The sequence below is a fragment of the Strigops habroptila genome, chromosome 4, assembly GCF_004027225.2.
Source record: "Strigops habroptila isolate Jane chromosome 4, bStrHab1.2.pri, whole genome shotgun sequence".
Taxonomy (NCBI): domain Eukaryota; kingdom Metazoa; phylum Chordata; class Aves; order Psittaciformes; family Psittacidae; genus Strigops; species Strigops habroptila.
The window spans coordinates 49,033,682-49,519,407 of NC_046358.1; the positions used below are offsets into that span (position 1 = coordinate 49,033,682).

General features: G+C 41.8%; 2 protein-coding genes across 8 annotated transcripts; one reads left to right on the forward strand and one right to left on the reverse strand.

The window, feature by feature from the left end:
• Positions 1 to 14,562: 14,562 nt before the first annotated feature.
• POLR2L (RNA polymerase II subunit L) lies at positions 14,563 to 19,271 on the reverse strand. Of its 2 annotated transcripts, none has more exons than XM_030482724.1 (3): positions 19,168 to 19,271; positions 18,578 to 18,685; positions 14,563 to 15,061 (listed from the first exon to the last, which is right to left on the reverse strand). In XM_030482724.1, exons 2-3 carry the CDS (start codon positions 18,670 to 18,672, stop codon positions 14,953 to 14,955), a joined length of 204 nt encoding a protein of 67 aa, XP_030338584.1. In that variant the 5' UTR covers positions 18,673 to 18,685; positions 19,168 to 19,271; the 3' UTR covers positions 14,563 to 14,952. The 2 variants fall into 2 exon arrangements, with proteins under 2 accessions (XP_030338584.1, XP_030338586.1); XM_030482726.2 differs by lacking the exon at positions 19,168 to 19,271 and adding an exon at positions 19,002 to 19,159.
• An 82-nt stretch (positions 19,272 to 19,353) lies between these two features.
• Positions 19,354 to 475,445, forward strand: TSPAN4 (tetraspanin 4). 6 transcript variants are annotated; one of them, XM_030482719.1, is made up of 10 exons: positions 19,354 to 19,581; positions 91,219 to 91,310; positions 190,706 to 190,787; positions 275,761 to 275,840; positions 404,344 to 404,535; positions 420,600 to 420,674; positions 457,380 to 457,481; positions 465,809 to 465,940; positions 467,702 to 467,785; positions 470,665 to 475,445. In XM_030482719.1, exons 4-10 carry the CDS (start codon positions 275,778 to 275,780, stop codon positions 470,731 to 470,733), a joined length of 717 nt encoding a protein of 238 aa, XP_030338579.1. In that variant the 5' UTR covers positions 19,354 to 19,581; positions 91,219 to 91,310; positions 190,706 to 190,787; positions 275,761 to 275,777; the 3' UTR covers positions 470,734 to 475,445. The 6 variants fall into 6 exon arrangements, with proteins under 6 accessions (XP_030338579.1, XP_030338580.1, XP_030338581.1 ...); XM_030482720.1 differs by lacking the exon at positions 91,219 to 91,310; XM_030482721.1 differs by lacking the exons at positions 19,354 to 19,581; positions 91,219 to 91,310 and adding an exon at positions 96,201 to 96,265.
• Positions 475,446 to 485,726: the final 10,281 nt, after the last annotated feature.

Here is a 485,726-nt window from a genome sequence, read left to right on the forward strand (position 1 = left end):
TTGCAGCGGCAGCGCAGAAAGCGGCATGGATGGCTCTGTGTTAACAGTGTGTCCCAAACAGCTGTTGTGTCACCTCAGCTGTTTTGCCACATCAGAAAGAGAAATGCCCACAGGTCCTCTCCTTATGCCTCATCCCATTCCCCTCTGTGTCATTAGGGGTGCAGGGTGCTCCAGTCACCCTTTCCCACCCGTAAAAGGAAATTAGTTCTCCTTATGCAAGACTGTCATGGGGTGGTGTCTGTGAAGTCTGTAGCACAGTGTCTTCCAGCATGAAGCAGTTGCTTAAAAGCTATTTCTCTTGTTTTAATTTGCTGCTTCTGCAGTGTCTGTGATTAGGGTGCAATTACTGTCTTACAGCATCCCCATGGGCCATGCAGCCTCAGGCCTCTGGGTGCTGCCGCCTGTCTCAAGGCAGGAGTGCAGATTTTTTCCTCTGTGGACCTGGAGATGTGGGCTGTGCTAATTGCCCTTCGCAGCAATTAGCTCAGCTGGTGGTGTGCTCTCTTGGGGTGCTTGGGTGGTCAGTGCAATTTGACTAGGAATAAAAGAGAAAACTGATGTAGCAGTAAATAGTTTCTGCAAGGGTGCAGCTTTGGGGTGGTCACCCTGTTCCTGCAGTTTCAAACAAGACACAAGTATTTCATGCTCCCCTGCATGACGACTTCTAACCCAAACCAGTTCACAACCATACCCTTTCTGCTCCTCCTGCCGTTTAATTGGGAGGAATTTTCCCCTCAGGGAGGCCTGAGTGCCTCTTTCTTTCACCATTTATAAAATCTCCTTTACAGTGGTCGTTGTAATGTCCTGGTTTTCCTGCTGGGCTGGGACTGAGCAGGGCTGCAGCAGTGGAGAGAGAAAGACAAGGAGCAGACAGTGATACTCTCCTCCCTGACAAGATATGATTAATACACTGTTCTCAGAAAATGGCAAAGGAGAACGCTCTCTCCTTTCCTGCCATGAAACCTCTGCAGGTTTCCGTGTGTATATGTGTGTGTACCGCTGGGAGAAGATGCCAGGTGCTATATGCTGCTTGTTGCCACTTTGGGCTGCTGGCTGCATGAGCTGCTACTGCCAGAGGTGCGTGTCTGCCTGCTGCTGCTCTGTGCTAAAGCCCGGTCAGGAGGAGAGGTGGTGGTTGTGCCAGGGGCACTGCCTGGCCAGCCAAGGAGGCAACAGTGAGCAAATTCATGTGGTGCCTCTAGAAATGACAAATTCCTTGGGGGCAGAGGGCATGATGCTCTCAAATGAGCTATAATCACATGAACAGCAGAGATGCTCGTGCCCACCAAATTCATGCAGTGACTCATTCCATCACAGCAGATCATCAGGGACACGGGTTTTGAAGTCCTCTTACTCCCTGCACAGGAAGCTGTTCCTCCTGCTTTCTTCGCTGCTATTAGCAAAAGGATGCTGCACACTCTGAGGCCATCAGGATCAGCAGCTTTCTCTCTTCTGATTACTGCTCCTGCCTGCAGAAAAGGAGCTGCTGAGCATCAGGCATTTCCAGGCTTCGTTTTTTTAAGCAGTAAACTGACAAGGGGAAAGCAGTTTCTGCCTACACAGAGTGTAGAGAAAGCCCAGTGTCCCAGCAGGGCCTGATCCTGCCAATGGCTGCCGTGTCCCCCTGTTGGGACAGCAAAACCCAACCCTCCCCCTTGCAGTCTCAGAGGTGGCTCTGATGGCCGTAGCACATGTCTCCAGCAGCTGGAGGGGAGTGTGAGGGTTACACTGAGCCCCTTGCACTCCTCTGTGGTTAGAGGCTAGCCCAAACCAGGCACTGACCCTGGGGTGCAGGGAGTGTGGAGGGACTCTTCATGACTTTGACCATATGTGTGTGCATTTAACGGTGCCTGTGTATCTCCTCCTGCCATACTGGAGGGTTTCCACTGCCTGCAGGAACTTTTACAGTTGTATTTCTTACTTCGTATTTCTTACTTTGCTGAGAAATGCTGGAACCCCTTTACCCCAGAAACCTGCCACCATAGAAATGTGCTCTGTCCTTCCAGAGTCATGGTCTCTTCTCCCTTCCTAGGCGAGGACCATCCTCTCCCCTCGTAGGGAGCCAGGGGTGCTCCCTACCTGCCAGCAGTCACAGCCTCAGTGTCCCCTCTTCTAAAGGGCTTCTCAGCCCTGGATTAACAAGGAACCAAGGCGAATTGTTGTACCACACAGCAAATGGCTTTCTCTTTAACGTAGCAGTGCCCCCTTAACATTCAGCTGTATGTGTCCTACCTGCCACTGGCTGTAAATAAATAGGCATTTGTCTAATGGCACCTCACTCATGGCAGGAGGCACATGCCTGCATCAGTGCACAGCCCTCGTCCTCTGGGGGACGCAGGGCAGTACCAAAAGGCTTAAGCCTCTTGCTTTGTTTTACAGGAGAAACTGAGGCAACTGTTTCATCCACACTTATATGGCAAGTACGTGATGGGTGCTGGGGGACTCCCGGTGTGGGGTGTCTGTGGGGTGAGCTGCCTACGCTGCTCAGTACTGTGCTCATAGAACATATTTTAAGTGTAGTCAAAGCCTTCTGTTTCCTGGGACAGCTGCCTGTTTAATCACCTTTTAACCCTCCCAGGCAGTCTTTATTGACAAGTTGTTTTCCCAGGTTGTTTTACACGCTTTGATTTCTTGCTGCCCTTTTCGGATGCAGCGTTAAGCAATATGGCCTGAGATGTGAGGCACCAGGCTCTGGTTTTGGGATTAGGACTGCAACTGCTATCAATTTCTAGAGGATGCCAGCTCATTCCCCTCAACCAAAATAACAGCTAATATCACTACAAAATGATATCTGAAAGCATGTCCCTCCACACGCAGCTCTTGCAGCTCCTCTTGCATGTTATTCCTCTCTTACATGTTGAGCATTGTCAGGTACCATTTTATATTTATCTAAATTAAATCTTGTCCTGTTTAAATGTGCCCAGCTCTCTGAGATATCCCAGGCTAATTCACATTTTGTCCTTCCTTGCATTTTCCATCCCTTCTCCATCGATCCACAAACGTGATGAGTGTTATAATTTATTTCCTTTTCCTTCTTCCTCCCTCTCCCGCTGCTCTCTTCCAGGACTTTAATGAAAGGTTTTAATAGCAGCCAGTTGAAGGCTGACCTGCTCTTTCCTTTGCTGAGTGCCTTGTGCTCTGCGGATGGGCTCATGAATGATTCAGTTCTTTGGGCTCTAGCTAGCAGCCTGTGGCAGAATTACTCAAAGGAAACATTTCTGAGGTTTGTCCACACTTCCAAGTGGAACAGTCCTGAGCCCCAAAACAGGGAGTGGAGCCCTAAATCATAGAGCAACTGCAAAGGCAGCTGCATATGTATTAAATGTTTTTCAACCAAAAAACCCCTGAACCCCAAATGTAAAACGCATTTTGTAGTTCACTTACCATAGTGAATGGCGCTGGATGGGGCTATTAAAATCACAGTCCCAGCAAATGTGGGCTCTTGGTGTCTTTTTCACCAAAAAACCAACACTACCTTCAACTGGAAGTGAACTGAATTTAAACAAACATGGGTGAGAAGCAGCAGCATTTCCCAGGCAGAGCGGTGAGTCCCTGGGAATGCGGTTAAGGTGCTGACTGGGAATACAGGAGCCTGGTGTCGCGTCCCCAGTTTGCCAGGACGTTTGAGGACAGCTCTTGCATCGGGGTTTTCGGCAGAGCTCAGTGACCTGTTAAGTGAGGTGATGGGATACTCAGATGTTCCTGGTGCTGGTGCTGGGTGTGAGCAGATGAGCACGCAGCACTGCAGAAGTCCGTCCTGCACCTGCCTGAGTGAGAGCGGAGCTCCCCTGCATGCTGCGCGAGGCTGCTAAGCACGGCCGACGATAAATTAATTCCTATCAGTGTTTCTTTTTTTCCCTCCAATCATACTTCCTTTTCCTTGTTGCCTTAGATTGAAAACTTCCTTTCAGTGTCTGAACAAGCTGTGCCAAGCTCCACATGGTCCTGATTGCATCACTTAAATTCTGCCCGTAATCTAAATAACAATAAAAATACTGCTCCAAAGGAGTTATGATCTTACAAAATTGTTGAACGCTAGTGCACTCCTCTCCTGAAACCGACAATAGGAAACACAAATTGGTGCCCAACTGCAGCCTCTGATTTAGCATCAGCAATTTTTTTCTAGCCTGGAGCTTTGAGTGAACTCGATTCTGCTCTTGCAGGCAGAGGTTTCTGGAACGTGAATGCAAATAACTTCTGCTCTCCATGCACACTGCTGGAGAGATGCTCTTGTTTCACTGCTTTACGATTCAGAGTCCTTCCTGGACACCCTGTCATCTCCCTGGGGGAAAATGTGCTGCCAGCCTGTGGGTTAAGTAGAAGCAGGGACTAGGCTAGAGTGGAGAGGGGGTTTGGACAGAGGGAGGCAATTCCTGAATCACCTGCTTAGAGCCAGCTCAGGGGAACAGGTTCACTTTCCTGGCCCAGTTTTTAATGCCACTTTTACCCAGGAAAGGGTCCTGGAGGGAGGAGGCAGGAGCCACAGCCCCTTCAGGCACTTCCACCTACCCCATGCATGGACCTTGCAGGCAGGGCCAGCCCCACTGATACCATCTCCTGGGCAGAAAAAAACAGGCTATAATTATGGCAATTACGCCTTTATACATAAATTTTGCCTTTATTTACATAAATGAGCTAATGGATTTTTTTTCAGACTACATCTTCTCTCCTGGATAACCCATAAGCCAAGCTCTGAGCTCCCTGTCAGGGCTTGTAGGAAGCAAATGTTCACCCCTTGTCTCCTCCAGCTAATTAAATCATGTCCCCAGTCCCACTGGAGGTGGCAGGAGATGCCCCAGTTTGCTCTTAATGAAACCACGTAGTGCATGAGGGGGGTTATTTGAAGGCCAGAAGCAGCTCCCAGGTGGCTCTTTGCAGGGTTGGGTCTTCCCTTTGCACCTCTAGCCCAGGAGAGGGGCTCTGGCACCAGCCAAAACAGAACGGGCTGTGGTCGAGCTCAGTGACACTGTCCTCAGCACAGTGGCTGAGCTGTGGGCAGAGGTGTGCTTTGACCCAAGAGCAGTCAAAGAGTGTGAGGACCGGGCTGTGTGCTGAAAGAAAGGCTGCAGGGTGGGAGAAACGAAGCTGTTTGTAGCCCATCCTGCACTGCAGCAGTGCTAGCAGAAAGCCAGTGACATGTCCCTCACAGGCCACCACCATCAGCTGGCTTATTTGGCCGAAGGCAGGAGCAGCCTCCTCCCTGGTGCCCTGCTCTGGTGAGATGCTTGTCTGGCCCAGCCTGGCACATCCCAACCATTGCAGCATCCCTGTTCCTACCCAGGTGAAAAGCAGCAGCTGCCACAGCCCCTTTTGGGGTGGATTTAGGTTTTGGGAGCTGCAACACTGCAGGACGCCTGGCTGCTGTAGGAACGAAGCCTTGAGATATGTGGTGAAGGGATTAACAAAGTGTGGTAGTTGCAACATCCTGATGGGGGTAATTAGGCTATCAAGGCCCTTAATGCTCTCACCTCAGCTGGGTGGAAGAGGGAGAGATGTGATTCACCATTCTGTTCTGCTATTGCACAAGACTTAGGGTCCTTGAGCAGCCTGACTGAAGGTAATTGAAACTCTTGTTATCCCTCATTTATATATACAAAATACACCACAGTGAGAAAGTGGCTGCCCCCCCCATCATCTGTTACAGCAGCAACAGGTAATTTGACTACAGTCTCACCTCCACTTCTCTCAAAAGGATAAATTTGGCATTTGAACCCCTCCATGGCAGAGGATGAGAATATGACTCCACTTTGCAGACAAGTTGATGGGCTTGCTCCTCTCTCCTCCTCAAAGCAGGGATTCTCCTTTGTTAAAGTTTCTGTCTCTGACTATGTTGGATGATACCTGGGTGGAACTAAGCTTAATGAATTACCAATTGTTTTTTCCATATGAGATCAATTAATCATCAGCTAGGTTTGGATTTTAGTGCTACTGCAGTAAGTGAATTTATCAATGGCAGCGTTGTATAGCAACGGCAATACACATTCTGAATCTGTGTTTCTGTTGCTTCAATGAACCACACTATTTGTGCGCCTGTAATGGTGAAGGTTCTTACCGAATGTATCTGGGTATATAGTGTCAGGTTGGTTGTAATCAGAAATTAAGCCCAGCCGCACCCAGCCCCTCTGATCTCTGAGGGCTGGCTGGAACACAAAGGGTTTATTTTCTGCCAAATTTCTATGCTCTTAACAGAGCTGGCAGGCTTAATTTGGGCTGCGGTTTGCTGCATTGCTGAAGCTAAGGCTGAGGAATCACCTCCAAGGTCAACCCTAGACCTGGTGCTCCCAACTCTGAGCAATTTGTGGTGGCCCTGAGCTTGTGGGGATGCTGGCTACTTCCCGCTGGTGAGCTGGTGGTGATTTCTCTTTCTTGCAAGCCTGCTTGCACCAGTTGCAGTGGCAGCTTGTTGGTGGCCGTCTGGGAGGCTCCTGCCTGAGGCTGGGGGGTGAATGGCAGAGCCAGCATCAGGCACATGGCATCTGGTCCAGCACCCTGTTGGTGTGCTGTCCCTGTTTGTCACCAAGGAGCACTGTGTCCTCTCAGGCAGCTCGCTAAAGCATCTTGTTGCTTTCTAGGCATCCAGCCCCGTTCATCTGGTGGGAGTAAATCCAGCCTGTATCACATCTGCGTAAAAGTTTCCTGGGGACTTGGGGCTCAGCTGCTCCCTGGAGTAACATCTCACATTGCCTCTGTAATTCAGGCACCAACATGACTTTAATACAACTTTTTAAAGTATGCATTTGTATCTAGTAAGCCCTTGAGTACTGCAGAGTCCCTTTTATATTGAAATTCGGTCTTCTCAATAACATTTTATTATGAGGCTTGCTATTTTTGGAATTGCTGTTACTCTGTTATGAGCAAGGCACCTAACATCCTTCAATATGAAATCATTAGAGGCACAGCAGAGTTCATTACAGGGGCATTTCTCTGGATTAAGAACAAATCAATACCACATACTAATATCACAGCCTGGTACCTGGCTTCGGTTGCAAATAGCACATCCAAAGGCAGGTACTCTTCTTTTGGCCTCTTGTGCTCTTCTTCCAATATCTTATTTACTGTTTTCCCCCAAGCTGTTGTGATGGATTTATGAGCAGACAAAATCCAAAGGTTGTTTTTTCCTTGAGCTACCTGAATATTGTAGCTTTTAAAATAAAGAAGAAAGAAATAACCAGCTTAAGTTTGTGATATTGCAGTAACCTCACATGCGATATGACTTCCCTGCTTCTGCCGGAGGACCCCCCTGGAAGCAGACATGCAGAAGGGAGCAAAAGCCTGAAGCTCTCTCTAGTTATATTTAGCTGATCACATTCAGAGTTTAGAGTAAGTTTCAGAAGTTCATTTGGTTCAGTAGCAGCTCGGGTAGCTGACATGAAAGCTACTGAGGCCAGTAGCGTTTGTTTCTCTTTATTTATTAGAAGTAATTATTCATCAGTGGAATTTAATTATTACTTTTTTGCCTTTTTAAAATGTTGCTTAATGGAGGGAAGCAGCCATTTGTCTAGGCTGCGTTTAATGCTGAGTGGATCCAAAGGGGGTTTTCTTCATGCTGTTTTGACAATTATAATTTAAAAAAACAATCAAGTTGGTGACGTGTGGAGCTGTAGGCCTTCTCTGTAATGATGTGAAGCACTCAAGCCCTTATTAACTTTATGCTTTCATTTACTAGCGTGCTCCTGGAGGAAGACCTCCCAGTCAAACTGCTATTGCTTCTTTAAAAACCTAAAGTTAGTAATTGCTTCGGCTGCACATCTCATTATGAGGAAAGGCCTACAGCTGGGAGCAGCACTTATTTTTGGTTTTACATTTTTGGGGGGGAATATAGCAAAATTTCTTGCTATACCTCCAGCCCAACCTTTAGCTATTCCATTGCTGCGTATAAATTTATAAACTCAATTATAAAAGTTCTACATTTCTACTTTCTTTAGAAATGGAAGGCTTGAGGGCTTGGCTGTATCACAAACCATTACTGTATTGATGAAAAGCTGGGCAGAGCCTGTCTGCTGGTGAGTAGTGGCCGATCAGTGTTGGTAGGAGCACATCAGTGAAGCCTTTAATGGTGAGTAGTCGACACTGCTCTGATTGCCATTTATCCCTTGTTCCATTAAGTGGACATTCTCCCTTCCCTCTCCTAGCATTGTCTGGAAAGGAGCACACTTTCACACATGCTACCATAGGGAAGACTTGGTTAAAAAGAAAAAAGGAGGGGAGACGGAACACTTTAAGGCAGCTTTGAATAGCTGGAGGTAATTGGGCTTTAGCTCTGTTCTCATACCTTACGGATTGCCAGGAACAGTGATGCTGCCAATCTCCAAATTGCTGCACAAGCTCAGGGCAGCAGCTTTCCATCAGCAGTTCCTGCACTGGGCTCTGCTCCCTGACTGGGAGAAGCTGTGTGGAAATGGACCTGAGGGTCCTGGTGGACAAGCAGCTCAATATGAGTGAACAGTGTGCAGCTGCAGCCAAGAAAGCTAACAGGATGCTGGCTTTTCATTTTCCTACTCAGTGCTTGTATGGCCACACCTGGAGTAGTATGTACAGTTTTGGTCCCCATTATACAAAAAAGATGTGGACAGGCTGGAGAGCGTCCAGGGAAGGGCAACAAAGATGATCCAAGGATTGGGAAGCTATGTGAGAAAAGGCTGAGAGAACTGGGTTTGTTCAGCCTTGAGAAAAGAATCTCCTCCTCATAAGGGGAGACCTTATGACCATGTTCCAGTATGTAAAGGATGGCTGCAAAAAAGAGACTCTCTTCAGAAGGAGTTGCATGGAAAAGATGAGGGGTAATGAGTACCAGTTACTCCCTGGGGAGATTCCGGTTGGACACTAGAGAAACTTTTTCCGAATGAGAAGAACCAGCCATTGGAATAGTCTCCCCAGGGAAGTGGTGGATTTCCCAGCATTGGACAGATGATTCGGCTGGAGAGGGTGCTGGGTCATCTTGTCTAGACTGTGCTTTTGCCAAGAAAGGTTGGACCAGATGATCCTTGAGGTCTCTTCCAACCTGGTTTTCTATGATCCACAGTGAAAAAGTACTTTAAAAAACTCTAAAGATATTCCATTAAGATTTGGGGGCAGTATATGATAGAGGTCCTTGGTAAGAGAGAGGCAAGAAAACACCAGGGGTTGGGTGAGATTAGGGTTTTCCTTGTTGGCCTGATGGTTTCTGAAGAGCGGGATGAGTGCCATCTCAGAAGTACAGGCAGGGAAACGGAGGCACCACACTGGTGGCTTGCCCAAGGCTTGTGTAACGAGCCTATTTGCTCTGTCAAGGCCTGTCCCTAAATATACACCTTAAGGTGAAACATTTTTCTGTCTTTGAAAGACATACGCAATAACCTTACGTGGACATGAGCAAAAGGAGTCTGTTGCTCATGTGGCTAGCCTGGAGAAAGCAAAGAGAGGGTGGAATGGGATGGACCCAAAGTACACCAGCGCTGGAAGAAAGATTCCCAACTGAGCTTCATGCCCTTGGATCAGGTCTCTGGAGAGATGTTGGTAAGGACAGTGACATTTCATAGAATCATAGAATAGTTAGGGTTAGAAAGGAAGCTTTAGATACCACTGTGGTGAACCACTAGAAAATGTGCAAAGCAGCAGCCTAACAAAAGGTTAGCAGCTGAAGGTGGGTGCGGAGCACAGCTGTCCTACTCCTGGCACTGATTTATTTCTTACTTTTTTTAAAGCAATTCGTCCCTTAGAGTGCTGCAAGTAGACCTGCTTTTAAAAGAAGGAGGTCTCAATCGCAAAGAACGGGTATTCAGTATTCATTTTTCCTAGCTCCAAATCCAGCCTATGGGGTGTGGGTTAATTCAACATCATCAGCTCCTACAGAAAGTCTTGACTACAGCCTTTGCTGCTTGCTGTGAAGTTTGCTGTTAACTGTCAGTTTCTTGCACTCCCCAAAGCATACAGGCTTTTAGCTTTTTGTCTGCTGTTCCATGCCTGTCTTTGATCACAATTTGTTCAGCTTCTGAAAGCAGGAAATAATGAACCACTTTTATTACCACTCTTCCTTTGTACTTGGGAGGGAAAAGTGAAGGACTTTCCTGCATGAATTTTCTAGCTTGGCTGTTACAAGACACGATGTTTGCTATGGGAGCAGATGCATCAGGAAGGAAATTGTGGGAAAACCTGTGTGATGCTTGGGAGCTCCATGTCTTCACCCCACCTACGTGTTACCTACAAGCACAAGACAAGATGTAGGTCACCAAAATGGGTGACTGACAAAGTCTGAAAGACATGCTTTTGTGGAGAAGGAGAAATAAGATTGGGGGTACGAAACCTAATGCTCTCTATGAATCTTGGCTCTACATCACTTACATATTTCTGAAAGGGAGTGTCGAGGAGAAAGAGATGGGGGCTTAAATGAGACCAAGTCCCCTGTAAATACTGTATTGCTTCCAAGCACTAGCCCAAAGCGAAGTCGGTTGCCTTGCAGCTCCCCCAGGTAGCTGGAGTTACTGAAGCCAAAGATAACTTCTTGCCTTTTTTTATGGCCTGACGTGCATGAGGTGCGCGCAGCTGAGGTCTGCAGCAAGATCTCAAAAGTATCTCAGGCTTGGGCACCTCAAACGGCTTTTCTTAGTAGAACTTAACAATATGAAGTAATCCTGGACACTCGAGTGCTGTAAGGCACCGCACGCTACCAGGCCATTTAAAGTCACGTTGAAGATAATGAAAAGACTCCCACAGACTTCAGTGGGAAACACATCAAACCGTGCAGCTCAGCAAAGCCTAAGTCTCTGCCACGAGCTTCCTGTCCTTGGTTTTCAAACATCTCTATTGTGCTGTCCCTATTGAACAATTAAAAATGCTTTCCTTTCTGGAGGAATCAAGTAAAAATTGGATCTGAAAACAAAGCCACAGTGTAAATCATGGCACTGAAAGTGCTGAAGGGGAAATCAAAGTTGTGTTCATCATCTGGGCAGTCAGGGCCAGGCAGAAACAACATTATTTTGGAGATATCTCAACTGAGAAGTTCCAGGGGTAAGAAAATCTCACTGGCTAATTAAGGGTAAATGGATGTACATGAATCTGCTCAGAGAGGGGACTAAGTAGAACTGCTATTTTCTTACTAGGATCAGTACTGAAGTTAGAAGCTATTTTGGGATGCTTTTAGAGGCAAATGGGCTATTTAGTTTTGCTGGTGTTGAGTTTTTTTTGGCAGGGAGGGCAAAATTGTTTTTTCCTTTAGAGCTATTTGCAGGTAAAGAGGTAGCTCGTGTTCTGGATCCTCATAGTTTATTACCAAAGAAATGTGGATTTGTAGTCAGAGGGCTAGTTAGGCATTTCAATGGAAACGTACAGCTACGGGGTTTGTGCACTGGTTGTAATCAGGGTTTTCAGAGTTCTATTTTACTTCATATAGACAAGAAACATACACAAGAAGTCAGACTTCAGTATCCAATTGCAGGCTGTATTCAGGTAGAGGGTACAGGAAGAACAAAAACCCAGCACACATCTCTCAATAAATCATCCTGGGGTGCGATGCTCACAAGGGGTGATTTTTTGGAGCAAAACTTTTGAAATACAAGGCTTGAGGCTCATTACAGATAGGCATGAAAGCATGTCACTTCCTTCCTGCAGGTGGACTCAGAATTTTGAGCAAGAGGTTTGTTTCTTTGGTTAAAACTGTCAAGAAATGTAAAGCTTTCCAAGCACACACATACCTTGGTGCTCCAGGTAGAAGCAGGACTCTGGACGCCACAGGCAGATTCCTCTGTGCTTTCATGACCTCAACTCCTATCACATGCTTCTCAGGCACTACTTCATTATTTTTATATGATAGTGATGTGTGAAAGTCCTGCCTGATGCTGTCCTGGCCTGGGAGGCTGCAGCCTGGGCGCTGGGGGTTTTGCTGTTACACTTCTGATGGTGCTTGCTTGCTTTTCCAATAGCAGGTTTGTGTGAGCCCTGCAACAGGCTTTCAAAACAGACTTGAAAAATTCATGAAATGCTTTATATATAAGGTGAATGAATGACTGCAGGGACTGGTGGGATCTTGTTGGGTTTTTTTTCAGCAAGCTTCCAAATGACAGATTTCCACGTGTAATTAAGAGCTGTATATTCAGTCCTATTTCTCTTTCTTTGCCACTTCTGCCTCTTTGTTGATTCTGCTAAGGGTTCCTTTTTATTAAGATTCAGTGAAAACCAAGGCTTTTTCTCCATGTGCGTGTGTATACACGTCTTTCACATTGGCTTTAAACAACATGGTGGTTGTGAGCATATTCAATGGCTCTTCTCTAAAGAGATCTGGCAGGTTAGAAAGCAGATCCAATGCACTTATGTTATTAACAGCTGCAGAAGCAAGCACAGGAGAAATGACAGCGGAAAGGGAGTTACTTTCTTAGTTACCAGTGAGCAGGGGTGAAAGCTGGGATTTATAGAAATGCACTGAAAAATTCCCTGTCTCTTTACAGAACAGGATTTAAGCTCTGCTGCTGCCCCTAACCCTCCCAAGGACAAAGCTCTAGAGACAACCTTTCACATGAACACGATAAACCATTTGCTTCTCCACATTACAGAAATGGCTTTTTTTTGGTCAATGCTGCATTTGCAAACTCCCAAGGAAGGGCTGCGATGCAGAGAAGTTGTCATGTGCTGCAGGAGCTAATGTTGCTGCCTGCTGTGACTTAGTCTTGCTGCTCAGGTTTTTTTCCTGCTCCTTGTGTAACGTCTGTCTGACAGAGCGATACCAGACTGTCACTGTCTCCTACTGCACCATGTTTTCTGTCTGAGAAACAGTAATGAGAGCAACTAAGGCAGTTTTTATTTTTCCTTTAACTTTCTGAACGAGGCCTGCTGTGTTTTTGCAAATTGCATCTTCATGATAAGTGTTTAAGAGCCATAGCTTTTCATATTGCACAACTTAGGATCAGCTTTGAAAAGAAACACTTTATTTTAAAGCAGAAAACTAGATTAGATAATTGCTTTTGCAGCTAGAAACACAGTCCTGTCAGTTCGTCTAATCCAGTTCTTTGGCACTCATGCAGGACAGCTTTCCACACGGCATAACGCACGGCTGCCTCTGCCAGACATACCAGCCTGGGCTGCTGCGCTTTCTCAGTACAGCTCATGAATGAGTGCTGGGCCTGGCATTCTCATCTTTCTGTGAGCAACCTGGCACGCATCTCCATGTAATGCTCCACTGGAACATGGAAAAGTGTCCTACAGGAGTTCAGTTTGGAAAGGTCATCCTATATTTTATAGTGTCCCTTTTATAAAATAGCCTGAAAGAGAAGTGGTGTTTAAGTGCATTTAACTAGCTAACACAGCAGGCATGCAGAACATAAGCTGTCCAATCAACTATGAAACAAATGCTAGAATTAATTGCTTAATTCTCTTTGCATTAGGATAAAGCATACGGTTTTAAAATGTCTTCAGTGAAAAACTGCTGAATTTGGGAAACCTACTATTGCCTTGCACTAAATTGAAAAGCAAGGTCAAGTGTAAAGATTGGTGGGGTGATAGCCAAAGGCAAGCTGACCTGCAACTTATTTTGTGAGACAATCTAGTTTTAAGGTTTGTGTGTACATGTTTGACAGTAAGCACATTAAATAATTAGTATCTCTGGAAACCCAGGTTTTGTTCAACTTTGTGGTTATTCAACTATGGAAAAAAATCCAGAGATACTTCTTACCCAGCAGCCAATAGGTGACTGCCAAAAGTTTCACTGTATCAAGGAATAACAGGCTGCAAGCTGAGGGATCATCATCTGTTCTAGCCTGTTTTCTACAGGGCTGCTGCAACGATGATTTGTCCTACATGTGCATGTGGACTAACGCTGCCTTTGAACAGAATCCTGAGTGTTCACAGATGTAGGAATTGGCCTCCTTAATTTTCAGGTAGGGTGGGTGTGTCTGCCTGTGTGTTTTCTGGATGTCAGAGAACAGCGTGAAACATGCTCCGCTTTCAAGCCGACAGCACGATAGGAAGGTGAGACTTTTTGGCAGGGTCAGTGCCTGTCTCCCCATGGAGGTAACCTGCACAAGCCCGGCATGTATGGCTGACCTCTCTGTGTTTGGTTCTACCAGGACAGCCTCCATTTGGCCAGGCAGTAATACACCACCTGCCCAGCACAACGTGAAGCCAGTGAAATGACAAGCAAGTGGAAAGCTTGCATGTGTACCAGCTACAGGGAGGTACAGGTGCTTGGCAAGATCAAGACTTTGATCCTGTTCACACCAGCATGCGTAAATTCGCACATCAAGTGCTTTCCATAGGAACACTCATACATGTTTTACCTAACTGAAGGGCACTGCACCATCTGATGCCCTGTTTTTTATAATACAGCAGCTGCAGTGTTTCGTAAGAATTGGGATAGAGACCACAAGTTGATTTGAACTGCAGTGGGAAGTACGCTCTGATAGCTCCAGCAGCTTTCAGGAGTAATGCCTCATTCTTACCAAACTTACCCACTTCCTTGTTGCTGGAACAGTTGAGCTTCAGTCCCATGTTTCTAATCCCCCTGCCTGCCTAGTGCAAAGGACCAAACTTACTTAATAGTACTCCTAACCTCAAAGTAACCAGCACAAACAAATGGCAGGATCCAAGCACACACTCTATCCAGAAACTGTAGGAAGCCTACAGGGAAAGACCTCCTTTATTTCAACATTTTAATGAAATATAGTAATTTCTCTATATGAACACACACTTATTTTTGCTGGCAGCTGCATCTAAAAGTTCACAAAACAACTCCAAACACAGATTTAAAAAAAGAAGCATCCAAACTTTTAACTTGATCTCCAAATCTTGGTTAAGTGGACTTCATCTTTCCTTTGTTTCCTTGAAAGACGTTATTGTCTCAGGGCAGTATTTTCTGCAGAGGCTAAACATTTCCCAGTGGCTGCATGACAGGTGGCTTTCATCCATTACTACCTGAAGTCCAGTTTCAAGTTTAGCATTAGAGATCCGCTCCATGTAGTTTGCAGTGTGGTACTTTGTTCATCTATCTCATTTCTCCAGGGGCGCATAATTCAAAAGCTTCTCAATCAGATCCACATGGGCCAGGAGCATTCTGCGGCAGCAGTATCTCTTCAAACCAAGGGCATCCAGGGCATCTCTATTAATGAACAGCAACAAAAACAACATAATGGATGAAGTGTGTCAGAACCACTTGTACATGTTCCTAAGCAACATACTGATTACTTTGAGCTTAGTCATAAAGAGAAACTTGTTTGCAGTTCAAACTAAGAAATAGAAATTTAGCATGTGCTCTTATTGTTCTTTCCAATTTACTGCTGCTGACAGGGTGTTTGCCTGTTCTCTGGCCTGCAAGAGCACATGATTTCTGTTGAAGGGAGCATCTAGCTGACACAGCTACCAAACTTTCAGAGGCGAGCCTGCAGAACTACCATAGGAACATAACCAGAACAGACCTAAGTTTTATGGATTTTGTCTTCTGAGCCATCCCACTCGTGAGGGCATATTTGGTCATGAAATAGCAAGTCTAAGTAAGATGCAAGTATTTTGATTTTGGAAATAAAATTTTAGTTTTCAGAGCTGGAAAGAAACTTGATATATAGTACATTTGTAACCTCCATTATTTAGTTACAGTAACTTAGTCTTCCTGTTACAAACACCAGTCTGTACAGAAGAGAGGAGCTGATCTGGTTAAAAATCTGATTGATGAAGAGGTGTGAAGGTAATAACAGGACACAGTTCTGAAACATGGGAAGTCATTTCCACTCCTTAACTATGGTCAGTCTAGGATTTTACCTGTACTGGTTACAGCTCCTGCTAGTTGTATGGTAGAACACAGCACGAAGGCACTAGACAGTCTCCTGACACAGGAGTAAGGAATAGCATCTCTAAGCAATGTTGTAACACTTTTCTGTAAACTGAGGATGATACTTGACTACCTCACAAGATAAGTTTGTAATCTAAGCCACGTTAAAAGAGTGAGAGAGATAGAAACTAAAATAACTCAAAATGCAAACTAGCCCACATATGGATGGGATGTTAACTCTGTGGAAGGCCAAAATCCTTTCCAGTTCCCCATATAAGAAGGCATTCTGTCATACAACCTGTTCCCCACAAATATACGAATAAGGACGTGCGGACTGCTCAATACAGTCCTAATTCCTTCTGAGTGACTGCTCAAGACTCTTATGGTTGGGTAGAGGAAGTATGAGTCATCCTAGCCTGAACCACTATATGTGTCTTCAATGGCTATTGCTATCAGACCTCTTAAACATAAGTGACACTTTCCATGCTCTTTAGCTCCAACCTATTAACCATAAAGCCAGCCTGATACTCCTTCAGAATCTGACATTCATGAAACACGACTCAAGTCTTTAGATCTATATGCTAGAGTGCAACAACCCAGCGTTTGCTTAAAACCAGTGTAATCTCCTGAAACCTGTAATTCTGCTATAGGAAGAAGCTGACAGATACTTTTCTAAGTACAAATGACTGAAAAGAAGGCTCAGCATAAGCTGGACCATGGTAAAAGGTTGTTTGGCTTCAAGCAGCTTCTCTGATGAAGTCAGTTAGTCCTTGTACCTCTCAACAGTTCTTCAAGGGCTTAAATAGCAGGGCTATTCGTTTTACGACTAGCACTTGCAAAAGTTATTTAAGAAGTATATGAAGAGTCTATTTTTAGAAAAGACTTTTTATAAATAATATCTAAACCTTCCAAAACACTTGAGAACAAAAGCATCTGATGTCTGTTGAGATGTGAGTTTTTAAGAGGTATCTGGAAAATTCTGAACTTTCAAATGCAGTTATCAGAGATGCAAAATACTACCATTAATCACAGCTTTAGAATTCCTACTGTATATACATTTCGGCTAAAACAACTTCAGTTGTGTTACCCTCTTTCTTCTAGCTTCCAAAGGCTTGTGAAAAAGAGCAATTTTAAGGGACAAGTGGAAAGGTGTGGGTCTTTTTTTTAACCACAAATTACTTAGACAAGGTTATTTTTTCCATTTTGTCTGTCCATTTCTCAGCCACCACTAACAGGGATGCTGACACTGCACTGCAAGTTTTTAACTGTTCAATATCTGTAAACTCTGCTTCTGATCTTACAATCCCATAAATGCATTAGTTTGAACAGGCATCCCAGAATCGCACCCGTGACTATAGCAGTAGTTCTCAGGTGAGCAGGTATCAGTAACAATTTACATCTTCCTGTCCCACACAAAAGCAGAGGAATAATGAAGACAGGAAAAATATTAAAATGTAATACTTGGAAAATAAGTCAGAAGTGCTACCAAAATAGTTCTGATAAATTTCAGTATTAGTGAGAAATTATTAGCTACCCACACTATTTTAATGCTTTTAACTCCATAAATGAAAGGAAAAAAAATTTTTAGTAGGGCTTTCCAAATACTTTTAGTTTAGCCACTGCAATCTTCTACTCAGCTAGGTTTGACAGGTTCTGGGATGCAAATGCACTCTAAAAAGCCACTCACAAAAGTAATGAAATTTAGGAAAAGTACTGAATGACTTTTCACTGGACGGTTTTTAATGAAAGTGGTGGGGGAACAGGACATCTTTCTGCTGCAAACTCCACATCAAGCAGTAAGAAGCATGGAGAATAATCACAACTTCCTACAAGTTTAGAGTAGGCTCAGAAAACTAAGCTTTGTTCTGTGCTCCACTGTTTAACATTTGACAAAACAAGACATCCCAAACCACAAGAATGTTTTCAGATTTAGAGAAAAGGCAGTGAAATCTGTGTTGTTAGTTTATACTCTTCTGAAAGTTCATAGATATCAGTCTATTTAAAAACCTATTAGTAACCCTAACCATTTGAGCGCAAAGCAAATACTCCTTTCTGCTTAACAGTTTCAACATCACTTCGGGAGGTTTCTCAAATTTCTAACACTTTCTTGCAAACACCTGTGTTTTCTTTTCCTTCATACTTAAACTCAATGACAGTGTAAAGATTTCTCAAGAGTTACCTTCTGAAATCCTTCTAGAGTAGATCCACCATAGCTAGACCCTCCTTGAACTATTAAGACTTAAAGACATGGTAGACTCTGCCACTAGCAGGACCTGTGGCCAGCACAGATTAAAATTCTGGCTATGCAAAGCATGCCCAGACTACTGAAAACAGTCAGGTGTCTGGAGCAGCTGAACTTCTCCTTCCCCCTCAGCAAACCACTGCTTTCAAATAAGGTCTGCAATTCTGCGCAGCAAGTACAAAATGCTTTAAAGAAAACCTACAATGGGTATAAATTTTTAACAATGTTAGTTACTTCTTACACTTTTAACTTCTTTCTCTCACCTTTAAAAAAACCTCAAAACATACTGGTGTCATAGTTGGCTATACTGCTTGTTTCTTTCCTTCCTGTTCCATACAGAGTTAAGTATTTGAGACCGGTTTGGGTGTAAAGGTTATGACTTGGCAACTTCCATCTTACTGCACAGAAAGATTCAGTAGGGAAACAAGTGCTTTCCCAGCAATGATCATGTCTAACCACTAGTTAAACAGTTAGCTTCAGAACTTATCTGTAGTTTTTAGCCTCTTTACAGCTACTTCTTAATGCCATGACCCTGCACTCATGTATCTTACGCGCTGTGCAATCTCATCTAAAATCTGACACAAAGAACATAGAGAAATAATACCCACCCTTCTGTATATTCTGCTTGCAGAAGGCCAAGATAGGCTTCCCACTTGTTTCCAACTATTTTGCCGCATGTGAAACATCTCACTGGGATGATCATTCTTGCACTGTAGCTGCAACGGGAAAAAATACAGTATCACCCCCCTGCAAAATGACTAACAGCTAATACTCAGCTATAAGAAGGCAAACACAGAGTTTGCCCAAGCCTCCAGCAGCAGCTCAACGCGCTACATGCCAGCGAGCGGAGAGCCCGCGGGACGGAAGTGCCGAAATACAGCGGCGCAACACCATCAAGTCGCGCCTCACCACCGCGGTCGTGCCCGCACGGCTCCTGCGGCAGGCGGAGCCGGACAGGGCGGCGGGGGCCAGCGACCACGCACCCTGCGGCCGGGAGACAACCGGACAGGCCCCCGCCCGCCCGCGCGTCACCTTGCCCCGCGGCGGCGGAAAGAGGCCCGGGGAGGGGCGCAAGAGGCGGCTGTAGGGCCAAGGGAGCCCGAAGTCCCGCTTCGCCGCGATCACCACCCCGTGGCGGCGAGGCAGCTCCCGCTGCCGGGGCGCTAACGGCACCGCAGCCCTACGAGGCGGCTCCTACCGTCACCGCAACGGCTCCTCCGCGCCCCCGTGACGCCTGCCCCGGCAGTACCAGTGCGGCGAGGCGGGGGAAGGCGCGGCGCCGCAGGGCGGGCCGACACAGCGGGCGGGCGGGAGGCGGTCCGGCGCACCCCTGTTTCTGAGGAGGGCGGGCAGGTGGTAGCGGCCGGGAGTACGGCGTCCCGGGCAGCTCAAGAGAGTGCGCGCGCGGGGCGGGCTTGTTTTCGCGTTTCGCGTGCGGAGCGGCAGCTGGGGCGCCGGGAGCGGCGGCACCGGCGGCGAGAGCGACCGAGTGAGGGAGCGCGGCGCCCGCACCGGCTCCTCCTTCCCTTCCCCGTCCCCACTCGGGTGCACACTTGTTGCATTGCGAAAGGGCTTTTGAAGCGGCGAGGCTTCTCATCCCATCCTGGCTGAGGTACCGGAGCCGTCCGGGGCGGGAAGCGCAACTGGTGGCTGTAGCCCGGCACCCGCCAGCGCTGTCTGGCGTAGGGGGAGAGCATGAGGAGAACCCTGGCGGGCAGGGCTGTGGGACGGGGCACCCCGCGGGGGTCCGCTCCCTCACGGGCAGGGGCGGCGGTGCCTGCCATGGCTCCGCGGCTGGAGAGCCTGTCCCCCCGCGGGCAGAGCCCGCCGAGGAGCGGCCGGCCGGGGAGGGGCGTGAGGGGATCCGGCCGGGACGCCCCGATGGTCGGCTCGCGGCTGCCGTGTCGCCGCGTCGCGCCTGTGGGAGTGCAGTGCCCCTTTGGGGCTGTTTCTCCTCAGGCGAGAGGAGGCAGGAGCGGCTGTGTGCGACCTGCTCCGCTCTCCCGCCGCCCGTCCCAAGGGATGTTGGGCGTTCCGCCGTTCTGCGCAGCCCGGACAGTGTTTATTCTTTGAAGGCAAACTCGCCCTCGAGTTGTGGGCGCTGTCGGGGCTGCGGGCTTGCCGGGAGTTCTTAAACTCTGGGGTCAGATTGGGCTTGACGCTGTCCCGTTTAACTTTGAGTGTTGCTCCGTCTCGCTGTGCCCTGTGCACGGCTAAAATGAAAACGAAGCTGTTCAGCAGAGGTAACGCTGCCCTCGGGGCTGCTCAGGGCAGTGCCACAGGCGCAGCCTGCGCGAAGAGGAGCGTTTTCCCCCCACCTGAGGGACAAGGAAGTTCCCCTTGCTCGGGAGGCAACGGCTGGTTGCAGGCAAAGCAACCGGTTTTACTTGGTACCCCAAGCAGGGGAGGTTTGGTAGCAGAGGATAATGCATCTTGAAACTGTTTACTTGTATTTCATTAATCTAAGGATTGGGGAAGCATTAGGCGTAGGCAGGCTGTGTGTGCTTAGCACACATAGGGAAGCATGCTGCGGTGGCTACAAACTTCAGGGACAGACACTGCTGTTCTGGAGACTCTGGGATGAAGCATCAGTCTGAACGCCATCAGTCCTTATTGCTCTCTCGTTACAGCGTTAGCGTTATGTTAATTGTCCTTGGGCAGAGCAGAAATTCTCCAAAAGTGTTTTATTTTCCTGCTAAAGTGTCTGTGAGTTGATACAGTGCACAGCGCAGAGCCATTACTGCCAGGCATAGAAATAATTGTGTCTTAATGCACAGCTTATGTTAATACGTCTTTCGTGACTATTTTTTGAATGACTGGATTATTGACCCTCTGCACAGAAATGCCAGACCTAACTTGAGCTGTAAAAGAGCAAATAGTTTGATTTTAACAAATAAGGGTTCGAGGTTGTTTGAAAGCATTTTTACATTTTTGATTGCTACTGAAAAGACAGTAATTTTTGCAGTCCCATGAACAATTATACGCAGTTGTGAATGGAGAGAATTGGCTTGGCATGGAGGGTAGATGAAACCTCGTGCGATCTCTAGATTATTATCATTATTGTTATTGTAGGCCAGAGGGAGCCAAACTGTCTTTTCTCTTTCTCCTTTGATTTATTTATATATTTATTTGGGGGGGGGGGGGGGATGGATTTTGGAGATTCTTGTTCGATGCATTTTCAGCGCCAGGGCTCCAAAGTAATTTTCTTACTGAACTCTGCAGTGAAAGACATTTGTGTTTGGAGATGGGAATTTGCAACTGGGAGTGAGAAAGAGGGGCTGTCACAGGGGCTTCACAACAGAGCCACATCATGAGATGTACAATAGTATCTTATCGGATGCCTTGTAGAAATGTGCTTGCTTATTTCTTGAAAACAGCTGTATTTTAACTTTCAGACCTAGCTCTCCTATCTGTCTTCGCTTAGCATCTTTTTCAAAGAAAAATTCACTCAGCTTGTTCTCACAGTAATACTTTAACTTTGTTACTTCTTTTCTGGATAACCTGCTTTGGCTGGGTGACGGGCTTAATGAACTAATAGGTCTTTTATGGCTGTAGTTTCTTTGATCCGAGAAAATGTAAGGATTTTTATGATGTATGACCTGGAGAGACTGTTACATACTGAGAATATTCTCTGCTCAACTTCATGTACCCTCTGCTTAATCTGACCTTTTGCCAAACTGTAGAAGTCTGTTTAAAAGACTTGCGGGGCGAGGATGTGCATGCATGTGACTATTAGGAGCCAAATATGGGCTGTACCTCACAGTGATTAGGGTGACTCTACAGAGTGAGCTCAGGTGAGCTGGGTACTGCCAACACTCAGCTGTTGCAGTTTAGTATTTAGTCAAATACTAAATATACAAAATACAAAAGTATTTAGACTCTTCAACCATCCTTCTGGAGAGGGATGAGGACTGGAAGAGTTGGAGAATTAGGTCTCTTTAAACATTCTTTGAAGAACTGCGGGAATCGGAGTCCTATCTCCTAGAACTACTCCTAGAACTGCATAGGTCTTTCTCACAGGAAGTTTTAGTTCCATTTCTGGTCTCTTGCCACCTTCAACAAACAACCGTCCCTGAACTGCTGATTCTTTGTGCCTTCAGACAGCCTGCTGGTCAGGAAACCCATCAGAGCGCTCCTCAGAGGCTTCCCTAGAACTAACCAGATAGAAATATGTTTGAGAACAGTGGGCTGCTTTTCTGATATGCTTCTGGAGCACCTTCTGTCATGTGAGACTTTGTGGTGGGGCATTACAGATAATATATCCTACTTACTGGTTAACGCAGTACAGGACTTCTTCCTGTGATCTGAGCAACTTTTGAAGGCTGACAGTGTTTTGTACCACCATCACTGTTGGGTTGAGGCTTGGCATTTTTTGGTGGATTTAGATCTACGAAACTCAGCTAGGCATGACAGCTTTGTGGCATTGTTAGTGATGAGTACTGAAATCCTACATTGGTAACGAAGGAGTAGGTCCTGTTCCTACTCTCCCATCTGTAAAATGTAAGGGAAAATATTGCTGCTTGTTTAAAAACCAAGCAAAAAGTCAGTTAAGTGACCTCACTGGCTGAACTACTCTTAAAATACTTTTATAGCTCGAGTGGCCATATGACCTCCTGCAGCTCATGTTGGCAGATTTTGTCTTTTGTGACCTTGTAATTAGGGCTGTAGGAAGGAGTCTCTGCACTCTCTGGGATCTCTGCACTTGTACTGGTAGTGTGAGAAACCAATGGCTGAGAAATGTATTTGTTTATTTACTTACTTTGTGGGTTGCCATAGGTCAAGTTTTGGTGTACATCCTCACGAGTCTGGAGGCTTTTCACCTTTCCCTGCTTTTCACCTTCTGTGGTTGTTCCCCTTCTTCTGACTTTGCTTGTTTCTGCATACATGTAGATTATCAGAACTTAAACCTTGAGGCTTTTAAGATCTGATTTGCCAGTTAGGTAGCAGCTGTGTTCAGAGGTAGTGAAATGTTATTTAAATCCAGGACTGATTAGTAGAGCTTTTCAGTGAAGGATTGGTTTGGTACTATTGATCGTGACTTGCAACCTTCTGTAAACCTGTGGATAGCTCTCTTGGCTCTGTTTAGACTGAAAAGCTCTGTTTTCTGTTACTTCCTGTGGTCATTTAGAGAAAGAATGTTATCGGTTTTCACTCCATCTCTGACTAACACCTCAGAATCCTGTACATGATGGCAAGTTTGTGGCACGATGTTCAATGTGGTACTCCTCAGATCTCAGCAAAGCCAGGGAGGAGAACCCTAAGAGGAGGACCTGCATGAATCTTGAAATAAGTGATTGAATAGGACATTAGTCAGGAACTGAAATGTGATATGGAAACACTAACGAATAAATATGTAGCAGCAGAGAGACAGTGGGAGGGGAAGATAAAAAAAGGCAAGACAAAGCTTGGCTACTGTTTTCTGAGGCACATTCTACACTCCAAGTCTATCAAATCCTGCAGATTTACTGTTGGGCTTTCTCTAGTCCTAGTTAACTGCTCAGAAGTGTGTCATTCATTGCATTCCACAAAACGGGAAGAAAGCTGGCTCCTTCTGGAGCTACCTAGCATGCTAGGTAACACATGTGGCTTTGGAAGGACTTCCCTCCTTTCCCTCAATAGCTTGTAGGCTCAAGGAACAAAGACTAAGCTGGAATCTTGTTTTCCCCTCGATTTTTTTTTTTTTTGAGTGGGTTGCTCTCTGCCCCAGTTATGTGCCCCCCACCCCCAGTTGTTTGTAGCTGGTGGGAGGAAGGTGGAGAAAACCAAGAGGGAGAGGCAGGGATGATGAAAGGAGGAAAGACTTGTCTGCTCTGTAGAGCTGTGCATTGTTTAGTTGTGCTGCAGGTTGTTTAATAGCTGCCCAGGCCCCTGGATTTAGTGAAACGAATACAGAAGCTGCTAAGCAAGTAGAAATGAAGAGAAACCTCTCTAAGCTGGGGATGTGGCTGCAGCTTCGCTGTAATACCAGACAAGCCTGATGCTGCTGATTTCATTAAAAGCAACATTTGGAGCCTCAAAGCAGGTTTTAATACTTGCTATATATTTTTTTAAAATATGCTGACCTTATCTGGTAAGCCTGTAATATTTGTTGCAACGAAGAGCAGCTGCTGCATAAATACATGTATAATATCAGTTGCCAATTCTGAGAGCTGTGCTGAGACTGTGACTTGTTTGAAGTGGGGTTGCTATTAAAAGGCAGGTGGCAGGATGTTTATTTTACACCTTGTTAATTGCTTGTTTTTCCTGCTGTAATTGGCTTCCTAATGGGGGCAGAATGCACTTGGTTTTGCACACAAAGCTTCATTAGTGACAACTGATGGAAAGGATTCAGAGGGTGAGATTTATATGAAATATATATATTGGAGTAACAGATGTCTCTGCTAAATAGAGTGTATGAAGAAGTCCCACAGATGCATCCAAAAATGCAAATGTTTTTCCATAAAACGATTTATAAGGTGTCCTTGTGTCAGATGTAAAGATAACTTCCTATTACTTGAGAAGGGAGAAGAGACTTTATCTTGCTGTTTTTGTGGGGCAGAGATTTGTTCTGCTTCACTAGACAAGAGTTAGGATACTGGGATGGTGCTCTGTACTTGGGACTCTGACAGTGTAAATGTATTCATAAAGATATCTTCAATGATCTCTGTGGCATAGAATAGTAGAATGGTTTGGGTTGGAAGGGACCTTAAAGATCATCTAGTTCCAACCGCCTGCCATGGGCAGGGACACCTTCCACTGGACCAGGTTGCTCAAAGCCCCATCCAGCCTGGACTGCAACAATGCCAGAGATGGGGCATCCACAACTTCTCTGCGTAACTTGTTCCAGTGCCTCACCACCCTCACAGTAAAGAACTTCTTCCTAATGTCTAATCTGCATGTACCCTCTTTCAGTTTAAAGCCATTCCCCCTTGTCCTATCCCTGCATGCCCTTGTAAAAAGCTCCTCTCCAGCTTTCTTGTAGGCCCCCTTTAAGGACTGGAAGGCATCTATAAAGGCTTCTCCAGAGCCTTCGCTTCTCCAAGCTGAACAATCCCAGATCTCTCAGCCTTTCCTCACAGCAGAGGTGCTCCAGCCCTTGGAGCAGCTTTGTGGTCCCTCCTCTGGATTCAGTCCAACACATCCACTTCCTTCTTATGTTGGAGGCCTCAGAGCTGAATGCAGTGCTTCAAGTGGGGTCTCAGAGTGGAGTGAAAGGGGAGAATCCGCTCCCTTGACCTGCTGGTCACACTCCTTTTGAATGCAGCCCAGAACACAGCTGGCTTTCTGGGCTGCAGGTGCACGCTGCCGGCTCATGTTGAGCTTCTTGTCCACCAGTGCCTTCAAATCTTTCTCCTCAGGGCTGCTCTCAGTCTAGCATATCTAGTGATTGCTCCTGCTAATGAACTAGGAGGAGATGCTGAGCAGTGGTGGTGGTTAGTAGCTTTCTAAGATTTATTGAGCCTTCCCTGCTTCTTGTGTATGTTAATGCTATTTCAGGTGTCCTCCCATTTGCACTGGCCCCACGGAGGCAGGGCACTGTTGTGGAGAAGCATAGCTATTCTATTTGTATTTTCAGGGTCATCACAGTTGTACTTAGAAGTGAGAGCTGAGGAGTTCTGGCTAGAGATGGGTGCTCCACAAAGGCAGTTCTTGTTTTAATAATGACTTTTTTTTTTGATGTGGTGTAAGGTTCCTTAGTGTAAGAGACCAGTCTAGGAACTGTCTGTTGATGTTCATCATAATGATCATCAGACGCCACTGCCTCTGATACCATGTGTTGTTAGGTCTAATATGTTATTGTACCTGTAGAGGTCGCTGTAGGTGGCAGGTGAGTGTAGTTTTGTGTGTGCATGTGTACATATATATGCACATGTATATAAAATTAATCCTGAAAAGGTAAGGCAGCCCTTCATGGAAAAAGTTTATCACTCTTAACTCACCCTATCCCCCCACGTTTTTTCTTTTCTAAAGCACTGATATGGGGTTGGAAAAAACCACTCATTTACTCCCTCATTCTCTGCTTCCTCAGATGCCAGTGTTTAACTAGTTTAGGATTGGTTTTATCTGTCATGTTTGTTCTCAGTAAGGTCACTTCAAGGCAAAAGTAAAATGTTTGCCAGTCTTGGACTGACATTTTATAAGAAAAAGCCTTTATTACATGAATGTATCACAGCCTAATTGTCTGTTTCATGTTGGGGGGTGGGGGGAGAGTAATATCCTGAGGCAGCGTTTTAATCAGAAAGATCACAGGAGCTGCTCCTCAGCTCTGCTCTTCCATGCAAGTGTCCTCAGATGACAAAATAATCCCCTTTCTTGGGTTAATGCTTTTCATTTCTACAGAATCTTTCCTTCCATAGTAAAGGATGGATTGTGAAGTTGAGGTGAGGCCAGGACACATCAATTATTAACGCTTGAAGGGAGGAGCCCCAAGGTGGTGTTCTTTCATGGTGAAAGCACTACGTGCATTCCCATTTTGCTCATGGAGGTACTTCTGTTCTTTGGCTGGGAACTTTTTTCTTGGATGTATAAGCAAGTCCTCTCCCATCAAGATTTATCTCTCTTTAAAGAGACTGCAACAAACCACTCCTTGTGTTCTAGTTTGTCCTGGCATCTACAAGTCTCTGAGCTCCAATAAAAAGGAATGGGGGAATTGTCTAACTTTGTTTTGAAGTCTTATCTATGAGGCTCTTGTAAGCGATGATGGATGTATTTGGAACAAAGAATTAAAGAGCAGGCTCTGCTAAAGGCTATACTTTGGTCCTTTAGGGATGCTCATGTCTGTATTTAGACTTGATGCTTTGGCTTTTCCTTCTGTCTTCTGGCCAGTCTTGTGTCTTGCAAGCCTCCATGGGGGTGGGAATAAAAGACTGTTGTTATAAGTAGGAGCAAAGATCCATCTTGCTGAGTACCTTGTTTCTGACAGCAGCTAGTAGTGGCTACTTATGGAAGCAGTTAAGCTTGAAGCAAGTGTGTGGTAGTTGTACAGTGTGATGCTTTCATTTTAGGTTTCATGAAAGTCTGTAACTGTGGGGTTTTTTCCAGAACTGGCCAGGCAGGGAAGAAAATTCAGTTTTTCCTCATTGAAGCTACTTACTCAGCTTGGGCATGTCCGCTGGCTGTGTCCAGGTTGAGCTGCTGTGTGGAACCTGGATGTCCTAAACCAGCTTCAAAGCTGCCCTTGCTATGTGCTGCATCATGATGAAAGACAGCTGTTTCTGGAAAAGTCCCTGTTGGTATGCAGAGCCTGAGACCTCCTAGTGTACAGGGCTTCCAGCATGGATGTGGGGAGGGGCCAGAGTTGATGCACAGGATATCGTGTCATCACTCAGAGTGGGCTGCTGTGCACCTATCGTTGTGCCATCTACAGGGAATGTTCCATTGCTTTGTTTATTGAGCTGCTGTTTTTAAAATTAAAAACAGCCAAATGTTTCATAAAATATTAAGAGGCACTGCTTTAGTGTCTCTCATCAGATTAAGTATGTCACTGTGTGTGTCCTTCGGGTGATGAAGCCAATCAGCTTGGTTGTTCTCTCACCTTAAGGAAGCATTAAGGTGACATGCTTCATCTCACAAGGGATGCTGAAGCTATCATACTGCAGAACTGGTGACCGTAGGGGTCCTGCACTTTAACTGTGGATTCTCAAATGAAATTTTGCAGAAGCAATACAGTTTGCGTTGTACAAGTGAATTCCTTTTTGTTAGAGAAGTGTTTCTTGAAGAAAAAATATTGAGGTAATACAATGGTAGACAGATGCACAGTGACTGCTCTGCAGGAAAGAAAGAAATTACAGCAGGTTTTGTATGAAAGACCAAGAACTGTTATGTTTCGGTGTGTAAAGGGGGAGAAGCCTCCACAGTCCTCAAACATTCTTTATGAATATGGATTTCGAAGCTGTTTTGCTTGCAAGTGAATTTCTTTTTCATTCAAGAGCCCGTTCCAGCATTTTAATCACAACACAGTGGTACTGGAGTAACAGAGGGCTGGGAAACTGGGGGTGTATAGCCCCCAGACTAGAAAGCTGAGGGAGGGTCTCCAGCCTGCTGCAGAGAAGCCCTGAGGCCTGCACACTGGTGAAACACAGTATTTTGGAGCTGGGACCAAGCTGTGGAGAGCTAGCTTTCACTGGATTTTCCATCATCTCTTGCCTCTGCCCAGGAGTTCTAGTACTCTTCAGCATGCGTATAGTACTTGGGAATGCTGCAACATATGGGTTAAGTAGTTAAGTTTTAACAAGATACAAGACCAACTTGACTTCTGAATGTCCTGGTTGTTTTTGACTGTGTTGCCTCTTTAAAATCAGTGAGTAATGGCACATGTGGCTCGTTACTCTTGCATTCCCGCAGTGCACAGCTAAATCACACATGTGTGCATCAGGGAGCAGTTATTCAGGAGTCCCTTCTGAAGGGCAGCAGTTCCTTTGTCTGACCTGATAACGCTGCTGTTGCTTTGCTTGGTGGTGGTGTGAGGGAATAATAAAGTAAAGCCTTCAATCATAAGACCTGATCAGCGAGGGTTGTCTGTAGTGATTGATAAGTCCTCTCAGAACAATAGGCTGCTTGAGCTGTGCCCAGGGACTGATGAGTTTGGTTGGGGTTTTGCATTCATTTTTGGCCGAAGTAAAAAGAACAGTGAGACCAAGGTTGCAGTTTTCTTTGCAGCTTGCCTTCAAATCCCTGCATGATCTACAATGGTACTTAACTGTATATACCTCTGCTCTACCCAAGGCTATTTGGAGAGCACTTTTCCCATCTCCTTTAGGATATGCTGAGTGTTTTGAGGACCCTAAATTATTTTGATTCCTTAAATTGGCTTTCTTCCTAGCAGGCATAAAATAAAGATATCTTTCCACCTTTCATCCTTGCACCCCCCTGGCCTGATGACTGGAATGCTGAGCAAATGGACATGGGTTCTCTTCCCTGGGATGTCCAGCTAACCAGGAGTTTTCCCTGCAGGCCTCTTGTATGACCTTGTCAAGCTGTTTCACTTCTTCTCTTTATTTACGACATTTGCCGTTCTCAGTAGAGAAGCTAAAAAGCCAATTATTAAGACAGTGCTTGTATTCTGTGAAGGAGAGTTTTTTCTTGTTTGTATTGAGATACCTCTGAAGATGAATGTATGCGTGGATTCCGCTTAGCTCTGTAGTAAGCGAGTTGTGCAGTGGTTTATGTGTAACGTGGGTGAATGTTAGCCATGCACAGTGTTACGCAAAGGATGCCACCTGTCTGCATCTGGGCCAGAGGGGCGTTTGGATGTATTTACATTTCTACAGAAGAGACGTGTTTTCCTGCTTCTCTGTTGAGCTACATCCCCAGTATGTAGGGTCAGTTTAAAGCAGAGATGTTCTATCTTCTTAAAATGCATGCTGAACAAATACACTCTCCCTTCTATCCTGAGAACAAAATGGTATGTGGGTGAAAGAATGGCTTTTCCCCCAGCACCTGTGCAGCCACTTTATGGATCGAGGTTTGTGGAGCACAGAAGAGCTATTGCTGCTGTAGGAAAGTGCTAGTTTGATGCCCTCTTTCAGTCATTCCTAGCTTCAGCCACAGTAGTACTAGTGGGCTACAGCTGTGCTGCCACAGCTCTGCCTGCACTCTGTTGCTGTTTAGGCGTTCTACTTTTGTCAGAGTGAATCAGGACATCTGGAGGAAAGGGAAGGGAAGGTGGGATGTCTATGAGTTTTCTGTCACACACACAAGAAAATTTCTTATTTGGAGAATGGATAATAGAATGCCTTCATACCAGAAAGCAAGAACTACCCAGGAGATCCAGCTCCTCTCCTAGAGGTGAGGGCAGAAAGAGCTATGCTCAGAAGAGGTTTCTTCATCCATATGCAGTGATAGGCTTGAGAAGCATTTGTCCTCTGAAAGTTGTCTGCTATGTCTTACTGTTCTATTGTGGGTTTAAGTTTATTCGCTCGCTCTGTCAATAACTGACCGTTTCATTTTGGCAGTGCCCTATTGTTTAAATTATCGTTAGGGCTAGTTTATTGTGGACCTGCTTAGCATTGGTTTTATTGCTTGCCTTCATTCCTGCTCTGCTGTGGGATTGTCATTGCAGTGCCTTTTGGGCATCTTCTTTACTGTCATCTGGCCCAGCTTCTAGGGCTTGAGAAGCTGTTTGGGGATTCCTCTGGGAGCCTAAGGGAGTTATTGGAAGGAAGTCAAATTCTCATAAGTTCCTGAGAAAGCTGTCGTAAGCCTTGTGGCTCCTGGGGTATTGCCAAACCTTTTGTTCATGGGACCCGTGATGAGCCATTGCTAGACAATAACGGTTTCAGGTTCCTTTGTACTGTGTTATGAAAGGAGAACCAGTTCTGGGCCGTTGTTTTGGCAGATGTAAGAACACACAAGATACTCTGTATCAAAGCATTTACAACTTAATTGTTTTCTGCCCCCCCTTTTTTCTTTCCCCCCTTCTTTTTCCTCCCAGGGTTCTTTCTCCATGCACCCCGTTTACCTGTTCCAGTTTCAGTCCTAGCAATGATTCATCCAAAGTCAGACTGCTTTTGCACCCTGTGGCTTTTGACAACTGGAAGCCCCATTTACCATCCGCAGTACTGATGCTGAGGCAGGCGCTGCTATAGATGAGCCAGTTGTCCTTTACTTCTGCCCAAGATATTTGTTACAGTGAGGATAACTGTTTTGATGACCCCTCATGGTATTTCCTCAGTGTATGTGTAACTATATATGTGCATACAGCATGTATGTGTTCACCCTGCCTTTGCCTGTTGCTGGCTTGTTCTGTGGGACAGGCTTTTGTGTAAGTTGCAGCATTGCTCTGCCCCTGCATATTTGCCCCACATCATCAAGGCATTTGGCAGTTTGTTCCTTTTATCTGCCTCTGCAGTGAAAGAGGTGAAAATCAGAACTAGCTTATTTGCCTCAAGTTCACCTTTTGCTGCTGGCTCATGGCTTTGTCCTGCTTCATGGTAGACAGTATTTGCTACAACTGAATTTTGAGTAGCTAGTGGTGAAGTTTTCATTTCCCATTGGGAAGGTGGTACTCCACCCAAACAGCTTTCATCCTCTGGATGTCTGTCTTGGAGCAGTCATCTGTTTTTACTTTAGTCCAATTGCCCTACACTCTAACCACTGAGTAAAAAATGGGTGGATTAAAAAGCTATCCAGAATCATATTGAAATGTCAAGAATGTGCAAAGTCATTCCAAATACTTACATTTAAAATGAAATGTGTTGGTGCATTGAAATTGTTTGATACATCTCTCTGTTTGGGACTGAGCTGGGATGGAATCCAAACCAAACCATGCGAGATCCCTGGAGGGAAAAGTGCAATGCAAATTGGAGGTAGGAAAGTCAGTCTGAGCTTTGGTTTGGCTTTGTTTTTGCAGTCTCTGAGTGTGTGCCAGCTATGGATGAACAGCAGTAGGACAAATATTTAGGTGCTGCTGTACAGCCTATGGAAGCTTTTATTCAGTGGCATGCATTACAGATTGCATTACAGATTTCATACCAGATCTGAAAAATAGTGTTTCTGTAAGAAGCCACACCACTTAATTTCAGCACAATGTTCTGTCAGCCCTGAAACGAGTCTGCATTTCCTTGTAGAGAGCTTGCTTGGATGCAGTGCTTGGTCCCATCTATTTCTCTCTTTTCTTGGCTTGCCTTCTGTAGATATAATAATAGTAATAATAAAAAACCCCAGAAAAATCCTCTCCAAAATGTTGCTATTGCAGCTGATATATTGATGATTTTAGCAGTCATCTAAGTTTTTGGTGTGGTGGTGTTGGTTGTTGTTTGTTTGTGTTATTTAATTTGGAACTCTTCCTTTTGATTTGAAGTAATTGAAGACTTAGCTATAATAGCACTATAATATCTAAGCATTTGGTCAGCTGCATGGATATAAGCAAACAAGGGGTGTGTTTCTGAGCCAGTCTGGAAGAGCTGGGGTGTAAGGGACTGACTGAAAGCTGGACTTACTGGGGAAAAAGAAGCTTTTCTGAAATGTGATATGCCAAGCTGCCTTAGTGTTTAGTAAGTCTGAAGAGTCAGAGTGGACACAACAGAGGGACTGTGAGGGGGAAGAAGTCACAGAGGATGCAAAAAGCCAGCCTGGTATTTAGCACCTGTGAGTGTAAGTGCATGTGTGTGCAGATGAGTGCAGAGTGTGACTTGGTAGTTTCTAGATTTACTGTGGAACAGTTTGTATGACCACTGATGCACAGAGAGTTGCTGCTCACTGGTTTGGCCTTGACTTGTAATAGCTGCCTATAAGCATTAATGTCAACAAGGGTCCCTGGAGTGCGGTGAATCTGGACTGTTTGCCCAGGACTCAGGCTGCAGCTTGTGCTGAGTGGCACGGGCTGGACTGGATGCAGCAAGGAGGAGATGATGTCAACAGGGTGGGAAAATCCTCTTCTGATTTTTATAGGGCAGACCGCTGTTGAAGTACGGAGGAATGGAGAGTTGATAGTCATGAAGGAAGTCAACACAGGGTGTTACTTTGATGTAGCAGTGCATGGATGATGGGGAATGAAAGCTGAAGGTTCTGGCTGTCGATGCTTCAGTTTATCTTCAGAAGTCAAAGGTCTCTCTTGAAAGGTTTCCTTCTAAGACAGAATGTGCAGAATATGCAGACTGTGTTATGACTGTGTGATGTACACACATAAAATTGCCTTTCAGTGTCCTGCTGCTGCAGAGTGAATCTGACTGGTTCTCTTTCTCTGCTTGTGCCAATGAAAATAAATAACTCCATCATAACTTGAGGAAAACAGTGTTCTGTAATCCTGTGTACAAGGCCACTGGCCAATGGTGTTTAAAACAAAGCCGGCCCTTCCTGTGGTGTTGGATGCTGCTTCTAGGCAGGTTGGAAAGCTAGCTGGGAAGGGAGGCAGCAAAGCTGTCACTTCTGCGACTTTCTCACTCATAGCTGCTGAAAAGGGCTCTCCTTTGAACTCTGGACAATGTGTGGGGTTTTTTTTTGCTCCTTTTGTCTCCCCTCCCATCCCCCAATTACTTTGACAGCCCTTTTGCTTCTGTCAGAGAAGGTGCTGTTTTCTTTGTGGCTCACAGAACAGAAGAGGCATTGCACATGACATTTTGTTCCAGACACTCTTTACACCCTTCCCATTTCATTTCAGATCTGTTTTCTCTTTTTAAAAGCTTTGCAGAGCAAAATATGAGGCTCTAATGATGCAGGAGGAGGGAGGGAGAAGGAACCTTCCCTCTTAATTTTTTTGCTGCTTATGTGTGTCACTGATGAAGTAGAATATGGTGCGAGTGTCAGTGTCTCTGTATGCACAGTGATGTGGAGCAAGTGCCTCGAATTTGAGTCATGGGGGAATAGCAGAAAGGGATTGCATGGACAGGGCTGAAGGAGAGCAGCAAATACTGGAAGCTGGAGCTCTGAGGGGCTGCAGCTGACCTAGCCCTGTCCCTTACCTGTTTCTTGTTTTCTCTTATTTTTTTGCCAATTCTGATAGAGCACAAGAGCAGATACAGAGTGTGATTTAGGGGGACTAGCAGGATCCTCTGCTTGTGAGAAGACCTCAAGCCTTTCTAGCTTGCTTCTGCTCTCTCATTTCACACTAGTCATGCAATGTTCTTGGTGATGAGCCTTGCCTGCTCTCTGTTCTCTCAGGTTTATACAGCTGCTCTGTCTGTGGTTTTTCCTGCGACACTCGGGATGTTTCCCTCACTTCCTCTCTGTGTTCAATATGTGAACTAGGCTCAGGGGTATCAGAACATGAAATCTCATACTCTTTGTCATCAGTGTGCCATGATCAGCTTGTATTCTGAGAACACCTACTGGTTAACAGTAATGTTCATGTGTACGTCAAACCTCTGCTAAAAGAGGGCTTATTTTATGGGATGTGAGAAGTGAGGCAGGAAGTAAAGTGCCCATCAAGTCAGTGAAAGGAGCTATGGCTTAAGTCCAGCTTGTGCTGCCCTATTGCATCCACTTGGCTAGCCTGTGTCCTGTTTGATGCCTGCATTGTTTCGCCTAAGCATCTGAGCTGATACTTGGTTGAGCATAAGTAAGTCACTGAAGTGTTTTGGGGTTACTGGTGCTGCTGCATTTCTGAGCTTTCTGTCAGGGAATGAAACTGTTCTGAAGTTCCTTATGGTAGAATGATCACAGTAAGGTCACCTCTGCATGCACTTGACCTATTACTTTTCCCTGGTGTTTGGGCCATGCTATGATATAGTTGCTATTTCCAAAAAGCACTGTTTCTTTAGAAAAATGACAATTCAGTTCTAAAACCACAGAGTTGTCTTTGCTGGAATTTGGCTGAAGGTTGCATTTGCCTTTGCATGTGGTGGTATGGGTTGTAAACAAAGTTTGCCCTGCTGTTTTTCAGCAAGAGCCACAAAGAAGCTTAAAATATGCATTTCTGTGTCTCCCTGGAGATTACTGTGCTTTCACCATTTACTTTCATCTGAATTGGGCATTGCTACTCAGATTTAACAATAGTGCAGACCAAATAAAGGAGCATAATATTAATCCTGTTTAGTTGGTGGTGTGTAATCCAGCTGTTCTTAATACACTCTGTCTTTGATTCATGCCACTTGATGCATCTAAAATAAGACGTAGAGAGATGCTTATGTCTAGATGATGACTTCTGTCTTTGTGGGAAGAGGTGTCCATCTCTCTACATTGACCTTAGAGGAAGCTGACTGTGATCATCAGCTTAACTTGGGTATTTCGTGAGTGCCTAAAGGTAGGGCTCAGGTAGTCGAGCCTAGTGCATTGCATGGGAGACCTATTGCATGTGCTGCCTTTTACAGCTTTGCTGCTACTTGGGTTAGAGGAAATTCTGCTTATACTTTTGTAGAGCTGCTAAAAGCTTGTTCAAGTTGGTTCTATTTTCTCTTTTTAGTAGAGTCTGGTCCTATGCTGCTAGCAATGGGAAGGGTGATGCCTTTTGATTTGCACATGCATCTGGTTAGTAGTTAGTTTTCTTTAAGCCAGGAGGTGTAGCTGCTGCTGGCAACTCAAACCTACTGTAGCAGCTCAACAAGGAGCATTTAGCTGCCATTTGACCTTCAGTGGTCACGACGCTCGCCCACTGTCTCAGACTGCAGCTTTGGTATCTTTCCCTAACTATTTGGCTTTTTCCTTTTTCCCTTAGCTGTGACAAGCTTACTTTTGCATGCACACTCAAGTAGATAATTAATCTGTCTCTCAACAAGCTCTGCTAGCCATAGTATTTTATTCAATTCCATGGAAAGAGTTACCTTTTTCATTATGATGCTGGAAGGGTAAAAGGCAGCTTATTCTCTGCTTTAAAAATGCCATGATAGAATGTAAAGCTTTCATTAAACATGCCTGGATGAATTTATACACTTAAGTATCTGAGCTGTGTCTAATATTTTTTTGAAAGAGAAGGAAAGAACATAGCTTTAATAGCCAGCATTTTGTGTTTGGATGGTAAATCAGTAGTATAGAAAAATGATTAATTCCTTAGTAGTTTTAGGCCAGGAAAAAGAAAAAACAAAGAGAATGTCTGTTGCTGTAGGGTAGTCCTTCCCTTCTTTCTATCTTACAACCTTTTAGGAGTGTTGGCATCTCAGTGGTTCACAGGTGATTGTATCCACTTTGCAGGTTTCTTTGCTGTTACTGGCTTACCTGATGGAAGATTTGCAGTGTAATAGCTGGTGAAACAGCTGATTTCTACCAGGAGCTCTTTCTTGCTGACTTGGCTTTGAGTGAGTACCTGGTTATGCTGAATAGCGTTTTGTCCTCAAATAGGTAAACTTGCCAGCAGCTGGACGCATTGTTTCATCCCTTCTCTTGCGTGTGTGATTGTCACAGACTTCAGTGCTACTGTTCAGCCCATTATTTGTCACAGTCTTCAGTGCACCTTTAGGGTGCTTACATGGACTTAAGCTGGGTTTTGAGCCTACCTGAGATGGTAAGTTTTCGGGGGTGGTCAGGGTATTACTTAGTGTTTTGCTGAGGGATGTCTGGTAGAACAAGCCTTGCACCTGGGATTAAGGGATTTTGTAGATTTCCAGCAGCAATTTTAGTAAGCTGAGCAAGGGGGGGGTCGAGACTGTATAATAGTAGTAATTTTTTTTGTTCCTGAATTGGTTTAGCGGCAGTACTCAGCTACTGCAATGGATAGAAAAGGCACACTGCAAATCAGCTGCTGGCTAGTGACTTGCTATACCATCCAGAGCAGCACGCTTTACAATTTTACAGGAACTAAGAGTTATCTCACTGTGCAAACATAAAATAATTCTGGTCAGCTGCTTGGTGGCTTGTGTACAGGGCTTAGGCTTGTGTAGACTGGAGCTGTCTTCATAAATTAAGCACTTAGCTGTGATGTGTGGAAAAGTGTCGTGCTCATAGCTGGCCCTGCCAAAGATTCATTACAAACTTGGCTGCAAGTTGATATGTAGAGACAGCCATAGTGCTTGGCTCAGATAAATATCTTAGTTCTGGATATGTGGGAGAAGTGATCTGTGGTTGGCCAAACTTCTTGGAGGTAAGATAGAGGTTCAAGTCTGTGGCAGAAGACCAGGAGTTGGGAATCGCACAATGCTATCATTTCCGTACTACAGGGTCAGAAGAGGGTGTCTGACCAAATAAGACGGGGAACTCAAGGTTGAAAACCATGAATCTGGCAATTGTATTGCAGTTTCAAAAAGAGGTTTTTAAATCTGCCCCTGTCTTGCCTTGGAAACTTTGAATACTCAACTACGTGCAGGCACTAATATGAGTTACAAGACCTGACATTGGTTTCTGTTTATTCCTCCTCCATATTCATTCTATAAAGGTTATTTCTCTTCCATGGAGGCAGAAGCTTACATTTGACTGGCACCAACGCATGTGGCTGTCTGCAGCTGTAACTGGGAAGGAAGCGTTACACTGCTGAATTTTCTTGTCACCACTGTGTCTCAACTAAAGGACTGATTTGGCTGCTGGAAGATGCAATTTAAACACTTTTGTTTAGGTAGTTGAAAATATCACATCATGACAAAGAATGTTTATTGCAACAACAAAACATTCCTTGTATCATCTGCCAAACCGATGGTAACTGAGTAGGAGCTGAGCTAAACAGGTCTGCATGGATTTGACATGGATAAATAGCCACTGCTGAGGAGGTGAAAGAAAGGGGAACTGGGAAGGAATCTTCAAGGCATAGAAAATGAAGATGCTGTATCATTTATTCTCCTGTAATCTGGGTCCCGATTCAGCAAAGTACTGACAAATCCCTTTTCAGCTAAGCATTCAGAGGTGCATTTCCAAAGGGTTTCAAGTCTACAAAGACACAGAGAGCAGCACTTCAAAGGGATTTCAAAATCTGTGTTCTAGATGCCATGTACTTATGAGTCTGTGGAGAATTTCTTCCTAGGTCCTTGCTAGTCTCTCTCCTTGAACACCTTGGTTGTGAGACCTATCTTAGCTAAAGCAGAGCAGTGTGTGTCAAAATATTTATCTGAACTGAGGCCTTTATGATATAACAGATAAAAAAAGAATGATGGGAAATGGTGGCCAGAACAGGGTTGTTAGGGCCCAAGTGGCTGTGTAAGCATGCAGATAAATAAGGATGCCCAAGCCTGCTGCTGTCTAGGGGCAGGATTGCCCATGTGTTCAGCAGCTCAGGAGTTTGGACTGGGCTGGTGAAGGCAGACCCATGAGGCTGGTTTACTTTCTGCAGACATTCTGCATGAAATACACTGTAGAGATTTGAAGGTGTTACAGTGATTAACTAAATGGGAACTTGAATGACAAAATGATCCTGTTATGCTGCCTAGGCTTGGCAGAAGGAGAGGTGTTGGGGTGCTGCTGCAGTGCATTTCAGAGTAGTGGGAGTTTGTGACAGAGCGGAGCAGGTGTGAACACTCCAGATCATGACTAAGTGATGTCTTGGCTGATGAAGAGGGCTGTTTTATTCCTTTCCCTTCAATGTTTTCTTCTAAATGTAATTTGCTGCAATTACGTATCTTTCTCTCTTATTTACTGTTACTGATGACTTGGAGTTTTGTGTCAGCCTGATCCTGTTGCAGGTATGAAGAGGAGGGAATTAGCCTTTGCTCTGCTGGATATTTGAGACCATGTGGCATTAAGGCACTGCACAAGGAAAGAGGGCTTCTGTCCTCAGGAACATGTCCTCTGAATGGAGAAAAATGAGCAGGGAGTGTCTGTAGCATACCTGGAACTGGGAACAGAGCCCAAGTCTCCTATGCACTTAGTCCAACCTCCCAGCTACTGATTGGTACGGAAGCCTGCATGGCACTCTTTGGCCTATTGATTTTTCATCTTTGATGTGTATGTATTTTGGCTGCTGCTCTCTGGAATTCAGCTGGAGAATTTCTGAACTTGGGTGTGCAAATAGATGGAATGAAAGTAAGTAAGACCCCAGGTTCCTAGTAGAAGCTGGGATTATCTTCCTGATGCTTGTGTGTTGACAGGAAGTCTGGAGGAGGAAGGTTTACAAACACCTTGCTTTGGTTTCCAAAGTTGCCCAGGCTGCGGATTTGACTGTTTTTGAAAAACTTATTTCAGTATTGAATTCCCATGCAGAGAGGGGCCATTAGTGCAGCTGACATCTGTTTTCCTATGCCATTTAACAGTTAGGGAAAATCAGAAAAGAGTAGGGTGAGGAGAACCTCATAAAGGGTTTTCTTGCCCTTTTGGCTTACAGTCACTTCTTTTGAAAAGTGCCTTTCTTGTTTCTTTATCTATGTAAGTTTTCTGGACACTTCGCAAGGCACTGGGTCAAGGCATTTGAAAGAGCTAGCCCAAGTCATTAAGAGTAGATGCTCCTTCGTTATGCTCACAGTTGGGATTTCCCCCTGCCTTTCACAGGTAGGTATGTATTCACAGAAAGGAGAAAAGCTTGACTTCCAGATAAACAGAACTATACTTATTAGATGAGGCTTTTTAGTCATTCTTATTTTCCTCATCTAAAAATACATCCATAAATCCAACCACGTGCTTTTTTGAGTGTATTGTGTTTGTGTGGCAAGGTTTTGGTAGCTGGGGGGCTACAGGAGTGGCTTCTGTGAGAAGCTGCTGGAAGCTTCCCCTGTGTCTGATACAGCCAGTGCCAGCCGGCTCCAAAATGGACCTTCCACTGGCCAAGGCCGAGCCCATCAGTGATGGTGGTAGTTCCTCTGGGATGACATATTTAAGAAGGGGTGAAAAACCTGCACCTCTGCAGCCAGAGAAGAGAGAATAAGCAACAGAACCAACTCTGCAGACACCAATGTCAGTGAAGGAGGGGAGGAAGTGCTCTGGGTGCTGGAGCAGATTCCCCTGCAGACCATGGTGAAGCAGGCTGTCCCACTGTAGCCCATGGAGGTCCATGGTGGAGCAGACCTCCGCCTGCAGCATGTGGAGGACCCCATGCTGGCGCTGGTGAATGCCCGAAGGAGGCTGTGACGCTGCGGGAAACAAGTGTACACTGTTTGTGTACCACTGTTGGACAGTTAACTTGCATTAGGAGTGCATTTTTTGGAGATAATTCTCCTGATTGTTCCACCTTACTGCACTGAAATTTAAATAATGGATTAGCTTAAGACTGTGTATTTGATTCCTTTTTGGGTAAAACTAAACTGGAAGCTGTGTTCCAGGAGCACACATGATGCTCATAGTCTAGTCCAAAGTACCCCATCCCAAAATGGTAATGATGATGGGGGCCCGTGGGAAGAGCTTATTTGCTTTACAGGTTTGCTCTTATTGGGCAGCATTTAGACAGCTTGGGAATAATTTGGGTAAGGCTAGTGATGCTCAGTCTGAGCTGTGCATGCGAGGGGCTAGATGAGGGGAAAGAAAGTGCCATGAACCAGCAGTGTGCAGAGCAAAAAGGAAAGACATTCTGCTTGCATACTTAAAAACAAGGAAGGATGGGAATATGTATGGCTGGGTATAGCCTTGCCTGCAGTGGTTACAAAATGGAGCTCAGGATCCTGAGTGGAGGAAACGAGACAAAAAGCAGGATTGCAACCCTGGACTCTAAACGAAGTGCCAGGATCTAAGCGGGGTTTTGGATATATATATTGAACACCAAGAGAACATTAGATTAGAAACTAAATTGGCAAACGCTTTAACTTACTGGAATATATTCCTCCATTTTAGTATGTTCATATTTGTGTCATTCATAGTTTTCTTGGGAGCACTGCACTTTTACTACTTTCTTCAGGAAAATCCTGTTAGGGTTTGGGACAAAATGTGTGCTTTATTGGGGTCAGATGCATGTGAAAGGGTACAGACTCTAGCTGTTGCTAGGTTACACTTATGTTCTTACACAGAAAAAGAAATCCTTATATGTTGGGAGTGTCATATGATAGGTCAAAATATTTCTCTTGCTGCATGATGTCAGTCACTTCTATTGTGTAATGAGTAGATCCTATGGTTAACTTTTCATGTGATTGACATTAGTAGAACTCACCTCTGAGTCAGTCTAATATATGCAAATCTTTCTTGATTCACACACTGGAAGTGAATAAAGCATTTTTCTTCTGGGAATTTGCATTTCTTATGAACTACAATAGGAATAACAGCAATTCTGAAGAAAGCAGATCTATTCTTATTGAAATAAATGTAAATTGGATGTCTTGTTCAAAACCTTTGAAATGTGTTATATAGGACATGTGTCATTCTTTGTCCTAGCTTCAATATGAATCAGCACAGGAATCCTATGTTTAAATGTCTCGCCTGTATTACTGCTATTTGTGTCTTTATTCAGGAGTTCTGACTAAGGCGAGGGCCAGCTTGCATCCTTTACCCTGGCAAGAAGGTGCAACAGTGCATAGAAGGCAAAAAGTCTTACACAGTCTTGTCTCTGAATGTTCTTTCATCACATGCTATTGTCCTTGAAAATCTGTTCTGTGTAATCACTGGAAGACTTTTTAGAGGTTAGTCTTTAACATTTGGGATATTGAGAAGCAACTGAGCAGTCCTGCTCCACAAACTGAAATGACCTGCTGTTCTCTCAGTGCAAGTCTTTTACTTGCACTGTATGGGGATAACTTGAATGTCTTCCAAGCATAACTCCTATATCGTCTGTGTGTGTATTCCATGTGATGTCTTGGGAAAAGCCTGTGATTTCTCTGTGCAGTTTTGTAGCTTTTTTTTTTTTTTTAATGTTTTGGTTTCAGCTCTATGATGGTGGTATTGTGCAAGTTATGGCATGTTTAAGCTGAAAGCTGCATTAGGAAATACCTGTAGGTTATGCTACTGATAAAACAGTAGGGTTTGCTTCCTCTGAGACTTCTGGGCTTTTGTTCCATTCATGGGCTTGATGTCTGTCTGGAATCACTGTGGTGCTGGGAGAGCAGTAATGCAGCAGGCACAAAATTATTAAGTAACATGGTTTTGTCTTACAAGGGGCTGTTTTAACTTTACCTTAGGCTGCATCTTTTACTTTCCTGCCACTTCTAAATCGGGTGGTGTTTTCTTGCTCTCAGTAATATCACTTGGCTTTGAAATTCACCTGTGAGCCTGAAGCTCTAAGTGAATCTCTTTGGGAACTATCATGCCTCTTCCCATTCCTGCTTAGTGCATCTAGTAAAATAGAAAATAAAACCCTGTGTAGGAAGCTGTGTGTGTTGGGGCTCTTGAGCATCAAACTTCTGCTTTTGCTTGTTGGACTCAGCTGGGCCTTGAGGTGACATCTGGAAGATACTTAAAGCTTTTCAGCTGAGAAACACAGTAGTGCTGTGTTTGCCAATGAAAGCTTTTAGGGAGGTGATGGACTGTTAGATGCCTTAAATGCTTTGTGGAAAAATAGCAATGCCTCATGTGCTGGAAGAACATGTAATCTAGAAGAGCAAGTCTTTTCTGCCCCTGCATTTTAAAGGAGGACAGTGAACAGGAAATCCCTTAGAAGTTCAACATCATGAAAGAAAAAAGTCCAGTCGTTTCCCAGTCTCTTTTGAGAGTGATTGTTTCAGGTTTTTTAAAAAGCTAGCAACAACACTTTGAGTATGTGATCTCTAAACTATAGATATTCTTGGTAAGTAAGAATTTTAATCTTTAATTCAGTTTTCTCTAATTGCCTCCTTTTGGTATGGATAGAGGGAGAATAAACTGACAGCCGTAGGAATGTGGCTAGAAGTGACATTTCAAGTAAATTTTGCCTATGAGGATGGCTAACAGCTTTATCCTCATGCATTGCTTGAGAGATAATGGGACTGTCACAACGCTAGTATCTACTGCCATTTGTTTTCATTGTTTAATGTGCATGGTCACTGGAGCTCATAATTAGAAAATAAGTTCCTTTTAGGAATATGCCTTGTAAAGCAGAACTCAGAATTAGTATTCATTATGAAAGCCACTGTGTATATGATTCAAACAAATATGAGCACCTAGCCATTGTTTGCTTTTTTCGTTGGCAATCACTGCATTATTCCCCTTGTGGCCCTTAAATGTTGGCCTGATTTTTGACTTCTGTAGATAATTGTCTAATATAATTCTTTAGGTAGGAAAGCTAACCACCAAGTTAATTTTGCTCTCTGAAGTGTTCAGCTTCTAAGGCAGATCTATCTTTAAAGGCTTTTTGCTGTAATGACTAAACCATTGGGGAATATTGCACACACAGAAGTGAAAATGTTCCTTCACTTACCATTGTGATTAACCTCCTGTGTAAAGATGGATTTCAGAATGCAGCCCTTTGGTGGCTTTTGTCTATCCACTTCTGTTTAGCATGTTGCAGAACTGAATTTGTGCTTTGGTTAACGTTTGCATAGGCTAGACCACTTGGTACTCCAATATGTGTGTGTATATCTGTTTGTCAGCTTACTGGTTTTGTGTGTGGATTTTGACTGCGGGAAATTCTCTTGGTATATGCATTCAAATCCACTGTATTTCTTGCAATTACTATGTTGGCTCTTTTAATGAGAACCAATGGTGTCCTGTGGGAAAAGTGTTGGCAGACGAGGACTTTGGATGCTTGTAGCAGGGCTGTTTGTAGCGTGATTCCCCTCATTTCCATTTGATGGCACAGTACCAGACATGTTGTAAGACTTTGATGGTCAATTAATTTGTTCTCTTCTGTTCTTGAATTGGAAACCAATTGAGTACTTGTGAAGGGTGCCAGATTAAACTCTGTTTTTAATTGGAGTGCCAGTGAAAATGCCTTTCTCTCCCATATTTCCTTAGGAAACTACACTTAAAAAAATGAGCTTACATGATCATGCTATGTGTGAGGTTGTCAGGGCGCATGCAAACAGTCACCCCATGCTGATGATGTTTGACTCTGCCAGCCAATTTTAATCAATTTTTTCAGAAGGTGGAGGTCCTACTTTCCCACCCAAGCACCCTTCTTGTGTCCTTTAGATTTGTGAAAGAACTGACTTCAGTGCACTGGTGCTAGCACAAGACACCTGATAGGTGTGACTGTCCTTGTCTGTTTTGGACAAGGGAGACTCAAAGTTTGGCCTCTCCTTCAGACCATGTTCTGTGAATGTGTGATGTGACTTTTCCCCCCTCCTCTTCTTCCCTCTTGAAAATACAGTCCTGGCTGTAAGGAGTAGGTCTGAGGCTGCAGTTACTTGAAGCTCTCAAGCAACATCTTTGTCAGCATTTTAACTTTGTTTTCTTTCTGCTGTGGTAATGATGAGTAATTTTAGACTGTGGTTTTGCACAGAAGAGGGGGAAACATTTTCTCATTCAAAACTCTCACCAGGATCAGACTGTGTGCTTTAATCAGTGGCGTTTATAAGATATTTTGGTAAGTGACAACGATTCTCTTGCACTGCCTTGAGTAAAGTTTTCCCTCTTTCCTTGAGATAAAGAATGTTTTCTGATTTTCATGGATATCAACCACCACATTCCTTTCTTCTAGACTATTGGCTGGCATGGCCACAGAGCAACAGACAACATGTGTACAACACAACAGACCAGTGAAGCCAGTGAAACAGTTCAGGAACTGCAGGATCCACGTTTCCTAATGTAGACAGGTCTGCTCCCTCGCAAGCTTTATGGGACACTCAGGAGTACAGACTCTAAGATAGGAATCTTTTTGGTATTCTTTGCTTTGGTAAAGTGTGGGATTTTGGTTTGGTTTTGGGATAAAAAGAGCCTAATAAACTGCAGGACATGTTATTTTAGAATTGGGACTGGGATACAGTCCCTCTGGAAAAGGAAATACAGCCTTTCTAGGAGATGGTGGGGTATTGTAGGGTGCCCTCTTCCCCTTTGTGTCACAGAGGGGAATGGTTAGGAAGGGAGGGAAGCAGGAAAGATGGTTAGGCTTTCAGAATCTGATGGGTTTACAGATAAAAATCTTGTGCTCTATTAAATATGCAATAGTTTTAATTTGCAGTATGTGACATCCCATTTCTTGTTCTGCCCTCACCCCCTTACTTTCATACGTCAATCTTTTTGCTAGGAAGTCCAGGCTGTTGTTTGTTTGGGTTTTTTTCATTTAGTGTAAAACAGCTCCCTTACCCAGATATGTTATTACTTTATGAAATGCTTGAAAAATGTCTGAAGTTCCTGATTGCCTAAGATTAAATGAACAAGCTGGAATAAAGAGGATAAGTGCTGTCTTCCTGCTTTCTGAAGAGCTGTGATATATTTTGGTACCTTGTTATTCCATCACCAATACGTGAATTCTGCAGCAGTTGTTCAACAAAGCCCGTTGCATTTATTTATTTATTTATTCACTAATTATGTTTCTTCAATTCCTGGATTCTTCTTCCTTTCCCTTGTGGGAATGCAATGTACGATTTGGTAACAGGAAAATATAGAGGAACCTGAGAACTATGAGAAAAGGCAGATATTTGTTAGCTTTGGGGATATCTGTGTTGCTGCTGACTGGTGAACTTGCAGTTTGGCTTTAGAAGATTCTCCATGGGTGAGATGTATTTCCTCAGCCCATCAGGTTGTCCCATGGTACTGGCTGACTATTTCTTTACCAAGGCCTTTTTTCATGGAGTTTTGTTCTGGGGAAGATGTTAATTTTAACAAAACAGGAATGCACAAACAGCCATGTAAAAGTTTCTGGGGACAGGAGTGAAGTGCAGTGAAGGGAGGAAGGGTCTCTGTTTTGGATAGCAGTGGTGGCTTGCAGTGGTACCTGGAACCTGCCACTCTCATGTCTGAGTGGGATCCTCTTGTGAGGATCTGGTAAAAGGCATCTGGGCTCTAGTAGTAGTAGCAACTGTCTAGTGTTAGCTACGGTCCCTTTCCTACAGGATTGACTACAGGAAGCTCCAAGTGAGGCTGTCTTGCTTCTCTTGAGCTGTGAGATTGTTTATTTCCTTGACACCCATAGGCAGAGGTAATGCTTGTTTTTGTTTTTTAAAGAAGGAAAGTGAGAAGCAGAAGGTACTGTGGAGGTATTGCAATATGACTTTGAGAAAGAAGGTGTCAGAGGAGTTTGTAGTATTTCCTCCCCATCCCCCATTCTCTTTTCTGTTTCAGAGGTGATGTTTCCTGGCCTGCCTGCTGGGTAACTGGTATGGGAAGGATCAAGAGTACAATAGAACAGAGTCTGAGGAAGTACTGACAGCCAGTGTTAAACACAGCAAGCAAGCATGAACAACCCTTCTATCTTACCATGCGTTTCTCTTGAGTTCTTGAATGTCGCGTTGCTAATGCCATTTCTTCCTAATTTGTGTGATCTTCTATCAGGCAATACAAGACATGACAAATGAAGCAGTAGGAATTTCCTTGAGCGGTGTTTATTTTAGTGACTAACATGCTCTTGCAAACCCATTAACTTGCTTGCAGATCTAGCTTGCTCTCTAGCTTCATTGGATAAGTCTGTGGTCATATGAAGTTGCATGCTGTTCTGATTTAAATGAACACACATTTAAATGAAGCGAGTAGGACTGTTGCTATCTAACTGAGGAGAGCCTTCTCCTGTCTTACCTGATGGTAGGTCTGCTTTGGGCAATCATGACTTTACTGAGGACAGAGAGCAGCAGCAGACTGGCTGTTTTTTACGCAAGTGGTGTACTGCTAGTTTTCTGGTTATCCCCGAGGCAGACAGGATGTTGGTTATGCGCTCTGACCGCTCATTCTTCAGAGGAAACTGGCCCAGTGTCAATTGTTAATAGCTGCGGTAAAAGTTTAGAGGAAGAAGAATCTGATAGTGATGTATGAGAAGCTGCCCCTAGGAAGATAGAACTGGACTCCCAAGTTGGTGTACGTGCTCTGTGCCTGACTTATCACTATTACAACAGGCATAATAATGAAACTGTAAGAGTATTTCAGCAGAGAAGTTATGGTATAAAGCTTGGTAAAGAAACTGATGAACTCAAATAAAGCATTTTGATCCATTACAACCTTTGCCTTCACTGGAAATATTAACATTCTTAAATTCTTTTTTGGATTGGGGTAATGTCCTCTAAATAACCTGGCTGATAGAACAAAGGAAGAGAACTTTAGGAAAGTATAAGCAATCAGCAGAAATAGTTTTAGTGGTGTTTTGTTGTTTTTTTTCTTTTTCTTTCAAGTTTGCTTCTGAGGTTAAAATAACAGGAACCAGATGTAAAATAGCAGATACGTTTAGGACTTGAATTCACTTTGTGTGAATTACCATGTCATGGTTCAGAGAGAGGGAGACAGAAAGAGCCCTGTAGTCTGCCAAATGGGCAGGAATTTTAGTTTCTCTTCTGTTTCTCACTTCCGAGAAACTGAATCAAAAATACCTGTTGCTTGTGTAAATTTATCTGGCTCATCTGCTTGAAGATGCTTTCCCAAAGGAAGGGTAGTGTTCGTAGTAATCTTTGAGCTGTTGGAGCAAGTCCAGAGGAGGGCCATGAGGATGATCAGGGCGCTGGAGCACCTCCTGCATGAAGTCAGGCTGAGAAAGTTGTTCAGCCTGGAGAAGAGAAGGCTGCGTGGAGACCTCATAGCAGCCTTCCAGTATCTGAAGGGGGCCTACAGGGATGCTGGGGAGGGACTCTTCATCAGGGACTGTAGCGATAGGACAAGGGGGAATGGGTTTAAATTTGAACTGGGGAAGTTCAGGTTAGATCTAAGGAAGAAGTTCTTTACCGTGAGGGTGGTGAGGCACTGGAATGGGTTGCCCAAAGAAGTGGTAAATGCTCCATCCCTGGCAGTGTTCAAGGCCAGGGTGGACAGAGCCTAGGGCAACATGGTCTAGTGTGAGGTGTCCTTGCACCTTGCACCTTGCTCCCCTCCCCATGGCAGGGGAGTTGGAACTAGATGATCTTAAGGTCCTTTCAAATCCAAACCATTCTGTGGTTCATTAGACAGTGCATTGTTTTTATCTACAGGTAATCGAAGTTCTATAAGCGTTAGGCAGAACAACTTTAGAAATTAATAGGCAAACCCCCATTATATTCAACAGAAGCCTTAAATAAAAGCTGTATGAATTTCTAAGCTACTCTTATTTTAATGATACTATAATTAATTTGCTATTTCCTGCCTCTTTTCTAAAAGTTGGAAGCTCAGCCAAAATATGCTTGGAAGATGAACAAAAGGGTTTGATTTGCTAAGAGACATAACCTCTTTTAGGGCAAAGAGTGAATCATCACTTTCTGGTCTTTCTCATGAAAAACACTTCCTTCTCATCGTTATAGGTCTCACTCAAACTACTTTCCTGCCTCTTTCTGTCTTGCTAAAGCCTGAGTTTGCAAATTATGAGACCATCATAAATTACAGTGGGCTGGAAAGGAGCGACACTAATGGAATTGCATCTGTCAGTGGGATGTTGTGAAAGTGCCTCTTCTATGGCTGTTTATCTGAATTTTAAGGGGTTTTCCATGAAAAGGATGATAAATATTCCTTATGCAAAGAGATCTTTTTGTATTAAAAATCTGTGATGCCTGTCATAGTGTGTACCCCACAGCAAGCTGGAGCTCAGAAAGGTACTCATAAGTAAGATGTTTTAAAATTGACTCCCTTTCTTGGGGATCTCTGAGGTCTGATTAGACCAAGTCATGCATGAAATGCAGTTGGAAATGCTAGCAGGTGGACATGAGAAAGACACACTTTATTCTGTGTGTGGCAGTGAGCAGTGCAGTGATGTGGTGGAACAGCAAGTGTTGCCTCATTGCCTGCTGTCTTGTCATTACCACTCCATCTTCTCAAGCTGATGAAGTAGGAGAGATGTATTTCATTCCCTTGCTCCTGAATCAGTGTGTGCTGTGGGAGCATGATGTTGTGTCATCCTGCAGCAGCTTAGGCTGGCCACTTAGGAAAAAATCATTAGTGAGGGAGCTGAAACTGAGATGTGGCATGCCATTGGAAAGGGGAGTTTGATGAGAGATGAGTGCTTTCAGGAGTGTTGGAGTCATCTGTATGGCAAAGAAAAGAGGGGAGAGGACTTTTCCTGGGCTGCAGGACACACGCTGTGGTGTTTCTCTAGAGCTGCTAGATCTCCACTTGACTGAAAAATATGCAGAGCTTTGTTTCTTGGCTTCCTTGGGCTTCCACCAACCCAACTATAAAAATTACAAAGCAGGGTCTTGCTGAGGAACAAAAAGCTGCTAGTGAAATGATGTAAGTACATGTGTAACAGGCTGCATTAGAATATGAGGGAAGAGGGTAGCAAGGGTTAGTTCCTAAAAAGAAATGCATGTTCTAGTCTTGGAGGTGACATGGGAGCTGAATTCCACTCCTAAGGGAAAGAAATGATGTATTTCTGAATCCTGCTAGCTGAAAGGAGGGTACTGTTGTGGAGAGTCTCCCTGCATTGAATCAAGTTTGTGTTCTGTCTCTTCAACTGCAAAGCTATGGACACATCCCTTCCAATCTTTGTGTGTGAGATGGCTCTCTGGGGACCTTAATGTTGCGGTTACCATGGGAGCCAATTCAAAGTGGATTGTCATGCCATTATAACCAGAAGATATGTGCAAATTCTATTGTAACATTTTGCAGAGGTTTAGGATTTTGACTGTTTCTTGCAAAAAAAGCATTTCTATTATTTATATGTGGATATAACTTTTTTTGCGTTAAGTATTTCTGAAATCAAACTGTCTCTGTGGTAGAGATGACAGCTTGGCAAAACAAGTCAGCTTGAAGTGGCTACAGGTACAAGAATTTTAACTCTGGATACAAGTTTCCCCTGGGAATTGTTCTGTTTGGTTGTAGTGTGTTTGAGTTACATTGATCCCATTCATATAATGCACTCACCAAAATCCAAGAAGAATCTTTTTTCCTTTCATATTTATATCTCTATCCTTTCCGTTGCTTTCACTGTGTTGGCTGACACTGTCACCTGCTGCAGTACTCAAGAAAAGTCCTCAGCTGAGACTTAGAGGTGCTCATCCTAGAGAAGAGCACTGTGATAAGAGCAATGTGCTCTTGGACTTGTTTTTTCATCCAGGAGAACGGGATGGTTATTCATGCTGGACCCCTACAGTTTAAAACATCTGCTTGTCACCAGAACCTGTTCAGTGACTTTGGACTTAACAGCTTGGGGGCTGAGCTCTAGACCTTCAGGATCTCTAGGTTCCTGTGCTGACAGCGCTTTTAGCACTTGCAGTATCTCAGTCCACCAGCACAGCAGAGGTGGCAGATGTGCTGCTTTGGAAACTTTCTTTGTGTGAAGTTAAATCAAATCTCTAAATTTTAATTGCTAATTTCTTTTAGAAAGAACTGTTTGTCTCTGACCTACATATGGGACTCAAATGTGACTTTCTAGCTCTCAGAAGACTTTTTATTGTTGAAAATCTGAAATAGTATTAAGACTACAGGGATGCTGTTGTCTCTTTTCTTGTGACTTTTGTTTTTTGTCTTTTCTGCTGGTAGTGTGGACTTGAATTCTTCATGGAGAAGAAAAATACATCAACAAGTGGAAAGTTAGGAACTGTTTTATCGGTTGCTGTTTGTAGGTCAGCTAGGGGATGATAGGAAAGATATTTTTCATGTAGAATGGATTAGTTTTTTCTTATGTCCTATCTGTAGGAATATTGTTTAAATAGGGTTTTTTTGGTTGTTTGTTCGGGGTTTTTTTGTGTGGGTTTTTTTTTTTCTCCTCATTACAGAAAAGATTCTGATCCGTGAATGAGAATTTTTAGTATTAAGGCCTGTAGATTTTAATGACTTGTCAAAAAACAATAACAAAATCCTCAAACAACTCTGGAAAACAATCTTGTTCTATGCAAAAGTTCTGCAATGAATTATTAATTCTTTGTTCCAGTGTTATTGGAATTGTTTAATCTATTTTGCTCATTTCTAAGGACAAAGTGTTTTCTCTCTATGAAGTTCACAAGCTATTAAGGAAACAACTGTATCGTTCTGTAGAGATATGGCATTTTCAAAATAACATCACTATTAAGACAATTTCATTCAGATTTTATAAAATATTCTAGTCAGGCCTGTTTCAGGAACCAGATGTAATGATAACGATATGCACAGCTGAGGAAGTTAAATTGGAGTGAGAAGTAGAATATTGCCAAGGAACTCAAAAAGAGTTGTTCTAGTTCAAGGAGAGTATAAGCATTTGGTGAGGGGACTTGAAGATGAGCCTGCAAAACAGAGGGAAATCAAAGGCTGGTATCCTATATCAGATAATAAACTGGTATTTCTCATATTCAAGGATTCCAAACTATTTCACAAGCAACAAGTGAAGGATTTAGTTGTATAGTCATGGTGTAGTTCAGCACTAGTATGTGTAATAAAATCTTCCATGGATGTTTATGGTGGGACAGTGGTTGATGATTTGGCTTTTGGTTCAGTAGAACATTGTTCTAAAAGGATAAAGCCATTCTTTTCAGAAGAGACTGTTTTAATGGGAGAGGAGGATATTTGCCCTAGTCTGTGAATTGAACTTCTATTGCGCATGATGTGCCTGAACGCACTTTTCATTTGGGATATATACTTTCAGCTTCAAAAAGAATCCGTTTGTACCTGTTTAAAATCTATACTCTCTCAAAACAATTCATACTGTGGTGCATATGATTGTTCCTCAGGGAAGAGGGAGAATAAACTGAACATCAGATATTAGCTTCAGCACTTAGTGCACTGCTGGGAGGCACTTGGATATGACAGTGATATAGGCAGTGTCAGAAGCAATGCTGTGCAGAAGAGAAAGCGTCTGTGCCAGGAAATTATGTTCGATGTTCACTACGATATTTCTCTAGAGCACAGCTATGTTTAAACGTTTAAGCCAAAAGCCTTTTTGTTCCATGCCCCCCCACTACTCTGTAAATACAGCACCTTGTGGTTCCAGCAAAAGCAAGAAGGTAGGGAGTTAGCTCTTTTTAAGATTGAGGCAAGCCATCTCTGCCAGGAAAACTCACCTCAGCATAGCTGGCAAGCTCCTGCCATCCCTATGCTGTTTGCTGAACAAAGAAAGCATGAATCCATGAACTAATAAAATACAATTTCTCAATTGATTTTTATGGACAGGATTTTTCCAAAACTCTCTTTGGGATTTAGGAACCTGCTTGTCACTGGCTTTCTTGGGGCATAAGCATTGATTCTCTGAGGCTATTTGGAGAGCATCTGGATGGTGTTACAGCATCCCTCTGAAGATGCTGGCAATGCAGTATAAGCAATTCATGAAGCCTTACAGTCAAGCGAGGGAAATGGTTTACTTGTCAACTGTGTATCTATGGGGGGGAAAAAAGCTGTCTCCACAATGCCTGCAGAGTAGACCATAGCAAGGGTTAGGGACTTGCAATGGAAATTGCTGCCAACTGAAGAAAGTATGTTGCTACTGCATAGAGTGCTGGTATATACGCCTTATATGCCAGGTTCTTGGTCATTATTTTTATCTAAAATTCCCATGCTTACTCTGAAATCAACTGTAGTTATTTTATTTTTTTTTTTTTTTTAATGGACGGAAAAGACATGAAGAGACTATGGCTTTCCCATCTCTTTTTATTTTGCCATAACAAAGCTGCTCTGTTCAATCTATTGTTTTGATTTTGGAATTAATTTCTAAAAGGATTCCTGATAGAGAATTTTATATTCCTAGCAATGAAAGACTGAGCCGTAAAAGCACTGTTTTAATTTAAGAAACTTGATCTTTAGAAATGCTATGTCTGCATGGGCACTGTATGTTAGTACTTTGGGCACATTCCTGTGCTGATTTCTTGTCAAAGATAGGCTTCTTCCTGTGTCTCGTTCAAAGAGATTTTTTCTTCTTTTTGAGGCCTGAAGCCAGTACTGTCATCATATATGATAATGTCTTCAAACTGACAATTACCTGGAGATATTTTTTCTTGGATAAATTCCTCTGCCTTTATTTTCCTGTCCTATGTGCAGAAACAAGGCAGCATTATAATTCTTATCTACTTTTTGTTTTGTTTGACCCTGTTTTATGGAAACCCTTCTTCAAGGGTCACAGTCATGCATTTGAATTGTGACACCCTACGATCGTCTCTGCAGTGCTGGAAGGGCAACGTTAAAATGACAGAAGCAACGCGACAAAGTGCAGCGTGAACCAGCTCCAGTAGCTTAGTTTTGAAAAGCTTTGTTCAAGGCATCACATAAATATGATAGAAGATAGTTTTATGGTTTAAAAAATGAAGAGAGAATTATGTAGGTAATCTTTGCAACCTAGTAAAAATATCATAGTACACAGAAATTGAAGTGTTACAGCTTCCTGTGATCTAAATTGGCATCTAATCTTAGTAGGTGAAACAACACTTGAGGATGTTGTTTATAGCGATTGCTTTTTTATCACTTAAGAACAAAGTGGTGTTTTGAAAGCCTTCATTATGTGAATCAGGCAAATGAGGCAATTCAGGTAATAAGTAAAAGCTCTGAAGATCAAGGAATCTCCGTGCTTTACTTCATATTTATAATTGGCCCAGACCTTTATTTTCATGTTCTGAATCTCAGTCTGAAAACTACATTGGGGGGAGGAGGGGACTAGTCTGGTTATTAAGAGCAAAATCTCATTCTGTTTAGAGCCTAAATGGTATTTTGCCTATCACCTCTTTACCACCTCCCCCATACCCCAACATCCCCCAACCCAAATCAACAAGTTGCTTTTCCTGCCAAGGAGATGCTGCTTGGCTGCTAAGGGACTGCCTCAGCTGTGGAGTTATTTTTTTATGGTTCAGAGTAAAACCTTCAACTTATGTTAATTCTGTGTAACTAAAGCTGCCTAAGAATTAAGCATCAAATCAGTCATGTAGGGCTTTCTTCTGCGGGTGATGGGGGAAAAGAAGGAGAAAGGGAACTTGAAGACAAGATTCATCCCATCTCAAATAGGGCTTTCCTCAACATGGGCTATATTGGATTTGCTGTTTCTTTCCTTTGGCTGTACAGGGACCCAAGATTTGCTTTTAAGGCTGCATCTGGCAGTTAAATGGTTGTATACAGGTATTTGTGTGTGCAATTTGAATCCCAAGCATAGTCCTTCGAGCAGGAACTGTCTTTGTTACAGAGGGTGTACCTGGAGATCATGCAGCATTTGCAACCAGACACATTTTACTCTGGAGGCTGATGCTGAGTTTGTGGGGTTCTCATGCTGGTAGCTTGCATATATTTAGCTGAGTGTGATGATAGTTGTCTGAAGGAAACTCAGCTTCAGGATCTTCTGCTGGTCAGATGGATTCCATTTGCTAAGACTTCACAATATGCTTGGAAAAAGCTCAGTCTGTTGGCTTGGACAGTTAACTGCTTACTGTAGTAATGAAGGGTAGATTTTGTCAGCATGGTACAACAAAATTTTCATAGAATCTTAAAAGGAAAAAGCTTTTTGAAATAAGAGCTCATGTTATGTAAAATAAAAAAGTTTAGGAGCTGGGGGTCAATTCTTTGGGTTTTGCAGTGTATTTCCCTCACCTGAATTCACTGTGTAATTCCCCTGTTTTCTAAGTTTTACAGAGCTTTCAGGGTCCAGCTGGCATTCCTTCTGGTAGCTTGTTCATTTGGAAGATCAGCTATGGGGGTGAGTGGTTACCTAGATGTTCTACCACTTCTCGCCAATGAGGGTATATTCTCACTTTAAGTCTCATGTCCTGGAGCTGGTTAAAGAAGAGTGCATGAGGGGCCCTGCTGTAAAGGCTCCAGAAAGTTCAGAAGGTTTATTTTAGCCTCTCATATGTGGGGTTTTTCTTCTTCCATAATGGGATGGTTTTCCTTTCTTCTTGTCCAAATTTTTTTTTTCCTCAAATGAATTAAAAAATGCGAAAACTGATAGATAAATAAAAGCAAACGGCAATCTCATGCAGCTTAACGCTGAGCTTCAGACTCAGCATTCGATTAAACCAGCTTGTCTGTCAGACCTCTTACCTGTCTATGAAATGAAGACGAGGCTTCTGAAGGTAATAAGTACAGTTAGGATTTCAAGTTCATATATTGAGTGTCTGTTGGATGGAGAAGGGGAAGGTGTTGCATGTTCCTGCGTAACCAGGGCGTCTAGTGAAAAGTTGCGCACAGTCAGTCTTGCTTTCTTTTCTCCTCTCCCACTTCAGTGTTTTAGCTTGAAAGTTCTGAAAACACTTCACTGACAAATTACAACTTTGAATAGAGAGGAGTCTTCATTTGTTTTGCTTTTTCTGTTAAATTTCAAAGAGCATCGCAGCATTGTAGGCTGCTAAGCTGACAAAAGGAAGATCAGTAGGAGAGTGAGTTTCTCCAGGCAAATTTTCTGACCCAAGACAAAGGCAGCAAAGGACTGTCAGGATACATTTTTGTCACAGGAACAGAAGAAGAAAACTGGACACCTATCCATTGGTCTTCACAAGTGAGTTGCTCTGAAGAGCCATGGCTAATTCCAGCTGGAGCCTGGGATCCTGTGCTAGGCCTGGACTAATAGTGGAGAAGGGATTGCTTTCAGGGACTGTTGTATCATCCTTCCCATGCTAGGTGCAGGCAGTGCAAAGTGTCTTGATGGCAGATAAAGAAACCTGATCTTTGTACTGAAATGACCAGCAAATGTGATCTCTTTTCTAAGAGAAGAATGTCTTTCTCTTCTCCTGAGTTTTTGATGAATGAATTGCATTTCTACAGAGCCTTTCCACCCTGGCCTATGACTGTCCAGGCCAATCACTTGCTCATTCATGTTGCTACAGAGCTAATTCTGCTTCAGCAATGGGTAAGGAGTTCTACTGAACCTGCGCTTGATTACCATCTCTGTTTACCACGTGGGAGCAGTTATTAATGTGCTCTCATTTTTAAGCCTATTATAACTCCTTCACTTTGATTAATCTTATTGTAGAGCTCTTTACTCTTTTAGCCTGCTCAAGATGTAAGTCTGATTGTAGAAGTGCCTCTGCTGTTTCCCTCCCAGCTGAGGGAGGAGGCAAAAGGGCTATTGATTTTTATATAAAAATGAGTTTAGCGAGACTCGGAAGTTGGGTTTGATCCAAGGCTTGCTGGAGTTGGTGGTGATCAGTCATTAGGTTTCAGTGGATTTCAGGCTCTGGTGTCTGACTTACTGCCATGGTGTTCAGCTGTCTGTGTAGCAGGGGTTTTGTGGGTCTTCATCAATTGTTCAAAAGCAGCAAACTGTCATGTTGAGGGAAGGCAAGGGGAGCACGCTGACCAGATATTTATCAACTGATTGTTTTATTCTTGTGATCCGATTATCTTATCTTTCTGCACATTTCAACCTTGAGTTGTGTGGTCATGGTGCATGTGATAGCAGTTCATAATGAAGCACACAATGACAGATAATACAGCAGAGCTTTAGTAACAAGCTTTCAGAGAGAAAAGATCAATGTCCTTGAGATAAGTTGTAATTTAGCATGTATTAATACATATATTTTAAAAAATTAATATTATGATGTGAAGACTAGGGAATCAAATAAAGATAGGAAGGACATAACAGGCATAGACATGAACTAGTGATGTAATTCAGAGGTTCACCTATGTCAGCAACTGGGCCACATCTGACTTGCGGGCCACTCCTGTTCCTTTTTTCTTGCACACATGTTGATGCTTTGCCTACAAGCTGCTGCCTTTTCTTTTAAGAAGGAAAGGTTTCTGTGGCATGGAACAGAGGATGGCGCACTGCACTGCCCCAGGCTATCTTGTGACAGGCATCCCCAAAAGATGGGACCGTCTTCTCAGCCATCATTCTTTCTGCAGATGACTGCTGCAGCTCAAGCTTCATTTCTCCCCCTTCTCCGTTTTTGCTCTACTGGCTTTTGATTGACTGGTACTCTAGGTCAACCAAATGCCATCAATTTCACCTGATAGAAAAGTGTGTGAACAGTGCATCACTTTTACCTCTTCAACCCTCAGGAGCTTGTTCTGAACAGAAGCAGGCTTTTTCTATGCTTTGTTCTTGCAGATGTCATTTTTCAGGCTTCTTTGCTATACAGTGTTAGGTAATGCATTTTCAGCTGGAACAAGTTGGTGTGGCTGTCCATTAAAGTTAAGGATAAATGTATTGTATCACCACAAGGTGCCATTCATAGAAATGGGGAGAGGAGAAATTTATCCATGCATTTGCCTTTGAAGAAATGCAGCTATTTCTAAGGTCTTTGTAAAGACAGATTTAATCTGTACATTTGAAATGTAGTAAAACTTAAAGAAAACAGCAAAATAGGGTATCGCTTCTTGGAGCTTACTCTTTTCTGTCAAGCACATAGAAGGAAGATGTGGGGTTTTTATGTGAGAGAAGGATCATGAAGTATTGTTTATCTGCTGTGTTTACTATTAACAATGGAACGGTACAAATGTAAGGAACAAAGTTCATGTACCCTGTGAATGCTAAATGGGAGTAGGTTCTATATAATAGCTATAGTAAAATTCATCTATTACCTTTGCTTAAAAAGCTGCTGGTCGCCCTCTCAGATACATCATTCAGTTTAGTGATAATAATTTACACTAATAGCTTTAAAACTCAGGACAGAACTAGTGCTTTGTCCTTGACTGTCCTACCTGTTGCTGTAACACCTCTTAAGTTCCCCTGGGCTCTTCTTGTCATTAGGCATCACATGCAGTGACATCAATGGACTGTGTAGTCAGCAGTTTTCTCCAAGACTATCTGCCTTTCTGAAGAGGCTGTTGTTGCTCTGTACCTCAGTTTAGTTCAACCTGAAGCATTGGTTGAACACTGTGTGTTCGGGCAGTCTGGTGGCTTGTGCTCAGAGACTTGTGTTTGGGTGAAACCACAATGCAAAGTGCCTTTTCTGTTGAGAGTAAACTTACTGAGGTGGGGATTTCAAAACGTCACACCTGAGCTTTTCAGTTTTGTCATGCCGGATTTCAATGAGGTGCTCTCTGCCTGATAGCTTTGTCTTACCACTCACTGTTCCCAGTTTACAGGTGCAGTAACTCAGACTGGAGGTCAGCCTGGAGGAGTGAAACAAGTAGTCTACCAAGATCTGCTTGTGAAATAAACTTCATGCACAACTTGTGAAAGTGAGATGAGCAAGTCAGCTCTGAGCTTTTTGCACACTTTTGCTTGTCATTTTACAGTCTCTACACAAAAATGCATGACTCTATGTACCCTACCTCCTCCCCTCTGAAGACAGCAAAAAGATTGTATAAGTAAAGGACAGAGAAAAGGAAGGGTGAGAATGCTGGGTCCATATTTTTTATCTCTGAGTAGAAGACCCTGACTTGGAGAAGTAGAGGGCACCTGTGGGCACATAGATTTTGTACATACACTTGAGGATGTGAGCAATGGGTTTAACATGCTAAAGGGCACAGCAGCCAGCAGAAGTAGAGATAGTTGTGTGATGGTCATGTGTATGAGGGATGACTCTCCACAGAACTGTATGAGTGCTGTCATCAAGACCGTATACATTTTGCTGTGAGTATAAAAGGCAGCAGACCTGGACGTGTACTTGATTTGCTCTGGCTACATTGAGAACTCAAGCTGCAATTGTTCTGTGAGTGAGAAGGGAAGGCGGCTATAAATGCATTTGAGGTTTTGAACTGGGGAAGGGGGAGGGGAGGACAGAGAGGAGGTCTAGGTGATTCCCAGTCTGCTCAAAGGTTCCACGTTCTCTGAGGATGCATGTGGCTGCATGTGACCTGCAGGAAGACTTGCTTTTCCATGCCAGGCTTTGCAGTGCTGAAAACCTTCAAGAAGAGGGGCCTGTGGCTGCTCCTTCTGCCTGAGCTGCCCATATCTGCAGAAAGTTGTTACAAGTACTTGGCAGTGTGACGAGTGCTGCTGAAGATCACTTTGCTTCCAGCCTTGTGACTTTGTACAGTGAAGATATTGGAGAATAGGTTAATCTCACTTTTGAGATTCCCCTTCTTCCCTCATGCATGACTCCTGCTGGCTTTTGCTCCCCTCCAGCCCCCCAATACAAAAACAGTGGCACAGGTCCTTTTGGTAGTGCTCAGTTCTGTTTGTGTCCAGTGATGCTTTCTGTCCTGTGGTAGCCTTGAATTGCGGCGAGTATGGAAAGTAGGATGTGCTGTCCAGGCAAAGTAACTTGCTGCCTGTTTAGCCTGTAGGAAGGAAGGCAAATGGGTTTGCCAACCAGCCTCTGAATGACCGAGTTCCTGGTAGCTTTCTGCAGGCAGAGTACTGCAGATGTGTGAGGCACCCAGTCGCTTGCATGGGGTGTCTTCTGCTCTCTTGCATGAGAGATTAAGCTCAGCTGCCTATACCCATCTCTGTGGTGGTTTAGATGTGCCTCCTTTTGAATGTAGTGGGGCTGCTCTGTGCCTGTTCCTGGTAGCATCGCCCACCAGGCAATGCCTGTGAACATGGTTCTGGAAGTACAAAGTCTTATATTGAAGAGGCTCTCTGCTGATTAAAGTAGATCTTAAGTTTATGGTTGTCCTTTCTTGGAAGGACAAGGCTGTTGTAGGGAGAGGACACAAGGACAAAGTGTATATGAGAGGCGTGAGTTAATTTATATCTTGATCCAGGTAAGTATTGGTAGGGTTGCAAGTATTTACAGTGCCAGTGACCTGACCTGATGTGGTCGTAGAAGCACTGTGCTGCCTGGCAGCTAGTTTTCCTTCCGAGTATGTTCTGGGTGTCTCATTGAGGGAGTCTATCCATAACATCCCTACTTTCACTGCAAACCTCTTACAGTGCCTGCTGTGAGCTTGCACACTGTGTATACTTTACTGTGTATTTGGTCCAGAAGTGCTGTGTGGGTGGTGGAAAAATGTTGTTGCGAGGAGATGCTTTTTGAAACAGCAGAAGTGCATCTCTGTTTTTCTAGGACTTGCACTTTTAGTAACTGTGTAATTAATAATGACCTCCCAGTTTTTATATCTCTGTGGATTTATTTATTAAATCCATTTGTGTTTAGGTGGCAAGATGCCTCTGACCCTTCATGCTTTTGATATCTTTTTACCTAGCCAGGAGAAGTAGAGAGAAACTGGCATCTGGAGACATGGGAGATGGCAGCATAGAAGAGCTGAAACCCTTTCTAATGGACTTGTGCTTTTTCCATGATCAGAATTGGCACGTGGAAGCTGCTTTGCTAGATTGTTTTTTCAGGTAGTGGATCGCTTGCTATTTTGGATATGTTGAGAAAACTTTCACCTGTGGCTTGCGGTACAAGCAAGTGGATTTTTTTAGTATGAGAATGATAGATGGGAGGAGTACATATAATTGCACTGGGTGGGATTTCTTTTGGGGGGTTATTTTCCTATCCTCTGCCTAACATTATTGACCATATGCTTCTTTTTAAGAACAATATTATGCTTTCAAAGACTTATAGTCTAGACATACATTAAAATACAAAATGTTAGAACATTTCTTTCGTTCCTCTCCAGCCATTCACCACATACATCTTTTTCCTTGCCAGTGAAACCTCAGCATTAAACACTGTGGTGTGTATCAAGGCTATTATTATAATCTGCTATTTGAAATCAATGGCATTGAGAAGATGAACTACATAAATGTGGTGGTGTATTTTCTAAATTATCCTTAATTTGAGAACAAGATACATGCTTTGTTAGTTTTCTTCCTTGTTCAGAACAAGATATTAACCAGCTCTGATATTAACCAGATGAAAATATTGATGAAACCATACTGAAGTTGTTGTAGTTATATTAAAAAAAATTTTTCTTAAGTAACATTGCTAAATGTCAGGTGCTGTTTCATAGTTAAGTTTGGTGGAAGTTAAAAGCTTTGAAACCATACTATAGCAGGCAAGATGTCAGGCTATGAGTTTAACAAGGTATTGTCAAAATTAAAGGCAGTGAGTGTATTGAGAGTCAGCCTCCAGTGACTCATCTTTTGAAGTATTTAAACTTATTAGTGCTTAAAGGCTATCTTTCTAGAACTATTCTGTTATTTACCTCTATTTTTTTTCTCTTCAGACAATTAAACCATGTTTGGCTGTATAACATGCTCCATGTTCCCTCTGTTCCCTGTGTGTCCCTCTCTTCTACCCCCCTGTTGTTATTTTGTAGCTTTTCTGCACTTTACAAAGATGTTTACTTTTCCAATAATGGTGGTACTCTTATAACTGCATTTAAAAAGAATCATGAAACCTGCTCAAAAAACCCCCCCACCCATATAAAACACCACAAGAATTTATTTCATTTGTGTAAAGTGATTAAGTGTGCATTTAAAGGGAGAAATAAATGTCTTTTACTGATTTGAAGCTCTGGAAGCTATTGAGTTTTACTGATGTCTTGAGTATGTGATAAAGAAGAAAAGGTTGCTTTTCGTATTAAGGGCAGATGTATTTGAAGAAAAGGCGCTGCATGAAATGGTAGCACTGCTGAAGTTCTTGAGGTTTTTTGGGGGGGACTTCCCCTATAACTGTACATTTAAAGTAATCGCATTATTGTTCGATATTTCTTCCTTGTTAGTATAGTATCTGAGCAGCCACTAGCAAGTTAAATGACATCAATTAACGTGTAGCTTGGTGCAGCTTGTTCCCTTTTTCTTTTGTGTGTTTTTAGTTAACAACAATCAAGCAAATTGCTCTTATGCCAAGTGCCAGTGGTTGGCAATCCCTCTAAAATCAAATTGTCATCTTACAACTCGTTGGGAAGCATTTGCTACTAGCAAAGCAGGGCTCTCAGGGGAGTAATATTAGGATTCCCAATAAGTAGCAGAAATATTGGAGTGTATCTTATAAACATCTTAGGTCATGTAGATAAATAGTAAACATCAGAGATTATATTGTTTTCTCTTCTGTGTCTAAGGCTAATGTGGCTTTATTCCAGATGACATATTGAAGAGATTTTTTTGACCCAAGAAGAAAATGAGGGCTCAGCTGCTTAAGTGGTGTAAACACCCAGAGCTTCAGAGAGGGCAGGAGTGCTTTTGGTTTAGCCAAGCAGATAACTACATATTTTGTGTTAAGTGTTTTTATTGCCCTACTGGCTTAAATGAGTGTGCTTTTTTTTGGTATGTGAGGATCTGGCACTGCAAATAAATTTAAATTCTAATGGGAGTATGACTAGAGCTGCATAAATGACATCTGCCTCCACGTTAGAGTGGTCATCTCTGGCAAAGAGTGCAGCCTGGATTCTTACCTTGCAAGAGAACATCCTGATGGCTGGCCATGCTCTCATGTTCTTCTTTCTCTCCTAGCCACCAAATATATACTTGTTTATGCCAGATAGCACAAGTTCTCTGGGAGCAATTGTGGGGCTTGCTCCAAACTGCCCAGTTGTTAATGTACTCTCCTGAATTGTGGGAGACTGGCTCAAGTCCCTGCTCTATGTTGATATGATGTTGGCCTGCATGTTAACAACTGTCCTGGCTGTCAGAAAAGCATCAGCTTGAACTTTGGGATGCTTGAGAATTGAAAAAAGCACAACAGGGACAGAAAGGGAGGCTTTGCTGCCCAGAGATTTTGATTGTTTGTTTGTTTTTCCTAAGCCAAAAAAGCCTGACAAATTTTACTTAAAAGCGTCAATAATTCTGGGTTAGTCAGGCGTTCTTTTCACCACCTTGTTTTGGAGGAAACATTGTTTGCTTAAAACTTGAGAGATTGTGCTGTCTCTGTACTTTTCTGGAGAGAGCTTCCAAGAAGACAAGCACCAGGGGGATTAGTAGGAATAATGAGGATTCTCATCCTTAGCTTCTGACAAGAATCCTTCAAAATAATTTTATTTCTTCAGGAGAGAAAAGTCTGAAGTTGACTTTTCCAGGCAAGTGAAGAGACTGACAAATGTGCACAGGCATGTGAAAGGTAATGCAAATGTGAACTTATGAACGTATGTATTGTGTTTCATTACTGATATATATGTATCTGAAAATACTAGGGGAGGATTTCTGCTTCTAAATAATCTTGGTTTTTATCATATAAAACTAAACCTTTATAAATGTGTATGAAATGCAGCCCGATCTAATGAAGTAACCCAGCTTCTAGTTAAAGGTGACTGTATTTTCACCTTTTATAAACTGTGGGAAATATACTTTAAGGAATCAGTGCCTGATAATGAAGTTATATAGTTTTGTCAGCCATACTGACATATAGCTGAAGGCTTTGAGCTGGGCAGAGCTCAAAGACGCTATTTCTCTGTGTCCTGTTCTTCTCTCTGCCTGGTTTGACCAACTAGCATAATGAATAATCTTCCACTCGTTGCAAATCACAAGGTATTTATGAAGATTTATATGGGTGCATGTGGTATGTTGGGAGATATGCAGATTATTTCTGATCCTCCCCCTACCCTGCCTCTCATTTGCAAGGAATCTGTCATGTGACAAAAAGCTCTCTGTTAGAGCACACCAGGTTGAAAAGAGCATTGCAGCATTTGGGGAAGGGCAGGTCCTAGGGAACAAATTTTGGAAGTGACTGTTGTCCCTTGTTGAAAACAGGAGCAGACATTGGTGTCTTGGCTACACATAGTTCAATGACTTGCAGTGAATTCCTTCACTTCACTGAGGGATCTAATTAAATATGTAGAGCTACTGAGAGGACAGAAGTATTCACAGCAACATGGGAAATGAGAGGCTTCTCTGGCTGTCGTTTTGGTGTAAATTGGAAGTTTCCCAAAGAAATCGGTAACCCCCCAGTAATCATACAATAGAATCTGGCCTACACTGGATCTGTGTGTGGAGGGTGGTATGACTCCAAGAGATAATGTAGTTCCTCATTGCAGAAACCAAGTTTTTAATTGCTTTAATTGGTCTGGAGAGTAGATAGCCAATTCTACTGGTATGTCTGCTGCTAATGAAATCCAGTAGGGAATCGTTATTTATAAGTAGTCTATTTTTAACAGTGCTGCTGTAACAATTTAAATTATCTGAGCCCTATGTACAGAGCATAGACTCTGATGGGCTTTTTGCCTGTTTATTAGACGGGAACAGCTGTGTATCCGAGAACACAAATTGTTACCGGGGTTTCTCTATGTGGTTAAAGGCTGTGGCTCTTCCCCCTGACTCCTCTGACGTTTGTAATTAAACCGGACCCTGATGTGTGCTATTCATAAGAAAGTCTGAAGAGGGGAACGTTGTTTCCCTGGCTCACCAGCCATCTCAGCCATTGCTTGTCTACAGATTGACCCAGCACTGTGGGATGGAGAAGCTGCCCTGAAGCAGGTGGCTGCTTATTGCTCATTCTTTTATTTGTAGGTTATCTGTCAGGTTTGTCCGGAGCAGGAAACTTTAAAACATTATTTCCTGAAGAATGATGAGTTCTCTGTTTTGCACTGGGCTGGTACCTTTCTTTCATTCTGTTTCTGTGAACAACGTGTTTAAATTGCACGGTTGAAAAGCCACGTTTGTAGATTCTCTGCTTGTCCTGCTGTCAGCACAGGGCACTGTCTCCTTTTGTCGTTTTGCGGATCTCATGATAGCAAATGCATCAGAATTAGTCCTGTGTCGCAAAGCCTGACTAAACACTATAGCTGTCTAGTGTTAATTTGTACCACATGATTTATAGGACATGGGGGAAGTGGTAGTGTTTTCTAACCTTTTCATCTGGGAACTGTGTAACCATTTGTCCTTACTACTAGGACAGCTAATCCCCCTGCCTCTCCTGCATGGTGGACGCAGATGCCACCACAGGGCTTCTTTCCCAGCTTTTCTTTCCTCTCTCCTTCATGTGAGTTCACAGGAATAAGAGCAGCCTCTGCAGAGTGCGTGACAACCCTGGGACCTAAATAGACATGTACAGGGTAGAGTGTCCTAATGCAGTTGGGATGCGTGTGTTACGCATTGTCCTGAATTCAGGAGAGCAATAAGCTCTCACATGCTTCACCCTGTTGTGTTTTGTTGCATGCTCACAGCAAGCACCCAGAAATGTAATAGTTGAAATTACTTTGGCCTTTGACAGGATTTTGGCTGGCTTATTACTACAGGATTTCTTCTGCTGGGTTTGATCAGCACAAAGGTCCTGACTGAAAGGCTGTCATTGCCATCTGAAGGCTTGTATAGGCTAAATTGTGAACAGTTATTGTTACACACAAGATTTGGAATAGTAAAAGCAGAAGCTCGGAAGCATTAAACTACTCCCAATATTTTTCTTTTTTTTTTTTTAATTATTATTAAAATCCCTTAAACAACTAAACCAAACTCATGACAAACTTTTCTAAGAGAATTGAGAAATGACAGAATCATAGAATCCTAGAATGGTTGAGGTTGGAAAGGACCTTAAGATCACCTAGTTCCAACCCCCTGCCGTGAGCAGGGATGCTTCATACTAAACCACGTTTCCCGAGGCTCAGTCCCTGATGAAGAGTGCCTCTCCAGCATCCTTGTAGGCCCCCTTCAGATATTGCAGTTGATTTTCTCATCTTGCTCCAAGATCAGGTCCTCAAAGCTATTTTAAATATGCTGGCTGTTATTTAAGGATTTTATTAAAGTCCTTGCTTTGGAGAATTTGGATAAATATAGTATTTAATTTAATTAACCTTTACTAGTCTTTCTGCATGAAAAGTTGACCTTTATAAAATGCCATTTACATACCCAAAAGCCTGCTGCTTGCATTCTTCTTGTCTGTATATATAAAAAAAAAAATAAAATTATCTGTGTATATGTAAATAAAGGGATGTGAAAGCATGGTTAAACTGGTGTTAAGTATTTAAGGACCCTTTACTTTGAACAGTGGAGTTTGTACACAGACATAAACAGAAAAACCATAGACAGTGGTTTGCTCAGGGTTGTTGTAAATATTATGTGGTTAACCAGATTCCTGACAGACAATGAGTCTAGAGCTCTCTGTGTGTGTGTGTGTTAGAGCCATAGTCTAGAAATCAGGTTATGTGTATGTGAATTAAAGCAGTGCTTAGAGGCATTGGTAGAGGTCATGATGGCTTTGGACTAGCCCTTGTATGGGTATGTAGTAAGAGAGATTCTCTGTCCCAAAAGCCATGTGAACTGACTGGGCTGAGAAATGTTGGGAAGACTGCGGCTCAGAGTGGGGAAAATGACTGCCCAAGTCATGTTGCGTGGCTGCATTTCATCTGAACCCCTGCTAAGCATGCCGTCCCCTAGACTGACCTGTCCTTTTTTGTTCTTAGATTCATCACTCATTCACATGAACAATTTTTCCTGTTTTCTTATGCCAAGCAGTCTAGAAGAGACATCTAAAAAGCTTTCCTCAACTAAGACAAGTGTGAATAAACACAATTTTTGGAGAATATGAAGTCTAGTATGCTTGTTAAATTCCCCAGATTGAATTTGCCTTTAATATGCTCTTGGGGTTGGATTTCAAATGTGTTTAAGTTTCTAAAGATGTGAACAGATGCGTAGTAAAATTTTCAAAGGCTTTTAACTTGCTTAGGTGCTTTTGAAAATCCCTTTAGGTGTCAGTGTGTCTTTAATCTCCTCAATAAATTTGCAAATCCTTAGAGCCTGTTGTTCAGCATTCAGGACTTGAACAAGGTCTGGAGTCTCTGCCTTCTGTCCATATTTCTGTAGGTATATTTATTGCAGCTACGGAACACTGACTGGAATTGTGTAAATGCAAATGGGTGCCAGTTTTACTTCTGACCCTCAGTTGTGCAGGTGTATGATATTCTCAGAATAATTGTTTTAGACACAGAGGGCTTGTAGTATTTTGTAAACCTGTTGCAAAGATGAGATTCTTCTCTCCATTCTTTGAGAAAATACCTTCTTCAAAGAAAGCTGATATAAAAGAGAGATTACTTAAATGTTAAAATATACTTACACTCATTTATAGCGTCATACAGCTTGCACACAATTACAACCTCACTTTCTCCTGCCAATGGAAACATGATTTGAATAGATGTGTTTCGTAGGGGAAGGGATTCACCTTAGTGTTTGTATCTCTCTGTTTCCTGGCTGCTAACTCAATAACAGTGGAGATGGAAGGCAGAGCTAGTGCAAAAAAGTGCACTAATTTATCCTTGAAATCCAGCATGCACACTGAGATTGCTCAGAAATGTTCCTTCATGGTTCAGAGCTGAAATCAGTCCTGTTGTGATGATAGCTCAGTGGTAGAGGGAAAGAGCTCTTAAGTTTCAGGCAGAACAAAAAGTCGGTGCATTTCTTTCCCACAATGTGTTCTGTTTGAATAACTTGCTTGTGGGCTGCTCATTTTAGGACCTGACTCCATTAGCTCCAGCAAGCTTTGGAAGAGGATGCCGGAATAAATATGCAAGAAATACTGCATGCCAAGCAGTGAGTGTGACACGGTTTGGTGTGATAGCTGGGAACTGGTCCATTGCTCTAAGGAAGCTGCATCTCATGTTAGAGGCTGTCTCCAGTGTTTCTTATTGCCAAATTACTTTTTTATCCTTTGGTAAATGAGTTATGAGGATGATGTCACTTAACATCATGGAGGAAATTTTAGCAAACTTAGTACATAGGGTGAAGGATCTCCACTTGCAGCCTGCAGTGTGAATTTTTATTTGTGAGTGGAAATGCTAAGGACCTCGGTGTCAAGTGGAAGCAGTGTGTGATAAATCTCCTTGAGAAAGCTAATCTACCAATTAAGTTTTGTTTTGAAAACCAGTTAGGTTGTTACTTTTTCCCAGTGATCATTTCTTCTTTTTGCATTTTTCAGGGCTCTGTTTGCACAATAAAAAATGACTATTGACCCAATGCAATAAAACCTTACAAATGATGAAATGATTGCTGGAAAATAATTCTCTGAAATTTGTACCATACATTACTTATTTTGTTCCTGACATTTGCTCCATCATGTTTTACGGGTGCTCCTTATAGAAAATGAAATTGCCCTCAGCCAGCCAGCAGTAAAAAATAATGCATTCCTTGTCTAAAGTATGCTTCAGATGATTAAAGGAGGGACCTTTGGAGGCTGAATTTCGTGATGTTGTAGCCTATTTCTGAAGTTCTCTGTCTCTCTCTTGAGATAAAGCAGTGTATTCATTTCCCGACTGCCATTATTGCATAACGGTTCTTATCTCTAGTATCCAAAACTGGGACTTTTTCAGAGTTGGTAACAGTCTATTTTGACAGCTTTGGGAAAAAAAGAAAAGATAAAAGTGCCTGAACCAACAGGAGCTTTCCATTGACCCCTGTTTCTGCTGAGCTTTGCATTACACCACGGAAGGGGCCTGTGGTGGGACCACTGCACTTGTTCCCAAGTTGTTGTGCAAGGCGGGATTAAATCCTGGCACTGAAAGGACTCTGTGCACCTAGACTTGCACTGTATCAGCGAGGTCTTGGGAGCTGTGTTACTCTTAATTGTGAAGGCAAGCAGTTCTACAGTATAGTGAGGAGCAAGGCTGGAATAATGTCTGGGGTTGCAGGGGGGGCTGTAAATGTGAGTCAGTGGAGGAAAAGAGGTTATAGGAATGCTGAGCAAGCTCAGTCAGATCTGCTGATTTTGAGTAGATATTTGTGTCTTAAGGGTGATGTGGTATTCCAATAAATTCTCAGCCGATTTCTGCAGAATGTCAGGTTGCTTGTAGCTATTGCTGTTCCTGAGACGTAGATCAGCAGGTTGCTCTGGTGCATGTGCGGAGATACTACTTTCTCTGGTAGCTCACCATTGCCTAGGAGGAGAGCTGTTCAGATCCTTCTGCCCAATGATTCCCATGTTTCGTGTAGCCTTTCTGGTTGAAAAAGGTCAATTAAAATTTTTTTTCTTTCCCCCTGCCTACCCCCCCCCCCCCCCCCCCCCCCCGCCAGTTGAATCCACTTCCTTCTGTCTTGAACTATTCTGCAGAGATACCTTGATTTCAGATCCTGGTATGCTGGGTTTGTGTGGCAAGGTTTTGGTGGTGGGGGAACGCTGCAGCGGTGGCTTCTATGAGAAGCTGCTAGAAGCTTCCCCTATGTCTGGTAAAAGCTGATGGCAAGCAGCTCCAAGAAGGGCTGCTGCTGGCCAAGGCCGAGCTCATCAGTGACAGTGGTAGCACCTCTGGGATAACATATTTAAGAAGGAGAAACAGTTGCTGTGCAGCAGCAACTGCAGTCAAAGAGAGGAGAGAGCATATGTGAGAGAAACAGCTCTGCTGACACCAAGCTCAGTGAAGGAGGAGTGGAGGAGGTGCTCCAGGTGCTGGAGCAGGGGTTCCACTGCAGGCCGTGGCGCAGACCATGGTGAAGGCAGGCTGTGCCCCTGCAGCCCATGGAGGTCCACGTGGAGCAGATCTCCACCTGCAGCCTGTGGAGGACCCCATGCTGAAGCAAGGGGATGTCCAAAGGAGGCTGTGACTGTGGGAATCCTGTGCTGGAGGAGGCTCCTGGCAGGACCAGTGGAAAGAGGAGCCCAGGCTGGAGCAGGTTTGCTGGCAGGACTTGTGACCTTGTGGGGGACCCACACTGGAGCAGTCTGCTCCTGAAGGACTGCACCCCATGAAGGGACCCGCTCTGGAGCAGTCTGTTCCTGAAGGACTGCACCCCATGAAGGGACCCATGCTGGAGCAATACATGAAGAACTGCAGCCTTGTTGGAAGGACTCATGTTGGAGAAGTTCGTGGAGGACTGTTTCCCATGGGAGGGACCCCACGCTGCAGCAGGGGAAGAGTATGAAGAGTCCTTGCCCTGAGGAGGAAGGAATGGCAGAAACAACGTGTGATGAACAGACTGCAACCCCCATTCCCATCCCCCTGTGCTGCTGACCAGGGGGAGGTAGAGAAAATGGGTGAGGGAGAGTGGGAAGGTGTTTTTAAGATTTGGTTTTATTTCTCGTTATCGTACTCTGATTGGTAATAAATTAAATACATTTTCTCTATGTTGAGTGTTTTGCCCATGATGGTAATTGCTGAGTGATCCCATTTCCTTATCTCGGTCCACAAGCCTTTCGTTATATTTTCTCTCCCCTGTCCAGTTGAGGAGGGGAGTCTCAGAGCAGCTTTGTTGGGCACCTGGCATCCAGCCAGGGTCAACCCAGGAGTGTGCTGCTGGGGTACTGCAGGCTGTCTCTAGTACCTCATCTCTACCACATCAGAACCTTACCGAAGAGACTGGTCTTGCTGATCAGAGCTGCTGTTCTAGTTCATCTGCCTGCCAGTGCAGCATCCCTCCATCCAGGGTCTTTTTCTTGGCTGCCTGCAGCAATAACTCAAGATCTGTCTGCCATCTGGATGACACTTCCCACAATATAACCTAGCGTTGCTTTTCATGTTAGTTTATTGTGTAATGCTGTAAATACATATGGCTGTGTATATCTTTTGCATAACTGCAGCTGTAGCAGTGAGAATGGTGGCTTTTGGGGCTGATGAGACTTTGAGCTCTGCTGCTAACTTTCTCTGTGAACTAATGTGCAGGATGCTTGCTCTCCTTGAATGTTAAATTTATTTTAAAATCTGATTTGAAAACTCTTAAATTGGGGTTCATTTTTAAGTCTCTAAATACATTTTGAAAATGCCCCACCTTATAGCAGTCCTTTTCTGCTACCTATCTTTATGTTGATGAATCTTTTAGACACAGCTGCATAATATGTTCACAATATGCTCCAAAATCCTATGGCCTGCAACACCAGAGATTTGTATATCATAATCCAGCTGCAGATCAGGCCTCCAGCTGTAAAGATGGGAGTGTTTCATCCCAGCTGGAGTGATAGATTTACTGTTGGCAATGCTATCAGTCACATTCATGGCAGAGGCTCTCCAAAGCTGGCAGAGAGCATGGGTCACTGCATGTTTTATTGCAAGACACACATAAAAGCCAAAATGCTTGTACTGCCATTTTATTAAGCTGTCTCTGTAGCTCTCTTGTTTTTCTATTGTGCTAGGTTACATCCCAGCAGACTTGGGGAACATGTGGTGCTCATTAAGTATTTCTCAATAGGTCAACAACAATCCTGAGCCAGTGAAGGTCTGTGCTAACAAACAGAGGTGGCCAAATCACTGGTGTCTGACAAAGCCAAACTCCTTGCAGGATGGGATCCAGCTCACCTGTCATAGTCCTCTGTATTGCCAGTCTTGGAGACTTAGAGATTACACTTCATCCTTATTATTTTGAGATGTTGCATTTGTTTCCTCATCTCTTGGTGTCCAGCTTGGGAATGCTGTCAGATGTTAGCAGCAGCAGGGATATTTCAGGGAAGCAGAGCTCCATTTGTACCTAGTTATGCAACCATGGTATGAGTGCATGATTTGAAAAAGACAACTGTGTCTGATCCTTCAAGGACCCTTGGTTGTCCTTAGTTTTAATGTGAAACATATGGCTGTAGTTTGGAGCTGAGGATAATGATTCAAACCAGAGAGACAGATCCCTGGTGGTGACTGTCACCTGTGTTGGCAAATAGAAAACTTCAACATCCCTTTTAAATCTTGTGTTGTGTGGGGGTTTTTTTATTAGCTTTGTCATTGGTTGCTGTAGCCAAATTGATTACTGGTGATTTAAATACATGCAAACAGAAACTGAAATGACAGCCGTATAGTACTTTAATTTTAGCTTCACTGTAACCTATTTTCCCTGTGCCCCTCTCCTTTCATATTTTGAATGCAGGTTAAGAAGAGGGGTCTGTGAGGAAGATTGAATGTCTCCTGCATATAACATTAACTAAATTTTTAAACAGAGCCATTACTAGGTGGTTGTTTCTGGTCACTGGGAGCTTGACTTACAAAAAATATTTTGACAGTCAAAGATGTAGCTAGGCACTAATTTAAATAAAAGACAGGTCCTATGACATTTAGGCTTCTAGAACAAGTAAATTTCTGACTTTTCCACCTTGTTTGTAGCTGTAGAGCAGGACAGAGAAACAAACTGTCCTGATTTTTCAACTCTCTATTTTTCGTGGGAAGTATTGACATTTGGGGAAAATGCAAATAGGAGCATTCGCTCTTTGGTAGTTACTGAAAGCAGTATTTGACACTGTGCTATATTTATAAAGCTTGAGTTAACCTCAAAAGTCAAAGCTCTATTATGAGTGCAACTTTAAAAAGAACCTTCTAACACTAAAATTTGGGGCAGGCATCATTCTCTGCAGTACTTGAAAGGTCATTTGAATGTCCCAAGTAGAGTGTGGAAGAATTAGGCTGTAACATAAATTCCTTTTAAAAAAAACATCTTAAATTTAAAACCAGGTTTGCATTCTGAAAATAAGAATTAAGATACTTCATGTTGCTTGAAGGAGATAAATTAACTGCTTTTTACTGGTCTTACAGAGGAGAGCTTGTTTGTTTGTGTTTTGGTACAAGCTTGGAGGAGAACGAATAATGAATGCCTCTGTCATGGCTTTACTCCAACAAGATACATGAAATCAACATTAAAAGCCAGTGCATCAGTGCCTGTCACTGCCACACTGTTCTGCTGTTCTATGGCCATGCAGGGAAGATGAATTACGCTGAGTTAGGAAACGAGTTTCTAGGATATTTTTCTGCAGTGAGCAAAGTTAAGTGAGATGACAGCGCTCGACTCATTTTGCTGTATTTGAAGTTTGAGGTACCTAGAGCTTGAAATACTCAACACCCAAATAAGCTTGGGAGAAGCTGATTTGTATTTTTCAGGCTCTATTAAGATGCGGAGGAGAAAATCAAAGCCACATGTAAAAGGTCATCAACAGGGGCAAGTATTTCCATGTAAGCACTTAGAGCACTTCATACACAGTGGCTGTAGCAGGATGTAATCTGGAAAAGTATCTTGTACTGCTCCAGTTCTCTAGGTCTCCTAAAAACTTGTTTGCTTGAATCACAAAATCTTGCCCTTAACGTGCCAGTGGTGTGGTTTGGGGTTTTCTGTAATTCTGAGCTGAGATGTTGGACCTGGTTAAAGAAAGAAGCCTCTATCAGAAGTCTCTCGTTTGCTCCTTTGCATAACTGATGTCAGCTTAGTAAAAATGATTTCTCTTTTTCTTTCTTGCATATGTTAACTGGAGATTCTGAACCCGCCTTTTGGCATTAGCAATCTATGGCAATAAAAAGGAAGATTTAGTGAAGCTTTGGAAAAAGAACAGGCCCTTCCTCTTGTACCAGCACACAAAGCAGCAGAATTCATTTTCAAGCCTTACTATCCAGACTGCAATTGAAAGAAAATTTCATTCACCAGCTGCATAAAATTGTATCAAATGAATTTAATTTGCTCCTTCCAGTTATCAGTGTCTTTGATTTGGTGTGTCAAAATCTAACCTCTTCACCCCTCTTCTCAGAAATGTTCCTGTGTTACGGAAGAGGTGGTAGGCAGAGCTGCAGAAAGACTGATCTTCTGTCTCAGCCAGACACAGCTAACCCAGAGTGCAGCAAGACCCAGATCTACCTGCAAGGTGCTGCGTAGCCTCAGCTGATCTTGTAGTAAGCAGTTTCTCTTGGCATGGAATGGATTTGATGAGTTAAGTTTAACAGTGTGTGACCTTCCCTTAAGAGTAAGTCACTTGTGTGTTTTAACCTAAGACATGAGATGCAGGAATCAGATGGAGGAGCGGACTCCTGCCAGAAGGATTGTTTGGGAACTGGATTGGCCATGGTTGTGCTGTGTTTGCTCTGGAGTTATTAGCGTTTTGGATTTAATTGATGAATTGCCCCTTCTGGGAGCACTTGTGAGCCCAGCAATATGCTCCATCAGCCGTGTACAGCTCATAAACTGTCTGTTAGGCTTCTCATTCTTTTTTTTTCCTGGCTTTTAAGTTCTTACCATCTGAATTGCAAAAGTGCTTAGCAGGTCTGAATTGCCACATGTAGAAGGGCCAGTCCCTTCCTCAAAACAATGTACAGTTTAAGCAGAGAAAAGATGGGGAAAAGGAGACATAACTTCTCCACAGTGTATGAGTACACGGCGAAGAAAGTAACTAAGGAGTTAGCGGTGTGATTTGCAAAGGGCCTGGGTTGGTGGAGTACTTGGCTTTTTGGTACCAGAAGGAGTTAGACAGCAAAGAGATCACGGAGAGTATAATTTCCATGTATGGATACAGATTTCAGTCTTCCTCCTGGCAGCTCATGTGTAGGAACCTGGAAGGCACACAGTGCATCTGTGCACCGCATGCGATAATTGAATTATTAATGCAAGTGAAGACCACGAGAGTTGAACCCAGGTTGCATATCCTATTCAGAGCCTTCTAAGGGCTTCTTTGTTTTCTGGATTAATTGAAGTCACACACGTTTCTCCCATTTCACTTCAGTATTTTATTTTATTTGTCTAATTTTGCATGGTATTTTAAGGTTTAGATGAAACACAATTTTCGTACTATTCCCTTTTTTTACCAGAAAGTCCCATTTTCTTACAGTTCAGTTGTAAGACTTAGTGTAGGAAAAGTCAGTAATATTTCAAGATTTTAATTATCAGTCAGTATGTTTAATATTAAACTGCAAAGGGAAATTTTTAGCTGAATTAATGACCAGTGGCACTATTAATTCTAAAAGAGTCCATCAAGATCATGTTATTATCATAAATGGCAGGAATTAAACATGATTAGGCTATTAATTTACAGTTGCTACTGTGTTTAATAGTTATTGCTGTTGATTGAAAGGGATGCTGCTAGGGCTGGCAGGTGAAAAGCTTGATCTCTAATTTTTGTTAATCTGTTAAAAAATGTTTGACAAATTCCTGAACACAGAGTTTGAGTGCACACATGATTTTTTTTTTTTTTTTTTTTGAGATCTCAAGTAGTGGCAATGACAAAACCAAAACACAGTCTAGCACCAACTTTGAAGTAATGCTTTGACTTACAGTTCAGTTAGTAAGTTTGTCGTTCCCCTGGTTCTGGCTGTGATAGAGTTAACTTTCTTCCTAGTAGCTGGCTTAGTGCCGTGTTTTGGCTTTAGGATGAGAATAATGTTGATAACATTATTATGAGCAGTGCTTGCACTAAGTCAGGGACTTTCAGCTTCTCACGCTGTCCTGCTAGTGAGCAGGCTGGGAGTGCAGAAGAAGCTGGGAAGGGGCACAGCCAAGACAGCTGACCCCAACTGACCAAGAGGATATGCCATACCACAGAACATCATGCTGAACAAAACAACTGGGGGGGGAACTGGTCAGGGTGGGGTGACAGCCCACTGCCTGGGGACAAGCTGAGCATCAGTCAGTGCGTGGTGAGCAACTGCATTGTACATGACTTGTTTTGTGTACTCTTTTATAATTATTCCTTCCTTTTCTGTCCTGTTAAACTGTCTTTATCTAAACCTATGAGTTTTATCATCCCACCCCACACCACCGCACCCTGATTCTCTCCTCCATCCCACTGCAGGGAAGTGAGCAGACAGCTTGTGTGGTGTTTAGCTGCCTGGTGGTTGAACCACAACAGTTCTCTTCACTGAATACTTGTATAATAATCTTATGTTTGCATGATTGGGTTGTGACCTTTATATATTGGGTATTGTGATTATTTTTCTTTTTTTATATAAAGCGTAAGAGTGTTAACCCAGGCATAAAGCCTTGTTTGAAGTTTCATGCATGCTCTAAGACTCATTGTGTGACACTTGAAAACATGCTTGGATTGTAGCTCCAGGGATTACTTTTTGTAATAAACTTAAAATGCTTTTCGATACATATCTAGAGTACTGCAGAAAGGAATTGTCCTGACTTCCTCTTGCCTGTAGCTGTTTCTCACTGTTTTTGTTATGCCAGATTTAGAGTTTTTTCCCCAGAGTTTTCAACTTCGTAGCTGTTCTGAACGCTAGTGTCAGTGTGAGAGAGGAGACAGGTGTGAAGAGCAGGCAGGCAGAGGGGAGTGTGGGCTAGGTTGCCTTTCAGCACCAACCTACACCTTGGTTAAAGTGATCATGTAACACTCTCAGATGCAGGCTCTCCTGGTTGTGTCTCTTTGCTCTTAGCTCCAACAATTGAGCTTGTTGGAGTATGTGGTATGTTGGTTGTTTAGATGATTGAGTTTGTACCAGAAAACTAGTGTGGCAAACCAACATTGGAGGCAGTGTAAGTAATCAGAATGGTTGCCTACTCTGAGGCTGAACTTTGGGCCAATGTGAATATATCAATGTATCTGTATTTTCTGGTCTTCATAATGATGAGAACCCATGCCTCGCAGGTGAGAAATATGAGCATGTACAAATATTATAGCTTTGTGGCTGAAGGTGGTATAAACTAACCCACACATGTTAAAGGTGGACAGGTACGGTGCCTTGCGTGAAGGAGTCATGTTCTTTCCTGATACTGATCTTCTATGTAGTACCTGTAATAAAAAGATATTTTAATAATGTGTGTGTATATGTATGAACACGCACATTAGCAGTTCACATTTCTACACTGTTGTGCCTGCTTGCTTCACTGCTTCACATGGAATAACTGAAGTACTGTGGACCTAGGACTGCTCTGTGTTAGAAGGTGATCTCACTGGAGCATGTTGCACAGAACATACAGAGCAGATGTCCTGTTATCCAGTGAATGTCCTTAATTGCTGGGCATCCAGAACTTCTCCTGAGGTGAACGTTTTGTTCAGTTGAAAACCTTTCTGGTACTTCTGAGCAGGGTTAGCTCTATTTGGAAGAAGGTGCTGACAACTAATGTAACAGGCTTGGAAAATATGCTATGATGCACCTAAAGGGGGAGCAAAGCTGAAGCTGCATGGATATTGTCATAGAATTGGCCTGGCCACCTTGTGAGCTGGTCCAAAGTCTCCTTAGCTTTGATAGGTGTTAGAGGATAGATTTTATCTTAGGTATGTGCTCCTGTAATCTATGGGTATTCAACAGAAAAATGTCACTTGGTGGCTATGCTGTATATAATGTGTGCCTGATGCTGTCTGCAGGGCTTGCAGATATACTTATAATGCAAGGGGAATCGGAGGAGCCACCCACAGAACTGAAGTGTTTTCAGGAGATAAAGGCTATTAAACTGCTTGAAAAGACCAGTTGGGTCTCTAGAGGGTGAAAAGCCAATTTTGACCTTATGGAAACTTTACTTGCTGATCTTACAAAGGAAGTGTTAGCAGAAGAGAGAGATAAATCTATAATGGAGTTACTTTCTGCCTTACAAAATGTGCCCAGTAGCAAGATCCACAAAAGTTGCATGCTCCTTGGAAAGAAAATGAGAACTAGAGGGTAAAGCACACTTTCTTCTCTTCCCCAGTGGCCACTCCCTTTGTGGAATCCAGCTCTTCACATCCACACTGTTTAACATTCCCTTGCCTTCCAATGGGACTATCCCACAATATGTGGTGGTGATTGCATCTGTGAAGGGGGAGTGAAAATACTTTACTGACTAGATTATGACATTTAATATCCCTGTTGAAGTAGTATAAATGTACTACTCTAACTTTCTCTTGTAGAAGTACAAACTATTCCAGTATCAGGCATTCTTATTCTGGGATAATAATTGTGGTGACTATGAACTGGAAAGCTTTTTCAGTGAAATGTTATTTTTCAGTAATTGAACTGTTTCCACCAGTGCAAACTGACTGCCTGATTAAACATTGCTTATTTCTTATCTGAGGGGAAGTACTGCAGTATATTTGATCTTGTTAAACTAGTATCTTTAAACATATTGATGCTCGTCTGAAAGGACTATTTCTGACACCATTGCAACACTTTGTTTCATTCCTGACTCTCCTTATTGAAGAGAATTTTTTCATGCATCTTTACTGGCACAGTGGCTAGATGGATGTGACTAATAGGGTGAGGGAAGTGTTTGCTCAGAAAATATCCTTGTTATTCAATAAACTGGCCAAAACAATGCTCACTTTTGTATTAATTTCCTGACAGATGCAGCTGACCAATGTAAATATTGTTCCATTTAGCAAGTAAGAGATGAGAGGAAGTTGATGAATTTGGTTTTGATGTTCTCTCTGCCTTTGTTCTGGCTTTTAAACTGGAGTTGTTGACATAAAGGTAGAACTGGGGCATGTGAAGTGTCTCCAGCTGGTGACTCAGGGTGTGTGTACTGGTACTCTAACAAAGCCTCTAACCAAGGGAAAGCCTCTGAAGAAGCACATTATGTTGTTTTTAACATGATGCAGTAGATGCTAACTGGGAGGTTATAGAAGTTGTCCTCAAATTTGGTAATTTGCTAACTTCATTCCCAGTTTAAAAGTGTGTCATGTTCTCTGTAGAAGTTTACATGTAAATTATGGCCAGCTAGAGTTGCTGAGAGGCTCCTGGGTGTGGAGATGAAGAACATACTACACTGCCTGGCTGGTTCTGAATACAAAGTGGGGTGGCTTTTGCACACCATGGCAAAGGCTTGACTGGTAAAGCAGATTCCTTAAACTTTACTTTCTTGCAGGTGCAGGAGTAAAGGGATCAGAGATGTAATTAGAATCACTTCCTCTTCTTTGTAGCAAGCTGTCTTGCAGCCATAGCTTTATAGCACAGGATTTATGCCTTTACAGTATCTGTTGCTACCACAATGGCGATTAGGGAGCAGAGGCATGAACATTGCAGTAATCTTGTGAAGCTGTTTTTGTGCTATCAGAGCACAAAATGGGAAGAGCTGTCCTGAGCTGGCAAGACCAACGTCCTGCTGTGTTCCATCAGCGTGGCAGTGGGCTTCAGCCTCCTGGGTTTTTTTTCTTGCTTGCTTGCTTCTTCTACTAAAAAAAATATCAGTCCCGGGGTTTGTCCAGAGAGCTTCCACGAGGGGATAAATGCAGGGCTTTCCCAGCTTGTTTTGCTGTATTCTTTTTTCACTTACCCATCTCCTCTCCACGGTTGGTTGGTTTTTTAATTCTTCTTCCCAGAGCCTGTAGACTGTTAGTTTATTTAATCTTACAGACACAATTGAAGGCATTTCCAAGAGGAATTATTGGGTTTTCAGGAATTATTTTCACTAGTCCTCTTTCTTGTATGTGCCTAAGGTTCCATTTATTGATACACATTCAAGTCCATTAATTCAGAAGGCAAAGAGTCAGGCAAATGAGCCTGGGACTCCACTGGGGTGTTTTTGTAAGGGAATTTCTTACATTACTCCAGAGAACTCTTACCATCAGTATGAACAGGACATACCTCATTTGTTGTAGATAAAGCTGTAATTGGGTGTGACATTGACCTGTGCATTCGAGTCCTGAAGTCCAGGAAAACATCATCACTTCTCAGGTGAGGGAGAATTAGGGGAAAAATGCCTGTCTGCAGCCAAAGTCCTTCTTGACCTCTCATGGTAAGAAGTGGCTGGACACACTGCTCTGAAAACCTGTAAATGAGGTAAATTGTTGTTCTTTTCTCCCAGCCTCATCTGTTTCAATCTCCCCCCACCCCCTCTGCCCCAAGGCAGGGACAGTACATGTTGTGCAAATGTACTGGAGGTGGAAGGGCCTAAGCTGTCCTGTCCTGTTGGCTCCCTTGTGCCAACCATTTTACAGTAAGTACAGCAGCAAGGGCATGGTATATCAGGAAGTCCTAAGATGCAGAGGTGGAGTGATGCTTTGAGAACTGTAAAGAGGTATTTGTGTAGAGGGGCACAAGGGAGTATCTTTCAATATTTAGAATTTGAGATATTTCAGAAGGTTTAGGGAAATCGATTTTTGTTCTGTACTTATGAATTCAGGCTATGCCTTTGTGTGCCTTTTACAAGTGAGAGAAATGCAACATTATAAAGGCAGAAAGGAGAACTGGGTGGTTAATGGAGGAGGGAGGGAGGATGTCAGGCTTGGCTTTGTTGATGATGAAATGAGAGTGGTTCTGAGTTTACTTTCACTGAAAGCAGTACATGTGAATTTGTCTTAGCAAAACCTTTATGATGTGTGTGTTGCTGCTTTGTAAATGCTGGCAAGTAACACTTAGACTGTACAGGCTGCTGATCTATAGATGTGTTCTTCCTAGTAAAGGACATGTCCAATGCTAGCTGTATTTAAAGGCATAGGATAGAATTTTGAAAAGCTATGCACAGCAGCTGTCACAAATTACTGTAATATCCTGCCATTTAGGATAACTAATGAGTGTGTCAATTCCTTGGGTATGTTGAGCCAGATCATCAGTCAGTATAAACTGGTCTTGCTTCATGGATCTGGGTAGAGTTTCATGCATTTCACCCCACCTGAGAACCTGTGTCCTAAGCAAGTGTGGCAGGGCTGTGAAGGGCTGAGGGGAAACCTGAGGACCCTGGTAGCTTTGTTAATGTACTGGACTGGCACAGATGAATCTTCAGGGTGATCTGTGTTTCTTTGCTGGGAAGGAGCTTCCAAGTTGTTTGAGTCTCATCCTCCTCTCTTCCTACACTTTTCCTCCTCACCTCCCTCAGTGGTTGGATTTCCTTCCAGGTGGAGGGGTGCAGAAAGGATGCAGCTATGTGTACATTTGTGTGGTTAAGAAATATCACCAGTTCCTTGTATTAGGAACTGTCATGTAGTTGTAGGTTTCTTAATAATATTTGCAGGGAAGTGGAAGTGAAGTGGAAGAGGTAATGGTTGATACAAGTTACCTACGTTGAGAAATAGAGCTGTTATCCCTGTAGAAAGGAGATAGTGTGGAACTGCTGGCTGCATTTGCATGGACAGGAGATGAAGTTGTGTACCTGGCTTACTGTTTGGAATATTATGGTATTAGCATACCATGGTAAGCAGACACCATGTACAAGAAACTTGTATTTCTCAGTTTAGGTGGTGTTTCTTAAGCCTCTCTCGTGCTCTGTAGAACAGGAGCAAATTTTATCAGCTTATACTTCACAGGCTGCCCATAACAAGGAATTATTTTCTTCTAGCCAGTTCCAGACTTTGCTTGACTTCCTGTGGCTGACTTTTGGCTCTTGTTCCCATCCAGCTGTGAGGTATTATCCCTCTGCCTTATTCTCCCATGGACTACCTAATGTTTAAGCAGACCAGAAGCGAGAGGATGTTATCTTCACAGCAGGAGTTTACTTATATCTTTAAGTGTTTCAAAGTTTTGATACAGCCACAGCATATTTCTTAAGTATAGACTCACTGTAGGTAGCAACAGCAGCAGTTCTCATAGTTAAAAATTAAATATGTGCTTTGGTTGGCCACCTGCTCAGGGCAGGGACCAGCTAACTCATGGACTTCAGATAACCCTGGTGCATCAATGATGCTTGCAGCACTTTATGAGCACGCATTACTGTAAGCGGCCTGCTTGCTTTTGTGTTCTGGATTGGGAGGTGTTTTGTCTTTATTAGAGTAGTGCATGCTAGTTGTAATGGATGGGCATCAGCCAAGCACTGTGTTTGCAAGAGAGTACAGCACTACCTGTACAAAGTGAATAACAACATGCATATGAAATGTAAGCTAGAGAGTGGTTTTAGATTATGCCAGGCTGAAGGTGAGACAGAAGAGCAAAAGCAGATGGCAGAAACTGCTGGGGAAAGGTAAAGATAGGCATTATGGTTGTTATTGACTTGTGTCCCTAGTTTGGTTCTAACAAGAAATATGCTGGTTAGCCATAATGCTGTTAGAATACCAGTGGCCAGTAAACAGCTGTTATCCCTGCAAGTTTAGTCTCCACATTTAGCATTTAATCTACTTGACCAACTCTTGTGTGATAGCAGAAAACCACAAAACAGGAGGACAATCAAAGAAGAATGGTTTAAATCTGGATTTTCCTGGGGATGGATGCTTTTTGTGTTCTATAAATTTTTAAAGCTGAAGATGGACTCTCTGTTTTGTCATAGACTTTTGTGAAGCTTTGCTTTTTTTTCTTTTTTAAACATAACTTTATGTCTATATGTATCTTTTTCTGTTTCCCCCCATTTTTTGAAGTATGAGCAGGTAATTAGTTGTATGCTGTACTGCCCAGTCTGCCTCAAACACCACAAGAAATTTCCTGAGCTAGATGTATCAAATAGGTATTGAGGGATGATTTCTGCTGTCAAAGGGCAGATTTTGGTCTCGAGATGTACCAATTAGTCGGCATGTTCTCCGTATTGTGTGTGAGAACTGAAGGGCAGAGAAGTGAAGGCTCAAGTCCTATTGATACCTGCTTTGCCTGTAGAAGAGGGATCAGGAGAGAAGGTAAAAAACTGCATCTGTTGTCGAGTTGCTTTAACCAATATGGTGTGATGTGACATTACTGTAACTGACTTGGCACTAAACTTTTGAAAACTTCTAAATAATTTAAAGGTGTTAATTCTGAAGCCATGTGGGGTCTCTCAACTGGTTGTAAAATATTAAAAAATATTTGCAGTGGTTCAAGCCAACCTTCATTTCTACACAAGCAAGTGCAGAAAGCTATATTGATTCTTCAGCAGATGTATTTGGTTTTTCTGAGACCTGGTGGTGCTAGGTGATCCCATTAAATATGTTTCTTAGATCTTTTGCTGGAGGAAAGGTGTTTGAAATACCAGCAATGTGTATAGTTGTTTAGTATCTTTGGCATGGATACCTAGTACCTAGGTACTGATTTAGATACTTTCTAAACTTTTCAAATAAGTGTGAGCTGGAAACTGTTATTGATCCTGTCTGAAAGGTGATAATTTGACTCCTGTATAGACCACAAATGCATTTTTGGTGTACTCTGTGCGGTTATCCTATAATGAGCCTCTCACGTCATCACTGGGACTATATGCTTGAGAGAGTTCCCCAAGGCATCCACATTTTTGCAGAACTTCAGAAGATTAGGGCAGCAGGTTGTGAAGTCCTGGGGATGCTCTGTGGCAAGAGTGGGAGTGTGTGTCTAAAAGGGTTTGACTGGAGGCAAACTGAATGTGAGTGCTCACCCCAGACAGAAGGGGACATGGGCCTATGACTCTGGGGAAATCCAGTGGTTAAGACTGTCAGAAAGTTGCTTAGAACAACACTTGTCGAAGTGAAGAACTCTTTGGACAATTTGAATCCTGCTATCCTGGCCCAGATACATCTGAGTTGTGCTTTACTTCACGCACTGACTAGCTCACACTTAGTGCTCACACCATATTGACAAACATCAGTGCTCTTAAATTACTGCACAGCAGCTCTTCAGTTGCCACAAAGTGCCTGCCATGGCTGCAGCGATTCTGGGCCAGCAGCAGAGTGTTACTTTCTAGTAGCTGGCTAAGGTGCTCACAGCCAATGCTACATTGCTCTGCCAGCGTGGGGGCTTGTGGCCAGATGGAAGATCAGAGCAGAGTGATTTGCTACAACCTGACATGGAAAACTTACTCGATTTAAGAGAGCAAAAAAATCTAGTCTTTCCTCAAAATTGAGAATGTGTTGTTTTAACTCTGTGAAGTTACCACAAAGGGCAAAGATAGGATAGGTGTGTCTTCTCCCTGGAAATACTGTGTATTAAATAAAAATCGTGTGAGGTAGTTTATTGCCTCAGAGATTTTCTGTGAGCAAAACAAATGTCTGGGTGTATTCACAGCAACAAAACTAAGATAACAGTAATTTTAAGTCACTAGCTTAAAAGGAAAAGCTGGAAAAGCTTTAAAGGAGGAGGGTGTGTGTGGAGAGATTACTTTTCAGAAATTACAGCGCTAGAAAACTCAGTGCTGTGTCCTGAAATGCTTCGCCTGACTAATTCAGTAGGAGATAAATGGCATGTAAACTGTTGTTGTTATCACCAAAATTTCTTTTGCCTACACTGGCTGCTTTTCTTGTCTACCTTGTTCCTCCACAGGTGCTTCTAAGTGTTGGCTCAGGGCATGCTTATGGGATGGCATTTACCTGGCTGTTGCTCCTTGTGGTGCTGGGTGCTCACTGGGAGCATGGGGGTACTTGGTTCATCTCCCAGCTCGGTAGCAGACTCCTCAGGAAGGTCACTTCTGTCTTCCTGCATGACATCAAGTCTTGTGGATTATTGCGGGGCAGCTTGAAGTGTTGCTATGGTTCAATGTCATGCCATGATATTAGTTGGGCCTCTGAAAGAGTATGGTGTGACCCTGGACCTAGCTAGTAGACCATGAGTTAGCTCAGGCAGTGCTGCATTACCCTTGCCAGAGAGAACTTGGAGAGCAGGGAATATTCTGCTGGTGTTGCCTTCCTCGTAGTGTCTTGGGTCCATATCCATCACAGCATGGAAAGGATAGTGCTCATAAGGGTGGCAAAGGGACGAATGTATGCAATATTGTAATATCTAAGAGATGTGTCATCTCTTTGGGAATTGGAATGACTCCTTTAGAAAATACCTATGATCTCTACTTCAAGGCTTACAGTGAGAGCCAGTTGGCTATGTCCACTGAGAATATATTTTGGCAGCAAGGTACCTGTCATATTTTAAATACACCCTATGTTTCCAAAAGCCCTGGAACAGTTTCATGTAAAGAATCACTGGGCAAGTATTGGAATCAATTCATGTAACCAGTGCTATGTCTGTATTTGTGTGTGTATAATTGTATATGTGAAATTAAATGTATTCCCTGAAAAGAAAACTCTTCAATGGTAAGTTTGAAATAATGACAAATCTGATTAAAATTTAAACTTTTCCTGATCATTTAATAGCACTTAAATGAAAAAGTATTTACCAGTGGAGGTTTGGCTAGGGCTTTAAGGAAGATGAAAGTGCTCTAACCACAGGAAATCAATGGCTTAATTGTCTGGAAAAAGAGTTCACTGCTGTGCCAGGATAACCTGTGAGAGCAATAGCCTATTCTGCAGGTATAGGGAGAATGTTTGTCATTGAAGTTTTACAACAATATCAGTTCCATGACAGGTAACTTGTGAAGTTGTGAGACTGATTGAGAGTTGAGAATTCCCTAGAGCTTGGGCTGGGGAGGGATTGAAGACTAAATGAAGGATGGTGAGTTGTTCTCTTTACTCTGGTAGAACCAGTCACACTTTCTTTCTTTCTTTCAGTACAGACTATACTATTTTAAAAATAATTTTAAATGTAAGTTTGTTAAACCTACTTTCTTCTCTTGGTAAGCCATCAAGTTTGGGGCAATTTAGGTAGTAAATAAATGCTAATTCTGCAGATTTTAGCTGGGTTTCAATTTTCCTTCAAGGACAGCTTGACATAAAGTAGAAGTTAAACAGAAAAAACACAACAAAACAAAAGAAGAAAGAAACAAACAAAAACCACCCCAACTTCAGTAAAAAGGAAAACCATCATTCATTCATCTAAAAATGGCAAAAATTGAAGCTTGAATAAATGTATAATGTATGACATAAGTGCTTAGTTGAATGAATGGTGATGTATCTTTGGCAAATTTGCATGCTGAACTTTAGTGTATCGGTATCTTTTCATAGTTACTAAGCAGGGAGAATCAGTCCTTTTTCAGGCATAACAGCTAAAAATAGAAACCAAGTTTAAAGCTGCTGACCTTAATCAAGGTTTTATATTTCAGACTTCTAATCACTTTGATTTAATTACAACTGTTGAAACCATTAAAATATTTGTGCAGTTTGTAATAGTGTCTGAATTATGAGTGAATGGTCAGCATCGGGCAGCCTCTGCTGCCTGGCACGCACAGAAGGGTGTTGTGGCAACTGCTCTTGTGCCCTCTGGTGAGACGTAGCATGTCCCACATAGAAAGAACCTCTGCTTGTTTCTGTGGTGGCTGAGGTTGGGTGGCTCTGTGCTACAAGTGACTGAGTTGGTGCTGTTCTCTCTAGTTGCATGTCCAGTGCTGGGAATTTGCAGAGCTCCTTAGCCTGACTAGTGCAAGAGTTAACTAATGTTGCAGGAATATGGTCATCTGGGTTAATGCTGATGTAGAAAAGATGAGATCAGTGTAGAGCTCAGGAAAACCTAAAATAGGAGTGGGAAGGGAGTAACTATTGATATATTCTCCAATGGTTTTTGTATATATATATATATATATGTATGTATGTATAAAAACATAGCAGAATACATGAGGATAATTCAAATACTGAAGCTTGTGCAGGTATCAGCTGGAGGTGGCTTATCTGGCAGATTTGCTAGGGTTTGAGTATGCGGTGATGGATATAGTCATGGCAGGAGAGTTGTAGCCTTTTCTATGGGTAAGGAGACATCTTGTATCAAGCAATAGGAATTGAAGGAAGGGGTTTCAAATAAACAGAATGATTGCAAGTTGTCAAGTGGAGTTTTGTTTGAGGAGAGAGCATGTGCACAAGAAATACAATGCAACCTTAATTTAAAAACCCCAAAATATAGGGGTGGGTGGTGGTACAGAGATGAAACTTGCTGGCATTTCTTTTTGGTATTTTTGTCTTAAAAGCAAGAGCAAGCAGTGTACATATCTGCTTTAAGATATATTTTCAACAGCCTCTTGTGTTTAGTAGGACTTCACAGAATAGCTTGCTTGCTTTGTTACAGGCACTGTCTGCTAATGGAAGAGTACAGGCAGCAGTTGAAAGCAGAGGCGAGACTAAAAAGTGCCTCTTACCACTGGTGGAGGTGGCTGTGCCTAATCTGTGTGCATCAGGAATTTCTGTGTGTTCCCTTCAAGATAGGGAAGTTGAGTAGTTCTACACATGTATGTCCTGCATGTCGTTGTGACATCAGGCACAACCTATCCGTGATCTATCAGGGCAGTTCTCTGCTATCTGCTGTCCCAGGTAATATCTGATCCTGAATAGCTATGTGGGCACCAGCAAAAAAAGGTCACTTTGTAATGCCTCATGGGAAGAGTCATGCAGCAAAGCTTTTCATCCTTTTTAGGATTACCATCGAATGCCTTCGATTATGTCTCTGTTGATAATGGTTCTGTTTCTTGGAACTACTGCCCAAATGGGTGCAGCTTAATGTGTTTATCACGTTGTGGGTCTTGCTTCAAAATAGGAGGGGGTGAAGCTATTTTCTGCCTTAATGGGAAAGAAAAAAAATAACTGTTGGCTGGGCTCAGAAGAATGAAAACTCAGGCAATATTAGCACATCATGGTCCTGTCTCCTAACTTCCAAGTTTACTCTTTGCCTTTAAACAATCCAGTAAGTCTCACCTCAGTGTCCATCAAGATCACGGAGCAGATCCTCTCTGAAAACAGGGAGGTGATTTGTGACAGCCAGCATGGCTTCACTAAGGGCAAATTGTGCCTGACAAATCTGTTGGCCGTTTACAGTGGGATTACATCATTGGTGGATAAGGGAGGAGTGACTCATGTCATCTGCCAGGACATGTGCAAAGTGTTTGGTACTGTCCCGCACAACACCTTTGTCTCTAAAATGAAGAGATGAAGATTTGGTGAGTGGACCACTTGGTGGATGATGAATTGGCTGGATGGTCTCATCCAATCCAGAGAGTAGATAGTGGTCGATGGCTCAATGTCTGGATGGAGATCAATTATGAGTAGTGTCCATCAGGAGTCTGTGTTGGGAGCAGTATTACTTAACATCTTTATCAGGGCTATAGACAGTGGAATTGAGTGCACCATCAGCAAGTTTGCAGACGAAGTCAAGCTGAGTGGTGTGGGGGCTTACAAGAGAGAGAGAAGGAAGAACTCTTTATCAGGGAGTGGTAGGATAGGTAACGACTTTAAACTGGCAGAGGGTGGATTTAGATATTAGGAAGAAATTCCGTACTGTGACAGTGGTGAGACACTGGCAGAGGTTGCCCTGAGAAGCTGTGGCTGCCCCATCCATGGAAGTGTTCAAATCCAAGCTGGATGGGGCTTTGAGCAATCTGGTCTAGTGAAAGGTGTTGGAACTAGATGATCTGTAAGGTCTTTTCCAACCCAAACCGTTCTGTGATTCTATGAAGTAGCAGTAAGCTCTGGGCGGTGGTAGGGCACTGAGATGTCCTGCATCTAGAAATCACATTCCTCCATCAATTTGCGGAATAATGTAAGCCCCAAGGAACAGCCATTCTGGGTCACAGCAGAAAGTCACCTTGATCTGTCTCTGACAGCAGTGCCCAGGGAAGAATGCAAGAGTGGGGGAAGCAAGTACAGGTGTTTCAAAACAAGAAAGTCAGAAAGCAGGACTCCTGTCTAGCTCAGGGTGTCCAAGCGGAGCTGTCTGTGAGAGGTCTTTAATCAGGCAGTTTGAATTTGAGCATTAGGACTCAATTGGTCATTTCCCGAGGTGAGTTGCTCCGCAGAGGACCCCTCAGCACCGGAGCGGAGGGAAATCGCAGCGTCCGGGAGTTCCGCTCCTCAAGGACCGGCGCCACGAAGCAGCCCCGGGCCGCCGCCGGGCCTTGCCCAGAGCCGTACTGACCGACAGGGGGCGGTAAAACACCACCCGGGGAGCGCGGGAAGCCGGTCAGGGCGTGAGGCGGCAGCGGGCGGGCGCGGGGCGGGCCCAGAGCCCGGCAGGCACCAGGGGTGAGCTCAGGCAGCGGTCACCGAGGAGGTGCGCAAGGTGGCATCCTCTCGGCAGGAGGGAAAGGAAACACAGTCTTCTCTGCTGGCCAGACCCAGGCGGGGTCCCTCAAAAACATGTGGGCGTCCGGCTGTAATAAGTGCCAGAGCCTGTCGGTGATGTTGGGTGGTGGTTGTGTAACATGTGACCAGGTCGATGCTTTGCTGTGTATGGTGGCAGAGCTACGGGAAGAGGTGGCACAGGTAATTCAGAATTCATAAGGGAATCTGAGGAGGATGTTGGCTGGTGGAGCTGTTCTCTACCATCCCTGAGAGAAGCAAGCCAGCCACCCAAAGAAAAGAACTTAAGGATCCCGTACCCTCTTGCCATCAGGCGGATGGAGGGGACCTAGGAGACAGGGGAGGTTGGAAGCAGGTTACTCCTTAGAGTAGGTGGCATATCAGCCCCCAGCTTATGTCACCTTCCCAAGTACCCCTCTGCAGCAGGTTGGAGGCCCGGGTACTTGAGGATCAGGAAAATGAGGAAGATGATGAAGTGGACAAGGGATCATCTGGGTTAGAAGAGTTGCCATGGAAGAGTCAGAGAGTTGCTTTTTATCGCAACCAGCTCTAATAGGAAAGAGTGGTTGTGATTGATGACTCCATCCTGAGGGGAGCAGAGGGCCCTATATATTGACTCAACTCACAGGGGAGTCTGCTCCCTCCCTGGGGCCAGGGTGAGGGACGTTGCTAGAAAACTCACTTCTCTGGTACAGCTTTTGACTACTATCTTTTATTAGTCCTCCAGGTGGGCAATGAGGAAATCTCTTCAACAAGAAGCCTGAAGGGGCTCAAGAAGGACTTCAGGGCTTTGGGGTGACTGGTTCAGGATTCAGGAAGCCCAAGCAGTTTTCTCATCCCTCCTGCCAGTCACAAACAATGACAATGATATTGTCAGAAAAATCTTGCAGATTAATTTCTGGTTTGGGGACTGGTGTCAACGTCAGTACTTTGGGATTTTTGACCGTGGGTCAGTCTACACGGCACCAGGCCTGCTGGTGGCTGACAGGGTATGCCTGTCCCAAAGGGGGAAAAGGATTCTAGCCCAGGAGCTGGCAAGGCTCATAGAGAGGGCTTTAAAACTAGATTTGAAAAGGGAAGGGCATAAAACCAGGCTCACTAGAAATGAGCCAGGGGGTAGCATGCCACTGTCGAAGGCCAGATCCACAGGGCAACTTAAATGCATTTATGCCAATGCCCACAGCATGGGCAACAAACAGTAAGAGCTGGAAGCCATTGTGCAGCAGGAAAATCATGACATAGTCACCATCACAGAAACATGGTGGAACGATTCACATGATCGGAGTGCTGCAATGGATGGCTACAGGCTCTTCAGAAGGGATAGGTCAAGGAAAAAGAGGTGGTGAGGTTGTGTTGTATGTCAGGGAGTGCATCGACTCTTGAACTCAATGCTGTGAGTGAGAGGGCTGAATGTTTGTGGGTGAAGAACAGGGGGAAGGCCAACCAAACAGATATCCTGGTAGGAGTCTGTTATAGACCACCTACCCAGGATCAAGCTGCGGATGAAGGAGGATGGAGAGGGGAGGTGGCTGGTCTCTTTTCCGAAGTAACAAGTGATACGACAAGAGGCAACAGCCTCAAGCTGTGCATGGGGAGGTTTAGATTGGATATTGGGAAAAATCTCTTCACTGAGAGGGTGGTCAGGCACTGAAACAGGCCTGAAGTCCAGGGAAGTGGTTGAATCACCATCCCTGGAAGTCGTCGAAAAACGTGTAGATGAGGCCCTGGGTGATGTGGTTAGTGGTGGTCTTGGCAGTCTTGGGGTAAAGGTTGGACTTGATCTTAAAGGTCTTTTCCAGTCTAGCTGATTCTATGACTCTAATTTACCTTCTCTTGCTAAGCTGTAGTTTGCCCCGCTATGAACCTGTGAAGTTAGCCTGAAAAAATATCTAAACAGTTGGGACATGTCAGTGACTTGAGACAGTCTCCAGTTCACTGTATGCCAGAGAGCCAGGAAGTATTTGACACAAGCCAGGACAGAAAGATTAAACACATGCCTCTGGTCTCTGGAGCATGATGTCTTGTGTAGCTGGGTTTGAGGGGAGCCTTGTAGCACTAATTGGAGTTACACTGCAGCTGACAGTCCTGTTATTAAAGTCAATGCTTAGAGGCCCTGTTGTGCTCAGCAACACACGAAAAATAAACATCAACATCTTGTAAAAGATGGTCCCTGGTCAAAAGAAGAGGCAAAAAAAAAAAGTAAAAAAATCCACCTGACAACACAAGTGGGACACAAGCAGACAAAATGTTTTGCCTGGGATTATACAGCAGTTCATTTGTGGAGAGGGAAGTGGAGCCTTGGTCTCTGCTGGTGGTGCTGGCACCTTCTTTGCTTAAACTGTAGTTTCCTGGGCTTCCGTATTAGACAAGTCAAGAGAAATCTGTGCAATGACCACAGTACTTAAAAGAGGCGGATTTTTGATGTCTTCTAGCCTTGAAGAGTAGATTTAGATGTAGCCTACTGAGATCACATCCTTTCATCAGTGTAATGCTGCCACTTCTGATGGCAGTGACAACCTTTGTTTCAGGGGACAGGATTGCAGTCTGAATAGCCATATGTAACTTGGGTATCATTGATGTTGTTTAACAGGCCTAATGAAGATGTGGTGGTATTGGGTTACACACCACTGTGCAGGCTCACTGGAGGCAGTGTTGTGTGTATGCTTCTGCATCGGCTCTGCTTTGTCTCTTGAGCTGATTGTCAACTGTTCTGAAAGCATGTTTGACTGCAGTGTAGATATGACTTCAGATACATACTTCCTCCTGCATTCCTGCAGAAATGATGAGATGAAATGCGTTCCTGTGCATCTGTGCTTGTGTTTATGCTACTGTACTCTCTAGGGATGCAAATGAATGGTAAGACTGGGTCAGTCCAGTAGTCTGTCTAGCTTGTTTTCTTTTTTGCAATAGCCAAGAACACCTGCAGAACCAGCCAACACCAATCCACAAAAGTCAAGGGAAAAGAAGGATTCATTTGCATTGTTATTACTAAGGCTTCTAGCTTGTTCTTGCTTTATGATTGAATTTGTTTTTCTAGGAAGAATCTTTGCTGTTATGAGTCACTCTGGCTTAAAAGAAGGATTTCACTTTCAGCTGCCTTTTGCCTTAAAAGGTGATGTTACTTCTGATATCTGTCAAGTTAGGAGGAAAAAAAAATCTAAAAATCATCAAGCAGCTCTCTTCTCAAGAAACACTTGATATCTACCTCCTTAGTTCTTTGCTCTAGAAAAACCAAGGTAAAGCAATGTTTAAGGAATGCATTGCTGATTCTCCTTTGGGGCCTGCTTGATTTATGTGGCAGTAAAATCTCAGACAGCAACACTCCTGCATGTAACAGGGATGTAGGCTGCTTTCTGTTGTGCTAGATTTCTAGAGCATCTGGAAATTAATGTCATTAAGCACCTAAGCAAAGGCTAGGAGTTACACTATGACAAACCATTCACAGTGGTTTGCACATGGAAAAGGGGTTGTTTTTTCAAAAGGGCTTGTCTACAGTACAGACTTTATTGTTGCTTCTGTAGGTAGAACCAAACTGTTGGTTGATTGTGCATTTGAGTATAGTTATAACCTTACTTTTCCCTGTGCGGCATCACTTCGTGCAATTTTACCATTCCTAGCAGAAGGTGCTTTTCATTTGTGTGTATTTGTTGCATAAACTGTTCCCACCAGCTGAGCTTGCTGCTTTGGCATTTGTCAGTCATAGAAACTTGACCGATTAGAAGTATTTATTAATCTTACTCTCCCTTTCCATGACCTTCTCCCTGTATAGGAAACAAGCTTGTGCTCTCTTCTGAATGCTTTCTGTGTATTGTTCCCTGGGAGCAGCAGAGCTTGTTTCTTGGGATGCTGGTGGACCATAAATTACAGGGTACTGTTCTGTAGGCACTCTTTACCTGGGCTTTCCTCTGCATGCTGAGCATGCCTTAGTCTCTTGCCATTGTATGTTCATTCTCACTTCATTAGTTTCTGCGTGGATTCGATGAGAACAAGTCATCTCTTTTAAATGTTGTTTTTCCAATCTGCATTTGTTGACCCGAGTTTCATTTTAGTAACAAATTTCATTGAGGTTGAAAAGTGTGTGGGGAAGTACAGAGAGGAGAGGATTGTGAAGCGGGGAGCTGTAATCTTGCATTGAAAAGTCTGTCCCTGAAGTGACTTCTGATCACCAGCTGCCTGTTTTACTCATGAATCTGTTGGTTTCTGTCTTTCAGTCGTATTGCTGAAGCTGGCTGTTACTGCTGTGGGAGATAAAAAGCTACTTCCAACTGCATCTTGTGTGTCATCTGCAAAACCACCAGTCAGAGTGAGTTTCACCTACACACACGCTGTTTTCCCCAGTGAGGATTTGTTAGCTATTGTCTGTGATACGAATCTTTTTCTCTATTTATATTTTGTCAGTTCACTTACTATTGCAGAAAGATTTGATTTTCCAATCCCAAGCTAAATGCACACGTACCTTTCCCCACCCACCCCAAAAGCTCATACTGGAAGCTCAGAATTGCAAACTCTTTCTTGGCCACCTGTACACCTTGTGGAGGGATGATGACTGAAGACTGTGTGCTTTGATTGTGTGTTCTGGTTATTCATCCAATGGCCAAGATGAGAACTTGTGAGAACAGCTTCAGAAAGAAAAAAATATATAAATAAAAGGAGGAAAGAAAATTATTGCTTGGGTACTGAAGATCAGGCTTCCCTATTGTTCCGAGTGTCAGAAGCAAACACATCGTACATGTGTGGCGTCTAGTCATAGGCAGTGCATGTGAAAGGGGAGGGAGTCTTGGTGCTGGAGTGTTCCTGAGTGTTCCTAGGTATCCTCTTAAAATGAGAGGTGGGAATTCTCTCAGCAGTATAACAGAGCTAGCTAATTCAGTCCTATTTAGATACCAGATGGAAACTCTGGAAAATCCTTATTCCCACAAACTCTTTTATTTTCTACTTAAAAGAAATACAGTGAAGAAAATGCTTCCCTACACCTACCAGCTGTCTGTGAATGTCCACATAACTTGCCTGTGATTCTTCTATCAATAATTCTCTTCTGGCAATAACTCAGTAAAATACACTCAAGTGATTTTGATATTTCTCACCCTTTAAAATGATGGTATAAGAATTTCTTGCAAAGCTATCTCTGGTTTTCAGACAATTATTTACCTGTCTTGTCTTGGGTGGGAGAGCTGAATATGTCAGTCATGTATCTCCTGTGAAGAATCCCTCTGCAATTCTAGAAGGGCAGAAGCAAAGCTATGCATGTGCAAGTGTTTGCTTGGAGGAAAACTTGAAGACTCAATAAACAAGAAATATTGGTAAGTGCTTAAGGGAACATAGGACACCTGTACAATTAAATGGCATTGAATGTTGATGCAGTATAGATTTTGGGTTATGGGGTTGGGCATAAGGGAAGTAATTGTGCTCAGGTAAATGATTCTCCTAAGAACTAATAGCAATAGCAGGAGGAAGCAATGCTTTAAAAGGAAAAGACCCCAAAATGGCTGTTTGAAAGGTTATAGGAAAGAGAATTGTACACAATATGTATTTCTAGCCCTTGTCGATATTGCAGATGCACATATTATATATGACTTGTAAAACAAGAAAGGTTGCTTCTAGTGTGCTGGTGTGTTTTGCCTGGAAGGATAAAGCCAGGTTGCAGCATATATAGAGAATAATACCTGTTAGAAATTGAATGTTGAGTGAAAGTAATCATTTTAATCAAAAGTAGTTTAAAGTGAGGCTGAGTTCAAGGAAAAAACAACTGCTCAGCCGGAAGACTATTTCCAGTGCTACAGACATGGCCTGAGACACATTTTATGTATTAGGAATATTGATCAGGCCATTGTTGTACCTTGCATTACCACTGTTCTTCCTGATCACTGTGATAAAAATTTCTCAACTCTTGGAATTCCACTCCATTCTCTGTGACCAAGCACAAAGCACTTGGTGCTGGTGTGATGGGGAGCTCCACACTGTATGAAGTGGCTAGCTTGGCCCTTCTTTCCTTCTGATTTGGTGTTGTGCAGAAGTGACTGTTTTAATAGCAAAAAAAGCTAAAAAGCTGTGGCAAGCTCAGTCTCTGTACTCTCCTCTGAGAGAGTAAACCTGCAAGTGAGCTTTGCTGCTGAAGACAGCATGATTTTGTCACAGAGGTTGCCTATGAATTCCCCTCCCTCCCCTTTCCCCTGTTAATCACTTAGATTCTTGATCCTGCCTGCAGACACTTTCTCTGATGGATGGATCTTACTGTGGACCATGAATTTTGGTTGGGTGAAGTGCAGGAAGGATAAAGGGTTTCAGTGAGATGTGTCTTGCATCAGCTGACAGAGAACACTGCTCAAATGAGAAGCTTCTTGGTGCATGGACAGATACTTGGCTGAATCTACTAGCTATGACAAAGACATGCTGGTTTATATCAATTAGCATTCCTGACAAATCATCTCAAATGATTGTGGATGTCTTAAGAGAGTCATTGTAAAAGAGGTGTCACTGGGATCAGTGACTGTATGCACAATCTGAGGTGCATTGAGCTGAGTGCTGTAAAGGAGCTCTGGACATTGTGTTTCTGCAAAGAAACAGCCTAGGCTGTATTTTGAAGGTTTTGCCTTTCAAATCAAAGGCAGGATTGCTTCCACACACTTAAGCCTGCTTTCTCTTGAGTCAGTGCCCATTCCCTTGTGATTCTTTTCAGTCCCCTGAGAATGCTGAATCCCTGTTCGACCCACAGAAGCCACCTCTACTTGCATCTGTTAAAATTAGCTGGCAGCAAAGGGTGAGATTGCAGAAAAATGATGTCAAAGGCTTTTCCTGTGCTATAACATTTGGCTCCTGCACCCTCGAGAAGGCAGGAGTCTGCAGTTGTACCTGCTTGGGCAAAGCTTGCTGGGGAGCAGCCCTGGTATGATGCTAGTGCAAAGTAGACGCTGCACTGGCAGTCCTGCTGGTGCAGTTGCTTCTAACCTTGACCCACACCGTCCTTGACTTTTATCTTTGACTTGCTTTTTCTTTTCTTTAGCCACCAGACTTTGAGTCAGCTGCACAAGTGCATGTTGGCTGGTATGTCTATTGAAAGGAGAATGATCTGGCAACTAATTTAGAACTCTGCAAGACCAGTTTCAGCTCCCTGGTCTGCTTGCAGATTCCCTCTGAGAATTCAGTAGCATAACTTAGTCTCTGTGCCAGTGTCCTTTCTGTTAAAGGACACTTTCCACCTCAGAAAGGAACTGAGGGTAAACATGGAGCCAGTGAATGCTCCAGTAAAGTGATTGAAGAAGTAACATGAGTGTTAACCGGGATGTCTTTCTTTAGTATTTCTGTACAGCCCAAATAGTATCCCTGAAGTCTTTTTAGCAGTCAAAATGAGATGACGAGCACTGTGTATGGATGGGAAATACAGCCATGCCAGAGGTAGAGAGGTATAAGCATGAGATCCTAGCATCCTGTTTCCCACTGGTCACCAAGTGTGTCTCATCTCTGAGTGAAAGTGCTTGCTTGGACCTGGGACACCAGAGGTTTCAAACAACTTGGTTACATGTTCTTCAGCTGGGGTTCCGGTAGCAGGTGCTGCTTTGTTCTTCATGTGGCTTTGCCTTGTCTAGTCAAATCTGTTTAACTCGGCTGGCTTGCCTGTTGTGTGTTGGCTTTCAGCATTTACTTTAGGGTCATCGTGCTTTCCAAATGTCGCCAGGCGATGTCCTTTTCAGACCCTGGCTATTTCATGGCCGCACGGCCTACCTCAAAATAGTTGCTGTCCCAGTTGTGTCAATGAATAGGATCTTGATAGGATTGACAGCTATAAAACATTCCTTCTGAACTCTGAGATGAAAGTGAGGCATCTCCTTTCTCCTTCTAGAGGGCTCATCTGCTGTGAGAGGAGGGAGATGATTTTCTGTTTTAAAATGTAACTCATATCAGGTATCATAGCAGTGTGTATAGCACCCCACAGCAGCATGCTGTGATGCCTCATGCTATGGGAAACTGGGAATATGGGAATGAAAGGCAACTCTGCCAAGAGGCGTCTGTCTGCATCGATAGGATTGTACCTATGACTCTTATGGCATTACCTGAATCCCACTGGTGGTACAGTGGAAAAGAAATAGGGTAAAATCAAGTTAGGGTTCAAATATTCAGATTGCAAGGACACTCCCTGGGTTTTGATGTGCGTGTTTGCTATGTTGGTGTAGCATAGGGAACAGAGTAGATTAAAGAAGTTTGGCTCTGCACTGCAAATATATGAGCCAACCTTGCTTTGGCTCCCAGCCCAGGGTGAAAAGGATGGCTGATCACCATGCTCTTTCGGTGTTGACAGCTATTGCTGTCAGGGACAGATGTGACTTGGGTCTAAGACAGGGATAACAGTGTGGGTGCTTTTTAGTGAGAAGGTAGATCTTAGGACATAATCTGTTCCACAGTAAAGGGAAACAACAGAAATGTGTGTTTTCTTGATGCATTTTTCTTAATTTTTTTTTCATATTTGTTCCTAGAATGCAAGGACATGGCTCAAATATGCCAGTACTTAACAGTCTTGTACTCTATCTTTGTTTCATCCAGTCTCATAACCTGTTCCCCGTTATGCCAAAGCCAGTTACCGTCCCTGCAAGAAAACAGGCAGTTCTGGGATACCACTGGCTCTGCTGAAACAAGTCTGCATGCTTGATCCTTATGAAAATGTTTTGAAGAACTGAACAAGAAAGCAGTGTAGGAGTTTAGTGAGCAGATTAATTGCATTCCTCTTTCAGGCTGTTTATTCATAGCCTTAACTTTTTTAAGGCAAAGAGGAGGCTATTTTTAGCTTGCTTTTTTTTCCTTCATATTAAACCAAACAACCTCTCCTCTTGGAGGAGAGGGTGGAGTTGGAAGGAAGGAAGGGTGGGATTGAAACTGCTTCATTAAATAGTTTCAAGATCATCAACACACAATTTTGTTTTCACATTGCAGTTCTGAGCACACAAGGATCTCTTTATGCTTTCCAAAGAGGGGAAGCTTTGTGTACAGAAGGGGAGAGTGAGGGCATCTGAGACAATGAAGTGGTTATGGAAAGCTTATGACTTTTGCTTCCTGAATATTTTTTTGCTAGTTACTTCTGTTAGGGTTAGTCTTACTTCCAAGGAATGGTGTAGCTTGGTGGTATTTTGCTCTTGCATTTTCCAGCTCCCAGCAAATGCCTTGTATTGCAAGATGAAGAGAAAGAATCTGCTATAAGCTGGAAGGTCATTCAGATGTTGCTAAGCTGCTAATGATGGATGTTCTCCCCGAGATCCCTGTGTATGTGTGGTAAGAGATGGAACCTGACCTAAAGAGATCAGACTAAGGATAGGAGGTGAACTGTCAGAAGGGTAACCAAGCTCTCTTGAGTCCTAGTATGTGTGTTTTGATGGTTTTATTGTAGGCTGCTTCTGAAGTATGGAGAGCAAGGGCTCTCTCCAGCAGCTTCTTTACTAGGTTGGTGTGAGTTTGGCTTTAACTTTCATATGATTACTGCAATGTGCTGCAGAAAGGGTTGCTGAATCCAGGGCCTGTGGGTCTAGTCTCTAGAAAGAAGGATACATACTTTGAGACTGGCCACTGCACAGCACAGCTGCTTTTCTATGTATCTGAGTCTCTCAGACCTTAATGTTGGTTCTCCGGCACCTGTTAGTTTTCTCTCCTTCTGTTTATAAGAGCTGAAGGATCTTTACAGTCAAGAAGAGGCCACAAAGATCATCAGAGGGCTGGAGCACCTCTCCTCTGCAGACAGGCTGAGAGAGTTGGGCTTGTTCAGCCTGGAGAAGAGAAGGCTCAGGGGAGACCTTAGACCAGCCTTCCAATACCTAAAGGCGGCCTACAAGAAATCTGGAGAGGGACTTTTTAGAAGGGCATGTATTGTTAGGACAAGGGGGAATGGCTTTAAACTGAAAGAGGGGAGATTTAGATTAGAGATATTAGGAAGAAGTTCTTTACTGTGGGGGTGGTGAGGCACTTGGAACAGATTGCCCCAAGAAGCTGTGGCTGCCCTATCCTTGGCAGTGTTCAAGCCCCGGCTGGATGGGGCTTTGAGCAACCTGGTCTAGTGGAAGGTGTCCCTGCCCATGGCAGGGGTAGATGATCTTTAAAGATCCCTTCCAACCCAAACCATTCTATGATTCTATGAATTGTGAAGTCCACCTCTGGTGGTGGTAGTGTGGAGAGCTGCTCATGCTGTCCTGTCTGACTGCACAGGCTACTCAAGGTTGGATCCTAAATTATATCTTCTTACCTTGTGTTCCTCTTACTGTGTGTTCTTCTGAGATGTTGGAGAACTGATGAAAAATAGAGGTTCCATTTGTAAAGAAAAAACACATTTCTGTTTTAGAAATAAACGACAAAAAAAAAACCCAAGTAAATCCTTGTTTTCCAGTACTAACTGGTTACCAAGTTACTGAACTCTGTGTATGAGCTCAGAGCTGAAAGGACAACCTGACTTTCCAAGCCTCAGTCCTAGGGAAGACTGTCTGCTGCTGAGGGGCAGGAGCACTTCCTGTGCACTCTCAGGTTCTCTCTTTATCTGCTTTCTTCTCCTCTTCGCACTGGAAGGCTGCTCCAGATCATGAGTGCTCCATACTGAGATTTTTCTAGAAGCATTCATGGTTGGTATATCTCATTCTCTGCCAAGATAATTCTACGGTTTAAATGGCTCTTCTCTTTTCTTGCTGCTCCCTTCCTCAAGTGTATTTGCAGGTGGTGATCCTGCCTGTTATCAGGCTGTGGTTTACCAGCTTAAACAACCTAAGCTTTCCTGTGGTAGAGCTCTTATTCTTACCAGCATTTTAGTGTGCATATTCTTGATTCAGTTAATCATCTTTGAATTTTGGTGTGACCAGAACTGCTCACAATAAGAGTATTTGGGAAAGGGCTGCTTTCATTAACACTAGTTTCAGCATCTAACCAGTAACTATGGCTTAAGCTAGATCATGTATTTGAGAAGGATCTTCTGGTCTTGCTTTGAAGACATCAAATGTCTTCAAATGAATGGTGGCTCTGCTCAAGGGGAGTGCTGTCACTGGTTGTTTACTTTGATGTTTAAAGAGGTACCTTAATTTGAATAGGCTGCCTTTAACCACTGTATTTTGAAATGCCTGTCTTTGTTAGTTTACAGAGGCTTTTATTATCAGAAATCTGATTTTTCTTAAAAGTGCTCTTATACTTGAAGACTGTGTAAAGCAATTAGGAGTTTGAATTCCAGAAACTGAGCATTCCTATTCCAAGAAAAGGTCCCTTTTAAGGTATCTTTGAGTATCCAAAAATGGCTCACTATCAACTTCCATCTCCGGATGACACTGGGCACTGCACCAGCAACAGTATATGCAAAGAATGAAAATAAAGTCCATTATTTATGACCCTCTCTCTGAGCTTCCCTGGCTTGTGTGAGGAGAGTGGAACTACTTGGAAATACTTTGTCTCCCCCTGGATTTCTGGCTTCTTTGAAGGTTGTCTTGATCTTTATGAATAATCTTTGGTTTATATGTTTGATTTCATGCCAGCAAACTAAATCCTTCTATAATGCGCATTCTTTCAGGCTTTGTATATCATGAAGATTTGAGGGATTTCTCCCACTGTTCGGTGTAGTGCCATTTTCCTTCTGCTGGCACTGAAGAACAGCAGAATGTGGTTTTGAGCAAGGCTCAGCCTGCCATGCATAAAGTCAGGGTTTGTCACCTGACTGTGCTTCACGCACTCTGTCTGTCTGTAAAAGGACTGCACAAAGGCTCTATCTGCCTTTAAGCTGGGGGCAGTGATGCTGTACTTGGCTCAGCTGAGCTCTTGTACTTTCCTAAACCCTTCTGATGACACACTCTCTCTGACTGCTTAGCCATTGGGCTTACAGTGATGGTAGCACAGGGCTGCTAGTGAAGATCAGCTCATGGTCCCCAAAACCCACCTGAAGTGATGACCTGGCTGAGATTAACAGTCTCACAGTTAGGAGTGCTCACCTTAAGATGCTGGTCAGGCTGGCTGTGGTTTTCTTTTTCATTCTTTGTGTTCTCCCAGTCTCGTTTTTCTGTTCCACACTGTCTCTTGTAATATACTCAGATTCAGTGACATCTAACCTTTTTGGAATAATGGACTGCAGCCAAACATGAAGTTTCTGCAGACGGAGCTCCTCACTTACCATACATTACTGTTCTCCTATTCAGGATGCACTTGATTTTGCTTATTGCAGGGGCTACAAACACTTATTGTGGCCATTTGTATGTGAACCATTGTGTTACTTTTAGCATAAGGTCTATTTTTCTTCTGCTTCACAGTGCCTTACACTAAAGTCTTGATTAAAGGTATAGTAATACAAATACATTTGTCCTAAAATCAATAGAGTGAATGCCCCATACCTCTTAGAAACTCAAATGCCAATGTATATAAGCTGCCTTCTGGATTTTAACTGAAATCCTATGAGAAAATTAGTTGCTCTTTCCTTCCTCTTCTCTTTGAGTTTTAGTCCAGAGCTAGATGATTTTGGCTATATACTTCCAGATGTTTAATTTCCATGATCATAATTTTATTTATAATAATTAAGAAATCTTTTTACAACGGCAGGTTTTTGCCTTTAGAAAATGCCTGTAAGCCCCTCCTGCTAGATTACACTGCCAGTACACGTGTATGATTTATCAGATATGTATGTTAAGAAAGCACGTATCTTTAAGTGCATTCATCTTCACTAAGATGGCAGCCACCCTTGTGCTCTGAGCATCCTTTACATCATTTGAAGTATATCATAAACTCAGCATTTAAAGTAACTTGCCATACATCCATTGTCCATGAATGATTTTTCACATGTGCAGTTATAGTGCCTTCTACCTTCTCTTTTCAAGATTTTTTGGGGGAGAAAGTGCTCTCTGCTTTTGAAAGTATTGTTTTTGTGCTCTGTCACATGTAGTGTTAGTTCACTGCGCAGTTCTCTCCTAGTCACTTGCTATAAACCTTTTAAAGTGCAATTACATCATTTATATACATTTGGAAAAGGAAAGGTGAAGATCTCTATATATGTACCAGTCTATTCTTGTTGTCCTCCATGGAAGCTAGGTAAAAATCAGGTGAGTATTCTGGAAAGAAATTAGCATTTGAAGTGGAGGTTGAGATTGGACACATTCTCATGTGTGCTGGAGGAGATGTTTCTGGAGTCCGCTTGCCTTTCATTGATAGGAATAATCTCTCCGTTTTAACAAATGACTGCTTCTGAGTCTTAAAGCAGCTTCCCCCTAGCTATTTGTTCTTGCCAAAGGAGGTCAGTGTCTGGTTTACTTGGAGTTGAGAGGTTAGCCCAGCCCTCTGTATTTGATCTCGAATGGGGGCAAGCAAACCGCCTCTTCTTCGGCATTTTGTCTGAATAAGGCTGATTTTATTTGTTTGTACCACAGCAGTGTTCATGAGCCCCAACTGGCAGCTCACACTATGCAAGCACTGTACTTCAGGAAAAGAAAATGGTCCCTAATCAGACAGGTTTCAGCCTGTGTGGAATAAATGACCACTGCATTAGTAAATGCTCCTGCCTGAATAGAGACTTTATTCTAGCTGTGCCCAACCCTTTCGGATGGAGGGAAGACACAGTTTATACTACAGGCTGGTGAGAGCTGTACTGTTTGTGTACACAGTACAGTTGGTCTATCTATAGTAGTTGTCTAACATTTCCTGGTTGTGGACAATGCAATAGGATGCTTCTTTTCCTGAGTAGGTCGTGGGGAAAGATGGTAATCAGCAGGGGGCTGCTGGCGTCCTGGTGAAGGTGGCCCACTCCTGACTGTGCTTTTCCCAGAGAACCCTTTGCAGATAAACAGGGAGAGGAGCTGTGGGTTGAAGAACAATTCAGTGGATTGTTCTTCAGCCTGCTCCCGGCCACCTGTGTTATGGGGCAAAACCTGGCAGGAGAGGGTAAGGGAACAACTCTAGGGTTCCCCTTCTGTCGGGCTGGTCAGTTAGGGCTATATGAGCTCTTCTGTCAGGCCATGGATTTGGACACCTGAAGTCTACATCATTAAGTACTATTTTAGGACTCATTTGCCTTGTTCACCAATCAGAAAGTATTTTGTTTTAACAGATATCTGAGGCTTATCATCTTTCTCTCTGCTCTTGGAAGATGCATTTAAACCCAGGATTAGGAGCTGAGGGACAGCTCTGTTGACATTAATCTAACGGAGAATTATTTTGTAAAGGCAAAAATCTGTCTTGTGAATTTTCCTCCAATGACTGTTCATGCTCTTAATCATCACTGAAGTCCTGTTTGTATTAACTTGCAGGCTGAGGAATACAGTGTTGCTCCCACTTGCATTTTGCTTGCACTTAAAAGGCTATCTGCAACTGTAAGGGCTGCATCTTGATTCATTTTAATTGGTGTCTTAGATTGTATAGAAGCTTGAGGCATGTATTTGCATTCTCCAGAGTGAGATTTCCAGTTGTCATCGTGAGAAGTGGATTCATTTTTGCAAACTCTGTGTCTGTACTTGGGTCTCAAGTGAGGTGCTGCAATCATTTTGATGCTTGAAGAAGTAACTCCACCACTAGGTTCAGATGCCTACAAACTAGCTGTCTGCCTCTGAGCTATGTGGACTCTCCTTCCATTCAGGAAAGAGATATAGGTATTTTAGGACACAGTTCATCTGACCCTGGTTTAGACCACTGCTTTAAAAACAGATGAACCCTGCCCTGCAGGTGCCTATTTCTCTCTGTTGACGTTAGCAGCAGTCTGGGTAGCTAGCACAGACACTGATTTTCAACATTTGCTCAAGTGAATCCCATATTAAATATTTCCAGTTTTCAATTTAAATAAGTATTTCAGTAAAGTGTAGCCCCCAACAAGCAAACACCTCCTGGGACCCAGGGAGCTGGTTGTATGCTTTAACTTTTTCTACTTTTAATCTCCAGCTCTTTATCTAGAGAATGAAAATTATTCCATCATGACAGGAACACTGGCCTTTAGAAAGCTTCTTTTATCTACACAAATACTTTCTGTGGTGTTTTTCCACTTTTGATTATCCATCTTAGAGCTGGATTGACTTCAGAAAGGCCTTGTGTGGAACTCTGAGGCACATTTATTTCTTTGACCAGTAAATCAGTATTATAGTTTCCTGGGGACTGGAAAAGAGGGTATTATTATGGAGTTATACTAAGTCCACCTTCCTGAATGCTACATTTCCAAGGAAAAGATATAAATCTCCTTTGTGAAGGTGAAGCAGCTAGGCGAAACAGATTTCAGGGGCCTTATTCTCTTTGTGCTTATGCTTGCTTGCTTCTCTTTTCTACCTTCCCCCATTTCCTCAGGTGCTATGGTATATTACTTAATCTCCTTTGAGGTAAGTCTAGCTTCTTTGTCACTGTATGGAGCACATTGGTATTCAGAAGAGCTTTTTCTTGTGTCAGAGCCAATATTTTATTTCTCTGTCACACTAACCTTCTTTGAACTCTTTGGCTAATATTGTTCTTTTCGTATGTCTTTTATGGACTGTGGTACATTGAGTATTGCTTCCCTCCCCAGTAATTTTGGGGGTTTTACTCATGACTAATACATCCATTTTATGAAACAATAAAGCCTATTTACAAAGGAAAGTGAAGCTGGTTACAGGGGCTTGATGGAAGCAACAGTAGGAAGCACATGCTCTCGAGTCATGTTTGTTGTATAGATGAGGTCTAGCACAGAGCAGAGAGCCACAAATTCTGTGGCTCTCCAGGATCCTTCTGGTTGTGCTCAGATGTTCTTTCTACAATCTGTCGGGGAAGACTTGTGCTGAGGATAGCTGGAAAGGGTTTAGCTGGGCAGGGGGAGGAAGGGGCGGCAACGAACTATGGTCCTGTTTTCCCTACTGGTGCTAGAGGAGTGGAAATCCCAGCAGCTTTGTCACATCTGTGTGTCTTTTTTTCCTCCATCATTCTTTGCCTGCTTGCACTGCAGACTATTTCAGGTAGAAATTTTATTCCTGCAATGACAGTACAAATGATTCTCCCCAACCCCACTTTTTTGGGGGGGGGGCTTCTCTCTGCATTCTACAGTAATTTTAGGAGACATAGTTGGAGTTTCAGTAACTGGCTCTAGTTTTCATGTTACTTTTCTTCCCTTCCCTTCCCTCATCGCCTTAGTTATATAGTTTTGGCACAATCTTATTGTCTGCATGTTTTAGAAGGCTAGGAGTTCATGTAGCATGCAAGGGAGGAAGGATGATTTATCTGCATTTCGAGTGTTTATCAGTGTTTTCACATGTGGAAGCTCTTGTTCCATTTCTGCCAGGATCTTCTTATCCACAGCAGATTTTGACCACAGAACTGACATTTATGGGGTATAATACACTGAGCACCAGGGTAGTTGGTGGGGTGAAGAGGGCATCTGACGTGCTGCTTTGATTCTGGTCTGTATACCTTGAAGTTTTAGGGAGAAAATATGCTGGGTTGCCTAGGTATTATGGTAGGGAGGGATTAAGAAAAGTGGACAGCTCGCTGTGGCTGTCAGAAGAAATGTTCATTTTCATTTGTCTAGGAACATTATTCTGGAGCCCCCTTGCTTTTGTCATAGATTAAATGTGACTTGACATATTTCTGTGATTTTGACATAGATTAAATGTAGTCTCTCTGGATTTCATCTCATGTGCGCAGGGCCTGGGTGAAATGGTGACCTGTGATTCAGGACTGGTGTTGTGTGTGTGTTGTAGCATCTCGTTAGTAGAGTTGTCTTGTTCACGGATGCTCTCTTAAAGGATACATCTAACGTGCCACTTCTGGGCCACTGGGTCACTGATTCAAGAGCTTCACTCAGTGCTGTTGGTTATTTGCAGTGCAGTGCAAAACACACCTTCAAAATAACATCTATTTCACAGCAATCCACATCTTGATAACTCTCAGCCTTCTATTTAATCCAGTCTCAGTTTTGCACCTCCCCGTTGGTGCTCTCCTGGCCATACAAGAATGCTGTCCAACCAAAACTGGGAATGATCACTCTTTGTGATCAGTGGGCTGTTCAGAAAGTTTTGATTCTCTGCGTTGAAAGTGACAGAAATCTAGTGCATAGGTGGCAAATCTGGCCACCTAAGCAAACAAAACCGCTCAAGGCAGCAGATTTTTCAAGATGAAGTAAAGCTCTGACAGGAAGGGAGCAGTAGGAGAGAGTCGTTGGTGCTGAAATCTGACAAGTTAATTTATTTTTGATGTTTTAATTGGATAGGTTGGGAGACAGGGAAAGAAAAGATGGTGGTGGAGACAAGCAGTCCGAAAGAGTCATGGAGTCTTGGGAAAGGGGGAGGGAAAGCAATTGTAAACATGACCAGCAAAATAATCTACTTCACGTGAAGGGTCTATTTAAATGTAAATTACCCAAAGTGATTTTTTTCTTTTTTTTTTTTAGTGGAATTTTTGGCAGCACAATGTAGAAAGACAGAAGTACTTTTCCCCTTGTTCAAATATGTGATGCAGATAGCTGTAGAGAGCTATAAACAGCCCCATCTATCTCCTCACACCCACTTCTTTCCTTTAGGCTCCTTGGAGCTGTTCCCTGCAGCAATGCTTCCAGGTAGTGACAGTTAGGATGTTCACTTCAGTCACCAGAGCCCTGTCAGGGCCAATTAGCATCCTAATGACTGGCATGTACCATCTTGATAGGAGTCTGTGCTCTGTACCAGGGGACTTCCCCTCTTAAGAACCAGTCTTGTCTCAGCTGGCCCATACTGGTCGTATAAACCTGGTTTAAAAAAAAAAGGAAAAGAAAATTTCCATTTCATCTTGTCTTCTGAGACCCAGGGGCTGCAGCACAGAACAAATATACTGTCCTTTCCTTTTGCTGGAAATGATGAATCTTGGCTTGGGGGAGGGGACTTAAATGAAACTGCTGCTCCTACAGTACTGAGGACTTTGGGAGCAAGCTTCAAGTGAAGTTAAGCAATGCAGTACTCATTCTTCAGAGCTGTGTTAGATAAGAGCAATCAAAGCCCCAGCTACATAGTCTTTAAATACTTGGTACCTGTCCAGAATGAGGACTAGAGTGGTACTTTCCTAAAATGACTTCTCCCTGTTGTTTGGAGGTCTGCTGCAAAATCCACTTTGTGGTACACTAGCACTTGCAGTCAGAACGGCGCCTTTGTCATTCAGTCAAACCAGGGCTGAATGCTGTGCAGAGATTCGTTCTGTAGCACTGGTGAGGGCATGCAGGTGAGGAGATTGAGGGGAGGTTTCACAGCTCCTCAGCAAGGTCATAGTGTGGTGGATTGTCCAGGGTGTAAACCTGCCACTCTGGCACCCTTTATCAGCGTGGAGATTCTTGAGGCTTTGTGCTATGCTGTGCCAGACTGGAGCAGGGACATATCCTCTGGTAGTTGCAGAGTTAAATGCTGCAGCATTGAAATCACCCCATTTCTATGCCATGTTTTATTGTTTAGTGACAACAGAGTTTCCTGATTTCCAGCCCTAAAAGACACTATTCCTTCTCGTTAACATGGTGTTGCTGTCTAATCCTGACATGTCCTAGCTCTTCAGTGGCTTTAATGAAATGCTGTGGTGCCAGGGCCAGCTGGTTGGCACATTGTGTTACAGCTGGCACAGCCAAGCTGGGTCATCTAGAGGGAGAGGTCAACAGTTTAATGGTTCTTAGGAGGAGCCAAATCACCTGCAGTGCTAAATCAGGCCAAAGAGTGGGTGAAGGACAGTGTATTACTGTGGCTGGAGTGAAGCTGCAGTAGAGAGGATTTCAGTTTATGGGGCTGTGGACATAGCACCTTTCACAGGTAGCATTACAAACTGTACTATTTAAAATGACATTGCTAAGATTCTGAGGACAAAAAAAGTTTTCTTCCCCATTAGTGATGGAAATCCTAAGTGTGAACTCTGGAGAGCGAGTGAGCAAGAATTACTATTAAGGTCGTAACTATTCTTGAAACACACACAAAAAATATCTCTGCCATCCCCCAGCCCAGCCTGCAAGGCTGAAAGACAGCACATTAACATAGCCACATGGTGCATATGTTATTTTTAACGTTGCCATGAGAATTTTATCTTTTCCTGAAATTTTTGAATGGCGTTTGCATTTACTATCAGAATGCTGTCATAGTGCCATCATGACTATTTAAATTCTAATCTGATTTTTTTGATGTGATCTTCTGTGACATCACAAGAACTTGATAGCTAAGAAGGCTGCAGGTACACAGGCAGGAACACTGGTGTTTGAGTATTTGCATTTACCTCTTGTCTCTTCTGGATGTGTCACCAGCAGACCTAAGCCTGTGTTCTGGAGCCCCTTTTCAGAAGTGCCACTTCAAATGCCATGGTATCTTACAATCTGGTTTGTGTGCACTGAGCCTGTTCTCATTGTGCACAAGGTATAGTAAACCAGCAAGGCTGACATACTGCATGCACACAAAGTACCCAGGACTAGAATAAGCTCTACTAAAATGGCTCAATGATTTGAACTCTGCCTCTTGCGCTCTTATGTGCATGACTTTGTAGATATCTCTAAGGCTAAAGACCTCTGTCCCACTTTCGTGGTCCCTGAGCATCCCCAAATCTGACATTATAGGCCTCACAAGATCACAGTATGCTGCTTTCTCTGGGTCATTATGTGTTAAACCCTACTCAAGGTCACACTTAGTTTTTCTTTACAAACATGAAGGTCAAAAACTTAACATAAAACATAACCTCCAATGAAAGAGTGATTATAGTGATCTATCTTGAGAAGTTGAGGTGCTTAGTCAAGTGAAGATGACATGGGGAGAGCTGGCAGAACTGATGCAACGGATGTTAACACGGCAGTGTTTCCCCACATTAGTCTGCCTATATACCTAATCCTGACCAAGAGCTATTCTACCTCCCCCTTCAGAGTAAGGAAGTGGCTAGGTTCCTGTGGGCCGTTTAACAAGTGGATAGTGCCCTGAAGCTTCCCAAAATGTGTAGGAGAAGAGAGTGTGTAAGATCCCAGGTAAAGGTTCAGGGGCTCCAACACAGATTTTGTCAACTATGCACATATATCACCTGAAAGCCATGGACTGGTTAGTTGGCCATGCTTCAGAGAGGGGCAGAGCCACAGCACGAGCCAGTCCTCCTGTACTGGTGGAGCTTCCCAGCCTTCAGAGCCACCTGGTTTCTTAGAGGAGAGAGTTAAGGGTACAGGGCTGAGGCTTGAAGGTGGTCCCCAACTGCTCAGAGAAACACAAATTTCGTCGGTGTGACTGTAGACATGTCTATTGTGGCCAGATCTGCAAAAATCATTTAGATCTCTAACTCTCACCGATCTCAAGAGGATTGGGTGTCTACATGGCTTTTTATACCAAAGCTCTACCTGCTTCAGTTATCCTTTTGCAAAATCGATAAACTACTATTTCCTCTTTTCACATCCCAGTCTGGCTCTGTAAAGATGCCACGTATTTATCCTGAGGATTTGTTTTTAAAACAGTGGGGACATGCTCTCAGTTGGGTAATGGTTGCCTTATGTCAGAATGCAGAGCTGTCACTCAAAGGTTTCTGCTGAAGCACATAGTCAAAAGACAAAGTCTGCAGCTCTAAGTACTGTGTGGTCAAAGCAATAATCTGAACACACTGTGGTTTCCTGTAGTGTAGGACAATTCCCAGAGATTAGTGTAAATGTAAAAGCCTGTCTAGTGGAAGCAAACCACAGGACTGTGTGATTGCATTAGACATTTCAAATGGCTGTGTAAAGGCTTGGCAAATGCATATTTTTGAAACACATTTATTCTTGGTGCAGCTCAGATCTAGCTCAGTGATGAATTACTTTAAACTTGAAAATGAACTCTTTGTCCTGGTGTCAGGTTGGATTGTAATCTTAAAGGTGACTTGTAACAGAAAACAAATATTTATTTGGCTCGTGACTATTTTCATCATATAATGGGTAAAGAGAGCACAAAGAGCAGATACTTACTGAAAGAGTCAGTGATGGCTGGAGGGCTACTAAAATAATAATTCTTCCCCATCATTTCCAAGTATCAGATCCACGCAGTTCTTTGAGACTTGTAAAATTTGCTTCTAAGTCAAGTTCCTTTTCTTTCATGTCCATTTCAATTAAACGTTCTGGAAAAAGCCTTTATTTGTTTCAGAGTTTCAGTGTCCTTTCCAGGTAATATGCACAAGCCTGCAGTGTCTATTCCCGGGATACTTGTGGAGGAGACTTGCTGTTGGGTTTGCTGGTTACTGAAACTGGCTGCTAAAGAGGTAGGAAGTGGAGAGTTTAGGGTTAAATTTCAAATTTCTCCAAATACATGGAGGGAAGAAACCTGCCATCACCTCACTGCACTCAGCTATTTCAATTGCTGAGACTGATTTTAATCTCAGTTGTTGTCCATATTTTTTGTTCTGTACAACTTGTTTTGTACACAGTGACTGATAAGGTCTTGTCCTAGCATTGTTAATGTAAATTAAACTTAGGAACTACATGGCCTGATATGATGGCTGATTTTTGTCCTGAAGTAAAATATCCACCCAAGCATTTACACTTTCTGAGGTGTAGAGTAGGATGTTTTGCATATTTTCCCCTCCACCCCCATGCTTATTGCCTTTTTTCTTTTTTTCCATTCACTCCATGTATGTATTTGAAATATTTGAGGGGTTTTCATGAATCATTGTGGAGTTAACGGGTGTACCTTGTGGTTATCAGGTTAAATGTTTTGTCATCAATAATCTTTAATATCAATAGTGAATTAATAACCTACGCTCAAGTCTTTTATTGAATTTGTGGTCCGCATAATTCCTGCTGTGGTGTTGGTGCATGGTGTTTAGATAAAATCTTTTGGAGGCTGAAATGCAGTCTCTGACTTTGACCTTGGGCATGTTGTGGGCAGAGGTGTGGTAACAAAGTTCTTGGTCTGCTCAGCTGAGTTGACTGCTACGTAGCTTAAACTCCTGTGGTCACTGGAGGTTAAGAGGACACGTGAAATACTACCATCACATACTTTGACTCGGCTAGCACAGTTTAACCTGCTTGGTTTTGTGTAATTTTCTGATGGACCTGACACCCTGACATACATCTTTTGGGCAGTCACATCTGTATTGTGAGGCAAGCTCTGGGACTACTGTGGAAACTAGCAGTTCTGCAGTGGTTTTGCATGAAATATTAAAAAGAAGTGTGTTTGGTTAGGTACAGAATAAGCAACAAGTTCCAGTGAGTAGAACTGCTTTTCTATTAAAACATATTCATTCTCTGGTTTGAGTATTTTCAACTGCCTGCAGATTTGTTGTGAAACAGTATGATGCACTCATAGCCAGCAAGGAGAGGACTTCTGAGCTTGGTATTGGGATCAGTGTGTAAGATGGAGGTCTCTGCGCCGGGGTTCTGGGATGGGATTGGTAGCAAGACTGCCATGCAGCCTGTAGTGTGCTGATCTCTTGGTGAAGAGCTGCTGAGATATGGTGGTCATGTCGCTAATGAACAACAGGAAAGACTACTTTTTTCTCACTGTTCTTACACTTCTTGAGCTCTCATCCTGAATAAAGATTCTTCAGTTTAGAGTCAGATGGACTAGTTCCTAAGCCTCACTCTGTGCAGCTCTGGGTGGCCTGAGAAATAAACGGGAGCGTAGGGGAATGGTTGCCAGAACATGAGCTTTGAGGACCATGCTCTATTGTTGCAAATTATATGAAAGTAGATTGGTTTCTTTTCTGTGTCTGGGAGGGACAACAAAGAACTTAAATGCTGTCACTGGCTGCCTGGAAGGCAACTGTGCCCTTCCGCTCCATTGTGGCTGGCTGGCTGGCTGCAAGCTCAGACATAACTTAAAATGCAGTCATCCCAGGTTTTCCAAAGTTAAGGCTCCAGGGCATAGTTCTGCAATAGTGATCCACAAAATTTGTAGCTGTGCAGTTCATTCTAGTCTGTGTGGCTCCTGAGACAGTTCATGGTCTGTCAGAGCTGCATGTTTTTTGTCTGTTCCCAGAATATGGTTACAAGTACTGTATTTCTGGCTTCTTATTTTGAACATTTTTTCTGCCATCTCACAGGGCTTCTCTTTCCACCACCCAAGTGCAAGGCACTCATCTTCATTGTCATATCCTACCCCTGCTCTCCATATCTTGTTCAGTGCAACACTGAGACATCACCCCTATCTGCTCTGTCAGTCTTGAGTGCTTATTTGTCACACACTTTCACAAAGCCTTCTTCATGTTTTCTTCCGTGTCGTAACAGGCATCCAAGAAGAGTGCTGGTTAAAGGTCAACAAAGCTGACAACTTTTCTCATTCTCAAACTTTTAGTTCTCTTCTGTGCCAGCAACAAGCTGGGAGATCATGAGACAGCTGCTGCACAGGGACAGAAGCCATCTGTATCCCCCTTTCTTTGCCTGTGGCAATACCCTGTTGCTGCCCAGGAAGGAGGGGGTGTGGAGGGTGTGAGAGCACTGCCTGCCCTGGCTGGTATGGTCCCTGCTGAGCCATGGTGCTCCTGTTCCTCCAGCAGCAGCAAGGATGCCTCTGCTCAGCTCTCCTCAGTGTTCAGTAAGGGCTGCCCTGCTAAGAAGCTTGGAGCTGGCAAGTGATGCTGTCATGACGGTCTCCTTCATGAGCCTTCCTCACAACTGTCTGCATCTCTTCCTGTCCTGGGGACTTAGATGACAAGCCCTTTTGGGGCAGGGACATCATCCCCATAACTGTGTGCCCACTGTGTTTGGTAAGGTGCATAGGAAGATACGCAGGAACTTTGAGATACTGCTGTGGTTTAAATGCTCAACAATTCCTTCAGCACTTCTACTGCTGGTCACTATATGTTTGATTCAGCTCTTTGTCCTCTTCTCTTGCCCCCCCAAATCATAGCGAAATTTAAATTTTGCATAAGAGGGAGTGCATGTTTCCTTATCAATGAGAGAAGTAGTGCCAGCTGTGGTTTCAGTACTGGTAGCAAACACAGCCTCCCTAAAAGAGAATTTTTTTCTCTTCCTCTCCCTTGGCAGACAATTTTATGGACTTATTTTTATCTCATTATGTTTTATATGCTTCAGTTGTTTGTATACTTTATAAAGCCTCTAAAGTAGAATTATTGAATAAACACCCTAATGTTGGGCCCATGTGTTTCTCATGGCTGGCTTCACATGGATTTTTTTGGGTTTTTTAATCTTTGTTTAAAGGACACAGTGTATTATACCCCTTCCCAATGTCTGCACTCCCCCAGAAGAGCCAGAATCTGCTTCTAATGCTTTTTGTTTAGCTGACTGTAGTTCTGTTCTAACCTGGGAATTATTTCCTTTTAGTCTGGCAAAATTATATATTAGCTCTGTTATTGATATATATGCATCAGAACTAAGGGTCTGATTGAGAATCCGCATGGGACTGTGAATCTTTCAATTGATTTTTCGATGGATTTTGACTGTACCTCTAATTGCCTATCGTTCTCAGTTAATCTGTGCTGCTCTGTTTACTTTGCTTGATGAGATAAGGATCATTCTGTTCCTTGGTGAGATGTATTCCCAGGAGTCTTCCTTTTTTTCACCTGTACAATGATCACTTTAGATTTTAGCAACCTGGTGCTAGGAAGTGCTGCATCATTAGTTGGGCCTTGGAGACAAAGCTGTTGTAGTGCAGAACTTTTGTGCCCCTAGGTATTGAGTGTTTCACTTGGGCAGGGTGTAAATAGGTGACTGTGGCTGCCCTCAATCTACATCAAAGCTCTCACAATATTACTTTTGTGAAGGGATGACGTGTCACTCTATCCTTTGCTTATCTTGTCTTTTATGGTCCATCCTTGTGAATTGCTAGCTAGTATTGTGGGTTTTCTCTGTGCTCCTCTATCTTATGTGTCATTGATATTTTTGCAATTTCTTTTTGTTTGTGTTTGTCCTTACTGTCCCCATTATGGCTTGTTTTTTATCTCATGTAGCACTGGACAGGCAGCCAGCCCTCCTCTGTGGAACTGAGTGGGTGTTTTGGGTATGCATTCAACTAGACAAAGATTATCAGCTCAGTCTTCCCTGACAGCCAGAGGAAAATTGCAGGAGCAGGATTTGTATCACAGGGTGGTTTACTGATGTAGTCACAATTGAGGCACTTGTTTAGGTAAGCGTTCACAGGAATAGATTACAGCCTGGGGGGCCAAGCAGCTAGACCAAAAGCAATGATGCAGAACCAAGATCCAGTGACATGTGCTTTGTGGCCTTGTTGCAAGGTTCTTGCTCCTGTTTTGGAACACCAGGCACTCACAGAACTCTCTACTTCTAGTAAACAGTCCAGGTTGCAAAATGTTAGGTATTGAAAACAACGAGCTACGTGCTGACCTGGGCTGTGTGACTCTTGCTGGAGCTCTGCAAACTTTCTGTCCTGATCCCTGAACAAACCAGCCTCTACTTGAACAAACCAGTCATCTTCAGATACCCTAGTGTGCTGCTCATGGGGGAAGGGCAGTGGCAGTGGTCATTGTATCTTCCAAATCTGCCTTTGTGTTTCTCCTGTGCTGGCAAATCTGCCCATCAATGTGTGAGTGACTGCCCCACATGGCAAACCTAGCCTTAGTGGCACCTGATCCTTAGTATCTCCACTGAGACTTTGTTGTGGCAGCATTGCCTTCTGGAAGGGCTGAACACTTGCCTGGGTGCCCATCTTCTGTGGTTGTGTCCAGGGGAACAGCGCTGCATTGTTTGCTGCTTGAAGCCGTAGCCAGCAAATATTTCTGGGCATCTTGGGGAGCAGCAGCTAGAAAGTCTCTATTATTTCTGGAGAAAGTTGAGCTTCTGCCGAATCTGAATCTTATCTGTAGCCCACATTAATTTATTGCATTTATGCATTGAGCAGGCTGCATTCAGTGTGTCGATTGAATGGAGAGATGATTTAAAAACATGAAGTGTTCTGGAGAGAGATTAAACTGTTTTCTTGTTCAGAATTTTGTGTATCTCTGCCTGCCATGAAAATTGAAACTGCAAATATTAATAAATTTGTTAGTCTCACTGTAATGAGACAGCATTGTAATGACACAAGCAGTCAAATGGTGAGTCATACATTCAAAAGGAGGAGATATTTTTTAAGTCATAAGGTTATTTCACACTGTTGGGATTTGTTTTTAATTAGACTCCTATGAGGACAGCCTGAGAGAGCTGGGGTTGTTCAGTCTGGAGAAGAGAAGACTTCAGGGATACCTTAGAGCAGCCTTCCAGTACCTAAAGGGGGCCTACAAGAAACCTGGAGAGGGACTTCTGACAAATGCATGTAGTGGTAAGATAAGAGGGAATGGCATAAAACTGACAGAGATTTAGATTAGACGTTAGGAAGAAATTCTTCACTGTGAGGGTGGTGATGCACTGGCACAGGCTGTCCAGAGAAGCTGTGGCTGCCCCATCCCTGGCAGTGTTCAAGGCCAGGTTGGGCAGGGCTTTGAGCAACCTGGTCTAGTGGAAGGTGTCCCTGCCCATGGCAGGGGGGTTGGAACTAGATGATAATTAAGGTCCCTTCCAACCCAAACCACTCTGATTATGCTTTATGAACATTTAGGGCTAGTATTGTTAGGCTTTCTTCTGTCTTCTGCAATTAGGAAGAGCAGAAATTTTAGTTTGGTAGTGTTTGGTTTTTAAGGCAAGGGCACTTATTACAAGTCTCCTCTTGAGCCTAGTAGTTAAAGTTGACAGATCTACAACTACTTCTGTATCCTTTCAGTTGTGATTTAAAACATCTTAAAGAAACAACTCCCTGTGACAAACAATGAATAATGGTAATTGAGAATTCTTGAAGCAGATGTATAATATAGTTGGCACTTTTTCTCCTATCTTTCACTTTTTCCCTTTTGCCAAATTCAGAAGTTGTTATAATAACATCAGCCACTGCTTTCTCAGTATGCATCTACCAGGAACTAAAGCACTACTGTGCATTGGACAGGAAACCTGAGCAGGGTAAATTCCAAAAACTTCCTCAAAGGCCCTGTTTTATTCTAGCCGTTTGTATGGCAGAATTGTTTTCCCAATATTTTGATAGCTGTGTGTCGTGGTTTGAGCCCAGCGGGTAACTCAGAACCACACAGCCGCTCGCTCACTCCCCCCCCCCCGCTTCTTCCTCCCCCCGCTCCCGGAGGGATGGGGAGGAGAATGGGAAGAATGTAACTCCCACGGGTTGAGATAAGAGCAGTCCCGCAACTAAGGTATAACACAAAACCACTACTGCTACCACCAATGATAATAACGATTAGTGAAATAACAAGGGGAGAGGATACAATTGCTCACCACCCGCCGACCGATACCCAGCCCGACCCGAGCAGTGATCCGGGCCTTCCGGGTAACTCCCCCCGGTTTATATACTGGGCATGACGTGCTGTGGTATGGAATACCCCTTTGGCTAGTTTGGGTCAGGTGTCCTGTCTCTGCTTCCTCCCGGCTTCCCCTCCTCCCTGGCAAAGCATGAGACTGAGAAAGTCCTTGGTTGGAATAAACATTACTTAGCAACTACTAAAAACATCGGTGTTATCAGCGTTGTTCCCAGGCTGAAAGTTAAAAAACACAGCACTGCACCAGCTACTAAGCAGGAGAAAAATGACTGCTATAGCTGAACCCAGGACAGTATCCACCCCTTATTCCATACCATTCACGTCATGCTCAGATCCCACATCTCTCAGCACACCATCACCCCTGTCCCATATATACACATATATATACACCCACACCCACACACAGAGAAAGATATCGTTCCCTAGTCCATGGACCAATCCCTGTAAAATTGCTGAACTCATCCAGTCCATGATGTCAGGCTCCATCTCTTGTAATAGTCTTTCAGGGCAGGAGGGACGGTACGTAGTGTTGGGTTGTTGCCTGCTGATGATACCGCCAAACTCATCTGGTCACTGCTGAGCTCGTCTGGTTTCCTCAAAATTCATTCTTTGTTGAGGTGATGATTGGAGGGAAGTCAGGGTCAATGGCTGGCGACCTGAAGATATCTAGCTGGTGGGCTATAAAAGTGTTATAGAGCAGGCAACAGCGTACAATTGAGTTCATTGGCTGTTTTCCCCCAAAATCAAATCCCCTTGAGGTACACATCGGACTTCCCCATCTTCCCGCATTACCCACCAAGTATATCCAGGTCCCTGAGCAAAAGCAACCCCACGAGTGGGTTTGCCTTTACCTGAAGCAGGAATAACCCAGACTGTCTTCCCCAACAAATTCTTTATGTGCACCACAGGAACTTTATCCCCCTCTACAGTACGTAAAAGTTCTGATTGGGCTGGGCCAGCCCTGTTGGCAGATCCCCTACTGTTGACCAACCAGGCGGCTTTTGGTAAATGTGTATCCCAGTGTTTGAAAGTCCCACCACCCATTGCTCTCAGTGTAGTTTTTAACAGCCCATTGTACCGTTCGATTTTCCCAGAGGCTGGTGCATGGTAGGGGATGTGGTATACCCACTCAATGCCATGCTCTTTGGCCCAAGTGTCTATGAGGTTGTTCCGGAAATGAGTCCCATTGTCTGACTCAATTCTCTCTGGGGTGCCGTGTCGCCACAAGACTTGTTTCTCAAGGCCCAGGATAGTGTTCCGGGCAGTGGCATGGGACACAGCGTATGTTTCCAGCCAGCCGGTGGTTGCTTCCACCATGGTAAGCACATAGCGCTTGCCCTGGCGGGTTGGTGTGAGTGTGATATAGTCAATCTGCCAGGCCTCCCCATATTTGTACTTCAGCCATCGTCCTCCATACCAGAGAGGCTTTAACCGCTTGGCTTGCTTAATTGCAGCACATGTTTCACATTCGTGAATAACCTGGGCAATAGTGTCCATCGTTAAGTCCACCCCTCGATCACGAGCCCATCTATATGTTGCATCTCTGCCTTGATGGCCTGAGGTGTCATGGGCCCACCGGGCTAAAAATAATTCACCCTTATGTTGCCAATCCAAGTCCATCTGAGCCACTTTAATCTTAGCAGCTTTATCCACTTGCTGGTTATTCTGGTGTTCCTCAGTGGCCCGACTCTTGGGTACATGAGCATCTACGTGGCGTACCTTCACCACCAGGTTCTGCACCCGAGCAGCGATATCTTGCCACAATGCAGCAGCCCAGATGGGTTTACTTCTGCGTTGCCAGTTGCTCTGCTTCCATTGCTGCAACCACCCCCACAGGGCATTTGCCACCATCCATGAGTCAGTATAGAGATAAAGTACTGGCCATTTTTCTCGTTCAGCAATGTCCAAGGCCAGCTGGATGGCTTTCACCTCTGCAAATTGACTCGATTCACCCTCTCCCTCAGCAGTTTCTGCAACTTGTCGCAGGGGACTCCACACAGCTGCCTTCCATCTCCGATGCTTTCCCACAATACGGCAGGACCCATCAGTAAACAAGGCATATTGCTTTTCACTCTCTGACAGTTCATTATATGGTGGGGCCTCTTCAGCACGCGTCACCTCCTCTTCTGGTGACATCCCAAAATCTTTGCCCTCTGGCCAGTCCATGATGACTTCTAGAATTCCTGGACGACTGGGATTTCCTATTCGAGCTCGTTGTGTAATTAGTGCGGCCCACTTACTCCATGTAGCATCAGTTGCATGATGTGTAGAGGAGACCCTGCCTTTGAACATCCAGCCCAGCACAGGCAACCGGGGTGCCAGGAGGAGCTGCGCTTCAGTTCCAATCACTTCTGAGGCAGCTCGAACCCCTTCATAGGCTGCCAGTATCTCTTTTTCAGTGGGAGTGTAGCTGGCCTCGGATCCTTTATATCCCCGACTCCAAAAGCCAAGGGGTCGACCTCGAGTCTCCCCTGGAGCTTTCTGCCAGAGGCTCCAGGTAGGACCATTCTCCCCAGCTGCGGTATAGAGCACATTTTTCACATCTGGCCCGGCCCGGACTGGTCCAAGGGCTACTGCATGAACTATTTCTCGTTTAATTTGTTCAAAGGCTTGTTGTTGCTCAGGGCCCCATTTGAAATCATTCTTCTTCCGGGTCACGTGGTAGAGAGGGCTTACAATCAGACTGTAATTTGGGATGTGCATTCTCCAGAACCCCACAACACCTAAGAAAGCTTGTGTTTCTTTCTTGTTAGTTGGTGGAGACATTGCTGTTATCTTGTTGATCACGTCTGTGGGGATCTGGCGGCATCCATCTTGCCATTTTATTCCCAAAAATTGAATCTCCTGTGCAGGTCCCTTGACCTTATTCCGTTTTATGGCAAAACCGGCCTTCAGCAGGATTTGGATTATTTTCCTCCCTTTCTCAAAAACTTCTTCCGCTGTATCACCCCACACGATGATGTCATCAATATATTGCAGGTGTTCTGGAGCTTGCCCCTGTTCCAGTGCAGTCTGGATCAATCCATGGCAGATGGTAGGGCTGTGTTTCCACCCCTGGGGCAGTCGGTTCCAAGTGTACTGGACGCCCCTCCAAGTGAAAGCAAACTGTGGCCTGCATTCTGCTGCCAAAGGGATTGAGAAAAATGCATTGGGAATATCAATTGTGGCATACCACTTGGCTGCCTTTGACTCCAGTTCATACTGAAGTTCTAACATGTCCGGTACGGCAGCACTCAATGGTGGTGTGACTTCGTTCAGGCCACGATAGTCTACTGTTAATCTCCACTCTCCATTAGACTTTTGCACTGGCCATATGGGGCTATTAAAGGGTGAGCGGGTCCTGCTGATCACTCCTTGGCTCTCCAGTCTGCGGATCAGCTTATGGATGGGAATCAAGGAGTCTCGGTTGGTGCGATATTGCCGCCGGTGCACTGTTGTGGTCGCAATTGGCACTTGTTGTTCTTCGACCTTCAGCAACCCCACAACAGAAGGATCCTCTGAGAGACCGGGTAAGGTGGACAGCTGCTTAATTTCCTCTGTCTCCAAGGCAGCGATACCAAAAGCCCATCTATACCCTTTTGGGTCTTTGAAATACCCTCTCCTGAGATAGTCTATGCCAAGGATGCATGGAGCCCCTGGACCAGTTACAATGGGGTGCTTTTGCCACTTCCTCCCAGTCAGGCTGATTTCAGCTTCCAGCATAGTTAACGCTTGGGATCCTCCTGTCACTCCAGAAATAGAAATGGGTTTCACCCCTTGATACCTTGATGGCATCAGAGTACACTGTGCACCGGTATCTACTAGAGCCTTATACTTCTGTGGGACTGATGTGCCAGGCCATCTGATCCACACAGTCCAGTAAACCCGATTATCCCTCTCCTCCACCTGGCTGGAGGCAGGGCCCCTCTAATAGTGATCACAAAATTCTCCACTTCTGTCTTGTAGAAAGGGATTAGTATTCCTTATCACAGGAGCTGGAGTAAAATCAGCTCTTTCGCTCCATCTGGGAAACTGCTCGCCAGAGACTGGAGCAGCAGCTTTCCTGGGAGGATCATCCTTGACCATTGTTCTCCTCTTCAGTTCACGCACCCGTTGCTCCAGAGCTGAAGTAGGTTTTCCATCCCACTTTCTCATGTCTTCTCCATGATCCCGCAGGTAAAACCATAGGGTGGCCCGTGGCGTGTACCTCGTATATTTTCTTTCTCGAGCAGTAGGGCGCCTTCTGTTGATAGCTGAGACATGGGTTGGTACGCGTGGAGAGCTGGATAGATCGGATAAATCGTCTCTCAATTGTTTGAACTCCTGGGACAGTTTTTCCACAGCTGAAATGATGGAAGGGGTGAGATTGTCTTCGAACTCTCGGAGTTGACGAATCAGGAAATCCACTGTTGGTGATACTCCGTCATTCCAGGTCATTGATGCCAATGTGTGGGCATATGATGATGGCGCACTCCGTGTAAGTTTCCGCCACATGGGTCGTGTACATTCGACTTCATCTGGGTCTACGGATGTGTTCCTGGAATCCGGCCTACGATAGATCATCTCTATAATGGCTGATTCCCTCAGGGACTGGATGCCTTTCTCTGTCGTGGTCCAGTTGGCTGAGCGATTCGTAATATCGTCTTTGTAGGGAAACCTTTCCTTCACAGCTGCCAGGAGCCGCCTCCAAAGACTGAGGGCTCGCTTCTCTCTTGCAATCGCTTTGTCAATTCCTCCTTCCTTAGCAAGTGATCCCAGCTGCTTGGCTTCCCTACCTTCTAGTTCATGACCGTCGGCCCCATTGTCCCAGCACCGGAGCAACCAGGTGACAGTGTGCTCCCCTGGAAGACGGGTGAAATCTTTTCGCATATTCCGCAGTTCGGTTGAGGTCCAGGGTCGAGAAGTGACCTCTTCTTCTTCTTCCTCTTCCTCTGACCCACGTAGTAGTAACTCTTGTTCAGGTGCTGTTGCATATAGTAATGGCACTGGGTCTTCATCTTTCTTCGCTTCACGGGTTGCTCTTTGTGCCTTTCGTTTGCTTTTGCTTACAGGGGCAACAGACATTGTCACAAACTGGACATTTGGTTTAGCTGCAGTGTTTGTCACTGTGGTTGGAGTGGCTGCAGTGTCTGCCACTAGGATTGGAGTGGTTGCAATGTCTATTGCTGGGGTTGGTGCAGCTGTTGTGCTTGGGAGTTGAGTAACACCAACAGCTGCATTATCTGTTGCTGTCGGGGTTTGAGTAGCTACTGTGCTTGTCACTGGGGTTGGTGTAGCTGCAGTGCTTGGAGTAGCCATATTGTCTGTTGCTGTCGGGGTTTGAATAGCTACTGTGCATGTCACTGGGGTTGGTGTAGCTGTGGTGCTTGGAGTAGCTATATTGTCTGTTGCTGTCGGGGTTTGAGTAGCTACTGTGCTTGTCACTGGGGTTGGTGTGGCTGTGGTGCTTGGAGTAGCCACATTGTCTGTTGCTGTCGGGGTTTGAGTAGCTGTTGTGCTTGTCACTGGGGTTGGTGTAACTGCTGTATTTGAAGTTGGAGTAGTTGCGTTGTCTGTTGTGGTCAGGGTTTGAGTAGCTGTTGTGCTTGTCACTGGGGTTGATGTAGCTGCTGTACTTGGAGCAGCTGTGTTGACTGTTGTGGTCAGGGTCTGAGTAGCTGCTGTGCTTGTAGTTGGCATAGCTGCGTTGTCTGTTGCTTTGCCATCAGATCCAGAGACATTTTTTTCCCTTTGAAGGTGCTGGATAGTGTTGAGCAGGGCTCTGTAGGCATAGGCCAAGCCCCAGCACGTTGCCAAAATTTGTCCCTCTCTGGTATAACCAGGACGACAGCACACCTCGTTTAAGTGTTTTACTAGTTTTTCCGGATGTTGCACTTGTTCAGTGGTGAAGTTCCAAAGCACTGGAGGGGCCCACTGGCCTAGGTACTTGCCCATACTATCCCACACACCCTGCCACTCATAACTGTCCAGCCTCAGGGAAAATCTCCTGGTGGTCCTCCTATATCGTCGTCTAACCCTAGACCAGATTCGAACCTGATACTGCTGAATTTTTGACATTAAACGAAATAGGATGTTCCTACGACGGGATGGCCGTGGGTAAAACACACTCCGTATGTTTGCCAACATGCTGATCCCCAGCACAATCAGCAGGCAGGTTTCAAGGGTACTCAAAGGCCATCTAAAACCTTCAGAACTCTCAACTGCTGTTGCAAATAGGCTGGTGGGGGAGCGGGGGGTGAAAGAGAATGCTTCCTTCGTAAGTTTACCCCCCGAGGAGAAAAAAAAAGATATGCAATTGCTAAAATATTTCATTATATACCTCCCAATGTATAGCGGTGATGGCCACGCTGGAAGCACAAACCAGACCAGTTTCATGATCAATGAGTCTATTGTATTACAAGTCATTACCATGAAGTACAGTGAAACAAGAACCTTAGCCCAGGCCCCCCAGCCGATAAACGCTAAAACAGCAAATAGTGGCTGTAAGTAAGGTACAACATGCTGAAACTCTGAGATCAAGCGCAACACGTCTGAGAGCCAAATAATCACCATTGTGACGAGTAGTAACAATGAATGCTTATCACAAATATGATTAAACACACTCTGGTCAGATCTGTCGTTATCTCAACCTTTCGAGCCCCACGTTGGGCGCCAAAAAGAACTGTCGTGGTTTGAGCCCAGCCGGTAACTCAGAACCACACAGCCGCTCGCTCACTCCCCCCCCCCTTCTTCCTCCCCCCGCTCCCGGAGGGATGGGGAGGAGAATGGGAAGAATGTAACTCCCACGGGTTGAGATAAGAGCAGTCCCGCAACTAAGGTATAACACAAAACCACTACTGCTACCACCAATGATAATAACGATTAGTGAAATAACAAGGGGAGAGGATACAATTGCTCGCCACCCGCCGACCGATACCCAGCCCGACCCGAGCAGTGATCCGGGCCTTCCGGGTAACTCCCCCCGGTTTATATACTGGGCATGACGTGCTGTGGTATGGAATACCCCTTTGGCTAGTTTGGGTCAGGTGTCCTGTCTCTGCTTCCTCCCGGCTTCCCCTCCTCCCTGGCAAAGCATGAGACTGAGAAAGTCCTTGGTTGGAATAAACATTACTTAGCAACTACTAAAAACATCGGTGTTATCAGCGTTGTTCCCAGGCTGAAAGTTAAAAAACACAGCACTGCACCAGCTACTAAGCAGGAGAAAAATGACTGCTATAGCTGAACCCAGGACACTGTGTTAGAGCTGTAGTATGTACTAAGGTCTGATACTAATAAAGCATAATGGTGTTATAAAAACAATCTGGGTACCCAGATTTAAAAATGTGTGAAATGTTGCAGAGGTTCTCTCAATACTCAGTGACCAGGTGATAAAGTGACAGTTAAAATGCATCATTAGTAAATGCAGAGTATCGCGTGTAAAATGAAAATAACTTCCCTACCAAAAACCTCACAAAGTACTTGAGGATAGTGACGACGAGTCAAAACTCAGCTAGTGCTGCTTTGGGAAAGTTGGTCCTAGTAAGTCTTTGGAAGCATTAGCTGTGTTCAGAGATGATTAAAGAAGCAAATAAAATGAAAGATTTTTTTTTTCAAGTGTGCATGAATTCATCAATTTCTGGACTCATCGGCCTGGAAAAGAGGTAAGTGAGAGGTCATGGAGAAGGCTAATGAAATCATGAAGAAGGGAGAGAAGATAAATTAGCGACTGATTGTTCACCTTTTCATAAATCGGGCATTAGAAACCATCCAATGAAGTAAGTAGTAGTTTTTAAATAAATGAAAATATGTTTTCCGGCATGAACAGAGCTGTGGAACTCATTGCTACACCATGTTGTTGAGGCGAAAAGCATATACAGACTGGAGACATTCATGGAAGAGAGGTTTGTGGGATATTAAACAGAATAGTTGAATCTCAGCATCTAGCTGAGGAGCCATACGCTTCTAATGGCCAGCTGGAATACTCTAAGGAAAGTGATGCACCAGAAGGAAGGTCATGGTACCTGCTCCTACCTTCTGACTCCTTCTGTCTTCACTCCCACCGTGTCATTATTTGGGAGTTGGGTAGTGGACTGGTTACACTTGTGTTTTCCTGTGGGCCTGGCTTCTGTTAGCTGCTTGGTTTGTGTAAGTCTCTGTATCTGAGCAGCTTTACCAGATTGGTAAGAAGCAGCTTTGAGTCATGTGAGCACATTCACATTCCCCATGTCTTCACATATGCGTACACGCTCTTTCTGGAAAGCTTTTCTACGTGATTGGATTTCAGTGAAACAGGATCTTGATGCAGATCACACCGTGCAGTAGTCCAGAGATGCACTTATGAAAATCTCCACTAGTTGTCACTCGATCCCTATTTTAAATCTGACTTCAAGACCAATTCGAGTTCTTTTTAGCTTCTGTGAAAATGATGTCCTGGGCCCCAGATAACAAATATCTGTGACAAATTTTGCCATGGAGTCTTTTTGAAACGTAGTGATAGGAATCAGTTTAAATCCAAGAGATGGCAGCCTCTGCAAGTGTTGTTCTGTGGGTTTTGGCTTTCTGAATGACTATTCTTAACAGCATGTTGTCCAAGGTCCAGACTGTTCTGGGCCTGGTGTATCAGCTGCTGTATGCATACTACGTGATAACTCCCCTCTCTGGAGAGGTGGTGAAATGTTTCCTCCAGGAGGAGAACTTGCAGAGGAATGAAAAAGCTATAGCAGCACCTCAGTCAGCTTGGGTTTGGCTTCGATCAATGTTTTTTTGGATGGAAGTTAGCAGGACTGAAAAGGAGTGTGTTGAAAGGGTCTGGCAGTGATGAGCAGGAAGGGGTTCTGTGGAGGCGTTATGTAGCTTATTCCCAGGATGGTTTCCTTTCTCTGTTTTCTTTCAGTTAAAAGTCCAGGTGCTGGTTCATTGTGAACTATTTTACAGGTGCATGTTTTACCTGCTCTTATTTCTTTGGTACTTGTATTCAAAGCCAGTGTGAGTCTGAGAAAATTAATGAATTTCATAAACTTGGTAAGCATCTTATCTCTTTTTCCCTCTTTAGGTTTGCCTGTCACAGATTCATATTCAGAGCACATGGGTTTTATTGTTTGTGTTAGAGGTAGTGCTGTGTTGAACAAATCATGTTCTGTGCCAGTTGGTGCTTGATGCTGTGAAGTAAGGAAGGCAGAGATGCTGACTGTCTTGAAGAGCTTATAGTCTGCCTAAATCACAGGAAAATGCAAACATTTCACAATTGAGGTGTTTAATTTCTCCTTATTTTAGCAAAATTCTTTTGTCCTTTGTCTTGATGGCTGGCGAGCCTGTCTTGTGATTTGTCTCTTCTACCAGACTTGTGCTTGGTCTGCCCCACTCCACAAAGAGTAAAGCTGGCTAAAAATACCTGCGGATGATGCAGATCATCACTGTAAGGAGAGCTCTATCATCAGTGCAGGCAGAATTGGCACCCTTTGCTCTATGGAAGGAGAAGATGGACAAGGAGTTGAACTCTTGGCAGGCTTATAAAGAAAAAAGCATTATTGTCTCTGCATGCTTTGGCTTCAGTGAACATACATTATTTGAGGTAGTAGTCAATGATGGAGTTAGTGAGCAAGAGCAATTAAGATGTCCTCTACCCTCCTCTTGCATTCTCACTTTGTAAGTACTGTTACACACTACCATGTACACTTCAGGAGCAAGAATGGAATACAGAGCAAAGCAGCCTGTGCTGTGGGGCTAGAAAAGTCTGGCATACACTTGTTGCTACAAATCAATTACTGTTTCCAGTCTCTCAGTGGTTAAGCAGTAGGCAAAGCCGTGTTTAAAAGGAAAAAAGAAAAAGAAAAAAAGAAAAAAACCCAACACACCACCACAAAAAAACCCAAAACCAACAAAGAAACCCAAAACAAAACTTAAAAAACACAACCAATCAAAAAAAAACCACAAAACCCACCCAGAAAACAAAACCAACATGCTCCCATTTTTCAAGATTTAAAGGATTTTAGTTTCATCAAAATTCCCTTTTTAATGTAATGAAACGGAAAGGATTTGTTTTTCAATGACTTGTTGACTGTAACAGTGAAAGTGTTGTGCTGAGTTATTGCTATAAAATTTAATAGAAAGTATTGTTCAGTCCCTTCTCTCTTCTCCTGAAAAGGAGGAAAGAAAATCAGCACAAACAGAATTGCTCTGAAGGTGTTTCTTCAAGGTTAGAGAATGTTTCCTGCTCCAGCTACCCGTTTGCTTTGAAATAATTATGTTTTGGAAATGCCATGAGCTCAGGCCATCAAACTAAGTGTCAAGGGAACAAGGGATTGTTTGAAGCCAATGGGTAGGGTGTTTATACGTTTGTATCCCAGGACTGTTTCATTTGTGTGCTGAGATAAGTGAGATGGAGATTTTTATTTACATAAGAAACGTGTGACTTTTAATCTCTAATATCATTTGATTGCTTTGTTGAAACCTTTATTACACATTTTTGTCTAATATTTTCTTCATTCTTTCATTTTCTAAAAGCAGTTTGAAAACCGTGGAGATAGGGCAATCCCCTTACCCATTTCTTATATTTAATTGTAGGGGGAAATTATCAGCAACATCTTATTGCTCTTGATTGCCTTGTAATTATTTTACACTTTAATTAAGTCTCACTATTCTTTAAGGGTATTGTTTGGGAAGCGTTTTAGTAATCCCGCACAAGCAGCATCTGTGGAAGCTTTCGGTAGCTGTTCCCTTGGCAAGGAGGATCTTCACTAATGTAAGCAAATAGCACATTATGGGGTTTGCTGCTGCACTAGGCCAGCCTTGGGGAAGTTGTGGGGCAAAAGATAGAACCCCAAATTTATACAACACCTAGGAAACAAGTTCCTGAGGCTGGAGCAGCCTTGCCTGGAGGTAATCATTGCACTCATAAAGCTACCGTTTTCCTGGTTTGTGCTGCACAGCTCAGAATCTTTATTAGCCAATTTGATGGCTTCCTTGATCCAAGCCATTTTGTAATAAAATCAGAGGTGCCAGACAGTGACTTCTTGGGTATTTACATCATGTCTCCTGTGATGGCAAAAAGTCAGAGGCAGGGATCAGTGCGTTATAATGCATGAGACAATTTACATCAGCCTGCATGCATGCATATGAGAGGAGGGTGTTGCTGCCATGACCAGAACTTCAGGAGCTAATACTCTGTGTGACACAGGTGTAATTTGACCTGGTGGGGGTCCTTCAGCTCAGTCACTGGTTTTTCATTTTAACAATTGCACAAAATTTGATTCTACCACAACCATAGCTTGAACTCAAGTGAAAACTTCATGTCACTGTAACATGAAGAATGAAGTACCTGCTAAACTGAACAACTACAGATGAGAAGAAGTCTGAAGTGAAGCTGCTTAACAAAACTTAAAGCCTAAGGATCATTTTTAAGAGAGTTTGGAGGAGCAATTAAGTTTTCCAAACAAGGTCAATGCAGAGACAGTATCTAAATAACTTGGTAGCCTGGGAAGATGTAGCGATACTGAGGGAAGTTTTACTAGCTTGTCCAGTGTGCCGAATGTTTGTTTAGTTTGATAGAGCACTGTTGCAGGATTAGTCAAATGAAAGTGCATCTTCATATACTGTAGTTAAACTCTCAGTAGAATGAGCCTCTATATTCTTGATTGACACATTTAAAGCATTTTGCTTTTGCAAAGGTTAACGTTAGCCATAAGACCTACCCATGTAAATAGCTTAGCTCAAGGCATTGCTATGAGCATGATATAATTTGGTTGAGTACCTCATGGTGATCAATCTCCTGTGGGGTCACTCTCCTTTGTCTTGCACAGAGAAGCAGAGGTGATCTGCTGTCTTTGTATACATGTCTGCAAAAAAAAATCAAAACCAAGTAGAGTAGGGTTGAAGTTGTGTATAACACTGTCTCAACCCTAGCTGACATTTTGGGTATTCAGCTGTGGATAAATGAGTCTGCCTATCAGTTCATCAGGGAATCTAGCAAATGAGGAACTGCAGTAATTAAAACCTTGCTGGTGTGAAATCCTACTGAAAATACTTAGCATCTGCCATCCAGCAATTTTTAAACACTTAACAAGCTTTCCACTTTCTTATGAGGAGGTAAACATCAATGTCTCCCATTTTACAGAGACTGGTATTCAGAAGAGTCAAATGACTTCCCATATCATATGCAGTGAACCAAAGCAGAGTTGTATGATTAGGATTTTAACATTAATGTTGGAGGTCTTTCCATATATGCAATCATAGTTATTATAACTAGTAGAGCAAATTCTTACCTGCTATAGGCGAATACGAGTTTTAGGAACTTGTCAGTTGAGACATCAAGTGGCTTTCTCTGGAGGAACTGAAGAGTCTTATGCTGTTGTGAAAAAGAAGAAGCTATGGCTGTAAATGCACTTCTTCCTCGCACAGGTTTTTTTTTCATCAGTGAAAGAGTAGAACCGATTGTTGATTTTAAGGAAAGAGATTTTTCCTTATTAAAGAGTATAACGACACTTTTAAAATACAGGTTAGAGGCTTACTTACATATAAACCATATCAACATGCTGGATAAAATGGCTTATTGCAGAAGCATGATACTTGAAAGCAGTCAGATCAGTAATAAAGTATAGCTTGACCAAGAAGTGGTTGAAAAGAATTGAATAATTGCTGCACATTGTAAAGTATTTCAAGTGGAACATAAGAGTCCTTCACCTTCCTGGAAATGTAATTGCATTTCACCTGGAAACTTGTAGCCGGAACCGGCCTTTAGGCTTAGGTTGGATACTGGCGGAGGCATTAGAAAGAGATTTTTGGGTCGTATATTGATATAGGCTCTGAAAGACTGTAGGCAAGAGAGAAGACAAAAATGGTGAAAGGACTGAAAGAAATTTAAATTTAATGTTAACAGAAGTTCCTGCTACTTCAGTGTATTTTGATATGCTCTTTTGTGACAACCTGCTTACAAAGCTGTACCTGGAAAACTAAGTCATGCTTAGAGAGGTAATCTGGAGTTCTACTGTTATAAGTGTATCTCTAATTCTGGCTAAAACGTATAGCCAAAGTAGCTGACAAACACATGTATGGTTTTCCATATTCTGGCCTCTAGGTTTGCAAAACCATTCTGTGATTCTATGAAAACTCCATTGTAACACCATTACGAGAATCGTAGAATTGCCTTATTTTAAACAGTGAGTTGACTTCACAACGAGGTTCATCATGGAGCCACTGAAATATAGTTTATTTCTAAGATAGTATGTTGTATGTTCCTAATCCTGCAGATAAAATCACTGTTCTCATACTGCAAGTCTTAACTGAATCTGAAACAAAATAAATATAAGCCAATAGGATTCATTTATCTTCCAGCTGAAATATAGCTGGGAAGGGGGACTGTGATAACATTTCGGATGATACAATACAAGCTTGCAGGGTGGGAAGAGGAAGTGATAAGACAATCCTGTGAAACTTGAGGAAAACTGTAAGGACAGTGGATTTAGTGCCATGACAAACAGTTTGTCCGAGATACCTGTATGAAGACCCATTTGTTGCAGTTTATACATTTTTATTTGAAGATGATTAGGTGGCTGAATTCCAAGACTTCTGTTATCCTTAAAGAGTTCAGTGTGGCAGTTGGAAAGTGTGTGGTGATGATTCATCAGGTGTAGTGAGCACGAACACATTTTTGACAGATGAAATTAAGTTGTGTGCCTTAGCAACATTTTTCTTAGCCACAGGTCAATGTACTCTCCATTTATTCAGGCTTTCTCTTAAGCGACAAATGGTGCAAGACAGCTGTTTTAGAAACAGGACTCGTTTCAGTGTCAGAGGTGAGAAAACACTTTTTGTTGCATGTAACAGAAAGGCTAATATCAGAGTCCTTGCAGAGGAAGCTTTAGAAAGCACTGCAGCTTTATACTATGTGGGAGGACTTTTCATCTATGAAAGCAAGGAGTAGAGAGCACTCTTGTTTTTACTACAGACACTGGATATTGCACCTGCCTACCACCCTGCTACCTTCCAGGCAAATGCAGGAATCTGACTGTTCCACATCACCTGTGGGCACAGTGCCAATGTCATATACCTCCTAACCTCTCTGGGACACTGTCTACTGTTTATTCTAACATGCTTGTAGCCTGGCAGCTCCCACCCCTGCCTTCTTTCATGTTGTCCTCCTGTTGCCATACCTGCTTTCTGGTTGCTTGATGAGCCACCACTATTATGCCAGAGTATCTTGGGGTTGAAGTCCCCATGGTAGCTCTGAAAACTTCAGTCCAATTTGAAATGTGGAGCTTTTTTTGTAGCCCTTTGGATACCAGACTGTTCCTCAGCATTTCTCAAGTCCAGTTGCCTTTTTTGCTTTGCACCTTGAACTGGAAAAAAAGCGGTGGATTAGCCCAACTGAGGTGCTGAGGTCTGCTTGAAACACTGGACTGGAAATGTATAGAACGATAGACAGTAGGTTCTGTTGTGAACCATGGTAGCAGTTACTCGACCTATATGGAATCTCTTCTTATGGAGGGGTGGGGCAAGTTCATCCTTTTTCCCTTAGCCCTCTGGTAATAGAGAATAAAACCAGACATTGTTATAGCATGTGATCCCTTTATTAGGAGTTTATTTCTAGACAAGGATAAGAAGATGACTCTTCTTGCTTAGTCTGTATGCATGCTGCCCACTGAGAGCTGTATGAAGCAGATGACTTCATATCTCACAATGGCTTTCAAGCAGTCTTTACTCTTTTGTAACAGTCCTGCTGACCAGTGTGAGAAAATGGCAAGGAGCAGAGAAATGCATGTCCTCTCTGAGCCTCTGTGTCTCAATGTTCAGGGATTAGCAATGGATGGATTGTCTCTAGTAATTATATTCGCAACCATCTAAAGCCACAAAACATGATTTGGTGTTGACTATTTAGGTTATTTAAAATAACTGTGTTTAAAATGCCAAACCTATGGGAACTGAGTTGATTAAGAAAGAAAAATGCCAGATGTTTCAGGTACAGTAGGTGTCAAGAAGGGATTAATTAATGATTTGTATAAATATGTATTTTCTATGACTAAAGCTCATATACTGAGAAAAAGTGATTAGTTTTGTGTGCTAAGGGTTAGCGAGGAGAAGTTGTTGAAAAAGCAATTAATAATTTTTCACAGCACTGTTTATGAATTACATAGTGAATTCCAGCTTTCAAGGTCTTAGGTTAGATGATTCCCACAATGCCTTTTCTGTACACTTTTAAGTATTTCTTTAAGAATATACATATATATATGTCTATATAAAAAAATAAAATAGAGCAGCTTCATAGATGTGGATTGGTAGAACAAAACAGTGCTAAAGGACTCAACACCCAGGTTTGCATATGTTTCAGGGATGTTTTCTTCATACTGGCTCTAGCTGTAACTCTGCTGACTGCCAACATGATGTGCTACCTTGCACTGTCTACTGAGACTACTTGTCAATCTGTGTAGCTATAATCCATGTGTGAATGGGAGCAGTGACTGTGGGGGTGTGGTGTTTGCAGACAGGCAGCTTGTGATAACACTGCCGTCTTTCTCTATGGACATTTATGCAAAGTGTATCTGGACAAAGTGGCAGCTGCTCAGATGCTCGTTCCTAGCTGCAGGCCTAATTAGTCAACAGCTGACATACAAAGTCATCTCTGAGACTGACCAATTGCAATGTAACACAAAACTTTACATTTAGTTGATTAACTTTACTTTTTTTTTTTTAATGTAAATTTTTCTTCTTGAATGTGAATCATTCTCATTTCACAGTTGCCAGCTCTGTTTATTTTGTTAAATGTGGCATTTCCCCTTGGAGCCTTCACAGACTGCTCAACTCAAAGAAACTGCACACTCCGCCTTCTCAGCCTTGGGTGCTACTCTTGAGTATGAAGTGTCTTTGTAGTGTTGCCTATGTGAGTTCGGTTATACCAGTAGTTAAAAAAAAAAAATCGCCTTTAAATTTTGGGTGTCTGAAATTTCTTCTTAATTACCTTTAGAAACCAGCCTACCTTTCTTTCTCCTGATTCTCATGTAAAAACCAGTTGATGCAAAAGCTTGGGGAAATAGCTTTGTGGAGGGTGGAAAGCCAGTTTCCTCTGGCGTTTGGAAATTTGTTAAGGATTCTGTTTCCTACTGGCTTTCAGCAAAACCTGAAAATGTTGAAAGACTCCACAAAGGAATACTCTGTAGCCTCATGTGTGCGTAGGGAGATATTTGACTTACAGTCTGTATTCTTCTGTTTCAAATTTCACACCTGAAATATTTCATTTAGATCTGATATCTGAAGTGCAGATGTCATATGCAGAAAAAAAGTGTGGAATTTAAAATACGGGCAACTAATTTAGAAATGGAAAGTGAGGAAAAGCCTCTTTCTTCAGGAAGGGTTGTGGGGTGGAATGACTTGTATCCTGTAGTTGTATTTTTTCAATACTGTCAACATTGTTTTGATTTTATTAAACACTAAAATTTCAGCAGAAATGCTTTTTCAGATGAATTGTAGATCTTTCAAAATGCTGTGGTTTTCTGTTGTTGCTGTCGCTACCACTGAATTATTGCGATGCACAGAGGCAGAATTTAGATTAGATTTTCATAGTGCTCTGCTGCAATCCTTACAATGAACAGCATCCCAATAATGTTAGTGTATTTCAACATGTAGATAAGCTAATCCTGACCCTGTTGACGTCATTGGCGAAACCACAGTGAACTTTGCCCAGTTGAGGATTTCATTTGAATGATTCAAGGTTTTGTTTTCTCTGCTAAGCTGGAGCCCTTTGTTTTTGAGGTGCTTGATGAAGCAGTTTTGTATGGGTTTGTTTAGGCTTTGTTTTAAATGCCAGTTTCTCACGTGTTACATATCTTTTCTTCTCTTTCCAATTTTGTTGGGCTTTGTTCCTTTACCATGGAGCCCAGATGCAACATGTGTGTGAGTTGGGAGGAGGCAGAAATGATACCTGTTTTAGAAATAAATGAAAATTAACACACACACACCCCCGCCCTCCCCAATCCACCAGTTTCATTCTCTTCCTCATTATCATGGCAGAGTTGTGAGTCTGAAGCTTCTTCAAAGAGGCTCTCCCCTACAGTTGCAGTTTTCGGCCCCACTAGGTTATACTTAAAAAAAATTTAAATAGTAAAATCTCTGAGTATTCTGTATAGTCAAACACTCTGGAGCTTTCCAGGTATCCCTTTCACACGAGGTTAACCATTTCAATGCCTTTAGTCCCTAAATGAAATAAATAAATCTATCATTTGTTATAGTTTGTATTGCTTCTGGACTTCAGTCATTTTAGCCTTGTAGTATCAGCTGAGGCTCTCTGGAAAAGAGGAGGCTCTTTTTTACCCCAAAGTTCATTTTACACATGGATTTTGCCACTGAAGGGGAGCTCTGTTTTATGCTTGAGTTCCTTTTCCAGGGTGTTCATTGTGTTCAAAGAAAGGACAGAATTACACACAGTTTCATTAAGGCCAAAACATGAGTTCTGCATCCAAAACTGCCATAAAACTGGCTTGAAGGTAGTGCAGGATTTGGAGGTCACATCAGGGTATCGGTGTGGCTGTGCCTTTACTGACATGGCACACCCTGCAAAAAGCTGGGTGGGTTTTTGTTGTGTGAGCTTGCCTGCACTCGCTCCTGTGTGGCACAGGAATCTCTCGGGTAACCTGTGGAAATTTCTATGGTGAGTCTCATATGCTGGAGGGGATTCAGGACCTTTGTCATTTTTTACAGCTGTTTCTCTTGTAAGTATTCTGTGCTAGCAACGGAGTTACACTATATCTTACATATATACAAGGCAGTTGTTGTTGCCTGTTATGCAGTCATGTAGAATTATAAATTTTTCCATAGATATTCATGATTCCTAATTTCTAACTCTGCTCTGTGAGGAGCCTGCTTGAAATTAATGACTTAGTTGTGTTTCTTGAGACTTAGTTAGAAAACTTCTGTTAGAAGCATATTGCTACTGATAGGATTGCTGTCCTATTTAGAACATGGGACTCCATTTGGGAGGCTAGGTCTACTGGAGGCTAGTGGAGCTGGTCTGAAAAGGGGAAGAGCTGTTTTGGTAGGAGGCTTGCCAGGCTGGTCAAGAAAGCTTTAAATGAGATGTGTTGGGAGAGGGAGGCATCGATCCATCCCAACACTCCCGGTCAGTTGCCAGCACCTGTAATAAGTGCTTGGAGCAATGTAGAGATGTTCCAGCTGCTCCAGCCATCAAATCGGCTTCATTTGGAGCTCGTCTCAGATGCCTCTATACAAATGCCCGTAGTATGGGGAACAAACAAGAGGAATTAGAGATGTGTGCAAGGCTACGGGAATATGATGTCATTGGTATCACAGAAACATGGTGGGATGGCTCCTATGACTGGAGTGTCGGAATGGAAGGTTACAGGCTCTTTAGAAAAGACAGGCCTGGCAGACAGGGAGGGGGCATTGCTATTTATGTCAGTGATAGGCTGGAGAGTATGGAACTCTGTCTGGGGACAGGCGATGAGTCAACAGAGTGTTTGTGGGTCAGGGTCAAAGGGAGAACAGTGATGGGGGACACTACGGTGGGGATCTGTTACAGGCCGCCTGATCAAGAGGACTCTGTGGATGAAGCGCTCTACAGATGGATGGGAGCAGCCTCACACTGGCAGGCCCTTGTCCTCATGGGGGACTTCAACCATCCTGATATCCGTTGGAGGGACGGTACGGCCCGGCAGAAGCAATCCAGGAGGTTCCTCGATTGTGTGGAAGACAACTTCCTCTTTCAAGCAATAGAGGAGCGGACAAGGAGAGGTGCCATGCTTGACCTTGTGCTCACTAAGAGGGAGGGGCTGGTTGGAAATGTGACGCTCCAGGGCAGCCTTGGCTCTAGTGATCACAAGATGGTTGAGTTTGAGATCCTCAGGACAGTGAGAAGAGCATGCAGCAAGCTCACTGCCCTGGACTTCAAGAAAGCAGACTTTGGCCTCTTCAAGAACCTGCTTAGTAAGGTTCCATGGGGTACAGTCCTAGAGGGCAGAGAGACCCAAGACTGCTGGTTGATACTCAAGGATCACCTTGCTACATGCTCAGGAGTGTTGTGTCCCGACTAGAAGGAATTGCAGCAGGAGGGCCAGGAGACCTCCATGGATGGATAAGGAGCTGCTGAGGAAGCTTAGAGGGGAAAACAGAAGCTTATAGAAGGTAGAAGCGAGGACAGGTGGCCTGGGAAGAATACAGGAATGTTGTCTGGGAAGCTAGGGACCAGGTTAGGAAAGCTAAGGCCCAGTTAGAATTGAGTCTGGCAAGGGATGTGAAATATAACAGGAAAGGCTTCTATAGGTATGTAGCAAATAAAAGACAGACTAGGGACAACGTGGGCCCTCTCCGGAAGCTGTCGGGAGAACTGGCTACCATGGATTTGGAGAAGGCTGAGGTTCTTAATGACTTCTTTGTCTCAGTCTTCACCAGCAAATGCTCTGACCACACCACGAAAGTCTTGGAAAGCAGATGCAGGGACTGTGAGAATGAAGACCTTAGGCCCACTGTAGGAGAGGATCAGGTTCGAGACCATCTTAAGAACCTGAACATGCACAAGTCCATGGGACCTGATGAAATCCATCCACGGGTCCTGAAGGAGCTGGCGAATGAAGTTGCTAAACCACTGTCCATCATATTTGAAAAATCCTGGCAGTCAGGTGAAGTTCCTGATGACTGGAAGAAGGGTAATGTAACCCCCATTTGCAAGAAGAGGAAGGTGGAAGACCCAGGGAACTACAGACCAGTCAGCCTCACCTCTGTACCTGGCAAAATGTTGGAGCAGATTCTCCTGGAAAGCATGCTAAGGCACATGAAAAACAGTGAGGTGGTTGGTGACAGCCAACATGGCTTCACGAAGGGGAAATCCTGCCTGACCAATTTGGTGGCCTTCTATGATGGGGCTACGGAACTGATGGACAGTGGCAGAGCAATTGATGTCATCTGCCTGGACTTGTGCAAAGCGTTCGACACTGTCCCGCATGACATCCTTGTCTCTAAATTGGAAAGACGTCAATTTGATAGATGGACCACTCAGTGGATAAAGAACTGGCTGGATGGCCGCACACCAAGTGTTGTGGTAAACAGCTCGATGTCCAGTTGGAAAACACTAATGAGTGGTTTCTGTCAGGGGTCACTGTTGGGACCGGTCCTGTTCAACATCTTTGTCGGTGACATGGACAGTGGGATTGAGTGCGCCCTCAGCAAGTTTGCTGACGACACCAAGCTGTGTGGTTCGGTTGATACGCTGGAGGGAAGGGATGCCATCCAGAGGGACCTTGACACGCTTGTGAGGTGGGCCAATGCCAACCTCATGAAGTTTAACCAAGCCAAGTGTAGGGTCCTACACTTGGATCGGGGCAATCCCAGGCACAGCTACAGGTTGGGTGGAGAAGAGATTCAGAGCAGCCCTGCAGAGAAGGACTTGGGGGTGTTGGTTGAGGAGAAGCTTAACACGAGCCGGCTTCAGTGTGCGCTGGCAGCCCAGAAACCAACCGTATCCTGGGCTGCATCAAAAGAAGTGTGATGAGCAGGTCAAAGGAGGTGATCCTGCTCCTCTACTCTGCTCTCGTGAGACCTCACTTGGAGTACTGCATACAGTTCTGGTGTCCTCAACATGAAAAGGACATGGAGCTGTTGGAGCAAGTCCAGAGGAGGGCCACGAGGATGATAAGAGGGCTGGAGCACCTCCCGTAGGAAGACAGGCTGAGAAAGTTGGGGCTGTTCAGCCTGGAGAAGAGAAGGCTGCATGGAGACCTCATAGCAGCCTTCCAGTATCTGTAGGGGGCCTGTAAGGATGCTGGGGAGGGACTCTTCCTTAGGGACTGTAGTTGGTAGGACAAGGGGTAATGGCTTCAAACTTAAACAGGGGAAGTTTAGATTAGATCTAAGGAAGAAGTTCTTTACTGTGAGGGTGGTGAGGCACTGGAATGAATTGCCCAAGGATGTTGTGAATGCTCCATCCCTGGCGGTGTTCAAGGCCCAAGAGCCTTGGGCGACATGGTTTAGTGCGAGATGTCCCTGCCTATGGCAGGGGGTTTGGTACTAGATGATCTTAAGGTCCTTTCCAACCCTTACTATTCTATGATTCTAAACAGCGTCCAGCAAGTTAAATGGAATTGCTAGTTTTTACTATCAGAGGCGTAGTTATCTAGGAGCAGTTACAAGATGCCTGATTATAACAGCATCTTGCATATTATCCATGCTTGTTCTCTGCAAATGGCAGTTTCTTCTTGAAAAGCGCCCTAGAATTTCATAGCACTCATACATGGTCTTAATGGGAGTGCAGGTGAGGCTGTCTTAATGCAGTGCTTATAAGTAATCCTAAGATGTTTGGGCAAACACCTGGGCTGTACAAATACACTGTAAACTGTAATAATGCACTTATGTAGCTGCAAGAACTGGGTGATTCTACTGTCACTTTGACTTGAAGGCATTATAATGCTTGCCATGACATGGCTTGGTGGCCTCATTCCTGGTCAGGATCTCATCGCACTGTGCTTCCTATGAACGCACAGTAAGTGATGTCGAAGAATTTAGCATCTAGAATGGGCAACACGGAAAAGAAATACCATCATACTCCTTTCAGAAATAGGACTCTAAAAATGGTAGGCTTGGGTCAAGTCTATGGGAAAGTTCAATTTGGCTCAGCTCTAAGCGTTAGGCAAAGGGCTGAGGCTCAAGGCTACCCATCCTTTGCAGATTGCTCCTGTTCTGAGATAGGCATTTCCCTGATATGTTGTTTCAGTGGTTATTTGCTTTTTCATCTTGTTACGTAGTTTCAAAAAGTACTCAGCCAGATGGGCTGTTTGATTTGCTACAGGTTTCACTGTTTTATGTTTGGTTAAGTCAATATATGTCAATATTTCATTTGTAGAGCAAAGCTAAAACTTTGATATTTAATACTGTGCTGTGAGGATAAATTAAGAGGTTCATTTCTTTTTTGCTGTATCAGGAAGAGAGTTAATATGGTTTAAAGATGAAAATAAATATTTTGGATCCAATCTTTCCTTCCTCCTCTCCAGGTATTACATGTGTACTCTGTATCTGAAGCTTTTGCTCACACCTACCCATTTATGATTTAAGTAACACACATTTTAAAGGTATTGTCCCTTTTGGATTGCACAGGATAACACCTACTTATTCCAACTTTCTTTGACCTTGTTTCGTAAGTGTAAGAAGGGATGTTGCTCTTTGGAGGCAGCTTGTTCATACTACATCTTGATTACTAGGAGAGTGTATTATGCATGATGTTGGGTGACTTGAGCTCAGGAGTCAGGCTGTAGTTCCCAAAGAGAGAAAATATAATCTTGTGGTTAAGATCAAAGGCTGAAGATCTTGCATTCAGTCCCTTTCTTTATGCATCCTTCAGTATCTCAGAGTCATTAACTGCAGGAGCTTAAATTTCTCTGTCTAGCCTAGGTGTTGTAAGAACAAATTAATTGGTGTAGATGAGTCACTGGAATGCTCTGGGACTGTGGGTTATTTAAAAACCTAAATTTATCACTGAGGCCAGGCTTTTCTAAAGGGCACAGCTTGGCTTTTAAGCTCATGCCAGTAGTTGTCTTACCATTGTCATTAAGGATTTGTATCACAGTTTTGCCTAGAAGCCCACATGAACATCAATAATGTATAACACAGAGGCTTATTATTGAGGTGTTCTTGCCCTAAAGAACTTGCAGTCAAGTCAGAGGCAATAAATGGATATGAAGAATACAAGAGAAGACATGGCAATGGAGTACACTATATATGTGCGTGTGTCTGCCCAACCACTCACAGGTTGCTGTTTGTGGTTACTTTTTGGCTTTTGTATTTGATGAGATCTGATACTAGGAGGAGGCCATAAGGATTTTTAACAGGTATTCATATGTACAGGCAATTCCAGGGGAGAGGAGAGGACAAAACTGGTTTCTGAAAAGCTTTGCAGGTGAACAACACAGACTAATTTTGATATAGTGGAACCTGGAGTCAGTGTGTGATAAAAGATGTGTAGTGAGAAGCCAGGAAAGACTATCAGAGTTAAGCAACAGAGAGCAGGTAGGGAGAATCATAAGAGTTATTGTAGCTTTATGTTGGGGAGGGATATCTACAGCAGTTATTTTAAACAAATGTAAGTAGCACAAGATTACATTATCAAGAGAGAAGAGGAAGAGGTTTCAGTAGCAAATTTCCTAGCAAGATCGTTGCCAGATTAGCGTGCAGACACCAGTCTGTCTGTGCACTGCAAGGTGTATTTCTGCCCTAAACTGAATTATTTTAGCTGTCAGCAAATGCTTGATAAATAGTGGTCTGTGTTTGGGAGATTCGCTCTTTAGATTAGTGGTGTATTGCATTCGGTGTTGAGGCTAGACAGAGCCACTCATCTTTACCTCATGGTCCCACGTGGCCCCACTTAACTTAGTCATGAGTGGGCAATTAAATAAGAAGAGGGACCTTGTCAGCTCCAGGCATTAATATAAATCTCGGTGCTTGTAATACATTTGCATGGCTCCCCTGGGCCTATCTGGACTTATAATCATCTCTCTCATTCACTGATCTTCTGGGATATTGACTACTCACTTTTGCTTTATAGTTCTCTGAATCAGAGTTTGGCCTGGGAGGAAACCAGCCGTGAGTTTTTCTGACAGGCACTCAGAAAGCATAGACATTTGCCCATGTTGGTGTGCATAGGCATTTCCTCAAGTAACTCTAAACACTCTGCTGGGGAAACAGAAGCTTGTGCTTTCAGGCACAGATTTTACTGTCAAATCTCTTTTTTTTTTTTTTTTTTTTTTTTCTGGTGCATGTTGCCTTTAAATGGCTTAGAGTTATCAGTTCTCAATGGCTGGTACAAGGTCTTCATGAAGAGATTTGATGATTTTCTTTCTAAATAAAAAAAGCATGTGTCTGCATCATAGGGTCCTGAATGAATGAATGAGTGAGCCGCCAGTATGTTTGTCACAGGGATTTTAGTAAAAGGCGCATCCTAATTTCTTAATCACTTAGAGATGCGTTAGAGATTTAAGTGGTTATGGTGGTCCTAAAATTGGCATGGTCTGCTAGTTAAAGTGGCTGATGTTATGCATAAGCCTTTGCTGATGATCTTGTGGAATGTCCATGAGCTGAATGGAGCTTGGAGTTTGATTTACCCAGGAGAAACAAAGACCAGATGCAGATGTGCTGGAACAGAATATCAAAGAGATGCTGTTTGTGCTCTGTTCTGAACAACCAGAAGTTTTCTTCAAGTTGGTGTATTCAAGTTGGTGAGCAACTGGCTCTAGACCACACCGGATTGTTTACGCAAAATCACACGGAAGCAGGAAGGGTGCATGGCTGGAGTCTGGTATGTGTTTCATGTTTTTTTCTCCTGGAACATTAAAAAAAGTTCTTTTTTGCTCTCAAAGTTAGGCAGAACTCTTCCATTCATTTCTGTTCCAGCAATCCTATGTTACTAGAAATAAATGTCGTGGCATAATTTTATAAGTAGTCTGCACTTGAGTGTTCTTCCGAGAAGATGCACATTTTACTGGCTTTTATCAGGAAGATTGCTCGATGCTGCAGAGCCTTAAAGCAGATGTAAAGTCTCAAGACTTTTTCCCTTCCTCCGTTCCCATAGAAAGCACCAAGGCTGTGTCCACCAGAACAGCTGGTACTGTTGTTAGTTATTTGCATTTCTAGTATAGATGTCTTGTGAAATCCAAAATAAGCTTAAGAGACAACACCAGCAGAATCAAATATTGTCAGAGGCTCTGTAGCTATATAAAGGGCATTCAGACTGTCAGTGTTTTTGACAGCAAGAGACATGGATGCTGTGACAGAGCTTTGTTAAGGTGACTCTTTCTATTATACTGAATGATTGGTGTGCATTTCCTTCTTTCAGCTGATGGATGTTGGTGCAGAGGAAGAAGCTGCCCACTCTGTGTCTTCATGGATCTGTTTTTCATGTGCATTTTGAGAACTAACTTGTAGCAGGCTGCAGCTAGTTGCAGACCAGCTGATCATGACAGTAGAGGACTGGGTGGATGATGGCAGCTGGGTCTGGATGGCTGATACAATTTTCAAATGTAGGTTTCAGCTTTGTGTAACCAGGCACTTTCTTGCAGTGGCTGGTGCAGCCATTCTGTATCACTTAGGGCTAATTTTGCCCTCATGCGCATGTGAACCATTTGCAGTGAAGACTGAGTTGTGTACGTATGACTGCGAAGGCAGGATTTAGTTCAGTCTTATGTTAAAGCTGAGTGGCAGCAGTTGGTGAGAGTCAAATGGCCTCAGTTGCTTTCTATTTTATTAGCTAAACCACTGTGAGCTTTCCATGCTTCTTGTTGTTTTTCTCTCTCCAGCTTCCCCTTCTGCTCATTCCAGGTGGGTGCCTATACAAGTGCCACACAATCTGTTAGAGCTTCGGAGTAACTCAGAGAGAGAAACTGCAGTATTAATTTGTTTTAATGTTTAATTATGAAGGACCCAGCATTAAATGCTGGAAACATTCCCAATTGATGAAAGATTTATGTGTGTGTGTGTGTGTATATGTATATAGCCTGACTGGTTGATATTTGTTTGTTGGGGTTTTTTTTTTGTTTGTTTTTAAATTTCATTTGGACTATGAACACAAAACATCTTCTGTTTCTGTTGCTGCAGACACAATATTATTTATAGCTGAAACTTTTATGGTGATAGTCCCTCAGCAGCATACATTTCAGAGCATTGCTGTGGTGCTAAAACCTTTCAAGTCTCTGTGGTAAGAACCATAGTAATATTTTCCTTTCCTTTACTTAGGTCTGTTATGCTTGAGGTCAGTTACAGCCTTGTCAGTAGGTCAGAAATACTCTGCCTTTCTTGTACTGTCAAATGGAAGGGAGGCTTCCGGCATAGTGCTAATAGTCCTCCATTCGTAAATGGGTACAAATTAATTAAGCCTTTGCTCTTTTTTTGCTCATTTTGTCATTTCCTAAAGGAAGGTTTATTGTCTATATGCTGAATAATCAGGCGCAGAGCTCCTTTTCAAGTACTGTTTTGTTACTGAGCAATTCTGAATCCTGGACATGAACTTTTGCTGGTGTGCAGTGCAGGCCAGATGCCACAGCAGGAGTTCAGAGTGAAGGCCTGTTGACCCTTCTCCTTGCTCCTTGAGAAACATGTCCAGAAACAGCTCCTTGCCCCGTTTCTGGACATGAGGTTGTAGCCAGCAGTCTCTCTCTGGAGAGGGAAGTTTCAATATTCACACTGCAGGTGTGAGTCTGTATGAGACTGATCTTCAAGATTATACTGCTGAATTTGTTTTATCATGCAGTTGCTTGGCCCCAGCTCCTCAGGACCCATCTTTTTTTTCCCTCAGCTAATCTGCAATATGGTCCATGCCTACAGGTCTGGTTTCCTCTCACGAGCAGTCCTGTTAGAGTCCATAGAGTGCCTTGGCATTAAGCAAGCACAGGAATGTGTGGAGAGCAGGGACTTCTTGTGTGCTGAAGCCCAGTGTTAATGTGCCACACCTTCTAATAAGGATGATCTAGAGTGAAGGTGCTGTCATGCCCATGCTGGATAAATGAGATTTTTGTGCCTGACCCATAAGTGAGTTGTCACCTAATTCAACAGAGATGCAAAGAAGTGATGTAAATTATAGCTAAAATGTGCAGGGAATATCTAATGTAATTAATGTGTAATGTAATTTGAAGAGTTAAACATAGTTTGCTGCCTTTGTATTCCTTCTGCAGACTTACAGCAAAAGAGACTTGGTTACCTGCTGTCCTCTGAGTATTGGGCTTTGAATATTCATCCAGCCAATCTTCCTGATTGACTGACAATCCCAGGTGGCTGCATATACACTAACGCCAGTTCCTGGAGCAGGTTTCCTAAAGGCTGATGCCGCCTACCTTTTTCTGCAGCTACATAGCCACTTGTCCTCTGGTGGAGGTGGAGGCCCATCTGAGCGATTTCGCATTGGCAAAAATATAAGACATAAATTCTGTCATTTCTTCATCTTTATGTAACTGAGTGCTCTTTTTGAGATGCTTTGCCTCATGGATGTTTTGCAAACTCACAGGTTGCATGTGAGTTTGTTGACAGCGAAGAAGCAGTAAGACTCAGGAAGCATTCAATCTAGTCAGGAAGTGGATATTCACTGGAGCACAGGATTTATGTGTGTGCCTGTTTTCCCAAGAGTGACCTCTTTTGCCTCTTATTCTAGGTTCTTCTTGTTCCAAGCCTGCCTTTTTGCAGGGTGGCCCTGCAGTCAGGCCCCCTCCCTATAGCCCTGCTTCAGTCCCTGTGGCCTTGATCACCTAGCAACTTTTGAGTACCTTCAACTTACAGTTTCTCTTCTGATCCCATCAAATACAGTATGTTTTTATCAGTTTCCATGCCTTTGCCCAGCCAGTTGCAATTTTCTATGCCCCCCTTTGTTCTTAGGTCTTGGTTTCCTTTCCCCCCAATCTTTGCTGCCCTGTACAAGCTTTTAAAAATGGTTGTCTCTGCATTCATCTGCCTGTCTGTCTCTCTCCATGTCTGGTGCTTGACTCTTTTCTCTGGTTCATGCACTGCTTTCTCTGCCTTAGTAACATCAGGGATTGCTTGGAGTACTGCCTGGGGGTAAAGGTCTGGAGCACCTCTGCTATGAAGACTGGATGGGCTGGGCTTGTTCAGCCTGCAGAAGAGAAAGCTCTGAGGAGACCTTATAGATGCCTTCCGATACCTAAAAGGGGCCTACATGGAAGCTGTAGAGGGGCTTTTTACAAGGGCATGTAGGGATAAGACAAGGGGGAATGGTTTTAAATTGAAAGAGGGTAGATGCAGATTAGACACGAGGAAGAAATTCTTTACTATGAGGGTGGTACAGGTTGCCCAGAGAAGCTGTGGCTGGCCCATCCCTGGCAGTGTTCAGTGCCAGGTTGGACGACGCTTGGAACAGCCTGGTCTAGTGGAAGGTGTCCCTGCCCATGGCAGGGAGTTGGAACTGGATGAGCTTTAAGATCCCTTCCAACCCAAACCATTCTATGATGGATATGAGATATCTTAAAGCCTAATGAATGCTTGCAGAACCTGTGCAGACTGGGTCACGCAATTGCAGGTGTGAAGCTGTAGTATAGCAGCTGGATTCTTCCGAAGTGTGTAAATGAGTCATATTTGGGTGGTTTCTGGCTGCACACTGTTGCTTTTTAAAAAGAAAGAAAAAAAAAAAGCTAAAAAAGAGCTGAAATGCTACATAGAAGATGTGCTGCTGCCTTCTGAGGTAATGCAGCACTCTGGTGTGTGCTTCAGCACGTTGTCTCCTTACCGTTGAAGTTCTTTCTCCCTGCCATTTGAAGACAAAGGGCCTGAGGTACAGTAAATTGGTGCTTAACCTTATCTTTTCCTCCTTTGTTAAATAAGATGATGACATGATAGCAATTCTTTGAACAAGAAGGAAGATAATGTAAGGTTGATTAGTGTGAAATCAGCTGGTATTAGCCTAGTGGACAGAGCTTTGAGAACTGTCCTAAAGAAGGAAAGAAGTCAGAAACCAAGGAGGGGGAAAAAAAAAGTAAAAAAAAAAGGGATTGTCCTTATTTCTTATTTGTGGCCACAGAGAGGAGGATCCTGTGACCTCTCTTTAGCCTATTCAAAGAAAGATGAAAGTTTAGAGATTCCAAGCAGAGATTTGCTATTGGCTAATATATGCCTTGGGGGTGACGGGTCGGATATCCAGGTTGGTTGTGTCCACGGGTGTGTGTAAGTTAAGGATTTTGCTAGCACACTTTGTTTCTGGAGTGAGACATAAATGATTGAGGAGAAATTTGTGATTGAAGGGCAGCTGCAACCAACCTGCATCCTGTCTTTAGTGGCTGTGCTCTGCAGTCAGGAGTGCTATTGCCATGGGAAGTATCCTAGGAGAGCATCATCAAGCCTTGACAGGCGTGTTAGGGATTAGAGTGCCTTCTCAAAGGAAGTCATTGTTATTATAATCAAAAGTACTTTCCGCACTGTTTCCTCGTCTTAGTGAATCAACAGTGACCCTTGGTGGTTAGAAAGACTCAGTGCCTGCGGGTCTGTCACGCATAGCCTTGCCTTACTCAACTTTTGTATCTGTCTCCTGAGATCTTGAATGTGGGCATTGGCTGAAGCATTGGGCATCTTATTTCACAGTTGGTCAAGCTGATGTTTTAAGACAAAAATCTCCTCAAGCCAGTCCGGTTTGCATGGATTCTTTGTCTTTAAAAGGAGGATTTTGGTAGGACACTTAAACTGTACTCTTGGACATTCAGGTCATCACTTCAATGTATAAATTCTGATCCTCCATTCCTCACTCCATACAAAGAGTTTTGGAAAGAGATATTCTTTTAAGACTCATATGAATTCATAGAGACCAGCTTGGTGAAATTTAGCATCAGGCCACAACCTGTCTGTGGTTTTCTGTATAGACATCTGTCTGCTACAACAGACTCCCTTATATCGCTGTGTCTTGCTGTAACTAGAAGGTTACTGTTAAAGACTCACAGTGAGCTGTTATGCTGATGGGTATAAGTGGTGATGGTGATGATGCTATATTTTTACAGTTCAACGATCATTTCTATTTGTTCTTGAACCTGGGCTGTGCTTCAAAACAGAATTTAAGTGAAGGCACCACCTGTTCATTTTTCAGCCAATCTGCTTTTTTAATCTTGTAATAATAAAAATCCCTCTTCAATTTGTTTCCCTGGCTGGCATCTGATTCCTGGCTCATTTTCCAGCCAAGTGGCACCTCCTCCTTCTCCTCCTCCTCTTTACATCTTTGCTTCTGGCTGCTCAGTGTAACACTTAACACATGATGTGGCATCACTAGAAGCTGTAGTAGAGAATCCAACCATAGTAGAGTGAGAGTAGAGATATAGACTCATGAGGGAACTGGATGCATAGGGAGAAGGCATTTCTATGACATTTTCAACTTGTTGAGTTGTTAATTAATGCATATAATACATCTGTATGTTGGTAGAGATTATACTAAATGTATAGATAAAAGGCACAGACAAAGTGAATGTGTATAATGGTGATTTCTGGGGCCCAATTTCAGACACTTCAAAGGAGCTACATAGGGGGCTTGAAGTTCCCTGATGGTGTTACAGGATAAGTATTTGCTGTTGCTGCTATTATTTGAGGGTACAGTTTTTGTATTTTATCTCCCATCTCTACTGGTGTTTACATTGTCAGGGAGCTGGACGGAAAAACTCATAAGACCTTTTCAACTCTCACCCAAGTAGTGCTTTGGGTGTGAAGACATGTGTGTCAACTGTATATTGATATAAAAACCATGGAGAGGTTTGAATAAAAATCCATGTTTTTCCCTATCATTATTTAGCTACTGTTAGATGATTTCAGATGTAATACAACTTAGGCAATCATGGAGCTGGCCTGCAGGTATTTACTCTTGCTAAACTGCATTTAGAGTGGGCTTTGAGGCAGGTGAATGGTTAACTCCTCCACCCCCCATCCCTGGCAGCCATGTGAGTAAGTAGGAAAAGCTTCCAAAGAGGCTTGAAGAATAAGGGCCTTACCACTTCATGATTTGGTGCTGGTTTTCATTATTTCTTTTGCTGTGTTTTTTTGCACTTCAATCTAAACTCTTTCTGCTGGAGCTGGCTACAGCAGTTGGATCATGGAAGAAAATCAGGAGTTTTGGGACTTTACTGTCTGAGATTTGTATTGTAAGCTGATGTTTGCGTTGTTCTATAAAGTGCGTGTGTATTTGCTGTGGCTGCAATGCAGGGGTCTACAGAGACCTGTGAGGGTGTCCTGTATCCTGTTTTGAACAGTGATTTCCAACTGGGTCATTTGGAATTTATAGTTTTGCTGGGTTTATTTTTTACATGAATTATGGTAGGGAGCCACTGAACTTTCAAACCTACTACGTCTTAGAATAGCACTTGACCACAACTAAAATTAAACGGAGAATGGGTATGGGAGGAGTGCTTTCACTGGAAATTAAACAAGATAAAATTTTAAGACCCTACAGTGATGCAAAAATAATTGTCCAGGTGTACTCTTTAGGCTTTTAGTGGTGTGAAGTGCTTTTATAGGACAGTGTGTGTGTTAATTATAGAATGAATCCTTCATATTTATGTAATACCTGTTGTCTAAGGCTGTAAGAACACTTAACAAAAGGTGATCAAGTCTTTAGCTCTAATTCTACAGAGATATATCTTGCCCTAGATCACAGAGCATGTCAACAGGGGTGGCTCTTTCTCTGGGGACACATAGTCCATCCCCACCACACTTTATAACCTTGGGCCTTACCTCCCAGCTGTGCGAAGGACAGATGACATGTGCCAGCTTGGCTCCTGGCACCTCAACACACTGGAACAGCAATCACTGCACCTGTGCGGTAGCTCTCAGTGGCAATCCTTACCAGCTAAAAAGCATTAGAGCTCCCTAATCTCCAGCAGTGCCCTGCACTGTGTGGGCATTAGCGAAAAAAGTTAAGATTTTTGTGGGGGAATAATCTCAACAACTCGTGAACCATAAACCTGGTCAGTTTGGGAGCTCAGGTCAGGTGTGAGCTGGTGACGTGACATTTGTCAAATGGGATGTTTCACTTTCAGCCATTTGTGCACTTGAAATCACCCCGTGAATCTTAGCTTTCAAAGAAATAGGTAAGTGGTAAGACACAATGTAGCCGTGCAGTCCTCTTTCTGGAAGAAGAACTCATCATTTGGCCTCACATGAACAAAGTGATGTGTGGGCTTTTGTAAAATTGATAGGATGCCCTTGTAAGTCTATTGTCCTTAAGGGAGTTCCTGCAGTTTCTTACCATCTTCAAACAGAACGTGACTGGAAGAAATGTCGATTAAACTAAAGGCCCTCCAGGGCAATGCTTTTGTTTATTACAAAATGCTGATGTATGAAACAACAGTGCTATAATCATCTGTAAATGAACCACGAACCAGGAGAACATCCACGAGCATTTTATAATGAGATGTGTTCTCTAAAGTTGCAGTTGGCCAGAATAAGTCAATAGCCCATGGAGTGCACTTTTATTTTAGTCCTAAATGTAAAAAGGCAGTTTTAAGTGTCTCTACTTTTGAGAGCCCAGACTTTAAGATTTCCTGACTCTAGCCATTTTCAATGTCTAAAGTTGTGCGCTAAGTGAGTAGTGATAAATTTCCTGAAAAGGTAGTAGGCCTTTCATCTTATCTGCCGTGACTTATTCAAAGGAGGAAAATAATTGCAGCTCCTTGTTTCAAGGGGCATTGTTCAGTGTACCAATGTTTAATGACTCTTCGGTTAAATACCATTCCCAGCTCATCGCTTTAGAGCCATTTGTTGTTTGTCCAAGGTGCTAAAGAAGGAAAAAAAGAGAAGAACAAGAAAAAGCAGAGGTGGCTCTAAAGTGTATGTTGGTGTTTCAGCACAAATATTGGACAGTAGAAGAATTACTAGGTTTTTTGCTTTAGACATCTGCAAAGAAGTTGTCATAATGAAGACTATAAAAGCAAAGAATCTCCCAAACTCTCTTGTGGATAGCGTTCACTTACCAGCTTTCTGTCTCTGCAGGATGAGTATCTCTTACAAGCCTTCACACTTCTCTGCTTATTGTGATCTTCAGCTGCTCCTTTCCTACATCCTGTTCCTTCACACCACAGATTGCTTCCCATAGCTACCTTGGTCTCTGTTGATTCATCCGTCTCTTTTCCCATCTCACTTTAATATGGTCCTTTCATTTTGCATCTCTTTATTGCAAGCTACCTTTGCTTAGGTCTAGTGAATCCTTTCCTTTTGATTGAAAGTGCATAATAATCTCACAATACCCCACCCCAAATTAATTCCTTCTCCCATGCCTTGTGATTGATTCCTGCTTGGACCAGTAGCACTGCCCCCTGCTAACACCTCTCTGTTCAGGGGGAAGCTCCTTTTACACAATCTTCTTTTCAGCAGGAAAATTTACCATGGCCCCTGAGAGTAGTAAAGCAAGAGAGGATGATTTATAAAGCACATCTGCATGGTACTTTCCTAGGACTTAGTCCTACATAAGCCTTCAAACTTCTGGTGGCCACAGCTGAATTCACTGCCTAAATCTTTTCTACTGAGAGGGCAGGGAAAAGGTCTACTCTGGATGTCTGGGGTGGTCAGTAGTATTGTGTGTGTTGGATTTCAATCAGTTAAGGGAGGCTGTTCCCCTTCATGTTATTTGAACCAGGCCAGATGGACTTGCCTGCACCCATGTTACATCCTGCCATGGTCTCTTTTTTGTGTCATGCAAAGGAAGCTCCTGTTTCTCCTTAGAGCTGTGCCCAAGGCTGTCTCAACTTACCCTATGCTGACAGGGCACCTGGTGCATGAAAGGCAGTCCTACAGTGGCGTTAGGTAACTGCACTGGTTTAATGTCTCCTAAGCTTGGAAAAGGCTTTGTGCTGGACTGACGTGTGTGCTGACAAGGGTGCAGAAGTGCACTTAAGAGTAGAAAACTGAGAGGCTGCAGTAGGTTCTAGTTGTATCCTTGGTATTGCTGCATATCAGGATATTAAAGGTTTTAAATTATGATGAACACTGTTTCATTACAATGTTGGTTTGCTGTGTTTATTGAAACTGTAAGGAGCTCTTTTTATTAGCCTGCCTAGGATCTGCCTTTAACCAGTAGTGGTTCCCCTTTGATTGCTGACGTCTTTTAGTCCTTTTAAGTTTAAAGGTGCATGATGTTTATGGTAGAGGTGGTGGCAAGTTGCTTGTCATCCAAACAAGTAAATTCCCTATATGGCACATATTTGTTACTGCTGGATCATTTCTGGGGGAATGTAAATCAGAGCAAGGTTGCTGGCAACAAATAAATCAATTGATGACAGAGAAATTTATGGTCCATCACAGAAACAGAATGGGAGCTGTGATTTATATATTTATTTGCTTTAATAAATATGAAAAAATAAACTGTGACATTATTCATAGGAGCCCTGATGGTGAGTGCAATCTTTATGTATCTGCCCAGTAGATGAGTTTTCCCTTGTGGACAATTGGCAGCATTTTAAACATACAAGTGGTTTTTAAAAGAGTGTGTATGGGGGATGGTGTTTGTATGACAATATATCATGACAATAAGTATAAGCACATAGGAGTAGAAGACCAATCACCTCTTTCTCTCTCAGACCTTTTCAGGTGATCCTCCTTTTGTTTGTTGCTTGGCCATTGGTGTAAGCCAGTGTGATGTTCCCAGTCCATGGTAGTTCTGTCTTTCCTGTGACACAGATTCTCATCAGTGATACAGCATACCTGGACACTTAACTGTTGACCAGAAAGCAGAGGAGGTGGAAATTCCACCCCCCACCCCCAACTTGCCTTAAGAAAATCAAGTAGCTCCGATTTCTAGTACATCATATGGGAAACATGCCAGCTCATGGGCACAGATTACATCTGGACTGGAGGGACTTGTTTGATAAAGGATTGTGGGAAGGCTTGTCATCCTTTTGGGGTTGGTGTGTGCACTCTGAAGTATTGGCTTTGTGGAACATTCTGGGGCAAAGCATTCCTCTTCGAGGAGAAGGGCAGAACCATTTTCCATGTCCTTGGTTTCTGTACTGGTACATGGGCAACATGACAGTTGCAGAGGAAGGATTTTGGGGTGGGAAAGAGCCGGAGAGTGCTACTTTCTCCTAGAAGCCTGTCAACCCCAAACATATAGTTTGTTGCCTAGGTTTGCATTTTTGCACTGTTGCTGAATTATAAATGGGGACGTATCTGTGATATTGTATCATACCAAGAATGGAAGATATGAATTCACATCTGCAGCTGCATGCTATGATTGGTGTAAGTTCTCATACCCAGTTTTCTTGGTAAAAATATATTTAACCTGATTTTTCCTAAGTCTAAGAGAATTGGGTATTTTTTGGCTCATCTGTGTTTATGTCCACATAACCCGAGATAGAGGGGAAGGTTGGGAAAACTTTAAGGTATGGAAAGTGGAAATTGCAGAAAAATTGTGTGCTGGGAGTCACTCTACAAGTGTTACACAAAATTTAGGGCTTATTTCCTCTATGCTACACTGGGAAAAAACAGCTTAGCTTCACTGATACCAGCTGTAGTAGCAGACAGTAATGATCTAGTCTTTTATTTGGGAGAGGCAGAAGGGAAAATAGAATGACAACCTTTATTGAAAGGAAAAGGGTATGCTTCTGTTCAAAGGGAATGATCTCAAACCATGGGGAACATTTCAGTTGATGTATTGGCATATTTTTGGGTTGCCTTCAATACCTGGTTTTGGGTAATGATCACAGCAAGTTCCCTCTGAGCTGATTCTGCAGTTTCTTGAGAGCTGCCCATCACAGATATTTCTTCTTGGACTATCTTTAGCAGAGACATTAAACAGGGTAACACATGTAGAGACTTCGCAATTCTCTAGGTGCTAGTGCTCTGCTGGTGTGATTAAGCAGCAGGACTGATGTATTACCTCACCTTGTCTCTCACTCAATATGTGTAACCACTGAAATACCTTTATTCAATAGCAAACAAAAGGCAGGGACTGGTACTTGGAGAACAAATCAGGCCATGGGACCAATACCTTTCTGTTGTGACAGGCTCTCAGCACTGTCTACTGCAGCAGCCAGAGCTTTATCATACATGTGAGACCACCGCATCTGGACCCTCCCCATTTATTTTTCCTGTGATGCCTTCTGGTATTCTTTGTCTTTATACCCAGCACCGTTTTCTAGCCTGCTGTCTCCTGGGCTTAGACAGAGAAAACATGCTGTTCCTCTGGCATGAAATGGGATATAGATGGTTTCTGGTGCTGATGCTTAGTTTAATCATCAGCAGTGCAACTGAAGTTAGGGAGAGTGAGTGTTGGTTTAATTCTTGGTTTGCAGCCGTTCTGAAGGCTTAGGGCTTGTATCACAGCTTTAACATGTGGCTTTTTGTTATGAAAATAACAAGGACATACCCACTTTTTCCTTCTGTGTCCAGATGTGTGCTGGTTATATATACTTTTTCATGGAACACTTATTTCCTGGGGAATAATTTCTTATGTTAGTAACTGTTAATGAGGGATCAGTCCAACAAGTGCCCTGTGTGTACTGCATGGAGAAAATATGGATGTGAGCTTGGAGTTTTGAAAGGCCAACTCTGAGGTGACCCAAAATAGCTGGTAACCTCAGCTTTGGGGTGTAGCAGATGGGTGAAGTACCTAACAGGTCTCTTAGGCACTAAAAATCAATACAAATCATATTTATATTTTTTTTTCCCCATTTTTTGTGAAATTCAATCTAATCTTACACCTACTAGAGCACACCTTACACTTGACTTGTTTGAGATGTCCCTGGACCACTCCAGTAAGAACAGCAGTGAGTGAACTTGTGGATGGGCAAGCCAGGGACTATGTGTTCCATACTCTGCTTTATGGAGGGGTGCTCCCCTGCTTGCTATACCAAAGCTTTAAAACAGTGGAGTGGGCTCTTCTACCTTCTGTACTAATTGAAAAGAGGCAGCCTCTGAATTGCATTACCTTTTGCAATAATGTTTGTAAAGTACTTAAACGACGTATTTACAATCACTTTAAATGTAAATCTTCCCCATTCAAATAGTCACAGCTCAAAAGTTCTGCTCAAGGCAAAAACGTGCAATAAAAAACCTAATGTAAGATAAATGGGCCCTCCTGGCTGCTGAGCCATGAGAGTTGGATCTATGTGAATAGTTCACGCAGGCTGCATTTTTCATTGTCTTTAGGCACCTCTTACAGATCTTTCATTATCTTTTTTTTTTCCTTTTTTAATGTTGTTCCTTGTCATGGTTATTATAGCCCAAAAAAGTTAACCAACGTTTATCTAAGGTGCAGAAACTACTGTAGACAAGGATTTGTTGAGTTTCCCGACCTGCTTTGACCAGGGTTATTGTGTACCTACATATGTGGTTTAGTAGCTGGTTTTGCAGTTGACTCCAGTTAGTCTAAGCTAGCTCCTCAGCATAGGAGATACCAGCAATATAAAGATGGGTGTTGCAAGTGTACCATTCTTTATAGTGAGAGTTGGAGATTATTAATGTTAGTAGGCTGACTGCCCGAGTTCATGTAGCTCCTCAAATCCACTGGGATGGGAAGGCAGAGAAAGTTAGTGTTGGGAGGAGCCAGCTAATCAGCGCTTTCCAAGCAGTGGAGAACTCTGTGTGCATTTAATCTCTTTCTCCCCTTTAATCTTGTTTCATGCCAGTGTTATAAGGGAAAGATTTTTGGAATTTAACAGGAGTGGTTCCTTATGGTTCTGTAAAAACTCTAAAGCTTCTAGTTGCTAATAACTAGTGAAAACCATTACCAGTGATTTAAAATCCTAAAATTGTGCTTTCCCCAGACCCCTGTGTGCACGAAATGGTTTGTTACACAACCTGATGCAGTACCCTTAACAGTGATTTTTCATGCACTTCTGTTCTATACATACATGGCCTTTCACACCCTTAGTGCACACGCGGGTGCTTTTGATGAAGCAGGCAGCTGTCTTGGAACTAGTTGAAATAACTGAACAGATGCGTGACTCTGCCACACATCAGCTCAGTGCAAGGCATCCCTCCTGTGCAGCATAAATCAGGAGACTTCAGGAGCAAACATACAGTGCTAGACTTCTCATTTCCTCATTTATCTTTGCCACATTGTACCCCCTTGGGGGGGATAATATTTTGATGAGTGAATAAAGTACCATTAACTTTAACATTATCATCAATCATCATGACAAAGGAGGACAAGTAGTCTTTGTACCTGGTCTTGCTACTTGTTTAGTCATCAAACTCTTTGCTAAATGAGTGTAAAACACTACTTTATTAAGGTTGTGGTTCTGTGATACAGTTTTTTTGACAGAAATACCTGTTTTAGCTACCGCCACCGGTGCCTTGCACCCCTAAGGCATAGCAGCATCTCTATCCATTGCTTTGTGTAGCTGCACATGCTGCCACCCTGCTCAGGGCACCAACCTGGCTCACCTTTTTAGAGAAAAAACCATCAGAAAACATGTGTTAGGAATGGAGGTGGTAGAAGGGTATTTTTCCTAAAGCTGCCTCATTTCCCTGGTCCTGCTCACTACCTGGCTTTGTGAAAAGTTGACCTGGCACTCCCTGAGAGGAGTGAGCTGGGCTGAGGCCAGGCACACTTCTGGGGTGGGAGTAGAGGTGGAATGGTTTTCAGCCAGCATTTCCAAAAAGTACTGGGAAACTAAAGCCTGATTTAGTAACCTCTATAAGTGTCGGTAGTGCTTCAGCACCCAGGTCTTAGAGTGGTCAGGATCCTTTGTTGACAGCTTTTATAATAGTCCTATTTAATTTCCTCCTTGAGACTTCTTGAGGGGATAAAAATCATCACAAGCAGCAGGGCGCGTAGCACAGCAGCAGGGCACAGGAAGGGTACAGGCCAGCACTGTCAATGGTGTGTGAAGTTCAGGGGCTCACTCCAGGCCTGCTGCCCAGGTGAGAATTGAGGCAGCACCAACTAATTCTTATCAAGTGTCATTTTCAACAGCAGCCTGTCATGATGATGTAGTATGAAATATTATTCAAACATCTTTTCTCCTCTTTTTCGGAAAGTCACTGCAGATGTTTCAGGTTACAGCTCTGCTTTTCAAAGGGATTACTGTGCCTCAGAGAGAGATTATTCACTGTCTGTCAGCCTTGGGATTTTTGGTGGTGTTTTATTTTTTGGATTTTTTTGTTTGGTTTTTTGTGGGTTTTTTTCTCTGTTTTGTTCATTTGAACTATCATCTTCTACAAGCATAGCTTTTATTGCCATGAAAGTGAGGCAAATGATGAGTAGATTCTACTGCACTGGTGTTTAATAAGTTACTGCTTAGAGACAATTTTCTTATTTTCTTGCTTGCTCCTTGGGTCAATGTGGTGTACTGACAACCTTTAATCTGGTACAAAACCACAATGCCATGCTTCCCCAGACTTCTTCCTGGACAGTAGTATTTTTTGCTCACTTAGGTTCTCAATATGCACAAACACTTAAGAGCCCACATAGCAGAAAATTTTTCCAAAATAATGCCCTTTTATAATATGTAAGGAGTTCAGGTCAGGATCTGACAACTGATTTCCAGGAGGCCCCAGCGAAAAAGCACTGTTTGCCTCACCATATAATTCACTTACGCTGCTCACAAAGCTCATTCTCATGCTAAAAAAGCAACCAAGGAAAGAAATCCTTCTGTGGTAGGTTTGGAAATTTTATAGACTATTCTAAGAGGACAGATAAGAAGGGATCTGGCCAAAAGAGAAGAGAGTAATTAATGGTATAAAGAAGATAAATAGGATGAATGCAGGCACCTGATCACCTGACGTAAGGGATGGTCAGTGAAAATAAGAAGCTGGAAAACAATGTATAGAAATTCATTGCCTTGCAAAGTAGCTGGCCTCTGAAGCTCGTCACCACTGCCAGATGAGGAGGCCAAATAGCTGAAGCTCAGAAAGTCGCTAAACCATGCTGGATAACACGCATGTCAGGTTATAGTGGGGAATACTATAGTTCACCAAGGCTGTTGGAAGGGATACAGTCTCCTAGTTTACAGAAGCTGAGCTAAAGCCTTGCTGCTGTGGCTTCAGAGGACCCTCCCTGTGAGCAGGTTATGCTCTAAGCAAAGAGCTCTGGGATCTGCTCGTGTTGGCTGCTGGTGGAGGCAGAGTGGGCAAGAGGACTTCCCAGGGTCACCTGTAAGCAAGCAGTGGGTAAGGATGAAAAAGCCTGGGAGCTACCACTTGCTTCACCACTGCCTTAGACACAATCAAGGAAAATGAGTTCTCCCTTAAGTGGAGGTAAGTCAACCAACAAAGTCAAGGAGGAAGAGGCTTGATAGAAAAACCAGTAAGGTGACCTGATCTAGCTGGACCTGCTTTGAGCAAGGGGTAGAGCTAGGTAACTTCCAGGGCTCCCTTCCAACCTAAATAATTTCACACATCTGAGCCTGTGAGTTACCACAATACCTTGGAAATGCTATAGCTGCAACTGCTCGCTTGTGACTAAGTTGGGGCATTGCTTTTTGTTTCTTTTCTCTTTGTTGTTCCTTTGAGGGATACCCAGCTTGCATCTCTCAGATTAGCCAGGTAAGTCAGTCATCACATCTCCCTTGCCTTCCTTTACTGTTGAGTGAGAAGGGTTCTTCTATTAAGAGTGTGAGGTGTTCAATCTCCTGCAGCTCCTTTCTCTGTGCTGATCATAGAGGATGTCTAGAAAGGGAGGCAGCCAGCTGAGAGGCCTAGACCTTCCCTTCCCCTTTCCCCTCCATCAATTTCTCTGCTTTTGATGGATGTTTTTTCTGCATGCTTTCTCTGGAACAGGAACATTTATCAGCTGAGCCATGTCAGACTTGCCATACTCTTGCTTTCTCCATGCTTTTTCTTCCTCTCCCCTTTCTCCTTCTCTTTCCCTTCTAAGCATACTAATCAATTAAGTTAATATCAATTCTTAAATAGCAAGTGTTGAAATTTGTGGATTTGTCTTGTGCTGCTTTATGTGTCTAGACGGTGCATTATAACAGCTGACCAGGTTTTGAAATCTTGACCACTGGGAGTTGATAGAGCAACCTGGCTGAATGCAGTGGCATTAATCTGCTAAGAATGAGCATAGATTGTAATCTGATGGCTTTGAATAGCATTTTCAATCTTGGCTGATTAAGTCTTTAAGAATTTACCTCAAAGAGAGGAAGGATCCATGCCACCTCTTAAAAAAAACCAAAACCATTCAGAGAGAGATTTCCACGCCCAAATGTGGATGTTTCAGGCACCTGAATTTCTATGTTGAAGTTTCTGAATCATCCTGCAGAAGACTCTATAGCCAGTTTCTGTCTGGCCATAAAATCCAGCCTTTGAAGCAAATCATGAAGCACAAGATCCATCATATACTCTCAGCGTATGGCATGACAGCATTTTGCTGTTGCAAATCAGTATAACGAACCCTGCAATACCGTGGCTCCTTCCTGAACAGTACAGCTTAATATACAGCAGAGAAATGTTAGCTTCTCAGTGAAGATCTGGAAGAAAAGCACTGGCCTTTCTGGAGGTGCATGGGCAGTGATCACAAATGTGCCTGAGCCTGGATATTTCTCTTCTCCTTTCTGCACGTGCACCAGGGCAAAGCTTGGCAAGTGTTTGCCTGCATTGAGATTCTGAACCAGACTCAAAGCCATTGCAAATGGATGATCCCAGTCTCTGGCTGAGCTGGCAATGATGAATTGAAGCCCTTGAGATACAAGACTGAGCAGATGCAAGTGACCTTAACTGACACAGAAATGAAGCCTTATCTGCATGAAAGAGGGGTTCAGCTCATCATTGTCTGCTGTTATAAATAATAGAAAAGGGGAAAGACACAGAAACTAGCCCAGGCAAAGTTACCAAAAGAAGGCAGTTAGGAAGAAGCCTGCCATTTTTATTTTTAATTTTTTCTTTAATTAAATCCAACAACCAGAATGCTAACAGACATTAAAGATGTCATGTGAGTCAGGTGGGCTTTTTTAGCTATTCTTCCTTCAAGTACTCTTTCCCAAGGATAGTCTTTGCTCTGTGCCTGTTTGGTTTTTGTGCTTTTTCTGTTTTCTTACCATCCTCTTTCAATGTTTCAACTTCTGTCTTTACCTTCTCTTTGCCCTGATGTGTTTAGGGCCTAGTTCTGCTTATAGATGGAGCAGTGGGTTGTTACCCAGGTTAGTGGGTTGGTCAGTCAGCACTGGGCACTGCAGGCTACCCTTTATTCACGGGCAAGAAAAGAAAAACTTACTTTTCCATCACCATCATTCTGAGGCCTTAACCTCAAAGAAACTAGAGGGATTCTCACAAGTTTCCAGCTACAGAAATCGTCTCTTACTGCATGTGCCTATATTGTGCCTAGCAGAACAGGATGTTGAACTTGAGTAGAGGTGTTTAGTATAATCAATGTAGAAAATCTTTTCAGGCCTGAAGTATGTTTGGGACTTCTACATGTTGGCGGAAGCTGTTCTTGAGTTTGCAGAGGGTGAGGTATGGAGACCAGCAGGAAAGCCTGGTTTGTGGCTCGTTTTCTCTGCACGTATGTGAAGGAACCAGCCTGCAATAGCAGAGCGGGAATGCACGTAATTACACATGTGGTAACTTTAAATTTCTGGGTAGTCTTATTACCTTCTAGAATCTTCCCACGGGCATAAAATTTGGCTCAGACTTAAGGATTTGCAGGAATGTTCTTCTATTTAATGTGTGCAGTGGAAACTGCAGTTTAATTTGTTAGTGTGGCTACCCTTCCTGTGGCCGTTGGAGACTGGTGCTTAATTCCCACAAGCAGTGCTTTCCTGTGTTTCCTTGGATGATTGGCTTGCTGGCAATGGCTCTCTGGGATAGTAGGTCCCTGTGAAATGCATACTCTTTCTATGGTCTCATCAGAAAAAGGCTGTACCTAGGTGCTTGGTTACAAAATTAAGCGAGGAAAAGCAGAGGATAAAAATAAAATGTGAACAGGACTGTGTTCAAAGTGGAAAATGTTAAAGGACAGCAGTGTCAGGCAAGCACCATTTCTTTCAATGATTGATTGCTTTTCAGCACATGGTCATTCAAGAGCATGTCTCCTATAGCACTGTGTGCTTTCCAGCACTGTGAACTCAGATGAGTTAAATATGTGGCAATTCTGTGACAGAGATGCAATCACCTCTGTTCTACAGATGAAACTGAGGAAGTAAAGTTCAGGTGCCTACCCAGAATCAGTAAGTCAATGACAAAGGTAGGAACTAACAAGAGCTCAGACTCCCAAAGTACACAGAAATGAACCACAATGAAGCTATTAAGCTTACGTAGTTGAATAAATGAAACTATATTTTTCGTGAAGCATTGAGCACACACTAGCTCCTGTGAAAACCTGCTGGAGTTATGGTAGCTGTTCTGCAAATCAGACTCCTGATAAGCAAGAGATGTTGTACAGTTGGTTCTGTTAGACCTATTGATCTTTCTTAAAAGGAATGTTGCGTTATGCACAGTATTACATAGGAGAAACGGCCTCAAAAGGGTAGAGTATTGACAAGTTTTCTGAGGCCATTCGGAGCAGAATAGGATCAATACTGAGGAGAAGAAACAGAAGATAAGGAAATGACTGGGGAGAAGGTGAGAAAGGCAAATGAGAAATAGTGGAGAACGGTGGCACAAGAGGTCAAGTTTGGTCTCAGTGCAGAAGATAGTGGGAAAAGTGTGTGCATGATAGCCTGGAAAAAAAGGCCAAACCCCTACCTTTAAGGAGGTGCATGAATTACATAGTAGAATAAAGGAGAGTTTTGGTGAATGGGCTGTGTTGGTGCACAGCCCTGAAGATAGGAAGGCTGCTCCTGGGCACAGGACCTTGTATTGCCTCTTCTCACAGTGATGTACCAACGTTGTGCCCTGCCTGTACACTGTGAGATGGTGCTGTGGCCTTGACTGAGTCCTCCAGGTACTGCTCTAATAAGGTAAGATCCGTCATTTCCCTCAATCAGCAGTCAGTGGATTGAAAAAGGAGAAGAAAGATTAAGAAGGTGGCGAGAACTGTGTAGCTTTGGTTGTGTTCTTATAACCAAAATTTTACCTTGTAAATATTCCAGGAATGGATCCTTGTCAGCTGACATAAGCCAAAAAAATCTTGTTCCCCATTCTTTCCCTTTCCCCCCTCATCACTAATGTGTAGCAGATGTTTAAAGAAGGCAGAATCATAGTGTTTCATGTTATACAAGGCAAATCAGGTATTAACTGGTTTCAGACTGTATTTTGCCATGACCTGGGAAGAGATACATTACTATCCTCTGTGAAGATTGTTGGAAAACTCTGGCTGTTTGGTTTTGGTTTTGTATTTGTTGAAAAAAATGAAGTAAGTGTATGTCTGTGTGTGAGAGAGAGAGACGGGGTGACTGTATGTGTCAGGTGGAGGGGAAACTGAAACCTGTATTGTTTGTTCCTGCTGCTGTATCAGGGTTAAACTCCTGGGCTGTGATGGGAACCCTGAAGAAACCTCCTTTGAGGACTTCCTATTGGAGAATGCACAGCATCATCCTGTCACTGAAAATTTTTCACTTGGATGGAAGTCCCGTGTTTCTGCCGCACTTCCAACAGACTCTCTCACAATAGAACTTTACTACCAGGAAGTCCCTTTGTAGGAGTTACTTAGTAGACAAAACGGCCTCAGGAGAACAATTGCAGTGCTGGTAATGCAAGAACCCCAGTCTAACATTTTTATATTGTCTCAGGTTTTCCCATATGGCCTTGGATATGTCAAATAGCCTCTCTCTGTCTCGAGTTGCCAGGAATGAGATGAGGAAAGTGGTACTACTTGGCATCATGGGGATAGGATGATAAAGGTATCAAAACTGATGAGATATCCAAATATAAAAGCTTTTGTCTGAGCCAGTAAGTGTGTCTGCCCACTCCCACGATTCTTATGTTGTATTCCTTATTTAAGTTGGGCGTGAAGGGTTTTGTAAACCAGTCCCCTGCAACCTGTGGAAAACCCTAGCAAGGGAATAGAAAGCTGCTGTCTGGCTCCCCCGCATTCGGTCCTGATGATGAAAAAAATCCAAGGGGATTTCCTGCATCAGGATTTATTTTCTTGGCTTTTCACCTGTGGCAGACATGCAGTTTACTATTCTGGTTAGTCCTGGCTTTTTGCCTGCATCTCAGAAAACAACTGCCAGCATCGGGGATGGCTTACAAGAGAGCAGAAGGATCTACTGATCATTGGGGTTGAGAATGAGAGGCTTCAAAAGGCAGTGCACAGATCTATGTTTATCTATGGATCAATACTGAGGGTGAATCTGTGAGTATCCCAAATACTTAGGAATGTAATTGTAGGTGATGTTAGTAAGTCCACAGTGAAATACATGTGCAGCACTGCCTGAGTAACCCACAATAAGTGGTGTTCCCCAGGGCTCAGTGTTGGGGCCAGTTCACTTTAATGTCTTTATCAATGATCTGAATCAGGGAATTGAGTGCACCCTCAGTAATTTTGCAGACAACACCAAGTTGGGGGGGAGTGTTGATCTGCTGAAGGGTAGAAAGGTTCTACAGAGAAATCTGGACAGGCTGGATCAGTGGGCTGTGGCCAGTGGTATGAGTTTCAACAAGGCTCAGTACCAGGTCCTGCATTTGGGCCACAACAACCCCATGCAATGCTACAGGCTTGGGGAAGAATGGCTGAAAGCTGCTTGGCAGGAAAGGACTTGGGGGTGCTGTTTGACAGCTGTGTGAATATGACCCGGCAGGGTTACCTGAGTGGCCAAGAAGGCAAACAGCATCCTGGCCGGTATCAGAAATAGCGTAGCCAGCAGGACTATAGCAGTGATAGTTCCTTTGTGCTTGGCTCTGGTGAGGCCACACCTTGAATACTGTGTTTAGTTCTGGGCCCCTCACTACAAGAAAGACATTGAGGTGCTGGAGCATGTCTAAAGAAGAGCAACAAAGCTGGAGAAGGGTCTAGAGCACAAGCCCAGGAGGCTCAGGGGAGGACCTTATTGCTCACTACAACTACCCGAAAGGAGATTGTAGTTAGTGTCTTTTCCCAAGTAAACAAGTTATAGGACAAGAGGAAACGGCTTCAAGTTGCGCCAGAGGAGGTTTAGATTAGGTATTAGGAAAGATTTCTTCACCGAAAGGGTTGTCAAGCACTGGAACAGGCTGCTCAGGGAAGTGATGGAGTTGCCATCCCTGGAGGTATTTAAAAGACGTGTAGATGTGGCATTTAGGGACACGGTTTAGTTGAGGGCTTGGCAGTGTTTGGTTTATGGTTGGACTTGATCTTAAGGGTCTTCTCCAACCTACATGATTCTATGGAAGTATCTCCCCCTGAAAATGCTTGTTGGCCAGTGAGCACTGGGGAAGAGGGTGCATGGCTCTTGTGAATGATAGTTGAGCCTGCCCAGCCATTTGGTTTTACAGGTGAATTGGGGAACATATCCGGACCTCATAATGACATTGACTGTATCCCAGTCCCTCACCGTGACTTAGATGTTTACTCTCTCTGCACTGTTATCAGGAGCTTGGGCAGCCTTTCTGAGGAGAAGATCAGGCAGCTGATGGAGATACTGCAGAAAAGCAGAAGTATCTCACAGCTACAACATCAAGGCATATATAGGAAATTTGGATTCCCTGTGGCTAGAATCTCTGGCTCTGCTGCAGATCTGTCATTGCCACCTTGGGCAGATCTCTTTATCCCCCTGGATGTTTCTTTTCTGTCTTGTTTGTTCATGTCTTACTGCTGGGGAGAAACGCATTGTGCCTTCTGTTTGTACAGCGCCAGGTTGTATGAGCAGCTGGGGTCTCCTAGCACATCCATCACACTAATAAAAATAGGAAGGAGAGCACCCATCAGAAATTTCTCCTTACCTTTTAGTTATTAATACATCCACCCCCCTCTCTCTTTCTTGCTTCAAGGGAAAAAATGTCAGCTATCTTTTATTCTTTCTAAAAGAAATGAGTCTTGACAGGTCTAGAAATGTGTTTCCTGCAGTTACTCCATGCACATGGGGCCTTGCTGGCTCATTTATACACCCACATACCATAGCTCAGACATTTCATTAGCTTGGCATATATGTTTTGTTTGCGGTGATAGGCACATGAAAGTACATCAGGAACAAGGCTGGAAGAGAGAAGGGGGGAGGAAAGGGAACATGTTGCTGCCTGAAAATCGCAGTTTCAATGTTTTATTCCTTGTATAAGGAAGACAATATATATATATTTTTTTTTTATTCTTATTGTTTACTAGCAGTGCTTTATGTGTACAAGATCTGACGTGGACCCAGATGAATGCACTGTGGCCGGGATGGCTGCTCAGGCCACTAAAACAAGGCTGATTTGTGATGATGGCTGGCAGAGGAAGGGAGAAGGGCATGTAGGGGATTTTCCTATTGGTCAGGAGTGAGGGTGTACCCTGGAGAAAGGAGCACGAGGCAAATACTTGGCCAACCCGCTTCTCCTCCCCAGCTTTGTCTCTGATTACTCTTGCTTCTGGGTATCAACTCCAGCAGGAGCTGCTGTGTGTTTGGCTCTGCGGAGGGACTGATGGCTGCATGGTGACAGGCAGGAGGAGAGGTGAGGGCAGTGCTGCTGTCTGATTTACATGCCCACAGCAGGGGTTGTCCTTGGCCAAGTGCATCCAGGATGTTTGTGTGAGAACTGAAATGCAGACAAGGCTGGTTAGATCAACATAAGACTAATTTTAAATCCCAGATACACTGCCAGTCTTGTGCTGCATAGCATCAGCCATTCTGCTCCCTTTCATCTTACCGCAGTTTCATTGTTCCCTTTCAGAGTTGCCTCCCTATTGCTCAGTGGAATTCCTGGGTGACTGGTTTTTGTCCCTAAGCCCATTTGTGTGCTTGCAGCTAGTGTCCTGGAAATGTTTGCCCTTGTCAGATCTGTCCCTCTCATTCAGCCAGCTACAGAGCTTGGCAGATCTAGGCCTCCTGCCAATGCTTTTGTGGTGCTGTGGTCTCTGAAGCAAAAAGCCACTCTTTCCTGTAGGTAGCACAAGCTGACAGATGTTTTGAATTCTGCTTTTGTCCCTGCCTGGCTGTCTTGGAGACAGAAAAGGCACACTGAATCCAGTGCAGATGGAAGAGATATCTGCTGGGATCTGGCAAAGGTCACACAAGAACTGTGGAAGGAAGATATTAGTGCCATGTTTATTCCATCCCTGCCTCCGCGCCCAGCTTGAGATGGTACAAGGAGGAACTACTCTTCATATTTCAGATCCTCAGAATGTAAACTAACTTTGTTCTGTCCTGACTCTTCTTTCTCTTGAAGGCTGTGTCAGCACTTGTGTTCTCCATGCCTGTGTTTAAACAAAAATCTGTGGGTTTCAGGGTTAGCAAGCTGCTCTGAGGAGCTGTGACTGTTCATGCTTCTCATTGCTGGGGGAATGACTGTCCACTTGACTAACACTGGAGCTGGAACTCTCTTGCTTAGTGAGAGCCTCTGGTTTGAGCTGAAAGGCTGTGTTTTGCAGACAATTTTTGCTGGGGAAAAAAACCCAAACCCCAAACATCCACAAACTAAAAGAGTTGCAATGACCTTGTATCTCCTGTGAATACAAGGAGACTTACAGCACAGTCTAAAGAGCAGGTATTACTCCAGAATCATTGCCACAGCTCATGCTGCTAAAACAATTTGGAGGCAATTTGCAACCCAGTCGCTTTGGTTTGCTGAATGCAGGTGAGATATTGGAATTCTTCTCCTGGTGTCATGCGTAAGATCTGCTGTGGAGCGCCACTTTTATGCTGTCGTCTTTGACCAAAAAATGACTGACCACAAAATCGGCTTTATGGTGTGGTGCTATTTGTTTCTGCAGTTTGGTTTTTGTTGTTGTTGTTGTTTGTTTTGCTTTGTTTTTTGTGGTTGGGTTTGTTTTGGTGTTTTTTTGGAAGCTTGCACCATAGTCCAGCAAATGAAATAGGGATGTTCTGTGTGCGGTGGATTATTTAAGGTGCTAATGCCTATTCAAAACTGTTGGTTAATTGAACATCGCAGAGTTATAGGCCTGATCTGCCAAATGGAAACAGGGTAATAGTTTTTATTTATTTCACAGGATTAAATTTTGACCCTTGGTCATATTTATTGACTGCATGTCTTGAGGCTCAGGGGTTTTAACATTTGACAGTAAATTCTTAACATTATGCTGAGAAAAAGAGGGAAGGGTAGGAGTCTTAAAATACTTCTCTCTTGCATCCTCATCATCCTTCTGCAATGACAGCATTTGCTTGTTCACCAAATTGTTGTCATCCTTACACAAAAAGTCTGTTTTCAGCAGATGTCTAGGCAGTGCTAAATTGTAGTAGGTCCATTGCTCTTTGGTAGTGTTTCTTCTTTAAAGTGCTAGACAAAGAGTGCTTAAACCTTCGAATCAAGGAATGGTTTTCAGAAGTGCTTAAGTGATTTAGGAGTGCGGTTCTTTTTGGCTTCTAGTCAGACTTTGTGGTCTTTAATCTTTTTAGGTGCTTAAAAGACATGATTTCTTTCCCTCCCCCAAGGGTTTGCTGAATCTTTCTCTCCTAAGTACTAACATGGCCCCTTTTAACTATAGTTTTGAAGTACTGTCCAGCCTGCAATATGTTATCACAACAGCCTAGTACAGAAGAGATCAGTGTCTCCATCTTACAGGTGGGCTAATACATGAGGGAGTCAGAGTTATTTGCCCCTAGCTAGGCAGGGTGGTTTTTGAAGCATAGATACCCAAGTCTAACACTGCATCCCAGAGCATTAGATTGCTTGGCTTCTTTACAGGGAGATTGTAAGTGTTCTGTGACATGCTTTGCTGAGTCAGGGCCTTGGGCTTTTCCCGATGTGGTCTGTTTTTCCACACATACAGACACTTGCCAGAATTGCTAAAGTTTTGTTATAACCTAAAATGTTGGCGTCAAAACCTCTCAGGATTGCAGTCTGATGAATTAGTCTGTGTGCTGAGAAAAGGAAGATAAGGAACAGGCAGAGGAAGAGGCATTTAAGTACAGTATTCTGCATATATCATTTGTAGTTTTGCTCATGATGATACTTCACTGCTCTGACAGTGGAAGAGCGTACAATGTACAAACTCACTGGTGTTGAGCTTTTTCTCTAGACAGCCCTTCCATTAATGGTGGCTCTGTCACAATAAGATCATGTTGGGTGAGGTTTAGACCAGCTCTGAAGAGCTCACCTATGCAACTTGGGATCTTTGAGCATGGATGGGGATTATATAAGGAATTTAATCAAGCAAAGATGGAGTGAGTTTGAAAAGATTCTTGCTTTGAATTTTCTTGAGATGCTGCTGCTTTGGGATGCAGGGATGGCTTGTAATTGTTTGGAACAGCTGTAGCCTTGCTCTTAAGAGAGCAGTGGGGTTTCTGAGGAGAATTTCATTTTGGGGCTGAGGGAAAGCCTCAGCACTGGCTTAGGTTTTATGCCTGGTGTTTGCTTTCTGTAAAAGACTGCCTTTCTGCAGCTATTACAGCTTGTGCTGTGAACAGTCTTCACAGGGGGAGAAGGACTGGGTGGAGCATAGGAACAGTTTTTCAAACAATTAAAAATGTTTAGAAAAAATAATTCAGAGTTAATTATTTCTTGGCAGTTTTTCACAAAAGAATCAGTGTTCAGCATTTTGCCTTTTGTATGCTTTTTACCTTGGTGTGTTTTGGTTTTGATTTTTTTTGAGGTTTTGGTTGCTGCTACTGCTGCTGTTTCTTTCTCTTTGCGCTGATGGGTCCTTGGTTAGTGAAGATGTTTTGTGTTGGCTTGACAATGGTGTGTGTCCCAGGGACCGTGTGTTTCAGTTATCTGGTCTGGGCCAATTGAACAGCTGTAGTCCTCTGGCAGGATGTGTTTCTGAAATGAAAAATATGGTTCTAATTTATTTTTGCTTATTTTAAATCCTGTTTGGCAGTCACCGTTTTATACTTATTACAGTCTGATTATCGATAGTGGCAAAACTAATTTACTTGAAGTTTAAAAAACCTTCAGTATGGCTTTTTTGGTAAAGGAAAATATTCTTACTGTTTGGAAATCTTTTAGAATGCTTTTTGATTGTCTATTTTATGTTTCTTTATTTGAGATTATCAAATCTACTCCACAGAGTTGTTCAGAGGAGCACTTGTGTGCCAAAGCTGAGCCCCTCAGCCATGTTAATAGTGCCTCTCTTCAAATATATTTAAGAAAGGGCAAAAAACACCACACAGGCAGAGGAGGTGGTGGTGGTGAGACAGTGAGAAACAGCAGAGGGGGCACCAAGGTCAGGGTAGAAGAAGGAGGAGAAGGTGCTCCATGATAGAGCAGGTATTACTTGCAGCCTGTGGAAGACACACATAGCAGCAGATGAATATTGCCAAAGGAACTGCTGGCTGTGGAGAACCCATGCCGGAGCAGAAGAGAAGTATGAGAAAGAAGGAACAGTAGACAGGAGCTGTTACGTACTGACCGTATATTTTTATCAATGGCAGAGACAGTGGGATTGAGTGCACCATCAGCAGCTTTGCAGATGATGCCAAGCTGAGTGGCATGGATGACACACCTGAGGGATAGGGTGCATTCAGGGGGACCTGAACAAGCTCAAGAAGTGGGCTCGTGTGAGCCTAATGAGGTTCAACAAAGCCACGTTCAGGGTCCTGCACCTGGGTTGGGGCAACCCCCAGTATTAGTACAGGCTGAGGGGTGAAGGGATTGAGAGCAGTCCTGAGGAGAAGGACTTACTGGTGGACGAAAAGATGGACATGAGCTGACAATGTGTGCTTGCAGCCCGTAAAGCCAACCATATCCTGGCATGCATCAAAGCAAGTGAGATCAGCAGATCAAGGGAGGTGATTCTGCCCCTCTGCTCTGGTGAGAACCCACCAGGAGTACTGCATCCATCTGTGGAAGCCTTAGTACAGGAAAGACTTGGACCTGTTGGAGCAGGTCCAGATGAGGGCCACAAAAATTATCAGAGAGAGGGAGCACCTCTCCTATGAGGAAAGGCTGAGAGAGTTGGAGTTGTTCAGCCTGGAGAAGAGAATGCTCTGGGGAGACCTTACTGTAGCCTTTCAGTACTTGAAGGGACCTATAACAAAGATGGGGACAGACTTTTTAGTAGGGCCTGTAGTGCTAGGACAAGGGGTAATGGATTTAAACTAGAAAAAGATAGATTCAAACTAGATATAAGGAAGAAGGTTTTTTTATGATGAGGGTGGTGAAACACTGGAAGAGGTTTCCTGGAGAGATGATGGATGCCTCATCCCTGGAAACAGTCAAGCTCAGGTTGGACAAGACTCTGAGCAACCTGATCTAGTTGCAAGGAGGGTTGGACTAGATGACCTTTAAAGGTCCATTCAAACTCAAACCATTCTATGATTCTATGTTCATAGTCCCCATCCCCCTGTGCTGCTTGCAGTGGGGCATAGAGTCTGGAGAAAAGGAGTGAAGTTGAGCCTGGGAGACAGGAGAGAAAAGGTGGTGTCTTAATGAATGTCTTTTTGTTGCTTACTGCCTGAATCTATTTTACTTGGTAAAGTAATCTTTTTCAAGTCACATTTGTTACTGCCTGCAATGGGAATTGAAAAGCAATCTCCTTATCTTTATCTCAACCCACAAACTTTCTCGTTCCTTTTCTTACTCTTTTCTCCATGTCCTGCTGAGTGAGTGAGTGCCTGCTTGGGTGGGTGTTTGGCTCTTAGCCACAGCTAACCCACCACAGCGGGCAAGAGGCTTAATATCAAACTACGCTGGTCTCACACTTGAACACCGTTCTCCACTGCAGCTGCGCTGGCTCATTTAAATGAGCCTCTGTAGCAATATGAGGCTCAGTGCTGCCTCCATGACTTCACCTGGTTGGTTGTCCAGTGTCCTAAGAGGGTTTGCAATGAAAGCCGCCTGCCCCTTCACCCTTGCCCTCCTCACAGCTAGCTCAAAATGTTTCCAACAATGTCTGTATCTACTGAGCTTTTCTTACGGTATTCTACCATGTATGTGCTAACATTGTATTTCTTGCAAAGGTCTTATATTGGATGCAAATGGGATACTTGCAGTCTTTCGCACTTGCAAATAGGTGAGAGGAGCTTGCTGGCTTAGCTGCAATCAGAGGGGGTGCATCTCTCAGCCAAATATTTTGGTAAGATGCCCTTTTTGTTATGAAGAAGGGTAGAAGCTGTCTTTGGCTACTTAGAGATGGAAGTTGGGCTCCATACAACATTGCTAATCTCAAGAGATCAAATCAAACTAAATAATGAGATTCTCTTTAAAAAAAGTTATAATTAAATAAATTCTTAAAAGACCAAGCAAATTTATCTCAAATATAATTTCCTTTTTTTTTTTTTTCTCTTCTGCTGCGTTAGCAGAAGAGGGATGTCAACAATGTTGGCAGTGAGTGCACATAAAAATTTATTCACTTTCATAGAATTCCATGCATGCTGAGACTTCTCCATTATTCTTTCTTTGCCACTAAAGTAAGTGCCGCTCACCTTCCTTATGATCTTGAGTTTTGACTCTCCTGGCTTTGCACTTTTTCTCCTGTATAGCCCTTTGGTATGTGGAATAAAAAACCTGAGAACACTACAGAAGGTGCAGGACAAAAAATGACAGAGCTTGAATGTGATGGATACAGGTCTGAAGATAGAAGAAAAGATCTTAGTCAGTCCCTCATGGAGATGTAGATGCCCAAATCAGATAATTAGGGTGAATTTTACTTCAGGGTTCTACACGGAACTCTGTTTGAATTAGCAGGCCTAAAAACAATAGAGCTGGAGAAGCTACTCACTTCACATCAAGGACTCTTGCAGTGTCCTGCAAGTGCTAAATGCTGTGATCCATGATTTATTTCTGAGAGCTGGCAATGCCGTTACGTGATTATATCAGTCATGGTCTCTGTACTCCCTACCATGCCTTCCAGCTGTGACCCTGCTGTCAGGAGAAAGTAACCATGTACCCGATCCACATCCAAATACAGCGGGGTTTTTTCTTGTGAATTATATTGATTTTGCAAATACGCACTCAATTAGCACAGTCTGCTAATTCTAAAAATATGTTTATTTAGCTGTCCGTGCCCTTTTTGCTGATGCATACGGTATGACATAGTGCTAGGAGTTGAGTGACCTTTGGTTTTGTTTGTAGTCTATAAATCAGGGACATTGTAGGCTGGTTCCTTATTTTCTGTATATTAAGACAGCTATGTTGTCCTCATCATAACATACTGATTTATTCAGCAAGAATTGCTTCTCTTAGTAAAGTAGACTGTCTCTATCATCTCATAAATACAAGCAGGCTTAATAGATTTCCAGGAGGAAGTGTACATTCACCTAGGTACTGGTTAACTTGATCTGAACACCCTCATTCAGCAGTTCCTGGGCATAGCCCTTAATTTTTGACTTCTGCTGGAGTACATTGTCAGAAATTATGATGCTTTTGGTGAGGGTCTGAAGTGACAGACACGGTACCACGTGGTTTATTTATTTGTGGCAGTGATTAATTAGTCTTTGTAATAACTTATGCAGCTTTCCTTCAGTTTGCGTTTTTTCCCAGCTTTAGCCTCAATGTGCCCTTTCTGCTATTATAACAGTTCCTTTCCATTAATGGAAAGCATGTTCCTATATATAGTGATTATATCTGGTAAATTAGGCAGTTTAAAGTTTGCAGTATTAAGGTTCATACGCAGGAGAACGTGTTCCATAGGCTTTCAGTAGGACTAATGGTCATCAGATTTTTTTAATGATTTTTTTTTTCTTTTTAAAGATATTTTAAAATATCTTTGACATTGGAGAATGTGACTTTTGAATTTCCTTCTAGTAGATTTCTTTGCAACTCTTGGGCTGGTTGGCCATGGCTGCAAGACGTAAGAAGACTTGAATGGCTTAAAACCTCTGTGGCAGCCAAACGCTACAGATCTGTTTTAGTGGGTTTTGTGAGACAAAAATTAAAATTAAATGAAACTTCATTTACAAATGATTTTTTTAATATGAAAATAGGTAGTTGATTTGAGAAGGGAATAAAGTAAATCTCTTTGGGCTCACATCCTCATTTTCTATTCTGTAGCTACCTATGTTCTTTAAGGACATGAAAGTCAGGCAGCTTGTAATGTAGCCTTAACATATGTATATGTATGAAAATAAAATATTTTGTCTTGAAACACTTTGTGAGCATTGCCTTTGCTGGGCACCAAGTAAATGGTATTAGTTTCCTTGATGTTCTCTATTAGTGGCCAATGCTGTGTATCTCATAGAGAGTTAATAGTCTGTTGCAGTGGGAGTATCAAGGACTTTTGGTTTAACACCTTTACTTTCCTTTTATAACAAACCCCAAACAAATGGAGATGTGCATGTATTTTGTCAAACTACTCCAAAAGAGTCAGGGATGTAGGTGGCCTTAACATTGTGTACCTGGGGCACAAAACCTGCTATAGTGAGACTGCTGTCAGCCAGCCACTCTGTGCTGTTAAGTCAGTACAGCTGGAGGCACATTTGAAGGGAAACAGAGGGTCCCTCCACACCATGCAGATGGACAGGGGAGCTTACAAGTGAGAAGACTTTCAATTAGACATCAAGCCTTGGCTAGTTCTGGTGTAAGGTGGAACAACTACAGGGCTGACTACAGTGCTGCTGTGGTTCTTACACACTTGACAGCACCATTTCTCATTCTTTAACAAGTCCCTCCTTGCAGGTAGGTGTCTGGTGCTGCAAGCAGTGTTCCTTCATGCAAGGTATACAGCTCTTCCCAGACCCAGTTGTTGTGACTTGCCCCAAACCAGCAACTGCCTGATTCAGGCTCTTGACTTGCTGCTAAATATGGGTGCCACAGGCTTGGATGCCCATGTCTGGTATCATCATGTGTCTGGTTGCCCCTTAGTTGTTAGGGGTTTGATAGATGCTAAACTCTGAGTAATGCGCTTGAAGTGAGCAGACAGTTGCAAGCATCCCAAGCATGTGAAAATCTGCTTGCCAAGTGTCGCAAGTGCTTTTGTAAGCCCTAACCATCTTGCATTTATGTTCTTTCTGTGAAGACAGAAAAAAATCCTAAGATTTGGAGCTGATTAAAAGAGAGAAGGAATATAGTTGTTTAGATAACCAGGTATACTCAGCAAACTCATTTACTGGAGTTAATTTTGCCCATAGCCATGTTTGTGCTATTGGCAAAGTGACAGTCCTATTACAGGAAAGAGTTTTTACTCAGTACTCACCTGGGCACAGGAGCTGTATGAGAGCAGGAAGGAGAGGAGACAGTTTTTGAAAACAGAATTTGCAGTGGTTAGGTGTTCCCGTACTCTTCGGGAGTGGCTGCTGTGCTTTGCAGTGCTGCAGAAGTGGCATGTGATAAAGAACATTGTGGTCATTTTTGTGTTTGTGGTTCTTTATTTTGCTTGGAATTTTAAAATTGTTTAATGCTTTCAAAATATAAAAAGCTGTGCAAGTTGTTCAGTTGCATTGAAATTTAATGTAGTGGTATGTTTTAAAGCAGTTTTGGGAAGGAAACCTAAAGTCACTCAGTGGATGTAGGTATTTTGTTGCCGCCCTTGGTGCTGAATCCCACCATGGCAGGGCTCAGTTCATCGAAGTGGAATTCATCTGATCTGTCTCTAGCTGTCTAAACTTAAAGCATCTAGGCCAGAAAGTGCTTCAGTCCAGCTATTTCGGGTGCCTATTTTAGGGTGGGTAAGTCATGCTCTGATGATGTCAGTCTTCACTGGCTGCAGGGTACATAGGGAACTAGTTTGGATGCTTTGCCCGAGTTCAGCCCTGGGGCAGCCCCAGAGTCCAAGAGAGCTTGCACCCTCATGGTGTCATTTAAGACAGCATTTGTGCACCCCTGGTTGATAAAATTTCCACTCAGAACAGTGCTGGGCACCTCCTCCTCTTCTCCTCAGACAGGCATGTGTTACTGGAATAAGGCCTCCAGCTCTTACCAGATGTCCCCTCTGGCTCCAGCTGTGTCAGCTAGGATGTCAGTACCTGTCACTGCTTCTCAGGGCCGATGATGATCCCACAGGGATCTGACAGTAGGGCAGTCTGTGGGAAGCTGGATTGATCAGTTTAATGTGAACGGTTTGCAGCTTTTCATTTACTCTGTCCTGATGGATTTTTCCCAAAGCGGACCCAGCAGCACTTGCATGAAAGCTTCCACCAGCAGAAAGACGACAATAACTTCAGTAGCACTACAGCATGTAAAAGGAATGTCTTTCTGCAGTCCCAAAGAAGGAGATGAGGAGTGTCAGCCTGGTTTCCATCTGCTGGACTGTGCTGTTCTCTAACTCATGTCTCACCTCAAACCTTCAGTCCTGTTAAAACACTGTTGCTCATCAGCTGTGGATGCATGATAGAGTGTTGACCTCTCTTGTTCTGCCAAGCTGAGTAAGATGAACCATCAGGGCATGAGGGCAGGTGTAATATATACCAAGGGGGACTTCATACAGGAAAGCTCTGAGGAGGACTACCTCTCTCAGACGTAGTGAGCACATACAGATAATATAGTTTGTACCGGGGAGATTTGTGAGAACAAAGTACAAGTTTACTATGGATGTTAGCAGATGATTTCTGTGCTTGCACATATTCCTGCAGAGTCATTTTGATTTCTCAGGCTTTACAGTCGCAGATGTAGTAAAGCTATAAACACTCTCATCTCTCTCCTTCTTAATTCAGAATTTGGACTCTTCCCTGCTCCATTAAATCCCACATTTAACTTTATTTTGAAGAGTTTTAGTCATAGGAACAGTGTTGGGGACAGAAATGGTACATTTAGTTCTGCTGAGTGGATATGGTATTAGATTGACAGTCCCTGTCAGTGTGTAATTGCAGATTAATGGGTTGCAGTATGTCATTATGGCAGCTCAATAGCGCAAGTTTCGGAGCTGAGCACAAGTCCAGGCTTTCATTTCTTGTTAGTGGGCTACTCTGGCCTGCCTTGCACCATTTTCTCCCAGATCTCTTGTGGCAGGGAATAAGGATGTTTACAGCTCAGGTACTTAATGACCCCAGGAATATGATGCAAGACCAGCAGTGTAATTTAAAGGGTATGAGGAGATGGGGAAGAACTGATACGATATGGGAATGACAGAATCCAGCAATATGCTATAAGGAATGAGATATGTATGAAAAGGTTTGTATTGTGAAATGAGCAGCCTTCTGCACAACATCTACCAGTGGATGGGAAAGTATTATGTGTGTCCAAAATGAATAGAGTTGCTGAGCTTTATTAACCAGACCATGAAGTCAAGGGAGGGGGACCATGTTAATGGACTAGAAAACAAGGGCATGAATGGGTTATTAAAGTAACTTTCCCAGTTATTGCCAAGTTGAGCCTCTATCAACTAGTACTTTAATACTTTATGTCTTGCAGCAGACACCTTGTGCTGAGCTGCTTGATTTGAAGGTGTTCTCACTGAGGACCACCTTGAGATATTTACCTGCCTAAAAAGTATCTTACACTGTGAGCAGCTTCCTTATGTCTGCAGATAAAAATAGTGCTGTTTGAGAATTGAATAGATTGTAGTTTGGCCATGACTAAGGAATGAAACAGGTGTTAGAAAGGGCTTCATCACTTTAAGATGTAATAGACCTTCAATTTGTCTTTGCTTGTAAAGTAGCCTGTGCAGACAGTGCGGTGTGGACTGTCATAAGATAGAATGGATTTTTGCCTTCGATGGGGTAGGGAAAAGGTTCCTTTGTGGGAGTGGGCAGAGGAGGTATTTGTCACTCCTGTCTGACTGGGGTCACATGGAGAAAACATTAGCCATACCAGAATGAAAGAAAAGGCTTGGAAACCTCTGTGGCAACCACAGAACTGCTTCCTCCTTGATAGATTTCAAGGTGGCAGTTGTAGTGCTGGTTAAAGGACACTGAGGAGAAGAGAGATCCTGCAGCTGGGGAGTTTCAGATGTATTTGCCAGATCTGCTGAGAATTTTTCCTCATGCTATAAAAAATATGGCTTCCACTACATTTGCCTGTGATGCACCATTTTTTATGTTTCTGATGCTAGCGTATTTTACATGTCCATTTTTTTTCTCTGTCATAGTGGAAGTGGAAACCAGCAGGGCTTACCAAGTTGTTACTCAGAGGATACAGACTCTGTTGTTAAAGCTGCTGACACAGAGGGGCCGGGGATGCTTCTAGGCAGAAGCATCATGTCTCTTAATAATTTGATCTAGTATGACCTTGACTGTGCTTATATATGAGAGAATGTTGAGGACATGTGAAGGGCTCCATTGCTCCTGTGCAAGGAACAGATATACTAGTACCATGCCCAAACCTCCATGTCAGAGTAACAGCCCAGGGAGAGTGTCATCTATTGCTTCCTATTCCCTACAAGTAGGTGAGGATGGAGCAGCAAAGTGTGGGGAGTGGGGTAAGCAGGCTCTTCCTCCTCTCTCTGTTGGCCTGCATGTCTAAGTCGCATCTGGGGAAAGGATAGTGAGCAACCAACCCATCAGGGCTAGATGTAACGCCGTCCATTTGGGAGCAGGGATATGGTCTGTGATTCCCATAGGGCCCATGTGCATTCCTTTGGATGTAGCTGTGCCAGGAAGGAGGCGACTGTCCACAGCCACCTGCCAGAATTTACTGCCTTGCTTGTCTGTGTGTGAGTACTCCCTTATCTGCTCCAGGCACAATCAGGCTGCCTAGGTCAGGTCAACAATTTGTGCTGTTTTGTACTAGCACTGATAATATATTTTTCATAAGTGTAAGCAAGCAATTTTGACAAAAACAGCTTTTCAGGCAAAAAAAAAAAAACAAAACAACTAGGAAAGAAGTCTGTGATGGCCTCAGATTCATAACTCCCTGCTCTTTGCTCAGGGCTTGTTTGGCAGCAACGGGTGAACTAAATATTTGTGCATTTACAGTTTGCAGAAAAATAGTAAATTCTTAGACATAATAAATATACATGGATAACACCGCAGAACCGCCAACCCACTTCAAAAAGGTGGTAAGATCCTAATAATGCCTTTGTTTAAAAGGACCTCAACACTAATTCACCCCTAGAACTGAGGAAAGTATTTATCATTTAGTACCATGCTGCCAGATCTAATAGTATGAAAATAAGGCAGTCATCTGTAATGCAAATGTTGACGTCTGATTAATAGAGAAAATAACATGAGCAATTAATCTGCAAGGGAATAGATCATTATAAATGTAAATTAGATCATCAAAGGATAAGCCACACAGAAATAAAAGTACCCCAAAACATGATTAATTATTGAAGTTCCAGTAAAAAAGTAATCTGTAACAATAGAGTCCTTGGAAGACGTGTCATATGATTCATCAAAATTCTGGACAGGGTTATTTTTACAATCCCAAAATTGATTAGCTTCATTATAAATATAATGGGGGAATTTATTCCACCCAAGATAGCTTGCTGTTTTAGAGACAGAGCACTAAACTGACTCAGTTCTGATTTACGCACACCCGATTTTGCTATAGTATATAGTTTGCTTGGGTAAGTCAGGAGATACCTGCTTGCATTTTTCAGGGAGGAATGTAGGTTTAACATTAATACATATTTGTACCTGCATATGATCTTAGTCACCCCAAGATACAGTGTTGGAGGAAAGACTCTCTTTCTGGTCAGGGCATGGAGTTTTGTCAAAAATTAGTTTCTCTTTTTGCCTCTCAGAAAAATTTTCAGGTGACCTTGGGCAGATGACTTTATCTCTCAATGCTTTGTTCTCTACCTTGCTTTTGAATGCTTCAGCTTAATGGTGTATAACATGAAATTACTTAAAAGGTCTTCATTTCAAGTAGTGCTAGAAACCTACCCTTGTAAAGTCCTGGTCACTTTTTAAAAGCTCAATTAAAGATGTTGTTATTTTCTAACAAAACAGGGCTTACTGCTCATCAAGTGCTGTTAAATGCTCGAGTGACTTCATGCTTTGAAGGTACACAATATTTTAGCACTGTTTGTAACGTTAAAGGCCAGGATCATAATCTGCATATTTCCTGAGGTTCAATTTTACATATTGCTATTATTAGAGACCAGCTTAGGAACTTGTCAGTTTTCCCCCTTTCTATTTAAACTAGACTTGATGTGCTTTACTGCAGTAGTTTAAGTGCATTTTGTATGGCATCATGGTGGTGTGCTGAACACTGCAGAACTGGCCTTGTGCAACACCCTGCAAGGTCAGTAGGAGTCTGAGATCTGTTGCTGGAATGAGTATTTGAACGAGTGTCAGAAGGAGGAATAATATGAGAAACATCTCTGAAACTGGTACTGGCAAGGCAGCCTATGGGCAGACAGGGAACTCCTTGTAGCAAGGATCCGGAAAAAAAGAACAAGAAACTTCTGTATACAGGACAGGTTGACAAGAACATTGAAAATGAGAAAAAATCCAAACAACTGTCGCTTGCTGATCAGTTTATTTGAGGAAACAAGATTTTTTAAGTATTATTTTGTGAATAAATATTATCCAGGAAATGCCATATCTGTCCTTACTTTCATCTTCTTAATAGAAACAAGTCATATAACCCCAGTCTAGGTTAGCCTCTGAGTTAGAAAGTGTCTTGAAACAAATTTTGCATACTGCTCTACTTAGACTTATATGCTGCTTTATCTGCCGCTTCTTTATGTGTATGACACCTAGCAGAGAGTCCCAAGACCTGGTTATGCTAGGAAGTCGCATGGTCACCTCTCTTGGGCTTCACTTTTCTTCTGGTTTAGCACCTTACTTTTTAGCTTTGACAGTTTTTCCTCCTCTGAAGGACAGCAAGATTGAAATCTCTCTAAAAGATGGGTCTCCTTGGAGCCTCTTGGCTGTTAACAAACGCTGAGTGTTGACTGGTTCCATACAGGAATTGGCATTTCAACCGTGGCTTGAAATTGTTCTCCAAAAAGTGTGCCTTCACTATGAGCCACAGTCAGTAGTTTTTATTGCTCCTGAATATTACTTTCAGCCCTGGAAGACTTGCCTTTTGCAAATAGCACTAGAGTGCTGATGCTTGTGGTGCAAATTTCTGTAGCTGAGAAGGCCACCTGATGATAAATGTTTCTGCTTCTTCGTTCAGTCAAATGGCTTTGAGGCGTTTCTTACAGGAATTTAGTTAGAATATTGTATTAGGTACCTTTGTGGTTTTGAGGCTCCAACAGCTAGGTTTAAATGCTTTAGAACAAATACAGAAAACCCAGGAAATGAGGAACAATAGCCTGCCAGGAAAAAACAGTTTTGCATCTTTATACGGTCATTATCTCTTAAAAACCAGCCCTTCGGCCCTGATTCTTGTGTACAGCACTCCTATATAGGAAAAAAACCTTGGCTTTGACTAACCCTTCCTGTTGTGCTCCTGAGCCTTTGGTGGTTCTAGCAAGTCACTTCTATTACTGGAAGCATCTAAGTTTAAATAGCAGCCTTTTTAGCCTCATTCTGAAGAAGGATGAGTGCAGTGCCCTATTTTAAGAACCTGGCAATATAAACAGAAGTTGTTGAATATGTATTTTGCTGGGTTCCCTCAGCACTGTAGAGAGAACCCTGAAGGGAGAAGGGCAGCTGAGAAGAAATGAATGTTGGTAACTGGTATTAAAAACTAGCAGATAGGGAGAGATATGTGAATGCAAGATACATAGGGCTGTTAAGTGAGGGAGCAGACTGTGAACCCAATTTACGCCAGTGGCATGAGGAATGAAACGAGAAAGGTGGCACTCAGTAGGTTCCCTTGGCTCTTCATAAATTTCAAAGTGTCTGCCTTGCCTTTTTTAGTAACCTGTAAAATGCAACCCTGGGGTTTTTAGGAGATGAGCTGGTGAAAGTGATGGGAAATGAGAGAAGAAATTTCCTCATTCTGGCCTTCGTTTCCCAGATCTTCAATGATCTGTTAGTCAATTAACTGGAGGTCAGGTATATCGGTATGGTTTTAAAGTGTTACACTCTGGTAGAGTATATTATTCAACTTATCTTGTCTGCATCTTTAGAACCACACTTGGTGGGGAAAGGGTTTTAATTTTTCAGTGCCCTTTGTGCAGAATGACATTTATGCTTTTTACATTTCTGTATTTTTAGTAGGAGTGTAAGCTGCTGTTTAAAACAAGCACTTGGAGGCCAGTTGATTTCTAGAAATCATTTTAATTAAGGGGAAGAGGAGAAAAGGAAGGAGAGGCAGACTTCTGGTGTTCCTACTGTGGGTTAGTTGGCTAAAGTCTGGAGGGCTAATAACTGGTACTTCTGATATTCCTGATCAGCATCCTCATCCTCTCTCTCATTATCCAATGCTTCCTCAGTCTGGAGACTCCACCAGTGTTGTCATCTCATCAGGCTGCAGACCACTGGGGGCTGAGACTTTTACAGCTTTGTGCTCAGCACATATGCAATGCAAAACAACCCTGTGCTCCCAGAGAGCAAACACAAAGTGCTAAAGAGAAGTTAACAGTGAGGTACGAGCTGTTCCTTTGCAGAGCAAGTAGTATGAATTGGTTTTTAAACTTGGGCAATGCCTTTCCACTTCATCCTCAAGGTGATATGCAGCCCTCTAAAAACTGAAGCCTGGGTTTGTTTGTCATTGATTTCTCAAGTCACCCAGGAGGCCTGTTGCAGCTCTGTATTTTGCAGGTTGTGATCCATCCTTGTAGGAGAGTGGTGGAAGCACCAGCATCACGTATGGATTTGTTCTGCTTTTAGATAGGCAAAGGTTGTGTCTTGTGAGCTGGTTATAAATTCTCTGGAGCTTAGCAGAGGAGTTTGACAAACATCTTGGCCTTTCCATGGGGATTTCTACATGGCCAATAGCTCATTTGAAGTGTATATTTTTGACCAATTCTAAGAGTGTCCATTCTTCTTCCTGACAATCTGAATTCCAGCCAGATAACGTCTCAGCTTTCCACTGTCCTCTCTGTACCTAGTATGAAGTAGCTGGTTTTCAAGATGGTGTTTTTAAACAGTGTAGTCAGTACACAAACCTCTCAGGCACAGTTATCTACACAAGGTAGGAGAAATCTCTTTTTAAAAGCGTTAATGAAATTCATTAACTTCAGTAAACTGTCCTCAGTGTTTGTGTAGGTAAGACCTCATTACCCTCAGGATTGTTCAGTAATATTCTCAGGCCAACATTAACATTCCCATTTCAGTGACCTGCTGGATTGGCTATGTATGAATTACCAATGCTTCTGTTTCTTCTATGCCCACTGGAGACCTTTCATTCCCCAGGTGCTCTCTGTTTCTGCTTGCCCTGAGACAGTGAGCTCTGCCAGCCTTGCTCTAGCCTTTGGTCCTGTATGGGCCTTGATGTACCTCTGTCTTCCTCCCTGCCCCAGAAATTAAGGATTTTTGTAGCCCCTTTTCACGGGAAACGGTGCGACCCTGGCTCTAGCTCTCAGGGACTGTACTCTGGAGGCTCCCCAAACCTCCATGGGTGGAACTCTGGCTTCCTCCCTGGCTGGCAGTGCAGTATCTCCACTCTCTGTCTAGTTATGGATGACAACACCTCAAGTTGAGCTCTCCCTATTTATTAGGGAAACAGTCCAACTCTCAGTGGTGTCTGATGATTGACCCAGGCCATCTGATTGTCCTCGGCTGGTCAGGAGAACCTTGGTGGGGGTTTGTGGTTACAGGTGAGAGAACATGCTCTCATGGGAGCTGCTGAGCTGCTTCTCCAGGAACAGCTGCTTGTCATTAGCCAGATGATTCCGTGGGGAAGGCAGAAAGCTAGGAGTCGATGACCAGAGTCATGGTGCAGCACAAGCTTAAATGAGTTGCTTGGGTGCACACTGATGCTGTGGAGTTTTTGGCGAGTATCTGAAATGTCTTAAATTCAAAGCTTAGGTTGAGCGACACCTAGGCTAGCCTTCTGCCTCCTGTCTTGTGTATGCCAGCTAGTTGTGTATTCGTTAGTGAAAGTGCTGTCTCTGAATGCATGTGCATGTGTGAGGGTAGTCAGCTCTCACTAAAGTGGGAATGTCATCCTGTCTGTATTAGTAGTAGTCATGCTGATGGGAAGGCAGGAGCTATTTTACTGATTTCTAAAACAGTTAAACTAATTTAATGTAAGAGCAGCTGTTTAAAAGCTGTATGTGTCAACCCTCTCAGTTTCACTCCACTGGCATCACAGCTTTCTAAAAACAAAAGCTTTGTGCTGTCTAGGGACTTTTCTGCTGAACTTTTAAGAAGTCTGTGATGAGGTACTGTGCCAGTCAGCAGGTAATTGGCTGGTGTGTAACCTAAAATGTTTCTACAGGAGCATGTGGATGAAGAGCAGTTAGTACTAATTAAATAATTGCTTCTATTAAGCTGAACATAAGTAATGCAAGTTAGATAATAGAGGAAGGTAAGCTGGTGATTTAACCGCTGTGGGTTTGGGGCAGAATTTTCAGTGATTTACTTTGTGGCCAAGAAGAAAGCATTGGGAAATACTGCTACAGAACAACTCAACTGAAAAGAGATCACCTTGCAGTATGCATGGCTGTGTATTAGACTGGTGCTGAAAGCTTTTTATACTTCCACAAGGTTGTATGGCAGATTATAGTTAGAGCTGGGAGGAAGTATGTTTGTTTGGCGGGGGGTTGTGTGTGTGTGCGTGATGTTTTTTTTGGGGGGGGAGGGGATGGGTTTGTCTTTGTGGTTTTTGTTTTGGTTTTTTTTTTAATTATGATGTTCATTTGATTATTTATATATTTGTTGTCTCAAGAAGCTTTTAAGACTTTGAAAACTTGAATGTACTTACAAGGTTGTGTCATTGCCAAAAGTGCCCTAGTAGCCCACGGGCTCTGACCCTCTAAGAGTTTTAACTGCCTGAGGTCAAGGCCAGTTCTGATTCAGGGCAGGTTCAAGGGCCAGGTTCCATGGTGCTTAGCTCCAGGCTTGAGTGTAGATTGCTTTGCAGGGGAAGGGGAGTCAGGAGCCAAGGGCCACAGCAAGGCAGGAAGGGCACTGCCCTCACCACTGATCTGGCAAGTCTACTGCACCTGAATAAGAGGAGCAGGCAAGTCCGGTGATGGTAACCAGGGCTGTCCATGAGTGCAGTGATCAGATGCATAGAGATGAGGCAGGTCCAAGATTAAGCTAGGGTTAAGTCAGGATCAGCAAGGTGAAGGGCCAGGCACAAGCTTGCGTGAACTCAGGCAAGGTCTATAACAAAGGGGTGAGGGCCCTGCTGGAGGTATCCCACAGAGCTTTCTCACACACAGGTGTTTCACAGCACTCTAGTCTCAGCTTGTTTTTATGTTGTTCTGGGGCTGGGCTTGAGCATGGGTAGCCAAACCCTCAGGAGGGGGGAGAGATGTTGCAGAGCCTCTTCTGCACCCAGTTAAAAAAAGCCAAACAAACAACAACTTTCTAAGATCTTCCCACACAGAAAAAGAGAGCTGCAGGCTTTTCACCTAATATTGCCAGCGCTGGGCTGGCCAGGGCATTCTCTAGGACTGGAATAACCACATTCACGACTCTGTTTGTCACACTCGGAGATCTCAGCTTGAACCTGTCATCTGTTCCCAAAACTAATATCTTGCTATTCCTGAGATCAATATCTTGCTTATGAGGTCTTTGGTGGTTCTTGGCTGGGGTTGGGTTTTTTCTTATTCCTTTCTTTTTATACATGAAATTCCAGCCCGGAGCTGGAAAAACTTTAAGAATGCCAGGCAAATGACAAAACTCTCTGTAATTTAGCTCAATGTTTGTGAGTGTTGTGTATCATCATGGGAAAGAATGTGTTCATCTCCGGTGTGGTACTGTAATGCCAGTGAAAAGTGTGCATTCAACCTTAGGTTGAAATTTTCTGTGTTTTAAATGCTTGTATCTAGCAAAGAAAGCCCTGGGGCAGGATGAAATCTTTATCACTAATCTTGCTGACCAGAGGACAAACAAAAGGGTGTCCCTCAGGCACAAGCAGAAAGCATCACAACTCCTTTATTTCACAGTGCCTTGTACCTGAGAGATTCCCTCAAAACTCCTGTTGCTGACAGCAGTGCTGGGTATTGTGAGTCTGATGCTCAGTGAATTCCTGGTAATTCTGTCCTTGCCACTGCTGCTGTTGGGGATGAATCACAATAGTTTACTTGTCAGTGGAAGCTGGAGAGGAGGACAGGTGTGGTCCTACACTAATTCACTCCTTGTTCTCACCTGTGTATCTGTCCCCCTCTCAGAGGACTGGAAACATCTGCTGGAGTGAAGGATTTACCTGCCTTGTCTTGTTATTTTAAATGTCTTCTAAGTATCAGCTAGGATCAAAACCCCTCAAGCGTTCTTTGGATAAATGGCTTGCACTTTGTAAGCAAAAGATTGAATTGTCTTGACATTTTATAATCTTTCTATTTTCACATGTTGAAGCTTAAACGTATTGCAAAAGGCCCCTGTCATTTCTCTGAAGTCCAATGGGTCTCCGTAGACAGGAATAATATCCTCACTGCCTTGCAGACTCTTTTCTTATGGTCCTGCAACCTTCCGGAGCCTGACGTAAGGTTTTTCCTCAGGACCATGCTGGCTTCTGGACAGTTTAGGCATACCTGTTACTAAGTTATATCTGATGAGAAAATATGAAAAGATCAAATATAGCTTTATTCTCTGGAATATCTCAGCTACAAGAGTTGCTTGAGGGTGGAATTGGGTGGCTTCTCAATCAATACTGTCCTATTTTCCATGGTATTGCATCTCTGTTTGAGCTCCTGGAATTTATTATTTGTGTAATGAGTTCCCCAGCCTTAGCTCTGATCTTATTTACTTGTGAAGATTCTGTATACAGCATTGACACGAATCATTTTTATGCCAAGCTTATATGCAGTGCAAGGGGAAACATATTTAGATGGCTGTGTTGGATTTTGGAGCCTGTGAAGCTCATCATTCCTGCCTTTTGTTATCAAATAGGAGACTGCAGTAGTCTGGTACCATGCGGCCCATCAGGAGTAGATGTATTTCTGTCAAGGGAATGAAAGAAAATTCAGTTCCTTTCTCTTTCTGCTCTGGTGCTCTAGGAGATGCAGAGAAGAGGAATGTGATCCCTGAGGATCTCTGCAGAGAGAGAGGAAAGGATATATAGAGAAGGTGAAAATCAGCTACAGGATGCCATACCTTGAGGAATTCCGGATTCAATTGACTTTTGATACCTCAGGCTTTAAACTGTCTTTTGGTAGCAAACATTGTAGATGATGCTCTCTTCAGGCAGCAGACAGCACCACACAGGCATTTCCAAGAACTTGGGGGTGTGGTGTGTTGCCAATGATCAGTCAAGTTCTTATACTAAAATTACTTTTTTGATATTCTCTTTTTCCATATAAATGACAGAATTATCGATTCTTTATTGATGGTAGAAGCATTTTGTCAACCTCCTCCCTCTTCCCCCTTGAAATTAAAAAAATCCAATTAATAATGCTGAAAGAAGATGTTTCACAAAGGACTGGAAAATGTACCCATTTTGAATCCTGGTGGACAGATAGACCCTTCAGTGTACCAGTATGTTTTTTTTTTTTAAATTGACTTTTGACAAGCCTTCTATTGGTAAGGAGTCTCACACATCAGGGGAGATGAGAAGGCAATGGCTATCTGGCTGTGTGAGATTGTGTGAGACGTGCCTGTGTATGTAAGAGACTGGTGGTGGTGGTACATAATCCTTGTTGTTTAAAAAACTCTAAGGTGGGAGCTATCTTCAAAATGCTGCTAGTTAGAGCTTCTCTCCAGCTGCAAGGGCAAGGACTGTGGCATACATTGCTGGTGTTCAGCTATTTCATAATCCAGGTTTGCAGTGTTCCCTACTCGTTTTAGTTAGCTGGCTGAACCTGTCAGCTTCTCAGACTTGCTCTTAATCCTGCATTTCACCCAAGGCTGAACCTTGGGTACCAGGTCAGGGAGGTCTTGAGCTAGAGATGTCTTCCCTCCCAGGAGAGAGAGTGTCCCGTTAGTTGCCTTTAGGGCATAATGGAAATAATTTGTTTGATCTGTTTAGCCTTGGCCATACTGCCACTGCCCTTCAGTTTTCTGGTTTATATTTGTGACGCTTTTTTCTTCCGCCTGGAAACTGAGCTTCCTTCATCAGTTGGAATGGCTGCTGAAGAGCAATGAATTCTGCCTTTGTACCAGGCTTTTAAAGAAATCATTTATGATTCTAAGATGATTGGATATGTTTCAGTGTCAGCACTGGGTAGGCATTTGTAAGAATGCTATTGAGACTTTCATATAAAAAATCAGCTAAGCATGTTCCTAGGATGTTAATTTATAGTATTAAAGAAAGTATTGAGTTCTCTGGTATTAAATAAAACCTTTCAATTAATTTATCAAAACATTTTCAGCACTTTCTTCCTTCCAGGACAGGCAGAATTTAGTAAAAACACCAAGCAAAGGAACAGAAACATTTTTTTGACCTTACATCTTGCATCTCTTTTGCTTTAACTGGGACTAGTTAGGCAGAATACATAATCATAAGCTCACAGGCTTAATTTTTGTTGAAGAGAGCTTCTGTAGCAGGAGTTTGAAAAGTCACCTTGTGACAGTCACCTTGATTGATGTCAGTAAGCGTGAAGTTGCATAGCCTTTGAGCCTGTTATCTGCAATAATGTGAATTAACCTCAGTTAACAATCAACAGCCATAGTAATAGGCTAACAGAGCATTCAGATTTATAAAAAGTGTAGATGATGATAACAGAGAGATACTGAGTGTTTTACCCTTTGAAAGGCAAATGAAAAGTTTACTGACCACCTATTAATATTGTGGTTAATATTGTGATGGAGCCAGTACGGTTTAAAATTTTTCGGCAAAATGGGTGCTGACATTCCTTACTTGTCCAGCTTTCTGGCAGACATGAAAAAATAAGTTCACAAAACAAAAAGATTAAAAATCGTGAAAAGGGAAGAAGCCATTTCATTAATGTTGCCTGTAGACATGTTCCATTAGGTGGGCAGTAGAGCTGCTCCTCTGCTTCAGGCAAAAGTCTGGAGTTTATTTCTGGGCTGCGTGCCTGGTCAGTTGTATCTTTGTATGTTGATCTCTGTGCTAAAATGCAACAGGATTTACAGCAGAGGAGTTAAAGTTGTGGTGATCTTTAAGAGTACAAGTCAAGCAAATTCCGTCTCTAAGAATATAAGTCAAGCTACATCAAGCGATACATAGGACTTTCTTGGACTGGAAACAAGGCTGAAACTTTGGGTAGGTACATTGTAGAAACAATTCCTCAAAGTTTAATTTTACTCAAATTTTTGTTGATTTTGCTTCTTTGGCATTTGAAACTGGAACAAGCATGGGATTCTGTTTGCTCTAATAAGTTGAAAATGAAAATACACATTTGTCCCGCTGAGGCCCTTTTTAGTATATAGAGTTCTCTCAAGATGTCCTCATGTTCATGCCTCACTTCTATAAAAACCTCTGTTGAGAGCTGCTGGGAAATAAGAGCTTGGACATATTCTTCTCATTGTGAATAATCTATTCCTGTGCTATGGATGCATTTTGCATTGAAGACATTGCGGGGAAAGCAGATTTTTTTATCTTGCATGCCACTTTGAGTTCATGCCTGATGCAGTAATACTGTTTTAAGCAGTAGAAGTGTTCAAAAGTGGGTAAAGACCCATCAGTACAATCAGTGTTTCACAGCCTTCATTCTCTTATAGGATTACATCTTACTTGAGAAATCTGCTAATGCTGTACTTGAGTTGTTTAATTTATGAAATAGATTTTTTTTTTTTTTTGCTTCTCCGTACTTCTCCTGAACTGAGTGTGCTTAAATGGGAAGGAATGGCCCTATTTCTTCTGCATGTCTAACCTAATTAATCTATTTAATTTATTCAGTAATTGGAACATACAGATTTATTTTTTTTTTTTACTCACAAAGTAGAAGACAGGAATGCTAAACATCTGTGTTTGTTCTTATGGAGTCTGTCTGGTTGAATAAAACACATCCTCTGGTGCCATCCTCTTCATTTGAAGCAGGTGTTTGAAGTTCACCATTTTGGATGGCTTTGAACTGAAGGCAGGGAAAACCTACTGGGAAAATAAGTGCCAAAAGCCTTGTAACCCTTTTGAAAGAATTAAATCACTCTCTGATCTCAGTGGTTTCAGTCAGGCTATAAGGTCTTTAAGCATCTTGTTTTTGAGGATTAGTCTGAACTCTTAGTTGTCCATTCCTGATGGTTTCTATTGCTCCAGGTTCACCAATTCTGCCTTAATAACTCCAGCAGTCGTTGCAGTGGCATAAAAACTCTTGTTATTCTGCTTATAACACTCTCCAATTTAAAAGCTTTCCCTTCAAAGCCTTTCAGCCAGTCCAGAATTGGGGTGATGGGGGAGAGGACTGTGGACAAAGCTAAGCAGAGCCATAGCACTTGGTTCTCTGGGCTCTTGGAGGAAAGGAAGTGTCACAAGCCACCTTTTCACTAAAACCTACTGGTAGCAAGCTGGCAGAGTGATTTCCAGCTGGTTTGCATTAGAATGAGACCTAACATATGCGCCTGCCCAGTATCCTGTGGCTTTGAAAAGACTTCTTGTGTAGTTTAGAAGCAGCATGCATTTTTAACTGAATCTTATTGTGACACCTTGGAGATCTCGTCTAGGAGTCCTGCTCCTGAAGGACTGGGAGTGCCATGGCTTTTCTCTGGTATCAAATGGTGTTAGGGGCAGCAGCTCTGTCAGATGTGACCAGGCGGACTATCTGCTCAGCCTGGTGGCAGAGCTGAAAGAGGAAGAAGAAACATTAAGAAGTATCAGGGAGTTTGAGAAGGAGATAGACTGGTAGGACCAGGCTCTGGCCTCTCTGAGACAGCCAGCAGAAAAAAAAGTAAGATCCAGGGGCTCCTGAATCCTCCCTCTGCCAGACTGAAGGCGGTGTTTCAAGGGATAGGAGTGAATGGACGCAAGTCCGCTCTAGGAGTGGCAGGTGAAAACCCTCCTTGCCCACCTCACCCTCCCAGGTGTCTCTGTACAACAGTTATGAGGCTCTAGATGTGCATGGCCAGTTAATGGATGAGGAGGATGAAGGTCCATCCACACCAGAGGTCATGACAAGGTAAGGAAGGCATATGCCCAATAGTACAACCACCTCCATGAGGAAGAAAAGAAGAGTTATAGTTGTAGGCAACTCCCTCCTGAGAGGAACAGAGGGTCCAATATGCCGAGCAGCCCCTCCTCACAGGGAAGTCTGCTGCCTCTCTGGGGCCTAGGTTAAGGACTTTGCTAGGAAAATCCCTAGCCTGGTACTGTCCTTGGACTACTACCCACTACTGGTATTCCATGGGGGTAGTAATGAAACTGCAACCAAAAGTCCAAGCGAGCTCAAAAGACACTTGAGGGCCTTGGGGTGGCTGGTAAGGGCATCTGGGGCACAGGTTATCTTCTGTCTTTCCAGTTGTATGCAGTGACATTAGAAGAAGTAGACAGGCTGCTATGTGCAGTCATCTCATTATTTTGTGCAATATGGTCTCACTAATGATACCTTTTGATGTTCTATTGATTTTTTTAAAAAATATTTTTTATTTTTTAGTTTATTAAAACCCTTCAAATTTCTGTATGCATGAGATTTTGGGGAGATCTCGGTTTTCATTTACAAATATAAATAGAAAACTAGTCTTTGTGGTTATAAAGAAAAATATCAAAAGCATAACATTCTGGAAAGCCAGAATATTAGGTAATGAGATTCTAATGCTCAGTGTTTTATGAAAACACAGTGGTAGGAAGCAGATTTTTTATTTTTCTGTAGATTAACTTGGCAGTATTAGTTTCTTTTATTTTCTGTTCTTCAACAAACTTTTTTCCCCCCAAAATAGTGAATTTGTATGTTACATATTCTGAATGTGTGGAATTTATGTATGCATCTTGTTTGAGTCTCAAGTCCATGAAGTGCTCCTATCTGATCCAGTATTTAATGTGATTCAAATTATGCAAAGAAGCTGATAATTCTACCCTGTTCTAATTAAGTGCTTGAACAAGGGTCTAAGTGGAAGCAGGCTGTGTGGGTTGTTTGGAAGTGCCGACGGGAGAAAGGAGCTTAAGTCCCATTGAGAGTGAAGAGATTGATCCCACTAGCTTAAGAATATTCACGCAGGCAGGGCGAGCGGGCAGTGAGTGGGAAGGTGAGCACGCACCGCAGGACCAGAGCCCGGTCTGGGCGCTCTGCTCTGGCTGCCCTGGCGGTGGCCAGCGTAGGCACCCAGACAGAGCCGATGAGAGGGGAGGCTGCGGCGCAGACCTCGGAGTGTAGAAACTGCCTCGACTGGTCTCTTGAGGCGAGGGTGCACAATGGACAGGGCTGCACTCGGTGCGCCCTGGTGGAGGTCCTCCTGCAGCAGGTGGCTGAGCTGCGGGAGGCTGTTGGAGAGCTAAAAGATGGCAGGGAAGCTGAGAGGGAGCTGGACTGCCTGCTCCAGGCCCAAACTGTGCAGGCGCCACAAGCGTCCATCATTGCTCATACAGGAAATAAGGAGAGCAACAACCCAGGAAGCTGGGAACTAGTAACAAGAAAAACCAACCAAAAAAGAAGAGGACAATTAACAGCAAGAGGCTTCCTCCTAAATCTGATGTCCCAACCCAGAACCGCTTCGCGGTTCTGCAGGGGGCTAATGAGGAAACACCCACCACACCTAATGAACATCCTGCTGGTGCACCAGTAAAAAGGATCACTACTGGTGCCTCCAGAAAAAAGCGGCAGGTCATAGTAGTGGGTGACTCTACTTTGAAAGGCACAGAGGCACCCATCTGCCGGCCTGACCCAGTCTCGATGGAGGTGTGCTGTCTGCCAGGGGCTCGAATCAGGGATGTTGCTGAGAGGCTGCCTGCTCTAGTAAGTCCCGCTGACTATTACCCCCTTCTTGTAGTCCATGTGTGTGCTAGAGATATAGATAGCAGTAGCCTGGAGAACATTAAGAAGGACTACAGAGCCCTGGGAGAGGTGGTTAGGGGCTCTGGAGCTCAGATAGTTTTTTTCATCGATTCTCCAGGACAAAGGGGAGGACCTTGAAAAGGCCAGGTGCATTTGACAAATTAATAAATGGTTAGAATGGTGATGCCATAGTCAGGGGTTTGGCTGTTTAGAACATGGGGCACCATTTGGGAGGCCAGGGCTACTGGAGGCTGGTGGAGCTGGTCTGACAAGGGGAAGAGCTGTTTTGGTAGAAGGCTTGCCAGGCTGGTCAAGGCAGTTTGAAACTAAATGTGTTGGGGGAGGGGAGCATTGATCCATCCCAATACTCCTGGTCAGTTGCCAGCACCTGTAATAAGTGCTTGGAGCAATGTAGAGATGTTCTAGCTGTTCCAGCCATTGAGTCAGCTTCATTTGGAGCTCAGCTCAGATGCCTCCATACAAATGCCTGTAGTATGCGGAACAAACAAGAGGAATTAGAGATGTGTGCAAGGCTACGGGAATATGACGTCATTGGTATCACAGAAACATGGTGGGATGGCTCCTATGACTGGAGTGTCGGAATGGAAGGTTACAGGCTCTTTAGAAAAGACAGGCCAGGCAGACAGGGAGGGGGCGTTGCTATCTATGTCAGCGATAGGCTGGAGAGTATGGAACTCTGTCTGGGGATGGGTGATGAGCCAACAGAGTGTTTGTGGGTCAGGGTCAAAGGGAGAACAGTGATGGGGGGACATTATGGTGGGGATCTGTTACAGGCCGCCTGATCAAAAGGACTGTATGGATGAAGTGCTCTACAGATGGATGGGAGCAGCCTCACACTGGCAGGCCCTTGTCCTCATGGGGGACTTCGACCATCCTGATATCTGTTGGAGGGACGGTATGGCCCGGCAGAAGCAATCCAGGAGGTTCCTTGATTGTGTGGAAGACAACTTCCTCTTTCAAGCAACAGAGGAGCGGACAAGGAGAAGTGCCATGCTTGACCTCGTGCTCACCAAGAGGGAGGGGGTGGTTGGAAATGTGACGCTCCAGGGCAGCCTTGGCTCTAGTGATCACGAGATGGTTGAGTTTGAGATCCTCAGGACGGTGAGAAGAGCATGCAGCAAGCTCACTGCCCTGGACTTCAAGAGAGCAGACTTTGGCCTCTTCAGGAACCTGCTTAGTAAGGTTCCATGGGATATAGTCCTAGAGGGCAGAGGGGCCCAAGACTGCTGGTTGATACTCAAGGATCACCTTGCTACATGCTCAGGAGTGTTGTGTCCCGACTAGAAGGAATTGCAGCAGGAGGGCCAGGAGACCTCCATGGATGGATAAGGAGCTGCTGAGGAAACTTAGAGGGGAAAACAGAAGCTTATAGAAGGTAGAAGCGAGGACAGGTGGCCTGGGAAGAATACAGGAATGTTGTCTGGGAAGCTAGGGACCAGTTTAGGAAAGCTAAGGCCCAGTTAGAATTGAGTCTGGCAAGGGATGTGAAAGATAACAGGAAAGGCTTCTATAGGTATGTAGCAAATAAAAGACAGACTAGGGACAATGTGGGCCCTCTCCGGAAGCTGTCGGGAGAACTGGCTACCATGGATTTGGAGAAGGCTGAGGTTCTTAATGACTTCTTTGTCTCAGTCTTCACCAGCAAGTGCTCTGACCACACCACGAAAGTCTTGGAAAGCAGATGCAGGGACTGTGAGAATGAAGACCTTAGGCCCACTGTAGGAGAGGATCAGGTTCGAGACCATCTTAAGAACCTGAACATGCACAAGTCCATGGGACCTGATGAAATCCATCCACGGGTCCTGAAGGAGCTGGCGAATGAAGTTGCTAAACCACTGTCCATCATATTTGAAAAATCCTGGCAGTCAGGTGAAGTTCCTGATGACTGGAAGAAGGGTAATATAACCCCCATTTGCAAGAAGAGGAAGGTGGAAGACCCAGGGAACTACAGACCAGTCAGCCTCACCTCTGTACCTGGCAAAATGTTGGAGCAGATTCTCCTGGAAAGCATGCTAAGGCACATGAAAAACAATGAGGTGGTTGGTGACAGCCAACATGGTTTCACTAAGGGGAAATCCTGCCTGACCAATTTGGTGGCCTTCTATGATGGGGCTACGGAACTGATGGACAGGGGCAGAGCAGTTGACATCATCTGCCTGGACTTGTGCAAAGCGTTCGACACTGTCCCGCATGACATCCTTGTCTCTAAATTGGAAAGACATCAATTTGATAGATGGACCACTCAGTGGATAAAGAACTGGCTGGATGGCCGCACACCAAGTGTTGTGGTAAACAGCTCGATGTCCAGTTGGAAAACACTAATGAGTGGTTTCCCTCAGGGATCGGTGTTGGGACCGGTCCTGTTCAACATCTTTGTCGGTGACATGGACAGTGGGATTGAGTGCGCTCTCAGCAAGTTTGCCAACGACACCAAGCTGTGTGGTTCGGTTGGTACGCTGGAGGGAAGGGATGCCATCCAGAGGGACCTTGACACGCTTGTGAGGTGGGCTGATGCCAACCTCATGAAGTTTAACCAAGCCAAGTGTAAGTTCCTACATCTGTGTCAGGGTAATCCCAGGCACAGCTACAGGTTGGGTGGAGAAGAGATTCAGAGCAGCCCTGCAGAGAAGGACTTGGGGGTGTTGGTTGATCAGAAGCTTAACATGAGCCGGCTTCAGTGTGCGCTGGCAGCCCAGAAACTAACCGTATCCTGGACTGCATTAAAAGAAGTGTGATGAGCAGGTCAAAGGAGGTGATCCTGCCCCTCTACTCTGCTCTTGTGAGTCCTCACTTGGAGTATTGTGTACAGTTCTGGTGTCCTCAACATGAAAAGGACATGGAGCTGTTGGAGCGAGTCCAGAGGAGGGCCATGAGGATGATAAGGCCCTTATCATGGAGCACCTGCTGTATGAAGACAGGCTGAGAGAGTTGGGGCTGTTCAGCCTGGAAAGAGAAGGCTGCATGGAGACCTCATAGCAGCCTTCCAGTATCTGTAGGGGGCCTGTAAGGATGCTGGGGAGGGACTCTTCCTTAGGGACTGTAGTTGGTAGGACAAGGGGTAATGGCTTCAAACTTAAACAGGGGAAGTTTAGATTAGATCTAAGGAAGAAGTTCTTTACCATGAGGGTGGTGAAGCACTGGAATGAATTGCCCAAGGATGTTGTGAATGCTCCATCCCTGGCCGTGTTCAAGGCCAGGTTGGACAGAGCCTTGGGCGACATGGTTTAGTGCGAGGTGTCCCTGCCCATGGCAGGGGGTTTGGAACTAGATGATCTTAAGGTCCTTTCCAGCCCTTACTATTCTATGATTCTATGTCTCCCCTATGCTCTGCTTCTGCTGTCATTGACAGGTATTTTCATTCAGATGACTTAATGAGCCAAGGTATGGGCTTTGTGCACCATCCCTTTACAGTCACGCTAATAAAAACTCTTACAGCTCACTGAGTTTTTCTCTATTATGTTTCAATCCAGTGATTTTAGTCCAGTTAATGAGAGGGTCTCTTTTGTACTTCCTGAAAGACACAGTTAGAGAAAGTTGTTGTCCTTTTTTTATGCAAAGGACACATGACTTCTGACACACGGGTTCTTGTTTTGCAGGTCCACAGTTTGCTGGTTGCAGAGAGGCCTCGTTGTCAACTGGGATCACATCACGTGCACTGAGCTCCCATTCCTGCATCAGGTACGTGAATTGCTGTAATCAATTTATTGGTCTAAAAAAAAGTTCTGATTGTATAATTGCATTTGAACTTAAGGCCTCAGTGAATGCCTTTTTAAAGAGTAGAAAATAAAATCTGCAGAAGCTATTATAATTAACAAAGTGGGTCAGGCTGGTAACAAAGATGTTGCTTACTGATGGTGTGGACTTTATTTCCTTGTTTCCCTCAGAGTGCTATGGCCTGGAAAGACATTGTCTTGAGCCCTTTGGGTGAGGGCACTTGAAGTGGCATTAAATTATTATCCCAGGATCCTCTTTTTTTCCTTAGGATTACTGGCAAACTAAACTAACTTGAGTAATGTTGGTACTCTTTATGCAAATACTGAGACCAACTCTGTTCTTTCCAACCCAGCTCAATTTTTTCCGTCTATGAAGAAGGCTGGTGTATTATGAGTCTTCACTGTTTAAGAAAGAAAATAAATCCTGTCTAACAAAGTCATGTGTGAAATCTGTCCATTTATTCTTTCCTGCTTTTTTTTTTTGTGCACAGTCTATGTATTTTGAATAGGGGAAAAAACCCAGCCCAGTCCTTCTAATCATGTTATAAAAATGGTGGAGGTGTTGAAGAACGTTCTGTGGGTAAGGGAAGGACAGATAAACAGAGTAAAAAAGAGGTGCTGCTGGCACAGTTCCTGCAAGCATGTAGTTGATCACCCAGCAACAAATGACTAAGACACTGAGACATATTTAGGATAATCTCACAGAGTGCAGCCCCTGAACAGGAGAGAAAGGAAGAAGGTGAGACACTGGAGTTTGTTTGGTCCCCCCCTAAAGCCTTTTTCTAAATCTTCTGCAAGAATAAAGCTGCAAGTAGAACACTGTAATAACTTTGAAGCGGGTGGATCTGAAGTGTTGAAGTGTTTAAATGGAGGGTTAGTCTTCCCCCTTTTATTTATCTTAAATACTTCCTAGTTTGATATCCTTTAAGCAGTTGCAACGGACACAGTGACCAGTCTCAACCTGAGCTGGAAGTCAGATTTTGTCAGAAATCTGGCAAGAAAAATAATTTCTGAAACAAAAATCCGTGTGATAGCAAATGGTAAGCGCTCATCATGGACAAGCTATTGGAGACACTCTGAAATGCAACCGCTACTGCGTGGCATGCCTTTAACTGGGAGTTGCAGGTTAATATTTATATCTGTGTAGGTCTGTGGACTTCTGTGGCATATGCAAACTGAGGGTTTGACCAAGGCCTGTGGTATAAAGCAGGGTTGAAGTCTGATGTTAATAGGTATTAATTTTTGACTCTGCTTTTCTCATACTCTTTAAAAGCTGGTGTCTATCAGGGATTTTTATGTTGCTTCTTTGCATGCTTTTTGCATGTATCTGTGAGTTCCACATTAGTTACAAGGGGAAGATCTATGCTAAATACTTAACATTACCCTGGGCCAATTGAATTGAATCAGTCGAAGCTTGGTGATTTTTTTCTAGAAATTCACTCTTTTTGTCACTTTTCTCCCCTTTGTGTTGTCTCTGAAGACTAAAATATCTGTTGTTCTTTCAGGCCCCTCAGAAGGGCTATTCTATCTATGTTGGGTTTACAGTTAAATGGAGCAGGTTAATTTGGTAGAGAGGCCATAACTTAACACCTAATAGAGTCTGTAATTGGGCTAGGGGTTTGTTTTGTTTTCTGAATTACTGTGTCAAAACTTGAGCAACTTTGCTTTTAATTCTCAAACTGAATTATAGGTTTAGGACAAGGAGTTGCAGCAAACACAGGCTTTCAGCAGCTAGACTGATCCAATTTTCTGCATTGCCAGTGACAGTCTTGTTGGTTTTGTGTGATTTTATATTTAATTCAAGCAGAGCTTCCAATAGGCAAAGATCAGAAAAGAGTAGAAGGCTTCTTTGTTTGCTTTGTTACTGTAAATAATCACACAACATCACTGTATAATTTAGAGGATACAGCTCTTAGGGGCATGTTTACTCTCTCATCCTCATCCTTACAGCATTGTGCACAGTACTGCTGTGTAAACTCTGCGGGGGCGGGGGGGGAAAACCCAAACAAAATCTGTTTCTCTGCAGTAAATTTTTATATTGAATCTTTAAGATTGTCTTTACAGACTAAGGACAACCCCTTTTTTCCTGTGGTATAAGGGCTTCTGGTGAAACATGGTGGATGAGTGCTGGGGCATCTGTTTGGGCTGATAGTGAATGTATTTGATTATGGATAGAGTGTTTGTACTTTATACAAAAAAAGCATGAGTTTCCTAAGTAATATTTCACCATTAAAACCAGGCAGTATACTTGTCAACTCAAGTGCAGTGTCACAGGGAAGTGAGTTTTAGCCAAAATGGTCACTTCTGCTATAGAGATGAGGAGATGGAGCAGTGGAAAAATGGCACGCCTTCGTGTTCCTTTCACTTGCAGAAAGGGGGGGAAATATCTGGCTGTGTCTGTGCAGTATTTACACACAGACAAGGAGTCTAGACCAGAAGCTGTCAGGCCGTAGATTTGGGGGGATTTAGAATGACCTTCGTGCCATGAAAAGACTCTTTGCCTACATGCCTAATGGTAGGAGTGGAGTCATTGTAGAAGGAAGTAATGCTTTGGTTTTCCCACAAGTTTTTGTTTTTCTTTAGTTCTTCCTGCTTCTTGCCTCACTACTGACAAGGAGACTGGTTTGCCATGCTAAACACCTTGGGGCTGACAGGATGGAGAAAACCTACAGGCTCCTTTGACAGCTGTAATCAATAAGACATGAAAAATCTCAATTTGAGAAGCCCTTTTCCAACTATAAATGGCAGCAAGAGTCAGGAAGGTGAAACCCTGATTTTAGACTAAACTGTGAAAGCAGAGAACTAGGAATCTGAGCCTAAGGAAAAAGTTTCCAAACCAAGAATTTCTCTCTGCTAGTTGGTGTGCACCTAAGTCAAGGAAAGAACCACACTGTGCCAGTCAGTCCTCAAAAATACCTTCCTCAGACCGCTCGTAAGCTGGAGCTTTGCTTAGCCCATCCCTGTGCTCTCAGGGCAGAAACAGGGCTTGCTGCTGTGGGAGCTTTCATTATCAGATTGCAATCTTCTCTGAAGGTCCCACTCACCTTCTGAGAAATGCTGAATTTCTCAAACTCTCGTGGGAGTCACTGGGAGATGAGGAAACTTCATTAATAACATCTAGGCAGGAAGAGGGATCAGATGAGCTTTTTAACCTAACAGGTCTAGTTCATTTTTTTAAAAAGTAAATAGTTTCTGTGGAAGAAGAAAAGTTGTTTATTTCCAAATAGATTTAATTGCCAGAAAGCCACATTGAAAATGGGAATAACAACTTTTAATTATGATTAGGGGTAGACAGAAATTCCCAGAGCACCTGATTAATCAAAAATAGAGGCTGAGGAATGCAGTGTTTTTCATGCCGTATTACTGTGGCAATGCCAAGTTATTTAGAAAGCATAATAGGAAAAGTTAAGTCTAACTGATACATTCTTGTTTTGTGATGTTGAGTAGGTATTAGTACGGGGGTCTTATTGTCATCTTTGTTTTGCAGAAAGCAATGGAAGCGAATAAGTATGCCTGTATCCCATATTGCTGTTTTACAACTTAGCTGCTTATTTGGTTGGTATGGAGTTTTTATTCCTTTTGTGTTATGGGTGCAGCTAGGGAATTCGGTGGTAATAAAAATACAGAGCTCTTACCGCAAGCTTTGTGCTGATAGATCTCAGTGTTCTGTGAAGTATGATTAATCTCACATTGCAGATATGTAACAGAGAATCAAGTTTGCTCATGGTCACTTGGCTGATAGGACTGGGATGAGGATCCCTGCCCTGGAGTCTCAACACAGAGCTCCCTCTGTCTGCCTGTGCAGAATTCCTCTCTGGTTTGTTAATAGAACTGTCAGTGGTATCATTCCTCCCAAGGATGTGGGAAAGGTTTTAGGTTCCCCAGATATTAATCGGTATCTTTTTGTCAGCACTAGATTCATTTTAAAGAAGAGATACAAAAAGTATCACTTCCTTTTGTATTAGCTATCATATGTCCTCTGGAAGCATCTTTGCCAAATGCATTAAAAAATGCAATTAATGGCTACCCAAGAGATTTATTCTATTATCTTGACTAGCTTATTTCTAAAGTAGTTTGACATTTTATTTGTCTGACTTATCTGTTGTTGTAGGGAGATTTTGTTTTATTACCCTTGAGAAGGCTGAAATGTTAAACAGGAAATATGGGAGTTCCTTTCATTTCACATTCATAGTAAAAAAGTACTTTCAGACTGGAGTGTCAGCTCTGCAGTAAAGGAGAAATTTGAACTTGTGGTTGGGACAAAATGGTGCTCAGGAGACTTAGATTTTATTACAAACAGTATCCCAGACCTCTTAAGCTGCTTATACCTCAGTCCTACAAAGTAGTTTTAAGCCCTGCACACCCTATGTCTCAAATGTGAAATTCAGGTTGAGCGTTGTCTTCCTCTGGCACTGCCAACATCCCAGTGTCCACAGTCACTGTGAATGGGCACTGCAGGGAAGGAGTGCACTGGAATGAAGTCGGGTTGCTGCTCCCAGAACAGACTTAGCTGTAAACAGTAGGACAGATGTAATTTAAAGTAGCCACTGGTGTTGCTGTTGGATGTGTGCTGTTGGTAGTGTGAACTGTAATGGTAACTGTAACATATTAACAAAGATTCCATTTATCTGGAGGAGTGAGAGCCATTTTTATGTGATCATCTGTTAAACTGAACTTGTTTCTTCTTCAGCCAGTCCAGACATGCTTGACATCAGGTGAAATCTTTTAAATTTAATGGCTTTGGGGAGGTTCTGTAATCATATTCTGGTGTCCAGTCCTGTCAGCTATGCTTCATGATTTCCCAATACCGCCTTGATGCATGCACACACACACTGTCTCCATTTGGGATCAGAAGTTAAATATTTGATGTGATTATGACCTTTGGGAGGCACTATAATTAGGAAGGGTTTTTTTGAGGGACCAGGAGAAAGCTCAGAGAGTCGGATCAGAAGCATAGAAAACCAGTTGAGACTGGATTTGCAATTTTCTGTGTGTGAGCACTCTATTTTATTTTGCATTGCCATTCTGAGTCAAAGATGATGAAAAGCATCTGATTAATAGAAGCCTGGATGAATAGAGATGCTGTTATAGTGGTTTTAGAGTCCTGTGGATCTTGGGCTTGGCAGCAGAAAAACTAGTCCCATTATACCTTCATATTAGAGAAAACAGTAAGGTAAATGCAACAAGCAAGTAGAGCAGGCATATTATTATTAAGCATGTTTTGTGTGAGTAAATGAATATGCACAGTTCTAAAAGTGTAAAACTGAGCTCTGCAAAGATAAATTGCTTTATCTTAATCATATACAGCATCCAAGAAAGCCTCTGCTTTTTAAGAAAAAAATAAGAAACTTTAGACCTTCTTGGAGCAAAGATAGTTGCACTCTGGCTGATTTTAATTACATTATCTTAAGTAGGTCATTCACATGCTTAAAACTGACAATTTAGGAAAGCTTAGGAACCTGGCACAAGCAGAGAACCAGGGGACCTCAGTTTCAATCTCATTTTACAGATCAGTCCCAGTATTGCTCCAGCATTTTAGCATGGTCTGCCTACAGTCAGAGAGAGCATTACTGGTATTTGTTTTTCAGTCCAGACTGGTGTTCCCACTTCTTTTCTGGGTCAACTGATTTAATTACGAACATGTTCATTGCAGTCAAGCTGTCTTGTAGCAGCAGTGATAAAAAGATAAAATCAATCTTCTGAAAGCAGTGGTGACAAGATTGACTCAGAGTGGATAAAGAGACTGAAAACAGGAACAACTTGATATGGTCAGAGATGGTACTGAATGTTTGCTTTCTGATTTAGGGTGTGTCTTATGGCTCTAGGAAAATGAGGCAAAAATTACCAGCTCAGTTGGCTCCTAATTCCTTAAACTGGTGGTCCTGTCTTGCAGGTGCTTAGGATGCTGCATGTCCCTTCAGTAATGAAAAACTCAGAGCTTTGGTGTCGTCTCAGGAGCAGCAGCGCTCCAAGCAAATTTATAAACTGCTCTTCCCCTCTTCAGCTACCTAATGGGCAGACCAGAGCTCCTCTGAAAATTTGAGTAAAGGGCTCTTTTGGAAATGTTTGGCTGCAAAGATACAGTGTGGAAAGTACTAAAAGGAGCGCTTGTGTCTGAGCTGGCTTTGCCCCTACTTCACTAGTGTTTGTGCAAGCTGGTCTTGAAACTCCTTGGAGCCCCCCAAGAAATATGGTTATGAAGGTGATGCTAATGGGTGTAATACATCTGGAAAATACTAGCATTTCTGAGCTGATGGGTTTTCAGGCATGGCCTATGTTACCAAAGGCAGTTAAGAGGGATTACAGTACACAAAACATCTATTTCAGAAAAAAATCTCAAGCCTCTGCTTTCTACACATCTTCTGTGGCTTCCATACTTGAGCTTTTGGGAAGTCTCCAGGGTGAATAGTGCAACCTGACCAGTATTATCACTGTTATATTTTTTGTTTCTGCTTAACTACAGTTAATGGATAGGTCACGAAAACTTTTTCATTTAAGCAAAGGTGCCAAGAGACTGCTTTGGACCATCGTGTGTTTGCTAGCTGGAGCTCTGCTGGTGTAACCTGGGGAGGTTGTGATGGTGGAGTGTCTTTCCTAGGGCTCAGGAAACTACAGGGGAAGAAAAAGAGCTCTGCTGTGAGCAGAGGAGTTTGCATAAGGAACACTCTGTGGTGGAAACAAGTCAGGTGGAAATAAGCCATGCAAGTTGGTTAGCAGTTTAACTAGTTCTTCCTCTCTTCACTGTGAAGCCCAGCCTGCACCCCTCTTTAAAAGAAAATGGCAGTTATTGGCGGCTTGAACTTCTCAATGGTGTTCAGGGTAATAGGGATAAAGTTCAAACAAAATGGGCAAAGCTGCGGAGAAGGTGAATTTGATTGGAAAGTCGTCTTTGTGTTATCAGCCAAATTGTAGTATCTGTCTACTCCTGGACTTTTCCTAGGGTAAACTATTTTAGGTTAATTATATAGATATAATTATTAAATGAGCACATTTGTTCTAGAGTAAGACTGTCTGTGTAGAAATTGAACTCTTGAAACCACTTGAAAGTGTTTATTCTGCAGTCGTTACTTTGATTAATTTCTAAGCATACCATGACCTACACTGATTGTAGTTGGCATTGCTTCTGTACCTCACTGCTTACTTAAAGTAGCTCAGAGTGCCCCCAGTAATGAGTCAGGTTTAGAATTGTGCCCTTTCATTTTATTTGAACTAGACAGAAGCAAACAATCTTCCCAACTTTTCATCTAAAAATGTGTACCACAGATTGAAATACTTCACTGTGTATCCATGTGCTGGCTCCACAAAACTCCCACCTTTTGCTTCCATCTCTTTCATAACAGTAGAGTTTAAATGTGGAAACATCTCTTAAGTCAGTCATGGATATTTGGTTCAGAAAATGAGGAGGTCAGTGTGTCACATGAAGCAAGATGTGAGGGGATGAGAAGTGTCTAATGGAAAAAACTAGAAAAAGGCAAGGGAAGAGTACTGAGGGAGAGAAAAACAGAAATAAAGGGAGCGGAAACAGACTAGAAAATGCAGGAAGGGGCTGCAACATCCTCATGCAATTGAAGTGAGTAGTTGTTAATGTACAGGAATTGCTCAGTGACTTTGGATAGGCTGGGCTCCCTGCTCTGCAGAGCTGGAGCTCCACTGGCATGCCTGTCACGTTGTCCTAGGTTGCTTCTGCAGAGAACTTGGCCATCATCATGCCGAGGCTGCCGTCCGTCACAGCCACATGCTCTGGTCTGTGAATTATTTGTGCTCGTCTAAAGGCACTAACTGCTGAAAGTGTGAGCTCTGCTGTTGCTCCAGGATTGATGCTGTAGCTCAGCTGGGGGCCAAATGGCAGTCTCAGCCCTGCAAAAAGCCCCAGAGCAAATCCTACAGCTCTCTCCAAGGTCCCCAAAGGAAGGGGGCAGCCCTCAGCTGCACTGCAGCCAAGGCTGTGCGTGGGCAGAGTAGCAATCTTTAAAAGTGAAAAAGTTAATTTCTGTTTACCTCTGTGGTATCATTCATTGAAGGACCTTACAGTTTTATCGTTGTCTGGGTGAAGCTTCACAGAATTTTGGTGTGAGATAGCTCAGGCATTTCCAGTAGGAACAAGAAAAGATACCAAAGACAAATATCTACAGAATAAACAAGAGCTAGGGATAACCTTCAGCTTGCCTGAACAGATGGCCCCTGCCCCATCCCCTGAGCAGCGTGCACAGTTGTTTCATCATCAAAAAAGTCTTTCCTCCATTCACAGAGCTCATGAATGGCCTTGTGTTCTTCGGGGTGTTGTACCACCACATGTTCTTGACGTTCTACTTGCTTTCAGTTCATTGCCTGCAGTTCTGGTGTAACAACATCTACTTGGCCAAGAACTGACCTGGCTTGGCTGTGTGCAAATGCCCGTGGTCAGTTCTCAGAGGATCCGTTTTGACTCCAGGTGGAAAATGGAGCACTTAGTCTCTCACTGAAGGTCTTGTCTTCAGGTCAGCCCCAGGAGCTTGACATTGCTCCTTTTTCTAGGGTTGACAGAAATCAGTTAATCCTTACGTGCTCCTGATTGCTTCAACGGGTCTCCCTAGTCCAGGACTGTTTGGTTGGGCAGGAGATGGTTAAAATGAACGGCCTGCAAACATGTGAGTTCACCTTCACCTTTTATTTATGCTAAGGGGGAAATATGATACATATATTCGACTATAGCACTGACCAAAATAACTTCAACACTTTGCACCCTGTGAGCAGCTGATGAAGGTGGTGGTCTGGTTAGATGTCACTGTCTCCCTGCTGTCACTGTTTAGACCCAAATGACAGAATCACAAATTGCTGAAATCAAGAAGTAATTAGAGGTCATGAACAACACAGAGTCAGATTCAGAACTGGTGGAAGTTAGCATAGCTTCATTAAAGTTTCATTTATTTGTGTTCGCATTATTTTAGCTGCTTGATTTTACAGCTCTAATTTAGAGCGTAGCAATGCATGTAACTGAATCAGCTTAAGTAAGGTGGCAGTGGACTCTGCTGTGAGGAGAGCAGAGTTGCGCTGGGGGTGGGAGAGTTAGCCCTCTTAAATCAGATGTGCTGTCAGTAAAAATAATCATGTGGAACTACAGCCTTAATAGAGTGATGTAATGTTATACTAGCTCCTGACATGACTGGTAAATTGTAGCTAAACTTCAATTTACTCACCACCCCCTGCTCTTCATGCTGAGTATCATAATCATGAAAGCTCCTCTCATCTGAAAACGGTGTAAGAGTTATCAGTATGAGGGCACTAAAAGTAGGCCAAAGAGCAAGTCATATACTCCGTATCTTCCTTTCACAAGCTAGTTATCTCCTGCCAGTGGAATTAGAAAAGGAAGTTAGCATTCTGGAATTCCTTTCCATGGTGCAAGTGCATATTGCTTTTCTATTAACTTAATTATTTAAGCCTAACTTTTAAGAATGACCTTTAATAATTGAAGCTTAACTTTTCTGAAAGTGCAGAGCTGCTGTTTGTAATGGTTTTGGAAGATGCAAGGTCTGTTTATGGGCTTGGTCTCAACATGTCTTTCTGTTGTTATGTTGTCCAAATTTAATTTGAGGTTAAAACTGTGCAATTGGTTCATATCAACTGAATAATACTTCTAGTGTCTCTGAGCTTGTGTATATTTGGTAAATTTTGCTATTTTTTCCTATTGCTTTGTAGTTTAATAGAAACTTCCTGAAGGACTGAAGGGAGCTTCAGGTAACAATAGTAAAGAAAAAAAAAAATAAAAATCATAGTGTGCTGGTGAAAGATACTTTACGTGAGATGAAGGGTTGTCCTGGCTTAAGGTGTTTCGTCAGCCCTTAGTTAGGATTTCTGGACATTTATGTGGCAAAGATTTTTAGATCTTCTTCGCCATTTTGAATTTCTATAAGTTTCTTTTGACTTCAGCAGATATTAAATCTAATAAGGCCAGGTATGTCACTGTAAAATTGAAGCAGAGACAGGAAATAGGCATTTGTCATATGGATGAATTTCAACAAGCTTGATTTCATATTGCTTTTTGAAAAGCAGCCTCCTGTGATAAATGACAGCAAATGAAATTCTGCTTAACATTTGCTGACCTCTTATTTATTTTATTTTTTGTTATCAATAGTATTCCTGCAGAAGCTGCAACACTCAAACCTAAATACAGAAAATAGACTGCAAGCATGTTATGAAGCTTGCCACGTATATAAAAAGTGTTCTCCAAAGCACTTTGAGTAACACGGTCTTGCTAAGTACAAGTGGTTTTGCCATTATATAGTTCTTTCACAAACGTGAAAGGGTAGAAAAATGGAGATTCGCATGACAGATGTTAGCCATGTCCCTTTATGTACATCTGGGAAGTCCCTGGGCTTTCACACATGTTGGTTGGTCACTGATTCTTTGCCCCCTCCCTTGCCAGACACGTAAATAATAATGTTTATCTCCTGACCACAATGGATCATGTCTATAATTTTAGAAGTATTTATTGTGGTCAAAATTAAGTGGCCTCCCAGCAAAGCTGAAGCAGGGAAATAACTCTTCTTTGGAAAGAGAGAAAAGGATGGCCAGTTTATTTAGCAAAGAGTGTTTAATGTTGGCTGTATTCATACCATGTCTTCATTCTATGACACAGAAGAGGTCGTGGTAGGGAAGACTTTCACAGCTAGAAAGTCTTTCCAGCCATGGGAGAGCTTTCTTGCGCAGTCTGGGTTACAGAGGATATAGCATGTGCAGATTGTCTCATCTCAGGTACTGCGTGTGAACAATGAAATCAGCAAAAGTAACGTGTAATCTATGGAAAGCAGCCTATGGAGCTGTTACTCCCAGCTGAACCACCTCCTTTAAATCTTTTGGGGGGCACATTGTTAGGTGCACGTTAGCAGAAATACATTAATTAGTACAAGGACAAAGAAAAACCTTTGAATGTTCTCATCAAGATCAGTCATTCTGAACAGTGATTATCAGTCATTCTGAACAAGTCCAAGTTCACAAGTCACAATCAATGACAATGGTTACATTAGAAAAATCTGATTAATTAATTCCTGGCTCCGATGGTGTCAGTATCAGAACTTTGGGGTTTTTGGCCACAGATCAGCCTACACGGCACCAGGCCTGCTGGTGGCAGATGAGGTACTCCTGTCCCAAAGGGGGAAAAGGATTCTAGTCCAGGAACTAGCAGGGCTCGTAGAGAGGCCTTTAAACTAGGTTTGAATGGGGAAGGGATAACACCGGGTTTGCTAGAAATAAACCAGGGGGTAGCTTGCTGCTATTGGAGGCCAGATCCACAGGGCAAGTTAAATGCATCTATGCCAATGCTCACAGCATGGGCAACAAACAGGAGGATCTTGAAGCCATTGTGCAGCAGGAAAATCATGACATAGTCACCATCACAGAAACATGGTGGAACAATTTGCATGATTGGAGTGCTGCCGTGGATGGCTACAGGCTCTTCCCAAGGGATAGGCAAGGGAAAAGAGGTAGTGGGGTTGTGTTGTATGTCAGGGAGTGCATCGACTGCCTTGAACTCAGTGACTGTGAGTGAGAGGGCTGAGCCTCGAACTCAGTGCTGTGAGTGAGAGGGCTGAATGTTTGTGGGTGAAGAACAGGGGGAAGGCCAACCAAGCAGACATCCTGGTAGGAGTCTGTTATAGACCACCTACCCAGGATCAAGCTACAGAAGAAGTCTTCTTCAAACAACTGTGAGAAGTTTCATAATCGCTTGCCCTTGTTCTCTTGGGAGACTTTAACCTACCAGATGTCTGCTGGAAGTACAACACATCAGAGAAGAAACAATCCAGGAGGTTCTTGGAGAGTGTGGAAGATAACTTCCTAACGCAGCTGGTGAGTGAGCGAACAAGAGGAGATGCCTGGCTAGATTCGCATACAGAGAAGGACTGTTGGGTGATGTGATGTTTGGAGGCCGTCTTCGGCAAAGTGATCACAAAATGATGGAATTTGCAATCTTCAGAGCAGTCAGGAAGAGGTCAGCAAAACCTCCACCTTAGACTTGCAGAGGGCTGACTTGGCCTGTTTAGGACGCTGGTTGGCAGAATTCCTTGGGAAACATTACTGAAGGACAGAGGCGTCCAGGAAGGCTGGACACTCTTCAAGAATGAAATCCTTACAGTGCAGGAGCAGGCAGTCCCTGTCTGCTAAAAATGAAACCAGTGGGAAAGAGCCCAGCCTGGCTGAACAGGGAAATATTGCTTGAACTCAGGGGAAAAAAGAGATTTTGTCACCTGTGGAAGAAGGGACTGTCATCCCATGAAAAGTACCAGGATGTTGTTAGGTTATGTAGAGAGAAAGTTAGAAAGGCGAAGGCGCAGGTGGAACTAAATCTGGCCACTGCCATAAAAGATAATTCAAAGTACTCTTACAAATATATTAGCAATAATAGGAGGGCCAAGGAGAACCTCCATCCTCTGCTGGAAACTGGGGAAAACCTAGTGACTGAGGATGAAGAAAAGACTGAGGTCTCTTCTCCCAAGTAATAAGTGATAGGACAAGAGGTGACGGCCTCAAGCTGCACCAGGGGAGATTTAGACTGGATATTAGGAAAAATTTCTTCACAGAGAGGATGGTCAGGCATTGAAACAGGCTTCCTCCCAGGGAAGTGGTGGTACCACTGTCACTGCAAGTGTTATAAAAATGTGTAGATAAGGCCCTCAGTGACATGGTTTAGTGGTGGACTTGGCAGTCCTGGGGTAGAGGTTGGACTTGATGATCTTAAAGGTCTTTTCCAACTTAGTTGATTCTATGATTCTCTCTGTCTCCTTGTTCTATGGCAAGTCTGTGATAGAGCTAATTGTAACAAAACCAAGTTTTTAACTAATTCAATATCACATCCAGGAAAAAAAGCTTTACAGCTTTGTTTTTATTCAAGGAAGCATTGGTGCAAAAGCTTGTATAGGATGGCATACTTTCTTCTTAATATATTTGTATTTATGTGTGTGTGCGGATATGTATCTTTATCCTGTAGAAAATCAAACTGTGTCATCTCTTGGAAACCTTGACTTCAGTGGTCCCTCATGCCCCTTATGATTTCTGGATGTATTATTTCTTTTATTTTCCTCTACTCTTTTATGCCTCTAAGGAAGAGGAGCAAAGGTCAACTTTGCCAGCAACCACCTTCCTTTTGAGAACCTCTGTTCTTTGCTGCATGTCAGATGGTGTTATGGGATAGTTTCTAAACCACGTTAATTGAGTTTAAAAAAAGTTGCCAAGCTTTGCAGAAACTGTCAATTTGCATTTCTTCTTTTTGACACAATCTGGTGTCAGAAAGAGTTCAGCTTCCAATATGACAGCATGATGGGAAGGTGTTTTGCCTTCTTTCCAATTTAGAAGAATTGCTTTCCAAGTGGGAAGATCTTCAGCATGTTCTAGTGCTGTGAAGAACACAGCACGTACAAAGATGCTTTGCAGTATCTATCTCCAGGAGACCTGGTGAAGCCTGAATTTGAACATGGCTAAGTAAGTTGAAACCTTCCATATGAAATACCTCTGAAGGTGGGACTATGAAGACCACGTAATCTGCTGTTATATCTAGTTTACAAACACGAAAACTATATTTGGTAATGGTTAATGTCTTGTTGCATTATATTTCCTTGCAAATGCCGGTTTCCTGTCCAGTATCGGCTTCCTCTTGGGAAAACCCTGAGTATGAAGGGAAATACAGTTCCACACAGCGCATTCTGGCTAATGAGTTCTTTCCCTTGGACACAGCTGTGGAGCTGTGCTCTCTATGTATAGTATTAGTTCCTATCTCCTGCTTGGAGTGGGGTTTAGATTCCTCCCAGGGTGCATCTCCTGTTCCTCCCTGTCCACCTACAGTTGTTGCTGTGATGAGGCATTTGGGCATAGTTAGCCTTACTGAAGGAGCAAATAAAGCTTCCTACAGGTTTTGTCAGTCCCTCATGTACCCTCAACAAGCTAACTGCTCACTTGACTTACTGTTACTCAGTCTCTAGACAGTTTTGAAATCTCTGTGGCTTTAGATATGGGTTTCAGTGAAGCTGTATGTGCAGTTTCTTAACCTTGAACTGTTGTTTAAACTTGCACTTCCCTAACAAAGCACAAAAACAGGGACATAACTTTATGAACATGGTTGCAGGCCTGAGTGTCTGTCAAATCAGATTAAATGCTGGCTCAGTTTTGGGAAGAATTGAAGGGCAGATTTTTACTTACATTTTTCCCCTCAAAAAAATCAGTATCTTGAAAGTATAAGACTAGACTTAAGGAAAGGTTATAGTTTTCTAAAAGTTTATGTTTCTGAGAGACTCGTGATGGGGGTAAGGAGGGAAGTTTTGCGGTGGTTGCTTTTATTTTACTTTTCAACTTACATCTTCCACTACATGCTTCAGACTATAATGACAGAATCCGTCAGATGTAATGAAGTACCACCAGGTCCCAGCTCTTGCATTTGCCTCATGTCCCCTTGTGCTCAGTGTTCTGAATGGTACAGAAGCTGCTATGTAAATTCTTGGCTTGGCAACAGAAATGCACTGTTATCTCACTGACTGGTCTTTGCTGTGCTTCATCTAGTTTTCTGATTTCATTTCAGATTTGCTAACACCTGGTCTGCAAGTGGCAATGAGAGCCATAGGTATTTATAGGCATGTAGCCATATATATATATGTTTAAATGCATGTATGTATACATACTAAATGCTTACTAATTCTATTGCATTATGAGTTACCATCATCTGTGGGAGTGGGCTACCAGTGTTTTCTTTCGTTGCATTGATTCTCAAGGTGCCCTAAATGTAAGAATGAAAATACATCGACTCAGAAGACGCACAGTCTAGAGATTGTTCAGAAGTGAACCGGTTGACTTGACAAGTTCAATTTTGAAAGCAATCTTTTTCAGGGCACTGAAAGATAACAAGTGAGAAATCCTGCCCAGGAAACAAGAGAGACTCAATTTACCAGCTGTCAGACACGTGGCATTAACTTTGAACAAAATGAACAGCAGATTCTCTGAGGCTTGAGGCTTCAGTGGAGCCCAAAAGTCAGGTGGATGCATTTGAATGATACAGAGGAGCAGCCTTTGTGTGGCAAAGTTCGTTTTACCTCCTAAAGTAAAATAATGGCATCCGTAAAGGTGACTTTGCTACAGGGAGGACTTACAACCTAGATGTTAAAACAAATATAAGATGTGGAAAGTAATGAATTTGAACTGATCACATTCCTCTTTTCCCTTTGAAAACCTCCTCCTACATTTCATAGCATGTTTCAGTGCAAATGCTGATCTTATTTGAGGGTGTTTCCAATTTGGTTTGAGGAAATAGAAAGTGTTGAGGTACAATATTCTCTCTTGTAGCCTTCCTGTAGTGCTTTGAGTATTAGAATTACAATCCCATAAGTTTGGAAAGGTTTATTAACTTGTTGAGCCAGAACAAGCACAAACAGTGGTCAAAGCTTATGAGCACCATATCAGTTTTGCATTTTTTGTTGCTTGTTTTTGGGGGGTGAGTGTTTTGATTTTCTTGTTTGTTTGCAATTTTTTTGGGTTTGCATGTTGTTTGTTTTTTTTTTTTTTTTTTTTTTTAAAGCCTCAGCAGTCTGGCTGCTGTGTTGGATCTGCATCAAAAGCATTTTGGGTAAGCTGGCACATTTATACCTCCCAGCTTGGAAGCTGGGTCTGTACTGTTGCCATCAGTTAGGGGATTTTGAAGAAACTGCTGGGCAGGTACTTCGCTGAGGTACAGGAGATGATGGCTGCAGGGGATAGCACACTGCAGGTAAGAACAGATGCAGAATAGTCCTTATCTCTTCCTGTCCTCTCTGTCTGGTGGACATGTTGCTCTTGCTTTCACCCCATGGCGCTGCTCCCAGTATGTGCCAGGCCTTGGCGCAAGCTGTGCGTTAAGCAAAAGCCTGAGTAGGAGCTGAGTAAACAGTCACAATCTGCCTCATAAAATCACGCAAGCATGCTAATTCTGCCAATTACATTCTTTGAAGTATTGACTTATGTGATGAAATGAGAGGTTTACCAATAAAAAGCCAGATTGACCTCTACATAGCTGCACTGAGGACAATGATTTTGCACCAGCGTATGCTTCCTGGGGGTCTTGTCCCCAGTGATGTCCCCATATATAAATAAGGAGTAATTATTTGCAATGCAGGTGGTTCCATTTCGAATTCCAATAATGCTTTAAAAATGACATTTTACAAGATCAGAGTTTAATTAAAAGTTCAAACCAAAGTAGACAAATACAAAGGGAGAGAAGGGGGGGAGGGGGGGGAAGCAATGTTCAGTGGAAATTAAGAGTATGTTTTGATTTTGATACATTCCTCTGTTTTCAGCAGGAAAAACCTCCTACTCACTACGGGGGAAGGTGTTTTTCAAGCCCTGTCTTGCAAGATGGAAATTTAAATGGAGCATCATTGTGGGTGCAGGTGACACTGAAAAAGTAAAACAGGACTTAAAATATGGATATAAAAGACTCTTCTTGAAGTAGAGTTATGTAAAAAGTAAGACTCCAATCCCATATGCTGCTACTTTGATCTTCCTTCTGATGTAAGGAAGCAATTTTAGCAAATTTAACGTCAGGATCAGATTGTAATCTATGGGGTTTAATTTGCTTTGCTGCTTAGCATGTTGTGCATCTTGTTGAGCTTAGCATCTCATTCCAGTTTTGATGTAGATATAGGAGCTACAAAGTGGGTTTGTTGTTAATAGGTTAACGGTACAGGATGAGTGAAAGAGGGAAAGAGCTATTAATTAGTGATACATGGGAGTATGCTGGGAAGATTGTGTGATGTGGTTTACAAAGTGGTTGTGTGTTCCTCTGCTGGTTTCCTGTGAGGACTGGTAAATGTTTACAAGGTATGGGATAGTTACTGCAAATCAGCAATAGATTAAAAAAGTTAAAATATTTGATGCTTCTACCCATTTCTCTGAGAATGACTTTGGGTAGAAAGTTTGTGATAAAAGGCTGTACTGGCTCCTGGTGTTGGGGATTCTCACTGGTGGCTTTTACTGTGCCATGTTGAAGAACCTTTCCTGTTGTGTAGGGATTAAAATCTGGGGATGCAGCTGCAGGGAATGACCTATGTTGGTAGATAGAATGGAGGTGAGGGAGGTGGCTAAGTAAGTAGATATTTCTTTTGCAAACACAGTATAACGAGCCAGTCAAAAGAGGTGATTATCCCCATGTATTCAGCGTTGATGCAGCCTCACCTTGAGTACTGTGTGCAGTTCTGGGTCCCACTATTTAAGAAGGATGTGAAGGCCTTTGAATGTTCCCAGAGGAGGGCAGCAAAGCTGGTGGAAGGGCTGGAAGGAATGTCCTGTGAGGAGCGACTTCAGATTTGTCTAGTTTAGAGAAAAGGAGGCTGAGGGGCAACCTCATGGTTTGCTACATCTTCCTTGGAGGGGACAGTGGAGAGGGAGGTTTCCAGTGGTAGGATGCATGGGAATGGTTCAAAGCTGTGTCAGGAGGAGTTTACACTTGACGTTAGGAAGCATTTCTTTCCCAAGAGGGTAGTCAAACACTGGAACAGGCTTCCTAGAGAGGTGGTCAGTGCCCTAAGCCTGTCAGTGTTTAAGAGGCATTTGGACACTGCCCTTAACAACTTTAGCTTTTGGTCAGCCCTGAACTGGCCAGGCAATTAGACTAGATGATCACTGTAGATCACTTCCAACTGAAATAGTCTACTGCATTCTATATTACTTGGATCTTATCTCTCTCCTCTTGTGAACGGTATCAAGATCAGATCTGATGAATTGTCTGAAAGGTGTTTATTTCCCAGTACAAGAGGAAGGGGAATGGCTGGGAAAAGCTTAGACTGGACACAAGAAGATAGATGACAGGAGACACCTGCTTGTTTTTTGAAACACTTAAGATGGTAAAAAATGGGAAAAGAAAACAAAAGCAATGAGGCATGTGCACAGTCACCAAATGAGCAAAGATTTGAGAGAATAGAACCTAGTACTTTACTCCTTGAAACATGCTGTTTGCCTGGAGTCACCGAAATCCCTTACAGCAGCTGGGCAATCTTCTTCAAACCATAAGCACACATGAAGGCTATGCCAGGGGAAATTTTAAATGAGTTGTTCAGACCTGTGTCCTGACTGAGCATAATACTGACATGAGAGCTCAAGCTTTCTTGAAGGAAGGTATCTTTTCATCCATTTTAATCCTGTATGCTCAGCAAATGTTTCTGAGAAAACCCTGTACTCTCCCCTTTCCTCCTCCATCAATGTTTGTTTTAATATCCATTTTCTAGAGAGAGATGCTGTATGCCTTGGCATTGGCTAAAAATCCAGTGACTTTAGTGCAATGACAAAGGTAAAGGAAGATCTGTGGAAAGATCTGCAAGAATTGGACAGAAATGTGAAAACACCTCCATGCCTTGTAAACCTGAGCCTGCTGATGCATGGAAGAGTCTAACAGAGATGGTGTCAGTTGGGAACTGAAGTGTCATTACACCTTAATCACTCTTTGCCGGCTTTGGGGAAAAGAAACAGTTTCTAAACTGGTCATCAGTTTTGTTTAACAATTTGTTTCAAAGAAAAAAAGAAAAAAACCAGAGACAAAGAGAAAACAAGGTTTTTCAGGATTAGTCAGATGTTTATTGGTTTGAGTATTTGCTGTTTTGGGTGTTTGTTGGTTTGGATATTCTGGAAGTAAAAAGAAATCCCAGCCCAGAAAAAGAGGCAAATAAGCACAAATATCTTATTGAGGGAGAAGATGCATGTGGCTCAGGATCAGCTTTTTGCTTATGGACCAAAGAATCTTCTATTTTTTTATTAAATGAATGTAGTTAGATGTGACAGCTATGGCATTGTTTTATGAAATATAGCTCTTCAACTTCTTTTTGAAGGGAGGAAAAAAGGCATCCTGCTTGATTTATTGAGAAAAAAGCCTTAAGCTGTAGGTGACATTAGCAATGAAAACGTCAGGCTCTGTACTGTGTAATACATGACTGTGCTGTGATTTCACTCTGTTTAATGTTACGGGACAATAACCGGACTTCTGCTCTCTGATTACTCATTTTATATGCAGCTTTTCTGGAGAGTGACAGTTTCATATTGCTAGGGAACAAAGTGCAGCTATCTTACCTGCTGCAAACTTCAGCCTTCCTATGCAGAAGTCAGCAGGATTTACTCGTCTCCGATGGGAGAATGAGAAAGCCTTAAGAATATGTGTAAAGAGGGAATTTTCAGAGAAAACTTACTTTATTTGCATCATCTTAGCTACTGAGCTATCTGCTAGAAAGCTCTTCTCTCTTCCTGATTACAAGGGATGTCTTTCATTTTCATGCAAAATCTGTTTATGTCCTGCACAAAAGTTTTGTCCTTTCACTTCTACTCTTAAAAAAAAAAAAAAACCCAAACACAAAACCAACCAAACAAACAACCCCACCCTCCCAAATATATTTTTTATGTATATCAAGATTGAAAGCTTTCAACACAGAGCAAGAGCAAGAATACTTTACACTGAGGAAGGATGACTGGCACTCATAAGTGCATTGCGTGATTTACCTTTTTGCATTACATGTTTTCACTTCTCAACCCCTTCTTAAATTATGGCTCAGAGATGCTGCTGAATATTGTTGTTCTTATTTGCTCATACATCAATGAAGGATGAACAAACCCACATTAGTTTTCCCTGGGAAGATGTGTCCCTGTTCTTTAGCAAGGATTGAGGTGACTGGTGCAGATCAAGTCATTACAGGACCTCACATTAGGTTAATAGGAGATTGTGGAAGTGGCTTAACACTTCAGCAGTTTTATTACTGGAATTGCACAGCTGAACGTTCAACAGCAGGACAAGATCATCTCAGTCTTATTCTGCCTTTGCATCCACTCAGAGGTGGCAGAGCATGGCAAGGGCAGGGGAAGATGCAAATGGATGTGCCAGAATTTCATCAAAAGCAAGAGATCGTGCTTACATAGGAACAGGCAAGTGACAAAAAGAACACCAGTACGTAATACTGGTGACTCTTTGGAGTCACTTCTGACTCTCACCTGCTGACTTCATGGAGGTTAAACCTGTGTAATGGATGGCAAGTTACATCCAGCTGACTCTGCTCTCCTAACTGGCCTTGCTGCTTTAATTTTTAGCTTTCCCCTGTGTCTTACATGGCTATATAACTACAGTAGGAAGTCTGGTCCAGTGGTTTAATACTTTTGTATAAGGTAGTGCACAGAGTTACCATTAAATCTGTTTTTATTCCTGTTTTTTATTTTGTTATTAAAACACTGAAACACTGGTTCAATTCTGCTTGTTTGTTAAACCCCGATATGATACAGGAGGTAGGCTCTAATGGGCAACTTGGCCGAGACATTTGCAGGTATCTTTTATGGGAGGAACAATGTGAGTGGGAAATAAAATTTCAGTCTCCAGCTGCTGCAATGGGCCAGTCATTATAAAGGCAGTTTAAAAATAATGAAAACATTCCCACTGGATTAAAGTTTTGAATGAGCTATGTGAATTGTAAGTGGTAATGCTGGGTTTCCAAAGTCGCTTAGGATCAGTTTTATGAAGATACTGCAGTATGTAAAGTTGTAGGTAGGCATTTTGTGGAATCAACAAACTTAAATGTCATCGAGGACCTCGAAGATAAGAGATTTTTCTTTTTTTTTTTTTTTTTTTTTAACCTAGCTGTTTGGCACTTGTCCTTATTTTTTTTAATGACACCTGATTTTCTATGGAAAGGAAGTAGTGCTTTTGAAAGCTGAAGTCTGCAAACTGTTTGAAACTGTACATGAAGAAGAGAGAGACGTATCACTGCTGTACTTGTTTCTGAAAATCCTACATTTAAGGCACTTCTGAAGAAGGGAAATTATATCTAGTTAGAATAGTAGCAGCAAGTTTAAGACCATTGGTAAAACTCCCTTTGATGTAATGAGGGGTAGTGATATGACCTGTGAAATTGGGAGGAGATTTCCTTATTCCTTTGTCTAAAACAAATGTTTGGATTTCTTCGTATTGGTTGAGCTGAAAAAATGGAGACTTCTCTCTTTTTTCATTTCAACTCAAACTATGTAGCACAGCCTCTGAATAGAAAGCAGATAATACAAATGAAAGAGGGCTAAAAATAAAAGTAATTTCCAGCCAGCTCTATATAAGCACTAAAAACAGAAATAAAGGAGATTTCATACCTTCACTATAGCATCCAGCAATGAAAATCAATCCGTTTGATCCAGGTTCTTAATATTAAAACAAACCATTGACTCGTAGCAGGAAGTAAAACAAGACGTGCAATATTCAGAGTAAAGAAAGTGGATGGAAAGAGTGAGCAGATTAATGGGACTACTTTAAATACTATTTTGTGTGTGTGTCCATGATGTCTTATTACAAGTGAAAATCCAGTCGATTAAGCTTACATCGTTCATTGAAGTCCAATTACATGTACTACACAGTGGGAATGTGTGATGGATTGACCCCAGCTACCAACTAAACACCCACTAGCCAATTGCTCACTGCGCACTGTCTCCTCTATTCCCCCCCCAGCAGGATGGGGGAAAAACCTGGAAAAGCAAAAGTAAGAAAAAAATCAGTTTAATCAGTGCAGCAAAGCTCTGTGTGCAGGCAAAGCAAAACAGGGAATTTATTCACTCTTTCCCATTGGCAAGAAGATGTTAGCCACTTCCTGTAGGCCTCAGCAAGCGTAATGCTGACTTGGGAAGATGAATGCCATAACAGTAAATGACCCTCCTTTATCCTCCTTTCCCTGAACTTTTATTGCTGAGCATGACATCATGGGGTATGGAGTGATATCCCTTTGGTCATTTGGGGTCAGCTGTGGCTGTGTACCCTCCTGACTTCTTGCCCAGCACTGAATGAGAACATTGCCATTCAAGCCCACTTTCGTCTGGTTTTACTTCAGAGTGTGTAGTTGCTGCTGGAGTTACTGTGCCTAGTAGTGGTCAGAAGAAGGTGCTGCTATGACTGCAGCTGCTGGAGAGTTCTGCTGTACCTTGTCATTCTCAAGGCATCCCAGGGTTTCACTTGGCCATTTTGCTAGGCTTCGGTTTCCCCATTTTCTCAGATCAAGTGAATTCTGTAATAAATCTATCAAGACATGTATCTCTCTGGTCACAACTGGAGGGAGGTGCTTTGACTCTTCTACTGCTGGAGAGGCTTGATTTTTGTTGCCTATTTATTTGTACCAGCCAAAGTTTTGGGGTCGTGTTAGAAATTAGTTGCCAGTATGTACATTGCTAGTATGGGATGGCATGTTCATCCCTTCAGCCCTCAACAGGCAGTCTGGCTGGACTTAAAGTCAGTTTAACCTGTTTTGATTGCAACAAAGGACTCTAAATCCTCAGCACTGTTGTTGCCTTCATTTGGGCATGCTGAAATTCACATGCATGTGAATCTCATGTTTTGGAATAGCTCAAGTTTGGGAGCTATAAAGATGCCATGTCTTTTCAGTGGTAGTCACCGCTTCAGATAAAACAGAACTGGACACTCAGTGTGGTTGGGTACTTTTGTTTCCAGTGCGTAGGATGTGGCTGTATTCAAAGTGCAGGAGTTCAGACTTTTGATCAGTGTTGGAAATCTGCAGGAGGCAGCTCTGTGAGTTGCACATTGATGTTGCATTTAAATGAGGCATTTGGTATTTTTTCCATTACTGCTGAAAAAGCCCGACTCTAATGGTAGCTTTGGTTTTAAGTGTTTGGATTTTTTTTTTCCCCTGTAATTACATACTTCTGGGTTTATATGTGTATATATATATTATTTTTTTTTAAACTTGAGTATCTGTACCTATGTTTAGCTTATTTCTTTATGAAAATTCTTGTTGTAGAATGATAAAAGCATAAAATAAACAGATTATTTGTAACTGGTACAGAATATCTCTCAGAATATCTGAAATACTGAGCTCTTTAGAGCTGAGAACTGTCTTTATACCATGACTTTATTAATATTTTATGCCTGCCCACCATTTTGATGGAGAAGATATGTTTTTACAGTTTTAAAGATGTGTTTAAAGTTGCTATGTAGGTATACATTTTTGTATTTTTCTTTGCCTGAAGCAGCTGATGTCTCCCTGAATTCTGAACAGGGTATTTGCCTGTGATATTGAAGAAGCCTTATAGCTCTGCCTGTGTAAATACAGTTCCAGTTGCTTCTGAATGCCCTAGTAGTGTTGTTGGTGTTAGGTAAATAAACTAACTGCATTAATTGCTCTTACATCCCTTGAGTGCATCCACTTTGTGGGTTTTACAGTAATGTTAATGTATTGTAATCCATTATTATCTGCAAAATTAAAATTTTCTTTCTTTGCCTGCATCTGCCATGGTTTATTCTGAAGCTCTAATAAATACATTAAAAGAGGGAAGTAATAAGCAAAACAAAGTATAATTCCATTCTTCGTGCTGGCTTGGAAGAAAATAAATAGTGAAAACATGCAAAGTTAGCACACCACTAAAGTGAGACTACAAAGTAGTCATAAACCCCTTCTGTAGCTGTTGCACTTGCATTTATTATAGAAATGGGAAGAATGAGACCAAGTGCAGTGATGCACTGAAAGCAGGACTCAGATTCATATTGAAGGACTGGGGTCATGTGGAAGCTGTGAGCGATATCATGCACTGGAATGGGAAACTACTCAGATGGGCATGCTGGGACAATCATTTTTATCAGGAAAAATGATAAACCATCAGAAAGCTGAGTTTCATCAAGAAAAGAAGGAAAATCCCAGAGGGACCTGTGTGTGGGCACAGTGTATCAGTAAGGAAAAAGGTGGCTGAATGAGCAGATGAAGCTTTATCAGATGCAATAGTTTTGATTTGAACATAATTGTTTTACCACAATTTGGGAGCTGGCTGATACTAAACATGCATTTCTCCTACTAATTTTAACTGACAGAGAGCGTTAGGAGATGTCAGATACAGATTCTTAGTTTAGCCATTGCCTGAGTAGGTGAGCATGACATGTTGAACAACTGGGATCAGTCAGAGAGTTTCAGAGAGATCCAGAAGAGCAAAGGAAGAAATCAGGGTGAGAGCAAGATGGTGAAAAAGGAAGGAAAGAAAGTGGAGGGGGAGTGGATGTTTTGGGAAAGTTTTATAAAATGTTTTTTGCAAGGCTGAGCTCAGGCAGAAATAGACACTGAACTGCCTGGAGCAGGAGAAACATCTGAAAGCTACATGGTCACCCAAGAGGAGCCAGGAAAATAGCTACATAGAGGGAATGTACAGGGAAGCGTGTGGCAGAAGAAGCAAATATGCGTTTTTCGTTTTGCCACCATGTACTGTATCCTGTTGGGGCTTCAGTGGCTCTTCCATGGAGTTTCAGAGGGGATGCTGGTTCTACACCTTACCATGGATGGCACATCTGGCAATTGCTACCAACTTAACAGCTTGTCTCGCAGGACCCTAGACTTGCAGCAGTGGTTCTGTCTTCTCTGCCAAGGAAGCAGCTGCAGGAACACTTGTAGGCAGAAGTGCCAGGGCACAAGCTGTGTACGGCAGGTAAACAGCAGCCCAGGGGATAGGAAGTGGGCTTCCCCCGTGGGTAGGATGTGACAAATGTCCTGTTGTTTCAATGAGATAATCTTGTGCCATTAGTCTAATCACTGTAATTAGTCATGCTGTGCTCGGTGGTGATGTCCCCTGAGACATGTTTCAAACATTTTCTCCTGTTATGTGCTTGGAAGGTGCTGGATTTGAGAGTAAAGAACAGTGCTGTTATCTACCGTAACAGGAGAAATCTGAGCAAAGGAGGTAGTTGCAAAGCATGACTTCCAGCAGTCACAAAAAATATGCATGGGGGAGTGTGGGTGAAAGTTAGGAAAGGAATAAGCTCATTGTGCTGAATGGGATGTATGTATTTATACAGGTGCAAGTTAGCCCCTGTTGGGTTATTGGTCTCAGGAGGTTTCTGCCTTTAGCATACATTTTGGAGGAAGAGTGTCAGTCTAGAGCTGTAGGGTACTTAGAAATCCGGGAACAGGCATGTAAAATTCAGTGATACGGTTTTTATACAGACATAAAGCAATTGCAGTGAAATAAAGGAGGTTCTTTAATTTCATGAGGCTTAAAAATGAGTATGGCCCACAAGGTTGTACAAATCCCTCTTGATTTTCTAATGTGCGGCAGCATTGGGCTTTGCAGAATAAATGGAGCTAATCATTTCTAGGAGTTTGTCTGATCCATTGCTTGAGAAGCTGAGAGCTAGGACTTGTTGCCTTGAGTCAGTTGTAACTCCTTTCTGCTGTCTTAAAATGTTCATAAACAGAGCCATGGAACTTCATGGGTGTTTGTAGAGCTTTGTGGATTGCTGCGATGAAAGATTGTCCTCTCTAAAGTATACGGTGTTATTCCTAGACTCCTGTGGGGTAGAGTATCCTCCCTTTGTGTGTATTTGACTTAAGGGCTGAATAGTAATTGTTGAGGAATTGAATATTTACAGTTAAATTGTGGTAGAAGAATGGAAAAATAGATAAACTTTCAATTAATGTAGGTAAAGAAACAGATATTCATTTAGTGAACATAAATGTGTATTTGCCAGTCTTTCAAGAATGTTCAAAAACGCTATTAAAGTAGAACAAAGAAGCTAACTAACATTAAGTAGAGCTTCTCTGTAGGAATAAGATAAGTATCAGAAAATAACTAACTGCAAAGCCCCTCAGAAAAGCAGTGCTACAGAAATACACACACACTTTGCTACTCATGTCTCACATTCATTAAAAAGCATCAAATGCTGTGAGTCAGCAACAACTGTTTCCTGAGTTCTTATTTATTAGGAGATGCTGATCTACATTTAGTTATATCATTGTCTCGCTTCCAGAAACTTCAGGTTTCTGCTGCTTTGAAGAGTGTACCAGCAATGCTTTTGGTTTCAGAGCACTCTTCATCATTCTGTAGTTTCTCTGCCCCTCCAACTGCCTTGCACAGATGATGCAGAATGTTTCTTGCAAGTTCAGGGACTACAGTGGTTTATGTGCAGACTGAAGATTTTAGTAGGCAAAGGAAGTGCCTCTAAAGAGGAGCTCTGATTTTTAAAAGTAGCTGCAAAAGTGACAGCAAGGTTATGTTTATTGTCTGTATTTATTGTCTCCCAATAATGTCTTAGTTTAGGCAGGAAAAAAAGGTACTCTCACCTTTTTAGTGTGTTATAGAAATTTTATACTAACATAATTCTAATGAAATCAGTAACAATGCAGTGCTCTAAAATAAATATAACATAATAAAAACATATGTAGTGGTCTTACTTATGAACTCAAAGCTAAACTTTTAATATAAGCATGAAGTTTGTTATTTTAGGTCCATCAATGACAATATCGTTTATTTAAAATTTCTAACATTAGAATGCTATAAACCCACTGTAACTTCTTTTCATATCCTTGGCATTGTAGAGATCTGATGCTGGTGTCTAAGTGATGAATTAGACACTTCTATATCATCGTTAAATATATACCATTACTGGTGCTCTGGTAAGAGTAATTCTGGCAATAAGGACTAAGTGATATCATCACTCTTCCAGATAGTCTCAGGAGAAGCCAGAGGATGATGTAATGTCTAAGCAGGCCTTTAATCCTAGATGTATCTTTTAATATCCTGATTTACATGTGGTTTTGCTATAGTGAGAAGAATCACAGTCTATACTGAAACTATATGGTGTTTTTTTGGAGGCTGTCGATTTTCCAACTTCAGCAGTAGAAATAAATACTTTCAAGAAAAACTATGTCTTTTTTAGATTAATCTCTATGTATTTGCCTATCTATATATCGTACACGTGTATGTTTGGTTTAGCTTTAATAATTTGGACGTTTTTTTCATACATATGTCCCAGTCCTAGAAAAAGCTTAGATGGGGTCATGTCAGAAAGGTTTATTGGATTGAGTTTTGTTGTGATTTGTTTGTTTGCTTGTTTATTAGAACTTTTCTGTACTAATAGCAGCCTTAGCACAGTTGCATTTCTATTGCCAGAAATGCCTTTGGTGAAAGAATTGTTTGACTTTTTTTTTTTTTTTAAATTCTACACATTAGTATAAATCATACCGACAAAAGACAATGTCATTGCTATAGGCTGCACCTGTGAAACCATTAGCTGCTTCGGTCGCGCCAAGATGGGTTGTATTTGCATAGCGATACCAGCAATCCATTTCTGAAATAGACTGTGCCTGAGGCACGTGCTTAACTTTACATACTGCAAGTAATTTCACTGATTTCAGAAATTATTTAGAAGACAAAATTTTGGCCCCCACATTCCACAGATTCCAGTGGAGCTAGAAGCCTCCTGTGGGGTATAAAGCATTTTCTGACTCTGGACTAGAGCTGATAGAATCCCAGAGGCTACCATAGAGGTAGAAATTAATCTTTTGATACTGAAGAAGTGAGAATTGTGTGTAAACTGTGGAAAACTTAACAATGATATGTAACTTATTATTGACATGAAAGACAGAAGGGAATGAGCACAGGCTTGCATAGAACGTAATAACATTGCCAAAGGGATGATGTAAGAACATGGCCTTTAAAGCAGCATAAATAGCTATGGAAACAAGATTGCATTTGTCAAGAGAGTTTTATCTTTGCAGGTGAGAGGAATGCTATGGATGGCCTGTTAGTGACACTATGTAGAAACCATCTGCCACAAGTCACAAAAAAAGAAGTTAATGAGCAGCAGATTCTTGGGAAGAAAATAAAGATATCTCCTTTATCCATGATGAGTTTGTGGTAATTGCTAAACACACACATAAACATATAAGAAAACAAGCTGAGATTCCCATTTGAACAGAAGGTGTGTCGTACTGTAATTCATCAGGATAGCTAAATCTGTGTTTGCAAATGAGAGGAAGAGTGGAAGGGAAAGGGAAGAGAAAGGACAGAGGCCAGTGTGACTACAGAAGAAAACTGAAAGGTGTGGAGCATGAGGAGAGTTCAGTAGAGGCCACACTGAGGGAGCTTTCAGAGAACTAAGAGGCTTCAGGGAATGGTATCTCCAAAGCTGTGAAAAGAAACAGTACATCAGGAGCATGTCCAAAGCTGCTGAAGGGCCTGATTAAGAAGTTGTAAAGGTATTGCTAGAAGTTGTTCTCATTGACTGTAGGAGCATAACCAAGGTGTTTCTAGGCTGGATTTGTTTGGAAGGAATGCTGGATAATTATTGTAGTGATCTCAGAATGGGTTATGTGTTTTGGCGTGGATTTTTCAAGGTGGGGGTGACTAAAGCATATTTGAAGTTTATTTGTATTATGAAGGGAAGAGCTATAAAGAGAGCAGGTTGGTTGCAGTGGAGGTCTGAGAACAAGAAGAGATCACCCTCATAAACAGAGTTGGTTAAAGGAGAAGACCCTTTTCATGCAATCATCAATGAATGATCCCTTGAACAAGAAAATTAATGGCTTGTATTGTAAATGAGACAGTCACATTGGACTAGTCATGTAACCCTATGGTCTACAATGTATATCTAAAATTATTTAATTATTAATATTGATGAGAATTTGGCCCTAGAAGTTTGACTACTTCTCATGATCTGTTTGGGTGATTGTGTGTCTTAACTCTGAGTGCATTTAAAAGACCTTTATTCTGGCATTTGGAAGGCATGATGGACATGTACATGAGATCCTGAGGGCTAAAGCAGGGTGAGAGCAGTGCCTTCCTTATGTCATGCCTCAAATATTGCATGAGACAGACCGAGCTGCTGCAAATGCCACATGAAGCTCTTAACCACCCAGGAATTATTCCATGCCTTTCTGGTATACTAGGCATGCATTAGCTGAGAATGCTTGTCCTATGCTGCAGCAGACACTTGCTCCTGGTTCTTTTCAACCAGTTTTGCATTCCCTTTGCAGTATCACTGGTACAAGTTAGATTACTTATTTTGCTACTGTTGTCCTTTTAAAGTATGTTTTGCAGAAATGTAACCAAAATTTTCATTACTTCTTAATATAGTCAGCTTGCTGTATTCAGATGGGCCAACTGAGGCATAGCATCAGTACTGGTACAGATGGGGACTTGTTGAATGATGGTATAATGTGAGTGGTTTCAGCTAATTAACACCTGTGTTTCTGTTCCATTTTATTTTCTTTACATGAATGGCAACAACGGACTGTCCCTGAAGTTGTTGGAGACGAGCAGATAGCAAGTGTTTCCTGTTATGAACACTGCTGTGAAGATGCAGTGACTGTTCTCTTCTTGCTGAGCATGCTCAATGCCTGTTAACATGAATGGAACCCCATAGCCTCTGGGTAATAGAAACCCTTATCTTGCATTTCCATATTGCTTCGTGGAACAAAAGCTATTGTGAAAACAAATCCACCCCATTCCTCCATGAGTATTTTGTCTTGCTTCTCTCTTCATGAGAGCTACTTTCCAGTGAGACAACCCAAGGCTGACAAAAGAGAGCTTTGTTACTTTCTGCTAGCTTGAAGAGAGACAAGGGGACTCTTATTGACACACTGCTATCATTGTCCAGAGCTTTTCTAAGCTTTATCTTCTCTGGTTGCAGAGTTTGTCAGCTGAAAATCACCTCTCCTGAAAATGCCATGCAGTTTCTATAGGAAAAATCGCTGTCTGCAGGTTTAACTGTGGCTTCTGATCTAAACAAGTGTTGCTGTATCCAGGTGACTTCAGACAACTCTGAAGTCTAAAAGCTGTGATATGTAGCGGTATCGGCAAATAAGCCAGCCTGAGCACTTACTTGCCCTTCACTGTTTGCTGTCCTGCAGTTGCATCAATGTGACTGTAAATGTGGCTGCATCATGAAACTGGAATATCAAAATGATGGCGAGTCAGAAATATGGCAGAAAGGAGGAGGGCTCTTTTGATCTTCAAACGACCCAGTGTGTCACATGGGCAGACAGACATTTATATGTGCGTAATTAAGGTGCTAAGTTGCAGCACAGGAAAATTAATGAAGGAGCAGGGACTTAGGACAGCCTTATAGTGTCCTTAGACAAATAACAGAACAACTGACAGATGAATTTCCTGTAATACTATTTAATTCCTTTAGGGGAATTCCTGCCAGCATCCTGAAGCCTTGTGAACCACCTTATTCAGGAGCCAGTTTATTCCAAGTACTGAAGCATACATTTAGAACCCTCATCCCTGCACCTACTGTATTGTGGCTTGAAACCCAAACTATTTTTGCAACACTCTAAGGTGTAAGTATCAGTAAATGTCATCTGTCAAGAAAAACCAAACCACTCCACAAAATCTCCTGTGACAAAAATTCTGTACTTTGTGGGTGAGGCTGCAGAAGTTGCCAGTGTGTATAAGTTCTTTGAGAGAGTTGTTTTGGAGAAAGTCTCATTTCCTTTATATAGGACATTCAGTCCCCCAGTAATTACGTATTTGGTATAGCTGTGACTCCTCCTCTTTATTCTGTATGCTGACAATCTCTTGGGACTGAAATATTCCACTTGTTCACCCTTTTAGTATCAAGATGTGCATCACACTGCTGGTTTTCAGAATGAGGGAAGAGATGGAAGGGCAAAGTAAATGTTTTCCTTGTAGGTGACCCTTTGGGGAAGAACCATTATGAATGTCTTTGGTCTTCTGGTACTTTCTACAGGCATCTTAGTAATACAGTACTTCTCAAAGCATTTCTAGGTCAAATCAGTCTTTTTTTGTAACAGCTTTGACTTTACTCTCATTTATATATAGGACCAGCTGTTCTCCAGATAAGTGATACAAAAGAGGTAAGGAAAGGAGAGAAAGAGCAAAGGGAGGCAGCAGCTACTGTTCTGTCTCTTCCACCACTGTGAAAGGAGGACAGAAAAAAACAGGGATGAGGAGGACATGGCTGGTAGTTGCTTTCCGCTCCCATTACTCCATTGTGCAGCAAATAACCTGAAGCATTGTTTGTACTTCCCCCACTAACTAAGCTTCTACAGGAGATGTTGACAGCTGGCAGGAATAGTCAGTCATGACCGCTAGCAATATTTCTCTCCTTCACATTGCAGGGAGTAGAATGGTCCATAGCTGTCAGGGTCCTGAGGGTGCTGTCTGGGGTGGAGGCAGGCAAGTGATAACTATCCTTGCCAGCCATTATATTCTTGCAGCTGTACAGATTATCTCAATGCTTTTCAAATGTTCCTCATATCATATTCTCATCTGACACATACATCATGCTTCCAGTTTAAGAAATGTGCTTGTAGTGCGTGGTCTCTAATCCATATTATAGAACCATATTCCTCCTCCATCTTATACTCTTGGAGAATCTGCCATGTCAGAAAGGTCCACAGTTTCCTCCTACAGAGGTTTCATGCAGCTTTGAAATATTTACACTGATACTTACACTGATAATTCTTAACATTAGAGCCATCCATTCATGATGGTCATCTTAGTAGGTAAGAAGAAATGGGCATCACAGTCCACAAAAGAGCAGGAAGCTTCAAAAAGTGTCAGTTACTCTTTGTGGATGGTGAAATTAACCTCCAGAGAGGTATGTGCTGCCCAAGATAATTTCTTGTATCCAAGCTATTCTACTCTATTCCCCTAGTGTAAGAAAAGGGAATAGGATTATCCTGACTGTACAAATTAGACTGGGAGTAGTGTCCGTTAAATGATTTACCCAAAGTTAGAGAAGTTAGTGTCAGAGCCAGGATCTGAATCATAATCATCTGAATTATGATTAGCCTCCAAAGTAGACTGTTGTTCTGGAAAAGAAAAGCCTTCAGTCAGTCACAGTTGCAGCTTTGGGGAAGTGACTGGCCAGAAAAATGAGTGTTAGCCAAATGTTTTTCATTTTTGTGTTTGTGTGAAATAAGCTGTGCATGCTCTAATTTGGTAAAAATTCAACTTCATCTCTTAATTAGAAGTTGTTGTTATCTAAAAATTTTGCAGCCCTCCCACATTTCTCCTGACAGCTTGGGCTGTGTGGCACAGAGAAGCTGGTGTGGCTTTAAATGTCAAAATATGCTTTTCATTCTTGTACATGTGTGTATATATATATATCAACGCATTATCAAGTAAAATAAAAGCCTGCAGTGTGACAGATTACATTTCTTTAATTGTCATCACTTTTTAAATGAATTTATGGCTGTCAAGAAAAATTTGCTCTTCTAGAAACACTAGAAACCTTGAATCATCTAGGCTGAAAAGAAAGCCAGGACTTGCTCTGCATACCTCTTGCTGGAACATTGCTGGAGGTGGCTGAGCTGGTTTGGGTGCATTTGGTTTTGAACGCTTTCTCTCGTGTTGCTGATTACATACCAGGCTGTATTTCCTGAAGAACTCTGACCATTTGCCTCAGCTTTATCAGTGACTTTCATTGTTTGTGAGAAGAAAGAAGCGGGAAGCTCATCTCCTGAGAAAGCTGGTTCTTCATGTTTTCCTGCTGGGTGGTCCCTGCTGCTGAGATGTTTGTGGAGAAAGAAGTCTGTGCACCCTTATGAATCAGAGAAGGTTTGTGGTCCTTGTTCAGAGGTGGACGTGAGAGAGCAGTAGGCTGGAGCTGGGAATCTATTAGCTAAATTGTGTTTAACCTGGACTAGCTTAGCAGAACTTGAAGGTAAACTGGCTTCTCCCAGAGGCTGCTCCCAGGTCATTTTCCACATAGCAACGTTCTAGCCACTCTTCCCCAGGCCTGTAGCATTGCATGGGGTTGTTGTGACCAAAGTGCAGCACCCAGCACTTTGCCTTGTTGAATCTCATACAATTGACCTCAACCCATCGATCCAACCTGTCCAGATCCCTCTGCAGAGCCTTCCTACCCTCCAGCAGATCAACACTCCCACCCAACTTGGTGTCGTCTGCAAACTGAATGAGGGTGCACTTGATCCTCTCATCCAGACAGATGAGAAAAGAACTGGCCTCAGCACTGAGCCTTGTGACTGGCTGCCAACTGGGTTTAACTCACCACCAGTCTTTGGGCCTGGCCATCCAGTCAGTTTTTCACCCAGCAAAGAGTACCCCTGTCCAAGCCATGAGCAGGCAGTTTCTCCAGGAGAATGCCATGGGAAATGGTGTCAAAGGCTTTACTAAAGTCCAGGTAAACAACATCCACAGCCTTTCCCTCATCCACTAAGCAGGTCAGATGACACAGTTAGTTTAAAAATGTCACTTTTTTACCACTAAAAATGGTTCTATGGTTCAGCTCATGGAGAAAGAAGGGTTTTTACCAAAAAAACTTTCAAGTCAGATGTTTGGCTTGTGAAGTAGGTCTCCAAAATAAAGGCACTTCATAAAAGGCGAAGGCCTTTGATATATCTCACCCTCGCACTAGGCAGGAAGGTACTGACTCCTCCACTCTACCTTGAGGTGTAAGCTATAGCTGTTTACAGCTATAGGACATGGCAAAGGATGTCATTGCAATTCTTCTCAAGCTGAGATGGAAATACAGTGTTTGATACACAAGTTCAGTCTGGGGACTGGGTCCAAATGGCCATAACTTTTAGGTACTTTTCACATTAATGTAGATATTCTGGTGAACAAAACTTAAACGTATATTCAGACCTGTCTGAAATTTTCTTATGTGGCATACTGTTTATTTTTGGTGTCTTCAAGTACTTTTTATTTCTCCGCCTGTCCTTCTACGGAGGTTTGCACAGAATGTATTGCAAGGCATAAGCAAGCAGCAGAAAGAGAGGTGAATATTTTCCCTTCTCTTTGACAATGTATGCCATTCTATCTCTGTCTTGATCTTGATGTTTCCTTTTCCTGATTGTTGCATGTTTAGAATAATGCATAGTTGTCAGACCTCTCTCTACTGTGGTAGGCGAGGATGATGGAAAGGCATCTCCTTGAAAACATTTACAAAGGCAGCCCAGCATCTGAAAATTGATGCATGGCATATAGTAAGAGCTGCAGGTTACATGAAAACTTGTCTTACCAAAGCATGCCTGTGTTAACTAGGAGTTTGTAAATATTTCAGATTAGTTTATGGGGAAAGCTTGGATTTTCATGTACTGTAGTTTAATCAGATGTTGTCAATTCTGAGAATGTAGTGGGATAACAACAGTCACATGGCTCTATGTCTCTGACTATAGAATGAAGAGTATATTCTGAGGCTTAATACAGTGTTGTGGAGGATCTTTGCAAGTTAGGAATATTAAAACTGGTTGTATTATTAGCCTTTGTAATATTGCATTGCATGTGTGTTTGGCAGGCTAAAGAGGTGCATGCACATCAGCATTACGTTACTATGCAGTTGCTACTAGGAGCCTCTGAAAAATGTGAAAAGGGGAAGAAGGGAATAAATAGATACAAATGGAAACAAAAATGACTCATCTGATGCCTTAAACATGAATGTCACTAATAATTTCTAGCTATGCAGAAATCGACAACTGCAGTTGCAGTTAGCTTTCTGCCTTCCTTTAAAAATATTTGATTTTGAGTTTTGTTTCCTATGTGGGATCATCCTTTTGTGTGCTGCATAGATTTAAAGTCATGTGTTGTCATTTACGGGTCCCTATCAGGGGTACTGGAGGTGCCAATCTTGACACTAGAATTTTTACTGTGGTTAACAAAGCTCAGACTCTGGAAACCTTAAAACCTGTGGCCTGTTTGTCAGCTGGATCCCTGGGTTGAGACACACTCTTCAAATGGCAGTTTCAAGTAGGAAATTATGGACAGACAGCAACAGGGGCTCCAGGATCACACTGAGTTCCACTTAAATGCCTGGTCTGCTTTGCAGCAAATGTATCACATTAGTCAGGGATTGTTGTATTTTCTGCCTTTTGGTTTCCCCAGATTCATTTACCTGGTTAGATACTCTGTTGCCTTGAGAGAAAAACTGTGAATTAGATGCCACAGGTAGAATTGCCTTGTTTTTTGGTGTGCTGTCCTTCTGCATGCAAATGGGTGCTCTGTGTACACCCATAGCAGCAGCTGCCAGACAAACTGGTAGATTACAGCACTTTTCTTCTGCCTAAAATGAAGGAGGAGAGACTAGTTCTGATTAAAATGCAGCCAGAGCCTCCAATACTGTAGTATTAATAGTCATGCTGGCCTTGACAAAAATAGCTGTTAAATGGGGAGTAAAAAGCTTTCCATGTTTGCCAAAGTTGTAATGAAAATGGTGGAGATGTCATAAATACGATGTTCTTAGCTAAAATGATTATGGCTTAACAATTTTCCAGTGCATTGCATTGGGTTGTTTCCAGCACATTCAGATCTTAGTGTTATAAAGGTTTAATAGAAAATCTTGACAGTGAGACTTTATCTGTGCCAGAGGAAAAAGTAGGCAGTGTTTGTGAAATCCACTCACATTCTTTGCTCACTAGTGTGATGTTGCTCCCATGCTTATTCATTGTCATCTTTGTATGTGTCTAACTCTCAAAAATGCTTGACCCAGTGTATGGCTGTGGATTGCTAAGTTTGGTTGCTGGTGTGATGCAAACTACACGAGCCCAACAATCCTCATAGCCTTTAAAGACACAGGCTGACTCCCCAAGAGAGATAAAATCCACGGTGTTCCACAGAAGTGGCTGGAGCTGTGCCAAACTACAGTTTGCTTGAAGACCAAGCACAATGATGCATCTTTGCTTCAAATTACTACTTCTTGGAAAAGCAAGTGTTTGCAAGGAAACAAGCATGCATGGGTTTATGCTGAACCATGAGTGAGGGCCAGAAGTTACATTTGACAGATCTCTGTTAGATGCCAAGGAACTCAGGGAAAATTTAAATACCAGCCTCTGTGATAGTGAGAGAACAATAGTAGTTGAGAAAATGCACAGAAGTATTTTATTCCAAATAGGAAAATGACTAATGCTGTTCATTTATGATCCACACAGTGGGGAAGTGTTTGCCCTGTGTAGCTCTGATTTCAGTTTGTAGCAGAAACTTGGCTCAGTAGCAGAAACATTGGATGGCTCCAGCTTTCATTAATTATTGATTCAGTTTCTCATTTCTCCAGAACAGCGGCTGAACCCGCCTTAGCATGTTTTCACTGATCCCTAACGGGCTTTGTAAGTGGAGGGAGAAACATGCATGTTTGGAAGTTCTGTTGGCCTGCAGAAGTATATATTACATACTTTTAATTTTTTTGTATTCTGGAGTAAAAGGAGAAGAACAATCAAATTTTCCTGAGGCCAAACACTGCACAGAACCTAAGGTGGCGTCATGATCTTTGTAACTGCAGAGAGCATGTTGTTGAGTGTGCAGGACACCCCAGAAATAGGGTTGCTTGTTTATCTCATACTAAAGACAGCAATTTGGTCTAGAGGAGCATTCCCGCGTACAATTAGTGTACCTGGAAACATCCTGCTTTTTTTCTTTGGGTATCTCAGTTGAGTTAAAAATGCAGCATAGCCTTGGCTAGCCTCATCAGAGAGCAAGGAGAGCCCCCTGATTCTCACCTCTTGTTTTGCTGGGCTGTGTATGAGATGGGGCTATTCAATTGCTTAGTTAAGTATATGCTGAAGTGTCTTTCTGAATCCATAGCCTTCTGCATAGATTACTTTCATGAAGAAATCATAAGAACAGTCAAAGTATTTTCTGCACTCCTGTGAAAATTATGTGTTTTTTGCAGAGAAGGTATATGACTGCACAAGCTAAAGAAATTGGATGTGTATTTTATTGCCTTCAGTGGCTTTTCCAAAGCTTATGAGTAAGCTACATACATAAAGGCTTTGGAATCCCTATGTTAGTAATAGTGTTTACTACTAACACCTTAATAATTGTGTGTTGGTGCCTCTGGTGGTCTAAAGACGTATGTGAGAGAAGATTTACAGGGCGGAGTGTTATGTTTTAGTAAATGAGCTGACACACGTAGAGAGAACAGGCAGTAAACCAGTAAACTTCGGGGAAAAAAACAATAAATTGATGGAGACTAATTGTGATATGAGCACTTCCAGAAGTTGTCTCCTAAGAACACCTTGATGCAGGTGGTAAATACTTAGAAGACAAGAGCATGTACATACATATATGCCAGAATAAACTCTCTAAGCTGCTGTTTTGCTGGTAGCTACAGTGTATGTCTAGGTAAAGCTGGCATGCCCTGTAACTGTGTGGTGTGCATGCAATGACATTAACCTTTTTAACCTTTAAGTACTCATTCTGATATCTGTGTCTCCCACTAGCTCTGCCCTTCTCGAGGGACCTGATGTCTTCAGGTGGCAGCTGTCTGTCTGATCACCTAAACTGACTGCTATTGGATATGTCTTGAATCCCACCTTCAGGTGATCAGACTTCTGCAGAGTCTTGCTGAATGTAGAGTATGTGTCTCAGATTTTTCTTGGGTAGTCTGTGTTACATTGTGTGCTACTGAGAAGCTGATGGGATCTAACCTATCACGTTGGATAGATACCCTTTCCAGATTTGATCTATGAGATAAAAGATGTCCCACTGTGACTAATCAAGGCTCAGCTGTCTCCTTTGATCACAGCGTCAGTTATTGGTCCCTATGTCTACACTGTACATAAACCATTTATCTTTCCCAGATAAGGGCATCTTGACCAGCTACCATTCTGGTGCCCTTTGGACAGCCATTAGCTGCATTGTTTTAGAACCAGAACTGATAACCCACAAAAAAGTGGCAGTTTTGAGCTAATACAGTGACACCTTTCTACCTTATACTCTGAAAAACACTGGGCTAATTACATACTACTGAACTTACTGTGTATGCTGGATATGGTTAGCACTCCCAGATGTGTGGCAGCCTAGGTGAATATTTAAATATTCTACTGGATTTACCTGGGGAACAGTTGAAGTGTGGAAATGCTACACTGGATCAATGGCCGAGTCTCACAAATATAAGAAAGTTTATTGCTTTCTTGGTCTTCCTCTCTGGAAAGCCTGGAGGTGCTGAAAAATGTTTTCTCATAGGCACTGCTACTTATAAAAGGAGACTTTATGGTAAGGAGGGCACCTGCTACAAGTCATTCAAGCAAAATAGCATTTTTTACATGCACTTCAAAATTCAATTACCTGAGGAAGAAGAGTATTTTTTTTTTGTTCTGTTTTCTGTTGAATGTGCATGTGTGATTGCACTTAGAAAAGTTAAAATGCTGAACATTTATGTTACTGTCTTGTTATGATTATATTTGGTCCTCCATTTCCTCCCAATTTGCATTCTAAGGAGCCAGACTAGAAGCAGTTACATGAATGTAGTAACACAGGAGATTATTCTTTTCAGAGGGTGCTATGACATTCTTTATTTGTATATATTTTTTTAAAGAGGTTGCTGACATTTTAGCGCTTGATATAGGAGAGTGCAATAAAGAGAGGGGCAAGGGAAGAAATGAAGAGGGAAAACCCAGTCTGTGATCTAAGAAAGAATTGAGGGAGAGTAAAAGAATTTCTGAAAAAAAAACCACCCTGATTTGATGCATTTTGCATTGTCAGACAAGTAACATGTAACAATAAAATAAGCCAAAATTCAAGCTAAACGCGTGGGAGGTGGGCTTCAGTACTGAATTTAAAATGTATCATTTTCTGTTGCTGATTTGACATTTTATTTTTGCAGGGAATTCCATGTTTCTGTTGCGAGTAGAATTAAGCTTTCCTGCTAACATATGCAATGCCAACATATGCAACACCACCACATGCACACCGTCAGATTTCATTGATGGACAATGTTTTGTACACAAAACGAGTGGCCTTAATATTACAGGCACATGCAGTTTGAATAGTTGCACCTTTTTTTGGCAACACATTCGGATAATTTATATATTAAATAGCTGTGTTGCAAGGTCTTGAGTTCATGAAGGAAGGCAGTTCTGAGTCAGAGCAACATCAGTACAGTATCTTTTTTTAACTGTAGCTCAGAGCAAATGCTTAAGAAATGGTAAAAGAAATAAGACATGTAGCGATAATTCTTGCATGTCTTGAGTGTACTTAGAAGCCATCGAGCAATATAGCTGCGTCAGTGCAAGCCCTAAGCAGAGGCTGAGAGATACTATTTCCAGTTTTGCTCTTTGAAACAGGAGTAAGTGCAAATGTCACAACTTTAGTTTTTCCTTGTTTGCAGTCTGGATTTGCATCTCACCCCTGTGAAGTGGGTAAGATGTCTTAAGGCATTGGACATAACATTGCAATGGCATGAACACAGGTTAAGTCTGAAGTTAGCAACTGTCCTGCACTGTGAATGCAAACCTGGCTCTTAGTACAGGTCTTTGTCTCTCATGCATGTGCATGTTGGATGGAGAGTCATGGTAACTATGATTACTAGCACTTGAGGCTGCTGAAGAAGAGAAAAAGACATGCATGTTTGTGGGTGTCTTTTCATGTTTGGTTTCTGTCTGCATGCAAATGTGAAAGGTTTATCAGGCAGTTAGCCTGGGACCTAAGCTAGAAATACACCTCCTATTTAAGAAGCTCTTCCTTTTCCCTCCTGCCTGTGCAATCTCCTCAGAGTGGTGATAGGAAGTGGCAGCAATTACATCAGCTGTCAGATCAGTCCCCTCACTTTCTGTTTAAGCAGGAGCCACAGCCTGGCTGTACTTCTCGAAGAGTAACAGAAAGACCCGGAGATGCTTCTGGGTTTCTGTATTATAACTGTTATTTATAATAATTTGATATTCTCTCTGAAAATTGAAACTATAAAATTGATTAATTGGTTTCATGTTCATTTTTCTGTTGGTCTTCAGTTGCATGGACTGTTTAACACCGGTGATTGATAGTTTCATTATAACTCTTCTCCTATAACCACATAGAATCTTTATGAAAAACTGATTTGGGATTTCTTCATTATGCCTGAAAATGTCTTAAAAGATGCCTTGCATGGTGCTAATTTTCAAAAGTCAGATGAATAGCATGGATTTTCTGGGACAACAAAAACTTTAACGCTTGACGCCCTAAATTGCTACTGGTTTCATTTGTTTCCCCTCCTTCCTCCTGTCTTATGTATTAAAGCCTCTTCAGTAATTGTCGTGGTGACTGCTACATTACTTTTGGTGATTTATTCTTTTGATACCCAAAAGCCATTTGTGCACCTTGTGTAAGGTTTGGGGTTTTTTTCTTTTTCATTTTGACCATTGATCCCAAGCTGCGTCATATGGCATAAAATCAAGGGCAGAGAAGACTGGCTTAAAATAAATATTTTAAGCTTTTAATTTAGAAGCAAATCAGCAAATATTGAGGCCCTCACAGATGGCCTCATATTGCTACTCCCAGACACTTATCTGACCATCCCTCAAATCACTATATAAACCAATGAGTTTAGCTTGGAGAATGGTGAAGATTTCTTGCCTGGTGTTGGCAGTCTCCAAGGGAGCCTGGTTAAAAGTTCAGGGATGTTATCTTGTCTCTTCACCCTCTGGTTTTCAAACAGCTTGCTGAATAAGATATTAAAAGCAGAAGGTATTATCAGACAGCCTCAGGTTTGTATTACTATAGGTGTTTTTTTTTTTCCCACTTTGAATTCTATTTGGTAGTATACGAGGAGAACCTTAAATATTCTGCTGGAAAGGCATGGGTTTTATACAAGTCTTTTACACTTTCTCTTGTTTGTGAGAGCCAATAATTTGAGGCATTGTCTATTCTTGAGCTGATAATAGTTTAGCAGGTAGGAAACATGTACTTCCTAATTCTTAGGTGAAAAGTGATAGCAACTCTGAAGCTACTTGCATAGGTTTTTTGTTAACCAGGCTTACTCTCACTTGGCTTTTGTAGTTGATGGGGTATCTGGTGTCTCACTGCAAATGAAAGGGACTTCTGGAGAGTCAGCTCATTGCAGAAATAGCAGGCTGTTCACTGAGAATAATCTCTCATAGAGACAGAAATTCACAGCAACAGCATTTCTTCTGCTTTATTTTCCACAGCACTAGGCTAAAGTGGCTCAGCCTTCTGGATATTACAAGCTTGTATTGCTCCTTTATTTGTTTAACACCTTTTCTGAGCTTTACGTCATTGATACCGGATCTGGCTCACTCAAGGTATGTTTCATGTTCTCCTACACACTCTAGTTGTAACTTTCTCATTCCCCAGAGGGTCTCCTTCATTGCTGTTATCCTTACACTGCCCTTGCACTTTCTTAATAGACTCTTGGTGAGTATGAAACAACAAAGGATAGAATCCCACTACAAGGTCTTCCTTAAAAGGGCCAGGCCCTTCAGAGCTGCAGAATCAGACTGCGTGGTGCCAGAGGTTCTCAGTTGTGAGTGATCTGAGAAATATTCCTGTAATCATTCCATTACTTTTCCATAAATGGAGTATCTCCAAAATGCCAGTTGCCACAGCTGTAGATATATCTGGTCAAGAATTTGTCTTTAAGTTACATGTAGCATAAAGATTACTCCAGGTATATATGGGTACTATAGGTTCCATTGCAGCTGCCCTTCGAAGGGACCTTATAGGCGTTGATGCCCCTAAAACTCACTAGGAAACTTGGTAGGTTGTGGCATCTGCTGCTTAATGGTGATCATAACTGTCTTCCTATGAACTTGGCAGTCTCACCCTTTGCATGCTATTTCTTTCCGCATCTTGAAAACTCTAGATGGCAGGGACCATTTTTAAATATGTGATACTGTTGAGATGTTAATTCTTACCTAAGCATCCGCAGGTTAAGAACTAGTAGTTCACTGCTGATGGTAGTTCTGTCAGATTTGTATTGTGCTTCCTATGTTTTAACCACGTATTTCTGAGAAATGCCTACAGTTGTTTTTCATTGCCTAAAGCAACATAAGAGCAAGTTAAGAACCAGCAGACCCACCAACTTAGGTATTTGAACCCCTGTTATATGTCCAGTTACACACTTGCTTGTGGACCGTTCTCTGTCAAAGTGCTTGTATATTGATTATGCAAAAAGCCAATTAGTTCTTTTTTATTGTTATTTATTCCTCCACAGAAGGCTAGATTGCATTTTTTATTTCTGGAGTACACTTGTAGTATCCTGTAGGTTCAAAACAGTGCAGTTGTAAAAGTTTCAAGTGGTCAGTATTCTCTGTATAGTCTTGAAAATTTGGTTCAGGTGTCTAGTTCTGATTTGTTGCTAAATTATTTATTGAAGGCAGTTCTGTATTTCAGGATGTTCTCTATAAAAAGCTATTGTCTGTATTGTGAATTTTTTTTGGGTTGCCTTGGTCTTGTGGTTTTCCTTAAAACACAGTGATTTTGTTCAATATGTAGTGATTTTTATTTGTGTCTATAGTCTGTCAGCTGAAGAATTTATTACGTATTTGTTAAATGCAGGCTGGGGTTGCTGGTGTACAAGACAAACCATATAGATAGATATTGCTTAGAGCTAATCTTATCTCCTGGAGCAAAGCATTTCTGAGGAATTTCTAATTTTGACAACTGGGATCAAATGTCTGACTTCTGAGGGCTGACAATAACGCCAGGGGCTGAGCTGCTTTGTCCTGTTGATAGCAACTGCTGAGTTTAAAAACCACACTAAATGCCAGGGAACCATGCATCTTAGCTGGTTAGGTTCAGGGTGTGTGTGTGTTTAGGGTAAGGCATTAGCTTTAGAAGTCTCTACGGGGCAGAAATGCTGTGGCTGCTCAGGGGTAAAAATAGTTCTGGGTTTTCAGTGACTGCATTCCATGGCTGGAGCCTGAAATCATGAATCAGGGCTCAGCTCTCGGTCTGTGCGAGACCAACTGCGAGAGCTCTGCAGGCAGACACAGGAGGGGAGCAGCTAGCTGAGATGAGTCTGAGCCCAGCACCGCTGATACTCTGGGAGGGACCTGTGTTGCTTGTACATTCTCAGCAAGGTATTGTACATTAATATTTTGATTTCCAGTAGGAGTGTAGTTACTTGAGTGTGAATAATTAAAAATCTACTGAACCATGCAAAATTTCCCATTAAACTAAAGATGACTTTTAAAAAGTGTCTGTTCTGAGCAATTCAACTTCACAGAGGCTAGCAGCTTCATACCTTACAAACTTCCAGGAACCTGGGATGATATATTGTGATTGGAAGGGCATGCTGCTCATTGCCACCCGAATGCTCTTTTGTGTGTTTGTACTTGTTTTTTGCTTGGCACGTTTTTTCCAGAAGTTTTCTAGCCTGGAAATGCCTGGGAATTCAGATCCATGAATAGTTAGTGGTCTTTCAAAGCCTTCCTGCAATAGAGCTTTTCAAAAATGGTACCTGAAACATGGTTGCTTAACTCAAAGATCTCTCTAAAGCTTCAGACTCTGTCAGTGTTGTGGCATGAAGTCTATGAAGGTTTAAATCCCATTTTGATAGAGTTCACATTATTATCCTCAGTGGTTTAAAACATGGCACAGTTTAATGGAAGAGTTGTACTTACAGTCTTTTTGCTTACAACGTTTTGTTGAAAGTGTTGCTAGGATGCTGCCAATGTTTTTGTGACTAACTTTACCTTTGAAAGCAATAAACAAAAAACTTTCTGGTTGGGTTGTGGTTTGTTTGGGGTTTTTTAATGTATTTGTCCCTGAGACATTTCAAATATGTATCCTCTAGGCCACTACTGGTAGCACCTTGATGCTCCTGCAGCTTTTGGCATGCCTAATGAGTTGAATAACTGTGTGATCCTCCTTCCAGAATGAGTTGCTAGATTTCATGTTGCTAGAAGTACCCATGCCAGCCGCATGTGCAGACTGTCTGTTCCATTAGTGCTGATGACAAAACTATGCGAATCCACACGTGCTAACCTCGTAGCCAGGCGCAGCGTTCAAGTGCATTCATCTGTTTTCTTTCCAGGCCCTGGGATGCAGCCGCACACACTTGTCTGACACTCTCACTGTATCTGCTTGTGCTGGTCTTCTCTGTGCTACCCTGATGTGCCTGGCGCAGCTGCAGGCACATCTCTTGCTTTCCTGGCACTTTACACGTAACACAGACACCTACAGCTGTGCTGTCCCCGGGTACTGCTGGATGGGCTTGTGTTAGAAGAGCTTGATAGCTTAGCATGGTGCTGTGTATCAGTGATTTTGCTTTAGCAAACCAGTTGCCAGAGGTATTCGCACCTCATTTTTTTCTCTTCTAGTGTGCTGGCACAACTTACCTCTCTGAACATTGCTGATATTCAGAGTAGAGGATACTGTTTTCTCATGCAGCTCTCACATTTTGAGGCTTATCTGTAACAGATAACTGAAGTGAATTTGGGAAATCTCACATGGAAGAACAACTTTGTAAAGTGAGAAGCATATTGCTCTAAGACGACGAGCAAAACTGTAGGAGTCAAAGTAGTTACATGCAGTAAGGTAGGTCAGTGAGGTGTTAGGTACAGTTACAGCATGATTAGCAAACATCAGGAATTTTTAAATCTGTATTGTTTTATTTTACTTGAGACGTCTTACTGTGTAAGGCACTGGGCTGTTGTGCAGGACCTGGATTCTATTTCAGCTCTGCTGATAGAATTGACTCAGCTAATTTTCTTGCTTTTCAGTTCCCAGACTGTATAATGAGGATGATTTTACAACAGAGATGTTGGGGAATAAAATCTCTTTATTACAAATGTAAGTGCTAATGCCATCTTTTCCCTTTCAGAGCTGCAAATTGACTTCCAGTGCACCACTTCTGTGCACTGGCACAGAAGTGGTGCAGGGAGACCTGTCCCACTTCTGAAACAGGAGTTTTGTGTTCTAGCTAGTGCCATTTTGCAGAGGGTGAACATGGACTGCAGATAGCTCAGGATATTCCAAGAGTTGTATGAAGCCCAAGGACACGAACAGATGCTGTAATCCTGCCTATCCATGTCCTGTGTGCTGGTCTCACTGTATGTTCTCCTTTTGGGAGGTTCAGTAAGAGTTAGAAATATATTGCAGGACATTAGGTTAGTCATTAGCACTGCACAAAAATAGTTGAATGGGTATTTTAAAGAAGTGACATGGCAAAACTCTTGGTATAATTGTACCAATAGCAGAGCTGCCTAAAATAACAGGAACATGAGAAAGTCCTTTCTAACAGCAGCACTTTATCTAATGCCATTTTTGCCTATTGTGGATAAAGCAATGAGAGGTATCTCAAATATTCAGTCAGTGGGCCCAGATATTATGTGCCCTTTGTGTTAGGAATTACAACACTTCAAACTATGTGCCAGAGTTGTCAGCTAAGGTGAATAGCTGAAGATCTGGCTGTTTGCCTAAGCCATCCGCATTTAATTACCCTGTGAAACCTCATTAGAGATGAGCCGCACCTGTGATAATAAGAGGGAATTATTTTGAAGGTAGTTCAGATCCCAATTCATAGCTCAATTTTAAAAATGCTCTTTTAGAATCTGAAAGTTCTTGCATCCCTGTGTGCTTTGTTACAAGTAGTGCTCAGTCCTGATCTGATTTTCTGAGGGGCCAGGAAATAGAGAAGTTGCATTTCATAGCCAAAATTGTATTAACAAATTGGAAAGCCTGAAAAAAGTGGATAAATGCAATATATTTCACTTGAGGACTAGTCAACTGCATAAGTACAAATAGGCCTGTAAGAGAAGACCTGGGAGTTATTGTGGTTCACAAGGTGAATTTAAGTCAAGAATGCTGTGTTGTTTAAAAAAGCAAAGCCATCTTGCAATGCAAAACTAGAACATACCACCAATGAGACCTGTGAGATGATCCATCTCTTTGGCACTTAGTACAGTCTCAGCTGGGATGTAGTTCAGATTTTGGGAGCTGCAGTTGAAAGATGTGGATCAACTGGACAATTTGATGTGAGTGCGGTAAGAATGAACAAGATCAAAATAAAATCTAAAGGGAAGATTGCATGAATTCAAGATTTTTGGTAAAGAAGAGGTTGCTAAGGATATTTAACAACATTTTGCAAGCATGTAAAATGGCTGCTGGAAAGAGGAATAGAAGAGCTCTTCTTTGTAGGCATGGGGTAAGAAGTAATGGTGTTCAACCACAGGTTAGAGGATTCAGGCTTGTTAATAGATGAAGTAGATGTTTGTCTCAGGTGACATAGGCGTGACCTTTTCTGCTGTCATCCAGGCGATCTTTTCAAGTCTCTCCCAATTCGATGATTCTACAATCCTGCATGATTATGTGCTTTGAGTTGGAAACTAATGTCCTTAATCCTTTGCAGCAATGTGCCTTGTCTCCCAGAGAACCTGTTCCTGCAGCCAGGGCTGATGCTATTATAGATAATAGGAGCTAGGCAGAGGGAAGGGATTGGGTTTGTATGTAACCTTTTAGCAGTTGTAAACAACATGGAGACATGAGTCAGGACTGATTGCTTATTCCCAGTTTCTCATAGTACAAAAACTGTAGGACAGGCGCTTGAATTGTCAGGTGGCAAATGCAAGGACTTTTGCACACCATATTTAGTTAAACTGAGGAACTTCTTGCTGTTAGATGTGTTGGGTGCTGAAACCAACAGGGCATTTTCAGATCTTTCAAAAGCATTTAAACATAAATATACCAGTTCTAGTTTGAGAATTTCCTGAGACACATGTTGCTGGAGGCTGGGATTATATACAATGGAGGCTATTGCTATGTTTGTGCCCCGCTCTTATACTCTTGGCACTCACAAGTGATGTCTGTCAGAGTTCGAAGGGAGAGCTGGGTCCAAAATTTTTTGGAGGAGGTTTTTTTTCTTTCTTCAGGCTGCAGTGCACAGCCTGTGGAGGAATCCACATGCCTGATAATCAGCACATTTAAAATAGCCTTTTGCCTGAGAAGAGCCGTGACTGGGACAAATTCTGTTCCCATCTGAGAAGTATTCTGTCAGCACTCCTGCTTCAATCCGAGAAGTGCAGTGGAACAGCTGAGGTGGAGTGGGAAGAGGCAGCAAAGATTCAGTCCCGGGCATTGGGCATTCCCATGTCTTTGTTGGGAATTTCAAGGCATATACTTCTTAGATTATTTCCAGCCAGAACTGTGCTGTTAAGTATCAAGTCTTCGCTGTTAAGGATAACTTAGGAAGCGCCAGCATGAGAGACATTTCTGAGTACAAAGCTTGGCATGGCTTATAGGAGGAATAGCAAATAGTCAAGAGGCATGTGAGCAAGGTCAGATAAAAACTGCATAAATGCTATGTGTCAATTTTTTCTTTCACGAAATTGCCGTTTCTTTAGCAGGATGATATTATGAATGATCCTAAAATAATTTCTGTAGCTGACATGCTGCCGTTCTGTTAGGATTATGTGTTGCGAGGACATGACTGTGTGGGTTTGATATGCCAGGAGGTGCCATGCAAACAGCAGACTCTTAGTGCTTTTTTGCCTGTAAGCTTTCCTCTGCCAACACTAAAACCACTGTGTTGACAAGAGTAAGCTATGAATTTTACCTGTGGGGCAAACAATTCAAAGTGTTGACAGAAGAGGATTGAGTACAATGGCAGAGGCTGTCTGGAAAAAGAACACAAGGCCATGAGAGCTAAACACTTCTGGTCATCTTCAGCTTGTTACAGAATAGAGTCTGATGGGTCAGCCTGCTGGAGCACTGTCACTCCCACTACTGTCAGAGGGAATATTCCTGGCAGACAGTGTACAGATTGATAACAAAATGGAAATCAGGCAGAATAATGCCTACACGAGAAGTCCTTAGACCAACAAAAAGCAAGCCATTTTGTACTCAATAAGGCATACACTGATACGGAAGAGTATCTTCTAGTTCTAGAGCACAATGCCTTGAGCAGTGAGCAAAAAGACTTCTGTTTATATTTGGAAAGGTATTGTGGTATCTAGTTCTTATTAGGAAGCTAAAAATACCTTTACAAGCCTGGAACAAAGCTATAGGAGGCAAGAGTCCTTTGAGGGTTGGCTGCATTGTAGGGACAGTTGTACTTGGCCTAGAGTAATGCTTGGAAATCATTTCCAGTCGAAAATTGCATACTTGTGAAATCTTCCTCAAAACTTTGTTAATATGTTTCTAGGTATTGTCTCAAGATCCGCTGTTCTTTTCTTCTCTAACATCGTCTAACCTTGTAAGACAAAGCAAAAGCATCCCATAATCTACAGACCTTGGAAAAAGATTCCTCAAATTAAAATTGAAAAAAAAGAAAACATCACTTTAACATTTCTTGAGCAGATTTCACTGCAGGTGATTCCCAAATAATTTTACAAGTCTCCTGAATTAAAAAGCAGCAACACTTTCAAAAGCGGCTGTACTTTCTAGGCATGACAGAAAATTATTACACCATGCCAAAGCACTGACCCAACTAATATGGACGTTGGCCAATGTTGCATGGCTTAGAAGCACCTCATTTAGTGGTTGGCTTCTCTCATCTTTTAGAAATCAGTTTTAAATCCTGTTTAATGTAAGCACAAATGTTCTTATGAGCCATGTAGAAATCCAAACCCAGTGCACATCCTTCAGAGGTCTTGGAAGGGAGGGCCCTTGGTTGTGATCAGGTGGGGTAGCTATAGCCAGAACTGATGTTGCACAAGAGGGATTTTCATCCTTTGCAGACCTTTGAGCAGCCTGCAAGCTAATTTAAATTACTGCTTTCTTAATTAGTACCTGTAATGGAATCTCATCACAGACTACTTAACACACCTGAACAGCACACCCTTCTATGACCAACCTGGCTCTCCTTGCCTATCCCTGCCCTTCGCAGCCTCTGTATCCATTTTGGACCATCTGTGCCAGAATGCCGTCTGGGACAGCACATACACGTGCTTGCTTTGATAGCAGCTTTGCAGTTACTTTGTGTATTCTGAACAGCCAAAGCACTCAGGTGAGGAACTGAATAACTGACATTTTACGTTACTATCATGTGCCCACCTAAAAAAAATTCACCCTGAAGGCTGATAAAATAAAGTAGATTTAAAAAGAAATAATAGAAAAGGCATTTTTATGCAGCACTTTTGACTCCCTTGATAGTCCTTGTGGAAGTGACAGATATGCCCTCAGGGTTTGCAATATATATTGGGTGTTGCATACACCTTATAATGAACATTCTAGTGGCTATTCTACTGTAGTTATTTCTGAAGTCCCAACTGAAATGGGGGTTTTTCTGAAGGATGTCATACTTGGTGCACACTAATTCCTTCTGAACTTTTGATCCGCTTTGCTGAAATGGAATTTCCCTGCAGAATAATTTGCCTTCCTGATATTGAACTAATAATATGAATGTGTATGTGTTTCTGTTTGAAAGGGTTGGTAGCCACAGAGCACAACTTGGTTGTAATAATACTTCAGTTATTATTGTGAAGTACATGTCAGATTGTTTCTTTTTTCCTGGAGCTGTATTTAATGATATTTTAAATACAGCAAATTTCCACTCAAAATGAACAACAGCTTCTCTCAGTGAAACATAAGGAAATTGTTCCTTATATTCCTTATATTCTCTGTTTCATTACTAGGTTTTCTGCAAAGGTTATTTGGATTTTTTTTTTTTGTCCCCCAAAGCTATTTTATTGATGCCTATGCCAAGCCAAAACTCACTGGGCAGGTGAGAGGAAAAATACATATTTGTACAGTGACATATCTGCAGTGATATCATCTGCTTTATGGAGAAATGCCTTTTAGTTCATCTTGTACATGTGTGTCCTTAGCAGCAGGTGCCACTGCCAAACAATTCATTAAAGTTAATGTGATTGCCGAGAAATGCTAAAGCCTTTCTTTTTTATTGCTGTGGGAGGTGGTGTAAAGAGCTGTGTGCTCTGTGGGAGAGGAAAGAGGCTAAGCTGACAAACAAGCTGGAAAGGTGGACTTTTCAGTTCTACTTTGTTAAAGATTAAGTACAAAAAAACCCAGAAGTGTCCTCTCTGAGGCTTGTGGTGGGGAGTGAATATGGAACACCTTGTCGCAGAAGAAGGTGGGAGCACAAGTTCAGTGCAAAGGTGGCCATTTCTTAGGCAGGGTGGAGTACACCTGCAGGAAGGACAGGGATGAGAAGTGAATAGGGAAATGCTGCCAACTTAGCCATGCTGTCAGCAGAGGGTGGACGTGTGCATTCTTCCCTTGGCAAGCAGCTTTAAAAGCAGCACAAGCTGCTTCACAGATTGTATGGGGCAACTGTACCAGCCTACCCCACCAAGGTTTTGGCTTTGCTACCTCTAACTGCTGATGTCTACTAATGGGTGAGCGGCAAGATTTGCTGATATTTAATGTCTGTCTGAACTTCTGCCCCACGTTGACCAGGCTGGTCTGGAGACCAGTGGGAATAATAAGTTTGCATATGTGTAGCTGCATAGGAAGTAGCCAGGTTTGGGAGGAGGGAGCCTGGAGCTGTAGTAAACAAATGCCAGGAGCATAAAATGATAAATGGCTAATAAAGGATGCTCTGTGGCAGAAGAGAGTGGAAACGTTAGCAGAGGGCTTATCTACAGGAAAAGAAAATGGCACAAAGCAGATAGAATCATAGAATAGTTAGGGTTGGAAAGGACCTTAAGATCATCTAGTCCAACTCCCCTGCCATGGGCAGGGACACCTCACGCTAGACCATAATCATAGAATTAACAACAAATAGCTAGCAATAGATATTATCATCAGTAGGCATGGAAATGAGGAAGGAGTGTGCAAGTATGAATGAAGGCTTGCACATACACAGATAGTCCCTTTGGTTAGAAGTATGCAATGCTCAAAACCAGGACAGATCCTAATGCTAAGGTGGATGCAAGTTTAGGAGATGAGCTACATACTGCAGAAGCATCTGTGTTATGGAAAGGACAGATGAGGTGCCTTTTCCTGACATCAACACTTTCACACACAGAAAACAGCAGCAGTGAAACATCTGAGAAGTTGAGCATGAGCTAAACATGGCGGCAGAACAGTGATGCTGGGTAATTTGGAGAATGCCAAGCAGGGAACAGTTGAACCCAGCACAAAAGTAGCCATGGAAAGGTGAGGTCTCAAGTGTTTCATAGGACAGAAAGCTCAGGCATGTATACAGTAATACAGTTAAGAGCTCAGGACCTGCAGTATGATGATATTAGTAAACCATGGGATGATTAGATTGACCGTCACAGAAAATTTGTAAACAGTATCACCTTGTGATTCTGCCTCACTCAGTGTGCAAGACTGTAGGTGAATTAGGAATCAGCTTAGTCTCAGGTCACTGGATTTAAATTCTGTAACTCAGTTTAGTTGCTGTTCATAGCCAAGCTTTTTCTGAATTCTACCGTGATGCCAGTGCAATGTTCTTTTCCTTGTCCTTTGTATAAACTTTCCTTGTCCCATTTGAAATTGGGAAGCCTAGGTAATATCTATGGAAACCATTTGGTTTATTGATTTTTTTTATGCCCTAAAGTGAAAGGGCTATCGGCACAATAACTTGGATTTATGAAACAAAGATTTTAATTCTAATTTGTTCAATATTTTAGAAAAGTTGTGTTTTCATTTTTGTGGTCAAGTTCTGCCTGTGTTTGAAGCACAGGATCCCCCATAGAATAAACTTTGACTTCCTCATTTCTTTGTGCTTTTAAGTAGTTTGAGGTGATCTGATGCTTACCTAGGTGATAATACTCTTTGTTGTTTTCTCAGGAGAAAGTTTTCTTTCTTGAAATGGCCTGTAGCTGGGATTTTGGACCCAGGAGTCCAATCTCAGGATGTTTCCTATAACAACATAAGTGAGAGAGTGCCTTCTTTTGGCAGAGGAGCAAAAAGTGATTATCACCTTCTGCTGAAAGTGGAGCATTATTTATGAAAGCTGATTAAAGCTTCAAGCATGTTGGTCTTGTGTTGAGTTGTATTTGTTTGTGCTTGTATATACCATTCTTTCCCCAAGTTCTATTAATAACTAGATTCAACTCAAAAAGGGTCAACATCCTAATGTTTTTTCACCTAGCATCAATTGCTAGGGGTATGTCATTAAGGCAAGTAACAGCATTCTTAATGGTAAGTTCATCCACAAGGTAGGACAGGTTTTTTGTCCATCTACTGGTCAAATCTGACCTTTACAGAAGTTCATCTTTTCAATTGTTGTATGTGTTATGAATTCTTCTTGAGATTCTCACTGGGTTTCATTTTTTTCCTATGTTAGATTGCATATGAATACTGACAGTCTGGGGAGCTTTCTTTTCCTTCTAAATGGAATCTTATGACCAAATAAAGTAACGTGAACAATTTGAAATGCAGGAAGCAAAGTAGGGTTTGGAGATGTAAATTCAGTTCCCTGGTAGAATTTAAATAAACAACTCAACCAACAGAAAGTCCCATAATCTAGTTCACATGAGCAGATGTTTGGCAGGATTCAGTGTGGTGGGTTTGCAATCTTTGCTTATCACAGAACCAGGACTGCATGCATCACTGCCACATGCTTCTTTCTTCCCTTCATCCCAGGGAAACTAATTTTGCCAAGAAAATAAAGTGGGAGGAGGGAATGTATCATTCCAACACAAGCTGGATACAGTTTCTGTGCTCAACGTTTGTTAGTGAAGGCTGGGCTGGGGGATGCGTTTTATCTTCCAGATAGCCTATTGCAGATACAAATCTCAATGTCTGCTCTTACTTTTAATGGAGATTTTTTTTATTTTTTTTTTTTAAACGTGTATGAATTATAAAGCTATTTTCTGCAGCAGACTCAGACACTAGAATGTTTGGCATTGTAGCATCTCTCCTTTGTGTGGCATATATAAGTGGCTCATGAAGTGTCCAGTAATTTCTGTTTTCTCATAACTGAAGAATGGGAAAGACATGTTGGCACTAGAATCTAATACAAAATGGAAAATTTACTTTAAGATGCCTAAAAGGACCATTAGAATTAGAATAATTTCCTTTTTGCCCTAAGTGGAGAAAATCTTTCATTAAAGTTTCAACCATGGTAGTAGTATGGCGAGTCTTAGTATAAATAGTTTGTTAATCAAACAAGCTTTTGAATCCTTTGGCTGACCACAGGAGATGACCTCACTTATCTGAAGATCCAGAGAACATCTAGAAGAAAGACTACTTTGATGCAGGACAGCAATAGTGAGAAGAGCTACTCTCATAGCTTGAGAAGATTGTAGTTTCAAGAATCAGTTCAGTGAGACTCACTCCTGCATATGGAAAAGAGGGATTGACCCTGGGCTTTTGCGAAACTTTCTGTACCACCCTCCCTTTTTCTCCCCCATTTAGTGTCTCTTGTGGTACACAGTATAGTTTGTGGTCTTCTGTGGAGAGTCTCTGGTGATTGTGTTGCATTAGCACTTCAGCTTTTCCATAGCATATGTGAGTTTTGTCACAAGAGCGCTTGGTTATTGAAGCTGTCAAATGAGCCTACCTGCAGTGATTTGAATGCTTGAGTAAAACTTTGATTCCTCTGTCTAGGCTAAATATTCAGTAAAGAGTCTAAAACACCCTGGTGGACTGAGACAAGGAGGGTATCGGAAAGGAGAAGTGGGGAATAAGGGTAGGGGCAAAAAGCAGCTGCTAAAATGTTCTGCAACTGCTTAGAACTACAATTTAAATTCAGTATCATTTCCAAGTTAAAAACAATTTTTTTGAAAATTCTCAATTTACGCTACATGTTGTGGGTGGCTATGAAGAATACTGCCTTTCAAAGAGTTGGCAGTGGGGTTTGGCAGAGGGGAGGATATAGAAAGTAAGTTGGTTTTGCATGCAAACCAAGTGTTGATGAGGTCTCTGTAACACAGCTACTGTAGAGAAGATTAAATAAGTATTTGAGATACCAACTTTGAGATGAGATGCTGCCCTAGACTACCCGATTTGGGAGAACGCGTGCATGATTCCCTTTTCTCCACAAGCTGAAGAAGAAGCCAGAGGCTGTGGAAAAAAGTGGGAAAGGAACTAAAAATGTTATGAGTGTTAGAAAGAAACATTCTGCTCCTTAGTGCAATATCTTGAAAATGTAACCCAGTCTGGAAAGAAATTTAGTTGGTACTCAGGTGTCAACTGTCTTGAAAGCAGCAAGTTTCCTAAGTATTGAGGAAGAGTTTGGGCCTTAGCCTGTGGCAGGATGGGTGTGAGGACTCTGGCAAGCTCTGGGGAGTCCTTCTAACATCAGCATGGAAAATCCCAAAGCCCACAGAACAGATATCAGTGAGCTCCTGTGTGAAATTTCACACATGGTTTATTATGTGCTTGCAGCTGTCTGGCTTTTTCACACTACTGCACTATCTGCAGATGTTTTCCTGTGACTCACAGTGCAGCACCAAAGGAAAACACCACTAGGTTATCACACAGCTGTATCTGAATAAATCACGTTTGCGGGGTGAGTGGACAGCAATGTAACCTTACGACACGGTCAGTAGTGAGCCAGGAGCATACTGGCCAAGCCACTGTGCTGTCAGCTCTTCAGGGGTCCTGGGAGCAATTCTGGTAGTTGGTTGTGCTTCATCAGATCTCTTACAGAGTCTGACTTCATCTGCCCTCTTTGCATGAACTGGAAAATCCCTCTCAACAGTACCAAGGAGCTCTGGTTTCCTTGGGAATTTAGCACTAAGTCTTATTTACAATGCGGAATGGATGCTTGGAGCAGCAAGGTAGGGAGAGCATGTTATCAGAACGCCTGGTGCCTTGGATCTTGAAGTGTGGGAGCGTGTCAGTGAGCACTGATGGCAGGGACAGGCCAAAAGGCTATTTTGTTTGCTCCTGCGGTTCCCCTCCTGCATCCCCTTCTGTGTTCATCATGTGGTCAAGATAACAGATGGGCTGCCCCGGAGGTGACACATGCTTACCTGCAGGGAAGGGGAGCTCTTGTACCAAGTCCCCAGTGAAAGTGTTGCTGCTGGCAGGCAGGAAGTGCTGTCACTTGGCAGCAGGCCTCAGAGAGAAGATTACTTTGTCCTTGTTCTTAGTTCTGTTTGCCAGGTTCCCTTCTGATTGCCAGGCTGGTAGTGCATGGGGGAGATAACCCTGGGTCAGTGAGCAGCAGTTCAGTCTGTCATCAAACAGAAAATACTTGGGCAGAATTAACAGAGCCATGTGCTAAACTAATTTGGTATCAGGCCTGTGGGTGTGGTTCTTCGGTACAAGTTTGGTTTTGTTTGTCTTTCTGCAGGGAGGACTGAAATCTTCCATCAGAACCTCCCTCTGTCTCTTACAGAGACGGAGACCTGCGAACAGGTCTCTTACAGGCCTGTTAACGACTTTTGTGGTCCTCCTCTCGCTCTGTACCTCCAAGCTAAGCTGCTGCCTCTTACCTCTCTCCAGCAGGCTTCCCAGCAGCAGTGGGTTTGTTCCCTTTTCCCCAGCGCTCCCATCACCAGCTCTGCAGACCGGGAGACTTGTTTGTGCTCTATTCTCCATGGTTTGCTGAGTTTCCCTGCCACGTCAGGTAGTTCTGCCAGTCCAGTCCCATCACTCCCAACCCCTGAGCCCCCCCAGAAAAGAAATATGAACATCGTTGCTTTAGAGTGATGTTTCTTTGTGAAATTTGGCTGCTTTCTCTGCTGAAAAACAGGATATATCTTTCCTATTTTGGTGCTTGTCTTCTCTTTTTTGTCACCTTCGTAGCTGTTCCTAACGACTTTGACTGTGTCGGAGTGTGACTCCTAATCCTAGAGGGCATAATTGATTGAGATCCAGGTCATAAATAATGCTCATGTTCACAGGATTTTGTCTAAATAACTTTCAGTGCAGATTCTTGCTGTATTGCTTAGTATGGAAGAAAGTGTATTACTGTGCCCTGAACAGGTATTAAGACTTCATTATATCTGGAAACCAAGATGTCTGTGGATTTCACTAAGTAATACAGCTGCAAAGGATACCTTCATGCACTTTACCATGCAGGGATACTCTTGCAAGCTTTGCACACACTTGCAAGCATTACATACCACCAAATTGTTTTATTTTCATATGACAGAGCAGGCCTAATGTCTCTGTTACTTCTTGAGTTACTTTCTTGTCTATCTTCTGTAGCGAATATAACAGGTGATGCACACACATGTGGGTATATCCACCTAAAGCATCTGTTCTCTCTGGCCAGAGTATCTAGCTGTGAAGTCACTGGATTCATTATTTGATGCAAGGGCCATGAGAAGAATTTACCATAATATTAATGTGTTTGGGATTTTTTAGGCAGTAAATGCAGCAGAAAACAACTTTTTGTTTATTGGCCATCTTAAGTGAGCTTGGGAAAGTAATGTTTTCTCCAGTGTTTCAATTTAAGGTATGAGTTAGCTGGTCTGATATCATGAAGAAGCCACTCTTCCCTCACCCTCTGCTGTAGGTATCAAGCAGCAAGTGAAGGGATAAAACTGGATGCAGAGGAATGTGAGGCGGTTATGATGGCTGCATGAGGCATGATAGACAGCAGCAGGGTTCAACAAGGAGAGAGGTTTATAGCATCACAGCTGCTGGCTGCATCTTTCCGATGCCCAAACCTGGATGGAAATCTCTCTGTGCACTCTGAAGTCTTACTGGTGCTGAACTTCAGGAAGGCATGGTGTTCATAAATGCTTTATTTATATGCACATACCAGGCGTATAGAGGGGATGAAATTGCTAATTGAGTGTGGCTTTGTCAAAGCTGATCTTGCTTCTGTACCTCTTCATGCTTTGGCAACCTAATATTGGGTTTTGTTTTGTTGCTGTAGTGTTTTTCTGTAGCCATTTGTTGCTGAATTATGATTTCCATGTGTCTGTCACAGCAGAATCCTGTGCAATCACAGCAGATGCACAAGGGCCAGATTATTCACTCAAAAATGTCACATAGGAGAGAGTAACCCAAGCACAGAGCAAGGGTTGAAGACAGTCACAGTCCTCCTTATTATAATCTGCTCTGGCCAGTAACTTTCTATTTTGGCACAAAACCAAATACAGAAAATCAGACAGATTCCTTTTATAAGGCACTGGCTCTATTTGGCATGCTTTAATATGCAACAGTAATGGTGACCACTCTGAGCTGTGCTGGCTGGCCTTTGCAGTGTGCTGTTGTGTTTCACTGAAGCAGACACCGAGGTAGTTTTAATGCTATCTGTTTGGTTAGTGTCTAACCAAATATCCAAATATTTGTCAAATAACATCCCAGACCACTTGGGTTCTTAGCATAAAGGAATGAAACATTTTCACCTTTGTGAAAATAGTTTGCTTTCTCCTTTAGTAACTTGCTGCTGTCTGCTCTCCCATGCAGCTACTGCTTACTTGCTGTCGCTGTTGAGCTTATCCAGGGTGACATTGTCCTATTGTTTTGACAATAACCTTAATCTATTTGTGCAGTTCAAAGTAAAGGCTGTGTAGCCAGACATGGAAATGCATGGGTTTAGGCAGCTTATAGTGAAATAGAGTCTTTTACTTCAGCTGCTTTGAAGCCACTGCAAATCAGATGTTGGATTTGATGTGTCTTCGGGGATGTGGAATGAATTTAGTGGCTTCTAGCTGGTTGTAGTGAATCAGGTGTTCACCTCATGAAATGCTCCAATATAATCAAGCTTCGTGGGTGGCAGGCTTAGCAGGTACGCCAGTGGCTATATCAAACTGGATGGAGCTTACTGTACTGACAAGGATTTTGATAAACCAAGTTGAAGGCAATTTGACAGATCATTGAGTAGGAGCTTCCTACCATGGTTGCCTGTACTTGTATGAGTTGTAAACACGAAGGATAGTAGGACTTTGAGTAGAAGTCACTACAGAGCTGAGTTAGGTGGTAGGACCAATAGTTTCCTCTTAGCTGGTGTCTCTTAGTGCTGCTAGGGTGAGGGAACTGCCTTGGTACAATAATAGCACTGTGAAAAATCAAAGTCTGGGCTATCAGTCTGGTGCCTTTCAATAGTGATAGATGCAAAGTAGCTCCACAGAAAAGGAGATAGAAGGTTACCTAGGAGAAAACAAACTATTTCTGATGAATTTGAAAACACTTGATTTGTCCTTGCTCAGGAATGGGAACATGTTGTCTAGCTGAAGCACCTTCCCAGAAAACCTTGTCCCAGCTGGGAGTACTGGTGGGCTGCAAACCCTCCCATCAGAAATGTCTGCTGCAAGGATGAGACTGGAACAAGGCACGTTGCTTATGTTATGTGGATTTTTAGATCAATAGTGGCTCTGAATTGCAGCCAGTCGCATTATACTTTGGAACATGCTTTTGTGGAGATCCTAGGACTCTGGCTTCTCAAATGGAAGGAGCACCAAGTATTAACAGGCAGCAAATGCACAGTATTTTGCCTATGCCTGGCAAATTTGCTTCCTTGCTTAATGCCAGAGGTCAGAAGCAGTACCACATTCCTTTCCTTTTGCCTTTTTGGGCTTGAAATCTCTGGACTCTGTAAACAGATACGTAGCTCAGCATCTGTTTCCGGAAGGCATACATTTCTCTTGATTTACATTGTTTGATTGGTGAGAATGCCGTGGATGCATATACTGTGAACAAGACAATCTTTGTTGCAACCACTTTTCTTGCAAGCCTCAGCTTTCAAGGCAATTAAAAGATAAGCTCACAGGTACGTAAAACTGCCTCGTGGTTGTTACAATGATAGTGTTTGCTTAAGCTATTTTCTGTTATTCTCTGCTGCCATCAAAGCATTTCCTGCTAGTAATTCCTGCTAGCCACCAGTAACTTAACTATATACATTCTCCTCCTCTTCCCATTGATGGGAGTGTAGGTCAAATCAAGAGAGATATTCAAATTCTGTCATTGGATTAATGAGAGTTGAGCATCCTGTTGGTGGAAGCAGTTCCTGTGTTACAGGAAAAATACTAAAAATAAGGAGTTGTTTACCTACTATGAAGCTTTTCAATATTAGTGCAGCAGTAGAGGGAGGAGCCTAGTCATACGGGACATATCAGTGTGCACTGAATGAAATATGAATGCAAGCTGAAAAGGTAAGCTGTTTTGAACTGTGTTCAGCCTGTGTTCATCATGGATCTAGACACATGACAAAGCGATGAACAATCAAATGTCTGTTGTCCTTATTAATGAGAAATGCTGCTGAGGTACATTCCTATCTTTCTCACTGCTCTGGTGACTAATCTTTCCTTATTTGTGCTTCAGTGCCTTTATCTGTCAGATGGCAATAATGATAATCATCTCCATTTTAAAGCTTGTTGGGCTATACCAGTGAAGAACAGACATAGGATCTGGACACAGGTGCTTTTTATTTTTTTTATTCTTTTATTTTTTTTTAATTTTTTTTTTTAATTTTATCCTCCAAAGTGTAGGAGTAAGACAAAGAAAGACATAGTTGCTACTTGAAGGATGAGCATCAGAGACCTTAAATGCCTTCTAAAGTATTTTAGAGGCTGCCTGGTCCATAGTGCTTTTTTGAGGACTTGAGGTCAAATAATACACCAATTTGTACTGTGCTACTGTGATATTTCCCCAGAAGACTGCAGTGTTTGTAAGCAATTGTCATTGTGATTCTAGGCCCCCAGTCAGTCGCACCTAATAGCCTTTTCTTGTGTTTTGAATCATTTTATTCTCATCAAATGAAAGAGAAGAGTTTGTGATGAAACGTTCTCTCTTTTCCATTCCTTATGATCACTGTGTCTGGTCTTTTACAGATGCTTCAGGAGTGGAAATGACTGAAAAATCCTATGATACTTGTATACTCTTCTCCTCTACAGCTCTCTCTGATCTATGGTGGTATTACTTCTCTGCTATTTATAGGTCATACTTTTGCAGAGTTATCAGCTCACAATGTTTCTGACTTTGACAGTTTGTACTTCATATGCATCTCAGGTCAACTAAAGTACATCCATTTGTAATGTGATTGATAGTCCTTTGGGCCTGGCCTCTCAACCTGCATTCTGAGACTTCAGCTTTTCCACCATCTATCTTCTTTTTAACATAACTGTGTAAATAGCCTGTGCCCGTGTGGCCATACTTAAACTCTCTATGTCCCTTCTGTGACAAGCCACCTATAATTTGTAACCACATTTCCATGAATTTTTGTAAAATGTCTCCATATACTTTTCCCCTTCTGCTTAGGTCTGCCAGAGTATCTCTTGTAGTCTGTCAGATGGCTTGCTCTCAGTAAAAATATATTCCTCATTTCATGTTTGGAATGCAGTCCGAGACACAGTAGGTCGATCTTCTGTCTCTTAGGGAGACTGTTGTCTTTTCACATTCTTCTTTCAAAACACTGTGATTCTTGTAGTGTTTCACATCCTACCTTGCTCTCAATGTACAGCCTGTTTGAGTTCTGTCACTCTGTTACACAGCCCTGACTTTCTTGTACATCATGGAATCAGAGAATAATTGACGTTGGAAATGGCATCTAGAGGTCATCTGGACTGATCCCTTGTGCCAAGCAGTACTAGCTTTGAAGTTATATTGGGCTGGTAACTCACGGCCTTTCTAAATCTTAAGATTTGTTTTCAGCTCCAAAGATGGAGATTCCCCATGCCTCAGAGCCCCTGTTCCAATTCCTCCTTTCCCCCTGCCTCCAATATCTAGTGAGAATTTTCCCTTATTACAGATTGCAGCCATTTGCTCTCCTCCTATTGCTATGCAGCTCTGGAGAGACTCTGGCTTCATCTTCTGTATACCTTCCGTTACGTAGTTGAAGCCCGCAATACCATCCCTTAACCCTCTGTTAAGGCTGCTCAAGCTCAGTTCCCAGCCTTTCATTTATCACATGCTTCAGCTTCTTAATCATCCTGGTGCCTCTCCATTAGTCTTGCTTCAGTGTATCAATGTCCCTTTTGTACCGGGGAGCCCTAAACTGGCCCCACTACTGCGGACACAGTTCGCAAGTGTTGAGTGGAGCAAACTTATCGCTTCCATTGATCTTCTGGCTTCCTTTCTTTTAAGACAGCCTAGTACACAGCTCATCTTCACCCTTGAGGGCAACTGCTGAGTTATTTTTAATTTGTTGGCCACTAGAACTCCAGGTCCTTCTCCACAAAGTCATTTTCCAGCCAATTGGCTGAAACATAAATTACTGTGGTAAATTATACAGAATATAAGAAGATGGTGTTATATATTTATTGTCTTAGCCGTATTTTTGGTCGTTGAAGTTTGTTTTCAAGAAATTAGTATTATTCTCTGATGTTCCTTTTCTCAGAATTTTCTGTACCTCTTTATTTTTAACCCGAGGCTTAGTAAATACTTGTAATATCTGGAATAATTGTTATCCTCTTACAAAGTATTTTAACATCTTTATTTTCCAGGCACTACTAATCATTCTGCAAAGGTCAGTATCAGGAAATACCTGACAAGTGCCTCTCAGTAATTTGACCCCAATGTGAGACAACTGACCAGGGCCTGTTTTTCAGAGTGTGTAAAAATGTCCTGAAGATACATCTTTGAACCTTAGTGTCAGGTTTTATTGGAGTTCCCCTCCTCTTTTGTTTTCACTGCAGAAGAAATGGAACTAGAGGAGTGAGCTATATGTTGGTAGAACTTGTTCTATTTAGTTCTTAAATTCTGTTCTACTATTTCTGTGCAAGTCCCTGGAAATCTCTTAGCAAGAAGGGAAGAACCCAGCTGGAGTTTTGGGACTCCCACAGTGAATTTATAGGATTTGGGGAATAAGATATTCTTTTTTGCAAATTCAGGTTATTTGATTTGAAATTCCATGCAAAGCATCAGGAAGAGAATACCATGGTGCTGCTTTTGAATCAGTTTTTGAATGAGGTAGCTTTAAGCAAATGTTTTCTGAAGTGTTTGGTTTGAAATCTTCTTTTGAAATTACTTTTCAATGCTCCCGTTCTTGGTTCAGTCTTTTTTCTAGGGCCTCTCTCTGTGTTGCTTGTGGAGATGTAAAGCTTGGAAAGCTCCAGGTATCACCATGGTGGGAGGAAGACCTGACAAATGCAGCAACTTTGAGTAGAAAACACTATCTTGCCGGCTTTCTTAGAGGATATTGTTATTCTGCTTTACCACTGGTATATTTACTGAACTGGAATGTACTTCATATCAAAGCGAAGGCATGCTGCTGCTGTTATGTTGAAGTGCCAACTCTTCTTCTCCTACCATCCTTGCATCCTGGCATTTTCCATGCCAAAAAACCAAATGTCTTTTTAGTGTTGTGCTAATGATTATGGGTCCCATTTGACCAGAATGTGAAGGTCAAGTTGATTTCCTCTCTGGAAGCAAGGTACCCTGCAGGTTCCTAGATCAGATTTCCCTATCCCATCCAAAAAGCGCTTAAATGTAAATATGGCAAAGGATGACAAAATTAAGATGTCATCCGTACAGATGCCAGACTAGTGCAAAATCAAAAAGGTAACCCAGTAGTCACTGTATCTATTCCACATCAATAATAATAAACACTAGGCTGAAACAGCTTTTCATGGATGGTGTGAGGTGGTTTTTTGTTTATGGGTTGGTTTTTTTTTTTTTAGTTTAAACAGCATTCCCTGTTTAAACAAGGGCGATCCATGGGGCCACCAACTGCAAGAATAGAAATCACAGTCTGCAAAGATACAGGCAGTTCCTGGTCCTGAAGCAGTAGCAAGTCAAGGTGATCTGTCATCAGGAGAATCACTCCTGTCATGATACATTACACAAGCAGGGATTTTATGGCTGCATCCATGTTGCTAAGTGTGGGACCCGCCTTTACTGTTAGAATCCTCTTTTCTGGGTTAACTCAAGCTGGATTTTTTATAGGTTCATCAAAGATTTCTTAAACATAATAAATGCTGTGGTATTAAACTTCAGAGGTACAACACCAAGGGAAGTGACTGTTTTCCTGTCTAAGTAGTAGATGGCAGAAATGTCATTACTGAAGTTCGCTGTTGGGTAGGAGAGAGCTGGAGCTCTGTCCCTGTTTGCCTGCAAAGAGTAGAGGAAGCAAGGTGAAGCTGATAGGCAGAGGCTGATTAAAATTTATTCCTGCCTGAAAGCAAAAGTGTATTCCTAGTAAAGCATTGTCCTGAGGTCTTGTGGTGTGTCAGTTCTTGAAGGGGAGCTGAGAGGAACACTCTGCCAACAAAAGGACCCTGAACCACAGGGTGTAGTTTCTTACTCTTTGTCCTAAATCAGAGCAGTGCCATGTCTGTCCTCTTCAGTTCATGAGTGCAATGACCATTTCTTCATGAAGGCAGTTTTGACAATTTTAGCCAGTGGTGTTTTATTACATGGTCCTTTTTTGTGAATGCTGTGAGAGGCAGGAGTGTTCCTTCTCTTCTCCCAGCAGCCCTTGTTATCAACCACGCTTGAAATGGTTTCATCCCTTAGAGTGCTTCATGGAAAATAGGTTGCTTTGTCAGGCCTGTATCTTCTACAGCTATTCCTGTGAGAGAGCTCTGCCATGCAAACACATAATCATCTCTTTCAAGAAGTCAGTGATGGCTCCAGGATATGTATTCCCGATCTGTATTATTGTTGGTCTCTTCTGATACAACTGTGTAGTTATTAACATGGAAATGATCAGACACAATGTCCTTGTGTAACTGAAAGGTTATGGCAAAAGAATAGTGATTCACAGCCAGAATATCAAGGAACTATAACATGACTTTCTTCCCTACCAGTTCCTAATGACTTTTTCAAATTCCTAGTGGATGGTTAAGAGTGATGTTGGAAATAAGATGGTCATTCCATCATAGAATCATAGAATAGTTAGGGTTGGAAAAGACCTTAAGGTCATCTAGTTCCATGGGCAGGGACACCTCGCACTGAACCATGTTGCCCAAGGCTCTGTCCAACGTGGCCTTGAACACTGGCAGGGATGGAGCATTCACAGCTTCCTTGGGTGACCCATTCCAGTGCCTCACCGCCCTCACAGTAAAGAACTTCTTCCTTAGATCTAATCTAAACTTCCCCAGTTCAAGTTTAAACCCATTACCCCTTGTCCTACCACTACAGTCCCTAATGAAGAGTCCCTCCCCAGCATCCTTACAGGCCCCCTTCAGATACTGGAAGGCTGCTGTGAGGTCTCCACGCAGCCTTCTCTTCCCCAGGCTGAACAGCCCCAACTCTCTCAGCCTGTCTTCCTACGGGAGGTGCTCCAGCCCTCTTGTCATCCTCGTGGCCCTCCTCTGGACTTGCTCCAACAGCTCCATGTCCTTTTTATGTTGAGGACACTGTACACAATACTCCAAGTGCTTGGAAACATACTAGATCCAGGTTATTTTGGGCAAAATGGAGAAAATAATTCCAAAAATGCCTAGCACTTTGTGCAACTGTTACACTGTGCTGCATCCAGTGTCGGAGGTCTGGTGCATGTGGGGAGGGGCAGCCTTGGTTGCTGTGGTTGTGACTGTGTTATGGCACTCGTTGTGGTGGCTGTCACTGTGGTGGCTGTGCTGTGTGTCGTGAGCCAGCACATCACTGGGGATAAAAACCCAGCCAAGCGCTTCTTTCCTGGATCCTGAAGCAGGAGGATGGCTGGGTTCCTGCAGCCCTTGTACTCTGGTGGGAAGGTAAGAAAAACTTCACAGCAGCTTCCTGAAAAGCAGCTGGTCAAAATAATGAAGGTGATGAACCCTAGAAGTGGATTTGATAATTTTTTTGGACATATTTTCCATCTAAATGGCAAACCTACCCAAGTTGTTAACAAGGAGAACTGCAGCGCTTCAGTTTCTGTTGTTGGTTAAAACCAAGCAAACTTGGCCATTAAAGCAAAGCTGGAAGAAGGTAAAATTATTAGGATAAGTGTAAACCCAGGGTATCATCAGAATTAGTTTTCTGAAAGGCTCGTTAGGAACAGGGTGAAACTCTCAGTAATACTGACAGATGCCAGCAGAGGGCATTTGGAAACTTGGCTTTTCTGCTCATTTATCTTCCAACAGATCAGAGCCCCTGTGCAATTTCTGTGTGAGGCTGATGTCCTGCAGTGCCGGTGTCTTCTGTGTTGGTACAGGCTTATGGTGAAGGCAAATATTCTGGGTTTGATTTTTGTTTGTGGGGGTTTTTTTGTTTGTTTTTGTTCTTGGATTGTTGGTTTTTTGGTTTTGGTGGTGTTTGTTCGTTGGTTTGTTTTTGTGTATTTTTTTTAAGTTGACATACAGGATATCATCAATAAAACATGTATTTCTGAGTAATCTCCAAATTAGGATAAATATTGAGCCAGAAAGCTCTGGCTTCTATCAGGGGACAATATTTGGGTGTGAGTGGGTAAAAGGCCAGAAGGAAGGAAGTGAAGAAACAGTGTATTCTCTGTTTTCTTTCCAGTATTTGTTATGTGTAAATCAACAATCTAAAGTGAAACCTGATTACTGTGTAAGAATTACCCTGTTTAGATGTTAATTACGCCTCCTCTACCCTAATATCATTGGCACAAGGCTCTCAGCAGTGACCATTTTAGCTCAGTGCTCTGTCTTGAGTACCAAGAAAGTTGCACATGTAAGCACAGTAAAAAAAGAACAACTACTGACTCTTTGTATTCATGACCAAAAATCCAGTTGCATTTTCTGTTGATCAGGGTTTTTGTTATTTGCACGGGGTTTGTAACACGGTGCAGTACAGAACAGGTCTCTCACCAGCAAGATGTTTGGAGAGAGCTGTTGTTAAATCATTGAGTAAATGTGCAAAGATATTACAGCATAAGAGCATTTAATAATAATGCTTTTTTGTTCTGGGGCTTTGGATCAAGTCATTCCTATCAATCAGCTTTGATTCAGGCTCTGACAGCAGAGACTTTTCACAAGACTTTTTTAGTTTGAAGAGAGTCTCAAGGCATCTAGTAAATGAGGACAGGATTGAACCTTGAGACTGGCTTGGCCCTTTCTGTTTCAGTTCTACAGATTGAGGTCTGAAGAGACGGAAACAGATCTAGCTTAGGTCTTAAACCCATATACACATAGGAAAATTTCACTGCATTTTGCGTAAAGCTTTTAGTAAAGCATGTAGCAGAAGTGGCTGTAGGACTTAGACCTCTGAACTTGACATGCTGTGCTTCATCCCACATGCAGAAGTTAGCCTTTGTTAGTTTTCTTTGAAAGGCAGAATATACTGCTAAATGTGGGGTGCGCTTGTGAAACCAACTGAAGTGCATTTCACACATTTGCAGTATGATATATGGCTTCAGCACTGTGAGGCTATTAATGCTTTCAGCTTTTTTAGCTCTTTGGAAAAATGTTAATGAAAATTAAGGGAACTTTTTTAAGCAGTGTAAAGATGCATTAAGTGGACCTGTTTGTGGTTTCTTTGTTTGCTACCATGCATACTGAAATATTACAGATGTGAATTTTAGTATAAGGCGTGGCTTTATTGCATATGCGAAGAAGCTACATTTGGAGATTAGTTCCTCTAAATCTCATTTGTGGGAAGATATGAGTTATGCTGCCAAATATGATTTATTTAGTATGGCTTGATAAAGTGGCTGGAACAAGATCTTTCTGGGAGCAAGAAAGATATTGATTTACAATATAAGTGTCCGTAGCAAAGAGAGAGTAAAAAAAGAGGAGCTGAAGGGTACATTTACTGATATATATTTCATATATTCTTCACTTCTTATAACATCTACTAACAAAATGTACCTGACATGTCCTTCTATTTTGTTGTATCCCTATGGCAGAGCTTTCCTTTACCTTTTGAAAACACTAGCTTGTTAGTGAATGTTAGTTTGTACTGCAGTACCTTCCTACATTGCTTTGTGCTTCCACATGCACATGTTATAAAAGAACTCATTAACTTCACCTGAAATACCTTGCAGAACCCCTAAACTTTATTATTAACATTGGATGATTGGTTTCAAAGGTTTGGTTGCATCTTTTCAATATAGATATCTATTAGCTATAAAAAGTGTACTCTTCCTTTGTGGAGGCTTGTCATTGTGGCTGAAAAGTAACTTGTTTCCTTCTTGCAAACATGCTTGAATAGTTTGAGAGAGGGGCTGTGGGGAGAGGGAAGGCAGAGCAGGGCATGGGCTGGGCTCTTTGCTGTGAAAGGAGCACAGAAGAGGGGAGTAATTTGCTCAGACCTTGGACAACTGGGTCCAATGCTGTAGTTTTGCATCAGCATGATGGGAATGCAGTGGTTACCACTATGGAGAAGCTATATGTTTAGGAAATGCAAAGCTGTTCAGTACTGCATGCCCAAATACAACAAAATTCTTGGCTCTGACTGAGGTGGCTAGCAGCTCCTTTTGGTGTGTGAGAAATGATTTCTGTAAGCAAAGCTAAAATACTCCCTATGTGATGACAGTGTGTCTCACTCCTTTCCACTACCACCACCTGTCCATATTGTATTTCCCCATTTCTGTGTTGTCTTCTCTTGCTTGTACTGAGTGCTAGCTGTTAGTGAAGTACTTTAGAACAATGCCAAGGTTACTAGAAATTGGCAGACCTCCATTTCCATTTGCAGACCTGTCTTGGAGGAATCGAGTCAATACATAGGTTGTAATACTTGTTCTGGTTGAAGCGAGTTTTCATCCAGCCAGTGGAATGATTCAGCACAGAGTGAATAACATTGAAATCACTAGCCACATGTAATTGCTCTTCTAGTAAAAGCAAAATACATTTTAGTGAAGGCTAGTTGTTATACTGATAATTAACACTAAAGTTAACCTTTTGCTCAGAAAAGCTCTTTCCTGGTATCCACTAGGTACCAGGAAAAAAAAGGTATCTTAGCATATGTTATGTATTGATGAGTTCATGTATCGATGTTCGTGTTCCTTGTGCGAACAGTCAGATTTCAGGTTTGTGTTGGGTACCTTCTTCTTATTGTTATGCTGTTTTTACTACTATCATAGAGCATGTCCGTCACCAGTAGTGTTGCAGAGATACCTAGAAATCTCAATAAGCTGGTGAGAGATGGTATAAAAAACAAGGGCTGGAGAGCAAAATTTAAGCACGGGGATTGAATCAACGACTCAGCATGGAGGTCTGTGTCCGACATGAACTGGAAACTCTGTCTGAAAGCCTACTTAATTTTCAGGGACAAAGTCTTAGTCCTGGTTGTTATTTTAGCTACAAAGTAGACCAACTCCTTTCTTTCCTTCCCTTCTTCTAAGAAAAGGACAGATCTAATCCTCTCATTCAGCACATCAGGAGGCATATCAAGTTTTGTGAACTCTACAGGCTCAGTGTAGAAGGGCAGCTGTCAGTAAAGTAGCTGCAGATGTCTCATTTAGCTATTTCACATCTACAGGGAGATGGCTTTAAATTGTTCTCTAAATGAAAAAGTTTCTCAGAAGTTTGCCTCTATGCTCTTCAGACCCACAGGTAGATCTCCCGCTGACTTCTGTGGGTGCTGGATCGGCCCACACAGGGAGAAGGAAGAGAACATTTGAATTTTGTAATAAACAGTAGCTGAGCTGCTAAATCCCAATAGCTTTTTCATTGCCATGGCTGCGTGGGTCCCTACCCCAGGGAGCCACTCCGCCTGCTCGTATCCTCTAACCTGCTTTAGGAAAATTTCCACACGGTATTACATGGTGCCTCTGTCCTAGGCAGGCTTCATTCAGACCATGCATCTTCCAAAAACACATTGAAAAACAAAATCAGGGCTATAATGAACAACCTGATACAGAATAAACTATGGCATTCAGCAGCAATGGGAGGCTATAACAAAACATGTATTCAGCAGCAGTGTCCTGGTACTCCTTTGCCTGGAAGGAAAAATAAATCTAAAAGGCAGATTCTTAAATGAAGCTGGCTTTTGTATATGGATTGGCAGGTAGCAAATAACAGTGTGAAGTGACTTCTGGCCCTTACTGGCTGCTTGCCTTCAGAGAGAAAGGAGCCAGCCGTGCTCCCAGATGGAGGAGCCAGAGGGAGTCTAACATTGTGGCATGTGAGGTTCCTCCATAGATGCTGAGGCCCAGCTGGCAGCTGATTCTCCAGCAAGGCTGGTGACAGCTTGAGGGAAGGGCACCTCACCTGTGCCATAGCAGGATAAATCATATAGTCGAGCCTTGGCATGCATAGCTCAACTGAATCAGGAAAACAGAGCCCCTACTCAAAGAAACACGGAAAAGTAAGCAAATCCCAGAGTGCAGTTCAGAAATGCTGCTGCAGATATCTTCCAGCAGAAGTGAAAAAGGCAGCACATACGTGGGGGAGAAATACTTCAGCGGTGGCACTTGCCTGAGCAGAAGGCTCTGCAGTTTTAAGATTGTTGTCTGGATTCTCAATTGGTGTAACTCCATCCAGTGCTTTTGATTTCCTTGTAGTTAAGTTATTTTGTAGGCTGAGAATCTTGCTTATGTATCTGATTCATGACTGAGGAGCATGAGCTTCTGAGGGATTCGTATCAAAACCCAATGGTTAATTAGCATGTAATGTTAAAAACAGATCTAGTTTAAGTGAACAGTGCTTCAGTGGACCTACCTAGATAGAAGTTTGATCCTTGATTCTAAAGAAGAATCACACCTCACACTAGACCATGTCACCCAAGACTTCATCCAGCTTAACCCTGAACACCGCCAGGGATGGAGCGTTCACAACTTCTTTGGGCAGCCCATTCCAGTGCCTCCCCACCCTCACAGTAAAGAACTTTTTCCTTATATCTAACCTAAACTTTCCCTGTTTAAGTTTGAACCTGTTACCCCTTGTCTATCATAAAGTGCTTTGGGTTGGAAGGGACCTCAAAGTTCACCTAGTTCCAACCCCCCTACCATGGGCAGGGACACCTTCCACTAGGGTTGCTCCAAGCCCCGTCCAACGTGGCCTTGAACACTGCCAGGGATGGGGCAGACACAACTTTTCTGGACAAGCTGTTCCAGTGTCTCACCACCTTCACAGAAAAGAACTTCCTTGTATCTAATCTGCTCTCTTTCAGTTTAAAGCTATTCCCCCTTTTCCTGTTACTACATGCCCTTGTAAAAAGTCCCTCTCCAGTTTTCTTGTTGGCACCTTTAGGCACTGGAAAGCTGCTATAGTTTTCTCTTCTCCAGGCTGAACAACCCAACTCTCTCAGCCAGTCTCCATACAGGAGGTGCTCCAGCCCTTGGAGCATCTTCATGGCCTTCTCTGGACTTGCTCCAACAGGTCCACATCCCTCTTGTGTTGTGAGCCCTACAGCTGAATGCAGAAATGCAGGTGGGGTCTCATGAAAGCAAAGCAGAGGAGGGGAATCACCTCCCTCGACCTGCTGGTCACGCTCCTTTTGAAAAAGCGTGAAGAGACAGAAGATTTTCAGATTTTCACATGTATAAGGGGGAAACAGGTACCCAGCTTCCACTGAAACTTCTCTATTTAATACATTCTTTGATCTTTTTTCATTAAAAAGGATATACTGATAAAACCCAGTCCTCTCATAGATGATCTGTAAGTGGTAACATAAGACTTTTAGTCATCATTACATATACAGCAATTGGCTGCATTGAAAGTCTGCCTTGTAAATGCAAGATCATAGTTTATTTGTTGTGTAATGAATTGTTTCTTGTCCTGTGATGCCAGAAGCTGTTGCCATGAACACTACAAAGTGCTGATTTACTTGCTGTCAAGTCACTGTGGTTATTTACTCTCCTGAAATCCTTGCTGCTTCATCCCTTCCACTTGCATGCAAAGGGAGAAAACTGCAAAGGTGGGAGCGTTGTTGTTTTACCCAAAAGAGGGAAGAGCTGTGTGAGTGAAACACTGATTTTCAAGAGCAGCCAACAGAGAAGTCTGCACAAATGGTGTGTGGCAGCAAAAGCCCTTTGCCAAAATTCCCCTTCAGTGATGAGGTGGAGGAGCAGCAACCTTCAGAGTAAATATGTAGGGGATTTTGGAGGCAGTGCATTTTTGGGTCTAGCTGGTGTTGAGGCTGATGGGCCTGCTGTCACACCGGATAGGACTGGCTGTGTTTGCAGGCCTGCCCGTGACCCCTGCCTGACGTAATGTGACAGAGTGCCTCTTCCAGCCCCAGTGAAAGCAGATGGTCATGCTGGCTTCCTCTGCTGCTTCGTGAGGGCCAACTGTAGTCTGGAGAAGACCCAAGTCTTCCTCTGTTCCAGCCCCCTTGCAAGGGAGGATGGCCTGATGATGGATGTGAGGTACAGGTGTAGTTAGGTAGGTCCTTTTCCCCCAGGATCTTTTCTTCCCTTTGCAGCTGCAGTTGTGAAGCCTGTAGGGCTGTCTCATTGGTCCTACACTTTCATGACAGCTCAGGCTGTTATGACAGTTGTATTGCCTGTTGCAGAGTTTCTCCCTTGAAAGATCCTTATTTAAAATCCTAGCCATCAAGCAGTCTAGTTAGCTAATTGTCAGAGCTTGTCATGCCATGTAATTAAGTTTTGGACAGTGTTCAGATGCCTCTTCAGGAGTGCATAAGGGTATGTGGAACTGCATCTCTTCTGCCCTGTTACTGCAAGAATTGACTCACACTTCTTGCTGGTTCGAAGAGAGCTGGAGACATCATCGCAGTAGGCTTGGTGGAGGATTTAAGATAAGGAGCTTCTGTAACCTGCTCCTGCAGAAAAATCTAGCTAACCTTGCTGCTAGTGCAGGGATTTGTTCACAACTGGCTGCGGATGACCAAGGGGATTCCTTTAGTCTCATCAACTTGCTGATAGGAGCTTGCTTATTGTAGCCTAATAATTCTGTCCTGGAAGCACTGAGATGAGACAAGCAGCCCTCAAGCTAAGGTCTCTGTCTTGGATAGGAAGGATAAAGTTTCAACATCACAGATTTAAGAGTGCCATGCTGCTAACTACTTCTGATGCACACACACAGTTGGTCAGGTAAACAAGCTTCTTCTCATGCCTAAGGTTTCATGCCCTGCAAATACCAGCCTGTCTCTGGCTGAATGAGGTGGGAATAAGCCCCAGAGCTCATTGATCTTGTGAAAAATAAAAAGTGCCTGTACATATACATACAAGTATATATTTCTTTTTCTGGGAAAAATGCCAACATGCTGCTTCTAATTTTGAGCCATTGCCATCCTGGGTGCAGTCTATTGAATTTTGGGGTTGTTTTGTTTTGAAAGCTGTGTTATAGAAATTAATGTCAACATGGAAAGTGTTTTTTTGTTTAGAGCATAATAACAAAAAATCATCTTTGAGGTGCCCTAACTGCTCAAACATTATTGCAGCAGAACGTTTTGCTTTTAAACTCAGTGTGCAGCACCTGTGCTGTCCTGATTCATCCCAAGATTTTCAATAGCATCCTAGTGGAGCCAGAATAAAGCATAGCTCTCACTGGAGCCTCTCTTCTGTCAGAGCTCAGCATGGTCAAAAAATAAACTTAAATCACAGCAAAGTTGTTGAAGCCAATTCTTTGAGCTGCTCTGAAACTGAGAAGAAATAGTCCTATACACAAAAAAATACTGATCTGCTTTTATGGTATTTCAAGAAGCATAGATAAGCAGGGATTCAGGACCAAAATGTTTCTGTTACAGGAATGCAGACTCTATCAACAGAGTCCTTGCATGGATGAACAAAACAAGATTAAAACATGCCAGAATTAAACTAGTAAAGCCTTGTAGTGACTTCTGAACCCAGCCATTTCTGTTTGTCATGCACATCTCTTATTAAATATCGGCTACTGTGCCCATAGCTGTGTGCCTTTTTCTGCAGCCCCTTTCAGAGCTCAGGAGGCCCAGGTGAGATGAGTGCTGAGTTATATACTCTGCTCATAGCTTCTGGTGACAAGAACTGCTTGTCTTGAAATTTCATTGTCTTCATCTAAAGGAAGTGACCCCCTTTCTCTTGATTGCTCTCCAGCAACCTCTGATTTACAACATTTCAGACATCCTGGTGACCCTTGGAGTTTCCTTTTTTGCTTTTGATTTAAGAGAGCACCTAGAAGTGCAGTTCATCTTCCTAGGTGATAAGTAAAAAAGGACTTGGAAGCAGGCTGTGCCCTGAAAAGTGCAAAATGTGGATATGAAAGGCAGAGGAAAATAATGCTTTGCTGTGTGCTAAGAACTAGGGCCACAGAGAGATTGATAGCTGTGCCGTTGATTACAGGTGGAGCCAGGCAGAAGGCTGGCTGAATAGCTGCAGTAGCTCCCCCTGACGCGAGGCTCCCAATCTACCAGCAATGGCCTGCTCTTGTTCCCGGGAGGCAATGTTCTTTCCCTGTCCCTCACTGCTTAATGGCTTTCAGTGGCTCCAGTCCCATGTAGATCACTTCCTAGACAGCTTTCCTACCATTTGCGTTTCTCCACCATTTCTCAGGAACATGGGATGTTATGGTTTCACGTACTATTTTAGCTGACTGTTTAATAAGAACCTTTCCATTTTGCAAACTTGGGTACAAGAGGGCTCTGATCATTGGTCTGATGGGGGGTCAGATGATCTTGACATAATCTCTTTGACAATGTGGGTAAATCCTGCTGTTTGGCAGGAGCAGAGGAAAACCTGCAAGTTGGTATTTCCCTGCTGGGCAAAACAGCCATAGGGGAACATTGCCAGGTTGAGTTCAAACCAGTTATCTTATTATTGAGAACCACTGGGACTCTAGGAAGAGGATGCTTTTGAAGTCATGTCTGTCTGTTTATGAGCTTCAATAAGCAGCCGAGACCAGGCTGTCCCAGGGGCCAGAGAAAGGGGAACCTCTTGTGTAATTACTCTGATCTGCAGGTTTTGCTATATGGATTTTTGTGATTTATAGTTTAGGATTAAAAAGACCAAAGACCTTTCAAGTATGGATTTTGTTCTGCTGATTGTGTCATTGTCCAACAGATGTGAAGCCAGCCAGTGTGCATCAGACCCTTCATCAACTAATTAACTCAAGTTGTCAAGCTGCAATCAGTGAACTGCTCTCATACTAAAATAATAATGATAAATTCCTCTCATCTGAAGCTGTCAGCTTCCAGCTGCATGAGTTTGCAGGATCTGTAATTTACTCCATGAAGGCAAATCAGATTTGCATCTCTGTCTTGCCAAAGCCAGCTTTGGCTTGGTTCCTTTTCTAGGGGAGTTTGCTGTTGGAGGAGCAGCTAAGACCAGGCCAGGATTATGTCAGGACTTGTAGTAGAGCTACTACCTGCCATCATACTGCCAGATGCGGTGCACTGCAGCAATGTGAGTCCTGCTCGTTTCACAGGGGATAGAGGAGCAGAGAATGCGCGCCCTCGCTGGGCCATGCCAGGGGACTTTCACACTGCTAGCGCTTGTGTTTTTCTAGTTCCAGTTGCTTGATAAACTGATCTTTGTTTCTTTTGGGTTGTATTTTAAAAATTTCTCTGAAAGGGGTATGTTTCTGTTGAAATTCTTCTTGTGGTTATTTTGTGAGGCAAGAAAGATGCTGCACATTTCACTACAGGACAGGGTATAAGACCTGGCTGAAAGAGTAAGTGTGCAGAATGCCTTTGGGATCACTTGTCTGACCCACAGAGCTGGCAGGCCAGCAGGGAGCCCTCACAGGCTCTGGTGAGGATGTCAGCCCTTCTTCCCTCCCAGTTCTTGGAGCTTTAATGCCCTATTACATCTATCCTGTCGTACCTATCCTGTCTTAAACTCAATGAAGAAATCCCATTCCACAGTGTTGAAGGGAGCCCTGGATTCAACCCTCCTGCCTCTCTGTCTTGCATAAAAAAATTGAATGCCATCTCATCCGAGTATGTCCAATTTACAGCAGTCCTGCTCACAATGATGTCCAGGCATCAGTGAGGAGAAAAGATTGCTCTGAGATTTGCCTGGAGTAAGAGCAGTTAGACTTTTGAGGTGTTGAGATTGGAAGAGAACCTTGCAGTGATTTCAGTATGTTTTGGATCAGGCTCCAAACACAGTATGCTGTTTGAGCCAGGCAGTGAGTCTTCTGGGTATTTTAACTTTTTGCTCTTGTAAATACTTTCAGCATCTTGATTCTTGGCATGTGGAAAGCAACAGAGGTATGGTTTTAGCTTTGTAGTGTTTGACCCCTGTAGGAATTTTTACAGTTGTGTTACAGTTTGTTTAGCTTTTCTACTTCCAAGCAAAATGGAAGCAAGCATAAATAATTGTTTGCTTTATCCTGACTTCTAACAAGAGATTTATGTAGTCTTCTAAGAAATAATAACTAGCTGTTACTGTAATGAATCTCTTTGCACAGTGTAAACATAACAAATAGAAATTAAAAGTACACTTTACCCTACAGCATAGGTTTTGGTGACAATTATAAAAGGCTATAAAGCATCTTAATTAAAGTTTTATAGGGTCATAACTATGCATTATTTGAGAGAAATACCATTAGCAATATCAGAGCTATACAGAAACTTAATATGGTCATCAGATAGGTGGAAATATGTGTAAAATATGTTCCTAAGGAGGTCTTCTTTCCCCATCAACTAAGAAATCCTGTCTGAAGGCAGAAATGCAGAACATAGAAATCAGGAGGGCTGGCTCTTCTTTCTACTTACCCTGCTGTTCTGAAAACCATCATGCAATAGGTACCCTAATGACTTTTCAGTTGGCTTCTTGGTGATCTGATGCAGAAATCATTTTTAGTATATAAATCTGCCCTGCATAAAAATATCCATAAATAGAACACAGTAAACAAATTGCTTGGAGGTCAGACTGCAAAAGAGGTTGACCTTGTGTTTTTAGTAGTTTAATGTATGATAGGGCTTAGATTTAGCAGGATTAAATTTTGCAAAGGTCCTGTGCCAAGTATTTCCTAGAGACTAGGAATATCGGAAAGCCAAATGCAAACCAGTAGGAAACACTGCTCAGGTGAAATCTGGGCACAAATTTGTTTTTATTAAATCCAGAATCTTACCCAGTGTGCAAAATGGGTGATGACTTTAAAGACTAAACAGATACTTTGGAAGTATTTTTTCAATGAGGACATCTAAATTTCAGCTCCTCTTTCATTTTATGTCATTAAAGCTCTAAGTTCTGTCTTTATTTCTGTCCAAACAAAGCCCCATGATTAGATGACTCACATTAGGGCCTCTGTATTATCTTTGGTAACTGAGTTTAGGTATGTTTTGCAAAAAAGGAATCATACCTGTGCTGCCTTAAAATACAGATGCCTCTTCCTTCTGTGTAGATGTACCCTTCCTTGGGGAAATGAGCTTATTTACAGATTTTGACAGTGAAATATAAAAAGAGCCAGATTGTAGTGATGTTAACAAGTAAATACAGAAATATGGTTTACAGAGCAGGTGATACTTTTTCATCCAAAAGAGCATTTTTATTTCAAGCATTATGACTCTTATACTCACTAACATGTTTTTTAGGAGTGTAAATCCTAGGCTGTTGTTTTAAATTGTTTACCTGTATGTGTTATATGTTCAAAAAATATGGTTGAAAGCATGTCTGCTGGTAGCACTCCTGAAGTTATTTTTGACTGCTCACTGTTATGAATGCTCAAAATGGCAAAGCAGAAAGGCAAAGCTTGTGCTCCTACCCAGAATTTCTTTCTCTATTTTTTGATAGCAGAAGCTCCTCTCTTTTTGCCTGAATGGTTACAGAGATGTCAGGAATAAGAGATCTGCTGCTGTTTACTTTTACTATGTGAAATGGTATAAGCCCTGTGATTCTTTACAATGTCAAGAAAAGGGATAATAGCGATAACATAATATATAAAAATATATATGGGCAGTTGCATTTTCTTTGTACAGGTCCATTGCATTTTAATATCAATATTTGATCATCGCCTAGTGTTTTTGTTTGTTATTCCTTTCAAATGCTCTTTTAATTTGTTGCATGTTCTTTAATACTTCAGTTTTAATTTTGAGCTCTCTCCAGCACAGCTTGCATTGTAAGAAATGCATTGAGTTGGTGTGACAGAACTTCTGCGTCGTAAAAAATGTCTGTTTGCTTATACCAAAAGTTGTTATCTTTTGAGATGAAAAGGACATCTATTGCTCCCTTAGAGAGGTTATTTTCAGTCCTTTTGTGGAAAAAGAAGCATATTTATCTTTAAGCCAGGATTTTGGAAGGAGCCTGAGGGAGCTAGGAGCAAATTGAGGTCTTTCGGCTATGAAGAGAAAGACACAGACCCAGCAGTGCTGCAGGGGAGACCACTTCTCCATCCTGCCCTGAGGCCTTTGTGTGCTTGCTCACATCTGTTGACCAAGTTGCTGGTAGGAGAGCTCCTTGCCCCATTTCAAACCACCTGAACTAACTTTGCTTGTTTCGGCTGGAGGCACCTCCCAGCCAGCTCTGCAGGTAGCTCTGCAAAGCAGTAGCCTCAAAGATGTGTGCTCAGGGAGTAATTCCTTCCGCTACAGCAGCAGTATACAGAGTCCAACTCAATCTGCAGCCTTTTAAACACTGCATTTCTCATGTATATGTACAATCCCACTCACGAGAGCATTTAAGGGTGTGCTTAAATGAATATCTCAATGCAGTGAAAAATACGGTTGAGTACTTTGCTGAAATGGGCTCTCTGTGACCTGATTCTCAAAAGTGCTGAGCACATGGATCCCTGTGAGGTCAGGGAATGCTGCTGGGCCTTCATTGCTTTGGAAATGGGGATGAAATATGGTTATACGAACTTGGTTTCATGCTCATATGGTTGTAAAACCTGAGCCCTGCTTTTAAAGATGAAAGACAAGAAGAGAATCCATTTTGGATCTTCAAGGAAAAAAATCCATTAAGATGTTAAAAGGCAGACACTAGTTAGGGAACATTAATGAATCTTTGAATTTTTCTAAGTCATTGTTTTGTTTTGTTTGCTTCTGCTTTAAAATACTTGCTTGTGTAGTTTAAAGATTTTTATCTGTGATCTGCTTGACAGATCTTGAGTACCGTGTGTGTTTGAAGTGGTATTTCTTTGAACGTCAGCTTCTCTCAGGTTAAAGAAAGTAACCTGATTTTAAGAAAACTAGCACATAAATTACATTCGTGCTGCTAAGACCTGCTGACACTGCAAAGATGGGTCTTGACAAAGATTTTCTTTGGGCTACAAGTCATCTTGTATGGGGTGTCAGATGGATTTCTGTTCTTTCGCTCTTTATTACTGAGGGCATTGGCAGAGGAACAGGGCTTGTGCTTCTCCAGGAGCTCAGTGACTGACACTGCTTGTCTTTCATCTGCAGCACTAATCCTCTCTATCCAGAACTTAAATATGCAGGGGAAACAGGGAATATCTTTACCTAAAATTTTTATTACTGGAAAAAAGAAAACCTTAGTAAAGAATAGGATGACAAAAGCCCAGAAAGCACAAGTGTCAAAGGAGCTCTTTGGTACACAGGGGTTTGGGGCCCATCCCAAGTAATTTTTTAAAGAGTTTGTTGTGGGTTTTTTAACCCTGACTTGGCACTAGCTCTTCTGCATGCATTTATGCTCTCATCGCTGTTTGAACATGTAGGTGCTCAAATATGGGTGAAGGAAATGCCTCCAGTGCAAGTACTGCATGTACCAATACCAGCATGTCTGAATACATGGGCAGAGGTGATGAGAACCATTATGCAGATGAGAGCACATAAAAAGTAGTGAGGTTTTCTGCACGAGTAGCTTGTGCACAGGCTTAAATAAAGAGCATTGCAAATCATACCCAAAGTATTTTCTCTGTGTCTCTGATTACGTTCTTTCCATAGCAACTAATTATGCCATAAAGCAGAGATCATGACTTCAGGTGGCATGTGAGCAGAAGGAGATGAGCTATTAAGTATTGAAGATTCTTTTTTTCCATGCAAATTTCCTTATTTATAAAGAAAAAAAGAAAGAAAATGAAAAAAATAAGCCGAACCCAAATCTTGAAGTCTGCTGTATGAGTGAAATTGCTTCTGCCTGGGATATTTTTTCGAAGTTGTGTTGAAGGCATCAGTAAATCTTTAAAGGAGTTGCAGGTACAACTGTGAATATCAAAAGACCTTTGTGTTAGCTGAGGAAATCTCTAGAACATCAATCTCTAGCCCATGCAATCCAGGGCTTAACCCCTTTCCAGCAAATGTAGCCTTTTACATATCTGAAATAGCTAATGGAGGAGCAAGGACTTTGGAAAGAAAAGGGAATACATGATCTTCCTATGTATGTGGTAAGTTTGAGGTTTCAGTTAAACATGCTTCTTTATGTTTGACTTGTTAAAAAAAATATTCATAATTACTTCTACAATGAGAGGTTCTTGAGAAATCCATAGCTTAGAACTCCATGGTGTAATACTCCTTGAGCTGGAGGACCTGCTGCCCCAATTAGGGCTGATGGTTATTTGATTTACCTGTTTCTTTGACATGTCTTGCTTTTGGTTCAGTAACTGGCTTTATGGCTCATGGTTTGACCCACTTGTACCTCTCTTAAAGCCTTTGGCCACATGTGACAGCACAGGCTCTTCACACTACAAAATTTTTTAGCACAGAGCAGGGTTTAGAGAGGAAGTCCTTCGGTTGCTGCTGCCTTGTTCTGTGTGGGCTGTCAGAAAGTGGGATGACACGCAGGGACACTGTCTCCAGGTTTGTGCATTGCTTAGCCTGTAGATGGAGATGTAGAGGATAATTGTACAGTCCTGGCTCAACCCTGGGTCCTTCAGTCATATTCATAGAATCATAGAATGGTTTGGGTTGGAAGGGATCTTTAAAAATCATCTAGTCCAACCCCTCCTGCAATAAGCAAGGACATCTGCAACTAGGTCAGGTTGCTCAGAGTCTCGTCCAACCTGACCTTGAATGTTTCCAGGGACGGAGCATCCACCACCTCTCCAGGCAACCTGTGCCAGTGTTTCACCACCCTCATCATAAAAAATTTCTTCCTTATATCTAGTCCGAATCTCCCCTCTTTTAGTTTAAAAACATTACCCTTTGTCCTATCGCTACAGGCCCCATTAAGAAGTCTGTCCCAATCTGTTCAAGTAATGAAAACCCACAATAAGGTCTCCATGGAGCCTTCTCTTTTCCAGGCTGAACAACCCCAACGCTCTCAGCCTTTCCTCATAGGAGAGGTGTTCCCTCTCACTAATAATTTTTGTGGCCCTCTGCTCCAACAGGTCCATGTCTTTCTTACACTGAGAACTCCAGAGCTGGATACAGTCCTCCAGGTGGAGTCTCCTGGGAGCAGAATCAACTCCGTTGACCTGCTGGCCACATGTGCTTTGATGTATCCCAGGATATGGTTGGCTTTCTGGGCTGCGAGCTTACATTGTCAGCTCACATCCAGTTATACATCCACCACTACCCCAAAATCCTCCTCAGGACTGTTCTCAATCCCTTCACCCCCCAGCCTGTATTGATACTGGGGAGTGCCCTGACCCAGGTGCAGGACCTTGCACTTGGCATTGATTAACCTCATGAGGTTCACATGGGCCCACTTCTTGAGCTTGTTCACATCCCTCTGAATGCATCCTGTTCCTCAGGCATTTCAACCACATCACTCAGCTTGGTATCATCTGCAAAGCTGCTGACGGTGTGCTCGATCCCACGGACTCTGCCCTTGATGAAGATACTAAACAGCACTGGCCAGGGCTGAGCAGAGACTGCAGACCTACAGCAGCGCAAGGCTGTCAAGTTAAAAATATCATGTTCTCACTCTCTTTTGCCTTGCACTTTTAGTCATTTATATTCATGCAATGAATATACAAAAGCAAACAAATCAAAGACTCCATCACGAGTTTGCCTTTTTTTTTTCCCTCCATCTGAGTCAGAACAGCCAGCCTGGCCCTGAACTTCGGTTCACCCTCCAGTCAGAAGAGTCACTGTTTCTCTTAGTCTGTGGAACAGGTACATTTTTTACAAAGCCTGCATCTCTGAATCAAATGTAACCAAACAGTAGCTGCAGAGTGCAGTGAGCGGGAGAGAAGGAATTGCTCACTAGGCATGTTGCAGGAGAAGGAAACAGGTAGTGCCGAACAGTTCGGATTAATGCTTTTATGTGGTGATGTCTGTATGTACATGAAATTAAAAAGTTAACCATTTAGAGTGTGTTTATCAATTGATCACCCTTAGATGCAGTGTGGAGCAAAGTTAATAACCACAAAAAGCTCCCACTCTTGCAGTAATATTTGATCTTAGACATTTTGTTGCCTGAAACTGCTGTGAAAGACGTATCACCTCTCATGGTCATGCCTTTGCACACACTCCTGTTGCAGAACAGGAGCAGTTATCACATACATGCCCTGTATTTATATAGTATATTTCAGTAATAGCATTTTTTAGAGTTTATTTTATTTCATGGATCACTTAACAGTTTTTATGAGATGCTTGCAGGCTACTGAAGTTAATGCAAAGTGGGTTATTTCATTAGGAGGATGGCGGTATGCAGAGTTTTGAAGGCAGTGACAAGAGGCATTAGTAGAGAGAAAGCCAGTGCAACCATTAAAAGGACTAAAGAGACTAATTAATGAGGTTAGTGGCTGCATTTTGTGTGACCTGAAGGGGCTGGTATTTCGTGATCAGGAGAGTTAAATCATGGAGCAGGAAGAGAAAGCAGTGTTCAAAATGGATAAAAGGAAGGCCTGATACCCGTTGCTTTCAGTTGATGGTTCCTTTGGGTCTAGAGGTGTCACACAAGCAAGGCATGAGGAGGGGAAACCCTGGGCATGGAACAAGGAAGGCAGCAGCTGGGTGTGGAAAAACATGGTGCACTGAAAACGGAGCCAGAGGCAAGCAGGGGGCTGAAGGGCCCTGTAAAGCAGCTCTCAGTGAAACCATGGGGACAGGCATGCACTTTAGGGATCCTCAGTGTATGGATAATATGTTTTGACATGTTATCACCACTTGAGCTCAGAGTACACCGACAAAGCTCACTTCAGCCTTGCCTGCCCTGCAAGGTGGTGTGTGGCGAGTGCTGGTCACTGCAGTGAGAACAGACGAGGGAACTGGGAGTAGATTTGTCTGTGAGAGGAAGGAGTGGGATGCAGGACACGTGGTGACTGCATGTGCAGGGTGAGGTGGGAAGTGTAGGTGTGGTGTAGGTATCTCTCTTCAGGTGGTGGCTGAAGCCTCGATGAGGTTGGTTGTTCTGAGAGAGGGTATGAGGGGTAATGCAGTTTAACAATTCTTCTGCTGATGCCCAACCTTTTTACAGTTTGCTGCCTGGAGCTCGTCTGGCAGGGTTGGAGTGCTGCCTCTCCTCTTTCCAGGACAGGGTTTTGGTTGGAGATGTCGAGTTGTTACGAGCCCTCAAATCAGAGCGGCAGGGACAGAGTTGTTACAATGTAAATGGTAGCATGCCACCGGCATCGTTACAAATTGAACCTTTGCCAGCAACACTGCAGTGCTCGCCTTCTTGTGTGCAGCGATCAATACGAATTGGCCGCAGCATGGGAATACACGTGGGAATATAGATGCAGTTGGGGAGAGAAGAAGTAGATGGAATGCTGAGGTGAACAAAGGTCACTAGGTCCAGGCTGTGTTTTTGGGCTCAGTCATTAACAAACAGTTTTGTGAAAACTGTAATCCACCTGCCCCTTGAGTCACCATTGTGGACATGATAGCCCAGTGGCACAATGCTTCTGATGTTTGTTCCTCTTAGTTTGTGTAAGTATTACTTTATCATAATGGCTTAAATGTTGATAGGGGTCCCAGCATGTCCCTGACCCTTTCATCCACTTTCTACCAGGGATGGGCAAAAGTAGAGTACATCAACTCTTTTTATTACTGCTCTTCCCCAGATCCCCTGCAGGGCCTTATCCATCATATAAGCATGTCATTCAAGCCTGCCAGTGCAGTGTTGCTATCTCAAGGATTTCCCGTTTAGGGGAGTGACTGACTGGGTTTCCTAGTGTGGAAGATTTCATAAAGTAATGATTCTGGAGATGCGTAATGTCTGTATCCCAAATGACACTGTTTCTAATTAGCTGGTGATATTAGTGTGAGAAAGAACAGCAGCGATGACTTGAGAGCTAAATTTTACACTAACATGCATTTGAAAAGTTTTCATTTCAATGAGGAGTGCTAAGGGATGGTGGTGAAAGGAGGCTGGGGTAGAAGTACCCTTTATTGTAAGGGTCGTGTGGGACCTCTGCTTTCCCTATGTGTTTTTCTGCATCTGTGCATACCTGCTGTGATGTTTATTATTTTTTATTTAAAAACAGCACTTAGAAACTCTCCCTCCTACCGCAGACCTTGGCTTTATAAATTATTCCACCCATATTTAGGACTGCATTCTCTTGGGAATGTATGATTTCTTGCCTTAAGGAAAGGTGAAATCAAGTTATTTCTACCCCTTTTCTTATCCAGATAGCAGTAAGTGAGCTGCTTTTGAGCCTTCAGATGTCTAGTTTACAGTAAATATGCCAAAATGGCCTCTGTTACATGGTTGCAATACTGAGGGCACCCGTGTTAAATGGCAATTGTCTGACTTGACAGTGTTTCAACATAATGAGTGTACAGAACTGTACCCAGGTTTTCTTTTTACCATTTAATATGGAGCTTTGAACATAGGTATTTCTGTATACTGTAAGGGGACATAGGAAATATTTGAATCGCCTCTGGGTTTCCATTGCCAATCTGGTCTAGTTGCTATAAAGATCAGGATGATTGGAGGCAGAACTATTTGATGCCATAGGAGAAATAAACGATGTCTTGGAAACTCAGACTGAGTGACCTGAGACCATCTTTATGTCCTAGGAAAGGAGGACTCCTTTCTGGGGACAGAGTTTATACCATGCAGGAAAGCAGGGAGGAAGAGCAGGAGAATGAGCTCCATCATGGCTATGAAGTATCTCTGTTCTTAGAAGTAGGGAAATTAAAAAGTGGAAAAGCTTTAAGTCATCCAAAGTTGTTGAAACAGATGGTGCAGGAGTTATTACTCTTGTGTTTTGTGTTCAAGTTATTTCTCTCTAAAGCTTGCACCAGGTACACCCAGTATATTTATAGTTCATGGAGGAAATGAAGGGAAATAATTAGACTCTAGGTTTGCAGTTTGTAAATGAACAGAACTAAAGGGTGGTTTATGAGGGTGACCTGCTCAGGCTATGTGCAAAACCAGCTCATTTTGCTTTTACTAATTTGTTCTTTAATTAATTGATGCCGACATCTCTTGATTTGTGCTGAGACTGGCAAGATGCTTCATGCAAGAAAACTGTTTTCATCTTGATTAATTCTCTGCTGGGGCAAGCCTTTTAAGAAATGTTAGCCAGCCATCTTCTCGCTTAGCTCTGGGAGCTTACAACCAAAATCATAAGTCAGGCAGGGGATGAGAGAACGAAAGCAGAGACAGGCTGGCCTGTTGCACAGATAAGGAAGTGGCACATGCAGAGATCAAGTGCACAGGGAATTTAGGGCAAAGATGGTAAATGGATCTTGGTTTCCTGAGTGTTAATACTGTCATTACTGCAGGTTCAGTCAGATTTTTCCTTTCTGAAAAAGTTGTGTGTGACAGATTTTCAACTCTTTGCTGCCTACGGGAGTAGCTGGATTTTAGGGAAGTGCTCCCCAGTTTACGGGGTAAATCAGTGGGTTACCCGAGAGGGGGAGATAGGCTGCTAGAGAAGAAAACGAGCTGGCCGTACATTTTGCTGAGTGACGATTCCGTGGGACTAAGTGTGTTAGGAGTATCCTCGTGGTGGGTCTGCAGTAGAACAAGGAAGCTTTCCGGCAGGGAAAGCACGGCTTGTCCTGAACCCCGCTCCCCCAGAGCATCCCCAGGGCTTATGCGTAAGACATTTTTGCAACAGTTACTTGTTCCCGCTTCTTTCGGCAGTACTGCCCGTGTACCCGGCAGCCCTTTTAAAGCCAAGTCAGGCTCGATCTCCGCGCAGTTGCTCCGTGCTAAGAGTTTCGGAGCGGGGGGAGGGACACGGCCGGGGGCTCCCTCCGCCGTCCCCGCCTGCGCCGAGGCAGCGCTCGCCGCATCCCGGAGCCGAGGAGCGGTTTCTTATCGCAAAGGTGGAGATGGGGGGAGCCGGAGGGGCTGCGGCGGGCGGGGGAGGGTGCGCGGGGCCGGGCCGGGGCGCGGCGCTGCGGCGGGCGGGAAGCGCGATTGGCGCGGGGCCGGGGGGGAGTGGCGGCCGCGCTGTGAATGGGGCTGCGCGGCTCGCTGGCCACAGGCTTCCTCCGCGGGAAGGGGCTACGGGCATCCTCAAAGTGAGCCGAGCGTCTTGGGGCAGAGCGATGTGGCGAAGAGGAAAGGGCCACGAGGGCTGCTGGCCTCTCGGATAATTGCTGCCCTTGCCCGCGAGTCTTGTGCAGCGGCACTCTCTTGTCTGTGTGTGGCATGTGGAGCCTGGGGTTTTATATGGCATTTGCAACCCAAGCGAGGTCACACTTCCTTTTTTTAAAATTCTTTGCTTTGGGTACAGCATCTCTCTCTCTCTTTTTCTTCTTCTCTGGTAGTGGGGTGGGCCGGGAGGGACGACTGTGACACCAGAGGGAATGTTTACTTGCGCAGAAGTCTTTCTCATGTGGAAGCACGCTGCTCCCTAACTCCTGGCTAAGCAGACTTCAGTTCACCAACTTTGCTGCCGCAAAGCACATGTAACTCCTTGACAGGATGGCAGACAAAAGAACAGCTGGTGCAAAGCAATAGGGGATTCATAGCAAGCAGGAGGAAAGAAAATCACAAACCTTTCACCCACACCGTTGACATCCGGCGATTGTCAGAGCAGCCGTTGCGACGGGACAAGCTGAAGCCACCATGCGCAGGTCTAGCACCGATGAGTCGACCTATCATAGGAGCCCGTCCCTGGACAGCAAGGATTACAGTTTCCCAAATGGCGCCTTTCGTCGCTACAGCAGCATGTATGGTGGCCAGTTTGGGGCTGCCAGCAACTCTTTCTTTGGATTCCACACAAACCCAGGCCCTAAGGCCACCAAGGCTAAGTACACGTCCCCCAAGGGAAACAAGTACGTTGTCTTTTACCTGGATCTCTCATTTATTTTTCTCCTAGAACTGAAGAGGTGCAGCATGGCTCACAACTGCCTGCAGTGTATCAAGTACCTAATGTTTGTCTTCAACCTTCTCTTTTGGGTGAGTACATGTTTGAAGCTGTGAGGCAGTTGCGTTTGTGTCTGCTTACTAAGCAGTGAAAGGTAAACTTGTTGCTGCTTTTGAACTTAGAAGTTCAAACTTGGAAGTTGAACAAAGTGGTGCCTAGGCTACACTTTCTGTGGCCTTGTAAATTGTGTGGACAACCTACTGAGGGTTTCGTTCACCTTTTCCTGGCCTTCCGTTGTGTTTCAAAACTGCTACAAGGCAAAAGAATGTGTTTTAGAGGCCAGTTGCATGAATATCCTTATCACTTTGTTCCAATGAGAGCCTTACGCTCCTTTTGTTGCCCTGATCTTTCATTTTTGCATGTGCTTGCCTCAAAAGTCATGCATAGTCTTAGAGAAATCACTGAGACCATCCATGGTTTCAAAATTGAGCACATGCTTACATCCATTGCTCATCACTATGAAGCATATGTGTGTGTGTGTCAGCAGGACACCATGATGTGACATATGGATGTGCATCTCTGCATCACCTTTTTAATAAATGAGGTGGCTGTTGACAGCAGGGTGGTTGGACATTTCACTGCCATGAAATGGAGCGTTGGCTGTAGACAGAGACTAAAGAGGATCACTGGGTGTTTCATGTATAAGCGCTGCTTGTCCTGTGAAAGAGGGAGTAGCATGATTGCTAGGGGAGGAGAGGAAGTGATTCCTAGTTCAAAGTCTCCCATCCAGATTTGTATGTGGGAGGGTCTGTTGCATGGTCCTTGGGAGGTGCCTTTAAATGCCTTATTCTTCTGGAATGGTTTATTAGCATGCTGGGGGAAACAAGGAGTGCTGGGAAGTGGCATGGCTTCTGGCCTGGCACTTAAGGAGGGGAGGGGTGTTTGCAGTTGGATGTTACCATGTCTGTATTACTGATCATGCTCTCATGAATTGTTGGAGGTACATGGAGGGCTGAGTGAGACGGAAAGAGCTGTTCTCTAGTGTGCGCTGCTGTACAGCTGTTTAAAACCTGGCATGCTGCAGTGCTGGTGCACCAGAAAGCACAAAGTGTAGGCAACTTCTGCTGACCTGAGTCATACTGAGGAGTCAGGATGTGATAAATAGTGCATAAACTGGCATGGCACTAACAAGAGCTATGAAGCACAAGGAAGGTGTTTTCTTTATACCCTTAGCTGGTAGAAAGAGTGTTGGTAAGGCTGCAGTTCTGCCTTTCAACTCTTACTCTGGTTGCTTCTGCATTCCTAAATATTGTCTGATATTTGTTAAAGCTTACTCTAGACCTTTCTGAAAAAGACAAACTCTATCTTTCTTGCTCACTTTAGCCTTGTGCCTCTACTGGCTGTCCTCAGTTGAGATTATAACACTGACAGCTAGTTGAAGCGTATGCTAGAGAAATGCAATAGGATGCTGGTGTTAATAGCTCTTTTCAGGGCTGTGCGTGACACTGTCATAAAGGATACTCACTGCATTCTGATTCCTTTTACAATATTCATCTTCCACTGAAGTGTATGCATATGATAAGAAGAGGTACTGCTGCAAGTAATGCGTGTGTATTTGCAAAGGCAAGATGCCACATAGTAATAATCTTTGGCATGCTTTTCAGTAGGAAAGTCTTAATCCTTTGAGAGAGAAGGAAAGGTCATTATCTTTCCTCTGAAACCATCAAAGCTATTCTTAAATGCTTGGAGGGAGAGAAAAGAAGGGGTCCCAAAAAGAGAAAATAACCATATGCCGACTGGGCTTTTCATGAACTAAAGCATCCAAGGAGGGGAGTGGGTGGTGTCAAATACTGCAGCACAATTTCTGTTTTGTTTCCCTTTCACATGCTACCTGCGCAGCAGGAGTGATTGATGATGATCATGTCCAAATGAAGTTTGCACAGCATGTAGTTATAATAGATGCAGCTCTTCACTGTCCCACAGTGGAGAAAGTAACTAAAAAGAGATGATTAGTAAAAGTACTGGCTTAAGCTGACCATCTTTAGTAAAGGCAGAAAAAAAAAATCCATTTCTAATGATTAAAAATCTTAGAATGATTACAGGTTGATGGTGCTGCTGGTGTTTTGTTTTTTCAAGTTGTTGTCAGTTATCTGTCATGTTTTACTTTGTGAAATTAAAGGAGAAGCATCCCTGTAAGAAGACAGGATTTCTCTTTGCATACATGCTCACAAGTTTTGCTGTCTCCACCTTCCCCTCCACCCCTTCTCTACGTAGTTAATTAGTGACAGACAATAGCCTGGAAGAAGAATTGTTTCTTTCATGCTTTGACCTCCACATAATACCTGCAGTTATTTCCATGTATTGAGAGCAGTCATTGCATTAAATGAATTAAATGCCTATTATAAGTTGTTCCTACTTTTTACTGTATTTTGAGCAAATGCTTTGATTTCCTTTAGATATCATATTTTCATTTTCTTCTTCCTGTTCCTATTCATTAACTCCAGCCCATTTTGTGTATCCCTACAGCCTATTTCCCAGTACTTACCACTATCTTTCCCACAGCGTGGCAAAAAAAGTCCTCAGCTTTGTGCAACTCTGGTGGGATTGCATTTCTGAGGAAAAGACCCTTTTCTTATAAGTCTAGTGAATTTATAAGAAACAAAATCTCAGAGATCTTGATTTTAAATGTTCCTGGCAAGCTTTATTGGATTAGATGCTGCACTCATGCTGTAAAATCTTTAAAAACTGTCATATAACTGTGAAAACAGAGCAAATTTGTCCTCCCCTTTCTGATGGTTGAAGGGAACAGAAAGCTCCTTCACTAGCGACAGAGGCTGAGGTGCCTTGTCAGAGTTGATGCTGAATCAGTCCATTGATACAGCAGACCAGCAGCTATTAATGTGGAAAAAAACATCTGATAGACCTAGAATAACTCTTTTCTCATTGAAGAGTCCTGCGCAAATTGCCCTTGGTGCATTTGCAACTACTCTGGCATATTACGGTACTGAAATGTGGGCAAAACATTGTTAGACAGTAGTGCTGCCATTCCAGTGGGAATTGCCATTCAGAGGCCATTTCCTGGAATACTGCCAGATGCAGAGGAGCCATCACTGTGTCACTGCACTGGTTTGTAAGCTCCCGAAATAACTTTTGTCACCTGATACATAATACTTGCCTGACTTCATTCATTTTTATGGACTTCGATTTTCTTTTGTTGAATTGCTGAACCCTTGAGACTAAAGATCAACTCAGGTGATTGAAAAGCAAAATATTTTCATTTCATAATGAAATATCTGTATTTCACTGTGAAATACCCAGGGAAGAACATTTGTTTTCTTCATTCTGTCCTCCAAACATCCAGAGTTTCTTTCTGTCAGTCAGTAAAATGAACTATTCTCTCTCTGTGCTTGTAATCTTGAAATCCAAGGCTCTGCTTGCCTTGCTGACAGAGTGCCGTAGAAAGAATAAAGGCATTTCCTTAATTCCACTTGGTTTATGAAAGCATTCCCACTTTCTCTGACTTCTAACTCCCAAACATCCAAGACTCAAAAGAGAAAATGTGCAGAACTGTACTTGTGTTTCCAGTGGCTCTTGCTTTCCTTCAGAGATTCTAGATTGGTAGCAATTTGCTCATCAAAGAACTGGATACCTATATCTGACTCTTTGGGTAATGCTTTCACCAGTAGAGAAATTCGGTAAAGCACAGCATTTGAAAAATGCTGTTGTTAGAAGGCTAGTTATAGAGAGGAGACAGCAACAAAATGAAAGGAGACAAAGAGGTTTATTATTTGTCAAACTTATCATTAATAATTTCTATGCATGTGTCTCCTTTCCTTTGTTAAAAGATACTAAATTAGTATGCACTATGAAGAATTCAAAGTCTTCAAAATTGTATGTGAAGACTCTAATTCCAGTAGATAGGCTCCCAAAGACCCAGGGGGAATATTCCCTTAGAACTTGAAAACCTGGGAGTTGCCACCTGCCAGACACACTAGAGCTGGGATGAGCAGCTGGAGCTCTGCTTTCCACCTTCCTGCCCAAAGACATGGGGCAAGGCACTTTGCTTTGTTTCGCCAATTGGTTCTTATAAAATTCCCAACTGATACAGCCCTGAGAATGATGTATCTTGGCTCTGAGACACAAACTGCAAATCTAAATGTATGGAAACACAGAGCCAAGGAAGTGGCAGGTAGTACTAGCAAATGCATTAAGATCTGCATGTCAAAAACCAAGAACCTATTTAATCCAATTCCAGGGGCCACCTCTCTGTCACTTGCTCAGTTTTGCTGCTGTTGATGGTTTGTGGGCCACAGTTTGGGAATCTCTACTTGAATGAGTACTGCTGACCTGGTGCACTAGTGATATTGCCAGCAGTCAATCTTCATTATTTGGATGTAATTAGAAAGAAGGAGGGGAAATAATGAAAATGAGAAATGCCTCATTACTGGCATAATCTCCCTTCCTTGCACTTCAACTTCAGTGGCACAGGTGTCTTGTAAGAACTATGCAAATGTTTGCAATATCTGGAAGACTGGGTGTGCAGAAAAAGGGACAGCTTGATCTCAAATGCACCATGGGGCATTGAATGGTCTTTGAATGATCCTGGCCAAATTTGGTGAGAGAGGCAGAGGTGTGCCTGTTCATTTCTTTCTATGTCAACCATCTGACATTATTTGCTTGAGGAGAGCTGCAGCTGAGCTTACTCCCAAAGCTGCGGAATTTTGTGAAAGTAGCTGATTTTGTTGGATTTGATTCCTGTCCTTCATCTGCATCCTCCGTCAGTCAGCTGAATGATATTGATGGCTAAAACAGCAAGAAACTATAGATTGTTAGTGGCTGAGGACAGCAATCATTTTATAGTTATGCTTGGCTGCAGTCTTAAGTTGGTGGGAAAAAAAATACCGATAGAGCAGTAAGCCATTTTAAAGGCAGGCCCACCATCTCATCATTGTTATTTGTGCATGTTCTCCTCTGATGGCCAAGGGCTGCCACACATCCTGTGGAGCTGAGCTTATAAGTTGGAGCTGCTGCATACTGTTCTGCAGGGAAGACAGTCACATGTCTACCAGTTGGGTGGTGGTCTGAGAAGATAGCTTGATTGGAAATAAGACAGGCTGTGTATTTTCATATGTGTAACAGGTGAATAATTAAGACAAACATTTGATTAAACAGCAATATGGACTTTGCTTCTGTGTAAATAAAACATGGGAAGTTTAGCCCAGAATGTAATTTTCTCTGTCTCTATGTCTGATTCTCCTTTGTTACTTACCTCCTCAAGAAGCTGCTCAGTCTGATTGGCATCTTATCTCTGCCTCTGACTTTGTGAAGGCTCTCCAGGGATGTATTTTTAAGCAGTATTGCTTTTAAAGAAAGGAGAGTCATTTGATATGGGAATTACAGACTTCAAAAAATGGCATTTCCATGAGAAGCAGAACTATCAAGGGCTGATAGCAAGTGTGAGAGATATGATTGTATTACCTGGTGTCTGATTTATATGGACACCAATTAGAGCTTTTCCCATAGCAGAATTATTCATACAGTCTCTTTCCTGTGTGGATTCTGATGTCTAATAGGGGTTGGGGATCATGCCGGAGTCTCATCTCCCTGTGAAGGCATTACTAAGGGCTACATTTGCTACCTAAATGCATTCCTTCTGAAAACCTTTAGGAAGTTAATGACTTTGAAAGGGTGCATATCTGTCAAATCAGGCTAACAGTGACAAATGGTCTCAGGAGTTATTTGTGGGATACTCAACCAACACAATTTCATGATCTTCTTTTCCTTAGGAAACCAGGCTCAGAAGGCTTTTCATACAAGAGAGAAAATACTGCTTTAAAGTTGACTATATAATAGATAGCATCCTCAAATTGCTCACTGTGGGCCAGTTTCTGCTTCCATTTCTCATGACAAAGAGTAGCTTCATTGCTTTAGGTAGATTTGCTAACATTGATATGCTTTTAGGCCTTGAGTATTGGCAAGGACTAAGCATCTTGCCTAATAAGGTTTGCTGTCAAGTATATCCACTGTACCTAATTCGACTTACTGGTAGAACAGAAAACCTGAGGAAACCCATCTGTGGATAAACCCACAGGGTGTGGCATTGTTCCAGTTTTGAGGAAGGTGTCCAGTACTTAAAGGGGGCCGACAAGAAATCTGGAGAGGGAGTTTTTGCAAGGGCGTGCAGGGATAGGACAGGGGGAAATGGCTTTGAACTGGCAGAGGGTAGATTTAGATGAGGCATCAGGAAGAAGTTCTTTCCTGTGAGGGTGGTGAGGCACTGGAACGGGTTGCCCGCAGAAGGTGTGGCTGCCCCGTCTCTGGCAGTGTTCAAGGCCAGATTGGATGGGGCTTGAGCAACCTGATCTAGGGGAGGTATCCCTGCCCATGGCAGGGGCATTGGAACTAGATGATCTTCAGATCCCTTCCAATGCAAACCATTTTTGATTCTGTGAAACTGGCCTTTTTAAAGCAATGAGTGAAATGGCTGCAAACATTATTCTCTCTTCTGGACAATGACAGATACTAAATCTGTTGCAGCCAATACTTTGAACTATACAGAGGAAGACAAAAGGCAGATGAGATAATTTCCATCATTACTCTTCCTCCTCTATTTCTTGGCTTGAAGATTTTTGAAGACTAGCCAGTGCTTTTTTCTTGTACATGATTTCTCATCAAGGGGACTATGATCAAAGCCGGAGTAACTGCCACAAAATATGCTGTTACCTCACAGTTCACTCTGCCTGTTTATTAGATCGGTTTCACCCCCTTTGGGCCTTTATTGTAGAATATGAACCTTTTGGCCAGGGGATCATTTGCAAGTCTATACCTATAGAATATCTAGAAGAATAAAATCCCTGTCTCAGTTTGTCTCCAGCATGCTTCAAACATGATAGCTAATAATACTGCATGTGATTTATTTATTTAGAACATAACTTCTAGCTATATGACTAATATACAGTATCTATATAAAATATAGAAAGACAATGCTCTCTGGTATTTACTGTGTAAAGTGAGCACTGCCAGGCCAAAAATGAAATGTGGACTCTGATGGAATGACTTCTGCATACTCATGCAGATTGGAGACAGTAAATTGTATTTCTTAGTACCGTCCTGTAATTGTTTCTCCAGGAAATCTTAAACCATCACAAGATGCAACAGGAGTAAATGAAATTGAAATTGCAGTCTGTAATTAGACTGTCATACTGTAACGCATCTCAAATCTGTCTTCAACAGAAAAACTAACACCCTGCAAAAAACCCTCCCAACCTGCCTCAAGTGTGAATGCATGCAGAGCCTTATAATTTAACATGATTCAACTGAGGCTCGTTCTAAAGATGCCATGCATTTGAAATAGTAGTTTGAATGAGATGGAAGGTTGATGTACAAGGGCAAAGGAGCAGAATGACTAGGTCTTGGAAGTTTTTATACACAGACTTTCAAGACTTTTGGATGTTTTGTTGGGGTTTTTTTTGGTTGTTTTCTCTGCTTGCTTTTCTGGATTGCTCATATAGCCCTTTTTATTCTTTCCTTGGCTAGGATACCTTTGTCTGTTCTCAAGTAGTTTCAAAATAGTGCAGCAGCAACTATTGCTCTGTCTTCTTATTCTTGGAGTCCCTCTGAGCTGTATGCTTTAGGAGTGGCTCTAAATCCAGATCGGTGTGATCCATACTGGCTTATTATATTATTACTTTGTCTACTCTTTTTTTTCTGCTCTGCATGTTATGCCAGACTTGATTATCTGCTCTTCCCACAAGCATCTGCATGTTCTCATCCCAGACCATCCTCTACAGGAAAATCCTGGTTATTGAAGCTTCCCTTTGCCCTGCAGCTGTATTTTGTATACTCTGTATTTTGTAAATCATCTGCTGTGATGCCTGTAAACACTGCATCTGATGGCCACGCAATGATAGTGATTTACTAGTGCTGATTTTGTTTAGTACACATGTTCACTGCGTATAGTGATTAATCTGTGCTGGCTTTTCCTCCTCCAGCACACCACGCTAACACATTTCTTTACATGAGGTGTTTAGGGAGGAACTTTTTTCTGCATATCATTCCTGGCTCTGCTGGTGGGGACTTTGATAATGTAGAGGCCTCTGGATATAACTTACAGTAAACTTTCTTGCCTTCCACTTGTAGCCATTGCTAGATGCTTTGTAGGTAAAGCTACCAAGTATCTGCTCCCACTCCATTCAAACAGACAGGCGTCTTCTACCTGTGCCTAACAAGGTTTAGTTTCAGACTTTGAGAACAAGGAAAACTACTGTGAGGAAGGGAAACCCAGCCAACCACCTGGTTTTCATATAAACGTCTCTTGGTGCTTTGTATTTCCATGTGAAGTTCACTTTCTTTTTCCCTCTGTGACTTTTCTTTGTCAAAGCACAATGACCAACTTTAATGATCAAACAGCCAGCACAGGTTATAATACTTGGAATTAAACAGCTTCAGTCTGTTATTTAAAACAAGCTTAGCACTTAGGAGCAAAAATCTCACTGACTTAAAAAAAAGCCTATGTGGCACGCCTATGGTGGGATTACAAAGCTGTCATGTAAACTGCAGTTACACCAGCAAAACTATGCTTGTGCCAAGAAAGCTTGTTTTGGTCGAAGGACTGGTGTAGACTGTAATGGCTAAACATGCTTTCTTGCTACTATTAGTTGTTCCTCCAGTAGGGGCTTTGCTGGTATAACATGCTGACAGCTATTTTTTTTAGCCTACAAGACTTAGGAGCAGTGATGCTCTCTCTGTGCTGCTGTCGGACAGCATTGGACCCGAAGCGGCAGAATGGAGCTGAGTAAAGGGGGAAGGCAAATGTTGGCTGTAGGAAATGAAATTTTGTTGTTGCTCGGTGACTGTAGGCTACAGCTGTGTAACAGCATGAGGAAGCACTACCATCTGAGCTGTGAGCAAAGTGCACCCTCCAGGAGCAGAATAGAGGGGTGAGAGCTTAATCTAAGGAAAGATAGCGGCCAGCAGCCGCTGGGCAAAATTAGATAGTAGCTCCAGCTTGTTTTATACCTCCTCCTTCATTCTTTAATTGCCAGTTGTTTTGCCCTTGCTGTCTACACATTATTTAGAAGGCAGAGCAGAGAGAAGGAGCTAGATTCTCAGTAAATATGTTCATTCACTTCTTTACGAGCATCAAGACCAGGTACCTCTTTGTGCTGCTATGCTTGGAAAGGTTCATGTGCTGGCTTCCTCTATAAGAAACAACCTCTTGGGCTTCAAGCCTTCTGAAGGGTTTTCCCCTCCCATGCTGTGGCCTCCCACTAGTGGTACCTGAAATTTCTGGTCTTGTCACAGTTTCTGTGACAACCCGGGAGTCACCTGTAGTAGCAGCAAGGGTACAAGTCTCCTTGGGAAGCATCATACAAGAGCGTGTTTGGTTCTGTTGAGCATCTGGATTTTTCTCTAGGTCATCTTACTATAGAGCATTTCTGTGACGTTGCTGATGTTCTTTATTCCCTCAGTATTCACCATTGACTATTAGGAAGATAGGTACTGGGTAAGATGGACTTATGGCTCTTCCATAAAACATAAAACACAGCTCCAGTTTGTCCTGTACCTCATTTAAGGATTCAAAAAAATATCTTGGTTGTATTTCAGTAACAATTTTTAATACACACACACACACACATAATTTTAGATGTGGTTATTCATGGCTATGTTATTACATTACTTCTTTCTAAAGTTCCTCTACAAATTGACCTTAAGTTATATCCTATATGCCACATTGCTCCTGTCAAGTTTGTAAATGTTTGTAAATGAACTGCCTTCATATTGACCAGTTGAACATTTGTACTCTTGTTTTGTAAGTGACATTTACCCAGGGTTATAGCACAAATTGTTTACTCATGTCTGAATAAATCTTTTCACTAATCCATTTGTGGCAGGATAAGAAGGAGCTGAGGTGACACATTTGATACTGTTTTCTTCAACAGAACAACTGGAACCCTGGACGTGAATTTTGTTACACAGCCACTTGCAATCTGTTACGAGCTCCCATCCTTGAAGGCCAGAGTTTTTAACACATCCACCATCTGCTCTGTACTTGCTTTATCCATGCAGAATACTTGGTTGTTTTAGAATGACTTTGCAAACTAAAAAACCCAAAAATGGTCTAATGCAGCCCATATATACATGCTGCCACTACTAAAGGATACACTGAGGCATCTTTGGGCATGAAAAGACAGATACTGTTTTGTCATGGGTCTCTCCATGAACACCAACCACAAGACTCTTCCACTTTCATAGTGAACCAGCACTTTTCTGATATTTGCAGGCCCCAAACTGTGCAGCGATAACAGTCTAGCACAAAAAAAGGAGGCAAACTTGAAAACAAAAGGCCTTGAAGGCAAAGAAGCAGTATAGCAAGTTAGGATCTATTTATATGAAAAAAGCATTATTAAAATCCTTTGTGTAATTTATGACAACTTCCAGGTATTCTTCAAGTAAATTCACTCAGGACTTGAAATTTTTTTACCATACTCCCATCAGTCTGTGATCTTGAGTATGCTCTTGTGTGTTAGTTGCAACATGTATCCCTTCTCATTCTCCAATTTCCACTTGTAAATAGGTTTTAGGTAGATAATTCTTGGAGAAAAATCAACTAACAATCACTGAGAAAAATGTCCTGTTCCTGAGGAGACTGCATGTCTCCACTTATTATACTGGTTAGATTGTAATCCTGGAAAAACACAGACTGGACAGTCCCATTTTTTTCCACTCTGACACTAAACGGATGTTTCATTACCCTAGTAAAACCTTAGATGAAATTCTGGCATTTTCTCAGTACTGAATTTCTCTCTACCTTCATTTCTCAGGAAATATTCCATAGGCTTTTCAAAATGAAGGAACTGGTCCTCCTTCAAGCACAGGTTTTGTTTATGTTTGCTTTCTTATCTGCTGGTATCTTCCTTTAAGATTCTACTTGCTGTGCTGCAAAGTTGCAGTGAGTTATTGTTTTCAGGCTGGAGCTTAGTTCATGCTTTGTCACTGCAGTTGAAATTTCTCTCCCCAGAATAATATCCAACCCATTCAATTCCCAGCTTAGTATTTTTAGCACAAGCTGCTTACAGTTACATGTCACCTTCTCTGTAATAGCAGTGTGGATTTTCCTGTGCATATGTTAGGAGCCCTCCCTTTTGCAACCTAATCCATTTTAGTAACTTGATAATTCTGATGTGAAATTATGAAAGCAGCAGAATGCCCTTCATTTTAAATCTCACCCCTACTAGCTGGAGTATTGTATATATATAATACTTCGTTGTCCCCTGTGCTGAGCACTTGGAGGCAGTAACAGGGTCCACCCTATTTTCCATGGACTTCAAATGGAACTGCCTAACTAAGAAGTCATAAATTCTGTGGCATGTTCTCCTTCAAACTGGTTTTATTTTTTCATGTCACTCTCTGTTTCTGAAAGAACATGGTTTTCTTTTTATTTCATGAGGGTTTTACAATATCTATAAACAACCATTTTTCACAGTCCCGGCGAGAGTTGCCTTTGACCCAGGGCTCATTTATTAAATTGTTTGTGACACCACAAGCACACCCTCCTATCATTTTCTCCCTGGCATGCTTTTGTTCAATAAGCATGCATGTGAGGGTGGGCATATTGCAGCGATGATATTACAACTCTCTGGCATATATGTAGGATGAAAAGTTACTAAGGAGAAGAAAGAAAATGAAAGTTGAAAGCAATAAGGGGTGTTGTACTGTATACCATTTGGTGCAGCATATGCATTTGCCCTCCATGATGTGGCCAAGTTGCTGCACAAATGCTCCATCCTGCTGGTGAGAGCTGAGCCGGACATTGATACTTAAGAGTCACTTTTCATCCCATCAATACCTGGTTTTGGATTGCTTCCATTTGCTTACTGCTTGTGAGTTAATCCTCTTTGTGCATCATCTCGTTTTGTCCTAACTGGCAATACTCTGTTGTTTTGGGTTTTTTTTTATCCCAGCCACATGTTGAGGTTTGGGTTTCCACCCCTCCACCCCCCACCCCTCTTTCATCATGTCTGTGAAAGTGAAAATAGTCTGTGTCCACAGAGTGTCTGTGGGCTGGGGACTCTGTAGATTCACACAGTCTTGGCACATGGTTTACTGTCTGCTGGTATAATAGGAGGTGTTAGGTTGCACAGCAAGTTATAGGCTTTAGTCCCCATTATGCTCAGTAAAACAGCCATCTTTTTCTCATCACAGATATCATTAGCTATTATGTACTGTTTCAGTTGCTCAATGGAGATGTCAAATCTTCCAGTGAATTACCAAACAGGTCCATTTTCCTCAAACATCAGTCCAATTTAACCCTTTTTCTGACTACATACTCACAGATCCAGTGCTGCACGCAGTAGTTTTAGTTTGATTTTGGTTTTGTCTCTGCAGCTACACCCTGCTTTGTTCTGTTCCCAGATTAGGCTTTTGCCTCTACTGCCAAAAGCTTTGCCCATTCTTTCTAAAGAGCACTCGTAAAGCAGGCAAGCTGCAAGGGCACAGTTGGTTTCCCAATAGCTGTGGTGTGTTAATTAGATGCAAACCTTTAAGCCTCAGCTACCCATGGACTCTGCTGCAAAGTTATGTGGCTTCTGCTGCAGAAGACAGGGCAGACAGTGCCAGAGGGCTCAGATGGTGCTTAAAAGCCTGTCACTGTGCTGCACTGGACCGTGTAGCCTGTAGCTCCTGAGCCACAGGCACAGATGCCTTATAGTTTCTACTGCAGGGGTTGTCATGGGGCAGCAGGGACACAAGCATTGCTAAAGTGTCTCTGGGACACCTATACAGCCTCAGCTCTGCCCCAGCCTCCAGGGAAGCAGTGGGACCGGGTGGAAACCTGTGCCATTGCTGTGGAAGGTGGTGTATGTGTTGTGGCTTTCAGGCTGGTGCCGATTGATACTGGTAGGTCCACACAGGCAATGGCAGGAAGAAAACTGCCTCCCTGTGGTATTGCAAGTGCAGGACCAAGTGCAACCTCACTCATTTTGGCACTAACATTACTGTTGGCATTTGCACTAAGAGGTTTTCATGGGAATATAGTGGTGTGTGCTGGTATTTGTGTCTATCATGGAATGATGCTATTTTCTAGTATACAAGGAAGTAGGATTCATGAGGTAAAGCTGGGCTTTATAAAAGACACTGTAAGAAGCTTTTACAAGGTTGCCAAAGTTTTAGATGCATGTTCCAAGATCTCCAGAGCCTTCCAAAAAGTTTACAAGAACTTTGTTGTGACAATTTAGTGCTGCTGCTTTGTCCTCAGCTAGAAAAGCAGATGCTTAACAAAAATTGAAGAGCTATAGGAAACAGTAGTTGGATGTTCACCCCAGACGTACTCTTGTTTTGTGTGGAATGAAAAGATGTTTTATCTGAATGGTTTCATCGTTGTGTTTGTGCATGTGTATGAGAGAGTAAGATAACTGAGTTGTGTATGAGAGAGTAAGATAACTGAGTTTTTGTGAGTCAGCATTCAATTTTGGCTAACAGGATCTTATTTCACATAGAATTTGGAATAACAAGTGACAGCTGCAGGACTTAAAAGATCTATCGGATTTGAATGTTATAATGATTACACCAGAACAGTAGGTGTATATATTGGTCAGGCATATTTTGTTCGGGCGGGGGGGGGGGGGAAGGGGAATATACATCAAGTTAAATGAATATTTAGGGATATTAGAGGCAAATAATACCAATTTCCTTGAAATAAATAGTACAAGATAAGAAATGGGAGTTGGAAGTGACACTGTGTATATAAGAGGGACACAGTATAAAGTAATTACTTTACCAAGATCCATAGATCATGGAATAGAAAATCGCAGGAGACTTTTTTAGCAGTAGACCTGTTAGGAATTCACAAACCAGGCTATTTACTTACTGTGGAACTATGTTTGGTACTCTTTTTGATAAAATAGAAGAGTATCTCTAACATTACTGGGGAAGCCTGAAAAGATTAGAAATGCCACTCTTCTAGCCAATTAAAAACAATATCCAAGACATGGAAATAAATACTTTTGTTCTCAGAAAACCACTTGAGCAATTTCATCAAAAATCCTTGTTTCTATTATAGCTGCTTTAAAATCAATATGGTGAACTCAGTCTAGGGCTTTGCACAGCCACCACCACCACATTTGCTTGTGCTGCAGGACCTGATGCTCATCTCCCTTGCTGAAGAGGCATTTAGCTTGTGGCAGATAGCTTAACTGCATGTCATTATGTATGAAACTAAAATTGTGTTGTCTGGTACAGTCATTGCTTTTAAAAAAGTTGAAGGGGGATTAAATAAAAAGGAAATACAGTAATATTTTAGAATTATTTTACTTGTAAGATTTTCTTAATTTACTTAAAAACATGATTCTTAAAATTTTCTCATATATAAAATGTGAAAATATTCAGCAGAGCAGAAGTTTTAGTCTTTTGGAAAACAATGTCTCCTTACAATCCCCATTATCTAATAGCAGCTGTTCCAGGCTATTAGGTGGTTAATAGGTGTGCCAGAAGAGAACAAACATTGTCAGATGTTATAGCTGCAAGTGAAGGAATTCCAGCTTCCACAAGAGTTGTGCTTTGAGTCTATGCATTTAGAGTGTATAGTTACATACATGAGGTAGGAGGAAGGAAAAAAGAGGATGTTTGAAGAGCCTGTGTGTTTCTTAATTTCTTCAAGAAGTTTCCACTACTTGATCATTAATTACTATGTAATTTCTGTGATTGGGAATGACTGAGTTATGTGTACCAGGGAGATCTAATGATAGTGACAATTTCAAGCCTGCTGTGTTCAAAAGGACTAATATGATTTAAATATCCGTGTCCTGTTGAATCTCCATTACAGCTCAACATGTTTTAGGTCCTTTGAAGTTTTATTCCAATTCTCTTACATCAGACGCTTCAGTCAGTTACAATTTCTTTCAATATGTGCCTGCTACTTCTGCCTGTGGAAGACAGCAGGCACTTTGCTCTTGAGCAAGGCGTCTGTGACATGGATCCGAGAAAGAAAGTCCTCACCTCTCACTCCAGACTCATGTGGTTCTCTTAGCAAATGTCAAGACTGAGTAGAAGTGTTTACCATGTCGTGTTTGGTGTCATATAATTCAGGATCTATGTGAAAGGCAGAAGGCTGAAGTAATTTCAGTAGTCTTAGATGCTCTGCTTGTAGCTGTCCGATCAAGTCCCATTTTCCAAGTGAGCAAAGCCCTGAGAATAGCACAGCAAGGCTCAGGGCTCAGGGCAAGTTTTCTTGCAATACTGGGATAACCTTTTAGCAGATTGCGTTTAGTTTTCTGCTCCTGCACCACATATTTGGATTGGTTTTCAAAAACTAGAAAATAGGCTTTGCTTAAAAAAACCCCAAAATAAAACAGTTTCAGAAGGTTTGGGCTTCCTTTGTCTTGAATAATCTGAATAACTTTTATAATCTGAGAGAATAGATCTGCAATTTTACAAAATTACCTAAAATGCAGAAATGCCACTTTTTGACGCATCTGCAGGTGTTGCTGGGCTGGCAGGCATCCATATACGCTTCCACAAATCACTGCTGTGGGACTTTCCTGTTTTCAGCCTCAGTTTTTACTCTTCAGTCTCTGTTGGCAATTTACTCTGTCTCTGAAGCTGTCCACACACATACACACTGGTGGGCTCGTTCTTTAGATGAATGTTGCAATTGTGTAGATAGTGTTGACAGGGATTTTCTGGTTTTATTTTTTTCTTACTTCATTTATATACATGTTACTGTCTTCAGAAGAGGTACCTGGGGCCATTCAACCAGGGGACCTGTGTATCCCCAAGAGGGTTTTATCACCAAGGAAATGTTATTAATGAGCTGTCTCTTAAGTCTTCCACTCTGTCCTGGTTGTTTGTCTCTGTAATTGGTAGGTGCACTCTTCCAGGGAGCCTTAAGCTTGCTGTCTGCTTTTTTTGAAAATGTTATTAATTAAGCAGGAAGTTGGATTACTCGCTTGAATTTGTAGTTGCCCTTGACACTGCAGAGGGTTTGTGCAGAGATCTAGGTATTGTTTATACATGGCAGTCTTCTTTAATTACCTTTGATCCTAAGTTTTCAACAGTTCTTTCTAATCTACTACCTGTAAGCCTGACAGAAGGATCATACAACTGGGAGAATGTATTTCTGGTATCAGGCAGAGCTGAATAAGCTATTAAAAATGTTTACTTATGAGTTATTTGACCAAAGTCGTAAAATGTGAAAGCAGCTTTACAGAAACCATGTTAAAATATAGCATAAATTTGGAAACCTCTGCTCTTATTGCCCTCGCTTCAAATTGAATGTTTCAAAGGAGCACGTGCCTGTTAAACAGCATACCGGAGACAGAGAGAGAGAGGCAGCAGCACTGTTGTATTTGCTTAATTTTGATCTTTTTGACAGCATTTGATGCTAATAAACTGCAAGGTGCTTTTTTTTTTTTTTTCTTCCCCTGCAAGTCAAGTGGTTGGTGATGAGCCTGGGTCTGCTTCCATCCCCCCTCCTATGTGGTTTGTATAATCTTTAGAAAGTAGGGGTGACTCAATTGTGAAAGGCATCTGTCTTGTCTTCAAGAGGTTAAAACATGCCACAGTTCCTGTGAAGGGTTATTCCTGCTGCTTTTAGTGATGTCATGTCTGGGTGGAAGTGCTGTGGAAAGGACTGTGATACCAAACCATGCTCTTCTAGTTGCACATATGGTGCAACTACTGAGTACGGAGAAATTATGTTACTAGCTAGGGCTGCTGGAACCAGACCCTTTTGCCATCACTCACTGCCTGAAGAAACTCATGCCTGGACAAAAATATGTGTGAAGTCAGTGGGGGAGGACAAGAACACTGAGGACCTGTCTGGCGATTTGCATGTATCGTTCACAAATGTGAATTCTTATTTATCATTTCCAAACCTTTCATCAACAGTACTTATCACGGCTCTTGCCTGCACAGTGATTTCCTCTCAGCAGATCTTTGAGCAGAGCAAGTGCTACTAACGCAGTCTGCTCAGATGCCTGCTCACTGCTCCAAATTGCCTTGATTCTGTGTCTTTTACCCAGCATTTTCCCTATTGACTTCAACTTCTCCTTACCTTCTTTAGGGAAAAGATCCTAAAGAAGGTTTGCTACAGACTTTGCCTTTGCAGAAGTGGTCACCCATCTGAATGTCTCCTTTATCTTTCTCTGCAGGAGTAAATTTAAGTATTTCCTTTGGATAAGTTTATGGCAACATTTTAGGATGATGAATCCAAATCAGCTATACCCTCAGCCTTTTTAATTTTGTTTATTTTGCATTCATTTTTCATCACACAAGCATTACTGCAGTTGATCAAAAAAGCATTGTCTAATCCAAAACACGTGTCAGACACCTCAGGAAAAAGTGCAGAAAATCTAAACTGGGCAATTATTCCGAATCATTTTTGGTTGTCTTGTCTGGGAATGTTAAGTCCATATACATAAAGCCCAGAGCAGTGTTTCAGTTCTGTTGGAACCAGAGTGAGAAACTCTGCGGACTCCAGTAAGATCAGTATTTTGTTGGCAATTTGTGCCAGCTCTGGAGGTTAAGATAGTATTTTTTCTTGAGGACATGTATTCCTATAGCTTGGAGACTTTGTAGCTCTGTAGTTTTGAAGATACAGTTCCCTCTGTTCAGTCAATAATGTTATTTCGATAGGTTACAGGGATCTTTCAGTAGCGTAACCTTCCCAGTGGTTATGACCTAATCTATCCTGCCTGAATGGCGTCTCATTGATTTTTGTGGCTCTGCTGTGCTCAGGAAGTGCTGCTTTTGTCAAAGCCTTCTTTTACTGGCAAGTGTTCCAACTCATCTGTTTTAGCACTTGAGGTTCTCTTATTGGTATAGAGGCCCTTATTGCTTCTATTTCTGGGCTTGTCTCTCTTCCCCCCGCCCTGTTCACCCACCATGCTCTCCCCCCCTTGTTTGTTTTTTAATTCAAGACCCCTAAATACCTGAAGGTAACCAAAATGTACCTCTTACATTTTGGTCTGTTTTCCCGGTAGTTCACTCCTGTGTATCCTGTCCTTGTCTTCAGTTATCTCTTGATTACTGGCTCAGAATTTTAGAAATAATCTTTTCTTTAACGTTGCGCAGTAGAGAACGTGTTGGTAAACAGGACACTCTACCCATAAACCCATTCAAATATCTTACCAACTTGGCCCTTAAAAGTGAGCACTTGCCTATGCTAGGAGGAGTTTTATCAACCCTTCAATGAACTCCTGTTTTGCTGGAATACACAGGAACTAGTGATGGAGTTATCTGGCAGATACCTTCAGTTGGTATAATCAATTGCTACGTTCCTCACCTTCAAACTAATCGGACCTGATTTGACATGAACCCCATGTATCTGGAGTCTAAATCCAGGTGCACATGAGAATCAGGTCAGGGAAGATTGTCCACAGTGGTTCTGATTAGCACATAGTGTTTAGCTTGATCAGTGTGCCTGGATTTGTAGTGGGGGTTGTGATTGATGTACTGTTCCTTGTATGTAAGAGAGCTTGTCTACGCAGGCACTTGTCTGTGCAGGCTTTTATTTTCAAACTTTACCTGCTATCATCAGATATGGTTTCATTAAATGTGCTCAGTTATAGTGAAAGATGCATTAAAATGCATTAAAGCAATAGTTATGTTTGAGTCTGCAAAATCCAAAAACAGTTCCTTATGCTTGCCTCTTCCTTTCCCACATCTCCACCTTCATTAAATATCACTGTTACGTGCCTATTCAGGAAATAGCAGTTAGGCACATTCATCTGGTAAGGCAAGGAGCCACTGATCAAGCAAAATGCTGCATGTCTGTGAAATTCCAGGTCATGCAAGGACTGTGAGTCCTGTGCAGCAGCCCATGTTGTCATGATGCTCCTGTGGTGCTATTTGCTGCCTGGTTGCACGGGGGGAATGCAAGGGCCACTTTCCTGTGGCAGCTGCCAGTCCTTATCACATCTCAGTCTGTAATGAAACTGCATGTCAGAGTGCACAGGAGTGTTGCAAAGGGTCTCCAAAATTTTGCAGTACAGACACCCCGAGGTGGCAAAACTGCCTGTAGCCACAACAGGCTAAATAAAACTCCTTGTTCGCTCTTCCACAAAAGTGATTCCAGAAATGTCTTCAGCCGTTCCTTTTATCTGTGTTCCCATTACAGTGAGGCTCTGTCACTCAACAAACAAACTGAAATACTGTAGTCTTATAATCTGATATAGGTGGAGAAAAAATGAACAAGCCTTTTTTTCATGTAAGTCCCTGATGAAGAAGTTGCATAGTCAAAAAGTAATCTGTGGAGGTTTTGATTATTTTTTTTTTTGGCCAACTTTATCAATCACTGTAATAAAGGCTGGGGTTTTTTTCTTACACCCTTAGATTCTTATGGCTGTGTTACCCACTTTATTATAGTAATACCTTCTACTTCTGCATGCCTAAGTAAACTGGTGCAGAAGTTGCCTTGCAACGTATTTTTCCTAAGCGGAAGCCCCCGCTCTCTGGGTACTCTTCGAGGTTTGCCAGAAACATGTTTAGCAGGGTCCTGGACAAGGACTCCCCTTCATTTTCCCTAGATTATTGCCTGAAAGATGATAGAAGAAAAAACTCGCAGATGCTTTCTGCATTAAGTAAAGAGCTTTCCCTGTGAATTTAAATCTCCTATAGCTTACTTTTTATGATCCAATAGTCAGTTATATTTGGTTTGTGTTTTGGAATTAGAGGGCAGAACAGATGGCAAACCCTCTGTTTAAGCTGAAGTGTACCAAGTAACCCACAGTGCCTGGTGCCTTGTATCTTACTAACCAGAATGAAGAGAAAAGTTGCACTCGCTTTTCTCAACCTCGCTCTCAGAGCTTTACATGAAAATGGTGTTAGCAGAAACATTCACCAAATCTCACTTAATAGCAGCACCGTTCTGCTGCTACTCAGGCCAGCGAACTAAATCTGGTTTAGAGTAGCTGGGGGGAGGACATCAGGAAACATCAAATATCATAAACAGAAGCATCCTTATGAGACAGACACTATAAAGTGTCCATTTCAGCAGCCTGGGGACAAATATGTCATTAGAAGTGAAGGCTTTGGCCAAAATATAAGTCCAGCTTGGAACATTTCAATGATTCTTAAGTGACAGTCTTTTAGTAAAAGAATAATCTTGATCCTTGATGAATTTCGGTGTGCAATACAGCTTGACCACTTTAGTATCCTTGTATCTTTCAATGACATACAGAGGTTTTCATTCCTTTTGTGTTGCTATTTTGGTTTGTTCCATGGACAAGGTGCAGGCAGGACTCTATCTCAGCTGTAGGTCAGTTTTCATTTTTCCCTGCTTCAGCAAATTATTAGGAAGCTTCTATTAATGAAATATTTGCTTTTACTATAATATTTGTTTTTACTTCTACAGAGAAAGTATAACAGGGCTGGTAGGGTATCAGATGCTGCAATACCTTGCCTTTGCTTTTTTAGAAGAGATGCTGGATGGACAGTCATTCCAGAGATGTAGGCACATTCCCTTTCAGAGTAAGCAGGAGCAATGAAGTGGGAGAAGGCAATGGAAAATGTGTGATGTGGAATTCCTTGATGTTGACTTTCTGAGATTCCTTTCCCTTATCACCCATTTAGAAGAGAGTTTATCTGATGTCAGCCATAGGTTTAGACAGGTGTAGGCACTAGCTGGCAAGTAGGAATTATTACCAGACATGCTCCTGCATTCAGAGTTTACCTATGGGGTAAAATAAAGGCTGGTTCAAAGCTCTCCTTTCTCTGCCTCTTTGAATTCTTTTTTTTTTTTTCTTTTTCTGTTGTAACATTAACCTGGCTGTTTCACCACCATCATCTATTCCCCTGCCTACGCTCTGTATCTTTTTAACAGCAGTTGTGATCAGTGAAGTCTTTATGGTATCATGATGAGAATTCAGAATGACGCAATGCTATTCTGTATTCTTTCACCCTCGCTCCTTCATTAATTTCTCATGCCTTTTCTTCTTTCTTTCTGCCAGTCTTTCTTTTGCATCCAGTTTTCCATTTTGAATCTAAGCTGGTCCTGCTTTGAGCAGGGAGTTGGACCTGGTGGCAATCTGTATTATTCTGTTCACTGAAAAGCGTTCTTTAAATTGCAGAGTCAATCACCAGCTTTGCTAATCATAATCATCTTATGAGGAAATACCCTCATTTTCATGTCACTGTATGATGGTCATATGAAAAGACAAAACCCCCAAACTTGGAATTTGTCTTGTACCAAAGTGGCATCTTGGACTAACAACAATAATGTTAGTTTAATACTATACATCAGCCTTTATATCATAGTGTATTTTATATGTCTCTAGTTAAAATTTAGGCCTTTGATGCATGATCAATTTATCATGTCAGCTGAGTGCCGATGATAGTCTGTGTATACACTTATAATCGATGATGAGGCAAGTCTGCTTATCTTCACTCCTCATGAAAAACTTGTATTTCCTGAAGTTACTGTTACTGAAAGCACAGAGGCAGTGTCACAGCAAAGGAATTTACAAGTGGTAACCATTTGAACCAAGGTGGATTGAGACCTTAGTTCAAAGGTACTGGGTTATATATTCTGAATTGATCTGGGTCGGGCTTTCAGTGGTCGAATTTCTGTGGACAGATATTATTTTTTTTTAAATCTTCATTGAATACTGCTGTGTTCAGTTGGTGGCCCTATTGATATTGTGATTTTTTTTTTTCTAGTGTGATTTACTAATCTGTGTGAAATGGCATCAGAATCTGGTCTGACACAAGGAAGATAGCAGTAGAGGCTCCCCTGCCCCGCTGCTCTTGAGTTCAAGACTGATGCCGCTTTCCTCTGAAAGTGAAATATTTGCAGTGTTAAAGATTTCAGTTCTTCCAGAGACTCCTCACACAAACTTCTGAGTCTTGTTACCTTAAAGCCCTAAGTTACTTACTTAAAACACATTCTTTTTGGAAAATCTGCTTCTGAACACACTTAGCCTTGGACAGAAAGGATCAAGAAACTCATAATGGTAAGTAGACATGGCTTGGAAGCTAGGTGACATACTCCATGATCCCATCCCTTACAAAGCTTCAGTAGAAATGTCCCAGTTGTATTATTGTGTTCATAAATTAGACTGCTACTGCCAGGCAAATATACTTCCCCCAGCAGCCCTTTGCTTTTTATCCTCTTTATTTCTTTCCTTTTTTTCCCCCCCTTTTTTTGGGGGGGTGGGGGAAAAGGGACAGCAAGGAGAAAATGTTGTAGCAGCATTTCAGTCTGACATTCATGCAGCTATAAGAACTGTGTTTTGTCAACTGCTCTCTGAGCTTCACTTCTTACATAACAGATTCTCAGGTTAAGAGAAGCTGGGGGAACAGAAGAGTGTTTCAATGATTAATATCACTGCTGGGCACCAGGATGTCAGAGTGCTGCTGCAAAAGAGATTTAAAAAAAAGAGGAGATTGAGGCCAATTTTCTGCTGGATACCCAAAGGAGAGAAAACCAGGTTTTTAAAGGTGTTGAGGAACCAAAATATAAAGTAGGTATCTTCGTGTCTGCATGTATCTTTTAGGTGCATAATTATTTTCAGATTGCAACCCTTTTTTACTCCTGAAAGATGCTATTATCCTATAGTGATTACAGAGTTAAGTGATACTTCTGACTTCAGAGAAATCTGGTCCTTTTTTATGGTGAGGAATCAGCAAGAAAAAATCCCTGTTATTGTAGAAGTAGGCAAAAAATCCTTAGATCTGGACAAAGAGTATAAGAAGCCAAATCCCTAACAATATGCACAGCTGTAGTGGTCTTAAAAGCAGTGATGCTCTGCTTTGAATTAGTCGTGAAGGTTCTTGTGCACAATGTGAGGCAAATGCTGAGGCCCATTTAAAATGGTATCTTGCAGGAGTACACCCCCTGTGTTTTCCATGTTTATCTGTGACAGTGCAGATAACCAAGAGATGGAAATGGACTTGCATGCTCAAACCCTCTTCCTGTAGCAGCACATTTTCTGCTGTATAAAGTGGTTAAAGAAGTTGGAAGTGACTTATTGATGTCTTCTATTTTTAGCAAGTAATCAGAACCAATTTATTCTCCTTGATCGGGTAGTGTATAAGAAAGCAGAGGAGAGGCAGCCTAGGGGGGGTTGTGAAGCATCTTAGTAAGGATGTTTCCCCTGATATCCTAAACTATTTAACCATTTCTGGTGGTGTTTCTGTTCCCCTTCCTTCATTTTGTTAAAGCTGTGCGATTAAATATTGCTACTGATCTGAATGCTGTTAGGATAAAAGTGTTGTAGGCTACAAGAATGTGATTATGACTGTAGCCCATAAGCAGTTTTTCTGTGACACCATTCTTTACAGACTGCTGTTCCTGGGAAGTTGATCTAACTTCCAAGACAGGAAATCTTCTATAAAGGTGACAAACTCTTAAATGACTCTTCAAGGTGTTTATGTAGGAGTATGATGTTTTTCAATTAATTAACCAGTGAATACCTGCAGACACCCTAGTGTTTTCTGCCAGTTGAAAACTGTTCATGGATGGGAGAAAGAAAATTGCGTGCACTGCAGTTTTGCATGGGCTTGGAAGGCGTGGGGCTGCTCAGCTCTCTAGAGGAAAGGCACTGTTCTCTGCTTCATTACATTCATTAAACTTCATTACAGCCCTTAAGTGTCTGCAGCAATGCTAGGGAATCAATACTGCTCTGCATTTCCTCTGGAAGAGTCATTTTCTGAGCTCTAGTGCACTCTATGGTACCACTGACCTAATCCAAAAAGGGTAAGAGATACTTAATCCAACAGCTTCTTTATCTTTGTTTCTCCCCACTAATCATGAAGGCCAAGTTCACTCCCAGGTTAAAGATTGAGCTTATAGACAATTTCTCTGGGAATCCAGCCATTGCAAAGAATTGATTTCATCTGCCCTTCCAGAACCCTGATCTTTGCGTGGACATGGGCATTCTTCAATCCTGGTAATCCTCCTCCTCCTCTCCAGCCTTACCTCTCATTGCAAAGCTCTTACTTTCTATGATGAATAATGCTGCCCACATGCTTGAGTTTTGCCCTGTTTGTCTAATAAGCAATCACTTAGTGCTGATGAGAGGGAACTGCCTACAGAAATCGATAGCTGACATGCAGTAGCCCTCTTTGGGTAAAGGCGGCAGTGAGTACAGATGAGAAGAGCAAGTCGCTTGATATGAAGAGGGTTTACAGACTGCATTCATGTGGCTAGAAGCGAAAGGGTTTAAGAAAGGGTGCTATTTGAGGTGAAAAGATGACATTGTGCATTTCAGTGTCAGTAGGTGTAAGGGCTAAACAAAGAAGGCAGTGTAGATTTAAGTATGTACCTACCTAGCATGTGAGACTCCGGTTTAATTTAAGAAGCTGTTACAGAAACGTTGGCATCAGCCTTCTAGGGTATAGGTGCTTGTGAAAGTATGGATTGGTTAAAGATTCTGGGACAAGCAGTGGAATGAATTCAAGAGGCACTTTCTTTCTTAGCACAGCTGGCATGGTGTCTGTGGATGTGAACCTTGGAGAGTGCAACACTACTTGTTCTTGGCATTACACATAAGTTCAGGTTCTATGTGATTGTGATGATCCCTCCTGACCTTTAAAAATAAATCTCTGCATGCTCACTGAAATACCTGTTTATGATACTGATCAGCTAGTGTAGAAGGGGAGAGGAGCTAGAAAGCAATGTTCCCCTCTGGTAGAATGGTTTCTATTGATATTTTGATGCCATTGGATTATTTCCATCAGGTTGAATGCTTGTTATTGTTGCGAAGGAAAAAAATCTTTCGATCTCCACACAAAGTTGCATTCAAGCCTGCTGATTTTTTAGCTCACACAAGGAGTAATTCCCTTATTCCTCCAAACTGACCCTATCATGTTTGACATTGTTGGATTTTCTTTTACCAATGCTTTTTCTCTCTCCTTCTCTCTAAGCCATTTCCTCTCTACTTATCCTGCTGTAAAACTTTATCGTTCCCTTAGGTTGTGATTGACTTCTTTGCAGCAAGGTGATTTACAACACTCTGCAATGAGCATGTTATATAAAGATTAATTGTATTCTGTTCTACAATCTGGATTGGGTGGTTTGTTTTGGTTTACTTCCAACTTTCAATTCTTCCTTCACCTTCTAACCTATTCTGTTGTACAAAAATAAATACTAGTATGAGTGCATATCATCCACTCCAGATAAGATCTTGTGGACTTTCCAGTGGACCCCAGCAAACTATTTCTTTGTTTCATGCAGTGCAGATTGATTTTGTTCTTGTCTCCTAGATTTTTTTCCTTGACTTAGAGACCAATCTAATCTTCTCTAACCTTTCAGCGACTGTTCAGGGTTTCTCTAGTTCTCTGATTAGATCTGACTGGGGCATTGTTTGTTCTACAGTGACATGCTGTAATTTAATATTCCTTTTTTATATTTTTTCCCCTCCCGAGATACAGTGTGATTTCCTCTGAGGTCTTCACATGTGGCTGCCATGCTGTGAGCCAATAATTCAGCTGGAAATAAGAGTGCCCTGGGGCTTTTTTAATGCATATTTATGCATGTTTTAACCAACACAAGGTCTCATGACATATCAAGAATTTCACTAAAGTTTCATCAGCTTTATCTTAGATTTTTATTTGCTCATTTCTTTGTTCTGATGTGTTGGATAGAGAGATTGGCATGTAAATATTTTGAAGTCTCTTGAAAGCACTTTTCCTCTGTGATATTACCAAAGAATGTACATCATATTACCTTGCAGTAACTGGAAACAGTTGGGACAGCTCTGTCAGATTACACAGGCTATTTTAAAGACTGTACTGCATTGCGCAAGTGCACAGGGTCTTATCCTTTACCTGGCTGTGCAGTTTCAGGGAATGGGGAACATCACAGTGACTCAATTTTACTTTATGCCCAGCACCATTCATTGTAGAACTTTTCTGAGCAGCTCTTTGATAGCATAAGGCAGCTAGAGCAAAAATATGTTTTCCCTTCCTTTGGCCATACCTGGCTTTCATGTGGCAAAACAGCAGATATGGTGCAGATCACTGTAAATTATCCTCCTATCTTTTTCCTTGTTCAATTACATACAAAGCTTTGACAAGAATGTTGTTGGGTTTGTTTGCGTTGTGCCTAAAGTAGTGGAGTTTCATTCTTGTTTGGTCCTCAAGCACTAATGTAATGATCGTGATTATTAGGAACACTAATATCTAGAAATAAAGCCTCATCAAAAGCCAGTTAAAGCATTGGAGAAAAGCTGACTTAATACCTTTACAGCAGGCTCTTCTGCAAGTCTGCCTATCTATAAAGTAAGAAGTGGTAGAGAAAAGCACTTACAGATAGTTTTGTTCTTTTCTCTCTTTTGTTTTGGCCACCATTTGCAAGTGCTTACCTGTCCCAACTGTGTCTTTTCTCATTGCCACCTCCTTTCAGTAGGAAAACCACACACAAACTTGCAGGAGATGTTTTGCTTTACTTTTTTCCCCCTGGGGACCCTACATGTAAAGGCATTGTAAACCACTATATTCTCCTTCCTTTACATGGCCCTTCCCAAGTGCACAGTGAATATTTTAAAGACAATTGGTTTACTTCATTTAATGGATTTTTCATGTATTCTAGAACTGCTGGAACAAGTACATTAAGGGTTTGACCTTGCAAGTCAATAGAGCTAGTTGTGTGCTTGCACACTTCTACAGAACCCAGAAATGGCAGGGCTGGTGAGAGAGCATCTTCTCTGCCAACGGAAGGGTTCTGTTTCTTGCACTGAAGTCTCAAAGAAGTTATTTTGAGACCTAGTGTTGTACCACTGGTTTCAAGGATCTTTTTTCAAATGCTTCAGTGGATGCACAATTACACATAGTTTTAGATTCTGTTTTCCTGCACTTCAGAAATCACGCCTTTTAGTGCCTCCTATTATGACAGTACAGTTCTAAGCAGTGAAAAAGGGCATGAGTGGGCACCTGGGGATCTTTACCAACTCTTGAAGACCTTATGATAAATGAGGCAGATTACATTTTAATACTGGGCATTTTTGAAGAAGAATTACTACAGGAGTAGGCTCAGTTGGTGGCGGTATATATTTTGATGATTCCAGTGGGATGACATTTTTGTCTGCTGTGACAATTTTGCTTACAAAATTGTATTCCTAATGTCTTTGTCATCAGAATTCAGCTAAGGAGATGTCAGAAATTTTAAAGGCAGAAAGAAGATCCAGTTGCTCTGAGAGTACTATATTTAGCTGTGCATTAATGCATGTAATGAATGAAGACTTGTTTGCATCTGTGAAGTAAGCAGAGATGCTTCGAAGATGTGCATGAAGCAAGCATATGGAATTGCTTGTCAAGAGTTAAGTCCTGTTATTTTCAGTGAGGCTCATGCAATAAATTACCTGTCAGTGTAAAGATTTTTTGATCCTCCCAAGGCATACTTTGGTCTTTCTAAAGAGAGTGGAAAAACAGGATTCCAGGTGAACATCCTCCGCACAAAGAGACTGCCAGGTTTTTATTGTTGATAGCAAATTGACTCTTCTCATCAATATTCTGCCTTTATCAGAGGAAAAACATGTTTCCAGTACTTCATGTGCTGACCTTGTAGTGAATTTATATGCAGTCTCTGTATAGTGTTGAATTGTTGTGACTGACTGGATCCTGAGAAAAAGAATATGAGAGTGCATGTTTGGTTGACATCAGTAAGAGGGAGTATACTTCACAGTCCTACAGTGCTCTCTCTTGCAGTGTCCTTGGCTGCATGAAAGTAGCTATCATGCTATAATACCATTTAAGAAGAGCTTTGTACTCATAGCTCTCACCATTTCCAACACTTGAAATTAATTAGGCTGGGTAAAACATTGGTTTTGATGATTGGGAAACAGCTGAATGAAACCAGAACTCTCTAGAAATGCATTGATTAGGTCACCCAATATCTGCTACACCTTAGTAACTGCAGAAGGAGCATCCCTAACAGAAATGGGAAAACAAGGCTTTTAAGGTTTTGGAATAGCAGGCTCAAAAGCATTGTAAGAGGTAATGGTGATATGCAACCCTGGAAAGTACTGAGCAAGAAGGTGGCCGTGCCAGGGTAGCATGAACTGCTGTCTACTACTTCCCCAGGAGGTAGGATGGCAATGACCATTTTAACATAAAGAGAGCAAGCCTCATCTGACTGCTTTGAGATTAGAAATTATGTTGCTTTCAGAGACTTATTGGTGGAATCTAATTTAACTACTGCAGAAAAGGAAGTAAAAAAATTCCCCTTAAGTGGATTTGTTTGCTGGCAATTTGATATGAAATCAGGGGACTAAGAACACATGATGAGCTTTTTCTTTTTTTTTTTTTTTTTTTTGTTTAGTTTTTAAAGATTAGGAACTACAAAATGCATAATACAGACTTCTGGCATCATTAGCAATTCCTCCAGCTTTGTTTTCCCTGTCACTCTGTAATGAGTAATGAACTAAGCTGGTATTAAAGCAAGCTTAACAAGCTATTGCTTTTTAAATTGCAAGTCTCCCAATATGTCCTTCTCCTTGTTATTAATTTTAAATAACTCTCATTTTTGTTGCTGCCTTTCTGTTCCTTGTGAATTTTGCATAATGTTTGTATTTACATACCTTCAGTCCTGGCAGCAAAAATGTGGTGATTAGGCTTTCTCTGTTACCAGCTTCCAGGACAGAACAACAACAGGCATTCTTAGACAATGAAAGCTCAGAAAAAATACAATCAAAGTCAGAAATCTGCTTTAGAGGCAAGATAGTCTGTGAAATTCACTACTTCATTGAAGTTGTTGAAATTACTGAAAGGCACTCAGAATTTCATGTCTATTAACAGCCTTTGTAATTAAGCTGCTGAAAATATTGGTGAGAGTAAGCCTGAAGTTTCTCTCTCTTGAAAGCTGTCTCTGGCTACTTGCCTGTAAGGAGGCTGGGGTTGAATCTCTGGAACTGTTCAACTGGCATTTCCATCCAGCTCAAAAAGGGGTTTATTGGTGAATAATACAGTTGAGGTCAGAAGACATTTTGTGTGCGAAGAGCTCAACGTAGTTGAGTTAATCAAAGAAGACGTGGTAAGTGTAGAACAGAATGATGAATGCAATCTCATGTGCTCATATTTTCCATTTCCCATAAAGTAAGAACAGATGATGACCAGCAAGGGTGGAAGATAACTTTCTCGATGATGGAGAACACTTGGAAATTAACCTACCTGCACTTGTTATCTCAATGAAGATAAAAAAACAATTTCTAAATGTGAAATGTGGGATCCTGTGTTTCTCTTTTTCCCAAAGACTTTGCATTGAGGATACTTAAGTTTCTCGAGTCTCTTTAATTACTGAGTTTCCTGCACATAATAGAAATTTATATCTTAATGTGCAAAGAATTAAAACACCTGTGGGGTTTAGAAAATGGTTTCTATGTGGAATGTATTATTTCGCTATGCACTCTCGAATTTACTTTGCCTTCTCTGAAGCATTTGTCTCTGTTGGAGATAAGTTATAAGAAAATGTGAATTGCTGCTCTAATCTGAAATTTCCCTACCTAAAAAGATAGTGAGGCTAGTAGTGTGAAAAAAAGTGTCTTTCTAAAAATACAAGTAAATTAAAGGACAAAACTTTTAAAAACATAAGTGATATCTGAAGGGGGTCTATAAGGATGCTGGGGAGGGACTCTTCCTTAGGGACTGTAGTGGTAGGACAAGGGGTAATGGCTTCAAACTTAAACAGGGAAAGTTTAGATTAGATATAAGGAAGAAGTTCTTTACAGTGAGGGTTGGTGAAGCACTGGAATGGGTTGCCCAGGGAGGTTGTGGATGCTCCATCCCTGGCGGTGTTCAAGGCAAGGTTGGACAGAGCCTTGGGCGACATGGTTTAGTGCGAGGTGTCCCTGCCCATGGCAGGGGCGTTGGAACTAGATGATCTTAAGGTCCTTTCCAACCCTTACTATTCTATGATTCTATGATTCTATGATATTTGGATGCTTCTGTTGTGCTTAACTCACGAGCCTCCTTTGAAGGGCATTGATGTCTCAAAAATAAGATGCTTGTATCTTCAATGTTGTGTAAAGTTCTGGTGCCTCTCAGCCTCAAACAACTGTAAAACATAGAGAGAAGGGAGATGGGAAGATCAGAGATAGGGAATGGCTTCTAGCTGAGAGGTAGTTAAATATATTAGATCTCTTCAGTCTTGGAAACAGGTGGCTGAGGAAGGACTCGGCAGATTTTGTAAGCATAAAATTAGGGATTGCGTGGAAAATGGTGGATAAGGAATGGTTTCTTGAGGAACATGTGGCTAAGCTTGTGGATGTTGTTGCCACAGGGCATGCTGTGGGCAGCATGAGTTAAAAAATGAGAAAACTGGGAATAAAGCCTATTAAAGGCTAGGAAATATGAAGACACTTCAGACTCTGGAACTGCCCAAGAGCTGGAGCCTGAGGCAGGGCTCTGGGGAAGTGTTCCTGTATGTCGCCTTTGTTCTTGCACTTTTTCTTTCCTCCTGGGTAGGATGTGGTTAGAGATTCACCACTGTTATGGTGGATGGAAGCTTGTTCCATCTAGATGCGGCCATTCCTGAGTAAAATACAGGGCTCTCACCTACTGAGAAAGAAGCTGTGTAAAACCATCTCCATTTAGGCACAAAAGAATAGATGGGTTCAAATACCTCTTTGTGCTCTCAGCCATAAAATACTAGATTTCAGAGCATTAATTGTAAAGAATGTAGAGAATGTCACTTTGCTCTGTGCCTCACCCCAGGAATATTGGATAGTTTGTAGATTAAAGTATTATTTGCTGCAGGCATAAGGATTGGAATTTAGCAATTATTTGAGCTAAAGAGAATACTTTATGCCAAGTGTCGGTGTTAGGTCAGTGATGCCATCTTATTTCTTGATGTAAGTGTAATCCCATCTAAAAATTGTTGCATGTGATAGAGCTTAACAATTTCAGAGGAGTCATTATGGACAATCAAGTAAATAGAACGTATTTAGAAAGAAAAAAGCCCACAAGGTTTGAATAGTTATTTACCCAATGGCTTAGTGCATGTAGGCAGAGGAGTGGTTATCCTGTCAGGCTTTCTATGTGCCTGTCAGTGTTTTCTGTTCCACAGTATACATATTTATACAATCAGATCGAAGACTTAAATGCAAAGGAGCTAATGTCAGCTGATATGTATGTGCGCTCTGATGACAGGAATGTCTTTTGAAATAGAAAAACAATTCCTTTAAAACATGCAAAGAACAACCGTGTTTTGTTTTCACACCTTTAGGCAAATGTGAAGAAGGAGAGCTGGGAAGAGGAGAGGGAGGGTTACTCTTATTCTTCTTGGGAGAGTTCTCAGCTTTCAGCCTGGCTTGCCCTTTGGCTAATGGAGCTTTCCCTACGCAGCACTCGGCAGCCAAAATGCCAGCAGCACCTCCTCAGGAGCTGGACCCTTGGACTGATGTCTTGCTCAAGGTCTCTGGTTCTTTCAAATTTCACTTTTCAAGAAGGGCAGGGTAGCAGAAGGTGTTTCGCGTGTTCCTGGGCATTTTGCCTTGGGGTTCTGTTATTGGCCTTTCACTCTGCAGGAGGGTTATGCCCATGCAGTGCAGTACTTGCTTGTGTTAGAAGTAGACTCCATGCATGGAGCAGATTAGTTTAGAGTTGGGGGGGTTTTGTGCATTGCAGCATCACTGTGTGTCTAAGCCAAAATTGGGCAATGTTGTGAAATGTACAGCACAAACACTTAGGAAGAGAACTTCTGCCCAGAAGAATGTAAAAGGCAAGAAAAATTAGAAAAGGGAGTTCCCTCACAAGGGAATGGAGCCTTGTGAGGTTAAATACCTTGCCTAAGTATTAAACAGGAAGCATGTTCCAAAGACAGCTTTAATGCAAGATTTGAATGTGATGAGAAGTCGAGTGCTTGTTTCAGGTTTGCTGTTGGGTATAGGCAAAGTAACCTTGCTACAGCTGAACCGCTTGCGTTAGAGATCTAAGCACCAGCATTGATCTCAAAGGCTCAAAGGAGTGCTTGGCCTAGCACCTTCGCTTGCATCATTTTTCTGCTCTTCCCTTAGGTCATTTGACAGGTTGATATGACTCTCAGTCTCTGCTCAGAAGAACCTGGAGTGGTAGCAAGAGTTGTGAACCTGCACTAAGGGTTGTCAGCAGGGTTGTATTTTCAGCCCTGCACAAATGCTTCTCCATGTTCTGCCTGGATACAGCCACTCTGTTTGGCCTTAGATTTTGCAAAAGCACTTAAATTCATTCCCATAGAGAAAAATATGCAAATGAGAAAAAAGTAAGTATCTACTTATTCATAAATAAAGTCAATGGGGATCATCATTAGTAGCAATTTAGCTTCGAAGTTGCTGTGATGCTGGCAGAGGCAACCTCGTAGTCTCCAACCTGGATCAGAGTGGATTCAAAGGCATGGGGCTGCACTGTGGGGTGGCAGTGACAGCAATCTGTTGTGTCACTGCCTGGGCAGCATGGCTGAAAAGCAGCCTTAGAGGTACAACACATGCTGGGTCCAAACTGGCTTCTGCCAGTTTTCCCACCTGCCACTGTTTCCTGTTTTTGCAGGGTTGTGTTGATATTTATTGTGATATTTCTGCCCAGATATTTAGAGATATCAGTAGTCTCCTTTCAGTGCTGCTCTGTCTGATGAATTATGTGCTGTATTTCAAAGATTTTTAAAATCAGAGAATATATATTTTAAGTGTAGTTTTGATCAGGGAAGTGACTAAGTAAAAATAACTCCATCCTTATTCCAGAATGGTTCCCTAGTGTATTTTCAAAACATTTCATTATTTTGACAAATGCAAGTCTTTATGCTACTTCTCCCTGCAGACCTTACAAAACTATGGAAGAGTGGCCTGCAGTCTTTTCTGCCTAGAGCATCTGCTGCTTAACTCATAGGCACAGACCTGAATATGCAATTCAAAGTCTTTATTACCTGTGCTGCTGTTGGAGGCAGGAGAAATGTAGCACGATTTTTGCAATCTCAAAATGAGATTTCTGAACTGTCAGGGGAGAAAAAGCCCATCACCAAGCTGTAAACTGAGCAACAACAGAATGAATGCAGGCTTTCTGCTGTCATTTCTTTATAAACTGATTTCTCCAGTGGTGGGCCTGTTGGTGTTTACAGAGTTGAGCATGGGCCCACATCAGAAGATAAGGGTAAAAGGTGTGTTTTATCAGAGCAAAGCAGTGCGCAAAAAATGGATGTATGGTGAAGAATTTGCTTCTTCCTCTATGTTATCTTCTTGCTCCTGTCACAGAGGCTGGTATTTCTGTGCGTTTCAAAGTCTTGTGCTTCTGGAGAATGAGCATCCATGTCCATTGAGCATCCATCAGAGAATGAGCATCCGTGTCTATGGTTGTATTGACAGTAAGCAGAGCCGGAGACTATACTGTGCTCTTTTTTCACTCCTACCACAAAGTGTTCAGGCATGCTGAGGCTTAGCGGCTGCATTGCTGATTTGAGATGGAGCTGAAATGTAAAATCTCAATTTCAGCCTGGATTTCAAGCCCCAGGAATTTGAGACTCTCTTGATGAAGGCTTTTGTTTCAGATCCTTGTGCAGATGTGATACAGCTGTAATGTCCGAATGGCTTCTGGGTTTGAGTCTTGGCATGATCCTTCTGCCTACGTGTGAGCAGTGAGGCAGTTGTCTTCTGTTGGCAGCAAACTTGGATCCAAAACTTCCTGAAACTAATAACAAGTGCTCATTTAGTGTGTCTCTGGTAACAGAAGTTTGGGGGTTTTTTTCCTCTACCGATTTAGCAAGCTGCTTCTGAAGTTTTTTCAGGTGCTGGGGAAAGGCAGAGCTGTGAATTCTAGTGTGGATCAAGCCAACTAAACACTGTAACTTAAAGTGCAAACTAGGGCAAGATGCTGTGAAGTGGATATGTAGAGGAGCTGTTTGTTTTAATTTTACCTTCTGTGTTATCCCTAGACTCTGAACTCCGAAGCTGGTTGGCAGCTTTGTTCATCAGCATTTGGAGATAATATGGAGAGGATCCATGCTTCTTGCACCATCTGAACTCCTTCTTAAGCATTTGCTAGAGCTGGTCAGGAATGGGTTTTTGTTCTCATGAATAGCCTCATTATAGATCAAACAGGTTTTCATGTACATTTTCTTTCCTATGATTTTCTTTTGGAAACATGCGGGTAAAGGGTTTTGGATGGGTTTTGGTTTTGTTTTTTTTTTTTTTAAAAGGAACCTTTTAGGTTGTGTTTAGACTATGGCTTAATGCTTTGCTGTGTTAAGATACAAGCTAATAATGAAATCTGTACAATTCTGCTACCTTCCTCATATAGATGGGCACTACTGTCCTGATACTCCTGCATCTACATGTTTGTGAACATAAATCCACTTCAGACAATTACAGAAACAGAAGTTCCACCAAGCTGAGATGCACACTCATTATTTAACAGATATCTAGTCCTTTAGGGACTCTGACTGCATCATGATGCTTGGATTTGGAAATCTTTTTTCTGGGAGAAGGTTTCCAGGTCTCAGCATTTGGATGACACTTAATCCCCTGTAGTCATTAGTGCTACCGCAGGGAGATGACCTTACCGATTTAAGCTGTATTCAAGGAACAAAATTCTGAAAGGGGAAAGACCAGAATAGAAGCCAGTGTTTTCTCAAGAAGCCTCTGATTTGGGGCGTTAATGATCATGCCAAAATAAACTGCCTATACATCTGCTGCTCACAGGTTCTTTGGTTGTTAAGAAGTGTTGGATACTCAGAGAAATCAAACAGAAGACAGAGTTTCACTCATGTCACTCAATAAATATTAAAAAGCACAGGGAGAGAAATAGTTAAAAGAAAGGAAAATGATGTTACAGATGTGATTCTGTCACTATTAGCTGGTATATTTTTACAGATAGTTATAAAGTCCTTTTCAGTTTAGTACCATTTGTTTTAAGGTGAAAGTTGATTTAATGGCAAAACAAAAATAACTTGAGTTATGTTTGATGCCAACTAATTTGTGAATGTTTTGACAGTTTCTGAAAACCCCAGTCAGAGACCAAGACCTCCTCAGACCAGGCTTTCTACATCTTTAACAGAAAATCAGTCCTTAACTCAAAAGTGTTTGCAGATGAAGTGTCAGAGGAGAGACAACAAAAATGACAAACAGATGGGAGGGTGTGCAAAGAAACAGCAAGCCAAGTAAGATTAGCATAATAAACATCACAGTGAGGTTATTATAATGCTCAGTAATTACACCCAAGTAAGAAACTGATGGGTGGTGAATTTCTTATTTTCTGCTTGAAAGTGACTGAGTTGTTTCCTGCTGTTCTTTGCTGTCTGTGTGCAGGAGTGTGTGTATTTCAAATCCCCTTCCTACCTTTTGGGTGTGGGAACTTCAGTGCTTGGGCATGTTTCCTTGGGCTGCCAGATACCCAGTTCGATGGAAGTTCTGTCCAGAACCATGGAAGGCAGTTCCCAAGATGATTTCAGACATTCTTTTGAGGCTTATGTTTCAGTATCTGCATATTTTGCCTACTTACAAGTCAGTGTTAGTGAACATATGAAGAATCTGTTGCCGTTGGGAGAGGAATGAAACGCCTCAAGTGATCCAGAGATAAATTCTATCTACTCGGAATGCAGCCCTCCTTTTGTGGTCGCATTTGGTAGTGTGATATGCCAGAGTGATGTTCTGCTCAGAAGGCAGCAAGTCCAAGAAAGGAAGTCTGTCCAGTAAATGTGGCCAGGCATGTGAGTGACTGCAATCAAAATGTGCTCTTTACTCCACAGACATCAGGACAGATGGCACTGAAGTTTATGAAATCAGGTAATAGGCTCTGGTGGAGAGAAGCATGTTAAACATGTCAATTAACCACAACTTGGAAAGCCCCCATTTGACTACTCGAATAACTAGGTCAGGTTCTCCCAGTGCTGACAAGTTGAAGGTCTGTCATAATTTCCTCTTGGAATATAAAATACATAGTAGCGACAAAATAAGAGGGCAACTTTTTCGAAATAAGATGGAAGTACATTGATAGTTCCTTTGATGTGTGTCGTGGTTTGAGCCCAGCCGGTAACTCGGAACCATGCAGCCGCTTGCTCACTCCCCCTCTTCCCCCTCTTCTTCCTCCCCCCACTCCCGGAGGGATGGGAAGGAGAATCAAAAGAATGTAACTCCCACGGGTTGGGATAAGAGCAGTCCTGTAACTAAGGTATAATACAAAACCACTACTGCTACCACCAATGATAATAATGATTACTGAAATAACAAGGGGAGAGGATACAATTGCTCACCTCCTGCTGACCGATACCCAGCCTGACCTGAGCAGTGATCTGGGCCTTCTGGGTAACTCCCCCCGGTTTATATACTGGGCATGACGTGCTGTGGTATGGAATACCCCTTTGGCTAGTTTGGGTCAGGTGTCCTGTCTCTGCTTCCTCCCGGCTTCCCCTCCTCCCTGGCAAAGCATGAGATTGAGAAAGTCCTTGGTCGGAGTAAACATTACTTAGCAACAACTGAAAACATCGGTGTTATCAGCGTTGTTCCCAGGCTGAAAGTTAAAAAACACAGCACTGCACCAGCTACTAAGAAGGAGAAAAATGAGTGCTGTAGCTGAACCCAGGACAGTATCCACCCCTTATTCCATACCATTCACGTCATGCTCAGATCCCACATCTCTCAACACACCATCGCCCCTGTCCCATATATACACATATATATACACCCACAAACAAAGAGAAAGATATCATTCCCTAGTCCATGGACCAATCCCTATAAAATTGCTGAATTCATGCAGCCCATGATGTCAGTCTCCATCTCTTGTAATAGTCTTTCAGGGCAGGAAGGACGGTGTGTAGTGTGGCTGTAGGATGAGTTGCCTTCTGTCTGCATGCTCTGCTGTGGACCCAGCAGAGCTTGACCCCAAAAATCCCAAGTTTCCTGCATGCACATTTAAAGTTGACCTTAGTTCCTTTGAAGTAAGGTTGACCTGCACTGGCTTAGAGTCTCTGCTCCTCAGTTTCCTTGGCTATGCAAAATGTTCAGCTTGTAGCTGTGTTCTGGGAGCACATTTTTTGAAAGAGGGAAGGCTGTCATCCTCTCTATTTTTGGTTGTATTTTTGTACAGCTGGCTAATGAGTCCCAGCTTGTGCAGTTGTTATAACAGAGACCTGCACAGTTGGAACCTCTGTCAGCTGCTAAGCTACTGCTCTTCACAAAAAGGAACATTTCCTGAAGTTCAGCAAATTCTTAGAGACAGCAGGAGTTCTCTAAGGAAGTTCCATTGTCTCCAAGGCATGAGGAGTTTTCTCTTCTCTGGCAGTAGGCTCTCTTGGCCTCAGGTAGCTGACTGCCTCCCTACCAACTCCCTGCAAGACGGAGAGGAGGGAGTATTACAGAAGAGGTGCAGCACAGAAACTTCATAGGACAAGTCATTTGAGAATTTCCCTCTAGTGCAAAAATAACATCTGGAGCACACCAGAGGTTTTCTTTCTCACCTTCTGGCATGTGAATCTCTATTTCATCCAGTTCTTTTTTAGCTCACAGCTTGGGCTTGTCTTGTTCATGTAATAGATAAATCCAGGGTATGTCACTTCTGACATGAATGTTGGGGTGCAATGAAGAGATGAGTACAATAACACAGTGGGCAGGGCAGGGGTCTGACTGGCCAGGGTGCACCTCCACTTTACCCCAAGTGAAGCAAGCAGGGCCAGGCTGGGGATGGCAGTCAGGGTCAGCTGAGAGTCCAGATCATTAGACATGTCCATCGTAATGAGGCTGGTCCAAGGTCAAGCTGAGAGTGCACGTCAGGGTCAGGACCATATCCTGTGACACCAGGCAGGTTCTTAGTGGTGAGTGAGGCAGGTCTGAAGTCAAGCTGTGAAGTTGGTACACAGAGCAAGGTCCACATCAACAATGTCCATTGCCAGGCATGGCTCGGGCTGGAGACAGGCACGTCTCCTCAAAAGCGGATGCAGGGGCTGAAGGCTCGGGGCGGAGCTTAGAGTGAGGCCCTTGGGCAGAGGAGGTGGGGGGGGATGCCCTAGGGGAGCCCAGGTGCCTTATACCTCGGCCTTGAACTTGCAGCATTTTGTGTTAGAAAATCTGAGTTTCACACTCTCTTTGCATCATTATCAGATGAAGATGAAAAGTTCAAAGCAAATTGTGGGGCCCTTGTAGTTGGTACAAACTCCACAGTAGTGTAGGTGAGAGGCAGATGCTACTGTCAGACTGGGGAGGGGATCATTCTCTTACATAGACTATGGGCCGGCTACATGAGGGAATTGGAATAGCTCTGTTGGCTAAGATGGACCTTGCATCTGGTCAACTGGAAATTAACATAAGTTGCTTCTTCTTTCATAGGAAAAAAACCCCAAAACAAACCACCTTCCAGTCTCTTTTCTTGCCATAGTTGGGATAGCAGAACTGATAGAGCTCTCATCCAGCCAGTTGGCGTTTGAGAGCAGCTTTGGAGTGCCTTCACGTGCTGCTGCAGCAGGAGTTTAAGTTCTTCCTCCATTTCCATTCATCCTTCCCTCAAATGCAGGAGTAGTTGAGGCTTGATGCTAGCAGCCAAAACAGCTTTTCTCTGGTTTGCTCCAGGGGAAGCTGGTAGGCTAAATAGAACCCTGTGCGTGCTGCCTGGTTGGGGATCTCTAGTAGTTTCATGCTGCTTTAGATGCTGATGACTGTTTTGGCTCGCTCTGAAGGCTGATGTCTTTAGCTTGAATTTCTTTCAGAGCCATTCAGTATCCTCATCCTGTTCAATCTCTCAAGAAAAGGAAAACATGCACTCCAGATAAGTGGTGTGTGGCAGAGATAAATCAGCTATAAATTGCTTGACTTCCTTTCAGAGAGTAGCTGCTTTTGCATAATTTTTTCAAAGAATCTTGGAGGGGCATGAGGAGGCAGGGACTATACCACACTGTTTCTGTAGCATGGAGACATATTGCCCTTTTTCAAGACTAAAATGCCAACTTGCATTTTGTTGTGCATTGCTCAGGAGCTGTCTGCACAGGTTTTACATGCCTCAGGTGAAGAGAAGCAAACTACAGTCTGATGGATGACCTTGAAAGAGTCAGCAGCAACCTCCTCGCCTGTACAGCCTACAAGCCCGTGGCTGGACTACATTCACTACTCTTCATTCTTACAGATACTCTTCCAAGGCTCACCACAAATCTTATTTGCCTTCAGTGGTTTTTTGGATGGGATTCAAGGGGCAATGGGCAAATAGAGGAGCTTAGGGAAAAGTAGTAGCCCGTTGCCTGTGAGCCTCTGCTCTTCTGTGCCTTTGCTGAATTTGTCCTCAGGGTTACCAAAGCAAACAAATATTTATTTATTTATTTATTATGATGTAGAGACTTGTCAGCTAGAAATGTGACCTGAACCAATAGTTCATTTCACACAATAAGTAGTGCACAGCAGTAAGTATGCTAACTATCTGAGCCTGGTGGTGGTAGCCAAAACCAGAGAGTAACACTCCATCCACCAAGAATTCAAGAAGCTGGGAGGGAACCCAAAGATGAGCATCTGTGGTCATCTAATACAGAGATGGAGAAGGAAACTGGGAGGGATCCATGGGCAGATATGAAACATGTTTTCTTGTGGTTTACAGATGTTTTTTGTTAAAGTAAGTGTGCAGTGAAGTCTACCTTGTGTTAGCTCTAAGCTGACAATGAATAATGTTTGGCAGTGCAGTCATGTTACAGGTACAGTCACAGGTCAGGTTGTATTAGTTGTAAGAATCTCCATTCCAAGTCTACTTTAGCTCTTCACTGGGAATTAAGAGCTAAACCCCCTTCCCTTTCCATAGCTACAATTTAAAATGAAATGTCTGTTGAAGAGGGATGATGTTGTTGAGTAAGAACTGTACTTGCACCGTTCCTAATTCCTCAGGATCTTGAAATCATTTTGGTTTAACTGAATATTTCTGCTCTGGTCCAGTGCTTTTATTATCAGTTAGTGCTTTTAAGTGATTAACTATTGCAAGCTCTGTGTCTTTACAGACCATCATGGGAAAAGTATGTCAATGAACCAAAGTGGGATCATCACTTTTTTGTGTTGTTAATTACCTCAAAGAAAAGCCCAAAGGAAGTGCCTTTTACTTTACCTAGTCAGTAAGGTAATAAAAGTTCTTGGGATATGACTGGGTTTTCAAAAATGCAAAGGGTTGGATAGTAACATACTTTCTACATTTCTAAAACATACGGTTATGCTAATTTGTATTTTTTTCACAGAACACAGTTTGAGTGGTTTCAGAAGGAGGTGCTACTTAGTTTTGCAAAGTGCAAGATCCCCTGTACTTGTGGAAAGCTACAGTGATAGGCAGGTCTCTGAGTTTTTTGGGTAGGAAAGCTAGAAAGCTATATTGTGTTTCTGGGTAGGAAAGCAGAAATACAATATATTCTGGGAGAGGTTCTTTAATGCTTCAGAGGCATCCCAAACCACCTTTTAGACACCAGCTGCTGTGTGTGTCTTTTTATACTTTATAGCATGTGTCATTTGAATTTGATGCTGAATCTTCAGCTAGATGTATGGGAACATTTTTCTGCCTTTTACACAGCAGCAATATTGTTACCCTTGGGGAAAATAACTTTCCCTTCAAACATTTGCTCCTGAGAAGGATGCTTTAGGCATTTAACACTTCATATTTGGGAATGTCAGTTATACTTCTGGAGCTCTGTTATTTTCTTTGGAGTGTGGAACCATTTAAGAAGGAAAAGAAAAAGGAAAAGCTATAGCTGTGACCAATTCTGGTTGCAAAGCCCGAGTGATGAAAACTATGTGCTTCTGTTGAATGCCAAAGGGAAGAGCTTCAGCCCAGAGGCATCTTGAGAAGGCCTGAAGATGGTCCAAAGAGACCCCTTAAGAAGAAGTGCAAAATTCTGCTCTTGCAGCGGAGTAACCCTGTGCATCTGTCCAGGTTGGGAACCAAGTGGCTGAGTTGCAATCCTGCTGTGAGGGCCTTGCAAGTTAGGAGAGATGTCCAGCTGAATATGGATCAACAGCGCACTCTATACGTGAATACGGTGAATTACATGCTGGGCTACGTTCAAAGGAGTGTGGCTAGGAGGTTGAAGGAAATTATTATCCCTACCTGTTTGATACCGGTGAGGCTTTGCCTGGTATGCTGGGTCTAGTTTTGGGTCTCCCACTTCATGAAGGACGTCAAGAAACTGAAGCAGGACCCGCAAAGACCTGCTGGGATGGCTAGGGGCTGAGCACAGGTGTTACGGGCAGAGTTTGAGAGAAATGGGTTTGTGTACTCTGGTGAGGGGAAGCAAAGGGGTTATCAAAGAACAACCTACAACTGCTTGAAGGGAGTAACAAAAATGAAAGAGCCAAACGCTTCCGGTAATTGCAGGTGGTGTGTCAAGGGTGCTGTGGCCAGAAGTTGCAGCTTGGAAGCTTCGAACTACTTAAGAGCTTTTTTATTTGTTTGGTACTGCATCTCTGTAATAAGGTACCTGGAGATGATGTATCTCCATCCTTGGACATTTTCAAGACTAAGATAGACCAAACCATGGCTGAGTTGATCTAGTGTTGGCAGTTTCTTGGAGAACAACATTGGGCTAGAGACCTGCAAAGTGCCCACCAACACTTCTGCAGGTCTAGGTAAACCCTGAATCCTGGTCAGCCCCCTAATCTAGAGAGCTCCAGTGAAGTGGGGTGTAACATCACTGGAGTCATGCTCAACTTGGTCTTGGAGCACTGAACTGTTCAAGGTAATGGATGAAACATTAAAAAACACTCATCTAAAAATAGACTGTAGTGAACCAGACTCCCTTGCTTCACCTGACAGTGTGCCCTGCTTCCACCTCTTGCCATCGGCTGTCTTTATTTTTTTCATTAAATCTGGTGTGTTGTCCCATACCACAGGGCTGAGTTTCTTCTGGGCATTTAAAAGTATGGAGTTATTAACTGATACATAGCATTTTCAACTGGCCATGATAAACTGTGGTTTCTGTGATTCAGTCTCTAAAGTTTCCTGTATTTTTAGTGCTGCTTGAAACTTCCAAGAGACTGTATGATTCAAGGATGGAGTTAACAGAATGCCTTGCCTTGCGTTAGTATGGTTGTACTCAAGTATTTAATGGTGCTTGTGACCAGCAATTTCATCTGAAGCAAGATGTGTAGCTGTCAGTTGGTTAGACTCCTAATGTACTGTAAGAAAAAGTGTATCTTTGACAAAAATAAATCGGAACATATTCTCAGCTTGGCTGAACTGCCATAGCTTGGTTGATTTCAGTGAGATTATTATGGTAAGAATGGTAAATTGTATCTTCCTTTTAGATATCTTTAACTCTGTATTGCATGTTGGCTGGCTGTGAGGGAGAAAAGAAAACAGATGAATGTATCTTTATTATAGTGGAACTGTTGGTAAGAGACCTCAGACAAAACAACTTGCTACATTGTTATTAGTTGGATTAAAAATTGTTTAAAGAGAAATGTAGAATCACAGAATCATAGAATAGTTTGGGGTAGAAGGGACCTTCAAAGGTCATCCACCTCAACCCCCCATCACTGAGCAGGGACATCTTCAACTAGGTCAGGTTGCCCAGTACCACATCCAGCCTGGCCTCAAATGTCTCCATGGGTGGCATAAGTAAGCACGTAGGTAAGTGCTAGTAAGCAGAAGCTTGGTATGACTTAGATCTCTTGTTTTCCGTGAAGTTTTTCTGTTAATAGAAGATAGAAGTTGTGAGGTCCCCTATATAGTAAGGAAGATAAAGAAATGTTTCTAAGAAACTTGGAAGGCTGAACGGGGTAGGAATGAGAATGAAATTCATCATGGTAGAAGTCAGGCACATATGTCTGATAATTTGCACTGATGTTTGAAGGAAACAAGTAGTTTCAGAAGTGACGAACAGGCTATATCAGACTGTATGTGTCTACAGCATTGTATGGTGGTAGAAAGCACACGGAGTGCAGGCTGGTTATGTCCCATAACAAAGAGGTGACAACTTCTTCTTTACCTGCCTTTCAAATAGTATCTAGCAAATCTGGTTCTGAAACCTCTGATACCATTGGGGATTCAGATAGTGTACGTAAAGCTACAGGAGAGGAGTGGGAGCATAAGAAAAAGCAAGGTGGTAATTGTGAGCATCATAGTTTAAGAATCTGGCAGAATATAGTGCAGAAAAGAAGTATGGTAACATGGAGGCTAAAATGAGAGAAGAGGGAAAGGAATTCTTTAACAGGAAATGAGTTTTAGAAAGGACAAGTTGGGGGTGGGGGAGCACATCTCCTTTTCAGCTGTGGAAGTCTTGATGGTGCCACCACAGTAACATGGGTGCCATGTGGTACCGTGGATGATGAGGAGGTGAAGTGTACTTAACAATTCTGCAGTGGCTGAGAAGTCACTCAGGGTGAATTAAATAGCTTGCAGAAAGTGAGTTCAACAGTAAAGTTCAAAATGAGAGCAGTACTCAAACCTCAGAGAAGAATAAACAAATCCAAGATGTGTACCTTGCTATTCACATATGAGAATTAGTTCTGAATTGAGTCTTTGTTTCTGACTTTGACTTCAGGGTACTGAGTCTTGCCTCTCCATGAGGATGCAAAAGTAATTGCAGATCATTTTCCACTCTGGAACACTGTGACCTACCTTCTATAGATCTGGTGACTTAAAATAACTCTCAACTCGCTACACGCATTTTAGTGCTGTCACAGTCTGAGAACGCTTCTTGGTCTCCACAAATCTGAAGAGGTACTTGCTGCTACGTTAAAAACATCATGTTAGCGCTTGCATTTATCCTGAGTTCTAATGAATCTTCATGCACTGAAAAATGTCTAGGAGGTGTCACTTCACTAAAAGTATAAATACTTTTTAATAAAACCAGAAGATGTGTTGCAGCTTTGCTTCAGATAAACTCTTGCTCCACATTCTTTAGTTAGTGCTGTTCAGAACGAATGTGAAAGGAGCTAAGAGAACCTATTATTTATGGTTTCTGCATTCATATTTTCTGTTTATAATATTCAGCATAAGGGGTTTTTTGCACACATAGAATGTTCAGAATCCTACTTTTTTGCTTTGTTAGACAAAAAGTGTATGTAAGAAGTTTGAAGTTCAGAGTTGTAGTTCAGGCATTATATATAAATTATTTCATTTCACATGTTGGACTTTCTTATGTCTTATGCCTCTGAGATCTTCTTATTTTTGTATTATTATTTTTTATATGTCCAGCTAATTTTTGGAAATGGTTTTGTTATGTTCAGTACCAGCAGATTTCATAGTCTCCTATTCAGGGAATTGGAGCTGGGCCCAACTGAATTCTATGTGAGGCACTGAATGGGTCCAGTAGAATCTGACTTAAAGAATGGGGGAACTTCAGGACCTCCTGCTCTAGCAAGGGAACACAAATGACAGCTGTGTTCCCCTGCTGAAGTAGTTGCATTGCCACTCTAAAGCTGATTGCTTGAGGAAAAAGTGCTTTCAGCTGCCTTGGACTGTAGAAGAGCAATGTAAGATAATCAATTGCAGAATCAGAATAATTTGGATTCCCAAGAATCTCTGGTGATTATGTAGGCCAGCTGAAAGCAGTTCTCACTAGATCAGGTTTTCATGTGCTTAGTCTGATTTTTGAGTATCTTTGAGGATGGAGACTCCTCATTGTCTCTGTGGACCTCTTCCAGTGGTTGACTAGTCTCAAACACATTACTTTCTGTTTCTATTCAGAAAATACATGACTACAAGAAGAATGATGCAACAGAAAAGCTTGGTCTGAGACATCTGAAAACCTAATGAGAACAGAATGATTTTTCTTCCTCTCATTTTTATAAACAAGTTAGTAATAAGCTGGCTATGAGGCAGTGGAAAATGTCACAATATTCACAATGTCTTCACTAATTCATTTCTATGAAATGGTCTTTTTCTTCCATCACCATTTAATTGACTGGAAGAGTTGAGAAAGGGCTTGGAGGATTTTTACAGTCAATTTATTATTTTCCCATCCATTCAACAGAATCAAATGTGTGGTTAAAAGAGGGGAGAAAGCTCTTACATCTTATACCAATAAAACAGGATCAGCTAGAAGCAGAATATTCTCTTCACACTATGAGAAGCTTCGTCATGATTATGGGCAAATCACTTAACTTCTGATGTCTTGTCTTTTTTGTGCTGCTTGGAGTTCTTTGAAGTAATTGTTGATGGCTTCATATCTACCAAAGTAAAAATGATCTAATCTGATCTCCTGTATATCCCACCTTGAAAAATTTCACCAAGGGAGTCTGGCTTTGAGCTTGTGTTTCTGTAAATTAGCTGTGAAGTGCCTTAGGCAACATGGTGGTAAGCCTTCTAGGAAGGAAAGGTGGGAAGCCTTGTATTTTCAGTTCCTCAGTGGTCCACAGGAACAGGGGGTGCCTGATCTAATATTATCATTCACTATCTTTTTTTTTATTGTTCTTGTTTAGCTATTTCAAGAACTCGCTTTCCTCTTCCTTTGCAAAATGTTGAGCAAATCCCAAAGTCTCTGGCTTTCCCTTACACCTCCACTTCACATAAAATAACCTTCCTTTTTCACACAACTTAAAATATATCTGCTTGCAAACCTGTTTAATTATATTATCTGTTAAGCCTGATTAGCAGTTTCTTTAGCTTATGGAATTATCAGGTGTTTGGGATCATGTACAGTGACTATTAGCACACAACTTTTTGCCTGAACTGACAATAAGCCTGTTATCATGGAGAAGGATCCAGTGTTCATTGTATGTGTGATCCTACACAGCATAGTCAATGTACCCAGTAAGATGGAGGCTAGAAACCCACAACCAGAACAGAAAGATGGCAAGCTATGGAGACTGTGAACCTTATCAATACTGAAAAACAACTTTTCTGGCTGATGGAAGAGGAAAAATGAACCATGTGCATAGAGAAAATGAAGACTCTTTAATTAAAGCCTATAACAAAAACAAGCAAGAAAAAAATCCTTGAGCTATCATTTCTGATTTTACATAGGCTTTCTCTTTATTTTGTTTATAGGATTTCCCTACTGCCTTTACTCTTCTGCAAGATTTTTGTTTCCTGATATTTGCATTTAGGATTAAATTTTGCTTCCTTTTCCCATGTGGATGCGGAAGAGAAAACAGTTTTATTGCTCTAGCTGGTGATACCTGCTCATCAGTCAGATGTGAAAGGCCCTGCATATTTGGTTTGCTATTTTTTGTTTCCCCTGGTGCCTTTTTTCTGTGAATGTCAGACTTTCAGCTGTAGAGCAGGCTGGTGGAAGAGAGGCTGCTTGAGGGAGTTGTGACATGAATTGAATTCTGCATCCTAAAAAGCAACTACCCTGCAACCCCCCCAGACTGAAACCCCAGGTGATTTCCAGTTCTGGAGTCCCTTCCCTTCTCCTTAGCACTGGAGAAGATAGCGTAGCTGAGAAAACCTCGTGTGTTCTCCAACTCGTACAGGGTTTTGAAATTGTATTTCTGTTCTGGAAAACAGCTGTGTAAAAGGTTCAGGGCTGTACTTTATGGACTGTATTGCTCGTGACACCAGAATTTGAGGTGCTGGATGTAAAAAGGCCTTCTTTTCTTTTTACCCTTGTTTTTACAAGACCAATGTAGCAAAATGACAACATTGTCCTCATGGAATTTTCCTGTGGTATTTACAGTATTTGCTATTTTTCCTTAAATCCAAACCTTTATGTTCATGTTAATACTTCAGAATATTAGTTTTCATTTTTCTCTGAGCACATTTGTGACTTCATTTTTCCAGAGGAAAAGGTGCCACTCAAATGTCATGCTTTCCAGAGTCACTCAGATGTTCTAGGAGATTTAGACTTCCAACATTTAATAAAAGAAATGTATCCTGCATTTTAATCCAGATTCACAGCTTTAGGAGTTTGATTCCTGATTTCTGTATGCAGAAGATTAGCAGTATTAAACTGAGCTGGACTTTATTCCTCTTATATCTACAATACTTTTAAGAAATATAATGAGCTGACTCAACTTCAGTCAATTGTAGATCAGAAGAAACTGTTGGAGGAAGTGGGGTTGCCCAAACATCATTTTGGGCATCATGGGAAGTTGTCAGGGCTCTGTTATTGCTTTGGGTCAGCTACATGACTAATAATGTGAAGAATGATTGAAGATGCTATTCCTTCTTAAACCTTCGAGGAGAAAATGTCCCATCTTCTGGGATAAATTGCAAACTGTTCTCTCAAGAGAAGTTGAAACAAATAGGAGGACAATATGTCAGTTTGGCAACATCATAATTCATGACACTAATTGGCTAAGAAGTCCCCATAGTCAGTTTGGTGATCGGTTCCTTCTTCAGCTCTGATCTTTTGCAGACATGGTGGTTGTTTGAGTCAGGAGACAAGAATTCAAGGAAGCACTTACTTGACACTGAACGTAAGCATACATCAGTGTTTTAAGTAGAGGACTGTATTGCACCTGGGTCTGAAGTCAACTGATCAGGTGTTCTGCTGGGTATGTATTTTACACCTGATTTTATCTCTAGCTGCCTCACATAAAATAATACAATAATTCTTGGTCTACTTGTTTTCTTCCACCATGTGATCCCTAGCTTAGACTAAACTGTGTTCGGAGATGTGTTTGATCTCCACGACAATGGTTAGGATCTCTGAAAGTCATTACGAAAAATTAATCTCTTGGATTACTCACATGCCTCGTTGCTTTTGTCCTACCTTGACTAACAAGTTTTGACAAGTAAATTATCAGGTCAATAGCCCTTGTCAGATGAGGCTGATTGGGAAAATGGGAAGCAGCTTCAAAGCACGAATGGTTTATTGTCACAAGAAACATAGCAGATCTTTAGGGATGTTGAACCCAATTATCCATATCCTCCTTGGATAATTCCAAGCTGTTTCAAGCCAATTAACCAGAGTTTAGACCAATCTGGATATGAATTTCATCTAGTTCTAATGAACTTTTATTCTTTGGCTTTGCTCATCTCAACCACAGTGAATTTTGCTTTTGAGTTAATGTTGGTTTTGTTTTAATTACATTGCAGCAGACTAATTGGATGGCTCGGGACTAGATACTTAATAGCTTGATATCGCATATTATTAGTGCTGTCTTTTAATATTAGAGGATGAAAGAAAGTTATTACCAAGTACAGAGGTTTTGGAACTTATTCTTCCAGGAGAAGCAGCTTGAATTTTTCCACTTCTTGGTTCAGTCTCCTTTGACTTAGTGACTGCTAAAGCTTTTAGTGAGGCCTATAAAAAGATTCCCATTGATTTAACGAAGCTTTTATAGATGCTGATTTACGTCTCAATTTAGGAAAGTACTTTAGCAGGTGAATAAATATATTTCCCTATCAACGGGACTTAAGCACGTGTTCAAAACCGGTACTGAAGCATGAACTGAGACTTTGAAAAGGTAATTTATTCAGAAATGCTTACCTTCCAACTCAACAGAGGAAAATACTAAGTCACTTTAAGGGAGGCCTAATGTTCTAGCATTCACTTTTCTCTTTGAATTTTGACCTTATAATCATGACTGATTTACCTTTCCCATTTGTGTTTTAGCTAATTAGGGAGAAACCTGAAAAGCTCATTTCCAGTTTGTTTTCTACCTCATTCACCAACAGATCATATTTTTCAAGTCTGCTTCTATTGTCCTTCATTTTTACTTCATCTGAGTGGCATTTGGTCTATCTAAACTGCATGGGAATATTACTATGTAACTTACAGGGATTGAGATTTGTACCTGCTAACTTCAGAGAGATGGCTTCTGTTACACAGTTTGCTGTGAGGATCAGGTCTTTGTGGTACTGTGCCTCCATTTGAGCACTCAGTCTTGCATTCAGCGAGGCACTGGCAGTGAAGCAGACTTTTAGGAAGCACCAAGGAAGTCAGTGGGACTGTTCGCTTTCATTCGATTTAACATGCAAACATGTTTTTGAAGATATATTATCTTTACAGAACGGGACTATATTCAAGTGCCTGGTTTTTGCATCTCCCAGATTATTTTGTATCTTCTCATGATATTCCAGTGTTTACTGCATCTAGTAAGGCACATAATTATGTACTGAACTGTTGCACTTGCTACTTCATCATCTCTGTGGAAAGTGCAGATGGTCCCAGGGAAGGAAGCAAGTGAGAAGACGAACAGTTGCACATCACTACAGTCTCATCTTTGTTTCTTTACATTTTAAGTGTAACTTTCATAATTTAAATGGAAGTTCTTATATTAAAACCTATTTATTCTGGTTATTATATTAAAACTTATTTAGGTTTTAGAATGACTGTGTGCATTATTAGCAGTCATGAAGATATTGTTGGAAAAAACCAAATTTTTAGAAAAAATGCTCTGCTGCTTTGCTTTCTGCACTTTTCTTAGTCTAAGATAATAAAGCCTAGTGGGTCAGTTACAGTTTTTGTATCTCACCTGATTGGCATGGTGCAATTTATTTGGAGTTCTGGAAATAGGAAAACTACGTATTTTGAAAAAACACTTCTTGTCTGGAGGAAAAAAGTTAATGTTTCTAGTCATATAAACTGTATATGTATTTCTCTTAAGTTCCAATCTGCAGCTTAAAACTTACAATGTGTGTTGAGACCTGAAGACATACAGCAAGTAGAACTTTTTAAGTCCTTTCATACTTCTCTGCTTGATGGAACTTACATTTTGACAAAGCTGGTCACAAGATTACATTGTGGTTTCTTTAACTTATGACAGTGAGCAAAGGCTCAACTTTTTTGTGGAGCCAAACATTCTAGTGTCTAGGTAGATAACTATGAGACTTTAAACAGACATCTGAATGCTTTTGTTCCCATCTTATTTTGTTAAGTCTTAAAAGTCTTGTGTTTTCTAAAGATTCTTTGAAACCATGACTGTGAGTAATTCTTCGTGCTAGCCGAGGCTCTGCTGTTATCCAGGGTTCCAGGAGCTAGAACTGTAAGGAAAACACTAAACAGCAGATATTAATAATGCTGATAAGCTGCAAGTACTTGTTTTATAAGTTACTAGAAGCAGGGGGAATCTGTATTTTCACACGTAGTGCTATACCAGCCCTATATTGTCTGTGGATCCCTTTACATTGGAGTGACTTCATTATAACTGCCTCTGTTGCCGTTACAATCTTTTCTGCAAGCGCTGTCATTTGCACCGAAGAGAGAATCTGAATTTATATTTCTGGACCTAATTAAAATTATTGTTGTTTGAACTCAGTAACATAATGGAAAATGTGAACAAGGCATGCAGTCAGTCCCCTGCCTTTCCATGCTCGGGTGCTGTCAGAGTAAGAAAGATTAGCAGAGCTCTGACTGAATAGCAGAGATGGCTATTTAACTGTCCTCTTAAAAAAAATAATAATAAAAAAAAATATCTCAGAGGCAGAAACAAACCAGTATAAATGAGATAAAATGCTGCACTGCAGAGTTATTTCAAATAGGAGGAAATATGAAAGACTGAAATGTAATAGTACATTGCCAGAATGTTTTCTCATAGAGGTTCTTGGCGGGTAATGCACTGAATAGAGTGCAAATAAATCTATTTTAAATACTAATCAATAGATTCATGTGTTGGTGTAGAACAAATTTACTATTTACATCACACATGGTGATTCTGCACTATGTACCTGTTAACTCTTTAGAGAACCTTCTGCAAATACCTCCTTCAGTGAGAAACCATGAGAGGTTTGCATGCAAATACATATTGCAGTCACACCCAACATGCAGCTAGAAATACGGACATTTTGTAAACAATGTCTTTTATCAGTGTCTTCTCAACTGTAGCTAATGTTGGGAAATCCTTGCGTTTTGAAGTGATCCCTGTTACTTAACATTTATACTAACCGCTTCGTGAAAGCAGCATTGAAGATATGATTTCAGAAGTGTTAAGAACTGTGAACTCTTGTGCCAGACAGGTTGCCAGACAGTGGCCATGTACCAGGTGGATTTTCAGGAAGGACAAGAGGCCATGTACATGCTGTTTGACCCAGGTGAGGCAGCGCTGGCAACATCCATTTGGCAGAAACATGGGGACATGTGAACATATTTCCTTGCATTTTGACTTTGTAGGTGAGGTCTCCTGTGGAGGTTAGGAAAGAGTGTAATCCAAGGGATAATTTGGTTAGCATTCTTATGTATATATATACTATACGGCTGCTCAGGGAGGATGAAAGAGAAATTAGGTGGAAGATAACTAATTAGAGTGATGGGTGAATTTCTGTATCTGACAAAGCAGAGAAAATCCATAACAGTCAAATACTGAGCCCTAGCTTCAATTTTTGGAGTGCTCAGGCCAGTTCTCTTAAAATAAAATATTATAAATGTCACCACAACTAGTTTTATACCAGATGGACAATATTAGAAATTATTCTTGTGTAGCATGTGATACCAAGAGTAAAAGTGAAGCCTCTAAAGAAATTTTTTTTTAATATGCCTTTCAAAGCATAATGGGAGCAAGAATAATTTTCCAACCAAATGTAAATTCACTGCTGTTACTTTACATATTTTTCAATTCTTATTACTATTGAATTGAGGGGGGGAGAGATGGGGGAGAACTCAAACCTTTTTTTTATAGCACAAGCTATAAAATATGGGCACTAGTATGAAAAAACCCTCAATGTTTTAAGCAGCCAGCAAGGAATCATAAACTGAACTGGGAGTTTTGTATTTCCGAGGAAGCAGTTATTGTAAATTAAGTCAGGTTTATTTATGAGACTTATTAATGTGAAATATAGAATCAGTGTTCTATGGTTTTCACAGACGGCTAATCTCTTAAGAGAGAGACTAATTATGGTCATAAATATTGTGTGTAATCCTGATGGGTGAACGGATTTTGAGGGGGTGTGCTGTTGCCAGCAGGGGTTAGCAGTCTGACTGGAAACCTGATTAGAAGTACTAATGCAAACAAATCTGCATCACCAGCAATTGATTATTACAGATTTCTTCTTAGTAAGTATTTTGGGGAGAAAAAGATGCTTGAAATGGATCTGCTTCAAATGAAGGCAAGGTAAAAATTATGTTTGTCACAAGTAAGCACGCTTCACGAGCCTGATGCCCAGTGAAGGCTCGTGGAGCCGCCGTAGGGGATTGCCTGGCTGGAAGTTGAGGTGCAGTGCAGGTTCCTTGCAGGGTGGCACATCAAGCGGTGCCAAAGCCTGGTGCCCTGCAAATGTAGTACAATTTTCAGAAAAGCAGACGAGTTTATTCTGACATGGCTGAAGGCAATAAGGAGAGTTACTGAGCCACTAATCCAGTAACTTCAGTTCTGGTCCCGCTGCTGCACTTGTTGCCTGCTCTAAACAGAAAGCTCCAAATCATAACACACCTCTCAGTGTGTGTGCGAAACTTGGAGGGAAGCACTTAAATGAACTTAATAAAAGTTAAGACCCATCAAAATGTGAGGGATCTCCCCATCACATTTTGAGACCAAAGCTGCTACAGTTGCGTACAAGGTTTATTTGCATGGGTGCAGAAGGGCACCAGTAGGCTCTGCTTGCCCTGCCTTGCCACCCAGTCCCATTTTGGCCGGAGCCACCCCACTGGTCCCAGGCTGGTGCCCAGCCTGACAGACTGGTTTTCTGGGAACTGGTTTTCCTGTATGGGTGATGTTGGTAGCAGTTCCCACATCCTAGCTTGAGTGTAGCCTGATGGAGTGCCTCTGTCTTCAGCCTGCCACTTGCAGGTCCTAACTGGACTCCCTATGCTGACTCCAAGCTTCTTTCCTCAACTCACATCATTGGGAATGGCCAATGGCACCCGCTGGTGTGTCCACCCCGCTCTGTCCACCCCACTCAGATACAGTGTGCTGGTGCGGAGGGCAGTGTGTGGCTCCAGCCAATTGCCCAGGTCCCCTGGCCAGTGCCAGCTCATGTTGCACTGCACCCTGCTGAAGTGAGCGTAGCACAAGCCACCTTTGTTGTGCTTAGTGAATGTCATACTCTAGAAACAGGTGAGAATTAAGTTTGGCAGTGGTTCCTCTCCATGCGCGCATGCGTATATTTGTACCCCTGAGGCTCTGACCCCTCAGTGATCTTCAGGTATGGGAGATAGCTTTTGTGTTCAGGTGTTGCCCAAAGTGCCTGTCAGTAGTTAGGGTTGCTTTTACACCATCGAAAGTGCTTATTGCTGAAAGCATCCCTTTGTGGCTGTCATGTTGTTCTACCCATTTGCCAGGAAAGTCCAGTGGCCGTGTACTGGGGAGGAGTGCAAGCTCCACATACATCAGAGTAAAGCTATACAGGAAAAAGGGTGTTGTAAAAATGTATTTCAGTGAGAAAGTAGCCTAACAGAAGCTGCTATAAGTCAGGCTTGTAAAAAGAAAAAAGGGAATTTCTAGCAGCCCTTAAAGTTTCCTACAGTAACGCCACCTCTTTCAGAAGGAGTTTGGGTTTTTTTTTCTATGTTGTGCTGGTGAGATTGCTTTGGTATAGCTCAACCATGATGATGTGGTCATCTCATGTGCTTTATCCTTCCATTAGTGCTGATTTTGGATGGGCGTTTAGTTGGCTATAAATAAATGCTCCATACAGGGCAACTTATTTCTAGCAAGTTTCTTATAAACTACTAAATAACCTTCAGGGGATAACATACTTTCTGCTGTTTTAGACTCAGGATTTAGTTTGAACTGGTAACCCAAAGGTGAGTGGCTCCTGTTTTTATCAGCCCGGTTTGTGCCTTTCCCCCAGGCTTTCCAAAAAGGTAGGGAAGGAGTAAGAGCTGCTATTGGCTCTCGCTAATTGACTGCCTCCAATTTCAGTTAGCTGCTTCTCCAGTCCTTTCATAGCTCATGTGATACCATTTAGTGTTGGATGACTTTTTGCAAAAGGTAAATGTGGTCAGGGCAGCACAGCTAGGTTATAATATATGGGTAAATGGAGATAGGGGAGCAGTACTCTTTCTTGTACTGCTTTCTGAGCACAGCCTGTCAGCAGATATGTGCAACAAGAAACCTGCCACACAGCCATTAAAATCCCAAAAGGGAAACTTCCTTCAGCCAGAAGAAGAATTTTCTCTAAGCTGCTGAGTGTGTGACAGGCTATTAATGGCACTGTCTTCTGATGATGCAAAAGTGCAGGAAAGTGCAAACCTTAGCACAATAAATACTTCAGGGCATAATCTGATTAACAGCTAGGATCAAACTGAGCTTTCCCGCACAGGTTTGTATTACACAGGACTGTTTGAAATAAGGTAGTACAATAGTGGCTGACTCTGAATGCTGACGGTAATGTGGGCAGAGAGAAGGATGGAGGAATAAGGATAACTGGAGCTCATACACCTTATAGATGGACAAAGAAAGCTAGGTTGGTGGTTGTGGTGATCATAATGGGATGATCTTTTTGGCTTTTTTCTCTGGCAGTTATTATAGATGCTTAGCAAGGGAATTCTTGGAAAGAGAGGGTGGGGGACAGATGCAGGGCCTGATTCGTCAGCATGATCTCACCTAGTGTTCTGCCAAATACACACAAAAAAAAAAGGCAAATTCTGTTCAACGTTTACAGATTTAAAATCTGCCAAGTTTACATAGGTAAATTATAATAATCATACGTTATATAGGAAGCATAACCATGCAGAACTTATAGGGCCTGTAGTGATATTTGTGGAATGGGTTATGATGCCAACCATTATCTTTCATCCTTTTTATATCCCTTTTCTATACCTACCAAGGCAGGGGTTAAAATGCATAATCACCTCCAAATCTACCCTGGGTAGCAATTTCAAGTAAGCCGTGACTTTCTGAGCATAGAAAGCTTTATAGAATATGGGACTAAACACCGCACAACCAAAATGTTTATGTTTTTATTCTGTGATATGAAAATTACAACTTTGTGGTTTAGTCTATGCAGCATCAAGCTTATCGCCTTTAAACACTTGTGAAAACTAAATTGTGTCAAGAAAGAGGGTTTATCATAACGTTTAGCAGCAGCATCATGAAAGACAGAGACTAGCAGAAGCTTTCTGGTCTCCATAGAAACTGCCTCTGGACATAGTGAAGTCTGGTTATCTCTTAGGAACTTCTATTTAATGCTGAAAGGTACTGTGCTATCACAGTATGGGGAATGGAAAAGATGTGTTGCTGGCTTAGGGAGCTGGCTTCTCTCTCTGCTTGCCCATCAGAAAAATTTGGTGTTATTTTCCTCCCTGAAATCAGCACTTGAATGTTAGGAACACCCAAATTGTCACACATGTGGTAGCTGCCTACAGCTGTTGCTGGCTCCCTAGCTGTGCAAACTTGACTGCATGTCGCTATTGCAAGTCTATACATACCAAGTCACTTGGTACCTGAGAGAAATTCATGTATGTGCATGGGACAAGAAGGAAAGGATCTACCTAATGCACACAGAAAAGCATGTCACAATGAGTGGTGGTGCATTGACAAGTCAGGAGAGGAGGATCTGAGTGTCAGTTTCACTGAGATTTGTCTTCGGGGTCTTCTGCAGTCCACGGGAGCTATATGATCATATTTTTTCCAAGTAAGTGTTAATATTTGGTTACGTGGATCAATGTTGATGTGACTCATTAATGTGGCTTGATCTTCTACAGATGACCTGCTGACTTCTGTCCGAGCTTAGCATCTTGATGTGTCCATATATATTTGGTTAGCATCTAAATAGTGGTTCTCCAAACTTCAACGGAGGGATTCATATTTCAGAAAATTGAGAATTTTTTAAAGAAAAAAACCCAAACCATAGGAAAAGGGAGGAAAAGTGCAAATTATTTTCTTTACACATGACTTCAGGATTGTCTTTGAAGTTAAGGAAGGGAATTAACTGTGATTATAGCTGGGAAAAATTTGAAGTTTCCATTACAGTGGGAATGCCTGCATTTGAATATTTGAGTTTGTTCCAGGTTGGTACTAAAATGTGAAATAGCATAGTTTAACACTCCGTTTGACTTTTCTTTAATTAAAATGAAATATTTGAACACTTTTTAGGTTTAAAATGCTTTATTTCTGTTATTGATTGGCTTTGCAGCACTGAATTTTGAGCCTGTTTAGTATTTAAGCTACATACAAGATGGGGATTGCAGTTAAGACACATGATGTGCTTTCCATTCTCCCTTTTGGGTTGGCCTGCTTTTCTGGACTACATCTCCAGGGATTATTCATAATATTACAGTTTCTACAATATATTATACAGGTACCTCAGAGGAAGATCTGCATTGCATTGCAGGAAATTTAATCTTCTGGGCCATTCACTTTATGTTAGAAAATGTGGGTTTATATTTCAATTTACAAATATCAACATGCTGTAGGGGAAATGTAGTTTAGTGATTTCTTAATCCAAGTTCAAGAAAACATTTTGGGTTAATTCACACTAAAAAAAAAACCCTAACAAATGCCTTTTAAGCAAGGATATCTCTAATATTTCAGCTAATTTTTTCTTCGATAATGATAGTAATAGTATTTAGTATTTTTCAGCAAATCAGTTTTCCGGTGGAAAATACTGGTTTTGTTTTTTGTGAGGTTGCATATTTGATTAGCAAGCTTTAGTATTCCTAAAATTTGTATTTTACAGGTTTTATTCAATGACTGAGGTCTTTCCTCTACTGATGACTCTACAATATACCAGGCAGACCCTATAAAATTTTGCTATATTGCTTCTGTTATCCAGTTTCCTATTGCCTTCTGAGATTTACTCACTAAGATTCAATAATGGTTTGATTTACAGTTGTCAAATCAAGAAAGAAGGAATCTAAAAAACCTGCTGAACAGGGTGCTGGGATAGTGAGGGTAGTCCTAACCCTCCATCCCTTCACAGGATGGCGTTTTAGAGTAATAAGGGCCCAGAGCCAGATGGGTTAGGGAAAAGGCTGGAGGAAACAGCTGCCACCTGATTAGGTATCTGGTATTAACTAGTTCGTGTTAGCCTTGTTGAGCAGCTTAGCTTAAGTATTAGTATGGTCAATCCTATAAATGTATCAGTACAGAAAAGACATGGACCTGTTGGAGCAGGTCCAGGGGAGAGCCACATAAATGATCAGAGGGGTGGAACACCTCTCCTATGCGGAACAGCTGAGACAGCTGGGGTTGTTCAGCCTGGAGAAGAGAAGACTCTGGGGAGACCTTATTGTGGCCTTTCAGTTCTTAAAGGGGGCCTATAAGAAAGATGAGGGGAGACTCTTTAGCAGTGCCTGTTGCGATAAGACGAGGGGTAATGGTTTTAAACTTAAAGAGGGGAGATTCAGTCTGGATGTGAAGAAAAAATTCTTTATAATGACAGTGGTGAAACACTGGCACAGGTTGCCCAGGGAGGTGGTGGATGTGCTATCCCTGGAGACATTCAAGGCCAGGCTGGATGTGGTTCTGAGCACCCTGATCTAGTTGAAGATGTCCCTGCTCATTGCAGGGGAGTTGGACTAGAGGACCTTTGAAAGTCCCTTCCAACTCAAACCATTCTATGATTTCTTCAAAAATTTTTGCTCTTCTTTTGTAGATGCTACATTTTAGTTCTCTCTTTAGATAAGGCACTGGCCAACACACACACAGGGGATGGTGGATAAAAAAATCCTAACAGCTTTTCAGAGTGCCATAAGAAATTCGGATGAGATTTCCCTCAGCTAGCTGCAATCCAGTGTTTTCTTTTTAAAGTTGTCTTTGAGTGTTGTGCTGACACCAGTTTTCGGATGAGATTAAATGAGGGCTTTCATTTGAAGTGAAATGTGGTTTTCACTGCCTGTGTTGGCAGAGGATTTCCTTCGTGTTTGGTTTTTTTCTGTCTTCTGAAAGTGAAAGTCTGAGGAATTTCTTTCCATGTCTCAGGTATACTTGTACTTGTACACAGTTACTTTTTCTGAAGGTTGTCCAAGGTCACTGCTCTCACAAGGCAAACAAAAACTGTTTCCCTCTCTATGTCATGGAAACGATGAGGATGCTTTGCAAGCTTCCTTATGTTAGGAACATAACAGGAAACAATACTCTGTTAATGCAGACTTTGCCATATTGAATTAGCTCATTACCTCCTGTGGCGTATCAGCACTCCGCCTCTAATGGCAACAGAGTCACATCAAGGTGACCTCCAGCTCTTTTCAGTAATTTATCTAATCAACTGTGCAGTAATTAAGGTTGAAAAGGCAGAGGAGTTACTTCATGACCTTTGTATCTGTCAGTTCATACACCAGTGTGATTTTTTTACTATCCATTTTATGTGAGGTTGCATAATGATAACAGTGGGTCCTTCTTAAAATTCATTACCCACACCTGTCTTTAATGAATTCTAGCAATTACATATTCCATGAACTTCCTCTCTGTTGCTTTAAGAAGTCTGCCTTTGTATTGATTTTTAATTCACTGCCCTTTAGCTTTATTGATGAACCTAAATATTTCAAAATATAGAAATGCAGATTGTACCACCCAAGCATACATAAACCTTCTGGCACTGCCTGAGAGCACTCTTGTGTCAAATTTATTCAGACACAATAAACAACTGTAACTCGCAGTGACTACAAAGGCTGGGCCTGACAATTGCATTAAAGTCATCTTAATGCCTGGAAACGTGTAGTCCCGAAAAAAAGACTTATTCAACTAATTCTTCACCTTAGAATTAGTTAAATAATAATTTTCTAGACCACATTAAGATTCCACAAGCCACCAGTTGTACAAGTTTCATTAATCAGTAAGGTAGTGTATCTAGCTGGACAAATTTTCAAGGCTCCATTTATTAAATTAAGGTAAGTTCACAAAGGGAATAAAAGGTTAGCGTAATGATGAAACATATATTAGAAAAACTGAGATGAAAGCAATATTTTATATACTTTCACAAAGTATTTTATGCTTCATAGCCTACTTCATAGCCTACACTTGTCAAAATCTATAGTCTGGGCATATCTCAAATTGCATCTGGCAGGCCTTCCAGGAACACACCTATCAGAGAACTCCACCACTGCCTGCTGCTGGTAGTGCCTCTGCAGCTGTTTCACCCAAGGGCTCAGTGGCCAGATCTGCTGCCCAGGGTGCCAAAGTTCAGTTTTCTTCCAAATCTCAAGGGCTTTGGATGTGCCACAGACAGCGCATCTTGTGTGATGGCGTGCTGTGTTTCATAAGAAAGGGTTGTTAGAAACTCATCTATAGGGTACTAGTGTGCTGGTTACCTCACTGCAACTTAAAGCCTCATATTCCTAATGAGGAGTAATTGTAATTACCCCAATGAGAAATGTAATTAACATTTCTCATTGATCATGTTGTGTCCTTTCTGCTTGGCATCTAGTCCCATTGCGAGGTGGTTAGGTATCATGGTAAGCAGGTGAGCAAAAACTGGCGTGGGAACTCTGCAAGCGAACACGTGCCTAAAAACTAGTGTCCCTTATGGCTGTGTGTTAGGTGATGGGGGGTAATGCCACATATACACACTTGAGAAAATGTATTCCTCACAGTGTAAAGTATTAATCCTGTATGTTTATTTACTGTATCCCACCAAGTACAAAAATCTGGTAATGAGGCAAGATAGCCTCATTTTGATACAACTCGTAGTCCCTTAAAAGAAGTTATGGCTACCATCTAAGTACACTGTACAATCTGAATAAAGAAAGACTGGGCTCCTGGGAATAGTGTATGATCTTGTAAGGAGTCGTATGCACTCACTGGAGAGGGCAAAGCAAAACTGCATAGATTCAGAGATTATGTGTTCCCTTGGAAGCCCAACTGTTACAGGGTATTGGTCAAAGTTCTCCAAAAGCATGGAGGGGCTCAGTCTAGCGCAGATCTGTCAGGTCAGGTCCTCTACTGCCTGGCAGACAGGACACAAGTAAGGTTTCGTCCCCTTAATCAGTTCAGCATAACGAAAATGATAGGCTAGTCTAAAGAGAAATAAAAGATACCCAGTGAAGAATAATCACTGCCCAAGCTTTTATAAAACAGTTATTTTACTTAACTTGGAATGTTAAGAGTGTTATTGTGCCTCTTTAATCTCTCTTCACCCTCCCTGTCCAAAGCGGAGTGGCTGTGGACCTGTGCGTAGATACGGGTGACAGGCCATTTGAAAACACGTGGTGGGAGAGAGGAGAGTATACATCTTGGTTCAGTATTGCTGAAGAGGGCCAAGTCATTAGGGGCTTGGGAATGCTGGTTCATAAATGCTGGTTAACACAGCATTTCCTCCAAACCTTCTCAACAGCTCCATTTCCTCCAGTTAGAATATATTAAGCAAAAATGGGAAAAAATTTGCTAAGTAGGAGAATGCCTTTGTCACAAAGTGCATCTCTGTCTTCTGACTGTACTTTCCATGACCTTGCCACACAATTGTCTCATTAATTTGAAACTTTTTGCTTTATAAGTTTTGAGAGGGTGCAGATAGCTGCCATAACCTCAAAGAGCCATGCATGGGCAGTCGTGCCATGTTTCTATTTCTGACTTGCTCAGAGGCACCAGGCAGTCTCTGGCATTGATATAGCATGATACAACCTTTAACGCCTTCATTTTCACTTTAGACATGCTCCCACTGTCCCATTATGGCTGGCTCCAGCAGTTTTTGTTATGATCAGCATTAGCAGCTCATTTCCTCCTGCCCTCCCAACCTCCCTTCAAAGCTTCATAAAATCCATCTCATCTCTGGTAGCTGACAAATATTTCTGGACACCTTGAAGCACTGTCTTCTGAGGCAGGAAGCAAGGCTCAGGTGCGGCTGCCTTTGTAAGCCAGCTAAGGGCAGCATTAACTCGATATAAAACCTGCGAATGTGATATCCGTCTCTCCCTACCTCCTCTGTTTGTTGTATCATTCGGTCCTTCCCTTTCTCTTGTTGCTGGTGGGTTTTTTTTCCGTTGTTAATAGAGCCTAAGATGCAAACTGAGCTGGGCCTCTGTGCATTTGCAGAAGCAAAGTAGCTCTTCTAATCTGCTTGGATTTGATTTGTCTCTGACAGTGATAGGGACTGATGTCCTTAGCAGTAGGGAAGCTGTTAGTTGGATGTGACTATCACTGCTGTCATGAAGAGGAACTGCTAAGGCTATTTCAAGGTCTGAACATATGTTCCTATTAGATTTTATGCACTGTCTCTTTCAAATGCTTGTGAATTAAAGGATTCCTGCCTGTTGTGTGTAGGTAGTGGTTAGGATAGTAATGAAAGCAATATTTACAGGTCTGTAGAAGGCAGGAAAACTTCACTGTAACTGAACTCACACTTTCTGGCTTTCTGATTGTATTTGCGTCTTAAGAGGTTTCTCTGTTATGCAGTCAGCAGGTGGCCGAGTCTTTGCTGCAGAACTTTATAACGCTCTTCCTGCACATCTATCTCAGCTTATTCCCTCCCTGCTGTTCCAACCCCCTCTGTATTATTACTGTAATTACTTATTTTTATGGTGTCAGTGGCTAGAGATCTGCAGATAGTGTCATATCAGACTGTGAGTGTTAGGCAGATGAGGGTTTGTGAAGTTGGTTTCTACCCAAAAAGGCTTGCAAACTGATACATCTTAAGATTCATAGTATCTTAGCCTATGAAGCTGCACTGTACTTAAGATGTACTTCCTTCTGCTCACTTAAAGACCCATCAGGAGCAATAAGGATCTTATATTTATGGTGGCCTAAGTTTGTCTTTCCATCACATTACAAATGTTTGATGGCAACTAAAATTCCCATCAATTTCTTCATCCTCTTGTGTCAGGTGCTACCGATAGAATTAATTTTCTTCTGAGACACAAGGTACGGATGATTTGGAGATGGGGCAGGATTGAAAGCAGAGAGGTAGGAATGATCATGGAGCCTATACCTTATTATTTTAATGGTGTACTTACTACATACTTACTATGTATGGGAGAGGAGGCAGGAATAGAGAGCAAAGAGCAAAGGAATAGAGCGAAGGAAACAAGGAGGCTGCCATAAAGATTAAATTATAGAAGGAAATGGTGTCTAGGCTTTTACTTGTAACGTTAGCCTGTTGACTTCACTGGTGTTCAGGGTAGTGACTGACAGCTCATACACTGCTCAGTGTGCTCTTGGCTAATTCTGCAGAAACCTCAGCTGTTTTGGAAGAAGTGCACTATTCCGTTACTCTTAGGGGGCAAGAAAGGCTCCTGCAGACCCAGCCTCTGGTGAGAAAGAATGTTGTGCTCTCAGATGTCTACTGGATTCTGACATGAGGGGAAAGGAGGTCTTTCTTGCTCTAGCTTCTTTTCATCTCAAAGTACAGTAAACTCTTCAAATCCCTTTCAGATCTTCTTCAAGTGCAAACTGGGTTGTTACCCATTTTATTGAAATGTTTTAGCAGGCAGATAGATGTACATTTAACTTCCCAGTCGCAGATGACAAAGTGGAATTTTCTGTAGACAAAGTGGTGGCTCTGTATTAAATCTTTGATTAAATAAGTTGCTATGTGCAGGTATCCTCTTGATTTAGTATTGGGAAAAGGTTGAAGGGGTTCTGTGATGTGTTAGATCTGAAAATGTGTAAATGCTGTTTAATGTAGGATAAGACTGACTGGATTCCCTCAATACTCTGGATTGCTCAAGGCGAGGACCTTCCAGCAGGCAATTTAGAATAGTAAATCAAAGTATGATTGGAGGTTTGAAATTTGCTATTGTCTGCTGTGTTGTATGTCTGGAAAAGAGTAAAACATGTCCATGGTCAGGAATCATGGTTTAGTGTAAGGATAAGTGAGAAAATTTCCACCCTTTTCTTAGTATCTTAACTATCTTGCATGTGAAAAAACATAGCTGTCTCCTATGCTGTTGTTTTAAATCCAACTTTGTTGACTGATCTCAAGAAAATGGAAAGTGTGCAGCTCCTACAGAATGTCAGTAACATTTGGACACTTGGTTCTTTTCATCCAGTTTGGAAATCTCAGCTGAATGCAAAGGCATTGTTCCAAGCTCTCTGTGCTATGCTTTGAAGGATATTCTAACAATTAATTCTCTTTGTGGATTTTGGCTGGTGATTTTATTCCTAGGGGTTCAGGTAACTGTGCATTGTGTGAGCTATATCTGCTGTAAACTGAACAGCTGTAAACTGAACTTCAGAATTAGGATAGCTTATAGGGTAGCAGATTAGGTGCACACCCTTCTCTGTGTGACCTTTTAAAAAGCAACCAAGCATCCAACCCACCCTTCTAGTGCTGCGCATGAATTATGAAAAAAGGGGTTTTTTCACTTTTTTAATGCTGAAGACGCGTCTTCTGTGTCCTTAATCAGACCTACAGAAAACCAGCTATAACTTAAGCAATTTACTTTGCAGAATTTATATTAGCAATTTACTTGATTAACGATATATACTAGCATTTGCTCTGAATTTGAAATACCATAAAAATCATTTGACCTCTTTTTACAATTAGCTCTGTAGTGACATAGGAATCCAAGCCAGAAAAATGTGTGTGGTGTTCCTGAGAGTGCCAAGCGCTCCAAGGAAGTTTCCTGTTTCTGCCCAATATAGCTGATGGGTCCTATTGAGCTGGGCATATTTCTGCTCAGTGGTTGCCTTTCATATTATGTTTTCTTCTAAGATCATTATTGTCTTAGCCATTTAGAAAACAAAGTTTAGCTGTTGCTTAGATTTGTCTTCATTAATTAGGTCTGCGACAAAGTAGTGCCTGAAAGAGTGCTGTTTTATCTGTTACTAAGCTCATGTCTGAGCATGCTGTTTTGTGTCAGTTGAATAAAAACAGAGCAAAAGTATTAATTTAAATTAATTAACAGGAAACTAAAAATAAATACAAATGAAAAATACTCTAAGATATTCCAGCAAAGTGAGGTTTTGCTCTGTAGAGGTTTTTCAGGACTCCTGATTAACAGTTTGGACCAGCAGTTTGGCTGGTGGGCTTATATGCGGTACAGGACTGATGGTATCATGCTGTGTCCTTCTGCTGTTTTCTTCAGTTAAGGAATATGCAGGTCTTGAATTGAAGGAGGCTTTTTAAAAATAAAATAGATTGATTTTATGGAAACTGCGATCATGAAGACAAAAATGCTACCTCTGTTTTTCAGAGGGAACTTTGTTAGTCAATTGTATGTCTGGGCCAGAGAGGAGAATATATAATGCCAGTGCTTCTGGCCAGGGAAATGAGAGTTTCTGGATTTTTCTGCTTTTTCTTCTTCTAATTCTGACTGACTTGCCTGTATCTGCCTCAGAGCTACCTCTGATTGTTTCTAACATACGTGTTTCCCCATACATATTTGTTTATTTCAGAACATGGGCTCTAACTTCAGTAATTCAATACATGGGCTTACATTTCATATTCATTATCCCATACTCAATTGGGGCAGGTCAGGAATTAAGATACTAGAACACCAGTTTTAGGACTTTATTTGGTTTAGTTGTCTTTTGAAGTGCTAGAGTACCTTCCAGATTAGAAGCCACAGGCCTTGTTCTCTGCCAAATTTTTCCGTATCTATAAAAGCAAAATTGCTAAGGAATGCCTTTTAAAAGCAGTAGTCAATAAGGGAGGAGTTTTAATACCAGATAACTATGTATCCCCCAAAACTTCAACTATGGCTGAGACTTGTGGGGGTGCATTTTTTGTGTCATTCATTTTAATGATAAAATGTCGTTTCACTGAAGTAAGGAGAACTAAGTGCCTCCACTTGGACAATCAATAGCAAATCTCAGATCCCATCAGCAAGCACAGAAGAGGCTGCTGTTGCTCAAATCCCTTTTATTTTCACCTTTAATGAGGTAGAAAGTCATTCGATTGATATATTGTGCCCTGGCCTTTTCTCAGTAATTGACCTGGACTGCTGGGCTATGCCTTAATAAATCTATTGTTCGAAGGGAGGGAGGGAAGAGAGGAGGACCAGTGAGTTTGGTCTAGACTTGTCTTATAGCTCTAGCTTTCCTCATTAGTAATTTCAAGGATCCTTCTTGTCTGAAGAAGTTTGTTATGATAGAATAAAACTGACCAAAGTACAATCTGATTTGACATCTAGAATATAGTTTTGCTTTTACGGAAATTGGTGTATATGCAGGGTACCAGTTAAGGTCTGCTTGATGGTACAGTGAAGACCCTTGTCCTTTTGATGATAGCTATTCATGGCAAAGGACTGTTATCTGTCTTCTCTTTACATTCTCTCTCTCTCTATATATATATAGGGGGAGAAAGAGTCACAAGGCTTTTTCCATACTTATAGATATCCATATTTCAGCAGAAAGGACCGTTAACAGGGAAGGTGGGGTTTGTTCATACATTTTCAACCAACTACCTAACTGAATTTGGCAGTGGATACGCTGCTTTACTGCCTTCGTCCGTAGTGTGTCTGAGGTTCCAGTTGCGATTTCAAGTTCTCTGGATCTAACCATGATTGGCTCAGTTTCCAAATTTGTCCTTCTTAATGTTGTTCACGGGGAGGGACAGATGGACGACCCAAAAACTAGGGGAATCTCTCCTGTCCTTCAACAGAAAGTAATGTTTGTTCTCGGAAACTTGGCTGTTAGTCAACTGTAGGTGTCTTTCTGTAGTAAATGAGCTGTTGTAAACCCAGAGGTTTTAATATGAGCTTTTGGATATTGATTCCATTTGAAAACCAAGCCAGCTGTATTTATATACCAATGCAGAGACTAAAAGGGCATAAACTGTTTTGAAAAACCTGTCTGTGACTGAACCACTTTAATAATTTATATTCCTTTGAATATTATGTACTCTATTTTGAAGATCTTAGTTAAAGCATGCTTGCTGGAATACATAAGATAGGAACAACATTGAATCTACCCTCTCTGTTTCAGAATAAGCAATGTCTACATTATAAAATATTAGTCAGTAGCTGCATAGGGACATTCGAGTGCTGAATTGTCAGTGTACTTGCACATGTTCATATACACACATGGAACCATAAAAGTACTTAGAACTGCTAAGAGCTTCCTTAAGATTGGAAGCATGTTAGAGGGGACTTGCACTTCAAGTCTCTCTAAAAGTTAGTGAATTAATTTTATATATATATATATTTGTTAAACTAATGCAGTTTTATGTGACATTGTTATTGTTTCACACCTCCTGCTCTTAAAAGCTTTCAGCAGCTGCATCTTTCACATTAGCTCTAGGTGTAAAAACTGTAAATTCTTGAGTACATGTGGCTGGCACGCTTGAGGAATAGGGTGCCAGACACCAGCAGATGAGCTGCAGATAAGTCAGAGGTAGCCAATTTTCCCATTTCATAAATACTTGAGGAAAAACACTAAGATCTTCTGGGTCCCACAGTTTTGGTTGGACTTCTGGGTTATGCTTCAGTCCTTTAGTTGGTTCATTTCTTGCTCTTTTACTTGGAATGACACAATTTTGTTTTTTTTTTTGGGGGGGGGGTGAATATTCCCTCTCTCAGAATAAAGGCAAAGAGGATGCTTTCATTATAGTCATAAAATTGTGCATAAATACCAACAATGTCCATGTGTATTTATGTGCCAAAAATAAGAATCCCAAAAGACTCTTAATAGAACTCCAAAGTGCTTTAAAATTAGGAAACACCAGAATTGGAGTAACCTATGTAGCATTAATTTGGCATTTCTGTGTTAAATGACTCATGGTAAAGATTTAGTACTTACATCCTATAATCCTATCATACATTAGTGAGGAAGATGCTTCACATTCACCCATGAGTTTTCTACTAATTTTGTTAATGGAGTAACTGAAATAATAGTAGGTTGGGTCTTTAATGGAAATGGAAATAAGACATACATTCTCAAATATGTTACATAGCTATTTACTAACAGGAAGGCTATTTCTGAAATGTTGAAATTCAAACTTTACATTCCATTCCAGGCTTTGGAGGTCCAGGGCTCTTTTTAGCATGTAAAAATGTTTCCTTATCTCATCCTCATAAATTTGGAGGCTTCTCTGCTTTCCATGCTGACCACCTTCTTAGTCCATTGTTTACACCTTTACACCTTATAGTTTTTTCTTCACCCTGCCAGAACCTGGGGAGAAACAAGAAACTCTTTATGTGCTTTGGACGCTGAGGCTGGGTGAGGAACCTGCATTTGTAGAAAAACCTTGGCTGGCTCCCTGCAACCCTGCTCAGGGTGAATGGAGTCTTCAGCAAAGTCAGCTGCAACAAACTTCGATATCTTTGCTAAGGAAGACTTGGCTCCAGTTTTTCTAATGGCTTGTGAGTTGTTATTCTTGGAAAGCTATTTCCTTGCCAAGTTGCACTTCCACACTGCAAATCTAGAGCTGCTTAAAGAAAATATTTGGGTTTACTTTTGTTGTTAAATGTGAGCAAACCAATGTGTTTTTCTCTGACCTCCTTCTGGGAAATGTCTCAACTGTTGTGACAGAAGTTTTCCAAAACAGCATAGCTAGAGGCACACTCCTAGCATGTTAAAGTCTCTGGGATTTGAATGTTTTTAGCTTTGGTGCTAGAAACAGTCATGTCCTGCGCATGCTAGACTGTTAAAACCTTTCAGCATCAGTTCCTCTGAACTTGCTGCTGCTGACATTGTCTGTCAGAAGTGAGCTTGGTAGGGCAGACATAGATTAATAAAGCAAATTTCATTTAAAGTTGTTACTCATACTTCTGTGTACCTTTCTAAATATGTAAGGCTAAATATCACATTGGCCTTTTACAGAAGACTGTCATTTTGGCCTTTATCAGTGCTCTGTTGCGCAAGACATTTATTGTTTGCCTGACAGACCAGAGGTCTTGCAGAGGGCGTAAGCAATCATTCTGGAATTAAAAAGTAACTTCCTGGCCAGACTATGCAATTTGCAGTGAAATCAACAGATGTTATTAGATAAAGAAAGCTCTAAGTTACAAAAGGACAGTCATAAATATTCAGAAATAATTTCTTACTTCCATCATCCTTATCTGTGTTTATTCTACTTTCTTTTTTCAGCATTGCATTCTTTATTTTGTAGACATTCTCCTCTGTCTTTTCTGCTTAAATTCTCCAGCTTTACCATTTACTTGGAGTCTGAAAATTCTTCCGGCTTACAAGTGACAATGCTTATTTTTAGCTTAGGATTGTTAGGGTTGGGGTTTTTTTATCGTGTAAGTACTGATCCTCATATGTGAGCTAGAAAATTCTTTTTTTTGTATAAAATACTCTAAGGCTTTCCTTTAAAAGGAACTACTGGACTGTAAGTGAGGACTTGTGCTTGTGGGAGCATTCAGAAGAAGAAAGTTTTAGTAATGAGTATGCTCTAGGAACACAGATCTTGTTCATTTCTGTCTTCCCAACAGAGTCTTGTATATCTCTCTGTTTGGCATTATTACCCAAGAGTAAAGAGTGACATTCAAGTTTTCTTCTGCCCATCTCCGATTATATAGTTGTATTTTTAAGATTTTGTGGAATGCATCAAAAAGGTAAATAACAGTATGGGTGTCATCCTGCCAGTCTTTATCCAGTCAATGAAACAAATTGTAATGTCAATAAATCATTTTCAATAGAAACTCCTTTAAATTCAGCTGAGTGAAATATAGTTGTTTATAGTAGTTACAGATCTGTCCCCGACTTTATCCATTCAGTGATAATCTGCATAGGGAAAGAATGTGTATAAACACATATAAAGATACTTAATGTGTTCCATGAATGCATTTTCAAATGGATTCTCTGAAGTTTCAGTGGATCACTGTCAAGGAAAATCAAATTTAATTCTGTTCCAGAGACAGGAATGAATTTATAGAACAGATTGCTCGTAAGTTGTGCCTGCTGTGGTGGCCTTAGTGCTTACTCTGTTACATGTTTTTCTCAGCTCTGCCTCTCTGAGCTTTTTTGAAAGGTCAGGCATCAATTCTGTGCAGGACTAGTTTTTAATCTTTTCAGGAGAGGGTTTTGTCCTTGATCAGCAGGTACAGACATGCCGAAAAGTGGTGTGCAAATGTGTATAGGGAGAGCAGCAAAAGTCTCTGTGCATTAAAAAGTGAAGTAGATCAATAAATTGGGAATAATTTACTAAATTTTGTTAAGCCCAAATTGGATATTTGGTTATTAAACTATGTTGGTAGTTATTAGATAATTTTTAATCCAGTGTTCTCTACTGCCAGTGTGGCAATGTGGTAGTTCTTGTTAAAGTGTTAAAGAACTCTTACTTCTTCCAAAAGTGTCTAAAATTGAAAGTTGCCTTCATGATTTTTCTGAATCCGATCTGATGAGGTTAATTGGCACCGTTAAGTGGAAGGCCAAACCAAGGTTGGTGTTTGCCTTGAATGCTGAAAAAAAGTATAATTTGGGCCTTTGGTGGCTTGTAAATTTTGTGGTGATTCTTCTGAATTCATTTAAAAGTGAATTGTTAGTGTTGTAAAGAAGCAGAAAGTGTGTTAATCACGTCTGTAACTGTCCTGTATTCAGAGTTTATTCCACCTGTTACCATTGGTTCCTGCTTGTGGGAATTGATATTGTGAGAAACATTAATATACTGTTGTAAATGTAAATGACCACCTAGTGGTCTTCAGGCATGTTCCACGTACCATCAGGAAGCCCCTAAATCTCCATTATCAATTTATTAAATACTCAAGATTAATTTTAACAACATTTTTTAAACAGAAGGATTACTCTGTGGTTTTGTTACTTCCTTGTTTAACTTTACAACCCGAAAATTCAAGAGAATACAAGGCAGGGAGCTGGATTCTCAGTGTGCCACATGCATCCAGTCAGTTGGAAAAATGTCCATTGACTATTTGCTGAATAATGGCATGAAGACTGTTTTGTTGCAATGGCGACAGTTTTATGTTACAAACTCCTATGAAGGCTGTGTTCCTATATGTTACATAAGTCACCTACATATTCAGAGTTGGGGTTTGGCCATTGTAGAGTCAATATGATGTGAATATTTTCATACAAATTAATGGATTAGGGATGAGAGAAAGTGTGGTGGCTTAACCTTGCCTAAGAGCCAGGCTCCCACCCAGCCATTCAGTCACACCTCTTCCTCAGTGGGAAAGAAAGCGGGAAGAGTACAAACAAGAAAGCTTGTGTGTTGAGGTAAAGTCAGGGATATTGCTTATCAGTTACTGTTGTGGGCAAAACAGGCTCAACTTGTGGAAAATTAAATTATTGCCAATTATAATAGATTTGGGTACTGAGAAACAGAAAGACAAACATTAAAACACCTTTCCTGCCCCCTCTCACAGGCTTAACTTCCCTCCAGACTCCAAACCCTCTGTGCCAAGCAGCACAGCGTGGCAATGGGGAGAGTATGGTCAGTGGTTTCTCTCTGCCACTCCTTCCTTCTCGCACTTTTCCTCTGCTCCAGCATGGGCTTTCCACAGGCTGCAGGTCCTGACAGGAAAATCTGCTCCATCACAGGTCCTCCACAAGCTGCTGGGAATGGCTGCTACGCCATGGAGCTCCTCCTGTTTTGGTGCTCCCACTGCTGTTTCCCCACTCCTTTTGTCCCCCGGTCCTGTGCCCATGTGCCTTTTTCTGCCCTTTCTCAAATGTATTTTCCCAGAGGTGCTGCCACCTTGGCTGATGGGCTCAGCTGTGCCCTTCAGTGGGCCCAGTGTGAAGCCTGCTGGAACTGGCTGGAACCAGCTGTGTCCAGCACAGAGCAGCCCCAGCCTCCCCTCACAGTGGCTGCCAGGCACATGCGAGACACATGCAGGTGACTTTGTAAAAATGGATCTAAACGCTTAAAATATTCAGGACCTCAGTCATTTATTCTTACAACCAATAGTTCATGTTCTATACAATCTGCATTTATATGATTTCTGAGCATTAGTACTTTAGCAAATAAAATTTTGGAATGATTTTTATATATGCTAAGTAAACCTCCATATAGTGCCTGCCTGCCTGTTGAGTGGGTGGGTTGTGCACCAGGCTGTGAGAACCAGGCAGGAGGGTAGCAGAAGTCTCTGCCCTGTCTCAAGAGGCCACATCTGATAAAATTCAGAGATAAATGCATGCTTTTTGGCTACCCAGTGTGCACATTATATGCACATACTGATTAGCTGCTGCCAAAAAGATTGACTAATGGCTGATTTTCCGTCCTTTCCATAAGTGCCACCACAGGTATGACTTTCTCTCCTCTTTAGAGCTTTGGGTATTTACAAAACTTACAGGAACTTTTTTTGTTGTAGAAACTTCTACGCTTGCTGTCCAAATTTGACAGACAGAAAGCTCAGAAGGTGAATGGATTTAATAATTGCTGGTTTGAGGATCAAAGACACATGGATAGACAGGTAGACAGTGTGGTCACCACATAAGCCACTCTTGTTAGGAAACCAAGCTGACTAAACTGTGGTAATGTAATTACAAACTGTTTTGTAAAAAATGTTTTTCATCTCCTGACGTTAAGGAGTTTCACCTGGCAGTTTAGACATCTTCTAAGCGTACATAACCTGTACTTTATTCTGGCCATAGATTACACTGTGCTGTTGTGTCAAGCCTCCTTTGGGGTATGTAAACTGTTTATACTAAAACTGTGTTTTACATTCATTTTTGCTTTCATACAGAAAATCTTACAGCCCAGTTTCTACTGGTATATTTTAAGCCACAAAGAGCTGATTTAACTTCTTGAGCTGGTTTTTTTTTTTGTTTTTTTTTTTTTTTTGTACAGATCTTGGTTAGAATATATGAAGCTGTTAGAGGTGACTACCTCAGTGTGTCCAGTTTACTTAATGACACTTTGTAGAAGCAATTTATTTAGATTAACGCTCATGTTTATTTGATTAATTAAATAGATTTTTGTTTGCAAATATATACATCCAGAATTTGCAAGTATACCATTAAACAGAACTAGGATGTTGACATTTGCATTTGGCTTTGACATCACCTTTCAGGGTGATGAATAAGCACTGTCTTTGGAAATGGAAACAGTAGAATTGCCTATTTCATCATTCATTCTTCAAATGGAGAGTTTTAGTCTTTAGAAAAGCTGATCTTTAGTCTTTAGCAAAAGCTGTTTTACAACCAGCTGTTCTTCCCCCACATCATGTCATCACAACAGGACATATAGTGTCTTTCTGGGGTACTTTTTCTAATGTGTAATTTCTAATATCTCTGAAGCTATATAAAGCTTGTAAGAGCCATCTTGTAAGAGCCATGTTTGTAGTTCAGCATCTTGTGCCTATAGCTCTGGATCCCCACTGGTGGTTAAAACAGTGCTCTACGTTATATAAGGAATTTCTGTTCCCAAATCTATGCAACTTTTGAGACAGAAGAGAGCAATGGGTGGGTCAGTGTGGGTCACACCAGTTTGAGTCAATGGTAGTACTTCACCATCTTCCCTAAAACACCAAGGTATTTCCTGACACACCTGGGGAATTGCTTATTTCTAGACCTGTAGTACCTATGCTCTGACGAATTAAAGCAGAAGAATTTTTTTCTATCCTGTAACATAGTTACCTCAACATTTGTCCCTTCTCTCCTTCATCTGCCAGGGTAATTTTTTTCCTGTTTCTCTCACCCTGCCTCTTTGGCAGTAAGTACATCATAATTTCTGAATCACCATAACCTTGTCTGACTGATGAGGACAGAACCGCTGGATATTTTTTCCTCTTTGGGATGCTCCAGCCTAACATTTACTGAAAGCATAGCTCACAGGGAAGAAACCCAGGATACTTCTGTAGTGAGGAAATCTTACTCTAATGGAACTGCATCAGCACTTCTGCTGCATTAATATTTTTATTGGACCATATAGTGAAGTACTGAGAAGTAAGTGCATTAGTGTGGATCAGCATTTCTGAGCTATGGTTGTGTTTTGTGGAGGTTGTCAACAAGACAGTGCATTTGAAAGCTCTGTTGATCTGGATCAGCAGTTCAGTGCATTAGTGATTCATGAAAATGCTTAGGCCCTGGGACCCAGGGAGAACAGTGATGTGTTGCTGTGTGTCACTAATCCAAATATTATTATTAGCCTTTGGCTTGAAGTTGAAGTTCAGAATTTGATGGATATTGATTATCAAATGAAAACTTCTTTTTTGTTTCATTTATTTTATAGTGAAAATAACAGAATGTACATGGCAGTGATTATTTTTGCCTTTGAATTTTACTTTATTGAATAGGGAATCATTTTGGAGGAAGGTAAAATTCAGTTCTAATAGCAGCTATAAAAATCCACTCAGCTTTTAATGACTGTATATGGCACACTATCAAGGGGAAGCAGAACCAAAAATTCAAGAAGTGGTGTTTCCATTACATTGAAACAGCAGTATAGACCTGATGTAATCTATGGCCTTCTATGTCTTGTCCCTGTCCCCACTTTTTGGCTCTTCTGGTTGTCCATCTTAAAACACTTGAAGCATCTCAGTCCTTTTTTTCCAATTGCTTGCTTTCTTATGCCTTGGCTTTTCCTGACCTGATGGGTTTTCCATATCTCCCTGTTCATTGTTCCCTTTGCATTGTAACTCCATTGGAGCTAGAAGAGGGATAAGCATCATGAATGGAGACCAGGAGGAGTTGGGCTGTGATTTTGAAAAGGGAAGAAAAGTGATAAAGGAACACTGCAGCTAAAGTGCGTGGAAGTAGATAGCTGAAGTAAGAGAGACAGGTAATTGTTAAGGTCTGAAATTGAGGGACAGGTGAACTGGGTCTTGAGTCTCATTTGTCTAGGGTTAGAGATAAGGTGCAGAAAGGAGCAAAATCTCATTAAATAGATTATAGGGGAAGAGGCAGAGATGATTCCTATCCAAAAAGATTCTGGTTTTAATTCACACATACAGTATGATTGTTTACATCCAGTAATAAATATAAAGTTATACTCTTTTTTTAAATTTTTCTTCTTTCAGCTGTTACAAAGAAATGTGGTCATTTCAGACTCAAGAAATAAAGAAACTCAAGTAATTTCTGTTTCTGACAGAAGAGATGCAGTGCACTGTTAGGGATTCAGGGATGCATAGCACTGAATTCTGTCCCCAGGTATGGACATGAAGGTCCCATTAACGAGGATGTTTTTGTTCATATCTAAAAGTTGTTTACAGATTTTTAAGAAGTGCAGCATTTTGTTCTACTTTTGCTAATCGCTTTGACATATTGAGTCCCAGTGAGCATCACATTGGCAGAATGTGATGTGCAAAAGAATAAAGTCCACTGAGGGTGGGTGCTAAAGATCCTTTACTCTTTGCCTATCTAAACGAGAGAGAATGCACTTGCAACTTCAGTACAGATTTTCACATACGAGAAAAACAGAGGAAATAATTTCATTTTTTCACTCTTTTTTAGTCAGCTCTAAAGGTAACATTGCTGTATTCTGTGATTTCTTCAGAACTGCAGTACAGTTTCACCTACACCTCAGTTCAGGTTGTGTTAAAGTCCCAGTAGTGTCACAGGACTTCGGGATGACTTTTAATTTAAATGTGCTCACAGCGTTTGCTCTGGTTCTCTTTATCAACTCTTCCTTAATAACTGCCAATTATGTTTTTTCCATCCTTCCTTTCAACATCCTGACAAAAAAATGTTGACTTGTACTTTGTCCGTATTCTGATACTATAAACCAGTGCACAAGCTTTTTGTTCTTTTAAAACTTCCAAGTTTGCGACAGGGGGAAATGAAAATGTGTGGGCTGTGTACAGAAGACAACTGGGCTGGCATATAGGCTGCATCTTGAAGTGGTTGCATTAGTACTGCTAATTTCACTTGCTGTCTGATCCTACTAGAAACAAAGTAACTTTGTGGGTCATGACTTAAATAGGTACCTAAGAATTGGTAAGTTACTAGTAGAAGTTTTAGAAAGTGCTTTCTCAGGTGCCCATTCTGGGGCACAGAAATTTAGATGTATTGCTTCTTTGTTGTAAACAGAGAGTTGATCTGATGGTCTTGTCTCTAAAGCTGCTGTCATCTGTGTGTGTTTTTTCTTTCCCTATCACCAGTCAGAGTAAGTGGCAGCAGCAGCAGTAGCAGCAGCAACACTGTCACTCAGTCGTTTCTTTCTCTTGAGCCCCCTTTTACTGTGCTTTTGGGATATCATTTTCAGATACATACTGTAGATTCAGAGAAAGATTATACTGCTGTTGGCATGCTGTTCAAAAAGGTAGAATGAACCAATGCACTTGCCTTCATGTGTCTGTGTCAGCATGTTGCCTGCCTCTGTGTTGTCAAGCCATGAACAAAATAAGGAGTGTTCTCTGGTTCTTTGCAGTGTCTGGTTGTGATTCTTACCATTTTAATGTACTAGCAAATTACTTCTGCAGATTGAAAGAGTCTCTGTAACCCTCCCTCTAGTGGGTCACTTCTGTTTGGGCATCTCTCACTGTGTGCAAGAGAGACTGTGCAAGCAGGATATATGCAATTTAAGAGTACACAGTTATAATTTATCAACTAATGCATGTAGTAGTCAGCTAGGACAAAAGTGCTACCAGACTAGCAGAATATTGTGTTCTCCATTGCAGATGCAGAGACCTAATGGGTGATAGGTTAATTGCTGGTTAGTCATCAATCAGGTGGGAAAGGGCTGGCCTCTACTGCTCCTTCAGTCAAGCTGATCCTTGACCATTTGTGTTGAATTGCTGTCTCTGAATTTCCATTTTTCTTCTTAGGGCTTTATAGCTTCTCATGTCAGTGTTTTGAGTCACTGTCTGGTACTAAGTCAACAGTTTCATTTCTGTCTTGCTTGGATTTAGCTTACTGAGTCTCACAACTTAATAATAATTTTTTGCAGTAAAGCTGAGCCAGATTCTTATGTCCTGCAGCATGCCAGCTATTGGGTCTCAGCCAACTGAACCACAAGGGTCGTGGCTGATCTTTGAGGAAGTGCTCATAATCATCTATGATGATACGCCTTTCCTCTGGGAAGGGGAGACACAAGTGGGCTAGGACAAGTTTTCTCTCTAGCTTAATTTTAATGTTTTGGTAAAATGGAGATAAAACTCTTTCCTGAAACCAGAGGTGTGGGTGAACTGACCTATTGGTGGTGTGCCTGCCTGTGCAAAACACAGCTTCTGTTTTGCAATTTGACTAACAAAACCATTGTGTACTTATTGCTGCTGTCTGTTAGCATTGGAATTTTAAAGATGTCCTTTTTTCAATTTGGTTTGGGTTTTTGTTTTTGGGTTTGGTTGATTGGTTGGGTTTTAGGTTGTTTTGGGGTTTTTGGGGGGGTTTTTTTTTTGTTTGTTTGTTTGTTTATTTGTTTTTTGGAGTTTTTTCCCCGTGTGTTGTGCTTGGCAGTATTTGGGGTTAGAGTATCCTTCTGTCCATTGAAATGATTTCCTGGTAAGTGTATCCTTGTTCTCATTCTAAGTGAACTGCATAATCAAACCTCTTCTGATGTGTGTGGAAGAACTGAGCTGAGTTTCTACTATGAGCAAAGAGGTGGAGGTATAAATGGCATGAATATCAATAACGGGAATGAAGGACTGCAAATCATGGGCAGACATGAAAAGGGATGCTTTAAAGTGTGTGTAGCAGTGGGACTGGAGAGAACCTTTGAGCATCTCAGATAAGAATCCATTGCAAGTGCTCAGAGACTTGAAAAAGAAAAAATACTTAGGGTTCTGTACTTGCAGGAGAGAGGCTGTCCCAGGTGGAAATTCTGAGTGAAGCCCTCCAAATACAGAAATCGAAATCAAACCTTACTTGTATCCCCTGACTTTTGCCTCTCATATCTACTGTTGTCCTTTAAGAATGAAAAAATACAATGTCTTTTGCAGCTGGAGGTGACCCTGAATACTTAATCTCTTTAGCATTCTGGTTTATCTTTGCCATCACCCATACCTTGTGTTTTTTCCTCCCAGATGCATTTTTTACTGAAGCAGGTTTTGCATCTTTTGAGCCAGGGTTCCTTGGAAAGCTGTTTGTCTTTTGAGTCCTATATTGTGCCAGTGATGAGCACAGCCTGCTCTTCCACGCTGTGGACATATCAGCTTTGTAAAGGCAGCTCTCTGAGGTCTTTGGAGGCAAGAGTGTTCCTGATGCTGCCACACTTCTCAGGGGAAACATTGCCAGTCAGTCACAAGGGAAAAGATGAGCTTGGCAGCTCTAGAAAGTGTGTACAAAAGAGGCACTGAGATCTTGAATGAAAAATAAAATTTGAACTCTGAATTTGTACAGTGTGGTTTTGGCTGCACTTAGCCTGTGTGTGATAGCTCTGAGTTTATAATTTGGCTTGGTGTGAACTGTAATGCTGTAGCTAGGAGTCCGAAGCTAATGTAAATACTTGTAGGCAGAGGTACTAATACGCACGTGTGCACACACACACTAATTAATGTGAGATGATTTTATACAGGCAGACTGGAGTTAGTTGTGGTGGATAGACATGATTACAGGACTAAACTTCAGCACTTGTGTGCATAAAGCCAGGCAGTGTGAACTCTGCAGGTAGACCAGAGATATCGCTGTGTTGCAGACTGTAGGCCATGAGTATGGCTTATGAGAAAAAAGGGAGTGCCAGCCCATGGAAGGAGATATACCTTCCAAACTTGTGTGATTGTTCATCAGATCTGTTCCTTGCTCGTCCTGCATGCTTTGTTAATACAGAGAACAAGTAAAGTGCCCAAAAGGAGGTGGATAAATTGAATTATGAAGCAGTGATTCTACTCAGCCCAGTCTGTTGTCTGTTTTTCATGCTGTTTGTGTAGTAAATTGAGTTTTATTTATGTGCTCAAGAGCACTAAAGGAAAAAAGAGACAATAAAAATCATGGTAAATAGTTTTGTACTCAGATGCTCAATCAGGGTTCCCTCCCTATAGTAAGACAAAAGACCAGGTAGTCTGAGGAGTTGCTTTTCTCAGGACATTAAACTATGCTCCCAGCAGACAGCAGCAGAGATGAGAAATTTATTAATTGAAGTATTTGATTCTAGGAGGCAAGCTGGTCACTGTGCAAGGGAGAGTGCAAACAAAAAATCCTCCAAGGCCCTTGGAAAATTCCTTCTTAAATCACATCAAGTGGTCTGCATGTTTTGATCCAAGTAACACTCACCAGCCAGCCCTCAAGAAAAAGGACTTTCTTGTACAGCACAATAGTAGCTCTCCATCCAGCGCCTGTGGCTCTAGCTGCAGCTGCTCTGATGCCTTGGAGAAGGAAGAAGTATTCAGACAAGTGAAAGACAGTGTGCCTGGTCAAGCATGCATCAGTGGAAAAATCCTTTCTGACTCCAGCCACGGAGCACCTAAGGCTGTGCAGTGAGATTTGATTTTACCCATGCTGCAATACAGAACTACAAGATGAGGACAGTGGAAGTAAACTTGGTCCACTTTTGGGAGAGGATTCATAGAGGTCAGGGTCAGGAGGGTTCTCCTGGAGCCTTTAGACCAACTTCATTCTCTTCTTTCCCAGCTAAGGCATAAAATCTCTCCCAGAAGCAGCATTAGAATATTGATTTTTAAAGTCTCCATATCTGGGCAAGTCTATCACCTCTCCTGGTAACCAGTTTAAATACCGAAGTGTAATTTCCCTAGAAAGTTTGCCTTATTTCAAGGTTAAATTGCCCCACTTTAGTTTCCAGTCAATGGATCTTGCTATGCCATTATCAGCAGCATCAGGAAAGCTAACCTGATCTCTTCTGTATGAAAACAGTGTTTCTCATTGTTCACATCACCTCTAGGTTTACTCTTCAATATCCAAAATACATCAAAAGTTTCTTAGTCCTTACATTGTCTGGGTTAATTTGTCAGTTCCTGGGACACTTCTGTGGTCTTCTTTTGCACTGTGTGGACAAAATTGCTGCCCCAAGAAGAAGGTCTGTGCTGAACTTGACAGTGAGGCTGGAAGAGCTGTCTGTGTTTCTCTATGCCTGGAACAGGGCTTGCTGGCAGCTGTCTTAGGTGAGGCTATAACTGGTTGATTTGTGTTTCTTCCAGGTCAAATGTAGGGAATAAAGTATAGTAAGGACAGAAATACAAAGCAATACATCACAAGTCCATAAACATAAAGAATAATTGCACTTGCATGATGCTTGGTAAGGCTGTCTTCCAGAATATATGTATAACTTCCTAAAAAACAGGTGAAATAATGGGGAGGATAGTTAGGATGAAAAGACATACCCATTTGCAAATCAAACATTTAAAGTTTCAGCAGATAGGAAAACTAATCACTGCTCAAATTGTCTTACCCAAACCTGTAAGAATCATTTATGCAATGATAACACATGGTTGGATTCCGTGGTGAAGCAAAGATGTAGTTTGCCAGATTTAGTAAAAATGTTGAACGACAAATTTCTGTGCTGAGAATTTTTTGATCTCTTCATCATATGATAGTGGGAGAGAATGGTCACAGGTCTGGAATAAAGCACTGGCTGAGCTAGTTTGTACTCATCTCTGAATTTTTAAATAAGGAGCAGGAGGCACTATGTGGTTATTGCTAAACCCACACATCCTCATGTGTTTACTGTGCCATATGAATGCAGTCTTAACTCATCCTCTTCGTGCTCATGAACTATGATATTGTCTTTAATCAGGTGTTCACATACTCTTTTGTTCCACAGAATGCCTTCCTCATACAGGACACATGGAAAAGTTGCAAGCTTGTACAGGGAATGAGTTTGATCTTTGTATAGCACTTACCTTGGAAGGTTTGGAAACTATGCAGTGAATATGGTCAGGGATTGCTGACAAGCAATGGATGAGCCTGTGCGATGCCAAAATACTCCAAGCTGCAGTTTGCATGTTCTTAATTATGCAGGTACTTGGTAGGATGTATGTTAGGCCAGATTTGTGTAAATGCTGAGTGTTCCCAGCCTCAAGCATGACCAGTTGGGTCTGTATTCTGCATGTGTGGGTGCCATAAAAATGAGAAGTACTTTGGAAAAAACATATTCTGGGGATCTCAAGTTTTTTCCTTAAATGTAGAGTTTTAGCTGCTTCAGCTTTGCCCGTGGGTAGCTTTAGTTTCATGTCTGCCAAAAAAAAGAGATTGTAATAATGCCAAATGTTATAAGAAAATTGAGGCAGAATAAGATTTTCTGGTGCTAATTAGTGTAACAAAGAAAGGCCTGAAGTGTGATGCAATAAGTATAGGGTTTATAGGTGTGCAGAAAAAAGATGTAGTGCAGTGTACTGAATGTGGAGGTTGAGAAGAAATAGCAATTATGAGCCATAATCCTATAGAGACATGGGGTTTGGCAGTGCCTCCCAATGCATGTGCACTGGAGAGAGACATGAAGTCCAACAGGCAAGTTGTTATTGTCTGGCTTTGTAATCCTAGCTTTCATGGAGGGGTTTCTGGTTTGTTTTAATTTAATAAAAATATGTCATTGCACTTCACTGGCTACTTGTTTGACAGGAATGAAGACATCTGAGCCATTAATGCCTCAGGCAGGCCAGGTGTGGCTATAAGGAGGTCATATTTCTCTGTGAGCCTAATGAGTCATTCAGGGACACCACTGTACATGGTGTCATTCAACATCACCACTGATGCCTGGTGGAATTAATAATGCTATTTATATCAATAAAATTAGCAGCAGATAGGTTCAATGTTATTAATAGTATAATTAGCAACTATGAATTTGAGTTGATGTTGTGTAGTACCTTTTACATTAGCACATCATAAAAGCTATCACTGTTAGGAAGTAGGTGGCAGGTGCTGAGTCAATGAAGCACCTGTTTACAGATAACTATAATTTAAGCAGCCACATTTAGTTTGGTGAATATAGTCTTTTCTCTGTCTAGGGCTCACCCTAATGTGATGGACAGCAAAAGTAGCACCAGAAAAGGCACCTTAGAAACACGTAGTCTATCTCCAGGGATTGTGCAGGTCTGCTCAAGGTATCTTTCCCACTAGTATCTGATTTTACCGGTTCTTGAATATTTACAGTAATAGTTCCTAGCCAACTTCTGTGGAGATGCTGTTCACTTACCAGTTATTCTTTTCCTTAACTTACACTGCCAACTTACCTATCAACTTCTGAGACCGAGTAATTCCCATCTTTTATTTATACATTTAAGTTATTGCCTTGCAGATATTTATAGATGGTGATAGCATTCCCTGTGAGTCATCCATCTCTTTTCAAAACTATTAGTTCTTCCAGCATTGCCATATGCGTGACCTGTTTGTCTAATTTTATGGGTCACTGACGGAGAAGAGGAGCTGTCTACAGTACCTAAATAGAGTATGGGTCAAAGGAGAAGAGACCATATAAGAATTCTTGTAAGTGTGAAATACCTGAACTTCCTATCTTAAACCTTTTTTTTCAGTCCCTGCTGAAACTGATGTAAATTGAACTCCATAACTGCTGGTTCACACTCTTGGTTCTCAGTATAGCAAAGTTAAACATTAAACGGCCTTCAGTTATTTCAGTTCATCTGTGTTGGGATAGATGTCCACAAACACACTGAATTCAGTGGAATGGTGTACTGAAAAATACCCCATAAAATTAGCTTATCCCATTCTCAGGATTCTAACTCAAGAGTTACCTCTGAACACATGCCCGTTTTGCTAAGGCTGTGTTTACACTACAGAAACAATGTAGTATAGCTAGCAGGTGCCTGAACAAGCTTCTTATTAGTTAGGTTGGGTGCCTACTGCAGTAGATCTCAGCACAACTGAATTATTCTAGAGTGAGCTATGCTACACACGTATATATCTACTCGCACACTGTGCTGTAACTAACTTGATGTTAACACAGAGTGTTTCAACGAACATAAATCTTATGTAAATAAAATGTACAGAGCGAGAGGGCAAGATCTATTTGCCTTGTAAAAATCAGATTTTAAGGGCACATATTTTAATGTTTCAGGGTGTACTAATTTACTCTGGCATCCTTTCATTGTGTCTTCACTGTATGCATTCACTATGTTCCAAATAAGATCAAAGCAAAGCAAATCTCTATCATCCTTCAGTTATATATTTCATTTCAAAAGAATGGGACAAACACTGCATTAAGCATGTCATTTAGTCTGATTCTGATGACCTGACCTAGTTTGTTATTTGCACAAAGTTACACTTATGGGGCATCCTAAATTACAAATATTTTTTACTTTGGAAAACTCTTCAGTGGCAGTATCATGTCGAGTACAAGAAGATAATATGACAGCTCATATGAGATGATATTGTCTTCAGGGGACTCGTAGAACAACGTCTGCCATAATATTGATATATTTTGTACACTGCCTGTTCTTCCTTTAGTTCTGATCTGCGCTTGTGATAGCCTGCTGGAAGATCAAGTGGTCGTGTACCAGCCAGATAAGTCACAACCTCTACTTACAGATGGCTCTTTCAAAATGGCTGCTTCAGCTCATGCAACTTCATCTTAGAAGATTCTCCAAGTGATATTTTCTTCATATTTATAGCAGAATATACAGTAATTTTTCTAGCTGTGGCTGTATAAAACATTTCATGCATGGTAAAAAAGCTGTCTCACTTGTGCAATAATCATCATTGGGCATTACAGTGTGCCATAATCCTGGTACTTGTGGTGTCCCTCAGGCAGAAACAGCCATTGCTGTCAAAACCGTTCCGAATCTACAATATGTACATAGAAAACTAAATGGCTAGTAACTGCCCCAGTAAATTTTATGGCGATTGTCTTTATGGTTGCAATTTGACATAAAGGCAAAAGCTCAAAATACTGGAATCAACAGATTTGTATTTTATCAGTTACTTATTCTAGCATGTGTTAGATCCTCAATATTGTTTCTAGGCAAGCTTTTGCTTCAGTCTGGTGTTCTGCAGAAGTCGGACCTAGCCTGAATTCTGGCTTGCATATGGACTTTATAATTGGCATTTCTTACTAACTAGTGAAAGGGAGAGAAAAGAGTCCTGTGAGGGCAGTGTCAGCACTTTGTGATTTGTTGAGGGGACCTTTGGGGATTATCAGTAGGGAATAAAGAGAAGTGCTTAGTGAAAAAACAGTGTGACTAGAGACACTTTCATTCATCAATGTACTAGCAATCTCCACTTCCAGACAGGTGAGATACTAATATATGGAGCCAAGAAAATCAATCTGCATCACCAGAACACTTTCATAAATAAAATGTTGCAAAGAACGACAGCTTTAGACTCTCCTAACAAATCTTATAATAGAGTTTACTTTTAACTGGTAATAGAGTTTACTTTTAACTGAAACACTGATCTTCATTTCTTTAGGAATGAATTGTCACAGCTTAAAAGTATATGCAAGCATGAATGCCATTATTGTCATGAGTGTGTATAATGAGTAGATGCAAAACATGTGTCAAAAACAAATGCTATGTACACCCTTCAGGTTTTACCTATTGTGTATTAACTTATTTTGCCAATTAATGCTATTTGTGCCCTGATTACAAGTGCAGCCTCATAGTGATTCTTACATAAATTAGGATCAGTGAGTGAGAAAACCCTACAGAGAAACTACTCACACAACCACACAAAATGACAACAAGCTTCCCCTACCCTCAGAGAAAGAGTAACATAAATCGTAGCCTGCTTCTATGTATGTTAGTAATAGAAAAATATCACAACTCTTCACACTTTGTTATTTTCTCTGCACTGAAACAGATCTAGTTTAATTTAATTCTCTCCTCCTCTTTCCATCAAAGGAAAACCTAGATTTTTTGAGAGCCTTTTCTTTTTACCTACTTATTAAAATACATTAACAAACTTTAACACTATTATAAACAAACACATTTACGTCTGTCTTCCCCTGAAAAGGATTAACACATGCCATACATTCTTTCTCTGTCTATAGCTACCTGAGAAAATGGTCTTTGTAGCAAACCTATAAAAAAGTGATTCAGGCTACAATGTGCTGTACCTCCCACTGCATTATGTGGGAGTCCAGCCCATAAACCCGTTCCTGCTTCTGCAGAACTGCAGCAGGGGAGAATCATCTTTAAAGTTCTCATGGACAAGGTGGATCTATCAATAGCCCAAGCCAACAGAAGAATTATTGAACAAATTAATCTAAGCAGAGCACAATTATGTGGAAGGCAGTGCAGACCCTGGGATCTGAAGGTGTAATGGAGATTCTGCAGAAACATTAACACATGCCTTCCCTCTGAAAGGGCTCAAACTGTGGAATGGCCTTCATATGCAGCGCATTGCAATAATTACTGCAGTCAATCGTTGACCTTGTCAGTGCTGCAAGCAGTGTCAAGCATGTGGTACAGCAAGGGGTGACAGGGCTGCTAGGGAGCTAGATGGTCTTTAAGGTCCCTACCAACCCAATCCATTCTATGATTCTATGATCCCTCAGCACCAGCAGAGAGGCAGAGCATCGGAGGAGTCTAGAGACACTGTGGGCATTCTCTGTTGAGGTAGAAAACAGCAAGGTGAGCTGAGTCATCTTTGTAGCATCAGTGATGTAGCAGATTGATCACCCCAGGGAGCCAGAGCTCCTCCCTCACTGTTGTTATGCTCATTTTGGAAAACAATCCTGGTCAGGAAGAAGATGGAAAAGGGGAAGGTGAGGAAATAGCTGGGAAATTTTACCAAGTGCAGTTCAATCTGCTGCTTGATACTAACAGGGTAATAACCTGAAACTCCCACTCAGATGTTCACTGTGAACAACAGAACTGCGCACTGTAGCTGTATGCTGGCGGAGACGTTAATGGATCCACACATCTAAAGTACGAACCAAAATATTTTTTAATATTAAGTAATAAGGTCACTAGGGGCTTTTCTAAGGTGCCTTTATGGTGCTTTTCAATACTTCGAAGTCTCTAATGGGCTATTTAAGCCAAGTAGTTTAGAGAAGCATCAGTGAAAGTAGAAAAATGGTAAAAAAGGGAGAAAAAAGTTGGTTGTAATTACAAGTTGTAGAGAGAAGGTAACAGGCTTACATTACTTTCTGAACATCATTGCTTTTATATTGATGAGACAAGGGCCTCTCAGGACAAGGAGAATCCAGAGATGATTTAGCTGTGCAGAACAGACTGAATCAACAGTTTCTTTGCTGTTTTACACTTTTATCAAGTGTGTGATATGTTAATGGTTTGAGATAAGAGTTCAATTATCAGCACCAAACTCCTAAAACCTTGTTCATTTCTTCAGACCATTGGTTTCTTTTAGTTTAGCAGAAGGCTGCTTGTATTCGATACCTTTTCTGGGGGAACTTGCAAAGGGGCTATGACTAGTCAAAACAGCCTGAAAACTTCATGCACAAACTGAGAGACAAGGAGCATGGAGGCCACCCAAGGGAAGCATCACTAGCAGCATTCAGTAACATGGCTCCTATGAATACAAGGAGGATTCCTTTCTCGCTGTGATGGCAGCTCACAGCAGAAGGCAGAAATTGAGGCATGAAAGTCTTTGTTCACTGAGCAGATGGAAATGTTTGGCCACTTTGCACATTTCTTCTTGCCGTCTGGACTGGAATTGCCCTTGTTTTCATACCATCCAGCATTAATGTTTCCCAAAGTTGCACCTTAAACAGAGCAAAAATGCTCTACAGCATATTAACATGAGCATATCATAGTAAATGGCTTTATACATAATACAACATGGTCATTAGCCAGCTGTGCACATAAAGCACCAAGAGGAGGCAGCAGGATGTAAAACAGGTTCTTCAGCTCTGAAGGCATTAGTCTCCACTCAGAGGGCTAGCAGAGCTCTCCTGCCCTGCATGTTGCAATGGAGAGTGCTTTTCCATCATCAGTTGCTGTCCCTCTCTAGGGTGCTTTATGACATTTCAAAAAGTCTGTAAGCCATGGGCTAACTAATTACATGGCAGGCAACAACTCCTGAGTGATAATCATAGATCTGTTGGCCATGATAATTTTTAAACCTTCCTTCCTTACTGCCAGTCAGATTTGGACAGGTTTATATCTTGTGACTTACCGCAGTAGAAGCATCTCATACTGGCCTAATGTCTGTATCTACCTGTTCATCATATTACTGTATTTCTAGATAATTAGAGAAAGAGAAAATATTTGATTACATAGTATAGAAGGTTTTTATTAGCAAAAGTTTATGGCCACAAATTTTATTGGCTGAAGTTTAATATCCACACCAAGTTATGTATGTCATCCTTAACAAGTGCTAATAAAACTTTCCTATTGTGCCACATACGCTATCACATATTCAGAACTTACCTCAGGACCACCATTTCTGTTTTAGTATCTGCATTGCCTCTTTGACAGTGAAAGCACAAGAAATGGGTCTGATGGTCCTAAAAGCTTCCACTGCGGGCTCTCCTACAGAGCTGGCACACTTCTGCTAGTGAAAACTGGAAATAAGCACTGGTGTGGGTTCCCTGTTCTCTTTGCCACCTGCAGTCCTTGAAGGTCTCAGAAGTAAATGGTAGGATTAGTACATTCCGACTAAGGGTGAGGTTGAATGCTGAAGATGTGGCTGGCTGGTTTCTGAAAAGTGAAGTTGTATTTTCTGTTACCCAGGAGGAGGATTGAACTAGGCAGGTAGAAAAGACACAAATTATGATATTTAATAGACTGATTTTTCAGCAATGTTTTGGCTTAGTTGGTTATTGCTTAAAGTTGAGTTGCAGAGATTCAAGGAGAGATTATTTTTGAAAGCTCAGTGTAAAATCAGTGAACAGATAAATAGCAGAAGCAATAAACATCTTTAAAGGGGAAAGAATGTTTCCTGATAAATACCTGTAAGCAGTAAGAGTGGACCAGTTTTCTACAAGGCCTAACCGTAGGTGCTGTAAAGGAAATGAAGCAAAAGCTTTTGTGGTTGTTTCATTTAAAGAAGACAAATTATTTGCCCTTCTCACTTTAAAGCATCAGAGCCCATGCAATGCAGGTTAGAGAGGAGACAACATCAGATTCTGGAGCATTTGAATCCTAGACTTTGCTCTAGTCTGAAACAAAGATAGAGTTTCTCAACTCTCTGATATGGAGGTGCAATCACTTTCACACCTGAACTGTGGTGAAGTTAAGTTGGATGGAGTATTCATCTCAAGCAGAGACTTCTCTTTATCCTGGGGAAAAAAACCCTTGGAACTGCAGTTCCATACTACAGTCTCTGAGATACTCACACTGTATGAGATCATTGTAAGAGGGAGAAGAAAACAAAATAGGAGCTGGCTCGGAGATTGGCAAAGAACAACAAGCTGCCAAGTGATCATTTTAGTGCTGCAGTAGTTTGCTGCTGCAAAATTCAAGGACACCCGTCAGAAAAGCTTGTTGGGGAAAAATCTTTTCAAAAAGGAGCACTCTGTGGTGGCAGGTTCAGTTTAGAAGAGCTGTGTTTGGAGACAGTGCAGTATTTCTTTAATAGGAGAAAAAAATGCAGACTTTATAATAAGCAATTCCTCTATTTAGTGTGCTACTATTACATTACCTTTTTTAAAGCACTCCTGTTTAGGGTTAGCACATACCAGTATATGCCTAGTAGCACTATAGAAGCCTGAGATAAAGTTTAGTGTGTATTCACTGTATTTTTTATATCAGTTCTCTCTTCCCTTGAAAAGATGCAGACAGTGAGTGGCTTTACAATAGGAAAGCTGTTGTGCTTTCTTGTTGTAATGGCAGTAGAGGAAAAGCAGTCACAAAGGGTAAAACAAAATGCCTTTTTTATTTAAAGAATAGTGAATACATTCCTTTTTATCAATGGTTACAGGCATTGCTTAGAGAGAAAGTTTCCAAGTTGAATGGTATGTTTCCAAAAGACAGGAATGTGACTTAGTTATAAGCAAGTGTTCTCTGAAAACTACTTTCAGCCCCTAGGGTCTGTATCATTGTTCTTGCTGATTTGTCCTATAATACCTCCCCTTTCCCCAAAATCAACTGACTGTTGTGTTCTTATGTACCAACACCATCTCAAAGTCTGAAATCATCTCACCAAATACTTGTGGCAGAGCCATTTCATTTGAAATAATTTGAACCCAGTGTCATAATTCAGCCCTGGTTCACTGCTTTGTCTGAGACGCCAAGTCTTGAAGTGAACTTGGCTTCCTTCAGTCCTGTTCTTTTCAGGTATTTGTTCTGATGCTGTCATCTTTACATTAGTTATTGAATGCTGAAATAGAGCAGAACTAATGTGTTGCTTTACAGCGGCAACTTTACATATAAATAACAAACAACTGGAGAGGTCATTATCCGACATTATACATTCAGCTGTATGGTAAGTATATGCTCTTGGAGACCTTTCCACAGCAGTCCTGGTGGGAAAGAGTGTGGGGATGGGGCGGGGGGTTATTACTATTGCTTCGTTTTTTCTGTAGCTGTGGAATGTCCTCTATGGGACAGAGTAGTTTTTCAGATACCAAGAATACACATGCTTGATTTTGATTGTGTTAGTGGGATGGGAATTGCAGATTCTGGGGCCAAGGACTACAAAAAATTTGGTTTGTGTTGTGAAGAGTTCAGTCTTTGCTATTGATCTTGGTGCAACGTCCTTGTTGGCAAACTAGGAGAATTTCATACCCCTACTCTCTTAAATAAGATACTGCATTGGGTGAGCTCTGCTTAGTACTATTAGAAGAAAACTCACGATCACTTGTCTTGTAAATCCATCGCTGCAAAGTATAGGCATTGGCTTGCTACTGCTAAAGTGGTTAATTATAGATGAGTAAGAGTCTGTGTAGGTCAGCTTCCACAGGACACTACCTGTTTTATACAGGTGTGGACTTCTGATGCTGGAGGAGGAACAGGGACTCCTTGCAGAGCACCAGGTGAATCAGCTGCTTTATCTGTAAATTCTGAGATGTTTGCTATTCAGAGCATGTTTGTACCCCATCACAGTACACCCGTTTTTCTGTATCACAAGGCTTGTTTTTGTCTGGGCAGCTACTTCAGCATGCAGTAGCTGTCTCAATGCTACTGTGTTACTGGTCAGCATAATCAAACTTCTCCTGATACCTGATTCTGCCTTTCAGGGGTCAGGAGCTGCTGCTGAAATATTCTTTCATAATCTTTGATATCCTTTTATTGCATACCACTGTACTAACAGTGTAGCCTGGGGTTTTTGCATACTGAGCTTGCTGAGATACCAGAAGCAGAGATTATGGGGTACAATGTGGCAGTGGCAGCAGTAGTAGCTGCAAATAGCTTTTGAGTCCATATCAGGCTATATACAGAGGCAGATGGCTAGTTTTTCAGGCAATACCCAATCTTCTCAAGAGAAAAAGATGGTCATCCTGATTCCTGTTTGTGTACCATAGCCTGGGAGCCTTTCGTATAGCCATAAGCACAAACAACTCATCGCAGATCCTAGAGACTTGGATTGGCAGTGGCTGGAGTTTGCAAAAGGAATATTGCAATGTGTCTCTGAAAATCTTCCCTTGGTAAGTCAGCAGTGGTGGTCTGTTACATTTTACAGAACTCTTCCTTGCTGCTGCAATACTGTATTATTGAAAATACCCCAGAACAACTATATTTTATGTCTCTACACCCCACCTCTCAGCTCCACATTGGTATAGACATAGTCTGGTAATTCATTAGCATTATTGCTAGACCTGTGCAAGCCCAGAGTGATCAGCAATGAAAGTGTAAAACAAAGCAGCCAGGCAAATTTCAAATTCTGTTTTGTGGAAGGAATATAAAAAGTGAAGCATGTGGTTTTTTCTTTCCTCCATTACAGTATTTTACATAAACTTTAATTACTCCCTTTGCTTTTTTGCCACCCCAAGTTCAGTAATGTAGTAGAGATGAGTACTACGCCCAGTATGTCACACTGAAAGGGATAAGGTTGTTAGCAAATTAAATGAAGTGAAATTTCTGGTCATTGTAACAACTGTTATTATAACCAGACTGAAAACTCTGAATTAATATCTTTCTAAATAATTGAAAACCATCTTGAAGTGCTCAAAAATGTCCTGTGCCTAGAATGAAGTTTTTTGTACTTGATGGAAGATTGAATCAAGTTGGACAGTGCTGGTACCTTATTTCTTTTGCTTTCTCTAAGAGTAAACTAATCTCATTTATCCAGACCATTTATAGTTTGCTCAGGAGTGTGCTTGGCTGACCTTTGGCAGGCCCTTGTTTTGAAGCAGCACTTATTAAATCAAGTATGTTTCTATTAGAAGCAGAATATTTAGACAAAACGGCCCTTGTCATTATTGTTCCTGTTCATATGGAACCTACTTATTAATTTTGATCGAATGCGTAAATGCTCATTTTTTAAAATTACTATCATTAGTCTTTTTCTCTATTCTTGTCCTGGTATGGGGCTAGTGAGGAGAGGAAGGGTATTATTTTCTGTGCTTGCACAGGAGAATTGTTTTCACAGATGCAGAGAAAACTGTGCACTGTTACTGTTTTTAACTTAGGCTGTTGGAAATAGGAGGCATTATCCACATATTTTCAAAGAAAACATGTGGATCCTTTTCCTCAACAATGAATTAAACACTGGTAATATCTGTCTCAAGAGCAGATTTTTGTCTGCAGATAAGACCTCAAAGAGCAGTTAATACCAAATGCACGTTTAAATCTTATTATGCAAGACTGAGAAGGGCAGAAAAATAGAAGCTGAGAGCAAAAAGAGGTAGTTAGCTGTCTCTGAAGTCTGCTTGCTGGTAGCTGTTTCTATCAATTTTAAATGTTTCCTTTTCTAAATGATTATTTTTCTGATAAGTAAGTTAGTGGTTTTATTAGCTAATCTTTATAAATAACATAGGAATTACCTGATACTAAAAATAGAAATTGAGAAGAATTAGAATTACCTGATACTAAAAATAGCAATTGAGAAGAATTAGTTCTTGTATTGTTGAAGAGGGTGAAGTATATGAAACAGGCTGCTAGATTTTTTGTTGTGTATTTTGTGGAAAGACAGTTCGGTAAAATGTTTCCATGTATTACATTACACGGGCTGTTTCCTCCCCCTGCATATCGTTGAGTAACAGTCTTCTAATAACATCAGACAGACTTCAGTGGGCTTCAAATAGGGCCACAGAGAGTGACCAGGCCTGATGGAAATGAACAACAAAATAGTAAAGAAGTCAAAATAAAATGAAAATTAAAACCCCCAAACATATAAGCCTGTGAACTTTTTGGGCTGAAATAGTTTTTTCATAGTTACTATTTAGTAGCAGCTCCTATGCAAAGCAAAAGATCCAAATTACAGTTTCTAATTGATGCTCTGTTGCAGTCATTTAAAGTCATTGTCTGTTTCTTTTCGGTGTGTTCGCATTGTGATGTAGGGAAAATAGTTTTTGAAAAAGCCCCAAAACAAAACCAAAACCAACAAAACAACCTAAAGATGTGGCTGCCTTTTTTCATGTTTCAAGATATAGCGCTTGTCTACTTCAAGTTGCTATAATTTACCTCATACAATACACTGATATCTGTCACTGTCAGGCTGAGAATGTGTAATTCTGTTTATACTTTTCCCTCTACAGCAAGACAGTTGAGATGCAGGACAATGTTGGCATCTCCAGCTCTCAGCAAAATATGAAGACTTGAAAAATAAGTCTTGTTAGGAGTCAGGGAAAGTCTTTGCAGGGTATTCTTTGGATGTGATGAGCAAAAGGAGCACATAGTGTTAGGATGATGCTGTTTGACAAGATACTTCAGGAAAAGGGATAACAGAGCTTTGTATTCCATTTGGCTCTAGGAGAAGGGGATTAGGCATTTCACAGTATGTTTGCTGTTGCGTTAATAGCGTGAACATTATTCCTTTGAATAATGTTTAATGTTGCAAGCAGCAGCGTATGCTGTCAATGGGGCACACAGGCAAACATTTGCATGCAAGAGTACTATTTTTAAAGAGGAATTGCCTAGAAAGCCCAGGGTTGTCCTTGTAGGTTTACTGGGACACATGGTTGGTGAACACTGCATGAATATTTAAAATTACTTATACGGAATCCTTTACAAGCTTCACTGAATTTGCAGATGGGGAGAAAAGTGGCTTTGGATTATATATGCTTACATACTCAAGAGTATTACATACTGGTCTACACTGAGAAAATGCCATACCTAAAGTCAACAGATTTTCTCACCTGGTCAGGCAATAGGTCTTCCTTGTACCACTGAGCCTAGCACTGTGCTTGACAGTCATCCTTTTCCTTCCCTGGCAAATCAGAATTAAGACACTGCTGTGATTTAAGCATTCTCATCTGATTCTCTTATCACTTCTGTTCAGACCCTTGCCCCTGCTTAAATGCCTTGTACCTTTCAAAACCAATCCCATTACAGCAATGTCGTCATTTTCATGGAAAAGGCTTCTCAGGTTTTTCATTGCCCCATGTAAGGCTTCTTGCATGCTGAGCAATTTACTCCTCCCCTCTTCAGTGTCATGAGAAGAGGAAGACTTCAATGTGAGGTTGTATTTTGAGTCCTATGAAATTGCATCTGGCTGCTGGCTGTGACTGTAATGCTCTGTGCAGAGGCCTCCTTGTGCTGGATATAGCTAGTCAGCAGAGCTCATCAGCAACACTAGCGCAGAATATCTGGTAGTAGGGCGCAGCAGGGCTCACATTTTCTAGGCACCGGATATCGGAGCCACAGAAATTGTGAGACTTTCCAAGCCTGAAAGAAATATGTTCATACTAAACAGGCCTGATATTACAGCTGGGGGGCTCAAAAGTGCAGTCTGCCATTGAGTTGGTCTTTTGGTATTGTGGCTGCAATTTCGTTGTATCTGTACATGCTCTGCAGATATTAGTTATAAGTTTCTATGTTGGTTGCCTGCAGCACAATCCGTTACTGCCATAAATTGCAGAGCTATTAAACCAGTGGAGAAGGTCATGATGATGAGGCCCAAGCAGTGCTCATTGGGGAATAAAGTTGTCATAGGCTATACCACCTAATTAAAAATGAAAACATCAGATGACATTATATTCAGATGCCATGGGCCACATTTATTTGGATTTTCACTGTATTTCTACTTGCAAAAAAAAAACCCCACCCAGAATGTTATCTGCTGCACAGCAGACTTTTGACAGTTGTTTGAAAGAAGCAGTCAAGACTTTCCATTAATTTCCCAGGATAACAGCCTGGAGATCATGCTTTATGGCAGGCTGTGAATTTGACCTATTCAGTCTCAGCTATTTTACTCATGTTCCTGTAAATGGGATGGTTGAGTCAGGGGAACCGCTTGGCTGCGGGAGAGAAAGAACACCTTCCCTGGACACAAGCTGAGAAGGAGCAAGGGAAGGAACTGTCAGAGGTATTGAGTATGGGAGGTGGGAGAGTCACTGCATGGAGCTGAAAGCAGCCACTCAGGAGACAGAGGAAACTTCTTAAGGACCATATCCTTTAAGGACTTTTTTAAAAATGGGCAGTTTGCTGCAGAGACTGATACTTGGAATAAAGCTTGGGAACAAGAACCTTCTTGCAAGGAGACCATGCGTGAAGGGAGTATTTTTATTTCCCTTCTTTCCTTTCTGCATTAGACTTCCCCCTCTCCCCCCCCCCTTTAATTTAAATGCTAACTATTCTATTTTCTACTTTAGCAAAGCCTGGCTTTTTTGTTTAAAAACCCATTGGTATTTTTTGCAGAACTGTCTATAAAGAAAAGGCCTGGATCTTTTTGCATGCTAAATAGAAGTTAATCCTTATCTCCATCTCTGCTTTCTGCCACATGGAAGTGCTAAAGGGCAAGGTGGAAAGGGATAAAGGTCCTTATGTTGTGAAATGCGAAACACCTTTGACCTTACGCTTAATAGTTTCCCTGAGCATGTGGACTGCAACTCAAACCACAAAACTCAGCAAGGCTATTAGGACTTTGCAGCATTAAGTATCATGGGGATCATGTGAGGAGAGAGAAATTCAAAATGGTGTTCAGTGCTCAAGGACCAGTTAAGCAGTGCCTGTGCCACTGGAAGGGGTTCTGCTCAGCCATCTTGTGCAGTGGGCATTGCAGGAAGCCTACTGCTGGGCAGGGCTCTGATTTAAATGGCATCTCATTTGCTTCATGGCAGCTCAGCACACTACACACAGCACCAGGTATGCACAAGATTGCATGTGGATGTATATATAACCACAAATACATTACCTGTTAAATCCTTTCAATTAGTTTCTGCAGTTTTTTTGAAGTGTTAAGAAAGAGTTTAACAAAAGGCGAGATCAGAATTACCAAAGCATTACGTTTTCGTTTTCTGTTATCCTTGTCACCTTAAAAAACTGCAGGCCTCATGTTTCTCTATTCTGTTAGATCCTGGAAAGGTGTAAATGTTTGCAAGAGATCCCTAGAGACAGGGCAAAGCACTAAGGTTGTAAAGTTGTGCTGTTTTAATTTGAGGAGGCAAAAAGCCAAGTTAGATTGACAGTTTAAGTACCAAAAAAATAATAAACTAAATTCAGATTCTGTGTCCAAGCCTCTTCTGCTTTCAGTTCCCACTGGGACACCCAGTTCCAGTGCCCTTGTTCCATTTGACTTTCTTGAAGAGGAACTGGAGAGTATCCAACTTTCAAAATTACCTCAGCTTTAATTTATTCTGCTTTTGATGTTCAAAGCACCATATATCCAATGGTCCCCAAACCTTTTCCTTAGTCTCAGGCTGTAATTTACCTGACCAGTATCTCAAAGGCAGATACTACTTAGTTTAAAAGTTACTGATAATTTTAATATCCGTATGTTTACATAATATATGAAGTTTGTGGGGCGAGTGAGGAAGGGGGATGATTTAATGCTTCATGAACATTTCCAGTCATTTAAGAGACAAATGAATTTCAGTTTTACAGAGGCATCTTAAAAGAAACCTGCACAGGTCCAGCATATTTAATGTCACTTACACTTGGTAAAAAAAAAAATTAACAAACTATTCTCCCTTAGGACTTAGTACCAACCTCACAGAACTAGGCATGATCCCGCTAAATGTATTCCTTTTCTGTGACAGGAGTTTTTAAAGAAAAACATTGAGACAGGGGGTTATGGGAAAAAGGCACGTGAATTAAGAAGCACTGAATTTTATATGTCAAGGTTTAGAAACAGAGAGCTTGATTCCAGTTTTCACTGAGGCATGTTTATATAAACCTGAAAATGCAAAGGGAAATCAGTGAAACGAAGCTGTAGTGCTTATTAAGGCCCCTTTTCAGAATAGGTTAAATTTAGATACAACTCAGGTCCAAAGCATTGTTCTCCACATGATTGCAGGGCTGTAGGAATGGGAGCTATATATATAAATAGAAGAAAATCGTGGTGAGAATTAAATTCTGAAGACTTGCCACATAAGGACACAGAATGGCTCAGGAAAGAGAATCTGAGGAAGATGTCCCATGATTGCATTGCAGCTGGTGAAAGTAAGCTTTGGTCCAAGACGCGCACTGATTCCGGAGCCCTGCGGACGCTCACCCGCTGACTTCCGCATCACCCCTCATGGCTCTTTGTGGCTGGCCAGGGCAGAGCATGGATATTGATTTCCTCCTGCGTCTTAGCCTGGTATGATCTCTGTGTGCTTTTGCTGCTCTCTTGGCATTACGGAGACCAGACATGATGGAAAAGGAGATTAGCCAATTTGCTGCAAAGCATGTTAATACATCTTCTGTCACACATCTACTAGTTTCTAATGTATCATCTCCTTTTATTTTTCAGTTGCACATATATGCGCAGGCAGAGCTAAATGCTCGTGTGATTCATGTCGGTGTAAATTAAAGCCTGGTTCTTAAAGCAAAAAAGAACTATAGAGATCTAGAACTTTATCTGATATTATGAATTCTGATTTAAACAGGGGCAATGAGTAAAGCTTAGTATCCATTAGCAATAGAAACATAACCCCTCTTAATAATCCAACACATATCTCTATTTCAGCTTATGCTTGAAGCAGCTGGTGAGGCTTGTAGAACAGGTAACTTTTCTTACTGCCCAAAATTGACTGTTTTTTTAGGGGAAAGAGGGGATGCAAAGACACTGCTTGTGCCATGCCTGCACTACCCAGTAGGTTATCCAAAACAACATGAAATGTCTTGCGTTTTTCTAACAACCTGTTTGTTCCTTTTTCTTGCTCCTCTTCCTTTTTCCCCCATAGGTGATAAAATAGATTGGCTCCAGCTCTCCCCTCCTGGTGTGCCATATGTACTGCATGATGCCCGTTTTTACTAGATTGTTCCAGCCTTTGGGGAAGTGGGAATTTATTCCTGGAATGATTCCAGTGTCCAGATCAGTTTCATTGTCTGTATTAGTATGGACTGCAGCCCATCATCGTTGAGGAGAGCAGTTGGTAGGGAGCATATGAGATAATTGCCTAAAATGAACTCTGCCTCCCCAGCGCAAAAAATCACTCAGTGGCATTGCAGGTTTCCTATTTCACCTTAAATCACCTTCCTTCGTCTAGGCAATAGCTGGTTCTTACATATGTTATGGGAACCATATACTCAGCCTGTACCCAGTCTCAGGCTTAGTCTGCCTGGGTACTAAGCTATACATGTTCTCTCTTGCAGACCTTTCTAGGTGGCATCCCATCCTTCAGGTGCAGAATGGCTGGCAGCAAAAGAAATCAGCTTTTCTGCATGCTCACTAACAGAGCAAAGCTCGTGGGTCCAGAGGGTCAAATTCTTCCTATTTGCTCATTCCCAAGCCTGGCACAGCTCTTTGTGGTAGGGCCAGCCTTTCCAATATTCCTGCATTTCATGCAGGGGTATATGACTTTCATAGAATCATAGAAAGGTTGGAAAAAACCTTTTAGATCATCGAGTCTAACCGTAAACCCAACACTTCCAAGTCCACCACTAACCCATGTCCCTAAGTGCCACATCTACACGTCTTTCAAATACCTCCAGGGATGGTGACTCCACCGCTTCCCTGGGCAGCCTGTTCCAGTGCTTGACAACCCTTTTGGTGATGAAATTTTTCTAATATCCAATCTAAACTTCCCCTGGTGCTACTTGAGGCCATTTCTTCTTGTCCCCTCACTTTTTTTTTGGGGGGGGGGAAGAGACAGACACCCACCTCACTACAGCCTCCTTTCACATAGTTGTAGAGAATAATAAGGTCTCCCCTGAGCCTCCTTTTCTCAGCTCTTGTTTTTCAGCTGCTCCCTATAAGGCTTACACTCTAGACCCTTCTTGTCAGCTTAAAACAGAGTGACTCACTTTTTCCTTTAGGTTGGGCTTTAGGTTGGTGGTGGGTCATGACTGTGAAAGTATGGTCCAAGTCTCTGAACATTCCCTTTCCTGTATTTGTAATAAGATGAACCAAATCTGTGTTGTTTGCTGGCTTATTGAATGGATAGTGTGGTATATCAGAAAAGGTCAAGGAGGGGCCCAGGTGGAACCAGTTAGCTGACGAGAACTAGGGGCTGCAAACTGCAGAGGAGGAAGAGGTGAATGCCATGAGAAAACTGGAGGTACAGGCTTTGGAGCTACAAACTGAGAGGAACTGTGCAACAGAAAATGTAAGAAGGGGAAGAGTAAAACCAGGTAGAAAGATTAATGATGGATGGGTAGGACTATCGGTGATTAACGCGTGGTTGCTGGGCAGAAGGGCAGAGGAGCAGCTGGGCTTCCTATTCCCTGCAGAAGGCAAGAAGCAGCCCTAGAGGCAAATAAGCAACAGAAAAGGGGAATGTCCAGTGCTTGTTTAGATGGTATGGGATTTTGTTGTTTGGAAAACAAAGAGACGCTGCTATAGGCAGGGAGAAAGGTTCATGTCTGCCGAGTATAATGCTTAGAATTCTCCAGGACTGGGAAACATTGAGTAGTTTGTTGTGGTAGTAAAATACTCCCTGTGGGTAACTTCACTTTCCTGATAAATTGTCTACGTTAACCTGATTGAGATGCTATAGCAGTGTTTAGCAGGCTTTCTGTGCCTGTATTGGCTTACTGAAAGTTAACTTTGCTGAACTGCACCATGTAACTGCGTACAGGGTGTTGAGGGGGGTATGTTGTATTAGTGGGCACAATGAGCACTGTGTATCCTCTGTCTTGTGGTGACTTACACCACATCAATGTTTTTAAAATCTCTTGTCAAGTGGAGTTTTCACTTGAGGTTCCTTCTTGGTACCAGTATGGTTTATGGCTTAAGCAAAAACTTTTCTCTCAGAAGTAGCACAATCCCACAGTTCTTTTCTGCCTTGGGTCAGCCGTGTCCATCACTGGTCGTTAGAGCAGCTGGAGCTCCTCTCTTGATCCTTTAAGGGGAAGAGAACTTGGCTCTTTTTTAGGTTCATGTCTGCCCTCTTGAATTTGTTCGTTGGTGGGAGGGGAGAAGGCAGTAAGCTCTTGCATTCAACCCACTTCTAGACCTAAAACTAAACTGTAATCATGGTCTGAATTAGAAGTATCAGGACAAGAGCAAAACCTCACAGACCAATGAACTATTATACAGCCTGCTGTAAGCATTATTTTTACCCTCTAAAGGGAAATAGCCACACATCTCTGCCATTTCAGCAAGCTGGAAGCTTTATTAGAAAATGGTTCCTTGTATTCTTGTGTTGCTTGGTTTGTTTTGTTCTTATGAGTTAGTAATTGTTTCATTACTGTAGAAATAGATGTCATGTTACTTTTTCATGTTTGTGTTGGGTTTTTTTCCACTCTGTTGTGTGAACATTTCCTACAGTTATTTGCTGCAGGGAAAATGTGAAAAGGGCTGTATAACAGTAGGTAGAAACCGAGAAATTGCCTTAGCTTTGTAAGAGCCTTGCTTCTTGCCCTCAGCTGGCACCAACAAAACCATCAATATTAGGTGTGAGCCAAAATGACCCAGCTTTACCATTACAAAGGAAGGGGGATGGGGAGGTCGAACCATGGCAGATCAAGATACAGCAGAGGAGTAGTTTGGAGGTTTGTGCAGCTGAAACTGCACCGGTTTCTAGTCATTACTGGTTGAATCAGGGAAGAATGGAAGCCCTGGTGTGTTTTATAGGGTCCTTTATGCCATTTAGACCTTTACTCTCTCAATTGCTAGTGGTTTCTGATCCATGGATCTCTAGCTCGTCTTTCACTGACTGCTGACCTTGCCCCTGCAACAAGGTAGTGTGAGGAGGCAGTGTCAATGGGTGAATGTGAGTCTAAAGTTGTTTAGAGTGGCGCTGGCATTACTAGGTTTTAGAGGCTGAAAGAGACTGGTATTAGCAGCAACTCTGGCTGTGTACCAGAGGCTGTAGATCCCAGCCAGGACTGGCTTTCTGCCAGCAGTCACAACTGCAGTGCTGGTAAGACACATGCAGTATTCTTTATTGTGAATAATAGAATACTAAATAGTTTAATATATGCTGATACTGGAGTTATGGAAATTTAAAGGTGTGGGATAGGGGTTAGAGAGGACTTAGCAAACCTGTCCCTTCCTCATCACCTCACAACCTCAAAAATTGTCTGCAGTAAACTGAGAGACAGAATATTTAGGGCTTTTGGGGGAAATGTATTTGAAGGAGAGATGTGGAAGAGATGTTGGATGAAGAATGGGAGGAAGCTCCAGGCTCTTGCAGTTGAAGGGAATGGGAAGACTATGTGCATGTGAGGGTAGATGCGAAGATCGTGTGCTGTTTGGCTGGGGTGAAGCACGCACCTAGAAGGAAGCAATTAGAAATTGTCGGTTGGGTGCACAGGTGGTTAGCAAGTGTCCAAAAGCAATCTGAGGCTCTACCAGAGGCTAAAAATAGTTAAAAATTCATGGCAGTCTTTATGTGAGCAGAAAATGTTGTTCCATCGGAGCCTTTGGAAAAACACAGAGGATGCTGCTAGGAGTGCTTTGCTCTCTCCTTTGCCCTGTGTATCTTGTCAGCAAAGGCTTTCATGCTAAAGGCTTCTATGGAGGATTACTTTTTAACACAGTTAAGTGCCTGCTGGTACAGCCACAGCTCTATTTGCTATAGCAGAGCTCAGTCTTATATCCCTGTGACCTTCTGTGACACTTTAAAATTCAGGTGTCCTCTTAGTATTTCAAGCAGGGGCTGGTCAGGCACTTTTTTTCCCCACAGATAACTTAAATACAGAGAAAAGAGCTGCAGAGTAGAGCTTTGTACATTAAGGAACCTGATGAATTATGCATGAAGTACAGCAGTCTGGTATTGGCAGTGCCTGCTTTATGAGAGGAAGGGAGTGATAGTAACATTTTACCCGTACACTAGCTGTAGTTTTTCATACTGAAGTAGTGATGTGGGCTGCTGAGCTGAGAACGAACTCCTTTGAGCCCCTGGGGGCTGAGAAAGGTTATTTGGCAGCAGGAGCAGAAGACCTGTTTTGAGCAAAGCATGGAGAAAGGGAAGGCAAGGTGGGAAGGGCACATCAGCTCTGTAGTGGAGTCGCTGTCAGGTTGACAGGCCCAGCGTGTGCACATTACACTCTGCCATGTAATGGGACAGCAAGACTGACACTGAAAGCATCGTATCGGATGATCTATGCTGCCTGGGCTTGCTGTCCTGCGAAGCAAAGGTAGAAAGAGGAAACAGTGGTTAAAAAAAATCTTGTTAAGGGTAAAGGTTGACTGCAGAAAAATAAAGGGGTGCTTAAATGTGAAGTCTGTTGCTATGCATGACAGCAGACTTGCAGAGTTATTGCATCTCAGAAGACGTAGAGGTAATGCTCTGTAGGTAACTGGTTCAGTTGATCTACCAGGAAACGAAGTACACAAGAACTTCTCCAAGCCTTTTTGATTCAGCAGCAATATGAAGTTCCTGTGCTTGCCACCACATCTTTATCAGGCAGCTACTTCTTTGGTAGTGGCAATAGCAGGAACTTGGATTTCCTCGTAATTGTTTGTGGTTCTCTCTCAACCAGATTTGCATGTTCCATTCCTTTCTTTAGTGTGTTTTGTTTTGTTTTTTTTGTTTGGGGGGACGGACACATTCATGATTTTGAACCCTTTGTTAGGCAGAGGCAGTCCCTAGAGTGATGAAAGTGGGCTGTATTGCTGTGAGGCATCTGAATAGTAATATTGATTTTTATTTTTTTTATGGTGCTGGTTATATCCCCCTTACAAAAGAGCTTTGCAAATAGCAAGGAAGCTGTACGCTACTCCTTCATGAAGGGAGAGTATTTTCATGCTCAGCTTGCAAATGGAGAAACTGACATACAGAGAAGTACAGTCCAGCATTTTTGAAAGTGTCTTGCGTTAGGAGGCAGACATTTCCCAAGATTTTCAGAGACGCTGATCATGTGGGGCCTCTCTGAGCATCAACTGAAGTGCTTGGCGTTTAAGAAACCGAAAAGCATTTCATACTGGGCAAAATCTGAGGCTACTGAAAAACATTGGCCTAAGAGACTTCCCTGGGCTAAAGGGCTCAATAGGAATCCTGGACATTGCTGCGATTCCTACTTCTGTGCTGCTTTACCCTAGAGTGTTCTTTATGCTTTTTATTCTTTAGATGGTGACTATGTTTGTCTTGCCCTTGTCTTCCCAGTCTCTGTCAGAGTCCTTTGCGTGATGAAGTTGTGTATTTGAGTCTCATTTTGGAGTTGTTCTGACTAACCTCAACCATGAACAGATTTTGATCTACTTCAGCCTCTCATAGGACACTCAGATGCAGAAGAGAGGAGAAACCCCAGCACTCTCTGAGAGAGCTCTTTGCCCTTGTTCAAGTTCCTAAAGAATTTCAATTCACAGCTGTCCTCAATGTTAAAAATGTTGATTTAACCATCTCACAAAATGGTTAAAGAACACTGATCAAATGAGAGCTTTCTTGCCAATGAATAGGCAAAGCTTTGGTTCTGACTATGTAATGTTTCTGGTACACACATGACATTGCAGTATCTCATTGCTGTATTTCCAGGCAGGGTTCATTGAGTTGTTCTATTCTGTGTTTACTGATGTGATATGCATGAGCAATGAAACCACCTTTCTTAATTGTAAGCAGTAAAATACATATTGTGCTTGAATTGTTTTCATTTTAGGCAGAGCAACTTTATAATACAATTATGTTTGTGCCCAGAGGCATGTGGGATTGAATTACCGGGTATCTGCCTTCCAGCACTCACTATCTTTCAGACTCCCCGTACTTAAATTATGCGAATCCTTTGGGAACCAGGTAATTATATAAAAGTTAGCAAAAATCATCTGAAGTTGCATATAAACATAATTGTCTCCAGAGCCATTTTGTAGGTAACTTTTATTTTTATTAATCTAAGTGCTTTTAGTTTGAGCTTTAGATTTCTACTCAAGCAACTTCCTATGAAGATGTTGTTCTGTGTACTAGGACAAGAGACATCTGGGGAAATTGTGAATCACCTACTCTGGCCAAGCATGAAAAAAGGAAAAGGGAAAAACAAGTCTTTTGGGAAAAATAAGTCTAGGAGCTGAAGTGCAGCTCTGGTAATCCTGAGTCAGACAAGGCTTTTTTTTTTTTTTTTTTTTTTTTTTTAAGTATTCATAATTAAGCAGAAGCAAGTTTTGCATGGCCATGCTTACCCTGGCTTTATTCAAGTAAGTGCATGCACAAAGGTATTTACAATAAGTTAGAGAGAATAACTTTGAGCCAGCTTCAGTATGGATTTACTACATAAATTACACTACATTACCAAAAAGCATCAGAAAGTTGTAAATGAGGGCAAATCAAAAAGATTTGATAAAAGTTCTGGCAACTCTGTTACCTCAGCTAAGTTGGCTGATGCAGACATTTTACCATGCAAACGCTCGATTGAAATCTGATCCAAACCATGGTGGTATGTTCTACCTCCTTTACTGTTGAAAATGGGTACAGAATGTGTAAGGGAACAGTGAATGCATACCCAAATTTCTACAGCGTAGATTTTTTTTATATATATATATATATGTCTGTATCTATAGAAATCCCTTGTCCTCTAACTGGAGAGTGTGGATACTGCTTCCGTACTGGGCCTTCAGGCCTTGACCAACCTGGTCTAGTGGAAGGTGTTCCTGCCTATGGCAGGGCGGTTGGAACTAGATGATCTTAAGGTCCTTTCCAACCCAAACCATTCTATGAATTTGTGTGACTGTTTAGCCAGTTACTCCTTCATTGTTCTTATCAACTTTCAAAGATCTTAACTCCTCTGTTTTAAATATAAAATACCCTTACTCCGTGTATGTTCGAAGTATGCTCCCAGTTACTAAAAACTTTCTATTTCTTTATAAGACAGACTGATGATTCAATCTCAAAATTTGTTCGTGTCTTAGACAGAATTTTTCCCTGCTGGTGCTGGTCCAAGCTGAGTATCTATTGCTGGATCTTTTCTTATACACAGAGGTGTGCTTGTGATTGCTGAAATTACACATTGGTATTTACCTAAGGATAATAACATGCACTGTGTACAACCTCTTCCTTTGGCTTATATTTGAATACTAAGAGGAGAGAAATGATGTGCCTAAAGAGGTTTCCTTTGTGTTCCCCCTCTCCTTCTCCTCTCTCCTTCAGAGGGGAATTAAAGAAACCAACAAACCAACTGCCATGTTCTCTAGCTAAAACCCATTCAAACAAAAGAAGTCTTAAATCCATATTAATCACCACCACCTTTAATTTTTCAATCACTGCTTGATTAAATTGCTGCTTGAATTCATCCTTTCAGTGATAGGGCTTGGTGAGTATTCTGCAGTGAACTCAGAGAAGTAATAAAGTGCTTTCTGTCAAAGGCACTCCCCAAAGCGCCAGACACAGCACAAGTTATTAAAAAAAAAATCAAAGACTGAGCTCCTATAAACTGAGCAGAGAGGAAAAAAATGATTGTCCAGGGAAGGGCAAGAAGATTTTAATTTTGCGTCTGCAATTACAAAGGCAAATACATCTGTAGAGAGGGTATTTCAAAGTCAAAAAGAAACAAGCAAACTCAAATGCTTGGGCCTGCGTCAAAATCTAGGTTTGTAATGGTTTGATCAGTCAAAAGGCAAGTGCCCTTTTTTTCTCTCAGTATAATTGTTGTCATGGGGCATGTTCATAACTTAATAAACTCACATTGATCCACAACCACCTGCCCACCAGGAATGCAGATGTTTTAGCTCCAGATATGTCCTGATTCCAGTGAAGGTGGGATTCTGCTTAAGCCAGCTTACATTGATGAGCAACCCTCTTCTGAGGGTTGCTATAGGACTCAGCGGTAAACCTATGGCTCTTGAGCCACCTTCCATCAGTGAGCAGTCAAGGTGCCATTCCCATGCTGGACTGTTCGTTGTTTGGAGTCCAAGGAGTCAGCTCCGACATTGTGTAGCCTGACGTGAGGCAACAAGTCTTTCCTGCCCATTGTCCTCACTCTGCAAGTGAGTAAAGTGAGCTGTAAAGTTGGGTTTGATGTTATGTTATGATACAAGTGGGCTTCCATGTGTTACAGGATGACTGCTATTCAAAGCATGTTAAGTCAGTATAAGCATCTCCTGGTGGCATAGCACTTAGACATAGTCAGAGTAGGGTACTTTAATAAGTGCCTGTTCTTCATTTGAGTGTGACAACTATAAGCACAAACACTGATTATCCAGTGAATATAGAATAAAATGGACAAACTGAAGCAAATGGGGGCTGAAAGTGCACGCATTTGGTTCAACTGGCTTCAGTTGAGAAGTAACTTCCAGATTAAATGGGTTATTTTGTTTAAAATACAGACTATGAATCGTTTGCAGTTATGCGAGCATCCCCTCAGCTTTACATCTTTGATAAACCTGTAAACCATCACGTTGTTGAGAGCATATATTGGACAACCTTGTTCTTCCGTTAGGATGTTTCACAGGACACATTGCTGCATTCTGACACAAAGAGCGCTTTTTCTTTGGGGTTTTTTTTCCTACTATGGCCACAACCTGAATCAATAGAGAGTCAACATAAGCTAAATCATTATAAGTCAATTTTAAACCAATTCAGGAATGGCCACACTGGGGTTTGTGTGGACAACAATTTAGTGAAATCAATTGAAAAATCAATATTAGGCATCATCTCTGTCAGTTTAACTAGCTTCCTTCCCATTCAGCTCCCAGCCAGCTAATAGCTGGCAAAAAATCTTCCAACATAATGTTATTTTAGGTTTGCACAATCTTCACTGGCAAAAGGATTTTAGAGGTTGAACTTCCTGAAGTTTGTATTGTGCAGATCTTTACCCAGCTAAGGGAGTGATGGAGACTTCATCTTTCTTTTCTTACTGTATTTTTCTTACTATATCTTTTCTCTCCTCAAATGGCTGCAATATTATAATCTTGCATGTGAGGTATGGAGCTTACTTTCATTCATTTATTCTTGGGAAGCTTTTTAGAGTTGGTGATTACAAGGTAATAGAAATACACTGATGAGTGTAGTCACTGGATGTTTGGAGCGGTGCTGGCACATTAGTAATATTCTGCCATTGTGCCTGCTTGTATTGGCATGCTCCCTTGAAAACCTGGGGCTGCTGTTTCAGTGATGAGGTTGGTCTCCTGAAGAAATCTGTCATCACACAAAACTTCATCTAATTATTTAGCAAATGCCTTTGAAACTTCAGAGCTGAACATGGCTCCTTCTGGTTAAGGTTGTAAATTCTGTGGAAGATAGATTTCTTTCCTTAGTTTTCATGTATTGTTGAAGGTATCCTACTATCGCAGTTGTTTTGGTGCAGTGCTGACTGTGATTGCAGAAGCAGCATTGCCTCCATGAGAGTTGCAAACTTGAAACAGACTCACAACATTAAAATTCCTTTCTGTTTCTTACCTGTTGAAATATTCAGGAGTGAGGTGTGTTTCTGTACTGTGGTACCCTTACACATTCATTGGTTGCCCTACGCTGGGCTTCGTGGCCCTCAGCTAAAGTTGCTGCCAGTGTCTATAGGGTAGAGACAAGGAGTTAGGGTGGGTAATTGCTGTATCTTACTGCATATCAATGTATGTGCTCTGGGCCTCTCCAGAATAAACGCATCTCATACTGCTGTGCAGGAAAATGCAGTCATCCCACAATGAGCAATAACAATTCAAAAACATTTCATAAACATTCTGGGTTTGTTTTGGTTTTTTTTTTTAAAAAAAACCAAAAAACCCACAACCCACAAGGCAACAGTGGTATTTCACTTTCAAAAAATGACTTGGAGAGCTCTTTGTGGACTGCAGTAAAAAATATTATTGGAGCTGTGGATCTGAGACTTTCCTTCCCTTGCTATCTTTCCATTTAACGTCAAAATACATTTGGGCTTCCTTCTCTGCTATAATACTGTTGTTCACAAACCTATGTTTCTTGTTTACATTCTGAAACTTTTACAGAGACAGCTTGTGCTGTTAGTTGCTAGCTTGAGAAAAGGATCCAGGGTTGAACCCTTCCAAAAGGCAATAGGTTGGATGTTGAAAATGTCAGCCCACAGATATCTGTGTGCTTACCTCTGCTTTTCAGAAAGCACCATCACAGTTTTTAATTTCTGCAAGTCCCTGAGGGAATCCTGCTAGAAAAAGCTGATAAGGGAAATTGCTTCTAATTCTCCAGCATTCTCTGTCCTTTTATTTGTCTAGTTATCACGGTGTTGTGCCAACAGTCTTGATGACGTGTTCATTACTTCAGACATTTCACTAGAATAACAACCACAATTGTCATTTCCTGGAGATGTAATGTCTTGGGATACTGAGGTCTTTAGGCAGGCATGGGGTTAACCTTTGCATCCCACTGAAATTATGTCAGCTAGTGGAAATTATTACAAGGCCTGAGACACAAGCTTCAGAACAGACAAGCACCTGTAGCCAGCATTTTTTAACCTCTTGGGCTTATCCCAAGCAATCAAGTACCTTATAGCCAAGTAGCAATGTCCACTCTGTCAGTGAGTCATTAGTTTAGCAGGGAGGTGATTTCTTTACTGTATGAGCAGAGTATCTTGTAATTTAGACAGGTGAAGGATTAATAGAAGATGAGCTTTAATAGAAGCAAGGTCATACTTTTTCTATCACAAAAGCTGGAGTTACAGCACGGATCAAGAAGGGGCACAGCATGCAGAAAGGTGTGCATGTGTTGATCCTTTGGGCTTAGATTGATTTACCTCTTTGCTGTCCTGACCTTCCTGGTGAAGTTTTCTTCCAGATAAATTCAGACAGATTAAACTGTTAGAAATAGAGAAATTTGCAGAGCTCCAGATAAATTCAGACAGATGAAACTGTTAGAAATAGAGAAATTTGCAGAGCAAGAAAAGAGAGATCTGAGGATTTTAATCATGAGCACACTCACCCATCAAATGGCGAAACAGCAAGTTATATAGCATGACCAGGGTGTCAGTAGAACATCTCCGCTATGATCTGTCAAGTTTTGCAGCTATCTGCAAACGGCCTTTTGGGCAGAGCAAGGGAGTCTGTAGAGAAGTGCTTTAACACAATATAGCATTGGCCAGCTACAGCGGCTGGTTGCTCTGAATTCCCAGAAATGACTGTTTCAGGGATACCATTCCCTTACATCATATGTGATCACTGTGAAAAGCAACAGTTTCACCTTTTGCATTTGCTTGACAACCTTTCAGCTTTCCAATTTGGTTGATAACAAATGCTGGAGTTTTTTATGAGAACATATGCTGTCAGCTTCGATTGGCTTCCTTTGTAATTTTGACAGACAATGTTCCCTGAATGTATGACACAGGATTACTCTGTGAAGACTCTGTCATCTACCAGGACAAAGGGATTTTAAGAACAATGACAAGTAAACATCCATCTTTGGTGGACTGTTGTTAAAAACCTTTGAGAAGACAATTCATACAAAGGGTGTAATCAGAGTTTTAAGAATTGCTGATTTCTGGAATGAGGAAGGGTAAATATGATTTTAAGTGAGTAAGGTGTTTAAATATGATACTTTTTGGCCTTTTTTTTTTTTTTCCTCCCCCTTTTTTTCTCCTTTTCTAACAGAGGAGGGGGAGCTGAGCAGTGCTGTAAGGAAGATGTGTGTAGGATGAAAGAATCTGGCAGGATGCAGAACAACCAAGAGGTGACAGTTGTATTTGCAGAGGGTAGGGAAACAGTCAAGTGATGACAGGGAAAGCTCGTCTGTACAGATGAGAACTGTCCACCTAGATGCACAAAGGAAAATGTATGGGCCTGGAATAGAAACCTTTAGTGAAGGGAAGCTGATAAACAACAGTGCCAGACCTAAATTTTATAAAGTCCATGGAGCTGCATGATTTATACCTGTGGAAGATCTCACCTGTTATATGTATATCTTTATATATCTTTTTCGTTTGGCCTGTTTATGCTCATATAAAGTTCAGGTTTGTGGTTCTGATGTCATACAGGTTTTCTTTTGTTTGTTGTTCCCCTTCAGTTTAATTTTTTTCCTGTATTTGTATGTTGTTAAGAATTGAAGGGTATCACAGTTATTTCAGGCTTGCTGGTTTTCATAATATACCATCAGAGAGTTTTTTGAGAGCATGGCATTTACTGAATGGCTGAGAACATTTCCAAGGCTGTGAAAGGACCTTTGACATACTCAGCTCTTACACCTTTCTTCATGTAAACCCACATACTTTGGAGTTCACAGCTTAATGACACTCGTGTCTGTCTTTACAAACACAAGGTTGCAAAACTTGAGTATGCAGAAAAAAGCTGAACCTCAGCTCTAATTTTGGTCAATTCTGTTTTATTTTCATGTAACTTTCTGTGAGCTGTCAGTTTTGTCAGGGTTTTTTATTTTTTTAAATGCCATTGTTGTGGCAACACAATGAAGAGCCCTTCTGTCGTTCCTTACTGACCTGTGCTTTTTCCAGAAGGGAAATAAAGTAAATATTAAAAGCAGAATCAACAATAGCAAAAATATGAGATAGGAATAAAAGCACAAATGGTTGATTCCTTTTTCTCTCTCTCCCTCAACAAAAAGAGAAGGTGAGCCAAGGCTGCACAGACTCTGCCTTGCTGTGGGGAGGCATGGCAGCCTTCTGGGCCCATCCGCTTTTATAGCAAGCACAAAATAGTCATAAAGCACTTGAATGTGGCATATTTATCTGTAAGTAGATTCTTTATTCAAAAATGATGAGAATTTGTGTGATGTAAAAAACTTCAGAGGAGCCTGACTGTTCAGTTATCTGGAGACATTTTTATATCTGAAAAACAGCCCTACCAGCTGAACATGTTTGCAATGGAAGGGAGAAGGAAGGCAGGTCTTCAAGCAGATTTCTTCAGCACTAAGGAATTTCTTCAGAATTAAAGAATTTGTCATCATTGTCACCCTTTTATTTTGAAAAGGTTGCTTTGAAAATACTGCATAGTGGTGTTAGGACCATAAAGCATTGCTAAGGTTAAATGACTGGGAACCTGAACCAGAACTCTTAGAAATCAAAAGTTTGGGAATGACTCATGACCATAAAGAGGGCAGGGAGTATGGCATTGGGTAAGAAGGACACACACACATGCACAAAAAAGTATGCTTTTATCATCCCTCATTAAAAGTCATGTGTTTAATCTCAGTAATAAAATCTTACAGTCAGGATTTCTGTACATTTGTCACTATTGTCATGCCAGTCAAAACTAAGGTCTCTGCTACAAGGTGTTGCAGCATGATACAAAAGGGTCCTGAAAGTGGCAATGTTGCCTTTTCCTCCCTTCCTTTCCTTGTAATTTGGTAATTCAGTTAGAGACATAATTGGTGAAAAGCGCCAAAAAAGGGTTTTTCATACTTCCTCTCTCTGGTCAGCTGAGATATACTATTTGTATGTGTGTCAGTTTTTCATACCTGCTTTGAAACAGCAAGGGAAGATAATGTGAGAAAAGAGAGAGAACAGCTGTATGCTTTAGTTTTATACAAAACTTTATCACGAGCCAGCCTCGCTGTTGCTTTTACACCCGTCATTATAAATTGGGCTGCTGTTTTGGATTGATATCCTTCATGAACAAACTTGGAAAGTGGAATTTAAAAAAAGTGATTCAATTATTTTAGCTTCATTACACTTCATGCTGCTGCTGCTCCTCCCCCTGGAGAGCATTGAAGAGACTCTCTTGCTGTTCCAGGCTCTTCTCATTTACAGAGTGTGATTGTATGAGTTGACCAAATTTTCTAAACCACTGATCTCAATGCAAATGTTCTGCTGACTTGTTTCTGGCTTATGTGCAGAAAGTTAGTGAGTTGTGTAGAATTGTCAATACTTCTTTTCATTGGAAACCGTTAAGGTGTCTATATTTTGCTTTTCTACATTACTGGCCACTGTGTTTCCTACACATTGGGTGGAAGGGGAAGATATACCATATGGGAAAAGATTCTGCTTGTTTGCATAGCTTCTAAGAAGTCTGTGGATCTGTGCTGGTTTGGAGGAGCTGGATTTGGCCGACATGTGACTCATACTTTTAGACAATTAAAATACTTTACATCAGAGATTTGGCTGTGAATAGCCCATTAGAAGTATGTGTTATATGTCATGTGCATGTGAATAAGCATGTATAAGGGCATGCAGCTTGTTCTATTTTTTTCTACTGTAGCAATTCTTTTTCCTTTCCCTTAACTCCTGTTATATCACATGTAGTTTTATCTGATACGTTTTGCAGCCCAGACAGACTTAAACTAATTTCTTTCTCTCTCATCTGCTCTGTCCAACTGCAAGTATACTCCTTTATAACGCAGACATCAGAGACCACTGGTAGCAGATTAGGATTAGATAAACTTTCCTGGGCATGTTCAAATCCTGTCACCCATTATAAAGCAGCTTCAGACCCAGGGAAGAGGCATTTCATTGACCAAAGGTCTACCTAGCGAGCTCTAAACCTTGTGGTCTGTATATGTATTAATACCACCGCACTGGCAGCTGTTATGCTTTAAGCTCAGCCAGTGACTCAGAACCACACAGTCGCTTGCTCGCTCCTCCCTCTCTTCCTCCCACTCCCGGCGGGATGGGGAGGAGAATCGAAAGAATGTAAATCCCATGGGTTGAGGTAAGAATGGTCCAGTAACTAAGGTATAATACTAAACCACTACTGCTACCACCAACAATAATAATGATGAGGGAAATAACAAGGGGAGAGAATATAAAACTAAAAGGGGAAAGAAAAAAAACTCAACAATAAACAGAAGTGATGCACAATTAATTGCTCACCACCCGCTGACCAATACCCAGCCTGACCCGAGCAGCGATCTGGGCTGTCTGGGTGGCTCTCTCCATTTTATATACTGGGCACGACATGCTATGGTATGGAATACCCCTTTGGCTAGTTTGGGTCAGGTGTCCTGTCTCGGCTTCCTCCTGGCTTTCTCCTCACTGGCAGAACATGAGACTGAACAGTCCTTGATCAGGGTAAGGATTACTTAGCAACAACTAAAAACATCAGTGTGTTATCAGCATTGTTCTCAGACTAAAGTCGAAAACACAACACTGCACTACCTACTAAGGAGAAAAATAACTGTTACAACTGAGCCCAGGACAGCAGCTTTTCACTAAACCTAGGCAGAGAACAGAGTGTGTGGATGCAAAAAGTCTTTCACAAACTCCTCAGCTGGTCCAGAGAAGACACCATACCAGCAGAAGGCATGAGCAACACCTGTGTGGAATTTAGCTGTGAATAGAATGCTTGTAAAAAAAGCTCTGACTTCACAAAGGTAGATGGCATGTCTTCGTGTAGAGCATTATTCATAAATGGTTCTTCCCTCTCGCTGTGCCTGTCCAGCATCTCACAGAAATCATCTCCTCGAAGCTGAACCTGTTGAAGTGTCTCAGATGGGCCAGATGAGACTGAAATTACTGCAGACTCCCTCTATGTGCTGCTGGCTGATATTTTTCTCCCAGTCTATGCCAGAAGGACTTTGGCTGCCCTTGCATCAATCTGTTTGATGTGGGACAGGTGGTGGTAAGCCACTGTGGCCCCCAAGCATGAGCTTTCCTGTAGCCAGTGCCATCAGGAACAGACTGTAGTGAGCATTTGTGGAGATACAATTTAATGGTTGGGCTGGATACTGCACAGGATGCAGCAGAACAGTCTTGTAATGTCCCCAAAGCAGCTCAGGGATAATAACCTTAAGGCCTCGGGACAGGCAACAAGCACTCTCAGATCAGCGCTCCAACTGCAGAGCTGGGACTGCTTCCTGCTTGCCTGTGGCCATTGCTTTGCAAAAGGTGCTGCCTGGGGTTTGCAGACGGGTTTGGCAACTGTTTAATACCACATCCAAATGCTTCCACCTTAACTTCTGTGCAGAGCTGTTGTATATGTCGGTACTTTGAGAGGCACCTGGAAAAATGTTGGACTCTTTTCCTGCTAGAGCCTCAGAGGGTTCATTTTACAAAGGAGAGCAATAAGGGAGTGATGTAAAGAGAGAAGGACCATTTCTCATTGGCAATGTTGAACATTTCTCCTTTTCATACAAATATTGCCACTATTTAGTTCTGCAGTTTGAGTTGGCAACAGCAATAAAGTCAGCAAGCAGATGCTTTGCAGAAAGGAATTATTTCTCTGCCGTTGGTTTTCTTGCCCTGTAGCAAGGTTTTATTGAGTCGATTGTGTCTGTAATAAGCCTGGCTTTCTGAGAGCCGCTCTTAGGTAGGAGACGCAAAAGTCTTGCTGTGAGCCTCTTGTCCCCTTTGTCAGAGTTAATTTCCTATTTCTAGCTGGCTTTAAGGTAATGGTATGCTTGTTTTGTCAATTTAGCAGGAAGCTGAAAGTTCTACTTGTCAAAAGCCCTTTTAGGGGAAAGCCCTGAAGTGTGTTCAGGATGCTAAGTGCCAAGTGCTGTTTGTGCCACCAGCATCACTGGAGTTTGGGGATGTTGCAGGCTCACTGTGTTCTTTGCCTTGGATTGTATGGTTTAAAAAGGAAGGACCTGACATTGAATCTGTTTAGAGTAAAAAAGGCAGCAGGATTCCTGCCTGAGCCAGGGGATTTCCTCTTCAGTCTGAAAAATGTTATAGTGCCTGCAAGCCTTTCCTTTGTCTTCTGTACTGAGTGAAAGCAAGCATGGCAAAACCAGACCTCTACCAAACAAGAACTTCTTTCAATGGGAGCAATGACTGCGAAGTCACTTCTAAAGAGGGTCTCGGGGCAAGCTGTTTCTGCTTTCTCTCAAAAATCTCTCCTACTCTGTCTGTTCTAACACTATATTAGAAAGTCTGAAGTGAGTTGTCTGATGCAGGATTAAGCTTGCTGAAAATGGTGTTATACTTTGATCACAGCTCCTTGGAGGTCCTGACAGGAATATTTATTTATTTCAGAAACTAGCTCTAGCTGCTTGCACCAGCCATAGCTATCAAAGGTTACAAGAAGAGATAATTATTCTTTATAAAAAGTAGTTTTTATTAGAGAGGACTAATACACAGGCCTGGTAGCGCCATGTATGTCTTGGTGGTGCTTTAGTACTTCCTCATAATCATTCACACTAATGCTGCCCAACTGAGCAAGTCCCATGGCCATTTCATCCAGATAAAATGGATAAAATGGATGAGATTTTTACTGCTCCTGGAAGGCTGACAACAAATCTCAGATTCATTGGACCACGAAGGAAGCAATTACCCAGACAGCAGCTTGCCAATAGCAACTTTTCTCTTAAAATAAAGGGGCACAGTGACATCATCTTTTCATCAGCTCTCCCTGTGCTGCTGCAGTGAAGGGAAGGCAGAGGCTAGGTCTGAGAAAGCTGCCTCTTCCTCTAGAGCTTTCCTCCGACTCTTCTCCTTCTAAACCCCTGGTTTCTTTGTTACTGTATGTCCTTCTACCTTAAGTGCATTTTATTCCCTTGCACCAGAACAACAGAAAGACAGACATTCACTTAAATTTCATGCTGCTTCTGGCAAATTGATCTGCGCTGGCCCATAGGCTTTGTTTTCTGTTCCATCATCTGTTGAGATCCAGCATAGAACAGCTCAAACGGTATAGATGATGCAAGTGGCATCCGAGGGAAGTGTTTTCTGATGGGAAGAGAGGTACTTACTGAAAAATGAAGCCATGCATCCCACATGGTCACTCAGAGTTAACATACCTGAACCAGAAGAGAGAGCAGCAGCATGTCAACAACTGTGTAGAGAGTATATTTTCACCAGCAGTTATGATGTGGATGAGATAGATAAGAAGGCTGTTAGCAGGTGTGTTTGTCTTGGAGACTGTGCAAGTAAGGTTGAAGAATGGATTCCAGATCTCTTCATAGCATGTAATTGGATGTGTAGTATCCAATAGCTTGGGTGGCAAAAGCCTACAGAGTGTGAGAAATGCCTTCTAGTCTCATTTTGTTTACCTAGTCTGGAAATGCTGAAGCTTTCTGGTTTGGGGGAGAGGGAGATACCTTTTGGTTGTTTTTCTCTACCAAGCATGCAAATAGTTTTTCTCAGTTTAGAATAGACTATTTTAATTGGAAGGGACTGAGATTAGACTAACAGAGCTGTATTTCCCTGTGTCTTCCCTCACACCCTTCTTGTAGATTGGAGTAATACTGACTAGCTTCCAGTCAGCAGGGTCCCCTCTCCAGACTCCCAAAACCTTTCATAGATGGTCAGAGGTGTTCTGCTGTAACATCTGCTAGCTCCTTCAGAACTCTGGGATGAATCCCGTCGTGCCCCATGGACTTGTGAACATGCAGCTGATACAGCTGGTCCCTTACCATTTCAAGTGTCTACAAGTGGAAAGTCACTGTTCCTATGCTTATGGTTTCTGACTTGGGACCAGACAGGCCAAGATCAATCAGTGTTATTAAAGATTGAGGCAAAAAATTAATTGAATGCTTCCATTTTTTCTTCATCCCTGTTAGTCAGATGACCATCTTCAACAAGTATTGGTCAAATCTTTTCTTTAGACCTCCTCTTGCTATTAATATACTTGAAAAAGGCCGCCTTGTTATCTGAATCGACACTGGCCAGTTTCAACTCTAACTGAGCTTTGGCCTTTTGTGCTTTCTCCCTGCATACACGAACTTCAGCTCTCTACTCCTCTGCAAAGCCTGACTTTGCCTTTCAGAGATCATAAAATTTCTTTGTCCTCTTGTGCTCCACAAGGAGTTCCCTGTTCAGCCAAGCTGGTCTTCTGCCTCACTTGCTTGTTTTACAACACAGTGGAATTGCCTGCTCCTGGGCTTCTAAAAGGTGGTTCTTAAAGATTAACCAGCACTTATGAGCTCCTAAGCCCTCAAAAGCAGATTCCCATGGTACTCTGCTAAATAGCCACCTGAATAGCTTAAAGTTTGCTTTCCTGAAGTCCAGGGTAGCTATTCTTTTTTCTCATTACACTGAAAAATTTAAACGCCACCATTTCATGATCACTGTGGCCAAGAAAGCCACCTACCATCACATCCCCCACGAGTCCTCTATTCACAAACATCAGGTCTAGGAGGGCATCTTTCCTAGTTGGTTCACTAAGTACCTGTGTCAAGAACTTTACTCCTATAAACTTCAAGAATTTCCAAGACCTGCTCGTCACAGCAATATGATGTTCCTAGTTAATGTCTGAGAAGTTGAAATCTCTCATAAGGATTAGGGCTACCAATCCAGAAATTTCTCCTAATTACCTATAGAATAACTCATCAGTGCTTACATCCTGGCTGGACAATAGGTAGTAGACACCCATTACAACATCTCCTTTGCTTTCCATCCCCCTAATCCTTACCCAGAGGCTCTCAATCACATCATCACTAACTGTAAGGCCTGTATAATCAAATCTCTCCCTTACTTAGAGTGGGAGACATCCGCCCCTCACCTGCCTTACTTATTCCTCCTGAACAGTCTGTAGTCCTCCATCCCTGCCCTCTAACCATGGGACTCATTACTGCAAGTCTCACTGATACCAATGATATTGTAGCTCTGGGAGCTGATCAACTTCCAATTCATTCTGTATATTTCTTAGAGTGTGTATGTTGGTGTACAAACATTTCAGAGATGCTCCTGAGCCCTCTGTGCTCCCAGGAGCAGTCTAAATGTTCCCACTAAGATTTCCGCCCTCTGCAGATGCTATGCCAACCCCTTGCCTTACCTAATCCTGTTGGTATCCCCTTCCCCCATCGATTCCTTCATTCACCCTCCATAAGCAAATTGGTAGACTGCAGTCATTGAGCAGAAAGGAGTTTTGGTCCAGTAAACACAGGTGGTCTTAAAATTAGGAATGAATGCAGAGAATGTTATTTGTAGAATAACAAAAAATTGCTGAGATAGCATCTCAGAATGAAGGTCAAGGGTGGAAAGGGAACATTCATCCAAATCGCTGAGTCTGGAGGAAACTAGTTAAGGAGAATAAGCTGTTTACGCAAAGAATTTTCCTTCATCTTTCTCTGCTTTATCTGTCCACTTTCATTTGAGGACTCTCATTCATCCTGCTATGCTTTCCTCCCTTGCAATATTTCAGCTGTTATAGTTTTGATACCTGTCTTTCCCTCTTGTGAGAGAGCATCTTCTAATGGCTGGTCATGCTCCTAGAGACCCATGGGAAAGAGAGGAGGTGGACTGTAAGTTGGATGCTTTTATTGTTGTTGTTGGTTTTGTCCTAGCAAAAGCCCACTGCATTAGAATAGTTCTTGGGAAGTGCCACGTGCCAAGTCAGATCTCATCATTCTAGACTAACCAGTAAGCATTGCTGTTACTTGATAGGCAAAGCTCACTTGCCCGTGGGAGAGCAAGACACCATGCTGGGACTGAAATGCCAGAAAAAATTCTGAAGTGAACACCTCTTGGGAATTTGCTTCATCATTTGAAGATGAGCTGTTAAGGCAGGTTCCAAGGATGAGACCTTTCTGCCCTTTGATTGTGTTTTGCCTGTTAAATAGAAGGGGAATGGAGACAGCTGAAATCATCTTGAGACACTTTTTTGTTACTGAGCTGTTCATTTATAATTTGAAATCAGTAATTTAGCTGTAAGTGGCTACAGGTTATTAATTATAAGCAGGTTCTCTACAGTACAGCTGCAGACTGCAAGAGGCCTCATTGTGAGATATTAAATAAAACTTTTCCCTTGATTCACAAGTATGATTTTTAGCCTGACCTGAACCTGAGAGATTTTTTACCGAGAGTCCAGTTGCCGCCTTCCACTTTGCTATCTAGAGAAGCTAATTCTGTAGTTAACCCAAGACTATGGTTCACTATCCAAAAAATCCTCTTGTTCTTGTTTGGATAAAGTTACGCTGCTCAAAGTTTTACTTCCTCTTCTATCCCACTCCCATGTCTCTCTCTGACTCTGTTCTCTAGTCAGACCTGTCCCACCCAGCACAGACACATTGCAGGAGTCTGCCCTGAAGCTCATTTATTCTCTTGCCTGTTAAATTTGCATTAAATTCCACCATTTTGTTTTGGGGGACATCCTGGAATTAGTAGACAGCTTGATGTCACAAGGCTATTCTCTAGATTTCCTCTTTGCTGAAGGCTGTAACATTTATATTTGAAAGCTTTTTATTTTCCACCTGTGGCATTTTAATTGCAATAAACCCTGTGGACATTTTAGCTTTGTCAGCTTGACTGTTATTAAGCTGTAATCATTTATCATCATTGGCAATGATTTTATGTCTGGGGTTTTTTTAGCAGGTATTGCAGAACATTTATTGGTAAACTGCTGTGAGCATGCAAAGTCTTAAGATATATAATTTATAAAGCCATATTTATGTAGCAGTGCTTTATGATGGAAGGTTGTGCTGAGAAAGCATTTGAGATGACAGTTTATTTTTAGATGAGCCAGAAATCTTTGTTTCCATCTCATTTCAGGCCTCAGCACAGAATGATTGAGGATCTCCAGAAACCCAAAAGCTTTTTCCCCTCTTATAGCAAGAGAGAGTGTGTAAATAAAACCAACAAACACAAAAATGCAATAAAATACAACTGTTTCATGAATTTATAACATAAGGGGCAAAGTAATAAAAAAAGCTATAAATTCGTGTCAGTCATACTCCTTTATTAAGAGCTACTAAACAATACATGCACTGGGCAATGCAAGAAATGTCGGTGTAACTGAATGCTTTCCATGAGCATTGACTGGAAGGGACTTGCTAAACTGAGATAATTTGATTCTTCATGCTTTCTGTGTGTATTTATACGCACAGGGGGGATTAATATCTATGTAACAGCATGGTTTTATTATAAGGAATTAAAAAAACAGTATGTAATTTTAATTATTAAGGGAGATGAGTTAATTTCCAAATTATCTCAGGAAGGATTAGGAAGTTTCATGACCTGACATTTGGAGACAGAATCATCTTTTCTGTCTTTTAGGCAACAGGGCGAGGGAGGGATTTTATGTTGAAGTCTATGCTGTTTGCTCTGGCTACCCTACAATCACTGCATAGAGTAGGTTTTCCAAAGGGTGATTTGTCCTGGATGCATATTCTAGGAGCGACCTTTGAAGATGCCCATTTCTTTCCAATGACAAAGGAAGGAGAGTCTGGGCAGATGGATTTCAGCTGGGGTCTGGGTTGCCCAAACTCTAGGCATCTGGGCTACTGTTGTGGTCAGGAAAATTCTGGTCAATGACATTAATGATGTCCAGGGAGTTATTCAGCCAACCAAAGGCAGGCTTGGACTATGATGACCCACACTGATTTCTAGATGTCACTAACGGCATTGACATCTATAGTTAGGTGACCTGAATCCCATCTTAGATATCTAAAAGCTGGTCATATAGACCTCAAATTAGAAGAAATATTTGCAATCCTTCTGTGTTGTATCCTGCAGCATTTGACAAAAGCAGGTGGAGTTTAGTCCTGAAATCTTCTGTGGTTCGGAAGTTTCAACACTATTTACACAACCAGAGGGCTACTTATAGGTAGCCTTTAGGGTAAGCATGTTGTTTGTACAGTCCCACTGGGAATGTTTATACTTATTCTTACTTCATAGTCTTTGCACTCATTTCAACAGATCTAGGAAACAGAAAAAGCAAAGTAAAATGTGAAAGCAGGGGATTCTGCAGGCTCTCGTATCTGTACATTGCAATGAAGCTGCTGATCACAGGTCTGTTTAACAGAACATGTTTATTCCAAAGCGTCTGAAATGCTTCCATAGCAGATATTTGGTTGTAGTGTTTCCTTTGGGGGCTAACTTGCACAGAAAAAAAAAGATTATTTGAGGTGGCATTCATTACTGATGGCACACTGCCCATGCTTGGAAATGGCTTGGGATACAGGCAATTGTATATAAATAGAACAAGTAAGAGAGCTGAAAGGCCTCAGATGTGCTATTGCATAGCAAAGCCTAATATAAATAAACAATCATTAAAAATTGCTAACATAAAACAAGGGAATAATCTTGCTTTCTCTTGTACTCCCACCCAATTAGTATGGGGTTTTTGACAGGGCATTTGAACTACTGAAGTGGGAGATGCTATTCCAGTCATAACACTGTTTGTGTTACAAGGGACTGCTTACATGGTATTTTAGGCAATTGAGATGGTAGTAAATACTTTGCTTGCCTGTACAAATATTATTAACAATCCATTAAAAAAATCCATAAAAGATTCGGAATGCATTTTCCTCAGCTTTCTGATGATGTTCAGTGAAAGAAGATGAGCTTTATGATGTGAGGCTGCTTGTTATTAGGGTGCAATTATTGCTCAGAAGTCTGTTATTGATCAGGGGATCAATAATGAACGTGGTAGAAACCCTTCCTACGACCATGTGAGCCGCTTATTGATGGGACTGTTTGAAAAAGACTTTTCATTAAAAACCAGTTGTAGTGTACAAGTTCAGTCATTCTCCCCATCTCTGTGGGAACCTAAACCTCAGAAAAGGAAGGTCTCTCTGTGTTTTAATCACATTTTATCATTAGTATAGCTATTGCTGGTACACTTAGCTGTCCCCCATGGAGCTATGTTTGCATTTGCATCTTAAATACCCCAGTTGGTTTTAGTGTTTGTTGATTTGTTTTAATACAGGAAAGAGTATTAAGACAATGAGTGTCCATTCTGCATGCAAGCTCTTCTGGAAGTCAAGGGGTTAAGTTGATCCTAGAGGATCACAGGTGAAATGTGCCAGAGAGGCTGGTGGTGGTGAGGGAAAATAAAGATATAGGGAGAAGGTGGGAAATTGTGTGGAGCGATCTGAACTAGTCTTTTATTGCACAATTTTCTTTCATCTGTGAGGCCTCAGCACCCCCACCTTGTACTCCAGTTGTTTCCTAGTTTGTTTTATTCCCAACACTAACCTCATACCTTATGTTACTTCCATTGATTGATGCTATAGTGTTGTTATGATATGAACTGGAATGTGTGTTTAGCTTTACTGGAAGCATGAATATGAAGAAGCCTCTTAATAGCAATTAGAAGGTTTTCATGCCTGTGACTCATTCAGATAGGAGGCTTGTGTTGGAGTCATGCCCCACAGCTTTCTAGGAGCTGAGGTATTGCGTAAAAGTCTTACTGCTTCCCAAAACCTTCCTGTGCCTGCTGGGGGTGGGCTTAATTCCTGAGCAGGGCTGGAGCTCCTCAAGAAGAGTTGGACATGCCAGGAATCAGCTTGAGAATCCTGTGCTTTTTCAGGAGGGACTTGGAGAATAGTGGGAGGGCACTTCCTGTGATATGGAAGATTTGTCTGTCCTTAGGTGTTGTCAGCACCTGGTCAGAAAGAGCAGGTCGCAGGCACAGATTTTATGTGGGACTGAGGGAAGGGAGTGCCACAGTGTTGCTGATGTTCCCACTGACACTCGCCTTCAGCCCTCTGCTGTCAGCTGGTAGGTGTAAGAGCAGTGTTTGATGGTGACCCTAGATGTTCTTGTCAACACTGTTAATCATTACTGGCTGCTGAATGAACTTCAGAAAGGTGAATGGAAGGGCAGAATGTGCCATAGTGGCATTGCTACTGGAGGAATTGGAGAAGACATATCATGTAAACCGTGCATTCGCAAAGAAAACCAGTTTCTCTTTGAAAAGGTCTCCATCAAGAAAATTAACTGTAATCGCAGTGGAATACATCAGCACAATTTGGGACATGTGGGAAAGACGCTCTTGAAAACAACCTGAAGATGTAAAAAGCCAAACACATTGGTAAAAGCCACCTGCCCCCCATTCCAGGAATGTAATCAGAGACTCTTTTTGTGATCTGACTCAACTTCCAGAGTTAAGTTCAGCTTCTGCCAGGGTATGTTGCAGGGGATTCTTTGTTCAGAGTATTTAATCAAATATTTGTTTATATAGTCAAGACTTTTTTGAAAGCTTTTGTGAGGAAAGATAACAGTTTTAACTGTTGCCATTTTTTTTCACAGTATCAGCAATTTTCTTTTTTAGATACACAACTAATTTTGCATTGCAACTATAGTATCTATGTTCACTATGGATGTTTCTATAGCAACCAGCCTTGTGCTATCTACATAGCTCTATGGATGGATTAAATATGCAATATAGAAATGTTTTTCGTTTTACTTTTCCTGCAGACTGTGCCTGTTAGCACATTTCAAAAATTTTCTGAGTAGTATGAAATAGAAAAAACATCTTCTGGCATCTTTGTACATCCTTAAAAACCCTGATTATTTATCTTTATTTCTTATATGGCCCCTGTCATCTTATTATTTCACTACCTCTTATTCTAAACCTGCTAATGTCTCTAGCAGAGAGAAAAGTGGTAAAGTCTCCAACTAATCTGGATTTTATCCAATGGAAGATATCTGGGGTAAACCAGGGAACTGAGCCATGGCATCTGGAGTCATTATTTGATGCTCATTATCCTCAGTTTCTCTCAGCATCTCACCAAATGGTTTACGTAAAATTCTTCATCAACAATCTCCTTTACAGAAATCACAGGTTTTGTGTTGTATAAAGGACCAAACGTTGCCATTTTATTTGCTCCTATTGTTTTCAGTATTTAGTGCTAAATATGTGACAACTAGTGACTAAAATTGCATTTAGAGCTCCAGACCTGGTCTTTTGCCAGTTTATGCTATGAAGTCATTAAAAAAATTGTGTATTATTTTATGGATGGGACAGAACAGGGACTCTAGAGCACACCCAGCTTTCTTTCATTTCTGCTTCTTTGTTAAAGGATGTAACTTCATTTGATGGATTCTGATTCTGGACCTCGTGTGTATTCCTCTTTGCAACTGTATCGATTTCATTACAGTCATCCCAGGTGGTTTTAGAAATTACATTTGAGGAGCAGATGAAAAAGCTTTAACAGTTTCAATTTGTCAGCAGTTAAAACTAGAACCTAAAAAGAGACATATTCTTTTCGTTGCCATGTATTCATCCCTTGCCCTCTTCTAACTCAAGTCATGCATTTGCTCTTTGTTTCAGTGAGTTGTCATTAACTCGGTACTTTACTCATAATCCTTAATTTGAATTAGAGTTTAGGCAAGTGTCCAAATTAGATGCTTGTGAAACTGATAATCACCATTTTTTAACATTCTGTGATCATGTTTAATCTTTTATCAGCAATGCTGCCGTAATAGGTCATCTCACCTGTTCTATTTCTGCAAGTTTTTGCATCCTCAGCGATATGACTTTGCAGTATGGGGCAATTAAGTGCACTACAGAAGTGGCTAATTAAAGTCGGTGGTGGTTAAGCACATGCTTTAAATGCTTTGCTAGATAAGGATGCAATTGAGCACACGTTTAAGTGTTTCAATGAATTTCTGGCCCGTGAAAGGAAAACGTCACTTTTAGATTGGGTGTATTAACTCATGAAGTAGTTCTGTTCTTTTGTATCTGTAGTTGATAGATAACTATGATTTAGAGGAGCAAGTGCATAGGAGAATGCTACTAATAAAACAGCAGGGATTAACTGAATGACTTTTTATTCTCTTTTCCATTAGCGGAGTGTCAGCATGGTACTCTGTTTTTTGACATCTTCTATCGTCCCCAAATTTACTTTAGTTGTATGAGACTGCAGTGTAGTGGTGGAGCTCAACTGGGGAAAAATAATGTATTCCTGAAGGCTTAAGCTCCTGAGGCTCAATCCTTGCCACAGTAACTGAAATAGCAGCATTTTCTATGTTTCCATTATTGACACTATGGAAATTAATGCTCTTCTTGTGGTATTTCTTTGCCTGTTTGTAGACTTTCCAGGCTTGATAAAAATGCTCTTGGTATTTGTCAGGCTCATGCACTGGGTGGAACATCCTAAATCAAAACCTATTTATAGGAGAGAAGTGTCTAAAAGGAAGGAAAACAACAACTTGAGCTATTGAAGTGTGTTTTTGTCAACCTGTGACAAGCGGTTAGAGGGCAGTGAGGGTATGAATCCCAGGATGTCATGCTGGCAGGCAGAACATGGGTTAGGATTGTAACTCTCAGCTACCTGTGCACGTGTGGCGGTTGCTTGCCTGTCATGCAGGATATAAAGTTCAGGCCTGTGGAAGATGGTGCATCGTGTCTACTTTGAAATCATGTTGAGTGCCATACACTGTGTTGAACCTCCGACAAAACACTGCTTGTAAGGGAGAGACAGACAGCATGTTAATCAAGTCATAAGAAGTCTAGCATTGTTGCCTGCTTGAAAGCAAGCTCTCGAAACACACTCTCTTTAGAGAGGAGACATTGTTTATTCTGCGCAGAGTGCTCGGTGGTGCATTTCCACAAATCAAGCACACCTACCAGGATCTTTTATCCAATACTTATCCACAAGTTACAAAGCTCCACTTAACTAATACAATTATTCCACTACATAGGACATATTCACTGTGCTGAACAATGAAAATTCTCTGTGCCTGTGTGGGACATTGTGCTGAGCAACCAGAAGTCTTCTACATGGGTGCAGGATCTCAGAGGGTCTCCAGTGGTCGTTTGGGAAAGAATATCTCTGCTCTTTTTATCCTTTCATAGCCATGTGTCATCTGAGGACAACAGAGTCCTCCTTTATCTTGCCAACGTCTCACTAATTAGATATATGTCCTCGGTCAGAGGATGTTATCCTCCTCCTCTGGGGCCCTTTAGCCTTCATTCAGTCACCAAAAACAAGACAATAGTTCTTCTAAACCTTGACAGATATTTACATAGTTTTTTCTGGGGTAGATTTTGACCTTACTCCTGCAAATTCAGCAGCAGTATGACATTCAGGCTAGATCCTTGGTTGTTCATCAGGATGGTGACTGAAATGTCTGGTTGAAAGGAACAGTAATTTAAGTATGCCTTACATTACAAGAACATCTGCTGGATGATGTTCACATCACTACTATTAATGCTTGGATGTTGATTTTTCCATTGTATACTCATACTCCATAGTTAGAGGAGGAAGCATATTCACACAGGAGTAACTGAATAGAAAGTGGGATTGAGAAAGCCCTCCTAGTTTAAATGTGTGGAGGCTGGGGAGATAAAACCCTCAAGTGAGTTAGTTTAACTACAAAACAACTGCTCATACTTTCCACTTGGATTCTCTTATCAGTGTATTTTATTTATAGGAAAGAGGAAGTATGATGGGTAGACCCTAATCAGATACAATCTGAGAAGCCTCAATTAGGTGCATTTTCTGTGTAATAAAACCAATAAAAACCCTCTTAAAGACACCAATACCATTATCATGAACAATGAGGCGATTTCTCCTGCAGTATTTTAAGTGCATGGATGTAACTTCAGAATAATTTTCTCCAATAACATGCATATATCCAGGGCTGTTTGGGATTACTTTGTTTGCCGTACTGTAAGAGCAATTCTAAATGTATGCACTGAAGTTTGAATAATTTGTTTTCTAACCCATTAGAACAATTTGGAGGATCTAATTCCATATGCAGCTTTTGTGCCAAGAGAGCGAGTCCACTCGTCTCTCTGTATCTCTTGGGGAAGGAGATACAGACTGAATCTATGCTTTTAGGGTAAGCCACCTGCTTTACTGCTTGACTCTGCTCTATGAGTGCCTATGAGAAATTTGTCTTGAGCAGAATAAAACACTCCTTCAACAGCCAATTGCAAAGTCCAGGGTTTACAAAGAACCCGCTACTCATGTTTCTGTGCTCACTGTTTCACAACTGAAGCATATTTGAGATTTACACTGAGGTCTGTCCTGGAACAGACACTTAAATCTCCTAAGTCTTAGGGCTATGATACTATCCTTTCTGATGTCCCCCTATTTCGGCCTTAGAATAAAAGATTTTACCAAAAAATGCAACATTTATTGGAAAAAAATGTTAGAAGCCACATTTTGTTTCAGATTTTGCCATGAGCTGCTTTGCCTGCAGGAGAGAGGATTATCATGAACAATTAGGCAAATAATGTGTTAAACAATTCCCAAGGGAATTAAAAAAATGCTGTTGTCAGTAGCCTGACATTGTTGAGGAGGATTTGTTTTTTACTTTCAAAAAGTCAACCCTGCACTCACCACATGGAGTCAATACAGACTCATATTTTACTGCCAATAGATCAGGTTCAAGGTGCAGACTTCTTGCTCATGTTTTTGGTTTCACGTTTTCTCTTTTAACTGTGACAGCCTCACTGTTTGCATGTAAGCCCCCAAGTTGTCAAGTGTAGCCCTGTTAATGGTTTTGATTTTGTTTAATTTCACATCTTGGCAAGCCCTGAAAGCTGTCAAGACTTGTCATCTCATCACTCTGCTTCTGACTGTTTGGCACAAACAGGGACTGGGGGTTGGGGATGGGATAGGGAGAGAAAAGGTGGAGGAAAGGGAACATCATAAATAACTAAGTAAAATTATCTGTAACTTAACAGCTCCTTACATAGCAAGATGAAGAAATCAAAACAAACAGGCGCCATAGAACCAACTACAACAGTTTTCTTTTGTTCTGATCCAGAATAAATAAATGTGATCCCTTTGATCCCTGGATCTTAGACTGGGAAGTACTCTGCTGTTCAGTTCTGTAGGAGTGGGGGGAGTACCGAGCTTTTTAAATGTTTGGGAACAGAAAATATTCTGCTATCGTTGGAAATGCTCCTGTGGCTCTTTTGGTGGGTCTTTGTTCCTTTAAGCTTTTCCTTAGCCAGGTGCTGGAGTGTTAATTGTCATTGGACAGAGACTTACAGGTGTGCTTCACCCCTTGGCAGAAAGGGGGCCTTAAGGAGCAGTTTAGACTAAAGTTAAGGGCAGCCTCTGTTTCCCAGGGCCTGGTGTGACAGTTTAGTGACTTTATTCAAGGACCATTGTCCTGGGTTCAGCTATAGCAGTCATTTTTCTCCTGCTTAGTAGCTGGTGCAGTGCTGTGTTTTTTTAACTTTCAGCCTGGGAACAACGCTGATAACACCGATGTTTTTAGTTGTTGTTAAGTAATGTTTATTCCAACCAAGGACTTTCTCAGTCTCATGCTTTGCCAGGGAGGAGGGGAAGCCGGGAGGAAGCAGAGACAGGACACCTGACCCAAACTAGCCAAAGGGGTATTCCATACCACAGCACATCATGCCCAGTATATAAACCGGGGGGAGTTACCCGGAAGGCCCAGATCACTGCTCGGGTCGGGCTGGGTATCGGTCGGCGGGTGGTGAGCAATTGTATCCTCTCCCCTTGTTATTTCACTAATCGTTATTATCATTGGTGGTAGCAGTAGTGGTTTTGTGTTATACCTTAGTTGCGGGACTGCTCTTATCTCAACCCGTGGGAGTTGCATTCTTCCCATTCTCCTCCCCATCCCTCCGGGAGCGGGGGGAGGAAGAAGGGGGGGGGGAGTGAGCGAGCGGCTGTGTGGTTCTGAGTTACCGGCTGGGCTCAAACCACGACAGTTCTTTTTGGCGCCCAACGTGGGGCACGAAAGGTTGAGATAACGACAGATCTGACCAGAGTGTGTTTAATCATATTTGTGATAAGCATTCATTGTTACTACTCGTCACAATGGTGATTATTTGGCTCTCAGACGTGTTGCGCTTGATCTCAGAGTTTCAGCATGTTGTACCTTACTTACAGCCACTATTTGCTGTTTTAGCGTTTATCGGCTGGGGGGCCTGGGCTAAGGTTCTTGTTTCACTGTACTTCATGGTAATGACTTGTAATACAATAGACTCATTGATCATGAAACTGGTCTGGTGTGACAGTTTAGTGACTTTATTCAAGGACCATGAAGAGATGTTCTGCTGTGGGAAAAGAAACGGCACTGTACTAAGGTGGAGCAGCCCTCAGTAGTGTGTGCTGGCATTTCCTAAGCAGCACTTCATGAAATCCAGTTTGAGCTGGATGTTTTAATGCTCAAAGAATCCCTTTGTGCATTTCAGGATTTGGTTAATCAACCTAAGGAAGAGCTGTGCATTATCTCTTCAAAAATAGGAAGGTAATGAGTTGCGGGAGAGCCTGATGTAAATTAGAGTATCTCTGAATCAAGGGCAATGTACTGAGATACTCCTGCTGACCAGCTGACCTGAAATATTCAGCCCTGATCTAAATGGGTACAGCCACAGTCACAGCATTTTGAATGAACCATCACCTGTTTTTGTGGTGTTTTGTGCCACTGGTGAACTCCCAGTTTCAGCAGACAAGAATTATTTGGCGGGAGAAGATGCTGGAATCAAATGTCCTAAGGGCAATGATGCCTCAAGCATTATGCATTGTACATCAAAAAGAATTTAATGGGCAATGGAGGAGCAGGCAAGCAGGTTTTGCCTTTATTGAACACAGCAGTGTCCTTGGCAAGACCCACCTTCCATAATACGAATGATAGTTGTAGGTGTCACTATTACTCAAAGCAGTGTAGCAACACGGGGAGCACAAAAGGTGATGAAATAAGCTGCCTTATATTGGTGCTGTTGAATTGCTTCAGAACAAAGAACTGAAGATAATAGCTAAATAGCAAGGTGATGCCTCTGCTGCTGCTGGGCATGTGCCTTCATTAGGCTTAACTGGCCCATTTGTGCGGCCTCACTGCCTGTGGCTTTGAGGCAGAACATCCACCAGTCTGCAGCAGCAGAAGTGCAGTTGTGCTTTCCAATCCCTTTCCTCAGCCAGTTTAGTGATATTCCTGACTGTATGTCAGCACTTTGACCTGTTTGGTTTTAACTTGAGTGTCTGCCACCTTTCCTTCGATGCTATTCTGTAGTCCAGTAGACCTTCAGAGTTTTATTCCCTTTTTAAGGAATTTGTTCCTTTTTTTTTTTTTTTTTTTTTATGTTTTTCCCATGGGCCATCTTGATAGCTTTTGTTTATATCCCCTCCGTTACGCTAAATGATTTTCTGTGGGTTATCTGCTCTAAGTATTCTTCACCTCTCTCTCCCCTAGTTATTCTTCAGTCATGTCAGAGATCATGGTCCATAAGTGGGCATAGAGGGGAGGTATTTCCAGTGTATATGGCCAGGGCATGGACTGTCCCTCAGTAGTGCTTGTAGAGGATACTTTGCTAAAGGGTGAATATGGTGATATGGGATGCCTGTATATGAAAAGGCTGCTGAATGAGATGATTTGAGTCCCCATGTGCTGGAATCTGCCTTCTCTCAGTGGACATGCACAGTCTGTTGCAGCTGAGGTACATTTCAGTGAGGTATTGTTTCATTCCTTAGTTCTGAACTAATAGACTGGTTTGCAGCTGGGGTGAGGAGTCCTGCCTTGAGACACAGCTGCCTTTATTGTCCCTTATTGAGGGGGAAATCAGTGGCATGCAGAGGCAACTTTAGCAATTAGTACAAGAAATTGGTTTGGCTTTTGTGTTTCTCTTCTGTGTTTCATTTCTGAGGCTTAGCTCTGCCCCCAGGATTAGCTCTATCTTTTTCCTTCCCTGGTTCATGAGCTGCCTTATGTTCATCCACTTTATGCAGACATTTAATTGATATGCTCCTATGTCTGGCTTACTACTCTATGAACACAATTTCTTTCCTAGCCTTTAATTGATTTGGATAATAAAGTCCAATTATAAAACTCAATAAAAATTGGTTATTTTAAAGGGAGAGCAGGAAAGAAAGAAACCTAAGTGATGCTCTGCTGTGACTGTATAATAATGCAAAATCCCCTTTGGTTTGATTCTATTTAATTGCTCAGCTTTACTCAGATTGTTACACTTCTGCAGGCTTTCTCGCAATTATAAGCAGCATGCTTATAAATGTTTGCGTTTTTTAAAAGTTCTTTGTGTGTATAATAATTGTAAATTTTGTGGGTTACTGGTGGCTGCTGCCTGCACTGGCATCCTCCCTTCTCCTTGCTCACGTGCCTGGGGAGCCTGTATGACTGCTCTCAAACCTTTCCTAAACCAGCCACGTCTCCTTCTGAGGATTGAATTGCCAAACCAGTGGCAACATTAGGAGTAAACATCACCTTTGGGGTTTTTTGCTACTCCTTCCTTCTCTGCCCCTTTACACTTAAATGCTCTTTTGCTTCTGAGGGAGGCTAGACCTTGGACAGGAACTAAGAAGAGGTGTGAGGTGTCCTACCAGGGGATGCTCTGACGAGATTTGTGTATGTCATGTACCAGGGACAGGAGAAGGTGTATTATGGGAAGAACAGGCATCAGAAGAGCTTCATTGGGCATCTCTCTGAGATACCTATATAGAATATGGATTCTTTTCAATCTCTTTGGGATCTGAATCTTTCGGAATTTCTCCTTTACCTGGTGTCTGCTTTTTCACTAGAGAAAGACCTGATATTTGAAGGTGTGTCTTGGATTTAGGAAATTTGGGTCTTTTTCTTGAGTGTTACTGATGTTGTCTGTTTTCCCTACTGAACATGCTATAGGGAGAGATCATTTCTTATTAAGTGTGACTGCTGCCATATTGATATGGATGAATATCTGGGGTTGCTTGGATACAATAACTTAATTTCTTTATTTCTTTTTATTTTCCCAGTTAGGAGGCTGTGGAATCCTTGGAGTAGGCATCTGGCTGGCTGTTACCCAAGGGAATTTTGCCACCCTTTCTTCTTCTTTCCCGTCCCTATCAGCTGCCAACCTACTGATCGTCACAGGGACATTTGTCATGATCATTGGCTTCGTGGGTTGCATAGGCGCCATCAAAGAAAACAAGTGCCTCCTGCTGAGTGTGAGTATTAAGCCACTCTGCCATTGCAGTGTTTGCTGTCTTAAGGTTCTTAAGCTGTTCCAATGCATGTCACAGTGTCCTGTATTTCAATAGAAGTTGTCCACTTGACATGGATGAGATGTAAGTCATGTTTGCATAGGTCTTTGATAGCTCTAAGGAGCTGCTAGATTGTTCCTGACCATGCTTTCAACCTGCCCTGGATGAGACCTGCAAGAATGGAATGCTTAGTGGTAGTGTGGGTTTCCATGAAGTCTTCAGAGAAGAGGAAGGGGTCTCTGAAGACATCTATTGCAGTGTTCCCTCGAATTATTTTTTACTCAGCTTTGGTAGCTACCTACTCAAAATGTCTACCCTGGAGGTCCTGATGATCTTAAGTCTTGAGCTGATTTAGGTTTAAATTGGAAGTAAAGTCCTTCAGATTTGGCAATGCTTGTTTTGCCAATCATTAACTCTCAAAAGACTGAGATGTCAGGAAGTAAAGGTGCCAGCAGGAGGAGACTGCTGTGAAACCAAAGATTAATAAGGTGCCTGCTGTTCAGGATTTAACAGAAGCTTGAGCCATATCCCTGGTGTACTTTATCAAAATGTCATTTGATGCCACTCAGAGCTGACTTTGAGTAGTGAATGCCTGCTGTAGTTGGTGTTTGTATATTTTGGGTCCTGTTCAGCTGAAGACCAGCAAGTGAGGTGATCTTGCTGCTCAAGTCCAGGATTTCACCTTGAGGTTCAGCAAACCTCAGAGTGAAGTGAAGCTGGGGTTTAATTTGGTGAGCTGGTGATTGCTTTCTAAAAGCCTGTTCCTCACTGTGCTTCACATATTCATTTTGCTCCCCTGGGAACTACAGAATGAGTTGAGGCACACAGCCCTCAGGAAAAATTCACCCTGTAAGAAAGAGGACTCTCTGCAGACCCCTGCAGTTGTTTCCGCAGATTTTTAACCAGTAAAAGTCAGGACTAGTTTGTGTAGGCTCGTAAGGTCTATTTATGTGACAGGTAGGTGGTTTGAAACTAAAATGAACAACGTAATTTGAAATTAAGGCAATTTTGTGAATAGAAATTTATACTGGGAAGGCTGAAGTCAGAATCTGAAGCTGAAAGCCCTTGACAATTTTAACAGTCTTATAAACACCCACTTTGTGGAGGACGTGTCTGGTCCGCCAGGTGTAATTACTGCATTACAACTTCAATGCCAATGCAGCAAGAGTCCACAAGGTGCTGAGTCTAATGGTAGAGCTTACACATGCAAAATTAATCACCTGTTTTGTGCTTTTTTGATTGAAGTCCTAGCTCAGGTGTGACCAGCAAGGAGTGGTGTCTTCTTATATGTCAGGATCAGGTCAGGATCTGGCAGTCAGTCCTTGGTACTGGAAGAGTTTCAGCCTTTTATATTGTATGGTTTGTTGGCCCTCATCACTCCTTTGGGCAGTGGCAAAGTCTCCCTTGATCAGCTGTCATTGCTGCAGCTAGGGTGAATGTACTCCGCCAACCTCAGGATACCGAGGGCATCCTTTAGGAGATGCAAATGTTTGCAGGTACTGCTCCACCTAACACATACTGCACAATGCTAGAATCTAATGCCCTTCAATGTACAATGTAAGGACTAATCTCATGCCCTTCAGTGCATAATTTAAAGACTGATTGAGGGATCAAGTTAAATAATGCAAAGGAGTCCAAACTCGTGCTCTGCTTATAATGCCCTTAAGATCTCCTTGAAGACACTTAACGGCATTATAAGCATACGAACCACATGGACATGCCTAGTTTAACCAAGGACTATTTGGACCTCCAGTTGCTGTTATGTCCTGTAGTGCATGCCATCATAATGATGGGTTGGTAGTAGTCTTTAGACCTGCAAGGCCTGGAAAGACAGATTTCCCATGCATTAGGAGCGTCTCTCGTTATGCTTCCTAAAAGCAGAAGAAAGAGGAAAGGATGTGGCAGTTACATGTTGGGGAAGGGTGTAGTTGAGAGGATGTGCTGCTGTTACTGGGATAGATGGTTTGGAGGAAGATATTGGAGATACTGCAGGAGGCATGCAGCACCACTGGCATCCTAAAATGGACTGGGAGGGAGCAGAGCAGGAAGAGCTCCTAGCTCAACTCACCTGCATTAGAGGATGTTTTCGATGGCCTTGCTTTACAAATAGTGCTGCTGTTCAATGATGTGATAAGGGATGAGATGTCCTAAGGGGTCTGCTTGAGTGACTGAGAAATGAGCAGTATCTCAGGAATTTTAGTCTATTTATATTTCATATACTAGGTTGCAGAGCAGATAAGACTCTGATCCTGTAACTTTGTGTTCTCCACATATGATATTAGTATTGGGTTCTGTAAGCTGTGCATTAGGCTGCTGGGATGTTGGGTGTCAATGATAATAATTGCTTATCTCTGGCATTTGCCAAAAACTTTTGAAAGAAAGGAGGATGGACAAAGCGTTTTAAGTAGCAGAGGACAGATGGAGAAAGGAGGTCGAAAGCAGAAGTAACGTTTAATTTGTAAATGAGATGTTTGCACAGCTGTGTGCAATAGTCAGGAGTGATCCATGTTAACTCTCTGAATAGAGAGCTTAGCTTAAAGCTGCACAGTTTTACTGACTTGAAAGAGCTTACCTGGTGTCCATGAGCTAAGGAGCTGGTAGATATTCTTTACTCAGTGGCAATGTATTGTCAGGGGACAATGCCTCATTAATCTCTTAAGAAACAGGCCCATTCCTATTTCTCTTTATTCAGAGGAATAGAATAATATGAAAATCTAAAATAGAGTATTGGAAAAAAATGTAAAAGGAAACCTCAATCGCCCTGTGCGTTCTGCATAAATATGCAGGTGAGGCATGTAGTGCAACTGTCCTTATAAGATCTCAGTGAACAGAGAATGGATATTTGCAATGATTCTTATTTGGTACAGCATGAAAGAAGATAAACTTTTCCATTATTAGATTTCTCTAGGTAAATCAGGAGGCATGCAGCACCACTGGCATCCTAAAATGGACTGGGAGGGAGCAGAGCAGGAAGAACTCCTAGCTCAACCCACCTGCATTAGAGGATGTTTTCGATGGCCTTGCCTTACGAATAGTGCTACTGTTCAATGATGTGATAAGGGATAAGATGTCCTAAGGGGACAAACTAGGATTTCTTGAAATAGGTGTACCACCTGAAGTATATAATCTTGCATCTGAATGTGGATGCAAATTGATGAGTGAAGTGGGCAAACAATTCTTTCTTGCTTCAGTAAAATTCCTTTGACATTTCTGCTATTCTTGTTGCTCATGATTGTAGATCAGAGGTCCCTCTGCTACAAGCTCAGCTGTAATTAGAAAATAGCAGCTTTGTTCTGGTGGGTTGGGTCACTGTCCTGAACAGGTGACAGAGGTCATAATCTAAGAGTCTGACTCGAGAAAGTTAGTTTATGGACTTCCATTGATTTTTTTTTTTCATATGTACTTGATCCTGCATTGCAGGATCATCTAGCTGTAATGCAAATCTCTATAGGCTGTCTTGAAAGAAAATGATAAATCTATTTTTGTTCCGTTCCCCATTGCAAATGTGGTATAGTTCTAATGTCCATCAAAGCCATTAGCTGTATCCATCATCTTCATGAATTTTAGCAAAACGTATAGCTTGAGTACTCTTATCCCCATTGCAATGCAAGTGTTTTTCAGCTGAGGGCAGGTCCTTGCAGAAGATGAGGCACCAGCTTGCTTTACCACTATAGAACAATCAGTTATGACAACTTGATCATAGTACTGACTTTAGACAGGTGCTATATATACATGTGCACATGCCACTGCTCTATGCTAAAGAAATTTATGCCTGATTAAGTTTTTTTTCTCTTTCATGTTCAAATGTTGACCTAGCTGATCTTAAGTGTCTATGTAAACATTGTATTTTAGATTAATTGCTTAAATCTATGTTTGAGGAGCTAAATTGGCTGAATTCTCTGCCTTTCATGCATGTTTAGCAGAGATCTGTATTTGCTTGCACTGAAAAAGGTCATTATTCCATGGATAGTCCAGGTTAAAGATCTTGGCTGTAGATGTTAAGTCACAAGGGACTATGTGATTTATTGTCTGTATTACAGTATCCCCTGCAGGCAGCCCATGAGATCAGGATGCTTGTTCTGTATAAAATTCCTGGTAAGAGGAGGTCCCTGACCAGTAGAGCTTGTCATCTAAATAGATAAGACAAATGGAAAGTATTATTATCCTCATTAGGCAGATGGGGAGCTGCAGCAATGTGAAACTAAGTGCCTTGCATAGGTTGCCTGGGAGATTGTGGGAGAGCTGTGAAGCAAAGCCAAATTGTCTCAATCTCAACTCAGTGCCTTTATCATCTTTCTCTCATTGCAGCAGGACATACCTAGCTGTCCTGTGTGAAGTATTCCTGTCCTTTAAGAAGTATTTAATCCATGTTTCTATAATAGGAATGGCAATTTTGATTTCTTTAATCATACATATTATGTCCAAATGATAAGTAAATATCCCAAAGCAAAGTTAGTTCTCAAGTTTTTATTCTGTCAAAAGTGCCTAATTGGCACAATTAGCTGGTTTCCATGAGCTCCACTGCAGCCTGTCCCAGCTGAGCAGATCAGCCTAACTGCAACATTACCTTCAGTTAAATGGGAAACAGGACATTCAGAGAAGCTGCCAGAAAGGGCATGAGAACATGGTCTAATGCAGATTTTTTGCAAATACGAACTTGCTTCTGGTCCAGGAAATCACAATCACTGGTAAAAACCAGTATTTGAGCTCTTTGTGAAGGAAGGATTTTTATGCCTATTTGGTTGCTATAGCATGTATGTATAGATACCATGTTTCCAAACAGTTGCAACTTAATAACCCATTTCCTAGAAGGAAATGAGATCCATAGGCAGTTATTTATTTCACCCTCTGATTTTGTGACACTTTTTCTTTTTTTCTTCAATGATTCGGTATGAAGAGCATGTTGTTCTCCTGGTTGGAATGTGCGACATAGCCAATAACCCAATCAAAAGAAGCAGAGGATGTCTTGCCTAAAAAGATGGCTTAGATACATTCTCTTTCCCCTACTTCCTGATTTGTGGATAAGCCTGAGTTTTGGTGGGTTTTGGTTTAGTTTGATTTTTGTTTTTTGGTTTTTTTTTGGGGGGGGGTTGGGGTTTTTTTTGGTTATTGTAGCAAAGCCGAAATGATTAATGAGAAGGGGAAAGAAAACAATCATCAACAGATCTGTGTGTTCAGCTTAATTTAAATGAGAACCTCATGTTAATGTGTGAGGAGTTCATCACAGTTGCTGGAATGAATAAGATCAGAATTAAACCTTGATACAGGTCAGGACCAGCTGTGGAAAGAGCTCTTACTGTATACGTATCTGAATTACTATCCAGACATCAAAAGGCTCTCATTTATGGAATAGTCCAAGGGGAAAGTGAGTGCCTGTGATGTTTTGTACTGTGCTGTTCAGAGTTTTCTGCACTTCAGCCAACTCATCTGTAAGTGAAATAGCAATAAAGAAAATGAGGAAAAAGTTAATGAGTGGGAAGAAAAGGAGAATAAAAAACCCTACTGTTTCCTATAGTGTCACTGGGTCCAATCAGAGAGCTGACAGCTAAAACTCCTTTGGTGACAGAGAATTTATTTCAAAGCAACTAAATGGGAAATAGCCCGTGAATGACTTCATCTGAGTAATTTAATGCTACAGATCAAACAGTAGATTCTCATTCCAGTTTAGCACATAAGCTTGTGTTCTTTTAGCAATCCAAGTAGCAAAAGCAGGGAAATGATGGCTGCAGCCACAGCAGCAAGCAAGTGATGTGAAGACCAGGAAGGTACCATACACACAGCCTGAGAGCATTATGCGTTATGTGTAACACTTCTCTGTGCAATGCTGTGTTGCGTATGGGAGCCCTAACTTGCTACCTGATTGGACTGTAAGTACTGAGCACCAAACTCCCCTCATTTTGTTGCCTCTCCTTTATTATTAAGAATCTGCTCCTTTTTGCCTTTCATCCTGCTGCTTGGCTGACGCTGAAACTCAGGAGTGGATGGGACCCAAGTCCTCCCCTTCCTCCCTTCTTTTCTTCAGCTCTGGTAGTAGTTAATCAAAGGGCTGGGAACAGAGGAGAGAAAGAAGTTATTTTCAACAAAAAAAAAAGCTATTTTCATTCCGTCTTGGGTTTAGACTTGAGCCTAGGATCAATGTGTAGGAAGGGCTTACCTCATAGTGTAGTATTTATTTTTCTAAGATAGGCTGATGTAATACCACTAGTGATATGCTGTCAATCATCAAGTTGGAAGGGACCCATAAGGGCCATTGAGTCCAACTCCCTGCTCTCCTTGCTTGGCTACCTAAACTAAACCATATGACTAAGAGCATCATCCAGATGCAACTTGGAACTCTGACAGGCTTGGTGCTTGGACCACTTCCCTGGGGAGTCTGTTCCAATGACTGACGACCCTCTCAGTGAAGAACCTTTTCCTAATGTTCCCATAAGTTTTTGTATTGCCAAGATGCTGCTTTATGGCAGTCAAACAGTGTTACAGTGCCATGTGCAGGAGTCAGTGGAGCTGTACTAGTTAGTATCAGTTGAAGGGTTAATCTCATGATCGCTCTACCTTGTCCTTTTTTCTCTTCTTGACCATCTGCTTCTCACCATTTCCTTCACATACACCCACAGTGTATTTCTAAAGGCTGTTTTGAGACTCCTAGAAATAAGAGAAAATTTCTATGATTATAATTAGCAGGTGAGGTCCCACTGCAAGCTTAGCTCAGGGTTTGCAAATAAGCGTAAAGGAAGGACTGCAGAATTTCAGAGTAATCTTTTTCCCCTTCAACTCATTGTAAGTCAGCTGAGCAGCACGGTTGAGCCATTTGCCGTTATTGTCTTGGGGAGCTTCTGTCAGTTTGCTCAGAACTTGGGGTCAGCCAGATGTTCGGTGTGAATATGAGTGTGAAGCCAGCCCTGCCAACTCACTTGCTCCCCAAGCAGGCTGTGTGGGGACCACTTGCTGTTCTCTCCTCCTCCTCCCTGGGCACTGAACTGTCCGATTGCATTTCATGCTGGAGCTCCAGATGACAAGAAATATCCTGGGGATAGTAGATTCAGGAAGAAGCTTCATTTACGAAGTACACAGGTGATGTTAAAGTCTTAGTAAAAGGTGTAAGTTTAGCCTTTAATTAACTTTGTATTTCTTTGCCATAGATCAAAAATACTGGATTAACCTGAAGCCAGAGCCTTTTAGTTGTATTTGCTATTTCCATTAGCTATGTTAGATGGACTCAGGCAACTGCTTTGTTATTAATGGAGTGGCACAGGAACATGTAAGAACCAGTCTAATATTTTAGGGTTTTTTTCAGTATCTTACTTCACAAGTAGGATGAGTTTCTGTCGTGACTATGATAAAGACTGGCACCAGATCATGTCACACCTTTGCATTCTGCTTACGGAAGAGATAAAGCAACCCTTAAAGAGAGTCAAAGGCCAGCGAGACCTTTATTTGTGCTAAGAGATAATAATCTAGGGCCTGTTAAATAGGCCTATAGCTACCTACTGTTGTGATGTGAGAGTGGTACCTGGCTAATATTTCATGACACTTCATTGTTTTGAGTCAGTTTATGAAAATGACTAGAAATGCCACACAATGCCAGTTAAAATCTTATGACATGTAGCATGGGAATGTCAAGTCCCTCAGCTCTCACTTACTAACGCATTAAGACTGAATGATTCCAACTGAAAGGAGTAATGAGACTAAAAAACACTGTTTAAGTGTTAAAACTGCATATGTTGTGTATCTTCCCAGAAATAATTACTGCAGATTTCTTTGAGCCTTATTGATCAGCAGGAGTTTTTACACATTCATAAAAAATATAGTCCAAACATAAACAAAGCTGTACTGTATATCCAGCAAGCATAAAACATGCACAGCTTTGTCACAATCGCAATGAATTAACTATTAAGGCTTTTAGAGAATAGTATCTGGTGAACCAAATTTTCTGTTCATAAGTTTGCTGATACACATTACTGCCTTTTTACAGTTTATTGGCAAACTTATATTTTTTCTACCGAAAATTAAAAATAAGAAAGATGGGGAGGCTAAAGAGATTTACTTCCAAGGAAGTAGCAAAAGAGCTAAATATGGACAGCGTGGCAGAGAGAGGGCTCAGATGGGACATAAGTCTACAGATATTCAAGGAATCTAAATACTATAGGCAGAAAGGAAGCATGCATGGTGCTATAAAGGGTAGTAAGTATGGAACTAACAAAAGGAGAATTCAAACCAAGTATCAGCAAAAACTTTTCTGAGATGTAGAATCAGAATCCACTGTGATGGAAGAAAGCTCCCCTTTCCCTTTTGGTGTGAAGTTCATGTGGTAGATCACTAAGCTGAGATTTTATTGACTGAAATTCAGTTGTGTGTCTGGGCACTGTCTTGTCATTTGTCATGCATTGGTCTGTCTCTTCCTGTATAAGTCTTCCAGACTACAGAAGAAGTCATTTCTAAGATCCAAGTACAATTCCCATTGCACTTTTTCTTCTGTTCTCTTCTCTTTGCTCAGTTCCTTGGAAAAGAAAATTTAAAAATATTTTAAAAAAACTAAACGAGCCTTTCATAATGTTCCTACTCCCTATCAATATATCAGATTAAAATGCCTTTGGGGAATTATGTTAAATCAAACTGCTTGTGAGAACTAGTGATACATTAAACACTTTTGCTTTCAAAAGTTTTTTTTTCTTTTTTCTGAGTGCTGATAAAATCTGTACCATATCAGTTTTTAGTCTGTGGAAGTAATGTACCAGTATGTAATAAAAAAGCTATTCTGGGAAACATATTCAGCTGCTTGGGAATGATCTTTGTATTGCTGTTCTTAGAAAACCAGAGCCAACATTGGCAAGCACTGATGCCTGAAAGCAAATACAGGACCCCTGTAAAGAGCAGGTGGTTCTCCAGTACCTAGAGTTCTATTTTCCAGTACCTCAGTGGGAGTTCTTGCATTGATTTTGACTTTTCATAGGTGGCTTGATTTTTTCCGAAGTGTAGAATATGCAGTAAATTTTGCAATAGTTTATAGCATTCAGGACCTCTGGCACTGCTACTTACCCCTTTTGGTGCTCAACTTTATGTATCTAAGTTTGTTGGTGCATCTGTTTTAATTTGGTTAGGCATGGCGATGCTATGCTTTGGCAGGGTAGAGATAAGGTTTTGACAATGCCAACCATAGTAATGAGGCATCTCCACTCACTCTAGTAGATATTATTTCAATATAAATGATATCATCTATGATAAGAGAATGGGAAAATTACAAAGCATATTAAATTCAAGGGAAATTCTTCATTTTCCAGCAGCTTGGTGTGGCTGCTATAAAGTCCATTAAGTTCTTTTGACTTTAATGAAGCTCTGTGCATTTGTAGATAAAGGTTTGACTTCATTTATTAAATGTGTTTACACTGTTAGTATTAAAGATAAGATGCTATCCCTGCAGAAGGTATGTGCAGAATCTGATGTGATTTTTGATAGTATTTCTGTTTATATCAAAAAATCTATAAATCATTTAAAAAATTATTTTGGGCAGATAGTTTAGGCCTAAAGCACAGTAACACAATCTGATAATCCTTATTTTAACACAAGAATAAAGGACCTTCTCCATTTGATTAGAACAAGTGCGGATCTTTAAAATGTGTGAGGAGCCTGCATTTTAGTATGTATCTTTGTCTCAAATTAGAATAAAAAAAATAAATTTAATAATTGGGTGGTTGTGGGCCATACCAAGCCCCCATTCCCTTATATTTCTTGACACAGATGAATATCATCATCTTCCAGAATAAGGTAAGGCTACATCTGGAGTGTTTAGCTTAATTTGGGGCTCCACAGTAGAAGAGACATTTACATGCTAGAGGTAAAGAAATCCAATGGAGGGGCGCCATTATGATTATAGGGCATATAGTGTGCAAGGCCAGACTGAGTGAGCTGGACTTGTTCTGTCATAAGAAATTAAAGCAAGGAGGAGATCTTATTCCTATCTTCAACCACCTTACAGTAGAGTCTAAAGAAAATACAACTTTTTTAAGGATTCACAGGGATCAGACAAGAGTTAAGAGACAGTAATTGCAAGGGAAATTCCAATTAGAGATACTGAATATTTTTGTTGTCATGAAAATGGTCAAGTATTGGCAAAAGGTGTCTGGTGATGCTGTGGGTGGCTATCCATCTTTATTCTTGGAGATGCCGAGAAGGTGACTAGGCAAAGCTCTGCATAGCTTCACGTAGTTGACTATGCTTTTAGCCAAGTGGTTGGACGAGGTGATCCCCAGAAATCATTCCCAACCTCTATGTTTCTGTGACTCCAAGGGACTCTGTCTTCTAGCAGCCAGAGCCGGACGATTCTTGAAGACCAAAATTATATATGCACACACTAGGACCAGGCAGGTAAATTAAAATCCCTCCCAGGCTATGAAGTTAAAGTTCTCTTGGAAGACCAACAATTTTATCCCAACAAATTCTCTGTGATGTCTTCTACTTGATGTGCTTATTAATTAGGAAGTGAAATGTAATACTGAAATTAAAACTGACCAGTGAGGATTTGGTATTCCAGCCTAACTAAAAGGCAAAATGTGTGACTCTATCAAATTTGCAGTTTGTATGATTTACAGATTGCCTGTAAGTCTTCTGTGGGTTTTTTCTCTTCATTCTGGGAGCTGCTGCAGACTAAGAGCAGTTAGTTTGCTGGAACACTTTCAGAGGGGCAACCTACCTGCTTATGTATTCATATTTTCTCTGTCAGAAAAGAAGCTAACTGTCCCCCTTCCACACAGATTAACAGTGTAGGCATAACACAGAACACACATGATGCAGCACAGGGTGACCGTTGAAGTTATTGTCGAGTTTCTTAGGTAGGTTATGCTAATTTGTTACCTGTTTGGTCTAAACAAATAATTTGTCAAGCCATGAACTTTTAAAACCGTTTTGGAATGTGCCACTATTCCAAAGAGGCTGCCTGCTTTTGGGTCTTCCTGCTACTTTCTTGTTGTTTGTTGAAGAGGATTTGAATAATACTTTGCAAGAAACTTCTGTTGCTTGTCATTAGCTAAGTTGAGAAGAGGGTCTGGCAGACTGAGTGCTTACTGACTCCTTCTGAGACAGATTCCCATCAAAATAAAAGAATTACTGCAGGGAATAGTCTAAACACGGCATTCTCAATTTTGCCATCAGTCATATCATGTTTAGTCTCATAGCAAAATGTTAGGAGATTGACAAGATGATTACAGCTTGGGTTTCATTGTACCTGGTCACTTTTGTCTTTAGGAGGCTGTGAGGAGATCAGCTACTCCTGACATGGAGAGATAGGCAATTTGAGCAACATGACAGAACTATTGAGAAGACTTGGGAAGGAGAGGCAGTGGGGAAGCAAAAGACCCAATCCTGTGTATTGGTGTGTGATGCTCAGTTATCAGGCAGAGAGGCAAGTGTCTGTAACATCTGAGAAACAGAAAATCTGTTTGTTTGGGAAGAAAATCTGTTTGTTGCTCTGTGCCTTTGTGAGCATGATGGAGACATGATGATGTACATAGGTAAAAGTTCTTGATTCTCCCACTGATACTAAGAGGCTGGATGAAGGCTACCGGAACTACTGGGTCAAAAGCCTAGTACAGCTCCAGTGGAGATGGAGATGCAAGTTAGGACCTCTGCTTCTCTAATAGATATTTCTCTCTCTGACGTCAGGAGGGAGATGGGTTAGCTATAAGGTGGGCTTGATAGCAATTGCATACTTCATTTTCTGTGCTCCTTTAATGAGAACCTGTGGGAAAGTCATGGGCTTTGTAGAGTATGAAGGTAATTGCTGAGAAATTGACCTTCTAAAGGGTTGGAAATCAGCAGTGGTAGCTAGATAGAAAGATGTCACCTTACCTCCCTTCTCATCAAAATTTCTGTGGGGTTATTTCAGATGTAATTTATGAAAAGTTGTGCAATAGGTACCTCTCAGTGAACCTCTGCTAGGTTGCATCCCACTATTTGACAAGTAGTGTGGTAAACATCTCTCTGTACAAGGTCAGATTAATCTTTTTTTATGGGGTTTTACATGAATGCTTTGCTTTGGGATTGTTTTTTTCTCCATGCATAAATCTTTATTATACCAACAGCCTTCAGCCCCAGTGAACCAAAGCAAAACTCATTTTTATTTTTCTCTGTATTTATCACCACAGCGAGAGAACTCATTTAAAAAGGAGCTGTGAGAGTTTCCAGCAGGTGGGGGGGGTGTGTGTGTGCTGTGAACCTTCAGTGAGCTGATGTTTCTCCCTTTTAAATTTGAATGGGATATGCCAGGCTGGTTCTGGCTGCAGATTGGGCATTGTTTCCATTGGGACGATACTGAGGATGGAACTGAAAGTGAATGTTTTTTGGAAGGTGCTATGGGAATAGAGGAGCAGGTTGTGCATACGTTCATGCCTGCACTTTAGTCTGGTGGATCAGAAGACATGCTGCAGCATGCAGGCTCAGCCAGCTCAGTCTGAAGCCTCAATTTTTACTTTCCCACTTGTTGGTTTGGGTTCAGGTAGGGTTCTTCTTTAGAGGGGGATGATAAATGTGCTGACCTGTAAGTGCTTCTAGCTTTTACTAGGTGGTGAATTTGAACTCACCATCTTGAGGTTGACCTCATCTAATTTACCTTTGCAATAAAAGATACAGTGTGTGTCTCTACTGTCTGCACACAATGGGATTACTAATACGTTTATTAATTACTAATACTAATTAGTAATTACTAATACAGGTGTTAGTTACCTGTGATATAACAGTGTACATTTTGCCAATGAATGCAAATAGTAAGAAAAAGAAAATGAGAGATTTTATTTAAGAACAAAAATATTATCTATGAAGAAAAAGCATAATCCTCCTTATCTAGGTTTTGAGTTTCTGAACAGTGTACATTAATTTTGGTTCACTGTATGACTTCCAAAATCTGCAGTCCATGAAACCAAATTCCCAATAGTAATAGCTTGGAGGAACCTCTGAGCCTCAGTAGGGAAAGACTTAGACATGGTATGTAACAATCACTGAGGGGACTTCTATTCTGGACTAACTAAATTTTGATTGCTTGTCTTCACAGTTTTAGCATCTTTCATAATGGCAATGTCATACCTCTTTCTCTAGTATGAACTGGAAGAAGGCAGGAGCACCATCATGGTCTGGCCAGAAGATCCACCTCCATAAACTTTTAATTACTGATTCTGGTCATGAGAAATAATAGTACGCACTTGAAAAAACACCTTTCTTTCCCCCTTGCCAGTATCCAGTCTACTCCCTGCACATTATATTCAGTTATGGGGGTCAGCGCAGGGTGCTTTCCTTTTTCTACGGCTTTTTTGCTCTTTTTTTTTTTCTGCAGCTCCAGCACAGGGTCCTCTATAGGCTACCTTCCTCTCAAAGGCGTAGCTCCTCCTTGTTATTCATGTGCACAGGCATCTCCTGCTACTGTGCAGACCTTGCCTTACTCTCTGGTGTCACCTGCCCCAATTGGCTGCCAGTAGGTCCAGTTTCTCTAAAACTGGTAGCCAGATTGTATCCTAAACCAAACTATTCCCCATCTGCTGTTAAAAATGTTCTTCCTTAGGCTCCCCTTTCTCCTGCAAAGTCATTCCCTGGCTTCATCTGTAATGCCTTCATGCTGTTGAGTGTAGAGAAGGGAGGAAAAGCTTTCTTGAGAGCACAGGAAAAACAGGCACCTGAATTTTACAGCAGTTCCTGGCCATACCCACTGTTCCAGGTCATGTCCTGTGAAGCAGGACTGGAGGACATCAGCTCTGAGGGGATGGCAGTTAAGGCATTGCAGGGATGTGTGGGCACCACAGGAGCAGCGAAGATGCTCTGTGGGATGGCTTGTGAGCTGTCTTGTCATGTGTGAGCTACAGGAAGGATATCAGTAGGCTTTTTGTGGTTGCAGCCTTTGAAGGTTTTAGCCGTTGAGCCCTCTCATCTGTACTGGATGTGTGAAATGCAGTCTTTTGAAGGCTAATAACTTTCCCACAAAAATCCACTCATAGTTGGGTAAGACAAAAGGCGCGTGCCTGGAATAGAGCCACACTTTGTTTCAGGTCCCTGCTCTGAACACCAGACTGTGAGAGGATTTCAAATTAAGCCACCAGATTTTTAACCTGGGCAGAGTAACATACTTTGCCCTGCTTCATTCTTAGAAGTAATTGAGTGCTATTTTTGAAGTTCTTCCAAATGCTTTTATCCTTTAGACTGAAACAAGCTCAGAATATATAAACATAGATAATTAAAGTTTGGTAATATTATAAGCTGATGAAATTGGGGTCTTGTGGTAGGAAATAATGCTGATCACAGTTTATAAAGGGTATGAGTCCTTCCTTTGTTCTAGGAATTGCCTAACGTAATCCAGGCTATGCCAGTGGATTTCACAGCGAGACAGAGGTGTTCGTATGCAAATTTTGGAAAAGCCATGCTTTATGGATGAGCAATAAAGTACTTCACAGCCAAATAAAATATAGCAAGGTGTTTCAGCATCTATACAGAGTGATATGCTTTGTCCTGTGTAAATTAATGTTGTGCAGCAAGCTAAAATTATAAATGTAAAAAATAAGCAAGTTGCATCGAGGCTTGTTTACAAAGCCATACAGAAGGTCAGTGTTTGATGGTAATGATATGGAAATAAGCTTGGATCAGGAGCATGAATGAGTTCTGTGATTCAAAACCAGGCAGTAATAGGATCCAGTATGAGGGTCAGGCAGATGTGAAGATACTAGTGCTGAAGATTTGAAAATAAACTTTAATTTAAGATGTGCAGGGCAAAATGCAATGAGTTCTATAGACAGTGTAATTGTACTACTGGAGAAAGGTATTTTCCTCTTTTTGACCTTTTGCCTTCCATTCAATTGCAGAAATCCATAGGTTCAAAGGTTTGGTTTTGACCTACCAGGCACTGAAGAAGCTCTGATAAGGCTTTGTAGCTGTTAAACTTTCATAGGTTTGCAGCTTTGTGGCTGAAGTTAACAAGATTGTAACTGTTTTTTTCTCTTGGGGATGGGATTTCAATAAAGTCAGTGTCGCTCAGTATTACAATTCCAGCCTTGCAGGCTGCTAAGTGTATGGAGCGTGTTATAGGGAGCGGGACCTTCGCATGAGCCTAAAAAGTTCTCTCCTTCACTCATCCTTGCAAAACTCAGTTTCATTTAATGCTCTGATAGCGTTTGCTCTAAAGTTTGTGCAACTGGTGTGTTAATGCTGCTGCAGAGCTGTGCTGCAGATCCATCTAGCATCTTAACAAAAAACAGGTTTTTCAGAAGTGTTTGGTATTGCCAGGAGTTGTCTTGTTAAAGTTGATTAGAGTTGAGAGCTTTAGAGAATCTACCTGAGATTACTGTGTTAAAAGTTTATATCCACTCCTTTGAGCTTTTGATTACTGGGGTTTAGCTGGTTCCATAGCTTATGAGGAGAAAGAGATGGACCGGCTTTGCTTTGATGTCTTCACTACAAATCAGCCTCTTTCAGTTGAAACCCATGTTGATTTGTGTAGCTACCCGAAACTGCTCACAAAGCTAACTGGTATATTAGCTTTTTGGTGTGCCTTTCACTTCTTCCGCAATTCCACTTGAAAGGAGCTATGACTATGGTTTATGGACCAGGCTACCTTCTCTTTCAATGGGAAGTCTAAGCTGTGTATTTTGCTGATATCTTGTTAATTGGAAAGATCTGATGGGGAAAAAGATAAAGAAAACCTATCCTGGGAAGAGTCCTAAAGGGTTCCTGTCTAATAGAGCACTGGCCTGCTGGGGGGACAGATCTTTGTGGGGGTTTATGCTGTTCTGCTAAAATCACTGATGTAAATGACCCATATGTATGCCCATGTACTGTTGTGTTTCCTGACTAGTCCTTTACCTGCTTTTTCAGTTGCTGCATGTTGCGTGCCTTCTGTTCTGCTGTAACACCGCAGTTTTGCATCCTGCTGCCTGTATGACTCCCACTCCCCATTCTGCATGGTCTGCTGAATGTACTTATTGTGCATCCAGAAAAAGCTGAAATAGTTGTTGATGGTTTTTGCTTTTTGTTTTATCCCCTGTCCCTTCTTCTCTTGACAGTTTTTTATCATGCTGTTAATTATATTTCTGTTGGAGCTCACTGTTGTGATTCTGTTCTTCGTCTACACTGACAAGGTAAGTCAGATTCTTGATTTTTCTTTCCCCTTCAGCAAATTTTTATGCCTCTTTTCCCTATAAATAAATCATGAAGCACTTGACTTGGTATGCACATCATGCTTCTGTCTTCCTTGAGACACCCCTCTCAGAAGGAGCTCTCTCGGAATACTAAAACAGCTTTGCAGGACTGGGCTCTCTTGCTTGCTCATGTGTACAGCTCAAGGTCACAGATATTGCCAAGTGCATCTGCCATTTAAAAAGAAAAAACAAACAAGCAAAAAACCCAACAAAACCCCCCTAACCAAATAAGAAAAAGAAAACCACAGAAAAGCAAAGCAGCCACCAAGCCTGACTGGGAGCATGTAGGAAGAGATACCCACCAGAATGAATAGGATTTTTTTTAAATATGTTTATAATGTAAGAGCCATGTTAATGTTATAGCAAAGGAGGTGTCCTTAGCACAGGCAAAGGCACACAATTCGTTATCTTTCCAAGTTGTTTCTTGCAGCACGTGTGTACTTAGATTCTAGTGGAAAGCCAAGGTAAATATATAAAAGTTTAATGAACAGAGGTTTTGTTTGTGGTTTCAAATTTTACTTAAGTTTGACCTTTGTTCCTGTGCTTTGTTTTCTGTTGTAAGGGCAAGATTGCCTCTCTGAATTATCTTTGTTTTTAATGTATTTTAAAATATCTTTTCTAAAAAAAAAAACCCCCACAAAACAAACCAAAACCAAAACCTACACAAATAAACCCAAAACAAGGGCATAATCTGCCAATTCAATTGAAATTGTCAAAGTATGTTACAACTGAAGATTAAGAGAGATTGAAAATCACAGGGAAGGTGGCAAAATTTTGCCATGAATTAAGTCACCAGGTACATGACCAATAAACAGCTGCTTCTGGAATGGGAAGACAAAATACCAAAAAAAATAAAACCCCTCAAAAAAACTACACAAGTTATCAGAGTAAAATGAATATTAGCAGTAGACCTAGTTATATTCAGTATGTTTAGCAATAACCTGGATGAAGAGTGGATAAAATGTCAGCACTGCTTTCTAGAAAGGCTCTGAATTAGTGAATGAACACTGTGAGTGATTGTCAGGTGCACTTCTGAAGGACTGAAAAGAGCTAGGTTGCCACACAGCATGTTGAGCTAGAACATGAAATTAACTTGCAAAGTAATTAAAATAGAAGGGACAATTTAAAATTACTTGTATGCATTATTGGGCTTTGAATTACCTGTAACCTCTTGGGAGAAAGATCGACCCATCATATGTGACAGCTTAATAAAGGCATCTACTTAATATGCAATGGGCCTCCAAAACCCAAATACACTTGGCTATATTTAGAAAGGGTATCAGTTAGAAAAATTACCACATCATTGTATAAATTGCCTCACTGTAAATTAAATATTGAGTTTTGGTTAAGGAAACAGAAGTGCTAGAAAGGTGGGAGAGAGCAATATGAAGAGGTATTACAGAGACTACCCTGATTCAGTTTGGGAAAGGAAAGAGATCCTTTGCTTAAGTTATCTTAAGAAGATCAATTATAGCAGTTTCAAAAATAATGACATACTAAAAACTTGTCCTGAACACAGAATACTTGAAAATATTAAAGAGTAGGTTTGAAAGGTAAATGTTTCTTATGCTCCACACCGTCATCATGTAGAATTCCCTGTTGCTGGCTGCTGTTGAGGCTGATAGTTTGATAAATGTGTGGGTATGGAGGAAAGAAAATGTTATGTCGACAAGCATTTCTCTGAGAATATTGGTCTTCACTTTTCAGAGGCGAAAAAGTGTCAGGGAGGATTCCCTCGCTCCTTCAGCCTGTTGATTTGCAGTGGTTTTTATTTGTTCTTAATAAAGAGATCAGGAATTTTAACTTTCCTCTGAGTCATGTGCTGTAGGTTGATGCAGGAGATACAGTATAGTCTGTAAGATCTAAACACTGTCTAAAGTACAAGTTCCAGTTCAAGTGCAGTTTTACTGAGTTAAGAAATAGCTGTAGTCTGTGTATTGAGGATGATCAAATTTGAGGCTGTTAATGTTTCTGTATGACGCTATATCCATGATCTTACACTGGGGAAATCAATAGTTTGTTTCCGTGTTACACTTACAGTCCTGCCAACAGAATAAATAAAACAGCAGCAACCTAAACCAAATATTTTCGTAGGGCGTGCTTAGAATTTGTGTGCTGGCTTTTCTGATGCGAAGAACAGTATTGCCATGTGTACTGGTATGGGGAAGTAGCTAACCCAGACAAGTCCACCACATTAATTCAGTTAATGGAGTTCCCTGAAAAATCAGCAAAGCAGCAGTCTACACTAACTCTTGCACATCAGAAGAAAATAACATTAATTTTGTGTGCAAAAGCAGAAAAGGACTCTGAGGATTAAGACTTGAGGGACTCCTGTATCATTCATATATATATAAAAAATCAGCAGGTTTTTTCAAGTACCTGGTAACCTTCTGTTAATTAGGAGTGTTTATACATGTAAAATTATTTCCAGGATAAAATGGGGGCCATTTGTTATTTCTGTTCCTGGCTTGAGAAGAAGTCAATAATGGATCCCCTTGCAGTTTCATTTACTTCTGGTTTGTCAAGTGGAAGGACTTTGAAGTGGATACTTCATTCCTTTGCCACAAAGTTTAATTAATACTCTTTCCATGAAGCAGGACAGTGTTATTACCCTACTTAGGTGGAGAGGCAGGAGCCAAGAGAGTTGCCTAAGACTCTGCAGGCAGCTGGGGCTGATTCTAAATTTAGAGCTCTTGGTGCTTTGGCTGATGGCGGGGGATCTGAGAGATTGAGCTGTGCTGGCATCAGGGCTGGGTATTGCAGCTGACTTAACAGTACTTTTGTAGTGAATGATGTCCATTTTGTGCCTTCTGCTGTAGAATGGTCACAGTAGCAAGCTGCTGCCTACACCACAGCGTGCAGGCATCAGCCACAGGGTGGGTATGCATCCAGGTGCATGTAGACACAACTCATGGGCTCCTGAGCTGGTAATAGGAGTAATGCACTGCTGCTTGGAGCTGCATTGTGGATCTCTTTGGCAGGGCCTGAGCTCACACCTTTTTCAGTCTTCCTCCAACTGTCCTGGCTGATTACATTGCAAAATATGAATCTCTGGAATTCTGCAGAAGTGAAATGTGGCTTGTGTGGGAATAGGATGAGGAAATACATTCCTACGGAGTGGTTGTCAGGAAAAATATATAGCACTTTTATTTTGTCCTGGCTGTTCTCAGGGCAGCAGGGTGACTGATTCATAGGCTGTCTTTAGCTCAAAATGGCACCCGAAGTACTTGGGAACTTGTATTGTTGTTTGTGCATGTTCAAATGCAAGTTTCCAAACTGTGGCTTTACATCTTTTTGAGGGCAGGAATATCAAGAGATGTCGGCATTGAACAGAGTTTGTGTGACTGTAAGAACTAAGGCAGGTTGTATCACTGAGAGCACTATTTATTCAGGCTGAACCGATGCCCCTGTTTGAAGCAGTCTAAACTCCAGTGACATTGCTAGACTCATATGAATGGTTGGTTATGTGAATGGCCACCCATCTATAGCTTGAATATTCTATTTAATGTGGTTTATTTTGATTCCATCAATACAGAGCAACATTTGACATTTTCATAAGTTGGTCATTTCTATGTGAGGCTCTATATGCATTTATGAGAGTTCCATGGAGTTCTGATAGGGTTAACCTTAATTATATTGTGATAAAGAGAAAGCAGCAGGGTTCTATGCTGTCAGAGACTAGAAACTCCTTATATTTCTCAGTACCAGATTGAACCCTGTTAGATTGTAAATTATGCTAATAAAATGCATAGTCTTGTACCAGTTCTAACTTGCATAATCCTTCTGGCTTTAGCATCTGTATTTATTTTTACTGTGATGATTCTCCTGGAGGCAGAGGAAAAAAAAAGTCCATATTTACTTTTTTGCAGCTGTAATACATTATTTTTTTCAGTAGGTTTGTTTGTTCAGATGTCTGCATTTTTTCTGATTTATGGCAGAGCTATGGAGTCACTATTTAATGCCCACAAATGGAAGAACTAAACCACCATAATGTGCTTTTTTTTCCTTTTCTTTTTGAAATGTCAAACTGAGTAACATAAGCCAGTTTAAGGAATAAAAGCACTGAAGGATCACTGACTATGATATTTGATTATGGGAGCAGTTACTACTATTGGCAACTCGAAGTTAAGACCAGAATTTTCAATAAAAATTAGGCCATTAACTCACTTGGGGTCCCTGTGACAATTACAGCCTGAATTCCATGCCTGCTTAGCTGTTTTGAAAATGGCCCAGAGAATGGTAGAGGATTGAAAAATAATGGTTACTTCTGTTTTTCATGAGATGTGTGAAAATGCTCTTGTTTTCCATGTCGCAGTAAATCGTAATGCGTTCTGCTATAGCTTTTACTGCTAGCTTATAAAAAATATGGTCTGTAGATTGATGCATTTCTCGCTTTGTTTCTCAAAACATTTTACAAATTATTGTAATTCCTGATTGATATTTTGCCTGGTTCCATACAAATTAGGCACCACAGAGAGGAATGTAGTAGGTATGGTTTCACGTATAGCTCAGTCCTCAAAACCTTTCATGTTTGGCTTTAACGACAAAGTGGAAAAACTGAATCCACCTTCTGCATTCACGAGCAGCTGCTTACAGAAATGATCTGATGCTGCTGAGCCACTTGACAATGTGAGTATGAGGTTCAGAATCAAACTGAAGAAATTATTCATACAGAAAGTTTAGTTCAAACCCACTGCAGAAACTGTTGCTCTCATTGAGCTTCTGTCCAGAAAGCTTAAAAGTTTTCAATGTTTGTCTTTGACAGAGCTTCAGCAGAGCAGGATGTCTTCTCAGATAACAAAGTGCCTCATGTTCCTAGTCAGCCTAGCACACAGGGCTGTCCAGAGTGCACACAAAGAAGGCAGAAAACAACAGGCTTTGGAAAGTCCTGCAAAACTGGCAGGGTGGTCACTCTGCACCACTCGTCAGTCAGATAGCCTGCCTTTTCTAACAGTGTTTCTTCATCAGCATTTGACTGTCCCGTTGTCATACATTTTAAAACTTATTACTGTTGAAACTTCTGGGTGGTGGTAGAAATATTTGGTCCCTGTATCCTCCTTTGCCACAGTGAACACACCTGTTCCTGCTGCTGTGCAAGGCTGGGAGAATTTCAGAACATTATCTGTGTGAGTAGTGTCTGTGTTTGTTGGCATGCAGGAGGCTCTCAAGAGGACAGGGCTATTTTTAACTCTGTGGTATTTCTGTGGGGATGTGCTGCATTAATATGCTTCAGCGCGTGCAAGTCCTGGTATGTGTATGCAGTGGTTTCTGAGCAGCCTGTGTGTTAATGCTTTATTTTTCAGTTAGACTTCCATTTGTTTTGTTTTTAAGAGAGCTCTCCACACATTGAGCTGTTCCTGGCATGTAGTATCTCTCTGGCAGTGTTCTTGAGTTGAGTTTTGTGTAAGTGCTGACATTGCTAAAAGCTATTTCTCAGATAAACAGGAGTAGCATTGCATGGAAGTGTGAAAGTACTTAGATGGTCTCCTGGATTGCAGTGCGCTGCCATTATTGTGTTGTGAGGCTGATGCGTTAGCCCTGGTCAAGTATTCTATTTCTCTAATGCAAAATAATGTTATATAAATGGTGATATAGAATTAGAAAAGCCAGAAGTGTCTCTGTGGTTTATTTTACTTGGTAATAAGCTTAATTTTAACTAGTTTATTAGCATTTCAGTACTGGTGTCACACAATAGGGAGTTGCAGAAATTTCATCAAAAGAATTTTAATTATAACCAATGCGTTGTGGCTTCTTTGCAGCAAAGTATTCAGGCATAGGTTTAAATTTGTCTCTGTTCAGCAGCTAACTTAAGCTTAAATCCATGTCACTGACTTAATCATACACTGAAGTCTTGTCAAAGTTGATATGCATCTTTTGTGTCTTTTCCTTAAAGGAAGGGGCAATGCTAATGACTGAAAAATTCTGGAGATGGTAAAGATCCATCACATCTTTCACTCCATAGGGAATTCAGTGAAAAATAATGAATGTTTGCTTTACAGCATTATTGGTTATCTTTCTGTATTTGTTTTGAACAGCTTTCTGTTTAGTATCCTGAAGTCCAACACATCATTTTGACCTTTTTTTAGGCAGGGGGAGGTAAGGGATATGGAATTTATTTGCCAGTGCAGCTGAAAAAAGCACACACACCAAAGGAAATCCCAATAGCTTCATTAATTCATTTGTCACAAGAGGATTTCATTGAAAGTGCACCTCCAAAATGCTGTTAAAAGGCTTGTTAAAGGATAGCACAGTATTGATGAAAAGAATTAAGTGCATGCTCAGAAATAGGTGTTATTTAGGAATGGTAACTGCAGATAAAATGCATTAGGGATCCCCCCTGAGAACTCTTGGTCAGTGGTTGATCAAGACCTAATTGATTCCTTGAATAAAGTGTTAGCAGGGGAATGGGCGTGGGAAAGGAAAATCAAACTTTGCTAAATTAAGCTGCATGCCTAACACAAATACTCTTACTGAAGATCAGATGATGCAGTAGCCTCTCAGATCTTCATGCTGCGTATCTTCCTATTTTGGCTGAGTTCAGAAATGAAGATGAATGTGTCTCATCCTAGCCAGTATGGTTTGGTTTTCTTTTTTTTTTTCCTCATATTGTCCTGCTGCACAGTTTGGAATAGTGCCTTTTCTCAGGAGAAATACTGTTCTGACCTCTAACCTGGCTGACTGGGAGATCAATTCATCTATGCAGATCTGCGAATTAACACAGCTGCTGCTGCCATTATGCCTGTCTTAAAGCCAGCCAGATGTGTCTCTTATTACTTGACATCACTAAATTTCATCGGAGTGTCTTCTGATACATGTTTGGCAATGTATCAGCTAGCCTACAAAAGAAAGAGATGTATCTGGGCTTCCTTCTTGCTGGTTTGTAATCCCTAATTAACAGATTAACTCACAATCTCGGGAGCATGTTAGACTGTATCTTTGTTGTGGGAGCATTTTTACGATGAGATTATTTGTTTCCTATGCTCATGTCTCAAATTTCTGCTTTTGTAGTAGGCGAAATATGTGTGGTGCAGGTCTTCAGCCAGCTTCTCTGAAGGAGCACTCTAGAATACACTAATGGTGGTTATTAAATACATTGCACAACTGCATGCTTTTTGTCCAGGTGTCTTAGAGCATGTTACAAGTGGTGAGTAAGTAGTTCAGCTCTGCTTTTGCTGAGTGAGAGAAGTGATGTTGCACTGAAGGTGCAATGTCTCCTGGTAAATACTTAGTGCTCTCATGTCTGAATGAGTGTAAGGACCTTACTATTCCAGAGGACAAGTTTTTACATGACTCACCTGTGATCAAATGAGAAGTTATTTCAACATCTGGGTGGATCAGAAGCTGAATGAATGTTGGTGTTCATTGCTGATAGAACTCAAGTGACTGGCACTGCTTTACATACATCTGCTCAACAGCAGTTTCAGCTGGTGACTGATCCCCAGTTTTGTATCTCTTTTAACTAACTGCTGGTACACTTTTTATACAATTTTATTTGAAAAAGGAAAGAATAGCAGAAAGAGAAAAGAATGTTTCAGAAAGTTGATAAGATAAATAAGGGAGCTTTAGACATTTAAATACAAGCAACACCAAATGCAGAGGAATGACTGAGGTAATATATTGAAACAGATAGCACATTTTTTATTCATGCTACAAACATTTTTGATGTGTCACAATGTATTTCAGACAACATTAGAAAATGGCAGTAAACTAAATGTTTAACATTTCTTACATATACAAAAAGAGAAAGGAAAATTACTTTTTGTGTTATCAGACTACAAGCAGGCCAGTAACATACAGTCCTTGTCTTGGATTTGTCAGATGCAGCTGAAGAATAATGTGGTGGGTAGACCACTTTATTAAGTATAATTTGCAGCTGGAGTTCTTTCAACTTCTTCCTTTTGTTTAACTCAGCAACAGTATACACAGAATGACTCCTAGTTGAAATGAGAAAAGACAGATATGTTGATCAGCAGCTCTAAACCATTCCTAGAGCTAGGTTCTCTTAGGGTGGGGTGTGTTGACTCAAAGGCCACAAATGTTGAGGTGCTTTTATTACCGAAACTCCATAGTATGTATAAGGCATCTGCTGTATAGCATAGCTTCTCACTGGAAATATTGCTGCACTGCAGAACAGTGTTGTCTTTGCAGCTGGTAATTCTGGGTTGAATCCTTGCTGTGAAGTTCAGGTGTAGGAAGGAGGTGCAAGTGTTCTAGACACAAATATTTTTTGGAATATATTCCCAAACTTAAAAAACCAACATAATCAGTGGCAAATACCAGTCAATGGTAATCTATATCTGCTTGCTATTTTACTGTCCGTGCCAGCAACCAGGTATAAATAACAATCTCTAATATGGACTAATTATCTTAATTATTTGGGATCTTGAGCTGAATCTTTTTACAAATGAGCACCAAAATCAGTGATTGACTTGACAATAGGAAATGACTGAGCTGGAAGAGGGAAGGAGATTTTGTGTAAATGGATATATCTTAATAGGAAGCAGAGAGAGAACTTTATGTTACAATTTCTGAGTGCACACATTTCCTACTTGATGCTTTCAGTGCCTCTGATAATTTGGATGATGGTAGTATAACACAGTTTTGCTACGGTGTCCTGGCATTAGCAGTGAATGAGGCATGTACAAAATTTGTTTTAACCTTATGGCACAATCTTAATTCACTTTGTTGTACTGCAGTTATTCTGTGTACCGTCTCTATGCCATTAAATTGTGGGCAAGGCATCCTTAAGAACAGGGAATTCTTGTATAGGTTCAGTTCTTTCTTGTTGAAACCCATTAATCTACTTGCACTCCCCTTCCTGCTAATTGTCTTTGACACAATTTCTTTATTAGTTTTTTCTGTAATAAGTATTGAATTATTATACAACCATATATGGTTTTATTTCCTTGTTTGCTCCATATCGCACTTAACTTCTGTAAGCCAACAATGCTGTTGCTCTGCCAGACGTTTTTGCCATCTGCCCCTTACCACTCTGAACCACAGGAAAGTAGAACAATACATGTCATCATCTTCAACTGTGCTGATGTTGCCTCCATTGACAAAGTCCTAACCTCAGCATTTAAGAAACCTTTTCAGAGGTCACCTTGAAGGGGATATTGAAGTGCAAACTGAGTTGCATGCAAAAAATTGGTAAATTGTAAAAAATGTAAATGAAGCAAAATTGAAAAGGTTCAGAAGATCATTTGAAGGTATTTAAACCAACTAAAAAGTCTTTCTCTAGAGAATAATGGAAGTGGAAAATCACAAAGCACGTAAGAGAAAAAGACTTTGATTCTAAATCAGATGTTTGTTAGATTTATCACACAAGACATTTAGTTATTCTTTTGAAAATCCAGGACCAAAGAAGTTCAAATAAGGTTTGAATCAATCAAAACTGTGGAACGTATCTTTGAAAGCTGTGAAGTGAATCAACATTACTCTCTATACAACACACGCACAAGAAAACATCCTGCAGATTTCTTTCAGGTCCACCTTTTTTTCAATGAATAGGGGGTGCATTGTAGTTGGCAGAAAAGTAGCTGAATGTATTCAAACAAAGAGAAGCAATGTGTTTTTTTCCAAAGTCAGGTAGCTTGGGGAAAAAAAAAAAGAAAAAAAAAAAGAATTTTATTTTCTTTTGGGGACTATGAAGAAAGCAGGAGGGGAATGTGTTGCATATCTTGAAGTGTGTTGAGATTGGACTACTATTGAAGTAAATGTCAGTGGAATGCCCTTGCGGCTACTACCACCGCTGGTGGCCATGCAGTGGCCAGGTGTGGCTTCCCATAGCTGGATTTTCTCAATGGAAACCTAGTTCATGCTGGTTTTGGCACTGATTCATGTACAAATGGCAGGGACAGCCCTTTCATAATGCCTGTTGTTAACACAGGAGAGCAATGAGCAGTGAGGATTGCTTTTCTGATTGTCTATCATAATTTCTCTCTCTTTCAACTCTATTCATGTAAGTGTCAGTTTTCATGTAAGAGAGTCACTGAGAGACAATTAGATGAGTAAGACTAGGGCACTGGAATGGTTCTCTGCTGCTGGATATCACAGTTTTGCCATATCCATTTTGAGCCTTTTAGGGGTTTGATTACATGACACAATATCAGGTGTCAGCAGAGAATGAATACATAAGTTACTACTTTCTGTATGATAAAATCCTGTCCCTGGTGAAGGCTGTGCGTTGTCTTCCATGGAGCCAAGCTATTATCCTTAATTTCAGGATATTTGAAATGTCCTTCCCACTTACCTACATGATGATCCAAATAATGTTTGCTTGAGTGTGTGAGATGGTGTATTCCAGTGCTATAGGAGATTCCACTGCCTGGTAAGTAAATCCATCCTTCGTAAATCCATTCTGACTGCTCCCAATGATTTTGTCCTCTATGTGTTTGGAAATGGTTTTCAGGATTAGTTGCTCCATCACCTTCCCAGGGATTGAGGTGAGAATGACAGGTCTGTAGTTCCTGGATCTTCCTTATTGCCCATGTTGAAGACAGGAGTGGTATTTGCTCTTTTCCAGTGTTCGAGATCTTCTCACCATCCTCTGGTTTGCTTGAGAGTGTGAGATGGTGTATTCCAGTGCTATAGGAGATTCCACTGCATGGCAAGTAAATCCTCTGGTGGGACAGAGGGTCTTCTCTTGTCTTGTATGGTATTGCCATTTTTTGTCCACTACTTCCAACCACTGTGCTAGCAGAAAACCAGACCAAGAGCTGACTCTATATATTCTAGAGCAGACAAAATATGTATCTTTTACAGTCCCATTTCAGCTTTTTTTTTCTTCTTCTGGGTACGAATTTTGGGTATCTGTTGCAGCTAGTCACCAGTTTTCACAAAAATTATGGAAATTGAGTGTATCTGGAGTCTGTTTGTCTACCAATCATTTGACTTCTATTTTTTTTTTTTTTTTTTTCGCTTTATGACTATTTAAAGACATATTCTGGCAAAAACTTTCCAATGACAAAATGCTCCCACTGGTGCATGGCATAGGTTTGCAGTGATTTAACAAGAGGAGAATATTTGAGTTAAAGGCGATATATGAGTTAAAGCTTCCTGTCAGTGATAATTACTGGAATGAATGCTTTTCCAATTAGCCTTTCACTGTCATTTATTTGAAATTACTTTTTTTGAATACTTACTCTGAATTCCTGGAATGTGTTTGATATCAAACTGCTAAGGGGGTAGCAGGGAGAGACTTCATTATACATTGAGGGGCTGGGCTTCTTGAGGATTTAATGTCCGTTTTCCACATGTTCATTTATTAGATTTTGTGACTAGGTATGGTTGGTTTTTTGTATTCATCTCATAGGATCAGCTAATGCTATGTATGGTAAAATGGAGAACGTAGGGGTTTCTTCCACATCTTTGGTGAAGCCATGCAGAGTCCATAAGAGTCAGATTCCGGATTCCTTGGGCTTCTCGCTCCTGATGCAGGGGTACCTGCTAGCATGCTCCTTAGACACCATGGATTCATGGTATGAATCACATCCTGTTTGTGATCCCTGCTATGTGCTGTTTTGCAGAAAATTGCTAAACAGGTTTAGAGATGGACAAATGAACCCCTTCCACCTTTCCACATGCCTTTATGAAACACTTTTGTTGCAAATGAGCAACATGATATTTTAAATCACTGTTTCACAGACTGTGTGTTTATTTCTAGTCTCAGTAGGATGCCGTGCAGAGTTACAGCCTGTACGGGTCACTCCGTAAGTCCTTATTTATTCCACAGCTTTTATACTTAGAGGTGGTACATCTCATTAATTTCCCTTCCCCCTCCCCCTTTTTTAATAGCATATTAAATTTGAGGATTCCAATATCATTCTTTCTCAAGATCTATCTATGTGATCCTTTCTAGACGAGGTTAGTTTATTAGAGAAGGGTTAAGGAGTCTGCTCTATAGAGATTTCTATGAAAATTGGCATGTTGGGGACTGAAACGAAGCTGCTGAGGGTGTAAAATGCACTACTGGAAGTGTGTTTCCTCAGTCACACAATTATTCTCTTTCTTCTTAAAGACTGTTTACCTCATTCAGCTTAACGTCATGACTCCACAATTTAAATAGCGTGAATTAACAGGATCAAGTTTCTGGTTTCTGAAAGCTTGTAATTGCCTGATTACTCTAACCTTCCAAGAGAAGAGGACATTGAGATGTCACTGTGTCAATTCTGGCTTGCCAATCACTTCACCTTCTATCCTTGAAACAATTATCCAGTGGGAATTTTAGCTTGCACGCAGACAACTTGTGTTCTGATTGAACAGAGTTAAGTGAAGTTGGGAAGAATTTGACACTTGTTACAGAGGTTGTTCTTATGCAACTTCTAAGTGCTCTTTTAAGTGGTGGAATCTGATAAAGAAAAAAATTAATGATAAAAGAAAAGGAGATTTAACAGACAGTTAACTACATCCTGCGTAATAAAAATGAGGTTTTAAGCCGAGAGGGATTTGGATATCTCTCCCTTGTTGACCCAGTTTGAGATAATTTAGAGAGGCTTGAATTTTGACACTTGACAAGAATTAGACCTTCCAGGATCTGAAGTGGGGTGCTCTGAACCCCCTCTCGTGTCTGAAAGTCATCTCTGAGATAAAGTGACACTGAACAGTAGTGCAGTGGTGACACGTGGTTCAGTGCCTACCACAGCAACTCTGATTACAAGGGAAGAATTCCTTGCGTACGAATGAATCTTAACATTCCCTTTTTTGTGTCCTGTGACCACAGTGCTGAGCCTCTCATATTCTCTTTGGAATATGGTGGTGCATGGATGGTAAAGATGCATTCGTATTAATAAGCATATAGGTTTGATAGGTTAATATTTGTATCAGTAAGCATATAAACTTCCTTTGGTTCATCAGGAACTAGCAGCTCACCTGGTCCTCCATGTCAGGCTGAAACAGAAGAATAAATTAGACAAGTCTTTTGTCTGAGTAGATTTTTATGAAAGCGAGTGGGGAATGAAAGACGAATTGCATTTTATAAAGTAGGAAATTAAATTGTCCTTCCACCCTCTATCTCAAGAATCCAGAAAAAGTCAGGAAATGTTCCTTGCTTTCTGAATGTACCAAGATCCCTCCCCATGTCTGGGCTGTCTCAGAATGCTCAATAAAGGCTTTAGGATTAGAGAATGGTGGCTGGGTGTGTCTTTTCCTGCATATAAAGCTATTTCTTGTAAGAAGTATTTACGGCACCTGAAAGTGGATTGGTTGATTTGCAACAAGGGAAAAAACGCCTAGATTGATCGTGCAGTGCTCTGCTGCTTCACCTCACCAACAGGGTCTTCCCTTATGGTTCTTATCAGGGATGAGTTCCTGTTTCTAACCTCCACAGTCAGCAACTCTGGGCAGCAGGATTAGGAAGGGGGAAAGCAAAGGTTTTAGGCTACTGCTTTTTTCTCGGGGAGCACAGGCTGCTTCACCTTCCCACATCATGCCTGCATTGAAGATTGGTGTTGCAGATGAAGGAACGGAGCGAGGGACTATACTCTTTGCCAGAGATTAATATGAAACTGATTGGTCCCCAAGCTGTGGGTAATGTTTATTAGTAAACATTATGCCAATCATGGCAGAAATGGCTGTTCAGGATTCTCTTGGCAGCATTTGTTCTCTGCTGTCCTTCTATTGTAAGGAATGTGGTCCGACAGCACAAGTAATTTAATGCAATTAAAAGCTAGCCCCCAGTGAAAGGAGTGATGAGGGAGATTCTTTACTTATTCCCCATTAGTCCTGAGCAGGCTTGCTCATGAATCCTGTAACCTTGGCAGCAAGAGAACCTCCTTTTGCCTTGCTATCTGCAAGGAAATGAATTACACAAGCATAGAAATTCATGAACACTGAATACTGCAATTAATTTTGTTAAAGCCTCTTTATATATTTAGTTTCGGAAGAGGAAGGAAGGAGAAGCTTATCGCTAGCTATGAGTCTGAAGCCACAAATCTTGCACAGCTTTCAGTTTAAGATAAAAATGAATCTATAAGGAATTCAAAAATCCTTTGTTTATTTTATATATTGTAAGAATGCGAAATGATGAAGGCAGTAATATAAAGTAGTGTTAACATCACAATCCCCGCATTGAATTCATTAATATGGAGAAAACACATTAATAGCTTTTTTTATTGCTAGTCTGAAAACTTTATAATGGCATTTATTGCAACGGAACTGAAATGTGAATGGCAGAACTTCATAAATCTCAGCTCGTATGTGGTGGCTTAAACAGTGTCTGAAAATATTAGTGGGTTTGGGTTTTTTTCCCTTGGGTTTTTTTTGTTTTTTTTTAAAAAAAGCCTGGACTTTGAACCTTGCCGGTTTTTCCCATTTAATCTTGCATTTGCACGTATTAAGGAGGTAATCATATTGCAAAGAAGTTGGATGTAAAGCTGGATGTATTGGATGTGCAAATTTTCTCTCCTTATGGCCAATACGGATGCATGTAAATGTTTCATCAGCACACCCATTAAGTTCCCAGTGGTAAATTTAGCCACAAACATTCAAGAGATGCTTACTTTGCATTTCATTTAGATCTGAAAAACAGACATAGCAGCTTGCTTTAAAATGCATTACAGTCAGCTTATTTAATATTCTTATTCTCATATATTCTTATTCATTATGTATGTATAAAAAATAAATTAAGAAGTCACAGCAATATCCACACAGCTCAAAGTGATGAGGGTAGTTGTCCTAAAATAGGTAAAATCTGGCTTACCGACCAGCCAGTCATTTCATGAACTCCGTTTGAGTGAACTTAGAAATAACCTCACTGAAGTCAGAGCTTCTCCCAGACAGAGCAATCCCTTTATCGTCTCTCTTTAAGTTGCACCATGCTTTCGAATTTTTCATGCTGCTGCATAGTGCTAGCACTGTACGGAGTTGTGGTTCTTTTTTATCCTTTTTCTCTTTCTCGTGGGCAGTATCAATCAACTTGCAAATTACAGCATGCTCACATCTGATTGCAGTGGAGGTTTCTTTACCAAGTACTTACAGACTTTGCAGTGTTAACTCTTGCTGTGGCACAGCCTCACTCTGCCTTTAGGTAAGAAGATGTGGGACTTCTGCTTGTGCATCACCCACCTTTCCATGACAGCAGTGCTTTGCACCGCCTGCGGAGTTGTATTTTGTTAGGGAGTTGCACTGAAAATATTTAATATGTGAAATATATTTTTTATCACATTTGTTAAAAATGGCTGGGCAGAAATCATAATTGCTGGACAAGGAAAATGATGGTATGATAAATAAAGTACAGTAAATAAAACTGTTATCTGGAACATAGAAAGATATATTCCTGAATGTCTGACAAGTTGAACTGAAGAGAGATGGCTACAAAGCATGAAGGGCATTTTTCTTGGTAGGATCAGATATGTGTAGGCTTCTGTATATATAATGAGACCTTGAGAAGTATACTTAATGCTGTTTGTTGGAAAACTATCTACTTGGTAAAGTTTGGATTATCTGCTGAATCCTTAAATATCAATCAAAATACAATCATCTTTCTACTGTTTCAACATGTCCTCAGCCAGGATCACGGGATTCAGCATGATGAAGGATTAAATTGATAATATCTGCACTTCTTTGTATTTTACTTGCTTTGTCATGCTTTTGTTTATTCCCTTTCAGAGGATGAAGTTTTACTGCACTCCATCCTTACAATATTTCTGTAAATAAGAGGAAAACAGAAAACTTATTATTTACACTTGGGTTTGAGTTTAGCTTGTATCTTCTTACCCAAGTTTTAGAAGATAATTTTAACTCCAAAACTCTTCTTAAATTGTGCATTAGGGAGTAGTGGGGGAAAGACAAACTATTTTTTTTCCCCTCTCTGTGTTTTTTTTTTTTCCACTGGCAAAATGGTCTCTTGTGGCAGAAGGGAGCACATTTTTCTACCCTCATCCCTTCTTATCTCGTGTCATCACAAGTCACACTCTATTAGAGTACTAATGTTTCTATCAATAAGTGATGAATTTGCCAATGGTGATTTAAGTTTAAAATTACTTGTGAAAATGTAATGAAGCCTGCAAATAATGAATTAGATTTTAAAGAAATTATCTCTGACAGTTAAAAGCTACAGGGCTAAAGTAATTTCAAGGGTGGAATTTTTTACCCTCTATAAATTATGCATCAGGTCAAAACAGAGGTGGTTCTGTAGGAATTACTTTTTAAAGCAAATCACAATTTGTCTCTTGCTGCAGTAGCATTCTCTTACTGGTGTGTAGCAGGGTGGGTAACGTGCTCCTGCAAAATAAAAATTATCTCTGCTGCAACGAGGTGTTGTGAGCACCAGCCTGCTTCTGATTATATTTTCCATTGGTTTGAATGACAGTTTCTAATCCCGCTTCCCAATCTTCTGCCCTTGTTACCAGACTGCTTGTCTACTATGGACAAAAACGACACCCTGAGGCTCTTAGCCTTTGTATTTCTAAACAGGGTTATATTTTTATAACTCAAACTGTTCTTTGCAGGTTTAAACTGTCCCATTTGGCAACCACTTTGCCTGTGTAGGAGCAGATGCCTAATGCTGGTCTGCAGTTTCACAAGGAAGAGAATCCCTTTACTCAAAAGTGCACATGGGGAATTTGCTGTTGCTTGGAGCATATTCATTTAGTTAATTAGATTTGTGAAAGATAATGAGAAGTTTCCTGTCCTAAATTCAGAATATTTAATGCAATTTGGAAATGGTTGTAAGTCTGTTTAAAATAATCAAAAGAACCATAGCAGTCCTATTGATTCTCTCCTGTCTTTCTTTTCCCCCAGATCCAAGGAGATAAGACTAGTCCAAACTATTTCACCATCTCCCCCCTTCAAGGAAAAAAAAGGGGGAATGGGAGCAGGGAGTTCTTCTAATGCTTTAATAATTGATCCTATAGACTTTATTTAGATTTGGTGATTTTCTCTGAGCTGCATGGTAACAAAGTGGTATCAGCATGTTTCTGGATGCTGTCAGTCTCCCATTTGGTTGTGGGAGTGACAATTTTTCAGACTGAAACTAAAAAGCTTTCTAAGAAACAAGCAGGAGTGATATGCATTGTTTAGATGTGGCATAAATAGATAATATAAATTCTTCTCCTCTCTGTTAATTTTGTTTGAATTGTCCCTCCAAATGAACCCTTTTTTCATCAGACTTTTGGTGCATCTTTTTCATTATTAACATTTATATTGGTGGTTTCAGAAATTGTGGGGTTTTTAAGTCATCACATAGTTTTGATGAAACAGTCATCCACTGAATACCCAGCTTTTGCAGTTTCCCACTATTTTTGTTAAATTATTTACTTTTGTTTTTCCTTCTGTCTGCATAAGCTTTCTTGGTGGGAGGAAATTCAGCTCTGGCTGGTTATCTAAGTATTTCTGTTGTCCTGTTTATGTTGTAGAAAGAGCTGAGTGCAATGTGATTAGTCATTGAAACTTGTTTCAGTCCCCTCAGTTAAGGATGCCAGGACTCATTTATTCCATGTATGCAGGGTGTAATTTTTCATCTGCAAAGCTGCTTTATGAAAAAACACGTTATGCAAAACCTAAATATCCATTGCTTTTGATTTGCATGGTTTCAGCTGTTTCCAGGATTAGATTGTCTGTGGCACATTTATCTGTCAACAAATTGTTTGTTTACATGATGAGACATTCCCTTTTGCAAGATGTGTACTGTTCTTCATAGCTCGGCCTCCAGCTTACTGCACTTGTGATTCTTGGCTGAATGTGTGTCTTACAACCTTCTGTGTGGATTTGTCTGTAAGTTCAGTCGTTACCACTAATGTGAGGTTAGCAAAGAAATCATTACTTTTTGGTGAAGTCTGTTCACAGGGATGTGACCTTTGCAGTTTCAAAACAACTGGAATCCAGTCCTAGGTTCAAGACTTTCTGTAGCGCTGTTATGGTCCTGATTATTTTAATTGTGCAGATCTCTTAGTGGTGCTGACGAGCCTTGTCTGTGTTGACAGCAGAGAGCACTGTCACATCTCTGCTTCACCTGGAGCATTTTGCACCTGCTTATTTGCATGTTGTGTTCACATAGCCAGTTTCTCAAAGCCTTTCATCCTTCCAGTACACTCTGACTCCTATGGTATTTATGCTCCAGATTCTGTTCCACTGATTTCTGAGTTTTTCCTTCTGTCAGAGGTGTTGCCACCTTGCTCTTTTGACACAGTTTGAGAGTTTTTTGTTGCTAATGTGCTGCAGTGCTTCCAGTGGCACTGACTGTGTTTCACCCTTGTTAGCTATCTTGGTGACTTCCAAATCTTCCAAAATCTGGAGATATGGACTCTGACCACTGACCTGAGTAGCATTCAGAAAAGTATTTCATTTATTTATGTCTCAAAGCAATACTAGGTTGGATGGGATCTTCTGAAATTACATAGTCAACACATTTTCTGCTTTAATTAGAAAGGTAAGTGGAGCCATGGGCTTTTCTTTTTGCTGCATTTGTCTTCACACATGTGATGGCAAAAATTTCAGCAACGTTATGTCAAGAGGTTTAGTAGTAGGGGAAAAGTGATGCTGTAACTTTCTGTTCTGTTTTGGAAAAGATACCACAGATAAAGAGATTCCAATAATTTTTTTACTATTGCATTTTCCCGGCAGTCAAACCCAAGAAAGGTGAAAGTTGGCATGGCAAAGACTTCCCCAACTGTTGTCAGATGGTGTTGCATAGCGTCCTGGTTTCAGCTGGGATAGGATTAATTTTCTTCTTAGTAGCTGGCACAGTGCTGTGTTTGGATTTAGTCTGACAATAATGTTGATAACACAGGGATGTTTTAGTTGTTGCTAAGTAGTGTCTACCCTAAGTCAAGGACTTAGTTTACCATGCTTTACCAGTGAGGAGGGGTACACGAAGCTGGGAGGGAGCAGAGACAGGACAGCTGACCTGAACTAGCCAAAGGGATATTCCATACCACAGCATGTCATGCCCAGTATATAAACTGGGGAAGTTGGCCATGAGCCACATATCACTGCTCAGGGACTGGCTGGGCATTGGTTAGCAGGAAGTGAGCAATTGTATAGGGTGTCACTTGTGTTTCCTGAGTCTTATTCCTCTTCCTCCCTATTTTGGTTCATCATCATTATGGTTATTGCTGTTGTTATTGTTGTTATTGATTTCATTATTGTTATTTTCATTATATTTTATTTATTTCAATTATTAGACTGTTCTTATCTCAAGCCATTCTTCCGATTCTCCTCCCAGCTCTACTGGGTGGAGAAGAGGGTGGTGAGTGGCTGTGGTGATATTTAGTTGCCAGCTGGGGTTAAACCATGACACATAGTCAAGCAGTTCTCATGCGACCACTGGAGGGCTGGCTTCTGCTGGTCACAGAAGTACACAGCTGAGAGGATATGGTCAAGCTTTGTAGAAAAATGAGATTTAAGTTGGATCTGATTGGGAAAAAAATATCACAGATGTATCATGAAAAGGAAATTGTCTGTAGTAATTATTAGAAGTGCCTTCTTATGCTCAGATGGAGGCACTGTATATCCAGTACTGCTTATTTTGTTAGAGTCTGAACTAGTATGAATAGTCTAAATAGCTATAGAAGCTCTTAAACAGTCATATCATCAGCCTATGGAGCTATGTCAGAGCTTTACCAAAGTTGAGCAGCTGCCAGCATTCATGTTTGAAATCATGCAAGAGGACATCGGTGGTGAGGCAGAATGACAAACACAACTCTTGCTTCTTACTAAGTTGGGAGGGAGGGGAGTTGCCTTTTGATTTTTAATACTTTCAAACTTTTAGCATAAACCATGAGTCCTCAACATTTTATAACCCTTTTTTAATAAAAGGCAAAATTCTCAACTATAGCTGCTGGATTTAGTAGCTGGAATATTATACAAACCCCCACTCAACTACTATGTGACTTCTCAAAGTATCCCAAAAGCTGGCAGTATCAGTAGAAGTACAGGGTTGTTCGTTTGGATTAGGGACTCATGTGCAGACTAATCCCAGCCTGCAATTTCTTTAATGCTGCTGGTATAGTTTGGGGTTTTGGGTTTGGTTTTTTGGGGGGTTTTTTTGGTTTTTTGGGTGTGTGGGGTTTTTTTGTTTGTTTTTTTTTTTTTTGTTTGGTTTTTTTTTGCTGTCTACAGGTTTTTCAAAAAGCATTCTTTTTGACTCTTTGCTGTTTAACACTTAGATTGTGCAGTTTGTCCTCCTGGCCAAATAGGGTATTTTGAATTCCCCTGACAAAATGAAGAGAATGTATTATAGGAGAATGATCAATAGCGAATAACAAATAAACAGCAGAGCAAGTCTCAGATTTTCTTTCTCACTAAAACTGCCTTTCCAGCATTCACAAACTCCTCACAGCCTTTCAGTACGTCAAAAAAATCTTCACAAGGCACAAAACCCCTGCACTTTGCACTTCTGTGTGTATACGTTTTATTTTCACTACAGCAACACCTGGCGGCCTGCACTGTTGGTTTTAGGCCAATAGGATCATGTAAGGTAAATTGTGATTCCAGCTCCAAACATCTTTGAATCCCATAGATTTATTGCTATTGATCCAGGTCTATTGTATTAAGTTTTGAAATAAGTATGAAAGCACGTCACAGTCACAGCTGAGTGAATGTGAGCTTTTACTGTGTTTTGGGTCGTGAACGGCAGGTCATGTCACTGCAGCTAATCACGGTGTGATGTTTCTGAAATGGTTACAGTTTAGATGATGGAAGTTTTTCAAATACAAAGTTGATGGGATTCTGAATAGCAGGGCTGCTTCTTTTTTATAAGAAAGGTGCTGCAAAACTGTAGCACTGGTAGTGAGTGACTGCAGCAAACAGCACAGAGTCTGTGGCTGGAATTGGCCTTTGCTGCTGCGTTGTGTTCAACACAGCCTGTGAATCCCTACTGTCTGAGTAGATTGGGATTCAAGGCAGATGCTCTGACTTTATGAATATTAATTGGCTATAGACTGGTGATACCTCACCCTGCCAAGCCAATGCTGTGATATCTCGGAGAGGACGGATAAGGGACAGGGGCAGTGTTAATACTAATGAAATTAAAGGAACCGAAAGGACTCAACTGTTTGGACTGACAAAATCATGTGGCATTGACTACTGAAAGTTATACTGAAGGCATTTTTTGCTGTTTATCTAGGAATCCTGACTTGCCTGTGCCAAGAGAGTTAAGGCAGCACAGCTTAGAGCTGCTCACCTGTGACTACTTAGGCTCAGCCTTTCCTGTACAGCCATAGTACTGGGTGATGGCTACATGCAGGCTCTCACACTGCACCATGAGAAGCCAGGTAAAAGCAGCTTCTAAGATGAATGCCATGAATGTGCTGCAGGGCAAATGGGCCTGTGTGTAGATGGTGACTGTGGAGCAGCTAGCCTCAGTACCTTGGAGGACACATCTCCCAGACGACACCTGCTCTGTCACACAGTCAGCAACAGCGCATTCAATACTGGAACCAGGACTTCTGTATGTTGGCATGGGTTAAGACATGTGGATTTGGCAGATAGGGAGCTCATTCAGAGAACTTGGGCTGTGATCTAGGAGAATTTATGCCCCAAAATCACCAGTGCCAGTTTAAAAGATTGGATGTGCTAAATAGACTGGTATGTTTTATGTCAGCTTTTCTTTCAGGATGGATTTGAAGCAAAGTTCAAGGTGCAGGGCATAGGTGACGTAATCTGTCATGAATAACAAAGTCCTTATCCTTGGAAAACCTTGTAGTCTTCTGGAAAGATTTATAGATTTTAAGACCAGATGAAATGGTTAAGGTCATCTTTGGTCCACAGCATTTCAATCAGTATTCTTGTCATCAAACTAATGATGTTGGAGTCACAACTTTGCAAAATTCTTGAGCCTTGGCTTAAATACATTATTGACCACACATCATTCCTCATTATTTGTTCCAAGGATTGTTTTTATTTCACAGCTCAGATTATGCCTTGTCTAATTCTTGTATTTGTCTAGCTCAAACTTTGAACAGCCCTAGGGAGCACTCAAATGGCCCTAGAGGTGTAACGGACTAGGAGCACTAAAGGTACCAAGAGGGAGCAGCAGCAATTTGCACAGAACAGCACTTGAGAAGGGCTGTGCATCCTGCTTGTACGCCTAGAGCCCAGGGAAGTGCTCTAGGTCTCTGCCACAATGGTGATGGGCACTCACACCTGTTAAAACCAGTGTTTCTGGTTTCTCTACTTTTAGAGAAAGCTCCTGAGATGTCTGACGCTTTCACCCAGAGTGTTGAGGATATGTCTTCTCAGCGTTGTGGGTGACTAATTCACCTCTCTTGCTGCAGTGGAGTTTGGGATCCAACTGAGTATGCTGAATGTTAGTATTAAGACTAAGGTTTTAGATTTTAGAGGAGGAAACTTCAGCTTGCTCAGAGCTCAACTGGGGGGGTTCCATAGAGGCTTCCATGGAGGATAAAGGAGCTAGCGAGTGTGGGAGATTTTAAAGAATGCTGTTCAGGAAGCACAGGAACAGTTCATCCCCTTTAAAGGTAAGGGAAATAGGGGAAGAAGAGATCCCCATGGCTTAACTGTGAGCTTCTCGGTCTGCTCAAAATCAAAAGAGAAGCATACAAAAATGATGGAAAGGCAGACAAATACCCTTTGGGAACTACAGGGGCATTGCCATGGTGTGCAGAGATGCAGTTAGAAAAACAAAACCTCAGCTCGAATCGAAATTGTCCTGAGACATCAAAAACCACAAGAAAGGGTTTTTCAGGTACGTAAACAACAAGTGGAAACAGAAAGAAAATATTGGTCTGCTGTTAAGCAAGAGACATGAGTTGGTCATCCACAACACTGAAAAGACAGATCCTCAACACTTTCTTTACCTCTGTCTTTACCAGCACTGTTGAACCCAAGGCTGTAGGAACAAAAATCCAGAATCTTATGGGGAGACCTTATCACCATGTTCCAGTATTTAAAGGGTGGCTACAAAGAAGATGGAGGCTCCCTTTTTACCAGGAGTCACATGGAAAAGATGAGGGATAATAGGTGCAAGTTGCTCTCCAGGGAGATTCCAGTCGGACACTAGAGGAAACTTCTTCCCAGTGAGAAGAACCAGCCATTGGAATAATCTTCCCAGGGAAGTGGTAGTTTCCCCAACATTGGACACTTTTAAGATTCAGGAGTGTTAGTCATGTGAAGTAAAGCATGCTTCTCAGTGATTGGCTTTTTCTTGTAGGTCTTCTCTAAAATCTTTTCATATTTTCAGTAGATTTCTGAAAACATGGATATCAGTTCTCATTAAAGAGGTGATACAACTCAACCTTTATACAGATTATGTTGAATATACCCATGACTCTTTTCTCTGTAAGTTTGAAGTGTTGCCCTTAGAGACTTTCCATCTCCATTTCCTCAGTCCTTACACAGATTTCCTGCTTTCCATAATATGATTTCCAATCTTGTAGTGTGACTTCTTGTCTTCGTTCTTAAATATCTGTTCTGATATTTGGCTATATAAGCCCCGAGGCTCTGTAACCAAGCAGGCCAAATAGGATCAGCAGATTATTTAATGCACAGCAAGTTTTGTGTGTTATCTATAAAATTTCATTAGCAGTGATTTTTATACTTCCTTCCCTAGCAAGTAGAAAAATACCAAATAACTTTGGATCAAGAACTCACTAAAAACCCCACTGAACGAACCCCCTATTTTTAATAATGTTCCATATTTGTAAATTTTACTTTTTAAAATACATTCAGTGTGGCTGCCCTGACATTTCTGTCTCTTGTGCCACATAAACCTCAAACCTGATAGCTAATTTGAGTTCTTTAGAGATGTCAAAAGCAGTAAGTTTAGATAGGTGGAGAGACCTAGATCAATGCCCCATGGAGAAAAGAGTTTCAGACCTAGCTCCACTGCTGTTATAACATACCAGAGAATCCAAGGGAAATGAGAGAGAGAAGATAGTTTCCAGCTTTAAGAAGAGACTTGGGATCAGTGCTTCTCTTTGGCAAAAAGCCGATCTCTCAATTAGGAAAGAGGGGCTCATTTTGAAAGATAGAAGTGCAAGCAATAAATACAAAGCAAGCCAGAGGCAGCTGAGGAGCATCCTCAGACGTGTTCTTCAGACCATTGTCCTATGTGGCAGATTTAACTTTTCACTTTTTTTTCTGTTCCTCTCTGAGGGATAACTCACCCTTCTGATAGAGACTGTTTCTGCTTCATCATTGGTGATTACTCAGTCTGACTGGATTACTTCCAGGACCTTGATGCCATTTCTAGAAGGAGCACTTCCATATGGCAGAAACAGCTTCTAGAAGGCTTATGTACTGAGTGAAGTCAATCACATGAAAGCAGAGTAGTTGTAAACTACAACAAAAATAAATAATAATAATTAAAAAACATGTGGTTTTGTTCCTGACAGAAAGCTTTTAAGACTTCAGGTTTTATGGAAGAGAGAGAAGGGAGATGGTTTTGCATAGAAGTTTGGTAACAGGATACAGCCCATACTTTGCAGCTTGTACTGACTACAAGGGACAGGTTGAGCTGCAGTTGATTGACAATAAGCTTTAGACGATTTGCACATTTTTAAAGGCAATTCCAGATACTAGCTATTGTAGTATGTAGTATGTTTGAGCCAAGCTACTGTAGTTTAATCCCAGAGGCAAAACAGAGGTGTTTGGAGATTAAAACTGATTAGAAGTGATTGCCATCTGAAGGAGAGGGTGGTTTGGCCAGCAGTTATTTGATGGAGTCTAAATTATTGTAGATAGTTCTCTATATACTTTTAGATGTGACCTTGTTCAGTTCTTGTGAGAGAAGCAGGCTGAGAGAGACCAATTCTGCAAATTTCCTTCCTTTTTTCCAAATGATGGCTCCTTTGGATTAGGGCTGGGACTCATCTCTGACACGACATGGGCATCCCATTTCATTTGGGATTCTGCTCTAGTCCAGCTACATGTGGTATGTGATCTTCAAATACTTACTAGCATGTTGGGTTTTGTGGGGTTAGATGAGGATGGCTCAAATCATAATATCTGCTGTGTCCCTTGCTGCTCACATGAACAGTATGTGCATTTTTTATGCTGGCTTTTGTTGGCTTTTCCAGTTGGCATCTCTGAGTATCCTTTCCCTTCATTCAGGATCACCAAGTGGTTGGGGAACTGAGACTCCTTGGTCTCTCCTGACTCCACTATTGGGGGTGGATGGCCACTGATACCCAGATACGCAGGCTGTGTATCACCATTTACATGATGATGCAGTTACAAAAGAAGTTGGCATGTGCGCTGGGTGGTTTGAAACACTGCATCTGCTGCAGAGCAGTGGTGCTGATGCTGTCTTCCACTGCTCACTCCATGGGGTCTGGGAGGGAAGACAACTCGTTGCCAATTTGCAGCTGGGTTTGGCACCTGGCATGTGCATGTATCATGTTCTGGGATATAGGACAGCTCCTCAAGTAGCAGCAGTTTGAGGTGAACCTTTCTTCAAGATTTCTGGTTTCTCCTTTTATCCAACTTTGCTGCCATTTAGCAGGGTGTCTGCTGTTCATTTGGTAATTGCCACTTTTCATGTAAAAAAACCCAGCATCCCAGCATATATAGTTCTGTTCTATATGGAAATATTGCAGTCCTCCAGCACCTTGCTCAGTTGAAGGTAGTCACTTATCTCTATTTAACACCTGGGGAAACAACCATGTTTCCTTTTCCATTCAACCAGTGTGACTTCCAATGAGAAATATGGCTTTTTTTTTCTGGCTTCATTAGAAGTAGAGAGGGTGTTGGAAACTTGCATTTTGTGCCATATAAGTGTGACTGGCAGTTTGTTTACTTGCTTGTTTTCTGTTATTATGGAAAGCAATCTCCATGTAGTTTATTCATTTGCAGTGACTTGAGTCCCAAATCATTCCATTCACAGTAAAATCTGTTTTCAATGAAGTGCAGTGAAGAGCTGCAATTGTTTGTTTCATTAAAATAAGGGAGGCATTTAATAGCAGTTCAGTTGCTTTTGTTGTCTACTAGCTTTCCAAGACATTTTATTCCAAGACATCCAGTTTATAATATCTCCACTGGAATGCTTACCTGAGGATTAAAAACAGCAATTCCAGTTGCTGAAGGTTAGAACTCCCATGGTGTCAGAGATGTTGTTTTGCAGAGCTTGCATGTACCCCAATAAAAACATGGTTTCGAGCCACCGGAGACACCGTGCAACGAATCCAAGTTGCTAGAAATGTGAGCAACTACATCGATGTTAGTGGAGCCAGGCAGATTTCTACTAGATGAGGAGCTGTCATTTAGCATAATGTGCAATTCTTGTAAGTACACGTCTATGTGACTGGAAAAAGTGAACGTATTTTCAAGGTAGAAAATATAGATAAGGAGAAGATACCTTCTCTGGTGTTTAGCCAGGAGGATATTGAGATTCTGTTCCATTTTCTTCAAAATAAAGCCAGGCAACTTTTCCAACGGTCTTGGTGAGTTTCTGTGAAGTAGCTAGTGTTCCTCCCAAAGCCCTTAGTTTCATCCCTGGATCTACAACTTGTGCTGTCCTCTCTCTGGGGGTATGTTCTGCACTTCTCCCACTTTCAGGCTGAGCAGAGACCACCCCACAGTAGGCATAAAGCTTGTTGTAGTGAGCCTGACTTGACCTTCTGGTCTGTTCCCTCTAAGGACAATTGTAGTTATCCTCGCATTATTTATTTAAAATGAGTTAATTTCAGAGAAAGCATATCTTAAAAATAGGAAAGCAGGCTGTGAGAAATCTCACTTTCCCCTAAGAATTAACATTCCCTGGATCTAGGAAGACACAGCTTCTTCAATTTGTTTCCACAGAATTACTCTTTCCAGACAAGTTTCTCCAGGCAGATTTTAACCCTTCAGTGGACTGTTTTGGTTTGGGTTTTAATGGGTCTTTTAGTTACAAAAATGTGGCTTATCAGCAGACATTTGTTCACCTTGTTCTAAGAAATCAGGAAAATTTCTTCCCCTGAGGACGTGATTTAACCAGCCTTCTCTGCTTGCTTTGCAGCTTACCCTCGTTGTTAGTAGTTGCCAGTGGACCTGACAATGACAATACCCTATTCAGCAGAGCAGCTCTGCCACCAAGAGGTGGCAATGCCAATGCCTGTGATCAGCCATGGGGAGTTTGTGTGCCTTTCCCATAGCCCCCAGCAAGGTTCAGGTGCCATCAGAGGCCTGATCTAGTTGGGGTTTAATTGTTTTGATTTTTGCAGAGATGTATTCTTGCAGCACTGGACAAATTCTGTATTTTGGCTTATATTTTCCTACCAAAGTCATGAATTTAAGAGGAGATGAACTTAAGTTACTTGGATAAATGGATTTTCAGATAGCCCACACTTATGTGGTTTGTGGGACTCATTCGTCTTCTCATACCACAGTGGGAGCATAGGGTATGTTTTGCCTTAGCTATCCCTTCTCCCCCTGATATTTTAGTGGTGATCTCTCCTGCTTGAAAGCTCTCTCATTCACCTTTAACCTAAGTAAATGAGTATTGTAAATAATTGAAGCAAAGGTTGATCCCATGGGATGGCTGCAGCAAATAGATTAGTGGGCAGATTGCCAAGTCCTTCATCTCTGTGAGTAAACTGCTGGCTTCCCCTTTCCCAGATGACAGCATCTGCAGAGGAGTCTGTGTCCAGTGTCACAGTTCCATCTAATAAATAATCACACAATGGTCATTAGTTCCTACACGGGAAACAGCTTGTCTCACTGCTTTGATCTACCTCTGCACGTCCTCAAGTCTTTGTGACAGCTAATTGGATCTCAAGCTCTGTTCATATATGCACCCCTAAGTGGTTGGGAGGGTTTTGCATTTTTTGGTCTGAATAGATGGAGATAACAGGTTGTTAGCATTTTAAACACAAATGCAACCCACCTTTCATGTCTATTGACAAACAAAGGCTCAACAGCATGTATCATATTAATTAGCATCCTTCCCAATTTGCTTATCTGAGGTTATACTGATGGTCGTTGAGGACAAATGAAAGTGATTATCCTTTTTTTTTTTTTTTTTTTTTTTTTTTTAATAATGGGGAAAAGGCAAAGAGGCTGAATACAGGTATCCTGGGAATATCCTAAACCTAAGCATGGGTTTTGAAAGAACAAGCATTTCCCTTTTCTGCTGGCCTGGATTCAGTGTATATGGGATTTCAATACATGAGCATTGCTAAGACGAGTCTTTACACCCTGGCAAAAGTGTGGTCCTGTAGCCTCTAGAGATCAAGGCAAAATTACTATTTACTGGGACATGCAAGGAACGAATGACTCTTACAGGACCATGACTGGGGAAGGATGATTTGAGTAAGTCAGAGGGGTGGCACAGGAAGGAGATTATGGCTCTGAGGATAGCTTCTGAGATCTGTGGGACACAAGACTAATGTATGAAGACAGGAGCATTGCCGAGAGCAGCAGTTGGTGGGATACATACCTGGAGACAGGGGGTAGAAGCTTCTTTGTGTCAGTCATCTTTGGGCCAAGAATATGGAGAAAACCTATGACGAAGGGAGTTTCCTACTGGAAAGAAAATGGCAATGTTAGGTCATGATGGCATCCAACTTTGCTGGTGTCACTGCTATTGAGGACGTTAGTACAATTTTTTTGCCAACCAGTTTAATAATCTGAAGAGATGTTTATTTATATGTAAACAAAAGGTTTCTTCTACAGAATCAGCATAAGAAGTATCCTGAATGCTGTATAAATAATTAGGTCTGTCACAAAAAACATGCACTTCAGTGTTCACTCACCTGATATTTCTCCAAAATGCTGGTAAGGCTTTAGACTAAATATCTAGGTAATTAATTTGCAGTGTCAGCCTTTTGTGTATACAATTGATTTGATTTGCCTGCCTAGTTTTACTCAGCCCTTTCCCCATGTTTTCTGCAGCATTCCTTTGAAATAAGAAGCAGCAAGCCAACAAAATAAAGTTTTTATTCCTAGGTTCACTAAAAAAACAAGACTTGTTTTTTTTTAAGGAGGTCTAGGACTATCTCATTGGGAAGTGCCCATGCATAGGGTGCCATACAAGACAGAGAGCTGGATGTACACATGCTCTTAAATAAGCAGTCAGCTGTGTTATTGACTTCATTCTGTATGCAAGCAAAGAGCATAGCTGCATCTTAACATTTTGAGCCCATATCTCTGAGCTAGTTATGATGTACTTTATTTAAACAAGCTTGGGGACTTCATGCACAAGTTATTCAGCTGTTGCTGTGCATAAGAACAGATGAGATGGCAGTGGCTTCTCTGGCTACAGAAAAGAGCACTTTCCCCTTATACCAGCAATGATCGGAGGCTAAATATTCACTGTATATGTAACAATGATAAAATGCCTGTTTCTCTCTTGGACTCTAAAGAAATCATTTGGACAAAATGAGGTGCAGTTTGCTCTTGCATAAAAATTTTTTAGTTGCAGAGCCTAGTGACTTGTCATGGTCGTGATCTCTTGTTTAAAACAAAGCAGCATTAAAGCTGCTGTTGGGATTCATTAGCATTTTAATAGTATGAATGGTACTGGAACGTTTCAGTGGCTCCTTTCTTGCAGCCTCAGCTGTCTGCCACATCAGGTGCCTTGATGCCTCCTTTTGAGCACAAGCAGGTGCTTGTAGATGGAAGACTGACTGAAACTGCAATTAATTGTATACACGAATCATGGACCCAGGAAAAACTGATTTGAAAGTTCTTTGACTTTCTTATTAGCTTTTTCTAGGTTCTTCTCAGAGAGCATGGTGGGAAATACTTCCTCTTAATAGCTTCACCAGTTGCCTGCTCCAGGCCAATGCAAGATGTACTTGTCCTTCCTTTTGCTTCCTGGTGAGCCTCAGTTTTACCCCCTCATTGCCAGGAGAGTTACTGACCCTCTCAGGTTAGTAACTCAATTTCTTGTCTCAGATTCTGTCCAGGGCTTCATGTCCCAGGTTGGTTTTGGTATTCAGATACTTACATCTAATTACATTATTAATTTTATGGCAGAAGTGGAGTGAAATTATTCCTGTTTTACAAATAGAGAACTCAAACATAAGAGAAACTATGTTTCACAGCTGAAAGGTCTCACCTCAGCTAAACCAAGCCATCATGTTTCAGAAATGTTCATTCTTCTTCCAGCTCTCAGACAATTTCCTACTATCTTCCATTCCTGGAGTCTCCACTTCTTCCTCTGAAGTTACACAGCCAGTGCACCTCTCTTGGTATCAAACACTGCTAGAGCCAATAAGCATTTCAACTAACTTATTGAAGTTTGGAAGATCTGTAAAATGTTTGACTCCTGACACAGGCTTTTGCAGTCAAACTAGTGAAAAAGAATTCACTAAAGCAAGTGTTTTGCTGTGTTTAAGGAAGCAATCATAAAAAAACATTAAGTCTTGGAGCTGTTTCACATCTGGGGAGGAAGTGAGGAAGAGGGAATCCCACAGAGCTGAGCAAAGTGTCCTGGCGATGCTGTTTAACACTGATGACACTGAGAAGAAATGACTATATTGTCTCTTAAGTGCCGAACATCAGCAAAACTCACACAATTTCTCTTACTAAAATCTTTTTAAGATTTTTATCTATAGGCAGACGACATAAGGAAGATTTCTGCTGTGAGGAGAGCATGTACTGCTCTGAGCTTCTTATAGACTGGCTTGGGACATCTCATTTAAAACCAGCCTTACCTGTTGGTACAATCAATCTCATCTCTTAGCAGGCAAGAGGGCTTCCACAAATGACCTTATAGATTAGGCACTTTCTGTTTACATTCAATTTCCTACTCCCTGCTATTTGTAGAGAATGATTATCAAGCCATTAAATTAAAAGTTTTGCCCAGTGGGAAACTATTGGATATTTTGTCATTTCATTAAAGCCTCTTCTGTTCTGATGGAGAAGCAGAGAGGTAGGGGAAACAATCACCACAAAGGTCAGGAATATTTACTTAACTATATTGAAAACTCTGCTGAGAGGCTTTGTCCAGTATAGGGGGCTGGTGGGGTAGAATTTTTGTTCATGATATGGTAGGGAAGCATTGAGGCTTGAAATTAAAAGTCTCCATTTACCTGCAGGTAAGAAAGCTGGGGACGCTGCTGGCATCCTCTGGCCTTTGCCTAAAGGTTATGCGAGAATCTAAGTGACATCTCAAACTGTCAGCAAGCTGAAAAGGAGTTAATGAGGATTTCCTGAAGAGTCTTCTTTTGGCCTTTCTTCCAGAGAGGATTACAGTAATGCTGGCTTCCCTCTCAGTGTTCTGGGACAGTGGAAGGACTTGTCTCTTCAGTATTGGTATAGCTTCAATTTAATCAAAGTCTTGCATCATATTAGCTATAAATACTGATAATACGCATTCTGCACGGATACAACTTTCTCGTTTGCCCAAGAAGTTTTGCTCCAAAGCACTTCCTCCTCCTTCTCAGCAGCAGAATTAAAGAATTTGGCTTCTCAGGGAACAGTACTTGTCTCTGTTTCATGTCTTAACAGTAAGTAGATAAACTCCAAAGCCTTTCATTTAGACAGAGAGTGAGATCTGTCAAACCATCCACAGGAAATGAGAAGGCTACTACAATCCCCCATCTGTAATACAGATGTGAAAATAATTCTGAGCCTCACTAGGTTTTTGCAGCGCAGAATGTTTATGTAGTGCTTTCAGCATATCTGTGTCTGTGCTAAGCAGGGGGTTTGTTGTTGCTGCTGTTACACAGTTTTTATCTCAGCCTTAATTATGCCTAAGTTGTCTTATTCAAGGAGGCAAGGGGGAGTCTGACAGCTTGTGGTCCTCTTGAAGGATGCTGGCTTCCGTAGCTGGGCTTGACAGCCAGCCAGCCACAATTCTGCTTGAAAGGTCCGGATTTCCTAAACAATGAGGAGACAAAACTGACAGCAAAACAAGCCTTACATGTAAATTGCCACACTATAAATAGCTGTCTTGAGGGAGTATAGAGTAAAAAGGAACCAATTTTTAATTTGGCCTGAATGTATTTGCAGACTTCAGTAAGATTTTTATTTTAAGGGGTGTTTTGTCACAGCTGTAGTTTAGATGAGGCTCAAATAGATCTCTGCACATTCTCACTGCATCAGCTGCTTCCACCCTTTCAGACACTTTTCCTGACCTCTTGTGGTGGTTTCTCTCCAGTCCTGGTGCATCTCTTGTAGCTTTCTGTTCAGTAGTTCAAATACAGAGTTTTCTTAATTGCCTGAAACTCTCTGTACATGACTTGTCTACCTTAGAGTAGTATATGTTTTTAGAAAGACTTTTTAATAGGATAATGAGAGGTGTAAGAGCCAAATTAGGGCCTACTGGAAGTCAGTGAGAAAGTGTGCTCATTGCAGTGGGAACAGGATCTTACCTTAGATGAAGTGTTAGTGATATGCATGCCCCACTCTAAGAAGTGGCTCTCTTCCACTCAAAATAAAGGGAATACCCTTTTGGCTAGTTCAGGTCAGCTGTCCTGTCTCTGCTCCCTCCCGGCTTTTGGTACCCCTCCTCACTGGCACAGTATGAGAAACTGTCCTTGATGAGGGTAGGCACTACTTAGCAACAACTAAAACATTGGCATGTTATCAGCATTGTTGTCAGACTAAAGCCAAAACACAGCACTGTGCCACGTACTAGAAACAAAATTAACTCCATCCCAGCCGAAACCAGGATAGTGGTACTTACAGTCTCTGTTTTGCGATAGACACTTTGCCTGGCTGAGGATTGGTAGCACAGAGACAAACAAGAGGAGCTGACAGATTGGTGAATGCTGGATGGGATCATTTGTCAAGAGCTGTGATGAATCACTGTGGTGGAGCATTTCATTTTCAGAAAGATCATTTTCAGAAAAACTCAAATTAAACGCAGAAGAGCCAGCTGGGGCTGGTTTGTGAGTTTTCATTTAAATCAAATATACAATTAGAATAAAGGCATATTGAAAAGTTTCTAAAAATATTTTGAGAAAGAAACAAAATTGAATTTAGCAAGAAACAGAATGACCTGGAGGAGCATTTGCTAGCTATGCTCCACAAATAGGTGTTGAGTTTTACTTACCCTTCTCTGGTCAAAGCTAGTAGGATCATATGTCTAGAGCTTCCGGCAGTGCTTCAATTAAGGAGAAAATATCCATATTATAACCTTGTACACAGGTTATTTGAAGTACAGGTCAATGTGCCTTTAATAGGATTGCTTGTAGACGACTTCTCGCAGCATGAATGAGAGAAGTGGTCTTGCTTAATATCATCTGTGCTCTTAGAAGTCCAAGGCTACTTCTGCAATAAGACTGATTAATTCATGCAAGATAACACATTAGTAAAAAAGGCTTTATGTAATTGACTAAAAACAGGGAAGGCAGACAGAGGGAGACTTCATGCTGTTACCACAGCTGCAGACACAAGTGACAGGAGACCAAAGACTGATGCTGCTTCCCCTTTCTCCTGGTGACAAAGGGCTGCAGACTCAGCTGTGCTGTACAAGGTTATTTCTAGGTGGTGATGATGATTTTCTGTCCCTAGTGTAAGCAAACAGGAAAGTGTGAATGCTTTAAGGAGCAGTTCTGTGAAAAAGAGGTTTTAAATCAGCTTCTTTTCATAGAATAGCATGCTTTGGTGCGTTTACAGCACACTTGGGTAGAAGATCAGTGAGAAACCTTACTAAAGAATTATGTAAAATTCTACATTTACAATCACTCAAATAAATATAAAGCTCTGTGTGTGTGTATGAATAAAACTGAGATTTCTAGATACCTTCCCATGTCAGTGGACATGAAATAAAAAAGAAATCTGGAGACAGAGTTTCACAGCAGTGTATGTCTCTTTCAAAGTTGCAGTCTGTGTAGAGATGAGAGAGAGAAGGAAATGAGACACACACGTGGTGTGGGATTCTAAAAAGCTTATATCCTCTTCCAAGCAAGATTCAAACAGGCACTTTTTTAAAACAACAAATGAAAATGGTTCATACAGTGTGCGTGGCTTGATGTTGAGGGTCTTGATGTTGAAGCTTTTTGAAATAGCAGTGAAAGCACTGGTCACATGTTGCCTGTTTTCTTGAGTTTCTGAAATATGGAAATCTGTTGCCAGTTGTGTTCCCAGTATAAAGGTCTTGCACCCTTTGTGCAGGGAAGAGTGAGTCATCTCATAAGGAAGAGAGGACTTGCTTTCATTTTTGCCTCAGCAAGTTGCTTGGTAGTGTGTCTTCTCTGCGTAAAAGGAAGATCAGAATGCTTGGTGAGGCAGTCTCTTGGGACCATGTTAAAGCATACATTGACTAACAAAACAGTGTTCCAGATCTTGAAGTACTTTATAAATGTTGATTGTAAGTTATTAAATGTATTATTGTTATTGTTACTCTCAAACAGGACATGAAAACTTCATTTACAAGGGCAGCCTGTGAGCCTTGGTAAAAGGGGTTATCACGCTGAGCCACTGCAGTGGTTTGCAAAGCAAAATTTGAGTGAAGAAATGCAAACTTTGCTTTTTGCATCCTTTTGGTAGCATGGCATTTGCCCCTCAGATAAGCATCACTGTTTCATTCGACCTTCTCCCTTGTTCCGGATTAGTGGTAACATGAACTGTAGGCTGATGCATAGTTCTCTCACTTGGCAGATTTTCTCAAGTGTGATAAACTAATATTCCAAATAGACTTTTCTCTTTTGTTTTCAAGGCAACAGATCTACCTGCTAGATTTCTGTCCCGACCTGCCCTCAGCTAGGCTGTTTCTCTTCACTGTCCCTTTCTGAGTAAGAATTAGTTTTTCAACCGTTAATTTACCAATTCACTACCTCTGTAGGACGCTAACTAAATTTCAAAGCCTCTCTCAGACTAGCAACACAACTGTGCCCTTCCATCCTAATTGATGGCTCTGCTCTAGACCACAGCAGGTCTAGTTGAGACACAGGGAGCTGAAGGAAAATGAAGAACCAAACCCCAGTTCATTGTAGTTCTTAAATGAATGCCAAGAATCCCACACACATACAAGTTTATCATTATTGCCTGTAATTTTCTCAACTAATTTAAAAATTAATGATAGCTTTCAGCTTTGGTTTTCTCTTCTAATTAATGTACCAGTGACTATGTATAATCTCTGTGTAAAGTCAAAAGCCACTTATATGTTAATTACAGTGGGAGCACAGCACCTACTGTTCAAGATAGTCATCCACAAGAAAGTGCTTGTATGATAGTTAAGGTGCTGAGATCAAGTTGTACATCTTTCTGGTACTGTCTCAAAGCTATTTTATTAGTGGATCAGCTTGATGGTGGTTAACTTCTGTGAAGGAAACACACTGGAAAGACCAAGCACAACCTTTTGCACGTACAGCAGAGATTTCTCGGACATGATGAACTTTTGAGGTCATAGTTTTTTCTGGAGTCATATTGTTCAATAACTTTACATTTACCTCATAATAACTATGATGTAGTGGGTTGAAAATTCCACTTTTATACTGTGGAAGATGCTTTGCATCCACTGTTTTTTCCAGGAGCAAATGAAAACCAATTCTGACTCAACAAAGCAGTAGGAAAATCCAAGTGTGTGGTAGAAGCAGAATACCTCTGTTTACTCAGAATTAGCATTGGTTACTTCATATTACATCTCCCCTGTAGCTGGTACAACTGGTGTCAGAGAGACAATCACTAAAGAATTTGCCATGTCTGTCTCTTTTCCAATATGAAAGACAATATGTATTAGCTTAGCTTGTCCCCATGAAGCAAGTTGTGAATTTAATTTGGGTGGTTTTTTGACTGTTACAGCAGAAAGATCTCAGGTTGGCACTGTATTTTGCAGTCAGATTTCTAGCAGATTGATGGAGAAGAAAATGGGGCAGGTCTGCTCACCCTTCTTGACATACCTCTGATGTCAAACGGACCACTGAGCACCCAGGGAAGGGGGGAGTGTAGGGGTGTATTTGAGCAGTACTATTCAGTGTTTTTCATTTACAACAGAAAAATCAGGTTAAACCATGAATATCCGTTTTTTATTTACTTCCTTTTTTGTATTGGCTTGATTCTGTAGAAATGTGTATGTATGATTAGACTGAGAGACAGGCACTTGCAATCATGTTGGATACTACCTGGTGGTGACCAGTGGATTCAACAATAGCCCGCTTTACCAGCAGAGATTCTCAACAAGAAAGCCATCTTCAGCCATCTTCAATTGCAGAAACCTCTAAAGCAGAACTTTGTACTTCCATTAAATCAACAAAAATGCATATATTTAAGAGCAGCGCAATTTAGACAGATATAAACAATCTTGTTTATCCTGAATGTTGGCTATCTCATTGCCTGATGCTGCAATATAACTCTGTCCATCCTGCTGAAACAAATGGGGTACCCTGGCTGGTATAATGAACACAATTCTGAGCATCAGTACAATGTTAGTGCTGACCTCCCAGGAATCATATGGAAGATGCTGAGAGGTACTTAGTCAAAATTAAAGATATTAAGCTAAAAGGAAATGCTGTGGGTAGGTGAATGTCTTCATAGGCCTCATTTGCAAAAAAAAAAAAAAAAAGAAGTGGTTAAACTCAATCCAGTCTCTCTGTAGTACTTTGGTGGTCAAATTAGAAGGGAAAAGATGTTCTGGAGGTCTGTAATGGAAGACATTATCTTTAACTTAGAACAGGAACTTTTCGTGTTCCTTACAAAATGCACATACGTGCAGTGGATACCAGCTCTACTGGAGAAAGGCTTTAGGAAATGTCAGTTAACTTTTGATTCACTTCAGTATAGGAATCTTGTCCAACATCTCCCTGCTCTGTGCACTTTGATTCTGAAATGTGGTACTCCGCAAATTTTGACTTTTGCGTCTTTTGTTGTTCGTTGTAGATTGACAAGTATGCTCAGCGGGATCTGAAGAAAGGACTTCATTTGTATGGGACAGACGGAAATATTGGCCTAACTAATGCATGGAGCATCATTCAAACAGACGTAAGTCTGAGCTTTTTTTTTTTTACCTCTTTACCCTCTGCGTTCTGTAACAGCATATTCTGGATGTGAACCTAATAAAACCTCCAGAGCCCAAGCCAATCTCTTCCTCCTAACCAGGCAGCACATTAGCAACTAAATTCTCTGCTTTTTGTAACAAATAGTAATTTTTATTTATTTTTCCCTTGGCCAGGATAGCTTATTTCTTTTAAAAAGTTAGATTATGTTGAAGCCTAAATATCACATAGTTCTGTGCTGTGTGGAAGGTGAAGGAGATGGCCAGACAGGAAACAAGCAGTACCTTCTCTTTAAAGTCAAAGGGACAATTTACGTTGGAACGAAGAGTGTAGTAACAAAGAACCACTTCAACACCTTTTCATTTCTGTCCTGCCTCCTTTCATTGCAATTGTTGGTTTCCACTATGTAGTCAAAATGGAAACCAGTCATGGTGTTTAAAATATTCTCCTACAGTCAGTACATTTTTCCCAGCAGAATTCAATCATCTTCCACCACAGATGGGCTGGGAATGCTTTTTGCTATGTTGCAACCACTGATGCATCCTTCTGATCCTCTGACAGCACTCTGCCAGTGTTTGTCTCATAAGGGCTGGTGAACACTGTCGCTGGCTTCCTCCTCTTGTCCTTGTCTGGCTTGCTGAGGAAACACCATCACTGACAGTTCAGGTTTATTAGCTCCATCCTTTTCATATTCAGTTCAATCAGTTCTCTTGGGGGTGATCTTTTTTGATTTCCTCTGCTTCTTTAATGAGGAAGAGTGCTCCAACTTCTCTTCTGCTTTAGGAAGAAGCACTCATACTGCCTTGGCATCACTCAAAAAATCTTGCATAGCTTTTTCAGATGCTCTTCCAGAGGTGCTAGTGTGGTACAGACAGGAAGGGCTTTAGGCTTACCTCTGATGTCTTACATTGGCCAAAAATGAGTGCTCCAAGTGCTTCCAAGGTTATGCAAACTATTCAAGAAGACGGATGGGCTACCTACCGCATTCTGATACGATAAACCTGCTAATTTACCCTTTACTTTCTCTACTGTCATTCGGGCTGAAATCCTGAACATCTTTCAGTCTGGTAGTGTCAAGATTCACATATACTCTTCTATATGATACAAGGTAACAGGAGCAGCAGGCTGCTAAGAAAAGGTCTGAGAAATTAACAATTGGGAGTCACTAACAGAACAAAAGAACTGGTTGGCCAAACTCCCTCTGTGCATCTTTGAGGCCATGGGAGCTGTCTGAATTAAACATAGTAGGTTGACAGCAACAGTACCGTGTGTGAAAGACAAACAGCTCGGGTCCAGCAAACAAGCTAGTAAGTTTTCCAGTCCTACATCCTAAGAAGTGCATGTGGAAGGTCCTTTTCATTACCTTTAAAAGGCCTCAGCATCTTGCAATATTAATATTTCTCTTCCAATACTATGATCAAATATGCAAAATTATCAGTGACAAGAGAAGTGCATTTTGTGGTGCTAGCCCAAGAGTAAGCCATGTGAAATACCCATGCATTTTTAATAACATTGCTTATATCAGTATTAGAAGCTTTACTCTGTTGCAGTAACTTAACTCTGCTTAGTAAAAATGTAGTAAAAATTACTAATATTAAGATATTTGCAGTAAATACTAATCTGGTTTCAGTGATACTGCAAGAACTGTTAAAAGCATATAGCAAAAGTGCGGGGAAAAGCATTATTTGGAGGACTTACGGGATACAACCCCCATGCTTCTGCTCCCCTTTATGTAAAATAGGGGTAACAATATATACTATGTGTAGTTCACCTAAACATTTTTTCAAGATGTTTACAATTTGGATTGGATTCAGAAAAGATGTAAAAGAATAATGAGCATTTTGGAAATTTACATTGTGGTGAGAAATTTTAAAAGCTTTCTATAACCAGGAAAAGTAGTGATGTGATTGCAGTCCTTAAAAAGGGAGCAGGAAGGGGAAAGGGTTTTGAAAGAAAAAGGCTCTGTAATTGATCCAACAGCCTAAAACTCCAGATACAGACATCTGCTGGTAGGATGCCACTGTACATCAGGATGGTGGATTCTTTTTCTCTGAAGTCAAGACAGGGTTGGGGTTTTTTTTTTTGTCTAAAAGAAACGGTCTTGTTCAGTGACAAGCTTGGGTTTGAGGTAGCCGTCTATGGTCTGTTCTCTCTGTAGTGCCACGGATCAGGCTCTATTGTCTTAATGATTCCCTTGTCCTTGAAACTTATGACAGTTTAGAGAGTGTCTTGTAAGTTTCAGATGAAAGTAATGTTAGCTAGGTCTTAGAACCCCAAAAGATAATCGGAAGGTGCCATCTTGCAAGCCATGTACAGTCATGTTACACCACTCTCTTTTCTAAAATGGCAACCATGAAATTACCAAGCACTGTCTTGACAGTACCAGAATGTTAAAGTCTCTCTGCTCCCTGTGCTGGGCACTGAGGAGAAAAGTAAAGAGCTCCCACAGATCCATTTTTACTGCTCTGCATAACTGGTTTTCACATGAATCTTTCAAAACTATTTAGGAATAGGCTATTGCAGTGGTGCAGCGAAGGCAATTCCAGCATGCTTAATTATGTAAAACACTTTGCAGTTGAATAGCACTATGTAAATGACAAGTATTATTTGTTGTGTTCAGTAATGATCATTATCCCTTACATTCCTAATCAGTAGAGTGTAATCACTGATAGGAGGATTAGAGCAATACAGAGGACTTTCTGAAAGGCAAGTCACAGCCCAGGCTTGCTGATTGCATTCTGGCTCCTAAGAGACAGCTCTCAAAACCCCCCACATTAGAGCTGACCACATTGCCGTATAGGACAATGTCTCAGCACTGACTTTTCTAATGAGCCAGTACACATCAGTCATTGGTTGAGCTATGGGCCATGCCTATATGCGGGTGGAAAACAGCAGCCTTGGAAAAAAGCATGACATGTAAAAAACATGACAGTAACAGAAATCATGAGTCCTTTTCCCTTGACCTCTCTGCATTCACACTTATATCTTTGCAAAAGTATTTCTCAGAGTTCGAGCAGAAGGATGGCACCATGGTTAAAGAAGTAGGCTCAGGAATGAGGGTTCTAAGCTCTGGCATAGTTCTTAATTTCTCCTACTACTAGTTTAGATACAGACCATACCCACCCTGTACAACTGTGTATGACAACGTTTGCTTGGGGGGAAGGGAGGAGGGGGAAGTTTTTCCAGAAACACAACCACGTTCAGATGGCATTTGATTTCTGTGGGACTGGTTGATCACAAAGCAGAGGGGAGTTCTGGCTGGGAGTATGGATACCCAGTGTGCACACAGTGACTTTCGAGTGGTGATTACTGTTATTTCTTCTTCAAGGGTGAAAGGCCTGAGCACCTCTTTGGGGGGGCTTTCTTCTCTGAGAAATTGTTTTCCTCTTTTTAACAAAAGCATACAATTCCTACAAGGGAAAAACAGGGTCCATCAGGCCTGTCCCTTAGGGAGGAAGTCACAGGTTTGGGCCAGGACTGATCTGTTCATGTTACTACTACAGGAGTTGGTTTGAGCCGCATACATTGCAATGCATGTTAGAGGCAAGCACTAGACTCATTTTGCAGTCGGATTAAGCCTCTAGGTTAGGGAGCTGCTTCACATTAGAACATTTTATTGATTTCTTTTAATACCTTCAGCTAACCAAACTGACAGCCTTTCTCCTCAATGGCATTTCAAACCCTAAAAGGATCAGAAACACAAGCAGGTGACTGTGCATCGTGACTGAAGACTACGAACGCTTGCAAAGTGATTTTAAACATGACTAAAATTCCAATAGATTAGGATCTAAGTTACCCTGAACTGCATTACACTCTCTACCAGCCAGGACTAGTGGAAGGTACAGGTGGAGATCGTTAGAAAATGAGAAACAGGCATTAATTTTTAAAATGTTGCTTCATCCCCATCATCTTTGTGATCAATATTTGAACACTTCTCCTTTTAACTAACCAGGCAGTAATTCAAGAGGCATACAGAAAATGCATTAGCTTCACTAAAGTGAGCAAATTCAGCTCACTTTTACTGCTGTGTAATGCCTTTCATGTATATTTAGACCACTGTAACTGAGAAGAGAATTTGACCCATCTCCTCTACACCAGTCATTGATTCTGTTAGATCAAACCATACTTTAGGATTACTACTGAAGTAATTCAAACCACTCACTAAACACACTTTTAGAGTAAAACTGTTTTATTCACCAGTTTTTACAGTGATGGAGGAAAAAGGCATATAAAAGGCACCCTACCCCTATCCCTAGTTCTCTGTCACATTCACAAAACTGGCAAACCAGGAATTGCTAAAACCTGTCTGCAACAATGATTGGGTATCTGTTTATTTTCATGAACCTTATCCCAGCCTGGCTGATTCTGAAGGAATTTGGCAATGAAAATAAGGCCTACTTAGCCTTCAGTACTGGGATTGCCCGTAAAATACAGACAAAAATCCAACTCCTTAACATTTCCATTGCACTAAGATAGAAACTTTGAGTTGAACATTAATTACCAGCCCTAGATACCCTGTGCTAGAGCAGCAATTACTTGTTAACACAAAAATCAAGCTATTTACAAGCAGTGTTGTGTTCCATAAAAACAGCACAGAGACTTCAGTGCTGTTTGGTGCTGCTTGGCAGCACAACCTTTGACTACATTGTTGAGTTGAGCAGCCCCTGCATGTCCTGAGCTGTTGGAAACTGACAAGCAGCTTCAGAACCCCACAGGAAATCAATAAGGAAGTCACATATGTCTCCCTAACAAAGGAAGGGAAAAAAGTGTTTGTCATCTTGGGAGACAGAGCCTCCCACATGAAACATGTGAAACAAACAGCAGCATATCGTCAGTATTCCTGGAAATGTTCAGCAGCAGGAGCTTAGATACTTGGAGGCATTTGACAAGCTTTTGCTTGTCTGAGCAACTCCGCCAAATACTGTACAAGTGTCCCCATAACTACTGCCTGATTGTCACCTTACGCCATACGTCATATGGGCAGGCACAACTGCACCTAATCACACATGCTTTTTCACAGCTGCAAGCCTAGAATCAAGAGACCTGGGGTGTTCACGTCAAGGGGTCTTGAAGTTACAGCTATTCAAGGCAGTAGCTGACATTTTCAACAGATTGCTCCCTTTTAAATTGGTGAAGGTCCCTGAAAATAAGCACTGTTAGTTTGTAATTGTTTCTATAAAAACGTAAGTGTATTGTGCACTGTTGAAACTAGGAACAGAACTCATCAGGCAACCTCATCTAATTTTATCAATTAACTAACAAATGGAACAAGACAGGACTGTAAATGTGACCAAAAATGAATGTGGTTGTAGCAAGCATCAAGTCTGCAGTTGCTTCGTGACAGTCAGGCAGTTTAACTTTCTAGCACTGGCAGAACATCAGCCTTTGTGGAAGAACGTGAAGTAACTGGCTAGAACAAACTTCTGGTGACAGAAATTATCCTTCATGTGAGCTGAGCTTTCTCCATCCTCCAAGTGTAGGACTGTCTCCAACTATCCTTGCTCAGAAACCTTGTTCTCAAACAGAATGTTGCTCTCGAATTTAAGAGGACTCTGAAAAATCCTTTTCTTTTGCTCTTTGTCCTCAATATTTTCCTTTCCTTCTAATAGTCCCTCACCTCCCTCAACAATTTGGCTACATATTGTTCAGCTTCATGCACAAGGGATGTATCAGTTGCTTGTCACATGATCCAAAGTCACTCCCATGCTCTTCTGCTTGGGCCTCCATAATGAAGTCTCTGAATTTACTGAGCTTATCTGTGGTTTTGGCTTCTAGCTGGACCCCTTTGCTGAATCTATACTGGTGACCCATTCAGTCCCACTGCTGCTTGTTTCCTTATTCTTGCCTCTGACCTACTGCCATGGGTCAGTGCCTTGCTCCCCACTGGACTTGGTTTTCATTGAACTGCTCCCTCACAAGTGCCCTCTCTGGTCTCTGTGGTGTTAGAACACACTCTTCTGTGTTTGTCACCTCCTTTCTTTTAGGATCTGCTGCTTAATTCCTTCGCTCATCCTTCCTTTGTCTTCCAAATACATGACATCTCTCCCAGTTAAGAGTTCTAGACGTTATTTCTTCCAGTCCCAAGGCTACTGATCCTCATGTTACTTCACTGTTTATTACCCTTGATTTTTTTCTTAGCCCTTTCTCCCAATGCTGGGACTGCCTTGTCTGCCAGCAGTGGCAGGCAAGTATCAATATTTAATCCTCTGCTCCTGTATATATACAGGGCAGACAATGTGTGTCCAACTGCAGCTTGTCTTTGCAGCTGTATCCTCTCTTATTTCCACCTTCTGGCTTACCAGCAAGTTTTCCTCTTTGGAGTCCCAACCCTAGATCATGGCCTAGCCACTTTCTGCCTCATGGGCTTCATAGGAACAGCTGTCCTCAACCTGTTGGTGAGCCCTTAAATACAAAACCTGTACTTCATCTCCTTAGTCTGTCAGACTTTGACACCCTCAGCAAAGCAATATTATGGGGAGAAGGGATCTGGTCTTGATTTATGCAAACTTGTGTCACTTGTTTTTGGCCAGAACATCACTCAAATGTCTCAGTCCTTACTGCTGCACTCTTTGCATCACAGATGAGCCACATTTTCAAGGCTTGCTATTTACAAGTTGTCACTTCTCAATGTCTATCAAAGAGCTGCCTCCTGACTCTAACGATGACAGCCTGCAAGACCTTCTTGTTAGACTTCCAGATAAACCAGCCTTCCTCAAACACACGCCATGTGTTCCATGCTGCTCCTATCCGCTTTTGGAACCTGTTATGCACAGAGCTCCTCTCTTGTGTGCAATAACATAGAGAGGAAAAGAAAGTCACAAACTCTTCTTACTTTTAAGTTGGTTTGTAGAAAACAAGGCCTGCGAACTCACAAATCAAATGGTTGCAAGCTAAGGACTGATTCCTGCTGTGGACCAAATCAGAATTCTGAGCAGAATCTTGGGGGGAGAGATATTAGCCTGGGAAAGATTTCTGACTTTTGCTTGGCAGAAGAAAACCAGCGAGTGCCGTGAGCATTGCAATGTCTCTATTGCAGACATTTTTCTGCGAGTGCTTGAAGCGTCGTATGATGCGTGAGGCAACGTGTGACACCTCTGCCCTCTGTTGGTCTGAACACTCAGAACACCTAGCCCTCTGTGCCCAGAGACTCTACAACTATTTTTTATATATATAAAAATATATATTTTTTTATATATCTAGGTACGAAAAAAATCTCTCACAGGCCAGTGAGAGGCCAACAACATCAGGATCTGAATTAGGTCCCTGGGTCCGGTGATGCAGACATCTGCATGATTACGAGTCTATCAGAGACAAGAGGAACAGTCTCTATAGGGATGCAAAAAATACTGTACAGGCTTATATAAAATCACATTTAAAAAAGATTTTGGCAAGTCATTTTGGGGCTAAGTAGGTGGCTGGTATAGCCTTGAAAAAGTGTGAAGTACTGCCGATAGAGAGCGGTTCTGCACCCCAGTGTTGTCTTGCTTTATTCATTAGTGGTAAAATGTCTAAATACCCACAAATTCATACTTTAGAGTTAGCACAGGAGTGACAGATGGTGTATACATCTATATGGTAACGAGTCTTAGCTTATTTTGTATCACAGGAATATACCAGTTCCCCAAGGGGGAAGATGGTTGCAGAGCCATTCCCTAGCTCTTTCATCCCGCTACCAAAGTCAAACCAACCGTCTAATTTAGCACTAACATAGTCATTGCACACTGTCATCATATGCAGACACTTAAAGTAGACACTTAAAGCATCACTTTTTAGCAGCATCCGATGGTGGCATTAAGGAACTGCACCAAAAAGGGGAGGAAATGCATCTTTTACTGACTGAGTCTTTCCAAGGTGATCAGTAATTAACAGTTTAGAGAGAATTTGCCTTGTTAACTTCAATCATGATTTCAGAAGTGTGTGCCGTAGAGACCCCAGTATCTTCATTTCCTGGGTGCTCTATCTGTATCTTAAATAATTTTTTTGCTGACAACAAGCTGCAAACAATCATTAGAATCCTGCTCAGCCACATCAACTCTTAACCTCAGTATTTGGCTGGGGTTGTCCCGTTTCAGCTCCTGCAGTGTCCTGCCACTGCAAAGAGGCGCCTTCGCTTCTTGTATCAATGTTAGCTACATGCGAGACCATATCTGAACATAATAAAAGAGTGGGGGAAAAGGGTCTGTTTGGGTTAAGCTGAGGAAATAAATACTTTATTTCTGTAAAATTTCAAGCCTCTGCTGGTGTAATCAAAATACACTGAACATCCAACTCCAGATCATATTTACAGTATCATCTTGGTTCTTCTTTTTCCAGTTCAGATGCTGTGGAGTCTCCAACTACACTGACTGGTTTGAAGTGTACAACACAACTCGGGTGCCGGACTCCTGCTGCTTAGAATTCAGTGAGAACTGTGGGCTCCATTCCCCAGGCACTTGGTGGAAAGCGGTGAGTAACTCTCCAGCAGCATCTTGGCAGCTGCCTTGCAACCTGGGTAAAGGGCAGGCACCCGGGCATTTGCAGGGCTAAATAGATGGTAAGGTATGATGTACCCTTACTCATCTTTAATCAGGTGCTTTCAGAAGGCTCATGTTGAGCTGTGGCTTTTGACCTCCAATGAAACTGCCAATTTAATTATTTTCAGAGGCTGAAGGCTTTCCTTTCAGTAGGCTCTAAGCTGTTGTTTCACATCGCAGACAAGTACCTTCCAACACTGATCAGGAGCACAGTCTAGCAGATCTAGCTAGTAAATTACAGGATTGTCCTTTTTAATGTCCCATCTACTGGAGTCAGGCGGAGAGGAAGGCAAATGGCTCATCCACACATGCAGAGCACAAGCCCTGGAGCTGCAGCCATAGCTTATTGTGGCCCAGGCAGTTGTGAGGCAAGAGGGCTGTGTGAGCCTGGAGTGCTCTGCTCCTGCCAGGAACCCCAGATTAGGGGCTTCCACTGCACAGCAGGCAGGTGGGAATTGTGCCACTGAAATGCCAGCAGCAGTCTTTTTTATGGTGAGTTTCTGCACTTGCCTGTAATCAAATTCAATACTCCATGGGATAATTTTTCTACAATGTCTTCAGCAAAACTCTTCCATAGCAGATAGTCAGAGCCTAATTTCTTCTCTGAAATTAGCTCAGCAATTCTTTGTGGTAATTACACGTAGTGCAATTACCCCGGAGGGGAGTGGAGTAAGGCCATCTGATGAAGTGGAATTACAAAGAAGTTTTGCTGGTTCTAAAGGTTTGTGAAGACAATGAGTAAAGCTTTCTTGGCCACTTTCTAGAGATTTCATATACATGGATTGGCACTGGCACAGGCGGAGTTCCAAGCAAACAGGGCTCCCTTCTACCTCTTAAATAGCTCCAAGTCAAATTTTGAATTTACGGACTTAAAAGTTCTTCTATTTTATTTGGGGTATGAAGAAGATCAGTGCAGGTCAACACCATGTCTTCTGGTGAGCATTAACAGGTTTTCCTTTATACATATGTTAAAGCCACTAATTTAAGGCTGAATGATTCTTGGCCATGTACATTAACAAGACAGAGGGGCACAATTTTTGTACAAGGTTGTCTTACAGATATTATTTGTTCTTTACACATTACTTAAAGAAAGGTTTCACTTGGGTCGAGTCAACCCTTCCCAAAACTGGGCCAGGAACATGAGGTTACAGCTACTGCAGAATTTAAAGCAGGAAGAAAATAATGGAGGGGAGCCCATACTGCAATTTGAAATTATAGGAAATGGTACGAGACGGGCACGTGTGCAGCAGGAGTAGCTACTTGAGCAGCTCTCACTTGATTGATATACATATATCTGTAGTGTACGAAAATTTTGTTTTCCTGAAACATGGAGAAAATGAAAGGCTCATTCTGAAGTTCTCACTGCTTATGGTTGGTTTTTAGAGGCCAAAGGGGGCCCAAATCCACTGCTTGGTTGGTTGGGTTGTTTTTTTTTTAATTACTCTCCTAATAATTTATACAGAGTGGTGCTCATGTGGCATTTTAGAGGTGCACTTTTTTATGTCATTAGAATGAGTACTCTGTGTTCAAGCTTCAACCCAGAAATACATGGTAGTTGCTCCAACACCAAAATGATAACCCAGATACCTAACAGCTTAGTCTGAGCTGGCTCTTCCCTGGCTGTATTCCCAGGGGAGTAAAGCTGTGTGTTTATGGCTAATACCATATTCTTTTGTGTTTTGTTTTTTTCCAGCCTTGCTACGAAACAGTGAAAATATGGCTCCAGGAAAACTTACTAGCAGTGGGAATCTTTGGATTGTGCACAGCGATGGTGCAGGTAGAGTTTAATATCAATCAATTTTCAAATCCTAATTAATTGTAACTAAGTAATCATAGATCCAGATATTCTCTGCCCAAGCCTGATTTAGTAATTCCAAATTTTGCATGATACTACTGTAAAACTCTGCAAGATTTAGGTCTTCTATGTTTTAATTTAGTTAAAATACTATGCACAAAGTACAGAACTAGGAATACTGCACACATTTTCTGGTTTATGAGGCACTTATTTACAAAAAGCAGGCACTTTACCAAGTGGTTTATCTAAGGCTTAGGCTAGATTCAGTGGAGAGATAGTCCTTACCCTCCAAAGGCAGAAGCCTAGTCAGAGTAGGGTGAATTGCCTTTTAGGGTACCTGTATTTGTCCAGTAATTCTCCAGAGGGGACCATCCGCTTAGGCTAAATATCTAACTTTAAGAGAGCCTAAAAACAGAATTAAGTCTTCAACCCCATTCTCAGTCCTAGGGTGAGTTACAAGCTGGGATGTTGTTACTATTACTCAATCTTGCCAATAGAACCATCCTCTTTTTCTATTAATTGCAGGGAAATGGGGTAGAGAAGAAAGATGGGCATAGCCTTGCACAACAGATTTTTAACCTGCAGTTGTTTCCAGCACAACTTTGCTCAGAGAAGTATCAGTTGTCAGTCAGTGTAGTACCTTGTCTCTTACTCTTACATACCTGTGTCTTTAAACCAGCTTGCCATGGTTGCTGACATACTGCAGCCCCAGTGGCACAAACCTTAGCCTGAGGGTACACAGGTGAAAGCGGTGCTGGAGCTGTTTCAACTATACATCAGCCTTCCATTTATGTGCCCAAGGTCCCATTCCTGAATGCAGTGAAGATGGAGCTTTAGTTTCCAGCTCCGCCTCCCTCACACTCAATGCATAAGCAGAAAGGATGGCATTGCTAAGCTAATTAATATCCTGTAATTCCAGATGAACATGGCAGGGGTGTGGGGGTGTGTGTGTGTTTAATTTTGCATGGTATATCACTAGCAGCAGCAAGAGCGAGCCTGGGATCAAAACACCACTTGTTCCCACTATGTCACCCCTAGGTGAGGCAGAATGGCATACATCTTACTCTTTCGTGTGTCATGTATTGGCTGCAGCTTATTAATGCAAATGCCTGACTCCTTGTAGGCTCGGATTCAGTAGTTTTGGGTTTTATTTTCCAGTATAGTAAGCAGATGTGCTTAGGAAAAAATATAAGCACAAGAAGATGATATGGCAGAAAGACAATGTAAGACTGTTGTTAGTATATTACCATATTGTAAGAAACAGCTTTTGAGCATCTATTCAGCATTGAGGGAGTCTTTAAAAAATATATTAATAACCCAGCAGCCTATGTCAGCCTTCTCATTGACCTTGATTATATTTAGGTTAATTTAAGAGAATACAGAATTCTGACAGAAAGCCATCACTAGTTTGCATGGGAGAAAACACTTCAGATAATTTTAAAATGCTAATTAATATTCCTAATAAATGCTGGGAAGTACAGAGAAAACACCTTAGAACACTAAAGATTTTTAGCCTGTCTTTCAACAATGTGATTGAATCTAATTGATGACAAAAGTTTTGATGCACTGTCATCTAAAATAAATTGGGCTCCCTCTATTGTTGCTGTTACACTGATATTCTGGCCCCAAGCATGTGACAGCTTTTGTTTTTCACGTTAACAGTCTTATAGTTAGAATTATACCCAGTGACAACTTGGAGGACATACAGCACACATGACAGAAGAATCTTCTTTAGTCATGCATGCTCGAACTCATAAAACAAATTCAGCCACCAAGGTTTTATTATGAAGCTGTCCCTGAAGGTGTTCCTTGCTAGGAAGCAGAAGGCAATATTCAGGGGATACCGTCAAAAGGCATGTGGTTACTATAAAGCAGCACACTGAAGCCTAACAGTCTCATTTCACTGTGGAAGAAAGGGAAATGAAGGTGATAACAGCTTTATTACCATTTTTTTTTTCTTTATTTATAAAGTAGTATGTGTGTTGTTCATGTACTCTTTCAAAATACTCATTAAGAGGTACTACAATTTATGTAATGACTAAATCTGAAATGGTCAAATTAAATGCTTAAAAGACAATTAATAGAAAAAATGTCTACCTGGCAAAGTTTTATTTCAATGACAATTTTTTATAGTGGGGTTGCAAAGGAATAGTAAAAACTACTTAGTACGTTCATATAAATACTTCAACTGGAAGGAATATATGACACTCTTCCACATCCCTTTCTGATGAAGTAATCTGCCAGAGGGGGCACAGCAGGTCAGCAGCTGGGCTGAGAGAGGAACTACTACCTCCCTGCTGCTTCTCTTGAATAGGCTGAGTAGAAAAAGACACATACATTGTTGATGAGCCATTGATGGTTATGATTAATGCATGGACAGTCTCCAGTGATTCCCTGTGCACGCATACACTTGCAAAAGTACAGTACAGTAAACCACAGCATCCTTTGGGTCAGGGATGAATGTCATTGTCTTTGAAAGCAATAGCTACAGAGATAACCACACAGCCCCATAGCTGTGGGTTGCTACTATAAAATAATTTTGAGGAAAAGTCATCCAAACAGTTCTTTTCAATATACCTCTCTTCCCAGTAATTGGAGGCTGCTTTTCATGGAGAAATCAGCTCTCCCATGCTCTCATTGTTCATTCTGTAAACCAGCAATACAGGTAACGACAAAAGGCAGACAGAAACTAGGAAAAGAACAAAGGACATGAACTGGTAGGAAAAGCAGTATGTGATGTGTCTTCCTGTGTATGAACAAAGCCAGTGCAAGCGCATTTGCCTCTCTTTTTTTTTTTTCCCAATAAATAGGGGTGGGGTTTTTGCTTACTGAAAAACAATTGTGTTTTTTTTTTCTCTTAGATTCTCGGACTCACCTTTGCAATGACCATGTATTGTCAGGTAGTCAAGGCAGACACCTACTGTGCATAGATTCCATTCCCACTCTTTCTGCTCCTCCTCCAAAGGACACAGGAGAAATCTCCTTCATGCTCATCCATCTGACCTTTTTTTTTCCCCCTCTTTGTACTATAAACTGTGTATAATGCTATCTTTCTGAAGATTTTGTGAATCACCCCACTTCACTAAAGGAGGAAGAAAAGAAAAAGTCAGTACTTGAACTGGTACAGGTAAGAAGGACCCTTGTCTTTAAACAGAAGAAAACTTCTCAAGAGCAATGGTTCCTTTTCCATGGCCTACGGCAAGACAAAGGAGGCTGCTTATGAGGGGCTGATCTGCAAACCCATGGTAGGAAGATTGCACTGAGGCAACCTCTGTGAAACCTGCCAGGTTGCTTTCCTACATCCCATGATCTGGAAGAGAGGGCATAGAAAATGAGTATACTTCAACAAGAAGGTACAGGGTAGCTAGCACAGAATGCGAATTGTAATTTTACTACAGTTTGCATACAGCTAAAATGTCAAGATCAAGCAGCCCTGCCTCCAAGTGTCTCAAGATGATTTTGTAGCCAGGAGAGGATCATCTTCAGAAATATGTTATTTTAAAGGAGTATTTTTAATCTTTTGTGCTGCAAAGTCGGGCTTTTAATCAGAATCTGTACAGCAAGATCTGGCTGTTAAGGGAAAACAATATTGGACATTGTCTCACTTATTAATTGCCAGTGGCATATAGATGGTTGACTGTGTATGTAATATATATTACATTCATATACATATATGTTCTGAAAGGAGGTAAAAATACCCGGCATCTAACCTCAGAAAGAGGAAACCTTTCTATCTCATTTTACATTCCAACTGAAATAACCAACTATTACTTCTTGTAGGAGGCACTACCACTTATACCTCTGGGAAACAAGTAATTACTTTCAACTGTATCTTCATTTCAGTAAACAACTTGTGAGTGCACTCTCTCTGTCATTCTACTATGGTTTTATTTTTTATCATCCCTGTTGCAAGTTAGTCTGCCAAAAAATATCACTCATTTCCACACCTGAAGATCCTTACAAAGCTGTCAGCTGTTCCTTCCCTGAATGTCACCATTTCATTAATTTACTTTGGGATATCATCATCTGCAGGTATGATAGAGTTTGCCTTGCTGAAGAAAAATCTTTTTGCACATTGCTCATTTTTCTGAGAGTTATTAAACTTCAGATGTTTTTATGCTTAGGATTTTTTTTCCCCTCAGCTGCATGCTTGCAACAGCCAAGACACATCAGTCTCTGTCAGAACTGGGGTCACCTCTCAGTTCTGTTTTTCAGACCCATCTCCCTCTGCCTGACTGGTGGCTAGAATTTACCCCACACTTTCTGGAATTTGCAGAAATTGAAATCATAACTTTCCTTAGCCAGGAAACAGCCACCGATTGTCCAATTTCCCCACCCATTGCTAACTGAAATAATTTATGTAGTACCCTTATGTGGACATCTTGTAGTGATGAGGTTAAGAATCAGATGTTTCTTGTTGTTCAAACACGACTCCCCATCAGCAAGCAACCCCGGATAACGCACATGTGACAGGGAGATGCTGAAGCACTCAGGGAAAGAACACAGCAGGGAACAGGCAAACAGAGGAATGCAGCTGGCCCGCTCCTTGCAGCCAGCCTTTGAGGACCTCTCAGCCACTGACAACAGACCAGAGAGACAACCATGGTGCCCTGTTTTCCCAGAAAGCTCAGTGCAGCCATTCCTACTGTGACAGACTAGAAGCATGCATCAAATTCAGGCAAGAAAAAGTTACCTTGTACCTTTAGTGCTTACAACTGCAGGTCTCAGCTGTGAGTGACATTTTGCTTGCTTTGATTTAAAGGCAATTTCCAGCAGTAAAGCTGAACTTGCCAAGCCCCAGACTATTGAACATTCTCCGTAACACCTGTAACTAACTCCTTCCTGGACCTGCACCACTGACAAACACTACTCTCACTGCTTAGGTTTTGGGTTTGTTTTTTTTTTCCTCTTTGCTGATTTTCTGCAGTGTTCTCACCCTCAGGCCTGAACTACTCCATGTTTTGTGGGAAAGTGCGTCAGAGAGTCTGGTATGTGAAACAGCAAGTATCTTCCAATATCTTTACCCCCCCACCTCTATGCACGATGCCCATCTGTAGCATCATGCATTTAGCTGTGCAGGCTGATCTGAAAGTAATGTATTACTTGTGTGTGTGTTATGTGGCTTCCCAATCGCTCACTATCACGGCTACCTCACCACCACTAACAGATTTCACTGCCATGTTCACAAGCCTGAAGAAATACTAACACACCTCAACCCAAGACAAAGGTTAAACTAAGTGAGTAGCCCACACACAGGCACCCTGTACCCCAAAGCAGGAGACTTACTCTTGGTGTTACAGTCTCCACAGTCTCAATACTCTTTGCTTCTTGAGCCTAGGCTGACCTGTCAACAGGCCTGATCTTTGAAAGATGCTGTAAGTTTACTCCTTCCCTCTCTCCACTCTGTTCCTTTCTTACCTGCAGGGACACGATTGGAGGTTAACTGCAGCATTAGTTCTTCCCATGGTATATAGTTTGTACACACAGGTGCTCCTGCTGTCAGCTAAGCATTTTCACCGCTGAAAAACAGCATAACAGAGTGATGAATGTGTTAATAAAACATTGATTTTTAAGAAAGATAAAAGGTGGACAAGTCTATTTGTAGTGATCCCTGCCATTAAAAATTAACACAGGGACAGGAGGCTGATGATGGCTCAGTTGATAAGAGCAAACCGTCGTGCAGCAGAGCTCCCACAGAGGGTAACTCTCATCAATTTGCCTGATGGTGGTGTAGGGAAGAGAGAGATCATAACGCCTCATCCTGTGAGTCTCCCAAAAATGTGTGCTGAGCTCTTAGACTGCCAGACTTCAGCTAAACCTACAGAAGAAATAAAATGAGAATCAGAGACTGAAGACAAGTCACATTTTGTGGTTCCCTCTAATTATTTTCCACAGTTCAGGTGTCTTTACCAGATAAACTACCTTGGTTTTCAAAAAACATGTATCTATAGGCAGTAAAAGCAACACTCACTTTGTAAATTGCACTCACTGCAGCAGAAACATATGGCACTAACTGCTGAAAAGAAAGAAAAAACTCCAGACCACACATTGCTGCTAATAATTGGTTTTTTAAACACTACCAACTTACACTGCCAACTGAGATGCTACTGCAACTGTTTATAATTTGAACTGGCCTATTTTCTATATTTGATATTATTAGCTCTCTTCACAGAGGCCAAATAAAATGTTATGGTGCTTAAAGCATTACCAGTACAATCCAATTTCAAACCTTGGAACATACTGCACATAACAAGCCTCAGATTTACCATATTTTTCTTTTTAAAAGCATTGCAGCTTTGCTTTGCTGACAAGGTCAGAACATTTTGCAGTATCTAACAGCAACAATCCTTTTTTAAAACCAAACAAGATAGTTCCATATTATGCATAAAACTTCATGTTGAACTGGTTGATTATAAATAAATACCCTGTAATACATAATACCCATTCAAAAGGCTGCTTATACTGTATGTAATGCACAGCAACACTGAAGTCATTCCAATTGCTTCCATTAGTGTCACTTATAGTAAAGTCTGTTATGTTATTCTCACTTCTTACCTTTAAACATGAAGGAGGACTCAATACATTTAAATGAAAGAACCAAAGGCAACAAAGACATTGAAGGAGAGCACTCCTAAGTCATACTCCTCGCTCTTTCTGCTTAGTGACAAGATGTGAAGGCACAGTGTGCATGGCTGGACCTACTGAATTCAGCAACATCAGAATTTAGCTTTTAGATTCAGTCCAATATACTTCTTGCTTATTGCCTTCACAATTATGATAATACATATATATATATTTAATAGAATACGGTTTATTTTCCTTTATGGTAACTGTCAGTAGCAGCCAAATCTTATCGCTTGTACAACAGAATTATTTAGCTCCAGATCTTACAGTGCACAATCACTGAAATTCACTCCAGTTTCTGTTCTAGGAATACTTCTTTGTTCCTCTCCCTCAAATAATCTAAACTCATAAAGGTTTACTCTACCATTTAATAATTACCATTTAAATGCAGCATTGTATGATTTATAATACGGAGAGGAAGAAACTGCACAGAAGCTGCAAAAAATATTTTATCTTGCACCAGCAGTCCAGCTGCTATGTAAATCCACACAAAGCCCTCACTTCTCACAAGCTACTTATGAACCGGTTACATCTTTTAGTGCACATGGCTCCCGGCTGCCGCTTCCCCCATTCACAGATAGGGCAGGAGGTAGTTGGTATGGAAAAAGTTGAAGCCTTTCACTTACTTACCCCTTAGCTTCATTCTTGTGCTATAGATGTGGCACCAAAGGTAAGCAACAGAAACCAGCAGTTGATTGTGGCATTTATTTTAAAACCACTCTCTTTATTAACTTTGTCTGCAAGGATTCTTGCGAAGCATGAATGTCTTCATACATACTGAGTTAGACAATTCACAGCAGGAAACAAGTCAGGACTTGCCATGGGAAATTTTGTTTGGATTCCGTTGTGAATTCTCCTAGATTGTCACTGGTTTCTTACCACAGCGGGCAGGGCTCCTCAGTTCTTTGCATTTTGTCGCTGCAACTACAATGATACATTTTTGTGCATTCATATTAAGAACAAAAAATATACATTTTATTTTTTAAAAGTTATTAAATATTATTTAAAGTTTACAACAGAATGTCTTTTGTATTCTTTATAATCAACTACACTACAAGGTATAGAGTATATACATATCCAAAGATGTGTGTGCAAGTGTGCGCACACACACACACACACACACACAGAGTGAACATGATTAAAAAAAATGAACACAGCATATTACTTTTTTGTAATGTCTCATTACCTCCCTTTGATTTAGCCAATCCATCCTTAAATAATAATAATAAAACATAAATATTTAAGTGGCTTACCCATTCCCTGGTAAATTTACACTCCTTTTTGTTTTCCTCTTCAGGGCATCCTGAAATGATGTGATAGTTGGTAACAGTTTAGAAAATAGTGGGAGATCAGGTTTACAGTGTAACAAAATACTTAGACTAAACCAATTATCTTCAGTTTAGAACTTGTCTGTTTGTGTCGTGGTTTAAGCTCTGAACCCAGGCCATTTTGAAACAAAAGCACTTCTCCTTTCCTGAGGTAGTTGCTTAGATTCAGAAATTGCATAGAAAAACCTGAGAAAATTAACATCAGACTGTGTTCAAATGGAACCACTAGGTTCCTACTACGTCAGATGAGGTCTGCTTTGCCAGGTATCTTGTGTGAGGTCATGTCTAACACTGCCTTTTTTGATACAATTTATTGCACCCTGCAGGTCAAGTGAATTTGCCTGTAAACTGAGCACATTCTGACCACCACTACAGACGTATTACTGAAAGTGTAAGGGTAGAAGCAGCCTGAAAGGAGACCCACAAGTTTTAGAGGTTGTTGCAGGAAACCTCATGATGGATAACCCCAAACTTTGGTGGAAATTTCTAACACCTTCCTCAATTCACTAGGCACATTACTTGAATTTTCTTCATCCCATTAAGTGTACCACTAGATACTCTTATTAACCACATCTATCTTTAATCCCGGATTCTGTGAAACTTTCCATTTCAGTCTTAAACTGTAGCAGTGAATTTCACAATCTCATCATGCTATATACATTTAAAAGAACCCTTTCTAACATGGATTTTAACATGTTGCTTTTCAATTTGATTTATTCACCATTGGTTCTATACTTCAGGAATGCTAGCTTAATGATTCTTTCAGAAATACATGGGCACAGAGCAGCTGGATTACCTTTACAGCCTAATTTTCTCTTGCCACTAAACTTAAGCCTGGGTAATAAGAGTACACTACTGATTTTAAAGATCCCATTGTTTCCAAACCCTGAGCCCAGCGTACCTTCCCCCCGCAGCTATCCTAGTTCAGTTGTCTTTGCTTTTTGATCTACATGTTGGCATAGACAGAGGTGTTTCTATTTTAATCAACAACTAGCCTAGTATTTCAGCTGACATCCTGCTATTTCTCCTCAGATGTACTTAACACAACCTGGGTCTATCAGGCTTAGCTGATTATACTAGGTGAGTAATACAAAGCACTTTGTCTGCACTGCAATAATTTTCAAAGAGACTTCAGGGTAACCTATCAAACTTCATCCAAAGTTTTGTCTCAATGCACCAGACATGCAAAATGCAGAACCCTGTCCTTCTTACCTTCCCATGTGTTAAACAATCACAAACAAATAATGAATCTATCATGATTAACTCACCCAGTGAGTGCCATTTGAAAAGGCTGTTTTTCTGAAATGCCATCAGCTGCCTATGTAGGTCATTTTACCCTAGGCCTTGCTTCCCTCTCCCCCCACCCATTTCCCCATAGAAATACTGAATGTTATTCTGTTCACTAGAAGTAATGAGTTTTGTTGACCTGGAAGAACAGGTTAGTTTACACTCTTACCTGCATCAGCCAGACAGAAAGCATTCACTACCAAATCTCCACCAGTGCATGTCAGACAGCTACACAGAGGGCCTGGAAGTCATCTTGCAGTGCATGGATTTTTAGTGAAGAAATGGCTAATGAGTTAAACTGGTTTCTCAAACAACTCCCTGGTATCTTTTATGCAGAAATTGTTTACGCAGAACATTTTGTTACTACAGAATTGCTTCACAGAGACTTCCCTGTACTTGTGGTTACAGAATAAATAAAAACGATGGGGTCCTTATCCACTATAAGCCTACCCTTACATTCCCGTGGCACTGCTGTTACAGAATATGATTCAAATCACAGCCAACAAAATAAAATGCAACTGTATATAAATCTATAAAAAAGTACAGCAAAAAAAAATCAAACTGTTAATATGTATTGTTTACGTGTTTATTTTTCCATATGAACAGTAACAAGAATTTCAGGTGTGAGGCATTCATCCTGAAGATACTAAAACTTACTATAGAAATAAAAGTATTTCAGGAACTGGTTTGTGAAAGTCTATTCAGATGCACTTCATCATCTCCCCTCTCCACAAATTCCTTTCCATGGATATAAAGCTTAAGCCCATTGCTGCTCCAGCCCTTCCACGTCTACTGTACCATTTAAATCTGCTGTTCTGCAGTCAGAATGTGGTTATGTGGTTAATCAAGGTCCCCATCTGCCAAATGCAGAGGGTATTACGTTATTTGTATTTTCTAACTTCAAGTGCCCAAAGATAGACATCTCATATGCCTTTATAAAGTTCAGGTTTGATTTTGAGTTAGGAGACCACTGTCCATACATAGCAGAGATAAGTGATACAACCAAGTAATTCATGTCAGCCTAGTTACGGACCTACCTAGTGCCTAAATCTGAACTGCTCTTTCTCAGTTCCAAGAGGCAAGCTTGCGGATGGCTAGATGAGCTCTGCTCTCCAGCAGAACTGTCACTAGTTGTTCAGCGTTCTCCAGCAACTAATGCTGCAGGGATGATTTTTTTTTTCACTTAACCCAATTTACCTTGGAAACTTGTTCAGTGTTATTGTGTCATCCACAGATGAAATTAACTAATTCTGATATCTCAGCTTGGATAATAAGCACACAGAATATTGAGCTAAAAATGCCTCAGCCTAGAAATTTTGTACTGTGACAGCCTCACTGCCTGAGAGCACTTCTACCCAAAAAACCAAAAAAAAGCTGGGAGGGAAGGGGGGGTTGTCAATTCTTAGTTTTCTCATTTTCAGGCTCTTATTTCTCAAGGAATTAGACACGCCCCCCCCAAGGGAGTTACAGCTGTTTACAAACTCAATTATGATGATGTATTTGCAAGTACTCCAGGAAAAGAGCACTTCACCATGGTGCTGCTTCTAGTGCTTTCTTGAAACCCCTCCTCTCACTCTATGAGCCTTTACCAGATCACTTATGACAGTCACGGTCACTAAAAGCTTCTTTATGATCCTCAGAGCACCACACAGCCCTCTTCCCTCCCCACCAACAGCCACCTTCTTTGCACCTCTATTAATTTCATTTGAAAGTCACCTTGGTATTAGTTGAATAGGGAGGCTGCATGGAGCTACAAGTGAAGGTACTTGAGAAAATTCTTCACACTGCCAGCTCAGCTGCAGGAACCAGACACACAAGGATGTTGGAAAGAGAAACAGGAATATTTCCCCTAGAAGCCAGAGGTACTTTGACTATTCCCCTGGTCAGCAGCTAAGTTATGCTACTTGCTCTCTTAAGCACAGAGATGTCTCAAAACCTCATGGTTGAAAATACTCCTACTTTAGGGGGAAGAACAGAAATTGTGAACTTAGACCTGTGCACAACTGAAGGAATTATGGATTTGCAAATGCTAACACAAGAGAATACATGGAATGAACTGATGTGTCATATAATTACCAACTCACTTTCCCTAAATAACTCACCAGCTTGGAAGTACAGCTTGTTGTCATGGAACTTGCTTGATATGTGGTGCTAATAAAAATTGAAGTTTTAAATCTCCTTCCTGTGAAGTCTGTGCATTAAAGTTCTTCCCTATTAAATGCCTTCTTATATCTAACTCTGCACCACAGCTGGTTACCCTGACACAGTACAGTCTTCATTTTCAAAAGGTCCTTTGAAATAAGTGCTCACACGTTTAAAAGAAGAATTATCACATGAGAAACTGGCACAATTAAAAGCTTGCTGCAAATCACACTCTCTTGTTCCTGGCGGAATCAAGAATTAATGTACATTCAAAAATCTATGTACATATGTTCTTCTCAGAACTAGGATATTCCAGTGCAAGCAATCTTTGCTATGGATAACAAAGGACTCCAGTTTATCCAGAATTCTGCAGCAGGAAAGTGGGTAAGAAAATGGAAACTAAAAATGACAGGTATGAAAAAACATAATTAAAAATATGGGAGAGGGTTGGAAATGGACAAGAGACCTGGGCAAACACTTAGCACCTGAGCAGACTGGTTTTCCCCACTGTAAGCTACAAAAATAGAGCAGTAGCATTCCATGAAATACATGTCAGCTCATTCACAACAGACACAGTGTTCTTTTAGGAAGACACCCTCAGAAATGAATCAGGGCTGCAGTGTGTATAAATTCTCTCTATAAACTGTTCATCCTAGTCCCTGTGATTTAGCAGATTTGGGGGGTGTGTGTGAGTCCTGTGTAGATGGTGGTTCCTTCACTCCTAGGACTACAGCAGTCCTTCTCTGTAGCATGCTGTGATTCAGATCCATACGACAAAAGCTGTGATGCCCTACTGATACCACAGCCAGGGCAGTCAGTACACCCCTTCAATACAGTCTTCATCTTACTACCCCTGGCAGTCATACAGGTAACTTCCTAGCAGAGGAACTGCAGCCGATACTGCCACCAGAAGGGGGTGAGGGGATGTCACCAACCCCATCTAGTGTATACAAGATCAAAGATACGCATATACATGTTCAGTGCAATCTGTTTACCTCTTTTTCCTTGACCCTGCTTTCATCCTGTCCTCTTCAGACTGCAATCCCATCTACTCCCTTCCTAGGTGCTGCAGGTTCACAGAGCTATTGAAGGACACTGGAATACTCAGAAAACAGTTACGAGGGGTACAAACAATGATTTCTCTTACATCCTCCAACCTTCAGTACTTTCAGCCTCACAGGAGATCAATCCAGGGAGCAGTGGGGGTGAATTTATGTGTAATTTAAACGTTACTGAGAATTGCTGAGATCCATGACATTAGAGAGAACTCAGCATGTCACAGCTAATGTGTCCCTGGTCACACGGAGCACATCCTGCAAGTGAAAAACCTTTCTTAACATCAGTGCAATTACACAGAACGTAAGGGTGTTCAGCTACACAATCAGATCTAGTACCCAGCAACTGGTGCCTTATTTGCACAAGAGGCTCTAGTGAAGTATAAACAGAAATTCATGAAAAAACACTGCCATTCTCAGTGCTGACAATGCAAGCTTACTCCATCTTCATTTTAATTTAGTGAGTTCTCACTGAAAATTAAAGATTCCCTGAGAGCTTCTTAGCATGAAGAGGCAAATTAAACTGAAACTGAGATAATCCCGAGAAATTTACACATTCGAGTAAAACAACTTGAAGTCCAGACACCTTTCAGACTGCTAAGTTCTTATATAAATAAGAAAAAGCAATCTCCTATAATGAAAACATTTTCAAGTCTTTCCATTTGCCTGAAGACATCCCAGAATGTATCACATGATGTCTACACTATCACGGCAGTAGGACTACTGAGATCTCCATCATCCTGAACCAGAAGCACCACAAGATTTCAGACAGGAGTCTGAAAAAAGCGCCAGGCAGCCCTCCAAGCCAATGTTTTTCAAATTTCCTCTGGCTACCTTGTGGAGAACAGGCATCAGAAGCCTCAACTTAATTTTCACTTCAGTATTTTCAAATCAACACATTTGCTTGTTTGAAAGCCTAAGCAAGATCTCTGTTCAGGCAGGAAAGTTGCTCAGCTCTGCAACTCTTGTTTTTCAGGTCTGTGTAAAATTGTTCTTGTGGCAACAACATAATAAGAAATGAAAGCCCACCAGGAACGAGTGTACAGATGTACACAGAAGGAATTTAAGCGCCAGGAATGAAAGTAGATTTGCAGTAGGCAAGAATGTGCTGTAGTTTCAGTTATGTCTTCCATGCAATTTTCGAAGCAGTGAATATGATTCCCCGAGGAAACTGCACAACCACAATGCCTAAGCATATTTAAAGATTATCATTCAGGGCTTTTAAGTCCAGCTCTATGTTTCCATTAATCCACTGAGCTGCCAGCCCAATCTCACACTGGCAGGCTCACTCGCTCTCTAACAATAGAAAGCTTATTAAATATTAAGGACTTAATCTTAAGTACTTCTGTTTGACTGAGAAATCCTAAACAGCGCACAGAATATAAACATTTTTCCACTAAAAATATATATATACACAGTGGTACTAGATAAAGGCAAATGTCCCCACACTAGCAAATTGCGTAATAAATCCATTAATTTTAAAGCAGCCCATGTGTCCCCACAGTCACATTCTTCTCAACTTGTCTAGACCCAGGGTTCACAAGCTTACCTCTGATGGACAAAAGCTCACTTTTCTCCTGCCTTGAAATGCCAGCTTTAGCAATTAGAAAGATGTTCCAGCAGGATTCACACTACTCTGATAATGCTGATGGGATACACTACAGATAGAAACCATTGCTTAAAGGTAGCAGGACCAGTAGCATGTCTGGTATTTCATCTCTGCTACTTTCCATTACATAATTTAAAAAAAAACCATTCAGCCAACATAGCTTTTGATTAAAAATTAGGATAACTAAAATGCGTAAGATGGATGTATATCCAATACAAGATTTTCTGTAAAACCATTTTTCACCTAACCGGAAAGGGGGAGGTATCTAGTCAGCTGGATTACTTCTTCTAGTATTTCAGCTGGTTCACTTCAGATGTAGCACAACTCAAGGTGGAGTGGCAGAAAACGGGGAAGCTTTTAGCTAAGATTTTTAAGCTTTTTCAAACTCCTAAGGTGTCCCGCTGGACCATACAGGAAGGCAGGGAACACTGTGAGCAGCAAGAGTCCTCTTTGGAATTTCTCCTGTGGAAAGGGGCCAGGAGTACCCACAAAGGATGCTGAAACCCCACTTGCCTCTTAGAAGATCTGTAGTGCAAGCAGCCCTGCTGCCCCCTAAAGCAGTCCTGTGAGCTCATCAGGTGTGTGGCTTGTTATACTGTCTGAGGAACTAAGACCTTCACAGATTAGATAATTCTTTTATCTTCTTTTTCTGTGCCCTTCCCTCCAACCCAAATTTTCTACTACAGCCAGACCCACTCTGCTCTGCACAGCATCACCATTCCTCTGTGGGCTGGCACACTGAAACCCCTCTGCCAGGAATCAGAGGCACAGCAGCTTCTCTACAAACAGAAATATAAACTTTAATCTCCACTTCTAGACAGGCTCAGATATCAAATGATGGTCAGACAGGCATACACCCACAGGAGCAAAACTTGGATGTTGCCAAAAAATGAAAGAAGAAAGCTTAGAGTGTGTGTGCACACATGCAAACCTAGAGACAAATAAAAACCGTAATATTGGATTTAGCGCTGAGATAAAACATGATGAAGCAGTGACCTGAGGTTCTTCCAGCATGCCTACGCCAGGAACCTCAGCACAGGCTGGTGGAAACACTGCCCCAGTCTGTGCTAGGAGAAAGACAACTTCGACACAGGTAGCACATGGGCATTCAATTTCCCATTACAATATGTATATGTGGACCCAAGAGAGCAGTTGCAAAACCAATATACTCACAAAAATTTTGCATTATTTTGTCAGATCTCAAAACGCAAATTTATCATTTGGATTTATGTGGCTAGAGGTTTAGCTGAGACTAAAGCCTCATGTTTCCCTGACACATGTCATCTACAGGCCCACCAGTACGAGACAACATAATTCATTATTCATGTTTGAGTACCACAATTCACATTTCATAAAAACAAGTACTGCAGGTACTGCAGTCAAGTAAGGAAGCACTGAGGGCTAGAAAACACTGAAGGCTTCAAACCCCTTGGAAGGATTAATAATATAGCATGCAGAATTATGCAAGTAATTTTGTACTGCAAGTCAATCCCTTTATTAACAGATTACAACAATCACAGCATTTGGGATCATTCACACACACACAACCCATGTATTAACTCCTATATGTGCAAAATTCAATTCACTGATATTCTGGAGCATACTCTTCCCACCCTGCCCAAGCTTTTTACCTATAAGAATGTACCTCAGATTTAAATTTCCAAACCTGTCCTGAATCACTGCAGAGCACGGCCCTGCACAAGAGCCCAGTGGAATGTGGTTTCTGCGTTTACCCAGAACCCTATGAATCTCTGTCTTTCTTCCACTAGTTGCCCATATGACTACACCAGGAAAATGGTGAGGTCTGCAAAGTGACTAGTTTAAAACAAGCCAACAATATTCAAATTCTGTTGCAAGACCTAAAGGCCAGTCCCTGAAACAAATGCAGATTTGGTAATAAAATGATCTTCCAATTATCAGTTCTTTTTGTATGTGCATTAGCTTAGTTCATGCTTTGTTCCATACTTAACACCTATTTTGTAAGAACAGTCTTTAGAAATACTCTGCACAGTATACATGCTTATAAATGCTTCTTTACGCAGAATTAACAAAAAACAAAACACAATAATTTTAAAGGACAAAGCAACTAAGGTGCAAAACAGTTTAACAAAAAACAAATGTGTTACTGTGGTAAGCACAGGAAGTAATTATTCCGATAATGTGCAGAACAATCCATGAGATATTAAATAAAAATAAGTGGTTCAGCTTCTTTCTAAATAAACTCTTTTATCTCCTCTCTTGGTAGGTAAGCCAAGTTTGCCTTGCCATAAATTCTATTCCAATAGTAATGGCAAAAGGATTAGACTTATCAGGACACAGATAATTCTGAAACTAAACCAAATATCTTCCCTCAGGGTGATGCACATTTGAGGGGCTACTTACAAAATCCTGTGTTTCATCTGAGCATCACAAGTTTTACTGTCTGACAGAAAGCAAAGCTTTACAATCGAAGAAAAGCACTGTGCAGAGAGATGCCATTAGAGAATGCAGAGGGCTTACCAGGTGCTGCTCACTTTCAGTGCTGTGTTGCCAGGCCACTCCAATACAATCAGGAATTTAAAAACATTTTCATGTGCCATTATCTTCCTGCTTTGTTACCAGCTGCAGTCAGTCTGGGTGACATCTCCCCATCATCATCATCATGAAGAAAATGCCCAAATTTAAGTGCCTAACACCTGTACTGTAGAATGCTTCTCGCTAAGGAAAGCTTTCATTATTTTGAGTTTGCTCTGAAATTAGAAGTAAATTCTTTCAGATACAACCACTTAATTCCACACAAGCCCAAAGGAAGTTATTTGATGCTGCCCGTGGAAATACCTTAAAAAGCAAATGGTAGTATTACAAAAGTAGCATTATCACCAAAACTGGCTGAGCTATACAGCTTCACAGCATAGTTCTGTCCTCAAAAGTGTTCTCCTTTTCATCGTTCAGAACCACCACCTACTCTGCCCTTCCAAACAATGGTTTCATAGGCAGAACAGGGGAAAGGCATTATTACTTATTTTGATTCCTCCCATTCTCACTGAGTTAACACAACTACAGGACATGAGGCAGCATTATGTTTTCATTTGAGATCATTAAAAGAGCTGCAATCAGGCTGCAGCTGCACTGCTAGATTCTGTTTTAATTATAAACAACAACAAAAATCCTAGAAAATGAATGGGCTCCGAGACATGCAAATCAGTGACAAAATGGGGCCTGTGGAATCTTTAAGCAACGATGATGCCTGAACACCAACAGCTCTTGAATGCCCGGGTTGGCAGGGGAAAGGGGGTGGGGAAAGAAGAAAGGAAAAAGAAAGGCTTTCACTCACAAAGAAAATGACTTGGAAATGAAAGTTGAGCAGCAGCTCAACACTGCAGTCTGTGTGATCACTCAGACATCACACAGACACAGAGATGACACAGTCACTGTCAAAGGAGAGAAGTATATCCTATATCCCCTGTAGTGTGCATTGCAAGCAAGATTAAAAACCACAGGGTTAGCCATGAAAACATGATCCACTACAGATCACATGGGTGGAGGGAGGATGCCTCCCAGGAGTAACAAGTTAGCTAATGGCAAGAGGACTAGAATACCATTATTCTTCCTTTAAAATGCATAATCAGTGGTTTCATGACTAGGAAAATATTCAGGCCTTTTAGGGATCCAGCTACTGTCTATACCTTGCTGACTTACTGCCGTAGTTAATTCCTCCACCTGACTGCACACTGTGCAAATTACTATTTCCATTTATCCTTTGTAAAGTTACTTGTCTCCATATCTACAAGCAAAGCCACTTCCCTTAATATGTGGTGGAGAGGGGAGGGACTCCTCACTTCTTATGGTGTCACTCAGAATGGCAGCATGCTCTATTCACTTCAGCGTGCACAAAACCC

Coding starts and splice junctions, on each gene's coding strand:
- TSPAN4 (XM_030482718.1), top strand. CDS start 275,508: ATGCGCAGGTCTAGCACCGATGAGTCGACCTATCATAGGAGCCCGTCC. Junction 275,841..404,343: donor TCTTCAACCTTCTCTTTTGG/GTGAGTACATGT, acceptor TTATTTTCCCAG/TTAGGAGGCTGTGGAATCCT. Junction 420,675..457,379: donor TCTTCGTCTACACTGACAAG/GTAAGTCAGATT, acceptor TGTTCGTTGTAG/ATTGACAAGTATGCTCAGCG.
- POLR2L (XM_030482724.1), bottom strand. CDS start 18,672: ATGATCATCCCAGTGAGATGTTTCACATGCGGCAAAATAGTTGGAAAC. Junction 15,062..18,577: donor CAAGCAGAATATACAGAAGG/GTGGGTATTATT, acceptor GTTCATTAATAG/AGATGCCCTGGATGCCCTTG.